General features: G+C 44.9%; 2 protein-coding genes and 3 long non-coding RNA genes across 12 annotated transcripts; 1 reads left to right on the top strand and 4 right to left on the bottom strand.

Annotated features, from left to right (window-relative positions):
* Positions 1–180,093: 180,093 nt before the first annotated feature.
* LOC141087829 (uncharacterized) lies at positions 180,094–185,242 on the bottom strand. The gene is made up of 5 exons (XR_012231734.1): positions 185,134–185,242; positions 184,844–184,900; positions 183,090–183,111; positions 182,299–182,317; positions 180,094–180,200 (listed from the first exon to the last, which is right to left on the bottom strand). It is a non-coding gene; the product is annotated as an uncharacterized lncRNA (long non-coding RNA).
* A 26,620-nt stretch (positions 185,243–211,862) lies between these two features.
* On the bottom strand, positions 211,863–241,120 carry LOC141087674 (uncharacterized). Its single transcript, XR_012231712.1, has 2 exons — positions 241,052–241,120; positions 211,863–220,397 (listed from the first exon to the last, which is right to left on the bottom strand). It is a non-coding gene; the product is annotated as an uncharacterized lncRNA (long non-coding RNA).
* Positions 241,121–241,278: 158 nt separating this feature from the next.
* ANKRD26 (ankyrin repeat domain containing 26) lies at positions 241,279–443,465 on the top strand. Of its 7 annotated transcripts, none has more exons than XM_073573361.1 (40): positions 241,279–241,673; positions 248,038–248,152; positions 248,224–248,397; positions 249,471–249,577; positions 262,135–262,272; positions 280,184–280,338; positions 303,695–303,731; positions 315,019–315,085; positions 316,355–316,403; positions 316,495–316,721; positions 317,869–317,980; positions 318,888–318,949; positions 329,363–329,459; positions 350,539–350,619; positions 351,694–351,740; positions 351,928–352,003; positions 352,088–352,132; positions 357,490–357,756; positions 359,721–359,770; positions 361,495–362,370; positions 362,791–362,915; positions 363,407–363,535; positions 382,755–382,785; positions 383,283–383,406; positions 384,375–384,588; positions 387,686–387,869; positions 389,455–389,595; positions 396,151–397,113; positions 397,625–397,777; positions 397,869–398,044; positions 398,279–398,372; positions 414,723–414,800; positions 416,051–416,185; positions 426,150–426,262; positions 428,558–428,687; positions 429,107–429,397; positions 433,977–434,212; positions 434,286–434,529; positions 439,715–439,760; positions 440,452–443,465. In XM_073573361.1, the coding sequence occupies exons 1-40, from the start codon at positions 241,465–241,467 to the stop codon at positions 440,598–440,600; spliced, it is 6,747 nt and encodes a 2,248-aa protein (XP_073429462.1). In that variant the 5' UTR covers positions 241,279–241,464; the 3' UTR covers positions 440,601–443,465. The 7 variants fall into 7 exon arrangements, with proteins under 7 accessions (XP_073429462.1, XP_073429461.1, XP_073429463.1 ...); XM_073573360.1 differs by having other exon boundaries at positions 241,280–241,673; positions 351,931–352,003; positions 396,148–397,113; XM_073573362.1 differs by having other exon boundaries at positions 241,280–241,673; positions 361,495–362,307; positions 396,148–397,113.
* Positions 443,466–459,435: 15,970 nt separating this feature from the next.
* LSM8 (LSM8 homolog, U6 small nuclear RNA associated) lies at positions 459,436–467,295 on the bottom strand. Of its 2 annotated transcripts, XM_073573358.1 has the most exons (4): positions 467,141–467,295; positions 465,000–465,040; positions 463,914–464,041; positions 459,436–459,651 (listed from the first exon to the last, which is right to left on the bottom strand). In XM_073573358.1, exons 1-4 carry the CDS (start codon positions 467,169–467,171, stop codon positions 459,561–459,563), a joined length of 291 nt encoding a protein of 96 aa, XP_073429459.1. In that variant the 5' UTR covers positions 467,172–467,295; the 3' UTR covers positions 459,436–459,560. The 2 variants fall into 2 exon arrangements, with proteins under 2 accessions (XP_073429459.1, XP_073429458.1); XM_073573357.1 differs by lacking the exon at positions 467,141–467,295 and having other exon boundaries at positions 465,000–465,092.
* An 88,371-nt stretch (positions 467,296–555,666) lies between these two features.
* On the bottom strand, positions 555,667–574,999 carry LOC141087828 (uncharacterized). Its single transcript, XR_012231733.1, has 2 exons — positions 574,807–574,999; positions 555,667–556,851 (listed from the first exon to the last, which is right to left on the bottom strand). It is a non-coding gene; the product is annotated as an uncharacterized lncRNA (long non-coding RNA).
* Positions 575,000–576,716: the final 1,717 nt, after the last annotated feature.

Here is a 576,716-nt window from a genome sequence, read left to right as displayed (position 1 = left end):
CCAAACGTTGTTGTGCAATTTTTCCTGAGTACGCTGATACCCCATATGTGGGGGTAAACCACTGTTTGGGCACACGTCGGGGCTTGGAAGGGAGGGAGCACCATTTGACTTTTTGAACGCAAAATTGGCTGGAATCAGTGGTTGCACCATATCACGTTTGGAGACCCCCTGATATGCCTAAACAGTGGAAACCCCTAAATTCTAACTCCAACCCTAACCCCAACACATCCCTAATCTCAACCCTAACCATAACCCTAACCCCAACACACCCCTAATCCTAACCATAACCGTAGCCACAAGCCTAACCCTAATTCTAACCCTAACCCTAATTCCAACTCTAACCCTAATTCCAACCCTAACCCTAATTCCAACCCTAACCCTCTTTCCAACCCTAACCCTAACCCTCTTTCAAACCCTAACCCTCTTTCCAACCCTAACTCTAACCCTAATGAAAAAATAAAAATAAAAATATTTTCTTTATTTTATTAGCTATGCCTACCTATGGGGGTGATAATCGGGGGGTTCATTTACTTTTCAAATAATGGAATCTGCAGCTGGCAGATTCGGGCGGGCGCACTGCGCATGCGCCCGCCATTTTCTAAGATGGCGGCACCCATGAACCGGACCCGCCGGACACCGGGAGCAACAGGAGGACTTAGAAGGTGCCAGGGGGGTGTGAGGGGGTTATCGGAAGCTGGCGGGGAGCGGAGGGAATGGGAGGGGGGGCAGATGATGACAGCGGCGGCAGATCGCCGCTGTCATTCAGTGGCGGGGGGGCGATCGCCGGTGGGGGGGGTCGAATCGGTGTCTCCAGCCATGTCCGATGCTACTGCAGCATCGGCCATGGCTGGATTGTAATATTTCATCAATTTTCATTGATGAAATATTACTATCATTCTGATTGGCTGTTTCACTTTTAACAGCCAATCAGAGCGATCGTAGCCACGTGGGGGCGAAGCCACGCCCCCTGTGGTGAATTACGAAGGCCCCTGTATCTGCGGGTCAGGTGACCTTTCTTTGACCCCGGTCACCCGACCCGCAGGGGGGCTTTGAATTCATGACACAGGGTATGCGTCATGGGTTGGATTGGCACCGACTTTCATGACGCATACGCTGTGTCACAGGTCGGGAAGGGGTTAAAGGGAATACTTAAGAGAATACTTAAAGGGAACATGTCAGCAGGATTTTCCTAAGTAAAGTACACAAATGTCGATAGTCACGCTGTGATACTTATTAAAACAATTCAAGCAAACTTCAAACCCTGATTTTGTGTAATCGGGGTTTGAAGTTTTATAATCATAACTTTGTGCTTTGGGAAGGGACTGTGGCTAGGGTCTTCGTCTCTGACATGGCCTCTCCGCTGCTAATGGGGTATTTAACGTCCTCTTCCTTAAAACTTTGAGCCGTTGCCATCCTAACCGTCCGTTGCGCACATTGATCTCCTGGCATTCTTCAGTAAAATAGCACCAGTAGCGGCACATGCACAGATTGAGATATCAGCTTAATGACGAGCCGAAATCTCAATCTGCGCATGCCATGTTACTGGCACCATTTTACAGAAGACTGCCAGGAGGTCAATTTGCATATGTGTGGCCCACCCCGGTGCGTAATTTAAACCAGGAGGATGATAAAGACAACATGAGTAGCGGAGGGGCCGAGGCAGAGCCGAAGACCCTACTCACAGTCCCACCGTCAAGGACGAAGCCATGATTATAAGAAAACGGCAAACCCTGATTCACACAAAACTGATTTCTCTATCGCTTCATTGTTGGACACAGGAAACCATGAGGTGTATGTTGCTGCTGACACTATGCAGAAAAAAGTTAGCTCCTCCTCCGCATTCTACACCCCACCGCCCGGAACTAGGATATTCAGTTTAGCTTGGTGCAGTAGGAGGTGGACACGGCTCTTTTATTAGACCCATATCTACCTCAGTGTGCGTCGTTTCTTTTCAGGTTCAAGGAAGGATAGTGTGAACGGTCACTACTGTACTCCCACGAAGAGACTATGAGTATGGCGTGTACTGCCACCCCATATCCTATAAGTGTTAGGGTCGGCGGAACGCACCAGATATAAAGAATAGGAGGTACGTTCGCCGCCCGGGGTCCACCGTGCAGTAGATGGTAAGACCGCTGCTGGACAATGGCAGATGCACCAAAAGGTGAAGTACTGCACTCAGGTTAACGTCACCCGAACGCTAAGAGCGGCTCTGCTCAGACACAGAGTCTCTTGGCAGCAATAAATATAAAGACGCTGGCCTGTTAACTTCACAGAAAGCCCAGCGGGTGGCGTTGCAGCCGCAACCGCCAATGGACGCTGCTACCGCAGCGCGGCAATAACTAAGCCGCTGGACGGCGGCGCCGGGAGGCCGGACACCGTCGGACGCTAGTGTGCAGTGCAGGAGGCACAGTGGCGTGTAGCTTGCCACAATCTGGAGCTGACTAACCAACACTCTGTCACCATTCATATTATCTGAGGGAAGGGGTTTCTTAATAAGTCAGTCACCAGTCCATGCATCCATCACCATACACACACAGCATAATATGCTACACTAGCGCATGGCCGAGCCGCCATGCGGGCTTTTTATAGCCATGCGCTTCCGGGAACTTCCAGTACCCTGGAAAGGACCAATCAGATCCGACGCAGGACCTGAGCATGTGACCCCTGCTCTCCAGTGAGAGGTCACCTTGCGGGCATGCCCAGTAGCATGGCATGAGGACTTAGCCTCTGGAGCGGTTCCCTGCAGAACAGGTTGCGCTACCATTGCTGCACCAGAGGTGGCAGCAGCATCCAGGCTGTCAGAGCAAGTCTGAGCAGCACGCCTGGCTCGCCGTGATTGCTGAGCAGCACCCGGGTCAATCGGAGGATAATGGGAGATTGCTGGATGTCTGGCTCTGGATTCCCGCTGTGCAGTGTCAGGAATCTGACGCCTAACAATAAGTCTGGCCGGCAGGACCCTAACACAGAAGCGTGTTTAGGTGATGCAGACCCAGTCCTGCCTCCGTTTCCCTCCCACTTGCCCACCAGAGCCTGTCAATTTGAGAAAAAATGAACAGTCGGTAACTGTGCAGAAAAAAATAATAAAGGTATTAGTGCTGTGTAAAAAGCAGTGTACAAACAGCAATGCAGCTATCAGGCAGCCTAATATCCAGCGCTGCTGCACACAAAAAAATCCTCCCCTGTCACTGCACAATTGCTATCAGCACAAGCACAGAATCACTTTTCTTTCCTGCCTAACTCTCTCCCTACTGAGAAACAGCGTCAGCAACCTCTCCCTACGCTAAGATCGGCAGAAGTAAAATGGTGGTCGGTGGTCAGGGCTTTTATAGCCACTGTGACGCCAAACAAAGCAAGCCAATCACTGCAATGCCCTTCTCTAAGATGGTGGCGGCCGCTGCCCATGTCATCTCGTTGCCCACAGTGTGCGTCCTTGCTCATTGGCTGAGAAAAGGCGCCTGCAAGCATTATGGGAAACGCGACTTTGGCACTGGGGTCGACGACCACATGGCCGACCTCACGCTATGGTCGGGTTTCGGTCGGCAAAACCCGACTTTGGCGAAAGTTGGCGATTTTTGAATCTGACCGACCTGTTTCGCTCAACTCTATATAGGTTATTTAATGCTGTAATTTTTTACTAGAGTTTTTTGTAAATTTCAGTTTCCTTCACTTGCAGGTGGGTGTTCAGTAAGTCTTTACTGACGTTTGCCCACTACATTTTACATTTTTATATTTTTTTTTTTTATTTTTTTTATTCTCTTCATTTTTCTGTTTTTTCTTTTCTTTTTCTCTTTCAATTTAATCCAATAAATAAAATTTATACCAAACACCTGAATATAATTTTGATATACAATACACGTGAAAACACTACAGACACACACACTCACCGCCCTCATGAAAAATAAAAGAAATAAAAAATCCCATTGTTCCCAAAGAGTGTATTAAGTCAAGGAGGCATACGGCTTCCTTGCCTCTGACACCGATGGTGAAGGAGAAGATGTCAATTTTCTCTATTTTTCATTGTCATCCACCTCCTGTGAGAATGAACACCCACGTAGGCACTGCAGGACTGCAAATGAGCCATAGCCACCTGTGATCCCCCTGAGGACCTCACTCCCTGAAGAATATAAGCCTCAAATTCCTGATTTGTGGGTCGATCAGGAATCCATTTTGACTTTGGTGGCCTCACAGAAATGGACTTTTTCGAGGTCTTTTTCTCTATGATTTTGCAAATCTCATGGTGGATGAGACAAATTTTTTCACCCCAAATTTTTTAACCCCAAAACCCCACTTCATCATTTGCTAATTGTACCCTCGTAGATGGCAGAAATGATGAAGTTTTGTGGCCTTGTGCTTCAAATGAGGATAGAAGAAGCCAGAACTTCGGCACTATAGGAGTGCTGATATTTTATATAACGCTCCAGTTTTACGCATGGCTATGTCCCAGGCACACTTTGAGAACATTGTCAAATTTTTGCACTACAACAATAATGCAGTGTCCACCCAGAGATGACCCCAACTTTGACTGACTTTCCACTTTTCAAAGTTATCCTGGTCACTGATCACTTCAGCAACAAATTTGCTGATGTGTATATTCCCCAAAATGACATCTGCATAGATGAATTCCTAATACACTTCAAAGGGAGGTTTAAATTATGAGAATATCTGCCCAGTAAGAGGGCGTGGTGTGGAATTAAAATGTACAAGCTCTGTGAGAGTACCTCAGGGCACACCCACAGATTTAGGGTTTATGAACGGAGTGACAGCTGAGTTAAACCCACGAATGCTTCCTGTCCTGGAAGCTAGTGACAAAATTTTGTGGAAATTGGTCCACCCACTGCTGAATCAGGGTTATCACCTCTATGTGGATAACTTCTACATCAGCATCCCTCTCTGCCAAATCTAATGTAGAATGCAATACTGTACACAAAAAACAGAGGCCTTCCCAGATTGCTGTAGCGCTACTGCCAGCGCCCCTGCATGTGCCCCTTCTCATTCCATACAGGGATGCTGGCTTACTCAATGCCCAAGCCCCTTAGCGTGGTCCCGAGCATGCTTTCTGCTTGTGTGCCCTTAAAGGCGCAGCTTGCACATTTTGCTAAATGCCCTTAGCCTGTTGCTAAGAGGCATTTAGCATAATGTGTTTACGTGCAACATGCATCCCATAGTGTCCTGAATGTGAATCCCTGGTCCCAGTGTGGTCATGCACTATATCTCGACCCTGGCCCCAGTGAGGCCAGTCCTCTTCCTGAAGTCCCCTGGTACCGATGCGGCCAGTGCCTGAATGTTATCCCTGGTCCTGGTGCAACCAGTCCTGTTCCAAAGTCCCCTGATACCGGTGCGACCAGTTCTGTCCCAAAGTCCCCTGGTCCCGAGGGGCCAGTGCCTGTACATTGTCCCCCAGTCCTGTAGTGGCCAGTCCTGAATCTGGAGTCTCCTGGTCCCAATTCAGCCAACACCTGAACATTGTCCCTCAGTCTGCGTGCAGCAAGTCCCTGTTCCAGCATCCTTAACCAGTGTGTCTGAACATTTCCCTAGCCAGATCCAGTGTCAATGTACCTGACCCCTTGGTTCAGCAGCTGCAGTACCAGGATCTGCCTAGCAGTGGTACCTTGTGGTCATCTGCAGCAAAGTCAGTCTCCACCATAAGGTTCTCCAGAGAACACCTGGTAGCAGCTTGGCTATGTCCCTTCATATGCAGGCCCCATCTTGTGGCACAGTGGGTCCACAAATCCATAATAGTTTGCTTAGCCATGGGCCCAGCTAATCTCCATCCCTTTCTGTGCTCGGAGCTGTGTCGGCATCTGTGCTACAAGAGAGAGAGCCAGCAAACAATATTGTTACATCTGATTACACTAGGTGCCCTTATTGGAAGTCCTGGCACTTGGACAATCTGAAACTTGTGCTTCCGTAATGGAACCCGTCCTGTCTGATCTGGCTCAGTACTATGGAGATCCAAAGCAGTGCCACAGATTCCTGGAGCAGTGCATGCAGCACTATGAAGTTTTCAGCCACAAGTTTTCTTCAGATCGAGCCAAGGTGGGATTCCTGATGTTCTACCTAGCAGGAGATGTTCATTCCCTATGGGAGAAAGGTGCTCCAATCACCTTGGACCTCCAGGCCTTCCAGGTGTCCTTCTATATGATCTTCAATGAGCCAAACCCAGAGCATTCTCCAAAAACTTCTCTTTTCAGCATCAAGGAGCAGACCAGGTGAGTGACCAGTGTGAGCAGGACCAGCATCGGTACCTGGCAAATACCATGACCCTGAGCAGGCGGGGGGCCCACTCGACGTCAGGGACACCGGCACGCTATGGGGGCCTGGTGACAGGGCCAGTGCCTGTGAGTGTGCCCCCCCACTTGCTCAGGGTCCTGGCACTTGCAATACTTCTCTCCATTGCTCCTCTGTGGCATCTTCTGCCTCTGTGATGTTTCAGGTCAGAGGGTGCGATGACGAGTGTGTGCCCTCTACTCTGAACAGCCAAAGTGCAGAGAGCCGGAACACAGCAACGCTACGGAGTCTGGAGCAGAGCAGCAGCCAGTGAGTAGAGCAAAGTATTTCTTTCTTTATGTTGGGAGCATTATATGGGGCCCAGCATATACTGGAGCATTTCATGGGGCCCAGCATATACTGGAGCATTTTATGGGGCCCATCATATGCTGGAACATTATATGGGGCCCAGCATATACTGGAGCATTATATGGGGCCCATCATATACTGGAACATTATATGGGGCCCAGCATATACTAGAGCATTATATAGGGCCCAGCATGTACTAGAGCATTATGTGGGGCCCATGCTGAATGAAGAATTATATGGGGTCCCACAAATACTGGAGCATTTCATGGGGCCCAGCATATACTGGAGCATTATATGGGGCTCATAATATACTGGAGCATTATATGAGGCCCAGCATATAGTTGAGCATTATAAGGGACCCATCATATACTGGAGCCCAGCATATACTGGAGCATTATATGGGGCTCAGCATATACTGGGGTATTATATGAGGCCCAGCATTTGCTGGAGCATTATATGGGGCCCATTATATATGGAACAATATATAGGACCCATCATATACTGGAGCATTATATGGGGCCCATTATATACGGAAGAATATATAGGACCCATCATATACTGGAGAATTATATGGGGCCCATTCTACACTATATGGAGTATGGAGCATTATATGGGGCACATTCTGTATGAAACATTATATGGGTCTTATTATATATGGAGCAATATACGGAGCCCATCAATACTATATGGAGCCCTTCATATACTGTATATAGCATTATATGGGGTTCATTATGTATGGAGCAATTTATAGGGCCCATTATATATGAAACAATATATTGGGCCCATAATAAACTGTATGGAACATTATATGGGGCCTATTATGTATGGAGCAAAATATGGGGATCATTCTGTAAGGAGCAATATACGGAGCTCATTATTCTGTATGGAGCAATAAATGGGGTTCATTATACTGTGTGGGGCATTATATGGGGTCCATTATTCTGTATGGAGCAATACAGTTGTGGCCAAAAGTATTGAAACCCCTGCAATTCTGTCAGATAATACTCAGTTTCTTCCTGAAAATGATTGCAAACACAAATTCTTTGGTATTATTATCTTCATTTAATTTGTCTTAAATGAAAAAACACAAAAAGAATTGTCCTAAAGCCAAATTGGATATAATTCCACCCCAAACATAAAAAAGAGGGTGGACAAAAGTATTGGCACTGTTCGAAAAATCATGTGATGCTTCTCTAATTTGTGTAATTAACAGCACCTGTAACTTACCTGTGGCACCTAACAGGTGTTGGCAATAACTAATTCACACTTGCAGCCAGTTGACATGGATTAAAGTTGACTCAACCTCTGTCCTGTGTCCTTGTGTGTACCACATTGAGCATGGAGAAAAGAAAGAAGACCAAAGAACTGCCTGAGGACTTGAGAAACCAAATTGTGAGGAAGCATGAGCAATCTCAAGGCTACAAGTCCATCTCCAAAGACCAGAATGTTCCTGTGTCTACCGTGCGCAGTGTCATCAAGAATATTAAAGCCCATGGCACTGTGGCTAATCTCCCTAGATGTGGACGGAAAAGAAAAATTGACAAGAGATTTCAACGCAAGATTGTGCGGCTGTTGGATAAAGAACCTCGACTAACATCAAAACAAGTTCAAGTTGCCCTGCAGTCCGAGGGTACAACAGTGTCAACCCATACTATCCGTCGGCGTCTGAATGAAAAGGGACTGTATGGTAGGAGACCCAGGAAGACCCCACTTCTTACCCCGAGACATAAAAAAGCGAGGCTGGAGTTTGCCAAAACTTACCTGAAAAAGCCTAAAACGTTTTGGAAGAATGTTTTCTAGTCAGATGAGACAAAAGTAGAGCTTTTTGGGCAAAGGCATCAACATAGTGTTTACAGGAGAAAAAGAGGCATTCAAAGAAAAGAACACGGTCCCTACAGTCAAACATGGCTGAGGTTCCCTGATGTTTTGGGGTTGCTTTGCTGCCTCTGGCACTGGACTGCTTGACCGTGTGCATGGCATTATGAAGTCAGAAGACTACCAACAAATTTTGCAGCATAATGTAGGGCCCAGTGTGAGAAAGCTGGGTCTCCCTCAGAGGTCATGGGTCTTCCAGCAGGACAATGACCCAAAGCACACTTCAAAAAGCACTAGAAAATGGTTTGAGAGAAAGCACTGGAGACTTCTAAGGTGGCCAGCAATGAGTCCAGACCTGAATCCCACAGAACGCCTGTGGAGAGATCTAAAAATGGCAGTTTGGAGAAGGCACCCTTCAAATATCTGGGACCTGGAGCAGTTTGCCAAAGAAGAATGGTCTAAAATTCCAGCAGAGCATTGTAAGAAACGCATTGATGGTTACCGGAAGCGGTTGGTCGCAGTTATTTTGGTTAAAGGTTCTGCAACCAAGTATTAGGCTGAGGATGCCAATACTTTTGTCTGGCCCATTTTTGGAGTTTTGTGTGAAATGATCAATGTTTTGCTTTTTGCTTCATTCTCTTTTGTGTTTTTTCATTTAAGACAAATTAAATGAAGATAATAATACCAAAGAATTTGCGTATGCAATCATTTTCAGGAAGAAACTGAGTATTATCTGACAGAATTGCAGGGGTGTCAATACTTTTGGCTACAACTGTATATGGGGTCCATTATACTGAATGGAGCAATATACAGTATGGTGCACATAATACTGCATGGAGCAATATATGTGGCTTACTATACTATATGGAGCATTATATGGGGTTCATTTTAAATGGAGCACTATTTTATGCCCATGATACTGTATGGACAACTCTGTGGGGCTCATTATTCTGTATGGAGCACTATGTTGTGCCCATAATACTGTATAGAGGACTATACTATCCAGTTTCTGAGCTATTGTAGAATTTACAATAGAAATCACATAATGTAAGAAGTCTTTGGCATTATACTACACTTACATTTCTCTGCCATATGTGTGCATCATGGCATGAGTTAAAGGGGCCCACTGAGACTTTTTTGCCCAGCGCACACCAAAATGTGGAGCCTGCCCTGTGGGTGAGGAAACCATCACGTCTGACCCTATCCTTTCAAAGATCTCCCGTTCCACAGCCTGTAGAGGCAGCTACACATGCAGAAACCGCAAAGGTCAACAGTGTTTGGCAGGCTGAACTGAAGCCAGAACTCAGTTGTGAGATGGGATTGCGGTATCGCTGCGGTTGTGCAAAACATCCTGACGGTCTTTGTCCACTGGAGCTTAAAAAACTCCAAAACCTTGGACCAGTGGGAGAGGCTGTCCTTGACAAGAGTAAGTGAAGGCTTCAGTTTGGCGTGAGAGTTCATGCTGCAAACTGTGAAGAGTCTGTTCCTGATTCCCATCCGACAGCTCCAGAATCCAGTGAGGGTGCGGTCTATTGAAGGATGAGCCCTACTCACAAACAGTCAAGTCATGATAGTTGAGCTCCAGATGGGAGCATTATACATGGAGAAGATCACTCTCCATGTGCTGTCTGGCGGCATTCCTATCAGTCTTCCAGAGCTGAGAACTCAGGTGCTCATTCTAGTCTGGAGCCCCCGTGTGGTGCTTCGTTGGGGATAATCGAGTTACAAGAGATGTCTGCTCCTCATACATACAGAGCAGCCGGTAGTATTGTCATCTTCTACACCAGGTGTGCTAGTCACCGAGTCTCTGTGTGCTGGTGTCTCTGAAGAAAGGGAAGCGGAGGTGATGTCCCCACACAGTTCAGATGATTGTACCAATGATCTACCCCCAAGAACCTCCCCACCTTTTGGACGTGTCGTCTTAGGGACTAGTCTGAAGATTGACACAGAGCAGGTATCTTCTGTCCCTAGTAGGTCTGGTGTCGAGGATGTCAAGGCAGTGGCATCTTCCAGATCTCTGCAATCCACCAACCAGGCAGTGGATTTCCAGTTCTTGAATCCTACAGGGTGGTAGCTGATCTCTACAAATGGAGAGAGTCTTTCCAGTGCCCAGTTCCTGGTACTATGGCTGCTTCATCCTGTGCTGAGGGTGGCTTGATGGAGAGAAGTATCCTAGTCATGAAGATGGTGAGACGTTTCACTTTTCTTCTAGTGGACAAAAGAAGTCATGGTTCTGAAAAGAAGTCGAAGGAGTCCATGATGAGGTGTCAACCTCCAACTTCTCTGCAGAGAGTCCTTGCAGGCTTGAAGAAGAGGAGTTTGTAAGGGGGGGTACTGTAGTGCTATTGCTGGTGCCTCTGCATGTTGTGCCCTTCTCACTCCATGCACGGACACTGGCTTACTCACCGCTCCGAACCCTCGGCATGGTCCACAGCGTTCTTACTGCTTCCTAGTTGTGTGCGTTCTCTCGGTGGCGCACTCCCCTCCTTTTAAAAAAGTGGTGTGTATTTTGCTAAATGCCCTCAGCCTGTTACTGAGAGGCATTCAGCATTATGCATTAACCTGCAATAGCTTGGAGGCCTCTTGTATAAAAAAACTCCCTATTGTAACGGTCAACGTGTGACTGGACACAGCGCCTCCAGCAGGGCGAATTTAGGACACACGTGACCCTGGATACAGCGCCTCCAGCAGGGCGAATTTAAATAATACCGGGACGTGCAGCCGGATACACCGCCTCCAGCTGGCGAATTTAAAGTACACGTAAAACTGGATACCCCGCCTCCAGCTGGCGAATTTAAACAATAAGGGGAAACACAGGAAAAATTACAGTGGTGGGCCCTGTAATAGGGAATAGGGACATGGAGACCTCCTGAGCTCCCCTGAGGCAGCGTCCCTGCACTCCTTACATTCCCTATACAGGCTCCGAACCTGTCGCCGCACGCGAACCTTATGCCCTGACTCGCCCTGAACCTAGTCCCTCGCTAGGGCATTGGCCGGTGCGGAAACTAATCCCACCACTGCACTAGATCACACATAAGGAAAGTCACAAACAGGGGAAATAGAAAACTTAGCTCTCTCTGTGCAAATGCTCCAGCACAGAGTCCAGCAACCGACTGCAGCCTTCCTCCTGAATAGCTGCCACCAAGTTCAGTCAGCGCTGCAAAGAACTCCCTTCTGTGACTCCTTCCACACCAGGACTCAGATTGAGCTGAGCAATCTCTCCAGCTCCTTCCACCACCAAGGTTGGTTGCAAATGAACAACTATCACCAACCATGATTGCATACCCTGAGACTCATTTATAGAGCCTAACACCTGATTTATAATTACAAATTAAACCTAACACTAAGGTGCGATACCACTCCCCACCACCGGGCAACTTAGAATTAAAGACCCCACGTGTGATAATTCTAATGGCCACCGGGGGCAATCACGTCACAATTTGCACTTGACAAAGTAAAAAAAAATTCACTTTGTCAAGTTTAAAACTGTCAGATCATGACACCTATTCCTTAGGTTATTGCCAAGCAATGAGTTAAATCATTAGTGAGTAATGTGTGCTAAAAATGAGTTGTGAGGTCCCCTGGTCCCAGAGCAGCAACTGTCCTGGATCCGATTCCCTGGTCCTGATTTTGCCAGTGTACTGAATCTGAAAGTGCCAGTATTGTACCAGGGCAACATTTTCTTAGTGAGTTCCCCCAAACAGCAAGGAAGAGAAGAAAGCAGAAAAGGTGCAGAGTGGGTTATAATTGGTAGGAAAAAAAGATACCATTTCACAATGTGACACCTGCCCCCAAAAATATGGCCTGTGCATAAAAGTATGCTTCAAAGTCTACCACTCATCTATGGATTACTAAATGAATTTCTGATTTACCCTGCACCAATTGATGTACTTTGTACAACTTATATATACCAACCAGATGTACTCTACCCATTTTACATATACAACCTTGATGTATTCTTCACAACTTACATATGCCACCATTATAAATTCTCATACTATTAAAATACACACATAAATCAATTGCAAACTGGTGTCACTTGTGGTAGTTTTCCTCAAGGACTCTGCAAATGCGACAAGGCACCCGCCAAAAATTCCATAAAAGTCTGCATTCCAAAAGTTGCTCCTTCCCAATATGCCCAAACAGTACTTTTCCAAACATATGGGGTATTGGTATACTCAGAGGAAAAATTAAACAACAAATTGTGGAGTCTATTTTCTCCTGTTGAAAAAAATATATTTTTTTTCATTTTCACGGCTCAACGTTATAAAATTCTATGAAGTACCTGAGGCTTCAAAGTGCTCACCACATTGCTAGATAAATTAATTGAGGGGTGTAGTTTCCAAAATGATGTCACTTGTGAGGGGTATCTACTGGTTTGGCAACTCGAGGGCTCTGCAAGTGCAGCATGGCGCCAGCAAACAATTCCATCAAAGTCGGCGGTCCAAAAGTCGCTGCTTTCACTTGGAGCTCGGCAGTGTGCCCAGTCAGGAGTTTTCCACCACAGTATACTCAGGAGAAATTGGATATCAGCATACTCAGGAGAAACTTAACATTTAAATTTGTCCATTTTCTCTTGTTAATCTTGGAGAGCAAAGCAACATTTTTCTGGGAAAAATATGATCTTTTGTTTTTACTGCTTAACCATTATAAAATTCTGTGAAGCACCTGCTGATTCAATTTGCCTACCACATCTATAGATAATGTCTTTGAGTGGTTTAGTTTTCAAAATGGAGTAACTTGTGGGTGGTTCCACTGTTTAGGTATATCAGGGGCTCTAAAAACATAAAATGGCGTACGCTATCTATTCCAGACAATTTTGCATTCCAAAAGTCAAATAGTGCTCCTTCCCTTTCGAACCCTGCAATGTGCCCAAACAGTAGTTTTTCCCACATATGGGGTATCAGCGTACTCAGGAGAAACAACACAACACATTTTGGGGTCCATGTTCTCCTTTTACCCCCAGTGTTCCTTTTGGGAGAAAAGTAACATTTTTCTGGGAAAATTGTTATTTTTCTTTTTCACGGCTCAAAGTTCTAAAATTCTTTGTAGCAACTGGGGGTTCAAGTTGCTCACCTCACGTCTAGATAAATTCCGTGATGGGTATAGTTGCCAAAATGGGGTAATTTCTAGTGGAGTTTAACTGTTTAGGTACATCAGGGGCTCTGCAAACACAACATGGAGTCTACCATCAATTACAGACAATTACAGACAATTTTGTGTTCCAAAGTCAAATGGTGTTCCTGCGCTTAGGAGCCCTGCTGTGTGCAACGGTAGTTTTCTCTCATACATAGGGTATCTGTGTTCTCAAGAGAAGTTGAGCAACAAACTTGGGGTCCATTTTCTCCTGTTAATCTTGTTAAAATGCTAGATTTGGTGCTAAAGCAACATTTTCATTTTTTTCCTTCTACATTGCTTTAACCCCTTTGCCACCTGAGAAGTATCCATACGTCCCTGTGACCTGGGTCTTTGTTATGAGCTCATTTTCTCATTCACCTTTGATGTTCGATGAACTCCCTCTGCTGGTGAAAGGAGGTGGTGAAACTGATTTGGATGGGAGAAACCTGTCACCTGAACAGGTGGATTGCGATTGGACATCCGGAATTTCTGAGTGGATATAAGGCAGCCGACGCCCTGTAGGGTTGCTGGTGATTTCTCTGCTCTGAGCTCTGGCCTCCAGTTCAGTTCCTGTCTTCTAAAGCTAAGTTTTTGCTCTGTTACTGTTCCATGAGATTTTGTCTGATTTGCTTAGTTTTGTGTTCAGGCAGCCCCGGCTGGGGCTTTGCTGAATTTCCATTTTTGTCCCTGGTCGGTTAATTCTCTTTTGCTCTGTCTTCAGAATATATCGGAGTGCTGATATAGGGATTTTGAAGTCTAGTGACTTCAGGGCCGTTTTTCCTATCAGACGTAAATACTATGAAAAAACTCGGCACTCAAATGGCAAAAATGACTTATATCCTTCGTTTTTTATTTGCATCCAAATTGTGTTAAACGTTTTCGATCCAACAATGGATCTTCATCAGAACTTCTCTATAAAGGCATATTTACAAAAATAGAAAACAAATCTATGTTATTCGGTATCACATTTAGAGGAGATAACATATATTACAATGCATATTACGAGAAGCAAGATTAAGCTACTCATCAAAAATTACATAAATCCCGTCAAATAACGTCAGAGGGGTCAGGTAATAACTAAACAACATTTTCCTCATCGCTCCATGAGCGGTGTACATCATAGCAAATGTTACCGGGGACAACAGAACAGAAACCGGGTCGAAGGTGACGACCAGATCACAGGTAAAGCACCTCTGGTGATCAATATTTCCTCAAAAAACTTGAGTCCCAGTCAACTGACTGTTCTCCAAAAGGGATTATCATTTTGCCCTTCTTACAAGTTTGATTTCTTTGAACTCGACATGGATCTACAAAGATTCTTTAGAAACCTTAGGCTTAAGACACACTTTGCGAGACAACCACATAGACCAATTGAACAGGTTTCCACAAGCCTGCTTCAACTTACAAATCTGGAGCTTCGTACACGTAGCACCTTTATGCCCCCAAAGGGCAACCCACCAATTGAGACTTTTATCTCTCTAGTTGAAAGGGACATAGAGATCTTTCATAGGGAAGTTAATCAGGGCAAATTCCATCACCATACCAATTTATCTAGAGAGGAAAGAATGGCGCTTGACGACCTTTCTTCCGATAAATCATTGGTCATCAAACCTGCCGATAAGGGTGGGGCTTTAGTCATCATGGACAGATCAGACTATCTAAGTGAGATTCACAGACAATTAAGTGACAGGGAGGTATATATGCCTATTACCCATAACCCTCTGGATTCCATTATCAATAAAATCTTGCCGATTATACAACATCACATAGGGGTAGGCACAATTGATAAAAAGATAGGTGACTTTCTTTTGAATTCAGATCCCATCACACCGGTCTTCTACGTATTACCGAAGATCCACAAGAGATTGGAGAAACCACCAGGTCGCCCAATTGTATCCTCAACGAACTCCATCCTTTCACCACCGGCCATGTTTCTGGAGAAAATACTTACACCACTAGTTAAAACTACAAAGTCATATCTGAAAGACACCAATGAGTTTATATCACTCATCAAATCTTTGGGTTCTCTTCCATCTTCTTCCTTTTTGGTCACGTGGGATGTTAACAGCTTATATACGTCCATTACACATGAGAAGGGTTTAAGAGCCATTGAGATTTTAATGGTAAAGGCAGACATAGATAGTAGAATCCGCAACCTTTGCTTGGACCTCTTGAAACTAGTGTTGAAAGAGAACTATTTTCTCTTTCAGGACACGTTCTATATACAGAAACAGGGTACCGCAATGGGGTCACACGTAGCGCCCCCCTACGCTATTGCCTATATGGCTTCATTTGAGGAGGACCATGTCTATACCCACCCCCTGTACAAGCAACACTCTTTGATATGGCTTAGATTTATAGATGACATCTTTTGCGTATGGAATGGCCCCCTGGACACCCTTATACAATTTGACCATCACATTAATAATATATGGCCCAAACTTAAATTTTCCTTACAATTTGATAAAGACAGGATGAATTTCCTAGATACACTGATCAACAAAGACTCAGTAGGGACTCTGAAGATAGACCTCTATATTAAACCGACAGATAGGAATAGCATCTTACATTTTGAAAGTTTTCACCCATCCACAGTTAAAAAATCTATCCCCAGATCACAGTACTGCAGGATAGATAGAATAGTCTCAGAGGGGGCCACTAAGACCCAGAGATTGAATGACATGACAAAGAAATTTACGGAAAGGGGTTACCCAGCAAAACTTCTGACTGAGTCGAGATCCATGATAGGCCAATTTGATAAAACCAATAAAGCAGATAAACGTATTCCCTTTGTTAACACATATCACCCCTACTCGAGAAAAGTACAATCTTCTATTAACAGACACTGGGGCCTATTATCAAAAAGTTATCCAGAAATAGAGGAATTTCAGAAACCATTTCTCCCTTGTTACCGGAGACCGAGAAATTTAAAGGATAAGCTTGTTAGAGCAGATAAAGGCTCCAATACAAGGGTACCAAGACAAACTTTTCTCCAGACACAGAAATGTGGCACATTTCCATGCCTATCCTGCCTACAGTGCAATAACATACAAAAAGGTGATCATATCTTTCACCCACAGACGGGAAGGGCTATTCCTATTAAAGGGTTCTTTACATGTGAATCGACATACGTTGTGTATTTGATTAAATGTCCATGTGGCCTGGCTTATGTGGGGGAGACCACACAGATGGTGAAAGACAGAATTTCACAACATAAGTCAAATATAAGATGTAAAAAATCCCATCTCCCACTCCCATATCACTTTCTTGAGAAGGGACACAATATTTCCCAATTAAAGTTTCAAGTATTGGAGCAAATTGAAGCTGACAGAAGAGGGTACGATAGAACAAAGAGGCTCTAAAAAAGAGAAGCCTATTGGATTTTCACTTTACAAACCTTGGAACCCAAAGGACTAAATAGAGACTACGTCACACACAGTTTTCTGTGATATGAAGTGTGGTTGTCTGATGATTGACATTAGAGTCTTTCATCCTTTCGTGCCCTGATAGCCACAAACAGGGACCAAGAACACAGGCTTGCTCCTCCATCGCCATAAGTATTCACTGTGCGCAGGCGCGATGATATGGAGAATCACAAATAGGGGAAGAGCGCAGGCGCTCTCCCTTCTTTTTTCCTGATGTAACCGCCGTGCTTACAATGCGCAGGCGCGATGATGTGGACAGCTTTGTCCTCACCCAGCTGCACGTAATATGATGACGCTCAGGGGAGTTTCCCCGCCGGGACATATAAACCCGAAAGTGGAGCCCAATACCAGGGCGTCCTTCTCTACAGCGGATATACCGCGATTCCATTGACGTGTCTCCACTTCAGCGGTCACACCGCAGGACTCTGACAATCAGAGGGGTCAGGTAATAACTAAACAACATTTTCCTCATCACTCCATGAGCGGTGTACATCATAGGAAATCTGTCCTATTTTATCATCTGCAGCGCCACAATGAAATAGGTGACAGGGTTTGTCACACTAGCGATAACCAGAGGGGTCAGGTAACAACTAAACAACATTTTCCTTGTTGTTCCAAGAGCGGTGTACATCATAGCAAATCTCCCTTATTTTATCATCTGCAGCGCCTTAATGAAATAGGTGACAGGGTTTGTCACACCAGCGCTCTCCCTATAATTAACTCAGGTACAATCTACAATTTATATTTGTCTTTGTAATGCCCTTACGCTCACTCACGTGCGCCACAACTATTGTTCTTTATATGTTACATAAGTTCTCACTCTGTATGTTATTTACTCTTTGCTCTCTCCTTTTTTCAGGAAAGGATATAGTCCACACAACACGTGTATTTCTGTCACAGTTCACCTTTTGTTGGCACTTGTTACCAGAACATCATGTCCTTAACCATGATCTCACTTATGATATAGATTCTACAGACTCTTTTGTGATGTTGGCGGAGTTTTCCTTAATACAGATCTATATACCTTACCTCACGGATCACTTCACATCTGAAAAATCACCTTCAAGACTTTATTTGACGGGATTTATGTAATTTTTGATGAGTAGCTTAATCTTGCTTCTCGCAATATGCATTGTAATGTATGTTATCTCCTCTAAATGTGATACCGAATAACATAGATTTGTTTTCTATTTTTGTAAATATGCCTTTATAGAGAAGTTCTGATGAAGATCCGTTGTTGGATCGAAAACGTTTAACACAATTTGGATGCAAATAAAAAACGAAGGATATAAGTCATTTTTGCCATTTGAGTGCCGAGTTTTTTCATAGTATTTACGTGGGCTGGAGACCCTACTTGTGCACCAAGTACCATTTATTTGAAGAGTGCCTTGTTGTTTCTATTTCCTATCAGACGTGTTGGGACATTTTTGGTAGGGTTTTTGCGGATTGCAGCCAGCATCTTTTCTGTCCTTTCCTATCTAGTTAGTTGGGCCCCATCGTTTGCTCTGCCTGCCTTTCTGTCTGTGTTTGTGTTTTCATCTGTTTTCACCATCAATACATGTTGGGGGCTGTCTATTGCTTTGGGGTCTGCTCTGGGGCAGTTTAGATTTCCCCTTTCTTTCTTTAAGCTTATTTAGTTCTCCAGCTGTGACGAGGTGTCTAGGACCACCGTAGGCTACTGTTAGTTGTTGTGAATAGGATCAGGGGTCTGCAATCCGCTAGCTACCAACCTCTCCGGTTTTCTGGACTTAGCTTGTATTTTTTGTTTTTTACTCCTCCGGTGACTCATTCATAACAGAATCACCAGCCATACCGCAGATTCTAGGGTACTCAATAGCAGGAAAGAATTGTAAAAAAAAAAAAAAAAAAGTGTCAGAATTTTTTTTTTATGTATATTTTTACCTCTTTTTCTCTGGGGCCGTAGGAGGAATTTTTTTTTTCTTCTTAATGGAGATTAAGCAATTGTCTGATCATGTGGAGCAGCTCGCTGCTGAAGTGCGGGGAATTTCCATCTATCTTGCTCATTCACATGCTGCTGAACCAAAGATTCCTACTCCTGATGTGTTTTTTGGGGATCGGTCTAAATTTTTGAATTTTAAGAATAATTGTAAATTATTTCTTGCCTTGAAGCCTAACTCATCGGGGAGCATTGCGCAGCAGGTTAAAATTGTCATCTCTTTGCTGCTCGGCGATCCCCAGGATTGGGCGTTTTCTTTGACACCTGGTGATCCTATTCTAACTAATGTGGACACATTTTTGGGGTTGTTGTATGATGAACCTAATAATATTGATCAAGCTGAGAGAGCCCTGTTGGCATTGAGCCAGGGTCAGGATTCTGCAGAGTCATACTGTCAAAAATTCCGAAAGTGGGCGGTCCTTACTACCTGGAATGATGGTACCTAGGCAGCTCTCTTTCGGAAGGATTTGTCAGAAACCGTAAAAGATACTATGGTGGTATTTCCTGTTCCCTCTGGTCTTGACGATTCTATGTCAAGGTTGATCGGCGTTTACGTGAACGTAAAATTACACGAGAAATTTTGCCACCTGTTGAACAAATGTCTGAACCTATGCAATGTGATAGAGTTTTGTCTAGGGCGCAACGTCAGGAGTTCAAAAGGCGTAATAAGCTGTGTTTTTTCTGTGGAGATGCCTCTCATATTATTTCTGTCTGCCCTAAACGAGAGAAACGTTTTGCACACACATTTGCTGTGGTTGGTGTCCAACCTAAGTTTCTTCTGGCAATTACTCTGATCTGCTCCCTGTCCACATTTTCCGTGAAGGCTTTTGTGGATTTAGGAGCGGCTCTGAACCTGATGGACTTGGATTTTGCTAAACGTTGTGGGTTTCCTATGACACCTCTGCGGATGCCTATCCCTTTGAGGGGTATTGATTCTACTCCTTTGGCGGAGAATAAACCTCAGTTTTGGACCCAGGTGGTAATGCGGGTCGCCCCAGACCATCGAGAAAATTGCAGATTTTTGGTGTTGCATAATTTGCATGATACCATTGTTCTGGGATTTCCCTGGTTGCAAATCCATAATCCAGTTTTGGATTGGAAGTCTGTGTCTGTGGTGAGTTGGGGTTATCGGTGTGCTCTTAGTGACGCTCCTGTTTTCTCCACCTCTCCCCAGTCGCATGTTGTTCCTGACTATTTGGCTGATTTTTATGATGCATTTAGTGAGAATAAGTCTGCGTCTTTGCCTCCTCATAGGAGTTATGACTGTGCAATTGAGTTGAGCCCTGGGTGTAAATTTCCCAAGGGTCGACTTTTCAATTTATCTGTACCCGAGCACGAGGCTATGCGATCTTATATTAAGGAGTCGTTGGAGAAGGGTCATATTAGACCATCCTCTTCACCCTTGGGTGCTGGGTTTTTTTTCGTGGCCAAGAAAGATGGTTCATTAAGGCCTTGTATTGGCTATCGTTCCCTCAACAAAATTACTGTTAAATATCAGTATCCGTTACCCCTGATTTCTGATCTATTCTCCAGAGTTAAAGGTGATTGCTGGTTTACCAAGCTTGACCTCAGGGGGCGTATAATCTTATTCGCATTAAGCATGGAGATGAATGGAAGACGGCGTTTAATACTCCGGAGGGACATTTTGAGTACCTGGTGATGCCTTTTGGGCTCACTAATGCCCCTTCTGTCTTCCAGTGCTTCATGAATGATATTTTCCGGGACTTTGTAGATAAATTTTTGATCATCTATCTGGATGATATTTTGATCTTTTCCAGGGATTGGGATTCTCATGTGGAACATGTTCGGACTGTGTTCCGGATTTTGAGGGAGAATTCTCTGTATGTTAAGGGATCGAAATGCCTTTTTGGTGTACAGAGGATTTCTTTTTTGGGATTTATTTTGACTCCGTCAACTATTGAAATGGACCCGGCCAAGGAACAGGCCATTTATGATTCGGTTCAGCCCACTTCTTTGAAGGCCCTCCAGAAGTTTTTGGGTTTTGCTAATTTTTATCATAAATTTATAGCTAATTTTTCTGGTATTGCCAAACGATTGACTGATTTGACTAAGAAGGGTGCTGATGTGCTGAACTGGTCTCCAGAGGCTGTTTCTTCCTTTCAGGAGCTGAAGCGGAGGTTCACTTCTGCTCCGGTTTTGCAGCACCCTGATGTCTCACTCCCGTTTCAGGTAGAGGTAGACGCTTCTGAGACTGGTGCTGGAGCTGTTTTGTCCCAAAAAGATCCGGTAACATCTAAAATGAATCCCTGTGCTTTCTTTTCCCAAAAGTTCTCCCCATCCGAACGCAACTATGATGTGGGGAATTGGGAACTGTTAGCCATGAAATGGGTATTTGAGGAGTGGAGACATTGGTTGGAGGGAGCTAGACATCAAGTCGTGGTCCTTACTGACCACAAGAATTTGATTTACCTGGAGTCGGCCAAACGCTTGAATCCTAGACATGCTAGGTGGGCCTTGCTTTTCACACGTTTTGGTTTTGTGAACTCTTTTCTTCCGGGCACTAAGAATATCAAGGCAGACGCCCTCTCTAGGAGTTTCTTTGCTGATGCTTCTATTGTGACCAAGCCTGCTACCATCTTAGGTGAGGGGGTAGTTCTTTCTGCCATTTCTCCCGATTTGAGACGTGCTCTGGAAGAGTTTCAGGAGGACAAACCTGAGCGTTGTCCCATTGGAAAATTGTATGTTCCTGACCAGTGGAGGAAGAGAGTAATGTCTGAAGTTCATTGCTCCGCATTGGCTGGTCATCCAGGTATTTTTGGTACTAGAGATTTGGTGAGTCGGTCTTTTTGGTGGCCCGCCTTATCTCGTGATGTCAGGAATTTTGTGCAGTCCTGTGGAACTTGCTCCCGGTCTAAACCTTGTTCTCGCTCTAGTGGGTTGTTGATGACTTTGCCGGTGCCCAGGAGGCCATGGACCCATATTTCAATGGATTTTATTTCTGATATGCCTGTCTCTCAGAGAATGACTGTTATCTGGGTGATTTGTGATAGATTCTCTAAGATGGTCCATCTTGTACCACTCGTTAAGTTGCCATCTTCCTCAGAGTTGGTGCCCTTGTTTTTGCAACAAGTGGTTCGCTTGCATGGGATTCCTGAGAACATTGTATCTGACAGAGGAGTTCAGTTTGTTTCTAGATTTTGGAGGACTTTTTATTCCAAGCTGGGAATTCAGTTGTCCTTCTCCTCTGCGTTGCACCCTCAGACCAATGGGCAGACGGAGAGAACAAACCAGACTTTGGAGTCTTATTTGAGAGTTTTATCTCTGCTGATCAGGATGATTGGGTCTCATTTTTGCCCTTGGCCGAATTTGCCTTAAATAATAGAGCTAGTTCTGCCACTTTGATGTCACCTTTTTTTTGTAACTTTGGGTTTCATCCTCGATTCTCTTCAGGGCAGGTGGAGTCTTCTGACTGCCCAGGTGTTGACACTGTGGTGGAGAGAATGCACCAGATTTGGGACCAAGTGGTGGATACGTTGTCTCTCTCCCAGGAAAAGGCCCAGCGGTTTTCCAACCGGCATAGGACCATTGGTCCCCAGTTTAAGGTGGGTGATATGGTTTGGTTGTCATCAAAGAATATCTCTATGAAGGTGGCTTCTCCAAAGTTTGAACCTAGATTTATTGGACCTTACAAGATTTTGGAGATTCTTAATCCGGTCTCTTTTCGATTGGCTCTTCCTGTTACATTTAAGATCCTTAACGTGTTTCATAAGTCTCTGTTGAAGAGGTTTGTTGAGCCAGTAGTTCCTGTGGTGGCACCTCCTGACCCTGTATTGGTTGAAGGTAATGTGGAATATGAGGTTGAGAAGATACTGGATTCTCGTCTGGCTAGACGGAGACTCCAGTATTTGGTTAAGTGGAAAGGTTATGGCCAGGAGGATAATTCTTGGGTCTCTGCATCCGATATTCATGCCGAAAGATTGGTTTGTGCTTTTCATTGGGCCCATCCTGATCGGCCTGGTGGCGTGGATGAGGGTTCGGTGACCCCTTCTCAAGGGCGAGGTACTGTTATGAGCTCATTTTCTCATTCACCTTTGATGTCCGATGAACTCCCTCTGCTGGTGAAAGGAGGTGGTGAAACTGATTTGGATGGGAGAAACCTGTCGCCTGAACAGGTGGATTGCGATTGGACATCCGGAATCTCTGAGTGGATATAAGGCAGCCGACGCCCTGTAGGGTTGCTGGTGATTTCTCTGCTCTGAGCTCTGGCCTTCAGTTCAGTTCCTGTCTTCTAAAGCTAAGTTTTTGCTCTGCTATTGTTCCATGAAATTTTGTCTGATTTGCTTAGTTTTGTGTTCAGCCAGCCCTGGCTGGGGCTTTGCTGAATTTCCATTTTTGTCCCTGATCGGTTACTTCTCTTTTGCTCTGTCTTCAGAATATATCGGAGTGCTGATATAGGGATTTTGAAGTCTAGTGACTTCAGGGCCGTTTTTCCTATCAGACGTGTTGGGACATTTTTGGTAGGTTTTTTGCGGATTGCAGCCAGCATCTTTTCTGTCCTTTCCTATCTAGTTAGTTGGGCTCCATCATTTGCTCTGCCTGTCTTTCTGTCTGTGTTTGTGTTTTCATCTGTTTTCACCATCAATACATGTTGGGGGCTGTCTATTGCTTTGGGGTCTGCTCTGGGGCAGTTTAGATTTCCCCTTTCTTTCTTTAAGCTTATTTAGTTCTCCGGCTGTGATGAGGTGTCTAGGACCACCGTAGGAACACTCCACCGCTACTGTTAGTTGTTGTGAATAGGATCAGGGGTCTGCAATCCGCTAGCTACCAACCTCTCCGGTTTTCTGGACTTAGCTTGTATTTTTGTTTTTTCCTCCTCCGGTGACTCATTCAAAACAGGTCTTATTGACCTGGGATGTATGGATACGACCCAGTGATTTTGCGAGCACAGAGGCTGTGCATGCGCGATTGTTGCCAGATGTCAGCTGATTCTGACAGCTGACACCCGGTACTCAGTGCCAGGAGCAGTCCCGCACCGCTCGCAGCACTTTAACCCCTTAAATTAAACTCGATTACAGCATTGCTGGAGCAGATAAAGGGAAGACAGCCTCTATTCACTTGGATAGGAGTCCCCGCAATGTCATACCGGTGTCCCAATTGTTACCATGGTGACCCGATGTTGTCATGATGACATCCAAGTCACTAGAGCTAGCAGAGTTGCTAGATCATGCTCAGAGCATGATCAACAGCTTTGTCTGTCTGTGCACCGCTCACAGTTTGCATAGCTGCATCCCCATGCTATACAAGAGATCAGCCAGCAAAAAATGAAATTTGCATAGTGGGTCAAAGTAAATTAGTTAAAGAAAGTCAAAAAAAGTTTTTTAGAAAAAAGTAAAAATACAAAAATAAAAAAATAATTAAAAAAATCAAAATATTTTGTATATTGCTTAGCATTTCTGAAGAAATACGGGTGCATGTCTCCAGAAGTATGAGCTGGATATAATGTACTGGTAACTACAACAGACTGGTTACTATAAGGTACTGGTCACGATAGCATATTGATTACTATAACAGCAGTTTGCAATTTTCACTTGACAGCATTCATTGCTGCTTGTTTATGGAAAACACCCATGGAGCCAAAGTCATGCCTACATCTGTAGATAAACTCACAAAGGGTACAATTTCCAAAACGGGGTCACTTGAAGGGGGATGCTACTCTTCTAGCAATTAAAGGCTCTGCATATGGAGTCCGCAAACTATTCTAGGAAAATCTTCGCTCTAGCAGGCAAATTGCGCTCTATCCCTTCCTAACAAACAGGCAATCCCCACATGTATTCAGGCTGTCAAGTAGGTGCAAAGCATGCAGCTGCGGCAGCAGAAACTAAATCTCCGCGCACTTCCAAATACCACCGAGCATGCTTGGGGAAACCTGAGCAATGAGCATACTTGCTCATCACTACTAAGTAGTAATGTACAGCAACATATGGGGTATTTGCCAAGTTCAGTTGAAATTGTGGAACAAATTTTGGTGCCATTTTTACCAACTTCTTGTGTGAAAATGTAAAATTTGGAGCTAAAACAAAATTTTGGTGGTAAAAATATAGTTATTTTTTCTTCACTGCTCAATGGTATAAAATTATGTGACCCACCGTGGTGTCAATATGATCACTGTGTGAGCAGGTTGGCGGATGCAGTAACGGACAATGGGCAGCGCAAGGGTTAAAGTTGGTTTTACCTAGACAGGGGAATTCTCCACGCAGGGAGGGGCAAGGAGAGGCAGGGGAATGGCAAGTGATAATAGCACAGTACGGGTGCGGGGTGAAGTAACAATTGTAATACGTAAATCAAATGTTCATGAAGGGGTAACTTATCAGTTCGACGTCTTCCTGACTGCAGAGTCTTAGATTCCAACGGTGGTGCCTATGCAACTGGCGCGTAATGATTCCAGAGTCATCCTGAAGAAGTTGAGGATCCAGTTCCCAGCGGTGGCGATGAGCCTTTGCTGACTTCTACAGGTTGTGGGTCCTGGATTCGTCAGGCGGAGTGCAGTCTGTAACCCTGCCAGAGCGTGACTCAGCTTGACAGTAGTATGCGGTTGAGGAAAGACACAGTTCTAGATGGGTCATCCGGTCTGTCTTAGGCACACGCGTGGCATTAACTGGCTCGGAGCATTTGGCACCTTCGATTGCAGGAGCCAACATGCACATGCCAGATCTCTGTGCACAGTCACTGTACCTGGCAGCAGGGAATCTACTGTATAGCGCGGGCCTGTGTTTTCACGGTGCTCAGAGGACGGAGCACCAAAATTCCCATGCTGCGCGCTTTGTCTTCCCGCCAAGACTGCCTTCCCTTTCCCACGCCCAGGCTCTTTTATCTTAGTCACACCCCCTGGTATCAAGTGCAAAGGTCGGTCTGGGTAGGCAAACTTTCCCCCAGACAACAATGGTGAAAGCGCCGACAGTTCTGGAACCGGCGCAAGAGAGGTACCTCCGATACAGTCCATCTTCTTACAACTGCACCCCTAAGTGAATTTGATGAGAGGTGTAGCTTGTAATATAGGGTCACTTATGGGGGTTTGGCTGTTCTGGCAACTTAGGGGCCTCAGTTTGTTGTAAAAAAAATTTCCTATTATCCCTTAGAAAAATTAAAAACTTGGGGCTAAAACAACATTTTTGTGGTAAAAATGAAATTTATTCTTTCTGCACCCCTCAATGGTATAAAATTCTGTGAGGCACAAGTAGTGTCAATATGATCACTGCACCAGTAGAGTAATATTAATTCATTGGGGAGTGTAGTTTGTAAAATTAGTTCACATTTGTAGGGGTTCTGTTGTTCTGGCACCTCAGGGGCTCTGGCACTATGACATGGCACCCTCAAACCATTCCAGCAACATCTGAACTCCAATATGGTGCCTCTTCCCTTATGAGCTTTGTACTGTGCCTCAAAAGTTGTAGTCCCCCACATATGGGGTGTCAGTACACTCAGGAGAAATTGCACAACAAATTGTATGGTGCAATTTCTTTTGTGCCACTTGTGAAAATAAAAAAAATCGGGCTAAGATAATATTTTTGTGGGGAAAATGTAATTTTTTTTATTTTCACGGCTCAGCATTATAAACTTCTGTCACTTTTGATCTTGTGTTCCTTGGTCTTCATGATGTTCTCTGTGCTTCAAACAGAACCCTGAAACTATCACAGAGCAGGTGCATTTATACGGAGACTTAATTACACACAGGTGCATTATATTTATCATCATTAGTCATTTAGGACAACATTGGATCATTCAGAGATCCACAATGAACTTTTGGAGTGAGTTTGCTGCACTGAAAGTAAAGGGGCCGAATAATATTGCACGCACCACTTTTCAGTTTTTGAATTTCCACAAAAATTTAAAATAACCAATAAATTTCGTTCAACTTCACAACTGTGTCCCACTTGTTGGTTCTTCACCAAAAATTTACATTTGGTATCTTTATGTTTGAAGCATGATATGTGGGAAAAGGTTGAAAAGTTCCAGGGAGCCGAATACTTTCTCAAGGCACTGTATATGATGCATTATATTGAAAGGAGAAAAACATTGATGAGAGTGCATATTTAAAATGTTCAAAATACTTTTCCTATTTATTTCTATTGTAAAACCACTGTGTGTTTGTAATGTCAGTGCCAAAGTCCCTACAAGAACCCCCTTCCTCCGTCTGGCAGGGACTTCGATTTGCTCTCCTTCTCAGCAGAATTGCTCTGGTCCCTGCCCTGGCTCCTTCCTTTCAGGACCTGTGCATGGAAGGTTTTCTGGGACTGTGCTTAAGGCACATGCATGCTTCTCTCTTGTTAAAGGGGCAGTGCGCGTCCTTCTAAAATTGGCCCCAGCTGGGAGATGACAGGATTTTAAGGCACCTTCCCCTATAGAGAATTAGGCCTCTTTCACACTTCAGTTTTTTACAATCAGTCACAATCCGCCAGGTTTTGAAAAAAACGGATCCTCAATTTTTTTTTGAGGATCCGTTTTTTTCTCTCTCTCTCTCTCGCTCTCTCTCTCTCTCTCTCCTTTTCCCGGCCAGCGTTTACTTTAAATTTCCTCATTTTCAGGATCCGTCTAAAATCTAAAAACGGATCCTGTGCCATCCGTTCACATCAGTTGAGAACGGATCCGCTTGTCTGACTTTTTGGCGGATTTGAACTGATGCAAAAAACTGAAGTGTGAAAGAGGCCTTACCTGAACAACATCAGTTACTATTGTGTACACATGCTATGTCACTGTAATATCCCTGTATCCGTGGTCCCTGAACCAGATCCTGTCCATCCTGTCTGAACCTGATGCTGACTGTCCCGCTGAACCTGTTCCTGAACCCCCCCCACCTATAGGCATGATTCTGATCCATCTAGTTCTCAACTCCACTCCTGTACTGCTACCCTCTCCTGTTCAGTCTGAACCAGCCAGCACCTGTGATCCTACATCAGAGTCCATCCGGTGTTCCTGAACCTGTTCTGTCTGTGCCGTTCCAGTATCCACTTTACCAGCCATACAATCTTATTTAGAACCTCCTCTATATAACCAGCTGTACAGCATCCATTCCTCCTGTTAACCAGTTCCTGGCCGGTCAAACTCTACAAGTCTATCCATGCTTCCTTTCCCCTTGGGGGTCCGCTGCTGTGGCTCCAGGGTCTGTACTGGTGTGGTACCTGGCATCCACCTGCAGTCAAGTGTAACCACACCATCAGAGGCTCTAGTGAAGTACCAGGTGGGTGCTTAGCTACTCCCCTCCAGGCTCTCCCCTGTCCATGGTACAGTGGTTACACAAAAAAAAGCTTGATAATGTTTCACATTTCAGTGTTTTGAGTGTTTGGTAGTTTTTACACTTTAGGCTTTGAAAAGAAAGAATATGTCAGGCATCTCCTAATGGAATCTGCTTCAACCATTCATGTGCCGGAAAAGCTGACTCATATGTAACTTTCTCATCACCTATATGAGGTACAGTGGGTATGGTAAGTATTCAGACCCCTTTAAATTTTTCGCTGTTTGTTTCTTTGCAGCCATTTGGTGAATTCAAAAAAGTTCATTTTTTTCTCATTAACCCCTTCCTACAATTGACGTAATATTCCGTCCATGTGACCATGGACCTAATTACCATGGACGGAATATTATGTCATGCCCTTTAATGCGACATCGCAACTTAAGTCGCGGTGATCGCATTAAAATGCCGACGCCATCTTACCTCAGGATAGATGGCCTCGGCATCCCGGGCAGTCTCCGCCCTGGCCCGCCCCTCTCTGAGCTGTGATTGGCTGTTCAATTCAGAACAACCAATCACAGCAATTCTCTTTGTTTCAGCCAATCAGATTGGCTGAAACAACAGGAATCTAGGCTAGGATCGAGTACCGATGTACTCGATCCTAGGACCGGTGCCTGGCAACGCCAGGCACCGGAGAAAAGCCCCCAGATTGGCACGATCGCCGATTTAATCGATCGCGCCAATCGCAGCGCACAGTGGCGCAATATCGCCGCTGAGCCCTGCCGGTACCGGCCCGGATCGGTGCTGTAATAGCACCGATCCTAGGCCGGAGCCTAGGACAGGCCCAGCAGGGCCTGCAGGAAGTGGTTGGCGCGATCGATTAGATCGGCGATCTCGCCAGCCACAGGGCACAGCTGCAGTCACCATGTGACCGCTCTGTGCCCTGCTGATGACCTGGCCATGACCTGCCTAGGAATCGGAGCTGTGAGCTCCGATCCTAGGCAGTTACCATGGTCACCAGGCAGATCAGGGATTGGTGGGATCGATGTAATCATTCGATCCCACCAATGACAGGTCACAGCAGCGATGTGACCGCTCTGTAACCTGCCCCTGACCTGCCTCTGACCTGTCTAACCTGTCTGCAGGGGTCCTCACTCTAGCTGAGGATTCCTGCAGAGAGGTCGGACGCAGCAAGAGCTCCTGTGCTGGGTATTGTGGTGCCACAGCTTGTAGCATCACAATCCCTGCAGAAGAAAGAAGAAGAAGAAAGAAAACTACAACTGTAAGTGTTAATTGATCCCTGATCCCCTGCCCAATCTATCTTCACCCCCCCACCTATCTTCATCCCCCCATCCCCCGTCCACCCCCCCTTTTACCCCCCTCACCCCCCTTTTACCCCCCTCACCACCCTTTTACCCCCTCCACCCCCCTTTTGCGCCGCCTCCGTGTGCAGCCGCCAAGCGTTGATCGGTGATGCAGTTCACCGATCAACACTTGTGCTCGCTTTTTTTTACTCCGCACACACATCCCGTTTTTCATTTTTTTCTCCCCCCCTTGTGCCACCTAACTACAACCCTAACTGACCCCTGCCCAATCTTTCTTCATCCACCCCAATCCCCCCATCCCCCTTCTCCCTATTTTTACCCCCCTCCACCCCACTTTTGCGCCACCTCCGTGCGCAGCCGCCGAGCGTTGATTGGTGACGCAGTTCACGGATCAACACTCGTGCTCGCTTTTTTTTCCTCCACACACACATCCCGTTTTTCATTTTTTTCTCCCCCCCTTGTGCCACCTAACTACAACCCTAACTGACCCCTGCCCAATCTTTCTTCATCCACCCCCATCCCCCTTCCCCCTATTTTTACCCCCCTCCACCCCACTTTTGCGCCACCTCCGTGCGCAGCAGCCGAGCGTTGATTGGTGACGCAGTTCACCGATCAACACTCGTGCTCACTTTTTTTTCCTCCGCACACACATCCCGTTTTTCATTTTTTTTCTCCCCCCCTTGTGCCACCTAACTACAACCCTAACTGACCCCTGCCCAATCTCTTCATCCACCCCAATCCCCCATCCCCCTTCCCCCTATTTTTACCCCCCTCCACCCCACTTTTGCGCCACCTCCGTGCGCAGCCACCGAGCGTTGATCGGTGACGCAGTTCACCGATCAACACTCGTGCTCGCTTTTTTTCCTTCGCACACACATCCCATTTTTAATTTTTTTTCTCCCCCCCTTGTGCCACCTAACTACAACCCTAACTGACCCCTGCCCAATCTCTCTTCATCCACCCCAATCCCCCCATCCCCCACCCCCCTCCACCCCACTTTTGCGCCACCTGCCTGCCGTTTTAAATTTTTTTCTACCCTTTTTGTGCCACCTAACTACAACCCTAACTGTTGATCCCTGTCCGATCTCTATTCATCCACCCCAATCTCCCCAGCCCCCTCTTTTTACCCCCCTTTGTGCCATTTCCGTGTGCACATTTAGCAGCCGCTGAATTTTGATAAGTGACGCAATTCACTTATCAAAGTTCGTGCCGGCTGTTTTCCATTTTTCTTTTTCACCTCCCCCCCCTTTGAGCCACCCCTGTGCAACACATCCAGCAGCCACTAAATTTTGGTAAGTGAGGCCGTTCACTTACCATATCTAGGTCCTGCTGTTTTAGACTTTTTTTTCCACATTTCCTTTTAGCTTTTTCTTACAGGATAGTGTGCACCAATCACTAGCCCCCCACCACATACACAGTTATAAATAAAGTACACCCAAGCACCATATTTACACAAAAAAATGTCCCGCCCATCACGTTCTTCCCAACAGCGCTATTCAATGGAGGAGGCATATTCTTACCTTGCCTCTGACACTGATAGCGAGGATGACGATCCGACTTTTCTTTATTTTTCGGATTCTTCATCCTCTTCTTCTTCCTCTTCCCCATCCTCATCTTCCTCCACAGGTCCTGCGGAACCGCCACGCAGACGCTCCAGGACAGAAGATAAGGCAGCGCCCACCATGCCCGCAGCTGATTCAGCAAACTCTGTGTGGACCTCGCCCCCCGAAAATTACGAGCCACTGATTCCTGATTTTGTGGCAGAATCAGGAATCAAGTTTGACACCACCGGCCTCACAGAAATTGACTTTTTCAAAGTCTTTTTCTCTGAGGATTTTGTTAACGACATGGTGGAGCAAACTAATTTGTACGCTCGGCAATTTTTGGAGCAAAACCCGCTTTCATCCTATACGAACTGGTCTCCTGTGGATGCAGTTGAAATGACGAAGTTTTGGGGCCTGGTCCACCACATGGGTATCCTGAAGAAGCCTGAAATTTCGCAATATTGGAGTGTTGATATTTTATACAACACTCCAGTGTTCCGAATGGTCATGGTCCGGGCGCGTTTTCAGGCCATCCTCAAGTTTCTGCATTATAACGATAATGCACAGTGTCTCGCACTAGATGACCCCAACTTTGACCGTCTGTTCAAAGTTCGGCCGGTCATCGAACACTTCAACAAAAAGTTTGCTGAAGTGTACGTGCTCCAAAGGAACATCTGCGTGGACGAGTCCTTGGTCCATTTTAAGGGCAGGCTCGGATTCCGTCAATACCTGCCCAGTAAGAGGGCCAGGTACGGAATCAAACTCTATAAGCTGTGTGAGAGTACCTCAGGGTACACCCACAGGTTTAGAGTGTACGAAGGAAAGGACACCAGGATTGAACCCCCTGAGTGTCCTCCTGACCTGGGAGTGAGTGGGAAAATTGTGTGGGATTTGGTGCACCCACTGCTGGATAAAGGTTATCACCTCTACACTGATAACTTTTATACCAGTGTCCCACTCTACAAAGCCCTCTTTGCGCGAGGTACCGCAGCTTGCGGTACTGTCCGCAAAAATCAGAGAGGCCTCCCGAAGACGCTACTTGGGCAGATGCTCCGAAAAGGTGAGAGCAGGGCCCAATGTAGCGACCACCTGCTGGTGGTCAAGTACAAGGACAAGAGGGATGTCTTTCTCTTGACCAGCATACACGATGATGGCAGCGCCCTCAGCACTGTACGGGGTACCTCGGCACAGGTCGGCAAACCTGAATGTGTGCTGGGGTACAATAAAAACATGGGGGGCGTTGATCGCTCCGATCAATACCTCCAACCGTACAATGCTTTGAGAAAGGCCAAGGCGTGGTACAAAAAGCTGGTCGTGCACATCATCCAATTGGCAATGCTCAATGCATTCCTATTGTCACAATGTGCATGCCCCAGCGATACGTCGTACCTTCAGTTTCAGGAGGTAGTGGTTAAGGCCCTGATGTTTGGCACTCTGGAAGGAGCGGGCCCCAGAACTTCCGGAACTGAAGGTGCTCGTATTGTACCAGGTCAGCATTTCCCGGGGGAGGTCCCGCAAACTGGAAAAAGAGGTAAATCGCAAAAAAGGTGCAGAGTGTGTTACAAAAACGGAATACGCAAGGATACCATTTATCAATGCGACACCTGCCCCGAAAAACCTGGCCTGTGTATGAAGGATTGCTTCAAATTGTACCACACCTCAATGCACTACTAAATTTCGTTACCGGAAACATTAGATTAGTTGGGGCACATCTAGATAAGTTCCTTGGGGGTCTAGTTTCCAAATCAATGTCACTTGTGGGTTTTTTTTACTGTTTAGGCATATCAGGGGCTCTGCAAATGGAAAATGACGCCCGCAGACCATTCCATCTAAGTCTGCATTTCAAAACGTCACTCCCTTCCGACCCTGCCGTGTGCCTAAACAGTTTTTTCCCACATATGGGGTACCAGCGTACTCAGGACAAATTGGACAACTTTTGGGGTCCAATTTCTCCTGTTACGCTTGGGAAAATTGAAAATTGGGGACTAAACGATCATTGTTGTGGGCACAAAATAGGATTTTTTATTTTCACGCCTGGGCAGTATAAACTTTAGTGAAACACTTGGGGGTTCAAAGTTCTCACCACATATCTAGATAAGTTCCTTAGGGGGTCTAGTTTCCAAAATGGGGTCACTTGTGGGGGGTTTCTACTGTTTAACCACATCAGGGGCTCTGCAAACGGAACATGACGCCCGCAGACCATTCCATCAAAGTCTGCATTCCAAAGCGTCACTTCTTCCCTTCTGAGCCCCAACATGTGCCCAAACAGTAGTTTTCCCCCACATATGGGGCCCAAGCGTACTCAGGACAAATTGGAAAACAACTTTTGGGGTCCAATTTCTCCTGTAACGCTTGGGAAAATTAAAAATTGGGGACTAAACGATCATTTTTGTGGGCACAAAATAGGATTTTTTATTTTCACGCCTGGGCAGTATAAACTTTAGTGAAACACTTGGGGGTTCAAAGTTCTCACCACATATCTAGATAAGTTCCTTAGGGGGTCTAGTTTCCAAAATGTTGTCACTTGTAGGGGGTTTCTACTGTTTAACCACATCAGGGGCTCTGCAAACGGAACATGACGCCCGCAGACCATTCCATCAAAGTCTGCATTCCAAAGCGTCACTTCTTCCCTTCTGAGCCCTGACGTGTGCCCAAACAGTAGTTTTCCCCCACATATGGGGCACCAGCGTACTCAGGACAAATTGGAAAACAACTTTTGGGTCCAATTTCTCCTGTTACGCTTGGGAAAATTAAAAATTGGGGACTAAACGATCATTTTTGTGGGCACAAAATAGGATTTATTATTTTCACGCCTGGGCAGTATAAACTTTAGTGAAACACTTGGGGGTTCAAAGTTCTCACCACATATCTAGATAAGTTCCTTAGGGGGTCTAGTTTCCAAAATGGGGTCACTTGTGGGGGGTTTCCACTGTTTGGGCACATTGGGGGCTCGTCAAACGCAACATGGCGTCCAATCTCAATTCCAGCCAATTTTAGGTTGAAAAAGTCAAGAGGCGCTGCTTCCCTTCCGAGCCCTGCCGTGCGCCCAAACAGTGGTCCCCCCCACATATAGAGTATCAGCGTACTCAGGACAAATTGGACAACAACTTTTGGGGTCCAATTTCTCCTGCTACCTTTGGGAATATAAAAAATTGGGGACTAAACGATCATGTTTGTGGAAAAAATATGATTTTTTATTTTCACGCCCGGGCGTTATAAACTTCTGTGAAGCCCCAGGGGGTTCAAGGTGCTCACCACACATCTAGATAAGTTCCTTAGGGGGTCTAGTTTCCAAAATGGGGTCACTTGTGGGGGGTTTCCACTGTTTGGGCATGTTGGGGACTCGTCAAACGCAACATGGCGTCCAATCTCAATTCCAGCCAATTTTAGGTTGTAAAAGTCAAGCGGCGCTGCTTCCCTTCCGAGCCCTGCCGTGCGCCCAAACAGTGGTCCCCCCCACATATTGAGTATCAGCGTACTCAGGACAAATTGGACAACAACTTTTGGGGTCCAATTTCTCCTGCTACCTTTGGGAAAATAAAAAATTGGGGACTAAACGATCATGTTTGTGGAAAAAATATGATTTTTTATTTTCACGCCCGGGCGTTATAAACTCCTGTGAAGCCCCAGGGGGTTCAAGGTGCTCACCACACATCTAGATAAGTTCCTTAGGGGGTCTAGTTTCCAAAATGGGGTCACTTGTGGGGGGTTTCCACTGTTTGGGCACATTGGGGGCTCGTCAAACGCAACATGGCGTCCAATCTCAATTCCAGCCAATTTTAGGTAGAAAAAGTCAAGCGGCGCTGCTTCCCTTCCGAGCCCTGCCGTGCGCCCAAACAGTGGTCCCCCCACATATAGAGTATCAGCGTACTCATGACAAATTGGACAACAACTTTTGGGGTCCAATTTCTCCTGCTACCTTTGGGAAAATAAAAAATTGGGGACTAAACTTCCTTCCTGAAGCTCCGCAAACTTACGCACTTCTTCCGTTTAGGTCCGCCTACTTCTGCATGCATCCTGCGTACCTATCTTTAACATTGGGTACCCAGGACATGCGGATGTATGCGGATGTGTCATTTTGACATGCTCACCCACCGCACAGGACCGCACAAAACTATGCATTCGCATACATCCACATGTCCTGCGTACCCAATGTTAAAGATCACAAGGAAATGGACAGCATGTGACTTAAATATGAGTGTCTGAGCAAAGGGTCTGAATATTTATGACCATGTGATATTTCAGTTTTTCTTTTTTGATAAATTTGCAAAAATTTCTACATTTCTGTTTTTTTTCTGTCAAGATGGGGTGCAGAGTGCACATTAACCCCTTCACTACCAAGGGTGGTTTGCACGTTAACTACCGGGCCAATTTTTACAATTCTGACCACTGTCCCTTTATGAGGTCATAACTCTGGAACGCTTCAACAGATCTAGACGATTCTGACACTGTTTTCTCATGACATATTGTACTTCACTTTAGTGATAAAATTTCTTTGCTATAACTTGCATTTATTTATGAAAAAAACGGAAATATGGCGAAAATTTAGAATATTTTGCGATTTTCAAACTTTGAATTTTTATGACCTTAAACCAGAGAGATACATGACAGAAAATAGTTACTAAATAACATTTCCCACATGTCTACTTTACATCAGTACAATTTTGGAAGCAAAATATTTTTTTGTTAGGAAGTTATAAGGGTTAAAATTTGACCAGCGATTTCTCATTTTTACAACAAAATTTACAAAACCATTTTTTTTTAGGGACCACCTCACATTTGAAGTCACTTTGAGGAGTCTATATGGCAGAAAATACCCAAAAGAGACACCATTCTAAAAACTGAACCCCTCAAGCTACTCAAAACCACATTCAAGAAGATTATTAACCCTTCAGGTGCTTCACAGCAGCTAAAGCAATGTGGAAGAAAAAAATGGACATTTTAATTTTTCCAAAACACAAATTTTCTTTCAGCATCAATTTTTTCATTTTCGCATGGGCAACAGGATAAAATGGATCCTAAAATTTGTTGGGCAATTTCCCCTGAGTACACCGATACCTCATATGTGGTCATAAACCACTGTTTGGGCGCACGGCAGGGCTCAGAAGGGAAGGAGCGCCATTTGACTTTTTGAATGGAAAATATGCTGGAATATTTAGCGCTTGCCATGTCGCGTTTGGTGAGCCCCTGTGCACCTAAACACTGGAGCTCCCCCACAAGTGACCCCATTTTTGAAACTAGACCCTTCAAGGAACTTATCTAGATGCATACTGATCACTTTGAACCCCCAGGTGCTTCTCAAATTGATCTGTAAGAAAAAAAAGTACTTTTTCTTCACAAAAATTATCTTTTAGCCTCAGTTTTTTCATTTTCACATGGGCAACAGGATAAAATGGATCCGAAAATTTATTGGGCAATTTCTCTTGACCACACCAATACCTCATATGTGGTCATAAACCACTGTTTGGGTGCACGGCAGGGCCCAGAAGGGAAGGAGCACCATTTGACTTTTTGAATGGAAAATTAGCTCCAATCGTTATCGGACACCATGTCGCGTTTGGAGAACTCCTGTGTGCCTAAACATTGGAGCTCCCCCACAAGTGACACCATTTTGGAAACTAGACCCCTTAAGGAACTTATCTAGATGTGTAGTGAGCACTTTGAACCCCCAAGTGCTTCACAAAAGTTTATAACATAGAGCAGTGAAAATAAAAAATCATTTTTTTTCCTCAAAAATGATTTTTTAGCCCGCTATTTTTTATTTTGACAAGGGTAACAGGAGAAATTGGACCCCAAACGTTGTTGTCCAGTTTGTCCTAAATACGCTGATACCCCATATGTGTGGGGGAACCATTGTTTGGGCACACGTCAGGGCTCGGAATGGAAGTAGTGACGTTTTGAAATGCAGACTGTGATGGAATAGTCTGTGGTCGTCATTACATTTGCAAAGCCCCTGATGTGCCTAAACAGTGGAAACCCCCACAAGTGACCCTATTTTGGAAACTAGACCCCCCCAAGGAACTTATGTAGTTGTGAGCACTTTCAACCCCCAAGTGCTTCACAGAAGTTTATAATGCAGAGACGTGAAAATGAAAAAATCTTTTTTTCCACAAAAATAATTTTTTAGCCCCAAATTTTTTATTTTTCCAAGGGTGACAGGAGAAATTAGTCCCCAAACGTTGTTGTGCAATTTTTCCTGAGTACGCTGATACCCCATATGTGGGGGTAAACCACTGTTTGGGCACACGTCGGGGCTTGGAAGGGAGGGAGCACCATTTGACTTTTTGAACGCAAAATTGGCTGGAATCAGTGGTTGCACCATATCACGTTTGGAGACCCCCTGATATGCCTAAACAGTGGAAACCCCTAAATTCTAACTCCAACCCTAACCCCAACACATCCCTAATCTCAACCCTAACCATAACCCTAACCCCAACACACCCCTAATCCTAACCATAACCGTAGCCACAAGCCTAACCCTAATTCTAACCCTAACCCTAATTCCAACTCTAACCCTAATTCCAACCCTAACCCTAATTCCAACCCTAACCCTCTTTCCAACCCTAACCCTAACCCTCTTTCAAACCCTAACCCTCTTTCCAACCCTAACTCTAACCCTAATGAAAAAATAAAAATAAAAATATTTTCTTTATTTTATTAGCTATGCCTACCTATGGGGGTGATAATCGGGGGGTTCATTTACTTTTCATTTCATTTTGATCACTGTGAGAGTGATCAAAATGAAATAATGGAATCTGCAGCTGGCAGATTCGGGCGGGCGCACTGCGCATGCGCCCGCCATTTTCTAAGATGGCGGCACCCATGAACCGGACCCGCCGGACACCGGGAGCAACAGGAGGACTTAGAAGGTGCCAGGGGGGTGTGAGGGGGTTATCGGAAGCTGGCGGGGAGCGGAGGGAATGGGAGGGGGGGCAGATGATGACAGCGGCGGCAGATCGCCGCTGTCATTCAGTGGCGGGGGGGCGATCGCCGGTGGGGGGGGTCGAATCGGTGTCTCCAGCCATGTCCGATGCTACTGCAGCATCGGCCATGGCTGGATTGTAATATTTCATCAATTTTCATTGATGAAATATTACTATCATTCTGATTGGCTGTTTCACTTTTAACAGCCAATCAGAGCGATCGTAGCCACGTGGGGGCGAAGCCACGCCCCCTGTGGTGAATTACGAAGGCCCCTGTATCTGCGGGTCAGGTGACCTTTCTTTGACCCCGGTCACCCGACCCGCAGGGGGGCTTTGAATTCATGACACAGGGTATGCGTCATGGGTTGGATTGGCACCGACTTTCATGACGCATACGCTGTGTCACAGGTCGGGAAGGGGTTAAAGGGAATACTTAAGAGAATACTTAAAGGGAACATGTCAGCAGGATTTTCCTAAGTAAAGTACACAAATGTCGATAGTCACGCTGTGATACTTATTAAAACAATTCAAGCAAACTTCAAACCCTGATTTTGTGTAATCGGGGTTTGAAGTTTTATAATCATAACTTTGTGCTTTGGGAAGGGACTGTGGCTAGGGTCTTCGTCTCTGACATGGCCTCTCCGCTGCTAATGGGGTATTTAACGTCCTCTTCCTTAAAACTTTGAGCCGTTGCCATCCTAACCGTCCGTTGCGCACATTGATCTCCTGGCATTCTTCAGTAAAATAGCACCAGTAGCGGCACATGCACAGATTGAGATATCAGCTTAATGACGAGCCGAAATCTCAATCTGCGCATGCCATGTTACTGGCACCATTTTACAGAAGACTGCCAGGAGGTCAATTTGCATATGTGTGGCCCACCCCGGTGCGTAATTTAAACCAGGAGGACGATAAAGACAACATGAGTAGCGGAGGGGCCGAGGCAGAGCCGAAGACCCTACTCACAGTCCCACCGTCAAGGACGAAGCCATGATTATAAGAAAACGGCAAACCCTGATTCACACAAAACTGATTTCTCTATCGCTTCATTGTTGGACACAGGAAACCATGGGGTGTATGTTGCTGCTGACACTATGCAGAAAAAAGTTAGCTCCTCCTCCGCATTCTACACCCCACCGCCCGGAACTAGGATATTCAGTTTAGCTTGGTGCAGTAGGAGGTGGACACGGCTCTTTTATTAGACCCATATCTACCTCAGTGTGCGTCGTTTCTTTTCAGGTTCAAGGAAGGATAGTGTGAACGGTCACTACTGTACTCCCACGAAGAGACTATGAGTATGGCGTGTACTGCCACCCCATATCCTATAAGTGTTAGGGTCGGCGGAACGCACCAGATATAAAGAATAGGAGGTGCGTTCGCCGCCCGGGGTCCACCGTGCAGTAGATGGTAAGACCGCTGCTGGACAATGGCAGATGCACCAAAAGGTGAAGTACTGCACTCAGGTTAACGTCACCCGAACGCTAAGAGCGGCTCTGCTCAGACACAGAGTCTCTTGGCAGCAATAAATATAAAGACGCTGGCCTGTTAACTTCACAGAAAGCCCAGCGGGTGGCGTTGCAGCCGCAACCGCCAATGGACGCTGCTACCGCAGCGCGGCAATAACTAAGCCGCTGGACGGCGGCGCCGGGAGGCCGGACACCGTCGGACGCTAGTGTGCAGTGCAGGAGGCACAGTGGCGTGTAGCTTGCCACAATCTGGAGCTGACTAACCAACACTCTGTCACCATTCATATTATCTGAGGGAAGGGGTTTCTTAATAAGTCAGTCACCAGTCCATGCATCCATCACCATACACACACAGCATAATATGCTACACTAGCGCATGGCCGAGCCGCCATGCGGGCTTTTTATAGCCATGCGCTTCCGGGAACTTCCAGTACCCTGGAAAGGACCAATCAGATCCGACGCAGGACCTGAGCATGTGACCCCTGCTCTCCAGTGAGAGGTCACCTTGCGGGCATGCCCAGTAGCATGGCATGAGGACTTAGCCTCTGGAGCGGTTCCCTGCAGAACAGGTTGCGCTACCATTGCTGCACCAGAGGTGGCAGCAGCATCCAGGCTGTCAGAGCAAGTCTGAGCAGCACGCCTGGCTCGCCGTGATTGCTGAGCAGCACCCGGGTCAATCGGAGGATAATGGGAGATTGCTGGATGTCTGGCTCTGGATTCCCGCTGTGCAGTGTCAGGAATCTGACGCCTAACAATAAGTCTGGCCGGCAGGACCCTAACACAGAAGTGTGTTTAGGTGATGCAGACCCAGTCCTGCCTCCGTTTCCCTCCCACTTGCCCACCAGAGCCTGTCAATTTGAGAAAAAATGAACAGTCGGTAACTGTGCAGAAAAAAATAATAAAGGTATTAGTGCTGTGTAAAAAGCAGTGTACACACAGCAATGCAGCTATCAGGCAGCCTAATATCCAGCGCTGCTGCACACAAAAAAATCCTCCCCTGTCACTGCACAATTGCTATCAGCACAAGCACAGAATCACTTTTCTTTCCTGCCTAACTCTCTCCCTACTGAGAAACAGCGTCAGCAACCTCTCCCTACGCTAAGATCGGCAGAAGTAAAATGGTGGTCGGTGGTCAGGGCTTTTATAGCCACTGTGACGCCAAACAAAGCAAGCCAATCACTGCAATGCCCTTCTCTAAGATGGTGGCGGCCGCTGCCCATGTCATCTCGTTGCCCACAGTGTGCGTCCTTGCTCATTGGCTGAGAAAAGGCGCCTGCAAGCATTATGGGAAACGCGACTTTGGCACTGGGGTCGACGACCACATGGCCGACCTCACGCTATGGTCGGGTTTCGGTCGGCAAAACCCGACTTTGGCGAAAGTTGGCGATTTTTGAATCTGACCGACCTGTTTCGCTCAACTCTATATAGGTTATTTAATGCTGTAATTTTTTACTAGAGTTTTTTGTAAATTTCAGTTTCCTTCACTTGCAGGTGGGTGTTCAGTAAGTCTTTACTGACGTTTGCCCACTACATTTTACATTTTTATATTTTTTTTTTTATTTTTTTTATTCTCTTCATTTTTCTGTTTTTTCTTTTCTTTTTCTCTTTCAATTTAATCCAATAAATAAAATTTATACCAAACACCTGAATATAATTTTGATATACAATACACGTGAAAACACTACAGACACACACACTCACCGCCCTCATGAAAAATAAAAGAAATAAAAAATCCCATTGTTCCCAAAGAGTGTATTAAGTCAAGGAGGCATACGGCTTCCTTGCCTCTGACACCGATGGTGAAGGAGAAGATGTCAATTTTCTCTATTTTTCATTGTCATCCACCTCCTGTAGTGAGAATGAACACCCACGTAGGCATTGCAGGACTGCAAATGAGCCATAGCCACCTGTGATCCCCCTGAGGACCTCACTCCCTGAAGAATATAAGCCTCAAATTCCTGATTTGTGGGTCGATCAGGAATCCATTTTGACTTTGGTGGCCTCACAGAAATGGACTTTTTCGAGGTCTTTTTCTCTATGATTTTGCAAATCTCATGGTGGATGAGACAAATTTTTTCACCCCAAATTTTTTAACCCCAAAACCCCACTTCATCATTTGCTAATTGTACCCTCGTAGATGGCAGAAATGATGAAGTTTTGTGGCCTTGTGCTTCAAATGAGGATAGAAGAAGCCAGAACTTCGGCACTATAGGAGTGCTGATATTTTATATAACGCTCCAGTTTTACGCATGGCTATGTCCCAGGCACACTTTGAGAACATTGTCAAATTTTTGCACTACAACAATAATGCAGTGTCCACCCAGAGATGACCCCAACTTTGACTGACTTTCCACTTTTCAAAGTTATCCTGGTCACTGATCACTTCAGCAACAAATTTGCTGATGTGTATATTCCCCAAAATGACATCTGCATAGATGAATTCCTAATACACTTCAAAGGGAGGTTTAAATTATGAGAATATCTGCCCAGTAAGAGGGCGTGGTGTGGAATTAAAATGTACAAGCTCTGTGAGAGTACCTCAGGGCACACCCACAGATTTAGGGTTTATGAACGGAGTGACAGCTGAGTTAAACCCACGAATGCTTCCTGTCCTGGAAGCTAGTGACAAAATTTTGTGGAAATTGGTCCACCCACTGCTGAATCAGGGTTATCACCTCTATGTGGATAACTTCTACATCAGCATCCCTCTCTGCCAAATCTAATGTAGAATGCAATACTGTACACAAAAAACAGAGGCCTTCCCAGATTGCTGTAGCGCTACTGCCGGCGCCCCTGCATGTGCCCCTTCTCATTCCATACAGGGATGCTGGCTTACTCAATGCCCAAGCCCCTTAGCGTGGTCCCGAGCATGCTTTCTGCTTGTGTGCCCTTAAAGGCGCAACTTGCACATTTTGCTAAATGCCCTTAGCCTGTTGCTAAGAGGCATTTAGCATAATGTGTTTACGTGCAACATGCATCCCATAGTGTCCTGAATGTGAATCCCTGGTCCCAGTGTGGTCATGCACTATATCTCGACCCTGGCCCCAGTGAGGCCAGTCCTCTTCCTGAAGTCCCCTGGTACCGATGCGGCCAGTGCCTGAATGTTATCCCTGGTCCTGGTGCAACCAGTCCTGTTCCAAAGTCCCCTGATACCGGTGCGACCAGTTCTGTCCCAAAGTCCCCTGGTCCCGAGGGGCCAGTGCCTGTACATTGTCCCCCAGTCCTGTAGTGGCCAGTCCTGAATCTGGAGTCTCCTGGTCCCAATTCAGCCAACACCTGAACATTGTCCCTCAGTCTGCGTGCAGCAAGTCCCTGTTCCAGCATCCTTAACCAGTGTGTCTGAACATTTCCCTAGCCAGATCCAGTGTCAATGTACCTGACCCCTTGGTTCAGCAGCTGCAGTACCAGGATCTGCCTAGCAGTGGTACCTGGTGGTCATCTGCAGCAAAGTCAGTCTCCACCATAAGGTTCTCCAGAGAACACCTGGTAGCAGCTTGGCTATGTCCCTTCATATGCAGGCCCCATCTTGTGGCACAGTGGGTCCACAAATCCATAATAGTTTGCTTAGCCATGGGCCCAGCTAATCTCCATCCCTTTCTGTGCTCGGAGCTGTGTCGGCATCTGTGCTACAAGAGAGAGAGCCAGCAAACAATATTGTTACATCTGATTACACTAGGTGCCCTTATTGGAAGTCCTGGCACTTGGACAATCTGAAACTTGTGCTTCCGTAATGGAACCCGTCCTGTCTGATCTGGCTCAGTACTATGGAGATCCAAAGCAGTGCCACAGATTCCTGGAGCAGTGCATGCAGCACTATGAAGTTTTCAGCCACAAGTTTTCTTCAGATCGAGCCAAGGTGGGATTCCTGATGTTCTACCTAGCAGGAGATGTTCATTCCCTATGGGAGAAAGGTGCTCCAATCACCTTGGACCTCCAGGCCTTCCAGGTGTCCTTCTATATGATCTTCAATGAGCCAAACCCAGAGCATTCTCCAAAAACTTCTCTTTTCAGCATCAAGGAGCAGACCAGGTGAGTGACCAGTGTGAGCAGGACCAGCATCGGTACCTGGCAAATACCATGACCCTGAGCAGGCGGGGGGCCCACTCGACGTCAGGGACACCGGCACGCTATGGGGGCCTGGTGACAGGGCCAGTGCCTGTGAGTGTGCCCCCCCACTTGCTCAGGGTCCTGGCACTTGCAATACTTCTCTCCATTGCTCCTCTGTGGCATCTTCTGCCTCTGTGATGTTTCAGGTCAGAGGGTGCGATGACGAGTGTGTGCCCTCTACTCTGAACAGCCAAAGTGCAGAGAGCCGGAACACAGCAACGCTACGGAGTCTGGAGCAGAGCAGCAGCCAGTGAGTAGAGCAAAGTATTTCTTTCTTTATGTTGGGAGCATTATATGGGGCCCAGCATATACTGGAGCATTTCATGGGGCCCAGCATATACTGGAGCATTTTATGGGGCCCATCATATGCTGGAACATTATATGGGGCCCAGCATATACTGGAGCATTATATGGGGCCCATCATATACTGGAACATTATATGGGGCCCAGCATATACTAGAGCATTATATAGGGCCCAGCATGTACTAGAGCATTATGTGGGGCCCATGCTGAATGAAGAATTATATGGGGTCCCACAAATACTGGAGCATTTCATGGGGCCCAGCATATACTGGAGCATTATATGGGGCTCATAATATACTGGAGCATTATATGAGGCCCAGCATATAGTTGAGCATTATAAGGGACCCATCATATACTGGAGCCCAGCATATACTGGAGCATTATATGGGGCTCAGCATATACTGGGGTATTATATGAGGCCCAGTATTTGCTGGAGCATTATATGGGGCCCATTATATATGGAACAATATATAGGACCCATCATATACTGGAGCATTATATGGGGCCCATTATATACGGAAGAATATATAGGACCCATCATATACTGGAGAATTATATGGGGCCCATTCTACACTATATGGAGTATGGAGCATTATATGGGGCACATTCTGTATGAAACATTATATGGGTCTTATTATATATGGAGCAATATACGGAGCCCATCAATACTATATGGAGCCCTTCATATACTGTATATAGCATTATATGGGGTTCATTATGTATGGAGCAATTTATAGGGCCCATTATATATGAAACAATATATTGGGCCCATAATAAACTGTATGGAACATTATATGGGGCCTATTATGTATGGAGCAAAATATGGGGATCATTCTGTAAGGAGCAATATACGGAGCTCATTATTCTGTATGGAGCAATAAATGGGGTTCATTATACTGTGTGGGGCATTATATGGGGTCCATTATTCTGTATGGAGCAATACAGTTGTGGCCAAAAGTATTGAAACCCCTGCAATTCTGTCAGATAATACTCAGTTTCTTCCTGAAAATGATTGCAAACACAAATTCTTTGGTATTATTATCTTCATTTAATTTGTCTTAAATGAAAAAACACAAAAAGAATTGTCCTAAAGCCAAATTGGATATAATTCCACCCCAAACATAAAAAAGAGGGTGGACAAAAGTATTGGCACTGTTCGAAAAATCATGTGATGCTTCTCTAATTTGTGTAATTAACAGCACCTGTAACTTACCTGTGGCACCTAACAGGTGTTGGCAATAACTAATTCACACTTGCAGCCAGTTGACATGGATTAAAGTTGACTCAACCTCTGTCCTGTGTCCTTGTGTGTACCACATTGAGCATGGAGAAAAGAAAGAAGACCAAAGAACTGTCTGAGGACTTGAGAAACCAAATTGTGAGGAAGCATGAGCAATCTCAAGGCTACAAGTCCATCTCCAAAGACCAGAATGTTCCTGTGTCTACCGTGCGCAGTGTCATCAAGAATATTAAAGCCCATGGCACTGTGGCTAATCTCCCTAGATGTGGACGGAAAAGAAAAATTGACAAGAGATTTCAACGCAAGATTGTGCGGCTGTTGGATAAAGAACCTCGACTAACATCAAAACAAGTTCAAGTTGCCCTGCAGTCCGAGGGTACAACAGTGTCAACCCATACTATCCGTCGGCGTCTGAATGAAAAGGGACTGTATGGTAGGAGACCCAGGAAGACCCCACTTCTTACCCCGAGACATAAAAAAGCGAGGCTGGAGTTTGCCAAAACTTACCTGAAAAAGCCTAAAACGTTTTGGAAGAATGTTTTCTAGTCAGATGAGACAAAAGTAGAGCTTTTTGGGCAAAGGCATCAACATAGTGTTTACAGGAGAAAAAGAGGCATTCAAAGAAAAGAACACGGTCCCTACAGTCAAACATGGCTGAGGTTCCCTGATGTTTTGGGGTTGCTTTGCTGCCTCTGGCACTGGACTGCTTGACCGTGTGCATGGCATTATGAAGTCAGAAGACTACCAACAAATTTTGCAGCATAATGTAGGGCCCAGTGTGAGAAAGCTGGGTCTCCCTCAGAGGTCATGGGTCTTCCAGCAGGACAATGACCCAAAACACACTTCAAAAAGCACTAGAAAATGGTTTGAGAGAAAGCACTGGAGACTTCTAAGGTGGCCAGCAATGAGTCCAGACCTGAATCCCACAGAACGCCTGTGGAGAGATCTAAAAATGGCAGTTTGGAGAAGGCACCCTTCAAATATCTGGGACCTGGAGCAGTTTGCCAAAGAAGAATGGTCTAAAATTCCAGCAGAGCATTGTAAGAAACGCATTGATGGTTACCGGAAGCGGTTGGTCGCAGTTATTTTGGTTAAAGGTTCTGCAACCAAGTATTAGGCTGAGGATGCCAATACTTTTGTCTGGCCCATTTTTGGAGTTTTGTGTGAAATGATCAATGTTTTGCTTTTTGCTTCATTCTCTTTTGTGTTTTTTCATTTAAGACAAATTAAATGAAGATAATAATACCAAAGAATTTGCGTATGCAATCATTTTCAGGAAGAAACTGAGTATTATCTGACAGAATTGCAGGGGTGTCAATACTTTTGGCTACAACTGTATATGGGGTCCATTATACTGAATGGAGCAATATACAGTATGGTGCACATAATACTGCATGGAGCAATATATGTGGCTTACTATACTATATGGAGCATTATATGGGGTTCATTTTAAATGGAGCACTATTTTATGCCCATGATACTGTATGGACAACTCTGTGGGGCTCATTATTCTGTATGGAGCACTATGTTGTGCCCATAATACTGTATAGAGGACTATACTATCCAGTTTCTGAGCTATTGTAGAATTTACAATAGAAATCACATAATGTAAGAAGTCTTTGGCATTATACTACACTTACATTTCTCTGCCATATGTGTGCATCATGGCATGAGTTAAAGGGGCCCACTGAGACTTTTTTGCCCAGCGCACACCAAAATGTGGAGCCTGCCCTGTGGGTGAGGAAACCATCACGTCTGACCCTATCCTTTCAAAGATCTCCCGTTCCACAGCCTGTAGAGGCAGCTACACATGCAGAAACCGCAAAGGTCAACAGTGTTTGGCAGGCTGAACTGAAGCCAGAACTCAGTTGTGAGATGGGATTGCGGTATCGCTGCGGTTGTGCAAAACATCCTGACGGTCTTTGTCCACTGGAGCTTAAAAAACTCCAAAACCTTGGACCAGTGGGAGAGGCTGTCCTTGACAAGAGTAAGTGAAGGCTTCAGTTTGGCGTGAGAGTTCATGCTGCAAACTGTGAAGAGTCTGTTCCTGATTCCCATCCGACAGCTCCAGAATCCAGTGAGGGTGCGGTCTATTGAAGGATGAGCCCTACTCACAAACAGTCAAGTCATGATAGTTGAGCTCCAGATGGGAGCATTATACATGGAGAAGATCACTCTCCATGTGCTGTCTGGCGGCATTCCTATCAGTCTTCCAGAGCTGAGAACTCAGGTGCTCATTCTAGTCTGGAGCCCCCGTGTGGTGCTTCGTTGGGGACAATCGAGTTACAAGAGATGTCTGCTCCTCATACATACAGAGCAGCCGGTAGTATTGTCATCTTCTACACCAGGTGTGCTAGTCACCGAGTCTCTGTGTGCTGGTGTCTCTGAAGAAAGGGAAGCGGAGGTGATGTCCCCACACAGTTCAGATGATTGTACCAATGATCTACCCCCAAGAACCTCCCCACCTTTTGGACGTGTCGTCTTAGGGACTAGTCTGAAGATTGACACAGAGCAGGTATCTTCTGTCCCTAGTAGGTCTGGTGTCGAGGATGTCAAGGCAGTGGCATCTTCCAGATCTCTGCAATCCACCAACCAGGCAGTGGATTTCCAGTTCTTGAATCCTACAGGGTGGTAGCTGATCTCTACAAATGGAGAGAGTCTTTCCAGTGCCCAGTTCCTGGTACTATGGCTGCTTCATCCTGTGCTGAGGGTGGCTTGATGGAGAGAAGTATCCTAGTCATGAAGATGGTGAGACGTTTCACTTTTCTTCTAGTGGACAAAATAAGTCATGGTTCTGAAAAGAAGTCGAAGGAGTCCATGATGAGGTGTCAACCTCCAACTTCTCTGCAGAGAGTCCTTGCAGGCTTGAAGAAGAGGAGTTTGTAAGGGGGGGTACTGTAGTGCTATTGCTGGTGCCTCTGCATGTTGTGCCCTTCTCACTCCATGCACGGACACTGGCTTACTCACCGCTCCGAACCCTCGGCATGGTCCACAGCGTTCTTACTGCTTCCTAGTTGTGTGCGTTCTCTCGGTGGCGCACTCCCCTCCTTTTAAAAAAGTGGTGTGTATTTTGCTAAATGCCCTCAGCCTGTTACTGAGAGGCATTCAGCATTATGCATTAACCTGCAATAGCTTGGAGGCCTCTTGTATAAAAAAACTCCCTATTGTAACGGTCAACGTGTGACTGGACACAGCGCCTCCAGCAGGGCGAATTTAGGACACACGTGACCCTGGATACAGCGCCTCCAGCAGGGCGAATTTAAATAATACCGGGACGTGCAGCCGGATACACCACCTCCAGCTGGCGAATTTAAAGTACACGTAAAACTGGATACCCCGCCTCCAGCTGGCGAATTTAAACAATAAGGGGAAACACAGGAAAAATTACAGTGGTGGGCCCTGTAATAGGGAATAGGGACATGGAGACCTCCTGAGCTCCCCTGAGGCAGCGTCCCTGCACTCCTTACATTCCCTATACAGGCTCCGAACCTGTCGCCGCACGCGAACCTTATGCCCTGACTCGCCCTGAACCTAGTCCCTCGCTAGGGCATTGGCCGGTGCGGAAACTAATCCCACCACTGCACTAGATCACACATAAGGAAAGTCACAAACAGGGGAAATAGAAAACTTAGCTCTCTCTGTGCAAATGCTCCAGCACAGAGTCCAGCAACCGACTGCAGCCTTCCTCCTGAATAGCTGCCACCAAGTTCAGTCAGCGCTGCAAAGAACTCCCTTCTGTGACTCCTTCCACACCAGGACTCAGATTGAGCTGAGCAATCTCTCCAGCTCCTTCCACCACCAAGGTTGGTTGCAAATGAACAACTATCACCAACCATGATTGCATACCCTGAGACTCATTTATAGAGCCTAACACCTGATTTATAATTACAAATTAAACCTAACACTAAGGTGCGATACCACTCCCCACCACCGGGCAACTTAGAATTAAAGACCCCACGTGTGATAATTCTAATGGCCACCGGGGGCAATCACGTCACAATTTGCACTTGACAAAGTAAAAAAAAATTCACTTTGTCAAGTTTAAAACTGTCAGATCATGACACCTATTCCTTAGGTTATTGCCAAGCAATGAGTTAAATCATTAGTGAGTAATGTGTGCTAAAAATGAGTTGTGAGGTCCCCTGGTCCCAGAGCAGCAACTGTCCTGGATCCGATTCCCTGGTCCTGATTTTGCCAGTGTACTGAATCTGAAAGTGCCAGTATTGTACCAGGGCAACATTTTCTTAGTGAGTTCCCCCAAACAGCAAGGAAGAGAAGAAAGCAGAAAAGGTGCAGAGTGGGTTATAATTGGTAGGAAAAAAAGATACCATTTCACAATGTGACACCTGCCCCCAAAAATATGGCCTGTGCATAAAAGTATGCTTCAAAGTCTACCACTCATCTATGGATTACTAAATGAATTTCTGATTTACCCTGCACCAATTGATGTACTTTGTACAACTTATATATACCAACCAGATGTACTCTACCCATTTTACATATACAACCTTGATGTATTCTTCACAACTTACATATGCCACCATTATAAATTCTCATACTATTAAAATACACACATAAATCAATTGCAAACTGGTGTCACTTGTGGTAGTTTTCCTCAAGGACTCTGCAAATGCGACAAGGCACCCGCCAAAAATTCCATAAAAGTCTGCATTCCAAAAGTTGCTCCTTCCCAATATGCCCAAACAGTACTTTTCCAAACATATGGGGTATTGGTATACTCAGAGGAAAAATTAAACAACAAATTGTGGAGTCTATTTTCTCCTGTTGAAAAAAATATATTTTTTTTCATTTTCACGGCTCAACGTTATAAAATTCTATGAAGTACCTGAGGCTTCAAAGTGCTCACCACATTGCTAGATAAATTAATTGAGGGGTGTAGTTTCCAAAATGATGTCACTTGTGAGGGGTATCTACTGGTTTGGCAACTCGAGGGCTCTGCAAGTGCAGCATGGCGCCAGCAAACAATTCCATCAAAGTCGGCGGTCCAAAAGTCGCTGCTTTCACTTGGAGCTCGGCAGTGTGCCCAGTCAGGAGTTTTCCACCACAGTATACTCAGGAGAAATTGGATATCAGCATACTCAGGAGAAACTTAACATTTAAATTTGTCCATTTTCTCTTGTTAATCTTGGAGAGCAAAGCAACATTTTTCTGGGAAAAATATGATCTTTTGTTTTTACTGCTTAACCATTATAAAATTCTGTGAAGCACCTGCTGATTCAATTTGCCTACCACATCTATAGATAATGTCTTTGAGTGGTTTAGTTTTCAAAATGGAGTAACTTGTGGGTGGTTCCACTGTTTAGGTATATCAGGGGCTCTAAAAACATAAAATGGCGTACGCTATCTATTCCAGACAATTTTGCATTCCAAAAGTCAAATAGTGCTCCTTCCCTTTCGAACCCTGCAATGTGCCCAAACAGTAGTTTTTCCCACATATGGGGTATCAGCGTTCTCAGGAGAAACAACACAACACATTTTGGGGTCCATGTTCTCCTTTTACCCCCAGTGTTCCTTTTGGGAGAAAAGTAACATTTTTCTGGGAAAATTGTTATTTTTCTTTTTCACGGCTCAAAGTTCTAAAATTCTTTGTAGCAACTGGGGGTTCAAGTTGCTCACCTCACGTCTAGATAAATTCCGTGATGGGTATAGTTGCCAAAATGGGGTAATTTCTAGTGGAGTTTAACTGTTTAGGTACATCAGGGGCTCTGCAAACACAACATGGAGTCTACCATCAATTACAGACAATTACAGACAATTTTGTGTTCCAAAGTCAAATGGTGTTCCTGCGCTTAGGAGCCCTGCTGTGTGCAACGGTAGTTTTCTCTCATACATAGGGTATCTGTGTTCTCAAGAGAAGTTGAGCAACAAACTTGGGGTCCATTTTCTCCTGTTAATCTTGTTAAAATGCTAGATTTGGTGCTAAAGCAACATTTTCATTTTTTTCCTTCTACATTGCTTTAACCCCTTTGCCACCTGAGAAGTATCCATACGTCCCTGTGACCTGGGTCTTTGTTATGAGCTCATTTTCTCATTCACCTTTGATGTTCGATGAACTCCCTCTGCTGGTGAAAGGAGGTGGTGAAACTGATTTGGATGGGAGAAACCTGTCACCTGAACAGGTGGATTGCGATTGGACATCCGGAATTTCTGAGTGGATATAAGGCAGCCGACGCCCTGTAGGGTTGCTGGTGATTTCTCTGCTCTGAGCTCTGGCCTCCAGTTCAGTTCCTGTCTTCTAAAGCTAAGTTTTTGCTCTGTTACTGTTCCATGAGATTTTGTCTGATTTGCTTAGTTTTGTGTTCAGGCAGCCCCGGCTGGGGCTTTGCTGAATTTCCATTTTTGTCCCTGGTCGGTTAATTCTCTTTTGCTCTGTCTTCAGAATATATCGGAGTGCTGATATAGGGATTTTGAAGTCTAGTGACTTCAGGGCCGTTTTTCCTATCAGACGTAAATACTATGAAAAAACTCGGCACTCAAATGGCAAAAATGACTTATATCCTTCGTTTTTTATTTGCATCCAAATTGTGTTAAACGTTTTCGATCCAACAATGGATCTTCATCAGAACTTCTCTATAAAGGCATATTTACAAAAATAGAAAACAAATCTATGTTATTCGGTATCACATTTAGAGGAGATAACATATATTACAATGCATATTACGAGAAGCAAGATTAAGCTACTCATCAAAAATTACATAAATCCCGTCAAATAACGTCAGAGGGGTCAGGTAATAACTAAACAACATTTTCCTCATCGCTCCATGAGCGGTGTACATCATAGCAAATGTTACCGGGGACAACAGAACAGAAACCGGGTCGAAGGTGACGACCAGATCACAGGTAAAGCACCTCTGGTGATCAATATTTCCTCAAAAAACTTGAGTCCCAGTCAACTGACTGTTCTCCAAAAGGGATTATCATTTTGCCCTTCTTACAAGTTTGATTTCTTTGAACTCGACATGGATCTACAAAGATTCTTTAGAAACCTTAGGCTTAAGACACACTTTGCGAGACAACCACATAGACCAATTGAACAGGTTTCCACAAGCCTGCTTCAACTTACAAATCTGGAGCTTCGTACACGTAGCACCTTTATGCCCCCAAAGGGCAACCCACCAATTGAGACTTTTATCTCTCTAGTTGAAAGGGACATAGAGATCTTTCATAGGGAAGTTAATCAGGGCAAATTCCATCACCATACCAATTTATCTAGAGAGGAAAGAATGGCGCTTGACGACCTTTCTTCCGATAAATCATTGGTCATCAAACCTGCCGATAAGGGTGGGGCTTTAGTCATCATGGACAGATCAGACTATCTAAGTGAGATTCACAGACAATTAAGTGACAGGGAGGTATATATGCCTATTACACATAACCCTCTGGATTCCATTATCAATAAAATCATGCCGATTATACAACATCACATAGGGGTAGGCACAATTGATAAAAAGATAGGTGACTTTCTTTTGAATTCAGATCCCATCACACCGGTCTTCTACGTATTACCGAAGATCCACAAGAGATTGGAGAAACCACCAGGTCGCCCAATTGTATCCTCAACGAACTCCATCCTTTCACCACCGGCCATGTTTCTGGAGAAAATACTTACACCACTAGTTAAAACTACAAAGTCATATCTGAAAGACACCAATGAGTTTATATCACTCATCAAATCTTTGGGTTCTCTTCCATCTTCTTCCTTTTTGGTCACGTGGGATGTTAACAGCTTATATACGTCCATTACACATGAGAAGGGTTTAAGAGCCATTGAGATTTTAATGGTAAAGGCAGACATAGATAGTAGAATCCGCAACCTTTGCTTGGACCTCTTGAAACTAGTGTTGAAAGAGAACTATTTTCTCTTTCAGGACACGTTCTATATACAGAAACAGGGTACCGCAATGGGGTCACACGTAGCGCCCCCCTACGCTATTGCCTATATGGCTTCATTTGAGGAGGACCATGACTATACCCACCCCCTGTACAAGCAACACTCTTTGATATGGCTTAGATTTATAGATGACATCTTTTGCGTATGGAATGGCCCCCTGGACACCCTTATACAATTTGACCATCACATTAATAATATATGGCCCAAACTTAAATTTTCCTTACAATTTGATAAAGACAGGATGAATTTCCTAGATACACTGATCAACAAAGACTCAGTAGGGACTCTGAAGATAGACCTCTATATTAAACCGACAGATAGGAATAGCATCTTACATTTTGAAAGTTTTCACCCATCCACAGTTAAAAAATCTATCCCCAGATCACAGTACTGCAGGATAGATAGAATAGTCTCAGAGGGGGCCACTAAGACCCAGAGATTGAATGACATGACAAAGAAATTTACGGAAAGGGGTTACCCAGCAAAACTTCTGACTGAGTCGAGATCCATGATAGGCCAATTTGATAAAACCAATAAAGCAGATAAACGTATTCCCTTTGTTAACACATATCACCCCTACTCGAGAAAAGTACAATCTTCTATTAACAGACACTGGGGCCTATTATCAAAAAGTTATCCAGAAATAGAGGAATTTCAGAAACCATTTCTCCCTTGTTACCGGAGACCGAGAAATTTAAAGGATAAGCTTGTTAGAGCAGATAAAGGCTCCAATACAAGGGTACCAAGACAAACTTTTCTCCAGACACAGAAATGTGGCACATTTCCATGCCTATCCTGCCTACAGTGCAATAACATACAAAAAGGTGATCATATCTTTCACCCACAGACGGGAAGGGCTATTCCTATTAAAGGGTTCTTTACATGTGAATCGACATACGTTGTGTATTTGATTAAATGTCCATGTGGCCTGGCTTATGTGGGGGAGACCACACAGATGGTGAAAGACAGAATTTCACAACATAAGTCAAATATAAGATGTAAAAAATCCCATCTCCCACTCCCATATCACTTTCTTGAGAAGGGACACAATATTTCCCAATTAAAGTTTCAAGTATTGGAGCAAATTGAAGCTGACAGAAGAGGGTACGATAGAACAAAGAGGCTCAAAAAAAGAGAAGCCTATTGGATTTTCACTTTACAAACCTTGGAACCCAAAGGACTAAATAGAGACTACGTCACACACAGTTTTCTGTGATATGAAGTGTGGTTGGACTGAATACTGTATATAACTTGAATCCTTTATATTTTAAAGTACCTGTTTTGACCATTATTTTTTCTTCTCTCATATAGAATTGTTAGAATTGACTCTCCACTTCCTCACCGAGCACTACTGTTTCACCTGGTATAGTATTTTGCTCTCCGCCACGTTTACATAGATATATAACAAAACTAAAGTTCATATAGTTTATTCCTATCAAAAACCCCCACTTACCCTTTAAGGGCCTTTAAACATAGGTTAAACATAGACACTATATGTCCATTTGGTTTTACAATAATAGTATCTTCAACTTTTTTCATTTTTCATTTCACTGCTCAGCAAGAATGAGCCCTATTTTGTTTTGTATACAGTGAGCGCAATGTAAAAAAACATATCTGATGATTGACATTAGAGTCTTTCATCCTTTCGTGCCCTGATAGCCACAAACAGGGACCAAGAACACAGGCTTGCTCCTCCATCGCCATAAGTATTCACTGTGCGCAGGCGCGATGATATGGAGAATCACAAATAGGGGAAGAGCGCATGCCCGCTCCCTTCTTTTTTTCTGATGTAACCGCCGTGCTTACAATGCGCAGGCGCGATGATGTGGACAGCTTTGTCCTCACCCAGCTGCACGTAATATGATGACGCTCAGGGGAGTTTCCCCGCCGGGACATATAAACCCGAAAGTGGAGCCCAATACCAGGGCGTCCTTCTCTACAGCGGATATACCGCGATTCCATTGACGTGTCTCCACTTCAGCGGTCACACCGCAGGACTCTGACAATCAGAGGGGTCAGGTAATAACTAAACAACATTTTCCTCATCACTCCATGAGCGGTGTACATCATAGGAAATCTGTCCTATTTTATCATCTGCAGCGCCACAATGAAATAGGTGACAGGGTTTGTCACACTAGCGATAACCAGAGGGGTCAGGTAACAACTAAACAACATTTTCCTTGTTGTTCCAAGAGCGGTGTACATCATAGCAAATCTCCCTTATTTTATCATCTGCAGCGCCTTAATGAAATAGGTGACAGGGTTTGTCACACCAGCGCTCTCCCTATAATTAACTCAGGTACAATCTACAATTTATATTTGTCTTTGTAATGCCCTTACGCTCACTCACGTGCGCCACAACTATTGTTCTTTATATGTTACATAAGTTCTCACTCTGTATGTTATTTACTCTTTGCTCTCTCCTTTTTTCAGGAAAGGATATAGTCCACACAACACGTGTATTTCTGTCACAGTTCACCTTTTGTTGGCACTTGTTACCAGAACATCATGTCCTTAACCATGATCTCACTTATGATATAGATTCTACAGACTCTTTTGTGATGTTGGCGGAGTTTTCCTTAATACAGATCTATATACCTTACCTCACGGATCACTTCACATCTGAAAAATCACCTTCAAGACTTTATTTGACGGGATTTATGTAATTTTTGATGAGTAGCTTAATCTTGCTTCTCGCAATATGCATTGTAATGTATGTTATCTCCTCTAAATGTGATACCGAATAACATAGATTTGTTTTCTATTTTTGTAAATATGCCTTTATAGAGAAGTTCTGATGAAGATCCGTTGTTGGATCGAAAACGTTTAACACAATTTGGATGCAAATAAAAAACGAAGGATATAAGTCATTTTTGCCATTTGAGTGCCGAGTTTTTTCATAGTATTTACGTGGGCTGGAGACCCTACTTGTGCACCAAGTACCATTTATTTGAAGAGTGCCTTGTTGTTTCTATTTCCTATCAGACGTGTTGGGACATTTTTGGTAGGGTTTTTGCGGATTGCAGCCAGCATCTTTTCTGTCCTTTCCTATCTAGTTAGTTGGGCCCCATCGTTTGCTCTGCCTGCCTTTCTGTCTGTGTTTGTGTTTTCATCTGTTTTCACCATCAATACATGTTGGGGGCTGTCTATTGCTTTGGGGTCTGCTCTGGGGCAGTTTAGATTTCCCCTTTCTTTCTTTAAGCTTATTTAGTTCTCCAGCTGTGACGAGGTGTCTAGGACCACCGTAGGCTACTGTTAGTTGTTGTGAATAGGATCAGGGGTCTGCAATCCGCTAGCTACCAACCTCTCCGGTTTTCTGGACTTAGCTTGTATTTTTTGTTTTTTACTCCTCCGGTGACTCATTCATAACAGAATCACCAGCCATACCGCAGATTCTAGGGTACTCAATAGCAGGAAAGAATTGTAAAAAAAAAAAAAAAAAGTGTCAGAATTTTTTTTTTATGTATATTTTTACCTCTTTTTCTCTGGGGCCGTAGGAGGAATTTTTTTTTTCTTCTTAATGGAGATTAAGCAATTGTCTGATCATGTGGAGCAGCTCGCTGCTGAAGTGCGGGGAATTTCCATCTATCTTGCTCATTCACATGCTGCTGAACCAAAGATTCCTACTCCTGATGTGTTTTTTGGGGATCGGTCTAAATTTTTGAATTTTAAGAATAATTGTAAATTATTTCTTGCCTTGAAGCCTAACTCATCGGGGAGCACTGCGCAGCAGGTTAAAATTGTCATCTCTTTGCTGCTCGGCGATCCCCAGGATTGGGAGTTTTCTTTGACACCTGGTGATCCTATTCTAACTAATGTGGACACATTTTTGGGGTTGTTGTATGATGAACCTAATAATATTGATCAAGCTGAGAGAGCCCTGTTGGCATTGAGCCAGGGTCAGGATGCTGCAGAGTCATACTGTCAAAAATTCCGAAAGTGGGCGGTCCTTACTACCTGGAATGATGGTACCTAGGCAGCTCTCTTTCGGAAGGATTTGTCAGAAACCGTAAAAGATACTATGGTGGTATTTCCTGTTCCCTCTGGTCTTGACGATTCTATGTCATTAGCCATTCAGGTTGATCGGCGTTTACGTGAACGTAAAATTACACGAGATATTTTGCCACCTGTTGAACAAATGTCTGAACCTATGCAATGTGATAGAGTTTTGTCTAGGGCGCAACGTCAGGAGTTCAAAAGGCGTAATAAGCTGTGTTTTTTCTGTGGAGATGCCTCTCATATTATTTCTGTCTGCCCTAAACGAGAGAAACGTTTTGCACACACATTTGCTGTGGTTGGTGTCCAACCTAAGTTTCTTCTGGCAATTACTCTGATCTGCTCCCTGTCCACATTTTCCGTGAAGGCTTTTGTGGATTTAGGAGCGGCTCTGAACCTGATGGACTTGGATTTTGCTAAACGTTGTGGGTTTCCTATGACACCTCTGCGGATGCCTATCCCTTTGAGGGGTATTGATTCTACTCCTTTGGCGGAGAATAAACCTCAGTTTTGGACCCAGGTGGTAATGCGGGTCGCCCCAGACCATCGAGAAAATTGCAGATTTTTGGTGTTGCATAATTTGCATGATACCATTGTTCTGGGATTTCCCTGGTTGCAAATCCATAATCCAGTTTTGGATTGGAAGTCTGTGTCTGTGGTGAGTTGGGGTTATCGGTGTGCTCTTAGTGACGCTCCTGTTTTCTCCACCTCTCCCCAGTCGCATGTTGTTCCTGACTATTTGGCTGATTTTTATGATGCATTTAGTGAGAATAAGTCTGCGTCTTTGCCTCCTCATAGGAGTTATGACTGTGCAATTGAGTTGAGCCCTGGGTGTAAATTTCCCAAGGGTCGACTTTTCAATTTATCTGTACCCGAGCACGAGGCTATGCGATCTTATATTAAGGAGTCGTTGGAGAAGGGTCATATTAGACCATCCTCTTCACCCTTGGGTGCTGGGTTTTTTTTCGTGGCCAAGAAAGATGGTTCATTAAGGCCTTGTATTGGCTATCGTTCCCTCAACAAAATTACTGTTAAATATCAGTATCCGTTACCCCTGATTTCTGATCTATTCTCCAGAGTTAAAGGTGATTGCTGGTTTACCAAGCTTGACCTCAGGGGGCGTATAATCTTATTCGCATTAAGCATGGAGATGAATGGAAGACGGCGTTTAATACTCCGGAGGGACATTTTGAGTACCTGGTGATGCCTTTTGGGCTCACTAATGCCCCTTCTGTCTTCCAGTGCTTCATGAATGATATTTTCCGGGACTTTGTAGATAAATTTTTGATCATCTATCTGGATGATATTTTGATCTTTTCCAGGGATTGGGATTCTCATGTGGAACATGTTCGGACTGTGTTCCGGATTTTGAGGGAGAATTCTCTGTATGTTAAGGGATCGAAATGCCTTTTTGGTGTACAGAGGATTTCTTTTTTGGGATTTATTTTGACTCCGTCAACTATTGAAATGGACCCGGCCAAGGAACAGGCCATTTATGATTCGGTTCAGCCCACTTCTTTGAAGGCCCTCCAGAAGTTTTTGGGTTTTGCTAATTTTTATCATAAATTTATAGCTAATTTTTCTGGTATTGCCAAACGATTGACTGATTTGACTAAGAAGGGTGCTGATGTGCTGAACTGGTCTCCAGAGGCTGTTTCTTCCTTTCAGGAGCTGAAGCGGAGGTTCACTTCTGCTCCGGTTTTGCAGCACCCTGATGTCTCACTCCCGTTTCAGGTAGAGGTAGACGCTTCTGAGACTGGTGCTGGAGCTGTTTTGTCCCAAAAAGATCCGGTAACATCTAAAATGAATCCCTGTGCTTTCTTTTCCCAAAAGTTCTCCCCATCCGAACGCAACTATGATGTGGGGAATTGGGAACTGTTAGCCATGAAATGGGTATTTGAGGAGTGGAGACATTGGTTGGAGGGAGCTAGACATCAAGTCGTGGTCCTTACTGACCACAAGAATTTGATTTACCTGGAGTCGGCCAAACGCTTGAATCCTAGACATGCTAGGTGGGCCTTGCTTTTCACACGTTTTGGTTTTGTGATCTCTTTTCTTCCGGGCACTAAGAATATCAAGGCAGACGCCCTCTCTAGGAGTTTCTTTGCTGATGCTTCTATTGTGACCAAGCCTGCTACCATCTTAGGTGAGGGGGTAGTTCTTTCTGCCATCTCTCCCGATTTGAGACGTGCTCTGGAAGAGTTTCAGGAGGACAAACCTGAGCGTTGTCCCATTGGAAAATTGTATGTTCCTGACCAGTGGAGGAAGAGAGTAATGTCTGAAGTTCATTGCTCCGCATTGGCTGGTCATCCAGGTATTTTTGGTACTAGAGATTTGGTGAGTCGGTCTTTTTGGTGGCCCGCCTTATCTCGTGATGTCAGGAATTTTGTGCAGTCCTGTGGAACTTGCTCCCGGTCTAAACCTTGTTCTCGCTCTAGTGGGTTGTTGATGACTTTGCCGGTGCCCAGGAGGCCATGGACCCATATTTCAATGGATTTTATTTCTGATATGCCTGTCTCTCAGAGAATGACTGTTATCTGGGTGATTTGTGATAGATTCTCTAAGATGGTCCATCTTGTACCACTCGTTAAGTTGCCATCTTCCTCAGAGTTGGTGCCCTTGTTTTTGCAACAAGTGGTTCGCTTGCATGGGATTCCTGAGAACATTGTATCTGACAGAGGAGTTCAGTTTGTTTCTAGATTTTGGAGGACTTTTTATTCCAAGCTGGGAATTCAGTTGTCCTTCTCCTCTGCGTTGCACCCTCAGACCAATGGGCAGACGGAGAGAACAAACCAGACTTTGGAGTCTTATTTGAGAGTTTTATCTCTGCTGATCAGGATGATTGGGTCTCAATTTTGCCCTTGGCCGAATTTGCCTTAAATAATAGAGCTAGTTCTGCCACTTTGATGTCACCTTTTTTTTGTAACTTTGGGTTTCATCCTCGATTCTCTTCAGGGCAGGTGGAGTCTTCTGACTGCCCAGGTGTTGACACTGTGGTGGAGAGAATGCACCAGATTTGGGACCAAGTGGTGGATACGTTGTCTCTCTCCCAGGAAAAGGCCCAGCGGTTTTCCAACCGGCATAGGACCATTGGTCCCCAGTTTAAGGTGGGTGATATGGTTTGGTTGTCATCAAAGAATATCTCTATGAAGGTGGCTTCTCCAAAGTTTGAACCTAGATTTATTGGACCTTACAAGATTTTGGAGATTCTTAATCCGGTCTCTTTTCGATTGGCTCTTCCTGTTACATTTAAGATCCTTAACGTGTTTCATAAGTCTCTGTTGAAGAGGTTTGTTGAGCCAGTAGTTCCTGTGGTGGCACCTCCTGACCCTGTATTGGTTGAAGGTAATGTGGAATATGAGGTTGAGAAGATACTGGATTCTCGTCTGGCTAGACGGAGACTCCAGTATTTGGTTAAGTGGAAAGGTTATGGCCAGGAGGATAATTCTTGGGTCTCTGCATCCGATATTCATGCCGAAAGATTGGTTTGTGCTTTTCATTGGGCCCATCCTGATCGGCCTGGTGGCGTGGATGAGGGTTCGGTGACCCCTTCTCAAGGGCGAGGTACTGTTATGAGCTCATTTTCTCATTCACCTTTGATGTCCGATGAACTCCCTCTGCTGGTGAAAGGAGGTGGTGAAACTGATTTGGATGGGAGAAACCTGTCGCCTGAACAGGTGGATTGCGATTGGACATCCGGAATCTCTGAGTGGATATAAGGCAGCCGACGCCCTGTAGGGTTGCTGGTGATTTCTCTGCTCTGAGCTCTGGCCTTCAGTTCAGTTCCTGTCTTCTAAAGCTAAGTTTTTGCTCTGCTATTGTTCCATGAAATTTTGTCTGATTTGCTTAGTTTTGTGTTCAGCCAGCCCTGGCTGGGGCTTTGCTGAATTTCCATTTTTGTCCCTGATCGGTTACTTCTCTTTTGCTCTGTCTTCAGAATATATCGGAGTGCTGATATAGGGATTTTGAAGTCTAGTGACTTCAGGGCCGTTTTTCCTATCAGACGTGTTGGGACATTTTTGGTAGGTTTTTTGCGGATTGCAGCCAGCATCTTTTCTGTCCTTTCCTATCTAGTTAGTTGGACTCCATCATTTGCTCTGCCTGTCTTTCTGTCTGTGTTTGTGTTTTCATCTGTTTTCACCATCAATACATGTTGGGGGCTGTCTATTGCTTTGGGGTCTGCTCTGGGGCAGTTTAGATTTCCCCTTTCTTTCTTTAAGCTTATTTAGTTCTCTGGCTGTGACGAGGTGTCTAGGACCACCGTAGGAACACTCCACCGCTACTGTTAGTTGTTGTGAATAGGATCAGGGGTCTGCAATCCGCTAGCTACCAACCTCTCCGGTTTTCTGGACTTAGCTTGTATTTTTGTTTTTTCCTCCTCCGGTGACTCATTCAAAACAGGTCTTATTGACCTGGGATGTATGGATACGACCCAGTGATTTTGCGAGCACAGAGGCTGTGCATGCGCGATTGTTGCCAGATGTCAGCTGATTCTGACAGCTGACACCCGGTACTCAGTGCCAGGAGCAGTCCCGCACCGCTCGCAGCACTTTAACCCCTTAAATTAAACTCGATTACAGCATTGCTGGAGCAGATAAAGGGAAGACAGCCTCTATTCACTTGGATAGGAGTCCCCGCAATGTCATACCGGTGTCCCAATTGTTACCATGGTGACCCGATGTTGTCATGATGACATCCAAGTCACTAGAGCTAGCAGAGTTGCTAGATCATGCTCAGAGCATGATCAACAGCTTTGTCTGTCTGTGCACCGCTCACAGTTTGCATAGCTGCATCCCCATGCTATACAAGAGATCAGCCAGCAAAAAATGAAATTTGCATAGTGGGTCAAAGTAAATTAGTTAAAGAAAGTCAAAAAAAGTTTTTTAGAAAAAAGTAAAAATATAAAAATAAAAAAATAATTAAAAAAATCAAAATATTTTGTATATTGCTTAGCATTTCTGAAGAAATACGGGTGCATGTCTCCAGAAGTATGAGCTGGATATAATGTACTGGTAACTACAACAGACTGGTTACTATAAGGTACTGGTCACGATAGCATATTGATTACTATAACAGCAGTTTGCAATTTTCACTTGACAGCATTCATTGCTGCTTGTTTATGGAAAACACCCATGGAGCCAAAGTCATGCCTACATCTGTAGATAAATTCACAAAGGGTACAATTTCCAAAACGGGGTCACTTGAAGGGGGATGCTACTCTTCTAGCAATTAAAGGCTCTGCATATGGAGTCCGCAAACTATTCTAGGAAAATCTTCGCTCTAGCAGGCAAATTGCGCTCTATCCCTTCCTAACAAACAGGCAATCCCCACATGTATTCAGGCTGTCAAGTAGGTGCAAAGCATGCAGCTGCGGCAGCAGAAACTAAATCTCCGCGCACTTCCAAATACCACCGAGCATGCTTGGGGAAACCTGAGCAATGAGCATACTTGCTCATCACTACTAAGTAGTAATGTACAGCAACATATGGGGTATTTGCCAAGTTCAGTTGAAATTGTGGAACAAATTTTGGTGCCATTTTTACCAACTTCTTGTGTGAAAATGTAAAATTTGGAGCTAAAACAAAATTTTGGTGGTAAAAATATAGTTATTTTTTCTTCACTGCTCAATGGTATAAAATTATGTGACCCACCGTGGTGTCAATATGATCACTGTGTGAGCAGGTTGGCGGATGCAGTAACGGACAACGGGCAGCGCAAGGGTTAAAGTTGGTTTTACCTAGACAGGGGAATTCTCCACGCAGGGAGGGGCAAGGAGAGGCAGGGGAATGGCAAGTGATAATAGCACAGTACGGGTGCGGGGTGAAGTAACAATTGTAATACGTAAATCAAATGTTCATGAAGGGGTAACTTATCAGTTCGACGTCTTCCTGACTGCAGAGTCTTAGATTCCAACGGTGGTGCCTATGCAACTGGCGCGTAATGATTCCAGAGTCATCCTGAAGAAGTTGAGGATCCAGTTCCCAGCGGTGGCGATGAGCCTTTGCTGACTTCTACAGGTTGTGGGTCCTGGATTCGTCAGGCGGAGTGCAGTCTGTAACCCTGCCAGAGCGTGACTCAGCTTGACAGTAGTATGCGGTTGAGGAAAGACACAGTTCTAGATGGGTCATCCGGTCTGTCTTAGGCACACGCGTGGCATTAACTGGCTCGGAGCATTTGGCACCTTCGATTGCAGGAGCCAACATGCACATGCCAGATCTCTGTGCACAGTCACTGTACCTGGCAGCAGGGAATCTACTGTATAGCGCGGGCCTGTGTTTTCACGGTGCTCAGAGGACGGAGCACCAAAATTCCCATGCTGCGCGCTTTGTCTTCCCGCCAAGACTGCCTTCCCTTTCCCACGCCCAGGCTCTTTTATCTTAGTCACACCCCCTGGTATCAAGTGCAAAGGTCGGTCTGGGTAGGCAAACTTTCCCCCAGACAACAATGGTGAAAGCGCCGACAGTTCTGGAACCGGCGCAAGAGAGGTACCTCCGATACAGTCCATCTTCTTACAACTGCACCCCTAAGTGAATTTGATGAGAGGTGTAGCTTGTAATATAGGGTCACTTATGGGGGTTTGGCTGTTCTGGCAACTTAGGGGCCTCAGTTTGTTGTAAAAAAAATTTCCTATTATCCCTTAGAAAAATTAAAAACTTGGGGCTAAAACAACATTTTTGTGGTAAAAATGAAATTTATTCTTTCTGCACCCCTCAATGGTATAAAATTCTGTGAGGCACAAGTAGTGTCAATATGATCACTGCACCAGTAGAGTAATATTAATTCATTGGGGAGTGTAGTTTGTAAAATTAGTTCACATTTGTAGGGGTTCTGTTGTTCTGGCACCTCAGGGGCTCTGGCACTATGACATGGCACCCTCAAACCATTCCAGCAACATCTGAACTCCAATATGGTGCCTCTTCCCTTATGAGCTTTGTACTGTGCCTCAAAAGTTGTAGTCCCCCACATATGGGGTGTCAGTACACTCAGGAGAAATTGCACAACAAATTGTATGGTGCAATTTCTTTTGTGCCACTTGTGAAAATAAAAAAAATCGGGCTAAGATAATATTTTTGTGGGGAAAATGTAATTTTTTTTATTTTCACGGCTCAGCATTATAAACTTCTGTCACTTTTGATCTTGTGTTCCTTGGTCTTCATGATGTTCTCTGTGCTTCAAACAGAACCCTGAAACTATCACAGAGCAGGTGCATTTATACGGAGACTTAATTACACACAGGTGCATTATATTTATCATCATTAGTCATTTAGGACAACATTGGATCATTCAGAGATCCACAATGAACTTTTGGAGTGAGTTTGCTGCACTGAAAGTAAAGGGGCCGAATAATATTGCACGCACCACTTTTCAGTTTTTGAATTTCCACAAAAATTTAAAATAACCAATAAATTTCGTTCAACTTCACAACTGTGTCCCACTTGTTGGTTCTTCACCAAAAATTTACATTTGGTATCTTTATGTTTGAAGCATGATATGTGGGAAAAGGTTGAAAAGTTCCAGGGAGCCGAATACTTTCTCAAGGCACTGTATATGATGCATTATATTGAAAGGAGAAAAACATTGATGAGAGTGCATATTTAAAATGTTCAAAATACTTTTCCTATTTATTTCTATTGTAAAACCACTGTGTGTTTGTAATGTCAGTGCCAAAGTCCCTACAAGAACCCCCTTCCTCCGTCTGGCAGGGACTTCGATTTGCTCTCCTTCTCAGCAGAATTGCTCTGGTCCCTGCCCTGGCTCCTTCCTTTCAGGACCTGTGCATGGAAGGTTTTCTGGGACTGTGCTTAAGGCACATGCATGCTTCTCTCTTGTTAAAGGGGCAGTGCGCGTCCTTCTAAAATTGGCCCCAGCTGGGAGATGACAGGATTTTAAGGCACCTTCCCCTATAGAGAATTAGGCCTCTTTCACACTTCAGTTTTTTACAATCAGCCACAATCCGCCAGGTTTTGAAAAAAACGGATCCTCAATTTTTTTTTGAGGATCCGTTTTTTTCTCTCTCTCTCGCTCTCTCCTTTTCCCGGCCAGCGTTTACTTTAAATTTCCTCATTTTCAGGATCCGTCTAAAATCTAAAAACGGATCCTGTGCCATCCGTTCACATCAGTTGAGAACGGATCCGCTTGTCTGACTTTTTGGCGGATTTGAACTGATGCAAAAAACTGAAGTGTGAAAGAGGCCTTACCTGAACAACATCAGTTACTATTGTGTACACATGCTATGTCACTGTAATATCCCTGTATCCGTGGTCCCTGAACCAGATCCTGTCCATCCTGTCTGAACCTGATGCTGACTGTCCCGCTGAACCTGTTCCTGAACCCCCCCCACCTATAGGCATGATTCTGATCCATCTAGTTCTCAACTCCACTCCTGTACTGCTACCCTCTCCTGTTCAGTCTGAACCAGCCAGCACCTGTGATCCTACATCAGAGTCCATCCGGTGTTCCTGAACCTGTTCTGTCTGTGCCGTTCCAGTATCCACTTTACCAGCCATACAATCTTATTTAGAACCTCCTCTATATAACCAGCTGTACAGCATCCATTCCTCCTGTTAACCAGTTCCTGGCCGGTCAAACTCTACAAGTCTATCCATGCTTCCTTTCCCCTTGGGGGTCCGCTGCTGTGGCTCCAGGGTCTGTACTGGTGTGGTACCTGGCATCCACCTGCAGTCAAGTGTAACCACACCATCAGAGGCTCTAGTGAAGTACCAGGTGGGTGCTTAGCTACTCCCCTCCAGGCTCTCCCCTGTCCATGGTACAGTGGTTACACAAAAAAAAGCTTGATAATGTTTCACATTTCAGTGTTTTGAGTGTTTGGTAGTTTTTACACTTTAGGCTTTGAAAAGAAAGAATATGTCAGGCATCTCCTAATGGAATCTGCTTCAACCATTCATGTGCCGGAAAAGCTGACTCATATGTAACTTTCTCATCACCTATATGAGGTACAGTGGGTATGGTAAGTATTCAGAACCCTTTAAATTTTTCGCTGTTTGTTTCTTTGCAGCCATTTGGTGAATTCAAAAAAGTTCATTTTTTTCTCATTAACCCCTTCCTACAATTGACGTAATATTCCGTCCATGTGACCATGGACCTAATTACCATGGACGGAATATTACGTCATGCCCTTTAATGCGACATCGCAACTTAAGTCGCGGTGATCGCATTAAAATGCCGACGCCATCTTACCTCAGGATAGATGGCCTCGGCATCCCGGGCAGTCTCCGCCCTGGCCCGCCCCTCTCTGAGCTGTGATTGGCTGTTCAATTCAGAACAACCAATCACAGCAATTCTCTTTGTTTCAGCCAATCAGATTGGCTGAAACAACAGGAATCTAGGCTAGGATCGAGTACCGATGTACTCGATCCTAGGACCGGTGCCTGGCAACGCCAGGCACCGGAGAAAAGCCCCCAGATTGGCACGATCGCCTATTTAATCGATCGCGCCAATCGCAGCGCACAGTGGCGCAATATCGCCGCTGTGCCCTGCCGGTACCGGCCCGGATCGGTGCTGTAATAGCACCGATCCTAGGCCGGAGCCTAGGACAGGCCCAGCAGGGCCTGCAGGAAGTGGTTGGCGCGATCGATTAGATCGGCGATCGCGCCAGCCACAGGGCACAGCTGCAGTCACCATGTGACCGCTCTGTGCCCTGCTGATGACCTGGCCATGACCTGCCTAGGAATCGGAGCTGTGAGCTCCGATCCTAGGCAGTTACCATGGTCACCAGGCAGATCAGGGATTGGTGGGATCGATGTAATCATTCGATCCCACCAATGACAGGTCACAGCAGCGATGTGACCGCTCTGTAACCTGCCCCTGACCTGCCTCTGACCTGTCTAACCTGTCTGCAGGGGTCCTCACTCTAGCTGAGGATTCCTGCAGAGAGGTCGGACGCAGCAAGAGCTCCTGTGCTGGGTATTGTGGTGCCACAGCTTGTAGCATCACAATCCCTGCAGAAGAAAGAAGAAGAAGAAAGAAAACTACAACTGTAAGTGTTAATTGATCCCTGATCCCCTGCCCAATCTATCTTCACCCCCCCACCTATCTTCATCCCCCCATCCCCCGTCCACCCCCCCTTTTACCCCCCTCACCCCCCTTTTACCCCCCTCACCACCCTTTTACCCCCTCCACCCCCCTTTTGCGCCGCCTCCGTGTGCAGCCGCCAAGCGTTGATCGGTGATGCAGTTCACCGATCAACACTTGTGCTCGCTTTTTTTTACTCCGCACACACATGCCGTTTTTCATTTTTTTCTCCCCCCCCTTGTGCCACCTAACTACAACCCTAACTGACCCCTGCCCAATCTTTCTTCATCCACCCCAATCCCCCCATCCCCCTTCTCCCTATTTTTACCCCCCTCCACCCCACTTTTGCGCCACCTCCATGCGCAGCCGCCGAGCGTTGATTGGTGACGCAGTTCACGGATCAACACTCGTGCTCGCTTTTTTTTCCTCCACACACACATCCCGTTTTTCATTTTTTTCTCCCCCCCTTGTGCCACCTAACTACAACCCTAACTGACCCCTGCCCAATCTTTCTTCATCCACCCCCATCCCCCTTCCCCCTATTTTTACCCCCCTCCACCCCACTTTTGCGCCACCTCCGTGCGCAGCAGCCGAGCGTTGATTGGTGACGCAGTTCACCGATCAACACTCGTGCTCACTTTTTTTTCCTCCGCACACACATCCCGTTTTTCATTTTTTTTCTCCCCCCCTTGTGCCACCTAACTACAACCCTAACTGACCCCTGCCCAATCTCTTCATCCACCCCAATCCCCCATCCCCCTTCCCCCTATTTTTACCCCCCTCCACCCCACTTTTGCGCCACCTCCGTGCGCAGCCACCGAGCGTTGATCGGTGACGCAGTTCACCGATCAACACTCGTGCTCGCTTTTTTTCCTTCGCACACACATCCCGTTTTTAATTTTTTTTCTCCCCCCCTTGTGCCACCTAACTACAACCCTAACTGACCCCTGCCCAATCTCTCTTCATCCACCCCAATCCCCCCATCCCCCACCCCCCTCCACCCCACTTTTGCGCCACCTGCCTGCCGTTTTAAATTTTTTTCTACCCTTTTTGTGCCACCTAACTACAACCCTAACTGCTGATCCCTGTCCGATCTCTATTCATCCACCCCAATCTCCCCAGCCCCCTCTTTTTACCCCCCTTTGTGCCATTTCCGTGTGCACATTTAGCAGCCGCTGAATTTTGATAAGTGACGCAATTCACTTATCAAAGTTCGTGCCGGCTGTTTTCCATTTTTCTTTTTCACCTCCCCCCTTTGAGCCACCCCTGTGCAACACATCCAGCAGCCACTAAATTTTGGTAAGTGAGGCCGTTCACTTACCATATCTAGGTCCTGCTGTTTTAGACTTTTTTTTCCACATTTCCTTTTAGCTTTTTCTTACAGGATAGTGTGCACCAATCACTAGCCCCCCACCACATACACAGTTATAAATAAAGTACACCCAAGCACCATATTTACACAAAAAAATGTCCCGCCCATCACGTTCTTCCCAACAGCGCTATTCAATGGAGGAGGCATATTCTTACCTTGCCTCTGACACTGATAGCGAGGATGACGATCCGACTTTTCTTTATTTTTCGGATTCTTCATCCTCTTCTTCTTCCTCTTCCCCATCCTCATCTTCCTCCACGGGTCCTGCGGAACCGCCACGCAGACGCTCCAGGACAGAAGATAAGGCAGCGCCCACCATGCCCGCAGCTGATTCAGCAAACTCTGTGTGGACCTCGCCCCCCGAAAATTACGAGCCACTGATTCCTGATTTTGTGGCAGAATCAGGAATCAAGTTTGACACCACCGGCCTCACAGAAATTGACTTTTTCAAAGTCTTTTTCTCTGAGGATTTTGTTAACGACATGGTGGAGCAAACTAATTTGTACGCTCGGCAATTTTTGGAGCAAAACCCGCTTTCATCCTATACGAACTGGTCTCCTGTGGATGCAGTTGAAATGACGAAGTTTTGGGGCCTGGTCCACCACATGGGTATCCTGAAGAAGCCTGAAATTTCGCAATATTGGAGTGTTGATATTTTATACAACACTCCAGTGTTCCGAATGGTCATGGTCCGGGCGCGTTTTCAGGCCATCCTCAAGTTTCTGCATTATAACGATAATGCACAGTGTCTCGCACTAGATGACCCCAACTTTGACCGTCTGTTCAAAGTTCGGCCGAAAAAGTTCGGCAAAAAGTTTGCTGAAGTGTACGTGCTCCAAAGGAACATCTGCGTGGACGAGTCCTTGGTCCATTTTAAGGGCAGGCTCGGATTCCGTCAATACCTGCCCAGTAAGAGGGCCAGGTACGGAATCAAACTCTATAAGCTGTGTGAGAGTACCTCAGGGTACACCCACAGGTTTAGAGTGTACGAAGGAAAGGACACCAGGATTGAACCCCCTGAGTGTCCTCCTGACCTGGGAGTGAGTGGGAAAATTGTGTGGGATTTGGTGCACCCACTGCTGGATAAAGGTTATCACCTCTACACTGATAACTTTTATACCAGTGTCCCACTCTACAAAGCCCTCTTTGCGCGAGGTACCGCAGCTTGCGGTACTGTCCGCAAAAATCAGAGAGGCCTCCCGAAGACGCTACTTGGGCAGATGCTCCGAAAAGGTGAGAGCAGGGCCCAATGTAGCGACCACCTGCTGGTGGTCAAGTACAAGGACAAGAGGGATGTCTTTCTCTTGACCAGCATACACGATGATGGCAGCGCCCTCAGCACTGTACGGGGTACCTCGGCACAGGTCGGCAAACCTGAATGTGTGCTGGGGTACAATAAAAACATGGGGGGCGTTGATCGCTCCGATCAATACCTCCAACCGTACAATGCTTTGAGAAAGGCCAAGGCGTGGTACAAAAAGCTGGTCGTGCACATCATCCAATTGGCAATGCTCAATGCATTCCTATTGTCACAATGTGCATGCCCCAGCGATACGTCGTACCTTCAGTTTCAGGAGGTAGTGGTTAAGGCCCTGATGTTTGGCACTCTGGAAGGAGCGGGCCCCAGAACTTCCGGAACTGAAGGTGCTCGTATTGTACCAGGTCAGCATTTCCCGGGGGAGGTCCCGCAAACTGGAAAAAGAGGTAAATCGCAAAAAAGGCGCAGAGTGTGTTACAAAAACGGAATACGCAAGGATACCATTTATCAATGCGACACCTGCCCCGAAAAACCTGGCCTGTGTATGAAGGATTGCTTCAAATTGTACCACACCTCAATGCACTACTAAATTTCGTTACCGGAAACATTAGATTAGTTGGGGCACATCTAGATAAGTTCCTTGGGGGTCTAGTTTCCAAATCAATGTCACTTGTGGGTTTTTTTTACTGTTTAGGCATATCAGGGGCTCTGCAAATGGAAAATGACGCCCGCAGACCATTCCATCTAAGTCTGCATTTCAAAACGTCACTCCCTTCCGACCCTGCCGTGTGCCTAAACAGTTTTTTCCCACATATGGGGTACCAGCGTACTCAGGACAAATTGGACAACTTTTGGGGTCCAATTTCTCCTGTTACGCTTGGGAAAATTGAAAATTGGGGACTAAACGATCATTGTTGTGGGCACAAAATAGGATTTTTTATTTTCACGCCTGGGCAGTATAAACTTTAGTGAAACACTTGGGGGTTCAAAGTTCTCACCACATATCTAGATAAGTTCCTTAGGGGGTCTAGTTTCCAAAATGGGGTCACTTGTGGGGGGTTTCTACTGTTTAACCACATCAGGGGCTCTGCAAACGGAACATGACGCCCGCAGACCATTCCATCAAAGTCTGCATTCCAAAGCGTCACTTCTTCCCTTCTGAGCCCCAACATGTGCCCAAACAGTAGTTTTCCCCCACATATGGGGCCCAAGCGTACTCAGGACAAATTGGAAAACAACTTTTGGGGTCCAATTTCTCCTGTAACGCATGGGAAAATTAAAAATTGGGGACTAAACGATCATTTTTGTGGGCACAAAATAGGATTTTTTATTTTCACGCCTGGGCAGTATAAACTTTAGTGAAACACTTGGGGGTTCAAAGTTCTCACCACATATCTAGATAAGTTCCTTAGGGGGTCTAGTTTCCAAAATGTTGTCACTTGTAGGGGGTTTCTACTGTTTAACCACATCAGGGGCTCTGCAAACGGAACATGACGCCCGCAGACCATTCCATCAAAGTCTGCATTCCAAAGCGTCACTTCTTCCCTTCTGAGCCCTGACGTGTGCCCAAACAGTAGTTTTCCCCCACATATGGGGCACCAGCGTACTCAGGACAAATTGGAAAACAACTTTTGGGTCCAATTTCTCCTGTTACGCTTGGGAAAATTAAAAATTGGGGACTAAACGATCATTTTTGTGGGCACAAAATAGGATTTATTATTTTCACGCCTGGGCAGTATAAACTTTAGTGAAACACTTGGGGGTTCAAAGTTCTCACCACATATCTAGATAAGTTCCTTAGGGGGTCTAGTTTCCAAAATGGGGTCACTTGTGGGGGGTTTCCACTGTTTGGGCACATTGGGGGCTCGTCAAACGCAACATGGCGTCCAATCTCAATTCCAGCCAATTTTAGGTTGAAAAAGTCAAGCGGCGCTGCTTCCCTTCCGAGCCCTGCCGTGCGCCCAAACAGTGGTCCCCCCCACATATAGAGTATCAGCGTACTCAGGACAAATTGGACAACAACTTTTGGGGTCCAATTTCTCCTGCTACCTTTGGGAATATAAAAAATTGGGGACTAAACGATCATGTTTGTGGAAAAAATATGATTTTTTATTTTCACGCCCGGGCGTTATAAACTTCTGTGAAGCCCCAGGGGGTTCAAGGTGCTCACCACACATCTAGATAAGTTCCTTAGGGGGTCTAGTTTCCAAAATGGGGTCACTTGTGGGGGGTTTCCACTGTTTGGGCATGTTGGGGACTCGTCAAACGCAACATGGCGTCCAATCTCAATTCCAGCCAATTTTAGGTTGTAAAAGTCAAGCGGCGCTGCTTCCCTTCCGAGCCCTGCCGTGCGCCCAAACAGTGGTCCCCCCCACATATTGAGTATCAGCATACTCAGGACAAATTGGACAACAACTTTTGGGGTCCAATTTCTCCTGCTACCTTTGGGAAAATAAAAAATTGGGGACTAAACGATCATGTTTGTGGAAAAAATATGATTTTTTATTTTCACGCCCGGGCGTTATAAACTCCTGTGAAGCCCCAGGGGGTTCAAGGTGCTCACCACACATCTAGATAAGTTCCTTAGGGGGTCTAGTTTCCAAAATGGGGTCACTTGTGGGGGGTTTCCACTGTTTGGGCACATTGGGGGCTCGTCAAACGCAACATGGCGTCCAATCTCAATTCCAGCCAATTTTAGTTAGAAAAAGTCAAGCGGCGCTGCTTCCCTTCCGAGCCCTGCCGTGCGCCCAAACAGTGGTCCCCCCACATATAGAGTATCAGCGTACTCATGACAAATTGGACAACAACTTTTGGGGTCCAATTTCTCCTGCTACCTTTGGGAAAATAAAAAATTGGGGACTAAACGATCATGTTTGTGGAAAAAATATGATTTTTTATTTTCACGCCCGGGCGTTATAAACTCCTGTGAAGCCCTAGGGGGTTCAAGGTGCTCACCACACATCTAGATAAGTTCCTTAGGGGGTCTAGTTTCCAAAATGGGGTCACTTGTGGGGGGTTTCCACTGTTTGGGCACATTAGGGGTTCGTCAAACGCAACATGGCGTCCAATCTCAATTCCAGCCAATTTTAGGTTGAAAAAGTCAAACGGCGCTGCTTCTCTTCCGAGCCCTGCCGTGCGCCCAAACAGTGGTCCCCCCCCACATATAGGGTATCAGCGTACTCAGGACAAATTGGACAACAACTTTTGGGGTCCAATTTCTCCTGTTACCCTTGGGAAAATTAAAAAATTGTTGCTAACAGATCATTTTTGTGACTAAAAAGTTACTGTAAATGTTATTTTTTTCCTTCCATGTTGCTTCTGCTCCTGTGAAGCACTTGAATGGTTAATAATCTTCTAGAATGTAGTTTTGAGTAGCTTTAGGGGTGAAGTTTTTAGAATGGTGTCACTTTTGGGTATTTTCTGCCATATAGACCCCTCAAAGTGACTTCAAATGTGAGGTGGTCCCTAAAAAAAATGGTTTTGTAAATTTTGTTGTAAAAATGAGAAATCGCTGGTCAACTTTTAACCCTTATAACTTCATAACAAAAAAAAATTTTGTTTCCAAACTTGTGCTGATGTAAATTAGACATGTGGGAAATGTTATTTATTAACTATTTTCTGTCATGTATCTCTCTGGTTTAAGGTCATAAAAATTCAAAGTTTGAAAATCGCAAAATATTCTAAATTTTCGCCATATTTCCGTTTTTTTCATAAATAAATCCAAGTTATAGCAAAGAAATTTTATCACTAAAGTGAAGTACAATATGTCATGAGAAAACAGTGTCAGAATCGTCTAGATCTGTTGAAGCGTTCCAGAGTTATGACCTCATAAAGGGACAGTGGTCAGAATTGTAAAAATTGGCCCGGTAGTTAACGTGCAAACCACCCTTGGTAGTGAAGGGGTTAATGTGCACTCTGCACCCCATCTTGACAGAAAAAAAACAGAAATGTAGAAATTTTTGCAAATTTATCAAAAAAGAAAAACTGAAATATCACATGGTCATAAATATTCAGACCCTTTGCTCAGACACTCATATTTAAGTCACATGCTGTCCATTTCCTTGTGATCTTTAACATTGGGTACGCAGGACATGTGGATGTATGCGAATGCATAGTTTTGTGCGGTCCTGTGCGGTGGGTGAGCATGTCAAAATGACACATCCGCATACATCCGCATGTCCTGGGTACCCAATGTTAAAGATAGGTACGCAGGATGCATGCAGAAGTAGGCGGACCTAAACGGAAGAAGTGCGTAAGTTTGCGGAGCTTCAGGAAGGAAGTATGCAGCTGTCTGCAAAGCCCCAGTACGCAAGTGTGAACTTAGCCTAAGACCCCACAGCTCACAGTGCTTGTCAGACCAAACAAGAATCATGAAGTCAAAGGAACTGGCCAAAGAGCTCAGAGACTGAATTATAGCAAAGCACAGATCTGGCCAAGGTTACAAAAGAATATCTGCAGTATTCAAGGTTCCTAGGAGCATAGTGGCCTCTATAATCCTTAAATGGAAGAAGTGTGGGACCACCAGAAGTCTTCCTAGACCTGGCCATCCAGCCAAACTGAGCAATCGTGGGAGTAGAGCCTTGTTGAGAGAGGTAAAGAAGAACCCCAAGATCATTGTGGCTGTGCTCCACAGATTCAGTAGGGAGATGAAAGCTCCACAATGTCAACTATCACTGCAGCCCTACACCAGTTGGGCCTTTATGGCAGAGTGGCCTGACAGAAGCCTCTCCTCAGTGCCAGACATATGAAAGCCCACATAGAGTTTGCTAAAAAAAACACATGAAGGAATCCCAGACTATGAGAAATAAGATTCTCTGGTTTGATGAGACAAAGATAGAACCTTTTGGTGATAATTCTAAGCTGTATGTGTGGAGAAAACCAGGCACTGTTTATCACCTGCCCAATACAATTCCAACAGTGAAACATGGTGGTAGCAGCATCATGCTATGTGGGTGTTTTTCAGCTGCAGGGACAGAACGACTGGTTGCAATTGAAGTAAACATGAATGTGGCCAAGTACAGAGATATCCAGGATGAAAACCTCTTCCAGAATGCTCTGGACTTCAGACTTGGTCGAAGGTTCACCTAAGCACACAGCTAAAATAACAAAGGCGTGTATTCAGAACAACTCTGTGACCATTCTTGACTGGCCTAGCCACAGACCTGATCTAAACCCAATTGAGCATCTCTGGAGAGACCCGAAAATGGCTGTTCACCAAAGTTCACCATCCATCCTGACGAAACTGGAGAGGATCTGCAAGGAACAATGGCAGAGGATCCCCAAATCCAGGTGTGAAAAACTTGTTGCATCATTCCCAAGAAGACTCATGGCTGTACTAGCTCAAAAGGGTGCTTCTATTCAATACTGAGCAAAAGGTCTGAATATTTATGACCATGTGATATTTCAGTTTCTTTTTTAATAAATTTGCAAAAATTTCTACATTTCTCGATTTTTTTCAGTCAAGATGGGGTGCAGGGTGTACATTAATGAGAAAAAATGAACTTGTCTGAATTTACCAAATTGCTGCAAAGAAACAAAGAGAGAAAAATTTAAAGGGGTCTGAATACTTTCCGTACCCACTGTACATGCTATGTATATGGTATATGCCCTGTGAGCACTTTAAACATATAAAATGAATTCTATTACATATAAATATAAACTGCTTCTTGTTATAAATGGGTCACCCAGGAGGATGGCAGGATCAGGCTAAGCCACCAGAAGACCAGAGAGGTTGGTAACTAAGCGGATTGCAGACCCCTGATCCTATCCAAACAACTAGCAGTAGCCGTGGAGTGTTCCTACGATGCCCTAGACGCCTCGTCACAGCCGGAGAACCAACTAAGCCTAAAGACAGAAAGGTGAAATCTAAACTGCCCTGGAGCAGATCCCCAAAGGAATAGACAGCCCCCAAACATATATTGTCGGTGAGACAAGATGAGACACAAACACGAGCAGAGAACAGACTGAGCAAACGATGGGGCCCAAGCTGTCTAGACAGGACAGGGCAGAAAAGATACTGTCTGCAATCGGGCACAAAACCCTAAAAAAGTCCAACACTTCTGATATACAAAAAACCTGAGGTCACACGATCTCACCCCCGCTTGATCAACACTCTGGTATGAACTGAAAGCAAAGCAAAAAGATAAAAGGGGACTGAACAAGTTGCAACATATGAAGCAGGGCCCAGCGCTGCACCCAGCAGGGAGCATGCTGAACCCTAGCAACAAAGCAGAAAGCAAAAAAAAGGCAAAACCAGATTAGATGCAAAGGATTAGCAAAAGAATCACTTAGCTAAACAATGCAGATCAGGCAGGGGACAAAAGAAATCCAAATGCACAGGGAGGAAATCACCAGCAACCTCCAAGAGCAGCCAGCTCAATTATATGCTCAGAGCCAGTAATCCCAGGTTTCCAATTATCGTCATCAGGTGGGGAACTTATATCCAACTGGCCAGGTCCACTACTCTCAGTAACAACCAGAAGGAGCAGACGGAGCTTCGGCTCAGAACTCCGAGCAAGAGAATTCACAACAGTACCCCCCCTTGAGGAGGGGTCACCGAAACCTCATCCACACCACCAGGCCGATCAGGATGGGCTCGGTGAAAGGCACAAATCAATCTCTTGACATGGATGTCAGAAGCAGAGACCCAAGAATTATCCTCCTGGCCATAACCCTTCCACTTGACCAAGTACTGAAGTCTCCGTCTAGCCAGATGAGAATCCAATATCTTCTCTACCTCATACTCCAAATGACCCTTAACCAGTACAGGGTCAGGGGGCGCTGCCATGGGAATGACTGGCTCCACAAACGTTTTCAACTTTATGAAAGACGTTATGAATCTTAAACGTAACTGGAAGAGCCAAACTAAAAGAAACGGGGTTGAGGATTTCCAAAATCTTATAAGGTCCAATAAACCTTGGCTTGAATTTTGGAGATGCAACCTTCATGGGAATATTTTTTGAGGACAACCAAGCCATATCACCCACTTTAAACAGGGGACCAATGGTCCTATGCCGGTTGGAAAATCGTTGGGCCTTTTCCTGAGAGTGGGACAACTTATCCACTGCTTGGTCCCAAATCTGCTGCATTCTCTCTACCACAGAATGCACACCTGGGCAAGCAGAAGCTTCTACCTGCCCCGTAGAAAATCGAGGATGAAACTCAAAGTTACAAAAGAAAGGAGGCATCAAAGTGGCAGAGCTAGCCCTATTGTTTAGCGCGAATTCGGCCAAGGGCAAAAATGGGACCCAATTATCTTGATAAGCAGATATGAAACATCTCAAATAGGACTCCAACGTCTGGTTTGTTCTCTCTGCCCATTGGTCTGAGGATGAAATGCAAAGGAGAAAGACAACTGAATTCCCAGTTTGGGACAAAAAGCCCTCCAAAATCTGAAAACAAACTGGACCCCTCTGTCCGACACAATGTTCTCAGGAATCCCGTGCAAACTAACCACTTGTTGTAAAAACAAGGGCACCAACTCAGAAGAAGATGGCAACTTTGGGAGTGGTACAAGATGGACCATCTTAGAAAATCTATGACAGATCACCCAAATAACAGTTATTCTTTGAGAAACAGGGAGATCAGAGATAAAATCCATTGAGATATGGGTCCATGGCCTCCTGGGCACCAGCAGAGGCATCAACAAACCACTAGCATGAGAACAGGGCTTAGAACGAGAACAAGTCCCACAGGACTGCACAAAATTCCTGACATCACGAGATAAGTCAGGCCACCAAAAAGACCGACTCACCAAATCTCTGGTACCAAAGATACCTGGATGACCAGCCAACACGAAGCAATGAATTTCAGACATTACTCTTTTCCTCCACTGGTCAGGGACACAAAATTTTCCCATAGGGCATCGTTCAGGTTTATCCTCCTGAAATTCCTCCAGGGCACGTCTCAAATCAGGAGAGATGGCGGAAAGAACTACACCCTCATTTAGAATGGTCGTAGGCTCGGTCATGTCAAGAGAATCCGCAAAGAAACTCCTAGAAAGGGCGTCTGCCTTAACATTCTTAGTGCCCGGAAGAAAAGAGAGCACAAAATTAAAACGCGTGAAAAACAAGGCCCACCTAGCCTGTCTAGGATTCAAGCACTTGGCTCATTCAAGATGAATCAAATTCTTGTGATCGGTGAGGACCACAACTTGATGTCTAGCTCCCGCCAACCAATGTCTCCACTCTTCAAATGCCCACTTCATGGCCAATAATTGCCGATTCCCCACGTCATAGTTCCGTTCAGATGGGGAAAATTTTCGAGAAAAGAAGGCACAGGGATTCGATTCATCTTAGAGGTTACTGGATCTCTTTGAGACAAAATGGCCCCTGCACCAATCTCAGAAGCATCTATTTCCACCTGAAATGGGAGTGAAACATCAGGTTGCCGTAGAACCAGAGCAGAAGTGAATCTCTGCTTAAGCTCCTGAAATGCCGCGACTGCCTCTGGAGACCAATTCACCACATCAGCACCCTTTTTGGTCAAATCCGTCAGAGGTTTAACAATACCAGAAAAATTACTTATAAATTTATGGTAGTAATTAGCAAAACCCAAAAACTTCTGAAGAGCCTTCAGAGAAGTGGGCTGAACCCAATCATAAATGGCCTGTACCTTGGCCAAGTCCATTTCAATAGCAGACGGGGACAAAATGAATCCCAAAAACGAAATCCCCTGTACACCAAAAAGACATTTCGATCCATTAACATACAGAGTATTTTCGATCAAAATCCAGAACACAGTCCGGACATGTTCCACATGAGAATCTCAATCACTGGAAAAAAACTAAATATCATCCAGATAAATAATCAAAAACTTATTCACAAGGTCCCGGAAAATATCGTTCATAAATGATTGGAAAACGGAAGGGGCATTAGTGAGCCCAAAAGGCATCACCAGGTACTCAAAATGTCCCTCCGGAGTATTAAACGCCATCTTCCATGCATCCCCGTGCTTGATGCGAATAAGATTATATGCTCCCCTGAGGTCAAGTTTGGTAAACCAACAAGCACTTTTAACTCAGGAAAATAAACCAGAAATCAGGGGTAACGGGTACTGATATTTAACAGTGAATTTGTTAAGGGAGCAATAGTCAATACATGGCCTTAATGAGCCATCTTTTTTGGCCACAAAGATAAAAACAGCACCCAAAGGCGAAGAGGATGGTCTGATATAACCCTTCTCCAATGATTCCTTGATATAAAATCGCATAGCATCATGTTCAGGTACAGATAAGTTGAAAGGCCGACCCTTGGGAAATTTACAACCGGGCATTAACTCAATTGCGCAGTCATAACTCCTAGGAGGCAAAGACGCGGACTTACTCTCACTAAATACATCAGAAAAATCAGCCAAATAGTCAGGAACGTCTTGACACTGGGGAGAGGTGGAGAAAACAGGAGTGTCACTAAGAACACATTGACAACCCCAACTCACCACAGACAGAGATTTCCAATCTAAAACAGGATTATGGGTTTGCAATCAAGGAAAACCCAGTACAATAGTATCATGTAAATTGTGCAACACCAAAAATTTACAATTCTCTTGATGGGCCCGGGTGACCCGCATTACCACCTGGGTCCAAAACTGGGGTTTATTCTCCGCCAAAGGGGTAGCATCAATCCCCCTCAAGGGAATAGGGGTTCTCAGGGGCACCCTGGGGAAACCACAATGCTTGGCAAAGTCAAGATCCATCAGATTCAAAGCTGCTCCTGAATCAACAAAGGACTTAGCAGAAAAAGTAGACAAGGAGCAGATCAAGGTAACTGCCAACAGGAACTTAGGCTGTACACTGCCCACTGCAAATGCGTCAGCAAAACATTTTTCTCGTTTAGGGTAGACAGAAATAACATGAGAGGCATCCCCACAAAAGAAGCATAACTTATTACGCCTTCTGAACTCTTGACATTGCACCCTAGACAAAACCCTATCACATTGCATGGGTTCAGAAGTTTGTTCAAAAGGCAGCACCGCCTCTCGCGTACTTTTACGTTCACGTAAACATCGATCAATTTGAATGGCTAATGGCTAAGATCAGAGGGGACAGGAAATCCCACCATAACATCTTTTACGGTTTCTGCTAGACCTTTCCGAAAGAAAGCTGTTAGGGCATCATCATTCTACTTAGTAAGGACCGCCCACTTTCAGAACTTCTGGCAGTATAACTCCGCAGCATCCTGACCCTGGTTCAATGCCAATAAGGTCTTCTCAGCTTGATCAATAGCATTAGGTTCATTATACAGCAATCCCAGGGCCTGAAAAAATGCATCCACATTAGCCAGAATAGGATCTCCAGGTGTCAAAGAAAAAGCCCAATCCTGGGGATCGCCGCGCAGCAGGGAGATGACAATTTTAACCTGCAGCACTGAGCTCCCCGATAAATAAATTAGGCTGTGTGCACACATTGCGGATTCTGCTGGTTTTGGCCCTGCGGAAACGCAGCAGTTCCACAGACCAAGTACAGTACAATGAAACCCTATGGGTTTTCAAAAACGCTGTGCTGACGGTGCGTTTTTTTCCGCGCGGTTTAGCTGTGGTTTACAAACCGCAGCATGTCAATTGTTTGGGCGGTTTCACACCTTTAACATAGTAGAGGTGTGAAACCGCAGGGCAAAACCGCAGACCAAACCACAGGAAAACCGCAGGTCACTTTACCTGCGGTTTTACCTGCGGTTCCGCGCGGAAAAACCCGCAGCTGAATCTGTAACGTGTGCACATAGCCTTTGGCTTTAAAGCAAGAAATAGTTTACAGTTATTCTTGAAATTCAAAAATTTTGACCGATCCCCCGAAAACACATCAGGAGTAGGGATCTTTGGTTCTACAGCAGAAGATTGAGCGAGATAGGCAGAAATTCCCCGCACTTCAGCAGCGAGCTGCTCAACATGATAGGACAATTGCTTAGTCTCCATTAAAGAAAAATTCCTCCTACGGCCCCAGAGAAAAAAAAGAAAAAATATATTAAAATAGAGTTGAGCGAAACGGGTCGGTCAAATTCAAAAATCACGCCTTTCGCCAAAGTCGGGTTTCATGAATTGAAACCCGACCATAGCGTGAGGTCGGCCATGAGGTCGCCGATCCGTGCGCCAAAGTCGCGTTTCAAATGATGCGTCCAGCGCCTTTTTTCAGCCAATGATGGAGGACGCACACTGTGGGCAATGCGATGACATGTGCAGCGGCCACCACCATCTTAGAGAAGGGCATTGATGTGATTGGCTGTGAGGGGCTATAAAAGACAGTGACCACTGACCGCCATCTTACTTCTGCCGATCTTAGAACAGGGAGAGGTGCTGCTGCTGATGCTGAATAGGGAGAGCGTTAGGCAGGGAAGAAGGAAAAAAAATAGCTTCTGCTGCTAGCGCTTTTCACTGCACAGTTAGTGTGCAGAGAAAGTGGAGGATTTTAGTTGTGTGCAGCAGCGCTGGTGGTGATTAGGCTGCCTTTTAAGGCTACCTGATAGCTGCATTGGTGTGTGCACATGTAGAGGTGGTGGCGGGACTGGGGGGTGGTCCCTCATCTTACCGCACAGAGATGAACAGAGACAAATAGAGGCCATTTTCGGGTGCAACAGGTCCAAGCTTTATTCACTCGCTGTCCGCCTGACAGACTCACAGCACTCTGCAATTTTCCTCAAGGCTCTCCGGTTACAATACACCACAGAACACCGTACTTTCGTCAGGGACGAATACATACGTACCATCCCTTTACTCTTGTTAACGCTTTTGACAGGTTTGTCACTGTGGCCGCCTTAGACCCGTAAACCAACAATAATTTCACTGGTCACAACGTCTTTCTTAACACGGTATCCGTAACCTCTGTGCCTCGTCGATATAACCTCTGTGTCTCGTCTATATTGCGGTATTCCTGTCAGGACCACCCCCCTGACGTTCTCTCTCCTCAGTCCCCCTGGTTTGGTTTTCCTCACAGCGCACAAACTGTCGTAGTCCTCCTGTCACTGGAGCTCCCCCAGGGGACTGGAAATTTCTGGAACCCTCCCTCAGTATTTATACCAAACCCGGTTCCCTGCAACTCTGCCCCCCATGACCAATGGTTTCCTAAGCTGCTGTCAAGTCCTTTGCTCACACTCCTCCCTGCCCTCTATTGGTCAACCCAGGTATTGCACGTCTACTACACTTTCCTAGCTGTTTCCCACTGTAATAACTGATACCTACCTACACTGCGCAAACCTTTCCTTCTTTTCTCTGACTAGTCCGTCCGTCCGTCAGGTCACCTTCCCTACACACACTGCTGTTCAAACTGCTTTTTTCAAAGCACTCCAACTTTTATTATCTGTTCTGCTCATTTACCGAGTGTTTTTTTCACACAACGTATAGCGGTGTACGCTCCTCACACAGTACCGTGTACCGGCTGGGATCACAGACAAATACAAGCTACTGTATCTGGGTGTGACTCTGGAAAACCAAGCCGAGGTGATTTGTCAGTTTTCCAGACCTACACAGCATAGAGCTGTCGGCTTTGCAAACAGTTTAGTGTATGTGCTGTTTGATACGGTCCAAAGTATACAGAGACAGCGTGTGTCACTCACTCAGTATAAACATAGCCTGAGATTTAAAATCTTTCATACAGACACCGTATAGCGTGTACACTCCTCACACAGTACCGTGTACCGGCTGGGATCACGGACGAATACAAGCTATCTGTGTGTGACTCTAGATAAACAAGCCGAGGCAATTTGCCAGATTTCCACACCTACACCATATAGAGCTGTCGGCTTTGTAAACAGTTTAGTATATGTGCTGTTTGTTAACGGTCCAAACTATACAAAGACAGCGGGGGGTGTGACACTCTTTAAATACATATACGGAGATTGTTAGTTACACAAAAAACGTATCCAGCTGTACACTTCTGATACAGTACCGTATATCTGCTTGTTGTATTACGGTCAAATATATACTGGGAGAGCGTCTGTGACTAACAAAAAATATACGTAGATTTAATTTTTTTTAATACACCTTACACAGCTGGACGCTCCTCATACAGTACCATCTCTCTGCTGGTATTTTGGGTACATTTTCCCAAACATGAGGAAGCATGGTGGAAGAGGCCGCGGATGTGGGCAGGGGGGCGTGGCTGGTACTGATGGTGATGGTGCATAGGCTGGTTCTGGCAAAAGCACAATAGCAGCTAAGGCAGGAAGTGTTGAGCCTGCGTCATCGTCTGGCCCAAGAAGGCCTGTAAGGTTACCTTTTCTTGGAGTAGTAAAACCGCTTTTAAAGCCGGAGCATCAGGAACAGGTTTTGGCGTACATTGCCAAAACAGCCACCAGTTCTATTGCCTCCTCTTCTGAATGTTCCAAACCTGCAAGCACGGAGTAGTCAGTGCAGGGTTCTGGTCAGGAAAAACACCTTTCCTTGTGTCTTTCACCCCCACCAAAAGTGAAGGATGTGGCAGCCGACACTTCAGATTACTCTATGGAGCTCTTTTCACATACCATGCCTGGGTTATCCAGTCAAATCCTGAATTCCCCAGTCCAAGATGAATCTGACATGGACTGCACTGATGCACAGCCACTGCTAGATGATTCTGCTGGTACATCGACCCAGAGCACTACATTGCCCTTGCACTCTACTGAGCCAGAATCTGACCCTGATGAAACTCAGGTGCCCCTTCCCGCATACTATACCACCTTACACGGTGACACAGAGGAAGGTAAAGAGGAAGGTGCAGATGACTTTGAAGAGGCGGTAATGGATGACCCAGTTCTTGACCCGGATAATCATCCATTGGGGGAGGAGGGTGGCGCTGGCAATAGTTCAGATAAAGAGAAGGATCCGCAGCAGGCATTGACATCATAGCAGCGGTTATCTAGCAGGCCCGTAGCTGTCCAAAAATGTGAACCAAAAAATAAAAGAGTTGCAGGACAGCTTGGCCAGACGGTCAAGTTAGCAGAGAGTGCAAGGCCAGAAAATGTCTACCATAGTAGGAAGAGTGCAGTGTGGCACTTCTTTATCCAAAATCCTACTGATGAGGCAAAGGTTACCTGTAAGAAGTGCGGAAGGACCTTTAGCCGAGGTAAACAACTCAGAAATTTGAATACCAGTTGCATGCTTAGACATTTAACCAACATGCACTTGCAAGCGTGGACGGACTACAAAATGTCAGGTAGCACATGTGCACCTGCTCCGACTAAAAGTAGCCAGCAATGCTCCATCACTTCCCCCACTGTTACACCACTGCCACCATTAAGCACACCACCAGCACAAAATTTTGAGGTGTCGTCGCAAGGCTAAAGCACTCAGGGAATCACAATGGTTTTGCAACACAACACTGAATCTAGGCCATCAACACCAATAACATCACCAGCCATAGGCCTTGCCAAACTCACACACATACCTTGCCTGGCTCACACTTTGAACCTGGTGGTGCAGTGCTTCCTTAATTATCCATAGTTAGCATCCCTGCTCCATAAGGTGCGAAGACTGTGCTCGCACATCCGTCACTCGCCCATACATTCCAATCATATGCAGAAGCTGCAGCGATTGCTCCACCTCCCCAAGCACCGCCTAATTATAGACTTTGCAACAAAGTGGAACTCCACCCTGCACATGGTTGAGAGGCTGTGCGAACAGAGACAGGCTGTCATGCATTTGTGGGAGGCTACATGGGTAGGCAGTTTGAGGGCAGACATGGAATTGTCGGGTGTGCAGTGGTCAAAGCTGAAAGACCTCTGTAAAGTCCTTCAGTGTTTTGAGGAATGCACACAGCTGGTAAGCGCTGATGATGCCATCATTAGCATGAGCATCCCACTTGTGCGTCTGCTCATGCAAAGTTTGACGCACATTAAGGAACAGGCGTCTGCAGTGGAGGAGGAACAGGGGGAGGAGGAGGGAAGCCTTGCTGACAGTCAGCCATTGTCTGGTCAGGGAACTGTCCTGGATGAGGTGGAGGAAAAGGAGGAGGATGAGGGGGATGATTATTTTGGTCAGGAGGATGCTTCTCATGGGGCAAGAGAAAATGTTGGCATTCCAAGGTCAGGTACAGGGTTTGTGCATGACTGTAGGGATGTGGATTTTCCAGAAAGTGCCCCTCCACCCAGCAGTGGCAGTGCATTATTGACACCTGGAACATTGGCCCACATGTGCGATTATGCCTTACGGATCCTAAAAAGGGACCCCCGCATTGCCAAAATGATGAAGGATGACGACTACTGGCTGGCCAGCATCCTCGATCCACGCTACAAAGAGATAATATTGGCTAACAAGCAAGCAACTCTGGCAAACCGTTTGTTTGAGGCTTTCCCAGCACACAGCAGCGGTGCTGTTTCTCCCACGAGCTGTAGTGGGCACAATGGAAGAGGTATTCATGGTGCACACAGCCAAAGTGGCGTTGGAGACAGGGGTTTCATGACCATATTGTGGACTGATTTCTCAAGTACCACTCACACGACAGCTAATACTGCATCGATTCAAAGTGACAGGAGACAGCAGTTGTCAACTATGGTTACAAACTACTTATCCTCCCATATCGATGTTCTCCCTCACAGGTCATTCCCCTTTGACTATTGGGCCTCTAAACTGGACACCTGGCCTGAATTGGCACAATATGCCTTACAGGAGCTCGCTTGTCCTGCTGCTAGTGTGTTATCTGAAAGAGTCTTCAGTGCTGTTGGATCAATCCTGACAGAAAAAAGGACCCGTCTGTCGACCCAAAATGTTGATGATCTAACCTTCATTAAAATGAACCATGCATGGGTTTCCAAGGATTTTGTCCCACCGTCCCCTGATGACACCAAGGTTGCCAGAAAACTGCCTCGCTTTTGTTCTCCTCTTCCTCTGACTTGCCCAATTCTGCCATTTACAGCTGCTGAATGTCCAGCCTACACATCAACATATGCCATTTTTTAAACCTCCCTAACTGGGCTGCCCACTCCCCCCCAAGGGCTGAGGTCAACACCTGGCGTACCCGGGCAAGTGACGTTGTTCTGAACAGGTGGATGGGCCCACTCATGGCCGACTGCACTGGCACAGGGCCCCTCATAGTACAACACAGTGTCTCTGACGGTGGGGGGGCCCACTCGCCGTCAGACACACCAGCGTACTATGAGGGGCCCTGTGCCAATACCGTCGCCCACGAGTATGCCCCCCCTGCTTGGTCATGGCAACAGCACTTTCAAGTTGCAATACTTACCTCTCTGTGCTCCACCGCTGTGTAGTCTGGGCAGTTAAATCCTTCACAGGGACGGCCAATAGAAATTTGGTGTATTGATCAATGATGGTTAAGATGTAGCTATGGCCTGTCCTGCTGGCCTCTACCTTCACATAATCATTGGCTACCATTTGTAATGGACGTCAACTCACAATCGGATGCAGTGGTGCTTTATGATCAGCTTTCACAGTTTTCCTAGTCACAGACGTGCGACATTCCTGCCACCATTTTCCAATGGCTCCTCTCATGCCAATCTAACAGAATCACCTACGGCCTGTTGTTTCTGTCTTTGGCCCTCCAAAATGCCCAGACACATCATGATAGGCAGCGAGGACCATGTGTACATCTCTCCCTGTGATCACAATTTGATGGAGACGAGTAATGGTGATGTGATCCATGCTACTGCGATAAAGCTATCCTTTCTTCAAAAAGAAGCGTTTTCACTGTCTCCACAGACACAGTAATTGAGAGTATGCATTGCCTCTGCAACATCTACCGTGAGGTTTCCCCGCGATGAGTAATTCCCAAATTTCTGCAAACAATCGACTTTCCGTCTGTACTATTATCCATGTAGTTTGCAGTAGCGGAGAGTCTGGACTGGCTTACTGAAATTTGAAAAATAAACAAAGATTTAAAAGTATCACAACACTGTATACTCGTGTACGCCTCGAATACCTTTCCCTTTTTCTACTTTTTAAATTATGGTGTAATACATACTGAGCCTGTGAGTCTGTGTCTGACTCCGGAAGTGTAGACGGAAATTTACAATTACCCCTAGACTGGATACACCTGGTATGTGCTGATACTGTACCTTTGTTCAAAATGTTTTAGTAAGGAATCCTCCATAGTGAGTGAGCGTGTGTGGTTTCCGCCTTCTATATAGACGGTGAATCGGAGATACCAATTTTTACTCTATACTCGATACAGCTTGTTTCTTGTTATACAGTACCTTTGGTCGACATTTAGTGTTACGGTCACATCCGTACTGAGTAAGCGTCTGAGAGTGACTACGGGACTATGTATACAGAGATTTTAATTGTACCCTATATTATATATACTTGCTATCTTGTTATCCAGTACATTTTTAACAACATTTTTTATTATGGTCAAACCCTGACTGAGTGAGCGTGTGAGGGTGACTCCGGAAATCTATACAGAGATTTCAAATTTGGCCAACACTGATTACAGCAGTACGCTTCTGATACAGTAACCTTTTTTGCTATTTAGTTTCAGGTGTAATCCATAATGAGCCTGTGAACGTCTGCCTGTTGCTCCGAAAATATATTTGGAGATTTAAGATTACACCAACACTGTATACAGCTGTACGCTTGTGTTTCATTACCCATTTACAGCTTTTCATATTCTTGTGTAATCCATACTGGGCCTGAGAGCATTTGTGTCTGCCTCCTGAAATATATACGGAGATTCAGAATGTTTACACTATACTATATATACCTTGTATCTGGTGATACTGAACCCTTTTTCAACATGTTATTTTTTTGGGTAATCCATACTGAGCCTGTAAGCGTCTGTGTATGACTCTTGAAATATATACGGAGATTTACTGTTATCCGTTGACTGTATAGAGCTGTATGCTTCTGATACAGTATCATATATCTGCTGGTATTTTGGGTCCATTTTAAAAAACATGAAGTATGGTGGAAGAGGACGCGGACGTGGGCGTAGGGGGTCACCTGTTAGTGATGGTGGTGGTGATGCATCTGCTGGTAGTGCCAAAAACACAATAGCAGCTAGGGCAGGAGGTGTTGATCCTGCGTCATGGTGTAGCTCCGGAAGGCCTGTAAGGCTCCCTTTTATGGGAGTAGGTAGACTGCTTTTAAAGCCAGAGCATCAGGAACTGGTGTTGCCTTACATTGGTGAAACAGCCTCCAGCTCTATTGCCTACTGTTCTGAAGTTTAAAAAAAAACAAGCACTGAGTCGTCAGTGCAGACTTCTGGTCAGGAGCAACCCCTTTCCTTGTGTCCTTCACCCACATCAAAAGTTAAGGATGCGGCAACACACCCTTAAGATAACTCCATGGAGCTCTTTTCACATACCATGCCTCGGTTCATTAAAAATGGGGCCCATCATATACTGGAGCATTCCAAATGGGGGACATCAAACACTGGAGCGGCATTTACAGAGCCCATTATACACTGGAGAATTAGAAATGGAGCACATTATATATGGAGCATTAGTAGGGCCCATCATACACTGGAGCATCATCCATGAGGCCCATTATATACTGGAGCATTCCAAATGGGGGATATCAGACACTGGAGCAGCATATACGGGGCTCATTATACACTGGATCATTACAAATGGAGCCCACTATATATGGAGCATTATTAGGGCCCATCATACACTGGAGAATCGTCCATAGGGACCATCATATGCTGTGGCATTATGTGGAGCTCATCATATACTGTATGGAACATTATAGGTGACCAATTATTCTGTATGGAGAAATATATGGGGCTCATTATTCCATTATTCTGTATGGCGCACAATGTGGTGGCCATAATACTGTATGGAGTAATATACTGTCCTTTTTTTGAGCTATTGCAGAATTTAAAATAGATCAGTCATGTTATGTCATGTCATGTAAGCAGTGAAGTATTTGTCATTGTACTATACCTATATTTCTGTGCCGTATCGGAGCATCATGAGTTGTGGTATGTGTTAAAGGGGCGCACTGACACTCTTTGGCCCAGGGCACACGAAAACCTGGAGCCAGCCCTACCCCCCCATTTTTAGCCAAATAACCCCCAGTTTTCAATGCGTAACTATTATTATGAAGTAAATTAAGGTTGACAAGCTTCAGTAATAAGAATTGATGTTTTTGGCATTGAAATGGGCACTGTAGGTGTGTTTACTGTCCTCCACTCCCTGCCGACTTTGCTTCCCCATTGACTTGCATTGGGTTTCGTGTTTCAGTTGGACCTCCGACTTTTCCCTATAGTCGGCCGATTTCGTTCGACCTGACTTTTGCGAAAGTCGGGTTTCATGAAACCCGACTCGACCCTAAAAAAGGCAAAGTCGCTCATCTCTATATTAAAAACTTTTTTTACAATTCTTTCCTTCTTTTGAGTACCCTAGAGTCTGCGGTTAGGCTGGTGATTCTGCTATGAATGGGTAAGTAAGGAGGATGGCAGGAACAGGCTAAACCACCAGAAGACCAGAGAGGTTGGTAACTAAACTGACTGCTGACCCCTGATCCTATCCAAACAACTAGCAGTAGCCGTGGATCGTTCCTACGATGCCCTAGACGCTTCGTCACAGCCGGAGAACTATCTAAGCCTAAAGAGAGAAAGGTGAAATCTAAACTGCCCTGGAGCAGATCCCCAAAGGAATAGACAGCCCCCAAACATATATTGTCGGTGAAACAAGATGAGACACAGACACAGGCAGAGAACAGACTGAGCAAACGGTGGGGCCCAAGCTGTCTAGACAGGACAGGACAGAAAAGATACTGTCTGCAATCACGCACAAAACCCTAAAAAAGTCCAACACTTCTGATATACAAAAAACCACCCCCGCTAGATCAGCACTCTGGTATGAACTGGAAGCAAAGCAAAAAGATACTAACATAACAGGGGACTGAACAAGCTGCAACATATGAAGCAGGGCCCAGCGCTGCCCTCAGCAGGGAGCACGCTGAATCCTAACAACAAAGCATAAAGCAATAAAATGGCAAAACCAGATTAAATGCAAAGGATTAGCAAAAGAATCACTTAGCTGAACAATGCAGATCAGGCAGGGGACAAAAGAACTCCAAATGCACAGGGAGGAAATCACCAGCAACCTCAAAGAGCAGCCAGCTCAATTATATGCTACCAGCCAGTAATCCCAGGTTTCCAATTATCGTTGTCAGGTGGGGATCTTCCATCCACCTGGCCAGCTCCACTACTCTCAGTAACCACCAGAGGGAGCAGAGGGAGCTTCGGCTCAGAACTCCAAGCAAGAGAATTCACAACAGCTTCTGCTATAAACTGCTAATGTATGACCATTTTATGTATATTTTATAAAAGATATTAACAGTCATATCTAAACATGTAATATTAAATTCAATGCGCCGTTATTTAGGAATGGAAGAATACTTATAAAAAGCCGGCATACAAATATGTTTAGCAGTTGTAAAGGAATCTTGTTCTTCTACCAATTTAAAGTACTTACAGCATTTGGGTGGCATTGTGAACCTGCCTACATGCACAATGTTTGTTTCAAAGACAAGAAAATGTAATGTCTGTACATTGTGCACAGGGGATTTAAGGTGACTTCAGATCATACTAGGTTCCAGTAACATACAGATAGACATAAATGTGCAAATAGATGGTGCAAGAGTGACACCAATAGATTGAAACACGCATTACACTTTAACTTTAAATCAGAAAAATCTTATTTTTGCAGTATTATACATAGTATAGTGGTTCTGCAGAATGATTAGTAAACATTTCCTTAGAGGCAGTTTGTCAGTAGGATCAGCCCTGCTAAGCCGTCTATATGGGCATGTAGGTCATAGGAAGCTGAATAAAGTAATATCTGCAATTTCAAATCCACATTTTCCAGATTATCAGGAAGAGCTGGACTGCCCCAACATTAAGCAAGATCAAGATAGAAGCTATTACATGTCTCAAATTGGTAACTCAACATTTCATTTAAAACAAGCCTTAGGTCAGATTCTCTGCAGATCAGTGTCGGGCTCATTGCCTGGAACAGCTCAGTTACATATAGGACAAATGTGGAATTCCCCGGAATAATAAGTTGGGTCGCAAATATAAAGGTATCATTTTATTCAGCTATCTATGACCTGCATGTCCATATAGATGGGTTAGTAGGCCCGGATTTAGGGGGCCCAAGGGGCCCGGTCCCTGGACCACCCACAAAGCGGGGGCCTCCCACCAATATAGAGATAAATATCTCAAAACATGTAAAATACACGTCTCTTTGCTGTGAACTGTTTCTAATGATAAGGAACATTTAACAAAAGAGAATCTATAGAAAGTGTAGGGACCTGGCTATTGTCCTACATCTCAGGGGCTGGCGAAGAGCGGCAGAGTCATGCCACCTGACCTGCGTCAGCATCCACTGAACTGGCTAGCCAGACTTCCTTAGTACCCTGTACCTAATGCTTAGCTTGTGGCATGCAGCACGGGACACTCTTTAAATCTGGTTGCTAAAAATGCAGTAGAAAGCTACTTGAGTGCTGTACATTTTTTTGACTTCCTTGAAAAGCTGTTCCTCTTCACAGTTTCAATGCATCGGCATCAGCTCCTGACTGAGGCTTGGAAAAATATTGACTCAGCAACAGCATTGACTCTCAAATGTGTCACAGCAACACGATGGTCATGCAGAGTTGACGCTACTAAGGCCCTTAAGCATGACTATCAGCAGTTTAAAGATGTATTTAAACAGAGTGCTGATGACTTTGAAGAAAAAAGCTGTGTACGGTGTGAAGCAGAAGGACTGTTAAGACAAATGAATCAGCTTGAAATTGGTATTAACACCACCTTCTGGAATGATATCCTGCAAAGAACAGAGCTACTAGTAAAAATCTACAAAACGCAAATCTAGATCTAAACACTGCTGTGGCATCACTGACCAGCTTAAAAGACTATGTCGTATCAAAGCGTGACTCCTTCAAAATTTATGAGAAGCAAGGTGAAGAGCTGTCTGGTTCATCTGAGTATGTTCAGACGATAACTCGACACAGGCGCCAAAACGTGTGTCTCAATCCATTGGATTATGGCCATACGGAAGAAGTACAACTCAGCCCTTCTGAAAAATACAGAACAGAAACTTTCTTGCCTATCATTGATCAGTTTTTCGCTTCTCTTGACCAACGTCTTCAAGCATATAAAGATATATCAAGCAAATTTAGCTTTTTTAGCCATCTGAAAGAACTGTCTTCAGATGAGCTTAAGGCCACAGCAGAGCAACTCGTCAGGTCTTATTCAGATGACTTGGACATTACATTTATCGATGAACTGTGTCAGTTTGATTTGCCAATTTATTCACAGACAAGGAGCCAAAAGATATCAGCACTGAACTTTTCATGTACAAGCTTATCATGGAAAAGGGTGTGCAGGACATTTTCCCAAATATTGAGATAGCTTCAAGGATATATATAATTTTGATGGTAAACTGCAGTGGTGAGCGTTCCTTATCAAAACTCAAATTAGTTGAAAACCTATTAAGGACATCCATGAAGCAGGAACGACTTGTAAATTTGGCTATCATGAGCATCGAGTCAGATATACTGCGTGAATTGGACTTTAATGGCATCATTAGTGATTTTGCAGCACGAAAATCAAGAAAAGTGCCTGCACAAATGATTTTTGTAAATAAATTTGCATTCGTTTCATTTTGTGTTTTTGCATTACATATTGCAACACCTTAAAAAATGGGCCTCCCTCCAAAATGGTCCCCGGGCCACCCACCTCTTAAATCCAGCCCTGTATGTTAGGAGTTTTGAGCCAACTGACAGATTCCTTTAAGACTTATTCCTAATTGTATAATACATTTAGAATGGAGGTGTAAATTTACTTCTAAGACATGATGAAAGGCCATCAAAATACTTTAATGAATTATTCTAAGTATTAAAACTACTTATGGCAATAAATATACAGCTCTTACATGCAGTCATAATGTAGAGGAGTATAAAGCCTTGAAAGGACTTTTGAGACTGTTATACAGTATTGATGGTCTATCCTTAGCACAGGTCATCAATATCTGATTGGTGGGGGTGCAGCACATGGAACCACAAAAGATGAGCGGTTCTTGGAGACAGCTAGATGTTCTCAGTTGTGAAGCGGAACTACACATCTCGGTCAATTGCATAGTGGACATGGCCAAGTACTGCAAGTCCATTCTTCTATTGATTTCAATAAGGGTTGGATGTGCAGTACCCAGCCACTATATAGTAGATGGAGCTCTGCAACTGAGCACATACATACAGCCACTGTCACCAGGAACAGCTGACCGGTGGGAGTGCCAGGCGTAGCACCTCTCCGATCAGATATTGATGACCCATTGGAGTATGCCAGTACCCGGTCTACTGCTGCTGAGTGAAACAGCTGTCTTGTGGCAGTACATTTTTTCTAGTGTGCCTTAACTACTTTGGGTACTGTGAGTTAGAAGATGTAATACATTCCATGTGCGTACACTGAGGATTCACAAATGTGCATTGCAATCTGTACTTTGCTGCCTCTACTGGCTATAGTATGCATATGAAAGTTAGGTGATTAATTTCCTCACAAAAAGCTACCATAGAAATGACTGGGAGGAGCCTCCCAGCTCAGTGCACACACTTCCTGTGACTGGTACAAACCAGTTCAGTCCTGTTTTAGTCCAGTCAAGGAAGCGCAAGGTAGCTGCACTACTCACTAAATCCGGTCCAGTCCACGCTGAGGGGACATCATTCTCCACATAATCTCCTCCACAAAGGAGTGAAACCTCATACAGTCAGGAGAGATAAGGATGAACAAGTGCTCTCCTGCCTACTGGTTTTCTTATGTGCTTCCATCCGGGACAAGTTCCATGTATCTCCAATGCCACGAACCTTGTCTGACCTACTCTCTGCAATATGGAACAATAGGGTAAAAACTGGGAGTACTTCCATACCACTAGTGGGTCACCACTGTGAGCCAACCCATGAAGATCCCTCCATCAGTGAAGCAATACCTGGACTGTGCATAATTTTTCTTCCAATAGCAAGTGAAAGAACTGTGCTCCAGCCGCTCTAAGAGGCCCTAAACTTGCTTGTTTCATAAGAAGACGCCCTTTTTCGTACGCACAATATGCATTGTAAACCTATACTGTGAAGTACCACCACTTTGCCTTAAAGAGAGAGACTGTACGCTGTTTTCACCATCAGTAAAGTGTTACATTTACAAGTTCACCCATGTATCTGGTTGCTTATAATTGCAGGAACATCATGTGCCCTGACACCTGCACCCAGACACCACCTCTATAGGAGTGCCCCTGGGGGGCCCTTAACCATATCCATAGGTGCCACCTCCCACTATTGATAATTGTTGCGGACACGAAGGAAGTGTTTAGGGTCCAGCAACCCACTTCAACTTCTGTGACATTAAAATACGCTGCCAGTGGAACTATATGTCCCAGCTGGCCCCTCTGCAAAACCTGGCACCTTCGTATTTTTAAAGGGTATATCCGGGACTTTATGAAAAAGCAAAAAATGTGTCTAAGCACTAACAGGCAGGTAATTACAATTTACCTGCTTGTTGTACATGGCGTCGTTCTTCCCTGGCACAGAGCGGTCACTGACCACTCCTGCCAGGGATTCCGCTGCCTCTGCTGATGCGACAGGGTGGAATTTCTGAGGTCATTCTGATTGACAGCCAGCTCCCACAGTTAGGCAGTGGGGATCTGGCTATCAATCATAATGATGTCGGAAATCCCATGAAGCAGAAAAGAAGCCTCCGCTCTGTAGATGTTATGTCAACAGAACCTTCTGAATCCCGAGCAGGTGCGGTCTGTGACTGCTCTGTGCTGAGGAAGAACAGCGCTGGGCACAACAGGCCGGTAAGTAGCAACTACCTGCCTGCTAATGGTTAAGTATGGTACATTTTTTGTTTTTTTTATAATGTCACGTATATACCGTTTAATAATAGGTCATCAATATAACAGACAACCCCTTTAAACTTATGCTGCATAATAGGTAATTTTCCCAGTATACAAAAGATGCAGAGCAAAAAACTGCCTGGAAGTTTTGTGTTTATCCTATTTAACCCCTTCACGACCTTGGAGTATCCATATGTCCTGGTTAAGAAAGGCTCTCAACCTTCTGCGTATGGGTACATCCTTGCAATAGTGCGGGCACAGGTACTGTGTGCACGCTATTGCCACTGGGTGTTTTGCTTACATGACAGCTGATACCTGGCTTTCACTGCCAGGAGTGGTGCCCGCACCACCCACGGCTGTTTAACTCTCTAAATGCTGTGATTAATATCAATCATAGTATTTAAAAGACAAGGAGAGAGAGAGTGCCCCCTATCTCTTCAGATCTGCACCCTCTCAAGTGTCCGATTGTTGTTATGGTGACCCGAGGTAGTCATGATCACTCAGAAAGCATGTAAGACCATGGTTAGAGCAAATAAAAAAAGGACACATATTTATTATCATGGTGTCAGGCATGACCCAACCTATAAAACTGTCCCACTAGTTAACCCCTTCAGTGAATACTGTAAAAAAATAAATAAAAAATGAGACAAAAAACTATGGATTTTCAACATACCGACGAACAAAAAGTGGAATAAAACGCGATCAAAAAGACAAATGTAAATAAAAATAGTTCCGCTGAAAATGTAAGCTTGTTCCGCAAAAACCAAGGCACGATGCAGCTTCATTAGTGGAAAGTTACAAAACCTATAGCTTTCAGAATAAAGCAATGCAAAAATAATTGTTTTTTTAAATAGGTTTTATTGTGTAAAAGCGCCAAAACATAAAAAAATTCTATAAATGTGTTATAGCTGTAATCGTATTGACCCGAAGAATAAAACTGCCTTATCAATTTTGCCACATGCAGAAAATCATTAAAAAAAATAAAAAATAAACATTTCCTGAAATGCTGTTTTTCGTTCATTCTGTCTCATAAAAATCAGATTAGAAAGTGATCAAAAAATGTTATGCGACCAAAAATGGTAATAATAAAAACATCAACTTGTCCTGTAAAAAGAAACTCTCACATGATTCTGTCAGGAGAAATATAGGAAATTTATAGTTCTCAAATATGCTGATTTTAGTGTATGATGGCAGCCAAATATAAAAAAAAACCTGTATAAATGGTATCAATGCAATTTCACGGACCTGAACAATATATTTGTCTAATCACTTATACCGCACAAGCAATGGCGTGAGAAACAAGCAAAACAAATTCTTATCCAACTATTGATTTGTTCATTCTTCCTCTCAAAGATTGTAGTAAGGCTCAGCTCACATTTATCTTGCACTCTATGCTGAGCGCTTACACTGGATCTTCAGTGTAAATCTCTGAAATAGGTTATTCGGACAGAACATCTGGCAGAAGAATCCCTATAATGAGATAGATGGAGACACTGACGACATCATCTGGCCTATGATGCGGCGGTGTCCATCTTTTTAAGTGTGCATAAAAGCGTGGTCTACTACAGTTTTGTGCACTTCTAAATAGAAAGACAACACTGAGCAGAGGCCAGACGGATTCCAGAGTATCTCTACTGCCTTATTATAGTGAATGGATCTCTCAGGGGTTTCATCTGAATCATATCATTTGGAGATTTAGATGGAAACCTGGATGTAAGTGTTCACAACAGAGCGCTGGATAAATGTAATCCAAAGTGTCATGTAAAATGTTCCTAACAAAAGCTTCAAATCACTCTACAAAAAAAACAAGTCCCCAAACAGGTCTGTCATCTGTTAACAGAAATATCGGGTCTTCCACTTAGTCATACAAAGGCTCTGGAAAAGAGAAATGGCTCCTCACTTCCCAAAAGAAATTCGGCAAATTCTGCGCTCCCAATCCAAATGTCCCCCTTCCTTCTAAGCCCCACAGTGTGCCTCATTTAGAGTCCACATGTTTGGCATTTTTGTAGCGATGAGAGCACGCTTAATTTACGGGTGTGACGCACCCCAGGGGCCGTGGGATACTCGGTGCCGGGACGGTCATCTTAAAGGGATATGCCACAGTGGCAGTGACCCAGTCCGTGGCCCCAGGCGGTCATGTAAAAGGGGTAGACTTGAATGGGAATAAAGTTTATGTAGTGATTCGTGACGCCAGTTGGAGTGTTCGACTGTAGTATAGCTGGCACTGCAGATGATCCCTGGTGGAGTAGATGGTGATGGCAGTGCAGTGCAGGGCAGACCCCCAGATATTGTGATGAAAGTAGAAGGCATGGAGTAATAAAGCTGGAGACAAGAAAAGTCAGTTAATTATTTACTGTAGTTCAGGTGCAGTTCAGAGGAGATATTACACCAGGTTACAGTCTGCTCTGGAGAATGTGAGTTATCCTTCCTCTGCTGTGACTCGGTGTAAGCTTCCTGCTATTCTAATCCCTTCTGGGACCAAGGCTTCCCGGAGTCTAGAACTTTCCAGTATAGCCACTACTCACTGTGTTTTCCTCCGCTGGCAACTTGCAGCTTGGATCCTTTGTGAAGCTCACGTTCCTTCTTGTACAATCCTCACTGATCCTAGTTTGCTGCTGTAATCCAGGGGAAAACACTCTGCTGGTGGTTGTATAAACCCACACAGTCTCTCAGCTTACCACCCTGCTCTGAAAGCATGGATGATCTAGGGGCTGATTCCCTGATTCTTATTAGCTTTGCTCCAGAAGGGAGCATATGGCATGGCTCCCAGGAGCATTCTCCATCTTCCCTTCTTCACTGAAACAACAACTTTTGACTCCTCCCTTTCCCAGTTAGGGCATGTCTGCAAAGCTCTAAGTTTCAGACAAGTAAGGGAGTGAGGTAAATTATGTGTGTATGCTGTGGTCTCTAGCAGAGAAAGCATAACTCCCATTGCTCACAAAACACATACTAACAGTACATATTTAACCCTTTTGTGGTGGTTAAAGTTAAAGGTAGCATGTCCTCGGGCTACACAAGGAACATAAGCATGTAACAAAATGACATAACATTTAACCTGGGTAAGGGTAAACAGTCCCAGTAACTGAGTTGGATCATGGATTACAGCCCAAAACCACTTCTGATTGCTTGGATCGTCCCTGAGTGCAGCTGCAGGGCACACAGACCATAATAGAAAATTCACTGCACTGGCTGTTTTAGGTGGCTTCCTGCCAAGGCACGATGAACAGATTTTTCTTCTCAAGTTTAAGAGTCTTTACAAGAGTTCTTGTAGTAGAATAGGGCATAGTAACTACTAAAATCCCACATTAGTCCATGTGGGCACAACTTCTTTAACTCTTTTTGTAACGTTACATAAGGCAAAGTTCAATGTAAGTACAACTGAAAGCTAACTTATTAATCTTAGACTATTTTACAAATAATTTCTATAACCAGAAGGGGTTTGGCCCTGTGTGCTACGCTGTGATCTGCTCAAGATAGGAATACTAGACGACTTCCTATAACTCTTTGAACCTACCATGGGTACAACAGGTTCACTGCTGACTGTGGGCAAGTTTTCTGATTCTGACTCACCGCTTCCAGAACAATTTGGTGTATCTGGTAAAGACCTTTGTGGGAACACCATCACTGGAAGGACCACTGCGTTGGTAACTTGTAGCCAAGAACTAGGGATTTCACCTAGAACAGTGCAAATCTTTGTATCAGTCTTTTCTTTTTGTGGAGGATCTTCCTTAGTCTCAACTCTTTCACGCAATTGTGCTGGACATACTTTCAGATTGTCTCTGGATACAGTAGTACACGTTTTTCTGCTGTCTTTGGAGATGGTACACACTTTGCTGTTGTCAGAGCTAAATGGTTGAATAGTGTGAGGCTGAGACTCTCTTTGGTCATCTAACTTGTGGTTTCTTCTCTTTTCCTTTAGCACTTGTTCACCTGTTGGTAAGGGGGTTGCCACAGCATGTCTATTAAAGTTCCTTTTACTGTTTTTTCCTAGCTTGAGCAAGACTTTCCTCTACACATTGTTGAACTTTTTGATACTGCAGTTGTCTTTCCGTATCTCAATCCCTGTCCAATTGGCTGGATATGGTTTCAGGAGTTAGGACTCCCATTTCCAGGTTGATGGGGAGTTTACCTGGACGTGCACGCATCTAGTAAGCTTGGGCATATCCTGTTGCGCTGGTTGGGATATGGTTGTACATTTCAATCAAATCAGGCAATTTCTCAGGCCATTGGTTCCTTTCTTCCAGTGGTAGGACCTGCAATAAATTGATCACCAGATGATTTAGTTTTTCGCAAAGACCATTGCCTTGTGGATGGTATAGTGTAGTTCTGATCTTTTTACATCCATAGAGGGAGCAAAATTCTTGAAAGACTTCTGCTTCGAAGGCTGAACCTCTGACTGTCAGCACTTGATTTGGGTAGCCATGGGGGTCTGCAGAAATATTCCTGGAAAGCCTTTGCAGCTGTTCTTGCTGTTTGGTCTTTCACCGGAACGACCACTAGGAAACGGGAATAGTGATCCACTATTGTTAAGGCATAGGTATACCCTGATCGGCTTGGGGTTAGTAGCACGTGGTCTAAGGCCACCAGTTCCAAAGGTTGTTTAGTGATGATGGGCTTCAAGGAGGCCCTTTGATTGGCAGAATTTTTTCTTCTGAGATTACATGGGCTGCATTCCCTACACCACTGTTCAATGGACCGTCTCATACCTGTCCAGAAGAAGCAGTCGCGGATGACTACTTCCAGCTTTTTCCAACCAAAGTGTCCCGCTTGATTGTGGTAAGCTTCCAAGACCATGGTCATGTCCTTTTTGGGGACCACGATCTGCCACACCAGTTCATGCGTACGTGGGTTAAAAACTCTTCAGATCAACTTGCCTTCAAAAGGGAACAGCTTCTTTCTCTCTTTCCACAACTGTTGGACATCTGCAGGCGCATCAGGAGCTGGAGACGAATCTGCTTCTCCAAGGAGTTCTTTGACCATATTTATAGCCGGGTCACTGCTCTGCGTCTCTGCCCAACCATGTTGAGGTAGTGGATTAAGGGAAACTTCGTGAATGGCAAGATTTCTCCCTGTCACGTGGTTAGAGTCTTGGGAGGCACCGTGATGTTGGAATGCTGGCATCTCTATTTCTTCCAGGTATTCTAGATGTTCTGCTGGATCAGGAACATTTGGCATATGGGACAAGGCATCAGCATTGGCGTTTTTAGTGCCAGCTCGGTATTTAATGACAAACTCATAATTGGACAACCGAGCCATCCATCTTTGTTCCAAGGCGCCGAGCCTGGCGTCTCCAGATGGGTTAACGGATTGTTGTTCGTGTAGATGGTAAATTTAGATGAGGCCAAATTGTGCTTGAACCTCTCGATCACTGCCCAAACGATTGCCAAGAATTCTAGATTGAAGGAGCTATAGTTGGTAGGGTTCCGCTCAGTAGGACGAAGCTTCCGACTGGCATAAGCATTGACTTTCTCCTTACCCTGCTGCACTTGAGATAGGACGGCTCCTAGCCCAACATTTCTGGCATCGGTGTGCAGGATAAACGGCTGATCATAGTCTGGCTATGCTAAGATCTCTAAGTAAGTGCTTGCTTAAGGCTGTTGAATGACTCATCCAACCTAGCATTCCACTCAATCAGGGGACTCTTGCCTCTGGCCTTTTTGGGTTAGCCAACTATGAGATCTTGAAGGGGGCTGCCAATTTAGTGAAGTCTTTGATAAAGCATCTGTAGTATCCCACTAGGCCTAGGAATTGTCTTACCTCTTGGATGTTGGTGGGTACTTGCCAGTCTCTGATGACAGTCATTTTGTCTGGGTCGGGTGCTGCTCCTTCTGCACTCACGACATGGCATAAATACTACACTTTGGGCTTTAGCAGATGACATTTAGATGGTTTTACGTTTAAGCCGAAGGTGGACAACGCCTCCAAGACCTCTGCCAGGTGTTGCAGATGTTCCTCATAGGTCCTGGAATATATAATCACATCGTCCAAGTACAATAGCACAGTCTCAAAGTTCATATGGCCCAGGCAACATTCCATAATTCTCTGAAAGGTACCAGGAGCACTGCTCAATCCAATCGGCATGTAATTAAATTCACATAGCCCCATGGGAGTAGTGAACGCAGTTTTTTCTTTGTCTGCCTCAGCAACAGGAACCTGCCAGTACCCACTGGTTAAGTCCAGAGTGGAGAAGTACCTAGCTGATTTTAATGCTGGTAGAGACTCCTCTATGTGCGGTAGAGGGTATGCATTTTTGTGAGTAATTTTGTTACGTTGTCTGTAATCTACACACATGCGCATGGTACTATCTTTCTTTTTGACTAATACCAGGGGAGCTGCCCAAGGACAGTAGCTATCTCTGATTAACCCTGCTTGTTTCATTTCTCTTAGCATACCTTTTGCATACTGATAATGAGCTGGATGTACAGAACGATACCTTTCTTTGATAGGAGGGTGATCTCCTGTGGGGATGTTATGTTAAACCCTTTTACCTGCCCAAAATCCAAGGGATGCTTACTGAAAACCCTTTCGTATTCTTGCACCACCCGCTGCACTCCATTTTTCTGATGTACAGGACTGAAGTCGGTGCCAAGATGTATCTTTTGGAACCATTCCTCCGTCTGAACAGAAGAGCCATTGCCATCCGTCGCTTCTGACGGAGTCAAGGGTTCTACAGCCTGGATATCATTGCTGCTGACTGTGAATAGTTTGGCTATGGTTGCATAATGGGCAAGCAAGCTTCCTGCTCTCCACAGTTCAGAACACATACCGGAACCCTGCCCCTTTTAACATTAACAATTCCCCTGGCCGTCAGCACAGTAGGTCTGCTATCTGAATAGACTGGTTCAAGGAGAGCTTGTTAGTCCCATCCTCTGATGCCTATGGCTGCTCGGCACCAGATGAGAGTCTCACTCCTAGGGGGAAGCATAAGGGAGTAGGGATCACTCACCCTTACACTACCAATCTCTTCACCAGTTAACACCACCTGCTGTTGCTGCACAAGGGCCTTGATATCTTTATTGAGGGAATGCTGTTCTTTGTACGGGGCCGACTCGGCTATGTCTTTCAAAATGGTGATGACCTCACTTAAACAATTTTCAATCACATTTGTGCCCAATGTTATGATAGGTGGAAGGATCAGATACTGTTAGTCTTATGATTCAAAGACAAGGAAAGAAATCTGTCAGGAATGCAGGAAAAATATTTTCGATTCTGGGATTTCCTAAGGGTGGGAGGCTACAGCCTATGCTATGGGACGAAGGAGTTAAAAAGAATAAAGGGAGGTTGACTGATGATGGATTACTTAAAGGCGCTGAGGAAATCTGTGGCTTGGCACATGAATTGTATAATGAAGGTTATGTGGAAATTGGACAGCAAGTGAATTCTGATTGTTTTTATTGCTATGTGGAAAAAGGAAAATTGTCTACCACTAAGAAAAAGACTGGAATTGTTGTGGTACAGGAAAGAATTGAGAATGTGATTAAAGAAGACACTGATATCGAGACTAATGTGACAGGCAGACAAATAGTTAAGAATGATTTGAAACAAGAAGTTTCCCTGCTAGATGATAAGGTCCCTTCGCAGGAAATCAAGCCTCTCCTCCTGACTGTAAGCTCTGTGCTTAACCCCAGGGCACCAATATATCCTGGACTACCGAAACTCAGTACGCCCCCACCCTATGATCCTGCCGGGTGGATTTGTGCTGTATGCGGAGTTACTAATCCTCAGTGGAGAGAGGTCTGTTACAATTGTGGTACAAGGAGACCGGGAGCAGCCACCCCCACCTTTCCTTTGTTGAATGCTGACGGTACCTATTATCATCAGCCGTCAGCCCCAGTCCCCGTTATGCCTAATATTGCTAGTGGTTATGAATATCCACCCCCTCCTACTTTAGATACCAGGTCAGAGACAGGATACTCAGAGGAGATAGAAGATTTCCAGGAAATGTATTCCAATATTATTCCTGGACCCCACTGTTATGATGTGCTCTTTAGGATAGGGACAGGGGATCTCACGAAGCAGCATGTTGGGGCCATAGTAAATGCCGCGAACAATCAACTCCGCCATGATGGAGGACTGGCCGCAAAAATTTCACAGAAAGGCGGACCCATGATACAGGAAAAATCTGATTCGTATATACGAATGTATGGCCAGGTAGAAACAGGACAGGTCGCAGCAACCAGAGCAGGACAGCTGCCGTGTCAATATGTAATACATGCAGTGGGACCATGATATGACTCTATCAATATTCCTAGGTTCCAACAATTGCTTACTGAGGCTGTCCAGAACGCAATCCTGTATGTCTCCTCTTTCCCCCAGTACGATGCCTCAACGTATAGTGGCTATACCATTAATCTCTGCTGGTATTTTTCAATATCCCAGGAAGGATGCTGCCATGGTCACAGTATCAGCAATAGAGCATTGCATACAGGGAAACCCCATAAAATTGGAGGAGGTCCGATTTGTCCTCGACAGCCACCTAACGGCCCATCAGGCAATACAATCTCTAACTGTAACAGAGCCTCCTGCCCCGCTCCCACAGCAGATGCCTCTTGTGCCTGTACTGCCGCTACCTCCTCCCTCCGAGTTGTCAGTAATATACAAATTTGAAGAAGATAATGTGGAAACGACTCCTGACAGGTCAAAGTATACTCCATTCACCCCATCACAAATAGACACTCTTTGCAATCAATTACCCGATCCAGAGACTTCCCCCATGTCTTTCTACAGGCAAATGGCATCAAATCAAGAGATTTATTGTACTCCCTGAAGAGATCTATTGCACATACTTCGAGTAAAAGCTGGGGAGGGGTATTTTCCAATTATTGAGGGTGGCATAATGTATAATGTGGATCTGGATGGGGGAACCTATGAGAGTGGTGTTGATTTCTGCAATGCTTTAAAGTTCTGGGCACAAGATAGATTGGCGGACCAAGCAACCTCTCTCACAGATGTCACACATGACAAGGGGGAGACTGCCGAGAAGTTCTATGGGCGTCTAATGGTAGTATTTAGAGATCTGGGATTCTCACTGTATAATAAAGCCCATACACATCTTTTTGTGGCAGCTTTGATGTCCGGCCTTAAACCCGAATTGCAAGAGGCGATAATGTCAGTTAGACCTGACGTTGAGAATTCCACTCCGGATGATGCTTTGAAAGTAGTAAAAAGTTTTCAGAAGAATTTAACCCGTTCTGCAGTGGCAGGGAAACAAAAATAAGCCAGCAGCTGCAGCTGTAGCAGCTCCAGTTCCTCCAATAACAGCAGCCCCCACCATTGTGCCCAGCACGGATGCGAGTACACAGCTGGTTCCTTATCACTGGAGCACACAGCAAACTCTGGCCCCACCTCAGACTTCAGCTCCCTACTCCAATATCTCTCCTAATCCTATGAATAGGAACCTTCCTCCCCAGATCCGCCGTGCCAATTCTCGTCTACAATGCTGGCCGTCTCGGTCACTTTCAGAGAGACTGTCACACTACCGCTGATAGATGCTACCCTCAAGTTCTCTCTTCCAATTGTAATCTAAATACTGGGAACCCTAGAGGATACCCCAGTAACGGACAGCCCCAAAATCCTGATAATTGTTCATACTGAAGGGTAGGCCAACCATGATCTGCCATCACAATGTCCTCCACCAAACCTGGGGCATGCTCATCCGTCACGCTCCCTGTAGGGGACACCCTTGTTAAGTTCATGGTAGACACTGGGCCGGCCAATTCTATAATCAAATCATCAGATGTACCTACGGATAGCCCTATTCAATTCTCAGATCAAGAGCTTGTTTTAATTGAAGTAGATGCAGACCCAATAAACATACTCTTACAAAACCCATCCCTGTGGGACCCTTCCCCGAGGTTACTGCTCAGTTCGTGATCTCTCCCACATGTCCAGAAAATTTACTGGGGGTAGATTTATTATCACAGTTCCGCTCCAGAATACAATTCCAAAATGAAGGTCAGATGGTTCTTACGTTACATAACCCCTATGTAGATGAAGACAGTGAGGAAATCTGTATTTTGCATGCCCTTCCCACAGTTATGATGGCCCTGATAGGCCCAGATCCACCCCCAATATTGCCTGAGGATCAACGACTCACCCCATACCTCTCAGAGATACCATCTAAACTTTGGTCAAAAGGTTCCAATGATATAGGGAAAATGCCCGTAGAACCAGTAAAAGTATTTCTGAAACCTGGTGCCCCTTTTCCCAAAGTCCATCAATATCCTTTGAAACATGATCAGGAGCGGGGCCTTCAGGAACAAATACAAACGTTACTTGATAACGGTGCTCTGGTACCCTGTGTTTCTCCATGTAATACGCCCTTGTTTCCCATTAAGAAAAAGACCCCACCTGGCCAGCCCCCTGTGTACCGGCTGGTACAAGATCTACGGGCAGTTAATGCAGCTACTATTCTGGAAACTCCAGTGGTGCCTAATCCACATACTCTTTTGTCCCAAATACCCCAGGATGCTGCTTGGTTTACAGTCATTGACCTTGCCAATGCCTTCTTTAGCATTCCGTTACACCTAGATTGCTAGTTTCTGTTTGCATTCACTTTTCAGGGACGACAGTTAACATGGACAGTTATGCCACAAGGGGCCCAAAACAGTCCCAACCAGTTTGCAAAAAACATGAGCGAGTGTCTCTTGCCCTGGCAGTTAGATCACCCTCAAGTTATGCTGCTTCAGTATGTGGATGATCTTTTGTTGTGTGCACAGACGGAGCAGGAAGCCATTGCTGCCACTGTTAGCCTCCTCAAGCATCTGGCAGCACTGAACTGTCGGGTTTCAGCCTCGAAACTTCAGTTCTGCCTTGGTCAAGTGATATTCTTGGGTCACTGTCTCCTTCAGGGTGTCAGACACCTCACAGAAGAAAGAAAAATAGCTGTCAGCTCCCTTCCTTTCCCAAAAGATAAAACTGAACTCCAGCGTTTTCTTGGACTGTGCACTTATTGTCATCAGTGGATACCGGATGCATCCCGCATAATGCAACCCCTTTACAACGCCTTGAAAGACGGCATAATGAGCTACAAGGAAAGATCGCCGGTTTGCATGGAAAGCCTTCATCATGCCTTCTCTGAGTTGAAGCGGCTTATTGCTTTCGCCCCTGCCTTGGGTATCCCAGACTATACTCGACCGTTCCATTTGTATGTGTCTGAGAATGAAGGACACGCAGCAGGGGTACTTACACAATCACATGGCAACAGGCAACGACCAGTGGGCTATTATTCGGCCAGCCTCGACCCAGTGGCCCGAGCATCACCAAGTTGCATGAGGGCAGTTCACGCCACTCACTCGTTGCTTGACAAGACTGCAGACATAATTCTTGGACATGAAACGCACATTTTTGACCCGCATGATATTGCAGCAATACTGAGCCTTCAGCAACCAAGACATTTGACTGTGCAACGACACTTACGGCTGCAGTGTTCACTCCTTTTGCCTGATTATGTCAAGTTGCATCGCTGTACTACAATCAACCCCGCTACTTTACTGCCGGTCCCCAAGAAAGATGGCAGTGATGAGGATTTTCTCCAACATGATTGTTCCCAACTCTTGACTGAAGAAACAGTTACTCCACCAAATGTCAATGAGAATCCACTTCCAAATCCCGATCTGGTGTTGTACACGGATGGTTCAAGATATGCTGATGAGTTTGGTAGATTCCACACGAGATACGCTGTTACCACAGAGGACACTGTAGTGCACGCAGCTGCACTCCCGCCTTCACAGTCAGCACAAGAAGCAGAACTCCAGGCTCTGTCTACTGCATGTACTTTGGCCAAGAACAGACGAGCTAATATATATACGGACTCACGGTATGCATTTGGTATTGCTCACGATTTTGGGGCTCTATGGGCCAATCGAGATTTTAGTACAGCCAGAACCCCAGTTAAAAACGGTGCTGAAGCTGTTAAAAACCTCATGGACTCGATCAAATTACCTACTCAGGTGGCTATTATCAAAGTTAAGGCGCACGGTCCTAGGAACAGTCCACAGACTGTTGGCAACGCATTTGCGGATATGCAAGCAAAAGCCGCAGCTCTTTTACCCGTTGAACCAACCATACCAACTATGGTGACCACACGCTCTCAGCGTAAACAGTTACAAGAAGCATTGACCCTACGAGAACCTGATGATCTACAACAGACTGAAGTTTTCTGTCGGACCCCGCGAGACCGCTTAATGACGATGCAGAGAATGTCTCCAAAGGAAGAGGTGAAGCAATGGAAGACTGATGGAGCATGAATGGATAATGGTCTCTGGAAAAAGGACCAACTTGTGTGTCTTCCTAAGCGGATGTACCCTGCTATTGCCACATGGGCACATGGACCTACACATCGAGGAAAGAATCAGGCCCTCGCACTGGTGTGAAAATTCTACTGGGCCCTGGGAATTTCCACAGTTTTAACAGCGCTCAACCGTGCCTGTAATATCTGTCAGACTTGTAATCCCGGTCAACTTCAACGTGTACCCCCGAAGCATCTTACTAAGCCTGACTATCCTTTCCAAAGGCACCAGGTGGACCATATCACATTACCTAAGTCTGGAAGGTATGAATGTATGAATACTGTATGGTTGTTGTTGACATGTTCTCCAGTTGGCCGTAAGCATTCCCTGTTACCAACATGACTTCAAAAACCATAGCGAAGAAACCGGTGATGGAAGTCATATGCAGATATGGGGTTCCAGAAGTTGTTGAAAGTGACCAAGGCCCGGCCTTTTCTTCTCATGTGTACCAAGAAGTTCTGACAATGCTTGGATCCACTGTAGCCCTCCATACTCCGTGCCACCCACAATCCAGTGGGAAAGTTGAGAGGTTGAATGGCACACTGAAGGGACAATTGACCAAAATGATGCAGGAGACTATGGCTCCATGGCCAGAGCTCCTACCCATTGTACTATACCACATTCGTACTACCCCTATTGCAAAACATGGCCTGTCCCCATATGACATATTGTTTGGTACTAGGCCCCCAGTTGCAAATTTCCAACCTCAGCAGTTATCAGAAGAGACTGACCGTGCTGTTCAATATGTTATTCAGCTTAGTAAAAATCTTGCTAACACCCATGCTCTAGTTTCTTCTTCTATTCCAGATTCAGCAGAAACCGACACCTGTCATAACCTGAAGCCTGGTGATTTGTTAGTCGTGAAAAGGCATGTCAGGAAGCACGGACTAGAACCCTTGTATGACGGTCCCTATCAAGTTCTCCTCATCACCCCTACATCAGTGAAACTAGAAGGAAGACCGACTTGGATTCACGCATCACAATGCAAATTGGTTAAACAAGCCAATAGCAAATAAGGGGGCATAATGTTCTGGTCTTTCGCATTTTCCATATTATTATTGGTAACCGCATGGGACAGCCTAAATTCCCAAATGTCCTTGAATAAGTTTATACAACATCATGAAAAATTACTGAGAGATTTGTTGGGCAATTCCCAGTCTCTGGCAGACTGTTGGATCTGCACGTATTCACCAGTGTCAGCCACGAGCATCCCCTTTTTGGCTATCCCTGTTCCACCTGAGGAGTTATTTGCTTGGACTAACTGTTCTGACACACTCGCTAATAATGCCACAGATAATGCTAAATTATGGAATTTAACTGTTGGTATACCTATTGTGGGATGGGTAGGATACCCCTGGTGACAAGGTAACCTTTCAGGAAGCAATACCCAACTTCAATATTTGGCCTACAAAGGAGGGGCTTGGGTCCCTAAGAATAAGACTAGTCTAACCAATCTAGGGCAAATTCCAACGTATGGTTTACAAGTCAGTTTCAATGTAACGTCACACTCTACTGATGCCTTCAAACCAATGTTGCTAGAAAGAAGGTTGCATAATACGTCATGGAAATTTTCTAATTTGTTTCCCCAGGGTTCTAACGAAACCTGTGCCAGTATTCCTGGCAATATATCTTGTAATGAGACCTCTGAATATGTACCAGGAACCCCCACTTGTGGAAATCCCGATGTAGGCTATTGTAGTCCTTTAGGACAATCTCCAGCTTGGTGTATGCTTCAGAATGCATCTGCATTCAAAGACTTAGTTCATAGATTGGTGCTGCAACATTCAGCCCTATGGGATTTACCTGATGATACGTTCTAGGTATATGGAGACAATGCTTATAAATGGTTGCCAGTAGGGGTAAGAGGTACTTGTACTCTGGGTCGCTTGACCCTGGCCACCTTTGTTATTCCAAACAAACAGTTGGATACACAGGCTATACCCAAACATACATTATACAAAAGAGCTGCAGACAATTCACTCCGCCCTTCAGGGAGACCACATATAGTGCAGATGAGTGTGGCCAATAAAATTGTCAGTTCCATTTTCATTTACCCTATGATTAAACAAATGTGGTATAAATTGGTTAGGGCCACAGACTATCTAGATGATCAAATTTGGGATATACTGGACATACTAAATACTACTGTTGCTGTCCAAAATCAACTTATTATAGTCACTAATCAACATACTATAGTGCTGGACTACTTAACAGCAGCACAAGGTGGTATGTGTCAGGTCATTGGACCCGCTTGCTGTCATTATATAGATCCTAACAGTACTATGAAGTTAAAGTTAAAGTTAGAAGACATTCGAAGACGCAGAGATTAATACAATAAAGACAATGATCGTACTAAGGACAGTTGGTGGTCAGACACCTTCTCCTTTCTCAATATGGTCAATTGGTTTAAGGGAATAGGGAGCTGGATAGCTGGGATCTTACAAAGCTTGTTACACATTGCTGCCTGTATCCTTGTTGTATATGTGATACTAAAACTTACAACAAATAGTGCACCGCGCTAACGCTGCTGCTATACAAAATATAAAAAAGTTGTCTGTTACCAATAATTGGTAACTGAAAAAATTATGTCAAGGTGCTGCATACAACTAAAATCCTGCCTACCTTGAAAAGAGAGCGGTGCTTCGTAAGCTGAAGGTCCCAGGCACTGGAGCAGGAAGACGTGATCTGACCAAACACCGGTAATCACCCAGGAGTGTGCCGACACGTGAGATGGATGAAGTGCACCAGATGGAGGGAAGCTGGGGTCCAGAGAGCGTCCTCCTCTCATTGGCACCCACCTACCCTCACCGAAGTCTGGATGCACGCGGCGTGCACCGACCGAAGGGCGCCGCTAACAGTGACGACGTGTGGAGGGGGCGTGGTCTGGGTGACGTCACCTAGAACAGAGAGCTGGGGATGGAAAGATGGTAGCTGCGAGGGGCCAATCGCCAACGCGTTTCGAAGGTGCACGGACCTTCTTCGTCAGGGCTGCTGGCCTAGCTGCCGTCATACCATTAAATATGGAAAGGGTGTGTACGCCCCTCCACTGAAGTGCCCTCCTTGATCTGTAAAGTCAATTGAAGGGGACTCACTAACACTCCTGTTGCACTCAGCCCTGTTGCAATTAAAACTTATAAGACACTTTATTAGAATAATATAACAAATACTAAATTAAACATATAAATAATTAGAAAAATATAATCAAAGTATACACAAAGACCTTTAAAATTTGTGTACACATAAACTAATGATTCAAACAGTTTGTGTTTAAGAATGTGAAAATATTGAAAAAAAAAATATATATATATATATATATATATATTGTGGCAGGGCTAAGGGTCGTGTAATTGATGGGAGATATGTGTCTCATAAATGGCTTATCTCCATAATGTAAGGCATAAGTAAAGCATACCAGATATGGTTATTGTTTTTGTTTGAAGGACCTGTGGTGAGGTCACAGTCATGTGACCAGTCAGCTGCTGGGAACGTGGGTGCGGCTACAGCCTTATAATGTGACCTGCTCCTGAACCAGGGAGCTGTATGTGGGGAGGACTACACCTCCCAGCATGTGCTGAGACTCACGGTCTGAGTCTGCAACCACGAACGCTTATGTTTTGTTTGCCTAAGCTAGAGGCTATTTTTGGTGAGACGCTGTTTTATGGTTTATGACAGAAATAAACCTCTTGAACTTTGGAAGAACCGGTCTCCTGATTGTCTCCCGCTGCACCTTAGTGAGTCACATCCCTACAATTGGTGGTACATGTGCGGGCAGCGGTCCCAGCATAGACTTGAGACAGTTGCTGCATGTCCTGGGTGAAGTTTGCAGCGGGGCAACAAGCACTGCCGGGAATCATGGAGGACCTCATGAAACACCTGGTCCAGTCCCAGGCACTGCAGCAGGAAACCAACAAGCTGTTGTTACAGCAGATCCAGCAAAGCCAGCAGGAGCAGCGGCAGCAGTTCCAGCAGAGCCAGCAGGAACAGCGGCAGTAGATGCAGCTTCTGGCAACCGCCATCCAGGAGGGCAGGACGAGCGCCCCAACCCCAGGTCGGGCTGATGCCACCGACGTCGAGAAGGCGGTAAGACGCGCATTACAAAAAATGACCCCTGAGGATGATGTGGAGGCCTTCCTGACGGTGTTTTAGAGGGTGGCTGAGAGGGAAAAACTTCAGCCAGAGCGGTGGGCGGAGGTACTGGCCCCATACCTAACGGGGGAGCCCCAGAAGGCATACTTTGACCTGACGGTACAAGATGCCAGAGAGTATCCCAAATTAAACGCGGAAATTCTCGCCCGCTTGGGGGTAACAATGACTACCAGGGCACAGAGAGTTCATTGTTGGGCCTATCACCGGGACAAACCCCCGCGCACCCAAATGTTTGACCTGTTGCACCTGGTCCAGAAATGGCTGCAGCCAGAGTCAGCTTCCCCTGCACAGATGGTAGAGCGAGTTGTGATGGATCGGTTTGTGCATTCTCTGCCGAGACCTCTACAGACTTGGGTTGCCCAGGGTGATCCCCAAAATGCTGATGAACTGGTTGGGCTGGTCGAGAGATACCAGGGGATGGAAGGTTCCTTGGGGAAGCAGCCCATTCCGTATTGGGGGTCCCAGCAGGGGGCGGAGTCACAAAAAGGGGTGTTGCGTCCAAGGTCAAAAGGGGCGGGGGAGGCGGCGCCCAAGGTCCCCTCGGGTGTTATTTGCTGGAAGTGTCATGGGCCAGGACATATAGCGGCCCGTTGTCCCCAGACCACCGAGCAGATGGACTGCAGCATGGGACGCCGTAGTTCATACTACGCATATCCAGCTTGCAGTGTGAACTCGCTACCTAACAAGGGGCCACAAGCGTGTCCCGTGAAGGTGAACGGTCGAGCAGTAATGGCGCTTCTGGACTCCGGGAGCTTGGTGACCCTTGTGAGGGCCAGTTTTCCTCTAAACATACTCCCGGGTAAAAAGATTGGTGTTCGGTGCATACATGGCGATGCAACTACCCTAAGGACTACCCTATGGCTAGGGTGAAGATTGAAACGGCGCATGGCACCGAGTCGCATGAAGTTGGCGTTGTTCGAGACTTGTTGCATCCCATAATTATTGGCCGGGATTTCTGTCTGTTTTGGGATCTGTGGGGGATGGGTTCTGAGTGTGCTAGCAAGAGCAGGGAACCAATCCACCCCACTGAGGTATTGCCACCACCAGAGGCAGACGCGTTTCCTTTATGTGTCCTTGTTGGGGATGAAGAGGAAGGGTCCCCTGTACCTGACACCTGACATCCCGGAGTTAGGGGTGGCCGGGGAGAATTTTGGGACTGCCCAACATAGGGACCCCACACTAAGGGAAGCCTTTAACAATGTCACCGTCATTAATGGGGTTGCACAAGAGCCGGGAGCAGACACAAGGTTTCCCCATTTTATGTTGAGTGGGGAATTGTTGTACCGGGTCACGAAAATAACGGAGGAGGTGGCAGAGCAGTTAATAGTACCAGGCCCCTATAGACGAAAAGTGTTGGACATGGCCCATTCACACATCTTGGGGGGACACCTGGGGGTGGAAAAAACCCAGGAACGGATTGTACAGAGGTTCTATTGGCCTGGGTGTCACCGGGAAATAGTAACCTATTGCAGGTCCTGCCCGACATGTCAGTTAACTGCCCCCACATCTCATTTTCGGAACCCTCTTGTGCCACTGCCCATTATTGAGGTGCCATTTGAGAGAATTGCCATGGACTTGGTCGGTCCCTTAGATAAATCAGCTCAGGGCCATCAGTATATATTAGTCATCCTGGACTATGCCACACGCTATCCTGAGGCCATTCCCCTGAGAAACTCCTCCGCGAAGAGTATAGCCCGTGAGCTGGTCCATGTGTTTTCCCGGACGGGTTTGCCGAAGGAGATCCTGACCGACCAGGGGACACCTTTTATGAACAAGGTGATGAGAGAATTGTGCAGAGTCTTGCAAATTTCCCAGCTGAGGACTTCAGTGTACCATCCGCAGTCAGATGGCCTTGTTGAGAGGTTTAACAAGAACCTGAAGAGCATGCTGAGAAAAGTCATAGAGGAAGATGGTAGAGACTGGGATTGTCTCTTACCGTATTTACTGTTTTCTATCCATGAAGTTCCCCAGGCCTCCATGGGGTTCTCCCCCTTCGAGCTTCTGTACGGCCGGCATCCGCGAGGTCTCCTAGATATAGCCAAGGAAACCTGGGAAGCCGAAGTCACGCCCCACAGAAGCGTCATTGAGCATGTGGCACTGATGCAGCAGAGGGTTGCGAAGGTGATGCCCATTGTTAAAGAACATCTCCGCCAGGCACAAGAGGTTCAGGCCAGGGTCTACAACCGGTCAGCCAGAGTGAGGCAGTTCAATCCGGGAGACCGAGTTCTTGTGCTAATCCCGATGGTGGAAAGTAAGTTCTTGGCCAAGTGGCAAGGGCCATATGAGGTGGTGGAGAAGCTGGGAGACGTAAACTACAAGATCCACCAACCCGGAAGACGGAAGCCATACCAGGTTTACCATGTTAACCTTATCAAGCCGTGGCAAGATAGAGAGCCAGCGGTAACTCCGTGCTTGCTGGGCAACCTAGAAGGGGAGGTTGGAGCCGTTACCATAGCGGAGACTCTATCGAAGGCCCAGAAGCAGCAGTGCCGGGAGTTACTCCAGAAAAACCGCGACCTGTTCTCAGAGTTGCCGGGGTGCACGAAGGTGGTGGAGCACGAAATTCTGACCGAGCCACATGTGCGGGTGAACGTGAAACCATATTGTATTCCTGAGGCCCAGCGAGAGGTAATCTCCAAGGAGGTGCAGCGTATGTTGAAGCTCGGGGTCATTGAGGAATCCAAGAGCGGCTGGTCGAGCCCGATTGTCCTGGTCCCAAAACCTGATGGTGAATGGAGGTTCTGCAACGATTACCGGAAGCTGAATGAGGTCTCCAAGTTCGACGCTTATCCCATGCCACGCGTTAATGAGCTCATCGAGAGACTTGGACCTGCCAGGTACATAACCACTTTGGATCTGACCAAGGGATATTGGCAGATCCCCATGGCACAGGAAGCCAAGGAGAAGACGGCATTCTCCACACCAGACGGGTGCTTCCAGTATGTCCGGATGCCGTTTGGCCTACAGGGAGCTCCAGCAACCTTCCAGAGGGCGATGGATAGAATCCTTGCACCTCATAAGCTATACGCTGCCGCATACCTGGATGATATCGTCATCTTTACCCCGGACTGGGAGACTCACCTGGAAAAGGTCCAAGCAGTGTTTGACGCTCTAAGAGAGGCGGGGTTTACAATAAACCCGAAGAAGTGTGCCTTGGGGAGAGAAGAAGCCAAGTACCTTGGATATGTAGTGGGGCGTGGCGAGATCAAACCCCAAATCAATAAAGTGGAGGCAATTCAAACATGGCCGAGACCTCTGTCAAAGAAGCAAGTTAAAGCCTTCCTGGGGATTGTGGGATATTACAGGAGGTTCATCCCAAACTTCGCCACAATGGCTGCACCTCTAACTGATCTGCTTAAAGGGACAAAGTCAGTGATGGTCAGCTGGTCCGAAGAAGCAGAGTCAGCCTTCCAAGAAATGAAGGGAGCTCGTTGTAAGCAACCCGTTTTGGTGGCCCCAGACTTTAAACGTGAATTTGTCCTCCAGACAGATGCCTCAGATGTCGGGGTAGGAGCTTTCCTTTCCCAAGAGATACGTGGGGAGGAGCATCCTGTTCTCTACTTGAGTAGGAAGTTGACTTCTTGTGAGAGAAATTACTCAGTTGTAGAGAAGGAGTGTTTGGCCATAAAATGGGCAGTGGACACATTACAGTACTACCTGGTGGGACGGAAGTTTAGGTTAATATCCGACCATGCCCCACTCAGGTGGATGAGGGAAACCAAGAGCAAGAATGCTAGGGTCACCCGCTGGTTCTTAGCCCTACAAGACTTCAGCTTCCATGTAGAGCATAGGGCCGGGAAGCTACATGGGAATGCCAATGCCCTCTCCAGAATCCCTTGCCTGGTAGGTGAAAGTGCCAAGCCCCACGGCTTTAGGCAGAGGGGGGAGGTATGTGGCAGGGCTAAGGGTCGTGTAATTGATGGGAGATATGTGTCTCATAAATGGCTTATCTCCATAATGTAAGGCATAAGTAAAGCATACCAGATATTGTTATTGTTTTTGTTTGAAGGACCTGTGGTGAGGTCACAGTCATGTGACCATTCAGCTGCTGGGAACGTGGGTGCGGCTACAGCCTTATAATGTGACCTGCTCCTGAACCAGGGAGCTGTATGTGGGGAGGACTACACCTCCCAGCATGTGCTGAGACTCACGGTCTGAGTCTGCAACCACGAACGCTTATGTTTTGTTTGCCTAAGCTAGAGGCTATTTTTGGTGAGACGCTGTTTTATGGTTTATGACAGAAATAAACCTCATGAACTTTGGAAGAACCGGTCTCCTGATTGTCTCCCGCTGCACCTTAGTGAGTCACATCCCTACAATATATATAAGAAATAAGAAATGAAAAATAAAAATTAAAAAATAGGGCATAAATAGTCAAGTCTGGCATCATGAGAAAGCATAGAGTTCTATTTCATGATTTAACCCTTTTGGGGCTAGACAATCTAGGGTAAAAATCCATTTAGATTCAATACGTGATATCTGTTTAAGATAGTCTCCCCTCCGATGTCCCGCGCAGCCTTCCCGCTTCTCTTCACGCTCTCGTTCCCAGTAGTCCTTTGCGAAAATGCTCGCGATGACGTCCCTTTTCGTGGGATCGCGAAGTCTCGCCGTCATTCGCGCGACGTCATCGCGAATTACCGCGAGACGTCGTGATCCCGCGAGAACTGACGTCATCGCGGGCATTTTCGCAAAGGACTACTGGGAACGGATGCGCGGGACGTCGGAGGGTGAGAATAACACCGTTTTTTATTTTTTTTTTTACATTCTATCTTTTACTACTGATGCCGCATAGGCGGCCTCAGTAGTAAAAAGTTGGTCACACTCGTCAAACACTATGTTTGACAAGTCTGACCAACCTGTCAATCAGTTTTCCAAGCGATGCTACAGATCGCTTGGAGAACGCTAGCATTTTGCAAGCTAATTACGCTTGCAAAATGCTAGTTTTTCCATGGGAAAATCGCGGGAATTTAAAATGCGATTTTCCCGCGGACTGGTAATTTCCGCGAGAGTTCCGGTACGTGTGCACTTAGCCTAATAGATGATCCGCAGTCCACGAAGGCTGTAGAGGAAAAAGAACTACCATCCACAAACAGTTCCACAGGCAGTGCTATTTTAGAAAATGAGGAAAATGATACCTGAGGGTCTGAGCAGCCTCCCCGTTGACTACCCAGACCTAGTCGTTTCCCGCCGACCGGGTTTGAAGACGGGCAATTCGGGCACTCCCTTTTCCAATGTCCCGTTTTACCGCAGTAAAAGCATAACTGCTTGTCCTTCCAGCGTTTCCTCTCCGTATCCTTCAGGGAGAGGGCGCCTACATCCATGGGCTCAGGGGCAGTCTCTTTTCCACTGGGGAATAATGGAGTATCCACCTGCATCACCCCTCTGGCCCGCAGCCTGCGGTCCATCCGGACGGCCTGGGTTATGGCGTGCTCGAGAGAGTTAGGTGGGGGATGTAACGCCAAGGCATCCTGCAGCTGCTCGGACAAGCCTCTGCGAAAGAGTCCTCGGAGTGCGGCGTCGCTCCAGGAGACCTCTGCGGCCCAGCGGCGGAATTCAGAACAAAACCACTCAGCTGAGTGTTTCCCCTGACAGACACTCATCAACATGTCCTCTGCCAATCGCACTCGTTCAGGTTCATCATAAATGTGCCCGAGGGCCTCAAAGAATGCATTCACTGACATACGTTCAGGAGCAGAGGAAGACAGAGAGAAAGCCCATGCTTGCGGAGCCCCCCGAAGTAGGGAAATAATGACCCCCACCCTCTGGAACTCATCCCCGGAGGAGCGGGGCCTTAGAGAAAAAAAAAGCTTGCATCCTTCTCTGAAAGACCTGAACTCCTTTTTATCCCCTGAGAAAAGGTCTGGCAATTTGACCGGAGATTCGGGGGACGCTAATGACACATCCCTACCCCCAGAACTAGAAGCCCCTGCATCGACAGCCCCCTGCACAGTAACCACCAACTGTTGCTGGGTCTGGGCCATCGTGCGTTGTTCCACATTGAGCTTATGGAACATTTGGGTCAAGTGCTTGACCTGATCAGCCAAGGCTTGTATGGGATCCATGAGGATAACACACACTTTTCTTTTTTTCCCCAGAGAAAAAAAAACAAAAACTGAAATGGTCAGTTATAATGTCAGGGACACCGCACTACACTTGCTCATAGAGCCAGTGCGTGTGTCCTGAGTACAGAAGCAGTGCTAAACGAGGTACAGGAGGGATAAACAGACGGGAGGTCAGACAAAGCCAAAGGTCATACACAGGATCACAGTACAGTACCAGGGATGAGACAGAGCGGATAATCAGGGCCAAGCAGAGATCAAAACCAAACAGACATAGGAGGTACCAGGCAGAATCCAAAGCGATATCCAGGAAACAGACCGAGTCATACACAGAGAATCAAGTAACCAGAACACAGCACTAACACACTCAGGGGTCACCACACAATGCCAAGGGCGAAAGTATAAGGCTAAGTGCACACGTACCGGAACTCTCGCGGTAATTTCCAAAATTCCATTCCGCGGGAAAATCGCATTTTAAATTCCCGCGATTTTCCCACGGAAAAACTAGCATTTTGCAAGAGTAATTAGCTTGCAAAATGCTAGCGTTTTCCAAGCGATCTGTAGCATCGCTTGGAGAACTGATTGACAGGTTGGTCACACTCGTCAAACACAGTGTTTGACGAGTGTGACCAACTTTTTACTACTGAGGCCGCCTATGCGGCTTCAGTAGTAAAAGATAGAATGTAAAAAAAAAATAAAAAACGGTGTTATTCTCACCCTCCGACGTCCCGCGCATCCGTTCCCAGTAATCCTTTGCGAAAATGCCCGCGATGACGTCAGTTCTCGCGGGATCGCGATGTCTCGCGGTAATTCGCGATGACGTCGCGCGAATGACGGCGAGACTTCGCGATCCCACGAAAAGGGACGTCATCGCGAGCATTTTCGCAAAGGACTACTGGGAACGAGAGCGTGAAGAGAAGCGGGAAGGCTGCGCGGGACATCGGAGGGTAAGAATAACAATATTTTTTATTTTAAATTCTATTTTTTACAGGGATATGGTACCCACAGCCCGGAGGACAGTCTCCTCTCCTCCGGACCATGGGTACAATCCGCCATTGTTCTGCTTACTTTCCGCATGGTGTGCACAGCCACATGCGGAAAGTAAGCGGAACAATGCATTCCTATGGGTGCGGGATCGCCACGATTCCGCAAATTAATGAGCATGCTGCGGTTTTTACTGCAAAGCGATTCCGCCGCGGTAAAAACCGCAGCATTAGCACAGCATTGCGGAATCCCATAGGAATGCATGGGATGCTTATTTTTCGCGTTATCGAGGCAAAATCGCGCGGTTAAAACCGCCGCGGAAACGCGAAAAAAACGCCACGTGTGAACTCAGCCTAACTGACAGGTATGAGAGCGTCCTGAGGCTATAAGAAGCCTCCCCCAGAACCAGGGAGAGGCCACAATCATAGCCCCAGGTGTGCCAGTCATCAGTACTGGTTCCATACATTAACCCCACGTGTGCGAGTCAAACCCGCACTGAGATCATGACATATGTCTAACACAGTCCCTTAGTATATAGTGTACTCACTTATTATGTCTAACACAGTCCCTTAGCATATAGTAAACGTACTTATTATGTATAACACAGTCCCTTAGCATATAGTGTACTCACTAATTCTGTATAACACCATCCTTAGTTACATAGTTTCCTCTTTTATTATGTATAACACCATCCCTTATTACTTACCATCCTCTCTAGTTATATATGGTGCCGTCCCTTATTATATAGCTTCCTCTGCTGTTATGTACAGTGCTGTTTCTTACATAGTGTATTCTTGTTAATTTTGTAATTAACGGTGCCCCCTTTTATTACATAGTCCCCACTCTTTTTAGATATAAAATGACTGCTGATGGAGGAGCCGGTGACCAGACGACTAGTCCATCATCTCCTCCATTAGAAAGGAAGCTTTCCTAGCCATAATTGCACTATACAGCTAACAAGACAGGATGGTATGTAATAAAAAACAAGGCTCTATATAATACAATATGTAGGGAACGGTGCTGTACATAACAAGAGAGGGAACTGCATAATAAGGGACAGCAATATACATAATAAAGGAGACTATGTAATATATACATGTATGTGTGTGGCACAATATATATATATACAGTATATATATATATAGCTTTGTCAACATAAAAGGAAGGGGGCCCAGACACATTTCTTGCACAGGGGCCCCAAGCTGTCAGTGTCCACACCTGGATAGAACCCCAGGTGGAAGATTCCCTATAATGAGGCAGATGGAGGCACTGTGGGTGCTATAGGAGGACCTGTGATCCGGTGGTGTCCATCTTTTTAGGATTGCATAAAAGTGCTGTCAGCCACATTTTTGTGTACTTCTGAAAAGAATACCACTGAACAGAGGCCAGACGGAGTCCAGAGTAACTCTGCTGCCTCATTAAAGTGAATGGATCAATCGCAGGCCAGGATTGATAATCTGCCCAACCGGGCATTTTCCCTCTGGGCCACGATGTTTCCATTCATAGTGGGTGCGGGCCGGCAATGCCCACTGATCTTGCCGACCGACTGGCCGCTAATCTGGCCACCTACCCGTTTTTCCGGCCACTGGCCCTTTAAATCTGCTGGCACGGCGGTTCTAGAAGGGTTGCAACAAGAATGGAGTTGATTTTTTGAGCTAATGATGCCACCGGAAGGGGCGGGGCCTTGAGCTGTTTAGACCAGAGTTGTTTTTTGTGATCCTCATTTTAGCCACTCTGATCAAGATGGCTCTAGTCCCCGCCCTTTACCTCAAAAAATCGTTCTAGTCGCTACTATGCTGAAAGAGGAGCTGCTGCTGACAGAGAGATATCTGTGCTGGCAGCTCTGTGCCTGTCTGCTGGTGATCTGTGCCCCTCAGCTATGTGCCGCCCAGTGATCTATGTGTCCCCCCAGCTATGTGCCCACCCTGCGATTTCTGTAGCCCCAGCTATGTGCCCCCCAGATTTGTGCCCCATGTGATCTCTGTGTTCCCCTCCAACTATATGCCCCCCTGTGATCAGTGCCTCCCAGCAATGTGCCCCCCATGATCTCTGTGGTCCCAGCTATGTGCCCCCCTGTGATCTGTGCACATAGCTATATGGACCCCTGTGATCCCTGTGCCCCCCAGCTATGTGTCCCCCATGATTTCTGTTCCCCCTGAGATTTCTGTGCCCTTCAGCTATGTGCCCTCCTGTGATCTCTGTGGCCCCAGTTATATGCCCCCTTGTGATCATTGTGGCCCTAGCCATGTGCCCCCATGATCTCTGTGGCCCCAGCTATGTGCCTCCCTGTGATCTCTGTGGCCCCAGCTATGTGGCTTCTCTGTGATCTCTGTGGCTCTAGCTATGTGCCCCCCCTGTGATCTCTGTACCCCCTGTGATTTGTGTGCCCTCCATCTATATGCCCCCCTGTAATCTCTGTGGCCCCAGCTATGTGCTCCCCTGTGATCTGTGCACCATAGCTATATGTCCCCCTGTGATCCCTGTGCCCCCAGCTATTTGTCCCTCGTGATCTCTGTTCCCCCAGTGATTTCTGTGCCCTTCAGCTATGTGCACTCCCGTGATCTCTGTGGCCCCAGCTATGTGGCTTCTCTGTGATCTCTGTGGCTCTAGCTATGTGCCCCCCCTGTGATCTCTGTACCCCCTGTGATTTGTGTGCCCTCCATCAATATGCCCCCTGTGATCTCTGTGGCCCCAGTTATGTGCCCCCTGTGATCTCTTGCCCCAGCTATGTGCCCACCAGCTATGTGCCCCAATATGATCTCTGTGTACCCATGTGATCTCTGTCCCCCTAACTATATGCCCCCTGTGATCTCTGTGCCTTCCAGCTATGTGCCCCTGTGATCTCTGTGCTCTCGGCTATGTGCCCCCCTGTGATCTCTGTGGCCCTAGCTATGTGCCCCCTGTGATCTGTTCCCCATGTGATCTCTCTGCTCCCCCAGCTATATGCCCCCTGTGATCTCTGTGGCACCAGCTATGCACCCCTCTGTGATCTCTGGCCCCAGCTATGTGCCCCCCATCTATGTGCCCCAATATGATCTCTGTGCACCCATGTGTTCTCTGTCCCCCCAGCTATATGCCCCTGTTATGAATGAGTCACCGGAGGAGGAAAAAACAAAAATGCAAGCTAAGTCCAGAAAACCAGAGAGGTTGGTAGCTAGCGGATTGCAGACCCCTGATCCTATTCACAACAACTAACAGTAGCCGTGGAGTGTTCCTACGGTGGTCCTAGACGCCTCTTCACAGTCGGAGAACTAAATAAGCCTAAAGAAAGAAAGGGGAAATCTAAACTGCCCCAGAGCAGACCCCAAAGCAAAAGACAGCCCCCAACATGTATTGTCGGTGAAAACAGATGAAAACACAAACACAGACGGAAAGACAGGCAGAGCAAACGATGGGGCCCAACTAACTAGATAGGAAAGGACAGAAAAGATGCTGGCTGCAATCCGCAAAAACCCTACCAAAAATGTCCCAACACGTCTGATAGGAAAAACGGCCCTGAAGTCATTAGACTTCAAAATCCTTATATCAGCACTCCGATATATTCTGAAGACAGAGCAAAAGAGATTTAACCGATCAGGGACAAAAATGGAAATTCAGCAAAGCCCCAGCCGGGGCTGGCTGAACACAAAACTAAGCAAATCAGACAAAATCTCATGGAACAATAACAGAGCAAAAACTTAGCTTTAGAAGACAGGAACTGAACAGGAGGCCAGAGCTCAGAGCAGAGAAATCACCAGCAACCCTACAGGGCGTCGGCTGCCTTATATCCACTCAGAAATTCCGGATGTCCAATCGCAATCCACCTGTTCAGGTGACAGGTTTCTCCCATCCAAATCAGTTTCACCACTTCCTTTCACCAGCAGAGGGAGTTCATCGGACATCAAAGGTGAAAGAGAAAATGAGCTCACAACATGCCCCCCCTGTGATCTCTGTGCCTCCCAGCTATGAGCCCCTGTGATCTCTGTGCTCCCAGCTATGTGCCCCCCCGTGATCTCTGTGACCCTAGCTATGTGCCACCCTGTAATCTCTGTTGCCCTATGTGCCTCCATGATCTCTGTAGCCCCAGCTATGTGCCCCCCTGTGATTTTTGTGCCCCATAGCTATATGTCTTCCTGTGATCTCTGTGCCTCCCAGCTATGTGCCCCACTGTGATCTCTGTGGCCCTAGCTATGTGCCACCCTGTAATCTCTGTTGCCCCAGCTATGTGCCTCCATGATCTCTGTGGCTCCAGCTATGTGCCCCCCTGTGATTTATGTGTCCCATAGCTATATGTCCTCCTGTGATCTCTGTGCCTCCCAGCTATGTGCCCCTGTGATCTCTGTGCTTCCAGGTATGTGCCCCCTGTGATGTCTGTGGCCCAAACTTTGTGCCCTCCTGTGATCTCTCTTGCCCCAGCTATGTGCCCCTCTGTGATTTCTGTGCCCCATAGCTATAGGTCCTCCTGTGATCCCTGTGCCCCCAGCTATGTGCCCCCTTGTGATCTGTTCCCCATGTGATCTCTCTGCTCCCCCAGCTATATGCCCCCTGTGATCTCTGTGGCACCAGGTATGCACCCCTCTGTGATCTCTGTCCCCAGCTATGTGCCCCCCAGCTTTGTGCCCCAATATGATCTCTGTGCACTCATGTGATCTTTGTCCCCCAACTATATGCCCCCCTGTGATCTCTGTGCTCCCAGCTATGTGCCCCCCCTGTGATCTCTGTGGCCCTAGCTATGTGCCACCCTGTAATCTCTGTTGCCCCAGCTATGTGCCCCCATGATCTCTGTGGCCCCAGCTATGTGCCCCCCCTGTGATTTCTGTGCCCCATAGCTATATGTCCTCCTGTGATCTCTGTGCCTCCCAGCTATGTGCCCCTGTGATCTCTGTGCTCCCAGCTATGTGCCCGCCTGTGATGTCTGTGGCCCTAGCTATGTGCCCTCCTGTGATCTCTGTTGCCCCAGCTATGTGCCCCCCTGTGATTTCTGTGCCCCATAGCTATATGTCCTCCTGTGATCCCTGTGCCCCCAGCTATGTGCCCCCTTGTGATCTGTTCCCCATGTGATCTCTCTGCTCCCCCAGCTATATGCCCCCTGTGATCTGTGCCCCCCAGCTATGTAAACCCCTGTGATCTTTGTGGCTCCCAACTTTGTGACCCCTGTGATCGCTGTGCCCCCCTGCTATGTACCCCCTGTGATATTTGTGCTACCATGTGATCTCTGTGCCCCCTGTGATCTTTGTCCCCCCCAGCTATGTGCCCCCCAGCTATGTGCCCTCCTGTGATCTTTGTACCCCCCTGTGATTTCTGTGCCCCCTGTGATCTTCGTGACCCCCAGGTGATCTCTGTCCCCCCGGTGATCTATGAGCCCTACCCGGTGATTTATGTGCCTCCCTGGCAATGCCTGTACCCCCCAGTGCTGTATATCCCCCCTCCCCCAGTGCTGTAAATCCTCCCCAGGGCTGTATGTGCCCCCAACTGATATGTATATTCCCCAGTGCTGCATTTACCCCTGAAGTGCTGTATATCCCCCCAGTGCTGTATATCCCCCCATCTGTGATGTATGTAGCCCCCATTGATGTATGTGACCCCACCAGTGATGTATATTATCCCCAGGGACATATATACCCCCAGAGCTGACGGTGCTTCCTAGTGATGTATATAGCCCCTCAGTGATGTCTATTCCCCCCAGCCTCCCCAGTGATGAATATGTCCCAGCCTCTCCTGTGACATCTATGCCCCCAGTCCCTCCTGTAATTTACCCCAGAACTCCAGAGGTTCCTGTGATGCAGCAGTCTCAATGTTTCCAATGTTATGTATGTACAGCAGTCCCAGCGTCTCCTATGTGATGTATAACAGCAGTCCCATCGTCTCCTATGTGATGCATGTACAGCGTCTCCTATGTGATATATACAGCAGTCTCAGCGTCTTCTATGTGATGTATATACAGCAGTAACAGTGTTTCCTATGTGGTGTATATACAGCTGTCTCAGTGTTACCTATGTGATGTATATACAGTAGTCTCGGTGTCTCCCATGATTTACAAAACTTATTATGACAAAAAGTTGACTGCGCTCCTGGCCGTCACAAACCTGGAAAAGCAGCTGTGAGAAGCAACATGATCAATACCACCTAACATTACAAATGCACCAAAGAGAAGCAGCTCCAGCCATCACATTAAGGGTGAGTTACCGTAATTGATTGTTTGACTAAATATACTGGGGTAATTTTCAAGGTGGTCATTTTTGTGTGGCCCCCGAATTATGCTAGAAATCACCAAGAAACAGGTCACCCACCCCTGCTCTAGTGCATTCCCTACTGAGACAGCTAGAATGTATGGGCTGTAGTCAGGATCTGGAAGGAGCCCATACGTTCTAACTACAACCCTGCTGTTAGTCGAGCCCTGCAGTGCAGCACCAGGACGTATCAGGGACAGCTGGAGCTCCTACCTGCATGCCTGATCTCGGCTGCTGCCTGCTTCCATTTAAGTTCGGGTCTGGTTGAGTGTTCCCAGCCCTGAAACAAGTATACAGCCGGGGTCACACTTGTGAGAAACTCGCACGAGACTGGCACCTCAATACTAGGCACTGCCACAGGAGGTTCAGACCGGAGCGTTCAGCTGCATAGAAAAACATGCAGCCGCACACTCGTGTCCTGAGCAGTGCCGGGTATTGAGGTGCGAGTCTAGTGTGAGTTTCTCGCTAGTGTGACTTCGGCCTACATGAAAATATGTTCTGATTCCCTTGCCTTTTCCCTTCCCTGGTCCAGAACTGGCTGCAGGCTGCCTACTGGGACTGGGGATATGAGTTATCATAATTAGATTTTCCCCTTCTTAAAGTGGCCATTCCTCCAGCAGGTTTTGCACCAGGAACTTATTTGTCCAAGAGATGCTATGATTTCTATAGGGACTGATTTTCCAGAGGTCATATCACAATAAGCCCCTGCAAAGATCATCAATTTTTTTGGATGCTGTATGTGATGGAGCCACGTGAGGACAGTGTGAAACAGTAATACTGCTTGTATACTGAAGGTTAGTTATGAACAATTATTTTTTAGGGTATGTGCACACTGTCAGTAAATGCTGCGGCTTGGATGCTGTGTTCAGCCGCAGCATCCAGATGTTAAAGCATAGTGGATGGGATTTCAAGAAATCCCATGTTCACTATATGTCCGTAGACGCCCGCAGAGACGCACATGTCTCTCCAGACCGCAGCATGTCTATTTATCTTGCGTAGACACGAGTCTCCGCAAGATAAATTTCACCAGTACAACGTATTGGACACAGGCGGAATCACCTGCATTCAATAGCCGGCAGCGCTTTGGATGCAGCGGACATCTGCTGTGTCCAAAGTGCTGCTAATTACTGACCATGTGCACATACCCATAAAGGGGTTGTCCGGGCTTATGGCAAAGTCTGCACTCTATATGGCTAGACAAGCTGTGAGGATTCTCCATCGCCGGCGGGAACAGGCGTTCACGTGACTGTTAATATGCGGTATGCATGCGGACAGCCATATTCTGACCAGCCTGCATAACCTCACTCAATATACAGTACTTGTATTGAACGAGGCCAGATGTGTCTCACAATGTGGCCTGATATATGCATATCGCATATGGCCGCTTGGTCTCAGCACCGTAAAATCCTGACAGCTGCACCTGCTGGGAGGATTCCCAAATCTGCAGTCATATAGAGTGACACACTGTGATAAATGTTGACAACCCCTTTTAAGAATGCTTGTTTCACAATAATATTTCAGTTAGACAGGCTTCTGATCAAAGGTGAAAAAAGATAATAATAATAATAATAATAAATTTTATTTCTATAGCGCCGACATATTCTGCAGCATTTTACATTTCAGAGGGGACTTGTACAGACAATATACATTACAGCATAACAATAATCACATAGATCATAACAGATACCAAGAGGAATCAGGGCCCTGCTCGCAAGCTTACAGTCTATGAGGAATAAAGGGGAGACACGAAAGGTGGGTGGTAACAGTTACCCTGATTGTATGTGGGTCGCCCCTCACACCCAGGGCAGCGGGGTACTCGGTACCGGGCCGGTGTCAGGGGGAATGTGTCACAGCAGCGGTGACCCGGTCTGTGGCCCTGGGCGCCCAATATCAATGGCGGTGTTGTTAATGATGTTAAAGTTTATTGGAATAGTTTGTGACGCCACCTGTGGTGTTTGGCAAGCAAGATGTTAAGCCAATGCTGCATGCAGATCCACTGGGACTGATGGTGTGGGCAGCAAAGATGGTGTAGCTCCCCACAGGTGGAGCTGTAGTCCCAGGGCAGTGTAGGTGCAATGGATGAGGAGAGGCGCATATTGGTATAGATGCTGGTACCCAGGTGTAGCGGTGCTGGAATAACTGGAGGACACCAGTGTATGCGGTTCCAAAGCTTTACTCACAGTTTGCAGTTCACACAACTGCGTGCCTCCGCACTGTGTTCTTCAAGTCAGGGCCCCAGCCAACCTCCAGGCAGGATAGGATTCTCCTCTCCACACTCCGCCAATATGTACCTTACTGAACGACTCCTCCAATGCGCCTTTAGGTGCGAAGCACTCCAGTACTTATTTACCCTTGAATGCATCTCTCTAGGTGTTCCTAGTCTCTACTTGTATGACAGACAGCTGTAGCCTGCTTCGGGGACTCCTCTCTGCGTCCCGGCTCACTATCCAAGTGCTGTTGTGTCCCAAGTCTATGGTGGGAGTAATAATAGTCAAATTCACCGCACACTCAGAGGGATTTATGCAAATAAGTGCTTATTTTATTATATACAAAACATGTGGGAGCCAAACAAGAATATATAGCACGAAGTAGAAGCGATATAATAACACGACGTTTCGGCTCAGTCCGAGCCTTTATCACTTTTATCGCTGAAAATAAAAAGAAATCCATCAGAGAATGCAAACATAAAGAGAAGAAATAACAATATCATACAAAATACACACAGAATCCAAAATAATCCCAATATCTTACAGTGGTAAAAATATATACAAGATATATACAAACATACATTGCGATAGTACATGGAAAACATGAATGTATAAGGCTCAGTAAACTAGCACCATCTAAGGTAGAGTAAAAAAAGGGGGGTTACCTGAATTGAAAGTCGGATCTTTGAATAAAGAGGAATAGAACTCCCAAGAGAATAGCCCAAGAAAGATGGCTGAAAGGAATAGTCAAAATCATGATTAATAGACTCAAATGTGTAAATGTCCTACTGTCTCTAAAAGGGTCATGCAAGGTATCAGCACAAGGGGAGTATAGTGTGTTGCTAAAATAAAAATGCGCTATAGAGGGGATGTGTTAAGTTGATCCCTGTAATAAATAATATAAAGTCCATGATGTCCATACAATCCTAAGTACGTAGTATAAAGTGCAATATGAGACAGCACCTATAAAAATAAGAGTTGCTACTTACATGTTTAAATGATAGTATTGTTCCCATGGAAAGACATGTGCTGTAGATAGCTTGTGTCTGGCTGCTGGTTGCTAGAGTGTCCCTACAGAGCGCTATCAGAAAGAGGGGAAAGGGACCTGTGTACAATACCTGTTGATAGGGTGCTATACAGCGGCGCTCCCACGCCTAGCTGCAGTGGCGTCATGCTGAATCCAACTGGGTTAGGTGGTTTTTATATGTGAGTCCGGTGGCAGCGCGCGACCGGAAGTGGAACCTCTGAACCGGAAGTGACGTTGCGCTGTCTAAATGTAAGCACTGCGCATGTCTAGGGACTGCACCTAAGAGCTGTATGTACACAGCGGTTGCCCTGGTGATATGCAAAGAGCGGTAGTGCTAGCATTATGTGCAGGATCTAGACTAACAGGGTATAACATTAATAGGTTGCGGTATTAGATAGAGAATGCGTGGGTGCAGTAAACAAGGTATCAAGACACATGAAAAAGAAAAATAGTGATAATATAAAAAATGAAAAATAAAAAATAGAGGATAAAAAATAGAATAGCCAAAGATAAAAGTAAAAATAAAAATAAAAATAAAAATAAAGGACGTGAAATAAAAATTGGAAAACAAAAATAAAGAATAGAAAATAAAAAATAAAAAATAAAAAATAGAAAATAGAAGGAAAAAAAAATTGGTATACGGAAAGCAAGCAAAACACTATAACCGTATAAGATTCCTTTTGAATGCATTTGCATGGACATATACATCCACATATATATATATATATGTACCTATACATATATACACATATACATATACACATACCTACATGGCGGGTAGAGCTCCAAAAAGAGTAAAATAGCTCAATTTAAGACAGAGTCCAGTGGGCGGAGCAAACTCACCTAGGGTTATAGTGTACTAACGAGTCTGCAAAATAACAGAAAAAGATTATTAGTCATTAGATAAGCCAGTCAATTTCTCTATTAAGCCCTCTGGGGGCTAAAGTGTCCAGTCTATGTATCCAGTATGTTTCCCTCTCTCTTAGTAGTTTAATATGATCACCACCCCTCCTTGGACGAGGTACATGTTCAATCACCTGATATTTTAACTGTGCAACTGAATGTCGGTATTTAGTGAAGTGCTCAGGCAAGGGTAACCAGTTTTTCTGACACCTTATCGTTGACTTGTGGCTGGCAATACGGTCCTTAACATGCTGAGTTGTTTCGCCCACATATAGGAGGCCACATGGGCATTTCACCAAGTAGACCACAAAGTTCGAATCACACGTGTAGTAGCCCCGTATCGGGAAAGACTTGCCTGTCCTTGGATGTGTGATATTGTCTGACCTGATCACATTCGAGCAGGCTGCACAGTTAAGGCAGGGAAATGTGCCACAGCGACGAGGGGCGAGTAACCTCTGGGTAGTAGTAGAAACTTTACTGCCTATGTCAGCCCTTACCACCTTATCACGAACATTAGTGGGACGTTTTGTACACACTAATACTGGGGCCTCAAAGGAACTGATACCCGGGTAAGCTTTATAAAGAAGGGGCCAGTGTTTCTTGATAATAGAGTATACTTTAGGCATAAGCGGATGGAAGGTATGAACAAAAGGAATCCTTTCTCTAGAGAATGTGGTGGGTGGAGGGGATGGAGGAGTTAGTACCCGTTGTTTTTCAACCTCAAGCAACCTCAATGGATATCGTCTGTCCCTAAATTTCTTGGCCATTGTGTCTAGTCTCTCATCGCGGACATCCCGATCCGAGACAATACGTGCTACTCTGTTAAACTGTGAACGTGGTAAACTGTTCTTAGTGGCCTTAGGGTGACAGCTCGAGTAATGCAATAGACTGTTGCTATCAGTAGGTTTACAGTAAAGGTCAGTTGAAAGGGTTCCCTCGCTATCTTGTAAAACCCTTGTATCTAAAAAAGGAACTGATTCCATACTGAAATGTAGCGTGAATTGTAGCTCTGGATAAATGGAATTGAGATATAGATAGAAGTCCTGCAGTGATGATGTCGTGCCCGTCCAGATGAAGAAGATATCATCGATATAGCGGTGATATTCGGTAGCATACTGTAGAAAAAGGGTATTGCAGAAAACGTGATTAATCTCAAAGTGATTCATATAGGCGTTAGCATAGGCCGGTGCTACGTTCGCGCCCATTGCAGTCCCGCACCTCTGTATGTAAAAGGTGTCCTCATATAAGAAGTAGTTTTCATGTAGTACTAGTATAAGTAGGTCTATACAAAACTGTATGGAATCTGCGGACAAGTCTGAGGAATTAAGTAGAGATCTTGCGGCTTCAACCCCTTTATCATGGGTGATCGAGGTGTAAAGGCTATTGACATCCAGGGTGGTAAGGATACTACCCGGGGGTACTTTACCCACTTTACGAATGATTTCCAAAAAATGTCCCGTGTCCAAGAGGAAAGACCTTGTCTGTTTGACTAGAGGTGTGAATATTCTCTCAAGAAAAATGGATAGTGGAGATAGAACTGAATCTGTAGACGCAACAATCGGTCTGCCTGGTGGATTTTGTAAAGACTTATGTATCTTGAAGCCGCAAGATCTCTACTTAATTCCTCAGACTTGTCCGCAGATTCCATACAGTTTTGTATAGACCTACTTATACTAGTACTACATGAAAACTACTTGTCCGCAGATTCCATACAGTTTTGTATAGACCTACTTATACTAGTACTACATGAAAACTACTTCTTATATGAGGACACCTTTTACATACAGAGGTGCGGGACTGCAATGGGCGCGAACGTAGCACCGGCCTATGCTAACGCCTATATGAATCACTTTGAGATTAATCACGTTTTCTGCAATACCCTTTTTCTACAGTATGCTACCGAATATCACCGCTATATCGATGATATCTTCTTCATCTGGACGGGCACGACATCATCACTGCAGGACTTCTATCTATATCTCAATTCCATTTATCCAGAGCTACAATTCACGCTACATTTCAGTATGGAATCAGTTCCTTTTTTAGATACAAGGGTTTTAGAAGATAGCGAGGGTACCCTTTCAACTGACCTTTACTGTAAACCTACTGATAGCAACAGTCTATTGCATTACTCGAGCTGTCACCCTAAGGCCACTAAGAACAGTTTACCACGTTCACAGTTTAACAGAGTAGCACGTATTGTCTCGGATCGGGATGTCCGCGATGAGAGACTAGACACAATGGCCAAGAAATTTAGGGACAGACGATATCCATTGAGGTTGCTTGAGGTTGAAAAACAACGGGTACTAACTCCTCCATCCCCTCCACCCACCACATTCTCTAGAGAAAGGATTCCTTTTGTTCATACCTTCCATCCGCTTATGCCTAAAGTATACTCTATTATCAAGAAACACTGGCCCCTTCTTTATAAAGCTTACCCGGGTATCAGTTCCTTTGAGGCCCCAGTATTAGTGTGTACAAAACGTCCCACTAATGTTCGTGATAAGGTGGTAAGGGCTGACATAGGCAGTAAAGTTTCTACTACTACCCAGAGGTTACTCGCCCCTCGTCGCTGTGGCACATTTCCCTGCCTTAACTGTGCAGCCTGCTCGAATGTGATCAGGTCAGACAATATCACACATCCAAGGACAGGCAAGTCTTTCCCGATACGGGGCTACTACACGTGTGATTCGAACTTTGTGGTCTACTTGGTGAAATGCCCATGTGGCCTCCTATATGTGGGCGAAACAACTCAGCATGTTAAGGACCGTATTGCCAGCCACAAGTCAACGATAAGGTGTCAGAAAAACTGGTTACCCTTGCCTGAGCACTTCACTAAATACCGACATTCAGTTGCACAGTTAAAATATCAGGTGATTGAACATGTACCTCGTCCAAGGAGGGGTGGTGATCATATTAAACTACTAAGAGAGAGGGAAACATACTGGATACATAGACTGGACACTTTAGCCCCCAGAGGGCTTAATAGAGAAATTGACTGGCTTATCTAATGACTAATAATCTTTTTCTGTTATTTTGCAGACTCGTTAGTACACTATAACCCTAGGTGAGTTTGCTCCGCCCACTGGACTCTGTCTTAAATTGAGCTATTTTACTCTTTTTGGAGCTCTACCCGCCATGTAGGTATGTGTATATGTATATGTGTATATATGTATAGGTACATATATATATATATATGTGGATGTATATGTCCATGCAAATGCATTCAAAAGGAATCTTATACGGTTATAGTGTTTTGCTTGCTTTCCGTATACCAATTTTTTTTCCTTCTATTTTTTATTTTTTATTTTCTATTCTTTATTTTTGTTTTCCAATTTTTATTTCACGTCCTTTATTTTTATTTTTATTTTTACTTTTATCTTTGGCTATTCTATTTTTTATCCTCTATTTTTTATTTTTCATTTTTTATATTATCACTATTTTTCTTTTTCATGTGTCTTGATACCTTGTTTACTGCACCCACGCATTCTCTATCTAATACCGCAACCTATTAATGTTATACCCTGTTAGTCTAGATCCTGCACATAATGCTAGCACTACCGCTCTTTGCATATCACCAGGGCAACCGCTGTGTACATACAGCTCTTAGGTGCAGTCCCTAGACATGCGCAGTGCTTACATTTAGACAGCGCAACGTCACTTCCGGTTCAGAGGTTCCACTTCCGGTCGCGCGCTGCCACCGGACTCACATATAAAAACCACCTAACCCAGTTGGATTCAGCATGACGCCACTGCAGCTAGGCGTGGTAGCGCCGCTGTATAGCACCCTATCAACAGGTATTGTACACAGGTCCCTTTCCCCTCTTTCTGATAGCGCTCTGTAGGGACACTCTAGCAACCAGCAGCCAGACACAAGCTATCTACAGCACATGTCTTTCCATGGGAACAATACTATCATTTAAACATGTAAGTAGCAACTCTTATTTTTATAGGTGCTGTCTCATATTGCACTTTATACTACGTACTTAGGATTGTATGGACATCATGGACTTTATATTATTTATTACAGGGATCAACTTAACACATCCCCTCTATAGCGCATTTTTATTTTAGCAACACACTATACTCCCCTTGTGCTGATACCTTGCATGACCCTTTTAGAGACAGTAGGACATTTACACATTTGAGTCTATTAATCATGATTTTGACTATTCCTTTCAGCCATCTTTCTTGGGCTATTCTCTTGGGAGTTCTATTCCTCTTTATTCAAAGATCCGACTTTCAATTCAGGTAACCCCCCTTTTTTTACTCTACCTTAGATGGTGCTAGTTTACTGAGCCTTATACATTCATGTTTTCCATGTACTATCGCAATGTATGTTTGTATATATCTTGTATATATTTTTACCACTGTAAGATATTGGGATTATTTTGGATTCTGTGTGTATTTTGTATGATATTGTTATTTCTTCTCTTTATGTTTGCATTCTCTGATGGATTTCTTTTTATTTTCAGCGATAAAAGTGATAAAGGCTCGGACTGAGCCGAAACGTCGTGTTATTATATCGCTTCTACTTCGTGCTATATATTCTTGTTTGGCTCCCACATGTTTTGTATATAATAAAATAAGCACTTATTTGCATAAATCCCTCTGAGTGTGCGGTGAATTTGACTATTATTAGTAATAGGACCTACTGGTCCGTTACACCTGCACCTCGCCATTGGACTTGAGTGCACGCTATCCTCCTAGTTATGGTGGGAGTAAGGCGTTGGTGGCTCTCTACTCCTCCGGTGTCTGTTGCCGGACATAAAGATCCAATCAACCTCGGGGACCGGGCCCCGGCCTTTGCGCTCTGGACTGGAAGGGTTCTTTCTCTTTCTCAACCTGCTTCCCACCGTCCTTCTAGTCTCCTTCATTCCGATCTGTTCTATCTCTCTTATGGAATCTGTAGTCTCCAGTCTATGTCTCTTTCTCCTTCTCTTCCTTCCCGTGCCAGCTGGCCCAGTTCACTGGGGCAGCTGCAGCACTCCTTCCTCCATCCCTTCTTCCAGGGATCCCCACTCCTCACCGAGTGGCTGTTCTCTCCTACTCCGCCTGCCTTCTTCTGCGGACTGACCTGAAATCCAAACCTTCCCTCTCTTTTATATCTAACTCCACCCGCCTCCCCAGCACCTCTTGTGTTACGAAGCCAGGGACCACAAAAGGCACCCTATGACCTTTCCAGCATAAAGCATGGATGGGTCCCTGCTGAACTATCCTGTGTGTGGGGTGCAAGTGTGGGAATGTGGAAGGGAGTTCCCACCCTACCTGGATGGTGGGGTACCACACCTTAGGAGAAGGTGCAGTACCTCTGTGGCGACTGAAGCCTCAGTGGTGCCACATATGGACCAGCCATAAAGTTAAGTGTGTAACAGTACAGATGCAGAGGGCTAATGGATGCATAAAGCATGTGGGAACATGATGCGGGGAACCTGGTTATGGTAAAAAACTTTTGGCTGTGCCACATAGGGATAAATTAGGTTAATGTGTTGAGGCGGTAGGCCAGTCTGAATAACTGAGTTTTCAGGGCACGCTTAAAATTGTGGGGATTGGGGACTAATCGTATTGACCTGGGAAGTGCATTCCAAAGAAATGGCGCAGCACGTGTATAGTCTTGAAGACGGGAGTGGGAGGTTCTGATTATTGAGGATGCTAACCTCAGGTCATCAGCAGAACGGAGGGTGCGGGTAAGATGGTATACTGAAACAAGGAAGGAGATGTAGGGTGATGCTGAGCCATGAAGAGCTTTGTGGGGTGAGTGTAATAAGTTTGTACTGGATTCTGGAGTGGATGGGTAGCCAGTGTAATGACTGGCACAAGGTAGAGGCATCTGTGTAACGATTGGCGAGGAATATGATCCTGGCAGCAGCATTCAAGACAGATTGGAGGGGGGAGAGTTTGGTAAGAGGGAGACCGATTAGAAGGGAGTTACAATAGTCGAGACGAGAACGAATAAGAGAAACAGTCTGAGTTTTTGCAGAGTCAAAAGTAAGAAAAGGTCGAATTCTAGAAATGTTTTTGAGGTGCAGATAACAAGAGCGAGCCAGTGATCGGATGTGGGGGACAAAGGAAAGCTCGGAGTCAAGTATGACCCCAAGACAGCGGGCATGTTGCTGGGGAGTAATAGTAGAACCACACACGGAAATGGCAATGTCGGGTATAGGTACATTAGTATTGGGAGGAAACACAAGGAGTTCAGAATTTGACAGGTTCAGTTTCAGATATAGTGAGGACATGATGTTAGACACAGCGTTTAGACAATTGACGGTGTTTTCTAGAAAGGCTGGCTTGATGTCAGAAGAAGCGTATAATTCGGTGTCGTCAGCATAGAGATGGTACTGGAAGCCAAATCTACTGATTGTTTGACCAATAGGGGCAGTATACAAAGAGAAGAGGAGGGGGCCTAGGACTGATCCTTGAGGAACCCCAACAGTAAGGGGAAGATGAGAGAAGAAGGAGCCAGCAAAAGATACAGTAAAGGAGTGGTCAGCGAGATAGGAGGAGAACCAAGAGAGAACGGTGTCCTTGAGGCCAATGGAACGGAGCATAGTGAGGAGAAGCTGATGATCCACAGTGTCGAATGCTGCAGAGAGATCCAAGAGAATTAGCATGGAGTAATGACCCTTTGATTTAGCTGTTAGTAGATCATTAGAGACTTTAGTGAGGGCAGTTTCAGAAGAGTGTAAAGAGCGGAAACCGGATTGGAGAGGGTCGAGAAGAGAATTTTCTGAGAGATAGCGGATAAGATGGGAGTGGACCAGGCGTTCCAGGAGTTTAGAGATGAAGGGAAGATTAGAAACAGGTTTATAGTTAGCGGCACAGTTTTGGTCGAGGGATGGTTTTTTAACTAGTGGATGTATGATGGCATGCTTAAATGAGGAGGGAAAGATACCAGAAGAGAGAGAGAGGTTAAATATTTTAGTTAGGTGAGGGGTGACAGCAGGGGAAAGGGGCTGGAGTAGATGTGACGGAAATGGGTCACTGGTGCAAGTGGTTGGGCGAGAAGATGCAAGGAGCCTGCTTACTTCTTCTGTGACTGGTTCAAAATCAGAGAGTGAGCTAGATGCAGTGGGGGAGGGAGGACAGTGCATGGTATGAGGTGATTGGGAGATAATTTCCTGTCGGATCTGGTGAATTTCTTCTTTGAAGTAATTGGCCAGATCGTCAGCTCGAAGCTCCGTGGTTGGGGCCTGTACTCTTGGGTTGAGTAGAGAATGAAAAGTGTCAAAGAGACCTTTAGGGTTATTGGACAGTGAAGTGATGAGGGTGTTGAAGTAGGTTTGTTTTGAGAGGTGAAGGGCAGTGTTGTATGTTCGAAGCATAAACTTATAATGGATAAAATCTTCGGGTAGGTTGGATTTTCTCCACAGACTTTCGGCGCACCTGGAGCAACGCTGCAGGAAACGTGTTTGCAGGGTGTGCCAGGGTTGTCGCCGACTGTGTTGTGGTGTTCTAGGTATAGGAGGAGCAAATTCATCCAGGGCACTTTGAAGTGTTTCATTGTAATGCTTCAATGCAGAATCAGGACATGAGAGGGAGGAGATAGGGGCCAATGAAGACTGCAAGTTCTTCATAAGTTTCTGGGTGTTAATGACCTGTATGTTTCTATAAATATGGACAGTGGGGATGACCTGAGCAGCCTGGCGGTTCTTGATAGAGAATGAAAGAAGGTTGTGGTCAGAGAGCGGGAGAGGGGAGTTTGCAAAATCATCCACTGCACAAAGCCGAGAGAAGACCAAGTCGAGGGAGTTTCCGTCTTCATGCGTTGGAGAATTAGTAAGCTGCAAAAGGCCAAATGAGGAGGTTAGAGATAAAAGGTGAGTAGCAGATGGGGAGAGTGGAAGAGCAATGGGGATGTTGAAATCTCCCATTATGAGGGTAGGGATGTCACAGGAGAGAAAATGTGGAAGCCAAGTGGCAAAATGATCCAGGAACTGATGGGAGGGGCCGGGAGGACGATATACCACCGCCACTCGCATGGAGAAGGGGGTGTAGAGTCTGACGGCATGGACCTCAAAAGAAGGAAAGACAAGTGAGGGTACTTGAGGGATAACCAGAAAGGTACATTTTGATGATAGGAGCAGACCAACGCCTCCACCTGCTCTATTGTCTGATCTTGGGGATCATCCTAAAGGACGAATAATCACATTCATCTATCTAGTCCATGTAACAGAGGCCAAGTTAGACGTGTTGTCTAGTCAGGGAATACTGATCACCCCTCTGCAGGATAAATAATCATTCTGAGACTTGAGTAGAGTAATGTTTGGATTCAGCTTTACTGGGAGCTCAAGCAGTTGACACATGACTGTAAGTATACTTTTACCAACCAGATTCTCATCCATTTTTCTCAAAGGGGTTATCTAGTCTAAATCCACGAGTCTGCATTCATGCTATATGTCACTAGTAAGTATATTGCAAGTGTGAATGTGGCCGGGTCAGAGCTGGACTGGCCATCTGGCAATTCTAGCAAATAGCAGAAGGACCTGTCTGGTCATGGGCCACATTGCCTGCTACGTTGTAAACAGAATTGGTGTTCTCAAGACACCCATACTGTTAAGAGTAGTGACGGAGCACAAAGTCGCCGACTCCATCGCTTATCCCAGCAGGCCACGGGTATCATTACAAATATTGGTCATGTTGTAATTCTTGCTTTGCTCCATCCAGGGGAATATTAGTAATATATTCCATCTGGTGCTTGGGGATATGAACAGCATGGGCCTGTACGATTTCAAATGCCAGGGCTGAATTTCAGTCCCAGTCTGTACCTGGGCCGGGTGTATGCATATTGACTAGAGTTGAGCGACTTTTGGTTTTTTAGGGTCGCGTTTCGTTTCGTGAAACCCGACTTTTCCAAAAGTCGGGTCGAGCAAGATCGTCCGATTATAGGGAAAAGTTGGGGTCGTCCCGAAACACGAAACCCAATGTAAGTCAATGGGGAATAAAAGTCGGCAGTGAGAGGAGGACAGGAAACACACCAACAGTGCCCATTTGAATGCCAAAAGCATCAATTCTTCTTACTTAAGCTTGTCAACCTTAATTAACTTCATAATACAAGTAACGCACTGAAAAATGGGGGTTATTCGGCTACAGTTGTGGGGGGGAGGGCTGGCTCCAGGTTTTCATGTGCCCTGGGCGAAAGAGCGCCCCTTTAACACATACCACAACTCATCATGCTCCGATACGGCAGAGAAATAGCGGTATAGTACAATGAAAAATACTTCACTTTTTACAGCTCATGACAAGGCCCATCTATTTCTCCATACAGAATCATTGGTCCCATATAATGTTTGAAACAGTATATGATGAGCTCCACATAATGCTACAGTATATGTTGGTCCCCATGGATGAAGCTTCACTGTCTTATGGGCCCAAATAATGCTCCAAACATAATGGGCCCCATTTCTAATGCTCTAGTGTATAATGGGCCCTGTAAATGCTGCTCCAGTGTCTGATGTTCACCTTTGGAATGTTCCAGTGTATGGTGGGCCCCATCTATCATTCTCCAGAGTATAGTGCTCCCCAAAAATTGCTGTCCCAACATTGAAAACAATGAAATAAGTCTCCTCGCTAGGGAATCCCTGTACTAGTCTGGACTCCTCGTCGTTCCCATCTTCCATCTCACTGCACAGTATTTCAACCTTGCAAGTGCTGTGATCCTGAGCAAGCAGGGGGGGCCCACTCGTTGGCGACGGCACTGGCACAGGGCCCCTGATAGTACGGTGGTGTGTCTGATGGCGGGTGGGCCGAACCTGCACTTTCATCTGCAGCTTCCTCTTTGTCACCGTGTAAGATGGAACTGTATATGGGAAGAGTAACCTGAGTTTCATCAGGGTCAGATTCAGGCCGTGTAGCGTGCGAGGGGAATGTAGTGGTCTGGGTCAATGTACCAGCAGATTCATCGAGCAGTGGCTGGGCATCAGTGCACTTGTGTCGCCCCCAGGAGTACGGTCGCCACAGTGGCATTACCTTCCTCCTAGGGAGTGTGATGTCATGCTTGGGAGCAATGAAGGATCTCTCTAGCAGGTTAACTGATTGGGCGGCGTTATTCCCATGAGTCATGACCCTCCAAACAGCGTTCATGAAGGCAAAGTGTTTGTTTTACGTGGGCAGTATGGTTGCAAAGCTGAACCTTAAAGGAATGTCCAGAAGGGCACCACCAGGAGTGGAGCCTACGGTTTAATTCGACTCCACCTGGGAAACCTCAACCATGCAAGCTACAGAACAGATGCACACATTGCAAGCTTAATTCCGTTAACGAACGAGACTCCGTCATGCCCCGCGGTCCGAGTCCGGCTTACTAGAGGGACACGTGAGGCTCTGGCACATGAGATTGGCCAATAACTGGTGTGTCATGCCCTTACATGTCCGTGGCTGCATGTGCGCTACACTGAAAAGGCCAGCGTTTGTCGCTTACAGGTGCAGATAACCTGCTGAACAACGTTAGTGATGGGGACCTGTGATTACAATTATTACCCGCGAACGATGATTTCCCAGTAAGTGCAGGTCAATCGCAGTTCCGGAATTAGGCCTAACCGTCATTCCTGAAAAAATGAAAAACTTACGTGTGCAAACCACAGGTGCTGTAGCTTGCTTAACAGCTCGCCAGCCGTTCTCAGGCCCAGTATGGATTACGCGTGATTGCACAAAGGTGAGTAAGGGTACCGTATCCCCGGATAACATGTATGGATAGCATAGTGTACACATTCAAAAGATATGTCTATACATCAGGAGGCAGGCTCAGACGGTGTTAGGCCCAGTATGGATTGCACATGATTGCACAAAGGTGAGAAAGGGTTCCGTATCCCCAGATAACATGTATGGATAGCGTACACATTCAAAATATATGTCTATACATCAGGAGGCAGGCTCAGACGGTGTTAGGCCCAGTATGGATTGCACGTGATTGCACAAAGGTGAGAAAGGGTACCGTATCCCCAGTTAACATGTATGGATAGCGTACACATTCAAAATATATGTCTATACATCAGGAGGCAGGCTCAGACGGTGTTAGGCCCAGTATGGATTGCACGTGATTGCACAAAGGTGAGAAAGGGTACCGTATCCCCAGATAACATGTATGGATAGCGTACACATTCAAAATATATGTCTATACATCAGGAGGCAGGCTCAGACGGTGTTAGGCCCAGTATGGATTGCACGTGATTGCACAAAGGTGAGAAAGGGTACCGTATCCCCAGATAACATGTATGGATAGCGTACACATTCAAAATATATGTCTATACATCAGGAGGCAGGCTCAGACGGTGTTAGGCCCAGTATGGATTGCACGTGATTGCACAAAGGTGAGAAAGGGTACCGTATCCCCAGATAACATGTATGGATAGCGTACACATTCAAAATATATGTATATACATCAGGAGGCAGGCTCAGACGGTGTCAGGCCCAGTATGGATTGCACGTGATTGCACAAAGGTGAGAAAGGGTTCCGTATCCCCAGATAACATGTATGGATAGCGAACACATTCAAAATATATGTCTATACATCAGGAGGCAGGCTCAGACGGTGTTAGGCCCAGTATGGATTGCACGTGATTGCACAAAGGTGAGAAAGGGTACCGTATCCCCAGATAACATGTATGGATAGCGTACACATTCAAAATATATGTCTATACATCAGGAGGCAGGCTCAGACGGTGTTAGGCCCAGTATGGATTGCACGTGATTGCACAAAGGTGAGAAAGGGTACCGTATCCCCAGATAACATGTATGGATAGCGTACACATTCAAAATATATGTATATACATCAGGAGGCAGGCTCAGACGGTGTCAGGCCCAGTATGGATTGCATGTGATTGCACAAAGGTGAGAAAGGGTTCCGTATCCCCAGATAACATGTATCGATAGCGTACACATTCAAAATATATGTCTATACATCAGGAGGCAGGCTAAGACGGTGTTAGGCCCAGTATGGATTGCACGTGATTGCACAAAGGTGAGAAAGGGTACCGTATCCCCAGATAACATGTATGGATAGCGTACACATTCAAAATATATGTCTATACATCAGGAGGCAGGCTTAGACGGTGTCAGGCCCAGTATGGATTGCACGTGATTGCACAAAGGTGTGAAAGGGTTCCGTATCCCCAGATAACATGTATGGATAGCGTACACATTCAAAATATATGTCTATACATCAGGAGGCAGGCTCAGACGGTGTCAGGCCCAGTATGGATTGCACGTGATTGCACAAAGGTGAGAAAGGGTTCCGTATCCCCAGATAACATGTATGGATAGCGTACACATTCAAAATATATGTCTATACCTCAGGAGGCAGGCTCAGACGGTGTTAGGCCCAGTATGGATTTGACGGCCCAGACTACACAGCGGAGGAGCAGGGAGAGGTAAAGATTGCAAATGCTGGGGCCCTGCCCAAGCAAGGGGGGCCCACTCGTGGGCGTCGGTACTGGCACTGGGCCCCTCATAGTACGGCGGTGTGTCTGACGGCGGGTGTGCACCACCACCGTCAGAGACACTTGATTGCACTATGAGGGACCCTGTGCCAGTGCCCGCGCCCAAGAGTCGGCTTACCCACCTGTCCAGGGCAACGGCACTCGCACGGTGTCGTGCGCTAGGTGTTGACCCCGGCCATGGGGGGGGAGGCAGCACAGTTAGGGAGTTTTAGAAAGTGGCATATGTTGATGTTGGACATTCAGCTGATGCAAAAGGTGAAATAGGTCAAGTCCCAGGAAGAGGTGGACCAAAGCAAGCCATTTTTCTGTCACCCTATGTGTCATCAGGGGAAGGTGGGACAAAATCCTTGGAAACCCATGCGTGGTTCATTTTAATGAAGGTTAGATCATCCACATTTTGGGTTGACAGACGGGTCCTTTTTTCTGTCAGGATTGATCCAGCTGCACTGAAGACTCTTTCCGATAGCACACTTGCAGCTGGGCAAGCGAGCTCCTGTAAGGCATATTGTGCCAATTCAGGCCAGGTGTCCAGTTTAGCGGCCCAATAGTCAAAGGGAAATGACCTGTGTGGGAGAACATCGATATGGGAGGAAAAGTAGTTTGTAACCATAGTTGACAACTGCTGTCTCCTGTCACTTTCCATCGATGCAGTATTACCAGTTGTGTGAGCGGTACTTGAAAAATCAGTCCACAACATTGTCATGAAACCCCTGTCTCCAACGCCACTTCTGCTGTGTGCACCACGAACACCTCTGCCAAGCTGACCCCGGCCCGTACGGCTCGTGTGAGAACCATCACCGCTGCTGTGTGCTGGGAATGCCTCAAGCAACCGATTTACCAGAGTTGCTTGTTTATTAGCCAATATTAGGTCAAGGTTCTCCTGTGGCATGATGTTTTGTAATTTGCCTTTATAGCGTGGATCCAGGATGCTGGCCAACCAGTAGTCGTCATCGTTCATCATTTTGGCAATGCGGGGGTCCCTTTTTAGGATCTGCAAGGCATAATCTGACATGTGGGCCAATGTTCCCGGTGTCAATGATGCACTGCGAGTGCTGGTTGGAGGAGCACTTTCTGGCAAATCCACATCCCTCCAGTCACACACAAACCCTGTACCAGACCTTGCCACGCCAACATTTTCACTTGCCCCACGAGATGCATCCTCCTCCCCTAAGTAATCATCCCCATCATCCTCCTCCTCCTCCTCTTCTTCCTCCACCTCGTCCAGGAGCGGTCCCTGAGCAGACAATGGCTGAATGTCATCAAGGATTCCCTCCTCCTCTTCCTCCTCATCAACATTGGCTGCAGAAGCCTGCTCCTTAAGGTGCGTCAAAGTTTGCATGAGCAGACGCATAAGTGGGATGCTCATGCTTAGGATGGCGTCATCTGCACTTACCAGCCGTGTGCATTCCTCAAAACACTGAAGGACTTTACAGAGGTCTTTCAGCTTCGACCACTGCACTCCGGTCAACTCCATGTCTGCTCTCAAAGTGCCTGGCCGTGTATCCTCCCACAAATGCATTATGGCCTGCCTCTGCTCGCACAGCCGCTCCACCATGTGCAGGGTGGAGTTCCACCTTGTTGCAATGTCGATAATGAGGCGGTGGTTGGGAAGGTGGAGCAATCGCTGCAGCTTCTGCATACGAACGGAGTGTACAGGCGACCGGCGGATGTGTGCGCACAGTCTTCGCACCTTCTGGAGCAGGGCTGTTAACTCCGGATAATTTTTGAGGAAGCACTGCACCACCAGGTTCAAGGTGTGAGCCAAGCAAGGTATGTGACTGAGTTTTGAAAGCGCTATGGCTGCCACAAAATTATGCCCGTTATCACTAACTACCTTGCCTGCCTCAAGATGTACACTGCCCAGCCATGACTCAGTTTGTAGCTGAAAGTACTCGGCCAGCACCTCGGCGGTGTGTCTGTCGCCCAAACACATCATCTGCAACACAGCCTGCTGACGCTTTCCACTAGCTGCTCGATAGGGGGACACCTCGTGTGCAACAGTGGCAGCTGCAGATGGAGTGCTCGTACGACTGCGCTCTGTGGACGAGCTTTCGCTTCTGGAGGAGGAGGAGGAGGAGGAGGAGGAGGGTGGAACGCCTACAGCCAACTGTTTCCTATACCATGGGCTAGGCAGCACTGTCCCACCACCGCTGTCCCGTGGACCCTGCATCCACCACATTAACCCAGTGCGCAGTGATGGACACGTAACGGCCCTGGCCATGCCGACTGGACCATGCATCAATTGTGAGGTGCACCTTTCCGCTCACTGACTGCTTGAGTGCATGGACAATGCGGTCTTTCACATGATGGTGGAGGGCTGGGATGGCTTTGCGAGAGAAGAAGTGGCGACTGGGTAGGTCATAGCGTGGTACTGCATAGGTCATGAGTTCGCGGAAAGCTGCGCTTTCCACCAACCGAAAGGGCATCATCTCAAACGAGATTAGTTTGGCAATGTGGGCGTTCAAACCCAGTGTATGCGGATGAGAGACTGAGTACTTTCTTGACCTACTCATAGTGTCTGGGAGGGTGAGCTGGACTTGAGAGCTGCATATGGTGGAAGTAGCGGTGGACAGGGCGGACTGAGAGAGGGTTGATGATGGTGATGGAGTTGGTGTTCTTTCTGATGGCCTAGAATCAGTCTTTCGTTGATATAACAGTGGGATTCCCTGACTGCTGTGGCCTTGCAACGACACCTCAACATTTGCTGCTGTGCTAACCGGTGGGCTTACAGTGGGGGAAACAATGTAGCGTTGCTGACTACCTTCATTGTGATCAGTTGCACATGAGGTTTGGTGTTGTGTCCACGCTTGCAAGTGCATGGTGGTTAAATGTCTAAGCATGCAACTGGTATTCAAATTTTTCAGATTTTTTCCCTCGGCTAAAGGTCTTTGCGCACTTCTTACAGATAACCTTGGCCTGATCATTAGGATTTTGTTCAAAAAAGTGCCACACTGCACTCTTTCTACTATGGAAGAAATTTTGCTTCCTTGCACGCTGTGCTATTTTGACCGTCTGGCCAAGCAGTCCAGCAACTTTTCGGCTTTTTGTAACCCGTTTTTGGACTGCTCCATGCCTGCCAGATAACAGCTGTTGCGATGTCGATGCCTGCGTCGGATGCTCCTCCTCCTCTTCTGAGCTATTGGCAGCGGCACCCTCTTCCCCCAATGGATGCCAATCTGGGTCAACACCTGGGTCATCCATCACCTCCTCTTCAATGTCATGTGCACCTTCCTCTGTGTCACCGTGTATGGTGGTATAGTGTGCGGGAAAGGGCACCTGAGTCTCATCAGGGTCAGAATCTGGCTCTGTACACTGCGAGGACAATGTAGTGCTCTGAGTGAATGTACCAGCAGAATCATCCGTCAGCGGCTGTGCATCAGTGCACTCCATGTCAGATTCATCTTGGCCTGGGTAATTCATAATTTCACTTGATAATCCAGGCATGGTATGTGAAAACAGCTCCATGGAGTAATCAGTAGTATGGCCTGCGTCATCCTTCAATCTTGGTTGGGGTGAAGGACACAAGGAAAGGTGTGGTTCATGAACATGAGCCTCCAATGACGACTCAGTGCTTTTACTTTTTACAACTGAAGAAGAGGAGGCGATAGAGCTGGAGGCTGAGTCAGCAATGTAAGACAAAACTTTTTCCTGATGTTCTGGCTTTAAAAGCGGTTTGCTAACTCCTAGAAAACTAAGCCTTCGAAGCCTTATGGAGCCAGACGATGACGCAGGCTCAACACCTCCTGCATTCGGTCCTATTTTGCTCTTGCCACTACCATCAGATCCACCACCAACACCATCATTACCAGCTGCCAACCCCCGCCCAATTCCACGGCCTCTTCCACCAGCCTTCCTCATTTTTGGTAAAAATGTAGACAAAATCCAACAAACTATATAGTAATGTAAAACAAGGTACAAGGTGTCTATAGGACAGGGGAGATTTTGAATTTCTGCTCACACTAGTGGACACTGGACACTTTTGGATTGTGTGAGGCCCAATGAATATCTGAGCGCTATGTGACAGGCTCGATGGCACAGCTGTGACCAAAGTGACTAGAGGATAAGTGAGATTTTGAATTTCAGCAGACACTTGTGGACACTGGACACTTTTGGATTGTGTGAGGCCCAATGAATATCTGAGCGCTATGTGACAGGCTCGATGGCACAGCTGTGACCAAAGTGACTAGAGGATAAGTGAGATTTTGAATTTCAGCAGACACTTGTGGACACTGGACACTTTTGGATTGTGTGAGGCCCAATGAATATCTGAGCGCTATGTGACAGGCTCGATGGCACAGCTGTGACCAAAGTGACTAGAGGATAAGTGAGATTTTGAATTTCAGCAGACACTTGTGGACACTGGACACTTTTGGATTGTGTGAGGCCCAATGAATATCTGAGCGCTATGTGACAGGCTCGATGGCACAGTTGTGACCAAAGTGACTAGAGGATAAGTGAGATTTTGAATTTCAGCAGACACTTGTGGACACTGGACACTTTTGGATTGTGTGAGGCCCAATGAATATCTGAGCGCTATGTGACAGGCTCGATGGCACAGCTGTGACCAAAGTGACTAGAGGATAAGTGAGATTTTGAATTTCAGCAGACACTTGTGGACACTGGACACTTTTGGATTGTGTGAGGCCCAATGAATATCTGAGCGCTATGTGACAGGCTCGATGGCACAGCTGTGACCAAAGTGACTAGAGGATAAGTGAGATTTTGAATTTCAGCAGACACTTGTGGACACTGGACACTTTTGGATTGTGTGAGGCCCAATGAATATCTGAGCGCTATGTGACAGGCTCGATGGCACAGCTGTGACCAAAGTGACTAGAGGATAAGTGAGATTTTGAATTTCAGCAGACACTTGTGGACACTGGACACTTTTGGATTGTGTGAGGCCCAATGAATATCTGAGCGCTATGTGACAGGCTCGATGGCACAGCTGTGACCAAAGTGACTAGAGGATAAGTGAGATTTTGAATTTCAGCAGACACTTGTGGACACTGGACACTTTTGGATTGTGTGAGGCCCAATGAATATCTGAGCGCTATGTGACAGGCTCGATGGCACAGCTGTGACCAAAGTGACTAGAGGATAAGTGAGATTTTGAATTTCAGCAGACACTTGTGGACACTGGACACTTTTGGATTGTGTGAGGCCCAATGAATATCTGAGCGCTATGTGACAGGCTCGATGGCACAGCTGTGACCAAAGTGACTAGAGGATAAGTGAGATTTTGAATTTCAGCAGACACTTGTGGACACTGGACACTTTTGGATTGTGTGAGGCCCAATGAATATCTGAGCGCTATGTCACAGGCTCGATGGCACAGCTGTGACCAAAGTGACTAGAGGATAAGTGAGATTTTGAATTTCAGCAGACACTTGTGGACACTGGACACTTTTGGATTGTGTGAGGCCCAATGAATATCTGAGCGCTATGTGACAGGCTCGATGGCACAGCTGTGACCAAAGTGACTAGAGGATAAGTGAGATTTTGAATTTCAGCAGACACTTGTGGACACTGGACACTTTTGGATTGTGTGAGGCCCAATGAATATCTGAGCGCTATGTGACAGGCTCGATGGCACAGCTGTGACCAAAGTGACTAGAGGATAAGTGAGATTTTGAATTTCAGCAGACACTTGTGGACACTGGACACTTTTGGATTGTGTGAGGCCCACTGATATCTGAGCGCTATGTCACAGGCTCGATGGCACAGCTGTGACAAAAGTGACGAGAGGATAAGGGAGATTTTGAATTTCTGCAGACACTTGTGGACACTGGACACTTTTGGATTGTGTGAGGCCCACTGATATCTGAGCGCTATGTCACAGGCTCGATGGCACAGCTGTGACAAAAGTGACGAGAGGATAAGGGAGATTTTGAATTTCTGCAGACACTTGTGGACACTGGACACTTTTGGATTGTGTGAGGCCCACTGATATCTGAGTGCTATGTCACAGGCTCGATGGCACAGCTGTGACAAAAGTGACGAGAGGATAAGGGAGATTTTGAATTTCTGCAGACACTTGTGGACACTGGACACTTTTGGATTGTGTGAGGCCCACTGATATCTGAGCGCTATGTCACAGGCTCGATGGCACAGCTGTGACAAAAGTGACTAGAGGATAAGGGAGATTTTGAATTTCTGCAGACACTTGTGGACACTGGACACTTTTGGATTGTGTGAGGCCCACTGATATCTGAGCGCTATGTCACAGGCTCGATGGCACAGCTGTGACAAAAGTGACTAGAGGATAAGGGAGATTGGATTGCTTTTAAAAAAGCAGTTTGCAGAGCAGTGGGTAAACAGCAATGCCAGCCTGTCAGGAAGCCTTAAAAGGCAGCCCAACAACCATCACCACTGATACACCACAATATAGCCTCCCCTTGCACTGCACACACAGTGACTGGTGTGTTGTGCAGGCCAAATCGCTAGCAGCAGAAGCAGTTTTTTTGTCTTCTTCCCTGCCTAACGCTCTCCCTACAGAATCAGCAGCAACCTCTCCCTATACTGAGATCGGCAGAAGTAAGATGGCGGTCGGCGTGCACGCACTTTTATACCCCCTGTGACGCCCACCAAAGCAAGCCAATCACTTGCATGCCCTTCTGAAAGATGGTGGTGACCCGTGCCTATGTCATCACGTTGCCCACAGTGTCCGTGGATCCTGATTGGCTGAAAAAGAGCGCAAAACAAACTTTTGAAACGCGACTTTGGCGCGTAAGTCGCCGACCTCGTGGCCGACCTCATCCTAGGGTCGGGTTTCGTTTCATGAAACCCGACTTTGCCAAAAGTCGGCGACTTTTGAAATTTTTCGACCCGTTTCGCTCATCCCTAATATTGACTACTCGCAGTCATGAGACCAACTGACCGTCATTCCCTGCTGTGACACCAAAGAATCCACACAGTGTGCAGTGTGTACAGTGTGAGGATTCACAAGTCTGCGGTCATATAGAGTGACAAAGAGTAAATGCAGACTTGGGGATTTAGACAACCCCTGTAAGGCCTCTTTCACACTTCAGTCTTTTGGTGTCAGTCAAAATCCTTCAAAGTGTGAAAAAACGGATCCAGTGAAGATTGGCTAAAAACTTAAGCACCGGATCTGTTTTTTTGACGGATCCGTCGAAGTTGCAGATTTTGGAATTTAAAGGAGGAGAGAGAGACAATTTTGCTGTGCCAGAACGGCTTTTGGAGTTAAATTAAATGAATGAAAAATCTTGCAGGCATGCTCAGTTTAAAAAACGGAATCCATCACTTGATTCCGTCATGTGACAGACGGCGACGGATCCGCCGCCCATAGGCATCCATTATAGCAGACAACGGACTGCGACGGATCCGTCACCATCCGTCTTTTCAACGCAGACAAAAAACGTTACTATGTCCGTTGTATCCAGACGACGGATGCTGAAATTTCGAAGGAACCGTCAAATGACGGATGCAATGGATGGCCATCTGTTGCAATCCATCCTTAATGCAAGTCTATGAGAAAAAAAACGGATTCCGCTAGAAAAAATGATCCGTTTTTTTCAAAAAAGGGCGGATTTCGACTGACATCAAAAGACTGAAGTGTGACAAGTGCTTGAACCACCTAATAAAGTCCAATCTGAAGATTGCATTCTGTTAGTAATCAGCACTGGTGACTAAACATTTTCACTGGGTGGAAAACCCCTATAATAAGTATGTGCTGAGTGTAAACTATAACTATTAGGCCGGGATAACACTACCGTGTGTGATGCGAGAAACTTGCACGAGTCTCTCGCATCAACACCAGGCGCTGCCGCCGGCACACAGGAGCGGAGCAGCTGCTGCATAGAAATACATATAGTCACACTATTGTTTAATCTGGATGTGCACCTGCTTTTCATCTTGTTCTTGATTACCGCACACCAACTGCTTGATCAATAATGTTTACATTATTATCACCATATCCTATATTGACCAGTTTTTTCGGCTTTACAGCTAAGGTGTATATTATGCTTTTCTGTATCAGCTTAGTGCATTGTGAGGTTTTACAGGCAGCTAAGAATATTGTAACCATATGAATAAAGACTGATATAGATCCGTATTCACTTACAGTGAGTATTGTAGCACAGCCAGATAGGACAGGGTTAAACCCAAACTCTGCAGGCTCTGATTATTAGCACCTGGCTGCTCTGCATATAATCGGGCTAGGTACTCACATTAGTCAATCTGCTTGGGAAAAGCTGACCAGAGTGGGTGATAGTGGAGCTGAAGAGAGACTGCACAGGCTGTGTGCACCAAACTGCAAGTATCACTGGTTACTGTGGACAATAGCTGTTTTGTTTGACCGAACTGAGACTAGCTCAGAGGTGCCTGAGTAGCCAGGGTCTATATTGTGTAGTCAGCCCCTGGATAAGGCTAGGGATTTATGCTTATGGTTTTGTTTTTTTGGTCCTGCACAATCTGTGGAAAAAATGTCACATTATTCCACAAGAAACCCGTGCCTGTGTGCAGAGCCGCCATAAGAGCATTACTGCCCTTACTAGTGTATGGGGCATGGAGAGCAGAAGCAAAGAGGGGGGCAGTGTACTTCTTCTCACTGGGCTCCAGGGGCAGGATTCAGCCAGGTCAGTAACGGAACACATGTCCGAGGACACACAATAAGTTAAAATCTATGCACAGCTATAGCTTTCTGCACGGCAATAGTTTAAAGCTGCCAGTCAATCAGAGGCCGGCAGCTGATGTCAGCATGTTATGTCATTGCCATGCACTGGCGCATCAAATGAATGAGGAAGAGGATGCTGCTGGACTGCGGCCAGGTAAAAATAAACTTTTTTTCTACTGAAAGCTGCCATATGGGGGCTTGGATTGTAGATCATGTGGGGCCCAGGATGTGGGAGAGTATTACTGTAGGGGCTAATTAAGGGATATTATTAATGCTGTGATGTATTTTATTTTTGAGGATCCTGTTTTCAGTGTGGGATGTTATGTTACTGTGCAGTGCGACACTGTTGATTTTACTTTTTTTTCATCTGGCGTAGTGTAGAAGTTGAGGAATGTGCTATGGAAGAGATCAGCTATTGAGAACTGTGTGCTTATTTTCTGCAGAGACAAGTCCTGGCTGGAAGAAGTGATGTCAGTCTGCACTGGATGAAGAAGAAAAAGAGAAGTTGAAGGACTTCAAAAACAAATTTCACTGAGTCAGTGTATTGCATACCATATAAAGAGCTCCTGTGTATAATGTCACTGCTGATCACTATTACCTGCACACCGACACTATATACAGAGCTCCTGTGTATAATGTCACAGGTGATCACTGTATTACCTGTCCACTGACACTACATATAGGGTTCCTATGTACAGTATAATGTCACTGGTGATCACTGTATTACTTGTAAACTGTATACTATATACAGAGCCCCTGTGCATAATGTCACTAGTGATCCCTGTATTAACTGTACACTTACACTATACACTGCATACTATGTATAGAGTTCCTGTGTATAATGGTAATATTAGTATTGTGTTTTGTTTTTTTTTTAATTAATCAGTTTTGTAGTATTCGGTCACTGTGGTCTGGTCATGGTGTGGCGGTATTTATCCCTTGTATGTAATATTATTTGGACATTACAGTGCCTTGTGAAAGTATTCAGCCCTCTGGAACTTTTCCCACATATCATGCTTAATACATAAAGATACCAAATATAAATTTTTGGTGAAGAATCAACAACAAGTGGGACACAATGGTGAAATTGAATGAAATTTATTGGTTATTTTAAATTTTTGGGGAAATTCAAAAACTGAAAAGTGGGGCGTGCAATATTATTAGGCCCCTCTACTTTCAGTGCAGCAAACTCACTCCAGAAGTTCATTGTGGATCCCTGAATGAGCCAATGTTCTCCTAAAATAATTAATGATAAATATAAACCACCTGTGTGTAAACAAGTCTCCGTATAAATGCACCTGCTCTGTGATAGTCCAGGGTTCTGTTTGAAGCACAGAGAGCATCATGAAGACCAAGAAACACAACAGGCAGGTCCGTGATACTATTGTGGAGAAGTTTAAAGCCGGATTTGGATACAAAATGATTTCCAAAACGTTAGACATCCCAAGGAGCACTGTGCAAGCGATCATATTGAAATGGAAGGAGTATCATACCACTGCAAATCTACCAAGACCCGGCCATCCCTCTAAACTTTCATCTCAAACAAGGAGAAGACTGATCAGAGATGCAGCCAAGAGGCCCATGATCACGCTGGATAAACTGCAGAGATCTACAGCGGAGGTGGGACAGTCTGTCCATAGGACAACAATCAGTCGTACACTGCACAAATCTGGCCTTTATGGAGTGGCAAGAAGAAAGCCATTTCTCAAAGATATCCATAAAAAGTGACATTTAAAGTTTGCAGCAAGCCACCTGGGAGACACACCAAACATGTGGAAGAAGGTGCTCTGGTCAGATGAAACCAAAATTGACATTTTGGCATAAAGGCAACACAACTCATCACCATGAACACACCATCCTGACCGTCAAACATGGTGGTGGCAGCATCATGGCTTGTGGTGGTAGCATCATGGTTTGGGCCTGCTTTTCTTCAGCAGGGACAGGGAAGATGGTTAAATTTGATGGGAAGATGGATGGAGTCAAATAAAGGACCATTCTTGAAGAAAACATGTTGGGAGTCTGCAAAAGACCTGAGACTGTGACGGAGATTTGTCTTCCAACAAGACAATGATCCCAAACATGAAGCAAAATCTACAATGGAAAGGTTTACAAATAAACGTATCCAGGTGTTAGAATGTCAAAGTCGAGACCTGAAAACAATCGAGAATCTATGGAAAGAGCTGAAAACTACTGTTCACAAACGATCTCCATCAAAGCTCACTGAGCGCGAGCTGTTTGCCAAGGAAGAATGGGCAAGAATTTCAGTCTCTCGATGTGCCAAAACTGATAGAGACATACCCCAAGCGACTTGCAGCTGTAATCGCAGCAAAAGGTGGCGCAACAATGTATTAAGTTAAAGGGACCGAATAATATTGCACGCCCCACTTTTCAGTTTCTGAATCTTAACAAAAAATTAAAATAACCAATAACTTTCGTTCAACTTCACAATTGTGTCCCACTTGTTGTTGATTCTTCACCTAAAATTTATATTTGGTATCTTTATGTTTTGATGCATGATATGTGGGAAAAGGTTGAAAAGTTCCAGGGGGCCGAATACTTTCGCAAGGCACTGTATGTGGTTCGGCTATTGTAATACAGTATTTGTTCCTTTTATGTGGTACTAGCTGAAGAGCCCGGCGCTGCCCAGGCATAGTAACTAACTGTGGTTATCCTCCATCCTATAGTCCCGTGCCCATATACCCATAATACACATCCTCCAACCCATAGTCCCGTGCCCATATACCCATCACACATCCTCCATCCCATAGTCCCATGCCCATATAACCATCATACATATCCTCTATCCCATAGTCGAGTGCCCATATACCCATCACACATCCTCCATCCCATAGTCCCATGCCCATATACCCATCATACATATCCTCCATCCCATAGTCCCATGCCCATATACCCATCATACATATCCTCCATCCCATAGTCGAGTGCCCATATACCCATCACACATCCTCCGTCCCATGCCCATACACCCATCACACATCCTCCATCCCATAGTCCCATGCCCATATACCCATCATACATATTCGCCATCCCATAGTCGAGTGCCCATATACCCCTCACACATCCTTCATCTCATAGTCCCATGCCCATATACCCATCATACATATTCGCCATCCCATAGTCGAGTGCCCATATACCCATCATACATATCCGCCATCTCATAGGCCCGTGCCCATATACCCATCATACATATCCTCCATCCCATAGTCGAGTGCCCATATACCCATCACAGATCCTCCATCCCATAGTCCCATGCCCATATACCCATCATACATATCCTCCGTCCCATGCCCATATACCCATCATACATATTCGCCATCCCATAGTCGAGTGCCCATATACCCCTCACACATCCTTCATCTCATAGTCCCATGCCTATATACCCATCACACATCCTCCATCCCATAGTCCCGTGCCCATATACCCGCCATACATATCCTCCATCCCATAGTCCAGTGCCCATATACACATCACGCTTCCTCCATCCCATAGTCAACCATTATGACATCATAATGAGCGGCGGCGGGACTTGCAACCTATGATGACATCAGCGTCGCCATGGCAACCATTGTGACATCATAATGAGAGGCGGGGCTTGATACGCACACACTGTTTACCCAGAATACAAATAGGGACATTATGACATCATAATGAGGGGCGGGGCTTGATGCACACACTTTTTTCCCCAATATGTAGATAAGGACAAAATTGTTTGGTGAATTGGAACGCGCGGGGTTAAAATTTCACCTCACAACATAGCTTAGGACGCTCTCGGGGTCCAGACTTGCGACTGTGCCAAATTTTGTGGCTGTAGCTGCGACGGTGCGGATGCCTATCCCGGACATACACACCTACATACACACTTTGAGCTTTATATATTAGATTATTCGGTCACTACGTGGTTTAGTCATAGTGTGATGGTATTTGTCCTTTGAATGTGGTATTATTAGTAATTTTAAAAAATGTTTGACACATACTTACAGAAAAATAAATAAAACGTACCTAAAAAGAGTATTAGGTATTTTAAGAAATGTTTAATAGTTTAGAGTAGGGTCCGACCAAAACAGTTTACCTTGCTGTTTGTGGTGGTGGCTTAAAAAAATCTTTTGGCCAAAACAAAAGCTGCTGGCTATGAATGTGATATGGTGTTAGATGGTAACTGTTATAAAGTATGTCTCCACGGGGCATACTGGCAGCACTTTGGGCAAAGCGGAAACATGCTCTGCCCAAAGCGCCGCCCCCCTTTGTATGCGCGTTGATACTGCATGTGTTCATTGAACATATGCAGAATCACGGCATCGTATCCATAGACAGAGTTATTTATCTTGCGGAGACGGAGCGTCTTTTGAGAATCATGTGGGAATAATGGATGAGGGCAGGTATATCTCGCCCAGATTCCTTTCCTATGTGGCCTAATCTGGTCAGTATCGCACCTGCTTGCTAATGAATAATGGGAGGTGGATATAAAAGGATGCCAGGTGGTTGTGTGAGTGTCTCAGCCTGGGAACACAGAGAGCCTGTCTGTGTGAGAGGCACACGTGAGTGGAAGCAGTGCCCACTGCAACTGTGGTTTGGCTGGACGGGAGAAGCCCGCCAGTTGGTAGTTAGGTTGTCCATTGTTTAGTTAGTGCCAGACAGGCAAGGATTTGTTTTATGTTTTATTTCCTTTTGCATTGCTTTCACCGTTAATAAACCTGACCCAGGGTCAGTTATACACGTATCCCAGCTCTGCGCCTGAGTTTCATGCTGAACGCACGTGACCTTTGACCCCAGCAAAGGCGATCCCGGAGTGTTTTATCACATTGTGGTGGAGAATGCGGGCAGCACGTTGCAAGCATGAGCATGGAGGACGTGGTGAAAGCGCTGGTACAGTCCACCGCCGTCCAGCAAGAAGCTAATCGGGTGATGATGGCCCAGCTGAAGGAGTTGGTGGACATGACAGCTACCGATCGTTCGCTTCTCAAGCAGGTGGCGCAGCGCCTGGCAAGCTTACCTGAGGTTAACCTGGAAGCAGAGTCGAGAGTGATTCACGTGAGTCGGTACTGGCAGAAGATGACGACCGAAGATGACGTCGAGGCATACCTGACCACGTTTGAACGGACGGCGGTGCGAGAAAAATGGCCGAAGGCACGATGGGCCGGCCTGATTGCCCCGTTTCTTTCCGGTGAGGCTCAAAAGGCGTATTATGACTTGGAACCTGAAGCTGCGCAGGACTTTGACAAATTGAAAGCCGAGATCTTGGCCCGGCTGGGAGTGACGACCGCTGTCCGTGCACAGAGAGTGCATCAATGGACTTATCAGCCGGATAAACCACCGCGGTCACAGATGTTCGACCTGATCCACATGACGAAGAAGTGGCTACAACCCGAGGTGTTGACAGCGCCAGAGATAATCCAGAGAGTCGTCATGGACAAGTACCTGAGAGCTCTACCGCCAGCCCTGAGTAAGTGGGTAAGCCATGGAAATCCTACGACGGCAGATCAACTGGTGGATCTGGTTGAACGTTACTCCGTGGCGGAAGGACTCCGAGACGACGCTACCCCACCTCGTTCTTCATCATCTCCACGTGGAACCGGTAAGACTGTTCCAGGGAGTAGGGGAGAAGCAAAAATCCCTAAGACAGTGGGGGAGGAAAACGGGACTGTCCGCACTGCGAGGCCAAAAGTAACGAACTATGGTCTAAGCAAGGGGCCCGTTAGGTGTTTCCGCTGCCAAGAGATGGGACATATTGCTGCAAACTGTCCGGTCACTACTGAACCCATGCAGTGCGACGTCACAGACTCTAAAAACCGCATGTCTATGGTTGCACGGGTAGTGAGTGTGAATGCCGGTCAAAAGGATGTGGAAAAACATTTGTGTGATTTAACTGTTGATGGCAAAAATGTGGTGGCATTGTTAGACTCGGGAAGTGTGGTGACTCTGGTGAAGGCCAGTCTGGTGTCAGCCCCGACTGGACCATCAGACAAATTTTCTGTAACGTGTGTGCATGGAGACACCTGTTCGTACCTCACCACGGTCATATGCATTACTACTTCCTATGGGTCTGTGCAACATAAAGTGGGACTCGTCCCGGCGTTATTGCATGATGTCATCCTGGGCCGGGATTTTCCCCACTTCTGGCAATTGCGGGAGAATCAGTTGATGCCCTCGGGTAATAGTGTACATGATTCTTCTCCCAGGGCGCGTGTGGGTCCCGAACCCCTGGAAGAGGTCTCCCCGGAAGACTCTGGGGAAGAGTCTGCGGGAAATGACCTGCCGTTCCCGTTTTCAGTCATGGCTAGAGTTGAGCGATACCGTCCGATACTTCAAAGTATCGGATCGGAATGGATCGGCCGATCTTTAAAAAAAGTATCGGTATCGCCGATTCCGATACCGGAAGTCCCATTCAAGTCTATGGGACTTCCGGTATCGGAATAAGAAAAACCCTGTTTTTGCCTTGTACAGCCTCTCTGGGGTCTGTACGGGCCTTTCGGGGGCTGTGCCGGCCTGCCAGGGGGTCTGTGCAGGCTCCAGTGGTCTGTGCCGGCCTGCCGGGGGGCTGTGCCGGCCTGCCGGTGGTCTGTGCAGGCTCCGGTGGGCTGTGCCGGCCTGCCGGTGGTCTGTGCAGGCTCCGGTGGGCTGTGCCGGCCTGCCGGGGGGCTGTGCCGGCCTGCCGGTGGTCTGTGCAGGCTCCGGGGGGCTGTGCCGGCCTGCCGGGGGGCTGTGCCGGCCTGCCGGTGGTCTGTGCAGGCTTCGGGGGTCTGTGCAGGCATCGTCCGATGGGACTACAAGTCCCATCGGGCGATGCCTGCTACCATGACAGTGATTGACACATTAGCCAATGATGGGACAGTAGTAGTCCCATCATCCGGCTAATGTGTTAAATGTTAAAAAAAAAAAAAAAAAAAAATAAAAAAAAAATACTACATACATACTACATGCTACATACATACTACATGCTACATACATACTACATATATACTACATGCATGCTACATACATACTACATGCTACATACATACTACATGCATGCTACATGCATGCTACATACATACTGCATGCTACATACATACTACATACATACTACATACATACTACATGCATGCTACATGCATGCTACATGCATGCTACATGCATGCTACATACATACTACATGCTACATACATACCACATACATACTACATACATAGTACATGCATACTACATGCATGCTACATGCATGCTACATACATACTACATGCTACATACATACCACATACATACTACATACATACTACATGCTACATACATACTACATATATACTACATGCATGCTACATACATACCACATACATGCTACATACATGCTACATACATGCTACATACATGCTACATACATGCTACATGCATGCTACATACATACTGCATGCTACATGCATGCTACATGCATGCTACATACATACTACATGCTACATACATACCACATACATACTACATACATACTACATGCTACATACATACTACATATATACTACATGCATGCTACATACATACTACATGCTACATACATACCACATACATGCTACATACATGCTACATACATACTACATATATACTACATGCATGCTACATACATACTGCATGCTACATGCATGCTACATACATACTACATGCTACATACATACCACATATATACTACATACATACAATACATTCATACAATACATACATAGACATACAGTACATATAACATAGAGTAACATACTTACCAATACTTGTCACATTGTTCCCCGAAGCCATTGTCTTTTCCGGAATAAATATTAACATAACAAACCACAAAAATACTCACCCACGATCCGAAGCAGTCCACGAGTGTGTCCCACGACGATCTTGGGTAGAGAACTGCAGCATCAGATGATGCTGCCGTTCTCTACGGGCTGCAGGAATCCAATGACGGAAGGTAGGTATCCTTCCGCACTGTATTCCTCCGCCACTTAAAAAAAAAAAAGTCCCTAGTCTCACTTTATGCCATTGCTGTGTGGGAATTTAAGAGAATTTATTAAAGTGGAAACAATACAGTTTTAAACATTTTTTGTACATTTTTTTGTTACTGATGACCTTTGACATTCTTTCCCTGTAACATGTGACCTTTGGCGCCAATATTTGAAATTTGTATGTATAAAACTGGGAGCCACTCTGTCTGTTTGTACATGTCATCCCCTGAGGAAGAAGTTTGAGACTTCGAAACGCGTTGGGAAAATAAAAGTATACAAGTACACAATCTGGAAAGGAGTCGTTTTGTCTAGCAGCGCACGTTTAAATCCGAAAATTGTTTCTTTGATATCTGATGATCTATGGTCACGGCGGGGCCATTTGGATGTGCAGCAGCTTTGACCTCTATTCCTTTATGCCTCTAACTCTCCTGCTATTGGTGAGTATAATAGCTTGAACTGTATCTCTTTTACCTGGGTAAGACCCTATTGCGCTCTTTCTCTTTTAGTTTTAACCATGTAGTATGTATGTAGCATGCATGTAGCATGCATGTAGTATGCATGTAGCATGCATGTAGCATGTAGCATGTATGTGGTATGTATGTAGCATGTAGTATGTATGTAGCATGCATGTAGTATATATGTAGCATGTAGTATGTATGTAGTATGTATGTGGTATGTATGTAGCATGCATGTAGTATGTATGTAGCATGCATGTAGTATGTATGTAGCATGCATGTAGTATGTATGTAGCATGCATGTAGCATGTAGCATGTAGTATGTATGTGGTATGTATGTAGCATGTAGTATGTATGTAGCATGCATGTAGTATATATGTAGCATGTAGTATGTATGTAGTATGTATGTGGTATGTATGTAGCATGTAGTATGTATGTAGCATGCATGTAGCATGCATGTAGTATGTATGTAGCATATATGTAGTATGTATGTAGCATGTATGTAGTATGTATGTAGCATGTAGTATGTATGTAGTATGTATGTGGTATGTATGTAGCATGTAGTATGTATGTAGCATGCATGTAGTATGTATGTAGCATGCATGTAGTATGTATGTATGTAGTATGTATGTAGCATGCATGTAGTATGTATGTAGTATGTATGTAGCATGCAGTATGTATGTAGCATGTAGTATGTATGTAGCATGCATGTAGTATATATGTAGTATGTATGTAGCATGCATGTAGTATGTATGTAGCATGTATGTAGTATGTATGTAGTATGTATGTGGTATGTATGTAGCATGTAGTATGTATGTAGCATGCATGTAGCATGCATGTAGTATGTATGTAGCATGCATGTAGTATGTATGTAGCATGCATGTAGTATATATGTAGTATGTATGTAGCATGCATGTAGTATGTATGTAGCAGGCATGTAGTATGTATGTATGTAGTATGTATGTAGCATGCATGTAGTATGTATGTAGTATGTATGTAGCATGCAGTATGTATGTAGCATGTATGTAGTATGTATGTAGTATATATGTAGTATGTATGTAGCATGTAGTATGTATGTAGCATGCATGTAGTATATATGTAGTATGTATGTAGCATGTAGTATGTATGTAGCATGCATGTAGTATATATGTAGTATGTATGTAGCATGTAGTATGTATGTAGTATTTTTTTTTTTTTTTTTTTTTTTAACATTTAACACATTAGCCGGATGATGGGACTACTACTGTCCCATCATTGGCTAATGTGTCAATCACTGTCATGGTAGCAGGCATCGCCAGATGGGACTTGTAGTCCCATCGGACGATGCTTGCACAGACCCCCGGACATCAGCACAGCCCCCCGGCAGGCCGGCACAGCCCCCCGGCAGGCCGGTACAGACCCCCACAGGGTGCACAGACCACCGGCAGGCCGGCACAGCCCCCTGGCAGGCCGGTACAGACCCCCACAGGGTGCACAGACCACCGGCAGGCCGGCACAGCCCCCCGGCAGGCCGGTACCGACCCCGGGCAGTCCACACAGCCCCCCGGCAGGCCGGCAGAGACCCCCGGAAGGCCCGAAATGACGGCGCATCATGATGCGCACACATCGCGCATCATGATGACGTCAGGCCGTCAATCAACTTTGAACTTCCGATTCCGATGCCGAATTCCGATATTGAAAAAATATCGGAAGTCGGTATCGGAATTCCGATACAGCAAGTATCGGCCGATACCCGATACTTGCGGTATCGGAATGCTCAACACTAGTCATGGCGGGTGATACGGAGGAGACCGGGGAAGAGGAGGAGGCCGACAGCCATCCACCTCCCCGTTTGCCGGATTTGGAAGTTCAGAAAGATGACTTCCAAAGCGAGCAAATAAAGGATCCTACCCTTTCTCAGGCTAGGACAAATGTAAAAGTGATAAATGGGGTACCCGTTGAACCTGGCTCTAGGCTGGCATATCCTTACATGGTTCTGGAGATTGATTTACTCTATCAGATAGAGAAAAAGGGGGAAGATACGGTGCAACTATTAGTCGTGCCAAAACCCTACCGGCGGCAGGTGCTGGACCTGGCCCACGGACATGTGATGGGAGGTCACCTGGGAGTCCAGAAAACCACCGAAAGGATATTACACTGTTTTGTTTGGCCAGGCATGCATCACGATATTCGAGTATATTGTGAGTCTTGTCCTGACTGCCAAACCTCTGCACCTAAGCCCCGGTTCTGTAGCCCTTTGGTACCCCTACCTATTATTGAAGTCCCGTTTGAGAGGATTGGGATGGATTTAGTTGGGTCCCTTCCACGGTCTGCACGTGGACACCAACATATCCTGGTCATCTTGGATTATGCCACTCGTTACCCGGAGGCCATCCCTTTGCGTATCACGGCCACCAAGACGATTGCCAAGGAACTGGTGCATGTGTTTAGTCGGGTCGGTATACCAAAACAGATACTCACCGACCAGGGGACCCCCTTTATGTCTAGGGTAATGAAGGAGCTCTGCCGATTGTTACAAATCGAACCGTTACGCACATCCGTGTATCACCCTCAAACAGACGGGTTGGTCGAACGGTTCAATAAAACTCTGAAGCAGATGCTGAGAAAGGTGATAGACAAGGATGGGAAGAACTGGGACTATTTACTTCCGTATTTGCTTTTTGCCATCAGGGAAGTACCCCAGTCTTCCACGGGATTCTCGCCTTTCGAGTTATTGTACGCCCAACGTCCTCGCGGACTGTTAGACGTTGCAAAAGAAACCTGGGAGGGTCAGGTCACTCCGTTTAAAACAGTGATAGATCACGTCACACAAATGCAGGACCGTATTGTGGCTGTTATGCCTATCGTCAAAGAACACATGATACAGGCTCAAGGAGCCCAAAAAGAATCTATGATAGGGGCGCCAAGATCCGTACGTTTGCACCGGGAGATAGGGTGTTGATCCTGGTCCCCACGGTGGACAGTAAGTTCCTGGCAAAGTGGCAGGGCCCCTTTGAGATTAAGGAAAGAGTTGGTGAAGTAAACTACAAAGTATACCAGGCAGGTAAACGGAAACCTGAACAGATTTATCATGTAACTCTGATAAAGCCCTGGAAGGATCGGTCTGCCTTGTCAGCGGAGCTGGCCCGTCCTGTCTGCTCGCATACCGTACCGGAGGTACGGGTTGCAGAGACTCTCTCGGAGCGGCAAAAGACTGAGGTCAGGCAGTTTCTACTTCACAACCAAAAGTTTTTCTCAGAAAAACCCGGGCAGACTATGCTAATGAAACATGACATCGTAACGGAACCTGGTGTCACAGTTCACGTATAGCCCTACCGAATCCCGGAAGCGCGCCGTGAAGCCGTTTCCCGAGAAGTGAAGGCAATGTTAGAGTTAGGAGTCATTGAGGAATCGCACAGTGCATGGTCCAGCCCGATTGTGCTAATTCCTAAACCGGACGGCACAATCCGGTTCTGCAATGACTTCAGGAAACTGAATGCGGTCTCAAAATTTGATGCCTATCCTATGCCCCGAGTTGACGAGTTAATAGATTGGTTAGGAAAAGCCCGGTATATTACGACCCTAGATCTAACAAAGGGGTATTGGCAGATCCCTCTGGCTGAGGCTGCCAGAGAAAAGACGGCATTTGCTACGCCGGAAGGTTTATTTCAGTATGTGTATATGCACGGGGCACCGGCGACCTTCCAGAGACTGATGGATCGAGTCCTGAGGCCACATAGGCGGTACGCTTCAGCCTATTTGGATGACATTGTCATTTACAGCTTGGACTGGGAGACTCATCTCCAGAAAGTACAAGCTGTGATTGACGACCTGTGGGAGGCAGGTCTAACCGCGAACCCCAAGAAATGTCACATTGGGCTAGAAGAAGCCCGGTATTTGGGGTATGTAATTGGGAGGGGTGTTGTTAAACCCCAGGTTGACAAGATTCAGGCGGTTCAGGACTGGCCACAACCTGTCAACAAGAAGCAGGTGCAAGCCTTCCTGGGGATCGCCGGCTATTATCGCCGGTTCATACCCAATTTTGCAGCCATCGCTTCCCCCCTGACGGATCTTACAAAAGGGAAAGACTCCGTCATGATTAAATGGAGTTTAGCGGCTGAAGAAGCCTTCCATAGCCTAAAACGGGCACTTTGCTCTAAGCCCGTACTGGTGACTCCGGACTTCCGCAGTGAGTTTGTGGTACAAACGGATGCCTCTGATACCGGTATCGGGGCCGGACTCTCACAAGTGAGGGACGGAGTGGAACACCCAGTCCTCTATCTCAGCAGGAAGCTGAATAAACACGAGCAAAGGTATGCAGTCGTAGAAAAAGAGTGCCTCGCCATTAAGTGGGCTCTAGAGGCCCTAAAATATTACCTGGTGGGCCGAAAGTTCAGGCTGATCACTGACCATGCCCCTCTCAAGTGGATGCACTTGAACAAGGAACGGAATAGCCGGGTGACCCGGTGGTTCCTTGCCCTGCAGGCCTACACTTTTACGTTGGAGCACCGCCCAGGGGTACAGATGGGGAATGCAGATGCCCTGTCCCGAGTGCACTGTTTGGCGGGTGTCATTGCTCGACCAGAGTGGTCTGAGCAGAGGGGGGGGATATGTGAGAATCATGTGGGAATAGTGGATGAGGGCAGGTATATCTCGCCCAGATTCCTTTCCTATGTGGCCTAATCTGGTCAGTATCGCACCTGCTTGCTAATGAATAATGGGAGGTGGATATAAAAGGATGCCAGGTGGTTGTGTGTCTCAGCCTGGGAACACAGAGAGCCTGTCTGTGTGAGAGACACACGTGAGTGGAATCAGTGCCCACTGCAACTGTGGTTTGGCTGGACGGGAGAAGCCCGCCAGTTGGTAGTTAGGTTGTCCATTGTTTAGTTAGTGCCGGACAGGCAAGGATTTGTTTTATGTTTTATTTCCTTTTGCAGTGCTTTCACCGTTAATAAACCTGACCCAGGGTCAGTTATACACGAATCCCAGCTCTGCGCCTGAGTTTCATGCTGAACGCACGTGACCTTTGACCCCAGCAAAGGCGATCCCGGAGTGTTTTATCACAGTCTCCACAAGATAAATAGACATGCTGCGGTCAGGAAAGACGCACTGCATGTCCAGATACACAGGGCCACCGGATGCAGCCCTGCACGCATAGTGGAGACGGGATTTCATAAAATCCCCTCCAATATGCTGTAACATTTGGATGCTGCAGCTGTACGCAGCGTCCAATCCACAGCAAATACTGAATGTTTCCGGACCATGGAAACATACCCTAAATGTGTGAATGGTGAGGACATGATGCAGAAGTGGAGTTTTTCCAAGACTAGACAGTGGGACTGTGTATAATGTCCCTGGTGATCACTGTATTACCTGTACCGGTACAATGGCCCTTATGGTAATATTAGTATTGTGTTTTTGTTTTTTGTTTTTTTAAATTAATGATCAGTATTGTAGTATCTGGTCATTATGTGGTCTGGTCATGGTGTGGTGGTATTTATCCCTTGTATGTAATATTATTTGGTCATTATATTGTGGTAATATGTGGTCCAGCCATGGTATGACAGAATTTGTTCCTTGTATGTGGTATTAGTCATTTTAAAAAATGTACCAAAAGAGTATTGAGTATTTTAAGAAATGTTTAATAGAGTAGGGCCCGATCAAAAGAGTCTTCCTTGTGGTGGGGGCTTAAAAAATCTTTTGGCAAAAACAAAAGCTGATGGCTGTATGTGATCTGGTGTTCGATGGGAACTACTAATGTGTGATTGGTGAGGACGTGATGCAGAAGTGGAGTTTTTCCAAGACTGGGCAGGGGACTGTGGAAGGTTCAAGGGGTGGAGGAGGGCCTGAGGTGGAGCCTGGGCGGAGTCTCAAGGGGGCCAAAAAACTTTGCCAATATGGGGCTCCAAAATTCCTGGTGACAGCCCTGCCTGTGTGAATGCTACCTAATGTCTGATAGTAAGAAATCCTTCATTGTGTGGGTTTATATAATAGTATTTATGCACTCATAGAAATATAGATCTATATCACTTAAAGTATCCTCTAAAGAAAGCAGCACTATACAAAACTGACATTGCAAACGAGACCAAGCTTCAGAGTATCGACCCAGTATCCTCCTTATATACATGGCCCATCCTTTGTCACACTGGAGGGATGAGAGACCCATAGATGGGTGTCTGTCAGTTTGGTAGACGGCACTAAATTATAATACATATAATGGGTGAGAGATACAGACAACCATCTGGATACTAACTAGTAGTCTGCCACGAATGGCACCCATTTCTTCTTATACCAGAAACAGACTGGATAGATTCAATGTATTTGCAGTTTCCATCTGCTATGTGGCCATTGCCCTTGGTTCACATAGGTCCCTGTTCTTCCTATACTATTATTTATTACTTCCATACCATCTTTTTTATATACTAGATATATCTGTAATTCCGCTTATTTTGCCTATATTTTACTATTGAGAAACCTGAGCAATCTTCAAATTATCTACAAGCTTATACAGCCTGTGCCGGAGTGTGGGCATTCCCCACTCCAATATGGCAGGTACATATAACTGAGTGCAGTAGACATGCACAGATTGAGGGCAGCTCCCTGATCTAATATGGCGCCACACAACTTGATGGAGAGAAGAGAGCATGTGCAAATCAGTCAGTGCCGGGGTGTACACTGACAGCTTGGGGCCCCTGTGCAAAAAAAATGTTTGGGCCCCTCTATGTTTATGACAACCAAGCTACAGATATTTGTCTCTTCTCAATATGAATATTACTGTCCCCTATTACATGATGCCCTCTTATGTACAGCACCATCCCTTAGATATCAAAATCTCGTTATTTAGAGCATCCTGTTTTATTATAGTATCCATTCTTGTTATATAAAAACTGAAGTGATTGCTGATGGAAGTTGGTAAAGCTTCTTTTCTGATAGCAAAGTATGATTAACTGGTGAGATGTTGCACCATCAGCAGTCATGTTATATCTAACAAGAGAGGACACTGTAGTAAAGAGAGAGCGCTGTGATTAACAAAAATAGCAAGAAAGCAATATGTAAAGAACGGTGCTATATATAAGAAGACATAATACTTTGTAATAATGGGACAATAATGTACATAAAAACAGAGGACGCTACATAATAGGGGACTGTCCCATACATAACTAAAGAGGATGGTACGTAATCAGGGATGCCCCTTCCTGGGATAATGTCCCCCATACTGGGACCATTCCTGGGATAGTGTGCCCCTTCCTGGGATAATGTGTTCTGTTCTCCAATACATAAAAAAATACTACTCGTCTTCCCCCTACGCTGCCTGGTGTTCGCTTCTACAGCCGCTGCAGTTGACTTCAGCAACCTCGCCATGGTGCATGATGTCGATGCCATGTGTCACCAGTCACGGGCTCGCCGACATCAGCTACCAGTCTCTGATAGGTCACTGGCATGTATTGCAGCTCAGGGAGCCAGCGGGTCCCCTGCACCACAAAACATTTCAGCAGAATGTGGCTCCAAGGACTTGCATCCAGCTGATATAGTTGCTGGTGTTGGCGTGCCCCTGGTGTAGTGAGTAGCTGGGATCACTGACATCACAGTTGAGCCTAGAGCACACTCTATGTATATTACTACCGTCAGCAGTTATGTGAGCAATCATTAATTATAACACTTGTGTTATCACATTATCTCTATCAAGCAATTAAGGTTTTAATATTATATGCACAATACCTGTGAACTGGCACAGAATGAAAATCAATTATTGTTATATGCTAAATGACTCATGAGGAGATTGATATTATTGCACTGTATACATATGAGGGGCCAGCGTCAGCTCTTGGGTAAGTGTCAGGGCCCTGAGCAGGCTGGGGGGCCCACTCACCATTGGGGACACCAGTACGCTATGGGGACCGGTGCCAGCACCCACAAGTTGGCCCCCCCGCTTGCTTAGGGCCCAAGTACTAGCAATACTTACCTCTCCCTGTTCATCCGCTGCAGTGTCTTCCACATCTTCTCACTCTGGGATGTTTCAGGTCAGATGGTGCGATGATGTGACTAGTGTGCTCCCTCTTCTCTGAACAGTCACAGTGCAAAAAGCCGGATGACTGCAATGCTGAGGAGTCTGGAGCAGAGCAGCGGCCAGCGAGGAGAGGTGAGCATTTCATTTTTTTTACGCTTGGCGCAATATATTGGACTCATATATACTGGAGCATTGTATGGGGCCCATCATATACTGGAGCATTATATGGGGCCCACAATCCTGTATGGAGAGCTATGTGGAACCCATAATACTGGAGCCCACCGGAACTGCTGCAACCCACCAACCTACTGTCTCCTTCCCCACCATCCTGTAGCATGTAAGCCCGAAAGGGCAGGGTCCTCTCCCCTCTGTATCAGTCTGTCATTGTTTGTTTACTGTAAGTGATATCTGTAATTTGTATGTAACCCCTTCTCATGTACAGCACCATGGAATCAATGGTGCTATATAAATAAATAATACTGTATAGAGGACTAAACTGTCCAGTTTCTGAGCTAAATAGTTATTACTCATGTAATGTAAGAAGTAAGTGAAATCTTTGGCATTGTTCTGTACCTGTATTTCTCTGCCGTATCTGTGCATCATGTATCGTGGTATGTCTTAAAGGGACCCACTGCGACCATTTCCCCAGGGCCCATGAAAACCTGGAGCCAGCCCTGTACATATCAACTATTCTTTCCTGATGTATATTGATTAAGCACTGATTATACAGTGTAACCTATATGTACTGTGCTTATACTCTATGAATGTTGATGGCTTGAGAAAGGTTCACAGTTTGAAAAGTTGAAATGTCGCGCATATCTGGTTGAATAAAGACCACAGTTTATTTCACGATCTCATGCCTGGAGTGCTGCTATATTTTTTTTTTTTTTTTGCCATGTATCTACATCAATCTATATTCATATGGTTACATTTCTATATGAAAAACAGCTGCATACATGTGTCCATATATATATATATCAGTGTATAATACACAGACTTGATTATTCTGACACAAGCATCCTGGCTGAATGTGGCATGTAATACAAGAGTGTACTATTTCTTGACCAAATGTGTAACTTTCCATGACCCTAATTGGATTCCCATGGAGTCCTGTAAATCTTTTTATTCGGCTTTACAGTACACTGCATTATATACTGATTCTGGGTTACACAATGATTTTGGCCATGGCACAGGTTGTGCAGCATAAAATCATTGTAAGTTGCTGCTACATGACATAGCAGCAGAAATAAAGTGATTAGGGTCACAATACATCCCCTGGGTACCACGACAAGCAGATTGAAAAAAAAATCAGAACTTGTCCCACCACTGCAGGGGTCGCAATGTGACCCTCCTCACCTGTATCAGAGGCATGAAGAGAAGTTTGGCAGCTTGATCTATGTTGTAACTAAACATCATTTTGCTTCAGCATGTGTTTATGGGATAACGTTCCTGCCGTGCACGTCGCTGTCAGCTGCTGTCTCTGTGCTGCAACACACTTGGATGCACATACACCTGACGTGGGGGTCCCCCTTCAGTATGGACCCAGTTGCACCCTCTGTAATTGCAATTATTACACCCATGAGTAATAGAGGACATGTGACAGTGCTATCACCATTGTGGTGTGAGGTGTAGTGATCGGTGCTGCCCTGCCACAGATGGAAGCACAGGATCACTACTCAGTCAGTTTCAGTGCTGAAATGAATGATAGTATCTGCCCCAGCACTAATCTTAAAAGCCAATGATTGTGTAGTGCGTGGGAAGAGGGCAGCGCTGGATGAGAGTTTAGGGAAAAAAAGCAGAGCAATTTGCCTAGTGTGGGGAGCAGCATGTAATCAAAATCTGTGCAGGCAATAAAGTGAAACTCAGGGTGTCATAAATTCAATAGAGGTGAAACTAGCTTTATTACAACATAAGAATGTTATTTTTAATCAGTATCTCTGGCTGCTGCTGGCAGTATATCTCTGGCTGCTGCTGGCAGTATATCTCTGGCTGCTGCTGGCAGTATATCTCTGGCTGCTGCTGGCAGTATATCTCTGGCTGCTGCTGGCAGTATATCTCTGGCTGCTGCTGGCAGTATATCTCTGGCTGCTGCTGGCAGTATATCTCTGGCTGCTGCTGGCAGTATATCTCTGGCTGCTGCTGGCAGTATATCTCTGGCTGCTGCTGGCAGTATATCTCTGGCTGCTGCTGGCAGTATATCTCTGGCTGCTGCTGGCAGTATATCTCTGGCTGCTGCTGGCAGTATATCTCTGGCTGCTGCTGGCAGTATATCTCTGGCTGCTGCTGGCAGTATATCTCTGGCTGCTGCTGGCAGTATATCTCTGGCTGCTGCTGGCAGTATATCTCTGGCTGCTGCTGGCAGTATATCTCTGGCTGCTGCTGGCAGTATATCTCTGGCTGCTGCTGGCAGTATATCTCTGGCTGCTGCTGGCAGTATATCTCTGGCTGCTGCTGGCAGTATATCTCTGGCTGCTGCTGGCAGTATATCTCTGGCTGCTGCTGGCAGTATATCTCTGGCTGCTGCTGGCAGTATATCTCTGGCTGCTGCTGGCAGTATATCTCTGGCTGCTGCTGGCAGTATATCTCTGGCTGCTGCTGGCAGTATATCTCTGGCTGCTGCTGGCAGTATATCTCTGGCTGCTGCTGGCAGTATATCTCTGGCTGCTGCTGGCAGTATATCTCTGGCTGCTGCTGGCAGTATATCTCTGGCTGCTGCTGGCAGTATATCTCTGGCTGCTGCTGGCAGTATATCTCTGGCTGCTGCTGGCAGTATATCTCTGGCTGCTGCTGGCAGTATATCTCTGGCTGCTGCTGGCAGTATATCTCTGGCTGCTGCTGGCAGTATATCTCTGGCTGCTGCTGGCAGTATATCTCTGGCTGCTGCTGGCAGTATATCTCTGGCTGCTGCTGGCAGTATATCTCTGGCTGCTGCTGGCAGTATATCTCTGGCTGCTGCTGGCAGTATATCTCTGGCTGCTGCTGGCAGTATATCTCTGGCTGCTGCTGGCAGTATATCTCTGGCTGCTGCTGGCAGTATATCTCTGGCTGCTGCTGGCAGTATATCTCTGGCTGCTGCTGGCAGTATATCTCTGGCTGCTGCTGGCAGTATATCTCTGGCTGCTGCTGGCAGTATATCTCTGGCTGCTGCTGGCAGTATATCTCTGGCTGCTGCTGGCAGTATATCTCTGGCTGCTGCTGGCAGTATATCTCTGGCTGCTGCTGGCAGTATATCTCTGGCTGCTGCTGGCAGTATATCTCTGGCTGCTGCTGGCAGTATATCTCTGGCTGCTGCTGGCAGTATATCTCTGGCTGCTGCTGGCAGTATATCTCTGGCTGCTGCTGGCAGTATATCTCTGGCTGCTGCTGGCAGTATATCTCTGGCTGCTGCTGGCAGTATATCTCTGGCTGCTGCTGGCAGTATATCTCTGGCTGCTGCTGGCAGTATATCTCTGGCTGCTGCTGGCAGTATATCTCTGGCTGCTGCTGGCAGTATATCTCTGGCTGCTGCTGGCAGTATATCTCTGGCTGCTGCTGGCAGTATATCTCTGGCTGCTGCTGGCAGTATATCTCTGGCTGCTGCTGGCAGTATATCTCTGGCTGCTGCTGGCAGTATATCTCTGGCTGCTGCTGGCAGTATATCTCTGGCTGCTGCTGGCAGTATATCTCTGGCTGCTGCTGGCAGTATATCTCTGGCTGCTGCTGGCAGTATATCTCTGGCTGCTGCTGGCAGTATATCTCTGGCTGCTGCTGGCAGTATATCTCTGGCTGCTGCTGGCAGTATATCTCTGGCTGCTGCTGGCAGTATATCTCTGGCTGCTGCTGGCAGTATATCTCTGGCTGCTGCTGGCAGTATATCTCTGGCTGCTGCTGGCAGTATATCTCTGGCTGCTGCTGGCAGTATATCTCTGGCTGCTGCTGGCAGTATATCTCTGGCTGCTGCTGGCAGTATATCTCTGGCTGCTGCTGGCAGTATATCTCTGGCTGCTGCTGGCAGTATATCTCTGGCTGCTGCTGGCAGTATATCTCTGGCTGCTGCTGGCAGTATATCTCTGGCTGCTGCTGGCAGTATATCTCTGGCTGCTGCTGGCAGTATATCTCTGGCTGCTGCTGGCAGTATATCTCTGGCTGCTGCTGGCAGTATATCTCTGGCTGCTGCTGGCAGTATATCTCTGGCTGCTGCTGGCAGTATATCTCTGGCTGCTGCTGGCAGTATATCTCTGGCTGCTGCTGGCAGTATATCTCTGGCTGCTGCTGGCAGTATATCTCTGGCTGCTGCTGGCAGTATATCTCTGGCTGCTGCTGGCAGTATATCTCTGGCTGCTGCTGGCAGTATATCTCTGGCTGCTGCTGGCAGTATATCTCTGGCTGCTGCTGGCAGTATATCTCTGGCTGCTGCTGGCAGTATATCTCTGGCTGCTGCTGGCAGTATATCTCTGGCTGCTGCTGGCAGTATATCTCTGGCTGCTGCTGGCAGTATATCTCTGGCTGCTGCTGGCAGTATATCTCTGGCTGCTGCTGGCAGTATATCTCTGGCTGCTGCTGGCAGTATATCTCTGGCTGCTGCTGGCAGTATATCTCTGGCTGCTGCTGGCAGTATATCTCTGGCTGCTGCTGGCAGTATATCTCTGGCTGCTGCTGGCAGTATATCTCTGGCTGCTGCTGGCAGTATATCTCTGGCTGCTGCTGGCAGTATATCTCTGGCTGCTGCTGGCAGTATATCTCTGGCTGCTGCTGGCAGTATATCTCTGGCTGCTGCTGGCAGTATATCTCTGGCTGCTGCTGGCAGTATATCTCTGGCTGCTGCTGGCAGTATATCTCTGGCTGCTGCTGGCAGTATATCTCTGGCTGCTGCTGGCAGTATATCTCTGGCTGCTGCTGGCAGTATATCTCTGGCTGCTGCTGGCAGTATATCTCTGGCTGCTGCTGGCAGTATATCTCTGGCTGCTGCTGGCAGTATATCTCTGGCTGCTGCTGGCAGTATATCTCTGGCTGCTGCTGGCAGTATATCTCTGGCTGCTGCTGGCAGTATATCTCTGGCTGCTGCTGGCAGTATATCTCTGGCTGCTGCTGGCAGTATATCTCTGGCTGCTGCTGGCAGTATATCTCTGGCTGCTGCTGGCAGTATATCTCTGGCTGCTGCTGGCAGTATATCTCTGGCTGCTGCTGGCAGTATATCTCTGGCTGCTGCTGGCAGTATATCTCTGGCTGCTGCTGGCAGTATATCTCTGGCTGCTGCTGGCAGTATATCTCTGGCTGCTGCTGGCAGTATATCTCTGTTTTCCTATATAGAGTTGGGATATAACAAACAATTTTAAAGCGCATTCAAGCTACAAGATATTGATATGCTATCCTCAGGACCTACAGTATATCACAAAAGTGAGTGCACTCCTCACATTTTTGTAAATACTTTGTTTTCATGGGACAACAATGTATCAAGGTGTCAAATCTTAAAAGTAAAGTAGTACAGCTTGTATAAATTTGGCATTTCCTCTACATAACTCAACACGCAGCCATTAGTATCTAAATCGCTTTCAACAAAACTGAGTACGCCCCTAAGTGAAATGGCTAAGTTGTTCCTAGTTTAGTATTTTCCCTCCCCGGTTTCACGTAACTCATTAGTGTTACAAGATCTCAGGTGTGAATGGGTGGCAGGTGGGTTAAATTTGGTGTTATCGCTCTCACATAATCTCATACTGGTAAATGGAAGTTCAACCTGGCTCCTCAGGGCAAAGAAACTCTCTGAGGATCTGTAAAATCAATTGTTGCTCTACTAAAAGATGGCCTAGGCTGTAAGAAGATTGCCAACAACCTGAAACTGAGCTGCAGCATCGTGGGCAAAATCATACAGTTGTTTAACAAGACAGGTTCCACTCAGAACTGTCCTCGCCATAGTTGAACAAACGAGTTGAGTACATGTGCTCAACATCATATCCAGAAGTTGTCCTTTCAAAATAGACGTATTAGTGCTGCCAGCATTACTGCAGAGGTTACAGGAGTGGTGGGTCAGCCTGTCAGTGCTCAAACCATATGACGCACACTGCATCAAATTCGTCTGCATGGCTGTCATCCCATAAGGAAGCCTCTTCTAAAGATAATGCACAAGAAAGCCTGCAAACACTGCTAAAGACAAGCAGACTAAGAGCATGGATTACTGGAATTAAGTCCTGCGGGCTGAGACCAACATAAACATATTTGGTTCAGATGGTGTCAAGTGTGTGGCAGCAACCAGGTGAGGAGTACAAAGGCCTACAGTCAAGCATGATGGTGGGAGTGTCATGGTTTGGCGCTGCATGAGTGCTGCCATCTGTGGGCAGCTATAGTTCACTGAGGGAACCATGGATGCCAACATGGTCTGCTTCAGTATTTCACAGTACATGATACCCTCTCCTCAGATACTGGGCCACAGGGCAGTATATCAACATGATAATTACCCCAAACACACCTCAAACATGACCACTGCCTTGCTAAAGAAACTGAGGGTAAAGGAGCTGGACTGGCCAAGCATGTCACCAGACCAAAACCCTACTGAACTTCTGCATGGCATCTTCAAACAAAGGTGGAGGAGTGCAAGGTCTTCAACATCCACCAGCTCCGTTATGTTGTCATGGAGGAGTGGAAAAGGATTCCAGTGACAATCTGTGAAGTTCTAGTGAACTCCATGCCCAAGAGAGTAAAGGCAATGCTTGAAAATAATGGTGGCCACACAAAATATTGACACTTTGGGCACAATTTGGCCATTTTCACTTAGAGGTGTACTCACTATTGTTACCAGCGGTTTACACATTAATGGCTGTGTATGGAGTTATTTACAGGCCACACCAAATTGACACTCTTATACAAGCTGTACCCTGACTGGCAGGGATTAGCACAGATAACATATGCACTAGGCAGGGAAAAGTGATGAGAATATATGCACTAAGCAAACAATAGTGTGGAGAATATGTGCACTAGGCAGGGAATAGTGTGGAGAATATGTGCACTAGGCAGGGATTAGTGCAGAGAATATATGCACTAGGCAGGGAATAGTGTGGAGAATATATGCACTAGGCATGAAATCGTGTGGAGAATATGTGCACCAGGCAGGGATTAGTGCAGAGAATATATGCACTAGGCAGGGAATAGTGTGGAGAATATATGCACTAGGCATGAAATCGTGTGGAGAATATGTGCACCAGGCAGGGATTAGTGCAGAGAATATATGCACTAGGCAGGTAATAGTGCAGAGAATATATGCACTAGGCAGGGATTAGTGCAGAGAATATATGCTCTAGGCAGGGAATAGTGAGGAGAATATATACACTAAGCAGGGAATAGTGCAGAGAATATATGCACTAGGCAGGTAATAGTGTGGAGAATATATGCACTAGGCAGGAAAGAGTGCAGAGAATATATGCTCTAGGCAGGGATTAGTGCAGAGAATATATGCACTTGGCAGGTAATAGTGCAGAGAATATATGCACTAAGCAGGGAGTAGTGTAGAGAATATATGCTCTAGGCAGGGAATAGTGAGGAGAATATGTGCACTTGGCAGGTAATAGTGCAGAGAATATATGCACTTATCAGGGAGTAGTGTAGAGAATATATGCTCTAGGCAGGGAATAGTGAGGAGAATATGTGCACTAGGTAGGAAAGAGTACTGAGAATATATGCTCTAGGCAGGGATTAGTGCAGAGAATATATGCACTTGGCAGGTAATAGTGCAGAGAATATATGCACTAGGCAGGGATTAGTGCAGATAAAATATGCTCTAGGCAGGGAATAGTGAGGAGAGTATATGCACTAAGCAGGGAATAGTGCAAAGAATATATTCAATAGGCAGGGAATAGTGTGGAGAATATACGCACCAGGCAGACAATAGTGTGGAGAATATATGCACTAAGCAGGGAATAGTACAGAGAATGTATGCAATAGGCACGAAATAGTACGGAACATATATACTGTACATTAGGCAGGGATTAGTGCACATATTCATAGCACTGTGTGAGCAAGGCCACTTACAAACCTGGATCAGTTAAACTAGTTTTGTCAGGAGGAATGGGCCCAAATTCCAACCAACTATTGTGAGAAGCTTGTGGAACGATATCCCAAATATTTGACCTGTCATTCAGTTTAAGGGCAATGGTACCAAATACAAATTAAATGTATATAAACTTTTGACTCTGCAGTAAGCAATAAAAATGCCTTAAAGGTAACCTGTCAGCAGGATTGTGCTCAGTAACCTACAGACAGTGTCAGGTCTGCACCATTAGGCCGGGGTCATACTAACCGATGCAAAATACAGTCCGTAGTTTACATGCGTAATACGGATGAATGACCCCTAAATAGTGCTCCGTATGTCATCCGTAAGTAAGGTGTGGTTGCGTATTTTGCACATGTCTGCATCCGTATGTAATCCATATGGCATCCGTATGCAATCCGTATGGCGAGATTTTCTCGCCGCCTTGCAAAATGGACATATAATGGAGCCCTATGACAGAGTTTCTAACAGAAACGAAATAATAGATATAGACACATAGAATGCGCATATATATATATATATACACACAAGTCATTGAGACAAACATATACAGTCATATGTAAAAGTTTGGGCACCCCTATTAATGTTAACCTTTTTTCTTTATAACAATTTTGGTTTTTGCAACAGCTATTTTAGTTTCATATATCTAATAACTGATGGACTCAGTTATATTTCTGGATTCAAATGAGGTTTATTGTACTAACAGAAAATGGGCAATCTGCATTTTAATAAAATTTGACCGGTGCAAAAGTATGGGCACCTCAACATAAAAGTGACATTAATATTTCGTAGATCCTCCTTTTGCAAAAATAACAGCCTCTAGTCGCTTCCTGTAGCTATTAATGAGTTCCTGGATCCTGGATGAAGGTATTTGTGACCATTCCTGTTTACAAAACAATTCCAGTTCAGTTAAGTTTGATGGTCGCCGAGCATGCACAGCCCGCTTCAAATCATCCCACAGATGTTCAATGATATTCAGGTCTGGGGACTGGGATGGCCATTCAAGAACATTGTAATTGTTCCTCTGCATGAATGCCTGAGTAGATTTGGAGCGGTGTTTTGGATCATTGTCTTGCTGAAATATCCATCCCCTGCGTAACTTCAACTTCGTCACTGATTCTTGCACATTATTGTCAAGAATCTGCTGATACTGAGTTGAATCCATGCGACCCTCAACTTTAACAAGATTCCCGGTGCCGGCATTGGCCACACAGCCCCAAAGCATGATGGAACCGCCACCAAATTTTACTGTGGATAGCAAGTGTTTTTCTTGGAATGCTGTGTTTTTTAGCCTCCATGCATAACGCCTTTTTGCATGACCAAACAACTCAATCTTTGTTTAATCAGTCCACAGGACCTTCTTCCAAAATGTAACTGGCCTGTCCAAATGTGCTTTTGCATACCTCAGGCAACTCTGTTTGTGGCGTGCTTGCAGAAATGGCTTCTTTCGCATCACTCTCCCATACAGCTTCTTCTTGTGCAAAGTGCATTGTATTGTTGAACGATGCACAGTGACACCATCTGCAGCAAGATGATGCTGCAGGTCTTTGGAGGTGGTCTGTGGATTGTCCTTGACTGTTCTCACCATTCTTCTTCTCTGCCTTTCTGATATTTTTCTTGGCCTGCCACTTCTGGGCTTAACAAGAACTGTACCTGTGTTCTTCCATTTCCTTACTATGTTCCTCACAGCGGAAACTGACAGGTTAAATCTCTGAGACAACTTTTTGTATCCTTCCCCTGAAAAGCTATGTTGAATAATCTTTGTTTTCAGATCATTTGAGAGTTGTTTTGAGGAGCCCATGATGCCACTCTTCATAGGAGAATCAAATAGGAGAACTACTTGCAAGTGGCCACCTTAAATACCTTTTCTCATGATTTGATACACCTGGCTATGAAGTTCAAAGCTCAATGAGGTTACAAAACCAATTTAGTGCTTCAGGAAGTCAGTAAAAAGTAGTTAGGAGTGTTCAAATCAAGAAAATGATAAGGGTGCCCATACTTTTGCACCGGTCAAATTTTGTTTAAATGCAGATTGCACATTTCCTGTTAGTACAATAGACCTCATTTGAATTCAGAAATATAACTGAGTCCATCAGTTACTAGATATGTGAAACTGAAATAGCTGTTGCAAAAACCAAAATTGTTATAAAGAAAAAAGGTTAACATTAATATTGGTGCCCAAACTTTTACATATGACTGTATATATATATATATATATATATATATATATATATATATATATTTATATTTATATTTCACAGAGTTCTTCATAGCAGGATAGCCGCTAATTAAATTGCTGGCTTCTATCAAATCATTCCCCAACCCGACATGAAATGACACATGGTTTACATTCAGTAAAGCATTTCATTTCATGTTTTTTAATATGTCCCAGACTAATAATTCGATGAGGGTTTGTGTGCAAAATTTGGGAGTTGTAGTTGTTATTTAAAGGGGTTAATTCGTTGTTAAAAAATGTGTGGGCTTCCCTTTGCCCTGTAGCGGTGGCGAATGGGTTAATCTAACAAAGGGATAATGTCACCTTACGATCGAATGGTGACATTAACCCTTTGTTAGATTAAACCACTCGCCACCACTATAGGGCAATGGGAAGCCCACACATTTTTTAACAACGAATTAACCCCTTTAAATAACAACTACAACTCCCAAATTTTGCACACAAACCCTCATCTAATTATTAGTCAGGGACATATAAAAAAACATGAAATGAAATGCTTTACCGAATGTAACCCATGTGTCATTTCATGTCGGGTTGGGGAATGATTTGATAGAAGCCGCCAATTTAATTAGCGGCTATTCTGCTATGAAGAACTCTGTGAAATATAAATATATACAGTGGGGCAAAAAAGTATTTAGTCAGTCAGCAATAGTGCAAGTTCCACCACTTAAAAAGATGAGAGGCGTCTGTAATTTACATCATAGGTAGACCTCAACTATGGGAGACAAACTGAGAAAAAAAAATCCAGAAAATCACATTGTCTGTTTTTTTTTCATTTTATTTGCATATTATGGTGGAAAATAAGTATTTGGTCAGAAACAAGCAATCAAGATTTCTGGCTCTCACAGACCTGTAACTTCTTCTTTAAGAGTCTCCTCTTTCCTCCACTCATTACCTGTAGTAATGGCACCTGTTTAAACTTGTTATCAGTATAAAAAGACACCTGTGCACACCCTCAAACAGTCTGACTCCAAACTCCACTATGGTGAAGACCAAAGAGCTGTCAAAGGACACCAGAAACAAAATTGTAGCCCTGCACCAGGCTGGGAAGACTGAATCTGCAATAGCCAACCAGCTTGGAGTGAAGAAATCAACTGTGGGAGCAATAATTAGAAAATGGAAGACATACAAGACCACTGATAATCTCCCTCGATCTGGTGCTCCACGCAAAATCCCACCCAGTGGGGTCAGAATGATCACAAGAACGGTGAGCAAAAATCCCAGAACCACGCGGGGGGACCTAGTGAATGAACTGCAGAGAGCTGGGACCAATGTAACAAGGCCTACCATAAGTAACACACTACGCCACCATGGACGCAGATCTTGCAGTGCCAGACGTGTCCCACTGCTTAAGCCTGTACATGTCCGGGCCCGTCTGAAGTTTGCTAGAGAGCATTTGGATGATCCAGAGGAGTTTTGGGAGAATGTCCTATGGTCTGATGAAACCAAACTGGAACTGTTTGGTAGAAACACAACTTGTCGTGTTTGGAGGAAAAAGAATACTGAGTTGCATCCATCAAACACCATACCTACTGTAAAGCATGGTGGTGGAAACATCATGCTTTGGGGCTGTTTCTCTGCAAAGGGGCCAGGACGACTGATCCGGGTACATGAAAGAATGAATGGGGCCATGTATCGTGAGATTTTGAGTGCAAACCTCCTTCCATCAGCAAGGGCATTGAAGATGAAACGTGGCTGGGTCTTTCAACATGATAATGATCCAAAGCACACCGCCAGGGCAATGAAGGAGTGGCTTCGTAAGAAGCATTTCAAGGTCCTGGAGTGGCCTAGCCAGTCTCCAGATCTCAACCCTATAGAAAACCTTTGGAGGGAGTTGAAAGTCCGTGTTGCCAAGCGAAAAGCCAAAAACATCACTGCTCTAGAGGAGATCTGCATGGAGGAATGGGCCAACATACCAACAACAGTGTGTGGCAACCTTGTGAAGACTTACAGAAAACGTTTGACCTCTGTCATTGCCAACAAAGGATATATCACAAAGTATTGAGATGAAATTTTGTTTCTGACCAAATACTTATTTTCCACCATAATATGCAAATAAAATGAAAAAAAATCACAAAATGTGATTTTCTGGATTTTTTTTTCTCAGTTTGTCTCCCATAGTTGAGGTCTACCTATGATGTAAATTACAGACGCCTCTCATCTTTTTAAGTGGTAGAACTTGCACTATTGCTGACTGACTAAATACTTTTTTGCCCCACTGTGTATATATATATATATATGTTTGTGACAATGACATGTATGTATGTATATATATATATGTATTCTATGTGTATATATCTATTCTTTCGTTTCTTTATTAAACCTGTCAGTGTGAGTTTACTGTATAGCGCACTGAATTGCCGGCTTTTATAAAAGACACCGGGTGCGTATTTCTCGCAAGTCACATGTGTGGTCCGTGTGTAATCCTTTTTTTTGCGCTCCCATAGACTTGCATTGGCGTATTACGGGCGTAGTACGCTGACAATCGCAGCATGCTGCGATTGGCACGGACCGAAGAATACGCCCGAGAAATATACGGCTGTTGGGAGCAAACCCATAGAGAATAATTTGTCCATGTGTAATGCGTGCTTTTAAAGCCTCTCACTCGTCCGTATTCCTCGCCAGTGTGACCCCGGCCTTATACTTAATAAAATGATGCCTTGGTTGATGAAATCTGTCTTGTGCTTCTTTTTGCTGTCTAGCTTGCATAGTGAATATATTAATGTGTATATTTAAAAAGACATGTCACTTCATCAAAATGGCGGCGTCTACGGGGCCTGTGCACTTGTCAGTTAGTGCCTATTATTTTGCTGTGTTGAAAAAAAAAATTCACCATCAAAATGGCGCCGCTGGCTGCGCCTGCACATTGGCATCTATCGCATACCGATAGATAGTACTGCGCAAACGCCTCCGCCCACCCCTTGTTGCTACAGCCAAAAAATTTTACTCTACAACAAAATGGCGCAAGAGGCGACTCTTTTACAGTAGTATCTATTGGTACACGATAGATGCAAATGCACAGGCGCAGGCGACGGTGCCATTTTGATGGTGATTTTTTTTTTCTTTTCAACACCATAATATAATAGGCACTAACTGACAAGTGATAATGTGCAGATGCTGGAGGCACCGCCTTTTTGATGAAGTAACTTTTTTTTTTTCAAATACACACATTAGTATATTCATTATGCAATCTAGGGGGCAGGTCAGAGAGGGATCAGTGACCTGTCAGCAGTCTGCATTATGAATACCTATCAGAGCACCACAAACACCAACCCCGTCTTAGAGCAGAAGCATATCATAAACACAAAACTAAAAATAAGGATTAAAAAAGTACAAGACGGATTTCATCAACCAAGGTATAATTTTATTAAGTGTAACAGCACCAACCTGACAGTGTGTGTAGGTTACTCAGCACAATTCTGCTGACAGGTTCCCTTTAAAGCATTCTCTCTCTCTCTCTCATTATTCTGACATTTGGCAAATATTAATAATTATGGTAATTCTAATTGACCTAAAATAGGAAAAGTCTATTCTGATTTCATGTTAGATATTGAGAAAAACATGTATATGTGCCTTTGTATATAGTGTATGTAAACTTCTGGTTTCAACTGTATACTCATTTATTTATATGTAATAATTGAGCTGTCAATATATACATACATAATAAGGTGTATATATATATATCTCTCTCTATATATGTATATATACTGTGTGTGTGTGTGTATGTGTATATATATATATATATATATATATATACACTCATATTATGTATATCTATATATATATGTGTGTGTATATACATCTATCGTCACGGCGCATGTGTAGATTGCCGATGAAGAATGTGAAAGCGCATGTAAGAAACATACTGCGCAAGCGCAGCTCCACTCTCTGACCCGGTGGGGGTCCGACTACCATTCGTCCTCCCACAGATCCTGAGAGTGGAGAGCCCACAGTGCAGGTCAGTGCCGCATCCTCTCTATTATTCCAGGTACCACAGTGCTCTCAGCCATGTCTGTATTGGGGGCAGCACTGCCTCAGTCACCTACATGGAGCGGTGGTTAGCCCCCTGTAAACTAGGGGGTTTTAATTGAATCTTGCTGGTCACTATTGTTCTACCCAGTCAAGTTCTGATAGTTTCCCTGTAACTTAGTGTAAAGTGTAACTAAGCCCCCAGTAAGTCACAGTCCACAGTGGGAGGCAGTAATATATCACTGTGCAATCTGTGAGGTTTGCTGTTATTAGCTCAATAAATCTCAGCACTTACAGAGTCAGATGAATTATCTCCATCTCCATGATCTCCGTGCTAGCCTCTTCTTCCGGCCACTGTATGGTCTGCTCCCTATGGTACATGGAACATATATATCTCATATAGAAAGGTACAAATACCATTAATTGTTAGGATGTTCAATACCATTAGTGATCATGACAAATGTGGCTTCATTCTTCCCCTCCTCCCTCCATTCTAGGTACTTTCTTTACCAACATTTTACATTGACTACATTCCAGAGATACAAAAAATCTGTCAGCAGGTTTCTGCTGTTTAATCTGAGAACAGCATTGTGTAGGGGCAAAGATCATGATTCCAGCAAGTTGTCACTTACTGGGCTGCTTGCTGTAGTTTCAATAAAATTATTGTTTTATTAGCAGGATATTATCATTAGAGGACTAGTTGCCTCATGCCATGTAGTCCTCCTGCTCTGTATAACTCCGTCCCCACCGTTGATTAGCAGCTTTCTGGCAAAGTATAATTTACCTAGAAAGCTGTCAATCAGTAGTGTGGGAGGGGTTATACAGGGCTCATCATTCAGAGCACTGTTAGATCTGTACCAGAGAAAACAGGGATTTTAATAAAACTGCACCAAGAAACCCAGTAAGTTCCACATTGCTGGAATCATTTTCTCTGTCCCTACATCATACCGTTTTCAGATTATGTAGCAAAAACTTGGTTTCAGATTCCCTTTAAAGAGAATTTGTCACCAGGATTTTGCCTCCTAATCTGAGAGTAGCATAACTTAGAGCTGGAAACCTTGCTTCCAGGGATGTGTCACTTGTTGGGTTGTTTGCTGTAACATAAACAGGAGAAAATCCATCTCAATGAACTTGTGAACAAACTTCTTCCTTTATTCACCAAAAGTGCTCAAGAGAGGATAAAATAGAATCAGCGACGCAAGTTACATGATATGTGACATCGACACGTCTCTGGTGAATGCGCATCCATAATCATGGAGCTGTTTGCTGTAGCTTTGATAAAATCACGCTTTTATCAGCAGAAGATTATCTCTAGAGGACTAGTAAACCTGCTGCCATGTAGTCCTCCTTATTTATGAGCTCTGCACCCACCCCTGATTGGCAGTCTTTTGCCTATGCACAGTGTACATTGAGCTGCCAATCAGTGGTGTGGGCGGAGTTATACAGGGCTCAACATTCAGAGCACTGCTAGATCTGCAGCAGATAAAATAATTTTATCAAAATTGTAAGCAGCCCAGTAATGAGAAACATTGCTGAAATTGTTGCTTTTAGATGCGGCAGCAAAAACCTGGTGATAGATTCTCTTGAAATCCTCAAATTCTGTCTGGCAGCAGCTGCCAATAGAGGATGTTTCTGTATGGGGATACCTAGAGGACTAGAAGATTATTGGCAGAAAAAGATCCCATGGCCTTTCTTGTCTTTATTATTTCCCTTTTTAAATTTACAATAGATGATTATTCCAAACATAATGAATTTAATTTAGTGGTGATTTTCTAACTATACACTGTTCATTGGGAAAACTGTCAGATGAGCTCTGAATACAGATCCCTAGAGAAGGTATATGTCCTTCCTTTCTAAGAAGCCATACTACCATAATGGCTCCTGTGTTTTCTCCTCCTACCATTGAACAAGTGAAATAATAATCCCTGTGTTGTGGCATCTTTGTGCTGTAAGATACGATCCATGAGCGGTGCCCAATACATGGCGGCTCTCTGTGTAGACAGATATTGTGTGCAGACAGGATCTACAGGGTAACGTCCCTCCCAGAATATAATGACTCAGTCATCAGAGATAAGGAGACAGCGCCATCATTATGGAATCCAGAAGGTTGGTTTATATTAGAGCGTTACATTTTTATCACTTACAAAATTGTGATCTTTTCTATATATTTTATCTTCAGTGTTGTAATTTTGTAGAATCCTGTGAAGTCCATGCTATAGTACAAGGAAATACATCCATGCATAGATTAGGTAAGGGTTAACTAGAAGGTATGGTAACACTAGTAATTGATGGGAACTGTTAAAATAGATGTTCCCACTTATTTATCCCCAATCCACAGTATAGAGAATAAGCTGCTGTTTGCTGGGGGTCTGTCCACCAGACCCTCCAGCCCTGATATGCCCCTGTAGGATGGAGCCGAGGTGGCGCATGCGCCCCACGCACTGTACAATGATGAGAAAGACTCTTACCTGCGATTTACACCTTCAGCTGAAAAAGAAACAACAGTTTACAATTAGATTTATTGAAGTATTTAATAACAGTTGCAGCGGACGACTTATTTTTGGGTCGTATTCACACGTCTTTGTTTCTCTCATCTACACAAACCCAAACTAATTTTCATCAGTGCGCTGCTTCCGATTTTCATCTAGTTTTAGTCCATGTGTCCATTTTTTTACCATCAGTATCTCATCCTTTTCTATTGTATGCAAAAAGAAAACCAAAACCTGATGGAAGTTTCCCAAGTTTCTCCTAGTAGTCAGTCAGTGGGTGAGTGTGATCCACAATTCGCCCCACAGCTGACATGTTACCAGCTCCATAGATGATAAGGGCCAGTGAGAATGCTGACAGCACCCCTGGTACATAGACACACATGTGACTGAGCCCTTCCTTTACAACATGATTGTACAGAGACTTCCTTACACAATATCGGATCTGATCTGGCATCCAGGTTTCGGCTATACAGTCCCTACTGGAGTTCAGGGGCGTTACATCAATAGCGGGGGGCCACACGACCCGTGAGTCCTGGGGAGTGTTGGCTTTCTTTCCCCATCAACCCAACCATCATCATAAATTTACCATCAGCTTCTTGTTCCACCATTCAGCCTGAGACTCGGCTCAGCAGGCGCCATAGGCAGGCAGCAATAGATCGCGCCTGCTGTAGAAAACCTCAGCCCCACACTGCACAGACCGGAGCAGGGCACTGGGGGACACGGCCAGGCATAAATGCTATAAATGCATGTGAGAAGAATGTGATACTTACATGTGATGTCAATCACTGCAGGCTGTAAAAGTAAAACAGAGAAGTGTAAAAAGTCTATGAAATATTTCATCTTCTTACATTGTCCTGTACATCACATACTCATAGGCTTCCATTACACCCATTACACTAGACAATGAATGTGACATTATCACACAAGATAGACTGCGCTAGTATTAATAAATCTATGAGCAGAGCGCCAGTCCGTGCCCCATGCAGCATTCATACAGTCCATAAACAGCACGCCTGCTATGTGACCCGGCATCGGCTGACAACTATAAGATATGTGGAATATGTTTATACATTAGTTGTGTATTAGGAATCTCTGGAGCTGCGTCCATTCTGTACATATTTATTTGGGTTTAAAAATGGGGGTAAACTGGCATCGCTGCGTTACTACATCTGCCGTAATGTAACAAAGAGTTGTGTGTGTTTCATGGCACTGCAGCCTTGCAGCGCTGGGGTCCTGGGTTCAAATCCCACCAAGGACAACATCTGCAAGGAGTTTGTATGTTCTCCCCATACTGATAGGGAAAGTAGATTGTGTGCTCCATTGGGGACAGCGATGATAATGCATGCAAAGCACTGCACAATATGCTAGCGCTATATGTAAGTAAACGTTATTATTATTATGCTACAAAGATTTAACTCTTTAAAAGAGTTGTGCACTACTTAGACAATTCCTTCTTGAACTAAATGTTTGGTCCCAATAAAATAATAAAGCTTAGACTCCCCTCCCATGCTAGTGCTGTTCCAGCAGTGTCAGCACTTGCGGTCCCCAGAGCTCTGGTGCCGTGTTGTGACACGTGGTGCTCGGCGCCCAATCAGTGCTGGCATCATTGTCCCCACCTTCGCACAGATTGAACATGAAGAGGAAGTCCGGGCTGCAGCTGATCTCAGTCTTCCTTCCAGCCCTGAGAACCCCTCTATACTTGATACCCAGCCTTGCTGAAGCTGACAGCTGAGCGCTGGGGCCCCAAGCTGTCAGTTTTGCCTGGCAGGTTATCAAAAATACAGGGGAACCCACACATTTGTTTTTTTAATTATTTATTTAGAGAGCATGAGTCATCACCTGCTCTCAATGTTATTAGCAGCAGCTGGCGCTGGTTGATGGGAGCAGATGTCTCATCAGCTGACACCAGTGACTGGAGGTAAACTTTGTACTGCCGATCTCAGCGGTGGGTTCACGCTGTCATTTGTAGTGGTAGTGCATGGCAGACACTGGATATTCGGGCTCCCCATTCAAGTGAATGGGGTCCGGGTTTTTTAACAGTTCGGCCGAACCCGCTGGACCCAAACAACCAGGGGTCCACTCATCTCTACCCATGAAAGAAAAAAGTTTTTAAAAATGTAAAAAGATAAAAATTCAAATCAACCCCCTTTCCTCCAGTTAATATTAAAGAAAGGGAAAAATAAAAGAAAACGACATATTTGGTATCAATCTGTTCAGAAAAGTCTTACCTATGAAAATATAAAATTAACTGACCTAATCTGTAGAAAGTGTAAAGCATAAAAAAGAATCAAAATGCCAACGTTGCAGGTTTTTGGTTGCTACAACTCCACAAAAAAATACATAACAGCAATCAAATAATTATAACTACCTCAAAATATTATTAATACATTAGGATACCATACAAAAAAAGAAAGTGTATAAAGAACGGACATCAGACAACAGAAATTCATTATTACATACACGTATAGAGACATCATTACTATCACTATTCTGAATTCCACGGCTTTTCTTATTTGGAACTTACATAGATCGGTCTCTCGTTTGTGCTGAACATTCTTCTCCTGGAACCAATCGCACAATCCTGAATAGGACAAATAGAGGTTTCCATATAAATAGCCTAATCTCAAATGCCAACTTTATCAACAGTAAATATTACTGTAACTAATTAACAAATATAAGGTTTTCTTTCTAAAAATGTATGGGACATGAGAATTGGGAAATAGGGGAAGCTTATCACAAGAAATCAGAAATTTGTATAGCTAGGAAATGGGGAATAATAAGGGCAGGGCAGGAGCATCAGACGCGCATACTCACTCTCATCCACAACTGCAACCCTCAAAGGAATTCCAGTAGAGCGGTTGGCAATAGCGCCGATCCTGTGATGTCACAACATTCTAGAATGGCTGCAGGAGACAATCAGATCCAGTATAATCCTGTATAATACAGCATTGGAGGATTTATAAATATACGTAAATAATGTGATACAGCAAATTATAGAAAACAGCACCCCTGCGCCCCCCCACTCCACACACACATGAACACATGTATAAAGAAGAGTATAGTCCAATTTTTTTCTTATATTGTTATTATACATATGGACATAAGTGTAGAGATACAGAATTTTATAACATGTTACTCTAAATTCATAGGCATTAATGTGGCATTTGTCTTTTTCTCCAAGATTTTGGAGGTGTCTGTGGGGATTTTTGCCCCTTCAATCAGGATCGCATTTGTGACAGTAGACATTGATGCTGGATGGGTGGTCCAGGCTAGCAATCTCCATTCTTGTTCATCCCAAATGTGTTGGTTGGGGTTGAAGTCAGGGCTCTGTCCGCCCTTAGCGGCTGCAGGTCCCTCACTGCTCCTTTGCATGGTGCTGCTCCTCTATCCTGGAAATATTCACTGCACACTCAATTCAGTTCAAGCAAAATGGATGATTTGTATTTATTTCCATAGGTATAAGTCATGTATTCATGTATTGATTCAATGAATCTTTCTCAAATATGTCACAGGGTATTCCAGAGCCACGGTTATACAGGTGGTCCTGTAAGGACACTGTGCAGCGTCATATGTTATAGCACACCACATACTATTTGTACACACACACACAAGCCACATACTATATACACACACCATATACTAGATACACACACCACATACTATATACACACATACAAGCCACATATAACATACACACAACATACTATATACACACAACATACCATATATACACACACAAGCCACACATTATATACTCACACCATACTATATACACACACCACATACTATATACACACAAGCCACATACTATACACACACCATATACTAGATACACACACCACTTACTATATACACACATACAAGCCACATATAACATACACACAACATACTATATACACACAACATACCATATATACACACACAAGCCACACATTATATACTCACACCATTCTATATACACACACCACATACTATATACACACCATATACTAGATACACACCACATATTATACACACACCACATACTATATACACACAAGCCACATACTATATACACACCATATACTATATACACACAAGCCAAATACTATACACACACATCATATACTATATACACACCACATATTATACACACACCACATACTCTATACACAAACAAGTCACATATAACAAACACACCACATACAATATACACAAGCCACATTTTATATACACACACCACATACTATATACACACCACATATTACTGTATATACACACAAGCCACATACTATATACATGCCACATACCCACCTCATACTACACATACACAAGCCACATACTATGTATACACACCACATACTATATACACTCCACATACAATATATACACAAGCCACATCTAATATATAAAGCTCAAGTGTGTGTATGTATGTATGTATGTATGTGTGTATGTCCGGGATTGGTATCCGCACCGTCGCAGCTACAGCCACAAAATTTGGCACAGTCACATGTCTGGACCCCGAGAGTGTCCTAGGCTATGTTGTGAGGTGAAATTTTAGCCCCACGCGTTCCAATTCACCACACAATTTTGCCCCTATCTACATAATGGGGAAAAAGTGTGTGTGTGTATCAAGCCCCGCCCCTCATTATGATGTCATAATGGTTGCCATGGCGACGCTGATGTCATCATAGGTTGCAAGCCCCGCCGCTCATTATGATGTCATAATGGTTGAGTATGAGATGGAGGATGTGTGATGGGTATATGGGCACTGAACTATGGGATGGAGGATATGTATGACGGGTATATGGGCACGGGACTATGGGATGGAGGATGTGTGATTGGTATATGGGCACTGGACTATGGGATGGAGGATATGTATGATGGGTATATGGGCATGGGACTATGATATGAAGGATGTGTGATGGGTTTATGGGCACTCGACTATAGGATGGTGACTATGTATGATGGTTATATGGGCATGGGACTATGGGATGGAGGTTGTGTGATGGGTATATGGGCATGGGACTATGGGATGGAGGATATGTATGATGGGTATATGGGCACGGGCCTATGGGATCGTGGACATGTATGATGGGTATATGGGCACAGGACTATGGGATGGAGGATAATTATAATTTGCTATAACTAACCACAGTAAGTTACTATGCCCGGGCAGCGCCGGGCTCTTCAGCTAGTATTATATAAAAGAAAAAAGGGGTTTGGTACCATGTTAGCCAGTTGAAAAATAATGCATAGCATATTATATACACACACACACACACCATACTATATACACACCACATACACACCTCATACTATAAACCAGGAGCATTGCTAGAGTCCTATAAGATCAGGGGCCCAAGCCCCAAAGTGCATATTTCCCCATATAACTCTCCTAAGCCATTTAAAATATCATCTATACATACATAATTACAGTATACCAACGTTGCTAACCAAAAATACACAATGCAAAGACCAATATTATCAACATGCTACTTTAAAATATGGCTACACAATGTCCACTACCATCACCACTACACAGCGAATACATATTATAATAAGCAATATTATTATAGGCAAGCTGACTACATAGACACAAATGGAACCAAGATTACTACGTAGATAAGGGAACTGAGTTATGGGAGCTGAACCGATCTTACTACAAAGATAAGGGAGCAGAACCAAGCTTAATACAGAGCTATAGGAGCAGAACCGAGACTACTACAGAGCTATGGGAGCAGAATCAAGCTTACTAGAGAGATATGGGAGCAGAACTGAGCTTATTACAGTGCTATGGGAGCAGGACCAAGCTTAATAGAGAGATATGGGAGCAGAACTGAGCTTACTACAGAGCTATGGGAGCAGAACCGAGCTTACTACAGAGATATGGGAGCGGGAGCGAGCTTACTAGAGTGATATGGGAACAGAACCAAGCTTACTACAGCTCTATGGGAGCAGAAGCAAACTTACTACAAAAATAAGGGGGCAGAACCAAGCTTGCTACAGAGCTATGGGAACAGAACCAAGATTACTACAGAGCAATGAGAACAGAACAAAGTTTACAAAAGAGCTATGGAAGCAGAACTGAGCTTACTACAGAGATATGGAAGCAGAACCGAGCTTACTAGAGAGATATGGGAGCAGAACCAAGCTTACTAGAGTGATATGGGAACAGAACCAAGCTTACTAAGGATCTGTGGGAGCAGAAACAAGCTTACTACAGAGCTATGGGAGCAGAGCCGAGCTTACTACAGAGCTATGGGAACAGAACCGACTTATTACAGAGATATGGGAGCAGAACCGACTTATTACAGAGATATGGGAGCAGAACCAAGCTTACTACAGACATATGGAAGCAGACCTGAGCTTCTTACCAAGATACGGAAGCAGAACCAAGCTTGCTAGAGAGATATGGGGGAAGAACCGAGCTTACTACAGAGATAAGGGAGCAGAACTGAGCTTGCTACAGAGATATCAGACCAGAACCCAGCTTACTACAGAGATATCAGTCCAGAACTGAGCTTATGGAGCACCCACCAGGATCGTGGGGAACTTAAAGGGGAAGTGTCACAATAGCGGTGACCCGGTCCGTGGCCCTGGGCATCCAATGAAAATGTTCAATAAAGTTTATAGTGGATGACTTAAAAGGAAATTAGTTCATGACGCTGCCTATGGTATTCGGCAAATAAGGTGTTAGCCGACGCTGCTTCAGAGTCCGCTGGGGCTGATGGTGATGCAGCAGAGTTGTTACAGCTCTCCACAGGTAGGCCCCAGGGTAATTGTATGTGTAAGTGATGAGATGATGGTGGTTGTAGTGCAGGGCAGATGGTATAGCAAACAGATCTGAGGACACATCGGGGTTGTATTTCCTTTACCTTTACTGAATTTATAGAGATGCCAATGGGAGCACTGGTTACAGGTGTCAATGAAGGTCCAGGCAGCCTGAAGCAACTTAGGATCCACTCAGCCAGGTGGCTTGGAGGCCTCCTTACTGCGCTGCTCTATTTGAGGTCCTTGCTGCCTAAAGCTCTGCTCAGTCCTCTGTTCCTCTCACTGTCAGAAAACGTTACCCGCATGACAGGCAGCTTGAGCTTTTCACAGTCGCTCCTTGTGGCATCTCCAGGCTCTATCCTGCTGCTGTGCCTTCAGGTGTGTGATAGGGGCCAGAAGACCTGCAATCTGTCCTCCGGATTTAGCTGATGAGACTGTAGTGCTCTGCAGCCACAGACTCTGGTGTCCAGTTCTAGCACTGAGCTCTGGAATGAGCGTGGTCACAACTCCTCTTCCCAAGCTTCCCTATACTTTTATCTTCCTCTCTGACTCAGAATGCACTCCAGTCTGGGGACAAGCTTCTCACTCGTCCAGTTCCCAGCACTGACTGACTGAAACTAACTTCCTCCTCCTGATCAGAGAGAGCAGCTCCCCTGAACTCAGGTTCAGAGCTCCCCCTGCTGGCCCAGAGCAGGAACTGTGTTGCATGCTGTGTATACCTGGCCAGGGGATCCCTCCTTGCTTCAGGCCTGACATTATCCCCTGTGAGGAAGGCAATGCCCTTGTGGCAACCGGACTCCTGTGGTGCCACACTTACAACAGAGATAAGGGAGCAGAGCCAAGCTTACTACAGAGATAAGGGAGCAGAACAGAGCTTACTAGGTCTACTACATAGATACAGGAACAGAACCAAGCATACAGCATATATATGGTGCCAGAATCTAGATTACTACATCGATAGAGTACGAGAACCAAGCTTACCCCTCCGTCAGGCGCAATATAGATTCTCCTCAGTTCATGCGCAATGTGCCTGACAAGCACAGGTCAGAAAACCACCTATAGTAGCTACATATTTCAATTTCAGGACTATAGAAGTAGTCAGTGACCTTCATAGGAATGTATTAAAAGAGATTACACCAAATCAGATGCAAAAAAAAACATTTATTAACCATAAACTTATTAAAACTAAAAGTACCACTTTTCGGTAGTACCGCCAAATAGGCTCCAGTTATCTTTACTTAACTATTGCTTAAATATAAAATTATGGAAAAAAACTTAAAGGATATTGCACTTAGATGTTACTTAATTATTTTCTACTCATCTTCAGTGGTTTCAATTGCAGCAGAAGATCATCGAAACGGAGGCAACGGATCAGGACTTTGAATCGTTTCAGATTCATCACAAGGCTGAATTTTTCGATGCCATCACCGTCTGTCCCCCACAGCTCCTCCAAACTTTGCCTATTTGCTCTGAAAGCACCAGCTAGGTATAACAAGCCAATAAATGCCTTGAGTTCAATCACATCAGTGTTTTTGATGTCCCTCTCTCTGGAGAATTGCTCTTTGATTGTGTCAATATACTGGTTAGTGAACTGAACAATAGTTTCCAACATGCTATCTGTAATTAGATTACTCCAACATTCCACTGCAGTTTTAGCTTTTCTAGCACTTCCAATAACTCCAGGAAGGTGTGTAATAATATTGTGGGATTCTCTGCGCTGTTTGTTCTTGGGTGCCTTTTTGTTCCACTTTGTATTTTTATCTTTGCCCAAATAATAAGCTAGATCTGTGTCTGTTTCCTCTGTATCAGTGTCATCACCATCCTGCTCTGTTCCAGAATCAGTGTTACATTCTGCTACCTCATCTTCAGATGAAATGTCACTAGATTCCTCTAAATCCTCAGTTACTGCTGGTTCTTCCTCATCATCTTCTAACAAAAAAATCTTCATTTCTTCTAAATGAAGGGGTTTAGATGAATCATACTGTTTTCTGGCCATTGCAGCAGAAAATCTGAAGCAAGAGAGAAAGAGTATGTGTTAGGGCGCAATGTGCCTTAGAAGCCACCCTCCTTTTGTCTAAGAAAACAGTACTTATGTACACTAACTTAGCATTAATCCTTCATAAAACAAGCTAAATACACAATCGTGATGAATAAAAAAAGAAAATACTAACCTTTCAATTTGTGTTGAAATCAGGCGCAATGTGCCTGAGAAGCCAAAGTGTTGATATCTGCTCACTAGAAGGTCTGCTGAGTCACTGTGATATCAGGTTTCACAGAGCCTGTAGAGTCAGGAGATAACTAGGAGGGGTGGGGTTTTCTGATAAGTGGGCAAGGAGAGAGAAGTGAAACTAATTACTGTGTGCCTGTCAGATCTATTGCACCTGACAGAGGGTTACTAGAGAGATAATGGGAGCAGAACCAAGCTTACTAGAGAGAGGTGGGAGCAGAACTGAGCTTACCACAGGGATAAGCTAACCGAGCTTACTAGAGAGCTATGGTGGAAGAAATGAGCTTACTACAGAGATAAGGGAGCAGAATCAAGCTTGCTACAGAGATATCAGACCAGAACCAAGCTTACTACAGAGATATCAGTCCAGAACCGATCTTACAACAGAGATAAGGGAGCGGAGCCAAGCTTACTACAGAGATAAGGGAGCAGAACTGAGCTTACTAGGTCTGGTATATAGATACGGGAACAAAACCAAGTTTACAGCATAGATATGGTTTCAGAATCTAGATTACTACATTGATAGAGTCCCTGTTCCTACCATATGTATAGTATGATGGCCCCAGTTCCCCCATATATTTACAAACAAAAAGCACAGAATGACAAATGTGCAAAAATACCTTGCAATAAGACATATAGCAGTAATCAGCAAGTGCTGATAAAAGGTAATAACAAACACAAACGCTTATGCATGATTTGAGAGACCCCACCCCTCTCTTGTGTGACATGCACATAAGGAGCTGTCTTGCACCAGGTGCCCATACCAGAAAGCGCCTGTCTTAATCCTGCTCATTTAGACACTGTTCAGGTTTTAAATACATTAGATAGGGACTGCTTCAATACGGGTTACCTTGACGAGGTGGAGCAGCTTGGCATACATTTTTTTGCAAAAAAATGTATCGACTAAATACCCTGTGTTTGTTATTACCTTTTATCAGCACTTGCTGATTACTGCTATATGTCTTATTGCAAGGTATTTTTGCACATTTGTCATTCTGTGCTTTTTGTTTGTGTTTCAGTCAGGGTGGTGTGAACATGGTCCAACAGACTTGTTCACATTGTGCATGTCACATGTGTGTTTTTAATCCATTTTCCCCCATATATATAGTAGGATGGCCCCAGTTCCCCATATATATAGTAGGATAGCCCCAGTTCCTCCGTATATCTAGTAGGATGGCCCCAGTTCTCCCCATATATATAGTATCATAGCCCCAGTCCTCCCCATATATAAATTATGATCGCCCCAGTTCCCCCTATATACAGTTGCTTCTCACAAAATTAGAATATCATCAAAAGGTTAATTAATTTCAGTGAAACTCATATTATATAGAGTCATTACAAACAGAATAATCCATTTCAAGTGTTTATTTCTGTTAATGTTGATGATTATGGCTTACAGCCAATTAAAACCCAAAAGTCATTATTTCAGTAAATTAGAATACTTTATAACACCAGCTTGAAAAATTATCTTAAAATCCAAAATGTTGGCCTAGTAAAATGTATGTTCACTACATGCACTTTTGCATCTGCATTGTTGGGTCTGGTGTCTCTCATCTTTCTCTTGACAATACCCTTTAGATTCTCTATGGGTTTAAGGTTAGGCGAGTTTGCTGGCCATTCAAGCACAGTGATACTGTTGTTTTTAAACTAGGTATTGGTACTTTTGGCAGTGTAGACAGGTGCCAAGTTATGCTGGAGAATGAAATTTCCATCTCCAAAACCTTGTCGGCACAGGGAAGCATGAAGTGGACCTACACCAGCTGGCGGCATGGCTCCCCAAAACATCACTGATTGTGGAAACTTCACACTGGACCTCAAGCAGCTTGGATTGTGCGCCTCTCCACTCTTCCTCCAGACTGGGACCTTGATTTTCAAATGAAATGCAAAATTTACTTTCATGTGAAAACAACACCTTGGACCACTGAGCAACAGTCCAGTTCTTTTTCTCCTTGGCCCAGGGAAGGCGCTTCTCGTCTTGTCTATTGTTCATGAGTGGCTTGACACAAGGAATGAGACACTTGTAGCCCATATCCTGGATACGTCTGTGTGTCCACAGCAGTCCACTCCTTGTGAATCTCCCCCCAAATTTTTAAATGGCCTTTTCTTAACAATCCTTTCAAGGCTGTGGTTATCTCAGTTGCTTGTGCACCTTTTTCTACCACACTTTTTCCTTCCATTCAACTTTCCATTAATATGCTTGGATACAGCACCCTGTGAACAGCCACCTTCTTTAGCAATGACCTTTTATGGCTTAGTATGTTGTTCACAGTTCCCCCCCATATACATAGTAGGATGGCCCCAGTTCACCCCATACATATAGTATGATGGCCCCAGTATACCCCATATATATAATATGATAGGACCAGTTCTCCAATATACATATATATATATATATATATATATATATAGTATGATGGCCTCAGTTCTCCCATATATATAATATGGTGGCCCCAGTTCCCCTACATATACTAAGATGGCCCCAATTCCCCCATATATATAGTATGATGGCCCCAGTTCCCCCCATACATATAGAATGATGGCCCCAGTTCACCCCATATATATATAATATGATAGGCCCAGTTCTCATATATATATATATATATATATATATATATATATATATATATATAGTATGATAGCCCCAGTTTTCCTATGGTTGACCCAGTTCCCCTATATATATAGTATGATGGCCTCAGTTCTCCCATATATATAGTATGGTGGCCCCAGTTCCCCACATATACATTGCATGACAGTCCCAGTTCACACATATATATTGTATGATGCCCTCAGTTCCTCCTTTATATATAATATGATGGATCCAGATGCCTGTTGCTATATTCCGTCCCTGTCAGTCACAACTGTTGTTTTCCCTTGACATTTCTCCATTATATGTATAAGGCCTAACTTTGGGGGCCCCAATCTCATGAATGGGGGGACGCTAGCGAGTTGTAACGTGCGCAGTATTCTGCTCCTGTGGGTGGAGAGGGGGCATGCCAAATTTCACCCAAATCGGGCGAGAACTGTGGATTTGTATAGAGCGGGCTACTACAGATTTTGAGTTTTATATATATAGATTCATAAGCCTAAGCCAAAAAAGAACGTAGGGGCGGGCATTGTGGTGACAGCTTTGTGACAGATATGGGTGAGGATCAATTTTGAACTATCCACTATACCAGGGTTCCCCAACTCCAGTCATCAAGGCCCACCAACAGATCATGTTTTCAGGATTTCCTTAGTATTGCTCAGGTGATAATTGCATCACCTGTGCAGTACAAAGGAAATCCTGAAAACATGAACTGTTGGTGGGCCTTGAAGACTGGAGTTGGGGAACCCTGCACTATACTGTTTGCCTCTTCAAGGCCCATACACACTGACTGCTAATTATGGTTTAGCCTTTACAAGAACTTGGTCCTACCGGTCATATACTTTTATTATAGTGCTGCCTTCCAGACTTTTCTATTTTGTCCTGTGTCGTTCGCATGAAATTCTTCCTATATAATACTGTTACATCTAGTATTCTAGTGATTTTATTGTTATCTATACTTTATATCTATGTAGAAATAAACTAATTTTGAGATACCTTTAAGACAGATTTTATGACTCTAATTGTTCTAATTGTATACATTTATGGGAGTTTTTCTGTCGTTTTGACAAATTTGAGAAAGTCATTTCTGACGTGATCAGACATTGTGCGATCTGAATTTTTGCTCTGATTTCAATTGTTCATGTCTTGAAAATAATGATGCCAAGTAAGTTGCTTTTCAAAAATAGAAGTTCTAATAGCTTATTATTATTTATTTTTAACATTTTACAAAATGCAAAGTGAATGAGCATCGGTTCTTCTAGGTACACTTGCACACAATTTTTGAAGGAACTTAGAGAAGAGTTTGTTCCACACATCTTGGAGAAAAGACCACAGCTCTTCTGTGGATGTTGTCTTGTGCAAATCCTTCTGTCTCTTCATTTAATCCCAGACAAACTGGATGATGATGAGATCATCACTGTTTTGGGGACGTAGCATTACTTTCAGCACTCTGATCTTCTTTCATGCCACATGTCACTTACCATGGGAAAACTGAGAAAGCAAAAAGACACGAAGTAGGCTGAGCTCCATAAGAGAATCACAATTTTACTATATACTATGGTAACGTAGTACATCATTGATTCAACAATCACGGGTTCAAGTTCCCTAAAAAGGCTAAAAAAAAGTAAAGTAGAAAAGATAAATATATACAATTTGAAAAAAAACACAAAAACATTTCCTTATACAAAAATAACAGTTATGAAAAATTAAACATATATATTGTTGTGTCCCCCAAAAATCAAATCTATAAAACTATACAGTTATTTAAATTATACATTAAATCCCAAAAGAAAATAAAAAGTAATACAAGATTTGCCATTATTCAGTTGCACTTTCCAAAACAACACAATCAAAAGATAAGTATGCCTGGTACCAATAAAAATAAATATCAGCTCAGAGTGTAAGAAAACAAGCTGTTACACAGCTCCATCAAAGTAAAAATAAGCTATTAAAGTAAGTTTTTATTTATGACTTAACAGTTACTGGTCTTCCCTCTCTCATGTGTTCCTTCTATTCTCCCTACCACGATGTCCTCCTCCACTGACTGCTCTCTTAGTATGATGTGTCCAAAGTAGGCAAGTCATAGCTTGGTGATCCTTGTTGAGCAATGATTTTGGAAAACTGCAGAAAGTAAAACATAATTAAACTTATTTTCTGGCTATAAGTAAAACTAAAATAAACAAAAAGATCAATAGAACATAAAAACAATAAGTCTTTAATAACCATGTATAAAAACAATATTACCTATTAGGGAATGCCTCAAAAAAGGGGACACTAAAGTAACCTGATCAAGGAAAAAAATATTCAAAAGCTCCTATGTCATTATTAATAATAGTTGTATATAAAAGGTAAAAAATAATACAAAATTGAAATATAAATGCATAATTAAGTCATGTGACTGACCACCCAATACACTAGGCTAATCTTATTGGCAGTTTATATAGCTATCCACTATCCGAAAAAATATTACACTATATTGACAAAAGATGACATGATTATGTCTATACAAAGGAGGAATAGGACAACATAATTACTTAACATATTTTTTTCTTTATTATTCTATTTTTACATATTAATTTTGGTCTTTCACATTTATATTTTAATATAAATTCAGTGTCTTATCTCAAGTCAAATGCAATTGGTGCCACTGCTCCTCAACGACTATCCCTTCTAGCCCTATAAGGCCCTGGCAATGGGGCCAAGAAAGGAATATAGGGACACAAATGTTGGACACTGTGTACGAGCGGAGGTTGGCACCCTATGTAAGCCCAAGTGGCGCCCCCCCTCCTGACGGCTTACCCTTCTGTCCCTATAGGCACAATCAGTGAGGGGGGTGTTAGGAACGGCGGAACGCACTAAATAAAATAAATAATAAAGTGTGTTCGCCGCTCAGGTTCCACCGTGCAGAAGGTGTTGTAACTGCTGCTGAGTAATGGCAGACGTGCTAAATGGCGGTATAATGCGCACGGGGTTAAACGTCACCCAGGTGTACAGAGCAATCACTGTTTAATCACAGAGATGCCAGTAGGGGTGAACACAAAAAGGCTGAGCCTGTTAGCATCACAGGTTTCAGATATATGCACACACGGTATCAGGTCACAGGTGCAGGACCCAAGGCAGAAGGAACTGCGTCCGTCTAGACCTACTGTGTGTGCGGCGTCGCTACTGCGGGCGCCAAAGAGAGCTGCAACTGCAGCGCGGCGTAGGACACTGCCGCGAGACGATAGTACCGTGTGGAGTAGCACAATCGGACCCTAGTGTAGAGGCGCGGTGTGCACAGTGGCCTACAGCTTGCCACTGACTGGCGCTGACTGCTGAACTAATTCCCTATCCACATGCGTAATATCAGAGGGAAGGGGTTTCAAATGAGTCAGTCACCAGAGTCATACATCCGTCACCATTCACACATCTAGCAAGTAAAGTCTATACTAGCGCATGGCCGAATGGCCATTCGGTCCTTTTATAGCCGTGCGCTTCCAGATCTCTTAGATGGACCAACCAGATCAGGGGAAGGACATGAGCACGTGACTCCCGAGCTCCAATGGGAGATCGTCTCACGATCATGCTCAGTGGAGCGGCAGCGGGACTTAGCCTCAGGAGTGACTTGCTGCAAAGCAATATGTGAGGCTCTGGACTCCTGTTGTGTAGCCACAGGAATCCAACGTCTAACAGGGGGGTCCGATGCAGTCCGGTCTGATGGGTGTTGCAGGTCCAGGTCTGGCGCCTTCCATCTTCTTGCGACACAGCCTTCCTGGGGGCTTCATCGATCTTATCTGCCCTGTGGAGGGCAGAGCAAAGTATTGCAGTGCGCAGACGCTGGGCCACTCTGACCAGAGAACGCTTGTGCAGGAGTGCGATGCCTGGGAGCCATGAAGTAAGCAGGATGGCTGTGGTGCAAGAAGGTGGGAGGCACCAGACCAGGACTTGCGACACCCATCGGACCGGACCGCCCCACTGGTGAGTATATTATTGTTATACTTTTTTTATATAATTATATATTTTTATAGCGCCATTTATTCCATGGCGCTTTACATGTGAAAAGGGGCAAATATAGACAATATAGTATATTATAACTTATTTTTCGGATCGGGGACATATCTACAGCATTATAGAATCTTATAGTGGCCAAATCAGCTGACAGGTTCCCTTTAACTATCAACATTGAGATTCTGAAAAATCCTGTTTCATATTGAATGCGATCATTATGGTACTAACAAATTCCATCATCTTAATCATTAATACCAATGGTAGAGGGTTTTTTTTTGCCTTGGGTCGATATTGTAGTATGTGAAAACACAAAACTAGCATCAGTCGATGTGGAAGCTTTATATAGCAGTATCCCACATGAGAACAGAATTCTATCTTAGGTCTAGAGGTGTGCACCTAACTCCACAATCAATTTATCTGTGAACTCCTGAGATTTATAATAACGCACATTTATTTTTATTTGATGTCCGGTTCTACCATGAGCTCTGGGGCACGGCCATGGGGAGCCCCGCACTTATGCCAACCTACTGCTGGGCTAGTGGGAAGACACTGTAGTGTTTGGTGAGAACAGATCCTCTCCTGGTGGTGTCCCCAGATTTTATTCTGGGGGCGCTACACAGACGATATCCTAATTTTAACCCCTTTACCCCCCGAAGGTGGTTTGCATGTTAATGACCAGGCCAATTTTTACAATTATTACCACTGTCCCTTTATGAGGTAATAACTCTGGAACGCTTCCATGGATCCTGGTGATTCTGACATCGTTTTCTCGTGACATATTGTACTTCATGATAGTGGTAAAATTTCTTTGAGATGACTTGCGTTTATTTATGAAAAAATGGAAATTGCGCAATTTTCCAACTTTGAATTTTAATGCCCTTAAAGCAGAGAGATATGGCACACAAAATAGTTAATAAATAACATTTACCACATGTTTACTTTACATCAGCACAATTTTGGAACCCAAATTTTTTTTGTTATGAAGTTATAAGGGTTAAAAGTTGACCAGCGATTTCTCATTTTTGAAACACCATTTTATTTTTACGGACCACATCACATTTGAAGTCACTTTGAGGGGTCTATATGATAGAAAATACCCAAAAGTTACACCATTCTAAAAACTGCACCCCTCAAGGTGCTCAAAACCACATTCAAGAAGTTTATTAACCCTTCAGGAGCTTCACAAGAATTTTTGTAATGTTTAAAAAAAATGAACATTTACCCGTATTTTTCGGACTATAAGACGCACCGGACCATAAGACGCACCCCAAATTTTCAGAAGGAAAATAGGGAAAAAAATAATAATGTGTCAAATGGGGGTCCGTCTCACAGTCCCAATTCAGCTTACCGGGGAAGGAATCCGGCACAGGTGGAGGAGTGGTCACAGGGGTCGTTCAGTGTTCCAGGCTGGTGTGGTGGCCTCTAGGAAATCCCATCCCAAGCTGTGCGGTGGCGGCTCTGTGCTGGGGCAGGGGTGATGGGGAAGGGATGGCTGTGCTGGGGCACTGTGCTGTGCTGGGGCAGGGGGGCTGTGCTGGGGCGCTGTGCTGGGGAAGGGAGGTTGTGCTGGGGTGCTGGGGCAGGGGGCTGTGCTGGGGCACTATGCTGTGCTGGGGCGCTGTGCTGGGGCACTGTGTTGGAGATGGGTGGCTGTGCTGGGGGCACCGTGCTGTGTTGGGGGCACTGTGCTACTGTGTTGGGGAAGGGTGGGCTGTGCTGGGGCACCGTGCTGTGCTGGGGGCACTGTGCTGTGCTGGGGGGCTGTGCTGTGTTGGGGCGCTGTGCTGTGGCACTGTGCTGTGCTGGGGGCACTGTGCTGGGGCACTTTGCTGCTGTGCTGGGGCGCTGTGCTGCGGTGCTGTGCTCAGGTGCAGGGGTGCTGTGCTCAGGAGCAGGGGCAGCGGCTCTGATGCAGGGGTGGAGGCTCATCCGGCATTTCCTCAGAGACTGGAGGCCACCGCACATCCATTGCTGCCATGCTGCAGTGGCCTCTAGGAACATGGACGCCGGGAAGATAGTCACCGGTCCGGGGACGGTGCATGCTCAGGTTCAGATCTCATCCCGAGATCTCGGGAGATGAGATCTTGGGATGAGATGTCGTTGCCGAGATTTGAATCTCGTCTCCCGAGATCTCGGGGCGAGATCTGTACCTGACCATGCACCGTCCTCGGACCGGCGGCCATCTTCCCGGTGTCCATGTTTCCGGAGGTCACCGCAACATGGCAGCAACAGATGTGCGGGGGCCTCCGGGCTTTGAGGAAATGCTAGCAGAGCCCCCACACGAAGAACAGAGAGCCGCTGCCTCTGCACCGGAGCACAGCCCGGCGCCACCACCACACCACAGAGCCACGCCGCACCCGCATCAGCCACAGGAGTGAGTATATTGCGACCATAAGATGCACCTCCCACTTTCCCCAAAAATTTTTGGGGAAAAAAGTGCATCTTATGGTCCGAAAAATACGGTAACTTTTTTTCCCAAAAAGTTTACTTCAGATCCAATTTGTTTTATTTTACCAAGGGTAACAGGAGAAATTGGACCCCAAAAGTTGTTGGACAATTTGTCCAAGTACACTGATACCCCATATATGCAGGTAAACCACTGTTTGGGTGCATGGCAGAGCTCGGAAGGGAAGGAGCACCGTTTGACTTTTCAATTCAAAATTGGCTGGAATTGAGATCGGACACTATGTCGCGTTTGGAGAGCCCTTGATGTGCATAAACACTGGAAACCCCCCACAAATGACACCATTTTGCAAAGTAGATCCCCTAAGGAAGTAATCTAGATGTGTGGTGAGCACTTTGAACCCCCAAGTGCTTTACAGAAATTTATAATGTAGAGCCGTAAAAATAAAAAATCATATTTTTTTCACAAAAATGATCTTTTCGACCCAAATTTTTTATTTTCCCAAGGGTAACAGGAAAAATTGGACCCCAAAAGTTGTTGTGTAATTTGTCCTGAGTATGCTGATATCCCATATCTGGGGATAAACCACTGTTTGGGCGCATGGCAGAGCTCGGAAGGGAAGGCGCACCGTTTGACTTTTTCAAAGCAGAATTGGCTGAAATTGAGATCAGACGCCATGTCGCATTTGGAGAGCCCCTGATGTGCCTAAACAGTGGAAACCCCCCAATTCTTACTCCAACCCTAACCCCAACACACCCCTATTCCTAATCCCAACCCTAACCACAAACCTAACCCTAACATACCATTAACCCTAATCCCAACCCTAACCCTAATCAAAACTTTAGCCCCAACCCTAACACTAACTTTAGCCCCAACATTAACCCTAACTTTAGCCCCAACACTAAACCTAACTTTAACCCCAACCCTAACTTTAGCCCTAACCCTAATGGGAAAATGGAAATACATTTTTTTAATTTTATTTTTCCCTAACTAAGGGGGTGATAAAGGGGGGTTTGACTTACTATAACCAGTTACTTACTTACTGTAACCAGCTTTTCCAATCCCTGCTCTGAATCCACTCCTGTGTCTCCATTCAATGTCAGCAGGCAGTTAATCCTGAATGCTATCTCTGTGTTTTCAACTCTGCAAGCTTATATCTGGTAACCAGCTTTTCCAATCTCTGCTCTGAATCCACTCCTGTGTCTCCATTCAATGTCAGCAAGCAGTTAATCCTGAATGCTATCTCTGTGTTTTCAACTCTGCAAGCTTATATCTGGTATATAGTTTTTTTCAGCTTACTCTGCTTGTCCCCTTATGTTGTGAGGTCAAGAAACTTTTCAAAGTGCTTTATGATCCATGTAGTGCTGGACGTGTGTTTATTTGACCACAACATTTTATTGGGTCCTGGTGTCTCAATTTAGTGTGATTGATTAACGAGAAGAGAGAGAGCCAAAAAAAACTTAGCCTTAACCTCCTATATATTCAGACCTAGCTAGGGGGAGCATTTATGCAGCGGTGGCATTTATGCACATGTAATCGAAGTACATGTATCAAAGTACTACTGGCAGTTATAACATGGCAGTTAGACAGGGCAGGAGACAGGTAAGACATTTATATACATCTACTCCCTGTACATTTGGAGTACATCAAATATATACCATATGCATTTGTGTAATTTATATCCTGGCCGCTGCATTCACACACATCCACCGCCCTGGCATTAACTCTCTACACTCCATCCATATTGGCCCCTCGCTTCTTTCCTCTCCTATGTATAGCACTCACGCTCTTTTCACGTTGTTAAATTGCACAGATCCAGTCAGTCCCACCATTCAACATCAGAGACGCTCTCACAAATCACTTAACCATCTGCTCACTCTTTCTATCCTCCTTCTCCTAGTCGCAGGAGACATTGCTCCCAACCCTGGTCCCCCATGTTATAGAAAGTCAAACCCCCCGACTGCTACACTTAGAAACCCCTCTAATCTGATTAATATTCCCTGCCTGCCATCTGTCTCTCTTAATTGTGCACTTTGGAATTCTCGCTCAGTGTGTAACAAACTCTCCTTCATCCATGACTTCTTCCTTTCTAATTCTCTTAACCTCCTGGCTCTTACTGAAACCTGGATCCAGCAGTCAGACACTACCGCTGCTGCTGCTCTTTCATACGGGGGGCTACACCTCTCTCATACCCCAAGATCAGACAGTAGAGCTGGTGGAGGCGTTGGTCTGCTCCTATCACCAAAGTGTACCTTTCAGGTTATCCCTCAAGTACCCTCACTTGTCTTCCCTTCTTTTGAGGTCCATGCCGTCAGACTCTACACCCCCTTCTCCATGCGAGTGGCGGTGGTGTATCGTCCTCCCGGCCCCTCCCATCAGTTCCTGGATCATTTTTCCACTTGGCTTCCACATTTTCTCTCCTGTGACATCCCTACCCTCATCATGGGAGATTTCAACATCCCCATTGCTCTTCCCCTCTCACCATCTGCTACTCACCTTTTATCTCTAACCTCCTCATTTGGCCTTTCGCAGCTTACTAATTCTCCAACGCATGAAGACGGAAACTCCCTCGACTTGGTCTTCTCTCGGTTTTGTGCAATGGATGATTTTGCAAACTCCCCTCACCCGCTCTCTGACCACAATCTTCTTTCATTCTCTATAAAGAACTGCCAGGCTGCTCAGGTCACCCCCACAGTCCAGACTTATAGAAACATACAGGCCATTAACACCCAGAACCTTATGAAGAACTTGCAGTCTTCATTGGCCCCTATCTCCTCCGTCTCGTGTCCTGATTCTGCATTGAAGCATTACAATGAAACACTTCAAAGTGCCCTGGATGAATTTGCACCCTCTATAAATAGAACACCACAACGCAGACGGCGACAACCCTGGCACACGGTGCAAACATGTTTCCTGCAGCGGTGCTCCAGGTGCGCCGAACGTCTGTGGAGAAAATCCAATCTACACGAAGATTTCATCCATTTTAAGTTTATGCTTAGAACATACAACACTGCCCTTCACCTCTCCAAACAAACCTATTTCAACACCCTCATCACCTCACTGTCCAATAACCCGAAACGTCTCTTTGACACTTTTCATTCTCTACTCAATCCAAGAGTACAGGCCCCAACCACGGAGCTCCGAGCTGACGATCTGGCCAATTACTTCAAAGAAAAAAATGACCAGATTCGACAGGAAATTATCTCCCAATCACCTCATACCATGCACTATCCTCCCTCCCCCACTGCATCTAGCTCACTCTCTGAACCAGTCACAGAAGAAGAAGTAAGCAGGCTCCTTGCATCTTCTCGCCCAACCACTTGCACCAATGACCCATTTCCGTCACATCTCCTTCAGTCCCTTTCCCCTGCTGTCACCCCTTACCTAACTAAAATATTTAACCTCTCTCTCTCTTCTGGTATTTTTCCCTCCTCAATTAAGCATGCCATCATACATCCACTACTTAAAAAACCATCCCTCGACCAAAACTGTGCCGCTAACTATAGACCTGTCTCTAATCTTCCCTTCATCTCTAAACTCCTGGAACGCCTGGTCCACTCCCGTCTTATCCGCTATCTCTCAGAAAACTCTGTTCTCGACCCTCTCCAATCCGGTTTCCGCTCTTTACACTCCACTGAAACTGCCATCACTAAAGTCTCTAATGATCTGCTAACAGCTAAATCAAAGGGTCATTACTCCATGCTAATTCTCTTGGATCTCTCTGCAGCATTCAACACTGTGGATCATCAGCTCCTCCTCACTATGCTCCGTTCCACTGGCCTCAAGGACACAGTTCTCTCCTGGTTCTCCTCCTATCTCTCCGACCGCTCCTTTACTGTATCTTTTGCCAGTTCCTCCTCCTCTCACCTTCCCCTTACTGTTGGGGTCCCCCAAGGATCGGTTCTAGGCCCCCTCCTCTTCTCCTTGTACACTGCCCCTATTGGTCAAACAATCAGTAGATTTGGTTTCCAGTACCATCTCTATGCTGATGACACCCAATTATACGCTTCTTCTCCTGACATCACGCCAGCCTTTCTAGAAAACACCGGCGATTGTCTAAACGCTGTGTCTAATATCATATCCTCACTATATCTGAAACTGAACCTGTCAAAGACTGAACTCCTGGTGTTTCCTCCCTCTACTAATGTACCTATACCCGACATTGCTATTTCTGTGTGTGGCTCCACTATTACTCCCCAGCAACAGGCCCGCTGTCTTGGGGTCATACTTGATTCCGAGCTTTCCTTTGCCCCCCACATTCAATCACTGGCTCGCTCTTGTCATCTGCACCTCAAAAACATTTCTAGAATTCGACCTTTTCTTACTTTTGACTCTGCAAAAACTCTTACTGTTTCTCTTATTCATTCTCGTCTCGACTATTGTAACTCTCTTCTAATCGGTCTCCCTCTTACCAAACTCTCCCCTCTCCAATCTGTCTTGAATGCTGCAGCCAGGATCATATTCCTCACCAATCGTTACACCGATGCCTCTACCTTGTGCCAGTCATTACACTGGCTACCCATCCACTCCAGAATTCAGTATAAACTTATTACCCTCACCCACAAAGCCCTCCATGGCTCAGCACCACCCTACATCTCCTCCCTTGTTTCAGTATACCACCCTACCCGCCCCCTCTGTTCTGCTGATGACCTGAGGTTAGTATCCTCAATAGTCAGAACCTCCCACTCCCGTCTCCAAGACTTTACACGTGCCGCGCCAATTCTTTGGAATGCACTTCCCAGGTCAATACGATTAGTCCCCAATCCCCACGATTTTAAGCGTGCCCTGAAAACACATTTATTCAGACTGGCCTATCGCCGCAACACATTAACCTAATCTATCCCTGTGTGGCAAAGCCAAAAGTTTTACCATAACCAGATTTCCCGCATCATGTTCCCACATGCTTTATGCATCCATTAGCCCTCTGTGTCTGTACTGTCACACACTTAACATTATGGCTGGTCCATACAATCAGGGCAATTGTTACCACCCACCTTTCGTGTCTACCTCTTATCTCATAGACTGTAAGCTTGTGAGCAGGGCCCTCTTTCCTCTTGGTATTTGTTATAATCTACTGTATGTGATTATTGTTATGCTGTAATGTCTATTGTCTGTACAAATCCCCTCTGAAATGTAAAGTGCTGCGGAATATGTCGGCGCTATAAAAATAAAATTTATTATTATTATTACTATTTATAGCAGGGTTTTATGTTTGGCCACTGTCACACGCTAAAAAACGCTTTTTATTCCAAAAGAGTTTTTGCATCACCACATTTTGAGAGCTATAATTTTTCCATATTTTGGCCCTCAGAGTCATGTGAGGTCTTGTTTTTTTGCGGGAAGAGTTGACGTTTTTATTGGTACCATTTTTGGGCACATGACATTTTTTGATCGCTTTCTATTCTTATTTTTGGGAGACAGAATGAGCAAAAACCAGCAATTCATGAATTTCTTTTGGGGGGCGTTTACACCGTTCAGCATGTGGTAAAATTGATAAGGCAGTTTTATTCTTTGGGTCAGTACGATTACAGCGATACCTCACTTATATTTTTGTATGTTTTTGCGCTTTTATATAATAAAAACTATTTTATAGAAAAAATAATTGTTTTTGCATCACTTTATTCTGACATCTATAACTTTTATATTTTTCACTGATGATGTTGTATGGCAGCTCGTTTTTTGCGGGACAAGATGACGTTTTCAGCGGTACCATCATGTTTATTTCTATTGGTCTTTTTGATCGCATGTTATTCCACTTTTGTTTGGTTGTATGATGATAAAGTATTGTTTTTTTGCCTTTTTTTATGGTGCTCACTAAAGGGGTTAACTAGTGGGACAGTTACAGGTCGGGGCATTACGGATGCGGCGATACCAAATATGTGTACTTTTATTGTTTAGATTTTTTTATTCAAATATTGATTCAATAATATAAAATATTTATTTTATTAATATTTTATTAGTATTTTTTATTTTTTAAAATATTTTTACAATTATTTTAACTTTTTTTTTTATTTCATTCTTACTCTTGCACATTGTCCCACTATGCAACATTCATTTTTTGCAGGCTGATCGCTTCTATAGCATGCAGATGAAGCAGCATCTGCATGCTATAGAAGCTTGGAATATGATAAAGACAGAGTGTAAATCCAAAAATGAGTAAAAAATATAATTTTTTTATTATTCAGATACAAATACAGTCTCATAATATTACTGAAGCATAAACTTGGAGTTCATAAAAGAAGCGAAAAGGACAAGCAAAAAACATGTAAAACCGGGCCTGACAAAATACATGTATGGAGGTGGGAGAGTGGTGGCATACATTCATCTAAATAGAATACATAATAGCTGCCGCTAAGAATCCAAGCAGTAATGTAAACAATAAATATTTCACCACTAACGGGTGATAAAGTGCAAGTGTGAAAAGGATTAAACCTACAAGTGCTATAGAAGCTTGCAGCGCAGCAATCCGTGCACAGTACTGACCTGGAGACTTCCTGGCATGCACTGCACGACAGGAAGTCTCTCAGCTCTGGTAACCCAGATGTCGTCATGATGACATCGGGTTACCATGGGATCGATCGGGACCCCGCGTCATGATACGGGGTCTCCAATACAAAGGCAGAGGGGCTAACAGCCCCTCTGACAGCACCAGAATGCTGCAATCTTGTTTTATCGCAGTGTTTCTGAGGTTAAAGTGCCCCGATGTCAGCTGTGAGAATCAGCTAACACCTGGCCGCGATCGGCTGCGCTATTCCCCGTGAGCGCGGCCGATCGCTTTACGTACTATTCCGTCCATGGTCAGACGTGCCCAGGGCACAGAGGGCCAGAGGTCAGAGAGGGGTGAATATCATGGCTTTTGTTTCCTGAAGAAGTAGGCTACGCTTCAAAACGAGTAGAATAAAGAAAAAAAAAGTCAGAATCTCCAGCATTTGATGTTTCTTTGTCACCCGGCAGTTCAGATACAGACCAGAAACCTCCCATTTGTAACACATTTCTCTGGTGAAATAATAATAATTTTTATATAGTGCTAACATATTCAGCAGCACACATTATCATCACTGTCCCCGATGGGGCTCACAATCTAAATTCCCTATCAGTACCCGGAGGAAACCCACGCAAACATGAGGAGAACATACAAACTCCTTGCAGATGTTGTCCTTGGTGGGATTCGAACCAAGGCTGCAATGCAATTCACTGAGCCACCGTGCTGCCCAGTGAAATCACCTGTGGATATTTCTCTGGTGAAATCACCTGTGGATATTTCTCTGGTGAAATCACCTGTGAATATTTCTCTGGTGAAATCACCTGTGGATCTGCAGCATCTATATAACCTGGGATAAGGTCAGCATATAGTAATTACTATCGGATAAAACCCTATTTTGCGCTATTTTTTCCTCTTCATCTGTTTATATCTCAGAATTTTATTTATGACACCATTCATATATACCACTCCTTTCAGTACATATCATGATGCACTTTACCTATCTGGGGTCTTATTGTACACAGGTATGTCTTATGGCCATTATGGTATATAGCTTTTCTTAAAACCCCTTCTACCGCTACAGACAGGTTTACCCATTTACACCAATGTGTCCAACATTTGTGTCCCTATATTTCTTTCTTGGCTACATTGCCAGGGCCCTATAGGGCTAGAAGGGATAGTCGTCGAGGAGCTATCAGCAATTGATAACTGTGTGTTTATTTTCTGCAGAGATGAGTCCTGGCTGGAAGAAGTGATGGCGGTCTGCATTGGATGAAGAAGAGCAAGACAAAGGACTTCAAGAACAGATGTCACTGGTGAGTCAGTGTATCACAGACCATATACAGAGCTCCTGTGTAAAATGTCACTGGTGATCACTGTATTATCTGTACACTATACCCCATATACAAAGTTCCTGTGTATAATGTCACTAGTGATTCCTGTATCACCTGAACACTATATACAGAGCTCCTGTGTATAATGTCACTGGTGATTACTGTATTATCTGTGTACTGACCATACATACAGAGCTCCTGTTTATAATGTCACTGGAGATCACTTACTGTACACTGACACTATGTAGACAGAACTCTTATGTATAATGTCACTAATGAGACCTGTACACTATATACAGAGCTCCTGTGTATAATGTCACTAGTGATCATTATTACCTGTACAATGACACTATATATACAGAGCTCCTATGTATAATGTCACTGGTGATCCCTGTATCACCGGTATACTATATACAGTTCTCCTGTGTATGTCACTGGTGATCACTGTATTACCTGTACACTGACACTATATACAAGTCTCCTATGTATAATGTCACTGGTCACTGTCACTTGTACACTGTATAATATGTACAGAGTTCTTGTGTATAATGGTACTATTAGTATTGTGTTTTTTTTATTAATGATCAGTACTGTAGTATTCGGTCACTCTGGTCTGGTCATGTGTGGCTGTATTTTTCCTTTGTATGTAATATTATTCGGACATTATGATGTCCGGCTATTGTATGACAGTATTTGTTCCCTGTATGTGGTATTCGGTCATTGTGTAGTCTGGACATTGTGTGGTGGTATTTGTCCCGTGTATGTGGTATTGTTAGTCATTTGAAAAAATGTATGTGACACATAACCTTACAGAAAAATAAATACAAACATACCTAAAAAGTGTAATGGGCATTTTAAAAAATGTTACCTTGTCTTAGTGGCAGGCTTAAGGCCATGTGCACACGATGCCGATATCCAGCGGATCCACGGCAGATTTTACCGCGCAGAAACGTTGCATATCCGCATTGTTATGTACAGTAGCATGTTAGTCAATTGAAAAAAAAAAACGCTGTGCAGACGCTGCGGATTTTTCCGCGCAGTTTTCTTGTGGTTCAAAATATGCAGCATGTCACTTCTTTTGTGCGGTTTTCCACCTGCTCCATTCTCCAAATCCGCAGGGGGAAATCCGCAGGGGAAAACCGCACAAAAACCGCAAGAAAAAAGGAAGAAATCTGCAGGAAAATGCAGGTCATCTGACCTGCGGATTTCTTCAATTCTGCGCGGAAAAATTTGCAGGGCTAAAAAGTACGTCTGCACTTAGCCTAAAAAATCTTTTGGCCAAAACAAAAGCAGCTGGTAATGTATGTGATCTGGTGTTCGAAAGGAACTGCTAAAGTGATTGGTGATGATGAGATGCAGAAGTGGAGTTTTTCCATGACCGGTGGGGAACTGTGTATGGTTTGATGGGTGGAGGAGGGCCTGAGGTGGAGTCTCAACAGGGCCCAAAATCTTTGCCAGTATAGGGCCCTGAAATTCCTGGTGGCAGCACTGCCTGTGTGAATGCTAGATAATGCCTGAGAGTGAGAAAACAGTGTGTGGGCATATACAGTAAAATAATAATAGTATTTACGCACTCATAGAGATATAGACCTATCACTCTAAGTATAGTCTGAGAAAGCAGCTCTATACAAAACTGACATTATAAATGGGTGCAAGCTTCAGAGTATCGACCCAGTATCCTCCATATATACATGGCCCATCCTTTGTCACACTGGAGGGATGAGAGACCCATAGATGGGTGTCTGTCAGTTTGGTAGACGGCACTATTATAATACATATAATGGGTGAGAGAAGAGATACAGACAATCATCTGGATACTAACTAGTAGTCTGCCACGAATGGCACCCATTTCTTCTTATACCAGAAACAGACTGGATAGATTCAATGTATTTGCAGTTTCCATCTGCTATGTGGCCATTGCCCTTGGTTCACATAGGTCCCTGTTCAAATAATGTTGCTCTTCTTCCTATACTATTTATTATTACCATACCATCGCTTTTATATACTAGATATATCTGTAATTCCTCTTATTTTGTCTATATTTTGCTATTGAGAAACCATTAAGAAATATTAAGAAATGGGTTATGTAAACTTTTGATCAGGGTCATTTGGATGTTTTGGGTTGTCATTATGATTTAAAAAGAGAAAACACAGTAGTTTGACAATAAATGGCTTCACCCAACCACTAACCATGAGTGGAGAAAAAGTTTTGGTGTTATCATTCATATTCTCTGAAAAAAAGCCAAAAAAGCAAAAATTCTATTGGGGTATGAAAACTTTTGTGCAGGGCCAGCATCAGCACCCGGGCAAGTGTCAGAACCCTGAGCAGGTTGGGGGCTCACTTGCTATCAGGGACACCAGCACGCGATGGGGACCGATGCTAGCGTCCACGAGTGGGCCTCGGTACTTGCAATACTTGCCTCTCCCTGTTGCTCTGCTGCAGCGTCATCCACATATTCTAACTCTGTGATGTTTCAGGTCAGATGGTGCGATGATGTGACTAGTGTAGTCCCTCTACTCTGAACAGTCACCGTGCAAAAAAGCCGGACGACTGCAATTCTGAAGAGTCTGGCGCAGAGGAGTGGCCATGGAGGAGAAGTAGTGAGCATTTTTTATTTTTTTATCGCTTGGCGCAATATATGGGGCCCATCATCCTGTATGGAGAGCTATGTGGAGCCCATAATACAGTATAGAGGACTAAACTGTTCGGTTTCTGAGCTAAATAGATATCACTCATGTAATGTAAGAAGTGAAATCTTTGGCATTGTACTGTGCTTATATTTCTCTGCTGTATCTGTGCATCATGTATCATGGTATGTCTTAAAGGGGCCCACTGAGACTCTTTCGCTTGGGGCCCACAAAAACCTGGAGCCGGCCCTGTACATATTCACTATGCTTTCCTGATATATATTAATCACTGATTATAGAGTGTAACCTATATGTACTGTGCTTATACTCTGTGAATGTTGATGGCTTGAGAAAGGTTCACAGTTTGAAAAGATGAAATGTCGCGCATATCTGGGTGAATAAAGACCACAGTTTATTTCACTATCTCATGCCTGGAGTGCTGCGATATTTTATACCCTATATCACTATAATTAAATGTGCACCTACATCAATCTCTATTCATATGGCTACATTTCTATATGTAAAACAATAGCTGCATACATGTGTCCATATATATATATATCAGTGTATAATACCCAGACTCTATTATTCTTTCCATGACCCTAATTGAATTCCCATGGAGTCCTATAAATCTTTTTATTCGGCTTTACAGTACACTGCATTATATACTGATTCTGGGTTACACAATGATTTTAGCCATGGCACAGGTTGTGCAGCATAAAATCATTGTAAGCTGCTGCTACATGACATAGCAGCAAAAATAAAGTGATTATGGTCACAATACATCCCCTGGGTACCACGACAAGCAGAATGAAAAAAAAAAAAAAATCAGAACTTGTCCCACCACTGCAGGGGTCGCAATGTGACCCTCCTCACCTGTATCAGCGGCATGAAGCGAGTTTTGGCAGCTTGATCTATGTTGGGACTAAAAATCATGCTGCCTCAGCATGTTTATGGGATAACGTTCCTGCCGTACGACAACGCCGTGCACGTCAATGTCAGCTGCTGCCTGATTAGCGGTATGTATTGCAGTGCAGGTGTGAAAACAGTGTCCCCTCTGTGGCATACCTTCTTCTCCATCCGGATCCCATCTGGGCTGCTGCAGCTTCACTGAGGACGTCGCACACAGAGAGACAAGAGTCCAATTCAGCTTTAAAACATTCAGTTTTACTTGCTTTAATCTGCAGCACATTCTTGTCAGTAACAATATCAGCAGTAGGTTCCACGCAGTTCACATCCTGCTCTTTCCCTGCACTCTGTTCCACGTCCTTCAGTACATTACATGGCAATAGCGCCTTAGGCGGTACCGCAGCGTCCTCCCTGTTCAGACTCACTGTGCTTGGGGATTCTCTCATCCGTTTCGCCCCGGTCCTGAGTATCAGCCCATGCAATGATCTGCCACATGTTGAACAATCTGCGCCCTGTACTTTCCCGGACCGCTTCCTTCCTCAGCTATAAAAACTGCTGCTTGATACCATACTTCTGTCCTATAGACTCTGAATGGCTAGGCGTCTCTTCTTGCAACGTTATGTGGCTGTTGTGGTGTCCTGAGCCTAGAGCCCACGTGGACAGTTCGGGCACCCAGGCCCCCTCTGACTCTAAAAATATGTCCTACCTTACCACACAGAAGCCCCTCCTATAATTAACTGTTTCCTATGTTAAATACTGACTAAAAACTCTGTACACTAAAATGCTCCATCTAGTGGCCATAATTGTAACTGCGCTTACCCTATACATAGCAGCATAACGGTACATATTATTAAACATACATTTAGCAAGAAACTGTAATACACATAATAGTGTAGCAGTACCATTATATAGAAACAAATATACATAGTATATCCCCCTACACAGGGACGCGGTGCGTCTCCACGCTGCAACACACTTTAGCTGACACATACAGCTGAAGTGGGGGTCCCCCTCCAGTATGGACCCGATTGCACCCTCTATGATTGCTGTCATTACGCCCATGGATAATAGAGGACATGTGACAGCGCTATCACCATTGTGGTGTGAGGTGTAGTGATCTGTGCTGCACTGCCACAGATGGAAGCACAGGATCACTACTCAGTCAGTTCCAATGTTGGAATGAATGATAGAGATTAGTGCTGGTGCAGATACTAACAGCCACTGATTGCGCAGTGGGTGGGAAGAGGGCAGCACTGGACACTGAGGCCAGACTGTGCTAGCTCTGATTGAGAATTTAGAAAAAAAAAGCATAGGGAGTTGCCTATATCATCAGGTGGTGGTGGTATCATCAGATTTGCCAGGTAGTATCAGGTTTGCCAGTTGGTATCAGATGATGGTGGTGTTATCATCAGGTTTGCCAGGTGGTATCATCAGGTGGTGGTGGTATCATCAGGGTTGCCAGTTCGTATCAGGTGATGGTGGTGTTAAGATCAGGTTTGCCAAGTGGTACCATCAGGTGGTGGTATCATCAGGTGCTAGCTCTGGTTGACAATTTAGAAAAAAAAAACATAGGGCGTTGCCTAGTGTGGAGAGCAACATGTAATCAAACTCTGTGCAGGCAATGAAGTGAAATTCAGGGGTCATGAGTTACAATAGAGCACAAACTAGCTTTAAAAAAATATTCTGGTGTTTTATTAGGTTGTATAATCAGGTGGTGGTGGTATCATCAGGTGGTGGTGATATAATCAGGTTTGCCAGGTGGTATCAGGTGGTGGTGGTGGTATCATCAGGTTTGCCAGGTGGTATCATCAGGTGGTGGTGGTATCATCATCAGGTTTGCCAGGTGGTATCATCAGGTGGTGGTGGTATCATCAGGTTTGCCAGTTCGTATCAGGTGATGGTGGTGTTAACATCAGGTTTGCCAGGTGGTATCATCAGGTGGTAGTGGTGGTGGTATCATCAGGTGCTAGCTCTGGTTGAGAATTTAGAAAAAAAAAAGCATAGGGTGTTGCCTAGTGTGGAGAGCAGCATCTAATCAAACTCTGTGCAGGCAATGAAGTGAAATTCAGGGTGTCATGAATTACAATAGAGCACAAACTAACATGTGGTAGTGGTATCGTCAGGTTTGCCAGGTGGTATCATCAGGTGGTGGTGGTATCATCACGTTTGCCAGGTGGTATCATCAGGTGGTGGTGGTATCATCACGTTTGCCAGGTGGTATCATCAGGTGGTGGTGGTATCATCAGGTGGTGGTGGTATCATCACGTTTGCCAGGTGGTATCATCAGGTGGTGGTGGTATCATCACGTTTGCCAGGTGGTATCATCAGGTGGTGGTGGTATCATCACGTTTGCCAGGTGGTATCATCAGGTGGTGGTGGTATCATCACGTTTGCCAGGTGGTATCATCAGGTGGTGGTGGTATCATCACGTTTGCCAGGTGGTATCATCAGGTTGTGGTGGTGGTATCATCAGGTGGTGGTGGTATCATCACGTTTGCCAGGTGGTATCATCAGGTGGTGGTGGTGGTATCATCAGGTTTGCCAGGTGGTGTCATCAGGTGGTATCATCACATGGTGGTGGTATCATCAAGTTTGCCAGGTGGTATCATCAGGTGGTGGTGGTGCTATCATCAGGTAGTGGTGGTGCTATCATCAGGTGGTGGTATCATCAGGTTTGCCAGGTGGTAACATCATGTGGTGGTGGTATCATCAGGTTTGCAAAGTGCTATCATCATGTGGTGGAATCATCAGGTTTGCCAGGTAGTATCATCAGGTGGTGATGGAATCATCAGGTTTGCCAGGTGGTATCATCAGGTGGTGGAGTTATCATGTGGTGGTGGTGGTATCATCAGGTTTGCCAGGTGGTATCACGTGGTGGTATCATCAGGTTTGTCAGGTGGTATCAGGTGGTGGTATCATCAGGTTTGCCAGGTGGTATCATCAGGTGATGGTATCATCAGGTTTGCCAGTGGTATCATCAGGTTTGCCAGGTGGTATCATCAGGTGGTGGTGGTATCATCAGGTGATGGTGGTATCATCAAGTTGGCCAGGTGGTATCATCAGGTGGTGGTGGTGCTATTATCAGGTGGTGGTATCATCAGGTTTGCCAGGTGGTATCATCAGGTTTGCAAGGTGGAATCATCAGGTTTGCCAGGTAGCATCATCATGTGGTGGAATCATCAGGTTTGCCAGGTAGTATCATCAGGTGGTGATGGAATCATCAGGTTTGCCAGGTAGTATCATCAGGTGGTGATGGAATCATCAGGTTTGCCAGGTAGTATCATCAGGTGGTGGAGTTATCATGTGGTGGTGGTATCATCAGGTTTAACAGGAGGTATCAGGTCGTGGTATCATCAGGTTTGCCAGGTGGTATCAGGTGATGGTATCATCAGGTTTGCCAGTGGTATCATCAGGTGGTGGTGGTATCATCAGGTTTGCCAGGTGGTATCATCAGGTGATGGTATCATCAGGTTTGCCAGTGGTATCATCAGGTTTGCCAGGTGGTATCATCAGGTGGTGGTGGTATCATCAGGTGATGGTGGTATCATCAAGTTGGCCAGGTGGTATCATCAGGTGGTGGTGGTGCTATTATCAGGTGGTGGTATCATCAGGTTTGCCAGGTGGTATCATCAGGTTTGCAAGGTGGAATCATCAGGTTTGCCAGGTAGCATCATCATGTGGTGGAATCATCAGGTTTGCCAGGTAGTATCATCAGGTGGTGATGGAATCATCAGGTTTGCCAGGTAGTATCATCAGGTGGTGATGGAATCATCAGGTTTGCCAGGTAGTATCATCAGGTGGTGGAGTTATCATGTGGTGGTGGTATCATCAGGTTTAACAGGAGGTATCAGGTCGTGGTATCATCAGGTTTGCCAGGTGGTATCAGGTGATGGTATCATCAGGTTTGCCAGTGGTATCATCAGGTGGTGGTGGTATCATCAGGTTTGCCAGGTGGTATCATCAGGTGGTGGTTGGTAGTATCAGGTGGTGGTGGTATCATCAGGTGATGGTGGTATCATCAAGTTTGCCAGGTGGTATCATCAGGTGGTGGTATCATCAGGTTTGCCAGGTGGTGTCATCATGTGGTGGAATCATCAGGTTTGCCAGGTGGTAGAGTTATCATGTGGTGGTGGTATCATCAGGTTTAACAGGTGGTATCAGGTGGTGGTGGTGGTGGTATCATCAGGTTTGCCAGGTGGTATCACGTGGTGGTATCATCAGGTTTGCCAGGTGGTATCATCAGGTGATGGTGATGGTATCATCAGGTTTGCCAGTGGTATCATCAGGTGGTGGTGGTATCATCAGGTGATGGTGGTATCATCAGGTGGTGGTGGTATCATCAGGTGGTGGTGGTGGTATCATCAGGTGGTGGTGGTGCTATCATCAGGTGGTGCTATCATCAGGTTTGCCAGGTGGTGTCATCAGGTGGTATCATCATGTGGTGGTGGTATCATCAGGTTTGAAAGGTGGTATCATCATGTGGTGGAATCATCAGGTTTGCCAGGTAGTATCATCAGGTGGTGATGGAATCATCAGGTTTACCAGGTAGTATCATCAGGTGGTGATGGAATCATCAGGTTTGCCAGGTAGTATCATCAGGTGGTGATGGAATCATCAGGTTTGCCAGGTGGTATCATCAGGTGGTGGAGTTATGTGGTGGTGGTATCATCAGGTTTAACAGGTGGTATCATCAGGTGATGGTATCATCAGGTTTGTCAGTGGTATCATCAGGTGGTGGTGGTATCATCAGGTGGTGGTATCAGGTGGTGGTGGTATCATCAGGTGGTGATATCAGGTGGTGGTGGTATCATCAGGTGATGGTGGTATCATCAGGTGGTGGTGGTGGTATCATTAGGTGGTGGTGGTGGTATCATCAGGTGGTGGTGGTGCTATCATCAGGTGGTGCTATCATCAGGTTTGCCAGGTGGTGTCATCAGGTGGTATCATCATGTGGTGGTGGTATCATCAGGTTTGAAAGGTGGTATCATCATGTGGTGGAATCATCAGGTTTGCCAGGTAGTATCATCAGGTGGTGATGGAATCATCAGGTTTACCAGGTAGTATCATCAGGTGGTGATGGAATCATCAGGTTTGCCAGGTAGTATCATCAGGTGGTGATGGAATCATCAGGTTTGCCAGGTAGTATCATCAGGTGGTGATGGAATCATCAGGTTTGCCAGGTGGTATCATCAGGTGGTGGAGTTATGTGGTGGTGGTATCATCAGGTTTAACAGGTGGTATCATCAGGTGATGGTATCATCAGGTTTGTCAGTGGTATCATCAGGTGGTGGTGGTATCATCAGGTGGTGGTATCAGGTGGTGGTGGTATCATCAGGTGATGTTGGTATCATCAGGTTTGCCAGGTGGTATCATCAGGTTTGCCAGATGGTATCATCAGGTGGTGGTATCATCAGGTTTGCCAGATGGTATCATCAGGTGTGGTGGTATCATCAGGCGGAGGTTGTATCATCAGGTTTGCCATGTGGTATCATCAGGTGGTGGTGGTATCATCAGGTTTGCCAGGTGGTTGTTATGAATGGGTCACCGAGGAGGATGGCAGGAACAGGCTAAGCCACCAGAAGACCAGAGAGGTTGGTAACTAAGCGGATTGCAGACCCCTGATCTTATCCACACAACTAGCAGTAGCCGTGGAGCGTTCCTACGATGCCCTAGACGCTTCGTCACAGCCGGAGAACTAACTAAGCCTAAAGACAGAAAGGTGAAATCTAAACTGCCCCGGAGCAGATCCCCAAAGGAATAGACAGCCCCCAAACATATAATGTCGGTGAGACAAGATGAGACACAAACACAGGCAGAGAACAGACTGAGCAAACGGTGGGGTCCAAGCTGTCTAGACAGGACAGGACAGAAAAGATACTGTCTGCAATCACGCACAGAACCCTGAACACTTCTGATATACAAAAAAACTGAGGTCACATGACCTCACCCCCGCTAGATCAGCACTCTGGTATAAACTGGAAGCAAAGCAAAAAGATACTAACATAACAGGGGACTGAACAAGCTGTAACATAAGAAGCAGGGCCCAACGCTGCCTCCAGCAGGGAGCATGCTGAACCCTAGCAACCAAGCAGAAAGCAAAAAATGGCATAACCAGATTAGATGCAAAGGATCAGCAAAAGAATCACTTAGCTGAACCATGCAGATCAGGCAGGGGACAAAAGAACTCCAAATGCACATGGAGGAAATCACCAGCAACCTCCAAGAGCAGCCAGCTCAATTATATGCTCCCAGCCAGTAATCCCAGGTTCCCAATTATTGTCGTCAGGTGGAGAACTTCCATCCACTTGGCCAGCTCCACTACTTTCAGTAACCACCAGAGGGAGCAGAGGGAACTTTAGCTCAGAACTTCAAGCAAGGGAATTCACAACAGGTGGTATCATCAGGTGGTGGTGGTATCATCAGGTGGTGGTATCATTAGGTTTGACAGGTGGTATCAGGTGGTGGTGGTATCATCAGGTTTGCCAGGTGGTATCATCAGGTGCTGGTGGTGGTATCATCAGGTTTGCAAGGTGGTATCATCAGGGGGTGGTGGTGGTATCAGATGGGGGTTGGTGGTGGTATCAGGTGGTGGAATCATCAGGTAGTGGTGGTATCAGGTTTGCCAAGTGGTATCATCAGGTGGTGGTATCATCAGGTTTGCCAAGTGGTATCAGGTGGTGGTGGTATCATCAGGTGGTGGTATCATCAGGTGGTGGTGGTGGTGGTATCATCAGGTTTGCCAAGTGGTATCAGGTGGTGGTGGTGGTATCATCAGATGGTGGTAGTGTGTTATGATTGGGTCACCAAGGAGGAAAACAAAACCAAGCTAAGTCACAGAAAACCAGAGAGGTTGGTAACTAAATGGATTGCAGACCCCTGAGCCTAACCACACAACTAGCAGTAGCCATGGAGCGTACCTACGATGATTCTAGACGCCTCGTCACAGCCGGAGGACTAAATAAACCTAAAGCAAGAAAAGGGGAAATCTAAACTGCCCCGGAGCAGACCCCAAAGGAATAGACAGCCCCCACACATGTATTGATGGTGAGACATGATGAAAACACAAACACAGGTAGGAAAATAGGCTGAGCAAATGATGGGGCCCTATTATGAATGGGTCACCGAGGAGGAAAAAACCTAAACATGCTAAGCCCAGAAAAACCAGAGAGGTTGGTAACTATGCAGATTGCAGATCCCTAATCCTACCACATAACTAGCAGCAGCCGTGGAGCGTGCCTACGATGATTCTAGACGCCTCGTCACAGCCGGAGGACTAAATAAGCCTAAAGTAAGAAAAGGGAAAACTAACTGCCCCAGAGCAGACCCCAAAGGAATAGACAGCCCCCACACATGTATTGACGGTGAAACAAGATGAAAACACGAACACAGGTAGGAAAATAGGCTGAGCAAACGATGGGGCCCAAACTAACTAGAAAGGAGAGGAAAGGAAAGACACTGTCTGCAATTGCCCAAAGCCCTACAAAATAATGTCCAACACTTCTGATAACAAAATTAACCCTGAAGTCACTAGACTTCTCCCACTATATCAGCACTCTGAAATATTCTGAGACAGAGCAAAAAGAGGCCAATCCAATAAGGGACAAAAAGCAAATTGGCAAATACAGATAAATAAGAGTGGAAATTCAGTACAGCCCAAGCCGGGGCTGGCTGACCACACAAAAAACTGAATAGAACAACAAAATCAAGTGTGAACATTAGCACAGAAACTTAGCTTGAGCTGACTGGAACAGAGCTGAGAACCAAGACCTGACAAGCAGAAGGAATCACCAGCACCAGAGTAGGGCGTCAGCTGTCTTAAATCCAATCTGAGATTCCTGAGGTCCAATCGTCATCCTCATTATCAGGTGGCAGATCTCTACTGATTAAATCAGCCTCACTACCTCCTGTTACCACCAGAGGGAGCCTGACTGGTAGACCAGAAAATGAACTCACAACAGGGCCCACACTAACTAGAAAGGACAGGAAAGGAAAGATACTGTCTGCAATCAAAAAACCCTGCAAAAATGTCCAACACTTCTGATAGCAAAAAAAACCCTGAAGTCACAAGACTTCACCCACTATATCAGCACTCTGGCATATTCTGAGAACAGAGCAAAAAGAGGCCAATCTAATAAGGGACAAAAAGCAAACTGGCACATACAGTGACATAAGAATGGAAATTCAGCACAGCCCCAGCCGGGGCTGGCTGACCACACAAAAACTGAATTAACCAAACCAAATCAAAATGTGAACAATAGCAGAGAACACTTAGCTTGAGAAGGCAGGAACTGAACTGGAAACTAGAAGCTCAGGAGCCAGGAAAAAAATCACCAGCATGGGAAGAGGGAGTCGGCTGTCTTAAACCCAGTCAGAGAGTCCAGATGTCCAATCCTCGTCCTCATTATCAGGTGGCAGGTCTCTGTTAATTAGATCAGCTTCGTTACCTCCTGTCACTACCAGAGGGAGCCCGGAAAGAGAACTCACGATTCCTCTGTCAACAAAACCAGCTCCCTCACCAGAAACCAGAGGCAGACCAGAAAATGAGTTCACAACAGTGGTAGTATCATCAGGTGGTATCATCAGGTGGTCATGAAATCATCAGGTGGTGGTGGAATCATCAAGTTTGCCAGGTGGGATCATCAGGTGGTGAAGGTATCATCAGGTAGTGGTATCATCAGGTTTGCCAGGTGGTATCATCAGGTGGTGGTATCATCAGGTGGTGGTATCATCAAGTTTGCCAGGTGGTATCATCAGGTGGTATCGGATTTTTCCTATATAGAGTGAAGATTAACAATGTTAACGTATATTCCAGTGACAAGATATTGATGCGCTATCCTCAGGACATATACTGTATGACAAAAGTGAGTACACCTCTCACAATTTAGTCAATGCTTTGTTTTCACAGGACAACACTGAAGATATGACACCTTGATGCACTGTAGTCAGTGTACAGCTTGTATAAAAGTATAAATTTGGTGTTTCCTAACTCAACACACCGCCATTAGTATCTAAACCACTGTCAACAAAACTGAGTACACCCTTAACCCCTTTCTGCCATTTGACGTACTATCCCGACCATGGGACCCGGGCCCCTATGCCCATGGACGGGATAGTACGTCATAGCGATCAGCGGCGCTCACTTGGTAAGCGCCGCTGATCGCGGTCGGTTGTCAGCTGATTATCACAGCTGACACCCGGCACTATGTGTCAGGGGCGGTCACGGACCGCCCCGACACGTTAACCCCTGGCACACTGCGATCAAACACCCTCCCTCCATGCTTCCCTGAGACCCCCACAGCCGCGCAATGTGCAGCGCCGCTGCGGGGGTCTCCTTCCCTGCAGGTCCCCGGATCGGATTCAAAATGGTGGCAGGGGCCTGCAGGGAGCTGGCTTCTTCACTGCCTGCTGAGCGCAGGCATGCAGAAGCCTGCAGCACTGCCTGTGACAGATCGCTGATCTGTCACAGCGATCTGTGATGTGACAGATCAGCGATCTGTCACATGACAGTGATGTCCCCCCTGGAACATTGTAATAAAGTTAAAAAAAAAAAGTGTAAAAATAATTAAAAAAAAAAATAAAAATCGCTAAATAAATAAAAAAAAAAATTCCCTAAATTCATTTTTTGGAAATAAAAAACCCCAAAACAATAAAAGTACACATATTTAGTATCACCGCGTCCGTAACGACCCGCCCTATAGAACTGTCCCATCAGTTAACCCCTTTAGCGAACCCCTTAAAAAATAAAAATAAAAAACAAAGCAAAAAATAAAGCTTTATTATCATACCGCCGAACAAAAAGCGCAATAACGTGCGATCAAAAAGACGGATATAAATAACCATGATACGGCTGAAAAAGTAATCTAATCCCGCAAAAAAAGAGCTGCCACACAGCGTTAGTGAAAAAATAAAAAATCTATAGCTCGCAGAATAAAGCGATGCAAAAATTATTTTTTTATATAAAATTGTTTTTATTGCATAAAAGCGCCAAAACATAAAAAAAGACATAAATGAGGTATCGCTGTAATCGTACTGACCCGAAAAATAAAACCGGTTTATCAATTTTACTGCACGTGGAACGGTGTAAACGCACCCCCCAAAAGAAATTCTTGAAATGCTGGTTTTTGTTCATTCTGCGTCCCAAAAATCGGAATAAAAAGCGATCAAAAAATGTCACGTGCCCGAAAATGGTACGAATAAAAACGTCAACTCGTCCCGCAAAAAATAAGACCTCACATGACTCGGTGGGTCAAAATATGGAAAAATTATAGCTCTCAAAATGTGGTGATGCAAAAACTATTTTTACAATAAAAAGCGTCTTTTAGCGTGCGACAGCCGCCAAACATAAAAACCGCCATAAATAGTAAATCAAACCCCCCATTATCACCCCCTTAGTTAGGGAAAAATAATAAAATTAAAAGAAAATGTATTTATTTCCATTTTCCCATTAGGGTTAGGGTTGGAGTTAGAATTGGGGATTTCCACTGCTTGGGCACATCAGGTGCTCTCCAAATGCAACATGGCGTCTGATCTCAATTCCAGCCAATTCTGCGTTGAAAAAGTCAAACGGTGCTCCTTCCCTTCCAAGCTCTGCTATGCGCCCAAACAGTGTTTTACCCCCACATATGGGGTATCAGCCTACTCAGGACAAATTGAAAAACAACTTTTGGGGTCCAATTTCTCATGTTACCCTTGGGAAAATAAAAAAATTGGGGACTAAAAGATCATGTTTGTGGAAAAAATACGATTTTTTTTATTTTCACGCCCGGGCGTTATAAACTTCTGTGAAGCACTTGGGGGTTCAAAGTGCTCAGCACACATCTAGATAAGTTCCTTAAGGGGTCTAGTTTCCAAAATGGGGTCACTTGTGGGGGGTTTCCACTGTTTAGGTACATCAGGGACTCTCCAAAGGCAACATGACACCCGCAGACCATTCCATTAAAGTCTGCATTCCAAAACATCACTACTTCCCTTCCAAGCCCCGACGTGTGCCCATACAGTAGTTTTCTCCCACATATCCTTGGGAAAATAAAAAATTGGGGGCTAAAAAATAATTTTGGTGGAAAAAATGATTTTTTATTTTCACGGCTCTGCATTCTAAACTTTAGTGAAACACGGTGGTTCAAAGTTCTCACCACACATCTAGATAAGTTCCTTGGTGGGTCTAGTTTCCAAAATGGGGTCACTTGTGGAAGGTTTCCACTGTTTAGGCACATCAGGTGCTCTCCAAATGCGACATGGCGTCCGATCTCAATTCTTGCCAATTTGGCGCTCCGTCCCTTCCAAGCTATGCCATGCACCGAAACAGTGGTTCCTCCCCACATATGGGGTATCAGCGTACTCATGACAAATTGTACAATGACTTTTGGGATCCAAGTTCTTCTGTTACCCTTTGGAAAATAAAAAAAATTGGACCCGAATTAATTTTTTTGTGAAAAAAAATTAAATGTTAATTTTTTTTAAACATTGAAAAAATTCCTGTGAAGCACCTGAAGGGTTAATAAAGTTTTTAGAAAGGTGTCACTTTTGGGTATTTTCTATCATATAGACCCCTCAATGTGACTTCAAATGTGATGTGGTCCCTAAAAAAAAAAAATGGTGTTGTAAAAATGAGAAATCGCTGGTCAAATTTTAACCCTTATAACTTCCTAAACAAAAAAAATTTTGGTTCCAACAAAATTGTGCTGATGTAAACATGTGGGAAATGTTACTTATTAAGTATTTTGTGTGATATATCTCTGATTTAAGGGCATGAAAATTCAAAGTTGGAAAATTGTGAAATTTTTGCCAAATTTCCGTTTTTTTCACAAATAAACGCAAGTCATATCAAAGAAATTTTACCACTATCATGAAGTACAATATGTCACGAGAAAGCGATGTCCGAATCACCGGGATCCATGGAAGCGTTCCAGAGTTATGACCTCATAAAGGGACAGTGGTCAGAATTGTAAAAATTGGCCTGGTCATTAACGTGCAAACCACCCTTGGGGGTTAAGCTATAACCCCATAGTGACAGTGGTCAGAACTGTAAAGATTGGCTGTCACTAAGGGGTTAAATGCATTATTTTCTGCTGTTTTGTGCAGAAATTCTGAAGCATTTCACTTCATGAAAATAGCGCCCCCTGTGTGTCTGAAGACATTGGCAAACTGTGAGGGTCTAGTGCTTACTAGCCTGAAAAACATGGAGGTAAAAAAAACCCACATGGAAAACGCTTCAAATCTGCCCCAGAAATGCATCAAATAAGGGGGAATTTATGAAATAAAAGCAATAACCAGAGAAAATTACCACTGGGCAGCTTAATGCAGACGCCAGCAGAAAACAAAAATGCAGCGTTTACGCTGTGTGTGAACACGACCTTACGGCACAGAAAACCTAAAACCTTTTCGTGTGAAGCTTATGGAAACGCTGGGAAACTTCTGCCTGTTCCAGCTATGAATGGCCAAAAAAAGAAACTCTCATGATGCTTCCATAGCGCCACCATATTCCGCAGCGCTGTACAGACATTATATCAGTACGCTGGTAGCTTCTGTTCTGTAAAAGTTGTGCGTTAGGGGAATACGAAGTCAGACCATTATGCTATAAGTAGTGTTGAGCATTCCGATACTGCAAATATCGGCCGGTATCGGCCGATATTCGCTGTATCGGAATTCCGATACCGAGTACCGATATTTTTTCAATATCGGAATCGGAAGTTGCGATAATGCAAAGAGCCACTGCTCTGATTGGCTACCGAAATGACGTCATCATGATGCGCGGTCTGTGCGCATCATGATGCGCGGTCAGTTCGGGCCTTCCGCGGGGGGGGGTCTATGCCGACTGCCCGGGGTTCTGTACCGGCCTGCCGGGGTTCTGTGCCGACTGCCCGGGGGACTGTGCGGACTGCCCGGGGGTCTGTGCGGACTGCCCGGGGGTCTGTGCAGGCATCGTCCGATGGGACTACAAGTCCCATCGGGCAATGCCTGCTACCATGACTGTGATTGACACATTAGCCAATGATGGGACAGTAGTAGTCCCATCATCCGGCCTATGTGTTGAATGTAAAAAAAAAAAAAAATACATACTACATACATACTACATGCTACATACATACTACATACATGCAACATACATACATACTGCATATATACCACATGCATGCAACATGCATACTACATATATACCAATATATACTACATGCAAGCAACATGCATACCACATATACTGTATACCACATATACCGGGGGGCTGTGCCGACTGTCCGGGGGTCTGTGCCGACTGCCCAGGGGTCTGTACCGGCCTGCCGGTGGTCTGTACCGACTGTCTGGGGGTCTGCAGGCTGCGGGGGGCTGTGCCGGCCTGCCGGTGGTCTGTACCGACTGTCCGGGGGTCTGAGCGGACTGCCGGGGGTCTGTACCGGCCTGCCGGGGGGCTGTGCCGACTGCCCGGGGGTCTGTGCGGACTGCCAGGGGTCTGTACCGGCCTGCCGGGGGGCTGTGCTGGCCTGCCGGTGGTCTGTACCGACTGTCCGGGGGTCTGAGCGGCCTGCCGGGGGGCTGTGCCGGCCTGCCGGTGGTCTGTACCGACTGTCCGGGGGTCTCAGCGGACTGCCGGGGGTCTGTACCGGTCTTCCGGGGGTCTGTGCCGGCTTGCCGGGGGGCTGTGCCGGCCTGCCGGGGGGCTGTGCCGGCCTGCCGGGGGGCTGTGCCGACTGCCCGGGGGGCTGTACCGGCCTTCCGGGGGACTGTGCCGGCCTGCCGGTGGTCTGTGCCGACTGACCGGGGGTTTGTGCCGACTGCCGTGGGTCTGTACCGGCCTGCCGGGGTGCTGTGCCGGCCTGCCGGTGGTCTGTACCGGGGAGCTGTGCCGACTGTCCGGGGGTCTGTGCAGGTTGCGGGGGTCTGTGCAGGCATCGTCCGATGGGACTACAAGTCCCATTGGGCGATGCCTGCTACCATGACGGTGATTGACACATTAGCCAATGATGGGAAAGTAGTAGTCCCATCATCCGGCCTATGTGTTGAATGTAAAAAAAAAAAAAAAAAAATACATACTACATGCTACATACATACTACATACATACATACTACATGCTACATACATACTACATACATGCTACATACATACTACATACATACTGCATATATACCACATGCATGCAACATGCATACTACATATATACCACATATATACTACATGCATGCAACATGCATACTACATATACACCACATATACCGGGGGGGCTGTGCCGACTGTCCGGGGGTCTGTGCCGACTGTCCGGGGGTCTGTACCGGGGCTGTGCTGGCCTGCCGGTGGGCTGTGCCGACTGTCAGGGAGTCTGTGCAGGCTGCGGGTATGTACTACATACATGCAACATACATGCAACATACATACATACTGCATATATACCACATGCATACTACATATATACCACATATACCGGGGGGCTGTGCCGACTGTCCGGGGGTCTGTGCCGACTGCCCGGGGGTCTGTGCCGGCCTGCCGGTGGTCTGTACCGACTGTCCGGGGGTCTGTGCAGGCTGCGGGGGTCTGTACCGGCCTGCCGGGGGGCTGTGCCGACTGTCCGGGGGTGTGTGCAGACTGCCGGGGGTCTGTACCGGCCTGCCGGGGGTCTGGGGGTCTGTGCTGGCCTGCCGGGGGGCTGTGCCGACTGTCCGGGGGTCTGTGCAGGCTGCGGGGGTCTGTGCAGGCATCGTCCGATGGGACTACAAGTCCCATCGGGCGATGCCTGCTACCATGACGGTGATTGACACATTAGCCAATGATGGGACAGTAGTAGTCCCATCATCCGGCCTATGTGTTGAATGTAAAAAAAAAAAAAAAATACATACTACATGCTACATACATACTACATACATACTACATGCTACATACATACATACTACATACATGCTACATACATGCAACATACATACATACTGCATATATATCACATGCATGCAACATGCATACTACATATATACCACATATATACTACATGCATGCAACATGCATACTACATATATACCACATATATCGGGGGGCTGTGCCGACTGTCCGGGGGTCTGTGCCGACTGCGGGGGTCTGTACCGGCCCGCCAGGGGGCTGTGCCGGCCTGCCGGTGGTCTATACCGACTGTCCGGGGGGTCTGAGCAGGCTGCGGGGGTCTGTGCAGCATCGTCCGATGGGACTACAAGTCCCATCTGGCGATGCCTGCTACCATGACGGTGATTGACACATTAGCCAATGATGGGACAGTAGTAGTGCCATCATCCGGCCTATGTGTTGAATGTAAAAAAAAAAAAAAAAACATACTACATATATACTACATGCTACATACATACTACATACATGCTACACACATACTACATGCATGCAACATACATACATACTACATATATACCACATATATACTACATGCATGCAACGTACATATATACTACATATATACTACATGCAACATACATACTACATATATACTACATCCATGCAACATACATATATACTACAAGCAAACTACATGCATACTACATATATACTACATGCATACTACATATATACCACATGCATGCAACATACATATATACAACATATATACTACATGCAACATACATACTACATATATACTACATGCATGCAACATACATACTAAATATATACTACATGCATGCAACATACATACTACATATATACTACATGCATACTACATATATACCACATGCATGCAACATACATATATACAACATATATACTACATGCATGCAACATGCATACTACATATATACCACATATATACTACATGCATGCAACATACATACAACATATATACTACATGCATGCAACATGCATACTACACATATACCACATATATACTACATGCATGCAACATACATATATACTACATGCAACATGCATACTACATATATACTACATGCATGCAACATGCATATATACTACATGCATGCAACATACATATATACTACATGCATACTACATATATACTACATGCATGCAACATACATACTACATATACCTCATGCATGCAACATGCATACTATATATACCACATATATACTACATGCATGCAACATACCTATATACTACATATATACTACATGCATGCAACATATATGTAATACATATATACTACATGCAACATACATACTACATATACCACATGCATGCAACATGCATGCTACATATACACTCACTGGCCACTTTATTAGGTACACCATGCTAGTAAGGGGTTGGACCCCCTTTTGCCTTCAGAACTGCCTCAATTCTTCGTGGCAGAGATTCAACAAGGTGCTGGAAGCATTCCTCAGAGATTTTGGACCACATTGACATGATGGCATCACACAGTTGGCGCAGATTTGTCGGCTGCACATCCCTGATGCGAATCTCCCGTTCCACCACATCCCAAAGATGCTCTATTGGATTGAGATCTGGTGACTGAGGAGGCCATTTGAGTACAGTAAACTCATTGTCATGTTCAAGAAACCAATCTGAGATGATTCGAGCTTTATGACATGGCGCATTATCCTGCTGAAAGTAGCCATCAGATGTTGGGTACATTGTGGTCATAAAGGGATGGACATGGTCAGCAACAATACTCAGGTAGGCTGTGGCGTTGCAACGATGCTCAATTGGTACCAAGGGGCCCAAAGAGTGCCCAGAAAAAATTCCCCACACCATGACACCACCACCACCAGCCTGAACCGTTGATACAAGGCAGGATGGATCCATGCTTTCATGTTGTTTACGCCAAATTCTGACCCTACCATCCGAATGTCGCAGCAGAAATCGAGACTCATCAGACCAGGCAACGTTTTTCCAATCTTCTACTGTCCAATTTCGATGAGCTTGTGCAAATTGTAGCCTCAGTTTCCTGTTCTTAGCTGAGAGGAGTGGTACCCAGTGTGGTCTTCTGCTGCTGTAGCCCATCTGCCTCAAAGTTCGACGCACTGTGCGTTCAGAGATGCTCTTCTGCCTACCTTGGCTGTAACGGGTGGCAATTTGAGTCACTGTTGCCTTTCTATCAGCTCGAACCAGTCTGCCCATTCTCCTCTGACCTCTGGCATCAACATGGCATTTCCGGCCACAGAACTGCCGCTCACTGGATTTTTTTTCTTTTTCGGACCATTCTCTGTAAACCCTAGAGATGGTTGTGCGTGAAAATCCCAGTAGATCAGCAGTTTCTGAAATTCTCAGACCAGCCCTTCTGGCACCAACAATCATGCCACGTTCAAAGGCACTCAAATCACCTTTCTTCCCCATACTGATGCTCGGTTTGAACTGCAGGAGATTGTCTTGACCATGTCTACATGCCTAAATGCACTGAGTTGCTGCCATGTGATTGGCTGATTAGAAATTAAGTCTTAACACACAGTTGGACAGGTGTACCTAATAAAGTGGCCAGTGAGTGTATACTACATATAACATAGAGTACATACTCACCATCACTTGTTACTTTGATCCCCGAAGCCATTGTCGTCTATGGAATAAATATTAAAATAACAAAGCGCCAATATACTCACCCCTGATCCGCAGAAGTCCACGGGTGTCCCACGACGATCTTGCGTGGAGAACAGCAGCATCAGCTGATGCTACCGTTCTCTACGGGCTCCAGGAAACCAGTGTCGGGAGGTAGGTATCCTTCTGCCCTGTATTCCTCCGCCACTGTAAAAAAAAAAAAAGTCCCTAGTCTCACTTTATGGCATTGCTGTGTGAGTATATTGGTGCTTTGTTATTTTAATATTTATTCCATAGACGACAATGGCTTCGGGGATCAAAGTGACAAGTGATGGTGAGTATGTACTCTATGTTATATGTACTGTATGTCTATATGTATGTATTGTATGAATGTATTGTATGTAGTATATATGTATGTTGCATGCATGTAGTATATATGTAGTATGCATGTTGCATGCATGTGGTATATATGTAGTATGTATGTAGTATGTATGTTGCATGTAGTATATATGTATTATATATATGTTGCATGCATGTAGTATATATGTGGTAAATATATAGTATGCATGTTGCATGCATGTGGTATATATGTAGTATGTATGTTGCATGCATGTAGTATATATGTAGTATGCATGTTGTATATATGTTGCATGCGTGTAGTATATATGTGGTATATATGTAGTATGCATGTTGCATGCATGTAGTATATGTTGTATGTATGTTGCATGCATGTAGTATGCATGTTGCATGCATGTAGTATATATGTATGTTGCATGCATGTAGTATATATGTAGTATGCATGCATGTAGTATATATGTATGTTGCATGCATGTAGTATATATGTGGTATATATGTAGTATGCATGTATGTAGTATATATGTTGTATGTATGTTGCATGCATGTAGTATATGTGTGGTATATGTAGTATGCATGTTGCATGCATGTAGTATATATGTTGTATGTTGCATGCATGTAGTATATATGTGGTATATATGTAGTATGCATGTTGCATGCATGTAGTATATATGTTGTATGTATGTTGCATGCATGTAGTATATATGTTGCATGTAGTATATATGTATGTTGCATGCATGTAGTATATATGTGGTATATATGTAGTATGCATGTTGCATGCATGTAGTATATATGTTGTATGTATGTTGCATGCATGTAGTATATATGTGGTATATATGTAGTATGCATGTTGCATGCAAGTAGTATATATGTTGTATGTATGTTGCATGCATGTAATACAAGAGTTAGGACTGTCCCACAAGGGTTGCCGTGACGTGGCGGGATGGCTTCTACATTATTTTGATCAAAATTATGTTAACTAAATACCCTTATTATTACTATTATTACTACCTTCATGCAATTTTTGCAATATATTTTTTTACTTTTTTATTCCAGGATATTTGTTTTGTGTTTTGCTTTTGGTTTTCTCTGTGTAAAGGTCATGTGTTCATATGCAATTACATTTTGCATGCACATTAATTTACTTTTTCTGCTCAGACCCAGTTTCCCATTTGTTTCATTGTGCATTCTGTGCATATAAGGGTGTGACCGCCCTGTTTCTGAGTTGGAAAATCCATCCTGTCTGGCCTATACTATTACTGGTGGTTCAGTCCCTCTGTCCTTGTTCACATTTACGTCACTTGACAAGTGGAAAGGTTTTAAATACAAGAGTTAGGACTGTCCCACAAGGGTTGCCGTGACGTGGCGGGATGGCTTCTACATTATTTTGATCAAAATTATGTTAACTAAATACCCTTATTATTACTATTATTACTACCTTCATGCAATTTTTGCAATATATTTTTTTACTTTTTTATTCCAGGATATTTGTTTTGTGTTTTGCTTTTGGTTTTCTCTGTGTAAAGGTCATGTGTTCATATGCAATTACATTTTGCATGCACATTAATTTACTTTTTCTGCTCAGACCCAGTTTCCCATTTGTTTCATTGTGCATTCTGTGCATATAAGGGTGTGACCGCCCTGTTTCTGAGTTGGAAAATCCATCCTGTCTGGCCTATACTATTACTGGTGGTTCAGTCCCTCTGTCCTTGTTCACATTTACGTCACTTGACAAGTGGAAAGGTTTTAAATACAAGAGTTAGGACTGTCCCACAAGGGTTGCCGTGACGTGGCGGGATGGCTTCTACATTATTTTGATCAAAATTATGTTAACTAAATACCCTTATTATTACTATTATTACTACCTTCATGCAATTTTTGCAATATATTTTTTTACTTTTTTATTCCAGGATATTTGTTTTGTGTTTTGCTTTTGGTTTTCTCTGTGTAAAGGTCATGTGTTCATATGCAATTACATTTTGCATGCACATTAATTTACTTTTTCTGCTCAGACCCAGTTTCCCATTTGTTTCATTGTGCATTCTGTGCATATAAGGGTGTGACCGCCCTGTTTCTGAGTTGGAAAATCCATCCTGTCTGGCCTATACTATTACTGGTGGTTCAGTCCCTCTGTCCTTGTTCACATTTACGTCACTTGACAAGTGGAAAGGTTTTAAATACAAGAGTTAGGACTGTCCCACAAGGGTTGCCGTGACGTGGCGGGATGGCTTCTACATTATTTTGATCAAAATTATGTTAACTAAATACCCTTATTATTACTATTATTACTACCTTCATGCAATTTTTGCAATATATTTTTTTACTTTTTTATTCCAGGATATTTGTTTTGTGTTTTGCTTTTGGTTTTCTCTGTGTAAAGGTCATGTGTTCATATGCAATTACATTTTGCATGCACATTAATTTACTTTTTCTGCTCAGACCCAGTTTCCCATTTGTTTCATTGTGCATTCTGTGCATATAAGGGTGTGACCGCCCTGTTTCTGAGTTGGAAAATCCATCCTGTCTGGCCTATACTATTACTGGTGGTTCAGTCCCTCTGTCCTTGTTCACATTTACGTCACTTGACAAGTGGAAAGGTTTTAAATACAAGAGTTAGGACTGTCCCACAAGGGTTGCCGTGACGTGGCGGGATGGCTTCTACATTATTTTGATCAAAATTATGTTAACTAAATACCCTTATTATTACTATTATTACTACCTTCATGCAATTTTTGCAATATATTTTTTTACTTTTTTATTCCAGGATATTTGTTTTGTGTTTTGCTTTTGGTTTTCTCTGTGTAAAGGTCATGTGTTCATATGCAATTACATTTTGCATGCACATTAATTTACTTTTTCTGCTCAGACCCAGTTTCCCATTTGTTTCATTGTGCATTCTGTGCATATAAGGGTGTGACCGCCCTGTTTCTGAGTTGGAAAATCCATCGTGTCTGGCCTATACTATTACTGGTGGTTCAGTCCCTCTGTCCTTGTTCACATTTACGTCACTTGACAAGTGGAAAGGTTTTAAATACAAGAGTTAGGACTGTCCCACAAGGGTTGCCGTGACGTGGCGGGATGGCTTCTACATTATTTTGATCAAAATTATGTTAACTAAATACCCTTATTATTACTATTATTACTACCTTCATGCAATTTTTGCAATATATTTTTTTACTTTTTTATTCCAGGATATTTGTTTTGTGTTTTGCTTTTGGTTTTCTCTGTGTAAAGGTCATGTGTTCATATGCAATTACATTTTGCATGCACATTAATTTACTTTTTCTGCTCAGACCCAGTTTCCCATTTGTTTCATTGTGCATTCTGTGCATATAAGGGTGTGACCGCCCTGTTTCTGAGTTGGAAAATCCATCGTGTCTGGCCTATACTATTACTGGTGGTTCAGTCCCTCTGTCCTTGTTCACATTTACGTCACTTGACAAGTGGAAAGGTTTTAAATACAAGAGTTAGGACTGTCCCACAAGGGTTGCCGTGACGTGGCGGGATGGCTTCTACATTATTTTGATCAAAATTATGTTAACTAAATACCCTTATTATTACTATTATTACTACCTTCATGCAATTTTTGCAATATATTTTTTTACTTTTTTATTCCAGGATATTTGTTTTGTGTTTTGCTTTTGGTTTTCTCTGTGTAAAGGTCATGTGTTCATATGCAATTACATTTTGCATGCACATTAATTTACTTTTTCTGCTCAGACCCAGTTTCCCATTTGTTTCATTGTGCATTCTGTGCATATAAGGGTGTGACCGCCCTGTTTCTGAGTTGGAAAATCCATCCTGTCTGGCCTATACTATTACTGGTGGTTCAGTCCCTCTGTCCTTGTTCACATTTACGTCACTTGACAAGTGGAAAGGTTTTAAATACAAGAGTTAGGACTGTCCCACAAGGGTTGCCGTGACGTGGCGGGATGGCTTCTACATTATTTTGATCAAAATTATGTTAACTAAATACCCTTATTATTACTATTATTACTACCTTCATGCAATTTTTGCAATATATTTTTTTACTTTTTTATTCCAGGATATTTGTTTTGTGTTTTGCTTTTGGTTTTCTCTGTGTAAAGGTCATGTGTTCATATGCAATTACATTTTGCATGCACATTAATTTACTTTTTCTGCTCAGACCCAGTTTCCCATTTGTTTCATTGTGCATTCTGTGCATATAAGGGTGTGACCGCCCTGTTTCTGAGTTGGAAAATCCATCCTGTCTGGCCTATACTATTACTGGTGGTTCAGTCCCTCTGTCCTTGTTCACATTTACGTCACTTGACAAGTGGAAAGGTTTTAAATACAAGAGTTAGGACTGTCCCACAAGGGTTGCCGTGACGTGGCGGGATGGCTTCTACATTATTTTGATCAAAATTATGTTAACTAAATACCCTTATTATTACTATTATTACTACCTTCATGCAATTTTTGCAATATATTTTTTTACTTTTTTATTCCAGGATATTTGTTTTGTGTTTTGCTTTTGGTTTTCTCTGTGTAAAGGTCATGTGTTCATATGCAATTACATTTTGCATGCACATTAATTTACTTTTTCTGCTCAGACCCAGTTTCCCATTTGTTTCATTGTGCATTCTGTGCATATAAGGGTGTGACCGCCCTGTTTCTGAGTTGGAAAATCCATCCTGTCTGGCCTATACTATTACTGGTGGTTCAGTCCCTCTGTCCTTGTTCACATTTACGTCACTTGACAAGTGGAAAGGTTTTAAATACAAGAGTTAGGACTGTCCCACAAGGGTTGCCGTGACGTGGCGGGATGGCTTCTACATTATTTTGATCAAAATTATGTTAACTAAATACCCTTATTATTACTATTATTACTACCTTCATGCAATTTTTGCAATATATTTTTTTACTTTTTTATTCCAGGATATTTGTTTTGTGTTTTGCTTTTGGTTTTCTCTGTGTAAAGGTCATGTGTTCATATGCAATTACATTTTGCATGCACATTAATTTACTTTTTCTGCTCAGACCCAGTTTCCCATTTGTTTCATTGTGCATTCTGTGCATATAAGGGTGTGACCGCCCTGTTTCTGAGTTGGAAAATCCATCCTGTCTGGCCTATACTATTACTGGTGGTTCAGTCCCTCTGTCCTTGTTCACATTTACGTCACTTGACAAGTGGAAAGGTTTTAAATACAAGAGTTAGGACTGTCCCACAAGGGTTGCCGTGACGTGGCGGGATGGCTTCTACATTATTTTGATCAAAATTATGTTAACTAAATACCCTTATTATTACTATTATTACTACCTTCATGCAATTTTTGCAATATATTTTTTTACTTTTTTATTCCAGGATATTTGTTTTGTGTTTTGCTTTTGGTTTTCTCTGTGTAAAGGTCATGTGTTCATATGCAATTACATTTTGCATGCACATTAATTTACTTTTTCTGCTCAGACCCAGTTTCCCATTTGTTTCATTGTGCATTCTGTGCATATAAGGGTGTGACCGCCCTGTTTCTGAGTTGGAAAATCCATCCTGTCTGGCCTATACTATTACTGGTGGTTCAGTCCCTCTGTCCTTGTTCACATTTACGTCACTTGACAAGTGGAAAGGTTTTAAATACAAGAGTTAGGACTGTCCCACAAGGGTTGCCGTGACGTGGCGGGATGGCTTCTACATTATTTTGATCAAAATTATGTTAACTAAATACCCTTATTATTACTATTATTACTACCTTCATGCAATTTTTGCAATATATTTTTTTACTTTTTTATTCCAGGATATTTGTTTTGTGTTTTGCTTTTGGTTTTCTCTATGTAGTATATATGTATGTTGCATGCATGTAGTATATATGTGGTATATATGTAGTATGCATGTTGCATGCATGTAGTATATATGTTGTATGTATGTTGCATGCATGTAGTATATATGTGGTATATATGTAGTATGCATGTTGCATGCAAGTAGTATATATGTTGTATGTATGTTGCATGCATGTAGTATATACAGTGGGGCAAAAAAGTATTTAGTCAGTCAGCAATAGTGCAAGTTCCACCACTTAAAAAGATGAGAGGCGTCTGTAATTTACATCATAGGTAGACCTCAACTATGGGAGACAAACTGAGAAAAAAAAATCCAGAAAATCACATTGTCTGTTTTTTTTCATTTTATTTGCATATTATGGTGGAAAATAAGTATTTGGTCAGAAACAAGCAATCAAGATTTCTGGCTCTCACAGACCTGTAACTTCTTCTTTAAGAGTCTCCTCTTTCCTCCACTCATTACCTGTAGTAATGGCACCTGTTTAAACTTGTTATCAGTATAAAAAGACACCTGTGCACACCCTCAAACAGTCTGACTCCAAACTCCACTATGGTGAAGACCAAAGAGCTGTCAAAGGACACCAGAAACAAAATTGTAGCCCTGCACCAGGCTGGGAAGACTGAATCTGCAATAGCCAACCAGCTTGGAGTGAAGAAATCAACTGTGGGAGCAATAATTAGAAAATGGAAGACATACAAGACCACTCATAATCTCCCTCGATCTGGTGCTCCACGCAAAATCCCACCCCGTGGGGTCAGAATGATCACAAGAACGGTGAGCAAAAATCCCAGAACCACACGGGGGGACCTAGTGAATGAACTGCAGAGAGCTGGGACCAATGTAACAAGGCCTACCATAAGTAACACACTACACCACCATGGACTCAGATCCTGCAGTGCCAGACGTGTCCCACTGCTTTAAGCCTGTACATGTCCGGGCCCGTCTGAAGTTTGCTAGAGATCATTTGGATGATCCAGAGGAGTTTTGGGAGAATGTCCTATGGTCTGATGAAACCAAACTGGAACTGTTTGGTAGAAACACAACTTGTCGTGTTTGGAGGAAAAAGAATACTGAGTTGCATCCATCAAACACCATACCTACTGTAAAGCATGGTGGTGGAAACATCATGCTTTGGGGCTGTTTCTCTGCAAAGGGGCTAGGACGACTGATCCGGGTACATGAAAGAATGAATGGGGCCATGTATCGTGAGATTTTGAGTGCAAACCTCCTTTCATCAGCAAGGGCATTGAAGATGAAACGTGGCTGGGTCTTTCAACATGACAATGATCCAAAGCACACCGCCAGGGCAACGAAGGAGTGGCTTCGTAAGAAGCATTTCAAGGTCCTGGAGTGGCCTAGCCAGTCTCCAGATCTCAACCCTATAGAAAACCTTTGGAGGGAGTTGAAAGTCCGTGTTGCCAAGCGAAAAGCCAAAAACATCACTGCTCTAGAGGAGATCTGCATGGAGGAATGGGCCAACATACCAACAACAGTGTGTGGCAACCTTGTGAAGACTTACAGAAAACGTTTGACCTCTGTCATTGCCAACAAAGGATATATCACAAAGTATTGAGATTAAATTTTGTTTCTGACCAAATACTTATTTTCCACCATAATATGCAAATAAAATGAAAAAAAAACAGACAATGTGATTTTCTGGATTTTTTTTTCTCAGTTTGTCTCCCATAGTTGAGGTCTACCTATGATGTAAATTACAGACGCCTCTCATCTTTTTAAGTGGTGGAACTTGCACTATTGCTGACTGACTAAATACTTTTTTGCCCCACTGTATGTGGTATATATGTAGTATGCATGTTGCATGCATGTGGTATATATGCAGGATGTATGTATGTTGCATGCATGTAGTATATATGTTGCATGCATGTAGCATGTATGTGGTATGCATGTAGTATGTATTGGCTAATGTGTCAATCACCGTCATGGTAGCAGGCATCGCCCGATGGGACTTGTAGTCCCATCGGACGATGCCTGCACAGACCCCCGCAGCCTGCACAGACCCCCGGACAGTCGGCACAGCCCCCCGGCAGGCCGGCACAGCCCCCCGGCAGGCCGGTACAGACACCCGGACAGTCGGCACAGACCCCCGGTATATGTGGTATATATGTAGCATGCATGTTGCATGCATGTAGTATATATGTTGTATGTATGTATGTTGCATGCATGTAGTATATATGTGGTATATATGTAGCATGCATGTTGCATGCATGTAGTATATATGTAGTATGTATGTTGCATGCATGTGGTATATATGCAGTATGTATGTATGTTGCATGCATGTAGTATATATGTTGCATGTATGTAGCATGTAGTATGTATTTTTTTTTCTTACATTCAACACATAGGCCGGATGATGGGACTACTACTGTCCCATCATTGGCTAATGTGTCAATCACAGTCATGGTAGCAGGCATCGCCCGATGGGACTTGTAGTCCCATTGGACGATGCCTGCACAGACCCCCGCAGCCTGCACAGACCCCCGGACAGTCGGCACAGACCCCCGGCAGGCCGGTACAGACCCCCGGCAGTCCGCTCAGACCCCCGGACAGTCGGTACAGACCACCGGCAGGCCGGCACAGCCCCCCGTCAGGCCGGTACAGACTCCCGCAGCCTGCACAGACCCCCGGACAGTCGGTACAGCCCACCGGCAGGCCAGCACAGCCCCACGGCAGGCCGGTACAGACCCCCGGGCAGTTGGCACAGCCCCCCGGTATATGTGGTATATATGTAGTATGCATGTTGCATGTAGTATATATGTTGTATGTATGTATGTTGCATGCATGTAGTATATATGTGGTATATATGCAGTATGCATGTTGCATGCATGTGGTATATATGCAGTATGTATGTTGCATGCATGTGGTATATATGTAGTATGCATGTTGCATGCATGTGGTATATATGCAGTATGTATGTTGCATGCATGTGGTATATATGCAGTATGTATGTTGCATGCATGTAGTATATATGTTGCATGTATGTAGCATGTATGTAGTATGTATGTAGTATGTATGTATGTAGTATGTATGTAGCATGTAGTATGTATGTATTTTTTTTTTTTTCTTACATTCAACACATAGGCCGGATGATGGGACTACTACTGTCCCATCATTGGCTAATGTGTCAATCACCGTCATGGTAGCAGGCATCGCCCGATGGGACTTGTAGTCCCATTGGACGATGCCTGCACAGACCCCCGCAGCCTGCACAGACCCCCGGACAGTCGGCACAGCCCCCCGGACAGTCGGCACAGCCCCCCGGCAGGCCGGTACAGACCCCCGGCAGGCCGGTACAGACCCCCGGCAGGCCGGTACAGACTCCCAGGCAGTCGGGCACAGCCCCCCGGCAGGCCGGTACAGACCCCCGGCAGGCCGGTACAGACTCCCGCAGCCTGCACAGACCCCCGGACAGTCGGTACAGCCCACCGGCAGGCCAGCACAGCCCCATGGCAGGCCGGTACAGACCCCCGGGCAGTTGGCACAGACCCCCGGACAGTCGGCACAGACCCCCCGGTATATGTGGTATATATGTAGTATGCATGTTGCATGCATGTAGTATATATGTTGTATGTATGTATGTTGCATGCATGTAGTATATATGTGGTATATACAGTGGGGCAAAAAAGTATTTAGTCAGTCAGCAATAGTGCAAGTTCCACCACTTAAAAAGATGAGAGGCGTCTGTAATTTACATCATAGGTAGACCTCAACTATGGGAGACAAACTGAGAAAAAAAAATCCAGAAAATCACATTGTCTGTTTTTTTTTTCATTTTATTTGCATATTATGGTGGAAAATAAGTATTTGGTCAGAAACAAGCAATCAAGATTTCTGGCTCTCACAGACCTGTAACTTCTTCTTTAAGAGTCTCCTCTTTCCTCCACTCATTACCTGTAGTAATGGCACCTGTTTAAACTTGTTATCAGTATAAAAAGACACCTGTGCACACCCTCAAACAGTCTGACTCCAAACTCCACTATGGTGAAGACCAAAGAGCTGTCAAAGGACACCAGAAACAAAACTGTAGCCCTGCACCAGGTTGGGAAGACTGAATCTGCAATAGCCAACCAGCTTGGAGTGAAGAAATCAACTGTGGGAGCAATAATTAGAAAATGGAAGACATACAAGACCACTGATAATCTCCCTCGATCTGGTGCTCCACGCAAAATCCCACCCCGTGGGGTCAGAATGATCACAAGAACGGTGAGCAAAAATCCCAGAACCACGCGGGGGGACCTAGTGAATGAACTGCAGAGAGCTGGGACCAATGTAACAAAGCCTACCATAAGTAACACACTACGCCACCATGGACTCAGATCCTGCAGTGCCAGACGTGTCCCACTGCTTAAGCCTGTACATGTCCGGGCCCGTCTGAAGTTTGCTAGAGAACATTTGGATGATCCAGAGGAGTTTTGGGAGAATGTCCTATGGTCTGATGAAACCAAACTGGAACTGTTTGGTAGAAACACAACTTGTCGTGTTTGGAGGAAAAAGAATACTGAGTTGCATCCATCAAACACCATACCTACTGTAAAGCATGGTGGTGGAAACATCATGCTTTGGGGCTGTTTCTCTGCAAAGGGGCCAGGACGACTGTTCCAGGTACATGAAAGAATGAATGGGGCCATGTATCGTGAGATTTTGAGTGCAAACCTCCTTCCATCAGCAAGGGCATTGAATATGAAACGTGGCTGGGTCTTTCAACATGACAATGATCCAAAGCACACCGCCAGGGCAACGAAGGAGTGGCTTCGTAAGAAGCATTTCAAGGTCCTGGAGTGGCCTAGCCAGTCTCCAGATCTCAACCCAATAGAAAACCTTTGGAGGGAGTTGAAAGTCCGTGTTGCCAAGCGAAAAGCCAAAAACATCACTGCTCTAGAGGAGATCTGCATGGAGGAATGGGCCAACATACCAACAACAGTGTGTGGCAACCTTGTGAAGACTTACAGAAAACGTTTGACCTCTGTCATTGCCAACAAAGGATATATCACAAAGTATTGAGATGAAATTTTGTTTCTGACCAAATACTTATTTTCCACCATAATATGCAAATAAAATGAAAAAAAATCACAAAATGTGATTTTCTGGATTTTTTTTTCTCAGTTTGTCTCCCATAGTTGAGGTCTACCTATGATGTAAATTACAGACGCCTCTCATCTTTTTAAGTGGTGGAACTTGCACTATTGCTGACTGACTAAATACTTTTTTGCCCCACTGTATGTAGTATGCATGTTGCATGCATGTGGTATATATGTTGCATGTATGTAGTATGTATGTAGTATGTATTTTTTTTTTTCTTACATTCAACACATAGTCCGGATGATGGGACTACTACTGTCCCATCATTGGCTAATGTGTCAATCACCGTCATGGTAGCAGGCATCGCCCGATGGGACTTGTAGTCCCATCGGACGATCCTGCACAGACCCCCGCAGCCTGCTCAGCCCCCCGGCAGTCCGGCACAGACCCCCGGCAGTCGGCACAGACCCCCGGAAGGTCCGTACATCCCCCCGAGAGGCTGTACAAGGACAGAAAAGGGTTTTTCTTATTCCAATACCGGAAGTCCCATAGACTTGAAAGGGACTTCCGGTATCGGAATCGGCGATACCCGATACTTTTTTCGTATCGGGCCGATACCATCCGATCCGATATTTTAGGGTATCGGATGGTATCGCTCAACACTAGCTATAAGTCTACTAGAGCTCCTCTATAGCTGTGTTACCCGCCATTTCTTCACTGTGCAGACATTTCCCCACCTGTAGAATTCTCCTCAGCATTATAGAAGTGCAGCCAGCCAAAGTTAACATTACCGTCACACAGAAGCTGCCACGCATGCGCTCTGCACACGGAAGAAGTCCTCTGCCTGCTAAGCTATCACGTGACCAATCCAGCCTCGCATCAACCCTTGGGTGTAGGCGGAGCTCCGGCTGTACACGGCGCTGCTTTACCCAAGCCGCTTCTGATTGGTTCTTGCCTATAGTAACCGTGCGACGCTTGGGGGAGGGCGGAGAGTAGCTAGCAACTGGTAGCTGGCTGGTGCACTGCCGTGGGGTCGGTGGGCACGGTGCAGGCGGCGGGGTGTTGTTGTGCTGGCTGAGGCAATGCTCTCGGTATGGAGCGCTCTTGTGTACTCCGCTCCGTGTGAGGCTGCGCTATAGCCCAGGCTGCTCTTGTCCCCAGCGCTTCTCCCCTCAGGCTGCAGCAACTCTTATAGGGGGCGGCGATGAAGAAGATATTCGGGTTCGGGAGGAAGAAGAAGAAGAGCGGCCCCCCCTCCAGCACATCGGAGACCGGCAGCGTCCAGTCCGCCGGCTACGAGCTGAAGGAGAAGGAGCTGAGCAAGGTGCACCGGGCGGCCTCCTCCGGGGATGTGGCCAAGATCAGGCAGCTGCTGCACAAGCAGGACGTCAACCAGGTGGACAAGGAGAACAGGTGAGCGAGGGGAACCACAAGGTCCAGCATGCCCTCCCACAATGATGCACTGGGCTGTGGGGCGGCTCAGTGGTTAGCACTGCATCCCACCAAGGACAACATCTGCAGGAGTTTGTATGTTCTCCCTGGGTTTGTGTGGGTTTCCTTCTATACTGCCAGGGATGTAGATTGTGAGCCCCAATGGGGACAGCGATGGTGATGTCTGTAAAGGGCTGCGGCTATATAAAAGTAACGGTTATTATTATCATCTGCACCAGCTGCAGTTATTTGCTGGACGTTTCATTCATCTGTATACAGACCATCTGCCCCTAAGGGTCGGTGCCCACGGTCAGTAATCGCTGCGGGTCGGACGCTGTGTGCTTGTGCAGTGTCCAGATGTTGCAGTACAGTGGGTGGGATTTCTAGAGATCCCATGCCCACTATGCGTCCACAGACGCCCACGGATCACCCGCAGAGACGGACATACGGCGTATCTCCAGATAAATTGTTACCCATAGCATGTATTGGACGCAGTGACTCCGCACGGCTCAGTGATCGCGGAGGATAGCCGGCAGCGCTCTGGACGCAGTGAGCATATGTTGTGCCCACAGCGCTGCCACTTCCGGATCGTCTGCACGTACCCTAATATGAAAGAGAAATGCACTTTTGGGCTACGTTCACACTGGGCGTTTTTGCAGCATTTTTTATGCCCATTTTCCGTTGGGTTTTCCAGTACCAGCCAAGTCTATGACATTTCCGAAATCTCAGGCACACACAGTTTTTCGTCATCAGGATTTTGTGCTTTACATGTTTTTTGCACAGTGGAGCACGTCACTGCTTTCAGCGTTTTTCACCCACTGAAATGAATGGGTGGTGACAAAACGCAGCGATCGGCTTTTGATGCATTATTTTTTTGTGCCAAAACCTGATTCTATGGAATAGGACTTTTTTTTCCCAACACTAAATTTCATCAGTATGCACAAGAAACAAATCTAGCATGCCAAAACTGCAGCAAGAAACGCCAAGGAAAACAGCTTCTTTCCTGCCAAGAGATCAGGTTTTGCTGCAGAAAAAAAATGACTAGTGTGAACTTGGCCTTAAGGGGGTTTGGCCTTGTGGTGCAATGCATCCAGTACAGCAATGTTACTTTCTTTTATATATGGTGAAAACAAACGGCCCATCCTTCCCATGTCCCTCCCGTGGTTATTTCTTTTCTGTTTATATAATTTTTCGTGATCCGGCCTTCTGAACCCAACCTCCTTGGGTTGCTATCTGTAATGTGTGGATCATCCCCATGTCTCCTGACCTGAGCTGAACATCTTCATAGGCATATATGAATAAATACATAATGTATATTGGCATATGAGTCTGTCGAATTTGGATCAGGAAGCTTGTGGCAGCCTGTACATCACAGATAGCGACTTTCCGATTAGGCAGTTAGCAACCAACGTTGTATTTCTTCAATAATAATAGTAATAATAATGCAACACTCTTATTGTTGAAAGGGGTATTCCCATCTCCAAGATCCTGTCCCAATATGTAGTAGGTGTAATAATATTAGCAAATACCTCCAATTAGAAATGTAGTATAGTTCTTCTGATTCGCTATGTTGCTTTCCCCGTGTGCAGGACGTTGCAGTAGCTTAGATATCCAGGGCTATGACCACTCATACAGTGACAGTTAGTTGTTGTAAACATGGATATCTAAGCTATTGCAGTGCCCTGCACATGGGGTAAGTGACAGAGCGAATCAGAAGAACTATACTACATTTTGGAGGTATTTGCTAATATTATCATTACTCTTACTACATATTGAGATAGAATCTCAGAGATCGGAATACCCCTTTTTTCTTTTTAAAGGGGTTGTCCCATGTTCTGTTTGCAGGTGTGAGCCCCAGCTTTGTGGTGCTGGGGGTGCTGTGCTCTCCTGACTGACAGCTCAGGCCAGAGGTATTGTCTCTTTAATGCTGCCAGCCGGGGCACTGGATCAGTGAGCTTGTAGTCGTGTGCTCCTTGATAGACGGCTGCAGTGATCGGTCACCTGTGCAGTTGTGGAGCCATAATGTCCCGCTGTATGCGACCTCCATACTCCAGGATTTTGGAGGCATTCTAGATAGGAATAGACCTGTGACTATCCCAACCTGTGCCACCTCCCGCAGTCCTGTATGCAATGAATAGAGCAATGGTGCACATGCCTGTGAGGCTCTGCAGGTCCCAGATCTCGGGACCGTTGGCGGAATCCACCAGTCAGCCACTTTTCTCCTATCCAATTGGTACAAGATGGGTGGATTCAAGCAAGAATATTCCCATTCACTGACTGCAAGCGCAGGGAGGTATGAGCAAAGAAGGCAATTTGCTAGGTGAGGGCCTTCTCAGTGTAGAATATTTGCACTATACATCCCATAATTCTAAAACTCTGTATTAGCCCAGTGTGTTGCATTGGTCAGACTGTGATTGTCCCACTGTATAGCCATGTAATGGGATATAGACCCTCATAGGAAGCAGAAAGGTAAGCCGTGCAGTGTGCCCTTTCCATAGGGTGACTGCAGTGTAAATCCATAGTGTGATGTGACGAGGGCCTGGCTGCAGTAAAGTGGCCATCTCTGCGTGGAGGGGTGGAATTAGGTTAGGCCTTCAATCCTAATAAATCATAATCGGATTACTTTGGTATCCGGTTACTATGTGGCTATAGGGAGTCACTAGTAACATCCTCATGGTAGAAGTTCCCCCGCATCTTCCCTGTATACGTCGGCATGGCAACCACAATCCAAACTCTTGTCCATTGTCCAAGGTGCTGGTTTATCTGCACTTGTATGTCTGCTCCAACAATCGATCTTCTTGTTTGGCGTCCTCACATTCCAGTGATCTGCATTGTCCATCAGTGTCATGTTGACCCTATTTGTTTTAGATCATGTTTATATAGACTTCCAACATTTTGTATATTTTAGATTTATTTTTATAACTGTATCTGCTTTGTAATGCAAATCTACATCAAAAATGTCACAATTTTGCTGTGATTAAAAATTTTTGAAAAAACAAACAAACAAAACAAATTACACTGTAAACACCCCCTAGACTCTAGGCCTAGAGCTTCCCATCTTGTTTATGATCACCCTCAAGAAGAGATGCTGTCGAGGAAGGGGTTGGACTGTCTAAATAAAAATCAAATCCAATTTGCCTAAAGTGCAGCTTTTCCTCCTGGAAGCAGAAATTTTAGACCTATTTGTGTACATGATGTTCATTTCTGCATCAAAATCCACATGTGTTGACAATTTCATCTTATGCATTGTAAGGCTTTGTTCACACATCGCTTTTTTTTGCTGTTTTTTTTCATGCAAATTTTAAGCTGCGGTTTACGGTACCAGCAAAAGCTATGAGATTTCAGAAATCTCATACACAGTGTTTTTTTTTGTTACTGAATTAGAAAACGGCTTCGTTTTTTAAAACTGCAGCATGTCCCTTCTTTCAACGTTTTTGCAGCATTTTTCACCCATAGAAAGCAACAAGTAAGTGCAGAAATGCAGCAAAAAATGCAGTTATCAGGCTCTGATGCAAAAACCTAAGGAAGCTGCAGCATGTTTTTTTTTTTTTTTTTTTTTTTTTTTTTTTTTGGGGGGGGGCACTATATCAGCATATGCAAGAGACACTAAAAACGCAGCAAAAATGTAGCAAAACCTGATTTTTGTAGCAGCTTCCTTGCTGCCTAGTCAGCAGGTTTGGCCTGCAGCAAAAAACGCAGCATGTGAACATAGGTCAAGAGTGAAATCTGCACAAAGAATTGACATTGCTGGTCAATTTATGAGCGTAAAATTCCCAAAACGCATTGATGAGATTTTTAGAGTCTCATTAGCTTAGCTGGCGCTGCATTGCGCTGTGGTTTTTCTGCGTTCAAATCTGCCTGGAAAATTTGACTGTGACCTTAGACTATATTCATTTACACAAGGAATTTTCCCTATAAATATGTTGCACTTTTCCCTTGTCCATTATCTTTTTGTAAAGATGCCAGCCAGCCATAGTTTTCCCCTGAAATGTTGTATTGTTTGTCCATGCAATTCAAGAGGGAGAGGCCTCTACATTAGTCACATTATAGAGCTGCTCTTCCCTGAAGGACCCCCTGATACATGGACTTGTGTAATAGTGGCTATGTCTGGTGCGGATCAGCCCTATTCAGGTGACAGGAACTGCACTGAAATGCTAAGCACCGGGGCTGTGGAGTGGGAGTTGGAGCCCATTTTGGTGGAGTCCGATTCGGTATCATAGAATTTGAGGAGTTGGAGGTTTGGCTTACCAACTCCACTGCCCTGGCAGGTCTGTGGAGTGGGAGTTGGAGCCCATTTTGGTGGACTCGGTGTCATGGAAATTGAGGAGTCGGAGGTTTGGCTTACCAACTCCACTGCCCTGGCAGGTCTGTGGAGTGGGAGTTGGAGCCCATTTTGGTGGAGTCAGTGTCATGGAAATTGAGGAGTCGGAGGTTTGGTTTACCAACTCCACAGCCCTGCCAAGCACTATCAACTCCCAGCGTACAGAGCTATGAAGGGGCTATCAAAGGTGGTCTCAGGAGTCAGACCCCAGCCTGTCTGTTATTCATGGCCAATGCTGTGGAGTCAATCAAAATTATAGTCAGAAAACATTGCATGACTGGTTGATTTTCCGTTCTTGTGCTTTTTATTTTTCCTCCCATTTTTCTAAGAGACGTAACTTTTGATGGACAAGTTGTAGCTTTACTCTACATTTGGATATGTGTGTTTTCTGCAAATGATATTGTATTGTGAAGTACCACAGCCATATGGGACCATTAGGGGTGTGCCTTTCTTTTTAATTGTTTTTATTGTGAGTTTTCCTGTCTTTGAATAAAATTTATATATTTGTATACATTTTTTTTCTATTGCCTTGGTTGTGCGCCTGATATGCCTGGTCTCTTTTTTTTCTTTTTGGACAAGTTGTAGTTTTGAATGACACCACTAATTTTATCATACAGTAATTTACTGAATAACAAGAAAAAAAAATGCAATTAATATGAAAAAAAGATGTCAAGTTCACCGTAGTTTTTTGGGTTTTCTTTATACCATGTTCATTTTACAGTAAAATTGAATTGACCTGGTAATATGATTCTCCAGGTCAGTTCAATTACAGCAAAACCAAACTTTATGGAAAATTTATAAAAAAAAACAAAATGAAATACTCAGGAAAACAAGCAGGAATAAACTAAGAGCAGAAATTGGCAACTTTTGACCTAGCGTCATGTCTTGTTCTTTAAAGTGTTTATGCAGTGTCCGCGTAGAAGAAACACTATATCTCCCAGGTCGGATTAACTCTTGAAAGGGTTGTCTACTACTCGAAAACACAACAAGAAAACACAAAATGACAAATTTGCAAAAAATACTCTGCAGTAAAAACATGACAGTAATCAGCAAGTGCTGTATAACAAATACAGGGTATTTAGTCGATACGTTTTTTGCAAAAAATGTATACCAAGCCGCTTCACCACGTCACGGTAACCCTTCACGAAGCAGTCCCTATCTAATGTATTTAAAACCTGAACATGTGAACAGTGTCTAAATGAACAGGATACAGACAGGCGCCTCCTAGTGTATGGGCTTGTGGTGTAAGACAGCTCATTTATGTGCATGTCACACAGGGGAGGGGTGGGGTCTCCCAAACCATGCGGAGCAAGGAAAAAACGAATTAAAAACATATGTGACATGCACAAGTGTGAACAAGTCGGTCAGACAATGCTCACACCACCCAGTGGCTGAAACACAACAAGAAAACCCTCGGAAAGGGTTGTCTACTACTCGTAAAGGGTTGTCCCCCCTACTCGAACAATCTCATACATCCGTACGAAGTCAGAGCTGCTGCTCTCTCACTTTCTCTGGATGTATGCGATATGTCCGAAGGTAAAGAGAGTGAAGGCAACGCTGATTGGCTGCAGGGGTCGCGGGTGACATAACAATGTTACGCTTTCCCTGAGAGAGCCAGTGTCGACACACCTGAGGTGAGTATAAGTGTTATTATTTTACTGGGGGCAAAATATCATTTCTACCATATATCATGCCCGTATTATATAACTGCCATTGATAAGCAGAAGGACTATATTGGCGAGATGGCAATTCCGCGTCCGACAGTTGTCCATTGTGTATGGGGGCTTCAGGGTGTCAGCCATGGGAAAGGAGCATATGTACTAAACCAATGTACATAGATCAGAAAAGAATAAACCTGATTGCGGGAAAAGCCCTTTAAGTATTCCAATTTAATTAATGCAGACCATCAAGGGGTTGTCCACTACTTGGACAACCCTGTTTCATTCCCTACTATTTCTAACATTTACCTTTTGTTTTCTAGCTTTTGTACAACCCTCGTTCAATTCTAAACTTTCTTTCTTTTAGGACACCTTTGCATCTTGCTTGTGCAAATGGGCATCTGGATGTGGTGAAACTGTTAGTAGAAAACAAGGCGAAATTAAATGCTTGTGACAATGATAATCGCTCTCCAGTGATGAAGGTATGTGTGAATCTGATGAGGAATGGAGCACTTGTGTGTTGGGAGTGTGTAATGCTCTTTTCTGTTACTAGGCTATTCAGTGTCAACATGAACCTTGTGTAACCGTATTGCTCGAAAATCAAGCCGATCCTAATGTTGTAGACCTCAATGAGAACGCTGCTCTTCATCTCGCTGCTCTTATTCCATCCATGTCCATCGCAGTTCAGCTCCTAGAGCACGGTGCCAACATCAATGCAATGAATAAGGTCAGCTATTTGTTCCTTTTTAACACCTCAAACCTTTGAGTACATGAAAGATAAAAACTTTAGTATGTCCTCCTGTTTTACATCATCTTTAGCCAAAGTGAGAAAACTCTAGATTTGTGCAGTTTCTTGAATAGCCAGGCAAGTATTCCTGCCATTAATGTGCTACTCTGGAAAATAGGGCGGCGATCTGCTTGAATTCTGCTCAAGAAATGCCTAACTAAATGTAGGTAAAAGAAAACTTGCTAACCTGTTAAGTTATAGACCCAGAAACCTGCTAGCTTGCACCTAAAGCGTACCTGTCCTACATAATCACTGTAATACTTTATGGTCTTGCTTCCCCACAAGGTAAATCTGCTTGTGCTGCAGCTATCAGTCTAATTTAAAATGTTTTATTTTTTTTTAGTGACATAAGCTTGTTTTTATCTTTGCTTAGTGTGCCCCCCCTCCTGCAGTCTCTGCTCAGTGTGCCCCCCCTCCTGCAGTCTCTGCTCAGTGTGCCCCCCCCTCCTGCAGTCTCTGCTCAGTGTGCCCCCCCCTCCTGCAGTCTCTGCTCAGTGTGCCCCCCCCTCCTGCAGTCTCTGCTCAGTGTGCCCCCCCTCCTGCAGTCTCTGCTCAGTGTGCCCCCCCCTCCTGCAGTCTCTGCTCAGTGTGGCCCCCCCCTCCTGCAGTCTCTGCTCAGTGTGGCCCCCCCCTCCTGCAGTCTCTGCTCAGTGTGGCCCCCCCTCCTGCAGTCTCTGCTCAGTGTGGCCCCCCCCTCCTGCAGTCTCTGCTCAGTGTGGCCCCCCCTCCTGCAGTCTCTGCTCAGTGTGCCCCCCCCCTCCTGCAGTCTCTGCTCAGTGTGCCTCCCCCTCCTGCAGTCTCTGCTCAGTGTGCCCCCCCCTCCTGCAGTCTCTGCTCAGTGTGCCCCCCCTCCTGCAGTCTCTGCTCAGTGTGCCCCCCTCCCCTGCAGTCTCTGCTCAGTGTGCCCCCCTCCCCTGCAGTCTCTGCTCAGTGTGCCCCTCCCCTGCAGTCTCTGCTCAGTGTGCCCCCCACCCTGGGCCCTCACAGTTCTAACATCTTTTGTTTTCTTTAAGGATGGCTGTACACCACTTATTCTCGCTGTTACTGAAAATCATCAAGAAATGGTGGAGCTTTTAGTCAAAGAAGGAGCAGATTTAAATTTAAGGGACAGCAATGGAAGGTAAAAATCCCTGGCAAAATGGAGGCAAGAATGTTCCAGGATACTTGATGAAACTTTTCCATTGTTTATAATGGTTGTCCAGCACTTAAGGTACTGTCACACTTAGCGATGCACCAGCGATCCTGACCAGCGATATGATGCGGTCAGGATCGCTGGTGCATCGCTAAGTGGTCGCTAGTGAGCTGCCACACAGGCATATCTCACCAGCGACATCGTAGCGGTCGGGGGTTGCTACTTACCTGTCACACCAGGGTGGATTTGATTTAAATCTAACTGATTTAAATCACGATTTAAATCACGATTTAAATCACTAGTCAGTAAGGCTTGATTTAAATCAGTGATTTAAATCAAAGTTTCTACCTAAACTAGTTCTTGCTACTTTAACATGCAAGTAGATGAAGATTTTTAGAATCACTTTTTATATTACGTTTTTCTCCCCAGTTTAATGGGTTAATCATTCATATTTGGACACCACTGTTCTGTTGTACTTAGGAAGGAGAAAAATAATCCTTCTTCTTTGTTCCTATTCATAATCTGGAAAAGAAAAACAAGCTTTCCTGCTTTATTGGGTCCCAACCGATTTCTCAATTTAGAATGAATGAGTCCAAAGGAAGAGAATATTCTTTCAACGCCTGCAGAAGAAGCTACTGCTGTTAAAAGTGAAATCATTACTTGAACAGTCTCTAAATCCAAGCGCTTAAGTGACTTCCACCAGTTTACTGGTGTGACCTTCCTTAAAATATCTTCAGCAAACATATATTTCTTGAATGGTTCCCCCTTAGCTCTGAAGTTTATTATAGTTGGCATTAAAGATGGATGATTGCTGGATACCCATGTCATAGCTAACTCCTCTTCCTCAGCACTTAGGTTTTGACCCTGATATTGGATATTGACAATATTTGCCAAAAAATGAGCTGGAGTCAGTGCTTGTCCCATTCGTTTGTTTACTGCTTGTAATTTAATTCTGTCCATGTGTAGTTCTGTTTTTAAGTGTTCACTCAGTTCCTTCCAAATTTCAACAGCATCCGCAATAAAACAGCTATTTTTCTGTATTTTGTTTAAAGCTTGAGAGATGGGTTTCAGGAAGCTCAGCATATGTTCAACATTTCTCTTAAGCCCAATGTTGAGGATTTTGGCCGTGACAGTGCCATCTATTTTATCTCGATTTTCTTCACAAAGTGTCATCAGAATAGGCCAGTTTTTGATATACTGCTCAAAACAGTCCACCACAGAGTTCCATCTAACATCTTGTGGGAGTGTTAGCTTGGTTCCACCCATCCTTTTCAGAGCTGCTGCAGCAAAATGATTATTACGGAAGTATTTAGCAATTTCAACAACATTAGCCTTTATTTCTGGAACACTTAAGTCTTTGGCTAAGAGGTGCAGCAAATGAGCACTGCAACCATATGTTATTAGCAGCTTTGTATTCCCTCCCTGCTCTTCTAAATCTCTTCTCATCTTGGATACGTTTGCAGCATTGTCAGTGACCAAACTGCGTACTAGACATTTGAATTTTTGTTCACATGTCGTTATAGCTTTTACTGTCACTTCTTGTAAGTATTCTGCTGTGTGTGCATTTTCTGACGTATCAGTTGTTTGTGCAAGGAAGACTTTACCTTCTTCTGTTGTTATACAAGCACATACAATAGGATCATTGTGGACATTACTCCACCCATCAATACTTAGGTTAACAATTTTACCCTCCAGAGCTGTTGCACATTGCTCCATTTCTCTGTCATACACTTGATCCAGCAGTTTCCCTGCAACATCAGCTCTGCTGGGTGGACTGTATCCTGGTCTCAGTGACTGAACCATATTAATGAAATGTGGGTTCTCAGTCAGACGGAAAGAAGAGTTTGTTGCATAAATAAACTGGGCAATTTTTTCATCAATCAACTCTTTTTCTAATCTGCTAGTTCTTATCACAAACCTATCTATGGTGGTTCCAGGAGGTAAAGGTTTTTTCTTCCTTTTGGGTGATGGTGATATGTGGCTGTGGGTGTCTGATGATGATGCTGCTGCTGCTAATGAAGCACTATCCTGGATGGATAACTCTGAAACTGTAGAACAGGATGATGGTGATCTTGGAGGTGGATAGTTTCCAGAATCCATGAATTCCCCTAAACAAAAAAAGTCAATGCTGTTATTTTATTGTTTATACAATTCCTGCTTATTGTACAAAACACATCACTGCCCCTGCCCCAAAAGGAATATTTGTTTTTCTTCATAACTGTACCAAATGACAGTAACATGCAGTAATAATAAGAAATATAATTTTTCTCACACATGACAGTTCAGTCTTTAGAAATAGGATTCAATAAAAATGTTTACCAACCTGAAGATCCTGCCTGTTCAGAAGTGTTTCTTTGGTCATCTTCATCACCGCACTTCTCATGATGTTGCCTCATTCGCGCCACCAGGCCTTGCATCTCTTTGTTGCATCGTTTGCATTTTGCACGCATGCCTGCCTTACCGATAGACGAAGGAGCTTCATTAAAATATTCCCAAACTGGGTCTCTTTTACGGCCTGCTGCCATTATAAGGAAAGAATGTAATAAACCTCAGATCGTACACACAAACAGATCCAGACTTGTCTGTCTGTGGCTATGCTGCAGTATTGTGCTCAAAGTTTCACTTTGTCTGCTTGCCCTTCCTCCTCCTCACACTTAGATTCACATTCTTCTTGTGTTGTGCAGATCTATTCCACTCCAAACAATCAGAAACATATTGTCTAACTTCTTGGACTTGGCACTGAAGGGGTTGATTCTGTATTCATAGGTTTGTAGAACAATAGGATTAAGGTCTTTTTCTCAACTCTGTTCATGTTGTAACATTTTTGCCGTGAAGAAGAGGCTGGGACCTCTGCGGAGTCAAATTCAGTTTTGAGAACTGCGTAAGTAAAGCGAGCGTCTGTGATAATATAGGAGAGAAACTGCCCACTAATCCTACAGAAACCTCTGGAAGAGCATGGCATTGTGAATGTTACACATATACAGCCTTTATTCTACTGAGTTAAACAACTCCGCTTTATCTCATGATGGAAGAACCTTTGGATGGTAAAATATTTTCCTCAAAAAGCAGTTTATTGAAAAAAATCCGATTTAAATAAAAAAAATTCGTGTTTTTTTTTTTTTTTTTGATTTTTTTTTTAAAAAAACATTGATTTGTATCCACCCTGTGTCACACTAGGCGAACCTGACGTCCTCCCGCCCGGCTCCACGCTCGTCTTTCCACAGGAAGCTGACGACGAGAAACAGTCCTGGACGTTCTCGCGCGATCAGCGATAACCAGCGGGGGAGCAGGTCGTAGGTAAGTATCAGACACAGCGATATCGCTAGCAATATCGCTATAACGTCACAAGTTATAGCGATATCGCCAAGTGTGACAGTACCTTTAGATATTGATGGTCATCATTATCTGATGAGTATGAGTGCTGGGTCCCCCAGAAATGTCTACAATATCCGCAGCTGAGACCTTTCTGTACACTGTGTAGTGGCCTCTGTCAGGTGCAGAAGCTCAACTCCAATATCCTTTTAATTAGATAATTGTTTCTGCTACGTGACATTTTGTAAAGATTTCCAACCAGCCTTAGGGTACAGTTAAACCTAGCGATGCACCAGCGATCCTGACTAGCGATATGACACGGTCAGGATCGCTGGTGCATCGCTAGGTGGTCGCTAGTGAGCTGCCACATAGGCAGATCTCACCAGCGACATCGCTGGGGACGGGGGTCGCTACTTACCTGTCAGACGCGGCGATCCTGCATCCTCCCGCCCGGCTCCACGCGTCGCTCGTCGGCGCTACAGGAAGCGCAGCAGGAAGTGGCAGACGAGGAATGGTCCAGGACATTCTCGCACGACCAGCGATAATCAGCGGGGGAGCTGGTCTGAGGTAGGTATCACATGCACCGATATCGCTAGCAATATCGCTGCAACGTCACAAAATCGGTGACTTTACAGCGATATTGCTAGCGATATCGCAGTGTGTAACGGGGGCTTTAGTGTTTTCTTTGTTTTTCCACCATATCTTTTTAGACTATAGTTTTGACACATTTTGACCTACAGTTGTGGCCAAAAGTATTGACACCCCTGCAATTTTGTCAGATAATACTCAGTTTCTTCCTGAAAATGATTGCAAACACAAATTCTTTGGTATTATTATCTTCATTTAGTTTGTCTTAAATGATAAAACACAAAAGAGAAAAAAGCAAAACATTGATCATTTCACACAAAACGCCAAAAATGGGCCAGACAAAAGTATTAGCACCCTCAGCCTAATACTTGGTTGCACAACCTTTAGCCAAAATAACTGCGATCAACCGCTTCCGGTAACCTTCAATGAGTTTCTTACAATGCTCTGCTGGAATTTTAGACCATTCTTCTTTGGCAAACTGCTCCAGGTCCCTGATATTAGAAGGGTGTCTTCTCCAAACTGCCATTTTTAGATCTCTCCACAGGTGTTCTATGGGATTCAGGTCTGGACTCATTGCTGGCCACCTTAGAAGTCTCCAGTGCTTTCTCTCAAACCATTTTCTAGTGCTTTTGAAGTGTGTTTTGGGTCTTTGTCCTGCTGGAAGACCCATGACCTCTGAGGGAGACCCAGCTTTCTCACACTGGGCCCTACATTATGCTGCAAAATTTGTTGGTAGTCTTCAGACTTCATAATGCCATGCACACGGTCAAGCAGTCCAGTGCCAGAGGCAGCAAAGCAACCCCAAAACATCAGGGAACCTCCGCCATGTTTGACTGTAGGGACCGTGTTTTTTTTTCTTTGAATGCCTCTTTTTTTCTCCTGTAAACTCTATTTTGATGCCTTTGCCCAAATAGCTCTACTTTTGTCTCATCTGACCAGAGAACATTCTTCCAAAACGTTTTAGGCTTTTTCAGGTAAGTTTTGGCAAACTCCAGCCTGGCTTTTTTATGTCTCGGGGTAAGAAGTGGGGTCTTCCTGGGTCTCCTACCATACAGTCCCTTTTCATTCAGACGTCGACGGATAGTACGGGTTCACACTGTTGTACCCTCGGACTGCAGGGCAGCTTGTACTTGTTTGGATGTTAGTCGAGGTTCTTCATCCAACATCCGCACAATCTTGCGTTGAAATCTCTTGTCAATTTTTCTTACTCTGTCGCCTAATTGGGGGACACAGAACCGTGGGTGTTATGCTGCTGTCCACTAGGAGGCGACACTATGCATAATCTGAAAAAGATTAACTTTGGCTCCTCCTCTGCAGTATACACCCCTGGACGGCGTCAGCCTTCTCCAGTTTTTGCTTAGTGTCGCAAGGAGGCACACCTTTTTTTCTTCCGTTTTTTTCCTTTTTTCGTCCGGAAATACAGATGAAGAAAAGTGGGTCTCCAGCGAGACTCCCGGCATGGCTCCCTCCTCGGTCCCCTATTAGGGGTACCCGGTTGAGGTCGAGGTGGCTATTCCCCATGTCGCTCCCTCCCCAGTCCCTCGGGTCCTGGTTCGAGGTCGAGACCCCCCTCCTTCCCCAACCCCTTTAAGGGGTCTGGGTTGAGGCGAGGATGAAGACCCCCTGACGGTGACAGATGCACCCTCCCTAATCCCCCGCAGGGGGCATTAGGTTGAGACGCCTCAGGTAGGGTCGGAGATCAGGCAGCATTCCGCAGCTTCCAGGGACCCCAGGCCGGCTGAGGGATCCTGTTGGGGCCGGGGGAGGGTGCGGACTGGATGGCACAGCAGAGACAGGGCTTTTCTGCGTCCCTGTCTCTGCAACAGCAGCGGCTCCATAGCGCTTCAGGGGCCCCCCATACAGAAACCGCTACCCCTGCTACCCCCACCGCTATCCAGTCGACCATTCTGGGGGGGTCTGGTACCAATCCGCCCCCCCCGGACTACCGCGCCGCTCTGGAGCCCTCCTGGGCATCAGGCCTCTAATTTAGACCGCGGCTTCGGCCTAGCCGAAGCCGCCGCCTTTTCCCCGCCCTGCGGCCCGCCCCCCGCTGGTGTGTCATAGAAGGGGCGGATTGAGGCAGGGCGCGTTTTTACACAGCCCAGCGCGCCCTTTTCACCTCTCCGCCCCCTCCTCCCTCTCCTCAGAGTCCCGGTGGCCATTTTTTCTGGATGAGATCCAGGAGAGGAGCATCACAGCGGTCTCCGGGGGGCACAGAACTGGGATCTGTCGGCGCTGGACCTAGGGGCACACCGGTGGGGTAAGCTCACAGCAGGGTTCTCATTACTCAGCTGTGAATCTATACTTCCTATAAGGCTCTCTGTGGGTTCCCTCTGCGTAGCCACCCCTGTACGATCCCTTATAGCCAGCCTCTGTGCACTATGCCGGGCTCAAGGAAGAGAACCAGGCAGGAATGTTTCTATGCATTCTGCACAGCCTGCAAAGCCACGCTCCCTTGTGGTAGCACATATCCGCACTGCCGGGACTGCATCCTGAACTCTGGGTCAGAACCCCAGGGAGTCCCTACTGACGCTTCAGTGTCACAGGCCACGCCGGAATGGGCAACTCAGATGTCTCAGTCTATGTCACAGTCCATAGACAACCTAACTGCCACATTGCTGCAAGCTCTGCAGAGTCGGGCCCCGGCTATGGACGGTACACAGCAAACGGACAGCTTGTCTCAGGAACATGCTGCTTCCGACTCTCACAGACTTAAGCGGACCCACAGGTCTCGATCACCTGAGTCGCACTATAGCACAAGGTCGTCCCCCTCCAGGGAGAGACAGCGTCATTCCAGGTCTCCTGGGCAGTCCCCTGCCACAGACAGACAGTGCAATTTACCACAGGGATCCCCCACCACAGAAGACCCCCGCCCCAGGTCGCCCTCCAGGGATCTCCTTAGCGAGGCACAGGATTCGGAGGGCATCTGTGACTCCGACTCAGATAAAGAAACGGTCAGGTCCGTGGTACCTTCTCCCCCTAGCAATACAGCGCTAGTTGAGGACATAATTTCTGCCATTCATCGGGTGCTAAAAATTCCAGAGTCGGCCCCGGAAGTCCCAGAACATAGGATTTGCTTCGAAAGTGTTCAGAAACCACCTAAGGTCTTCCCTAATCACCATGAGTTTGAGAAAATACTTACGAAACAGTTTGCGCAGCCTGAGAAATTCGCTAATCGCAAATATTTGGAAGCGAAGTACCCCTTCCCACAGAGAGACACCAAACAATGGACAGATCCACCTGAAGTGGACCCTCCGGTTTCTAGGCTAGCAGCGCAGACTTTACTCTCTGCCGGATAGCTCAACCCTCAGGGACGCAGCAGACCGGCAAGTAGAACGCATGGCTCGTTCTATTTTCGAAGCGGCAGGCGCCTCTCTGGGCCCTGCGTTTGCTTCAGTTTGGGCAGCCAAGGCCATCCTGGCTTGGGCCAAAAAACTACAAGAGGGTCTTCAGGCTTCAAATCCTGAGCTCTCGGACCAAGCGGTCCAGATAGCAGTGGTAGCAGACTACATGATTCATGCAGCCCTGGATTCCGCCAGAGGTGTAGCGGGAATAGCATCAACGCCATCACGATCCGACGCATCCTCTGGCTGCGAGAATGGAAAGCGGATGCGGCCTCAAAGAAGTCCCTCACGCGACTTCCGTATTTTACTGGAAGACTTTTCGGCGAAAAGTTGGACACCATGATAGCCAATGCCACTGGGGGTAAGAGTACCTCTCTCCCTCAACTAAAACCGAAACGCACGTTCAAACGAAGAAACCAGACGAGATTCCGATCCTTTCGGAATTCCTCGGGCTGGTCCGTTTCGCGCCCAGTGCAAAACCGTAACCGTTCTCCACGCAGAGACAACCCACGGACGCAGCAGCGACCGGACAGGGCTTGGCAGTCGAAAGCAGGCCAAGCGAAACCAAAGGGAGGAAAACCTCAGAACTTCGCTTCATCATGACTCGCGACCTCCGGAAGACACCCCACCAGTAGGCGGCCGACTTTTACTCTTTCAGCAAGTCTGGCTGCCTATTACAGAAGACAAGTGGGTCAGGGAAATAGTGTCTTCCGGATACAAGATAGAGTTCACTTCCGTTCCACCGAACCGGTTCTTCCTATCTATTCCTCCAACACCACCAGAAATGGCTCGTGCTTTCCACCAAGCGGTTTCCTCTCTCCTTCAATCAGGAGTTGTGGTGCCGGTTCCCGCGAACGAGAGATTCCGAGGATTCTACTCAAATTTGTTCGTAGTCCCCAAGAAAGGAGGCGGCGTCCGACCCATACTGGACCTAAAACAGCTCAACAATTACGTACGGGTCCGTCATTTCCGCATGGAGTCCCTCCGGTCCATCATTGCATCCATGGACCAGGGAGAATACCTCGCCTCCATAGACATACAGGATGCGTATCTCCACATACCAATTGCTCCCGCCCACCAAAGGTTTCTCAGGTTCGCGGTCAACCAAAACCACTACCAGTTTGTCGCCCTTCCGTTCGGACTCGCCACGGCTCCAAGAACGTTCACCAAAGTCATGGTGGCCACCATGGACGTCCTGCACTCAAGAGGCATCCTAGTCGTCCCGTACCTGGACGACCTCCTCATCAAGTCTCCCACTTTCAAAGACTGCGAGGTCAGTGTCTCAATCACACTAGACCCTCTGAGTCGCCTGGGATGGCTAGTCAACCTACAGAAATCGTCGACTATCCCAACTCGGACTCTAACATTCCTGGGAATGGTATTCGACACCGCCAGGGGCCTGGTGCTCCTTCCCAAGGACAAGACACTGGCCATCCGTCTGGGAGTTCGCACACTCCTTCGCAGTCCTCCTCGATCTCTCCGGTTTGCCATGAGAGTCCTCGGCAGGATGGCAGCAGCAATAGAGGCAGTGCCATTTGCCCAGTTTCACCTCAGGGTCCTTCAACTAGCCATACTCAGATCTTGGGACAGGAACCCCTTCTCCCTCGACAGGGAGTTCAGGTTGACGTCATCAACCAGGAGGTCCCTGCATTGGTGGCTCAAACCAACCTCGCTTACACGAGGGAAGCCCTTTCTCTCAGGACAATGGAAGATCCTGACTACCGATGCAAGCCTGACAGGCTGGGGGGCGGTGCACCTACATCACAGGGCACAGGGCAAATGGTCACCAAGGGAAGTGACATTGCCCATCAATGTTCTGGAAATCAGGGCCATCCTCTTGGCACTGAGAGCCTTTCATCACTTGCAGCCTCGCACATACGGATACAGTCGGACAATGCCACGGCTGTGGCATACGTGAACCACCAAGGCGGGACCCGCAGCGCCCAGGCGATGAGAGAAGTGGCTCATATCCTCCGCTGGGCGGAAGACACAAGGTCGGTACTTTCTGCAGTACACATTCCGGGTGTAGAAAACTGGGAAGCCGACTTCCTCAGCAGGCAAGGAATGGACTCAGGGGAGTGGTCTCTCCATCCCGAGATTTTTTACCAGATCGGTCAACGCTGGGGAACCCCGGAGGTGGACCTAATGGCATCCCATCTCAATACCAAGGTCCCCAATTTCATGGCCAGGACACACGACCCGCGGTCGCTCGGAGCAGATGACCTGGTCCAGGACTGGTCCCAGTTCCGACTCCTGTACATTTTTCCACCCCTCCCCCTAATCGCCAGGGTCGTGAGGAAGATCAAGCAAGAGGGAGTTCCGACCATCCTCATCGCGCCAGACTGGCCCAGACGTACATGGTACGCCGACATCGTCCAACTTACGGCAGACGCCCCCTGGCGTCTACCCGACCGTCACGACCTTCTGTCTCAAGGTCCGTTCTTCCACCAGAATTCAGGGGCTCTCAATTTGACGGCATGGCCCTTGAAACCTGGATTCTAACCCAGGCAGGTTTTTCACCGGCAGTCATTGCAACTATGATCAGGGCAAGGAAGCCTGCCTCCGCCAAGCTCTATTATCGTACCTGGAGAGCTTTCTTTTCTTGGTGCGAATCTCATGGACAAGTCCCACTCCCTTATTCCCTCCCGAAGGTACTAGGTTTTCTTCAATCGGACCTAGATGCCAAGCTATCCTTAAGTTCGCTTAAGAGTCAGGTGTCGGCGCTTTCAGTCCTTTTTCAAAAGCGCATTGCTATTAAACCGCAAGTAAGGACTTTCATCCAGGGAGTTTCCCTATTGGTTCCTCCCTACAAACGTCCGCTGGATACGTGTGACCTCAATCTGGTCCTGACAGCATTGCAAGCTCCACCCTTCGAACCTCTTAGAGGAGTTCCACTCTCCATTCTATCTCAGAAAGTGGTTTTTCTAGTGGCGATCACCTCGTTACGCAGTGTGTCGGAATTGTCAGCACTTTCCTGCAGACGGCCTTTCCTAGCCTTTCACCAGGACAAGGTGGTTCTCCACACGGTACCGTCCTTCCTTCTGAAGGTTGTGTCCAACTTTCACCTCAATGAGGAGATGTCACTGCCATCCCTTTGCCCGGTTCCGGTTCATAGAGTGGAGAAGGCTCTGCATACGCTTGACCTCGTCAGAGCATTGCGGATTTACGTGTCCAGGACTGCACCTTTCCGGAAGTCTGATTCCCTCTTCATTCTTCCAGAAGGTAGTCGCAAGGGACTGCCGGCTTCCAAGGCTACCCTTGCCAGGTGGATCAAGTCCACCATACATGAGGCCTACCGACTTAATAGTTCCCCTCTTCCGGCCGGTATAACGGCACACTCTACATGAGCAGTAGGGGCCTCCTGGGCCATTCGGCATCAGGCTTCGGCACAACAAGTGTGTAAGGCGGCCACTTGGACTAGCCTACACACGTTTACGAAACACTACAGTGTTCATACCCAGTCCTCAGCGGATGCGAGCCTGGGTAGACTGGTTCTGCAGGCGGCAGTACCACAAGTCTAGGGAACTGTCAACACAATATTCGTCCACTGCTTCCCACCCAGGGACTGCTTTGGGACGTCCCACGGTTCTGTGTCCCCCAATTAGGCGACAGAGTAAAGGAGATTTTTGTGTACTCACCGTAAAATCTCTTTCTCTTAGCCTTTAATTGGGGGACACAGCTCCCACCCTGTTGCCCTTACGGGCCGTTGTTTACTGTTGAGTTCTCATATTGTTCTTTGAGCTCGTACATAGTAGCCTTCTTACAGGCATGGTTATGTTATTTGGTTACGTTCCTCCTTATGCTTTGGCACAAAACTGGAGAAGGCTGATGCCGTCCAGGGGTGTATACTGCAGAGGAGGAGCCAAAGTTAATCTTTTTCAGATTATGCATAGTGTCGCCTCCTAGTGGACAGCAGCATAACACCCACGGTTCTGTGTCCCCCAATTAAAGGCTAAGAGAAAGAGATTTTACGGTGAGTACACAAAAATCTCCTTTTTCCGTCCACATCTAGGGAGGTTAGCCACAGTGCCATGGGCTTTAAACTTCTTGATGACACTGCGCACGGTAGAAACAGGAACATTCAGGTCTTTGGAGATGGACTTGTAGACTTGAGATTGCTCATGCTTCCTCACAATTTGGTTTCTCAAGTCTTCAGACAGCTCTTTTGTCTTCTTTCTTTTCTCCATGCTCAGTGTGGTACACACAAGGACACAGGACAGAGGTTGAGTCAACTTTAATCCATGTCAACTGGCTGCAAGTGTGATTTAGTTATTGCCAACACCTGTTAGGTGCCACAGGTAAGTTACAGGTGCTGTTAATTACATAAATTAGAGAAGCATCACATGATTTTTTGAACAGTGCCAATACTTTTGTCCACCCTCTTTTTTTATGTTTGGTGTGGAATTATATCCAATTTGGCTTTAGGACAATTCTTTTTGTGTTTTTTCATTTAAGACAAATTAAATGAAGATAATAATACCAAAGAATTTGTGTTTGCAATCATTTTCAGGAAGATACTGAGTATAATCTGACAGAATTGCAGGGGTATGAAAACTTTTGGCCACAACTGTATATATACTAATACTTTTAAAGATTTCACTATGTTTAGTTTTCCTAAGTGCTCTGCTTCCGCACATCTACTTGTATGTAATTGTAACCGTTTTTGGAAGAAAAAAAATAATGGGGTGTTTGGCCTTATAGAAATATAAGCAGCCTGTCAGGGAGCGGTGGGAATTTATTGCGGGGGAAGCCATAACATATGTGGCCACAAGTGACCTCCGGGAGCACATTGTCAGATAGCACCACTGCAGAGGCAAGTGCAAAATATGTTCTAGTGTTCTCAGATGAGAAAAGGCAAGTAATCATACTTGTACTTTGCAAAATCCTTCCTTTCATCTCTATGTTGCAACTGTTCCCACCACTAGAGTTGATGCAAATCAGTTCAAGCACCCAGGTCAGCGGTCAGGTCAGGAATGTTTGGATGGGAACCCGAAGAACAAACTCTTGTCTGATGGCATCACCATCTCTGGACAGCATCAAAACGCTATTAACAACTACCGTAAATCTGCAGGTTAATAGTGTTTTGGGATATGACCGATTCCCTTTAAGTCCTCAAGGGCAAGAATTAGCAGAAACTGTTTATTCTTCCCAACATAGGGGTAGTAATCACGGGGCCACTTTATGTTCTCTCATTAGGTCATATAGAAAGGGTTTTTCAAATTGTTCAAATGCAGTAATCCTGTTGTGTTCTCACTGTATCGACTACCAATTATGCTCTTCAAAATTCCATTTTGATTACAGGACCCCTTTAATGATTGCAGCAAGTAATGGCCACATCAGTTTAGTGAAATACCTGCTCCAAAATAATGCTGATAGTTCCTTAAAAGATTTGACTGGTTGGACTGCTGATGATTATGCCGTCAATGATGGCCATCATGCGTAAGTGTGGTTTTTTTTTTTTTTAAATATTATTTCTGTATTTGGAGGCATAGTGTAACGCTGGTGGGTTATATAATGGAATTTTGACAATGGGTTTATTAGTGACTAACACTGACTAGGTCGGACTTTACTGTTGCATTGCTTTCATTTTTCTTCATTAAAGCTCTTCAATATTTACCGTATTATACATATTTTATTAAAGAGTAACTAAACTTTATTTTTTTATGTTCTATGGGTAATTTGAATACATATAATAGGGTTAATTACCCCATTTTGCCTTCATGGAGAAAGTATGTGTTACACCAAGTGCATAGATCCTTCATATCTTGAGTTGCATCATCTCTCAACTATAAATGCAGGAGAAGAGCTCCTGTATTCGCTTCGTGTCTCTGTAACAACGCTCTGAAGGAGAGCAGATCCGGGATTGTGTGTAAGGAAAGCAGACGGCAGTGTGAGGGCATGGTCGCAAGTATGACTGTAGCATATATCCATCCTTATAAGGATGTTTAGAGCAGACCATACTGTGTCACAGTGAGCGTACTCTGCATCTATCCTACATATCGGGGAATACTGTCCCAATTCCTGGAATAGATGTAGAGCTATGAATGTGACATGCTGCCCGCACTCTGCAGCTCTAGTCTCCCGGGTTGTCATGTCATTATATTATGGCAAAAGTTAGGCTGGCTACGCTGCGAGAATAAAGAGCCTTTTGTTTCCAAAACGCTTTTTATTAATACCAGCGTGTTTCTTTGCCGGATTGTCACCTTTCTGAAAGTATAAAATCCAAGTGACTTGTTTGAGAAAGGCGCCTATCCATCACAGAAGCGGTTAGGGTTACATCCCAGCGGGACTCTTTCGTGCAATTACGGTACTTATTGTCTATACATATTTTATGTCCTCTTTGATATTAGTGGATATACAGTCATATGTAAAAGTTTGGGCACCCCTATTAATGTTAACCTTTTTTCTTTATAACAATTTTGGTTTTTGCAACAGCTATTTCAGTTTCATATATCTAATAACTGATGGACTCAGTTATATTTCTGGATTCAAATGAGGTTTATTCTACTAACAGAAAATGTGCAATCTGCATTTAAACAAAATTTGACCGGTGCAAAAGTATGGGCACCCTTATCATTTTCTTGATTTGAACACTCCTAACTACTTTTTACTGACTTCCTGAAGCACTAAATTGGTTTTGTAACCTCATTGAGCTTTGAACTTCATAGCCAGGTATATCAAATCATGAGAAAAGGTATTTAAAGTGGCCACTTGCAAGTAGTTCTCCTATTTGATTCTCCTATGAAGAGTGGCATCATGGGCTCCTCAAAACAACTCTCAAATGATCTGAAAACAAAGATTATTCAACATAGCTTTTCAGGGGAAGGATACAAAAAGTTGTCTCAGAGATTTAACCTGTCAGTTTCCACTGTGAGGAACATAGTAAGGAAATGGAAGAACACAGGTACAGTTCTTGTTAAGCCCAGAAGTGGCAGGCCAAGAAAAATATCAGAAAGGCAGAGAAGAAGAATGGTGAGAACAGTCAAGGACAATCCACAGACCACCTCCAAAGACCTGCAGCAGCATCTTGCTGCAGATGGTGTCACTGTGCATCGGTCAACAATACAGCGCATGCATAACGCCTTTTTGTATGACCAAACAACTCAATCTTTGTTTCATCAGTCCACAGGACCTTCTTCCAAAATGTAACTGGCTTGTCCAAATGTGCTTTTGCATACCTCAGGCGACTCTGTTTGTGGCGTGCTTGCAGAAACGGCTTCTTTCGCATCACTCTCCCATACAGCTTCTCCTTGTGCAAAGTGCGCTGTATTGTTGACCGATGCACAGTGACACCATCTGCAGCAAGATGATGCTGCAGGTCTTTGGAGGTGGTCTGTGGATTGTCCTTGACTGTTCTCACCATTCTTCTTCTCTGCCTTTCTGATATTTACTCTGTCGCCTAATTGGGGGACACAGAACCTTGGGTGTTATGCTGCTGTCCACTAGGAGGCGACACTATGCATAATCTGAAAAAGATTAACTTTGGCTCCTCCTCTGCAGTATACACCCCTAGACGGCGTCAGCCTTCTCCAGTTTTTGCTTAGTGTCGCAAGGAGGCACACCTTTTTTCTTCCGTTTTTTTTTTTTCCTTTTTTCACGGAAATACAGATGAAGAAAAGTGGGTCTCCAGCGAGACTCCCGGCATGGCTCCCTCCTCGGTCCCCTATCAGGGGTACCCGGTTGAGGTTGAGGTGGTTTTTTCCCCATGTCGCTCCCTCCCCAGTCCCTCGGGTCCTGGTTCGAGGTCGAGACCCCCCTCCTTCCCCAACACCCTTAAGGGGTCTGGGTTGAGGTCGAGGCGAGGATGAAGACCCCCTGACGGTGACAGACGCACCCTCCCTAATCCCCCGCAGGGGGTATTAGGTTGAGACGCCTCAGGTAGGGTCGGAGATCAGGCAGCATTCCGCAGCTTCCAGGGACCCCAGGCCGGCTGAGGGATCCTGTGGGGGCCGGGGGAGGGTGCGGACTGGATGGCACAGCAGAAACAGGGCTTTTTCTGCGTCCCTGTCTCTGCAGCAGCAGCGGCTCCATAGCCCTTCAGGGGCCCCCCATACAAAAACCGCTACCCCTGCTACCCCCACCGCTATCCAGTCAACCGTTCTGGGGGGGTCTGGTACAAATCCGCCCCCCCCCCGGACTACCGCGCCGCTCTGGAGCCCTCCTGGGCATCAGGCTTCAAATTTAGACCGCGGCTTCGGCCTAGCTGAAGCCGCCGCCTTTTCCCCGCCCCCCGGCCCGCCCCCCGGATGACCAAAATGACACACTGGAGTGTCATAGAAGGGGCGGATTGAGGCAGAAAGGGCGCGTTTTTACACAGCCCAGCGCGCCCTTTTCAGCTCTCCGCCCCCTCCTCCCTCTCCTCAGAGCCCCGGTGGCCATTTTTTCTGGATGAGATCCAGGAGAGAAGCATCACAGCGGTCTCCGGGGGGCACAGAACTTGGATCTGTCGGCGCTGGACCTAGGGGCACACCGGTGGGGTAAGCTCACAGCTGGGTTCTCATTACTCAGCTGTGAATCTATACTTCCTATAAGGCTTTCTGTGGGTTCCCTCTGCGTAGCCACCCCTGTACGATCCCTTATAGCCAGCCTCTGTGCACTATGCCGGGCTCAAGGAAGAGAACCAGGCAGGAATGTTTCTATGCATTCTGCACAGCCTGCAAAGCCACGCTCCCTAGTGGCAGCACGTATCCGCACTGCCGGGTCTGCATCCAGAACTCTGGGTCAGAACCCCAGGGAGTCCCTACTGACGCTTCAGTGTCACAGGCCACGCCGGAATGGGCAACTCAGATGTCTCAGTCTATGTCACAGTCCATAGACAACCTAACTGCTACATTGCTGCAAGCTCTGCAGAGTCGGACCCCGACTATGGACGGTACACAGCAAACGGACAGCTTGTCTCAGGAACATGCTGCTTCCGACTCTCACAGACGTAAGCGGACTCACAGGTCTCGATCACCTGAGTCGCACTATAGCACAAGGTCGTTCCCCTCTAGGGAGAGACAGCGTCATTCCAGGTCTCCTGGGCAGTCCCCTGCCACAGACAGACAGTGCAATTTACCACAGGGATCCCCCACCACAGAAGACCCCCGCCCCAGGTCGCCCTCCAGGGATCACCTTAGTGAGGCACAGGATTCGGAGGGCATCTGTGACTCCGACTCAGATAAAGAAACGGTCAGGTCCGTGGTACCTTCTCCCCCTAGCAATACAGCGCTAGTTGAGGACATAATTTCTTCTATTCATCGGGTGCTAAAAATTCCAGAGTCGCCCCCGGAAGTCCCAAAACATAGGATTTGCTTCGAAAGTGTTCAAAAACCACCTAAGGTCTTCCATAATCACGATGAGTTTGAGAAAATACTTACCAAACAGTTTGCGCAGCCTGACAAAAAATTCGCTAATCGCAAATATCTGGAAGCGAAGTACCCCTTCCCACAGGAAGACTCCAAACAATGGGCAGATCCACCTGAAGTGGACCCTCCGGTTTCTAGGCTAGCAGCGCAGACTTTACTCTCTCTGCCGGATAGCTCAACCCTCAGGGATGCAGCAGACCGGCAAGTAGAACGCATGGCTCGTTCTATTTTCGAAGCGGCAGGCGCCTCTCTGGGCCCTGCGTTTGCTTCAGTTTGGGCAGCCAAGGCCATCCTAGCTTGGGCCAAAAGACTACAGGAGGGTCTTCAGGCTTCAAATCCTGAACTCTCGGACCAAGCGGTCCAGATGGCAGTGGTAGCAGACTACATGATTCATGCAGCCCTGGATTCCGCCAGAGGTGTAGCGGGAATAGCATCAAACGCCATCACGATCCGACGCATCCTCTGGCTGCGAGAATGGAAAGCGGATGCGGCCTCAAAGAAGTCCCTCACGCGACTTCCGTATTCTACTGGTAGACTTTTCGGCGAAAAGTTGGACACCATGATAGCCAATGCCACCGGGGGTAAGAGTACCTCTCTCCCTCAACTAAAACCGAAACGCACGTTCAAATGAAGAAACCAGACGCGATTCCGATCCTTTCGGAATTCCTCGGGCTGGTCCGTTTCGCGCCCAGTGCAAAACCGCAACCGTTCTCCATGCAGAGACAACCCACGGACGCAGCAGCGACCGGACAGGGCTTGGCAGTCGAAAGCAGGCCAAGCGAAACCCAAGGGAGGAAAACCTCAGAACTTCACTTCATCATGACTCGAGACCTCCGGAAGACACCCCACCAGTAGGCGGCCGACTTTTACTCTTTCAGCAAGTCTGGCTGCCTATTACAGAAGACAGGTGGGTCAGGGAAATAGTGTCTTCCGGATACAAGATAGAGTTCACTTCCGTTCCACCGAACTGGTTCTTCCTTTCTGTTCCTCCAACACCACCAGAAAAGGCTCGTGTCTTCCACCAAGCGGTTTCCTCTCTCCTTCAATCAGGAGTTGTGGTGCCGGTTCCCGCGAACGAGAGATTCCGAGGATTCTACTCAAATTTGTTTGTAGTCCCCAAGAAAGGAGGCGGCGTCCGACCCATACTGGACCTAAAACAGCTCAACAATTACGTACGGGTCCGTCATTTCCGCATGGAGTCCCTCCGGTCCATCGTTGCATCCATGGAGCAGGGAGAATTCCTCGCCTCCATAGACATACAGGATGCGTATCTCCACATACCAATTGCTCCCGCCCACCAAAGGTTTCTCAGGTTCGCGGTCAACCAAAACCACTACCAGTTTGTCGCCCTTCCGTTCGGACTCGCCACGACTCCAAGAACGTTCACCAAAGTCATGGCGGCCACCATGGACGTCCTGCACTCAAGAGGCATTCTAGTCGTCCCGTACCTGGACGACCTCCTCGTCAAGTCTCCCACTTTCAAAGACTGCGAGGTCAGTGTCTCAATCACTCTAGACACTGAGTCGCCTGGGATGGCTAGTCAACCTACAGAAATCGTCGACCATCCCAACTCGGACTCTAACATTCCTGGGAATGGTATTCGACACCACCAGGGGCCTGGTGCTCCTTCCCAAGGACAAGACACTGGCCATCCGTCTGGGAGTTCGCACACTCCTTCGCAGTCCTCCTCGATCTCTCCGGTTTGCCATGAGAATCCTCGGCAGGATGGCAGCAGCAATAGAGGCAGTGCCATTTGCCCAGTTTCACCTCAGGGTCCTTCAGCTAGCCATACTCAGATCTTGGGACAGGAACTCCTTCTCCCTCGACAGGGAGTTCAGGTTGACGTCATCGACCAGGAGGTCCCTGCACTGGTGGCTCAAACCAACCTCGCTTACACAAGGGAAGCCATTCCTCTCAGGACAATGGAAGATCCTGACTACCGATGCAAGCCTGACAGGCTGGGGGGCGGTACACCTACATCACAGGGCACAGGGCAAGTGGTCACCGAAGGAAGTGACATTGCCCATCAATGTTCTGGAAATCAGGGCCATTCTCTTGGCACTGAGAGCCTTTCATCACTTGCTTGCAGCCTCGCACATACGGATACAGTCGGACAATGCCACGGCTGTGGCATACGTGAATCACCAAGGCGGGACCCGCAGCGCCCAGGCGATGAGAGAAGTGGCTCATATCCTCCGCTGGGCGGAAGACACAAGGTCGGTACTTTCTGCTGTACACATTCCGGGTGTAGAAAACTGGGAAGCCGACTTCCTCAGCAGGCAAGGAATGGACTCGGGGGAGTGGTCTCTCCATCCCGAGATTTTTTACCAGATCTGTCAACGATGGGGAACCCCGGATGTGGACCTAATGGCATCCCATCTCAATGCCAAGGTTCCCAATTTCATGGCCAGGACACACGACCCGCGGTCGCTCGGAGCGGATGCCCTGGTCCAGGACTGGTCCCAGTTCCGACTCCTGTACATTTTTCCACCCCTCCCCCTAATAGCCAGGGTCGTGAGGAAGGTCAAGCAAGAGGGAGTTCCAACCATCCTCATCGCGCCAGACTGGCCCAGACGTACATGGTACGCCGACATCGTCCAACTTACGGCGTCTACCCGACCGCCACGACCTTCTGTCTCAAGGTCCGTTCTTCCACCAGAATTCAGGGGCCCTCAATTTGACGGCATGGCCCTTGAAACCTGGATTCTAACCCAGGCAGGTTTTTCACCGGCAGTCATTGCAACTATGATCAGGGCAAGGAAGCCTGCCTCTGCCAAGCTCTATTATCGTACCTGGAGAGCCTTCTTTTCTTGGTGCGAATCTCATGGACAAGTCCCACTCCCTTATTACCTCCCGAAGGTACTAGGTTTTCTTCAATCGGGCCTAGATGCCAAGCTATCCTTAAGTTCGCTTAAGAGTCAGGTGTCGGCGCTTTCAGTCCTTTTTCAAAAGCGCATTGCTATTAAACCGCAAGTAAGGACTTTCATCCAGGGAGTTTCCCGATTGGTTCCTCCCTACAAACGTCCGATGGATACGTGGGACCTCAATCTGGTCCTGACAGCATTGCAAGCTCCACCCTTCGAACCTCTTAGAGAAGTTCCACTCTCCATTCTGTCTCAGAAAGTGGTTTTTCTAGTGGCTATCACCTCGTTACGCAGAGTGTCGGAATTGTCAGCACTTTCCTGCAGACGACCTTTCCTAGCCTTTCACCAGGACAAGGTGGTTCTCCGCACGGTACCATCCTTCCTTCCGAAGGTTGTGTCCAACTTTCACCTTAACGAAGAGATTTCACTGCCTTCCCTTTGCCCGGTTCCGGTACATAGAGTGGAGAAGGCTCTGCATACGCTTGACCTAGTCAGGGCATTGCGGATTTACGTGTCCAGGACTGCACCTTTCCGGAAATCCGATTCCCTCTTCATTCTTACGGAAGGTAGTCGCAAGGGGTTGCCGGCTTCCAAGGCTACCCTTGCCAGGTGGATCAAGTCCACCATACATGAGGCCTACCGACTTAACAGTTCCCCTCTTCCGGCCGGTATCACGGCACACTCTACACGGGCAGTAGGGGCCTCCTGGGCCATTCGGCATCAGGCTTCGGCACAACAAGTGTGCAAGGCGGCCACTTGGACTAGCCTACACACGTTTACGAAACACTACAGTGTTCATACCCAGTCCTCAGCGCATGCGAGCCTGGGTAGACTGGTTCTGCAGGCGGCAGTACCCCAAGTCTAGGGGACTGTCAGCACAATATTCGTCCACTGCTTCCCACCCAGGGACTGCTTTGGGACGTCCCAAGGTTCTGTGTCCCCCAATTAGGCGACAGAGTAAAGGAGATTTTTGTGTACTCACCGTAAAATCTCTTTCTCTTAGCCTTTAATTGGGGGACACAGCTCCCACCCTGTTGCCCTTACGGGCCGTTGTTTCCTGTTGAGTTCTCATATTGTTCTTGAGCTCGTACATAGTAGCCTTCTTACAGGCATGGTTATGTTATTTCGTTACGTTCCTCCTTATGCTTTGGCACAAAACTGGAGAAGGCTGACGCCGTCTAGGGGTGTATACTGCAGAGGAGGAGCCAAAGTTAATCTTTTTCAGATTATGCATAGTGTCGCCTCCTAGTGGACAGCAGCATAACACCCAAGGTTCTGTGTCCCCCAATTAAAGGCTAAGAGAAAGAGATTTTACGGTGAGTACACAAAAATCTCCTTTTTCTTGGCCTGCCACTTCTGGGCTTAACAAGAACTGTACCTGTGTTCTTCCATTTCCTTACTATGTTCCTCACAGTGGAAACTGACAGGTTAAATCTCTGAGACAACTTTTTGTATCCTTCCCCTGAAAAGCTATGTTGAATAATCTTTGTTTTCAGATCATTTGAGAGTTGTTTTGAGGAGCCCATGATGCCACTCTTCATAGGAGAGTCAAAGCAGGAGAACTACTTGCAAGTGGCCACTTTAAATACCTTTTCTCATGATTCGATACACCTGGCTATGAAGTTCAAAGCTCAATGAGGTTACAAAACCAATTTAGTGCTTCAGGAAGTCAGTAAAAAGTAGCTAGGAGTGTTCAAATCAAGAAAATGATAAGGGTGCCCATACTTTTGCACCCGTCAAATTTTGTTTAAATGCAGATTGCACATTTTCTGTTAGTACAATAAACCTCATTTGAATCCAGAAATATAACTGAGTCTTATCAGTTATTAGATATATGAAACTGAAATACCTGTTGCAAAAACAAAAATTGTTATAAAGAAAAAAGGTTAACATTAATAGGGGTGCCCAAACTTTTACATATGACTGTATGTATGTGTGTGTATATACAGGGGTTGGACAAAATAATGGAAACACCTGGAAACATCAACAAAAGTTAGTTTAATATGGTGTAGGTCCACCTTTTGCGGCGATTACAGCCTCAATTCTCCGAGGTATGGATTCATACAAGATGTGAATGGTTTCCAAAGGAATTTTACCCATTCTTCAGTTAAAACACCCTCCAGTTCTTTGAGCGACGATGGCGGCGGAAATCGACGTCTAACTTGAATCTCTAAAATCGGCCATAAATGCTCAATAATGTTGAGATCTGGGGACTGTGGGGGACAGATGAGATGCTCAACTTCATTAGAATGTTCCTCGTGCCATGCTTTAACCTCTTAAGCCCCAAGGGTGGTTTGCACGTTCATAACCAGGCCAATTTTTACAATTCTGACCACTGTCCCTTTGAGGTAATAACTCTGAAACGCTTCCATGGATCCCAGTGATTCTGACATTGTTTTCTCGTGACATATTGTACTTCATGTTAGTAGTAAAATTTCATTCAAATAACTTGCGTTTATTTTTGAAAAAAAAACGGAAATTTGGCGAAAATTTCGCAATTTTCCAACTTTGAATTTTTATGCCCTTAAATCACAGAGATACGGCACACAAATATCTTTTTAAGTAACATTTCCCACATGTTTACTTTACATCAGCACAATTTTGGAACCAAAATTTTTTTTTTGTTATGAAGTTATAAGGGTTAAAAATTGACCAGCGATTTCTCATTTTTGCAACACCATTTTATTTTTACCGACCACATCACATTTGAAGCCACTTTGAGGGGTCTATATGATAGAAAATACCCAAAAGTAACACCATTCTAAAAACTGCACCCCTTTAGGTGCTCAAAACCACATTCAAGAAGTTTATTAACCCTTTAGGTGCGTCACAGGAATTTTGTGAATATTTAACTTTTTTTCACAAAAAAAATACTTCACGTTCAATTTTTTTTTTTTTTTTTTTACCAAGGGTAACAGGAGAAATTGGACTGGAAAAGTTATTGTGCAATTTGTCCTGAGTACGCTGATACCTGATATGTGGGGGGGAACCACTGTTTCGGCGCATGGCAGAGCTCAGAAGGGAAGGAGCGCAGTTTGACTTTTTCAATGCAAAATTGGCTGGAATTCAGATCGGACGCTATGTCACGTTTGGAGAGCCCCTGATGTACCTAAACAGTGGAAACCCCCCACAAGTGACCACATTTTGGAAACTAGACCCCCCAAGGAACTTATCTAGATATGTGGTGAGTACTTTGAACCCCCAAGGGTTTCACAGAAGTTTATAACATACAGCCGTACAATTAAAAAATCATATTTTTTCCACAAAAATGAACTTTTCACCCTCAATTCTTATTTTTCCAAGGGTAACAGTACCCTAAAAGTTATTGTGCAATTTGTCCTGAGTACGCTGATACCCCACATGTGGGGTTAAACCACTATTTGGGCGCATGGCAGAGCTCGGAAGGGAAGCAGCGCCATTTGACGTTTTTGGCTGGAATTGAGATCGGACGCCATGTCGCATTTGGAAAGCCCCTGATGTACCAAAACAGTGGAAACCCCCAACAAATGACACCATTTTGGAAACTAGACCCCCCCTAATGAACTTATCTAGATGTGTGGTGAGCACTTTGAACCCACAATGGCTTCACAGAAGTTTATAATGCCCAGGCATGAAAATAAAAAAATCGTATTTTTTCCACAAACATGATCAATTAGTCCCCAATTTTTTATTTTCCCAAGGGTAACAGGAGAAATTGGACCCCAAAAGTTGTTGTCCAATTTGTCCTGAGTACGCTGATACCTCATATGTGGGAGAAAACGACTGTATGGGCACACGTCGGGGCTCGGAAGGGAATTAGTGACGTTTTGGAATGCAGACTTTGATGGAATGTCTGCGAGTGTCATGTGCGTTTGGAGAGCCCCTGATGTACCTAAACTATTGAAACTCCCCACAAGTGACCCCATTTTGGAAATTAGACCCCCCACGGAACTTATCTAGATGTGTGGTGAGCACTTTGAACCCCCAAGTGCTTCACAGAAGTTTATAATGCCCGGGCGTGAAAATAAAAAAATAATTTTTTTCCACTAAAATGATTTTTGCCCCCAATTTTTAATTTTCCTAAGGGTAACAGGAAAAATTGGACCCCAAAAGTTGTTTTGCAATTTGTCCTGAGTAGGCTGATACCCTATATGTGGGGGTACAACACTGTTTGGGCGCATGGCAGAGCTTGCAAGGGAAGGAGCACCATTTGACTTTTTCAACGCAGATTTGGCTGGAATTGAGATCAGAAGCCATGTTGCATTTGGAGAGCACCTGATGTGCCCAAACAGTGGAAACCCCCAATTCTAACTCCAACCCTAACCCCAACACACCCCTAATCTCAGCCCTAGCCCTAACCCTAATGGGAAAATGGAAATAAATACATTTTTTTAATTTTATTATTTTTCCCTAACTAAGCGGGTGATAACGGGGGGGTTTGATTTACTATTTATGGCGGTATTTATATTTGGCAGCTGTCACATGCTAAAAGACGCTTTTTATTATAAAAATAGTTTTTGCATCACCACATATTGAGAGTTATAATTTTTCCGTATTTTGACCCACCGAGTCATGTGAGGTCTTATTTTTGCGGGACGAGCTGACGTTTTTATTGGTATCATTTTCGGGCACGTGACATTTTTTGATCGCTTTTTATTCCGATTTTTGGGACGAAGAATGAACAAAAACCAGCGTTTCATGAATTTCTTTTGGGGGGTGCGTTTACACCGTTCCGCGTGCGGTAAAATTGATAAAGCGGTTTTATTCTTCGGGTCAGAACGGTTACAGCGATACCTCATTTATAATCGTTTTTTATGTTTTGGCGCTTTTATGCAATGAAAACAATTTTATATAAAAAACAATTATTTTTTGCTTCGTTTTTTATTTTTTAAGGGGTTCGCTAAAGGGGTTAACTAATGAGACAGTTTTATAGGGTAGGTTTTTACGGACGCGGCGATACCAAATATGTGCACTTTTTTATTTTTTTTTTTTGTTTTTTTTTTATTTCCAAAAAATGAATTTATTGAGGGAATATTATTTTTTTTTCTCTAATGCAGTGCAGCAGGCTTCCTCTTGCCTGCGCTTTGCAGGCACTGAGGAAGCCAGCTCTCTGCAGGCCCCCGAAGGTCCCCGTCGCCATCTTGGATTTGGGGGCCTGCAGGGATAGAGCCCCCTCCGAAGCAGCGCTGCACATTGCGCTGCCGTGGGGGGCTCAGGGAAGCACGGAGGGAGCCCCTTCCCTGCCGATGCTTCCCTTTAGCCCCGATACACCGCGATCGTGTTTGATCGCGGTGTGTAAGGGGTTAACGTGTCGGGGGCGGTCCGTGACCGCCCCTGACACATTGTGCCGGGTGTCAGCTGTGATAATTAGCTGACACCCGGCCGCGATCAGCGGCGCTCACCACGTGGGCGCCGCTGATCGCTGTGACGTACTATCCCGTCCTTGGGAATTAAGTCCCAGGGCACATGGACGGGATAGTGCGTCACATGGGATTAAGGGGTTAACGATTCTAGCTGTATGAATTGGTGCATTATCATCTGAAAGATGGTGTTCCCCTCCGGGAACTGCTTGAACCGTAGGATGCATTTAGTCGCCCAAAATGCCTAAATAATCGTGGCTGTTAATTCTTCCATGAAGGGATATCATTGGCCTGGCGGATCTCCACGAAATAGCACCCCAGATCATTACAGAACCTCTGCCATGTTTTACGGTTGGGAGAAGGCAGTCTGGATGGAATGCTTCTTTCTGCTGTCTTCAAACGTACACTCGGCCGAAGGTCGGAAATAGGGTAAACGATGATTCGTCTGAGAATGTCACATGTTTCCGCTGCTCGAGGGACCAATTCTGGAGGTTTCTACACCACTCTAAACGCTTGGAAACATTTGTCATTGAGAGCAGCGGTTTTCTAATTGCAGCTCTTCCGTGGAATCCAGATTTGTGCACCTCCCGACAAACAGTTTATGGAAACTGGGTTCTGTTGGTGTTCATTGAGCTCAGCAGTGATTTTCGGAGCCGTGGTCTTGCGATCCTCTCTCACAATTCGCTTTAGAGTCCGACAGTCTCTCTCAGTCAACTTCGACTTTCGGCCGGACCTGTGCTTTGCTGCGGACGTTTTTCCTTCTCTTTCAAACGCAGTCATTACTTTGGAGACAGTACCTCTTGACACCCAAGCATTCGGGCACTTTCTGTTACACTAGCGCCTGCCATACGAGCACCAACACTTTGGCCTCTTTGAAAATCCGAGAGGTCTGCCATTGGTATCAGGTTCTCATCAATGTTCTTTCAATTCTGAAAAACAAACAGTTAATTTACATACACATATCACAAATAATCAACTACAAAACATTACCATATGTCACGGTTTGCATGTTTGTAACATGTTCGAAGACTAATGATGCCAAAACGTTAGGTGTTTCCATTATTTTGTCCAACCCGTGTGTGTGTGTGTGTGTGTGTGTGTGTGTGTGTATATATATATATATTACAGACCAAATGTTTGGACACACCTTCTCATTCAAAGAGTTTTCTTTATTTTCATGACTATGAAAATTGTAGATTCGCTCTGAAGGCATCAAAACTATGAATTAACACATGTGGAATTATATAATTAACAAAAAAGTGTGAAACAACTGAAAATATGTCTTATATTCTAGGTTCTTCAAAGTAGCCACCTTTTTGCTTTGATTACTGCTTGGCACACTCTTGGCATTCTCTTGATGAGCTTCAAGAGGTAGTCACCGGAAATGGTCTTCCAACAGTCTTGAAGGAGTTCCCAGAGATGCTTAGGCTGGTTTCACATTTGCGTTTTTTAGCGCTGGAAAAAAACGCATATGTGCGCATGCGTTTTTTCCCCTATATTTAACATGGGTGCGCATACCTGCGCGCTGGTAAGCGCATGTATGCGATTTTCATGCGCTGCGTTTTTTTGGGGTGTGCGTTTGTATTTTCCAGACGCAGCATGTTGCATTTTTTGGCCCTGCAAAAAAGCGCATGCGCACATATGCGCACGTTTTGCGCTAAAAATGGCCATTATAGCCTATGGATGCGCATATGTGCGCACTGGCATGCTCATGTATGCGTTTTTTTGCACATGCGTTTTTTTTTGATAACCATGGAATTTAGGGGTTTGGGTTAGAGTTAGGGTTAGTTAAGGGGGTTTAGGGTTAGGGTTAGGGTCAGGGTCAGGGTTAGGGTCAGGGTTAGGGTTGGGGTTTGGGTCAGGGTTAGGGTTAAGTATGGTTTGGTTAAGGGTTAGGGTCAGGGTTAGGGTTAAGTATGGTTTGGTTAAGGGTTAGGGTCAGGGTTAGGGTCAGGGTTAGGGTTAAGTATGGTTTGGTTAAGGGTTAGGGTCAGGGTTAGGGTTAAGTATGGTTTGGTTAAGGGTTAGGGTCAGGGTTAGGGTCAGGGTTAGGGTCAGGATTAGGGTTAAGTATGGTTTGGTTAAGGGTTAGGGTCAGGGTTAGGGTTAAGTATGGTTTGGTTAAGGGTTAGGGTCAGGGTTAGGGTCAGGGTTAGGGTTAGGGTCAGGGTTAGGGTTAAGTATGGTTTGGTTAAGGGTTAGGGTCAGGGTCAGGGTTAGGGTTAAGTATGGTTTGGTTAAGGGTCAGGGTTAGGGTCAGGGTTAGGGTTAGTTAGGGTTTAGGGTTTGGGTTAGGGTTAAGTATGATTTGGTTAAGGGTTAGGGTTAGGGTCAGGGTTAGGTTAGTAAAGTCATGGTTTGGGTTAGTGTGAGGGGCCACCTAATGTTGGAAAAAAACGCAAACGCGGTAAAAACGCACTAAAAACGCATACAAACGCATAAAAACGCTGCGTTTTTTTCATGCATGCTCATAAAAATGCTTGAAAAAAACGCAGCAGTTGTATGCTTTTGTATGCATTTTTTCAATGCGTTTTTTTGCGGGAAAAACGCGCTGCAAAAAAAAGCAAGTGTGAAACTAGCCTTAGCACTTGTTGGCCCTTTTGCCTTCACTCTGCGGTCCAGCTCATCCCAAACCATCTCAATTGGGTTCAGGTCTGGTGACTGTGGAGGCCAGGTCATCTGGCGTAGCACCCCATCACTCTCCTTCTTGGTCACATAGCCCTTACACAGCCTGGAGGTGTGTTTGGGGTCCTGTTGAAAAATAAATGATGGTCCAACTAAACGCAAACCGGATGGAATCCCACTTATTAAACCTGACAGGGCACACCTGTGAAGTGAAAACCATTTCTGGTGACTACCTCTTGATGCTCATCAAGAGAATGCCAAGAGTGTGCAAAGCAGTAATCAAAGCAAAAGGTGGCTACTTTGAAAAACCTAGAATATAAGACATACTGTATTTTCAGTTGTTTCACACTTTCTTGTTAATTATATAATTCCACATGTGTTAATTCATAGTTTTGATGCCTTCAGAGTGAATGTACAATTTTCATAGTCATGAAAATAAAGAAAACTCTTTGAATGAGGTGTGTCCAAACTTTTGGTCTGTACTGTATATAATACTATTATTATATATATATTATTATTATTCTGTTTGATACTCTGCACTTTAACTATACGGTAATACTTGTCGTTATTGACTATTTTTTTCTGTACATACAATCGCATTTTTTCATATTTGATTGCTGGTATTTTGATCATGTTGATATTTTGTTTTTTTGCATGATATACCCTCTGTATATTAAGAATCCCTTTTACTCATATTGGATATATCTTGGGCGTACTACTATATTAAACACCACTTATCTACTTGATTGGTGGGGCATCTCATTTGAGATCTCATTTGTATGTACCTGTATACACAATAATAAATATTGGGACTATTATGTCTTCCCCTGCTTACTGTCACCTTGTCTTTGTTTTTGTTTTTTTAAATTGTTCTAAATCATTCAGCACTTTGGTTTCAATAAAGCCATTTCTATTGCCTTCATGTTTGGGTGTGCACCATTATTCTGTGTAGCTGCTTCTCTTACTATTTGACTATTTTCCCTTGTGCAGTCCGTTGTAGCACCCCTTATCTTTATTGTTTCATATACATCTTTTGTGGTGCCCATTATTTTCTATGTAATGACACATAGCGCATTTGTCTTCCTCTTGCATTTGTGGTGTCAGTAATTGCCAACAATGAGATCTGTGTAAACTGGTTACACATCAGTCTTACCAGAGCACACAGAGAAAACTGGTGCTGACCTTCTCTGTGCCTGTTGTTTTTGTTTTTTCCCCTGCATAACGCCTTCTGCTTTTGATTGGGTAACTTCATACACTGGGAAAAGTAAGCACCAAGGAGAAGAATCTCTGCTAGCACCACCTTGGCTGAAAAAAAATTGTCATAGAAATGTCTTAGAAATTTTACCAACTAATATCTCAGCAATAAAGATCCGAAATAAATAATTTTGTTTTATTCAGATCTTCAACTTTATCATGCTGTTGCCAGTTTTGCCCGTACAAAGTGGGGAAAGTTGCAGCTTAACATCTAGTTTCTCCATAAATTCAGCAAAATTGGGAAATTAACCCCTTTAAGAAATGTATCCAAATTGGTTTTGAAACATAAAAATAAAAAGTTTGTGATGTACTGTACAACTGTGGCATGTAAAAATTTGGACATCCTTTGTCAAAATTACTGTTATTGTGAACAGTAAATCAAGTTGAAGATGAAATAATCTCTAAAAGGCCTTAAGCTAAAGATTACACATTTCCTTTGTATTGTAGGCAAAAAAATGTATTGTTTAAATTTTAAAAATTCTGAAAAGGAAAGTGGTTCGATTCAAGTTTGGACACCCGGCAGGGTTAGTATCTAGTAGCACCCCTTTTTGAAAGTATTGTAGCTTGTAAATGCTTTTTGTAGCCAGCCAAGCGTCTTTCAATTCTTGTTTGAGGGATTTTTCTCCATTCTTCCTTGGAAAACTCTTCCACTTCTCTGAGATTTCTGGGTCATCTTTCATGCACTGCTATTTTGAGTTCTAGCCACAAATTTTCAATGATGATCAGATCAGGGGACTGTGAGGGCCATTCTAAACCCTTCATCTTGTGCCTTTTTGAGGTAGTCTATTGTGGATTTTGACGTGTGTTTTAAGATCATTATCCATTTGTAGAAACCATCCTCTTTTCAACTTCAGCTTTTTTTTTTTTTACAGATGGTGTTATGTTTGTAGGAATTTCTTTGAACCCATTCTTCCCTCTACCCGTGAAATGTTCCCTGTGCCATTGGCTGCAACACAACCCCAAAGCATGATTGATCCTCCCCATGTTTAATGGTTGGTGAGATGTTCTTTTCCTGAAATTGTGTGCACTTTTTTCTCCACCCATAGCTTTGATTATTGTGGTCAAAGAGTTCTATTTTGACCTAATCGTTTCACAGGACTTGTTTTCAAATTGCATGAGGCTTGTTTAGATTTCTTTTTTTTTTGCATAATTCTGATGCTAAATTTTATGGTGAGGACGCAGGAGATGTTTTCTTCTGATGAAGGCCATTTTTGTGCAGGTGTCTCTGGACAGTAGAACAATGTACCACAAATCTAGAATCTGCTAATTCTTTCTGAAGGTCTTTTGCAGTCAAGCTTGGGTTCTGATTTGCCTCTCTAGCAATCCTATGAGCAGATCTCAGTGACATTTTTCTTGGTCTTCCAAACCTTCTTTTGACCTCCATTGTTCATGTTACCTGCCATTATTAATTACATTTCAAACTGAGGAAAGGGCAACTTGAAAATGATTTGATATCTTCTTACAGCTTTCTTCTGCTTTGTAAGCCTCCACCATTTTTCATGTTTACAGTGCTAGGCAGCTACTTAGAAGAACCCATGGCTGCTGTTTTTTGGCACAATGTTAAAGGAGGCAGGGTTTTTATAAAGTGGTAAAATTTGCATCACCTGGCTTTTCCTAATGATAATGATGAGCAAGCCATAACCCTAACAGGCTAATTAAGGTCTGAAACCTTGGTCAAAGATCTGAGCACACAAATCTCCAAGGGTGCCTAAACTTTTGCATTGAAGCCTTTTTTCTGATGTTGCCTAAAATACCCAAGTATATGTGTCATCTTTAATTTCAAGCCTTTTAGAGATCATTTCACCTTCAACTTAACTGTTCACCAGGGGTGCCCAATCTTTTACATGCCACTGTATATAGAGTATATAGGATCTTCTGTATACTGTGCAGAGGTTTCACTTTTTCTTTTTCTCTCTTGCAGATGTTCACAGTTAATTTTTGAATATGGCTCAAGGACTAAACATAACTCTTCTTACTATGGAGCCAGCAAAAAGAAGGGGATAGCAATGTTTGGCAGTCCTGAGAGAGCAGCAGGTGGTGCATTCATGCTGGGCAGTCCAGTTACTGACAAAGAAGGTAATGACACTTCATTTTGTGGAGTCTTTCACTAAAACATATGCACAGTCAGGTTTCCAGTCTATGTAGCAGTCTTTGGTGGACGTGGACTGCAGTGTATTGGCTTATTTATTTAATTGGTCTGTAAATGCTTTGTTTCAAATGATTACTAATTGGCTGAAGGAGCTTAGAAGAATTACTATTCCCACCAATAGAGTTGGTGCAAGTCAATTCGCAGGACCCAGTCTAACGACTAGCTCAGTGTTCTCTGGACAGGAGCCCTGGGAAATGCCTATATCAGTGGTCCCCAACCTTTCTCACCTTGAGAGCCACATCCAGCTCAGAGAGGGTCACGAGCCATGTTCAGCTTTGAGAGATGGTCGCCAGCCACATCTGGCTCCAAACTCCCTCACATTAATGGCAGTTAAAGCCCCAATTATTGGTATAATGACAGCCAAAGCTTTTCCACAGAACCAGTATACCAAGATCCAAGTGTTCTCACAATTCCCCCTTCAGGATTCTCCCATCAAGCACTCCCACCACACTGTCGTAGCACCTCCTCTGACTGGTAGTATCATCCTGTCTCCAGCACACCATTCTTGAATTATCTCTAAACCCCTAAGACCAGTATATGTGCATCCAGATCTGCTCTTCTGTGCCGGACTACTCAAAAAATTCACCATTTTGAGATGCGCTCTTCATATCTCTTTGCTAGACCTGGAGCTAATGCAACAAGCTAGCAGACAGCTGCGAGCCACAATTCAAGAGATCGCGAGCCACATGTGGCTCCCGAGCTACAGGTTGGGGATCTGTTATGAGTGAGTCACCGGAGGAGGAGAAAACAAAAATACAAGCTAAGTCCAGAAAACCGGAGAGGTTGGTGGCTATCGGATTGCAGACCCCTGATCCTATACACCACAACTAACAGTAGCCGTGGGGGGTTCCTACGGTGCCCTAGACCCCTCGTCACAGCCGGAGAACTACATAAGCCTAAAGAAGGAAAGGGGAAATCTAAACTGCCCCAGAGCAGACCTCAAAGCAATAGACAGCCCCCAACATGTATTGTCGGTGAAATACAGATGAAAACACAAACACAGACAGAAAGACAGGCTGAGCAAACGATGGGGCCCAACTAACTAGATAGGACAGGACAGAAAAGATGCTGGCTGCAATCCGCAAAAAACCCTACCAAAAATGTCCCAACCGTCTGATAGGGAAAAAGGCAAAATCACTATATCAGCACTCAGGTATATTCTGAAAACAGAGCAAAGAGATCAACTGATCAGAGACAAAAAAGGAATTCAGCCAGTCCCAACCAGGACTGGCTGAATACAAACACTAAGGAAACCAGACAAAATCTCATGGAATAATAGCAGGGCAAAAACTTAGCTTTTAGTAGACAGGAACTAAACTGGATGCAAGAGCTCAGAGCAGAAAGGATCACCAGCAGCCCTGCAGGGCGTCGGCTGCCTTATATCCACTCAAATTCCAGATGTCCAATCACACTCCGCCTGTTCAGATGACAGGTTCTTCCCATCCCAATCAATTTCACTACCTCTCTTCACCAGCAGAGGGAGTTCATCAGACATCAAAGGTGAAGGGGAGAATGAACTCACAACAGTACCTCCCCCTTGAGGAGGGGTCACCGAACCCTCATCCACGCCACCAGGGCGATCAGGATGGGCCCGATGAAAAGCACGAACCAATCTTTTGGCATGAATATCGGATGCAGGGACCCAAGAATTATCCTTCTGGCCATAACCCTTCCATTTAACCAAATACTGGAGTCTCCGTCTAGCCAGACGAGAATCCAGTATCTTCTCAACCTCATATTCCACATTACCTTCAACCAATACCGGGTCAGGAGGTGCCACCACAGGAACTACTGGCTCAACAAACCTCTTTAACAGAGACTTATGAATCACGTTATGGATCTTGAATGTAACAGGAAGAGCCAATCGAAAAGAGACCGGATTAAGAATCTCCAAAATCTTGTAAGGTCCAATAAATCTAGGTTTAAACTTTGGAGAAGCCACCTTCATAGAGATATTCTTTGATGACAACCAAACCATATCACCCACCTTAAACCGGGGACCAATGGTCCTATGCCGGTTGGAAAACCACTGGGCCTTTTCCTGGGAGAGAGACAACTTATCCACCACTTGGGCCCAGATCTGGTGGATTCTCTCCACCACAGTGTCAACACCTGGGCAGGCAGAAGACTCCACCTGCCCTGAAGAGAATCGAGGATGAAACCCAAAGTTACAAAATAAAGGAGACATCAAAGTGGCAGAACTAGCTCTATTATTTAAAGCAAATTCAGCCAAGGGCAAAAATGAAACCCAATCATCCTGATCAGCAGAAATAAAACATCTCAAATACGACTCCAAGGTCTGGTTTGTTCTCTCCGTCTGCCCATTGGTCTGAGGGTGAAACGCAGAGGAGAAGGACAACTGAATTCCCAGCTTGGAACAGAAAGTCCTCCAAAATCTAGACACAAACTGAACTTCTCTGTCAGATACAATGTTCTCAGGAATCCCGTGCAAGCTAACCACCTGTTGCAAAAACAAGGGCACCAACTCAGAGGAAGATGGCAACTTAGGGAGTGGTACAAGATGGACCATCTTAGAGAATCTATCACAAATCACCCAAATAAGTCATTCTCTGAGAGACAGGCATATCAGAGATAAAATCCATTGAAATATGGGTCCATGACCTCCGGGGCACCGGCAAAGGCATCAACAACCCACTAGAGCGAGAACAAGGTTTAGACCGGGAGCAAGTCCCACAGGACTGCACAAAATTCCTGACATCACGAGACAAGGCGGGCCACCAAAAAGACCGACTTGCCAAATCTCTAGTACCAAAAATACCTGGATGACCAGCCAATGCGGAGCAATGAACCTCAGACATTACTCTCTTCCTCCACTGGTCAGGAACATACAATTTTCCAATGGGACAATGCTCAGGTTTGTCCTCCTGAAACTCTTCCAGAACACGTCTCAAATCGGGCGAGATGGCAGAAAGAACTACCCTCTCACCTAAGATGGTAGCAGGCTTGGTCACAATAGGAGAAACAGCAAAGAAACTCCTAGAGAGGGCGTCTGCCTTGACATTCTTAGTGCCCGGGAGAAAAGAGACCACAAAATCAAAACTTGTGAGAAACAAGGCCCACCCAGCCTGTCTAGGATTCAAGCGTTTGGCCGACTCCAGGTAAATCCAAATTCTTGTGGTCAGTAGGGACCATGACTTGATGTTTAGCTCCCTCCAACCAATGTCTCCACTCCTCAAATGCCCATTTCATTGCTAACAGTTCCCGATTCCCCACATCATAGTTACGTTCGGATGGGGAGAACTTTGGCGAAAAGAAAGCACAGGGATTCATTTTAGATGTTACAGGATCTTTTTGGGACAAAACAGCTCCTGCACCAATCTCAGAAGCGTCCACCTGTACCTGAAACGGGAGTGAGACATCAGGTTGCCGCAAAACCGGAGCAGAAGTGAACCTTCGCTTTAGCTCCTGAAAGGAAGAAACGGCCTCCGGAGACCAATTCAGCACATCAGCCCCCTTCTTAGTCAAATCAGTCAATGGTTTGGCAATACCAGAAAAATTAGCTATAAATTTACGATAAAAATTAGCAAAACCCAAAAACTTCTGGAGGGCCTTCAAAGAAGTGGGCTGAACCCAATCGTAAATGGCCTGTACCTTGGCCGGGTCCATTTCAATAGTTGACGGAGACAAAATAAATCCCAAAAATGAAATCCTCTGTACACCAAAAAGGCATTTCGATCCCTTGACATACAGGGAATTCTCCCTCAAAATCCGGAACACAGTCCGAACATGTTCCACATGAGAGTCCCAATCCTTGGAAAAGATCAAAATATCATCCAGATAGATAATCAAAAATTTATCCACAAAGTCTCGGAAAATATCATTCATGAAGCACTGGAAGACAGAAGGGGCGTTAGTGAGCCCAAAAGGCATCACCAGGTACCGTATATACTCGAGTATAAGTCGACCCCCCTAATTTTGCCACAAAAACCTGGGAGAACTTATTGACTCGAGTATAAGTCTAGGGTGGGAAATGCTCCATAGATTATTCCCCCATATGGTGTCCCCAGAAGAAGCTCCATAGATTATTCCCCCATATGCTGCCCCCATTAGAAGCTCCATATTGTTCCCCCATTAGAAGCTCCATATTGTTCCCCCATATACTGCCCCCATAAGCAGCTCCATAGATTGTTCCCCCATATACTGCCCCCATTAGAAGCTCCATATTGTTCCCCCATATGCTGCCCCCATTAGAAGCTCCATATTGTTCCCCCATATACTGCCCCCATTAGAAGCTCCATGGATTATTCCCCCATATGCTGCCCCCATTAGAAGCTCCTTAAGATTATTCCCCCATGTGCTGTCGCTGCTGCTGCATGTAAAAATAAAAAAATGACATACTCACCTCTCCGTCGCTGGGTGTCAGATTCTCACCTGTCCTGCGTCCATGGCTGCTCACCGCTATCTGCCACGTCATCAGTCAGTGACATTCGACTGCAGGGGGCGCGGCGCGCACTAACCACGTCACCGCGCCCTCTGCTGTCTGAACTCACTGACTGATGACAGACACAGACAGCAGCAAGCAGCCATGGCCGCAGGACAGGTGAGTATCGCTATACTTACCCGTCCTGACACTGTGTCTTGAGCCCCCAGCTTCTCCGCGCTCTCTCTTCCTGCCTTCAGCAGTCACGTGGTACCGCTCATTAAAACTCATGAATATGCGCATATTCATGAGTTTTAATGAGCGGCACTACGTGACCGCTGAAGGCAGGAAGAGAGAGCACGGGGAGAAGCTGGGGGCTCAAGACACAGCGTCAGGACGGGTAAGTATGACCTGACACCCCCGCCCCCCTCCCCCTCCGACCCCCTTTGTATATGACTCGAATATAAGACGAGAGGGGGACTTTCAGCCCAATTTTTTGGGCTGAAAATCTCGACTTATATTCGAGTATATACGGTACTCAAAATGTCCCTCCGGAGTATTAAACGCCGTCTTCCATTCATCCCCATGCTTAATGTGAATAAGGTTATACACCCCCTGAGGTCAAGCTTGGTAAACCAACAAGCACCTTCAACTCTAGAAAATAGGTCAGAAATCAGGGGTACCGGATACTGATATTTAACAGTAATTTTGTTGAGGGAACGATAGTCAATACAAGGCCTTAATGAACCATCTTTCTTGGCCACAAAAAAAAAAAAACAACACCCAAGGGTGAAGAGGATGGTCTAATATGACCCTTCTCTAACGACTCCTTAATATAGGATCGCATAGCCTCGTGCTCGGGTACAGATAAATTGAAAAGTCGACCCTTGGGAAATTTACACCCAGGGCTCAGCTCAATTGCACAGTCATAACTCCTATGAGGAGGCAAAGACGCAGACTCATTCTCAATAAATACATCATAAAAATCCGCCAAATAGTCAGGAACATCATGCGACTGGGGAGAGGTGGAGAAAATAGGAGCGTCGCTAAGGGCACACCGACAACCCCAACTCACCACAGACACAGATTTCCAATCCAAAACTGGATTATGGATTTGCAACCAGGGAAACCCCAGAACGATGGTATCATGCAAATTATGCAACACCAAAAATCTGCAATTCTCTTGATGGTCTTGGGCGACCCGCATTACCACCTGGGTCCAAAACTGAGGTTTATTCTTCGCCAAAGGAGTAGCATCAATACCCCTCAAAGGGATAGGCGTCCGCAGAGGTGTCATAGGAAACCCTCAACGTTTAGCAAAATCCAAGTCCATCAGGTTCAGAGCTGCTCCCAAATCCAAAAATGCCTTAGCGGAAAATGTGGACAGGGAGCAGATCAGAGTAATTGCCAGAAGAAACTTAGGTTGAACACCACCCACAGCAAATGTGTGTGCAAAACGTTTCTCTCATTTAGGGCAGACAGAAATAATATGAGAGGCATCTCCACAGAAAAAACACAGCTTATTACGCCTTCTGAACTTCTGACGTTGCGCCCTAGACAAAACTCTATCACATTGCATAGGTTCAGACATTTGTTCAACAGGTGGCAACACCTCTGGTGCAGTTTTGCGTTCACGCAAACGCCGATCAACCTGAATGGCTAATGACATAGAATCGTCAAGACCAGAGGGAACAGAAAATCCCACCATAGTATCTTTTACGGTTTCTGACAAACCCTTCCGAAAGAGAGCTGCCAAGGCACCATCATTCCAGGTAGTAAGGACCGCCCACTTTCGGAATTTTTGACAGTACAACTCTGCAGAATCCTGACCCTGGCTCAATGCCAACAGGGCCTTTTCAGCCTGATCAATAGCATTAGGTTCATCATACAACAACCCCAAGGCCTGAAAAAATGCGTTCACATCAGTCAGAATAGGATCATCAGGTTTCAAAGAAAACGCCCAATCCTGGGGATCGCCGCGCAGCAAAGAGATGACAATTTTAACCTGCTGCGCGGAGCTCCCCGATGAGTTGGGCTTCAAGGCAAAAAATAATTTACAATTATTCTTAAAATTCAGAAATTTAGACCGATCCCCAAAAAAACACATCAGGAGTAGGGATCTTTGGTTCAGCAGCATGTGAACATGTGAATGAGCAAGATAGGCGGAAATTCCCCGCACTTCAGCAGTAAGCTGCTCCACACGATCAGACAATTGCTTAATCTCCATTGAGAAAAAATTCCCCCTACGGCCTCAGAGAAATAGAGGAAAAAATATACACCAAAAAAAAAATTCTGACACTTTTTTTTTTTTTTTTACAATTCCTTCCTGCTATTGAGTACCCTAGAATCTGCGGTATGGCTGGTGATTCTGTTATGAGTGAGTCACCGGAGGAGGAGGAGAAAACAAAAATACAAGCTAAGTCCAGAAAACCGGAGAGGTTGGTGGCTATCGGATTGCAGACCCCTGATCCTATACACCACAACTAATAGTAGCCGTGGGGGGTTCCTACGGTGCCCTAGACCCCTCGTCACAGCCGGAAAACTACATAAGCCTAAAGAAGGAAAGGGGAAATCTAAACTGCCCCAGAGCAGACCCCAAAGCAATAAACAGCCCCCAACATGTATTGTCGGTGAAATACAGATGAAAACACAAACACAGACAGAAAGACAGACTGAGCAAACGATGGGGCCCTACTAACTAGATAGGACAGAAAAGATGCTGGCTGCAATCCGCAAAAAACCCTACCAAAAATGTCCCAACCGTCTGATAGGAAAAAAGGCAAAATCACTATATCAGCACTCAGGTATATTCTGAAAACAGAGCAAAGAGATCAACTGATCAGAGACAAAAAAGGAATTCAGCCAGTCCCAACCAGGACTGGCTGAATACAAACACTAAGGAAACCAGACAAAATCTCATGGAATAATAGCAGGGCAAAAACTTAGCTTTTAGTAGACAGGAACTAAACTGGATGCAAGAGCTCAGAGCAGAAAGGATCACCAGCAGCCCTGCAGGGCGTCGGCTGCCTTATATCCACTCAGAAATTCCAGATGTCCAATCACACTCCGCCTGTTCAGATGACAGGTTCTTCCCATCCCAATCAATTTCACTACCTCTCTTCATCAGACATCAAAGGTGAAGGGGAGAATGAATTCACAACAGGGATCCCTGGTCTATATACTAACCGCATCCCTCGATCGTCTCTTGATTAGTCAGCCTGGCATGACATTATTGCTGCATGACAGACTTGCCAGGCCAAGTAATCAAAAAAGAGCCGTCAAATGCTGGCAAGTAGGAGACAGTTCTCAGTCTTGTGCCCAGCAGCCAGAGACTACTGACCTGGCCGCTGGACTGTAAATCGATGCACACCAACTCTACCCACAACCTAAGGCAGCTAATTTCTGTTAATTCAAAAACTGTGTGCAAGGGTAAATGCATACGTTACAGATTTGGTGCGTTTTTCTCGCTTTTTTTTCTGCACGGATTTGTGACAAAACCTTAAGTAAAACCTGATGCCTGCAAAGTGAATGAGAAACCTCAAGTGTCTTGTAGATTTGGTGCAGAAAATAGTCTGCAGCGTGTCAATTCTCTGTGCGTTTTTGCCCAGCGTTATTCACCATTCACTTCACTCAAATCAATCAAAAACACAGCAAATGGCACATTTTTCCTGCCAAGAGATGCAGAAATGGTACAGAGATTTTACTCAACGTGTGCACATACCCTTGAAAGAAAGAGAAATAATTCATCTGTTTTAAAAATAAAGAGTTGTCATGGCCGAATGTGTTGGCACACTTGCCAATTCCAATTCCAACACGCTCAAAGGAACTAAATGTGTATAACAAACTATGTGTAATTGCAAATTCAAGGGTGCTCACACTTTTGTGTGTGTGTGTGTGTGTGTGTGTGCACATATACATACAATTCAACTGTGAGACACAGAGTCTAAAAATTAAAACCGTGAAATCACATTGTTTGATTTTTAAAATAATTAAATTGCATTTTATTGAATGAAATAAGTATTTGATCACCTACCAACCAGCAAGAATTCTGTGTTATGAATGAGTCACCGTAGGAGGCAAAAACAGAAATGCTAGCTAAGTCCAGAAAACCAGAGGAGTTGGCAGCTATCGGATTGCAGACCCCTGAACCTATCAACACAACTAGCAGTAGCCGTGGGGGGTTCCTACGATGCCCTAGACCCCTCGATCACAGCCAGAGGACTATATAGCCTAAAGACAGAAAGGGAAATCTAAACTGCTCCAGAGCAGACCCCAAAGCAAAAGGCAGCCCCCAACATATAATGACGGTGAAGCAAGAAGAAAGAACACTAACACAGACAGAAAGATAGACTGAGCAAAGACGGGGCCCAAGCTAACTAGATAGGAAAGGACAGGAAGGCTGCTGTCTGCAATCCGTGAAAAACCCTATGAAAATAAGAGCCAACAAACTGACAGTGAAAAAGGCCCTGAAGACGCTAGACTTCAAAAAGGCTATGTCAGTACTCAGGAATATTCTGAAGACAGAGCAACCGGCAAAAGGAGATTCAGCTCACCCCAGCAGGGAATGGCAGAATCCAGAAAAGCAAGGCAAACAAAAACAAAACACAAATGCTAACAGGCAAAGCAGAAAACTTAGCTTTAGAGGAGCAGGAATCAGACTGGTCTCCTAGAAGTCCACAGAGAAATCACCCGCAGGGCAGAAGGGCGTCGGCAGCCTTATATCCAGTCCGTGACTCCACTCAGCCAGTCATCATCATTAGGCTCAGGTGCCTGATAATCAGGCTCCTTACCTTCCTTTACCAGAATAGGGAGTTCACCAGACCTCAGTGACGAAGGGGAAAATGAACTCGCAACATTCTGGCTCTCACAGACCTGTTAAAGACAAACTAAGAAGCTCTCCTACTCTGCACTCATTATCTGTGTTAATTTCACATGTTTGAACTTGTTGCCTGTATAGAAGACTCCTGCCCACACACTCAATCACTCACACTCCAAAATCTCCACCATGGCCAACATCAGAGAGCTGTTTAAAAGAGACTGGGGACAAAATTGTAGACCTGCACAAGGCTGGGATGGGCTACAGGACAACAGGCAAGCAGCTTGGTGAGAAGGAAACAACTGTTGGCACAATTATTAGAAAATGGATGAAACACAAGGTGACTGTCAATCTTCCTCGGTCTGGGGCTCCATGTAAAGTCTCGCCTTGTGAGGTAAGGATGATTCTGAGAAAGGTGATGAATCAGCCCAGAACTACATGGGAGGACCTGGTCAATGACCTGAAGAGAGCTGGGACCACAGTCTCAAACGTTACCATTAGTAACACACTATGCTATCATGGATTAAAGTCCTGCAGGAAAGGCAAGGTCCCCCTGCTCTCGTCAGCACATGTCCAGGCCCGTTTGAAGTTCACAAGTGACCATCTGAATGATGACGAGGAGGCATGGGAGAAGGTCATGGTCGGAGGAGAGAAAAATAGAACTACTTACTATCATCTCCACTTGCTGTGTTTGAAGGAAGAAGGATGAGTGCAACCCCAAGTGTGAAGTATGGTTGAGAGGGAAACCTCATACTATGGGGGTGCTTATCTGCAAAGGAGGCAGGGCGACTGCACCGTATTGAAGGGAGAATGGATGGGTTATATATTGTGAGATTTTAGCCAAGAACCTCCTTCCCTCAGTGAAAGCAAAGAAGATGGGTCGTGGCTGGGTCTTTCAGCATGACAATTTAGAAAAAACAAACAAAACAAAAAACCTGAGTGCACTACCAATATCTAAGGGGGACTGCTGACCACACACATAATTAGATATACAACCAACAAGAGAAAGAAGTGTGTGTATAATGGACGCGATCAACCCCATGGTCATAACCACAATATAACACAAATATATAAACAAATGAATAACATTTATTAACACAAAAAATTCCACACAAAAAGTGACATTGATAAGAATAAAAACAATTAAAGGCCAGGACAAATTGGCCGTGTGTAACACTCCAAAAAACGTTCTAAAATAAGAACCTAGTGCTCCACTCCTCGACGATGCTAAGGCTGGTTTCACATTTGCGTTTTTTAGCGCTGGAAAAAAACGCATATGTGCGCATGCGTTTTTTCCCCTATATTTAACATGGGTGCGCATACCTGCGCGCTTGTAAGCGCATGTATGCGATTTTCATGCGCTGCGTTTTTTTGGGGTGTGCGTTTGTATTTTCCAGACGCAGCATGTTGCATTTTTTGGCCCTGCAAAAAAGCGCATGCGCACATATGCGCACGTTTTGCGCTAAAAATGGCCATTATAGCCTATGGATGCGCATATGTGCGCACTGGCATGCTCATGTATGCGTTTTTTTGCATATGCGTTTTTTTTTTTTAACCATGGAATTTAGGGGTTTGGGTTAGAGTTAGGGTTAGTTAAGGGGGTTTAGGGTTAGGGTCAGGGTTAGGGTTGGGGTTTGGGTCAGGGTTAGGGTTAAGTATGGTTTGGTTAAGGGTTAGGGTCAGGGTTAGGGTCAGGATTAGGGTTAAGTATGGTTTGGTTTAGGGTTAGGGTCAGGGTTAGGGTTAAGTATGGTTTTGTTAAGGGTTAGGGTCAGGGTTAGGGTCAGGATTAGGGTTAAGTATGGTTTGGTTAAGGGTTAGGGTCAGTGTTAGGGTCAGGGTAAGGGTTAGGGTCAGGGTTAGGGTTAAGTATGGTTTTGTTAAGGGTTAGGGTCAGGGTTAGGGTCAGGATTAGGGTTAAGTATGGTTTGGTTAAGGGTCAGGGTTAGGGTTAGGGTCAGGGTTAGGGTTAAGTATGGTTTTGTTAAGGGTTAGGGTCAGGATTAGGGTCAGGGTCAGGGTTAGGGTCAGGGTTAGGGTTAAGTATGGTTTTGTTAAGGGTTAGGGTCAGGGTTAGGGTCAGGATTAGGGTTAAGTATGGTTTGGGTCAGGGTCAGGGTTAGGGTTATGGTCAGGGTTAGGGTCAGGGTTAGGGTTAAGTATGGTTTGGTTTAGGGTTAGGGTCAGGGTTAGGGTTAAGTATGGTTTTGTTAAGGGTTAGGGTCAGGGTTAGGGTCAGGATTAGGGTTAAGTATGGTTTGGTTAAGGGTTAGGGTCAGTGTTAGGGTAAGGGTTAGGGTCAGGGTTAGGGTTAAGTATGGTTTTGTTAAGGGTTAGGGTCAGGGTTAGGGTCAGGGTTAGGGTTAAGTATGGTTTGGGTCAGGGTCAGGGTTAGGGTTATGGTCAGGGTTAGGGTCAGGGTTAGGGTTAAGTATGGTTTTGTTAAGGGTTAGGGTCAGGGTTAGGGTCAGGGTTAGGGTTAGGGTCAGGGTTAGGGTTAGTTAGGGTTTAGGGTTTGGGTTAGGGTTAAGTATGATTTGGTTAAGGGTTAGGGTCAGGGTTAGGGTTAGGGTCAGGGTTAGGGTTAGTAAAGTCATGGTTTGGGTTAGTGTGAGGGGCCACCTAATGTTGGAAAAAAACGCAAACGCGGTAAAAACGCACTAAAAACGCATACAAACGCATAAAAACGCTGCGTTTTTTTCATGCATGCTCATAAAAATGCTTGAAAAAAACGCAGCAGTTGTATGCTTTTGTATGCGTTTTTTCAATGCGTTTTTTTGCGGGAAAAACGCGCTGCAAAAAAAAGCAAGTGTGAAACTAGCCTAAGGCAAAGGGTTTGTATAGGAAAAAATATACAGTACTCTATACAGCAAAGATACAAAAATAATACACTAGACAATAATTCAAATATAATAATGATATGCATCATGACAAGGCATTATGTGCAAAATCAGCAAATAAAGTGCAGGTCACTAAAAGTGAATCAAAAATAATTGCTGCAAGTTGAAAGAGATCTGAGAAATATCAATACCCTATATGACCCATTGGTCAAGATTTAAAGGGATGAGGACGGAATATAAATCCATATATGTGGAAGGCAGACCAATAAAGGAACATTGAATAATGCTGGTGAATATCCAATAGAGGAAAAATAACACAATAGATGCCTATCTGCCACAAACCCATAGATAAGGAGAGTCCTCAAAAAATCATGGACAAAGACCCAGTGTCCACATGATGTAATAGGAGGAGGAGGGGGAGACCCCACACGTATCGCCAACTCAAGCTTGGCTTCCTCAAGGGAAATGGAGGTGAGTAGCATGACAATGACTCGAAACACACAGCCAGGTCAACCAAGGAGTAGTTCCATAAGAAGAATTTCAAGGTTCTGGAGTGGCCTAGTCAATCTCCAGACATGAACCCAATAGAAAATCATTGGATGGAGCTGAAACTCAATATTGCCCAGTGACTGCCTAAAACCTGAAAGATCTGGAGAAGATTTGTATGGAGGAGTGGGCCAAATCCCTGCTGCAGTGTGTGCAAACTTGGTCAAGAACTACAGGAAACGTCTGAGCTCTGTAACTGCAAACAAAGGTTTCTGTAACAAATATTAAGTTCTGGATTTCTATTGTATCAAATACTTATTTCTTGCAATAAAATTTTAAATATTTAAAAATCATCCAATGTGATTTTCTGGTTTTAATTTTTAGATTCTGTCTCTCACAGTTGAAATATGCCTACGATAAAAATGAGTCTTCTCCATTCTTTGTAGGTGGGAAAACTTGCAAAATCGTTAGTGTATCAAATACTAATTTTCCCCACTGTGTCTTTAATCACACGTCCTAAGAAAATGAAGGGAACGCTAATAATAATCTTTATATAGCGCTAACATATTTTGCAACTCTTTACAGTATTGCATACATTATCATCTCTGTCCCCATAGGGGCTCACAATCTAATTTCTCTATAAGTAAGTCTTTGGAATGTGGGAGAAATTTGGAGTACCGGGAGGAAACCCACGCAAACACGGGAAGAACATACAAACTCCTTGCAGATGTTGCCCTTGGTGGGATTTGAACCCAGGACCTCAGTGCTGCAGTGCTAACCACTGAGCCACAGTGCTGCCCCTGTGTATAGCCTCAAGTCAATTAAATGTCATGGATCTCATTTAGTCTTATTAGGGAGCATAAGCAATTTGCAGTGGATAGGTATCAGCAAAACAACTCCAAAAAAAGAATGGTTTGCTGTTGGTGGCCACAGACAGTTATCCTAACCGACTGTTCTCTAGTTTTGCTGTGTTTGTCACGACTTGTAGCATGAGACTGGAGTGGGCTGCACGTACTGTCTATTAAGTAGTCTAGCTTTTCCAGTAATGCACATACATATGTGCTATCGCAAGGTTTTCTGTGTTTCCCAGCACAGTCTTCTGAGCATGGAGCAGATATCATGACATGGGTCATTAAACAAAGACAGCCTGGCAGAGCTATAGCAGACCAAAAAAATCCAGCAAGAGTGGTGTCTGCTGCTTTGTGCAACAGGAGCATTTGCCTGCCAGAACACTACAGAATGACCTCCTGCAGGATAACTATGTACATGTTTTAAACATATTGTCAGAAACTGACTCCATAAGGCGCTGACCCTGTATTGGGTCCTGTGATCATGTCACAGTATGGTGCAGCCTAATTTGCATTAGCCAGAGAACAGCAGAATTGGCAGGTCCTTCATTTGTGCCCTGCCCTCTTTACAGATGAGAGCTGGTTCACACTGAGCACACATGACAGACATGAAAGTGTTTGGACATTTTGCGGTGAATGTTGTTGTGCCTGCAGCATCATCCATCATGACCACTTTGGCGGAGAGCCAGGGATTGTCTGAGGATGCATGTCATTAAAAAGGTGTGAAATGTTCAGAAGTCAGACGTTCCAGGAGTCAGTACTTGGAGAGGATGTAGTAAGCTAAGGGAAAAGATGAAGGCTTATGTCAGATCACAGTCCAGGGTCAGAATACCAGAGAAGTAGCTGATCTAAGCAGTGGGACAAGAACAAACAGTAGCCAGAACACAGCAGCAAGAGGCGCTGCAGTGGAAGCTATGAGAGCTTCAGAGGTGTCGTAAGGACACTGGTGGACCAAGTCCTACAAACTCTTAAAGGGCCAGTACAAGCCCATAGAGACATATGTGGAGTCGGGAAGGAATTTTTTTCCCCAATGTGAAGCTTACTGTTTGCCACATGGGTTTTTTTTTGCCTTTCTCTGGATCAACATGTTAGGATAGGATATGGGTTGAACTACAGTGGGGCAAAAAAGTATTTAGTCAGTCAGCAATAGTGCAAGTTCCACCACTTAAAAAGATGAGAGGCGTCTGTAATTTACATCATAGGTAGACCTCAACTATGGGAGACAAACTGAGAAAAAAAAATCCAGAAAATCACATTGTCTGTTTTTTTTTCGTTTTATTTGCATATTATGGTGGAAAATAAGTATTTGGTCAGAAACAAAATTTCATCTCAATACTTTGTGATATATCCTTTGTTGGCAATGACAGAGGTCAAATGTTTTCTGTAAGTCTTCACAAGGTTGCCACACACTGTTGTTGGTATGTTGGCCCATTCCTCCATGCAGATCTCCTCTAGAGCAGTGATGTTTTTGGCTTTTCGCTTGGCAACACGGACTTTCAACTCCCTCCAAAGGTTTTCTATAGGGTTGAGATCTGGAGACTGGCTAGGCCACTCCAGGACCTTGAAATGCTTCTTACGAAGCCACTCCTTCGTTGCCCTGGCGGTGTGCTTTGGATCATTGTCATGTTGAAAGACCCAGCCACGTTTCATCATCAATGCCCTTGCTGATGGAAGGAGGTTTGCACTCAAAATCTCACGATACATGGCCCCATTCATTCTTTCATGTACCCGGATCAGTCGTCCTGGACCCTTTGCAGAGAAACAGCCCCAATGCATGATGTTTCCACCACCATGCTTTACAGTAGGTATGGTGTTTGATGGATGCAACTCAGTATTCTTTTTCCTCCAAACACGACAAGTTGTGTTTCTACCAAACAGTTCCAGTTTGGTTTCATCAGACCATAGGACATTCTCCCAAAACTCCTCTGGATCATCCAAATGCTCTCTAGCAAACTTCAGACGGGCCCGGACATGTACAGGCTTAAGCAGTGGGACACGTCTGGCACTGCAGGATCTGAGTCCATGGTGGCGTAGTGTGTTACTTATGGTAGGCCTTGTTACATTGGTCCCAGCTCTCTGCAGTTCATTCACTAGGTCCCCCCGCGTGGTTCTGGGATTCTGGCTCACCGTTCTTGTGATCATTCTGACCCCACGGGGTGGGATTTTGCGTGGAGCACCAGATCGAGGGAGATTATCAGTGGTCTTGTATGTCTTCCATTTTCTAATTATTGCTCCCACAGTTGATTTCTTCACTCCAAGCTGGTTGGCTATTGCAGATTCAGTCTTCCCAGCCTGGTGCAGGGCTACAATTTTGTTTCTGGTGTCCTTTGACAGCTCTTTGGTCTTCACCATAGTGGAGTTTGGAGTCAGACTGAGGGTGTGCACAGGTGTCTTTTTATACTGATAACAAGTTTAAACAGGTGCCATTACTACAGGTAATGAGTGGAGGAAAGAGGAGACTCTTAAAGAAGTTACAGGTCTGTGAGAGCCAGAAATCTTGATTGCTTGTTTCTGACCAAATACTTATTTTCCACCATAATATGCAAATAAAAGGAAAAAAAAACAGACAATGTGATTTTCTGGATTTTTTTTTTTCTCAGTTTGTCTTCCATAGTTGAGGTCTACCTATGATGTAAATTACAGACGCCTCTCATCTTTTTAAGTGGTGGAACTTGCACTATTGCTGACTGACTAAATACTTTTTTGCCCCACTGTAGATGGATTTAAAGTCTTCCTTCAACCTTAATTACTATGTTACTATAAGTGTACTGTGCGAACTGGGGCCTGAGAGTGCCGTGGGGGGTGTCCACAGGGTGTTCCCTTAAAAGGGGTGGTGTCCCAAAAGGGGGCAGTGACCCAAATAGGGGTGGTGGCAAAAAAAAGAGGAGGCAGGGAATGCACCATTGGACTGCAGCCGGAAGCAGCGAAGTTCCTGCTATGCAGTTCCATGTTGGTGGAGTGCTCTGCCAATGAACTGTCACAACAGTGCATCTTCTGGTTGGATGGAGAATGTGTGATGGGATTAATAAACCCACGGAGTGGAGTGTCTTTGCTGAGGACCCCTCCTGAACACTCTGTCGCCTGGGATGGGGACGAGAGTGAATGACGCATGTGAGGACTTGAAATGACCTTTGACAGCCTACCTCTACATTGACGCAGCTGAGGTGTCCACGTATCACTTGGAAGCCCTGTGGGACTGGTGGATAAAGAGAAAAGTGTCTGTAGAGGTAATGTGTATGGGTCACTGCTGGGGGCGGGGGAGGCCTAACAAGGCTGTGATGATGAATGACAATTTGTGCCTCAGTAGCTAACTTTGCCAGCTTGATTTTCTTTTTTACACTTCTTATTGAGCTCTTTATACTCCTGTAATGCTATGTCTGTATTCTCTGCCTTCAAGATTTTGACAGCCCTTTGTTTTGTTACTGCAGATTGACTTGAACCAAGGAGATCACTGAATGGATAAAGAGATCCCTCAATATAGGATTCTGACTGAGAAGGGATCATTAGAACTTGTTTTCAGATCCTGAAAACTCTGGACTAACACAAGAACATAAACCTTGCATCTCACTAATATGATTCACAAAAATCACATATAGCTAGATGTGTATTTCCTGAAGGAAGTACAGATAGTGCTTTGAAATGGTGCCCAGGCTGCCCCTTTAAGAGATACTTGCCTGCTTGAATTGGTGGCCGGATCCCTCAGGGTCCGATTTTGTGGGTGTGGCCCCTCAGGGTCCGATTTTGTGGCGGTGCCCCTCAGGGTCCGATTTTGTGGGCGGGGCCCCTCAGGGTCCGATTTTGTGGGCGGGGCCCCTCAGGGTCCGATTTTGTGGGCGGGGCCCCTCAGGATCCGATTTGGTGGGTGGGGCCACTCGGTCCTATTTGGTGAGTGGGGGAGCCACTCTGTGTCCGATTTGTAGGCCAGGGTCGATCAGCCTCCGATTTGGAAGCCGGGGTGGCTCAGCCTCCGATTTGGAGCCTGGGGTCACTCAGCTTTCGATTTGGCGCGCCGGCCCTTTAAGAATCACTTTGGCACGTCAGCCCTTTAAAAGACAGTTTGGCTCACTGGGCTTCTAAATCCACTTTGGCGCACATTCTTTCTCAGGGGCATGCGTCATGTGATGAAGCTAGATTTGCATTAGTGCTGTGGGTTTCGCTTTAAGAGCAGAAATTATCTGGCAGAAACTGTGTCCTGGGGGTCATGTGAAGTTCGTAGGCGTTGGCATAGTAACTGGGTCTGCCTGCGCATATCAATGAGTTTAACTGCCATTTGAATCGCCTCAGGGCATGTTTTGCCTGTGGCAACATTTTCCCATTGGAATGCATTGAGGAAAATGTTTTTTCAAACGCAAATTGCGCAAAAACTACCAATCCGATTGACACGAAAATTACTTAGCACACCACTCGTGGATGCTGGCTTCAAAACGACACCTCAACGTAGTCTGTGCGTGTAGCGATTCGGGACGCATTAATTGCGGAAAATCAACTGAATAACTAGATGTGTATTTCCTGAAGGAAGTACAGATAGTGCTTTGAAATGGTGCCCGGGCTGCCCCTTTAAGAGAGACTTGCCTGCTGCCCTTGCAAGACTTTCAACTCAGGACCCGTTTTAACTGTGGATGCATCTCAGGCGCCACTTTGGCCTGTGGGGCCCCTCTGGGTCCGATTTGGTGGGCTGGGTCCGATTTGGTGGGCGGGGCCACGCTGGGTCTGATTTGGTGGGCGGGGCCTCTCAGGGTCTGATTTAGTGGGCGGGGCCTCTCAGGTCTGATTTGGTGGGCGGGATCAATCAGCCTCTGATTTGGAGCCTGAGGTCACTCAGCTTTCTATTTGGCGTGCCGGCCCTTTAAGACTCATTTTGGTGCGTCGGCCCTTTAAGAATCACTTTGGCGAATCGGCCCTTTAAGAGCCAGTTTGGCGCACTGGGCTTCTAAATCCACTTGGGCGCACATTCTCTCTCTCTCAGGGGCATGCGTCATGTGATGATGCTAGATTTGCATTTGTGCTGTGGGTTTCGCTTTAAGAGCTGATATTATCTGGCAGAAACTCTGTCCTGGAGAGGTCATGTATAGTTCGTAGGCGTTGGCATAGTAACTGGGTCTGGCTGCGTATATCAATGAGCTTAACTGCCATTTGAATCGCCTCAGGGAATGTTTTCTCTATGGCAAAATTTTCCCATTGAAATGCATTGAGACAATACATTCCAATGACGGGAAAAAAAATTTTCAAACGCAAATTGCGCAAAAACTACAAATCCGATCGACACAAAAAACTTAGCACATCACTCGTGGACGCTGGCTTCGAAACGACACCTCAACGGAGTCTGTGCGTGTAGTGGTTTGGGCCGCATTAATTGCAGAAATCAACTGAATAATAATAATAACTAGATGTGTATTTCCTGAAGGAAGTACAGATAGTGGTTTGAAATGGTGCCCGGGCTGCCCCTTTAAGAGAGACTTGCCTGCTGCCCCTGCAAGACTTTCAACTCAGGATCTGTTTTAACTGTGAGTGCCGCTCAGGGGCCACTTTGGCCTCAGGGTCTGATTTGGTGGGTGGGGCCCCTCAGGATCTGATTCCTTGGCCTGGGCTCCTCAGGGCTTGAATTGTTGGCCTCAGGCTCCGATTTTGTGTGTGTGTGGCCCCTCAGGGTCCGATTTTGTGTGTGTGTGGCCCCTCAGGGTCCGATTTTGTGGATGGGGCCACTCTGGGTCCGTTTTGTTGGGCGGGGCCCCTCAGGGTCCGATTTGGTGGGCGGGGCCCCTCAGGGTCCAATTTTGTGGGCGGGGCCCCTCAGGGTCCAATTTGGTGGGCGGATCCCCTCGGGGTCCGATTTTGTGGGAGGGGTCCCCTCAGGGCCCAATTTTGTGGTTGGGTCCCCTCATTGTCCGATTTTGTGGGTGGGGCCACTCTGGGTCCGATTTGGTGGGTGGGGCCACTCTGGGTCCGTTTTGTTGGGCGGGTCCCCTCAGGGTCCAATTTGGTGGGCGGGTCCCCTCAGAGTCCAATTTGGTGGGCGGGTCCCCTCAGGGTCCCGATTTGGTGGGCGGGGCCCCTCAGGGTCTGATTTGGTGGGCGGGGCCCCTCAGGGTCTGATTTGGTGGGCGGGGCCCCTCAGGGTCTGATTTGGAGGCCGGTGTGGCTCAGCCTCCGATTTGGAGGCCGGTGTGGCTCAGCCTCCGATTTGGAGGCCGGTGTGGCTCAGCCTCCCATTTGGAGGCCGGTGTGGCTCAGCCTCCCATTTGGAGGCCGGTGTGGCTCAGCCTCCCATTTGGAGGCCGGTGTGGCTCAGCCTCCCATTTGGAGGCCGGTGTGGCTCAGCCTCCCATTTGGAGGCCGGGGTCGATCAGCCTCCCATTTGGAGGCCGGGGTCGATCAGACTCATTTCGGTGCGCCGGCCCTTTAAGAGCTAGTTTGTCTCACTGGGCTTCTTCTAAATCAACTTTGGCGGACATTCTCTCTCAGGGGCATGTCATGTGATGAAGCTAGATTTGCATTTGTGCTGTGGGTTTCGCTTTAAGAGCTGATATTATGTGGCAGAAGCTCTGTCCTGGGGGCGTCATGTGACGTTCGTAGGCATTGGCGTAGTAACTGGGTCTGCCTGCGCATATCAATTAGCTTAACTGCCATTTCAATCGCCTCAGGGCACGTTTTGCCATTTCCCATTGAAAAGCATTGGAGACAGTGCATTCCAATGACGGGAAAAAAAATTTTCAAACGCAAATTGCGCAAAAACTACAAATCCGATCGACACGAAAAATACTTAGCACACCTCTCGTGGACGCTGGCTTCGAAACGACACCTCAACAGATTCTGTGTGTGTAGCGGTTCGGGCTGTATTAATTGCGGAAATCAACTGAATAATAATAATAAGAAGAAGTTAGCAGCGTTCGGATTACAATATAGTGGTTTTTTCAAAGCACTATAATTACTGTCTCTTGTCTCGACGTATTTTGTTGCTCTGTTTAGCGACTCCTCAGTAGAGACTGTAAACTACAGTATTCTACTAGATGTGTATTTCCTGAAGGAAGTACAGATAGTGCTTTGAAATTGTGCCCGGCTGCCCCTTTAAGAGAGACTTGCCTGCTGCCCCTGCAAGACTTTCAACTCAGGATCCGTTTTAACTGTGGGTGCCTCTCAGGGGCCACTTTGGCCTGTGGGGCCCCTCAGGATCGGATTCGGAGGCCTGTGCTCCTCAGGGCTTGAATTAGTGGGCGGGGCCCCATCAGGGTCCGATTTGGTGGGCGGGGCCCCTCAGGGTCCAATTTTGTGGCCGGGGCCCCTCAGGGTCCAATTTGGTGGGCGGTGCCCCTCAAGGTCTGATTTGGTGGGTGGGGCCCCTCACGGTCTGATTTGGTGGGCGGGGCCCCTCAGGGACTGATTTTTGTGGACGGGGCCACTGGGTCCGATTTGGTGAGCGGGGCCACTCTGGGTCCAATTTGGTGGGCGGGGCCCCTCTGGGTCCGATTTGGTGAGCGGGGTCACTCTGGGTCCGATTTGGTGAGCGGGGCCACTCTGGGTCCGATTTGTAGGCCAGGGTCTCTCAGCATCCGATTTGTAGGCCAGGGTCGATCAGCCTCCGATTTGGAGGCCGGGGTGGCTCAGCCTCCGATTTGGAGCCTGGGGTCGCTCAGCTTTCGATTTGGTGCGCTGGCCCTTTAAGACTCATTTCGGTGCGCCGGCCCTTTAAGAATCACTTTGGCGTGTCGGACCTTTAAGAGCCAGTTTGGCTCACTGGGCTTCTAAATCCACTTTGGCGCACATTTTCTCTCAGGGGCATGCGTCATGTGATGAAGCTAGATTTGCATTAGTGCTGTGGGTTTCGCTTTAAGAGCTGATATTATCTGGCAGAAACTCTGTCCTGGGGGTTCATGTATAGTTCGTAGGCGTTGGCATAGTAACTGGGTGTGCCTGCGCATATCAATGAGCTTAACTGCCATTTGAATCGCCTCAGGGCATGTTTTCTCTGTGGCAAAATTTTCCTATTGAAAAGCATTGAGGAAAATGTTTTTTCAAACGCAAATTGCGCAAAAACTACAAATCCGATTGACACGAAAATTACTTAGCACACCTCTCGTGGACGCTGGTTTCGAAACGACACCTCAACGGAGTCTGTGCGTGTAGCGGTTCGGGCCGCATTAATTGCGGAAAATCAACTGAATAATAAGAAGACGCAGAAGAAGAATAAGTTAGCAGCGTTCGGATTACAAGATAGTGGTTTCTTCAAAAGCACTATAATTAGAAGAGAGACTATAGCCCTTAAAAAAACAATATTTATGCATACGTAGCCTATTGATGTGCCCTGTAGATGTGTAAGGGACATTCACCGTTTAGTGAAATGGGTATACCATAGCCTAGATTGTAACTAATTGGTATTTGCAGTGCATACATAAAAGTGATATCTTCAAATTTTAAATATCGCCTCTAACTAGCTGGTAGTGGAGCAGACCCTAAGGGACCTTATAGCCTGAATCGAGCATTCCCTCTCTGGTATTACAATTGTCAATGTGTTCAGGTATATGAGCTCTATTAATGACGTGAGTGCTGTTGTCTTTAAATATTCAATTTAATGCTGCTCTCAAAATCAATCACTAGTCTAGGCTTCACTCCTAAATTTATTGCACCTTTGCCCATCTCACATAATCCCTAGATCCTAGCACATGCTTGTAATGCCCCAATATCCTGAGCAGATCAGCCTTTCATGTAACCTATCATCCTAGGAGTCAATTCTAATCCTTCGAAGATAGACCTATCATTATGGGCATTGAAGTGTACATTGATGGATGCAGGACGCTGATGGTGCGTCCTGCTTGTGCAAAAGTCTGTAAAGTGAATTGGTCTTGAAAATGTGATGAGATTTGGATTTAGGAGCTTATAGTGAGCGCATTAGCTATTATTACTCGGATCCTCATTGAGAGTAAGCTGTTGCCTGCTCCTTATGGACACACAATGAAGTAATTGTGTCTGTAATCTTAGTTTGGTACAAATCCTCTTCTTTTTGTCTTTTTATTAGGTTTTGCTCATGTGGAATAATATGATCTATTTCTTGGCAATATAATGGCTAATAAAAAGGATAATATTTCCTAATATGCGAATACTACTTGTTGCATACAAAACTATTACTGGCACAAAATGCAGTAATCGGAAGTGACTGTGGTGGTCAAGTAGTAGAGGGGGTGCATATTATATCACATAGTGCCATTAAAAACAGCATGTTCCTGCAGTGTGAACAGCTGATAGCTGAATGTTGGAGATGTAGGAGTCTTGTCAACTAACTTACCATTAGGAGGATTTAAAAGGAACCTGTCACCAGAAAAAACGCTATTCACCTGCAGGTATGGGGTTAATAGCGTTAACCTGCCCGGCACCTGCACTTATTGGAGCACTTAGGGAAGAAATTAACTTTGTTCGCATCCGCAGGGTTCCCGTTTGTCATGGGCGCCGGCGTGGGTTCAATCACTGTATACACAGAGCGGCGGCTGTAACTGCCCCCTGCACTGACTGACACTGGCGCTGCGTTGGGGTTGACTGTCAGTCAGGGCCGGGAACACGGTTACATCAGCCACTATGTATACTCAGAGCGGTGACTGAACCGGATCCGTCCCCGTGACTTAAACCGGAACGCTGCCGAGTGGAATAAAGTTCAATTTCTCCCAGCAGTGCTCTGCTATGTGAGGGCGCCGGGCAGATTAATAACGCTATTGACCTGCATATTAACCCCATATCTGCAGGTTAATAAAGTTTTTTTTTTTTCTGGTGATGGGTTCTCTTTAACTTGAAAAAGATGTTCAAACATATTAATAAGCTAGTGGTTTCTTTATGTATTCAAGTACATAAGTAATTTGAGAACACTTTTTTTCATTTTATCCAAAGCAGTATTTATCTTGATTACCTGAAGTTCCCTTTTTTTATTAGGAGCTGATGATGCTTCTCAAGCTGAATCTGCATCCAGGTAAGAATCTTTTCTTTTTTTTTTAAGTTACAATTGAGAAGCCATTCTAACAAAAGAAGTAAGAAAACGAGAATCCATATTTACCAATTTAATCTTCCCTTGGCTTCATCCTTGCTGGCTCAATGAATTTCACCAGATTGGTGATCATGACGATAATTTTCAAAGACCTGACCAACGAGGCCACTGATTACCTGGAGGGTCAGGTGACTGGTGTTCAGGATGTTATTGATTAAAGCATAACTGTCGGTTTAGTTTTTATTAGATAATTAGAAACAAGCAATTTTAGTATTCTTTGAAAATATACCTTCTAAATTAAATATGAAAGAAAATCTTTTAAAAACCTTCTAGAAGATGTCCCCTATGATGTTTCTGAAGCAAATCCATATTCAGCTCCACCGATGCTGAATACGGCTTTCTAAGGGTATGGGAGGTGAGTGCACGCCTGGCTGGATCCCATGCACTGTTTCCTCCGTCACACAGTGCAGGAGCTCTGTTAGTTGTTGTCAGCACACAGCTCCTCTGCCTGTCAGCTGATTGACCTGTGTGCTCAGTGACACTGGCACCTCTCAGTGTATAGCGCAAACCCATATTCAATCGCCCAACTGCAGAAAGAGCTCAGTAACACCAGTACTCCCCCCTTCTCAGTGTTTGCCACACTGCTCCATCTGCCCTTTCAGCTGATTGACCTGTGTGCTCAGTGACACTGGCACTTCTCAGTGTATAGCACAGGCACACATGCAATCGCCCAACTGCAGAAAGAGCTCAGTAGCACCAGTACTCCCCCCCCCCCCCCCCCCCCCTTCTCGGTGTTTACCACACTGCTCCATCTGCCCTGTCAGCTGATTGACCTGTGTGCTCAGTGACACTGGCACCTCTCAGTGTATAGCGCAAACCCATATGCAATCGCCCAACTGCAGAAAGAGCTCAGTAGCACCAGTACTTCCCCCCCCCCCCCCCCTTCTCAGTGTTTACCACACTGCTCCATCTGCCCTGTCAGCTGATTGACCTGTGTGCTCAGTGACACTGGCACTTCTCAGTGTATAGCACAGACACATATGCAATCGCCCAACTGCAGAAAGAGCTCAGTAGCACCAGTACTCCCCACCCCCCCCCCTTCTCAGTGTTTACCACACTTCTCCATCTGCCCTGTTAGCTGGTTCCTGTGTGCTCAGTGACATCGGCACTTCTCAGTGTATAGCACAGACACATATGGCAGTCAGCTGACAGGGCAGAAGGAGCTCAGTAAGATCGGCACTTCCCCTCAGTGTTTACCACACTGCTCCATCTGCCCTATTAGCTGGTTCCTGTGTGCTCAGTGACGTCGGCACTTCTCAGTGTATAGCACAGACAAATATGGCAATCAGCTGACAGGGCAGAAGGAGCTCAGTAACATCGGCACTTCCCCTCAGTGTTTACCACATTGCTCCTCCTGCCCTGTTAGCTGGTTCCTGTGTGCTCAGTGACATCGGCACTTCTCAGTGTATAGCACAGACAAATATGGCAATCAGCTGACAGGCCAGAAGGAGCTCAGTAACATCGGCACTTCCCCTCAGTGTTTACCACACTGCTCCTTCTGCCCTGTTAGCTGGTTCCTTTGTGCTCAGTATTATTGATCATCCTTAGGTACATATTCTGGAATTTTCGTCATTCACAGTCAACACAGGAGCGAACAAGCTGACAGAATAATACTGAAATTTACCGATGTCACTGATCACCAGCTGACAGGCAGAGGAGCTGTGTTTCAACAACCAAAATCTGACAGAGTTTGTTTAATTTGCTGATGCATTATCAGAGAGAGTATTGGATCCATCTAGGAGCGCGCACGCTGTGTAGGCTGCACCCTCATCCTTAGAAAGGCTTCTTCAGTATCTGTTAAAACTGAATACGGATTTGCTTCAGAAACAACAGTGGGACATCTTCTAGAAGATTTTTGAAAGGTTTTCTTTTGGATTACAATTATATAGGAGGCAACTATGGTTTATTTTATTCCTTCATCACACCATGTTTATCCAAGTATGCCTTCACTTGTAACTGTTTGGTCATCTATCTCTTGAAACTCCATTGTACATGAATGCTTTGCTGAGCATTGATTGCGCTCATGTTATGATCCAGGCCGGGTTTTGTATTCTTTTTCCCTTTCTCGGTCTGATCATATCAAGGGTTAACTTTTCTCTGCCTTGTTCTTGCGCCAGGCTCACTATTTCTCTTCACTGCATCCTGCAGGCGGTGTCAGTTATAGTTTCTGCCTACGGTGTGAGTAGCTGACTCTGTGTATACCCTAATTTGTCCTTCTGTTGTTTCTGACTTTACCAGTGTCTGTTTGCTCCCCTCTTCCTGTCCCGACTCTGTGTTCCCCCTTTTGTGTTTTGGATTCTCTGGTATTTGACTTTGCTTGGACCCTGACCTGCTGTATTGTCTCTTGACTTTGGCATATCTGCTCCTGACTGGTACTTACCAATTTGGCTTTTTTCTGACTGTTTGTTTATTCCTTTGGTACTGCGGTTCAGACTAATATCGACCCAGCTTGTTTGACTATTCTGCTGCCACCTGTTTGTAGCTTTGCTGCTGCGTTGCAGGTCTGCTCTTGCCGATCCTCTGGAGATAAGAGTCAGTGGGTGGGGATAATTATTTCCTTACTACGAGAGGGTCTTCAAACGTAGGCTTTCTCTTTACCTGCGACTGCCCCTGAATGTGTGTCTGTGGATAGGTTCTTTGAGGCCTTAGGACTTATTTTTGACGAACCAGACCGGGTCAGGGTGGCAGAGGACATAATCATGGGTCTCTTTGAGGGTAAGCTCTCTGCCGAATGGTATTGCTCCAAGTTCAGACGATGGTCCATTGAGGTGTCCTGGAACGACTCTGCGTTTATTGTCAGTTCGGGAGGGGACTGTCGGATCATCTTAAGGACGCCCTGGCTCTCCATGCACAACCCAGCTCCTTGGAGGAGGCTATCACTCAGGCCATCTGTATGGATCGAAGGCTGCGTAAGGCTAGTTTCACACTAGCGTTTATTCCACGCAGCGCACGGCGCCGCTAAGCCCCGCCCCCTGCCGCCTCCCTGCCCGCCCCATCTGGTCATCGCCGCCTACTATCGCACATGGACGCTTGCGATCTGCGCACCCTATCTTTAGCATAGGGTGCGCAGATCGTGCGCTAGCAGGATTTTGCTGTGCGCTGCGCACTTTTGAAGGTGCGCCCGTGGGCACCGAACGCAGCATGTTGCATTTCGGCGCGCACGGCAAAATCCTGCTAGCGCACGGCCAACGCACGATCTGCGCACCCTATAATAAAGATAGGGTGCACAGATCGCAAGCATCCATGTGCGCTAGTAGGCGGCGATGACCGGATGGGGCGGGCAGGGAGCCGGGAGGGGGCGGGGCTTAGCGGCAGTCGTGCGCAGGCCGTCGCTGCGCTATAAAGCGCAAATGTGAAACCGGCCTAAGAGATGTGTAATGCAGCGAGAGGTTCCTTTGCTTCCTACTAGTCCTTATATTATGCCACATTCTGAACCTATGGAGGTGAGGGGCCACCAACCTCAAGGAGAAGGAGATGAGACGGCGACGTAAAGAAAAGTTATGTTTTTACTGTGGATATCCCTGACATTGGAAAAAGGACTGCCCCTCCTGCCTACCGACTAACAAGCTGCCGAGTCTGGGTGATTGTCGAGGAGGTCACCCAGACTCTTGGATACCTTTTTTCCTTGTTTCATAAGATATTGTTGGAAGTGGAACTTTGTTGTGGAATTGCTATACACCCACTTCAGCTTTCGTGAACTGTGGGTCGTCCATGAACTTTATTGATTCTAACTTGGTGACCAAGTGTAAGTTAGGGACAGATAGGCTTGAGACTCCCATTCATATTGTGGCCATTGACAAACAATGTTGTTAAATTTTGTCTCAGAGGAGTTTCTCCTCAAGGTGGGTTCCTTGCATCAGGAATGTATTTCATGTTTGATTCTGAACAATCTTCCTTCAGGACTGGTGTTGGTATTTCCTTGGTTACAGTTACAGAATCCTGTTATAGACTGGGCATCTCAGGATATTGTTAAATGGGGTCCTAATTGTTCTAAGGGTTGTCTTGATACTGTACTTGTCATCCCTTAATCTGGAGGGTATTCCGGAGTACCTGAAGGATTTTGAGGATGTTTTTCCCGAAAAGGAAGCCGAGGTCTTGCCACCACACCGCCCTTTTGATTGTACTATCAATCTGATTCCGGGTGCTAAATTGCCTAAGGCCCGTCTGTACAACCTTTCTGGCCCGGAGCGACCTGCGATGAAGGAGTATCTCTCAGAAAGCCTGCGTAAAGGTCACACTTGTCTTTCCTGTGGCGGCTGGATAATTTTTTGTAAAAGAAAAAAAAAAAAAAAAGGTTGTTTGCGCCCGTGCCTCGATTTTCATGAATTAAATAAGATTACAGTGTGAAATACTTATCCCCTTCCACTCATCCCTGATCTGTACAACCAGTTATCTGGGGCCAAGTGGTTTTCTAAATTGGAACTAAGGGGATCTTATAACCTTATCCATATTTGAGAGGGGGATGACTTGGAAAATTACATTTCTCACCTCTGAGGGTTTGTTTGAGAATTTGGTCATGCCCTTTGGTCTCACTAATGCGCCAGCAGTTTTTCAGAATTTTATTACCCATGTATTTTCTGATTTCATTGGGTGCTTTATGGTGGTTTATTTACATGATATCTTTGTATTTTCATCTGACAAACAAGATCACATGGGTCATCTATGTGCAGTTCTCCAGAGGTAATGGAGAACTCTTTTTGCTAAGCCTGAAAAGTGCTAATTTTTCGTCCAAGAGCTGTCCTTTCTGGGTTTCATCTGGTCTGCCAAGGGGTTTCGTATAAAGCCTTGGAAGGTATGGGCCATTTTGGATTGGATGCAACCCAGAGACCTTAAGGGTCATTAGCGTTTTTTGGGGTTTGTCTATTATTACAGGAAATTAATTAAGGGATTTTCTCAGGTGGTCAAGCCCCTCACTGATCTTACTCGTAAGGGGGCTGATCTTAAAAACTGGTCAGCTCCAGCAGTGGCGTCGTTTTCTTCATTAAAGGAATGTTTTATGTCTGCTCCTCTTTTCTTTTGGTCCAGCCCGATCCATCTGAACCGTTCATTGTTGAGGTGGGGGCGGTGTTTTTTATCCTGTCTCCCTTTCCCCGTCTGAACATGTCAAGGGTTAACTTTTCTCTGTCTCGTTCTGGTGCCAGGCTGGATATTTCTCTTCAATGCATCTTGCAGGTGGTGCCAGTTATAGTTTCTGCCTACGGAGTGAGTAGCTGACTCTGTGTACACCCTGATTGGTCCTTCTGCTGTTTCTGACTTTGCCCGTGTCTGTTTGCTCCCCTCTTCCCATCCCGACTCTGTGTTCCCCCTTTCATGTTTTGGACTCTCTGGTATTTGAATTGGCTTGGACCCTGACCTGCTTTTTGTCTGTCTTTGGCGTATCTGCTCCTGACCGATACTGACCCATTTGGCTTGTTTCTGACTGTTTGTTTATTCCTTTGGTACTGCGCTACAGACTAATATCGACCCGGCTTGTTTGAGTATTCTGCTGCCACCTGCTGATAGCCTTACTGCTGTGCTGCAGGTCTGCTATTGTGGGCAGTCCTCCCTCCACTTTATTGCCGTCTACTGGAGCTTGCATCTACCACCAAAGCAGCAGTGTGATACATGTGTTTCTAATAGAAGTAGGGAGGTAAAGCTGCTTCCAGACACCTATAGCAGAAGATCAAAAGATCATGTCCTTGGATGTAAACCAGCCTAGCTAACTCTGAATTCACCTGCCCTTCAGGATGTCAGTCAAGGAGGAATGGGCATGCAGTCAGGACACCAAGATCATTCATCACGCCTGCGCTGCCCAAATGATTACTTACATATAAACTGGTGCCCATTGTAACTACTTTGTATCCATTTAAAGCCCAGGTTGTACTTCTCCTTCTTACGGTTTTCCTCCCAGTTTGACATTACTTACTTCCACTGTACTTGTACTTTACAGACAGGTGTAGTTACAGGAGATTACTGACTTCTACTGCACTATACGGTGACATATCAGCCATATAGCCAGGTGTAGATATAGAAGTTTTCTGATTTCTATTGTAATTTACAGTAACATAACCCTTATATAGACAAGTGTAGTTACACAAGATTGGTGACTTTTACAGTAGTGTATCTGCTATACAGACAGCTCTAGTCACAGAAGTTTACTGGTTTCTGCTGTACTTTACAGTAAACAACCATAATATAGACAGGTGTAGTTAAACAAGTTTAGTGACTTTTACTGTATTTTACAGTAGCATATCTATACAGGCAGGTGTAGTTACAGAAGATTACTGACTTCTGCTGTAGTCAGGGCTGTGGAGTCGGAGTCGTGGAGTCGGAGTTAGTTTTGGTTGGAGGCGGCAGAAATGTACCGACTCCGACTCCAGCTTTAAAAAAAAATGTATTAATATTTCATAATTGAACTTTCATATGAATTTTATAAATGTTACTCAAATATATATGTTCTATCAAACTATGAACAACAGTGATAAGCAGTTCTGCTGGAGATAGAGACATTTCTTACTTCTTGTGTGTCACTGTTCTCCACTGCCCTTATCTAATCTTATACTTGGTTAACCTCATGCTGCCCCAACCCCCCTGCTTACAATGTATGAAACTGAAAGTGAAAATGTGTTGCAAATTCTTAGTAGTAAAGCTCCTCCTCTAGACTAGATCATACTAGGTGTGTGTCTTCCAAGCATCTCACAGCTGCCTGCTACTCAGAAGAGGAAGACTGTAAGAAGTATTATCCTTTCAACAAACTTTGCATCAGTTAACTGTGAGTACATGAGGAATAATAACAGTATTACTGACCACTATATAAGTTGTACGACCTGGCAATAATTTTGTACAATTGTTTTTAGGAAAAACAATTGTCATTTGGATTGTGAATGCAGAATTAAAAACCTGAGAATGTCAAAGAAGCATCACATTAAATCAGCTGTATTTGAACATTTCACCATCACTCAAGATAGAAAACATTATGTCTGTCAGTGTATGACAAATGATCCAGACGAAAACAAATGCTATGAAGCCAAGATGAGTGCATATTCAGGCAAAGATAAAAATGCTCCTACCAGAGCTTCTAATCTAAAGAGACATTTACAGCGCTTTCATCCAGAAGTACTGAAAGCAGTGGATGAGAAAGACTGCATCCAAACCAATGAACCAGTGCCCAGCTCTTCCAGCCAAACAAAGGAGCAGAGAACTTTGCAGCCATCAGTTGCAAGATATTTTGTCAGTGACAAAGTTACTGTGACAATGACAGTAGATACATTTAAAAAACAGATCATAGAGCTTGTTGTAAAGGATAGTGTGCCTATTTCATTATTTTCACGACCAGCTTTTATGTGTCTGAATGGGGAAATAGCCCGCAAGCTTGGTGTTTCTCTAGAGAGAGAGAGTATTAGAAAATTAGTAATCGAAGAAGCTTTTAAACAAAAGGAAGAACTTAAAAAAACTCTCAAGGGACGCTTTCTGTTTCTTAAAATGGATGCCTGCACACGTCACAGAGTGAACTATTTTGCCATCAATGTCCGAATTGTTTGTGACAAAAATGAAATAGTTACCAAGACATTGGCAGTAAAAGACACCAAAGCTCATCACATCAGTGAGTTTCTCCAGGTCTTGGTGGAAAAGGTTCTGCAAGACTATGAACTTAAAAAAGAGCAAGTTCTTTCTGTCGTAACTGACAATGCTTCAAATATGATAAGTACTATTAAGCTAATGAATGAGAGTAATGATGGTGACCAGCAGCTAGAAGAACATTCTGGGTCCACAGACACAGAAATGTTTGAAATAGAGGAACACAGTATTGTAACTGAGGAGCAAACTGAAGTTGCTTCAGATGAACAGCAACATGATAGTTTAGATGATCTTGTTGAAACTGTGTCAATATGTTCTTTCATTCATCACATGCGCTGTGTTGTGCATACGCTACAGCTGGCTATAAGAGACAGTCTGCAAGAAGGACATGCTGCTGCACTGATTGGCAAGGTGAGAAAATTGGCTACTGTTGCCAGAACCCCTAAAGTTGACTCCATTTTGAAGAGACGTGCTGGAAAAGGGGCAATTATTGATCAAGCCACACGATTGGGCAGTACTTACTTAATGATTCAGCGCTTGGTTGAACTGAAAACCTTTCTTGTAGACATGGCTAACCCTCAACTGACGCTAAATGAAAGTCAGTGGAATCAGGTGACTGAGCTGGAAAAATTGCTAGAGCACCCATTTACAGTGACTAAAAAATTACAAGCAGAGGACTTAACTCCAGGTATTTTCTTAAAGGAGTGGAAGAACCTGATGTTTCGCCTGTCCCAAAGAGGAGGGTTAATTGCAAGTGGCATTGCTACATCAATGAAACGGAGAGAGGAGCTACTATTACAAAATAACATTCTTTTGGCAGCTGTTTATGTAGACCCAATGCATCGGATTCTTCTAGATGATCAACAGCTAAGTAAAGGAAAAGAAGCTCTGTTTGAAATAGCAGTAATGATGAAAGGGTTGCAGAACAGTCAGGAGGAACAAGAAGAATTTGGTCGTCCTGCCACATCTTCACCCTCATCATCAACTGATGAAGAATTTAATTTCGAAAAATATTTGGATCACAAGGACCGTGCAAAGCGTTCCCGCATAGAAGAAGAGTCATCCCCATCAAGGAACACAGCCAGTACATTTCAGCAGAATTTTTCATGTGCACTAAAAGAAATTGAGAAATTTGACCGTTCATCAAAAATAACAGTGCAACAAGCGATTCCTCTGTATCCTGACATTGTCAGAGATGTTGCCCGAGTGGTTACTGCTTTGCCACCAACACAAGTTAGTGTAGAGAGGTTGTTCTCTGCTCTCAAAATAATTAGATCAGATTTGAGGGAATCCATGAAGGAGGATCTGACAGAGGCAATACTTTTTCTGAGGACAAATTTATAGATTTCTTCTTATTAACTGCATAAAAGTGTTTATTGCATATTTACTTACAGTTTAGAAAAGTTTATAAAAGTTATTTGCTATATTCTAATTGTATTCTAATAAATGTAGTTTTTGCTCTAAGTGGTCTGATTACTTATATGATGGTGAGAAACTGAATAAGCACGATGTTTAATATTTTACAACAGTAAATTTGTTGTTATGAATTGGCCATTTATGAAGGAGTCGGAGTCGGAGCCTGATAAAATCCAGGAGTCGGAGTCGCAACTGTGGCTTACCGACTTCACAGCCCTGGCTGTAGTATACCAACTATACGGACCATTGTAGATACAGAAGAATACTGACTTCTGCTGTACTTTACAGTAGCATACCAACTATACAGATCGTTGTATTTACAGAAGATTACAGACATCTGCTGGACTTTTTTGTAGCATACCAACTATACAGAAAGGTAGTTACAGAAGATTACTGATTTCTGCTGTACTTTACAGTAACATACCAACTATACGGACCAGGGTAGATACAGAAGATTACAGACTTCTGCTGTACTTTACAGTAACATACCAACTATATGGACCAGGGTAGATACAGAAGATTACTGACTTCTGCTGTACTTTACAGACAGGTGTAATTACATTAGATTACTGACTTCTGCTGTACTTTTCAGTAGCATACCAACTATACGGATCATTGTAGATACAGAAGATTACTGACTTCTGCTGTACTTTACAGTAACATACCAACTATATGGACCAGAGTAGATGCAGAAGATTACTGACTTCTGCTGTACTTTACAGACAGGTGTAATTACATTAGATTACTGACTTCTGCTGTACTTTACAGTAGCATACCAACTATACGTACCATTGTAGATACAGAAGATTACTGACTTCTGCTGTACTTTACAGTAACATACCAACTATATGGACCAGGGCAGATACATAAGATTACTGACCTGCTGTACTTTACAGACAGGTGTAATTACATTAGATTACTGACTTCTGCTGTACTTTACAGTAGCATACCAACTATACGGACCATTGTCGATACAGAAGATTACTGACTTCTGCTGTACTTTACAGTAACATACCAACTATACAGACCGTTGTATTTACAGAAGATTACAGACGTCTGCTGTACTTTACAGTAACATACCAGCTATATGGACCAGGGTAGATACAGAAGATTACTGACTTCTGCTGTACTTTACAGACAGGTGTAATTACATTAGATTACTGACTTCTGCTGTACTTTACAGTAACATACCAACTATACAGACCGTTGTATTTACAGAAGATTACAGATGTCTGCTGTACTTTACAGTAACATACCAGCTATATGGACCAGGGTAGATACAGAAGATTACTGACTTCTGCTGTACTTTACAGACAGGTGTAATTACATTAGATTACTGACTTCTGCTGTACTTTACAGTAATATACTAACTATATAGACCCGTGTAGTTACAGAAGATTACTGATTTCTGCTGTACTTTACAGTAACATACCAACTATACAGACAGGTGTAATTACAGAAGATTACTGACTAGTCATGAGGTCAAAAAGACATGGCTGACACACCCAAAATACAGTACACCTCTAAACAGCTGAAGTGCCTGATCAAAAAGACACTGTATTATATAGTGGAGGATAAATTGCCATAAGCGAAAAAACGTTTGGATGACTGACTGCTAAGGTAAATAGAATTTTTACCAATAAGATAGCGTGAAAAATCTAACGTTTTTGGTAGGCGTACCTCCATCACTTGAAATAACCATTAGTTAGGTGTCTGAACATTATTATTGAGAAAGTGCAAGCCATAGTGCAGAGAGGTGTGTAATGTCCAGCTTTAAAGAGTACAAAGAATGCAGTAGTAGCCTAGGCCTGAACTGCAAAGTGCTGTGCATGTAAGGTGCTTAGCATTGTGCTGTCAGGTCCAATACACTGTGAGATGTATGAAAAAAACAGTTCAAAATTAACATTAGATGTAGTCAATAAAGGAGATTGAAGACAGAACCTATGATTGTGGTTCGGGCCCCAGTAGCATACCAACTATACAGACAGGTGTAGTTACAAAAGTGTGCCGAACTCTACCCGTACTTTACAAAACTTTTTAGTTTTATAGACAGGTGTAATCACAGAAGTGTGCATATCTACTATGTGAAAATAAAGGTCAGAGTACAGGGAATGCTGCATTAAAATATAATGGATGACATTTATTCTTTTAAGTAAAAATTGTCTGAACTGTCGATTTCCATTGTAAATATCCTTCATATGTTTATAGCCTGATTTTTTTTTTTTTTTCTTCTTGTTAGCCGTGCCTCTGAAGATGCTGATTCCTGGCCGTCCTCTGATGAAGATGACTTGGATTTTAGTCCAAAGGTATTACTGGCTTTATTGAAGCTTTAACAACAGTCTATAAGACGCACCTAGGTTTTAGACGAGGAAAATAGGAAAACGATTTTGAGGTAAAAATCTGGTAAAATATTGAAGAACATGTCTGCTGACATGGTTATGGGGGAGATCTGCTGATACACTGTTATGGGGGTGGTCTGCTGACACTTTTATGGCAGACATCTGCTGCTGGAGAGTCACAGATTGTGCAGCACCCTAAGTATGGGGACAGCAGTTTTTCACAACCTGTGTGGCTCTTCAGGTGTTAACAAACTACTATTACCATCATCTCAGCATGTCGAAGCATGATGGGAGTTGTAGTTTTACAACAGCTGCATGGCCATGTTGACAGGTGGCCCTGCAGTGAAATTTTCAGAGGTTAAAGAGAACTTGTCAGTCCAATTTTAACCTGTTATAAATCACACTGGCCCTGTTATACTGATTTTAATGGATACCTAGAGTGAAAAAATCCATAGCCTGGTTCTTGTTTAATTCACTTTAGCAACTTTGGTTCAGTAGCCTGTTCGTGCAACGGGGCAGGACTGTGGCTAGTGTCTTCAGCTCTGCTGTGGCCCCTTCGTAGTTGTATGAGCCTTCTTTTTTAAATAACGTACTAAAGCCACTCTAGCGCACATTCACGTCCCACGTTCTCTAACAAAATGGAGCCCGCTGCGGCGCACCCTCTGGTTGTCTCCAGTAAAATGGCATTGTTTCTGCACATGCGCCACCATCGGGGCCATTTTCCTTGAGAACATCTGAGGAGGAGCCCTGCTTCTGCCTCCTGTGACCATGCTTTAGTGCCTACCCCACCCACCCACAGCGAGCCAGGTATGCTACATTCAGACTATAAGACACCCCCCCCCCCCCGTTTTCCTCCCAACTTTTGGGGAAAAAAGTGCGTCTGATAGTCCGAAAAATACGGCAAGTACTACTCACAAAGTCATGGCTCCTAGTTTCTTTTTTATCTGCTTCCTGTAGTCTGTTTATATTTAGATTATGCTAATAATTTTGCTATTTATTGAATAGACGTGTAGTCCATTTTAGAAATTGATGATCTCTGGATTTGGGGAAGGTTGAGTTGCAGGTGGCTAATGTGATGGGTGAGCTATAGACAAAGAGTATGATAAGGTAATAAGTAGACGTATTGAGCATGGGTAAGACTAGAATCTAGTTTATTTCAGGATGTGTCTTGCTCAATCTTTTCACACATTTAATATACTTAATCCATTTCTTCCTCTGGTTTATTGTCTTATGCAGAAGACTTCCAAGCCAAGTTTGACTCAACTCCTGCATACTAAAAAAAATAGTAAGTTAATAGCAGGACATTCGGCCTATGAAGTGATTGGACTTCTGATGTGTGGTTCACAACTTACTTGTGTTTATTTCTTTTGATGTAGTTATTGAAAAGGGTAGTTTTACTTCAGTACAGCCTACAGGCTTTACTCTGGAGAGTAAATCAGATAGTGGAGAAGACTCTGTTCATAATAGTGAAGATGAAGGTGCAAACGTTCAGTCCCCTCCTAAGCCTTTCCCCCAGACCCGCTTCCTTCCTGTATGCATTACTCCTGGCTCTCTTGCAAAACCTTCCCAGCTGGCTTCTGCCTCTCTCCTCGGAATACATAAGGTAAAATGTTTATTAACTACTACTGCTTTTTATTAATTTATTTAATTTTGTTTTTTTTTCTTCTTGCCTGCTTGTGGACTTTTGAAAATTAAAAGGGAAAGACAAATTAGAGAATCAAGGCAGGAAAAAGTCTGACTCCAAGGGCAGTAATGACTGTGCAGAAGACCAAAACGAAGATGAACAGAACCAGAAAGTGGATGAAGAGTGTGAGGATCAAGAGATTCAGAATGATGAAGATGAATCTAAAGACTGTGAGGAGGCAGAAGAAGACTGTGAAGATGACGACGATGAGGAGGAGGAAGATCAAGAAGATGGGGAAGTTGGTGACGTGTCTGAAAGTCATGAAGATAATTTAGAAAAAGAAGATGATAAAAGTGCTGGTGAAAATAGTAAAATATGTATAAAAGATGGTGATAGAAAAGTCAATCATGTTCCAGAAGGTATGGAAGGTACATCTGGATTTAGCAATAATATTGAGTCTGATCATGCAAAAATGATAGGAAATAAGCTACAAAGCTATTCCCAAAATGCTCTTCCCAGTGACTACCCAAAAAATTCTGATAAGGATACTAACGATCTTCACGTTTGTTCAGAGCTTCCAGTGTCACTCATATTTGGGTTACCTGAGCATGATGAAATTGGAACTCCCCCAATGGAAAGTGAAATGACCCAGTTAAAAACCAGCTTTAAGTTGCAAGGACAGACCAATAAACAGGTTACGTCTACCAGTAGGAGAGAAGACTGTAACAAGAAAACAAGCAAATGTACCCTGCCATGCATTGCTGTAGACCGTATGATGGACAGGGAAGACGGCCACACACAAAATGGCGTGCCTCAATATCCCTGTGAAGATACTGAACAGTTAGATTCCAATATTAAAGATACCAATTCAGCAGTTGTCGATGGCAAACTTACTAGGGTATTGCGAAAGCACGTGAGTACACCTCTGTGCCCGTCACTGCTAGAGAATTAGCGTGTGCTTTCCTTTCAGTAGGTTGTAGAGGATATCTTTCCCTAGTACACGTGCTATTTGTGCTACTCTTCTTTCCTTTCCAAAAATGTTTGTAGTTTATTAAAAATATGAGATCTTATTCCTGTAGTTATATTATTTTTCATCTGGATGTTCATGTTAACTGCTCTCTTTCAGGATGATTCTTTTTCTGGTGATGAGAATGATGAAAGTGCTAAACATTCGATTAGGACAGATAATACACAGCCAGAAAAGGTCCAAGCTAGTGGAGAAGGTGTTGGCAGAAAAGGTTTGTATATATGTACTGTGATCAGAAAGTACAGAACTCATTCTTCGGGACAGATCCATAGAGGCAACTTTTTGGGTGACCTTGTGTAGCCTATACTGACTATTTAGCACTTGTTTCTCTTTTCTTCTGTCAATAGCATAAAACGTTAGAGGTCTCAGAAAATTGTGGCACAAGACATTTTTTTTCCATATTTTTTTTTTTTTTTTTTTACACATTTCCATGTTTTTTCTTTCTTGTTTTTTTCCACAGCTAAAATTAAAAATGCAAAACATTTCATATGAATTTGGTATTGTTGTAATGATGCTTAGGAGGAGGTAGAGTGGAATTTTGACCCTATCTTTTATATTAAAGTGTCTAATGATCCTGTACAAAGGTTATTGCCTATGGATGGGGCAGCAGAATCAGGTGTGACCTTGTCATTTGTGAGTAGTGGATCCTGTATTATCAGATGTCAGTAGAGGTCATTGTAATACTGCCTCTGATATTAAGGAGCCTGCTGAAAACTCTTCATTTCGGAAGTATGGGTCTAAAAAAAAGCTCAAAGACCAATATGAAAATTGCAAGATTACGAATTTGTGGGAAAAAAAGTAGTGCCAACAGTATATGTATGTATAAATAAATAAATAAATATATATATATATATATATATATATATATATATATATATAATGTAAAAAATTATATAAACAATTAGGCCATTTTCTGATGATACCTTCCCGTAATGCTGGCCTTGTGCTCTGGAGAGCTCAAGTACAAGAATATCATTAAGTCGTGTAAATTCTACATAATTTTTCTTAATGTCATTCTGTTTTGCCTCTGAATATTTTATACTGATAGTGGCCATCTCTTTAATTGCTGATGGATTGTGGATTATCAAACCTAGTACTGATATATTTTATGTCTACAGTTGCATTAATGACTGAACTAGGCTTTGAAGATGATGATGTCGACTCACCCTGGGACTCCGAGGTTGGTATTTTAATAAGGCTTATATATAAACCAAAGTTTACCTATTTTGACATTTTGGCTTGGTTCCTTATTATGCCTTTTGCAAATAATACTTAAAGGGAATACTTAAGGGAATACTTAAAGGGAACGTGTCAACAGGATTTTCCAACGTAAAGTACACAAATGGCGATAGTCACGCTGTGATACTTATTAAAACAATTCAAGCAAACTTCAAACCCTAATTTTGTGTAATCGGGGTTTGAAGTTTTATAATCATAACTTTGTGCATTGGGATGGGACTGTGGCTAGGGTCTTCGTCTCTGACACGGCCCCTCTGCTGCTAATGGGGTATTTAACGTCCTCCTCCTTAAAACCTTGAGCCTTTGCCATCCTAACCGTCCGTTGCGCACATTGATCTCCTGGCACTCTTCAGTAAAATAGCACCAATAGCGGCACATGCACAGATTTAGATATCAGCTTAATGACGAGCCGAAATCTCAATCTGCGCATGCCATGTTACTGGCACCATTTTACAGAAGACTGCCAGGAGGTCAATTTGCATATGTGCGGCCCACCCCGGTACGTAATTTAAACCAGGAGGACGATAAAGACAACATGAGTAGCGGAGGGGCCGAGGCAGAGCCGAAGACTCTACTCACAGTCCCGCCGTTATGGACGAAGCCATGATTATAAGAAAACGGCAAACCCTGATTCACACAAAACTGATTTCTCTATCGCTTCATTGGGGGACACAGGAAACCATGGGGTGTATGCTGCTGCTGACACTATGCAGAAAAAAGTTAGCTCCTCCTCTGCAGTGTACACCCCACCGCCCGGACCTAGGATATTCAGTTTAGCTTAGAGTCAGTAGGAGGTGGACACGGCTCTTTTATTAGACCCATATCTACCTCAGTGTGTGTCGTTTCTTTTTAGGTTCTCGGAAGGATACAGTGTGAACGGTCACTACTGTACTCCCACGAAGAGACTATGAGTATGGCGTGTACTGCCACCCCGTATCCTCATAAGTCTGGCCGGCAGGACCCCATCCCCTAACACAGAAGCGTGTTTAGGTGATGCGGACCCAGTCCTGCCTCCGTTTCCCTCCCACTCGCCCACCAGAGCCTATCGATTTGAGGAGACACGGACATCCTACAACGCAGGAATTTCGGATGTCCGATCTTTCTTGGATGAGGTGACATATTAACCAGGTGCCGGGAAAGAAGATAGAAGATCATGGAAGAAGAAAAAGGAAAAAAAAAAAGATTTTCCTTTATTTTGATAGAGGGCTTCAGAGGTCTTTCTCCTTTAATTCCGATGGATTGGGGGCACTAGGCATTCCTTTGCAGCGTTTTTAGGGCCTCCCCCATGCTCTGGCAGTCACTTGTAATCTAGGTCCCGGCTTCTCTTGGACCTAGTTGCAGGGTTGGCTCCGCCCCCCAGTCCTCTCAGCTCTTCAGGCGGGCTTTTCCCCTGCCCGTTGCTCCCTATCACCCACTTCCTTCTCGGCGGTTAGCTCCGCCCACCACTCCCGACCTCATCAGTATGCATGCGTTCACGCCATCTTGCTCCCCTCCGGACCCGGCGGTTAGCCTAGCCCCTCGTCCGGCCTCCCAAAGAGCTAGACCTTTTCTATAGTGCGCGCTTTTACCTAAGGGTCCCCTGCGTGCTACTTGTGGTCGCCATCTGCTGGGTCCTGGACCAGGAAGGTGGCGCTTGCTCCAGGTAACAAGCGGGGTGTGGAGTATCAGCCAGGCACAGCAAAATAGAGCTTAGAGGAGCCACACTGTCCGCAGGTTCAGTGATGGGTGAGAGAAGCCATCATTCCTAATGATGCTGATGTAAATGGCGCTCTAGTCGTATAGTACTCTAGAGCCGTGCAGTCACTGGTGCAGTAGTACTCTAGAGCTGTCCAATCACTGGTGAGTAGTACTCTAGAGCCGTACAGTCACTGGTGCGATAGTACTCTAGAGCCCTCCAGTCACTGGTGCAATAGTACTCTAGAGCCATACTGTCACTGATGCAGTAGTACTCTTGAGCCGTGCAGTTACTGGTGCAGTAGTACTCGAGCCGTGCAGTCACTGGTGCAATAGTACTCTAGAGCCCTCCAGTCACTGGTGCAGTAGTTTTCTAGAGCCCTGCAATCACTGGTGCAATAGTACTCTAGAGCCGTGCAGTCACTGGTGCAATAGTACTCTAGATCCCTCCAGTCACTGGTGCAGTAGTACTCTAGAGCCCTGCAGTCACTGGTGCAATAGTACTCTAGAGCCATGCAATCACTGGTGCAATAGTACTCTAGAGCCGTGCAGTCACTGGTGCAGTACTACTTTAGAGCCGTGCAGTCACTGGTGCAGTAGAACTTTAGAGCCGTGCAGTCGCTGGTGTAATAAATGCCTCACTGGTGTAATAAATGCTGTAGAGCCGTACAGACACTGGTATAATTTATGCTCTAGAGCCGTGCAGTAAACAGCTGTGGGTATTGCAGTACACCCCACGCTGCTGTCATCTGTGCCACTGCCCGCTCTACGCCCTCCACAGGGAGACGGGCCATTATAAAACCTGCCGTATGGCGTTCGCCTTGTAGAAGGTTTCACTTGCACATTTCCCCTCGGAGATTTCCGTTTCGTCACACTGCTGTTTTGATTTCTGCTATGGCAGATTGGTGCCTTGATTTTCAGCAGAGCAAGGCTCGGCCATTGCTCTACACATAAAGATGCTGGAGCCCTGGCATATCAAATGCTTCCATATCCCCTGCTCACAGACACTCGCCCTGCATTTTCCTGCAGCCTCCTTCCGGATGCTAGCATTACACTGCTCTAAGCAGAGAGGGTAGCTGCTCCTACCCCTTCACGACTGCAGTGTTTGGACCTGGCTTCCAGCTGGATAAAAGTCCGTATTACCCAGCAATGTCTGCTGTGGCTCAGTGGATAAAGAAGCTGACCACAAATCGCAGGCCCAAGGGTTTTAACCCAGGTGCACAACAGAGAGTAGATTTTAGTCTCCCTCTGATTCCAAGCCTACTGTTCTACCGTCAGGAGAAATGACAGGTCAGGATATACTTCAGGACAGACTTCGTGGTGCGGCTTACTAAACGTGAAGCTATTATTCTGTCTAATGCAGTCAGGTATCCAGACCTAGACTGCAACACAGAATTGGCTCTCTTCTATACCCTTCTCCAGGGTTCTCTCCACGCTGATTTAGTCACAGGATACTGAGACTTCAGCTGTGCTCTTTCCACTATCCAGGCTTCAGATGCACCAGCTACCAGGTACAGTAGGTTAGTTTGAAACTCAGTGGATCAGACGTGTCTTGGGTTGACTGATGCAGTGGTTCTGGTGTTCTGTACCTTGTTCAGGTTAGTCTGACGCACTCTCCTTCATGTTCCTCGCATTTGATTGCAGCAGAACTCTATCCGATATCCAGGACTTAGATGCGTCTTCTACCAGACACATTGAGTCGATACATGCCGTCTTTCCTGTGGCTCAAACGTACCCGAGGTCAATTGCTACATCGTTCCTGATCTTCTGTCCCATTGTCAGGTGAGTCAGAAGCGCCCTCTATCACGTACATCAGGGTCTTTTGCAACAGCTGTCTATGCTCTAGTCTATTCACCACTCAGTGAGAGGTGTCCAGTATTCATCACATCTGGAAGGCTGCAGCAGCGGTTACAGGCCGCTTTCAGGTGAGTCAGAGGCACCTTCTGCTGTGTGTTTCCTGGTCAATAACACCTGTGGTCTATTAACAGTTAAACAGAAAATCTACCACATATCACAGAGTGGATCTCAGTACCCACAGGGTGGATCTCAGCAGCAGCATAAGTGGCTAGTTCACTTTCAGGTAGGTCAGGCACGCTCGTGTCAGGTACTGGATGGTCGCAGTTTTTTTTCTTCTGCCACGCTCTGGGCCCTGGATGTGAGTTGCTCCCCAGGGGCTTTTCCACACCTTCTGATTATTCAGGCTTGCTTCTGACTACCCAGTTGGTCAGTTTACAGTGCTGCCCTCAGGCTATCTTCACTATCCAGTGTGTTACGCCTATCATAAATGATTGGCCATTTGCAGTTTATAAGTTCTGGCTGTCTTTTTCTGAGTCAGAGCCCATATGTATACCCTGACTCTCAATGTCTGTTCACTATTCTATCCTAAGGGCCTTTTGAGCTACCTCAATACCGAAGGTCCCGGTCTATTTGTCAGTACTTGCCTCTTCTTTCTTACAGACACCAGATAAAGCCTCCAGCAGCTCCGGGGTGTGACTTCCGAACGTGGCAGGAACAAGTCTCCCACCTCTGACAGGAATTGGATCTTACTCTGTGCAAGCATCGACCAGGGTAGAAGGCTACTCCAGTCCTGGATCCAATGAGGAGTTTGGGGATAACACATTTCTTCCTTCAGCTAGATTTGTATCCTTTTCACCGTTATCCTCGGGCGTGTGGTATCTTATACTTAGGTAAGCGGGTCCACACACTACAATCCTCTCCTCGTTCCAGACGGTCCAGGACGGATACGGTCGCCCAGATCGACATAGGGAATGATCTTCCTTTTGTCAGCCTAGTTGTCTTCTGGAGTCTGTGCTCTTTCCTAGAGTCAACTTTCCATGCAGTTGACATACTCCAGGTTTTTTCATGGACTTTCCTCGTTCGACGGCTTATTTTTTATTGTACTTTCAATGCCCATCTATAGTATTTTTTCCATACCCATCCTCATCACTGTATGCTTGAGTTTAGCTTCCTATTGATCTCAGTCTGCAAAGTCGTCCAGTAGTCTACGTTCTACCTGATTAGTTGGGCAAGCAGTTGTCTCATCAACGGTTCTCCTTTTCTGAGCCGTTTTTGTTAGTCAGACTGAGCCTACATCGCGGAGATGAGATCCAGGGTACCCCTAGGTCCCCTTCAGTACGTCTTTAGCGTTCGGCTCTCTAGCAGGTTCACAGTGGCCGACTCTCTAGTTTTTCCTTGTCATTTTCTCGGAGACCTTAGTCCAGCAGCTTCCAAAGAAGGGAGCGCCTCGGTATATCTTTTCTCTCCTGAGCTCACCGCCAATTGGACTACTTCTCTGACTGCGGACCCTCCGGTTTCCAGACTTTACACCAATACGGTCCTTCCTCTCCCAGAGGGAGCATCCCTCGGGGATACCAATGGTGGGCTCATGGAGTCCTTGGCAAGGTCAACCTTGGAAGCGTCTGCCGCTACATTGTGTCCTGCCTTTGCCTCCACCCGGGTAGCAAAGTTTATAGACGCATGGGCTAAGCTGCTCATCAGGGCATTCTTTCTGGCGGTCGATCAGAGGAAATGGCCGTTCTCGCAGACCAAATTTCTCTTGCAGGGAAGTACATGGTTTCCACCTTCCTGAATCCAGCAATATCGTGGCCATCCGAAGGACCATTTGGCTTACGGCTTGATGAGCGAACTTATCCCCAAATAGGTCTCTCACCAACTTGCCTTTCCCATCAGTTTGGCTCCAGTTGGACCAAATTATTAAGGAGGTCACCGAAGGGACGAGCTCTCTCCTTCCTCAGGCTAAACCTCGTCGTTCTCCAGTGTTTTTTTTCTCCGCGTGACTTGTCGGGCATCTGAGATTGAGTCCATCCTTGTCTTTTTAGGAGGAAATCTTTGTTCAGTATTTGCTTTCTGGGAACTGCATGATTTTTCTTTAGATCCATGAAATCCTTTATCTACAGTCATGGCCAAAAGTTTTGAGAATGACACAAATATTATATTTTCACATGATCTGCTGGCCTCTGGTTTTTATGTGTGTTTGTCAGATGTTTTTATCACATACAGAAATATAATTGCAATCATATTATGAGTAGCAAAAGGTTATATTGACAGTTAGAATGAGTTAATGCAGCAAGTCAATATTTGCAGTGTTGACCATTTTTCTTCAGGACCTCAGCAATTCTCCCTGGCATGCTCTCAATCAACTTCTGGATCAAATCCTGACTGATAGCAGTCCATTCTTGCAAAATCAATGCTTTTATTTTGTCTGAATTTGAAGGTTTTTGTTTGTCCACCCGTCTCTTGATGATTGACCACAAGTTCTCAATGGGATTAAGATCTGGGGAGTTTCCAGGCCATGGTCCCAAAATCTCTATGTTTTGTTCCCTGAACCATTTAGTTATCACCTTTGCTTTATGGCAAGGCGCTCCATCATGTTGAAAAAGGCATTGTTGATCGCCAAACTGCTCTTGGGAGAAGTTGCTCTTGGAGGACATTCTGGTACCATTCTTTATTCATGGCTGTGTTTTTAGGCAAGTCTGAGAGAGAGCCCATTCCCTTGGCTGAGAAGCAACCCCACACATGAATGGTTTCAGGATGCTTGACAGTTGGCATGAGACAAGACTGGTGGTAGCGCTCACCTGGTCTTCTCCGAATAAGCCGTTTTCCAGATGTCCCAAACAATCAAAAAGGGGATTCATCAGAGAAAATGACTTTACCCCAGTCCTCAGCAGTCCACTCCCTGTACCTCTTGCAGAATATCAGTCTGTCCATGATGTTTTTCCTGGAGAGAAGTGGCTTCTTTGCTGCCCTACTTGAGACCAGGCCTTGCCCCAAGAGTCTCCGCCTCACAGCGCGTGCAGATGCACTCACACCTGCCTTCTGCCATTCCTGAGCAAGCTCTGCACTGCTGGTAGCCCGATCCCGCAGCTGAAACACTTTTAAGAGACGGTCCTGGCGCTTGCTGGTCTTTCTTGGGCGCCCTGGAGCGTTTTTGGCAACAAGGGAACCGCTCTCCTTGAAGTTCTTGATGATGCGATAGATTGTTGACTGAGGTGCAATCTTTCTAGCTGCGATACTCTTCCCTGTTAGGCCATTTTTGTGCAGTGCAATGATGACTGCATGTGTTTCTTTAGAGATAACCATGGTTAACAGAAGAGAAACAATGATGCCAAGCACCAGCCTCCTTTTAAAGTGTCCAGTGGTGTCATTCTTACTTAATCATGACAGATTGATCTCCAGCCCTGTCCTCATCAACACCCACACCTGTGTTAATGGAGTAATCACTGAAACGATGTTAGCTGGTCCTTTTAAGGCAGGGCTGCAATGATGTTGAAATGTGTTTTGGGAGATAAAGTTCATTTTCTAGGCAAATATTGACTTTGCAAGTAATTGCTGTTAAGCTGATCACTCTTTATAACATTCTGGAGTATATGCAAATTGCTATTAGAAAAAATGAAGCAGTAGACTTTGTAAAAATTAATATTTGTGTCATTCTCAAAACTTTTGGCCATGACTGTAGGTCCTGATTTCTTCAGGGCTTTGGAGATTCCAGCATTTGTGCGAGGGACGGGTCCATTTTCTTTATCATTTTATAGCTTTCCATTTCAGGCTCTCAACCGCTCCCGGAGTCTTGCAGAGTCTGTGGTAGTGGTTGTGCACTTTCTGTGGATCAAAGGATCAGTGCTCTTACCGTACCTCGCTGATGTTCTCCATGGCTCTGTCCATCATTCTTAATTCCCTTCCTTTCGTCCGGCTTGGACTTATCCTTCGTATCGCTCTCTCTTCAGGCTACCTGGCCAGAGCGACGATGTCTATCAGGCTAAGGCCAACCCTCCCCCCTTGTTTCGGTTCACGGGCTTGGTGTATAGAAGTCCTTTGGCCTCCAGGTTAGTGGATGCTCACTGAATCCGGTCAGCTATTGTATGTTTACCAGGTCAGGAAAGACCGCACTTTGCCTGGGCAGTGTGCGCCTCCTGGCGGTACTCTTAGGGCCTCCACCCAGCACCTCTGCAGAGCGATGATCTGTCATCCACATGTCCGCAAAATTTTCATGCCTAGCTTCGGCGGATGCCGGCTTGGGTAGAAAGACCTTGCAGGTGACAGTGGTGAGTTTTGTCCTGATTGGAGTTGTCTGCTGTTCCCTCCCCTTGGTTCAATATAGAGTCACTGCACACGTGAATTTTGATTCAAGTGAAATATTTTTAATTTTTATTTGACGGTGAAGAAGCGACAGCTTTGTGACGTTTCGGCCTCACAACGGCCTTTATCATATAGTCGCTGAAAAAATAAAACATACATAATAAAAATCAGAGAAATATATACAAAATAAAAGTATACAAAATAGCATGCAAAATATAGAATGAGTATCTTCCAGAGGTGCATTTGTACTAAGTCACATGCCGTATGATCATTGGAGAACATGGAGATACTTAAAAGCCAAGGGAAGAGGAGAAAGAAGGCATGGCGGTAGACAGAACACAATTTACAATTTGGGCACATTTCCATAATTGTGGATCCTCAGGAATCAGGACCACTTGTCAGAAAGGCACTCCATAGTTCTCCTTATATATTAAGCTATGTAGCTATGTATTACTATACTGATTTTTGACATCGCATTGTACTTTATACTATATACATATCTCATGAGAATAATTATATTGTATAATCAATACAGCGCCCCCCCCCCCCCCCCCGCTATTTTTATATGATAAAGGCCTGTAACGATCAACGTCTGACTGGACACAGCGCCTCCAGCAGGGCGAATTTATGGCACACGTGACCCTGGATGCACCGCCTCCAGCTAGGCGAATTTAAATAATAATGGAACGTACAGCCGGATACACCGCCTCCAGCTGGCGAATTTAAGAAGTACACGTAAAACTGGATACCCCGCCTCCAGCTGGCGAATTTAAATAATAAGGGTAAACACAGGGAACAATTACAGTGGTGGGCCCTGCACTAGGGAATGGGGACGTGGAGACCTGCACTCCCCTGAGCCAGTGACCCTGCACTCCTCAACAGTCCCTATGACGGTTTCGCATCGGGTACCGATCGGGAACCTAGAAACCCTGACTCACCCTGCACCTAGTCCCTCACTAGGGAATTGGTCGGTGCGGAAACTAATCCCACCACTGTACTAGAACACACATAAGGAAAGTCACAAACAGGGATAAAGAAACACTTAGCTCTCTCTGTGCTAATGCTCCAGCACAGAGTCCACCACCAGAATGCAGCTCTCCTCCTGAAATGCTGCTACCAAGCTCTGTCAGAGCTGCAAGGAAATCCCCTCTGACTACTTCTACAACAGGGCTCAGACCGTGCTGCAAGGAGCTCTCTCCAGCTCCTTCCTCCACCAAGGTTGGATGCAAATGAACAACTATCACCAACCCTGATTGCAACACCTGTGACTCTTTTATAGCAGAGCCAGCAATCACACCTGCATGATAAATGTGCACTTTAACTAAAGTGTAATACCACTAACCACCACCGGGGTAACTTAGACCAAACGACACCACGTGTAATAATTCTAATGGCCACCGGGGGCAGTCAACCCACTTTGGCACCAAGCCAAAGGGAAAAAAGTTCACTATATACATTAAATCTGTCAGATCAAACTCAGATCATGACAAGACCGTTGTGAGGCCGAAACGTCAAAAAGCTGTCGCTTCTTCACCGTCAAATAAAAATTAAAAATATTTCACTTGAATCAAAATTCACGTGTGCAGTGACTCTATATTGAACTTATGCTGACGGGACTATCAGTTCCCTTTTCACTAGCACTGTACATCTACACCTTTTAGTCGAGTGCTAACCATCTCTATTATCTGTTCCCTCACCTTGGTTATTGCTTTGGGACGTCCCATGGTTTCCTGTGTCCCCCAATGAAGCGATAGAGAAAACAGGACTTTTAGTTGCTTACCGTAAAATCTGTTTCTCGGCACCTTCACTGGGGGACACATCACCCTCCCAAGTTGAACAGCTCTGTTTATTGTATTATACTGTTACAGTTTGAGTTTGTGTTTTATTTCTCTTTTGTTTGTTGCTTCTACTGCTTTCTCACTAACTGAATATCCTGGTGCCGGTCGGTGGGGTGTACATTGCGGAGGAGGAGCTAACTTTTTTCTGCATAGTGTCAGCCTCCTAGTGGCAGCAGCATACACCCCATGGTTTCCTGTGTCCCCCCAGTGAAGGCTCCGAAAAACATATTTTTACAGTAAGCAACCAAAAATCCTGTTTTCTTCACCACAGGTATTGTTTCAATCAGTATACAGTGCCAATTTGGCCATGGGTGTACTTTACTTCACAAAATCCTGCTGATCGGTTCTCTTTAAGAGCCCCTGTGAGCAGAATGTACAGTACACCATTTATACACTATTAATCCCTAAGCGTTTTTAATATATTAGGTTTTAAAAAAACCCACTGAGAAAGCTTGTGGATGTACGTGTAAAAAAAAAAAGTTAAGAGTTTATTCCTACTTACGTCCTAGTAAAACACTGCAGACTTATAGTACAGTAAATACAGGTAGATACATAACAACAGACCACAAGCTAGAAATGTGTATAGAAAAAAGCAAATGCAGCCTAATATTCCCAAACAGCATCCCGGTATAAATGTGATGTATATTTTGCTGTTTCTCTAGTGTTGTAATCAAAAATTAATTTAATTTTATGATGACCCCATATAAACTGTATACATTTATTTATTTGATATTTTCATCAATTAGTCTGCCTCTGAGAGCCCAAGAAAGCAATCGGCCAGTGATTCGGTTCCACCCTCCGTTCAGGCCCATATGCAGTGTATCTCAGAAGAGTCCAATGAAGGTATGGGTTTCATTGTAGTTACATTTCAAATCAATGCATTACACAATGACCATTTTACATGGGAAGCTTTGACCTACGGCCATTTTATCAGCAATGTTCTTTATGGAATTGCACATTGACACCTCTCTCTTTCCCTCTGCTGCCAGTTTTCATTTTTTCCCTTTTATTCTCAATTTCCTTCATTCAAGAGCCATCCCTTTTTTATGTCTGACATAGCTGTCAGGTGCTCATTTTTTGTAAGACATGTTGTATTTTATCACTCTCCAGTGGACAGGAAGGAAATGCATTCAGTGTGATATGTTGATTTTTTGTGTTATGGTTTTTTCTTTTCTTCTTTTTTTTCTTCTTTTTAACAAATTGCATTTGGGGCCGAACATCGTCTGAGAGGGAGCAATAAAAACCATTCCTGCATTTTGTTTTTATTAGGGTTTATTTGCAAGGCTTTTTATTTTATTTTTTTAACCATAAATTTTTATTGATTTTAAGTAAAAGCATATTTAACAACCATTTAGCCTCCAATAATTGAACATTGTTGCAAAAATTACCTCAATCGTTTTTTGGCCAAATATATATAGTTTTTAACATAACTGAGCATTATGGGAAACAAAAAGGGAAGGGGATGATGACAACAAATTACTGTACCCATAATTTACCATTAATAACTCTTACATCCCTATAACCACAGTATTAAAGGGCCTTTTACGCATAGCGATATCGCTAAAGCGTCACCGATTTTGTGACGCAATAGCGATATCGCTACATGTGACACTTACCTCCGACCGGCCTTCCCGCTAGATATCTCTGATCGCGCGAGATCGTCCTGGTCCATTTCTCGTCGTCGGCTTCCTGTTGGCGCCGACGAGCGACTCATGGACGCGGGAGGAAGTCATCATCAGAGCTGCCGTCTGACAGGTATGAGCGACCGCCGACCGCTGCTATGTCCCTGGTGAGATCTGCCTGTTTGGCAGCCCACTAGCGACCACTTAGCGATGCACCAGCGATCCTGACCGGGTCGTATCTCTGTCGAAATCGCTGGTGCATCGCTAAATGTAACGGGACCTTAAGTCTGAATGATAGCCAGCTGTCCCATTTTCCTGAGATATGATGTTGTATTATTGGTGGATGAAGCAATTATCCTCTCTGATAGACTATTATCATTCACCAATGCCACGATCTCAGTCAATGACTGACATTTGGGGTTTATCCAATATCCTGTAATTTTAATTCTAGTAGCTATGAGGATGTTTGCAATCACTCTCCTGAACTCATTCGGAATCAAATCCAGGTGAACGGCCAGAAGCGCCTGCTCTCTCCCAATTGTTATTGGGATGCCACTAATTTGCGACACTAAATGGGAGATTGCGTCCCAGAGCTGCTCTACTTTACGGCACCCCCAACAAACATGTAACATATCTGCATTGGCATCTCCGCACCTCCAGCACACATCTGGGGAGTTGCGGTAAATCTTAGACAAGCTGTATGTTGTGAAGTACCACCTGTACAGCAGCTTTCTGGCGTTCTCCAAGTGATTGGTGCACTTAGAATGGGTCCCTATCATTGAGATGGAATGTCCGCCACTGACCCGGGGTGATCCCGCACTGTTGATCAGCCTCCCATTTGTGGAGATACAAATCCAGAGAGGGGAACACCTCCAGCATATGGTTGTAGCTTACGAACAGTGCTCTTATTTGCCGCGATGGGGTGAGGAGCATCGTATATACAGTTAGGTCCATATATATTTGGACGGAGACAACATTTTCCTAATTTTGGTTCTAGACATTACCATAATGAATTTTAAACAAAACAATTCAGATGCAGTTGAATTTCAGACTTTCAGCTTTCATTTGAGGGTATACACATTAAAATTGGATGAAGGGTTTGTCAGGATCCTGACAGCGCCGGCGTGCAGCCTCCGCTGAGCAGGGACTCACCCGTACTGTAGGGGGCCCGGGGTCAGGTACAGCCGGAAAGTACAGATGCACAGGACCTGTGGATGCTGAAGTTAGCAAGCAGTCACGGGACCTACGGTCCCGTGACTGCAAGGGGGCGGGGCTTAGCGTCCTGATTTCAGAAATGGCAGGACACTATACAAAAACTCAGAGTCAGGCAAAACGGAGGTCATACACAGTACGGGCAAGCGAGGTACGGGAGGGATATACAGATGGGAGGTCAGACAAAGCCAAAGGTCATACACAGTACGGGCAAGCGCGGTACAGGAGGGATATTCAGGACGGAGGTCAGACAAAGCCAAGGGTCATACACAGCACAGGCAAAGCAGGTACAGAGTCAGCAAACCAGAGACGTAAACCGTAACAGAGCAGGGTCAGAATACCATGCAGATGGACAATGATTGGCGTGACGCACGGACGGAACAGGGTCGGGCACACTCAGATGGGAGTATAAGCGACAGGGGACGGCTCTCCCCTGAAGCTATAAAAACCCTCCCCAGATCCACAGAGAGGCTCTCATAGTTAACTCCTTCACCACCTACCCAAAGCCCAAAACACACCATGACAGTACCCCTCCTTCAACGGGGGGCCTCCGGACCCCCAGGTCTCTCAGGATACCGAGCATGGTAAGCTCTAACCAGGCGATCAGCGTGCACTAACCTGTTTGGTACCCACGATCGGTCCTCCGGACCGTACCCCTTCCAATGTACAAGATATTGCAAGGAACCGCGTACCCACCGAGACTGTACAATGTTTTGCACTTCGAGCTCCATATGACGTCTACCAACACTGGAGTTGTTATGGAACCAGGTTCCTCTACCACCGAGCCTACTGGTTTGAGTAGAGACCTATGGAACACATTATGAAGTTTCAAGGATGCAGGGAGAAGTAAACGATATGCCACTGGGTTGATTACCTACCTCGGTTATTACATAAGGGTCAATGAATTTAGGTCCCAGCTTGGCGGAAGGTAATTTTATGGTTATGTTTCGCGTAGAAAGCCATACCTTATCCCCACACTGTAGTGTCAGACCCGGATCCCTCTTATTGTCAACGAAACGTTTATATTTCTCTTGTGCTCTGGAAATGTTCGTCCGAACCTTAGCCCATAAATCACTTATCCTGCTGACGGAGTCTTCCGCCCTAGGACAGCTTGAATCCAGCCGTGAGAACTCACCAAAGTGAGGGTTCAATCCATAATTAATAAAAAATGGTGACCTACCCGTGGATTGGTTTATTCGACTGTTAAAGGCGAACTCCGCCAATGGTAAGGCCTCGCACCAGTCGTCCTGTAACGTGGAAGTTAAACACCGGAGGATCTGTTCCAATGACTGACTGATACGTTCCGTCTGTCCATTGCTCTCTGGGTGGTAAGCTGAGGAGAAAAGACAGAGATATCCTCAACTTCCTACAGAAAGCCTGCCAAAACTTAGCCACAAATTGTGTCACCCTGTCCGAGACAATGTTAGTAGGTACCCCATGGAGGCGAACAATTTGAGAAAGGAAGTGTCGAGATAGAACTTCTGCAGACGGTAATTTAGTCATGGGTACAAAATGTAACATCTTAGAGAATCTATCCACAATTACCCAAATTACCGTATTACCCCGAGAAGGAGGGAGATTAGTGATGAAGTCCATGGACAAATGAGTTCAAGGCCTTCTTGGAATTGGTAAAGGCACCAATTCCCCGGCCGGCAATGAGAGCTCTTTGAACGTGCGCAAACCCCGCATGCAGCGACATGTTTCTTAATCTCCCCCAACATACATGGCCACCAGAAGACTCTTTTAATCGCCTCACCTGTGGCAGCAATACCTGGATGAGCGCCCAGTTTAGAATCATGAAACTCTCGCAGGAGATCAGAATGCAAGTGTTGCGGGACAAACAATTTTTTAGCGGGTTTAAACCTTGGAGCTAAAGATTGAGCCTCCATAATCTCCCGCTCCAGTTCCGATGACAGTGCAGCTAAAACTACCCCAGGTTGAAGAATGGATGACGGAGGATCAGGGGCAGACAATGGTTCAAAACTTCGTGATAATGAGTCTGCTTTCACATTTTTAGATCCTGGATGGAACGTAATCGAGAATTGAAATCGGGAAAAAAAAAGTGACCAACAGGACTGTCTTTTAGCAGTTTTGATATATTCGAGATTTTTGTGATCAGTGATGACCGTAATCGGATGTTCTGCCCCTTCCAAAAAATGTCTCCATTCTTAAAATGCCAGCTTAATTGCCAGAATCTCTCTATTCCCAACATCGTATTTTCCCTCTGCCGGAGAAAACTTTTTGGAAAAATAAGCACAAGGTCTAAGGTTAGTCAGGGTAGCTGGCCCTTGAGACAACACAGCCCCTACCCCTACCTCAGAGGCGTCAACCTCCACAACAAATGGCAAGGACGGATCTGGTTGCACATGTATTGGAGCAGACATAAAACAATTTTTTATAACCAGAAAGGACTGTTTCGCCGGGGGGGACCAATTTTTGATATCCGCCCCTTTGCATGTGAGATCGGTGAGAGGTTTCACAATCTGTGAGAAGCCCTTGATAAATCTACGGTAATAGTTTGCGAATCCCAAGAAGCGCTGGAGTCCTTTCTTGGGATCCATCCGAAACCCCTGTGGCGAAATTATGAGTCCCAAGAACGTTAGCTCCTGGACGAAAAAAGTACATTTTTCAGGTTTAACAAATAATTGGTTTTCCCTGAGTCTTTGAAGTACCGTTTTGACATGGAACAAATGAGACTCTTTGTCAGTCGAGTAAATCATAATATCATCCAAGTAAATGACAACGAAGCGGCCGATGAGGTCCGCAAACACCACATTAATGAAATTTTGAAAGACCGCAGGTGCATTAGTGAGGCCAAATGGCATCACTAAATTTTCAAACAATCCCTCTGACATGAGAAAGGCAGTTTTCCATTCGTCCCCTTTAATTATCAAATTATAAGCCCCTCTGAGATCCAATTTGGAGAACCATTTTGCCCCTGAAAGTTGGTTACACAAATCTGGAATCAGGGGTAAGGGGTACGTATTCCTGACAGTAATCTTGTTGAGTTCTTTGAAGTCGAGGCAGGGGCGCAGGCCACCATCTTTCTTTTTAACAAAGAAAAGCCCTGCTGCTACCGGAGAAACTGAGGGTCTTATATGCCCTTTTCGGAGACTTTCCGTTATGTATTCCTTCATTGCCAGACGCTTAGGTCCTGACAAATTAAATAAACAGGCTTTGGGCAATTTGGCCCCAGGGATTAGGTCTATAGTGCAGTCAAATGACCTATGTGGGGGTTATGCCTCGGCCTCGCTTACGGAGGACACGTCCTCGAAGTCCTTGAGGTACTCCGAAATACCCTCCAGACAAACAGAAGACTCACAGGTAGGTTTTACAGGTGTAACACAGAACACATGTTTATAGGCACAGTCAATACATTTAGGACCCCACTTAACAATTTCTCTTTTCTCCCAATCAATAACTGGGTTGTGCCGTTGAAGCCACGGCATGCCCAATACCAGCCCTTCGGGCAGGTTGTCCATGACAAAACATTTCATCTCCTCAACATGGGAAGAACCAACATGCAAAACAAAACTGTTAGTAACATAATGAATCCCCAAACGGGTGAGAGGGGAAGAGTCAATGGCCACGATTTTCAGAGGGGTCTCCAACCTGACTGTCCCTATCTTGACCCTGGAGACGGTACTGGAACTGACCAGGTTAAGTGATGAACCGCAGTCCACCAAGGCTGTAGAAATAAAATGACAGTTGTCTACTACCAGTTTGACATTAAGCAGAAATTTAGGGCATGAGGAAAAAAGTACCTGGGGGTCTGGGCAGCCTCCTCGATCACTACCCAGACCTAGTAGTTTCCCGTTGGCTTGGAGGACGTTGGACACACTGGACAATCTCTCCAATGTCCTGGTTCCCCACAGTTGAAGCAAAGTTGTTTCTCACGGCGGCGCTTCCTCTCTTTCTCGCTGACCAAGGTGGCACCAATTTCCATAGGCACAGGACTGGCCTCCACCTCTTTACTGCTGGAAAACAAGGACGACTCGGAGTGCATAACCCCTCTGGCTCTGAGCCGGCGATCCATCTGCACGGCTTGGGTCATGGCATCCTCCAGACTGTCAGGAGGTGGATGCAGAGCCAGGGCGTCCTGAAGGCGTTCCGACAGGCCCCTACGGAATAGTCCACGGAGAGTGGCATCATCCCAGGAGACTTCTGCTGACCACCGTCGGAACTCAGAGCAGAACCACTCTGCTGAGTGCCAACCCTGGCGTGTGCTCATCACCATGTCCTCTGCCAAGCGAACCCTGTCTGGTTCGTCATAAATGCGGCCCAAGGCCTCAAAAAATGCATCCACGGTCATACGTTCTGGGGCTGTGGGGGCTAGAGAGAATGCCCAGGCTTGGGGGGCACCCCGAAGTAGGGAAATAATCACTCCCACCCTCTGAAATTATCCCCCAGACGAATGGGGTCTCAGGGAAAAGAACAATTTGCATCCCTCTCTAAAAGCCCTGTACTCCCTTTTGTCCCCAGAAAAAGAGTCCGGCAGTTTAACCAGAGTCTCTGGGGAAGTGAGTGACATGTCCCTCATCTCAGGACCGAGAGCTCCTTGTACAGTATTAACCAGCTGCTGCTGGGTTTGGGCCATAGAGCGCTGCTCCACATTAAGTTTCTGAAACATCTGTGAAAGTTGTTTTAACCTGGTCAGATAATGTTTGCATGGGGTCCATGATGCAAGCTGTACTTCCAACACTCACACACCTTACTCTCAGGGGCGGGGGGAATGAACTGTTATAGGTCGCTTATAATGTCAGGATCCTGACAGCGCTGGCGTGCAGCCTCCGCTGAGCAGGGACTCGCCCGCACTGTAGGGGGCCTGGAGTCAGGTACAGCCGGAAAGTACAGATGCACAGGACCTGTGGATGCTGAAGTTAGCAAGCAGTCACAGGACCTACGGTCATGTGACTGCAAGGGGGCGGGGCTTAGCGTCCTAACTTCAGAGATGGCAGGACACTACAAAAAATCAGAGTCGGGCAAAACAGAGGTCATGCACAGTACGGGCAAGCGAGGTACAGGAGGGATATACAGATGGGAGATCAGACAAAGCCAAAGGTCATACACAGTACGGGCAAGCGCGGTACAGGAGGGATATTCAGGAGGGAGGTCAGACAAAGCCAAGGGTCATACACAGCACAGGCAAAGCAGATACAGAGTCAGCAAACCAGATACGTAAACCGTAACAGAGCAGGGTCAGAATACCAGGCAGACTGACAATGATTGGCGTGACGCACGGACGGAGCAGGGTCGGGCACACTCAGATAGGAGTATAAGTGATGGGATGGCTCTCCCCTGAAGCTATAAAAACCCTCCACAGATCCACAGGCTCTCAGAGTTAGCTCCTTTACCATCTACCCAAAACACACCATGACAGGGTTTAGGAGTTTCAGCTCCTTAACATGTGCCACCCTGTTTTTAAAGGGACCAAAAGTAATTGGACAATTGACTCCAAGGCTATTTCATGGACAGGTGTGGGCAATCCCTTTGTTATGACATTCTCAATTAAGCAGATAAAAGGCCTGGAGTTGATTTGAGGTGTGGTGCTTACATTTGGAAGGTTTTGCTGTGAAGGAAACAAGTGGTCAAAGGAGCTCTCCATGCAAGTGAAACAAGCCATCCTTAAGCTGCAAAAACAGAAAAAACCCATCCGAGAAATTGCTACAACATTAGGAGTGGCATAATCTACAGTTTGGTACATCCTGAGAAAGAAAGAAAGCACTGGTGAACTCATCAATGCAAAAAGACTTGGGCGCCCACGGAAGACAACAGTGGTGGATGATCGAAGAATAATCTCCATGGTGAAGAGAAACCCCTTCACATCAGCCAACCAAGTGAACAATACTCTCCAGGAGGTAGGCGTATCAATATCCAAATCTACCATGAAGAGAAGACTGCATGAAAGTAAATACAGAGGGTTCACTGCACGGTGCAAGCTACTCATACTCATCAAGAATAAAAAGGCTAGACTGGACTTTGCTAAAAAAAACATCTAAAAAAGCCAACACGGTTCTGGAAGAACATTCTTTGGACAGATGAAACCAAGATCAACCTCTACCAGAATGATAGAAAGAGAAAAGCATGGTGAAGGAGTGGTACAGCTCATGATCCAAAGCATACCACATCATCTGTAAAACACAACAGAGGCAGTGTGATGGCTTGGGCATGCATGGCTGCCAGTGGCACTGGGTCACTAGTGTTTATTGATGATATGACACAGGACAGAAGCAGCTGAATGAAATCTGAGGTATTCAGAGCCACACTGTGTGCTCAGATCCAGCCAAATGCAGCCAAACTGATTGGTCGTCGTTTCATACTACAGATGGACAATGACCCAAAACATAAAGCCAAAGCAACCCAGGAGTTTATTAAAGCAAAGAAGTGGAATATTCTTGAATGGCCAAGTCAGTCACCTGATCTCAAACCAATTGAGCATGCATTTCACTTGTTAAAGACTAAACTTCAGACAGAAAGGCCCACAAACAAACAGCAACTGAAAACCACCACAGTGAAGGCCTGGCAGAGCATCAAAAAGGAGGAAACACAGCGTCTGGTGATGTCCATGAGTTCAAGACTTCAGGCAGTCATTGCCAGCAAAGGGTTTTCAACCAAGTACTAGAAATGAACATTTTATTTACAATTATTGAATCTGTCCAATTACTTTTGGTCCCTTTAAAAACAGGGTGGCACATGTTAAGGAGTTGAAACTCCTGAACCCTTCATCCAATTTTAATGTGGATACCCTCAAATGAAAGCTGAGTCTGAAATTCAACTGCATCAGAATTGTTTTGTTTAAAATTCATTGTGGTAATGTCTAGAACCAAAATTAGAAAAATGTTGTCTCTGTCCAAATATATATGGACCTAACTGTAGTTTGGAGGGTTGTGAAAACACTATATTCTTTTTTCCTTTATAAAAAAATGACTTATTTGTAGGTATTTATGATGATCTCTGTGTGGAAGGAGATATTTCTCCCTGATCATAGAGGACAATAATATTCCTTCCTCATTCATATCCCCAACCAACAGGATTCCCTAGGATTTCCAGTTACGAATCTGTAGGACCGGAATACACCGCTCCAAAGTCTCTGTGGGGCCTTAGAGAGCGCCAATTTAATAGTATGCAGTTTTTTGATCAGAATGCTCCACACTCCCAATGCCGCTCCCACCGTTGATGGCAGGTACAATTTTTTTGAGGGCAGGTACAATCGCCGGGATTAGGCCTGGTAATGATATATGAATAAAAAAAAACGATGCAACGTATGAGGACTTTATAGGATGTTTCTCAATTTCTATCCAATGTCTATCATCCTTATCATTCCACATCAACCTCAGTTGTTCAACTATGGCTGCCCTATAATACCTTACCACTGAGGGACAGCCCAGTCCTCCCTCTTTTATTGGGATATATAGTATATCTGCTTTAACTCTGTGCCCCAAAAAACTGGGAGAACTTATTGACTCGAGTATAAGCCTAGGGTGCGAAATGCAGCAGCTACTGGTAAATTTCAAAAATAAAAATAGATGCCAATAAAAGTAAAATTAACTGAGACATCAGTAGGTTAAATGTTTTTGAATATCCATATTGAATCAAGAGCTCCATATAATGCTCCATACAGTTCATGATGGGCCCCATAAGATGCTCCATACAAAATACGCCCCATACATTGCTCCATAAAGTTCATGATGTGCCCCATAAGATGCTCCATACAAAAATATGCCCCATATAATGCTGCACAAAGGTTAATAATTGCCCCATAAGATGCTCCATAGAATAGTATGCCCCATATGCTGCTCCATAAAGGCTGATGGCCACCTAAGATGCTCCATAGAATAATATGCCCCATATGCTGCTCCATAAAGGTTGATGGCCCCATAAGATGCTCCATAGATATATATGCCCCATATGCTGCTGCTGCGATTAAAAAAAAAAAATGACATACTCACCTCTCGTCGCTGGGGGCCAGGTGTCAGTGTACTGAGCTGGCGGGGACACTGGCGCGCTATGGGGGCCAGGTGCAGGTGTCAGGGCCCCAGCATCTACGATATTCACCTGTCCCCGTTCCACCTCCGTGCGCCGCTCTGTCTTCCAGCTCTCTGCAGTGACTGTTCAGGCAGAGGGCATGCACTAACTACGTCATCGCGCCCTCTGACCTGAATGTCACAACCAGAGGATGCGGAAGACAGAGTGGCGCGTGGCGGTGGGATGGGGACTGGTGAATATAGCATGGCTCCCCCCCGTCCTCCCCGTCATACTCACCCCCTCCTGGTGCGGTCTCTGCACTGCTTGTTTCTCCGATGGTCTCCGGCGCCGCAGCTCCTTCCAGTTTTCAGCGGTCACGTGATACCGCTCATTAAAGTAATGAATAAGCCGTCCACAACTATGGGAGTGGAGTGTGTTATGAATGAGTCACCGTAGGAGGCAAAAACAGAAATACTAGCTAAGTCCAGAAAACCAGAGAAGTTGGCAGCTATCTGATTGCAGACCCCTGAACCTATCAACAACAACTAGCAGTAGCCGTGGGGGGTTCCTACGGTGCCCTAGACCCCTCGATCACAGCCGGAGAACTAAATAGCCTAAAGACAGAAAGGGAAATCTAAACTGCCCCAGAGCAGACCCCAAAGCAATAGGCAGCCCCCAACATATAATGACGGTGAAGCAAGATGAAAAAGCACTCACACAGATAGAAAGATAGGCTGAGCAAATGATGGGGCCAAAGCTAACTAAATAGGACAGGATAGAAAAGCTGCTGTCTGCAATCCGCCAAAACCCTATCAAAACAAGAGCCAACAGACTGATAGGGAAAAAAGCCCTGAAGACGCTAGGCTTCAAAAAGACTATATCAGTACTCAGGTATTTTCTGAAGACAGAGCAAAAAGGAATTCAGCTCACCCCAGCAGGGAATGGCAGAAATCCAGAAAAACAAGGCAAAACAAAACCAAAACACAAATGCAAAAAGCAGTGCAGAAAACTTAGCTTTTGAGGAGCAGGAATCAGACTGGTCTCCTAGAATCCCTCAGGGAAATCACCAGCAAGGCAGAAGGGCGTCGGCTGCCTTATATCCAGTCAGCAATTCCAGTCACCCAGTCATCATCATCCTGCTCAGGTGCTTGGTAATCAGTCTCACTACCTTCCTTCACCAGAAGAGGGAGTTCATCAGACCTCAATGGTAAAGGGGAAAATGATCTCACAACAGGAGTGGCATGCATATTCATTACTTTAATGAGCGGTACCACGTGACCGCTGAAAACAGGAAGAGCTGCGGCGCCGGAGACCATCTAAGAAGCAGGGAAGTGCAGAGACCGCGCCAGGAGGGGTTTGAGTATGATGTGACAGCTGCCGACTCCTGCGCTCCCTCTCCCCCGCCTACCCCCTGGGACAATGACTCGAGTATAAGCCGAGAGGGGACACTTTCAGCCTAAAATATTGGGTTGAAAATCTAGGCTTATACTCGAGTATATACGGTATTTTAGTATGATTGTTTGTAACTCTAAGTATTTTCATGGGGACCGTGATAGGGAGGTTGCGAAATACATGCAATATTTGGGGGATTATGAACATTTTTACAGACGCTATTCTTCCTAACTAGGACATGTCGTGTTGTTTCATGCGCAGAATGTCGCCTTTCATCTTCTGTCTGAGAGCTTCATAATTTAGTGAGAGCATTCTATCTACTGAGGGGGCCAAACGGATTCCAAGATATGTTATGTTTTCATTATCCCACTTAAAGAGATACTTAGCGTTAAGATTTACCGGATGCGAGACAGAGGGAGTTAGATTCAGAATGTGGCATTTAGGGATATTCAATTTATAATGTGATACTTGGGTAAAAGAGTCTATCACTTCCATTACTCTATTGAGCGACTCTTTGGGATTAATAAGGTATAAAATAATGTAGTTCGCGAATAGCCCGATTTTGTGCTCTACATTACCAATTTTAATACCAGCTATCCCAGGGTGTGATCTAGTTTTTTCAGCTAAGGGTTCAAATATTAATGCAAATATTAGGGGAGAGAGTGGGAACCCCTGCCTCGTTCCATTAGTGATATGAAATGTATCTGACATCATTCCAGAAATGACAACTGACGCTGATGGGTTAGAATATAGAGGGGTGATCGCTCGGAGTATATTAAAATCAAACCCAAATCTGGGCAACACGTCGAACAAAAACCCCTAATGCACCCAATCAAACGTCTTTTCGGCATCTAAAGAGAGGAGCATAGAGGGGGTCTGCCTCCCTCCTGCTACATGGATGATATCAATCATCCTCCTCGTACCATCCAGGGTCTGTCTAGACTTAGCAAACCCCACTTCGTATTTCTGCACTAAGGCCGGGATTATTTCTGAGATCCTATTAGCTAGGATTTTGGAATAAATTTTAAGGTATGTATTCAATAATGAAATCGGCCTAAAATTAATGGTTCGATCAGGGATTTTTCCTGGTTTGGGGATGGGTATAATTATTGCCTGAATCATCTTTTGGAATTATCCCGGTTTGCATAAAATTTTGGAAAATTTATGTCATTTGAGGGATTAGTATATCTTGGATCATTTTGAAGTATTCGCTCGTTAGACCGTCAGGGCCAGGGGACTTGTTGTTTTTCATTCCTCTGATTGTTTGCTGTATTTCCGCTTGGGATATTGGTTGATTCAACATGTGTAATGTGTCTTCCAGTATTTTAGGATGTTTTACGCTCTCTAAGAACTGATTTATTAGTTGGGTGGTGGGTTGGGGTATTGCGTTTTTTTCCTGCAGATTATAGAGGGAGGAATAGTAGTGTGAGACGGTGTTAGCAATTTCCTTAGGGTTATATATTATATTTTTTTGTTGTCCTGTATGTGGGATAATCTTTGTTTGGTCATTTTGGCTTTAATTTTGTTGGCTAAAATTTTGCCTGCTTTGTTTCTCTGCCAATAATATTTGGCTTTGCTTTTCCATAGATTGTGCTTGTCTTTGTGTTGGAGCAGTTGGTATAGTTCATACCTTAGTTTCTATAATTTTTGGAGAATTGTGTTTGTGGGGCTACGTTTGTGCGTCTCTTCTAGTGCGGCTATGATTTGATTAGTTTCCTCTATTTGGCATAGTCTATTTTTTTTTATTCTGGGATGCTATTTGGAGCAGTTTACCCCGGATGTAGGCCTTGTGAGCGCACCATAATGTAGATGTGGACACATCAGGTGTGTTATTAATTGTAAAATATTCCATCAGTGCATCCTGTACTTGGGGCCTAATATTATGAGATGTAATTAGATAGTTATTTACTCTCCATGGGGAATATGTCGGGTAGTTGCATCCCTCTGTAATTTGGCAGGAGACCGGGGCGTGGCCTTTTAGATGTTGTAACGTTCCACCATACAGATACAGTCTCTCACTGAAAATACTTCTCACTGATCCTGGTCAGTATAACACGGACACCTGTCCGTTACCTGCTGGTGTCGGCCATACAGGTTCCCGGGTACCTCTTATCCACAGAGGCACTCTATAGCCACTTTTCACCCAGTCTCTCACTGACCCCGGTCAGTATAACACAGGGTTGTCAATACCGTTACCTGTTGGATCACCCAGACTGGTTCGCGGATCCCTCTTGTCCTCCGAGGCATCCAATAGATATCAGTTCACACACAGTTTCTTTCTGACCCCGGTCAGTATCACACGGTTTTCAAGACCGTCCACTCCTTTTGGCTCGGAGCCGCCGGCACGGCTTCCCCAGGCTATATGCAACGTCCGAGCCTGGAACATGGGAGCTCTGTCTGGGCTGACAGTCTCCAACACACACTCACTCACATGTGGAACACACATGCTTTAAATAGCCTGTAACCACTCCCAGTTACCAATCACATGGCTAGTCACATGTTCATGACCTCATCACAGGTCCTGCAGATTCACAACCACACACATATCTTCAGCCAAAACAGGGTGTAGTGAGCCCCCTCACCACAGTGTGTGGTACATGGGTAGCCCGACCCTCCCAACTCTCAAAGCTACCCAAAGCCCGGACCCAAATGTGAACAACAAATACTTAAAACACTCCGGGCTACATCACAGGGAGCTGCCATCCCAGTGACACATACCTTCCATTAACAAAAAACGGGAGAAAGAGACATGCTATGCACCAGGGATCACCAATATGTATAAATTGTGAAATTCTTTATTCAGTTGATCACAGAAAAAACACACCAGAAATTAATAAAAACAATTAAAAACAAGGACACCAAAATCCCCATGTGATGTTACAATCCCCCTGAACACTGAACGGCTGGAAACACAATGTACCTGATTATAATCCCATGTGAACTAATATGGTCAAATGGACCAAAAAAATTGATACAGAGAGATTGATAAGCAATTAATTATTTGTGTCCTTGTTTTTAATTGTTTTTATTAACTTCTGGTGTGTTTTTTTTCTATGATCAACTGAATAAAGAATTTCACAATTTAATCATATTGGTGATCCTTGGTGCATAGTATGTCTCTTTCTCCCGTTTTTACATATATCCTTTGACATACTCCAGGCTTGTATCCCATTGTTTATATGGATCTGATGGTGCCCTCCACCCCCTCTTTTCCCATACCTTCCATTAACCATGCGACCACCAGTCACCCCACAATGTCCTGTAATAACCAGTTATCTGTGACCATTAGATCAATTCTGGAGTAACCTCTATGGGAGTGTGAGTAGAAGGTGTAATCCCGCTCGGAGGCATGAAGAACCTGCCAGACATAGAGTTCTTCAGCTAGGAGGGTCTGAGAGAGTGATCAGATATTTTTTTTTCTTTTGAGGAAGTACAGATTTATCAATGTTAGGACAGGGGGTAATGTTAAAGTCCCCACAGACTAACAAGGTGCCTTTTTTAACCTGTGCTACTACCGCCAGGATGTCTTTAAGAAATGAAATCTGTTTGGAGTTAGTGGCGTAAATAGAGACAATTGTGTAGGCCTTGTTATTTATGATGCAGACTAGGATGACGTATCTGCCCTTGTCATCTGCTACGCTGGTGATTAGCTGGAAGGTGACTGTGTTCTTTATTGCAATTACTACTCCTCTTTTTTTTGTCAATTGCATGGGACTGAAAGACATTTGGGAAATTTCTATTCTGCAATCTATGGGCGTCGGTGCTAATTAAGTGGGTTTCCTGAACACATAATACATCTGCTTTTAGGGATTGGGCCTCTTTCCATAGAAGGGATCTTTTGAACGGACTATTCAGTCCCTTTACATTAATGTTGGAAATGTGAAGAACCATGTACAGATTACAGATAAAATCTATATGTCACCACTAGACAATTAGGAAAAAATGGAGGAATAACAAAAAACAACTTTTAATTTTGTGAAAAAACTGTAACCGAGAATAGAGTTTGTTTCTAAGTGAACCTCCTGGATGTGCTATCTAGTATATAGTGGGTGGAGTGAAGAAAAACAAAAAACTCTCCTCGTGCCTCCACAGGCCATGGTGAAAAAATAGTTTTGTATTCTCTTCTCTTGTTCATGTCCACTCCTTCATCAGGGTGGGCGGCTTCTTCTTCAGCGGGGAGCTGTCATCCTCATCCACCGTCGCCAGTGACCACTTCTGCTGCAGAGTCATGGCCTCTCGGGGGGGAAGCCAGGACCTGTGTGGCTCCGTTCTTGGTGACTATCAGCTTCACAGGCAATATAAAATTGGTCTTCAGTTCACCTGATCCAGCCTGCCCAGTCCTCCTTTCCATGATCTCGGTGCACGGAATAAATCCATTCCCATCTGGGAGAAAATTGTTAGTGAAAAAAACTTTTGTAGTTCCAGCACACGATATAGAAAAATTAAAAAAAGCCTTTATTTAGTCCATCATTAAAAATTACAATACCATGTAATAAAAGCATGTGTAGGCTGGAACTACAAAAGTTTTTTTCACTATCAGCTTCACAGGGTAGCCCCACTTGTACGTGACCCCGTTGTCCCGTAGGATCTTGGTGGCTGTGGAGAATTCCCTCATTCCTTTCAGGGTGACGGCAGAGAGTACGGTAAACACCAGAATGCTCTTGAATCTCTCCTGGAGCTCCGATTCGCTCGCCGCAGCTTTGCTAATGGCTTCTTTAAAGTGATAAAAATGAAGCCTGGCAATTGCATACCTGGGTGCAGAGGCGGGGGCACTTTTGGGTTTGGGGATCCTGTGCGCTCAGTCTATTAGGAGGTCTCGCTGTTCCGCCTCGGGGACTAGTGCAGTGAAAAAATCCATTAGGAACTCCTTCAACATGTCCGCAGCAATGCTTTCTGGTATCCCCCTGAAGCGCAGATTGTTGCGCCTGGAGCTGTCCACCACCTTCAGTTTTAGAGCGGTGATCTCCTCATCTGCCTCATTGTGAGCTTCCACTAAGTGGCTGTGGTGAATTCCTCCAGCTTCTCCTCATTATGGGCTGTTCTGTCCCCTATGTGCCAATGTCTTTCTGTAGTGCAGTGAAGGCTGAGGTAATGTCACTGTATGGCCTGCTTTAAATCTCCTAGCAGGGACTTTAGTGTGGCCTCAGTGATGGGGGTGGAAGGGTGCCCTGTGTCAGGTGCAGGTGCATATACTTGCGGTTTGTTGCCTTGCTTCTCCGGGCTCCTGGTTGAAGAACTGCCTGATCTCTCCTGTGCCTGCTCCACTGCATTTATGCCCCTCTCCAATGACGTCTGACCCAGTGTCAGGAGATAGGACCCCCCAGAGTGCTCCGAACCTCCACTGGCTGCATGGGGAGTGCGGAGATGGTAATCTTGCTTTTTCGCGGTCGCCGGCACAAAGACCAGTATTCTGCCCAGCGCTGCTCCTTGTACCGCGCCCCATCAGTGTCCGGACCCTGCCTGAGGCCGTAGTTAGTGAAATTACGGGTTTTCCCCGCTGTTGCTTGAGTCTGTGGGTCGCGTTCCCTGCGTCCGCTCAGCTCCTCATCCGGACACGCCCCCACTATTTGCAAGGCTTTTACTATGTGATGAAGAGGACATATTCATATGCAAGACCACTGCTCCGTTTACTTCTATCGAATTGACAGCTATCTTTTAGTTTCTAGGAATTGAGTGGATCAGTTGTAATGTATGCACATGAACAATCCATTCAAACAAGGAACTTTGGCTCCCCCATATTCAGGATTTTGACAGTAGGTAGACTCCCATCTGTCATAAATTTATCATCTACCTTTAGATTGTCGGTAAAACATACTAGTTGGAAAAGTGGGTCCCCTTCGGCTTCTCACTGCCATAATTCACAGGTCTCTCCCTATACACACGTGCAAGGTGAGCACTTTCATTCAAGGGGTTTCGGTGGGAGAAGCCACCGAGCGTGAGACTTTTTGGACTATTCTCTTATGCATCTTTTAAAGTATATTTCTTGTAACATGCCGCAGCCTTTCATATTCAAACATATATAGCTATAATCATATAGCCAGTGTCTTATACATGTTCCCATGGTTTGGTTAGCATTCATCCCCTGTCTGGTTCCCTTTAATCCTAACAAATATTGAACAAAATCTACTCTGTGTATCCAAGAAGGTCAGCCATGTTTTATTTTCCCATATTTGTGTGCTGGATTTAATGTGATTGTCAGCAGGATCTCATCTCCTAAATTACTTATAAGAGCATGTAGCTCTAAGACCGATATTTTTACATGGTCTGTCTGTTCCTTCATTACTGACAAATCAGCATTTGAATTGATATGCACAAGAGGCTGTAGATCTGAAGCCTCTGTCACTCCAGCTCTATTCTCCGCAATGGGCTGCCTCCTCCTGCTACAGTCTATGTTATGTGACTTCAGGCAAAGGAGCAGTCAGTCAAGCATATGAAGACTGCTGGGTGGCGAATAGAGCTGAATTGAAAAAGTTTTTGGATCATACAATAAACTCTTTAGCCTAATTTGCACTTGAAAAAGCTGATTTCATATTTCAGTAGTTTGAGTTGTGGAATCCAGCTGACGGATTCCCTTTAGGACAACTGGCTGGAGCAGGAGCCTTCCCCACTAGCGTGTCTGCAATAGGACAAAAAGATGAAAAAGCCTCTCCTGTTTAGCTAAACACCCATCACCCTTTCGCCAGCCAAAAATGGAACCGTTCATTAGAAGATTTATCCCTATTTTTGCATAAGTTTGACAAAACTGTTGCAGTAACATGCAGAAAATCTGTAGATTGACAGAAAGAACAAGTTTAGTTCCTATTTACCAGGTTTATTATTTTTATAACCACTTAAAGGGAATCTGTCACCTAATTTTTGGTATATAAGATGCGGCCACCGCCATCAGGGGCTTATCTACAACATTCTGTAATGCTGTAGATAAGCCCCCGATGTAACCTGAAAGAGAAGAAAAACGAGTTATATTATACTCATCCAGGGGCGGTCCGGTTCGGGTCCGGAGGGTGTCGCGGTCCGATGCCTCCCATCTTCTAACGATGACGTCCTCTTCTTTGCTACCCCTGCGCCTCTCCAGTGCATGCGCACTGCTCTGCCCTTTCAGGTTACATCGGGGGCTTATCTACAGTATTACAGAATGCTGTAGATAAGCCCCTGATGGCGGTGGCCGCATCTTATATACCAAAAAATAGGTGACAGATTCCCTTTAACGATCATCGATACTCTTTTTAACAGTGGCAGTTAAGGGTACTTTTTAACGGCGCTGAGAAACAAGGGTATAGCACCCCCCAGCGTCAGAAAATCTCCAGGGGCTCCTCGACCAGTGGTAGCGGAGACCCCGGAGAACGTGATCAGGGCCTGTTTTCACAGTCCCCTGTCACGTGATTGTGTCTTCTTTCTGGAACAAAATGGCAGTGCTCCCGCCGAGATCTGATGTCTGGTACCCGGCAACAATGGGGAATTTTCCCTATTGGTTCCTTTTGATCACTGTGATATAACCTATCACAGTGCTCAAAATATAAAAAAAATGGTAAAGTCAATCCCCTTTGTCATTCCCTTAGGTAGATGCAATATTTTAATTTTATAATTTTTAATGTTTTCCATTTTTTGCAGTTGGGGTTAGGGTTGTGTTAGGTTTAGGGTTGTTTGGGTTGGAGTTAGAATTGTTTTTTTTTTTTTTTTTGAAAAAAGTAAAAATGATGATATGACAGCTAGTGTTGAGCGGAAGTGCTCATTACTCTAGTTTGCATGGGGGGCTCTGGTATGCATAGAGTATTGCGTATCCAAACTTATTTTTGTTTATGTGGGGGGGGGGACTCGAGCGTGTCACTAAGGCACCTGCGATATTCGATGTATACCAGAGCACCCGATGCAAACTGTTTTAGCGAGCACTTGCGCTCAACACTAATTTCTACATTCATACATGCTATTCAATATGACAACCTATTTTTATCAAATTCTGTGTTGTACCTGTGGGTTCAAAATGCTCACTATACCCCTGGATAAAATCCTTGAGGTGTGTAGTTTCCAAAATGGTGTCAGTTGTGTGGGGTTTCCAGTGTGTATTCGCATCAGGGGCTCTCCAAACACGACATGGCATCCGCTCTCGATTCCAGACAATTTTGCGTTCAAAAAGTCAAATTGTGCTCCTTCTCTTCCAAGCCCTGTCGTGCTCCCAAACAGTGGATTTCCACCACAAATGGGATGTCTGCGTACTCAGGAGAAAGTACACAACAAATTTGGGGGTCAATTTTCTACTGGTACCCTTGTGAAAATTAAAAAAAAAAAGTTTGGATCTAAAGTCATTTTTTGTGAAAAAGTTAAATGTTCATTTTTTCCTTCCACATTGTTTTAGTTCTCATGAAGCAACTGAAGGGTTAATAAACGTCTTAAATGTGATATTGAACACCTTGCGGGGAGCACTTTTTGGTGTCACTTTTGGGTACCTTCTGTCATATAGACCCTTCAAGGTCACTTCAAATGTGATGTGGTTCCTGAAAGAAATGGTTTTGTAAATTTTGTTGGAAAAATTAGAATTCGCTGATCAACTTTTAACCCTTATAACTTCCTGACAAAAATTCTGTTTCCAAAATTGTTCTGATGTAAAGTAGACATGTGGAAAATGTTATTTCTTAACTATTTTGTGTGACATATCTCTGTGATTTAAGGGCACAAAAATGAAAGTTTGAAAATTGCAAAATTTTCAAAATTTCGCCAGATTTCCATTTCTTTCATCACTAAATACAAGTCATATCAAAGAAATTCTACCACTATCATGAAGTACAATACGTCACGAGAAAGCAGTCACATAAAGTGACAAATTGTAACATTTGGCTTGGTCATTAAGGTCAAAATTGTCTCAGTTACTAAGAGGTTAATTTACAGATAACTGGCTGCTGTGAACAATACCTATATATTGCAAGTAGCATCTCAACAAAACATCAAAAGAAAAAAGTTCTAGAATTCCCTTCTGTTATCTTGTCATTTTTTTTTCTTTAGCTTTGGTTCGGTGGTTAAAGGGAATCTGTCACCCCATCTTCGGCCTATAAGTTGCGGCCACCGCCGTCAGGGGCTTATCTACAGCATTCTGTAATGCTGTAGATAAGCCCCTGATGTAACATGAAAGATAAGAAAAACGAGTTATATTATACTCACCCGGGGTTCCAATCCGGTCCAATGGGTGTCCTGGTCCAGTACGGCGCCTCCCATCTTTTAGAGAGGACGTTCCTCCTCTTTACTTCTGCCGCGGCTCCTGCGCAGGCGTACTTTATTTGCCCTGTACAACGGACGTCTCTGACCTTTCCTGGTGCCTTCACACTGCAGTACTTTACTCCGCCCTCAACAGGGCAAATAAAGTATGCCTGCGCAGGAGCCATGGCAGAAGTAAGAAGGAGGACGTCATCGATAGAAGATGGGAGGCGCCGGACCACAACACCCACCGGACCGCGCCCCTCGGTGAATATAACCTAACTTGTTTTTCTTACCTTTCAGGTTACATCGGGGGCTTATCTACAGCATTACAGAATGCTGTAGATAAGCCCCTGATGGCGGTGGCAGCATCTTATAGGCCGAAAATGGGGTGACAGATTCCCTTTAAAGCGAATCTGTAAATATAACGTAGTAGTTTTGAAATAAGAAGCATTAGTGTAAGAAAGTGTTATTTTGATGTTATCTATGGGAAGTCTGACTGCTACTGAAGGTGTTTTTTGAGCTGTAAATTCTCATTCCTTTACTAGATATGTATTATTGCCCTTCTTTTGCGAAACAACCAAGAAGCTGTAAGCTACAAGATGAGGGCTGGCACTTTTGGCCCAGGGGTATGGAGACAAATCTATTATTTATTTTTTTGGCAATAACAGATTCTGGATTTCTGCGATACTAACTCTTAGGGCTTATTCACACGTTGTATTTTGCAGCTTTTTTCCTTTGGGCTTTTGTGTTGGCCAAAAAGGCAGCGTTTATAGTACCAGAAACCCATACGAGTATGTGCATACCATTATTATTTGCAGGAGAGTTTTCTGTAGCAAAATTCAGAGTGTTAACAATAACAAGGCGGCATACCCATTTTTGCTTGTGTTTTTATTTCTCCACTCATTTGAATGGGTGAAAAAATTGCAAAAACACACAGAATTGACTTGCGGTAGATTTGACAACATACTTTAAAGGTTCAAATCTGCAAGAAAAATAAGCAGCATTTCCAGGTGATTTCAGAAATCTTGTTCACTTTGCTGGTGCTTTGTGGCACAAAGACAACGTGTAAGGCTACTTTCACACATCAGTTTTTTGCCGTCAGGCAGGATCCGGCTATTTTTAGAAAAAACGGATCCGGCATAAATTTTGGAGAACTGTAGAAACGGATCCGTTTTTTTGCTGGATCCGTCTAGCAGGTTATATCTGTTCCTGGGGGCTGGCCAATTGGATCTGAGCATGCGCAGACTTAAAAAAACCAGATCCGGTGGCTGGATCCGTCTTTTTCTGGATCCGGCGCCCATAGACTTTCATTGTAGCAAAAAGCTGGAAGCGCCGGATCCGGCGCTTCCGGCTTTTTCGCCGGAGACAAAAAACGTTACAGTAGCCGTTTTTTCCAGACGCCGGAATGAGACAAGTTGCCGGATCCGGCAAAAAACGGATGAAACGCAATGCCATCCGGCGCGATCCGGCGCTAATGCAAGTCAATGGGGAAAAACTGGATCCGGCATTGCATTTTGCCGGATCCGGTTTTACAAAAAAAAGCAGGATCGCGCCTGAAGGCAAAAAACTGATGTGTGAAAGAGGCCTAAGCGAGTCCTAACGCTGCTTTTTCTGGGGTTTCTGTACTTGCCATTTTTGCACAATTTTTTGAACGTGATTAAACCCATTAAGTAATGTCTCCTTGTTACTGTCTTCTACAGAGACTTCTGATAACATTGCAGCTGTGAAACCACTGGAAGCAGAAAAGGTATCAAGTATCAATGACCAATATGGATTAGTCGTAAAGTACCAGTTGTGTGCTATTGTACTGCTAAAGCTTGTATGTATTCCACCGTATAAATCTGTATGGCTTCCTGTTTGTACAGTACATACGTAACAGCAGCTATGGGGTTTTTTTTCACATCCCTATATACGTCTTTTGTTTTTTCTTTCAGCAGGATCTGATTTTACAAAGTAATGAAGGCTCCACTCCTAAATTTTTTCAGACAACTTCTGATAAAAATAAGCCAGGTAGCCGGAATTAATTTCACTGAGCTGCGCTGCTGAATTCCAGATCTGATGTTCTGTATATTCAGTTCTGTTTGTCTTTTCTAGAACTTATGGCAGACTTGGGACTTGACGATGCAGACGATATTGAAGGTAATATATAGTCAATTGCATATGTACGGTATATGAATAACTTCTATCCATAAATTGATCACAACTGTCATACACATCGCTTTCTATTTAGATTATTAGTAGTGATGAGTGAACATGCTGGGATAAGGTGTTATCCGAGCATGCTGGGGTGCTACCAGAGTGTCTTCGGTGTGCTTGAAAAACATGTTTGAGTCCCCGCGACTGCATGTCTCACAGCTGTTCGAAAGCCGAAGCACATCCAGGGATTGCCTGTTTGTTAGACAATCTATGCATGTGTTTTATGGCTGTCGAACAGCTGCGAGACATGCAGCCGCGGCGAACATATTTTTCAAGCACCAAAGACACTCGGGTGCTCGGATAACACCTTATCCAAGTACGTTCACTCATCACTAATTATTAGCTCCTATATGCAGGGTTCTATTTTTTTATTTCATTGTTGGTTCAGCTGTTATTAATTATTGTTTTACTCCTACATATGTGTGTATGTATGTGTGTATATATATGTATATAATATATGTATGTGTGTGTGTGTATATATGTATACTAGAAATAGGCCCGGTTCGGTAAAACATACACCACTATTTTCCACGCAGGCGCAGTAACAGCCACGTCGTTACCGCACATGCGCGGGTAGAACGCTCAGTTATGGCTGTTACTGCGCATGCGCAGGAATAGCAGTGACGTGAATGACACTTGTGCAGGCACAGTTTGTAGCCTGCGCAAGTGTCATACACGTCACCAGTATTCCCTCGCATGTGTAGTAACGACGCAGCTGTTACTGCGCCTGCATGGGAATAGCGGAGACGTGCAGATCGCTTACGGCCACAAACTGTGCCTGCGCAAGTGACACTGCCGCGGTGCCTTATGGGATTCGGGGACAGCAGCGGGAAGATAGTCAAATTGGAGTACCCATTTAATGTCTGATGCTGCAGCACCATCTACTGGGATGGAAAGCAGGAATCCTCTGCAGAGAACCTTGACTGCTCTCCTCATAGTTGTGTTGCAGGTTTCCATACTGATATCTGCATGTTGGCATCCATGCCAGTGTAAGACTCCAGGGCTGTGGGTGCTATGGGTGAGCGCACCAGCAGCCCAGCCTCCAGCTCATGTCAGTTCTCCTGCTGTAATCATCCCAGCAGTAGCAGTAGGAGAAGCAGCACTCTCTCCCCAGCGTTTCCCATACACTACAGACTGCCAGGCGCTGCTCTGCAGATCACTACTGGACGAACACAGGAAGGTCATTGCTGCCCACACTGCAGCAGGCACCGCTGCCACCTTGCCCAGCTCCCACCCACACCGCACACCTAGGAGGAAGGTGTCTGATGGGATCCTGAACTTCCTGTCTGCGTTCCAAGCCTCACTACCACTGATGGTAGCTGGGCTGAAGGACCTGTGATGACGTCAGGACCATGTGACGTGTGGACGGAGTCTGACTTCTTGCTGTGCTGCTGCACTGTAGTCAGCAAGTGGCACTGCCGCGGTGCCTTATGGGATTCGGGGACAGTGGCCGGAAATAAATATAAATACTATTATTGGTTACTATATTATTAGGATACTTTTACCAAATCTGCATTTGAGGTCACTGGCAGGTCACCTGCGTTTTTGAGGCGTTTTTTACATGCGTCTTTGAGGCTTTATTTCATTGCATGCATTTTTTTTGTCACTTAAAATAAAGCTAATTGAAAGTTAGCTTCTGGGAAGGAAAAAAAAGTAATTTCCTGATTTCAGATATATTGGGGTATGTTCCCACGGTCAGTGGACGCGGCGTACATCCGCAGCGTCAAACCCGCAGCATCCAGCTGTTACAGCATAGTGATGGGATTTCAAGAAATCGCATGCCCACTATGCATGCACCGAAGCCCGCAGCTTACCTTTGGAGACGGACATGCGGTGCATTTTTCAAGACCACAGCATGTCAGTTTATGTAGTGGAGACGCTCAGTCTCTGCTGCGTAAATTACCCATACACTTTCATTAGATGTGGTAAAACCGCATTTTCTTCTTAGTCACATGTGTATTAAGTGCGGGAACGCAGCTCACTATGTATGTGTACTAACTTACTGTATATAGTGGTGAATCTTGTGACACAACCATTACAGTGCCTTGCAAAAGTATTCGGCCCCCTGGAACTTTTTAACCTTTTCCCACATATCATCCTTAAAACATAAAGATACCAAATGTAATTTTTTGGTGAAGAGTCAACAACAAGTGGAACACAGTTGTGAAGTTGAACGAAATTTATTGGTTATTTTACATTTTTGTGGAAAATCAAAAACTGAAAAGTGGGGCGTGCAATATTATTTGTCCCTTTTACTTTCAGTGCAGCAAACTCACTCCAGAAGTTCATTGCGGATCTCTGAATGATCCAATGTTGTCCTAAATGACTAATAATGATAAATATAATCCACCTGTGTGTAATCAAGTCTGCGTATAAATGCACCTGCTCTGTTATAGTCTCAGGGTTCTGTTTGAAGCACAGAGAGCATCATGAAGACTCTAAGGAACACAACAGGCAGGTCTGTGATACTGTTGTGGAGAAGTTTAAAGCCGGATTTGGATACAAAATGATTTACAAAACTCTAAACATCCCAAGGAGCACTGCGCAAGCGATCATATTGAAATGGAAGGAGTATCATACCACTGCAAATCTACCAAGACCTGGCCGTCCCTCTAAACCTTCATCTCAAGCAAGGAGAAGACTGACCAGAGATGCAGCCAAGAGACCCATGATCACTCTGGATGAACTGCAGAGATCTATACAGCTGAAACAGTCTGTCCATAGGACAGCAATCAGTCGTACACTGCACAAATCTGGCGTTTAAGGAAGAGTGGCAAGAAGAAAGCCATTTCTCAAAGATATCCATAAAAAGTGTTATTTAAAGTTTGCAATAAGCCACCTGGGAGACACACCAAACATGTGGAAGAAGGTGCTCTGGTCAGATGAAACCAAAATCAAACTTTTTGACAACAATGCCAAACGATATGTTTGGCATAAAGGCAACACAGCTCATCACCCTAAACACACCATCCCCACCGTCAAACATGGTGGTGGCAGCATCATGGTTTTGGGCTGCTTTTCTTCAGCAGGGACAGGGAAGTTGGTTAAAATTGATGGGAAGATGTATGGAGCCAAATACAGGACCATTCTTGAAGAAAACTTGTTGGAGTCTGCAAAAGACCTGAGACTGGGACGGAGATTTGTCTTGCAAAAAGACAATGATCCCAAACATAAAGCAAAATCTACAATGGAATGGTTCACAAATAAATGTATTCAGGTGTTAGAATGGCCAAATCAAAGTCCAGACCTGAATCCAATCAAGAGTCTGTGGAAAGAGCTGAAAACTGCTGTTCACAAACGATCTCCATCAAACCTCACTGAGCTCGAGCTGTTTGCCAAGGAAGAATGGGCAAGAATTTCAGTCTCTCGATGTAGAAAACTGATAGAGACATACCCCAAGCGACGTGCAGCTGTAAACGTAGCAAAAGGTGGCGCAACAAAGTATTAAGGTTAAGGGGCTGAATAATATTGCACGCCCCACGTTTCAGTTTTTGACTTTCCACAAAAATGTAAAATAACCAATAAATTTCGTTCAACTTCACAATTGTGTCCCACTTGTTGTTGATTCTTCACCAAAAATTGACATTTGGTATCTTTGTTTGAAGCATGATATGTGGGAAAAGGTTGAAAGTTCCAGGGGGCCGAATACTTTGGCAATTCACTGTACATGACACAGGAAGTGGAGGAAGCACCGAGACAGGTCCCCCTCCTTTTTAATAAGTAATCATTTTTTAAAAAAATGGCGTGGGGGCCCCCCTATATATGTTAACCAGCCTGATGTTTTGTCATCCCCTGAGGAAGAAGTAGTTTTTACTTCGAAACGCATTGGGAATAAATGATTAATCTTTCACCATAATTGGAATCCTGTATTTTGTCAAGCAGCGCATGGAAGTCCATAAATTTGTTCCGCAAGAATTGAACCAGCCTGAGTAAAGCAGACTACTGGGACTGGTATTTCAGGCTGGTAAAGATCCAGTATCCATGAACCTTACCAACCTGAGAATACCAGACTGTAGCAGTCTGCTTACCTTTGATGGTCAGCAAAAATAGTGGGATCCCATCCAAAAAAAAATATTGTGAGGTCCCTCTATTTTTGTTAACCAGCCAAGGAAAAATTAGACAGCTGCAGCTTGGTATTCTCAGTCTCACAAGGCCCATGGATTTTGGCCCTCACCAGGCTAAAAATTGCAGCCTGCAGCTGCCCCACAATTGGCGCATTCAAAGATGCGCCAATTATGGCACGTAACCTGGCTCTTCCCACTTGCCCTGTAGTGGTGGCAAGTGGGGTAATATTTGTGGGCTTGATGTCAACTTTGTATTGTCCGTTGACATCAAGCTCACGGCTTGGTAATGGAGAAGCTTCTATAAGACACCTATACATTACTAATCCTATAGTTACATGGTAAATAAAGACACAGCCAAAATAAAGTCTTTTATTTGAAAAAATGACAGACTCCTTTAATAATAATCTTAATTAAACTATACTTACTACATCGTCTATTCCACCGAAGCCCTCGACCTCCTGTAACAGAAATAAAATTAAAAAGCAACAATATCCTTACCTGTCCGCTGAGAAGATGTACATCCTGTCCCACGACGAGTCCAGCTCTGCTACATCTGGATGTCAGGCTGAACAGTGGCAATATGCCACCATCCAGCATGACATCCAGACACAGCGGAGCTTGCAGCTGATCACCGGAGACAACTCGGTCTCCAGTGGTCACCTGCACTGCAGTTCTCACTATCAGCTGACCCTGAGAACTTGGCAAGTGACTGGAGATAACCCCGTCCCAGGCGGTCACGTGCACGACAGTTCTCGCGGTCAGCTGAACTCATCGCTCAAGGTAAGACATTATTTAAATTAGTGTACATGCGTAGTAAGCTGCGTTCCCGCACTTAATATGCATGTGACTATAAAGATAATGTGGTTTTACTGCATCTAATGATAGTCTACAGGTACTTTATGCTACGGAGATGGAGCGTCTCCGCAACATAAATAACATAAATAGACATGTTACGGTCTGGAAAAACGCGCCGCATGTCCATTTACGTAGGGATGCCGCGGGCATCTCTGAACGCATAGTGGAGATGGGATTTCATAATATCCCCTCCACTATGCTGTAACATCTGGCCGCTGCGGGTTTGACGCTGCAGATGTACGCAGCGTCCAACCTGCAGCGTTTACTGACCGTGGGAACATAACCTTATATGGCACGCTGTATGAAAGATTAAAAATACAATGTGTAAGTCCCTTCTTCTTTTCTTCATTTTTCTTATGTAGTATTTTTTATTTTCTTTAGACGCTTCAGACTGGGACTCAACCAGTCATTCATTTAAGTGTGCAACGCACGCCCAGAGCGTAAATTCTCCCCACCATAAGTTGCACGAGACCACATCTCCAGTGACCGATACTGATAAAGTGACATCAAAAGATAAAGCTACTCCTCCTCCAGCACTTCTGAGCTCAGTACCTGAAGATGAAAGTGAAGATCATATGCAGCCGAGACAGAGTAATTCACAAAGCATTTCCAAAGACCTTGTAGAGCAGCCCAAGAAAAGCAAAACTGGTGAGTCATTTTCCATGGATGGATGTTACCAAGGTCTGCTAGTTTCCTGGTTGTGCGGTATTTTTGGCTTTGAGGAAAGGTATTCATTGCATTCTTTATGTAAACGGGGTCTATTTTCAGTCGTGCTTTTTTTTTTTTTTTTTAATATATATATATATATATATATATATACAGTGCCTATTTGTAGTATTCAACCCCCTGCAGATTTAGCAGGTTTACACATTCGGAATTAACTTGGCAATGTGACATTTGGACTGTAGATCAGCCTGGAAGTGTGAAATGCACTGCAGCAAAAAAGAATGTTATTTCTTTGTTTAATTTTTTTGTAAATTGTGAAAAGTTTATTCAGAGGGTCATTTATTATTCAACCCCTCAAACCACCAGAATTCTGTTTGGTTCCCCTAAAGTATTAAGAAGTATTTCAGGCACAAAGAACAATGAGCTTCACATGTTTGGATTAATTATCTCTTTTTCCAGCCTTTTCTGACTATTTAAGACCCTCCCCAAACTTGTGAACAGCACTCATACATGGTCAATATGGGAAAGACAAAGGAGCATTCCAAGGCCATCAGAGACAAGATCGTGGAGGGTCACAAGGCTGGCAAGGGGTACAAAACCCTTTCCAAGGAGTTGGGCCTACCTGTCTCCACTGTTGGGAGCATCATCTGGAAGTGGAAGGCTTATGGAACTACTGTTAGCCTTTCACGGCCTGGACAGCCTTTGAAAGTTTCCTCCCGTGCCGAGGCCAGGCTTGTCCGGAGAGTCAAGGCTAACCCAAGGACAACAAGGAAGGAGCTCCGGGAAGATCTCATGGCAGTGGGGACATTGGTTTCAGTCAATACCATAAGTAAAGTACTCCACCGCAATGGTCTCCGTTCCAGACGAGCCTGTAAGGTACCTTTACTTTAAAAACATCATGTCAAGGCTCAACTACAGTTGGCTCATGATCACTTGGAGGACTCTGAGACAGACTGGTTCAAGGTTCTCTGGTCTGATGAGACCAAGATCGAGATCTTTGGTGCCAACCACACACGAGACGTTTGGAGACTGGATGGCACTGCATACGACCCCAAGAATACCATCCCTACAGTCAAGCATGGTGGTGGCAGCATCATGCTGTGGGGCTGTTTCTCAGCCAAGGGGCCTGGCCATCTGGTCCGCATCCATGGGAAGATGGATAGCATGGCCTACCTGGAGATTTTGGCCAAGAACCTCCACTCCTCCATCAAGGATCTTAAGATGGGTCGTCATTTCATCTTCCAACAAGACAACGACCCAAAGCACACAGCCAAGAAAACCAAGGCCTGGTTCAAGAGGCAAAAAATCAAGGTGTTGGAGTGGCCTAGTCAGTCTCCTGACCTTAACCCAATTGAAAATTTGTGGAAGGAGCTCAAGATTAAAGTCCACATGAGACACCCAAAGAACCTAGATAACTTGGAGAAGATCTGCATGGAGGAGTGGGCCAAGATAACTCCAGAGACCTGTGCCGGCCTGATCAGGTCTTATAAAAGACGATTATTAGCTGTAATTGCAAACAAGGGTTATTCCACAAAATATTAAACCTAGGGGTTGAATAATAATTGACCCACACTTTTATGTTTAAAATTTATTAAAATTTAACTGAGCAACATAACTTTTTGGTTTGTAAGATTTATGCATCTGTTAATAAATCCTGCTCTTGTGTGAAGTTTGAAGGCTCTAACTTATTTGCATCTTATCAAACCTGCTAAATCTGCAGGGGGTTGAATACTACTTGTAGGCACTGATATATATATATATGTGTGTGTGTGTGAGAAAATCTGCATGCAAGATTTAAAAAAAAAATCTGAAACAAACCCTATTGTAATCAATCATCTAATGTAATTTTCCGTGGGATCAATAAAAATTGCATAGTTCTTGTGATAATTTCAGTAGGTCAATGATCAATAGACTTTAGGTTAAAAAATGTTCTGTTTCTTTGACAGGGTTACCAAATGCAAACCCATTGGGCAATGTCATGAATAAAAATACACCGGTAAGTTGTGCTTCTTATCACAATTTATAAATATTTTTTAGCTAAATAAAATGCAGTAATTCCTTATGGAAAGCAGGGATGGAGAAAATTGTGCTTTAATTGTAAGAAGACCTGCACGTCTTCATAAATATGGTGCATTTGAAATTGTCCAGCTGTTTTTATGTATATATTTTTTTTAAACACTGGTTTTCGAACTGTGGACCTTGCTTTATATGCCTCTGTCATATGACACGGCTGCTGTAAGAGAAAGAAAATATCCAAACAAACCACACATCCACGATTTGATCACAAAATACAGTTTAAACAATAATTTTCATAATCCTGCAGTAAGGAAAAATGACCTGCAGGTGGCACTACACTACCACAATGCTGCTTACAGACATCACAAACAAATCCAAACATTTGCCTTGGGGTCTTTCCAGCTTGCCCAAGTGCTTGCCCAGCCTATTTCAGGCACATTGGAGGATTGCACACTTCACGGCAGGTGAGTCACATTTACAAACACATTTGTAAACATTGCACTGCTTTTTCACTGATTACTTCACCCCACACACAAATGATACACCATTTGAATGGTAAACTTGCCCCCTTCAACAAGAAAAGAGCCAAACAAACCAGACATTCACGATTTTATCACTAAATAAAGTTTAAACATTCATTTTCATGAACCTGCAGAAAGACACTGACCTGCAGGTGGCACCTCAACCAGAAGACATTTTTTTGTCCTCTACTTATCAAACCAATTTATTGTATTACCAATCTACATATATAAATACCTGTCTGTGTTCATCAGCTCATGAAATACATTTACATTTGACTAGCTTGCTTTTTCTGAAATTGCCTGTGCCCCCGACGACCAATGTGCGAAAATTTTGCACGGGCCAACTAGTAATTTAGAAAGACCATTATCGTGCACTTCAATGTACTATTGAATAGTATTTGGAGATTTGCTGATTTGTCCTAACCAGTATTGATAATAATCTATTCCTTGTTATTAAAAATGTTTAATTGGCATAATTTACTTTGTTAAATAAAACATGACATGTGAAAAGTAAGTAGTAAAGTCATAAGACCTTAAGTGTCACCAGTCCTAGAGTTCCTGTGAAGCAAAAAAAAAAAAAATATATGTTAATTGGAAGAATAACAAAGACGACCAAAAGATCTTCATAGACCAGTACTAGAATTGGTGCAAAATGGCTTAAAGGACCCAGTCCACCGACCATGTCATTAATCTTTGTCCGAGGACGCTGGATGGGACCTTTTAGAACCACTTCTTACCTGAAAATCCACGGGTCTTATTTTGATTTAGCTGGTCTGTTTCAATGTCATGTGCGTCACACTGCAGTGATGATATCGCGTAAAACCAGCTAATCAAAAAACGGATGCTGTCAGGTAAGAGTCGGTTCTCAGTGCTCCATTCCAGTCACCACAGCTAACTGATTTGTCCAGTGGACCAGGTCCTACAAATCGATTTGCACCTACTCCTAATAAGGATATGTTTGGATTATCTCTTGAGTATGGATTCCTATAAAAAGTCTATCCCATTGATTTGTATATGTAATTATATTAGTACTATTATACTGTTGTTTTAATCTTTTTTTTTCAGTCTTGTTTTGACGTTAAGTCACTTTTTGTTGGCTGTTATTAGTGTTGCCTAAATCTAGTGTTTTGTAACTTTTGCATGTCCTGCCTAAATCTGTTTTGTATTTCTATGTAAAATGGAGCCTGAGCAAATGGTAATGAAGTTCAACCTGAGCAAAGCTGACATTGTAAATGATACTAATGAAGTGATCTCACAACAGCCGCCAAGTCGAACATTAGCAAACATTCTCGACAACCAGGACTCTTCATCTGAATCTGATCTGCCCTGGGAGGAAAAATATGAAAAACTGTGGGTTGACAAAGAGAAAAAGGATGTCAAATCTCATTTTAAGGACATTACTGCCGAGCTGAAGGAAAAATTTGGGGAAATGTGTAATAAGAAAAAGAGTTCTGCAAAGATGAATAAAAGCCAAGAGCGCGGCTTATATAGACTGGGTAATGGAGGCAATGACTTAGCGGAGGAAAAGCTTGCTTCATCCTCTGAAAAACTTCCATTAGCTGCTGAACCTAAAAACCCAAGCTGCATAGTAACTTCTTCATTTTCTGTGACCCGGGAGAGTAAAGTATCAGGAACTATTTATTCCGTCAATCATCACGGCAAAGCTCAGGAGCATGACTCTGTTCATAAAGGGCCTGGTCCTTTGGTAGAAAAAGACTGTCGTTCATCCAGTGATCCTATTCCTCTTACGCAGAAGCATTTGGGAAATAACTTGTCTTTGCCTTCCAAAAAAATTATAAACAATATTTCAAATCCAAGCGCCGAAATACCAGGTAATAAGCATGCTGAAAGAAATGTGCCCGCCGGGAAGTATGATGGCGCACTGCACCACTTTACAAGCGATAGCCAGCATCAGAATAGTAATGTGGAAGGTGAAGATCCTAGCAGGAATCTAGACACACAACTGGATCAAGAGATGAGAAGATTTAAGAACGAGGTAGGAATGCTACAAATGGTATTCCTGAATTTGGCCAGCGAGCAAAAACGACTCCAGAAAGAGGTAGAGGTTTGCAGTCTTCGGACCCTATGTCTCTGCTTCTCTCTGAACAGTAAATGGACTTTAATGTTTCCTTCTCTTGTCCTGTAGAAGAAGGTTTCATTGGAGGCTACAATGTGAACTTTGGGTGCCATCTTCCCTTCAATGTATCTGTCATTCTAGATAAACGGATTTTCATTGCACTGTCCTTTTGCTGTGGTGTGTGCTTCGATTACTCTTCCATCTCCACTTTGTGCTCCTCGTGATCCATATTTGTTCTCGCCTTTCATTAATCGGCTTCTGTTGTGTGATCATTTTCATTAATCTCATGAATATGAAATCCATTGTCGTGCGGTTTGCTGTACGTTCCTCACTATTATTCATCCTTTTGTGCATTTGTGTAGAAGTCCATAGAGTTAACTGTTCGCTCTTACTTTTGTGTAGGTTGTGCGAGAACAGGCGGCTAATCTAAGTTCAGACGTGGAGTCGGAAAAGTATAAAAGTGGCAACAAATCTGGTCTACTAGTTGAAACTCTTATTCAAAACTCTAAAGCCGGCTCACAAAAGGGGTAAATATTGCTTTTATTATTGGAGCAAACATTTGCCATTGATTACAAGATCTCTTTGCTAAATTAATACTACTGCCCGCATTTATTAACTGATTTATGCTAGTTTTTGGTATGAAACGTTGCAGTTTTACTGTAAATGTTTTTGGGGTTTTTTTTTTTTTGCAAAAACAAAATTTAAAAATTTGTAAAATAAATTTGGTGCAAGTCATTGTAACTTTCCACTTCGAAATTCTCAAGTACATGAAATAAGTAAAATTTGGTTTTATCGGTTGTTGGATTTTTTTAGGTTATTTTTTGTAATGAAACCCCAATCTTAATATATGTGAGCCTATTTATTTTATTTTTTTATATCAAAGTGTCATTGAAATACCATATTAAAAAATTAAAGTCTATCCTTTACTAAGTGATTTTGTTTTTTCTCTGTTTTCTTTAGCAACTTGGCTGTTTTGTGCTGTAATCAGTTTACTGAGCTTCTCATGTATTTCTTTAAGGAATAAAGAAGTAGAAAAGTCTGTGTCCAGCCAAACCTTTCCTAAAAAAGAAAAGCGTGTAGTGAATGGCAGCATGGTTGATGGTTTTGATGACAATAGTCTAAGTGAAATTTCACAGGAGGATGGGAGGTATGATATAAGATGACATCTATATCTGCAGTTTTCATCATTCATGTTGATACTTAAGATCATTTATTCCTTTAGAAAAGCAGCCTGGCCTGACTGCATATTTCTCAAGAGTTTCCAAGAATTGTCACTTGCAAATTTTAGGAAGTTTTTGCCGATATTGGATGTAACATAGGATTCTTAGTTTTTTGTTTAATGTCTTTTCTCTATCGCTTCATTGAGGGACACAGGAAACCATGGGTGTATGCTGTCACTAGGAGGCTAAGACTCTATGCAGAAAAAAGTTAGCTCCTCCTCCGCAGTGTACTCTCCACCGACAAGAACTAGGATATTCAGTTTTAGCTTGGTGTCAGTAGGAGGTGGACACGAGTCTTTCTTTAGATCCATATCTACCTCAGTGTGTGTCGTTTCTTTTCAGGTACCCGGAGGGATACAGTGTGAACAGTCACTACTGTACTCCCACGAAGAGACTATGAGTACAGTGTGTACTGCCACCTCGTATCATAAGTCTGGGCGGCAGGACCCCAATCCCTAACACAGAAGTGTGTTTAGGTGATCCAGATCCGGTCCTGGCTCCCCGTCTCCCACCCACTCGCCCACCAGAGCCTGTCGGTTTGAGGAGGCGTGGACGTCCCACATCAGAATTTCGGACGTCGGATTGTACCTGGATGGGGAAGTACTTCTCTCTTTTTCTCCTTTGTCTCATTGGGGGACACAGGTACTGTGGGTGTATGCTACTGCCACCTGGAGGCTGACACTAAGTGAACAAAAAAAGGTTAGCTCCTCCTCCGCTGCATACACCCTCGCCCCGATTGCGGGCGGAAACCAGTTTTTTGCGTAGTGTCCTTGGAGGCACACACGTCTGGATGACTCCAGACTAGTTTTATCTTCTTTTTTTTTTTTTTCGTTTTCTCTACTATGAAGATAAGACCGGGGCGACGGACCCTATAGAAAGGGTCCGATCTCCCCAAACCATCAACGGGCGAGCACGCGTTGAGTATCGCCTCCGCGTATCCTTTCCCGCATCGGGGGGACATATCTGGGCCTTTTTCCCCAGACTTTTATTTTTTGAGTTTATTATTTTATGAAGACAGACAGGGGCAACGGATCCTATTGAAAGGGTCCAATTTCCCCAAACCCTCAACGGGCGAGCACGTGCGAGTATCCCTCCACGTATCTTCTCCCACGACGTGGGACATATTGCCGGACTTAGCCTTAGTCCACCCCTAGGTATTGAAACCATGGGGCTATACAGAGGCACAAGATTAGTCCGTGCGGCCCCCACTGCTCCACCAACGCTAGGACGGCGGTGCAGCAAGGTGGCGGACAGTCCCTCTCCTCACCTCCTGAAGGGGTTAGACGGAGATAGGGTGCCTGCACTGTCCAGAAGTTACCCCATTCCCGCTACCTGAAATCATCATGTCCTCTCGTGTCAGGTGTGAGGGCTGGGGAGGGCTCTGAGGCTTCGGAGTCCAGGCAAGGGGGAGAGGAGGATGCAGCCCCGGTCACGTTTTTTACCCCGCCCATACCCTGGCATGGACGCCGGGTTTTAGCGTGAGTCCGGTGGGGTGCCCGAGCGTGCTTCTGTGCGCACCTCCCTGGCGGGCGTGTAAAAATTTAGCCCGCGGCTCCGTCCGAGAGCTAGGCCGCGGGGAGGAAGTCCCGCCCTTCCAGCGTGACGTCATTTCCGACGCCCGCCCCCCCGTGACTAGGGCGGAAGCCGAACAAATTGAGCTCCCGGCTTCACTCCTGGGTAGGCCGCGACCGGGAGAAGACATGGTGGCCTACTTAGAGGAGTTGAGGAGGCAGGAGCACGCAGCGGAGCGGGGGGGACACAGGATCTGGGTAAGTGTGAACCCGACCCTGGAGGCCACGTTACGTGCAGTTAGGGGCGCTGCTCCTCCTCCTCCCCCCCTCAGCTCCCATCGTATAGGCGGTATTCGTGAGTGTCTATCCTGGCAGTAATATGGCCGAAAAAGGGAAGACGCACACATTCCTTTATACCGCATGCATCTCCTGTGGAAGTATGTTTCCACGAGCACAGACCAAAAAATTATGTGACGCCTGTGACTCCGAGCGCGCCCAGGAGCCCCCCCCTGCATCAGAGTCCAGGGATTCAGATCCCCAGGAATGGGCCTTATCATTATCACGGTCTATGGCTTCTTTGACCAGAGCGATCGAGACCCTTCAAGCACCAGATAGGGGCAGAGACGGCGGCTCACCTGTCTGGGATGGGTCGTCCACCTCACAAGAGCCTCTGGCCTGCAGGGGCCGCGCTCGTGCTAAGCAGGCACATAAGAAAAGAACCCACACAGTATCCCCGGGCCCATCCGGTGCTTCGGCATCCGTGAGTGCGGCGTATCGTTCTCCGTCACCATTTTCCGAGGATGACCAAGGTTCAGATGATGACGCAGGCGTGCCCCTGGACCTAGATACTCCAGGGTGTCGGGAAACGGTCGACAGTCTCATCGAAGCCGTCAATCAGACTTTAGGAATCGAGGATGACCTCTCCGTGGCTTCAGGCCATAAGGTGGCCTTTAAGCGGGCGAAACGACCGCATAGGGTATTTTGCACTCACCCAGAGTTCGAGGACATAGTGCAGCGTCATAGGGAACGACCAGACTAGCGTTTCTCGGGCCAGAAAACGTTGGAAGCAAGGTATCCGTTTGCACCGGAGCTCTGTAAGAAATGGGCGGAATCCCCAGTGGAGGACCCGCCAGTCTCGCGCTTGGCCTCGAAAGCCTTGTTATCTGTGCCTAGTGGTTCTTCCATTAAAGACCCCACGGATCGGCTCATAGAGAACTTGGCCCGCTCTGTATATGAAGCATCAGGGTCAGCTCTTTCCCTCGTTCGCAGCAACATTGGTAGCCAAGGCCATGATGTCATGGTCAGAATCATTGATTAAGGTTCTGCAGGATAGGGATCTACCGACGGAGGTGTCGGAAATTGCCATGGCCAGTGACTACTTGGTCAACGCTTCCCTGGATGCGGCCAATTGTGCAGCACTGGCAGCTGCAAACGCAATCGCCATTAGGAGGGCCCTTTGGTTGAGGATGTGGCGGGCCGATTCGATTTCCAAGAAGTTGCTCACTTCCCTTCCGTTTCAAGGTGGTCGTCTATTCGGGGAGAAATTAGACCAGCTCATTGCAGATGCTACAGGAGTGAAAAGCAGTTTTCTCCCACAGCAGAGGGTCAAACCACCATTTCGCCAACCTCAGGCACGGTTTCGGGTTTTCCATAACCCCGGGTGGACGGCAGCAGCCAATTCTGCCGTGCCAGCTCGCTACAATCAAGACAAGGACCGGCAGGTCACATATAGAGCCAACCCACTGGGTAGGATGCGAGCTCGACAGCCCAGGCCGAGGGGGACCAGATCCCAAAGATCCTCAGCCAAATGACTCGGAGCACTCGGTACCCGAGGACGGCAGAGTAGGCGGCCGCCTGCTCCAGTTTTGCCACATCTGGAGCACGGTAGCACACAACTCATGGGTGGCGGAACTGGTGTCCTCAGGGTACAAGATAGAGTTTATCAGGTACCCCCCAAAACGTTTTTTTCTGTCCCGACTCTCCAAAGTGGAGCTCCAGGCAAGGGCGCTCCTAAGGGCCGTCATTTCACTCATGCGCAACGGGGTCATTGTTCCCGTACCGGAGCATGAGAAGGCTCAGGGGTTTTATTTTTTTTTTTAAACACAAATTTTATTTCAAATTTTCAAATTTTCATAGACATTGCTTCATTTCACATGACAAGTCGTTTTTCCAATAAACAGACAATAACTCAGACTATCATCCTCCCTTCCTACCCTCCCTTAAACAAACCCTCTTCCTCTTACATTTTCAATGGTCTCCCCTAGCAACTTTGCACACATGTTATGTCTAGACCACTTGTAAAACACAGATTGCAAGCATCACCTCTGTAAAATATCACCACACATTTATCCTTTTTAACTCCTGTCCCTACCAGGACCTTACACCTCGCCTTCATTAGCCAACTTCAGATTCCCCAAATTGTTTTGGATGTCTTCCAGTAGGTACCATTCAGTATATTTAAAGGGCCTTACTATTCTCCTTATTTCCTCTTCATCACATTGTCTTATTATGAAAAGCCTCCATTTTTTAAAGAATTTACCCGTCAGACCCTCCTTGTTCCTTTCCGCCTCCAGCTGTTCGATTCTGAGTAAAGATTTAATCTGTCCCATCACCTCTTCCATCAACGGCACACTTCCCTCAAGCCATTTGGACAGTAGAGCCCTCTTACCTATCATAGCCACCCCATGAAACAATTTTGGTAATTTGGGCCTCTGTTCCTCTCCTCCTCTTACTACCTGTCCCTTGTTCCTATAATGAAAGATCCACAGCAATGGATCCATTTCAATTTCCACACTCCCCACTTTTTGCATTAATAATTGCAATCCTTTCCAGAATTTCTGGCTCTCTGGGCATTGCCAGATCCCATGGAACAGGTCTGTGTTTGGCAATTTACATTTGGGGCACTGAGTCACTCTGTTTATCTGTTGTGTATTTGGGATGTTAAAACCATAAATTGCTCTATGCATCAGTCTATATTGAGTGTCCCTCCAACCTTCATTAATCACCTCCTTCCTCATCTTCATCCACCCCTGTAATATCTTCTCCCCTGCTTCAGAGTCACCCAGTTGTCTTGCCCATGCTCTCCAGACTTGTTCTGGGCAGATTGGAATCAAAACCTCCCTCAAAGCTTTATATAATGCGGAGATAGAATTCTCATGTCGGTCTTTCATAATAATTCTGTCCAAGTCATTCGTCACCTGTTCCATTCTAACATCCCTCAGTTGTGACATTAGCCCCTTTTCTATCTGTTTGTATTGGAGGATTTGAAATGTGGATAGCCCATATTTTGTCACGATTTCCTGGTATGTCAGCCATCTATTCTCCACCTCATGTATTAGATCTGTCACCCTTTTTATCCCCTTGTTCTTCCATTCTGAAAATAATTTGTTGTCTCTTCCCGCTGGGAAATCTGGGAACCTCCATATATCAAGATGCTTGGATATTCTCCAAGACAACTTGAATTTTTTCCTCACTGCCTTCCAGGCCATCACCGTATCTCTACATACCAGTGAGTGTTTAATGTTCCTTGGTATGTTGGCCAATGACGTGTGTAATAGTGCCCCTAAATCCCAGGGTTTACAAAACTCACTCTCCAAACGTATGTCAGAATGCCCATTTGTCTTCCTCAACCAGTCTATGGCATGTCTCATCAGGCATGCCAAATTATACCCTCTAATATTTGGCAGTTTAATGCCTCCTTGTTCCAAAGATTGCATCAATTTTTCCGTTTTAATTCTCGGTCTTTTCCCCCTCCATAGGAATGTCGAAAATGCTTTATTCAATCTATTTATGTCTGTATGTTTCAACAACATGGGGATGGTCTGCATTGGGTAGAGTAACTTTGGAAAGCACATCATTTTCAAGAGATGATTTCTACCTAGCAGAGATAACGGTAGCCCTTCCCACAACTTCAATTCCCGTTCTATTTTCTGTATCAAAGGTTTGTAGTTTAAGTCATATATCGATGCTGACGTACATCCCATCTGTATTCCTAGATATTTAAGATGTGACTTTGCTATTGGTATCCCACAGATTTCCCCCCTTGTTCCATCTGCTACCATTAGTGGCATCCTTTGCCCACAGAGAAATAGTATTTCACACTTTGTTCTGTTCAATTTAAAACCTGACAAGCTCCCAAACTCCTCTATCTGTTTTATCACTTTCGGTAGGTCCCTCTGAGGATTGTTCATGAATAATATAATATCATCCGCAAATAGCGCTGAGTGCAGTCGTTCCTTCCCAACACTAATGCCTTCGAAACAATCTCCTTCATTTAACAGTCGAGACAATGGCTCAATGGCAAGGTTAAACAGAAGGGGTGACAATGGACATCCCTGTCTAGTCCCTTTGTTCAAAGGGAAAGACTGCGACAGGAACCCGGGCGTTGCCACCCTCGCCTGAGGATTCGCGTATAATACTCCTATAAACGTACGAAAGGCTCCCTCTATCCCCATATTGTCGAATACCGTCTCCAACCATGTCCACCCCACGCTGTCGAACGCTTTTTCAGCATCAAGCGTGACCATGGCTGGACATTCCTCCTTTCGAAGATCCCTGTGTCTAATAGCATCCATTACCAACATGGCCCTCCGCACATTTGTCACCGCTGCCCTCCCTTTCACAAACCCCGATTGTGCCGGTGAAATTAAATTTTTGGTATTATCTCCGCCAACCTATTGGCCATCAATTTGGCCAAGATTTTAAGATCCTGATTTATTAATGAAATTGGCCTATAGTTTGCTGGATTGTCTAGATTCTTATCACCCTTGGGTATCAATTTTATGTACGCAGTGTTGAGATGTCCCGAAATTCCACATCCTCCCAGTATTTTATTGTACATTCTAGTCAAAACCGGCGCTATCTGCTCTCCCATTTCTTTATAAAATTCCCCATTGAACCCGTCAGGTCCCGGTGCCTTGTGTATATTCAAATCCCTTATTACCGACTGTACTTCCTCTATTGTTATTTCCGCGTTCAATCTAGACAGCTCTTCCGAATTTATTTGCGAAAGTTTTATTTTTCCCAACAGATCACTTCCCCTGTCTCCCGTCTCTTCCCCCCTGCTATATAAATTCGCATAGTACTTCCCCAAAATCTCTGTAATCTCCTTTGGGTTTGAGGATTTGCTCCCGTCCGGTCTAGTCATATTAGTTATCAAGGTCATTGGTCGTCGTCCTTTCGCCAGATTGGCCAATAATTTCCCCGCTTTATTGCCAAATTTGTGTAGATCAACTTCCTGTTGTGATCGTATCAGGTCCTCTCTTTTCCCCACCCAAGAGTGAAATTCCTATCTCGCTGCCTTCCACTCCTCTTTCGCACTTTGTGTCTTGTTTGCTAAGTACCCCGCGTATTTCTCTGTGAGGGCCTCGCTTGCGTTTTGGTATTGTTTATGAGTATGCTTTCTAAGTTTAGCTACATGTCCCATCAATCTACCTCTCAGTACTGTTTTTGCAGATTCCCAGAACAACATTACATCCGCCGCATGTTCACTATTAGTACTGCTATAATCATCCCACCATTCGATCAGAGTTTTGGCAAATTCCTTGTCTCTAAGCAAAAACGACGGAAACCTCCACAGATAATCTGTCCCCCTCTGTATTGTATCAGTGATGTCTAAAAGCACTGGGCTATGATCCGATATCACCATATCCTCAATAACCACATCTCTAACCCTATGCATCAAAAGTTGGTCAACCAAAATGTAGTCAATCCTGGACCACGCTTCATGAGGATGTGAATAGTGAGTGTACTCCCGGTCATTTGGATGATGCAATCTCCAGCTATCTTTCAAATTTGTGTCCTCCAAAAGCTTGGCCATTAAACCTTTTACCTCTCTAATCGGCCTACCATCATCCCTACTATATCTCTTGTCTTCCCCCCTTGATACCACCGCATTAAAGTCCCCTCCAACCACCCTTTTGAGTTCCGTATCCTTTTCCAATTCCTGAGTGATGAAGTTAAAAAAAGAAGTTTGTTCATTATTGGGGGGCATATATGTTATGTATACCAAATTCTCCCTGTGGACTGGAAAGCTTGATGTAGATATACCTCCCTTCCTCATCATTGGTCTAAGACACTAATCAAAATCATCACCCCTGCCTTGCGTCCCATGGAGCCTGACCCAACTACTTTTCCCACCCATAGTTTTTGCATACGAAAGAAATCTCCCTGGGGTAGATGAGTCTCCTGTAATAATGCTATATCCACTTTCAATCTTTTGAGGTGCCTCAATATCATCATACTTTTATGTGGTGACTTCAATCCTTTTACATTCCATGTCACTATTTTAACCATTATCCCAATTCCTCAAATATGTCAAGTCGCCATGTGGTCTTTCATATGTGTGGTGTTTTGCTTCCTTCAAGCGTTCAGTGCGCTTATGCCGTTGCATTCCCTGTACCCATCCACCCTTCCTGTATCCATTAACAATTAACAACCCCTCAACTAACCCCCCCTGTACAATCAAATGTCTCTGCACTCCCATTTTTTCTGTGATGCTCCTGGCTCCGCTATTCTCCCTCAGCCATTTAATTAAGAATTATACGTAGTCTATCCCTCATTAATTTATTACCCAACTAACCCAAACAAGGCCTTCTTGGTCAGTAGTCTAGCCAACATATAGCACCCCCTCCCTCCTTTCCCATGCATAATATTTGTCATTACTGAACCCAGAATCTTTCTTCTTCCCAGCTTTGTGGATACCTCAACATCCAACAGAGGCGTTTATCAAATAAAAATATAAATGCGAAAGAAACCCGATCCCCCCCCAGATATTAGTACTCCCCTACCCCTACCCCTCAGAGTAAGCAAAACCCCAATATCAATAACATCTGGAGAGACGAGAGGAACCAGTAAGAAGAGGCCACTTCAACCCTCACTATCCGTCAATCTCTCCTCTCATAAATCCCTCAGTTCAGTCTTCAAACCTACTCCCCAGAGTCTCTCTTAAGGCACTCCCCTGCCCTGGTTTCCCGACTTGTGTGACGGCGATCTTCGTGCCTTAGGGTTCTCCATGTGAGGCTCCTTCCCTTCCTCTCTCCTTTCAGTCCATTCGTTCCAGCCCTCCTCCCGAACCTCCCCTTCCCTCTCCCCGTGTCGACCACCCCTCCTCTCCGGAGATTCACTTGTCAGGTTTCTGTCCTCCATCTCCTCCATCCATCTCTCCGCCTCTCTCAAGTCCTTTGTCACAAAAAAAGATCCATTTCGTTTTGTCACTCTCAGAAGAGCAGGGTAGAGTAGTTGAAACTTTATACCCTTGCGGTACAGTGTGGTGCATATCTTGCTGAAGGACTTCCTTTTCCGGGTGACCTCTGCCGAATAATCCCCAAAGATCAATATTTTATGTCCTTGAAGAGACAGTGGGGTCCTTCGTCCTCTAAATGCTCGCAACAACTCTTCTTTGTCCTTGTATTCCAAATATTTTATTATGACTTGGCGCGGTCTGGCTGTTCCAGTCACCCCTGCATTACCCTCCTTCCCGTCCGCTCCCCATGCGCCCGTGTTTTCTCTTACAGGGCCTACTCTGTGCGCTCTTTCCACTCTGCATCTGTGTGTCAGGCCCAGCGCCTTGGGAAGCTCTGCTTCACAAATGTTATCCAGCTGCCGCATGGTTATTGATTCCGGTAACCCCACCAGTCTTAAGTTGCTTCTCCTGGACCGGTTTTCTAGATCTTCCAGTTTGTCTTTCATAGCCTGGGAACCCTCCTCCATCTCCTTCATTTTCCCCTTTAACGTTGTCACCTCATCCTCTGTATTAGATAATCTTTGTTCCAGCTCTGCCACTCTGGCTCCCTGCTGTGTGATCTGTTCTTTAATGGGGGATAGCGCCACCCCCACCATGGCCTCCAGGGACTCCTTTATCTTGTCTGCCAGGTGTGCTGCCACTGCTCCTGCCAGGCGATCATAGTCTATGAGCACGTCCGTTAACTGACTGCTCTGCTGGGCTGCCGGCTGCTCATGCTGCCTTCTCCCCTCCTCCTCCATCAGGCTCTGCTCACCTCCCTGCAGACCGCTGTATCCCGCGTCTGCCGCGCCCGCCGCCATTTTGAGATCTCGTGCTGCGTGGTCTTCCCCAGCAGCTCCTGGCTTTAAATGCTTGCCGCCGCTCCGGAGAAGGTACTGCTCCATATACCGGCGTCTCCTACTACTTATCCCTCACTTCCCGCTGTCTCCCGCAGCCTTGGGGTGATCTTTGTCGGTCTTTGTAGCTGAGGGGAGCGCGGAGCTCTGTCTCCTGCGTCCTCACATCACAGCGCCGGAACCGGAAGTTCCAGGGGTTTTATTACAATCTGTTCGCAGTCCCTAAAAAAGACGGGTCAGTCAGGCCAGTGCTGGACTTAAAGCTCCTGAACAAGTTTATCAGGATCAAACATTTTCGAATGGAATCTCTCCATTCAGTAATATCGGCCATGGAACAGGGAGAATACTTGGCGTCGATCGACGTCCAGGATGCCTATCTACATATCCCTATTTTTCCTCCGCATCAGAGGTTCTTACGTTTTGCCATCGATGGTCGGCATTTCCAGTTTGTAGCACTGCCCTTTGGGCTAGCCACCGCCCCCAGAGTGTTCACAAAGGTAATGGCAGTTGTCATGGCCATTCTACACTCCTGGGGCATAGTCGTCTTGCCATACTTAGATGACCTCTTGGTGAAGGGCCCCTCATTTCGGGCATGCGAGGAGAACGTCAGAATCACGCTGGACACCCTTTCTCGTTTAGGATGGTTGATCAACGGGAAAAGATCGTCCCTTGTCCCAGCCCAGAGGATTTCTTTTTTTAGGGATGATTTTCGATACCTCCCCGAGGGTTGGTAATTCTCCCTCAGAACAAGGCACTAGCGCTTCAGCAAGGGGTCCGAAAGCTTCTGCAGCCAATCCCTCACACCATTTGATTTGGGATGAGAGTGCTAGAAAAGATGGTAGCGGCTATGGAAGCGATTCCGTTTGCCCAACTTCATCTTCATCCCCTGCAGCACGCCCTCTTGTCAGCCTGGGACAAGAGCCCTTTCACGCTCGATTACCGGTGTCTGTTGTCCTTCCAAGTCCGGCAGTCCCTACCGTGGTGGACGCACAGTTCCTCCCTTCTGCAGGGGAGACTTTTTTCCCCTGGAGCAATGGTCGGTGGTCACAACCGACACGAGCCTCCTCGGCTGGGGAGCGGTTTTTTTGCCGCCACACCACTCAGGGACGATGGTCGCAGCAGGAAGCACGCCTACCGATCAACTTGTTGGAGATACGAGCGGTTCGGTTAGCGCTGCAACAGTTCCAGCACTTGCTGGCAGGCCGCCCTGTTTGGATTCAGTCGGACAACGCCACAGCAGTGGCGTACATAAATCATCAGGGGGGCACTTGCAGCAGGGCGACCATGCGCGAGGTGGAACACGTACTCCTCTGGGCCGAGAGAAACCAGTCGGTAATTTCGGCAGTCCACATTCCGGGCGTGGAAAATTGGGCGGCGGACTTCCTCAGTCGGCAGGGTGTCGCATCCGGGGAATGGTCTCTGCACCCCGAGGTCTTCCAGCAAATTTGCCAACGGTGGGGAACACCGGATGTGGATCTGATGGCCTCCAGGGTGAACGCCAAAGTGCCCGTGTTCGTCGCTCGGTCTCGGGACCTGCGAGCGATCGCCATGGATGCGTTGGATCGGCCATGGAACCAGTTTCACCTTTCATACTTGTTTCCTCCGCTGCCACTACTCCCGAGGGTCATCAAAAGAATCAAAACAGAGGGCAATTCTGCTGGCCCCAGACTGGCCCTGGCGGGCGTGGTACGCAAATCTAGTGCAGCAGATGTCCCATGGCGACTGCCAGAGCGCGCCCCGATCTACTGTCTCAAGGGCCGATTTGCCACCCAAACTCAGGGGCCCTGCGTTTGAAGGCATGGCCGTTGAATCTTGGAATCTAACTCAAGCGAGGTTTGGGCGCGAGGTGGTCGCTACAATGGTTAGCGCCCGGAAGCCTACCTCGGCAAAAATTTACCTTCGCACTTGGAAGGTCTTCTTTGGTTGGTGTCGAGAGCGAGGGTTTTCTCCATTGATTTTTTCGATCCCCAACATCTTGGCTTTTCTCCAGTTGGGTTTAGACTCAGGGTTGGCCCCGAGCTCGCTTCAACCCTAGGAGACAGATATCGGCCTTGTCCATCCTTTTCCAGCGGAAGATCGCTACGAATTTGCAGGTGAAGACCTTCATCCAGGGGCTCTCCCATTTGGTACCTCCCTACAGGGCTCCCCTGGACACCTGGGACCTTAACCTGGTTTTGAGGGTCCTGCAGGAGGCTCTTTTTCAGTCGCTGCAAGAAATTTCTTTGTCATACCTGTCCAGGAAGGTGGAATTCTTGGTAGCCATAACTTCCATTAGACGAGTCTCGGAGTTGGAAGCCCTGTCATGCCGAGCTCCGATTCTCACTTTTTTCAAGGATAAAGTGGTTCTCAGGCCAGCTCCCCCCTTTCTGCCGAAGGTCGTGTCCTCATTTCACATTAATGAGGATATTGTCTTACCTTCATTTTGTCCGGCACCAGTACATCGTGTGGAAAAAGCGCTCCACACACTAGACCTGGTGAGAGCACTCAGGAGGTACGTGTCACGGACGGCACCCTTCCGCCAGACGGATACGCTGTTTGTGCTCCCCGAAGGGTGCAGGAAGGGACTCGCAGCCTCAAAAGCGACCATAGCCAGATGGATCCATCTAACGATTCAGGAGGCCTACCGCATTGGAGGCACGCCAATTCCAGCAGGGATCAGGGCGCACTCGACTCGGGCGGTGGGCGCCTCTTGGGCGCTTCGGCACCAGGCTTCGGCGGAGCAGGTATGCAAGGCTGTAACCTGGTCCAGCCTGCACACATTTACCAAACATTATAATATCCATGCTCAGGCCTCGGCGGATGCGAGCCTGGGTAGAAGGATACTCCAAGCAGCGGTGACACACCTTTAAGCAGGAGGTGCATGTGGCTTGGATCGGTGAGTCAATCTCCCACCCAGGGACTGCTTTAGGACGTCCCACAGTACCTGTGTCCCCCAATGAGACGAAGGAGAAACATGGATTTTTGTGAGAACTCACCGTAAAATCCTTTTCTCCGAGACGCTCATTGGGGGGGACACAGCACCCACCCTATTAGCCAAGTTGACTCTTGTTTATTTAATTAATATGCTTTTCTTTTTTTTCAGGTGAGGGTGGTCCTTTTTTTCAGACATATTGTTATCTGTATTAAGGCTGATTTATGTTATGTTCTCCTACTGCTGTTGCACTAAACTGGTTTCTGCCCGCAATTGGGGCAAGGGTGTATGCAGCGGAGGAGGAACTAACCTTTTTTTGTTTACTTAGTGTCAGCCTCCAGGTGGCAGTAGCATACACCCACAGTACCTGTCAGGGCTGTGGAGTCGGAGTCGTGGAGTCTGAGTCGGTGCTCATTTTGGTGGAGTCGGAGTTGGAGTTGGAGTCGGTATAAAATGGACCGACTCCGACTCCTAAAATATATAATAAATTGGGTACAGTAATTCAATGCAGGATGTGCTGAATATTTTTTCATAGGAGTTTGGGAAAGTTATGAAATGTCCTATAAATGGCTGTTATATTCCTGATCTAAGGCTACATTCACACACAACGTTTTTCCTGTGTTTTTTGAGGATACGTTTTTCAGCTGCAAAAGCTGATCATCTTTTTAAAAAACTGCATCACCTGAAAGGTTTTTGAGCTCATAGATAATGTTTTCAATAGCAAAAGCAGATTAGAAATCTGCTCTATCTATATATCCATTTATCCATATCTGTCTATCCATATCGTATCTGTACCAAAAAGAATGAAAACCGGGTAGTACACCAATATATATTCTGTTCTATCTAAACATCTTGATTATTGGATCATAAAAATGATTAAATGTCTGAGGTTCACATTGTACTACAATAAATTTTTCACTTAAATATAAGCAATATGTGTCGGAGTCGGAGTTGGAGTCGGAGTCGCAGGTTTGGCTTACCGACTCCACAGCCCTGGTACCTTTCAGAGAAAAGGATTTTACGGTGAGTTCTCACAAAAATCCATGTTTTTTCCCCCAGGTCCCTTCCAGATGATGCAACTAAAATAAATAGGAGTAAGAAGGAAAGAAGAAGATGGAATAGAAAAGAGGGCAATTTTTTTCCCTTTATTTCAGGGGTTTGGTGTAAAGATTAATAGGGGCCTTTTTCCTATTATTTCCTATGCATTGGGGAACCAGGGCTAACTTTTGCAGCGTTTTCTCCAACATCCATGCCGCTCCACCATGCTGCAGCGGTCACAAGCCTTAATTTAGGTCCCGGCTTCTCTCGGGCCTAGTGGCTGCGTTGGCTCTGCCCCCTTCTTCCCTGCACTTCGGGCGGGCTTTTCTCCCGCCCATCTCTTGTTGCTTCCTTCCGGCCTGCGGCTAGCCCTGCCCCCCTGGGCTTCATGTTTCTCCTCCTGGACCTAGCGCTTGGTTCCACCCCCTCTTCCGGTCTTAGAGTGGGATTTTTCAGTGCATCCCTGCAGCGCGCGCTGTACCCTCTCGGTCTCTCATTCTTCTTGCGGTCGCCATTTTTTCGGCTTTTGGATCCGGATGATGACCCTCTCCCTGCAGGACCTACATCTTCAGTGCAAGTATCCCTACAGCCTGGCAGCAGACCACAGGACAACTGCACATACTGTGAACAGCTCTGCTCTGCAGACTGGTACTCCCCTAGGCATTTGTTCCTGTCCCCTAACCTTCTGGCATCAATTAGTGCGGTCACCATTTCCTGGCACCTAGACCCAGAAGGCAGCGCTTGCTTCAGGTAACGGGCAGGTTGCGAAGTATAAGCCAGGCACAGCGAAATAAAATTCCCAGGGGCAACACTGTCTGCAGGCTCAATAATTGCTGAGAAAAAACATCATTCCTAGTGGTTCTGGCGTAATAAGTGCTCTAGAGCCGTGCAGTCACTAGTGTAATAAGTGCTCTAGAGCTGGGCAGTCACTGGTGTGATATGTGCTCTGGAGCCATGCAGACACAGGTGTAATATGTGCTCTAGAGCCATGCAGTCACGGGTGTAATATGTGCTCTAGAGCCATGCAGTCACTGATGTAACAAGTGCTCTAGAGCCGTGCAGTCAACAGCAATGGCTATTGCTGCACACACCACGCTCTGCACCCTCCACAGGGAGATGGGCTATTATAAGTCCTGCTGTCTTTCCAGTGGTTCAGACATGCCTGAGGTTGATTGCCACTTCTGGTTCCACTCTTCTGTCCCATAGTCAGGTGAGTCAGAGGCTCCCTCTCTCACGTACCCCTGGGTCCTTTGCACAATCTGTCTATGCTTTATTCACCACTCAGTGAGTCAAGGTGCCTAGTAATCATCACTTCTGGTGGGCTGCAGCTGCGGTTCTAGTCCACTCTCATGTGAGTCAGATGCCCCTTCTGCTGCGTGTTTTCATGGTCAATAACGTCTGTGGTCTATTAACAGATAAACAGAACATCTACCACGTACCACAGGGTTGATCTCACCGGCAGCATAAGTGGCCAGTCCACTCTCAGGTAGGTCAAACACGCTGGAGTCAGGTACGGGATGGCTGCAGTTTTTTCTTCAGTGCCTTTTTTTTCACACCATCTGGTTATTCGAGCCTACCACTAACCATCCACTAGGTCAGTTTACAGTGCTGTATTCAGGCTATCTTCACTATCCAGTGCGTTACTCCTACCATACTTGATTTACCGATTGCTGTTTATACGTTTGCGCTGTCTCTTACTGAGTCAGAGCTTAAAAGGTATATCATGACTGTCATGACTGTTCACTTTACAATTCTAGAGGCCTTTTGAGCTACCTCAATACCAGAGCTCCCTATCTATTTGTCAGTACTTACCTCTTCTTTCTTAGAGACACCAGATAAAGCCTTGAGCAGCTCTGAGATTTCATTTCCGAGTGTGGCTGGAACAAGTTCTACCACCTTGAACAGGAATTGGCTCTTACTCTGCGCAAGCATCGCCCAGTGTGGAAGGCTGCTCCAGGCCTGCATCCAATGAGGAGCTTGGTGATAACAGGGTTCTTCCTTCAGCAAGAATCATATCCTTTTTTTCACTGTTATCTTCAGTTGTGTGGTGTCTCATACTTAGGTAAGCGGGTACACATATGTCAATCTTCGTCCCACTCCAGATGGGCCAGGACGGATAGAGTCGCCCATGACGTCATAGTGAAGGATCTTCTTTCGTCAGTCAATTTTTCTTCTGGGGTCTATGTGCTCCTCGCTAGGGCCAACCTTCCATGGAATTATCATACTTCAGGATTTTCACGGTAGACTGCTCTCAAGTTATTCCTTGTTAATTCATTTTCTCGGAATCTTTAGTACAGCCGCTTCCAAGGAGGGAAGCACCTCTGTATACTATATCCCTTCTCTCCTATCTCATTGTGAACTAAACTACTCCGACTGTGGACCCTCCAGTTTCCAGACCGTCCGCCAGTTCGGTCCTTCCTCTCCCAGATTGGCCATCCCTCTAGGATACCAACGACAGTCTCATAGACTACTTGTCAGGGTCAACTTTGAAGCGGCCGCCGCTACATTGCCTTTGCCTCCACCTGGGTAGCAAAGCCTATACACTCACAGGCTAAGCTGCTCCGTCAGGGCACGTTTTTTCTGGAAGCCCGACCGGAGAAATTGGCTGACCTCGCGGACCAAATTACTCTGGCAGGAAAGTACATGGTATCCGCCTCCCTGGACTTCGCTGCACCTGCTGCTCTGGCATCCAGCAATATTGTGGCCATCCAAACGACCATTTGGCTTACGGCGTGGCACACAGGCGTATCCTCAAACAGGTACCTCACCAACTTGCCTTTCCAGGGTTCCCGTCGGTTGGCTCCAGATTGCGCCAAATTATTAAACAGGTGACCGGAGGGTCGAGTTCTCTTTCCTTAGGCTAAACCTCGTTGTTTTCCTTTGTCACATGATTTTCTACACTTCCCTTCGACGGGGGGAGTTCTCCCCAAAAGGGAAGTCACAGACTTGGCTTCTTGGGGAAAAGATTTTCCTTTGCTTCCTCCTCCGGGCGTTTCCGTGACTCGAGGAGTAGATCCCCCCCAGGAACAGTCCTGGTGGATTTTCCTCAGAGTGACTCGCTGGGGATCTAAGATTGCTGAACAGAGGTGTTCATCTTTGTCTTTCAGGATCAAATCTTTGTTCACTAATTGCTTCCTGGGAACCAAAGGAGCGTTTTGTCCCAAGGAAGCCTTTTATCCAATTTCATTTTATCGCCTTCCTTTTTGGGCTCTCAATCATTCCCAGAGTCTCGCAGAGCCTTTGGCAGCGGTTTTTGCACAGCTGTGGATCACAAGTTCAGTGCTCTTACTGTACCTCACTGATGTTCTCCATGGCTTTGTCCATCAATTCTTGTTTCCCTTCCTTGCGTCTGTCTCTGTCTCATCCTCAGTAGCGCTCTCTCATCAAGTTTCCTGGCCAGGGCGACGTGCGTCTATCTGGCTAAGGCTGCCTATCCTCCATATCGGACTCGGGCTCGTGCGTTTAGAGGCCTTTCAGTCTCCAGGTCAGCGAATGATCGCTGAATCCGTTCGGCAATTGTAGTTTTATCAGATCAGAACAGAGCGCCTTCTTCTGAGTTTCAGGCTCACTCAACCCATGCAGTGGACGTCTACTGGCAGTTCGTATAGGGCCTCCGCCCTGCACCTCTGCAAAACAATGATCGGTCCTCCAGATATTCGCAAATATTTTTCAGAGTCCAGGTCTAGCTTCGGCGGATGCTGGCTTGGGTAGAAAGACCTTGCAGGTGAAGGTGATGAGTTGTCCGACCTGATTGGAGTTGTCAGATGTTCCCTCCCCTTTCGTACTGCTTTGGGACATCCCATGGTTTCCTGTCCCCCAATGAAGCGATAGAGAAAACAGGATTTTTGGTTGCTTACCATAAAATCTGTTTCTCAGAGCCTTCCTTTGGGGGACACAGCACCCACCCAAGTTTAATAGTTCTGTTTATTGTACTATATTGTTACAGTTTGAGTTTCTGTGTTTTTCTTTCTCTTTTACTTGTTGCTTCTCCTACGGCTTTCTCACTAACTGAATATCCTTTTTCCGGTGGGTGGGGTTTACACTTGGGAGGTGGAGCTAACTTTTTTTCTGCGTAGTGGCAGCAGCATACATCCATGGTTTCCTGTGTCCCCCAATGAAGGCTCCGAGAAACAGATTTTACAGTAAGCAACCAAAAATCCTGTTTTTCAGACGGAGTCCATATCATTTTGTATATTTTGCTTAAAGGGTTTATTCAGGACTATATTAGTTTTTAGGAGGTGCTGATTACCTTATTCTTCTACCCGACACAGAGCAGTTAGCCTCTTTTGGACGGTTTTGTCGACAGAGCATGACTACCAATGTCATGTTGGTTTACAGCCGGCTCCCCGCAGTTAGGCAGCGGTGAGACCTGTCACTGACCTAGAGCAGTGCTGGAAAAATCTGGCCCCAGGTGGAGAATGTCCAGTCTCATCTACAGCTATGGTTCTCAGCCGGCTGCCAAACTTATGTTTTTCTTGAAACGCTGGGACTTTTCAAAGAAAGGATATACCTTGCTGAAAACGGTCAGCGAGACTCTGATTCTTGTTGCCTGCATGAGTAAGGCGATGAGTTCCCTTTAAGTCACCTTTGCTTAAATTAATGAGAATAAATTTGAATGAATGAACATTTTATGTACAGTATATGTAAATCATTATCTGGTTTGCAGTTAATTGTATAACTTCAGAACGAACATCTAGCAGATAAATGTGACTTACCATTCATCATCAGTTTCATTAGGAACCATATATACCAGGGGTCTCGAACACGTGACCCCTAAGGCTGTCATCTGCAACTTGTGGGGCACCAGAGCTCCAGCGATATCCCCAGAACAGCAGAGAGCACACTGTCAGAACAGGCCACGTGTGCATGGAAATGTGACAGATCTATTATCTTACAGTACAAAAGTATTGCAGGATAATAGATCAAGGATCAAGCAAGTCAGTAAAAAACCAAAACTGAAAAATATTTTGCCATTAAAAACTTTATATAAAAGCAAAAATAAATGAACAAAAGGGACATGTTTGGTATCGCCACATCCGGAACAACCAAATCAATAAAACTTTACTGTAACCCATATGCTGAACATCATTAAAAATAAATAAAAAACATGCAAAAAATGTATATTTTTTAATTAAACTGATGCACAAAAAAGAGAAAAAATGGTATCACTGAAAATATCATCTTGTCCTGCAAGGATTGCAACCCGCCAACTTCACACCTTTTTATGTGCGCTCCATTTACCTGGCTGAGTAAGAGAGCCCTGATCTAGACCCATATTACTTATATCTTATTCACATGCTTGTTGGTGGACATCTGAAATCTCCCAATAAAGTAGGCCATGCACATTTACATAGAAGATTGTATGCGCCAATGTGTATGGGGGCAGCTGGGCAGTCCCCTCAGTGTTAGGTGAAGGCGTAGAGCGACGGATTCAGAATGTGAGATTTAGCATTTGGCAGCTACTCAAGCTACTTACTACTGTTAGTGTGCCGACGGCGATCTGATGTGTGACCGGCTGCCATTTATCCCAGTAGAAATGCAATAATAAAGGTTATGTCATCCCGCAGAAGACTTGTATTAATTGGCTGTTTGTTATATTTCTTTCAGGTCATCTAATAAACGCACAGGAAAACAAAAGGTGAATGAGTTTATACAGAACAAGACGTAGCTGATGGAATGTATTAGTATCACCTACTTGTATGCTTAGCATTAGCTCTCACATTTTTGTCTAGTTGTGCTGATCTCTATTCAATGTTCTGAGACAGCGTGACACGTTATACATAAGGCTGGGTTCATACTGCGTATAGGCAATAAGTTTAATGGATTGTGTTACACCGCGGCATAACGTGATGTAACGCATCCGTTAACGCTGCCATAAGCTGCCATTACTGAGCGCATCGCTACACACGTCATAAGCGGCATGCATTAGCGATCTGCCGTCATTCTGTGCTAGCGCAGATGATACGTTGAATGGACTGCATTAATGCAGTATGAACCTGGCCTAAGCCACTAGTTGGTTGTTGGAGAAAATCCTGTACACAGGAATGACCTCTTCTGTAATCTGCCATATTGTTCAGGATGAGTAAGAAACCAATTATTAGCAAGATGTATTACAATGAATGTTGTCTTACACAGATGAATGAAGATTTGGCTGATTACTCGCAGTCCTCTGATACTGGCACTGATGATTCTGAATTGCCTACTTCAGCTTTCACAAATGCCATGTTGCTGATCAAACAACTCAACCTTGATGGCCAAGGTAATAGACAAATAATGAAGATGTCATTAAATTCATCAACCAATATCCTTTGTTATACAGTCACATGATGGGAAAGATCCTAACAGTCCATTTCAGCTGCCTGTCCATACACAGGAGCGCTTGTTTGGCTGACATGTTGGCTAATGGTTCATCTCCAATAGAACAATGTCATCAGCAATCAGAAATCGAGCATGCCCAATTGACCTCTTCATCAACGGTCATTAGGCTGGTGCCTCATAGATTGTCAGCCAGTACTGTAAATGATTGTAAAATAATAATTGCACAGAAAAAAACGCATGTCATACAGATGCTATGTGGGAAGAATTGCAATGTACTCGCATGACACTTGTCCTACTTTTCTGGATCAACATCGGATCGATTTTATATACGCAGATGAGTATGAGCTCTTACATTGATGGTCATTATTTTATTGCCCAGAATATAATACGTCTTGTATTTTAATGACCACAGTTTGCCCTGGCTATTACTGGTTCAGGAGTCATATGGTGGCAATTAGCTGTTTTCAGGAAAATGGTCTTTTAAGCTCTAAATCAGGGGTGGGGAACCTTTTTTTTCTGCCAAGAGCCATTTGGATATTTGTGCCATTCTTTGGGGGCCGTACAAATCGTGCTGGAACTCCGTCCACAAAGTACGTCCTGACTCTGGCACTGGTGTGGGGACGTTATCTTCCATTGTACGCACCTGAGCTTAATAGTGAACTCTGGGTGCACATGATCCTAAAACAAGAAGAAATTAAAGGGCCGGTGGTCATCAAAAGACAGCTGCCAGCCCAAGCACTGCGGTCCCCGAGAATCTGCCCGGGAGTCAAATAATGTGTCATCGCAGGCCGTAAATGACCCATGGGCCTGAGGTTCCCCCACCCCTGCTCTAAATAGTATATATAATCAATATGGTGCTACAATCTTGTTGGTCTTGGGTGAAGATAAGACTTTTTTTTTCTTTATCAGATTCATTGAAGTCTTTGAAAATCCAAAATATTATACATGAGTATGAACGATTGATAGAAAATGAAAAGGGACGACGTGCGCTTCTGTCACGAGAAGTAAAGAAATTGCGAAGAGAAAGAAAAGAAGTACAACAAATGATGGACGAAAACAGAGAGCTCAAGTTTTTGTTAGAACATCACAAAGTAAATTGGGAAAGTGATCTAAACAATTTAAGGTCAGATGATTGTCTTCATTCATCTTCTAAAACCGAGAACATTATTCCTTATTACTAGCATCTTTTATCAGTGGGGACCCGAATTTTAGTCAGCACAGGCAACATAACGCTACAGTGTATAAAAATTACCTGACCTAACCAAAGTGTAACCAGACACCACCGACATTTTGACTTTATTTTTCCTCTGTTAGGCTAGTTTCACACTTGCTTTTTTTGCAGCGCGTTTTTCCCGCAAAAAAACGCATTGAAAAAACGCATACAAAAGCATACAACTGCTGCGTTTTTTTCAAGCATTTTTATGAGCATGCATGAAAAAAACGCAGCGTTTTTATGCGTTTGTATGCGTTTTTAGTGCGTTTTTACCGCGTTTGCGTTTTTTTCCAACATTAGGTGGCCCCTCACACTAACCCAAACCATGACTTTACTAACCCTAACCCTGACCCTAACCCTAACCCTGACCCTAACCCTTAACCAAATCATACTTAACCCTAACCCAAACCCTAAACCCTAACTAACCCTAACCCTGACCCTAACCCTTAACCAAATCATACTTAACCCAAACCCTAAACCCTAACTAACCCTGACCCTAACCCTGACCCTAACCCTTAACCAAATCATACTTAACCCTAACCCAAACCCTAAACCCTAACTAACCCTGACCCTAACCCTAACCCTGACCCTAACCCTTAACCAAATCATACTTAACCCTAACCCAAACCCTAACTAACCCTAACCCTGACCCTAACCCTGACCCTAACCCTTAACCAAATCATACTTAACCCTAACCTAAACCCTAACTAACCCTGACCCTAACCCTTAACCAAATCATACTTAACCCTAACCCAAACCCTAACTAACCCTAACCCTGACCCTAACCCTGACCCTAACCCTTAACCAAACCATACTTAACCCTAACCCTGACCCTAACCCTTAACCAAACCATACTTAACCCTGACCCTAACCCTTAACAAAACCATACTTAACCCTAACCCTGACCCTAACCTTTAACCAAACCATACTTAACCCTGACCCAAACCCCAACCCTGACCCTAACCCTAAACCCCCTTAACTAACCCTAACTCTAACCCAAACCCCTAAATTCCATGGTTAACAAAAAAAACGCATGTGCAAAAAAACGCATACATGAGCATGCCAGTGCGCACATATGCGCATCCATAGGCTATAATGGCCATTTTTAGCGCAAAACGTGCGCATATGTGCGCATGCGCTTTTTTGCAGGGCCAAAAAATGCAACATGCTGCGTCTGGAAAATACAAACGCACACCCCAAAAAAACGCAGCACATGAAAATCGCATACATGCGCTTACAAGCGCGCAGGTATGCGCACCCATGTTAAATATAGGGGAAAAAACGCATGCGCCCATATGCGTTTTTTTCCAGCGCTAAAAAACGCAAATGTGAAACCAGCCTTAGGGTAGGTTTGGCATAAAAAAAAAAATTCCTCTGCTTAAAAGTGACTTTTCCATTTATAAGATTTAAAGAGCACTTCCAATAAAATTGTTGACCATGTCTACCAGTAGAACTGTAGACTAGACAATTAGGTAGTCCAGTCATCAAGACCACAGTATGACTTCACTAGTCACTCTTGTAAAGAGCTTTGGTGCTGAAGCTTTTGGCAATGCTTGATCACCAGACTTGTAGAGAAAGCAATAGGGTAGATGCCCATTCCTCTAGCAGATACAGATGACACCTCTAACGCCTCACCAGTGGTCAGTGCAATCCCCCAACATGTTCACCGTTGGGTCAAGCACCCTTCTCCTTAGCAAGCAGTCACTTTACACATTCCCGTTGTGCACCCTATGTAGTCACATACAAATAGCCTTTTACTGGCTGACATATGTAGGTTCCTGCATTAGTCTCTGCCAACAGACACCAAAGCAAGTGGAGCCCACCATTCTGTTTTCTTGACCATCACTATGTGCTTTTTCTATCTGGAATATGCAATCTTTAACTTCACCTATTAGGAATAATAAGATTTACTCAAGGGTGGATAAAAAAGTGCCACAAGATAAGAGTAGAATGTGCAGCATGAATGATGATACAATGATGATACAATGATAAAGTAATAAAAATAATAATAATAACAAATGGCAAAATTTTTTGTGAAAAAAATGCCTTTATTAAAATATATTGGCACAACAATTAAGTGCATTAAAATTATATATATATATATATATATATATATATATTCATAAAAAAGAAAAAATAATAATAATAAAATATAAAACCACATATGCGGTATACTTATGTATATTGGAAAACCCGTTCCATAACAAGAAAGGCTTAATTAATAATACAGGTAAAAAAGTGCATAATTATAGTGACACAGAAAAATAAATATACATTAATAGATGTGCCAAAAGTGCAGCTGTGCAAATAAGTAAAAAACGCCCTAAGGCGTGTGCTATTAAACCAAAAAAATACCTGTAAGCCAATGACCGCAATGTGGATAATATAATGACGCGCCCCGACGCGCGTTTCGGAAATAAAATCTCCTTCGTCAATTAATGCACTTAATTGTTGTGCCAATATATTTTAATAAAGGCATTTTTTTCACAAAAAATTTTGCCATTTGTTATTATTATTATTTTTATTACTTTATCATTGTATCATCATTGTATCATCATTCATGCTGCACATTCTACTCTTATCTTGTGGCACTTTTTTATCCACCCTTGAGTAAATCTTTTTATACACACCGGATGGTCTGCCATCCTTTTCTTGGGAGATTGGTTCAATCACACTTTTTTATATATTTATATCTTTATTTATATTAATGTGATTATTACACTTTATATTAGTATTTTGTGTGTTTGTATTTTTTCTCCTTGTCTATTCTCCTATTAGGAATAATGAAGTTTCATGCTGTCAGTAACCTATATAGCTCACATTTATCCTGAATTGTTAGTAACTAGCAACCGAGTGCATGAAATGCAGGGAGCAAAATGCATTTATGTGGGCCAATTTTTGTCTTTTCACCCTAGCGTCAGAGTTTTCTTCAGCCTTTTGGAGGGTTTTGTTTGTTACATGTTAGAAAGCATGACCTAAAGTTCCAGTACCTTGTGTTTTGTATTAGACTTACTCTTAAACAAGAGGAAGAAAAACGGAAGAGTACAGAAATGCTGTTTGATAAAACCAAAGAGCAGCTAAGAAAGAAGGAGGACCTGTGCTGCAAAGAAATGGAGGAAAAGCAACATCTTGAATTAACCTTAAGAAATGTAGAACTTGAAATGAGGAGCCTGAAGAATAACATGAAGCAGGTATAATACATAAGGAGTGCTGTATTTTTGTTGTTTTTTGTCATCTTGAACTCCCATGCCAAATAATGTTTCCTTGTTTTTTTTATTTTTTTAAAAAACTTTCTGAATTTGAAGGTGAAAAAGTCAGAACTTTATATCACTGTCCGAAAAAGGGCAGCAAAAGCTGGAGCGAGGTGGAGGCATTTTTGAAGCTTAGAAGAAAAGGTTATTAAGGAAATGAGTGAACTGCAGTACTAAGACAAGGTCTAAAACTCTGGGCTATTCAGTTTGAAAAAACGACGACTTAAGCTGGAGTCACACATAGCGACTTACCAGCGATACCGACACCGATATCAAGGTGTCAGGATCGCTGGTAAGTCGCTATGTGATCGCTGGTGAGCTGTCAAACAGACAGCTTCACCAGCGATCAGCACAGCGATGCCGAGTGCCCGGCATCGCTTGCCATCGCTGTAAAAAATAGAATTAAAATAAAAAATATTGTTATTCTCACCTTCCGACGTCCCACGCAGCCATCCTCTCTCCACGCTCCGGTCCCAGTGCTCCTTTGCAAGAATGACCGCGAGACGTCACGGTCTCGCGGGAGCGCGAAGTCTCGCGGTCATTCGTGCAAAGGATCACTGGGAACAGAGCGTGGAGAGAGGCGGGATGGCTGCGTGGGACGTCGGAAGGTGAGAATAACAATATTTTTTATTTTGATTCTATTTTTTACAGCTGATCGCTGGTCTCCCGCCTGTCACACGCAGCGATGCGTGCTGGCCAGCGGGAGACCAGCAACCAAAAATATGTCCAGAGGTTTCTTGCAGTGATCAGCGATACCGGCAGGGGGGCCGCTCGCTGATCGCTGTCACACACAGCGATCTCGCTGGTGAGATCGCTGTTACGTCACAAAAGTTGTGACTCAGCAGCGATCTCGCTAGCGAGATTGCTATGTGTGACTCCCGCTTTAGAGGCGATCTTATCTACATTAGTGCTGAGCCGGCTGTCAGTCGGTGCCGGGATCGTGGTTACTGCTGCTACTCTCTATGCATTAAACAATAACTGAAGCCTCGCCTCTTTAACTAAAAGCCGGGGGCTGCCAGGAGGAATTTAGTTAATTTGTTCCCAGTAGCCAGGCTTTTAGTGCGGAGCCTGCATGCTTTTAGGACACTATTGACCTCCAGATTAACCCTATATCTGCAGGTTAATAGCTTTTTGGGACATGACTGGTTCCCTTTAACATCCATGTAGAATAGATGATTTTTAAGTTTCTGTTATGTACCACAAGTCTGTGTAGGGGTGGACCATGTGACTGCTCTTCTGCACATTGTCAAAAGTATATTATCTTGTATATTGTCTGACAACATAACTGCACATATTGAACTGATTTCAATCCAAGCTGCTTGAATGAGATCTTGCATCTTATACCTCTGGGTATTTGCGGTGGGTATTTACTGCATAGAAGTAGTGTGGCCTTCATGGCAGACTTGGAAGAGATTATGTAGATAACAAGGCTCTTAATAACCATTATTTTTCATGTGATGAAACTTGTGACATTACGTACCCACTATAGATGTATTGTGCAGTTACCTTTCTTTATATTTTTAAGGTTGAAGAAGAACGGAATGAAGCTCAGCGGTTACATGCACAGGAACTAAATGCCAGGGTACTTAATGAAGGTGCTTTAAATAATTTAAAGAAAAAGCATGAAGCGGAAGAAGCCAAAAAACTAAAGATTAAACAGGATGAGGTACTTTAACAACTTAATCATCCAGCATTTTATAAAAATAAACATTTTTTATTTCTGTAAATTCACTTTACGCTGATTGCAACACATTTAGGATGACAAAGAGTAATCTGTAATCATTTCTTTATATTTCGAGGCATTATCTGGGATGTTTAAAAATAGGGAAAAAAATGTTAGAATATTCTTAACATTCAAAGTCTTCCCACAGTAATGATGTAACATTGTGTGACTTCATTCACCAATAGCTCCCGTAGTATAGTGTATAATTATGTCATTATGGATGAAATGTCTCTGTGCCCTAGATCTGATGCATAACTGTGCCAAATTATGTCCAGAGAATTCTGGATAAAGGTTTGTGGCCGCATCATAGAAATGATATACAGTGGGGGAAATAAGTATTTGATCCCTTGCTGATTTTGTAAGTTTGCCCACTGACAAAGACATGAACAGTCTATAAATTTAAGGGTAGGCTAATTTTAACATTGAGAGATAGAATATCAAAAATAAAATCAGAAAATCACACTGTATAAATTATATAAATTTATTTGCATTTTGCAGTGTGAAATAAGTATTTGATCCCTCTGGCAAACAAGACTTAATACTTGGTGGCAAAACCCTTGTTGGCAAGCACAGCAGTTAGACTTTTTTTTGTAGTTGATGATAAGGTTTGTGCACATGTCAGGAGGAATTTTGTTCCATCAAAATTACTACATCATTAAGATTTTGAGGCTGTTGCTTGGCAACTCGGCGCTTCAACTCCCTCCATAAGTTTTCTATGGGATTAAGGTCTGGAGACTGGCTAGGCCACTCCATGACCTTTAATGTGCTTCTTTCTGAGTCACTCCTTTGTTGCCTTGGCTTTTTGTTTGGGGTCATAGTCTTGCTGGAAGACCCAGCCATGACCAAAACTTAATGTCCTGGCGAAGGGAAAGAGGTTGTCATTTAGGATTTTACGGAACATGGCTCCATCCATTTTCCAATTGATGCGGTAAAGTAGTCCTGTGCCTTTAGCAGAGAAACACCCCCAAAACATAATGTTTCCACCTCCATGCTTGACAGTGGGGACGGTCTCTTTTGTCTCGTGACCACAGCACCTTTTCCGTAATCACTCACAGAATCATCCAGGTGTTCATTGACAAACTTCAGGCGGGCCTGTCCATGTTCCTTCTAGAGCAGGGGGACCTTGCGCGCACTGCAGGATTTTAAACCTTTACGGTGTAATGTGTTACCAATGGTTTTCTTGGCGACTGTGGTCCCAACTGCCTTGAGATCACTAACAAGTTCCCCATGTGTAGTTTTAGGCTAATCTCTAACCTTCCTCATGATCAAGGATACCCCACAAGGTGAGATTTTGCATGGTGCACCAGATCAATGTCGATTGACAGTCATTTTGTATTTCTTCCATTTTCTTACTATTGCACCAACAGTTGTCTCCTTCTTACCCAGTTGTCTCCTTCTCACCCAGCGTCTTACTTATGGTTTTGAAGCCCATTGCAGCTTTGTGCAGGTCTATGAACTTGTCCCTGACATCCTTATAAGGCTCTTTGGTCTTGCGCATGTTGTAGAGATTCAAGTCTGACTGAATAATTGAGTCTGTGGACAGGAGTCTTTTTATAAAGGTGACTGTGTAAGACAGCTGTCTTTAACCCCTTTCTGTCATGTGATGTACTATCCCGTCCATGTGCCCTGGGACTTAATTCCCAGGGACGGTATAGTACGTCACAGCGATCAGCGGCGCCCACGTGGTGAGCGCCGCTGATTGCGGCCAGGTGTCAGCTGATTATCACAGCTGACACCCGGCACAATGTGTCAGGGGCGGTCACGGACCGCCCCCGACTCGTTAACCCCTTGCACACCGCGATCAAACGCGATCGCGGTGTACCGGGGGTTAAAGGGAAGCATCAGCAGGGAGGGGGCTCCCTCCGTGCTTCCCTGAGCCCCCCACAGCAGCGCAGTGTGCAGCGCTGCTGCGGGGGGCTCCATCCCTGCAGGTCCCCGAATCCAAGATGGCGACGGGGACCTTCGGGGGCCTGCAGGGAGCTGGCTTCCTCATGCCTGCAAAGCGCAGGCAAGTTGGAAGCCTTGTGCAGTGCCTGTGACAGATCGCTGATCTGTCACAGTGATCTGTGATGTGACAGATCAGCGATCTGTCACAGGACAGTGATGTCCCACCTGGGACAATGTAATAAAGTTAAAAAAAAAAAAAAAATGTAAAAGTAATTTTTTAAAAATCGCTAAATAAATTAAAAAAAAAAAAAAAATATTCCCTAATAAATTCATTTTTTTGGAAATAAAAAAAAAACAATAAAAGTACACATATTTGGTATCGCCGCGTCCGTAACGACCCGCCCTATAAAACTGTCCCATTAGTTAACTCCTTTAGTGAACCCCTTAAAAAATAAAAATAAAAAACGAAGCAAAAAATGATTTATTATCATACCGCCGAACAAAAAGTGCAATAACGCGTGATCAAAAAGACGCATATAAATATGCATGGTACCGCTGAAAACGTCATCTTATCCCGCAAAAAACGAGCCACCATACAGCGTCATCAGTGAAAAAATAAAAAAGTTATAGCTCGCAGAATAAAGCGATGCAAAAATAATTATTTTTTATATAAAATGGTTTTCATTGCATAAGGCCCTGTGCAGATTCTGTGCAGTTCTGCAGCAGATTTGGCCCTGCAGAACTGCAGCAGAACTGCACGTGATGTACAGTACCATTTAAGGCTATGTAAAACAAAAAACGCTGTGCACATGCTGCAGATTTTTCTGCGCAGATTTGGTGCGGAATAAAAGAAGCAGCATGTCGCTTCTTTTGTGCGTTTTTTCTGCAGTTTTCCACCTGCTCCATTTTAGAAATCTGCAGGTGAAAACTGCAGGGGAAATCCGCACAAAAACTGCACTAAAACTGCAGGTCATTTTACCTGCAGATTTAGCAAAATCTGTGCGGAAAATTCCACAGCAGAATCCGCACCGTGTGCACATAGCCTAAAAGCGCCAAAACATAAAAAACGACCTAAATGAGGTATCGCTGTAACCTTACTGACCCGACGAATAAAAGGGCTTTATCAATTTTACCGCACGCGGAACGGTGTAAACGCACCCCCCAAAAGAAATTCATGAAACGCTGGTTTTTGTTCATTCTGCGTCCCAAAAATCGGAATAAAAAGCGATCAAAAGATGTCACGTGCCCGAACATGATACCAATAAAAGCGTCAATTCGTCCCGCAAAAAATAAGACCTCACATGACTCAGTGGGTCAAAATATGGAAAAATTATAGCTCTCAATATGTGGTGATGCAAAAACTATTTTTACAGTAATAAGCGTCTTTTAGCGTGTGACAGCTGCCAAATATAAAAACCGCCAAAAATAGTAAATCAAACCCCCCGTTATCACCCCCATAGTTGGGGAAAAATAATAAAATGAAAAAAATTATTTATTTCCATTTTCCCGTTAGGGTTAGGGCTAGGGTTAGGGCTGAGATTAGGGATAGGGGTGTGTTGGGGTTAGGGTTGGAGTTAGAATTGGGGGGTGTCCACTGTTTGGGCACATCAGGTGCTCTCCAAATGCAACATGGCTTCTGATCTCAATTCCAGCCAATTCTGCGTTGAAAAAGTCAAATGGTGCTCCTTCCCTTCCAAGCTCTGCCATGCGCCCAAACAGTGTTTTACCCCCACATATAGGGTATCAGCGTACTCAGGACAAATTGCAAAACAACTTTTGGGGTCCAATTTCTCCTGTTACCCTTAGGAAAATAAAAAATTGGGGGCAAAAATATCATTTTTGTGGAAAAAAAATGATTTTTTTTATTTTCACGCCCGGACGTTATAAACTTCTGTGAAGCACTTGAGGGTTCAAAGTGCTCACCACACATCTAGATAAGTTCCGTGGGGGGGTCTAGTTTCCAAAATGGGGTCACTTGTGGGGAGTTTCAATAGTTTAGGTACTCAGAGGCTCTCCAAACGCACATGACACCCGCAGAACATTCCATCAAAGTCTGCATTCCAAAACGTCACTACTTCCCTTCCGAGCCCTGACGTGTGCCCATACAGTAGTTTTCTCCCACATATGAGGTATCCGCGTACTCAGGACAAATTGGACAACAACTTTTGGGGTCCAATTTCTCCTGGCACCCTTGGGAAAATAAAAAACTTGGGGACTAAATTATCATGTTTGTGGAAAAAATACGATTTTTTTATTTTCATGCCCGGGCATTATAAACTTCTGTGAAGCCCTTGGGGGTTCAAAGTGCTCACCACACATCTAGATAAGTTCCTTAGGGGGTCTAGTTTCCAAAGTGGGGCCACTTGTGGGGGGTTTCCACTGTTTAGGTACATCAGGGGCTCTCCAAAAGCAACATGACACCCGCAGACCATTCCAACAAAGTCTGCATTCCAAAATGTCACTACTTCCCTTCCGAGCCCCGACGTGTGCCATACAGTAGTTTTCTCCCACATATGGGGTATTAGCATACTCAGGACAAATTGGACAACAACTTTTTGTGTCCAATTTCTCCTGGTACCCTTGGGAAAATAAAAAAATTGGTGACTAAAAGATCATGTTTGTGGAAAAAATACGACTTTTTTATTTTCACGCCCGGGCTTTATAAACTTCTGTGAAGCACTGGGGGGTTCAAAGTTCTCACAACACATCTAGATTAGTTCCTTGGGGGGTCTAGTTTCCAAAATGGTGTAATTTGTGGGAGGGTTTCACTGTTTTGGTACATCAGGGACTTTCCAAACGTGACATGGTGTCCGATCTCAATTTCCGCCAAAAAAGTCAAATGGCGCTGCTTCCCTTCTGAGCTTTGCCATGCGCCCAAATAGTCATTTACACCCACATATGGGGTATCAACGTACTCAGGACAAATTGCACAATAACTTTTAGGGTCCTGTTACCCTTGGGAAAATAAAAATTGGGGGTGAAAAGATCATTTTTGTGGAAAAAATATGATTTTTTTATTGTACCGCTGTACGTTATAAACTTCTGTGAAGCCCTTGTTGGTTCAAAGTTCTCACCACATATCTAGATAAGTTCCTTGGGGGATCTAGTTTCCAAAATGGGGTCACTTGTGGGGGTTTTCCACTGTTTAGGTACATCAGGGGCTCTCCAAACGTGACATGGCGTCCGATCTGAATTCTAGCCAATTTTGCATTGAAAAAGTCAAACGACTCTCCTTCCCTTCTGAGCTCTGCCATGCGCCGAAACAGTGGTTCCCCCCCACATATCAGGTATCAGCGTACTCAGCAGAAACTGTACAATAACTTTTGCAGTCCATCTTCTCCTGTTACCCTTGGTAAAATAAAAAAAATTGAACCTTAAGTATTTTTTTTTGTGAACAAAAAGTTAAATGTTAATTTTTTTTAAAAAATATTCAAAAAATTCCTGTGAAGCAACTGAAGGGTTAACAAACTTCTTGAATGTGGTTTTGAGCACCTTAAGGGGTGCAGTTTTTAGAATGGTGTCACTTTTGGGTACTTTCTATCATATAGACCCCTCAAAGTGGCTTCAAATGTGATGTGATCCGTAAAAATAAAATGGTGTTGCAAAAATGAGAAATCGCTGGTCAACTTTTAACCCTCATAACTTCCTAAGAAAAAAAAATTTGGGTTCCAAAATTGTGCTGATGTAAAGTAAACATGTGGGAAATGTTACTTATTAAGTTTTTTGTGTGCCGTATCTCTGTGATTTAAGGGCATAAAAATTCAAAGTTGGAAAATTGCGAAATGTTCGCCAAATTTCCGTTTTTTTCACAAATAAACGCAAGTTATATGAATGAAATTTTACCACTAACATGAAGTACAATATGTCACGAGAAAACAATGTCAGAATCACTGGGATCCATGGAAGCATTTCAGAGTTATTACCTCATAAAGGGACAGTGGTCAGAATTGTAAAAATTGGCCCGGTCATGAACGTGCAAACCACCCTTGGGGGTTAAGGGGTTAATGGAGGTAACGAGTTGATTAGGAGCGTCTAACTGGTTTGTAGGAGCCAGAACTCTTAATGGTTGGTAGGGGATGAAATACGGTACTTATTTCTCACTGCAAAATGCAAATAAATTATATAAATTGAAAAGAGATGTTGACACAAAGAATAAAGAAAATGAAAATCCGTGTATTCATATAGTTTGCTAATCAATTTTTCTTAATCATATGTTTTTCTTCTAGAGTATTAACCTTCTAATAGTGCCAAACTTTACTACTGCCCTTTTTCCTTGCTGAATTTGCAGAAATATTTTTTTAGGAATATTCCTTTAGAAGATGCCTTCTATAGTCTGCCAGAATGCACACTCCGTGTCCGTCGTTCATGTGGCTTTGTACGTTCCCATAACCTGGCTTTTATGCCTTGTTTACAAATGTGGTTCTACTTTATTCCCCATATTATGCAAAAACTTAAAATAAATGGATCCACAATTACATGTTATATTAGATGTAAGTTACAACCAGATACAAAAAAGAAATTGTTTTATATACATCAGCAGAAGTGTCATTTTTCTATGCAGCCCGATTACAGTAGACTGATAGAACTGTATCCTTTTCCTTTTGTCAGCAGATACTCAGCCAGTGTGCTGAAACAAATGAAAAGGATTTAACCATGAGAAACATAACATTACAAGAAGAAGTGAGCACTCTTAAGGAAGAAATGGAAAATATGCGTTCCCATTATCAAGAAGAGGAGAGCAAATGTATGGACGAGAATGAAATGTTAAAAGAAAAAATTGAAGATCTACGAAAAGATCTAAAAATGAATGAGGAAACCTTAACCCAGACTGTGATTCAGTACAATGGACAGCTCAATGCCCTGAAGACCGACACTGCCATGATGTGCTCTAAAATAGAACATGAGAAACAGAGCAAAGAAAGACTGGAGACGGAACTGGATTCAGTTCGTTCTCGTCTAAATTCCACTATCCAGGATCTTGAAAGAACTCAAACTTTAAAAACAGAAACTGATCGCACGCTACAACGAGAGCGTGATGAGTGGTTGCGCTCTAAAGACAAATTAACTCACGACTTGTCCAATTTGCGTGAAAGTCACGGAGACTTGTCCCAGCAGCTTAGCAGAGCTGAGTCCAAGTTAAATGGTTTGGAAAATGAGCTTCACAGAACAGGACTATCTCTCCAAGATAAAACCCTTCATTTAGATAATGCACAAAGGGATTTGACACAAGCCCATTCCAAAATAAAAGACCTTGAACAAGTCCTCCAGGCGGAAAAAGACCACAACAACAAAAACTGTGTGAAGCAAGAGTCCATGCAGGAGAGATTGGCCCAGATTACTAGTGAGAACATGCAGCTTCGTCAGCAGCTAGAGGATGTACAGAATAAGGGCATCATCAAGGAAAAGACAGTGGGTGACGTTCAAATCCGTTTTACTGAGTTACTCGCTGAGATGCGGGCGGACAAGGAAAGGCAAGTTCAGATCGTTGAGGAGAGAAACAAGGATTTGATCGCGAAGTCAAATGAGCTGCGGGAACAACTTTATAAGCTTGAAACTGAGAAAGTGGATCGGGAGGTAAGTCCTTCCATCTGTGATGGAAAATTATGTCGGGTATGAGATCAGAAAAGGTCTGCTCTTTCCAAAATCCGCGGCACTCTTGCCCATCTGGTGATTATGGTACCGCAGTGTGCCATACCTGGTACAGTCTATGAACAATAGTGGACCTGGTTTTGTAAAAGGGGAACCTTTATGGCATAGCCACATGATAAATGTATAGTAGATGTGGGACCGATCAATGTGATCCGCATAAATCTTGAGAATTGGACCCAATGAAGCAATGCCTTAAGTTTGAGAAGAAGGCCAGAATTTTCCTACGAATTAATTTGAATTCCCATCACTTCTCCTCATGACATTCTAGGGCCTCGTTCTTGACATAGTTTCAGTCCCATTTTGTATTTGTAGCGTCTCCTGTGAATGCCATCCAAGTATGGGATAGAAATATCCCTGTAATCTATATGACCCCATGACTGCAGTGAACCAGGTGGCCTGCGTGTAATGTATCAGCTCACAATTGCTTCCCTCCTAGAGCGCTATAAGGCAACTTCAGCAGGAACTTGCTGATGCTCTAAAGAAGTTGTCCATGTCAGAAGCCTCTCTTGAAGTCATAACACGTTATCGAAATGACCTTGAGGAGGAGAAGCAACAGCTTCAAAAAGAACTAGAAAAGTTCAGAACCAAGGTATGGAACAAGGGTTTTCAATTTGAAGAATTGTTTTACTTTTATTTCTGTACTTTTATTTGCTCTACTTTGTATGTTTTGTTTTTTATAGCTGCAAGATCTTGAGGACCAGTTTGTTCAGTCAGAAAGACGTAACCATCAGCTGAAGAATGCATTAGATGATAAAGAGCGAGAAATGATTGCTGCATTTCAGAAAGTTCAAGAATTTTCTGCTGCAGCTGCTGGGGCTGAAAAAGTGGTTAAACAGCTAGAAGAGCATGTTCAAAAGTAAGATTAAGTCAGATGTAGTAAGTTACATCGAGCAAATATTTTTTTTTGTAAAATTCTGTATTACATGGTGGCTTGTGTCCTCGGAGGGGTGTGACACTATTTTAGATCTTAGAGTGAGGTAACATACCCTCTAATAGGCATTTGGACAGGGGTTGTCTTCATGAGAAAAGCCTCTAGACGTAGTCAGTTGGTTTTTACTAATATTGAATTAGTAAACTTTTTTTTTTTCAGACTTGAAATTGAAAATGCCAGAATAGAAGCAACCGCTAAACAACAAGCAGGGCAAATTGAAAGCCTTCAGAAAGAGCTACATGAATCAGTTTCAGTAAGTTCTCCATATCTATTCTCTTAAGAACAAAATCATCACTTGATTTGCAGTTTTGTGTACACAATCAGTTGGGGGGGGTTTACAGTACTCATGAATATGGAGGACTACATGGCAGCAGGTTCACCGGTCCTCCATCTCCTGCTGATAAACAGTGATTTTATTAAAACTCCACGAAGCAGCCCAGTAAGTGACATATCACTGGGGTCTATGCCCCTATATTATGCTGCTCTCAGAAGGCAAAAACCTGGTGATACACTTTAATTACAGTGACCTCGTGCTTCCAACATAATATAATTCTTCAATCAGTCAACCGCTATAGAATTCTAAAGTAATGTTACCTATTTTTTTTTAGGGAGAAAGTGTTATTCTTTTTCTTCTTTCCCTAAATATGTTTGTGAGTGGTTTGTATTATATAGATGCGCATGCGTGTGTGTGTAATATATGTGTGTGTGTGTGAAAAAAGGGAAAAAGCAGCACAAAAAATGAACAAACAATGCGGGTGCAAGCCTTCCAGGCATATACCAAACCTCAAAAATAGTCCTCAAGATGAAAGCAGCACACCAAAAGAATTCCAGTCAAAGTGCTATTTATTAGCCCATCTGGCTAGTTGCCCATACAGCGACGTTTCGGTCCTGGGAGTTGTGGACCTTTCTCAAGCAGTGTAACAATGCAAAGTGAGTGCTATTTAAAGCTCACCAATCATACAGGTATTTACAAACAATTAGATAATGTACATTGTGCAATACATAGTTCTACAAAACATGAATAACAATCAAAAAATGCATTTATAGTGCAATGTGCAAAAGTGCCTCAATCGGTGAAAAGATATTAATCTCCCCTTAAACACCATTAATATCTAGTAATGTCCTATAATTTCAAATCAGCGGCAGCTGTATTAGTATATGAATGAGCATGACTCACCCCATAGCAACCATTGTACTCGCACCACGTATCGGCGTCTCACACTGCGCAATGCGCAGGACTGGAAATCCAGCATGTAAGCATCACATTAATCCCACTCATGCGCACTAGCACACTATCAGTGTCGGCGCCATCTTTAATGGGGGAAAGAAATCCAGCGCAAGTCTGTGTGCATCTATTGTTTGATAAAGAATAACGTCATCTGACATAATTCAGATATATAGGCGCTCCAATAATAGCGCAACAAATCAAAATAAATTCAATAAAGAAAATAATAAAAAGATGAATGCAATGCCATTTTTTTAGCTTATAGCAAAAGGGACTCGCGGTAAGAGGATTCATCCATGTAGGTAATAGGGACACCTCCCATTAGCTGGAATAAGTAACCTACACCTAAATTGGGGAAGAGAAGTGGTGAACCTCGCTAAAGGCCCCACACTCCACCTCTCCCAAAAAAATGGATATTTTGTTCCAAGAAATCGTTAGTTCAAATCCCAATATAGGCACATTCACCACAAAAGAAAAAGTAAATAAAAAAAATACATAAAAATGATCATAGAAATAACAAAAGAAAATTTTAAACCAGATTTCTCGTTCGCCTTATTGGGGGACACAGAGACCATGGGTGTACGCTGCTGCCACTAGGAGGCTGACACTATGCACAAAAAAAGGGTTAGCTCCTCCTCCGCAGTGTACACCCCACCGACCGGCAGGAAATTCCTCAGTTTAGCTTAGTGTCAGTAGGAGGTGGACACAGGTCTTTCATTAGACCCATATCTACCTCGATGTGCGTCGTTCCTTTTCAGGTTTCCGGAGGGATACAGTGTGAATGGTCACTACTGTACTCCCACAAGAGACTATGAGTACAGCGTGTACTGCCACCCCGTATCCTCATAGCTCTCAGTGGCGGGACCACAGCTTAGCACGGGTGCGTGCCAGCGATCAGGAGAGTCCTCGCCCCCCGCCTCCCACCCACTCGCCTACCAGAGCCTGTCGGTCGGATGAGGCGCGGATACCACAAAGACGCAGACAGCGTGGGATATATCAGGTACCTTTATTGCAAACGGAGGTGAGTATGCAGTCCAAGACGCAGCCCCCTGGCGGTTTCAGGATTCTTGGGAGCGGTCGCCGAGGGAGTACTGTGGAGTCTCTGCGCCGCCCGCGCCTCCCGGCGGCCGCCGCATTCGTACGGGCCCCGGCTGTTGCGCGGGCCTTGTTCTATGCTTCTCCACCTCCTTCTTTCTTCGGCTTTCGGCAGGGGATCCAGGTGATAGGTAGGGAGGTGGCCGCGGCGACGCTGCGAGACCCCCGCGCTGACAGGCGGCCGTCGCCATTAATTTAGTCCCCGGCTTCATTTCGGGCCTTCTCTGACGTCGCGGCCACGCCCCCCCGCTCTCTCTCTCATAGGCGGGCTTCTCTCCCGCCCGTTCTAGGACCACCCACCGCCTCTCAGAGCCTGCGGTGGGCAGCGGGCGGTACCCTCTTTGCCTCAGCAGCTAGCTCCGCCCATCTTCTTCGTTTGAAGGCGCGCGTTTATCCTGGTTCCCTCAGGCTGCCGCCATTTTATCACCATGTCAGCCGGACACAGAGGGATTCCACGTTCTCCTCTGCTGGGGCCCTGCATCTTCAGACGAGCCGTGTATCAGCACCTTTGTGGACACCGCATCGTGAGTAGCTCTGCAACTGCAGACTGACACCCTTCTCTGCCTTCTGTCCCCCAACCTTCCAGCATTTCCGCAGGTTTCTTCTTTTCTCCTTCATTATCCTATCTCTAAGGCTGAGCGTGGCCGTCCGCCTGCCCCCACCCCTCTGCCTGGACTGCAGCAATCCCATTCAGCATGACTCCGTCCAGGAGCCACCTATTGCGCCACGTGAAAGCGAACCCCCCATTCCTGGTTGGGCCTCGTCTCTTTCACAATCTGTGGCAGGCCTCACCAGGGTGTCTCAGTCCATAGTAGCCGTCCTTGATAAGTTGCCCCTGGACAATTCTGCAGGGTCCAGCAGGTCACATGAAGCTCCATCTGAGCCAGCCAGCAGAAGCCGCAAAGGCCCAGACAGGATCACCGGCCGGGATCCCCTCCTGGCCTCACATCCCCACATAGTCCTTCCCAGCAGTCGCCCTCCCGTGCCTCCTGACCCGAGTCAGGTGAAGCGTTCTCGGATGTGTCATCCGAAGGGATCTTAGAGCTGGACGCGGACATGAAGGTTACGGTACAGAACCTCATTGCTGCGATTTACCACACCTTCGAAATCTCAGACTCCCCTGCGAAATCCTCAGAACAGGAGGTTTCGTTCAGACGGGCAGAAACACCTTCCAGGGTCTTCGCCTCCCACTCTGAGTTTGGCAAGATCCTTACCAGGGAAAGAGAAAATCCGACCAGGCGCCTTCAAAGAGGGAAGCGCCTCGGCATGCTGTACCCGTTTGCCAAGGAGCTCACCAACAACTGGTCTGCTTCCCCCTCGGTAGACGCACCCGTGTCCAGATTGTCTAACAGCACGGTCCTCCCGATTTCAGGTGTGGCGTCACTAAAGGATTCGAATGATAGGATTATAGAATCCTTAGCAAAGCATACGAAGCGGCTGCGGCGGTGCTAAGCCCAGCCTTCGCTTCCTCTTGGGTAGCGAAGGCCATAGCCACTTGGGCAGAGGATCTCTGCAGGGGCATCCTAGGTAAGGCCCAACCAGAGCAATTGTCCGAACTGGCCAACCAGATCTCCCATGCAGGGGATTATCTGCTCTCTGCCTCCTTGGATGTCACGTCTTGCGCATTTCAGGCGTCAAGCAGCGTTGTGGCAATCCGACGTACAATTTGGCTCAAGGCTTGGCAGGCGGATTTGAATTCAGATAAGTCTCTTACCAATCTGCCTTTTCAGGGAGCGCGTCTCTTCGGATCCCAGATGGATCAGATTATTTAGGACGCCACTGGAGGTACGAGTTCCCTCCTCCCTCAGTCCAAGCCTCGCAGACCTCCGCTAAAACGTCAGCTTCGGCCCTTTCGGACATTCCACCGTTTCAATACGGCAGACAACTTCTCTAACCAACAGAAAACGCAGGTACGCCAGGATAGAAAAAAGGCGTCTTTCAGACCCACTCCCTCCAGGCGATCTCACTACTCCCAGGGCAGAACCTCCGGATCCAGATCTGGACAGTCCACATCAGCATGACTATCAACGAACCCCCGAGAGTCCTTCCCAATTGGGAGGTCGACGTCTTTTCTTCAGAGACGGCTGGCTTGCCTCAGTAGAGGACGCTTGGGTCAGGGAGGTGGTATCATCAGGATACAAGATAGAGTTCATTTCTCGTCCCCGGGATCGTTTCTTCGAGTCCCAACCTCCAAAAGATCCTGTCTTAGTTCCGGGGTTCTTTGCGTCCATCGCCTCTCTCCTCACTTCTGGAGTGATCGTGCCCGTCCCCGAGTCAGAACGGTTCACAGGGTTTTACTCAAACCTGTTTGTGGTACCGAAAAAAGGCGGTACAGTTCGCCCCATCTTGGACCTCAAGTTACTCAACAAGACAGTCCGACTGCGTCATTTCCGAATGGAGTCTCTGGTCGGTAATCGCTTCCATAGAGACGCAGGAGTTCATGTGTTAAATAGACATTCAAGATGCCTATCTACATGTTCCCATATTCTCCGGCCATCAGAAATTCCTGCGATTCGCCAGGAACATTACCAATTCGTTGCACTGCCGTTCGATCTCGCCACCGCACCCAGAGTACTTACGAAGATCATGGCAGCGTTGATGGCCTTGTTGAGAATCAAAGGTCTCGTTCTTTTTCCGTACCTCGACGACATTCTGATCGAAGCTCCATCCTTTCATCAAGCTCGCCAAAGTCTTACCATCGTCCCCGACACCCTGTCCAATTTCGGGTGGCTCATCAACAAAAGGAAGTCCTGCCTTTTTCCGACACAACGTCTTGTGTTTCTGGGTCTATTGTTCGGCAATCGTCTATCGAAGGTTTTCTCCCACAAGAAAAGACTTGCTCCCTGCAGCGGGATGTGCGAGCGCTGCATATCTTACGACTTCCATCTCTCCGGACAACCATGAAAGTCCTGGGAAAGATGGTGGCAGCGACAGAGGCGGTTCCCTTTCCCAATTTCACTCCAGACCCCTCCAACACGCCATACTGTCTCGGTGGAACAGGTCTGTTCTTTCCCTGGACCGCCCATTTCGTCTTTCATACCGGGTCAAGCAGTCCCTCAATTGGTGGCTGATGTCTCCTCTCATCTCCCTAGGACGGCCATTCCTTCCTATTCACTGGCAGATTGTGACAACGGATGCCAGCCTCCTCGGCCGGGGGCAGTGTTCCGCAGTCACACTGTTCAGGGTCGATGGTCGATTCAGGAGTCAGCTCTGCCGATCAACGTCCTCGAGATACGAGCGATTTATCTGTCTCTTGTTCACTGGGAGAGGCTTCTCAAGGACCTGCCTATCCGGATTCAGACAGACAATACCACAGCGGTGGCATATGTCAACCGCCAGGGGGAACACGGAGTGTCTCAGCCCTGGCAGAAGTGTCCAAGATTCTTCATTGGGCAGAGCTTTCAGTCCCGGCAATATCCGCGGTGCACATTCCTGGCGTGGACAACTGGGCCGCCGATTTTCTCAGCCGCTAGGGTCTAGTGGCGGGAGAGTGGTCCCTACGTCCGGAGGTATTTCTTCAGCTATGCCGTCGTTGGGGAACCCCGGACGTAGACCTGCTAGATTCTCGCCTCAACAGGAAAGTTTGTATCCAGGGCTCGAGATCCTCTCGCAGTGGGCGCCAGCGCTCTGGCCATTCCTTGGTCGCAGTTCAAGCTCCCCTACCTATTCCCTCCTCTGCCTCTTCTTCCCAGGCTGTTGAAGAAAATCAAGGCGGAAGGAATTCCAGTCACTCATCGCCCCGAATTGGCCCAGAAGGGCTTGGTTCACGAACATCGTCAACCTTCTCGCGGACGCCCCCTGGAAGCTTCCAGACAGGGCAGATCTGCTGTCTCAAGGTCCGATTTGCCACTCCAATTCTCGGCCACTCAATTTAACGGCGTGGCTGTTGAAACCGAGGTTTTGAAACGATCAGGCTTTTCGGATCGAGTTATTCATACTATGATCCGGGCCAGAAAGCCATCGTCTTCCAAAGTTTATTACCATACCTGGAAGGCCTATTTCACTTGGTGCGAGTCCACCGACATTCTGCCCATACATTTTTCGCTCCCTTCTGTCCTGGAGTTTCTTCAGGCAGGGCGTGATGCAGGCCTTGCCCTCAGCTCTTTAAAAGGTCAAGTTTCGGCGCTGTCCATTTTATTTCAGAAGACGTTGGCCTCCCGTCCTCAGGTCAAAACCTTCCTTCAAGGAGTGGCTCATACGGCTCCTCCGTACCGAGCACCCGTAGATCCTTGGGATCTTAATCTGGTTCTTGAGGCTCTGCAAGGTCCTCCCTTTGAACCTCTCAGGGAACTTTCCCCTATCCCTCCTTTCATGGAAAGTAGCCTTCCTAGTGCCCATCGCCTCCATCCGTCGCGTGTCGGAATTGGCGGCCCTCTCTTGCCGCTCTCCTTTCTTGGTACTCCTCTAGGACAAGGTAGTTCTGCGGCCTCCGCCCGCTTTCCTTCTTAAAGTGCTGTCCACTTTCCACCTGAATGAGGATACTGTTCTCCCGTCCTTTTGTCCGGGTCCAGCTCGTCCTCGGGACCGCTCCTTGAATGAGCTGGACTTGGTCAGGGCGATGAAGGTCTACCTAGCTAGGACGACTTCTTTGCGGAAGACAGACTCTCTCTTCATCCTTCCAGATGGGGTGCAGAGAGGTCAGCCGGCCTCCAAAGCTACTATTGCTCGCTGGATCAGATCGGCAATTTTGGAGGCCTACCGGGTCATACATCGATTGACCCCTCCGGGAATTAGAGCTCACTCTACCCGGGCAGTGGGTACCTCCTGGACGGTGCGCCACAGAGCTTCCGCGCTGCAGCTTGTAAAGCTGCAACCTGGTCATCGGTTCACACATTTGTGAAATTCTACAAGGTCCACACCTACGCTTCGGTGGATGCCAGCCTAGGTGGAAGGATTCTGCAGGCAGCGGTGGTGAGTCCGCAGGCCTGATGGAAGTTTGCTTTCCCGCCCCAGGGACTGCTTTGGGACGTCCCATGGTCTCTGTGTCCCCCAATAAGGCGAACGAGAAAACAGGATTTTTGGGTTGCTTACCGTAAAATCTGTTAATCGGAGCCTTCATTGGGGGACACAGCACCCTCCCATGTTCTGCAACTCCTGTTCTTATGTTTGTTGGTTATTTACAGTTGAGTTGTCCTGTTTTTCAATCTATTCTGTTACTTCTCCTACTGCTTTCTCACTAACTGAGGAATTTCCTGCCGGTCGGTGGGGTGTACACTGCGGAGGAGGAGCTAACCCTTTTTTTGTGCATAGTGTCAGCCTCCTAGTGGCAGCAGCGTACACCCATGGTCTCTGTGTCCCCCAATGAAGGCTCCGAGAAACAGATTTTACGGTAAGCAACCCAAAAATCCTGTTTTTGCGCATATAACATGTTTTTATTGAAAAATACATAAATTTTGTTTTCATTCAAAATGGGAGTCATGCATTCCAATATCGGTATGCTGCCGCATGATCTGAAAAAACAAAAATACAAATAAAATAAACACCTTAAAAATACAACCCAGAATCATAAAGAAGAAAAACAGCAGCTCATAGAGGAATCTATTACAGTTGGCTTATAGAGTAATCTGTAGCTTATAATCGACATTTAAAACAAAAGGTTTTAGTGTGTTTAATTTTTTAATCCATTGTAGCTCCTTAATCTTCAATAATTTAATTCTATCTCCCCCTCTTCTCAAAGGTGGAATACAGGGCCGGACTGGGACAAAAAAGCAGCCCTGCCACACAGACTCTACCAGCCCACAAACTATAACACTCCTCACCCCGATCAGTGAATTTTTGCTTTACTTTGTCATCCCCTCATCACTCTCCTAAAAGGAGATATTTGAAGACCCACATGTGAATGGCGCCACAGTGCGTATGATCGACAACAGCTGCATTTACATGGTGCTCTACAGAGTTCTGATTTTCAGGATCATGAAGGTCCCAGCAGTCGGATCTCCAGGAATTGGAAAGTTATCCCCTGTCCAGAGGAGAGGGGATTACTTGGGATAATCCATTTAAACAACTTTTCCAATATTTTATTTGGCCATAGTAATATTAAAAATACTAAACCGATATTGACCCTCGCAAAGTCCAATGTCGACAGGAGAAGTGGTACTGTGCAGTTCATACAGGGCCGGCTCCAGGTTTTTGTGGGCCCCGGGTGAAAGTCTCAGTGGGCCTCTTTAACACGTAGCACAATTCATAAGGCACAGATACAGCAAAGAAATATAGGTATACAATGCCAAAGATTTCACTTCTTACATTACATGACTGATATCTATTGTACATTCTATAATAGGTCAGAAACCAGACAGTATTGTCCTCCATACACTTTTGGGCACCACATAGCGCTCCATACAGAATAACATGCCCCATATATTGCTCCATACAGTATAATGAGCCCCATATATTGCTCCATACAGTATAATGAGCTCCATACAGTATAATGAGCTCCTTATATTGCTCCATACAGTATTATGGGCACCACATAGTGCTCCATACAGAATAATGAGCCCCATATATTGCTCCATACAGTACAGTATTATGGGCAGCACATAATGCTCCGTACAGAATAATGAACCCCATATATTGCTCCATTCAGAATATTGAGCCCCATATATTGCTCCATAAACTGCAATGAGCCCCATATAATGCTCCATACAGAATAATGAGCACCGTATAATGCTCCATACAGAAAAATGAGCCCCATATATTGCTCCATTCAGAAAAATGAGCCCCATATAATGCTCCATACAGAATAATGAGCCCCATATAATGCTCCATAAAGAATAATGAGCCCCATATAATGCTCCATACAGAATGAACCCCATATAATGTTCCATTCAGAAAAATGAGCCCCATATATTGCTCCATACAGAATAATGAGCCCCATGTATTGCTCCATACACTGTAATGAGCCCCATATAATGCTCCATACAGAATAATAAGCCCCATATAATGCTCCATTCAGAAAAGGGAGCCCCATATAATGCTCCATACAGTATTATTGGTACCGCATAGTGCTCCATACAGTATACTGAGCCCCATACATTGCTTCATACAGCATTATGGGTACCATATAGTGCTCCATACAGAATAATGGGCCCCTTATATTGCTCCATACAGAATAATAAGCCCCATATAATGCTCCATTCAGAAAATGATCCCCATATAATGCTCCATTCAGAAAAATGAGCCCCATATACTGCTCCATACAGAATAATGAGCCCCATATAATGCTCCATACAGAATAATGAGCCCCATATATTGCTCCATACAGAATGAGCCCCATGTATTGCTCCATACACTGTAATGAGCCCCATATAATGCTCCATACAGAATAATAAGCCCCATATAATGCTCCATTCAGAAAAGGGAGCCCCATATAATGCTCCATACAGTATTATTGGTACCGCATAGTGCTCCATACAGTATACTGAGCCCCATACATTGCTTCATACAGCATTATGGGTACCATATAGTGCTCCATACAGAATAATGGGCCACATATAATGCTCCATACAGAATAATGAGCCCAGTATATTGCTCCATACAGAATAATGAGCCCCATATAATGCTCCATACAGAATAAGCCCCATATAATGCTCCATTCAGAAAAATGAGCCCCATATACTGCTCCATACAGAATGAGCCCCATATAATGCTCCATACAGAATAATGAGCCCCATATATTGCTCCATACAGAATAAAGAGCCCCATATAATGATCCTCATATATTGCTCCATGCAGTATAATGAGCCCCATATAATGCTCCAAACAGTATAATGTGCCCCACATAATACTCCATACAGTATAATGAGCCCCATACCTTGCTCCATACAGAATAGGCCCCATATAATGCTCCATATAGAATATGATGGGCCCCTTATATTGCTCCAAACAGAATGGGCCCCATATAATTCTCCATATATAATGGGCCCCATATGAGTCTCCATATGATGCTCCAGTGTATGATGGGCCTCAAATATTGCTCAAAACAAAAAAAAAAAACGAACTGAAATCCTGACCTCTCCTCGCTGGCCGCTGCGTTGCCCCGAACCCCTCAACATCAGTGTCTTCCGGCTCTCTGCACTGTCACTGTTCAGGCATATGAAACCGCACAGTCAGAAGACACCGCAGCGGAGGAGCGGGAAGAGGTAAGAATCACAAGTGCATAAAAGCCCAGCAGCACCTGTATATACATCACCACACCAGCCCCACAGCATCTGTATATACATCATCATTCCAGCCAGGACCCCCCAGCCCTTGTATATACATCTCAGCCTTCATCTCATCAGACCAGGCAGACGGCGGCCGCCCCCCCCCCAGCCCTTGTATATACATCATCAGCGCAGGGAGATGGTGCCCCCCCAGCCCTTGTATATACATCATCAGCGCAGGGAGATGGTGCCCCCCCAGCCCTTGTATATACACATCAGCGCAGGCAGATGGTGGCCCCCCCAGCCCTGCCCTGTGTATATGTATGTATGTATGTATATATGTATATGTGTGTATATATATATATATATATATATATATATATATATACTAATATATATATATATCCATCACATCAGTGCACTGACTGCAGGCAGATAGCGGCCCCCTGTATATACATCCACATCAGTGCAGGTAGATGGCGGCCCCCCAGTCCCTGTATATACATCCACATCAGCGCAGGCAGATGGCGGCCCCCCAGTCCTGCCCTGTATATACATCCACATCAGTGCAGGCAGATGGCGGCCCCCCAGTCCCTGTATATACATCCACATCAGTGCAGGCAGATGGCGGCCCCCCAGTCCTGCCCTGTATATACATCCACATCAGTGCAGGCAGATGGCGGCTCCCCAGTCCTGCCCTGTATATACATCCACATCAGCGCAGGCAGATGGCGGCCCCCCAGTCCTGCCCTGTATATACATCCACATCAGCGCAGGCAGCTGGCGGCCCCCCGTCCCTGTATATACATCCACATCAGTGCAGGCAGATGGCAGCCCCACAGTCCTGCCCTGTATATACATCCACATCAGCGCAGGCAGATGGCGGCCGCCCAGTCCTGCCCTGTATATACATCCACATCAGTGCAGGCAGATGGCGGCCCCCCAGTCCCTGTATATACATACACATCAGTGAAGGCAGATGGCAGCCCCACAGTCCTGCCCTGTATATACATCCACATCAGTGCAGGCAGATGGCGGCCCCCCAGTCCCTGTATATACATACACATCAGTGAAGGCAGATGGCAGCCCCACAGTCCTGCCCTGTATATACATCCACATCAGTGCAGGCAGATGGCAGCCCCCCCAGTCCTTGTATATACATCCATATCAGTGCAGGCAGATGGCAGCCCCCCCCAGTCCTGCCTTGTATATACATCCACATCAGTGCAGGCAGTCCCTTTTATAAAACTGTAATTTCATCATTAGATAATGATCTACTTGAGAGATTTACCACAAGGTCTGATCCTTTTTCTTGTCCGCTGCTGGTCTTGTAGGATTGGTTCGTGCTCTCTGACGTCTTTCTTTTTTGTCCACGGTGATGTTTCCACCCTTCTCTTCTGGACCTCCGTTACATTCCTCCAGACTGAGTTTCTTTGTTTCTAGAAAAATCGCCAGTATTTCAAAAATCAAAAAAGTCATTTTTAGCAGATTTTGTGACTTGATAATAGAATTAAATTATTGAAGATTAGGGAACTACAATGGATTAAAAAATTAAACCCACTAAAACCTTTCGGTTTAAATGTCGATTACAAGCTACAGATTACTCTATAAGCCAACTGTAATAGATTCCTCTATGAGCTGCTGTTTTTCTTCTTTATGATTCTGGGTTGTATTTTTAAGGTGTTTATTTTATTTGTATTTTTGTTTTTTCAGATCATGCGGCAGCAGACTGATATTGGAATGCATGACTCCCATTTTGAATGAAAACAAAATTTATGTATTCAATAAAAACATGTTATATGCGCAAAATCTGGTTTAAAATTTTCTTTTGTTATTACTATGATATTTTTTATTTATTTACTTTTTATTTTTTCTATTGTGGTGAATGCGCCTATATTGGGATTTGAACGGTTTCTTGGAACAAAATATCCATTTTTTTGGGAGAGGTGGAGTGTGGGGCCTTTAGCGAGGTTCACCACTTCTCTTCCCCAATTTGGGTGTAGGTTACTTATCCCAGCTAATGGGAGGTGTCCCTATTACCTACATGGATGAATCCACTTACCGTGAGTCCCTTTTGCTATATGCTACAAAAATGGCATTGTATTCATCTTTTTATTATTTTTTTATTTATTCTTTTCTTTATTGAATTTATTTTGATTTTCTGCGCTATCTATATATCTGAATTATGTCAGATGACGTTATTCTTTATCAAACAAAAGATGCACACAGACTTGCGCTGGATTTCTTTCCCCCATTAAAGATGGCGCCGACACCGATAGTGTGCTAGTGCGCATGAATGGGATTAATGTGATGCTTACATGCTGGACTTCCGGTCCTGCGCACTGCGCAGTGTGAGACGCCGATACATGGCGCCATTACAATGGTTACTATGGGGTGAGTCATGCTCATTTATATCTTAATACAGCTGCCGCTGATTTGAAATTCTAGGACATTACTAGATATTAATGGTGTTTAAGGGGAGATTAATATCTTTCCACCGATTGAGGCACTTTTGCACATTGCACTATAAATGCACTTTTTGATTGTTATTCATGTTTTGTAGAACTATGTATTGCACAATGTACATTATCTAATTGTTTGTAAATACCTGTATGATTAGTGAGCTTTAAATAGCACTCACTTTGCATTGTTACACTGCTTGAGAAAGGTCCACAACTCCCAGGACCGAAACGTTGCTGTATGGGCAACTAGCCAGATGGGCTAATAAATAGCACTTTGACTGGAATTCTTTTGGTGTGCTGCTTTCATCTTGAGGACTAATATATACAGTACAGACCAAAAGTTTGGACACACCTTCTCATTTAAATAGTTTTCTTTATTTTCATGACTATGAAAATTGTAGATTCACTCTGAAGGCATCAAAACTATGAATTAACACATGTGGAATTATATAATTAACAAAAAAAGTGTGAAACAACTGAAAATATGTCTTATATTCTAGGTTCTTCAAAGTAGCCACCTTTTGCTTTGATTACTGCTTTGCACACTCTTGGCATTCTCTTGATGAGCTTCAAGAGGTTGTCACTGGAAATGGTTTTCACTTCACAGGTGTGCCCTGTCAGGTTTAATAAGTGGGATTTCTTGCCTTATAAATGGGGTTGGGACCATCAGTTGTGTTGTGCAGAAGTCTGGTGGATAGACAGCTGATAGTCCTACTGAATAGACTGTTAGCTGTTTTTTTCTTGCCATAATACAAATTCTAAGTAAAGAAAAACGAGTGGCCATCATTACTCTACTCTAAGAAATGAAGGTCAGTCAGTCCGAAAAATTGGGAAAACTTTGAAAGTGTCCCTAAGTGCAGTGGCAAAAACCATCAAGCGCTACAAAGAAACTGGCTCAAATGAGGACCGGCCCAGGAAAGGAAGACCAAGAGTCACCTCTGCTGCGGAGGATAAGTTCATCCGAGTCACCAGCCTCAGAAATCGCAGGTTAACAGCAGCTCAGATTAGAGACCAGGTCAATGCCACACAGAGTTCTAGCAGCAGACACATCTCTACAACAACTGTTAAGAGAAGACTTTGTGCAGCAGGCCTTCATGGTAAAATAGCTGCTAGGAAACCACTGCTAAGGACAGGCAACAAGCAGAAGAGACTTGTTTGAGCTAAAGAACACAAGGAATGGACATTAGACCAGTGGAAATCTGTGCTTTGGTCTGATGAGTCCAAATTTGAGATCTTTGGTTCCAACCACCGTGTCTTTGTGCGACGCAGAAAAGGTGAACGGATGGACTCTACATGCCTGGTTCCCACTGTGAAGCATGGAGGAGTAGGTGTGATGGTGTGGGGGTGCTTTGCTGGTGACACAGTTGGGGATTTATTCAAAATTGAAGGCATACTAAACCAGCATGGCTACCACAGCATCTTGCAGCGGCATGCTATTCCATCCGGTTTGCGTTTAGTTGGACTATCATTTATTTTTCAACAGGACAATGGCCCCAAACACACTTCCAGTCTGTGTACGGGCTATTTGACCAAGAAGGAGAGTGATGGGGTGCTACGCCAGATGACCTGGCCTCCACAGTCACCAGACCTGAACCCAATCGAGATGGTTTGGGGTGAGCTGGACCGCAGAGTGAAGGCAAAAGGGCCAACAAGTGCTAAGCATCTCTGGGAACTCCTTCAAGACTGTTGGAAGACCATTTCCGGTGACTACCTCTTAAAGCTCATCAAGAGAATGCCAAGAGTGTGTAAAGCTATAATCAAAGAAAAAGGTGGCTATTTTGAAGAACCTAGAATATAATACATTTTCAGTTGTTTCACACTTTTTTGTTAATTATATAATTCCACGTGTTAATTCATAGTTTTGATGCCATCAGAGTGAATCTACAATTTTCATAGTCATGAAAATAAAGAAAACTATTTGAATGAGAAGGTGTGTCCAAACTTTTGGTCTGTACTGTATGTATATATACAGTGGGGAAAAAAAGTATTTAGTCAGTCAGCAATAGTGCAAGTTCCACCACTTAAAAAGATGAGAGGCGTCTGTAATTTACATCATAGGTAGACCTCAACTATGGGAGACAAACTGAGAAAAAAAAATCCAGAAAATCACATTATCTGTTTTTTTTTCATTTTATTTGCATATTATGGTGGAAAATAAGTATTTGGTCAGAAACAAGCAATCAAGATTTCTGGCTCTCACAGACCTGTAACTTCTTCTTTAAGAGTCTCCTCTTTCCTCCACTCATTACCTGTAGTAATGGCACCTGTTTAAACTTGTTATCAGTATAAAAAGACACCTGTGCACACCCTCAAACAGTCTGACTCCAAACTCCACTATGGTGAAGACCAAAGAGCTGTCAAAGGACACCAGAAACAAAATTGTAGCTCTGCACCAGGCTGGGAAGACTGAATCTGCAATAGCCAACCAGCTTGGAGTGAAGAAATCAACTGTGGGAGCAATAATTAGAAAATGGAAGACATACAAGACCACTGATAATCTCCCTCGATCTGGTGCTCCACGCAAAATCCCACCCCGTGGGGTCAGAATGATCACAAGAACGGTGAGCAAAAATCCCAGAACCACGCGGGGGGACCTAGTGAATGAACTGCAGAGAGCTGGGACCAATGTAACAAGGCCTACCATAAGTAACACACTACACCACCATGGACTCAGATCCTGCAGTGCCAGACGTGTCCCACTGCTTAAGCCTGTACATGTCCGGGCCCGTCTGAAGTTTGCTAGAGAGCATTTGGATGATCCAGAGGAGTTTTGGGAGAATGTCCTATGGTCTGATGAAACCAAACTGGAACTGTTTGGTAGAAACACAACTTGTCGTGTTTGGAGGAAAAAGAATACTGAGTTGCATCCATCAAACACCATACCTACTGTAAAGCATGGTGGTGGAAACATCATGCTTTGGGGCTGTTTCTCTGCAAAGGGGCCAGGACGACTGATCCGGGTACATGAAAGAATGAATGGGGCCATGTATCGTGAGATTTTGAGTGCAAACCTCCTTCCATCAGCAAGGGCATTGAAGATGAAACGTGGCTGGGTCTTTCAACATGACAATGATCCAAAGCACACCGCCAGGGCAACGAAGGAGTGGCTTCGTAAGAAGCATTTCAAGGTCCTGGAGTGGCCTAGCCAGTCTCCAGATCTCAACCCTATAGAAAACCTTTGGAGGGAGTTGAAAGTCCGTGTTGCCAAGCGAAAAGCCAAAAACATCACTGCTCTAGAGGAGATCTGCATGGAGGAATGGGCCAACATACCAACAACAGTGTGTGGCAACCTTGTGAAGACTTACAGAAAACGTTTGACCTCTGTCATTGCCAACAAAGGATATATCACAAAGTATTGAGATGAAATTTTGTTTCTGACCAAATACTTATTTTCCACCATAATATGCAAATAAAATGAAAAAAAAAACAGACAATGTGATTTTCTGAATTTTTTTTTCTCAGTTTGTCTCCCATAGTTGAGGTCTACCTATGATGTAAATTACAGACGCCTCTCATCTTTTTAAGTGGTGGAACTTGCACTATTGCTGACTGACTAAATACTTTTTTTCCCCCACTGTATATAATATATTATATTATATTTAGTGTGTGTGTGTAGATATATAGTGATATTCCATATGCCAGTTGTAGATGTCTTTAAGTCTATTTACTTATTCCCATAGATGCGCAATCGAATGGAGGATTTGCTCACAAGTTTGCAGTCAACCAAAATTGGTTTAGAAGAGAAATTAAACCAGCAGGTAATTTGGGATTTATTCTATTCACTTTTTATTCATAGTTTGTGAAAAATGTTTTCACTGTTAAATTATTCATGTTTCACTGAAGTCAGAAGTTGTGATTCGTGGGGTCTTGAATTGGAGATATCTATGTTACTATTCTCTCCGAGGATCTGTTTATACCAAGGAAGGTGACGGTCACTAGGCGGTATTCTCTGCGTCTGGAGGAGAGAATGTTTTTCCACCAACATAGAAGAGGATTCTTTACTGCTAGGGCAGTAAGAATCTGGAACTCCCTGCCTGAGGAGGTGGTGATGGCGAACTCAGTCGAGGGGTTCAAGAGAGGCCTGGATGTCTTCCTGGAGCGTAACAATATTGTATCTTACAGTTATTAGGTTCTTTAGAAGGACGTAGATATGGAGATGTATTCTGACGGAATATAGGCTGAACTGGATGGACAAATGTCTTTTTTTGGCCTTGCTAACTATGTTACTATGTTAGAGCCCCATCTGTCGCTAGAACGAACTGCTGATCTAAGAAAGTATACCCCTTTCTCTCCCAGCAGTGTTCTACAGTAGTACTTTGCTGCTTGTCCAGCGATGAAGCCTGGTCATAATCTGCCTGTAGCTTTTATGCAGTCAAGTGTTGTGGTAGAAATCAATTTTGGGCCAAATGGCATGGTAGTCCAATAATAGGGGCTTTATCATACCACAATGCTATGTACAGTACTTAATTTTTACTGTGGGGGCCGACAGACTCCCTTTAAGGGGCTTTACACGTACCACTTATCTGCAGTATTGGTGATAACTTACTGATCAGTGGGGGTCCGACTGCCGGGACCTGCACCGATAGGCAGAACGAGAAATTTTAATCCTTTGGAGCCATTTTTAACCTTGCTTAAAAAACAGAGCAGCAGGTCGGATGCCAAAGCATTGTATATGGGGCTGCTAAAAAAAAAGCCAAGCGCTGCTTGAAGAGGAAGCCAGGGCTGCAGCTGATCTAACTTCCTCTATGAAGGCGGGGACAGTGACGCCAGCGCTGATTGGCTGCCAGGCTCACATATCATAACAAGTGCACATGACACCGCTGGAACGTCACCGGTACAGGAGGTGAGTATTAGAGTTTTTTATTTTATCGGAAACTGCAATAATGTTATCTCTGTGAACCCGGTCTTAAAATAAAATTATCGATGTTTTTTTAAGCCTTGTAGACAAATATGATGTTTCCTACTGCTAGAATGTGATTTCACTATACGTGTGTGTTTTATGCTCCAGGTCCATAAACAGTCCGCTTTGTCTCAGAGTGCACAAGACTCCCACAATCTTTGGGAGACGGAGCTAAAATCAAGATCACAAATAGGTGTCCGCTTGGCAGAGCTTGAAGGATTAAATGCTAATTTAACTGACCAGGTAAAAATCTTCTTTTTCCTTAATGTCTTCTTCAAATTGGCCAACATGGGACAAAAATGATGTAGCAATTTCACCTTTTTAAAGTTACAATCCTATAAGTGAATGCCGACTCCTTAACAAGCCTTTCAGCATGACCATTAGCTGAGCCTGACACTTGTCTGCAGACAGCCGTTTCGTAATTTCCTCTCATTTGAACACCAAGCAGAAAAGATCCAGCGTGGAACATTCATTTATTGGATGCAAGTAAAATATTCTGTAGTATAGTACCGGTCACGATATAATGGCATAGCTGGGGGGTTTGCTTGGAGCCTTAGTCATGGTCTATATCCTGAGTATCTATTTCCATCCCATTTATTTCTACACAGAACGACCAATAATTAACATACTGCCTACAGAAAAAAATTGATAAAAACAATATGTATCAAAAATACCACAAGTATTAAAGAAAAATGCCTTAATATTGCAATATGAGGTTTTGTCAAATATTTAAAGGGAATCTGTCACCAAATGTTTGCTACCTCATCTGACGTCAGCAGAAAGGAAACAAAAAAAAAAAAACCCTGATTTCAGCAATATTTACTGAGTTTACCAGTTGTGATACAGTTTTTAGATATAGCATCTTGCAGAATTCAGAAAACGTATCCCGCCCACATCCCTGATTTACAGCGTTCTGTATTTATTGTATGCTAACAGTAAGCTGCTAATCAGTGATGGAGGTGGGGTTGGACCACGATGCAAGTGGACAGCTAGTCCAGGCAGTGATAATCTCCTGGTGATAAAACACTGTATTGTATTAAAACAACTGCACTAATAAGTGATACATCACAGAAATCAGTGTCTCCGCTCCTACCTAATGCTGCGCTCGGATTACATAGCAAACACCTGCTGACATATTCCCTTTAAATATTAGATTATTTTCTTTAATATTGGTGGTATTTTTGGTACATTTTGTTTTTATATCTTTTTCGTAGGTAGTATGTTAATCTCTGTTTGGCTACACAAAGCGCATAATCATTAACGAATGTGATTAAAACAGAGACGGCCACACTCAGACTATAGGCCATGAGTAAGCCTCCAAGCTGAAACGCATAGGTACGCTACCATACTGTGTCTCCAGTACTATATTATGGAGTATTTTATTCACATCCAATAACTGAAGTTTTATTTACCCAGGATTAATTGTTCACCGCTGGATCTTTTCCCCTTGCTGTTCCATTGTGTGAGGTCTTACTCTGACTCAGTCTGTGTGAGGCTTCCTGAAATCCCTTATTCAGAGTACCTAGATTGGTAGCCTGACACATCCTACTTTTTGTCTACGTGCCCTCATCAGTTCTCCACATCTTTATCCCTGACCTGTCTGGTGTGCTCCTTGATTTTCATGATGTTTTTTGATCCCTAATGTTATCAAACCACAGAGGTCTTCCAAGAACAGCTGTAGTTATACTGAGAATAAATTACACATTTGTGAACTCAATTTTCTATTATGTGATTTCTGGAGGCAATTGGTCACTCAGAATTTCTCCTTCGTCTCATTGGGGGACACAGAGACTGTGGGGTGTATGCTACTGCCGTGTGGAGGCTGACACTAGGTATACAAAAAACAAGTTAGCTCCTCCTCCGCCGCGTACACCCTCGCCCTGATAGCAGGCGGAAACCAGTTTTTTTGCTTAGTGTCTTATGGAGGCACACGCAGTCTGGATCTCTCCAGACCATTTTTTTTTTCTAGTTTACCATGAAGATAAGACAGGGGCAACGCATCCTATTGAAAGGATCCGATTTCCCCAAACCAGCAACGGGCGACCACGTGCGAGTGTCCGTCCACGTTTCCTTTCCCACGACGTGGGACACTATGCCAGACTTAGCCCTGTCCACCCCTAGGTATTGAAACCATGGGCTTGCACAGAGGCACAAGACTAGTCTGTGCGGCCCCCACTGCTCCACCAACGCATGACGGCGGTGCTGCATGGCGGCGGATGGTCCCTCTCCTCGCCCCTGCAAGGCGGACGGAGCTAGGGTGCCTGCACCGTCGTCCTAAACGGAAATACCTCAGGTGCTGGCTATCGAGCTGGAGCGCAGGTATGAGCTGGAGAGGGCCCTGGGCAGCGTTTTTCAGAGGGCTTACCCCCGGGTGGAGAGGCGCTGCAGGAGTCAGGCGGCCATTCAGCTGGGGGGGGACAGTCTTTAGAATGGCTAAAGCCCGGCTAATCAGTTCGCATTAATCCCCCCCCCTTCCTTCCCTCCCTCCCTCCGCTCCTCTAACCTTCCGCGCGCCGTCACTTCTCTCCTCCCTCCTGGTACCGGTGCGGTCCGGGAGACTCAGTGGGTCCGGGGAGCCGCCAGCAGACGTAGTGGCATGGGACGTCGGATCGTGGGGTAGCGGTCCGCCAGCATATCAAGCGGGCGGACCGCCTCTAATGTAGCCCGCGGCTTCGGCCTGGGCCGCGGGCAGAAGTTCCGCCCTGGGCGCGACGTCATATCCGGCGCCGCCCCCCGTGACCAGAGCGGGCGCCAGATAAAATTGAGGCCCCGGCTGCAAAGCAGGGTAGGCCGCGATCATAGAAGACTCGCAGCTTACCCAGGAGTGAAGCAGCAGGCTGACTGCAGGAGCACGGGGAGAGACACGCAGGAGCGGGTAAGTGCGACCCCGTCCCGGAGCCACACTAAGGCATTACAGGGTTACCCTCCTCCTCCTCTCCCCTCGAACCTTAAAAGGAATTTTTTTTTTTTTGGCCTACTCCAGCAGTATGTCTGCAAAAGGAAAAACGCACACGTTCCTTTATGCCGCATGCGTTTCCTGTGGGGTTATGTTCCCACGAGCGCAGACTGTTAAGTTATGTGAAGCCTGCGACTCTGAACGCGCCCAGGAGCCCTCCCCTGCGACAGAGCCCAGGGGTCTGGATCCCCCAGAATGGGCGTTATCACTCTCTCGGTCCATGGTTTCGCTCACGAAGGCGATTGAGACCCTTCAGGCCCCGGATACGAGTAGAGACGACGGTTCGCCTGTTTGGGAGGGTTCATCCACCTCACAAGAGCCTCCGGCCTGCAGGGGCCGTACTCTCTCTAGGCAGACGCACAGGAAAAGAACCCATACTGCGTCTCCAGGCCCCTCCGGTGCCTCAGCATCCGCGAGTGCGGCGTCTCGCTCACCGTCACCATTTTCTGGGAGCGAGCAGAGTTCAGGTGATGACGTGGAGGAATCCTTGGACCTGGATACCCAGGGGTATCGGGAGACGGTAGACAGTCTTATTGAAGCGGTCAATCAGACTCTGGGTATTGAGGATGATGTCTCCCTTACCGCAGGTCATAAGGTATCCTTTAAGAAGGCCAGGAGACCACATAGAGTGTTTAGCACTCATACTGAGTTCGAGGACATAGTGCAGTGGCACAGAGAACGTCCAGACAAACGTTTTTCAGGACAAAAAACGCTAGAAACGAGATATCCGTTCGCATCAGAGCTCTGTAAGAAATGGGCGGAATCTCCGGTGATGGATCCCCCAGTGTCACGCCTGGCCTCAAGATCCTTGTTGTCAGTGCCTAGTGGTTCTTCCATTAAGGACCCCATGGATAGACTCATAGAGGGTTTAGCTCGCTCGGTGTATGAGGCATCCGGATCAGCGCTCTTTCCTTCTTTTGCGGCAACGTGGGTAGCCAAAGCCATCATGTCATGGTCAGATTCTTTGAATAAGGTCCTACAGGATAGAGAATTGCCGACGGAAGTGGCTGAGGTAGCAAGTCAGATCGTGATGGGGGGTGACTATTTAATTAATGCATCTGGATGCGGCTAATGGCGCGGCACTAGCGGCGGCAAATGCAATCGCCATTAGGAGAGCCTTGTGGTTAAGGCTATGGCGGGCTGATTCGATTTCTAAGAAGTCTTTGACTTCCCTGCCTTGTCAGGGTAATCGGCTATTTGGGGAGAAATTAGACAAACTCATTTCAGACGCTACAGGGGGAAAAAGCAGCTTTCTTCCACAACAGAAGATTAGACTGCCATTTCGTCAACCTCAGGCGCGCTTTCGAGCATTTCGCACCCCCGTGTGGATGGCAACGGCCAGTACCCCCACCCCAGCTCGCTATAGCCAAGACAAAGAGCGTCAGGTCACGTATAAAACCAACCCGCTGGGTAGGATGCGGGGCCACCCGCCCAGGTCAAGGGGGGCCAGGTCCCAGAGGCCCTCAGCAAAATGACTCGAGGCATCCGGTGCCCGAGGACAGCAGAGTAGGCGGACGTCTGCTCAGGTTCTGCCGCATCTGGGTCGCAGTGGCGCGCAACGCATGGGTGGCAGAATTAGTGTGTTCCGGGTACAAAATAGAATTTGTCAAAGATCCGCCAAGTCGATTTTTTTTCTTTCCTGGCTTCCCAAAACGGAATCCCGGGCAGAGGCATTGCTAGGGGCCATCGAGGTGCTGCAGCGCAACGGGGTCATTGTCCCTGTACCAGAGTGCGAAAGAACCCAAGGATTTTACTCCAACCTGTTCACGGTCCCCAAGAAGGACGGAACAGTAAGGCCGGTTCTGGACCTAAAGCTCCTGAACAGGTTCATCAGAGTCAGGCGTTTTCGCATGGAATCTCTCCGGTCGGTCATATCGTCCATGGAGCACGGAGAAGATTTGGCCTCGATTGATGTCCAGGATGCCTACCTGCACATCCCCTATTTTTCCCCCGCATCAAAGGTTCCTTCGGTTTGCAATCGATGGTCGGCATTTCCAATTTGTGGCCCTACCTTTCGGGTTGACCACGGCCCCCAGAATATTCACGAAGGTGATGGCTGTCGTCATGGCCATTCTACATTCTCGGGGCATAGTGGTTTTGCCGTACTTAGACGACCTCTTAGTAAAGGGCCCGTCCTTTCGGGCAAGCGAGGAAAACGTCAGCATCACACTGGATACCCTATCTCGCCTAGGATGGTTGGTCACCCGGAAGAAGTCATCCCTTACCCCAGCTCAGAGGATCTCATTCCTAGAGATGATTTTCAACACTTCCCGAGGGTTGGTAATTCTCCCTCAGGACAAGGCTCGGGAGCTCCGGCAGGTAGTTTGAAGTCTTCAACAACCAGGCCCTCACACTATCCGGTTCGGGATGAGGGTTTTAGGGAGGATGGTGGCGGCGATGGAAGCAATTCAATGGTGGACGCGCGACTCCTTTCTTCGTCAGGGGAAGCCCTTTCCCCCAGATCAATGGTTGGTGATCACGACCGATGCAAGTCTTTTCGGTTGGGGGGCAATCTTCCGCCATCACACGGCCCAGGGGCAATGGTCGCCTCAGGAGGCTCGTCTCCCAATCAACCTGTTGGAGATTCGAGCGGCTCGGTTGGCACTGCAGCATTTTCAGCACTTGCTAGCAGGACGCCCAGTCCGGGTTCAATCAGACAATGCCACGGCAGTGGCGTACGTGAATCACCACGGAGGCACGCGCAGCAGGGCAACCATGCGCGAGATAGAGCATGTACTCCGTTGGGCCGAGAGGCACCACTCGGTAATCTCAGCAGTTCACATACCAGGCGTGGAAAATTGGGCAGCAGATTTCCTAAGCCGGCAAGGTGTCGCGGCCGGGGAATGGTCCCTGCACCCCGAGGTCTTCCAGCAGATTTGCCAACGGTGGGGGACTCCGGACGTGGATCTGATGGCCTCCAGGGAGAACGCCAAAGTGGGCACGTTTGTCGCTCGGTCTCAGGACCCGCGAGCAATCGCAGTGGATGAGTTGGTCCTACCATGGAACCAGTTTCGGCTCCCATACCGGTTTCCCCCACTGCCACTTCTCCCGAGGGTCATCAAAAAGATCAAGACAGAGGGGGTCCCAGCAATTCTGCTGGCCCCTGACTGGCCCCGTCGAGTATGGTACGCGGATCTAGTGCAGCTTCTCGCAGACGTGCCTTGGCGTCTACCGGAACGACCAGACTTACTGTCCCAGGGGCCGATCTGCCACCCGAACTTGGGGGCCCTGGGTTTGACGGCATGGCCGTTGAATCTTGGATTCTGACCCAGGCGGGGTTTGGGCGTGAAGTGGTTGCTACAATGGTTAGCGCCCGGAAGCCGGCCTCAGCGAGAATTTATCATAACACTTGGAAAGTTTTCTTTCATTGGTGTCGAGAACACGGGGTTGCGCCATTATCCTTTTCGGTCCCCAACATCCTGGCTTTTCTTCAGTCCGGCCAAGACGCAGGGTTGGCTCCGAGTTCCCTTAGGATGCAGATATCTGCCTTGTCGGTCCTTTTCCAGCGAATGATCGCTACCAATATGCAGGTCAGGACGTTCATTCAGGGGGTCTCTCATTTAGTTCCCCCCTATAGAGCACCCATAGACGCCTGGGCCCTTAACCTGGTCCTGAATGTCCTGCAGGAAGCCCCGTTTGAACCGTTACAGGAAATTTCTTTGTCATATCTCTCCAGGAAGGTTGTATTCTTGGTAGCCATAACTTCCATTAGGCGGGTCTCGGAGTTGGGAGCATTATCTTGTAGAGCCCCATTTCTGACTTTTTTTTAAAGGATAAGGTAGTCCTTAGACCACCGCCGCCTTTTCTGCCGAAGGTCGTGTCCTCTTTCCACATTAATGAGGACATTGTTCTGCCTTCGTTTTGTCCAGCGCCAGTACACCGAGTGGAAAGGGTGCTCCACACTTTAGACCTGGTAAGAACTCTCAGGAGGTACGTGGCAAGGACAGCACCTTTTCGCCAGACAGACTCGTTGTTTGTGATTCCCGAAGGGCGCAGGAAGGGGCTCGCAGCCTCACGGTCGACCATAGCCAGATGGATTCGCCTAACTATTCAGGAGGCTTACCGTATTAGAGGCGCACCGATTCCAACAGGGATAGGGACGCACTCTACTCGGGCAGTGGGCGCCTCTTGTGCGCTTTGGCACCAGGCTTCGGCAGAGCAGGTATGCAAAGCAGCAACCTGGTCCAGCCTGCACACTTTTTCTAAGCATTACAATGTGCATACTCAGGCCTCGTCGGATGCGAGCCTGGGTAGAAAAATTCTCCAAGCAGCAGTGGCACACCTTTAGACAGGAGGGCATGCGGCTTGGATCGGTGAGTTGTCCTCCCACCCATGGACTGCTTTAGGACGTCCCACAGTCTCTGTGTCCTCCAATGAGACGAAGAAGAAACATGGATTTTTGTGAGTACTCTTCGTAAAATCCTTTTTCCGATACGCTCATTGGGGGACACAGCACCCACCCTAGTAGCCAGTGGGCTCTTGTTTATTTAATTGATATGGTTTCTTTTAAAATTGTCCTTTTTCAGACATATGGTATTCTGCATTAAGGCTAATTTGTTTTTTATGTTCTACTGCTTTTGCACTAAACTGGTTTCCGCCCGCTATTGGGGTGAGGGTGTATGCGGCGGAGGAGGAGCTAACTTGTTTTTTGCATACCTAGTGTCAGCCTCCAGACGGCAGTAGCATACACCCCTGTTGTGAGTTCATTTTCCCCTTCACCATTGAGGTCTGATGAACTCCCTCCTCTGGTGAAGGAAGGTAGTGAGGCTGATTACAAAGCACCTGAGCAGAATGATGATGACTGGGTGACTGGAATTGCTGACTGGATATAAGGCAGCCGACGCCCTTCTGCCTTGCGGGTGATATCTCTGAGGGATTCTTGGAGACTAGTCTGATTCCTGCTCCTCAAAAGCTAAGTTTTCTGCGCTGCTTTTTGCATTTGTGTTTTGGTTTTGTTTTGCCTTGTTTTTCTGGATTTCTGCCTTTCCCTGCTGAGTGAGCTGAATTCCTTTTTGCTCTGTCTTCAGAAAATACCTGAGTACTGATATAGTCTTTTGAAGCCTAGCGTCTTCAGGGCTCTTTTCCCTACGGTGACTCATTCATAACAGAATCACCCGCCTCTGTTATGAATGAGTCACCGTAGGAGGCAAAAACAGAAATACTAGCTAAGTCCAGAAAACCAGAGAAGTTGGCAGCTATCGGATTGCAGACCCCTGAACCTAACAACAACAACTAGCAGTAGCCGTGGGGGGTTCCTACGGTGCCCTAGACCCCTCGATCACAGCCGGAGAACTACATAGCCTAAAGACAGAAAGGGAAATCTAAACTGCCCCAGAGCAGACCCCAAAGCAATAGGCAGCCCCCAACATATAATGATGGTGAAGCAAGATGAAAAAACACTCACACAGATAGAAAGATAGGCAGAGCAAATGATGGGGCCCAAGCTAACTAAATAGGACAGGATGGGAAAGCTGCTGTCTGCAATCCGCCAAAACCCTCTCAAAAACAAGAGCCAACAGACTGATAGGGAAAAAAGCCCTGAAGACGCTAGGCTTCAAAAGACTATATCAGTACTCAGGTATTTTCTGAAGACAGAGCAAAAAGGAATTCAGCTCACCCAGCAGGGAAAGGCAGAAATCCAGAAAAACAAGGCAAAACAAAACCAAAACACAAATGCAAAAAGCAGCGCAGAAAACTTAGCTTTTGAGGAGCAGGAATCAGACTGGTCTCCAAGAATCCCTCAGAGAAATCACCCGCAAGGCAGAAGGGCGTCGGCTGCCTTATATCCAGTCAGCAATTCCAGTCACCCAGTCATCATCATCATTCTGCTCAGGTGCTTTGTAATCAGCCTCACTACCTTCCTTCACCAGAGGAGGGAGTTCATCAGACCTCAATGGTGAAGGGGAAATGAACTCACAACACACCCCACAGTCTCTGGGTCCCCCAATGAGCGTCTCAGAGAAAAAGATTTTACGGTGAGTACTCACAAAAATCCATGTTTTATTTAGGGGTATTACACTACATTGGGCTAAATACAAATGCATGTCACAATTTTTTAGAAAACAATCCCTCATTTCCTTTATACTTCACAAAAACTTTCTACTTTGTGTTGGTATATCACATAAATATAAATTTATTTTGTTTGGATTTTGTGTGTGTAACTTACAAAAAATGTGGAAAAGTTCATAGAGTATGAATGGAGTTTCAACGTACTGAATGTATACCCAGATCTCACACACATATATATGTATACACAGAACATATCCATGCAGTGATGTATGTATACACAGAGCACATACACTCACATATACACTAATCACAGACATACATATGTATACACAGAGGACAAACAGACAAATTGGTATACACAGATCACATGCATACAGACATATGTATATATAGAACATATGCATACAGACTTAAACAGAGCATGAACTTACAGATACATGTATACTCAGACATATGTATACACGGCACATACATACAAGCATGCATAGATACATGTATGCACAGAACACATACATACATTTAGACATGTATGCACAGAACACATACATACATGTAGACATGTTTGCACAGAACACATACATACATGTAGACGTGTATGCACAGAGTACATATATAAATGCAAACATATATGTATACACAGAACACCTGCATACAGACATAAATGTATGTTACCTATTCTTCAGTTCTTCAGATGTCAGCAAAGGTCCTGAAACATTCTCAACTTCGGAAATAACACTCCTAATGCAGAACGGCTATAATCATTGTAGTTTCTGTTGTAAATGCTGGGGGCCCATAATGGTGTGGAGACCCTGGGCCTTTGCCCATTTTTCACTCCCACTCCCACTTCCAGTAGCGGGTGCATCTCAACACATTCTGACACAGTCTAATCAGCACTGCCAGCGTCGTAGTGTAGGGATACACTTTAATGTGATATTATGTAGAATTGGTGCCTGGGGTGGACATGCCTTTGGCAGCATCACAGGGGCCCAAGAGGTAAGAGGGCCACATGTACCTCCAAGCTGGTGGAATTGTGCATTACAGTATGATCAACCAGTGGATTGCAAGTGGCCCATATTCAATTACTGCACTCATTGGTGCATAAGGGGAAATTCAAGTATGTACTAAAACCTGTCAGGAGAGTATGTAATAATTCATTGGGCTTTGTCCGGTATATCCAGGGGCAATTATGTGGTGTTTCATGTTCGTTTCATCATTAATAGTTCTTTATGGTGTCTCACTAAGGTTGCAGTTGAGAAAAAGAAATTAAAGAAATTGGCAGATCAAAAGAAATCCATAGAAGAAAGATTTGACCAAGAAATGAAGAGGAGTAATAAATTACAGCATGAAGTGGCTGAGTATGGGACAGCAATTCTTTCTTAATAATTTATCAATGCTTTTCATTTAGCCAAGTCTACACGGTTCTATACCAGCTGGGAAAACAAACAGGGGTAAGGTAAAGACGGATGGCGGTGCAAAGCTGAAGAATGGTTGTGTGAAAAGCAAGAGACCAACACTTACAATATGAAGATGAACAGATGGTCAGCCACTTTATATTGGTGTAATAATATAGCTTGAAGAGTTGGCCAGAAATCATAGTCGGGGACGTGATCAGTACAGACCATGACCGCGTTCTCCCCACGCCTCTCTAGTTGATTGACAGGACTCTCCCTTGTGTGTACATAGCACATATATCAATCACCTGGAGCGGGGCAGGGAGAAGCTGGCCGGGGGCGGCAGTGGACTAGTCAGGTCAATTCCTATAGTTTCAGGCCAGCTCTCCAAACTGTGTATTCCCTGAAACGCTGGAGCGCAGTGAGGCTGTGATTCCTACTGCCCATGGTTTAAAGCTTCTAAATTCTGACAGGTTCCCTTTAAGATTTAATATTGAGTACTACCCATGGAATTGCATAAAATAGACCATCAGCCTAGGAGACGTACAATGCGAATTTCACAGGAATTCTGCTTTCAAAACTTGAATCAGGATCTGGCTTCTTTATATCACCTTGGTTGAGCAAATTATCTTTGTACTAATGGTGTATTGTAAATAAATTAAAAAAAAATAAAAATAATATATATATATATATATATATATATATATATATATATATATATATATATATTTATATTTATTGCGGGTATAAATAAACTAATGGCTTAGTAAATATACTATATTAGCCTCACATTTGGTGTACAACCCCAAGTGTATTCTTGAAACTTATCCATAGGGTTCTATTTAGCCCATGAAGGCCGATAGAGAAAAGAGAATATACTGGATATACTGCACATTTTTTATTTCTGTTTACAATGGCACACTGTGATAACTTATGCCTCCATGCATCTACAATGGCATGGGTCAGAGCCTTCTATGCGGTGTTTATATCTGGAAATCTTCCCAACGCATAACAACATTTAAAGGGTCAGATACCATGTATACAGTTATGAAAGAGCTGAATTTGGTAGAAAACTGCCAGTTAAGATAATCATTATCTATCCATTATGTTGTACATACTTACATCTACAGTTGAAACCAGAAGTTTACATCCACTATATATATATATAAAAATACACATATCCATGTTTTTCTCAATATCTGACATGTAATCAGTATAAATCTTTCACATTTTAGGTCAATTAGGTTTACCATAATTAATATTTGCCAAATGCCAAAATAATGAGAGAGAATCTTTTAAGGCATCGTTATTGCTTGTATGGTGGAAGCAAAGCTGAACTTTGGGATCCTGAAAAATGCAGCAAGACCTGCTTTTTGTCTGCAGTTTTTTTTTTTGTTTTTTTGTTTTTTTTTTTTACTAACGAGCAGGTTTTGGCTGCAGCAAAAAAGCAACATGTGAACATTGCCTTAAACTGCAGCTACAGCTAACATTTTTGAATTGTTATTCCCATATATGGAACATTATATATATATATATATATATATATATATATATATATATATATATATATATATATATATATATATATATATATATATTAGGGATTCGCTCTGGTAGATAATGGCAGGGCTGCAGTAACGAGGCAACACACAGGCTTAAAGTCCAATTTCATTGGTTTAGTGTCACATTGCAAACAGCAGATTAACAGAAAGTAAGGAAAAATATAAATATACTCCAGCTTGGAGAACCACTGGTCCCAGACTCACCCCTTGCATGGGACGGGCTTAACTAAGCGGCTTCCAGGTCTGCGGCATCCGCCAGGTGCCATTCCCAGGGTTGTTGAGAGTCTTGCTGCTATAGTCCTGCAGCACGGGAATCCTGTATACAAGTTCAGGCTAAGTCCAGCCAAGCTCCTGTAACTTCCAGACACACTCACCATGTGCCAAACACCAACCTCCATTACATAGCCCATAACCCCTCCCACAAGTGAGGTAGACATCACATGGGCTGATCACGTGACCATGACAACATCGCAGGTCCTGTCATTAGGGAAAAACACGGCCAAACATTAATCTGCTGGGAGAAATGTATCTCCCATCCAGTAAAACACCCTTTACTGTACTACAATATATATATATATATATATATATATATATATATATATATATATATATATATATTTGTCAATTTCATTTTGCTTTGTGTCTATAGTTTAAATGTGGTTATTTATATATACTCTTATTACATTGTCCTGAGCAGGCTAAAGAAACTTCTAAAAACTGCAAAGAAGAGACTGAAAGACTATGAAGGACCTGAACAACTAAGTAGTGTGAAAGGAGGATCCAGAAACTATGAAACAGATAGTGAAGTTTTAAAATTGAAAGAAAAGGTTTGTAATTTAAAAAAGTGATACGTCCAGAATATCTGCAAATTGCATCATTGTCCATCCTTGCTATATGGTAGTAAGGAAAGACCCTTTATTATACCCCTGCACTTCCCACTTCAAAATTGACTCCCTCCACTAACATCCTGTACCAGCACATATTCTCAGAGAGTTTACGGCTCACTGGTGTAAAGAAGTGTACGGCAGCGATCTATAGAAACGCTGGCCACACATGAGAATTTTGTAAGTATTCATTCATTCTAGCTGCACTTAAAATCTTGCAGGCTATTACTGGAAGCATTGTTGTTGGCCACATTCCTAACAGAGCATACATACATACAGTAAAATGTTGCTCAAAAATAAGATTTAGTATGAAGATTTCAGCTTGTCTGACCTTGGTCTTCCAAATTCTTTGAACAACCCAGATTGAAGAACTGTCTTCACAAATGGAAAGAGAATCCCGGAGATATACAGAATTAGAATCTACAAACCGTGACTTGCAAGAAGAAGTGTCTACAAACAAGAAGTTATACAGGAATGTTGAACGGTTAGAAAGAGGCAAAAGACAACTAGAGGAAGAACTGGCTGAAATTAAAAGATGTATTGACTCAAGCAAGACAAGTCAAAGTTACCTCGACATGTATAAAAAAGAAGTAGATGAGAGGGGCAGGCAAGAGTTACGACAACAGCTTGAGGAGGTCAATCTCTTTCTACAGGTATGATTTCTATATGTTTCTCTGTTTATACCTTGAGTTGGATATCTGTAACAAATTATGCCCCATTTATATCAAGTAAGAATGTATGGTGGTTGACTTTGTGTACTTATATTAAAGGAGTAATCCTTACATCAAATTGATGACCAAACCTTAGGTTTGGCCATGTTGGGGTCCAATTCTCGGAACTCATGGTGATCAGCCATTTGATGGAACTATGTAATTCCTGCAGGAGCTGCACCCTCTTCATTGTCTACCATACACAGCTCCATACTTTTAGTTAGTCTGGTATCACAGCTCAGTCCCATTAAAGGGAACCTGTCACCAGGTTTGGCCGCTACAAGTTACAGCCACTGCCTTTCAGGACTTATATACGGCATTCTATAATGCGGTAGCTAAGCCCATGATACGACCTGTAAGAGTAGAAAAATAACTTTTAATATACTCGCCTGTGGGGCGGTCCTGTCCGAGGGGTGTCTCTCTTATTTATTAACTGTTTGGTTTGACACCACTCTCTGATTTAAGGGTATAAAAATTAAGTTTTGAAAATTGCAAAATTTTCAACATTTTCGCCAAATTTCCGTTTTTTTCACAAATAAACGCAAGTCATATCGAAGAAAGTTTAACACTAACATGAAGTACAATATATCATGAAAAAACATTCTCAGAAACAGCGGGATCCGTTGAAGCTTTCTAGAGCTATAACTTCATAAAGTGACAGTGGTCAGAATTGTAAAAATTGGCCTGGTCATTAAGTACCAAATTGGCTCTGTCACTAACGGGTTAAAATGTTAAAACTCACAGCCTGGTTGTGTGCACTATAGGTCTCTGTGTGTCATTGTCAAGTGGTTTTGTGCCATGTATTACTAGAAGGGGATATTTATGTCCTGTCCCCCCAAGATCTGCTTGTTATAGCTTTCAATGGCACAGAAAGAAATGTTTGATAAATCACCTGCATGTATCGGCAAACGGTGCCTGGACACATTAGACGGATTTGATCTATTGGGGTCAGAAGGTCCTGATTTAATTTTGCATTATTAATTGTGTGATCACCTTTGTTTGAGTTTGTTTTCTCATGTGGTTTTTTGTATATACATTGTTGTATGTTATATCTGTATATTCATTTGAGTGTCTTTTTTCATTTTTTTTTTTATCCATACACACGTGCAATCTAATCAGTCAGCCAGACTGGGATTGCATATAGTTGTGTGATCTCTAGTGAACATTTAGGAAGTGATTAAGGACCACAAAAGGCCAGAAAGGCGTTGACTTATCTTTTTATGGTTTCCTTCTATGCCTCATGGAGTAGTGCTGTGTGAACTGTTCCTGATTTTATATTTATTGGAATAAAAGCCTTTTTTATGGATGAAGCGAGAGCTGGTCTTTTTCTTGACTGTCTTCTTAGCAGAAATGTTACAAATCCTTCAAAGGCTTCTGCATCTACTTCTGGCTGCTTTCTGCTCCCTCATCCCTTTTCCTAGTATTAGGCCACTCTCACACGTTCAGTATTTGGTCAGTATTTTACATCAGAAGTAAAAACCAGGAGTGAAACAATCGGAGGAAAAGTATAATAAAAACACTCCTACTCCTGGCTTTGACTTACAGATACTGATGTGAAGTACTGACCAAATACAACATGTGAACATAGCCTTACTGATAGCTGAAAATTGGTGGAGGCAGTTATATACTGATCTGCAGAGCATAGAGTGTCTCAAAGAGCATAGCGCAGAAAACAGGACAAGAACTAGAGGGGGAAGGTATATCGAGAGTAAAGGAAATCTCTCAGTAGAATCAACCCTCCTAAGCTGTCATCGTACCCACCCCCCTGCTCAATGCAGGATTAACTAAACCATCCCAGACAGATGTCTGTCCAGCTTCTGTTTGAAGACTTCCATTAAAGGAGAACTGGTCACTTCTCATGGCAGCCTGTTCCACTCATTGATCACCCTCAGTCAAAAAGCTTTTTCTGATGGCCAATCTGTATCCTCTCCCTTTAAGTTTCGTTCCATTGTTTGTTGTGTTTCCATGTGCAAATGAGAATAATGATGATCCCTCCCACTGTGACATCCCTTCAGATATTTGTAGACCGCTATTAAGTCTCCTCTCAGCATTCTTTTTTGCAAGCTAAACATTCCCAGATCCTTTAACCGTTCCTTGTAGAACATACTTTGCAGTCCGCTCACCATCCTGGCCTTCTCTGAACTTGCTCTGGTTTTTCAATGTCTTTTTTTAAAATGTGGTGCCCAAAACTGGTCACAGTATTCCAGATGAGGCCTGACTAAGGAGGATTAGAGGGGGATAATAACTTATAAACTGATAAAAGATGATTTCTCAACAACAGGGCATCTTATATAAGGAATACATGTAGGATTTGTTTCCTATACTAATACAACCCCTGGCAAAAATTATGGAATCACTGGCCTTGGAAAATGCTCATTCAGTTGTTTAATTTTGTAGAAAAAAAGTAGATCACAGACATGGCACAAAACTAAAGTAATTTCAAATGGCAGCTTTCTGGCTTTAAGAAACACTAAAACAAATCAAGAACAAATAATGTGGTAGTCAGTAATGGTTACTTTTTTAAACAAGCATAGGGAAAAAATTATGGAATCACTCAATTCTGAGGAAACAATTATGGAATCATCCTGTAAATTTCCATTCCCAAAACTAACACCTGCATCAAATTAGATCTGCTCATTAGTCTGCATCTAAAAAGGAGTGAGCACACCTTGGAGAGCTGTTGCACCAAGTGGACTGACATGAATTATGGCTCCAACATGAGAGATGTCAATTGAAACAAAGGAGAGGATTATCAAACTCTTAAAAGAGGGTAAATCATCACGCAATGTTGCAAAAGATGTTGGTTGTTCACAGTCAGCTGTGTCTAAAATCTAGACCAAATACAATCGTGGGAAGGTTGTTAAAGGCAAACATACTGGTAGACCAAGGAAGACATCAAAACATCAAGACCGGAAACTTAAAGCAATATGTCTCCAAAGCAGGAAATGCACAACAAAACAAATGAGAAACGAATGGGAGGAAACTGGAGTCAACATCTGTGACTGAACTGTAAGAAACCGCCTAAAGGAAATGAGATTTACATACAGAAAAGCTAAACGAAAGCCATCATTAACACCTAAACAAAGGTTACAATGGGTTAAGGAAAAGCATGGACTGTGGATGACTGGATGAAAGTCCTATTCAGTGATGAATCGCGAATCTGCACTGGGCAAGGTGATGATGCTGGAACTTGTTTCGTGCCATTCCAATGAGATTTAAAAAGATGACTGCCTGAAGAGAACATGCAAATTTCCACAGTCATTGATGATATGGGGCTGCATGTCAGGTAAAGACACTGGGGAGATGGCTGTCATTACATCTTCAATAAATGCACAAGTTTATGTTGATATTTTGGACACTTTTCTTATCCCATCAATTGAAAGAATGTTTGGGGGTTGATGAAATCATTTTTCAAGATGATAATGCATCCTGCCATAGAGCAAAAACTGTGAAAACATTCCTTGAAAAAAGACACATAAGGTCAATATCATGGCCTGCAAATAGTCCGGATCTCAATCCAATTGAAAATCTTTGGTGGAAGTTGAAGAAAATGGTCCATGACAAGGCTCCAACCTGCAAGGCTGATCTGACAACAGCAATCAGAGAAAGTTGGAGCCAGATTGATGAAGAGTACTGTTTGACACTCATTAAGTCCATGCCAGACTGAGACTGCAAGCTGTTATAAAAGCCACAGGTGGTGCAACAAAATACTAGTGATGTGTTGGAGTGTTTTTTTGTTGGTTTGTTTTTCATGATTCCATAATTTTTTCCTCAGAATTGAGTGATTCCATAATTTTTTCCCTATACTTACGGTAGTTTAAAAAAGTAACAATTACTGACTACCGCATTATTTGTTCTTGATTTCTTTTAGTGTTTCTTAAAGCCAGGAAATTGCTATTTGAAATGACTTTAGTTTTGTGCCATGTCTGTGATCTGCTTTTTTTCTACAAAATTAAACTGACTGAACATCCTCCAAGGCTGGTGATTCCATAATTTTTGCCAGGGGTTGTAGTTTAGATAGGTTAAATGTAATGACAGATTCCCTTTAAAGTACAGTGTTAGAGCTGTGCTTATACATGAAAGCAACTATAGCTAGCAGCACAATTAACACAAAGCTCATATCCAGCCTGTATTGCAAAGAGGGACACTCCCACAAGAAAAAAAAAATTGAGACCTGGATCAGGCTGCAAATTGAAAAGGCTGCCATATCAAGGGGTCTAAATGATTAACAAAATGAACATTGCAGACTAAAACTTTTATTAGTTAAATTTTATTAACTAAAGGAAACCACTAACCTAAAACTATTTTTTTTCAGTGTTGAAGATGTCCATGGTCTTTAAGAAAATTCTGTTCTAATTAAATCTATCAGTGGTACTCGCTGTCCTAACTGGGCATAAACATCTGTATTCGAAGTGCCACTTATGTGTCATGTCAATGGCAAATTAGGGTCTCCGAGATGTTCACCACCGGTAACTTTCAGCTCTTTTAAAGTAGTTTCTAATTATTGTTTCTTCATTTACAGGCACATGCAGCTTCACAAGACAAGCTAGAACAAATGAGAGCTGAAAATGATGCTTCTGTCAGGGGTCAGATGGAGCATAGGATTCAAGACTTAGAATCTGAGCTCCACAGGCTCAAGCATGCTCAACTAGACAACATGAGCGAGCAAGACTCCACTAAGCAGGAGTTAAACAGGTTTAAGGACTTACATGCAGAAGAACAAAAGTCGAGAAAATCACTAGCATCAAAACTAGAAAGGTAAAAGATATCAAAGTAGTAGAAGTATGAACTTTTCACATCAAACATTAATATCCGCCTTTTATTTTCACAGAGCTAATGAAAAACTCGCTGAAGCCAACAGCAAACTTGTTAATGAGAGGCAAAGAAGCAAGTCATTAATTGCAAGTACTTTTTTGAACGGAAGCATGGGTGCCAGTCCTGTAGTAGACACCGGTCACCTTGCACGCCTCAGCAGCAGTCTGCCATTTAATAGGAGTTTGGGACTTACTGGAGGTTTACTTAATACAGTCGGGAATAGTTTGGCTGCAAATCAAGTGGAGTCCTATTTTACTAAGGTTAGTTGTAGTAATTATAATTTCTACATGTAGATAGATGAAAATTATACATATCTCTATAGACTTGTATGCACATAATACCTGCTAAAATGTACAATATTGTGCCTTAGTGTTACACATAAAGAGCAAGTATGTAAAGAGAAGCTCATTTCTAAAATAATAACATGGAAAGTGTGTGAATGTCATGAAAATAAATAAAAAATGGTGATGACAGGAACTAAGTAAAAGAAAATATATAAGAGTTTACCTACCTAGCTGTAGTGGTAATCTACAGTACATGTAAATGGTTAATACACATGGCATTGTAATTGTAAGAGTGACTGCAGGGAGAAAAGTAAGTGATATTCTCCCTGCAGCTGCTTATTTCTAGTAATCGGAGCTGTGCTGCAGTTAGCGTTCAGCGTTCGCATGCTGTAATCATGCCCCCATCTCAGCAGTGTGTGTACAGAGCAGGCTGTCAATCACGGATCAGGAGGAATGATTACTACACTGACTGGTCACAGCCGCAGTGCACCCCAGGATATAACTTCATTTTCTCCCTGCAGCTGAATTTCCAGTTAAACTCCTGAAACTCAGAAACACTATGGGAGACAAAAAGCGCCAATAGGGTCTTATCTGGTGGTAAATTTGAAAAAAAAAAAAAAACACTTGGTTTGCACTCACCTATTATTCCACACTATTAGAGCGTATAAGACTCATCAGAGTCGACAGCTGCCGCAGATCCACAGGTCAATTCACTGACAGATTTGAAGTGTCAAGTTGGAAGAAACGTGGATATTCCCCGAGCTGCTGTAGCAATGATGATCCAGACATATAGATGGTAAAGGATGGTATTTTATTCCCTATTCTCAACGCGTTTCGAAGTCAGTACGACTTCCTCTTCAGGAGATGCATAAGTCTTTAAGTTATGCATCTCCTGAGGATGAAGTCGTACTGACTTTGAAACGCGTTAAGAATAGGGAATAAAATACCATCCTTTACCATCTATATGTCTGAATCGTCATTGCTACAGCAGCACAGGGAATATCCACGTTTCTTCCAACTTGACACTTCAATTAAACTCCTGAACATGTTTAAAACTGTATTCACCTGCAGATTACTACTGTAGCTGACAGGCTCCCTATAAAGAGAACATGTCATGTCCCAAAATGCTACGTCATATTAACCTACAAATATATGCCCAGATTCATTAAAAGCTTCTATGCCTTTTTCCATAAAGTGTAAAAGCTTTGGGACGTTGTGTCTTTTCACACCATTTTTCACAGCAGGATAGGGGCATGACTTGGAGTGACAACCCTCATTTGTCAAATTCATGACAAGTGATGGCGTACATTACACCACAGATCACTGACAGGTGTAAGATTTGTGTCATGTGCAACACCACTTTCTGCCTCCCCTGATTCATTAAGAGGCATGTACCTCTTAAGGAATCAGGCACCTCACACGCAACACCTTCCCCTCATGACTTGTATGAGAGTCGGTCTTGTTTATCAGGGCAATACGGTTAATCTGCAGGTTAATTGTGTAATGGTGTTGCCTGGCCACCTTACTGTAAGCACGGCTACTGGGAGAGAAATGCAGTTTATTCTTCACGGGATCTGCCAGCTTTTAGTCATAGAGGTGTGCCTGGCAAGGCTACAACTATAGCTCACAACAGTGTAAGCTCGCCTCAAAGCATTGATTGACGACTTGCTCTGAAGTGCATTTGTGGAGTGAGCTGGCAACCAAAGTAGCATGCAGCCAACACTAACCGAATAATGAGCGGTGCTGTTAGCGGTGACTGTGTGTGCTCCGGGCACACCTCAGACTGAAAGATGGCAGCTCCTGGGAGAAATATAGTTCATTTTCCCCAGGTAGCCGCGCTTTCAGTAAATCAGTCAGACAGCATTGTAGCACTATTAATCTGCAAATTAACCGCATATCTATAGGTAAATAGCGATATGACAAGTTCCCTATAATGTTAATAAATTTGATGTTCGTTAATTAATAATCTGATAGATTCATCTATCACCTGTTGTATGTATATTGGGATATGTATAAGATTTGAACACTGATGAACATGAAGATAGCAATGTTACGTATGCATTATATGGCTAGGAATTTAATAGCCCAGAGTTGCGTATCAGATCAGACGCCCACGATCCCAGAACTTATAAATAAAATTAATTGGCTGCTGACCTGGAAAGAGGCATTTACCCATAAAGGGGAGATTTCTCTAAGTTTGATAAATTGTGGGCCCCATGGATTGGTGTCTAGAGAATTGCAGAGATTTCGCTTGGGTCTGTTTTAATTACTGTCAATACCCAATATATGTGTTGTTAAAGGGAACCTGCACCAGTTTTGGCCGATATAAGTTATGGCCACCACCTTTCAGGGCTGATATACAGCATTCTACAATGCTGTGTATATATACTGTATGCCCCCAACCCGACCTTGAAGAACTAATATATAACTTTTATTATACTCACCTGCAGGGCGATCCAGTCAGAGGTGTTGCTGGTCTATGTCCGGCGCCTCCCATCTTCATGTGATGCCGCCCTCCTTGCTTTGTGTGGATCACATGTCCTTGCATCATCCACACAGGCTCCTCAGCATCGCGCTCCTGCACAGGCGTACTTCTCTACCCTGTTGAGGGCAGAGCAAAGTACTGCAGTGTGCAAGCATCATGGCACTTTGACCTCTCCTGGCACCTGCGTACAGCAGTAATTTGCTCTGCCCTCAGCAAGACAGAGAAGTACGCCTGCGCAGGAACGACATGAAGCAAGCAGGAGGATGGCATCGCATGAAGATGGGAGACGCCGGACCAAGACCTGCCACACCCCTTGGACCGGGACCGCCCCAGTGGGGAAAAAAAGTATTTAGTTAGCCACCAATTGTGCAGTTTCTCCCACTTAAAAAGATGAGCGAGGCCTATAATTTACATCATAGGTAGATCACAACTATGAGAGTCAAAATGAGAAAATAAATCCAGAAAATCACCTTGTGTGATTTGGCAAGATTTATTTTACAAATTATGGTGGAAAATAAGTATTTGGTCATTAACAAAAGTTCATCTCAATATTTTGTTATATATCCTTTGTTGGCAATGACAGAGGTCAAACATTTTCTGTAAGTCTTCACAAGGTTGGCACACACTGTTGATGGTATGTTGGCCCTTTCCTCCATGCAGATCTCTTCTAGAGCAGTGATGTTTTGGGCCTGTCGCTGGGCAACACAGACTTTCAAATTTCTCCAAAGGTTTTCTATGAGGTTTAGATCTGAAGACTAGCTAGGCCACTCCAGGACCTTCATATGCTTCTTATGAAGCCACTCCTTCGTTGCCCTGGTGGTGTGCTTGGGATCATTATCCTGCTGAAAGACCCATAAACTTTTCATCTTCAATTTCCTTGCTGATGGAAGGAGGTTTGCACTCAAAATCTCACGATACATGGCCCCTTTCATTCTTTCTTGTACTCAGATCAGTTGTACAGGTCCCTTTGAAGAGAAACCGCCCCAAAGCATGATGTTGCCACCCCCATGCTTCACATATGTATGGTGTTCTTTGGATGCAACTCAGCATTCTGTCTCCTCCAAACATGATGAGTTTTGTTTCTACCAAACAGTTCTACTTTGGTTTCATCAGACCATATGACATTCTCCCAATACTCTTCTGGATAATCCAAATGCTCTCTAGCAAACTTCAGACGGGCCCGGACATGCACTGGCTTAAGCAGGGGGACACGTCTGGCACTGCAGGATCTGAGTCCCTGGCGGCGTAGTTTGTTACTGATGGTAGCCTTTGTTACGGTCATCCCAGCTCTATGCAGGTCATTCACTTGGTCCCCCCCATGTGATTCTGGGATTTTTGCTCACCATTCTTGTGATCATTTTGACCCCATTGGGTGAGATCTTGCGTGGAGGCCCAGATCGAGAGAGATTATCAGTGGTCTTGTATGTCTTCCATTTTCTTTTTATTGCTCCCACAGTTTATTTCCTCACACCAAGCTACTTGCCTATTGCAGATTCAGTCTTCCCAACCTGGTCCAGGGCTACAATTTTGTTTCTGGTGTCCTTCGACAGCTCTTTGGTCCTCACCATAGTGGCATTTGGAGTGTGACTGTTTGAGCTTGTGGATAGGTGTCTTTCATACTGATAACAAGTTCAAATAGGTGCCATTTCTACAGGTAATGAGTGGAGGACAGAGGAGCCTCTTAAAGAAGAAGTTACAGGTCTGTGAGAGCCAGAAATCTTGCATGTTTTTAGGTGACCAAATACTTATTTTCCACCATAATTTGCAAAATAAATCTTACCAAATCAGACAAGGTGATTTTATGGATTTGTTTTCTCATTTTGACTCTCATAGTTGTGGTCTACCTATGATGTCAATTACAGGCCTCTCTCATCTTTTTTAGTGGGAGAACTTGCACAATTGGTGGCTGACTAAATACTTTTTTTCCCACTGTACATTACCCTCTGTGGTGCGCTTGCGAGCTGATAACAGTGATACATTACCCACTGTGGTACAGCTCTTATTTGAAGCAATAAGAATCCATATGTGGCCCTGGATTAGCAATATTTGGCAAAGTGCAAATCATCAAGATATTTGCTTGTTTATTTTAATGTGGAGAGATGTGCCTCTGCTATATCACACTATTGCCAGTGAAAGTGTCAAATTACTGTGTCCTGAATGTCGCACAAAAATCCGAACTATGGTATCATGCTGGGCGCAATGCAACCATGTTCACTTACGTAATGGTGGGATATAGCAGCGTCTACTTTGATAGTGGCACATGTTACATTGTCACTGCGTAACCCCAGACTAATGCAGACAGTTGGGTCTCCCCCATAGACCTTTAAATTGTTGCCGCCTCCACCATGCTTAATAGGTATTATATAATATATAGTATTATTTAGTATTATATGTAATATTTACTGCAGCTCTAATTATGAATAATTCAACAAAGGGGTCATTTTTTATCTATTCTGCACATTCTAAAAAAAATAAAATGAGGCAGAAGTATATAACTTGCTGATGGCACACAGCTATAGAGACACAGAACACGTCTAATAAGGATGTAAGCATTTCTAGGCCATGGATAACTTAAAGATGGGCAGGATAGGGAACATTCTTTGCTGTATACACCTCATTTCCAGTGTCTAAGGAGACTTTTAATTACAATTAAAGTATGTCAAAATTATGTTTCAGGTGCAGCAGGAGCTTGAAAAGAATATTGCTAAAGAACTAGAACAAGGTACGTGGTACCCAGGGACATCAGACTTGGGCCTCATTCAGACATCTGTGTTTCACGTCCGCTATCTGTGCTGATCGCAGGAAAAATATCTACACGTTATAGTATAAGAACTTGTTTACATTAAGTTTTTTTGAGGTTTTGTTTTTTTTTTGTAGACAGATTGTCCGCAAAAAAAAAAAAAAAAAACTGCGGTATGTCTCTTTTTAATCCAATTTGCAGATAAAAATCGCTCAGACAAGTGAATAGGTTTGTGAAAAAATTTACATGGCGTGTGTCATATAAGTACAGTCCGTTTTTAACCGTTTAATGAGTAGTAGAAGCTTGGTTTGTTTTTTTGTTTGGGTTTTTTTTTTTGCATATGAGAAAAACGGACATATGGACAAAATCTACAAAAATTGTATCCAACATACTGATGTAAGAAAAAGACTTTTTTTTTTCTTTATATGCAATAAATGATATCTGAATGAAGTTTTCACGTGTGCATGTTGGGCAGCCAATGTTTCTGACTAATTAGGAGCGGGCCATAAAAATAGCTGCAGTACGTTCTGCGCCTCCATAACCATAGCTGTCCATCCCTGTAATATCACTAACATATTATTGCTTTTGCCTGGAACATATGTGCACGACAAGTATTGACGTGTTCCAGCTCTAGTCCACATAGTATAATCTGTTTATCCCATGTTATTTTCAGGTAATGCCGAGCTGGAAGGTGGATCTACCAGAATTTCCCCTGTTGGCTCCATAGCCGGATCTCTTAGAAACCTGACTGCAGAGCAAGACCCAGTTTCAAGAGCAACGCAGCAATATCTAGAGGTCCTGAAGAAAAACTATATGATCTAAACGAAAGTGATTTTTGTTTACGAGAAATGGTGACATCATTGAGAAGATGATTTTTGGTGTCTATATAGGTTTCTGGCATTTTGCACCTGTTACAAAACCGCATTGAAGACTTTATTTTCCTATTTATTTCCTTTATCCGCGACCACTGTATCTGAATGTTTTTTGTAACATAGCGCTGTGTACGCTGATGACTTTGTTTTACCTGTCCATGTATCTTATGAATTCAGGGTACGTAATGCCAGTCCACACAATGTTTCATCCACTTTGTGACAGTATTTACTTAAAGTGTTAGTGCCAAGAAAGTGCAAGAATGTATTTTTTTTTTTCGTATAGATTTCTACACTGCTGCTGAAAATGAAAAGGTACAAAAAGATTTCCTTCTGTCTTTATTAAGTCGGGACGCAGGAGCCATTTACGTACCCGTACCTCTGTTGTCTTTAACGCTCATTTTTAGACTGCCTCCATTTATTTGATTTACTACGATAATATGGTCTTAATGTAAATTCTTTACCTCTAACAGTTACTGGTACACTATATTAGCTGCCTAAAGTGCTACAACTGCTCTTTAAATGAATAATACATTTCCAAACAATCAGAAATTCTTCATTTTAATATGATAATCTAGGATTAGAAAAATGAGTTTCCTTAATTGGCCTGAACTGCAGCACCAGACACCACCCATGAGTAAGAGTGGTGTCTTTTCTAATTCTAGACAACCCCTTTAAAGGGAAACCTGTAACCTCCAGAAATGCTATTTAACTTTAGATATAATGGTAATCTGCAGTGTATAAATCCAGTCTACTAGGCTTTACTGTAGAGTTGCTCGCTCGCTTTCAGCCATCGGGGTGATGCAAGCAGCAGTTACAGCCACCACTCACAGTATATGTGCTGTTATCCCTCCCCTGACCTTTAATTGACAGTTTACTCTGCCACGTTCTGCAGAGCAGGCTGTCAGTACAATGTGTTGGGGAGTGATTACAGCTGCAGTGACTGTTACAGCTTCCTCCACCACCCTGATGACTAGAATCGAGTGGCTGCAGGGAGAATAAAACAGAATTTTCTCCCTGTAGCCACTGCTCGAGTAAGTTTGATACACCTTATATAAACGCTATTTATCTGCAGATTACCCCTATATCTGAAGTTGAATAGCGTTTCTGGGGGTGACAGGTTCTCATAGGGTTCTCCCATCATGGCCTGAGCTAGGACTATCTTTATCCAGGCACTTGCCAATGGAGAGGGACTCATAACTGTGGTGGTCACCGAAAGAGTGTAGCACAACCGTTCTCGGCTATTTTTGGAGCCACACCTTCATGAATGGCTAAAATGCGAATAATCCTTTAATGATCCATTTCCATGGGAGCTTTCCGCTGCAGATTGTTGATTATAAGGCGCTGATTCACCACACATTTTGCTCTTGCGTTGCTGAACGTGCAATTTGCAGGGTGAATTAACATGTTGCCATTTTAAATCCATGATGTCTATCAATTTCCTAAAATCTCAATTCTAATGCTGGTACTGTAATATGCATCAGATGTTTCGTCACGCAAATCCACTGTGTATTCTCCCCTTAAAGCACCATTCCAGCGCTGGAGTGGTACAACTAATGTAAGGTCTCTGCACGTAGTCTCATACTTCATTTTTTTTAACAGCGCCACTTTCTTCGGTCTCCAGCTGGTCACTTTTCTTTTCAATGTAAGTCTATGAGAGCGAAAACGAAGCTTGTGACAGATCCCTCTGACTTCTGATCAGTCACAAGATGGCAGCGCGGGACCAGAGGGTGGTAAGTATAAGACTAGGGGCAGGGACCTTACATTAGTAGCACCACTATATCAGTGAAATAAAAAAAATTCTGGAGCGATGCTACCATAAAGAAGGTTTATGGGGAAAAAAAAGTCCTTTTAGCATGTTTTAAAATGTGAAAAAAGGTAAATAACTCAGGAATAATCTAGTCATTAGATATTAATGTTACAGGAGTCCGTGTAAGAGTTTGTGTTTCCATGACAACGCTGTGTGGCCCCAGGCAATGGAGAGAGCTTGGCCACATTAGACCCAGGCAGATTATTTTATTTGTACTAGAAAAAAATGGATTCTACCGCTGTATCTTACAACAGTTTCACCTCGTACAGGGAAAAAAACTGAGAGGTTTTCATCAGTGTTTGCTCAGTGTGTCTGTTTTTACCGTAAGCGATTTTCTCGAATGCCAAATAAAAAGGCTAAAGCCTCATTCAGACATCAGTTTTTCATGCATGCGTTATATATTAGTTTTTCACAGATAGAACATGTACCCATTATAGTGTATGGAGCAGTTTACCCGTCCGTGTTATTTTGAGGACTGTGTATATGTAAAAAATTGACGTTTGATGACGTGGGTCACTTATACATGTCTTTGGGTCAGAGAAAATCATAGACCGCACACGAGTGACATCCATGTGCAATCCAAGATCTGCCTCTTTTTACATTTTGTCTTTTGCTCCAAGAAAAGGACTGACGGTAACAACTGACATACTGACCAAATACTGATGAAAGTCTGATCCAGATCACGGATGAAAATCGGTCCTCTCTTTTTTACATACTAGGAGAATATGGTTGTCTGATTAAAGCTGAACACTGAGCTGCCAGACACAGTGACTGGAAGTGTTGTCATGAGGACACAAACACTTTTTCACATTTTATTTTTAAAGAGTTTAGTATAGACCCCCACTTAACTACAATGGTTACAATCTGTACATAGTCATACAGCAAATCTTTCTATATTTACAACATATAAGCATGTGTTATTCTACTTAATGACGTCAGATTCTTCTATTTTCAGTTACTACAAAACTCCTGTATACATCACAACAAATAAATACTTTCTATAACCTGCTTGCTCTTGTTGTCTTTTATAGAAATGTTCCAATATGACCACTTGATACCTACAAAATGGAACCTGTTAAAGTGGATTCTCCGATAGATATAAGGAATAACTGTATTATCCATCTTGTGGTGGAAGTAACTGCACAGGAACATGTAGTGTTGTGGCCAGTCCATGGTGAACTAATGGCCTTATGTGCTGAAAACCTTGCTGTTACAAAAGACATGGGACCCGCTTCAGCAATACTAGCGCTGTGCATTCCAATCTGGATTAGGAGTCTACTTGAGGAAGATGTGCCAAATTCATTGAGACGTGCCTCTTAGGCTAGTTTCACACTAGCGTATGGAGGAGGTGCGGAGGGATGCGGACTTCCTCCGTGACGCTCCGTCGGCATGCGGCCTGCATACCATATCTTTAGCACTGGGTACGCAGACCATGCCGATGTATGCGGATGCCTCCGCATGCTTCGTTTTGACGGTGCGGCGACCGCAACCCAATCCAACACGTTGCGTTTGTCCCAGGTTGCCGCATCATCAAAACGACACATGGAACATGTCCTGCGTATCCAATGCTAAAGATGGGGTACGCAGGCTGCATGCCGACGGAGGAGGCGTGGCAGTGGGCGGAGCTTCACGGAGGAAGGCCGCATCCCTCCGCAGCGCTGCCATACGCTAGTGTGAAACTAGCCTTAATGAATTTCGCTAATTTTTGAACTGCTGTGCCATTAATGTTACATCTAGTCACATATGCCTTCCACTCCGTTCATTCCATGTGTGGCTTTATCCGGCAGCCCCATAGAGATGGGGTGGCGATCGAGCATGCGCACTGCCACTCCGTTCTAGGGGATAAAAGAGCCCTGTACTGCTAATCTGTGTCTGTCCCAGAAGTGAAACCCGCACCAATTCAGAAGTTATTTTAATAATCAGGTACAGGGATGCAATAATACAAATGCTGCAGAGCAGGGATCAACTATAGAACGCTTCAGTTGCCGCGCAACCCATTTTACCTCACACTGACTGGCCACACCCCCTTCACCCTGGTTACTGGCTTGCTCTGGCTGCAATCTCGTTCCCCCCAGGAACAGGAGGTTTGGCCCCAGCAGTTCCGGACCCGACGCTTCACCAGCCTTAGCAGCTCGGTCCTCCCCTCTACATCATTACCTGTCATAAGAATAGGTGATAACATAACATCACTGGACAACCGCTTTAATGGTTTTACACATTTATGCTGTGGGTGTTTGCAGTTACTAAATCCTTCCCATAGTAAATGAGTGCAACAAACTAACTACAGGAGCACTGACTCATTTTAGAATCCCTATTTTGGCCACAATAACTAGACTTAGGTGTTGTAGAATAAAACAAACATGTCTGCTTTCTTCCAAAACCAGTGCCTAACCTGTCCTTAGGGGAGGGACAGAAAGAAGGAAGGGAAGCATCAGCCATCTTGCTATTCCATTTAATCATGTGCACAGGATGGACGACAATGGACCATGGATGAGAGGGAAAAAATCCGCTCTGACTAAAAACATCAGCTACCAGCCACCTCACAAAAGGCACATCCAATTGTGACACTTACCCTCACTCTTCCCACTGGTCCTGATGTTTGGGGGTTGATGTCAGCTTTATATTGGCAGCTGACATCAAGCCCAGGGGTTAGTAATGAAGAGGCGTCTATAAGACACCCCCATTACTAACCCCATAATCATATTGCAAATAAAAAAAACAACCTGAATAAAGTCCTTTATTTGACATAAAAGACACTGCTGCTTTATTTTGAAATTTAAAAAAAAATTGTCAAAATTATACTCCCCTCTATGTCCAATCCTGTCACGCCGTTCCGACATACTCACCCGGCCATCGCTCCCACGCCGCAGCCCCTCGCCGCCCGACAGCCACAGCGTCACCTCTGACAGGCGCGTGTCCGACGGCATCTTTGCATGCAATGCGCATGCGCCATAGGCCGTGGCCGCGCCTCCCTTCTGCCTCTTGTGCTCCGGCTGTGCCCTGAGCAATGGCAGACAAGACAGGGGCATATCAGGCCGCTTCCCCCTGAGGGAGGCGCCTGGTGTGTTTCCTAGCACACTGGGCCCGCTTTGTGTGCTCTGCAGTCTCACAATCCTGTTCTCGCGTTCTCCCTGCAGCAGCCTCGCAGTCCTATCAGTGTCCCATCCTGCTCCAGTCCTGCCGTCCTACTCCAGTCCTGCCTCCAGTGTTCCTGTTCCATCCTGCTCCAGTCCTGCCTCCGGTGTTCCTGTTCCATCCTGCTCCAGTCCTGCCGTCCTCTAATCCTGTCTCCTGTGTTCCTGCTCCAGCCATCCCTCCACGTTCAAGTCTACTGTCTTGCTCCATTCCTGTCTCCTGTGTTCCAGCTCTGTCCTGTCATCTACACTTCAGTCCCTCTACGTTCCAGTCTACAGTCTTACTCCACTCCTGTCTCCTGTGTTCCAGCTCTGTTCTGCCATCTACACTTCAGTCCCACACTCCTACTCCAGTCCATCCTGAGCCGCCCCTCTCGGTACCGGCTACCGTGGTACTCGAACCCCTGGGCCTGCTCCTAACGGTCCCTGTATTGGTGTCGGTTCCACCTGGCAGCTCGCCCGGGGCCCCTCGGTGCCACGGCCCAGAGGGTCCACTCTTGGAGAATCCAGCTCCAGACCAGCCACGCTAACAAATCCTCTGAAGCCCATGTCCCTTGTAAAAAATAAAATAATAAACAGCCATATCCCTCACCCGTCCCCTACGTGAAGATAATCCTCCGATGCCCATGTTCTCTAAAAGTTTTTTTTTAAAAACCGACGAGAAGATAATCGAGCAGAGACAATGATTTATACGTACTTGCGCAGCTCAGTGTCTTGCAGTGATGGGAACAATGAGGTTAATGTCCAATGAACTCCGTTCACCTCATTGAGGTCAGCGTGAGCGCCATGAGAAAGTTCTCATGGTGCTCGCGCTGATGTCATTGAGGTAAAGAGGCAGGGCTAAAGTCATTAAAGTCATGTAAAGCTAGAAAAAAGCCTTTCATCAATGAGAAGCATAGGAGAGCCAGGCTGAAGTTTGCCAAAGACCATAAGGATTAGACCATAGAGGACTGGAGTAAGGTAATCTTCTTTGATGAGTCTAATTTTCAGCTTTGCCCAACACTTGGTCGTCTAATGGTTAGACGGAGACCTGGGGAGGCGTACAAGCCACAGTGTCTTGCACCCACTGTGAAATTTAGTGGAGGATTGGTGATGATCTGGGGATGCTTCAGCAAGGCTGCAATTGGGCAGGTTAATGTTTGCGAAGGACGTATGAATCAAGCCGCATACAAGGTTATCCTGGAAAAACAGTTGATTCCTTCTGCTCAGGCAATGTTCCCTAACTTTGATGACTGGTTTTCCCAGCAGGACAATATGTCATGCCACACAGCTAGGTCAATCAATGTGTGGATGAAGGACCACCACATCAAATTCCTGCCATGGCCAGCCCAGTCTCCAGATCTGAACCCCATTGAAAACCTCTGGAATGTAATCAAGAGGAAGATGGCTAGTCACAAGCCATCAAACAAAGAACTGCTTAAATTTTTGTAACAGGAGTGGCATAAGGTCACCGAAAAGCCGTGTGAAAGACTGGTAGAAAGCATGCCAAGACACATGAAAGCTGTGATTAAAAATCATGGTTATTCCACAAAATATTGATTTCTGAACTTTTCCTGAGTTAAAATATTAGCATTGTTGTTTCTAAATGATTATGAACTTGTTTCCTTAGCATTATTTGAGGTCTGCAAGCACTACATTTTTTTTGTTATTTTGACCATTTCTCATTCTCCGAAAATAAATCCAAAATTTAGCGCTTGGAAATTCGAAGACATGTCAGTAGTTTATAGAATAAAAGAACAATTTACATTTTACTCAAAAATATATCTATAAAGAGCAAAATCAGACAAACTGAAAATTTTGCAGTAGTGTCTTAATTTTTGCCAGAGATGTATATCCCCTCTCCGTGGCTATAATCATCAGCCGCCAGCTGTCTGCTTTCCCTCTGCTGGTTAATAAAATTTCGGGGGACCCTACATCATTTTATTTTAGAAAATAATGTATTATTACAATATATGTACAATAAACTACAAACGCAAAGCACTGATTATATATCTCACATTTCTATCTGTGTGTGTGTATATAATAAAATAGCATGCTACTTGCATGACATTCGTCCGACTTTTTTGGAACAAAATCAGACCCGATTTTTAAAACGCTAGGGTGTCTCCGGCCTTAGGCAGATGGCCCTAGAAATGCTCTCAGAATAAAATATTTTAGGCAGGTAATCCCTAACAGGCCAATTCATGAAGGAGTTTGTCAGAATAAGTTGCAACTTTTTTTGCAAATCTGAAATTGAAAAATATTGCGACTTTTGCATTTTCACACTAGTCCAGACTCACAACACCTCTATTGGAAGAGCATAGGTGGGAAGGGGCTTGGCTATGCCCGTTCATCAATTTCCTGAAAAATTATGCCACCTAGTTAATTTCTGGCGAGGTGGGAAGGAAGGTGTACTGAACTGACTGGCCACGCCATGATGCATTATGTGCTGACAAACTCCCAGTAAGTGCACCTTGTTTTCCCTATACCTCCACTCCTTTCTTTTATTTATCGCCCTGCCTTTAACGACCTAAGACATATAGGGCTCGGCGCATGAATAAAGCTGGCAACAGCTGAAATGCATAGGTTTATCATATGAGCTGCTGGATGTGGTGAACAATACCACAATTTTAAAATTAATCAATAAACGTGGATTTTTATCTTCCTCACACTATCTCGCTGGAATCCTCTCTTTCCTGATTTATTCAAAATAAAACAAAAATCCACATATTTGGTATCGCTGCTTTCACAAGTGACCGATCTTTCAAATATAAAAAAATTAATTGGGGTAATTAAAAAAAAATCAAAATGCCATAATTACTTTTTTTGGTCGCCACAACATTACAATAACGTGCAATAACAGGTGGTTGAAAGATTGCAGCTACCCCAAAATTGTACCGATAAAAAAGTCAGCTCAGCGCACAATTTTTTTTTTTTTTTTTTACAGACTTTGGATTTTTTGTCACCACAAAAAGAACATATACAGTGTGGAAAATAAGTATTTGATACACTGCAGATTTTGCAAATTTTCCCACCTACAATGAATGGAGAGGTCTGTAATTTTTATCGTAGGTACACTTCAAGCTTGAGAGACAGAATCTAAAAATAAAAAGCAGAAAATCACATTGTATGATTTTTAAATAATTATATTGCATTTTATTGTATGAAATAAGTAGTTGATTACCTTCCACCCAGCAAGAATTCTGGCTCTCACAGACCTGTTAGTTTTTCTTTAAGCCCTCCTTCTCTGCACTCATTGCCTGTATTAATTGCACCTGTTTGAACTTACCTGATTAAAAGACACCTGTCCACACATTGAATCACATTGTAACCTCTCCACCATGGCCAAGACCAAAAAGCTGTGTAAGAACACCAGGGTCAAAATTGTAGACTTGAACAAGACTGGGATGAGCTACAGGACAATAGGCAAGCAGCTTGGTGAGAAGGCAACAACTGTTGGCATAATTATTAGAAAATGGAAGAAACAAAAGAGGACTGTCAATATTACTCAGTCTGAGGCTCCATGCATGTTCTTGTCTCATGGAGTAAGGTTTATTCTGAGAAAGGTCAGGAATCAGCCTAGCCCACGGAAGGACCTGGTCAACGACTTGAAGAGAGCTGGGACCAATCTCAAACATTACCATTGGTAACACACTACCCCGTCATGGATTAGAATCCTGCAGGGTACGCAAGGTTACCCTGCTCACGTCAGCACAAGTCCAGGACAGTTTAATGTTCGCCAATGACCAATTGGATGATCTAGAGGAGACATGGGAGAAGGTCATGTGAGACCAAAATAGAACTTATTGGCATCAACTGCACTTGTCATGTTTGGAGGAAGAAGGATGAGTACAACCCCAAGATCACCGTCCCAACCGTGATGGGGAAACATATTTTGGGGGTGCTTTTCTACAAAGGGAACAGGACAACTGCACTGTATTGAAGTGGCATGTATCGCAAGATTTTGGTCAACCTCCTTACCTCAGTAAGAGCATTAAAGTTGGACCGTAGCTGTGTCTTCCAGCATGACAATGACACGAAACACACAGCCAGGGCAACTAAGGCTATGTGCACATGCTGCGGAATTGCCGCGGAAAGTCTACTCTCATCTCTCACTGATTCTACCTTACTCCTCCCACCAGCCCAAAACAGCAGCACATGCAGAACCAGGCGCAGTGTGATCCAGAGGAGCCATCACTGCTATCAGTACTCGCAAAAATATCACTGTATTATCTGTGGAGTTACATGGGACTGCAGGTCACATCTAATACATTATCATCTTAGTGGGAGCCCACCAAAAGCAGGGTGCTGCTGGCAGAGATAGATGTTCCTGGAAGCCCAGAAGGCACAGTAGAAAGGTGAGATTCTGTCACTTTTACCACCTTCTGTTCTTGCTGAGAATGTATGATGTTTTTGCAGTGGTGTAACTGGAGTCAGATGGGCCCCAGTGCGAAATTTGGACCTGCCCCCACACACACGGTCAGATGTATAGGCCCTTGTAGCGTTCTAAATTCTATAAAGACTTATGAATTGCCCCCTCCTCCTTCATTATGTAGCAATGTTCCCCATCCTGATACATAGGCTCATCATCCTGGTGAATATGTCCACATCCTGGTATATATATCCCAATGCTAGTATAGATGGTCCCCATCCTGGTATGTATGGTGCACATGGTCTCCATTCTGGTATATATGCCCCCTTCCTGGTATATATGTCCCCATCCTGGTTTACATGGTCCCCAATCCTAGTGTATGTGTCCCCGTTGTGCCCCTAATGCATAATTAAAAACAACATTCTACTCACCTTTCCTCTGTTCCCACGTCGCCCAGCGTCTTTTGTTTCCACTGCACAGCCCGGCAGCTGACATCGGAGTGTGCGCTGCTACCTGTGGCTGCACCTTCGATGTCAGCTCACAGCCACTGCATGTGTCGCGATGCAGCATGTATCGCAGTGCAGGGACCCGATGGATCTCTGCAACACGATGCATGTCATCTGGATCTGCGTCTTCAGTGAGGACGCAGATCCAGCAAAGCAGGCATCTGTACCCCTGTGCCTTGTCGTGGCCTTGATTCCTGTGGCCACAGTCATTACACCTGTTTTTTTCTGCTGGCTAACCAATATTGTTACCAATGTGTGTTCCCCTCACCCTGTTGTCTGAGTGGTGTTCTACCCGTGGGTATCGAGTGCGGGCGTTCAGTGGATGAGCCCTGGTTCTTCCGGGCTCTCGAAAGACAGCCAAGGCCAGCCGACAAGAGCACCCACTGACTGGTGTGTCTCCATAGTGATGTCACTGACCAACAGAGGACCCAGAAGTGCCAGAGCAGCGCCACTCTCCCATTAATTTCAGTGGCAGTGAATCTGGCGCCTGCACTTCCTTCCCTGTCCACTTATGACTACCAAGAGTAAGAGTGACAGATCCTACGTAGTTATGTATCATACACATATACTGCAGGTGTAGGCAGGCATAGGATGAATGAAAATGCAGAATGGATTTGATTAAGGGTCTCTAGGCTCATACACACCAGACTGAGAGTGGAATTATTTTTAGCACAGTGGAATGACAACTCGTAAGAACAGAATCTGTACTCTGGGACTAGGTATGAGTGAACCAAACCTGGAGAAGTAAGCTGGGCCCAGAGACCTTTGTTGAAATCCATTCTGCATTTTCTTTGCTGCCTGTGTTGTGCTGTATTGTATTTCAATGGAGCCCATGGAAGTCACCGGGCTTTCCTTGTTGACATTTCAAATGGGCCTTCCAGCGCTTCCCCACCCCCATTGTTTCCAATTGGCAATCCTGTCATTCCTTTTGGTACAACCCCAGTGAACAATGACTTTCCTGCTGTGCCAGCCAATTGTGTTTTGGTTAGCTAAAACATGTACTTTAATAGATCTATCCCCAATATTTGTTCATTTCTTTTAAATAAAAGTGTATTTTGAGTTCATCTAACAAACAATGGGGTTTTCAAGAAGCCAGAGGAACAGCAAAGTTACTGTATGATTTACTTGGGGTTTGAATATTTTGCATTTCGTACTATCAACGCAGTGGTTACTTGGAGATGCCGACTGCATCGCTCTTCAAAGTGCCGTTCAATTCTCAAAACAAAAGATGGCAACATAGTTCAAGAACCAACAGAACATTATCATGACTCCTGCCCTCAAAAAGTAGACGCAAATGTGCTACAGAGCATCTCACCTATAACTCTAGACTATTCTCCTGCCCGGCCCAGCATCTCACTTATAGGGTAGAGGCACACTAGGGTATGCGTTATCAGAGCGATTTTGATGCATGACAGTCACGCAAGTGCTTTCCATATGGTCATGCGAGTGGGATGCGATTTTGCATTTTTTCTCAGCTAACATCAGTGTGACATCTGAGTGGTGTCCCTGTGCAGTGCATTTTTAACATGATCTTTCCCATGCTGTATAAAGTTTGAAAAGAGAAGACAGATAGATCGTTGAATAGAATAGACAGACAAATAGATGCTAGAATAGGTAGATCAGGCTTAGCAGTCTCCCGCCCATTAACTCATGCATATTCACTGCATTGGCTCTGTGAGAGCCTCTGTGATTGGCTGTTACAGTCAGACTGCATTTCCTCGATCTGGACGGTGTTTGTGCTTGGTTGCCATACACATTAGTGTATGGCAACCAATCTGCCGTCATAGGGTGTTAAAAAAAAAAAAAAATTTAAAAAAAAACGCGTGGGGCTTCACAACAATTTGAAGTCTAGCCCAATGAAAACAGACAGCTGAGAGCTGCCACCCTCAGCTGCCTAAATTTTACCTTTCCTGGCAAAAAAAATGCGTGGGCACGGCCCTATTTTTAATTGCCAGCCAAGGTAAAACTAGGCAGCTGAGGGCTGGTATTGTCAGCAGGGTGGGGACCCATTGTTTTAGGGCTCCACACACTAAAGAATAGCAGCCCGCAGCCACCCCTGAAAATGGAGCTAGTGTGGCTGTACCCATACCTGTATACTATCCCCCTGTCAAGCAGAGCATCTCTCCTATAACTTTATATTATCCACCTGTCCTGCAGAGCATCTAACCCAGTGTTTCCCAACTACAGTCCTCATGAGCAGGTCATGTCTTCAGGATTTCCTCAGTATTGCACAGCTGTTTGAATTCTTGCCTGTCCAGGTGATGCAATTACCACCTGTGCAATACTAAGGAAATCCTGAAAACATGACCTGTTGGTGGGCCTTGAGGACCGGAGTTGGGAAAAATGATAATTACTTACCGGTCAGCGCCTTAATCGAGATGGAAGCAATAGGTTCAAATGGAGACGCTGTCAGTGCCCTTAATACTAAATTTAGATCCCAGGGAGCTACCTTAGATGTTAATTTTGTGGGCCTGGATGTAAAGGAGGCCCGAATGAATCTATAGACCCATGGGTGATCAGCCAGTTTTTGATCAAACAATGCACCCAGGGCCGATACCTGCACTTTCAAGGTGCTTGTGGATAGTCCTTTTTCCAGTCCTTTCTGGAGGAACTCTAGGATCTCTTTTATTGGTATTTCCTAGGCTGTCCCAGTCAATTGTCGGCCCGTGAACTGCAAGAATTTTTCCCCAATTTTTTGGTATTTGCGTGGTTACCTCCTTTCTGCTAGCGAGCAGGGTGGTTACTAACGGGACTGAGAACCCTTTTGCTAGGAGTCCCCTCTCAAGTTCCACGCAGTGAGGTGCAGCCTGTGAACCCTGGGGTGTTCTACTGGGCCCTGGTATAGCAGATTCGGGGTATCTGGGAGGATCCATGGGTCCGAGACAGACATGCGTCAGAGCCATGTGAACCATGCACTTTTAGGCCAGAAGGGTGCAATCAAGATTATTCAAGCTTTCTCTTGTCGGATCTTTTTCAAGACTATTGGAATCAATGGAAACGGGGGGAACGCATAGGCGAGACGAAATTTCCACCGGTGTAGTAGTGAATCCACCCCCTCTGGTTGCTCTCTTGGATTTAGGGAGTAGAACCTGTCCACTTTCCGATTTTCCCTGGTGGCAAACAGGTCTACTTCTGGTGTGCCCCAGGCAGCGCAGATTTCCCCAAATATTTTTTGACTTAGGGACCATTCTCCCTGGTGTAGTACATGACGGCTTAAATAATCGGCCAGATAATTGTCTGCCCCCTTTAAATGTGTACCCGATAAGGACAGATTGTTTTCCGCCCATGTGAATAATTCCCTGGCCTCTGCCATAAGGGTTGCCGACCTTGTACCCCCTTGTCTGTTTATGTATGCTATGACCGTGTTGTTGTCAGATAATATGGTGACATGTCTCCCTTGTACTTCTCGCTTTACCAGGGGAAGGGCTCGTCTTACAGCCGCCAGTTCTTTTAGATTTGAGGATGCATCCCTCATTCCGGGTTCCCACTGGCCCTGTAGGGTTCGTTTCTCTATGTGTGCCCCCCAACCACTCGGACTTGAGTCCGTGGTCAATACCACCGAGTTTTGAGTAGTCCAGGGCACTGATCTGGTTAAATTTTCGGTGCTCAGCCACCATTTTAGCGACTCCTGCTCTTGAGGGGAATGATCTCCCGGTTTAAATTGGAAGGACCCTTCTCCTGCTCGGATAGGATCTGCCACTGTAGCTCTCGTATGGGCTTGTGCCCACTGGACTGCTGGGATTGTTGCTGTTAACGTGCCCAGGAGCAACATTGCCTCTCTTACTGATATGGCTCGACCGGACTGTATCCGTTGTATTTTTTGTTGGATAGCCCCAATTTTTCTTTCTGGAAGAATGCACTGCTGTTTTAATAAGTCCAATTGAATTCCAAGGAATTCTTGTGACTGTACTGGAGTTAATTTGGATTTTCTCAGATTGATCATCCAGCCTAACCTTGTTAATATTTCCAGGACCTTTGTAACTGCATTTTCGCAATTTTGCTTGTCGTTTGCTATGACCAGGAAATCGTCTAGATAGGGTACTAGCAGGATATTCTCCCTTCTTATAAAGGACGCTACTTCCCCGATGATTTTTGTAAATATACGAGGGGCTACTGATACCCCGAATGGTAGGCACTGGTACTGTAGATGAGTGGGGACTTGAGCAATCTCTATCACCAGTCTTAGATATTGTTGGTGTTCTCCCCATATTGGGACATGGTAATAGGTATCGGTAAGATCTATTACTGCCATGTAGCAACCTGGGTCGAAGTAGCTTCACTGCTGATCCCAAGGTCTCCATTTTGAATTTCTCTGTTCTGATGTATTGGTTCAGGGCTTTGAGATTGAATATTGTTCTTAGTGACCCATCTGGTTTTGGCGTGAGGAACAGAGTGCTGTAATACCCTTTCCCTTCTTGATGAGACGGGACTTTTATTAGTACCTCTTTTTGAATGAGGAGCTGGATCTCCTTTTCTAGCTTACCCTGATTATTTTTGGCTACCCGGGTCACTTTTAGTCTTTGGGGTGGAAGGCTTAGAAAACTTAGTCGTAGGCCTCCGGCTAACAGGTCGGTTACCCACTTTGAGGTGGGCAATGCTACCCACTGATGGACAAAGAACCGAAGCCTGCCCCCGACCGCCCTGGCGTCAAGGCTATCGGGTCTCGGGGTGGTTTTACTAAAGAGGAATCCTTTCTCTTTTCCCCTCCAGGGTCTGCCCCGCGTGGTTCTATCGTCTGGCCGCCCTCGGCTCCCTCTATTCCCTGCTCCACCAAAGGACGAGCGAGCTTCAGTCCACCGGCGCCTAGGGAAGGGGGGTGGAAACCGTTTTTTCTTATCTGACGCCTTTTCTAAAATTTCGTCCAATGCTTCCCAAACAAGTATTGACCCTCACAAGGGACGGCACAGAGTTTAACTTTTGACTGGAAGTCTGCCGACCAGTTTTTTAACCAAAGTGCTCTGCGGCCTGAATTTGAAAGGGCGCATGAACGGGCGCTACCACGGACGGAATCTACTGCGGCGTCCGCCAGGAATTCCGCTGCCTTCTGTAGGGAAGGTATTGCCTCCAGCAGTGTCTCCCTTGGGCATTTATTCTTAATTTGGTCACTTAATTTGTCTAACCACTTGACCATAGCACGTGCTGTACAAGTGGTGGCCACCCCCGGTTTAAACGACCAAGCCGATGCTTCCCAAGCAGACTTTAGAAAAGAGTCTGCTTTCTTGTCAAGGGGATCTTTTAAGGCGCCCATGTCCTAAAATGGCAATGCTATTCCTCTGGATGTACTAGCAATGGCGGCATCTAGTCTGGGAGCTTTTTCCCATTTATCGCATACCTCCTCATCAAACGGGTATTTACGTTTGAGCGCCTGCGGTATGGAAATTTTTTTGTTGGGTTTCTTCCATTCTCACTTGATTAAATTTAACAGGCTATCATGGAAAGGAAAAACCCTTCGTTTTTTCCCCTCAAGGTTGCTAAACATAGCATCTTGAATTGATTTTGGCTCTTTTGGTGTCTCAAGTCCCATTGTGGACCTTACAATCTTTAGTAACTTCCCAATGTCCTCAGATAGGAAATATGGACGACCCTTTTCCTTGTCCGAGGAGTCCAGGTCCGAGGCCCCTATCTCCCCTTGCTCTTCCTCAGACTCTATATCAGTAGTTATCTGTGGGAGGGAGAGGAGGTGGGGGCGGGGTTGGGGCAGGTGTTATATCGGAACTAGAATCATAGAGTTGGAAGGGACCTCCTGGGCCATCTGGTCCAACCCCCTGCTCAAAGCAGGATTCACTAAATCATCCGTCAGATGTCTGTCCAGCCTCTGTTTGAAGACTTTCATTGAAGGAGAACTCACCACTTCTCGTGGCAGCCTGTTCCACTCATTGATCACTCAAAAAGTTTTTTCTAATATCTAATGTCTCCTCCCATTCAGTTTCATCCCATTGCTTCTAGTCTTTCCTTGTGCAAATGAGAATAAAGATGATCCTTCTACAATGTGACAGCCCTTTAGATATTTGTAGACAGCTATTAAGTCTCCTCTCAGTCTTCTCTTTTGCAAACTAAACATTCCCAAATCCTGCAACCTTTCCTCATAAGACAGGGTTTGCAGACCGGTCAGCATTCTGGTCGCTCTTTTCTGAACTTGCTCCAGTTTGTTGATGTCTTTTTTAAAATGTGGTGCCCAAAACTGGACACAATATTCCAGATGAGGTCTGACCAAAGAGGAGTAGAGGGAAATAATGACTTCACGTGATCTAGACTGTATGCTTCTGTTAATACATCCTAGAATTGCATTTGCCTTTTTTGCTGCTGCATCACACTGTTGACTCATATTCAGTCTGTGATCTATTAGTATACCCAAATCTTTTTCACATGTGCTGTTGCTTAGCCCTATTCCTCCCATTCTGTATATGCTTTTTTCATTTTTATTGCCCAGATGTAGTACTTTGCATTTTTCCCTGTTAAAAATTCTGTTAGTTGCTGCCCACTGCTAGGTGTCTGCTCTCTTAATTCATCTTTTACTTGATCCGGATCATAGCTTTAAAGCTTTGGAGCAGGGATGGTGACTCTTCGGCCATTGTCATTTTAATGCATGAGCGACAGTCGCTTCTCATACGTTTTAACTAGGGCCTTTTTGCATAAAGCACATTCCTTGTTCTTTTGTTTGGATGTGGCCTTTCCCTACAGAAGACATATATAGTGCAATTGTTAATATATTGTGCTGCCTTACAAAGGCACTCACCCGGCCCCTTTCCTGGGTACCCGTTGGAAGCCATCGCCACTCAGTCGGCGCCAGCGTCATGGTGGCCACGCCTCCCCCGGCCCTGCTTCCCACTGGAGCGACCACCGGAAAGTCAGACGAGGAGGACACCGCTCAGCGCCCACCGAGCTGGGCTGACAGGCGCGCGCCACCGCCATCCTCTCCCCGTGGACCTCGGCCTCCTGAGCGGACATCATCAGAGGGGGATCCCTCCAGAGGTACAGGCTCTGCCCCAAGCATCCGCCTGCAGGAAACCAAACTGGGGAGAGAAGTGCCACCCCCTTCTTATGTCTCTGCTACAGGTTTCCTGAGGGCGGATACCTTCTCTCATGTCTGCGGTGCTGTCATGGGGAAGGGAAGACACTAATAACCTATAATTCTATATTATTCTCTGTCCTGCAGAGCATCTCACCTGTAATTCTATTATTCTTCTGCCCTGCAGAGCATCTCACCTATACCTGTGTACTATCCCCCTAGCCTGCAGCGCATTTAACCTATAATTTTATACTAATCTCTATCCTGCAGAGCATCTCACCTATAATTCTATATTATTCTTCTGCCCTGGCCTGCAGAGCATCTCACATATACCTGCACACTATGCCCCTGTACTGCAGAGCATTTAACCTGTAGATCTATGCCACTCTGTCCTGCAGAGCATCTCACCTATACCTGTATACTATCCCCCTGGCCTGCAGAGCATTTAACCTACAATTCTATACTATTCTCTATCCCGCAGAGCATCTCACCTATAATTCTGACCTGTACACTATCCCCCTGTCCTGCAGAGCATCTCACCTATAATTCTATACTAGTCTCTGCCCTGCAGAGCATCTCACGTATACCTGCACACTATCCCCCTGTACTGCACAGCATTTAACCTATAGATCTATGCCACTCTGTCCTGCAGAACATCTCACCTATAACTCTACTGTTTTCCTGTGGGTATTCATGTCTGTGGGCAATTTTCTGTGGGTATTTTTCAAATATCATGTGAACATCCGCACCTTACACCTCAAATATCATAAATCTGAAACCTCTGCAAATACTAAGCATGTGCACTGGGCCTTGAGAGTTTCATAGATCCATTCACACAGCTGATGTACTAGATGGAGGCCCGATGCCATCGCATCGGGAGGGCAGTAATGTTACAATGGGGGCAGGCTTTGCAGCGTTGAGAGTCTCCCCCCCCATGTGCTCACTCATCCACTCTCTCTTTCTCCATGTGCTGACTTCTCCCATCTGTGCTCTCTTCTTTGACTAGTCTACCCCATGTGCTATCCTTCTTGTCTGCTGTCTCTCTCCTTCCTGTGCAGTGTTCTCTCCTCATGCGCTGTCCCATTTGAGCTGTCTCTCTCACCCCTGTGTCTGACCGTGTACAGAACATACCACAGCTCCTGGGCAGGGGAGGAAGCAAAAGACAATACTGACATTACAGCAGGAGATCGCAGAGGATACATTTTGTGAGGTAAAATATTAAAAACAGTCAGTGAAATATTTTACCTCATAAAATGAATCCTCTGTGATCCCCTGCTGTAATGTCAGTATTGTCTTTTGCTTCCTCCCCTGCCCAGGAGCTGTGGTATGCTCCGTACACGGTCAGACACAGACAATTTTTAAAATGAACTTTCATTCGTGGGAAAACCCCTTTAACGTGACCGGCTTCCTCTGCCTGTAGACACGTCGCGCATCTGCTGCCAGGATCAGCCGAATGATTCACTGCATCTGCACGGAATTTGAGCAGGCGCAGTGCGATGGTGTTCTGCTGGTGGTACCGCGCAAGAAGCCGAGAGTGTGTGAACGAGGTGACGGTGTTCCACGCAATAGGTTGGTACCAGCAGTAGTTTCCATATTGAGGCACCCATCACTTGGGTGTCCCAATATGGCTGTCAGTGAACTTACTCCACTTGGAAATCTGGGATACGGTGACATCTGGACAGAACAGGAAATGAAAACATTACAAGGTAATTATATAAATAGATGCTCTTGTTCTGTTACTGCATTCTTAACCTGTATTATAAAACCCTTTTATTAACAAAAAAAGTGAAATATGAATTTTTTTTTTTGCTGCATTGCTTACTTTTACGATGTAGTCTTGAACTTTGATTTGAAAATTAAATCCACCACAAAAAGCCTGTAAGTTACCAAAGTCACTGATATTTTCAACATAAGTAATTTTTAAATATTACATGCAAGGCTAGAGCAACTAAAAGGAGAGTAAAGACATTACAAAACATAAAAACGTATACACAATTTAATTTACATAAGAAAGTAGAACACACTCGTATCAAGATACAGACTATGGCATTCATCTAATGCATTAAAAAAATATCATGTACAGTTTTAGATCTTCACATCTCTTCAATTTACAACAGAGTTCAGAGGTTCAGCTCTAATATTCCCCAAGTCCAGCGCAGAGTCCGTCTCCTCATCAATCTCTCCAATGACAGCCCTGTAGAGACATGAAGGTTCTCATGATCTTCTATTGTAAAACTGCTAGTTGTGGTCATCGCCAATAAGATACATTTGTGCTGGCTGATTTAAAAGGAAGTTTGTCTTCAGTCAAAGGAGATCACACAAAAGTCACAGCGGTACCATAGCCTGGCTGTACAACTGCAGCCAGGTACATGCTCTCGCCGAAGCATTTCAGAGAACGACATACCTGGCTGAGAACATACAGCCCGGTTCTGATTTCATGCTGCCCAAACCCTGAACAGCATGAACTGTTGACTTGCAACACTGAGGTCCTGGGTTCAAATCCTACTGAGGACAACGGCTGCAACGAGTTTGTATGCTCTCCCCGTGCTGGCGTGGGTTTCCTCCCACATTACAAAGACATACTGTTAGGGAAATTAGATTGTAAGCCCAAATGGGAACAAAGATGATAATAATGTGTGTAAAGTGCTGTCAAATTAATGGCGGTACATAAGCAAAAAAATAAATACTGTAATTTGTGTACAGCAAATGCCTATAGGCTTTTTTTTTTTTTAAACTTCCTGTGGAATGTTATTAGAGGAGAGTCTCAAATGGGACATCATAGGAGGGGGACCCTGCAATAACCTACCAGGATATAGTCTATTACAAGGAGGAGGGGGGGTGGAACACTACATATAAAAAAAAAAAAAAAAAAAAAAAAAAAAAAAAAAAAAATATATAATAATATGTCACACTAAAATTGAAAGGGCTAGTAGTCGTTGACCATAGTGATGAGCGAGGATACTCGTTCAGGTTTTCCCCGAGCATGCTTGGGTGTCCTCCGAGTATTTTGGCTTGCTCGGAGATTTAGTTTTCCTCATCTCCGCTGCATGATTTGCGGCTGCTAGACAGCCTGAATACATGTGAGAAATGCCCGTTTGTTAGGCAATCCCCACATGTATTCAACATGTCCAGCAGCCGCAAATCATGAGGCTGAGATGACAAAAACTAAATCTCCGAGCACGCCAAAATAAACGGAGGACACCCGAGCATGCTCGGGAAAACCTGAGCAACGAGTATACTCGCTCATCACCAGTTGTCCATTTTGGTATAGTTAGTATAGAATGGACCAAATTACACACTATATATATATATATATATATACACACACACACATACACTAGATGGTGGCCCGATTCTATCGCATCGGGCATTCTAGAGTCTCTGTTATAATAAAAAAAAAAATAGTTATATACTCACCTTTCGACGGCCTCCGGACTCTTTCTCTCCTCTCCACGCTCCCGGCATTTTCCGGTCCCAGTAATGCTTTGCGCGAAACACCGCTGATGACGTCGTGCTCTCGTGAGAGACGTCATCTCCGGCCCTTCTCGCTAAGCATTACTGGAGCCGGAAGATGCCAGGCGCGTGGTGAGAGGAGGGACAGAGTTCGGGGGCCGTTGGAAGGTGAGTATATCACTATTTTTTATTTTAACAGAGACTCTAAAATACCCGATGTGATAGAATCGGGCCACCATCTAGTGTATTATACTGTTACACCCGGAGCTGCTGTCACTGTTCTGCTGTTATCTAATGTATTGTACTCCAGTTACACCCAGAACTGCAGTCACTGTTCTGCTCTTACCTAATGTATTGTATATGTACAGGACTGTGCCTGTGTAATTAGCGACGCAGCAGTGATGCCTTTAACTGCTGTAATGTGCCTGTACAATAAGTGATGCGGCTGTGTTGCCACGACAACTAAACGACTGTCACTGATTGGTCGCAGCAGTTAGGCCGTGACCAATCAGCGACGCAGGATTTCGGTTACAGACATGATGAGAGAGATATATATATATATATATATATATACATACATACACACACACACACACACACACACACACACACACACACATACACACACACACACACACACACACTGTAGCTTGAATTGTAAGAGAAATAATGAGGGACAAACGTAGATGCGCTGTTTGCACACACACTAAATAGGATTTTTAACCATATATTAATATAACTTTCTACCAATGTGATAAAAATGTAACCCCTGTAACATGACCAATTCTGCAAAATTTAGGGAGTGCTGCTTTTCTTTTATTGCATTTGGATTCACCCCGAGGAGCCGCCACTAGTCATGCATTTAGCTACAGGCAGGCGGGCATAAGGCTACTTTAGTGAAGGGAGGGAACTTTGGGACGAATATGTACAGTATAAGAGGTTTTCAATAGACACCACATTGTAGTAAATAGTGCAAGTGATCACACAGCGAGCAGAACGTTACCAGAAGCGGCTAGAAATCAAAACCTTATTCACTCTACCATGCATTCAATACTGCTCACAATGCGATCACATGACCTTACAGTGGGTACGGAAAGTATTCAGACCTCTTTACATTTTTCACTCTTTGTTTCATTGCAGCCATTTGGCAAATTCAAAAAGTTCTATTTTTTTTCTCATTCCCCTGACGAATCTGCTATAGGCAGCGACACGTGTTGGGCCGAGCGGGCATTGTGACACTCCATTGGGTAATTATGACCATATGTATGACTGATTTGTGAAATGACCTCCATGAGAAAGTGTTACTTATCTTCTATAGTATGTGGAATATTTCTTTGTTAAATCAAATATATTTTCTAACATTTCCATATGCCATTGAGATATATGCTATATCATTATATACATGTCCAAAATAAAGTTTTTATTAATGAACTCTTTGGCCCTACCACCTATTGAGTACATCATATTTCAATAGGTCTGAGAAGCATGATTCCTCCTGCAGGTCTACTCATTTCATAATTCATAATTATTGCCCTCCTGGGGTGTTTTATTATTGAGGATATGTATTGTATGGGTGTATACCAATAAGATGATCAGTCCCTTTCACTTGCCTGCTCTTCATCCTATTTGCATGGTTTTAATTGTTTTTAAACCCTTCCTTACTGATGGCGGAATAGTACGTCATCGGAAAGGATCCCTTGCTTTGAGGTGGCTCCAGCAGTGAGCCCACCTCAAAGCCGCGACATGTCAGCTGTTATGAACAGCTGACATGTGCCCGCAATAGGCGCGAGTGGAACCACCAGCTGCCCGCAACTACTAGTTAAATCTCGCTGTCAAAGCTGACAGCGGGCATTTAACTAGCGCTTCTGGCCACCGGAAGTGAGCTCATCGCTGACCCAGTCACGTGATCGTGGGTCAGCAACGTGTTGCCCTGACAACCAGAGGTTTAAAAATAAAAAATAAGTTCAAATCACCCAAAGAAAAAAAAAAAAAAAAAAAAAAAAGGCATTAACCCGATTGCCAAATGGCGTAGCAAGAAAAAAAATTCAAAACGCCAGAATTAAGGTTTTTTGGTCGCCGCGACATTGCATTAAAACGCGGTAACGGGCGATCAAAATAACTTATTTGCACAAAAGTGGTATCATTAAAAACGTCAGCCCGGCACGCAAAAAGTAAGCCCTCACCCGACCCGAGATCATGTAAAAATGGAGACGCTACGGGATTCAGAAAATTGCGCAATTTAATTTTTTTTTTACCACTTAGATAAAAGAGAACATAGACAATTATTTGGTGTCTACGAACTCATAATGACCTAGAGAATCATAATGGCAGGTCAATTCTAGCATTTAGTGAACCTAGCAAAAAAGCCAAGCAACAAACAAGTGTGGGATTGCACTTTTTTTTGCAATTTCACCGCAATTGGAATATTTTTCCCGTTTTTGAGTACATGACATAATAAAACCAATGGTATCGTTCAAAAGCCAACTCATCCTGCAAAAAAATAATCCCTCACATGGCCATATTGATGAAAAATAAATAAGTTATGGCTCTGGAAAGAAGGGGAGCGAAAAACGAAAAATCGAAAAAACTCCAGGAGATAAGGGGTTAAATGTGCACTTGTCTGACATTTTTGTCTAAATAAAGCCTTTCTATTCATGAGCTGTGCTGTGTGTGCGCACTATTTCTTAGCGCATTAGTTGCACTCAGCATTTTGACCGATTGCCTTTAGTACTGTGTGGTGGCCACCTTTTTGTATACATTGCTCTGTATTGTTTGGCTGCAATGGTGGCATCACGTCGACAGCAAGACGGTCCAGCCATCGTTTGGCTGCAGCACTGTTCACAGGACATCACTGCTACAGCCGCACAACAAAGAGCTGCAGAGACATCACTGGACCCCAGAAGGTTGACATAAAGCGCAACATCCGGTTTTAAAATTAAAGTAGACTGAAGGGTAAAGTGTTGTGAAAGTGACAACCAGTAAGACGCAAGGAAGGATACTCACACATTGTCTCCTCTTACAATGTACAGTCCCAGCACTACTTGTTCGACCCCTTGTGAAGAACTGAATACTCGCTCATGACTCTCATCCAATATTAGATTTATTGTTTGGTCAAAGCCCTTAAGTGTTCCCTAGGGAAAAAATAAAAAGTCAAGTCAGAAGAAGGGAGAGAGGAAATTAAGTGGCCAGCAGCCTACTCAAAAACTGAACAATATGAAGCCTTATTGTTAGGGGGAAAAACAAGGATCGAAATGCAGCGATATGTGCAGTGACGTTTAGGGGTCTAGTGTATGCCAAAACGGTGTCCTTGACAGCACAAAATGACTGATAAAAGCAAGCAGAGGAGCTCAGTGCACCCTTAGTGTGGCTGAACAGATCCGTGCACCTGCCTACTTGTTTCTATATCTCTCTGCCTTGATTGACAGCTCTCACTTTACAGGAGAACAGAGATAAATGGGAAACAGACGGGAAGGTGCGCAGAACTGTTCAGCCACACCAAGGGTGCACCAAGAGCCTGCACTTGTCATTGTCATTTTGTGCTGCCGGAAAAAAAAAAAAAATCCATACAGGATATGCATAGGCATTACCGCATGAAAACACAGGCAGACTGTGCTTCAGATGTGAGCGGCGCGATCTATAATAGAACAGCGACTGAGCTTGGGCTGCCAGTTGTCTCGGCAGGGCACGTCCTGTGTACACAAAACAATGTGCTGCTGAGAATGATGAGCTTTGATGCAGCACAAGAGATCACTGCACCCAACGACCGAGTCTTCGCCCCTGCATTGGCAGCGTGGTTAGACGGCATGATCAACAAGAAGGGTTCTTCGGAATGTGTACGTGGACCCTTAGAGATCTACAGTGTGGGACATCACTGATCTGCACCCACGCAGTGTACTAACAGGCCATGCACTCCAGACCTGGCTCTTAGACTTGGATTGTTGGTACCTGCATCCAAACCACCAGCTTCCATCAAGCCCATTCCATATATACACACAGAGGGCACTCAGTGCATAGCGATGATTCAAGAGCTTTAGAATCCACAGAAAGATTAGAAAATAGGTCAACTACTTATAAAGTAATATTTCTTACCACAATCATCCTCCCGTCAGCAGTAATAACAGCAACCGTTCCTGCAAGATCCGTTAAGGCAGTGTACAGCATAGGCATGGCTGGCTTATACAGCAATTCTGACTTACATGGGCTGCCCCAAAAAGACAACATTAGAGAGTGACTGTAATAAAGTGGGTGTCCAGCTTAGGGGGTCGCACCACTAACAAGCAGTGCCATGGCTCCAGCTTGGGGGGGGTGGGGGGTGGCACCACTAACAGGCAGCGCTATGGCTCCAGCTTAGGGGGTCGCACCACTAACAAGCAGCGCTATGGCTCCAGCTTAGGGGGGTCGCACCACTAACAAGCAGCGCTATGGCTCCAGCTTAGGGGGGTCGCACCACTAACAAGCAGAGCTATGGCTCCAGCTTAGGGGGTCGCACCACTAACAAGCAGAGCTATGGCTCCAGCTTAGGGGGTCGCACCACTAACAAGCAGAGCTATGGCTCCAGCTTAGGGGGTCGCACCACTAACAAGCAGAGCTATGGCTCCAGCTTAGGGGGTCGCACCACTAACAAGCAGAGCTATGGCTCCAGCTTAGGAGGGGGGGGGTCGCACCACTAACAAGCAGCGCTATGGCTCCAGCTTAGGGGGTCGCACCACTAACAAGCAGCGCTATGGCTCCAGCTTAGGGGGTCGCACCACTAACAAGCAGCGCTATGGCTCCAGCTTAGGGGGGGGGGGTCGCACCACTAACAGGCAGCGCTATGGCTCCAGCTTGGGGGGGGGGGGTCGCACCACTAACAGGCAGCGCTATGGCTCCAGCTTGGGGGGTCACACCACTGACAAGCAGCGCTATGGCTCCAGCTTAGGGGGGGGGGGGGGGGGGGTGTCGCACTACTAACAAGCAGCACCATGGCTCCAGCTTGTGGGGGGTGGGGTGGGGGGGTGGGGGGGTCGCACCACTAACAGGCAGCGCTATGGCTCCAGCTCAGGGGGTCGCACCACTAACAAGCAGCGCTATGACTCCAGCTTGGGGGGGGGTGGTGGTCGCACCATTAACAAGCAGTGCTATGGCTCCAGTTTAGGGGGGGGGGGGTCGCACCACTAACAAGCAGCGCTATGGCTCCAGCTTGGGGGGGGGTCGCACCACTAACAGGCAGCGCTATGGCTCCAGCTCAGGGGGGGGTCGCACCATTAACAAGCAGCGCTATGGCTCCAGCTTAGGGGGTCGCACCACTAACAGGCAGCACTATGGCTCCAGCTCAGGGGGTCACACTACTAACAAGCAGCGCTATGGCTCCAGCTCAGGGGGTCACACTACTAACAAGCAGCGCTATGGCTCCAGTTTAGGGGGGGGGGGGTCGCACCACTAACAAGCAGCGCTATGGCTCCAGCTTGGGGGGGGGGGGGGTCGCACCTCCAACAAGCAGCGCTATGGCTCCAGCTCAGGGGGGGGGGGGGGGTCGCACCACTAACAAGCAGCGCTATGGCTCCAGCTTAGGGGGTCGCACCACTAACAGGCAGCGCTATGGCTCCAGCTCAGGGGGGGGGGGGGGGTCGCACCACTAACAGGCAGCGCTATGGCTCCAGCTCAGAGGGTCGCACCACTAACAGGCAACGCTATGGCTCCAGCTTAGGGGGTCGCACCACTAACAGGCAGCGCTATGGCTCCAGCTCAGGGGGTCGCACCACTAACAGGCAGCGCTATGGCTCCAGCTTAGGGGGTCGCACCACTAACAAGCAGCGCTATGGCTCCAGCTTAGGGGGTCGCACCACTAACAAGCAGCGCTATGGCTCCAGCTTAGGGGGTCGCACCACTAACAAGCAGCGCTATGGCTCCAGCTTAGGGGGTCGCACCACTAACAAGCAGCGCTATGGCTCCAGCTCAGGGGGTCGCACCACTAACAGGCAGCGCTATGGCTCCAGCTCAGGGGGTCGCACCACTAACAGGCAGCGCTATGGCTCCAGCTTAGGGGTTCGCACCACATAGCACAGCAGAGTATGCTCGGCCCATCAGGCCCCTGCATAGCGGTTTCCATTCACCTACAGCAAGCAGGAAGCTTGGCTACACTTTCCTAACATCCAGAATGATGGCATCTGCAGAGCACAGGCCCGAAGCCGCCGTCACCCCGGTGCCCAGGATACTGGGGCAGGATCAGTGGTGCGCACCCAGCAGGATACGGTTGATATAATTCTCCAGTGCTGACGTCATCTCAAGCTCTTCACGCAGACCGGAAAGTAGCGGCAGCTGCACGTTTTACCGGTGATTCCAAGGAATCGGCCAGATGCGTCACTCATACGTCATCACTTCGCGACCAAAACAAACTCCGCCTAGATCCCGCCGAACCCTCCCAGGTGTGCACTGCAGTGCTGTCCCCAGAGGTGGCGCTATGTCCCGGCTCCAGCTGTAGAGTTCACTATAGGGGAGACACATGGGAACGGTCAGCGTGAAGGTGGCGCAGAGCCATCATACTGCACGTGGGGACGAAGGGAGAGCTGTTAGGGGATAACGCAGTGGACGACCATAGGGGCGAGATAGCTCATCATATGGCACATTATAGAAGACCCCACTGGAGGGCTTCATACTGCACTAAGGGGATAACAGTGCAGGACTGGGATACCGGACATAGGGGGCGACACAGTGAAGGTCACGACAGTAGATGGGGCAGTGTCCTGCGCACAGAGGACAACTGTGGATGGGGAAATGTACTGCGCGGACGACAGTGGATGGGGCATTATACTGTGAACGGACAACAACAGTAGATGCGGCACAATACTGCGCGGACGACAGTGGATGGGGCATTATACTGTGAACGGACAACAACAGTAGATGCGGCACGATACTGTGCGTAAAGGACGACTGTGGATGGGGCATTATACTGTGAACGGACAACAACAGTAGATGCGGCACAATACTGCGCGTAAAGGACGACTGTGAATGGGGCATTATACAGTGAACAGACAACAACAGTAGATGCGGCACGATACTGCGCGTAAAGGACGACTGTGGATGGGGCTTTATACTGTGAACGGACAACAACAGTAGATGCGGCACGATACTGCGCGTAAAGGACGACTGTGAATGGGGCATTATACAGTGAACAGACAACAACAGTAGATGCGGCACGATACTGCACGTAAAGGACGACTGTGAATGGGGCATTATACAGTGAACAGACAACAGTAGATGCGGCACAATACTGCGCGTAAAGGACGACTGTGGATGGGGCTTTATACTGTGAACGGACAACAACAGTAGATGCGGCACGATACTGCGCGTAAAGGACGACTGTGAATGGGGCATTATACAGTGAACAGACAACAACAGTAGATGCGGCACGATACTGCACGTAAAGGACGACTGTGGATGGGGCTTTATACTGTGAACGGACAACAATAGTAGATGCGGCACGATACTGCGCGTAAAGGACGACTGTGGATGGGGCATTATACAGTGAACAGACAACAACAGTAGATGCGGCACGATACTGCACGTAAAGGACGACTGTGGATGGGGCTTTATACTGTGAACGGACAACAATAGTAGATGCGGCACGATACTGCGCGTAAAGGACGACTGTGGATGGGGCATTATACAGTGAACAGACAACAACAGTAGATGCGGCACGATACTGCACGTAAAGGACGACTGTGGATGGGGCTTTATACTGTGAACGGACAACAATAGTAGATGCGGCACGATACTGCGCGTAAAGGACGACTGGATGGGGCATTATACAGTGAACAGACAACAACAGTAGATGCGGCACGATACTGCACGTAAAGGACGACTGTGGATGGGGCATTATACTGTGAACGGACAACAGTAGATGCGGCACGATACTGCGCGTAAAGGACGACTGTGGATGGGGCATTATACTGTGAACGGACAACAACAGTAGATGCGGCACAATACTGCGCGTAAAGGACGACTGGATGGGGCATTATACAGTGAACAGACAACAACAGTAGATGCGGAACGATACTGCATGTAAAGGACGACTGTGGATGGGGCTTTATACTGTGAACGGACAACAATAGTAGATGCGGCACGATACTGCGCGTAAAGGACGACTGTGGATGGGGCATTATACAGTGAACAGACAACAACAGTAGATGCGGCACAATACTGCACGTAAAGGACGACTGTGGATGGGGCTTTATACTGTGAACGGACAACAATAGATGCGGCACGATACTGCGCGTAAAGGACGACTGTGGATGGGGCATTATACAGTGAACAGACAACAACAGTAGATGCGGCACGATACTGCACGTAAAGGACGACTGTGGATGGGGCATTATACTGTGAACGGACAACAACAGTAGATGCGGCACGATACTGCACGTAAAGGACGACTGTGGATGGGGCATTATACTGTGAATGGACAACAGTAGATGCGGCACGATACTGCGCGTAAAGGACGACTGTGGATGGGGCATTATACTGTGAACGGACAACAACAGTAGATGCGGCACGATACTGCACGTAAAGGACGACTGTGGATGGGGCATTATACTGTGAACGGACAACAACAGTAGATGCGGCACAATACTGCGCGTAAAGGACGACTGTGGATGGGGCATTATACTGTGAACGGACAACAACAGTAGATGCGGCACGATACTGCGCGTAAAGGACGACTGTGGATGGGGCATTATACTGTGAACGGACAACAACAGTAGATGCGGCACAATACTGCACGTAAAGGACGACTGTGGATGGGGCATTATACTGTGAACGGACAACAACAGTAGATGCGGCACGATACTGCGCGTAAAGGACGACTGTGGATGGGGCATTATACTGTGAACGGACAACAACAGTAGATGCGGCACGATACTGCACGTAAAGGACGACTGTGGATGGGGCATTATACTGTGAACGGACAACAACAGTAGATGCGGCACGATACTGCGCGTAAAGGACGACTGTGGATGGGGCTTTATACTGTGAACGGACAACAACAGTAGATGCGGCACAATACTGCGCGTAAAGGACGACTGTGGATGGGGCATTATACTGTGAACGGACAACAACAGTAGATGCGGCACAATACTGCACGTAAAGGACGACTGTGGATGGGGCATTATACTGTGAACGGACAACAACAGTAGATGCGGCACGATACTGCGCGTAAAGGACGACTGTGGATTGGGCATTATACTCTGAACGGACAACAACAGTAGATGCGGCACAATACTGCATGTAAAGGACGACTGTGGATGGGGCATTATACAGTGAACAGACAACAACAGTAGATGCGGCACGATACTGCACGTAAAGGACGACTGTGGATGGGGCATTATACTGTGAACGGACAACAACAGTAGATGTGGCACGATACTGCACGTAAAGGACGACTGTGGATGGGGCATTATACTGTGAATGGACAACAGTAGATGCGGCACAATACTGGGCGTAAAGGACGACTGTGGATGGGGCATTATACTGTGAACGGACAACAATAGATGCGGCACGATACTGCACGTAAAGGACGACTGTGGATGGGGCATTATACTGTGAACGGACAACAACAGTAGATGCGGCACAATACTGCGCGTAAAGGACGACTGTGGATGGGGCATTATACTGTGAACGGACAACAACAGTAGATGCGGCACGATACTGCGCGTAAAGGACGACTGTGGATGGGGCATTATACTGTGAACGGACAACAACAGTAGATGCGGCACAATACTGCACGTAAAGGACGACTGTGGATGGGGCATTATACTGTGAACGGACAACAACAGAAGATGCGGCACGATACTGCGCGTAAAGGACGACTGTGGATGGGGCATTATACTGTGAACGGACAACAACAGTAGATGCGGCACGATACTGCACGTAAAGGACGACTGGATGGGGCAATATACTGTGAACGGACAAAAACAGTAGATGCGGCACGATACTGCACGTAAAGGACGACAGTGGATGGGGCATTATAAATGTTAGGAGCGGTGGAACGCACTAAATAAAATTATAAATAAAGTGCGTTCACCGCTCGGGGTCCACCGTGCGATAGATGGTAAGACCGCTGCTAGGTGGTGGCAGAGGTATCTGGCGGTAGAGTGCACAGGGTTAAGACTTCACCCGAGAGCACTGGACAAGCTCTGTTGCACTCACAGAGCACATGAACAGATAAGGCTGCAGCGAGCTCTGTTTCACTCACAGAGCTGCAAGCATACGCAAGCTCTGTTACACACACAGAGCTGCAAGCATACACAGACCCTATTACACACAGCTGCAAGCATTCACAAGCTCTGTTACACACACAGAGCTGGAAGTATACACAAGCTCTGTTGCACACACAGAGCTGCAAGCATAAACACGTGCAACAACGCTGAGTCTGTTAGAATGTCACAGGAGCTCAGCGACACAGACGCGGTATCTGGTCACAGGAGCGGCCCTAGCTGACGGCACCAACTCCGTCTAGACCTACCGTGTATGTCTGGGAAATAGGGTGTTGCAAGTGCGAACGCACCTAGAGCTGCTACTGCAGTGTGGCGTTAACTAAGCCGCTGTAGAAATGCTGCTGTCAAGCAGGCGCAAGCTGACGCTAGCTGCTGAGCGCTGGAGCAATGGCGCACTGGCGCTAGTACTGGCTCTAACTCAAACTCTCACACATTCGTAATAACCAAGGAATGGGGGTTTCAAATGAGTCATTCACCAGTCCATGCATCCATCAACAAACATACAGCAGCAAGTATGACTATAAAAGCGCATGGCGGAACAGCCATGCGCGCTTTTTATAGCGTACAGGACCTGCCGGAATTCTCCAGAATTCCAATAGGAGCCAATAGGATTCAGAGCAGGACCTGAGCACCTGACTCCCGAACCCCAATAGGAGCTCGTCCTGTGAGCATGCTCAGAAGCTGGCACAAAGGACTTAGCCTCTGGAGATAAATGTGAGGACCTGGGTTTCTGCATAGGTATGGCAGAACTCAGATTCCTAACAATACTGTGAACGGACAACAACAGTAGATGCGGCACAATACTGCGCGTAAAGGACGACTGTGGATGGGGCATTATACTGTGAACGGACAACAACAGTAGATGGGGCACGATACTGCACGTAAAGGACGACTGTGGATGGGGCATTATACTGTGAACGGACAACAACAGTAGATGCGGCACGATACTGCACGTAAAGGACGACTGTGGATGGGGCATTATACTGTGAACGGACAACAACAGTAGATGCGGCACGATACTGCACGTAAAGGACGACTGTGGATGGGGCATTATACTGTGAACGGACAACAACAGTAGATGCGGCACGATACTGCGCGTAAAGGACGACTGTGGATTGGGCATTATACTGTGAACGGACAACAACAGTAGATGCGGCACGATACTGCGCGTAAAGGATGACTGTGGATGGGGCATTATACTGTGAACGGACAACAATAGTAGATGCGGCACGATACTGCGCGTAAAGGACGACAGTGGATGGGGCATTATACTGTGAACGGACAACAACAGTAGATGCGGCACGATACTGCGCGTAAAGGACGACTGTGGATGGGGCATTATACTGAGAATGGACAACAACAGTAGATTCGGCACAATACTGCACGTAAAGGACGACTGTGGATGGGGCATTATACTGTGAACGGACAACAACAGTAGATGCGGCACGATACTGCACATAAAGGACGACTGTGGATGGGGCATTATACTGTGAACGGACAACAACAGTAGATGCGGCACGATACTGCACGTAAAGGACGACTGTGGATGGGGCATTATACTGTGAACGGACAACAACAGTAGATGCGGCACGATACTGCGCGTAAAGGACGACTGGATTGGGCATTATACTGTGAACGGACAACAACAGTATATGCGGCACGATACTGCGCGTAAAGGACGACTGTGGATGGGGCATTATACTGTGAACGGACAACAACAGTAGATGCGGCACGATACTGCGCGTAAAGGACGACTATGGATGGGGCATTATACTGTGAACGGACAACAACAGTAGATGCGGCACGATACTGCGCGTAAAGGACGACTGTGGATGGGGCATTATACTGTGAACGGACAACAACAGTAGATGCGGCACGATACTGCGCGTAAAGGACGACTGTGGATGGGGCATTATACTGTGAACGGACAACAACAGTAGATGCGGCACGATACTGCGCGTAAAGGACGACTGTGGATGGGGCATTATACTGTGAACGGACAACAACAGTAGATGCGGCACGATACTGCGCGTAAAGGACGACTGTGGATGGGGCATTATACTGTGAACGGACAACAACAGTAGATGCGGCACGATACTGCGCGTAAAGGACGACTGTGGATGGGGCATTATACTGCACGTAGGGGACAATATGTAGATGGGGCATATGGAGGATGACAGCGGATGGGGCATGTAGTGCATCGAGGTTGGTGGAGTGTGACGGACAGTGAACCAGGAAAGTTAAAAAGAAAAAGTGTTTTTAATGTTCAATGTACTCACAACTGGAAAACAAAGGGTGTCCTCCGGATCGCAGCCAGGAATCAAGATAGTCCAGACCGGTTGCCATGGGCGACTGCAAAACCGAGCTACGCTGAGGTGTGCCAGGCATTTTGGCTTCGCTTGGCTCCGTGTTACCTTCACACAGGCTGAGCTTTGCAGAGCCAACTGCTCTGCAAGTTTGGAAAACAAGACTGACACACCCAAACCTTTTCTGCAGGGTTTTTTAAATGAGATCTGTGGCCATGGGCCGCTTGTAAGACCCAGCCTGGAGGGAGAAAACTTCCCCACTACCAACCTGTAGTTCGCTCCAAATAAAAAAGCCCATACCTGGTTTTCTTAAATCTGCCTTGGGCAAATAGCTTGCCCAAGACCAAACTTACGTTTATTTTGCACTGCAATCACAACTATATCTGTGACTGCAATGCACTCCAGTGGTCTTAATACGCTTCTATGCACATACTGGGGGACACATAGCGTCCCTTGCATATAACACCTGTCACTGCCTCACAGGCATTATAATTCATGTGGAGGACAGTGGATGGGGAAATATACTGTTCATAGAGGATGGCAGAGACAACGCTTAGGCCGGGGTCACACTAGAGCAGGGGTGTGGAACCTCAGGCCCCAGGGCCATTTACGGCCCTCGATGACCTTTCTCCTACGCCTCATTGGGGGGCACAGAGACCGTGGGTGTTATGCTGCTTGCCACTAGGAGGACACTAAGTAAGCACAGAAAAAAGTTAACTCCTCCCCTGCAGTATACACCCTCTCGCTGGCTGGGAATTCCCCAGTTCTTGCTTAGTGTCTGTAGGAGGCACCTGGGTCTGGTTTCAGACCCCACTGTTTTTATTTTATTTTTGAATTTTCTGTAAATTTTTATTTTTTAATTAACGGAGTCAAGGGGGCGACGGGTTCCTTTCTACGGCCCGCTCTCCCCCGAACCAACAACAGGCAAGCACATGGAGTAACACTTCACGTACCTTTCCTGCGACGAATGGGGCTGATTCCTCTGACGATGGTTCCCATGATGGTCGAATGGAAACGAGGGCAAGCGCAACAAGATCGCACAGGAGTGCATGGAGAAAGACCTGAACAGCGCTTTTTTGGGTGCCCTGAATCAGCCCCAGAGCGCTCCGTCCCCCTACCCAGAGGGAGGACCAATTGAGCATACCTCTTTAAGCTCTCCGTCCCCCTGCCCAGAGGGAGGACTGATCGAGCATCCCTCCATTCAAGAACTCCAGCTCTGCTACATCAGCCCAGGAGAATAAGAAGAATGGACTTCGGCGCTGACTTAGGCACTGGAGTTGAGGTATGGAGTCGGGTCCTGCCCCCGGGAGAAGCGCTGACTTAGCGTCAGCGGCGGCGCACCAGCGCCCCTGCGCGCTCAGCATTTTCAGAAGCCCCAGAAATTTAGTCCCCGGCTTTCCCCGGCCTGCTAGGCCGCAATTTCAATAGCGCCGCCCTGCCCCCGGCGCCTACCGCGGGTAGGCCAAAAATTGAGCCCCCTGCTTTTCCGGCCTACTAGGCCGCAATTTGAATTGAGCCGCCGCGCTATTGCCGCCGCCTCCTCTTGGCGCCTCCCGCTCCTAACGAGACTCAAAATTTTAATCTCGGGGGCCATGTGTGTTACCTCTGCTGCAGTTAACCCTTGCAGGAGCAGCCGAATACCAGGCGACGCCACAGGGCCACCGTTTTTCCTCCCGGGGGACATAACACAGGACCAAGGGTAAGCTGTATCTGCCCTCAGGTTAAAGCTTAACCACTTCCCGGCACATTCTCTGCAGCTGCAGCCAGTCTCTGCCGTTATCCCTTTCTGGAGCGCTATGCATCTCTCGAACGAGACTAAACGGGCTGTTAAGAAATACACTGCATTTTTAACCGTGTGTACCACTTGCAAGTCTGCCCTACCCAGTGCACAATCTAATCCGTTATGCACGGACCGCACGGTCTGCGCCCCGACCTGCGCTCCAACGCCCCTCGCAGCGACTGCTGACGGGCTTCCTGCGCCTGGTACCCCTGAGTGGGCTGTGCCCTGACACGGTCAGTGGAGTCTCTGACCCAGGCTATTCTCGCTCCGGGAGGACTATTTAAGTCAGGAGACATACTCGTCCAAGGTATGGTCAGGTCTCTGAAAAAGCGGACACATGGCGCGTTCCCTAGTCACGTTCGCACTTCAGCATCAGCGACTCCTGTCTCTCGTTCGCCTCTCCTGAGGTTCACAGCGAGCATGCCTCTGAATTCGTATCTGACACGTCAGCCCCTCAGAATCCCCCAACTGATCAAGAGTCGCTTGATTCTCTTATAGAATCAGTCAACAGGATTCTGTAGTTGGACGAGGAAATTATTCCCGCTCCAACACTCCGTCTCATCTATGGAACAAGCGTGTGCGCTGTTATTTACCAGCGTCCAGTAACATAGGGATTGGCCACATAAGTGGCTCACTGGGCAAAAGTATACTCTGGCTAAATACTCAAGACCTATTGAAGGATTGATTACAGTTCTCTCCGGTGAACCTTCCTGTACCGCGTCTTGCTTCTACAATGCTCCTATCTGTTTTCTGAGGGTGCTTCAGTCAGAAACCCCTCTGATCGTCAAAATTGACTACCTGCCGTTCAATATTTGGACGCTTCGGGAGCGGCTTTTTCTCCATCCTTCGTGGCAGTTTAGGTCCCCAAGGCAATGGCCGCTTGGGCAGAAGTCCTAATTATTTCATTCCAGGGCACCAATCTTCTCTGCAGGCAACCACTGTCGCCAGCCAGATGATTCACGCAGCGGTCTTTGTAGTAGACGCTTCTTTTGATACCGCCAATTGCGCGGCTCAATCTGCCGCTAATGCGATCTCCATTAGAAGAGCCCCAGGGCTCCGCGGCTGGTGGGTGCATGCCACATCGAATAGATCGTTGACTTCTCCCCATTTCAAAAGGGTCCTCCTTTGAAGAGAGACTAGACTAGCTCATTTCTGATTTTACTAGGGGGGAGAAAGTAAATTCCTTCCTCAGTAAAAGGGGCTGTTCGGCTGTTTCGCAACCAACAGCCGACACGTTTTCGATCTCGCATCATACGGTCCTAACCGTTCTTGGAAACCCAGGCCTAGGGATTCTGGATCTGGGGGAGCCAGATCTCATAGATCTACCCAATGACGGCAATTGGGTCAGGAGGCTGGTGTTCTTCGGATACAATATAGAATTTCTTCTCCCCCTTCAACCAGGGGGTTTTACTTTCCTTTTCCCCCAAGACAAAGACAAGAGTGTTCCTTCGGGCTGTTCAGGCTCTGCTAAAGGACGGAGTCATCATTCCGGTTTAGGATTTTTTATTCAGACCTTTTTTTGTAGTTCCAAAAGAGGACGGGACGATGGGACCCATTCTGGATCTCAAATTGTTAGATCAGTTTCTCAAAGTACGGTGATTCCGAATTGAAGCTCTCCCATCAGTTGTCGCTTCTATGGGAAAGGGGAGAGTTCTTAGCATCCACTGACATCAAGTACGCTTACCTTCACGTTCCGATCTGCCCGTCCCTGTTATGAATGGGTCACTGAGGAGAAAAAAGCAAAACAAGCTAAGTCACAGAAAACCAGAGCGGTTGGTAACTATGCAAATTGCAGATCCCTGATCCTAACCACAACAACTAGCAGCAGCCGTGGAGCGTACCTACGATGATCCTAGACGCTTCGTCACAGCCGGAGGGCTAAATAAGCCTGAAGCATGAAAAGGGGAAAACTAACTGCCCCAGAGCAGACCCCAGAGGAAAGACAGCCCCCACACATGTATTGACGGTGAAACAAGATGAAAGCACAAACAAAGGCAGTAAAATAGGCTGAGCAAACGATGGGGCCCAAACTAACTAGAAAGGAAAGGAAAGAAAAGACACTGTCTGCAATCTGCAAAAACCCTACAAAAATAATATCCAACACTTCTGATAGCAAAATTAACCCTGAAGTCACTAGACTTCTCCCACTATATCAGCACTCTGCAATATTTTGAGACAGAGCAAACAGAGGCCAATCTAGTAAGGGACCAAAAGCAAATTGGCAAATACAGATAAATAAGAGTGGAAATTCAGCGCAGCCCCAGCCGGGGCTGGCTGACCACACAAAAAACTGAATAGACCAACAAAATCAAGTGTGAACATTAGCAGAAAAACTTAGCTTTAGATGACTGGAACAGAGCTGAAAACCAAGACCAGACAAGTCAGAATGAATCACCAGCACCAGAATAGGGCGTCGGCTGTCTTAAATCCAGTCTGAGATTCCTGAGGTCCAATCGTCATCCTCATTATCAGGTGGCAGATCACTACTGATTAAATCAGCCTCACTACCTCCTGTTACCACCAGAGGGAGCCTGGAAGGAGAACTCACAACTGGTGGACCAGAGAATGAACTCACAACAGTACCCCCCCTTGAGGAGTCACCGAACCCTCATCCACACCACCAAGCCGATCAGGATGGGCCCGGTGAAAAGCACGAACCAATCTATTGGCATGAATATCAGAGGCAGAGATCCAACAATTATCCTCCTGGCCATAACCCTTCCATTTGACCAAATACTGGAGTCTCCGTCTAACCAAACGAGAATCCAATATTTTCTCTACCTCATATTCCACATTGCCTTCAACCAACACAGGGTCAGGAGGTGCTGCCATAGGAGCCACTGGCTAAACAAACCTCTTCAACAGAGATTTGTGAAATACGTTATGGATCTTGAACGTAACTGGAAGAGCCAATCGAAACTAAACAGGATTAAGAATCTCCAATATCTTATAAGGTCCAATAAATCTTGGCTTAAATTTTGGAGATGCAACTTTCATAGGAATATTCTTAGATGACAACCAAACCATATCACCCACTTTAAACCGGGGACCAATGATCCTATGCCGGTTGGAAAATCGCTGGGCCTTTTCCTGAGAGAGTGACAACTTATCCACCACTTGGTCCCATATCTGCTGCATTCTCTTAACCACAGTGTCCACACCTGGGCAGGACGAAGATTCCACTTGCCCTGAAGAGAATCGAGGATGAAACCCAAAATTACAGAAAAAGGGTGACATCAAAGTGGCAGAACTAGCTCTATTGTTCAGTGCGAATTTGGCCAAGGGCAAAAATGAGACCCAATCATCCTGATCAGCAGATATAAAACATCTCAAGACTCCAAGGTCTGGTTTGTTCTCTCAGTCTGTCCATTGGTCTGGGGATGAAACGCCGAGGAGAAGGATAACTGAATTCCAGATTGGAACAAAAGGCTTTCCAGAATCTGGAAACAAACTGGACTCCTCTGTCGGACACAATGTTCTCAGGAATCCCATGTAACCGAACCACCTGTTGCAAAAACAAGGGCACCAATTCAGCGGAAGATGGCAACTTTGGGAGTGGTACAAGATGGACCATCTTCGAAAATCTATCACAAATCACCCAGATAACAGTCATTCTGTGAGAGACAGGAAGATCAGAAATAAAATCCATTGAGATATGGGTTCATGGCCTCTTGGGCACCGGCAAGGGCATCAGCAACCCACTAGAACGAGAACAGGGTTTAGACCGAGAACAAGTCCCACAAGACTATACAAAATTCCTGAAGTCACGAGATAAGGCAGGCCATCAAAAAGACCGACTCACCAAATCTCTGGTACCAAAAATACCTGGATGACCAGCCAATGCGGAGCAATGAATTTCAGACATCACTCTCTTTCTCCACTGGTCAGGAACATACAATTTTCCCATAGGGCAACGCTCAGGTTTATCATCCTGAAATTCCTCCAGGGCGCGTCTCAAATCGGGCAAAATGGCAGAAAGAACTACCCCCTCACTTAGGATGGTAGTAGGCTCGGTCACACTAAGAGAATCGGCAAAGAAACTCTTAGAAAGGGCGTCTGCCTTAACATTCTTAGTGCCCGGAAGAAAAGAGACCACAAAATTAAAACGCGTGAAAAACAAGGCCCATCTAGCCTATCTAGGCTTCAAGCGTTTGGCCGACTCCAGATAAATCAAATTCTTGTGATCGGTGAGGACCACAACTTGATGTCTAGCCCCCTCCAACCAATGTCTCCACTCCTCAAATGCCCATTTCATGGCCAACAATTCCCGATTCCCCACGTCATAGTTGCGTTCAGATGGGGAGAACTTTCGAGAAAAGAAGGCACAGGGATTCATCTTAGAAGTCACAGGGTCTTTTTGGGACAAAACAGCTCCTGCACCAATCTCAGAAGCATTTACCTCCACGTGAAATGGAAGTGAGACATCAGGTTGCCGTAAAACTGGAGCTGAAGTAAATCTCTGCTTAAGCTCCTGAAATGCTGAGACAGCCTCAGGAGACCAATTCAGCACATCAGCGCCCTTCTTGGTCAGATCAGTCAGTGGTTTGACAATACCAGAAAAATTACCTATAAATTTACGATAGAAATTAGCAAAACCCAAAAACTTCTGAAGGGCCTTCAAAGAAGTAGGCTGAACCCAATCATAAATGGCCTGTACCTTGGCCGGGTCCATTTCAATAGCCGATGGAGACAAGATAAATCCCAAAAATGAAATCCTCTGTACACCAAAGAGGCATTTCGATCCCTTAACAAACGGAATTCTCCCTCAAAATCCGGAACACAGTCCAGACGTGTTCCACATGAGAATCCCAATCACTAGAAAAGATCAAAATATCATCCAGAAAGATGATCAAAAACTTATCCACAAAATCACGGAAAATATCATTCATAAAGGACTGGAAGACAGAAGGGGCATTAGTGAGCCCAAAAGGCATCACCAGGTACTCAAAATGTCCCTCCAGAGTATTAAACGCCGTCTTCCATTCATCCCCGTGCTTGATGCGAATAAGATTATACGCCCCCTGAGGTCAAGCTTAGTAAACCAGCAGGCACTCTTAACTCTGGAGAATAAATCAGACATCAGAGGTAACGGGTACTGATATTTAACCGTCATCTTGTTAAGGGAACGATAATCAATACACGGTCTTAATGAACCATCTTTCTTGGCCACAAAAAAAACCCAGCACCTAAAGGTGACGAGGATGGTCTAATATGACCCTTCTCCAACGACTCCTTAATATAGGATTGCATAGCATCATGTTCGGGCACTGATACGTTGAAAAGCCGACCCTTGGGAAATTTACACCCAGGCATCAACTCAATTGCACAGTCATAACTCCTATGAGGAGGCAAAGACGCAGACTTGCTCTCACTAAATACATCAGAAAAATCGTCGAGATAATCAGGAATATCATGAGACTGAGGAGAGGTGGAGAAAACAGGAGCGTCCCTAAGAACACACTGACAACCCCAACTCACCACAGACCCAGATTTCCAATCCAAAACTGGATTATGAGTTTGCCACCAAGGAAAACCCAGAACAATAGTATCATGCAAATTATGCAGCACCAAAAATTTACAATTTTCTTGGTGGTCTGGGGCAACTCGCATTGTTACCTGGGTCCAAAACTGAGGTTTATTCTCCGCCAAAGGAGTAGCATCAGTACCCCTCAAAGGAATAGGCATCCGCAGAGGCGTCATGGAAAAACCACAACGTTTAGCAAAGTCCAAATCCATTAGATTCAACACTGCTCCTGAATCCACAAAAGCCTTCGTGGAAAACGTGGATAAGGAGCAGATCAGAGTAATTGCCAAAAGAAACTTAGGTTGTACACTGCCCACAGCAAATGTGTGTGCAAAACATTTCTCTCGTTTAGGGCAGACAGAAATAGTATGAGAGACGTCTCCACAGAAAAAACACAGCTTATTACGCCTTCTAAAATCCTGACGTTGCGCCCTAGACAAAACCCCATCACCTTGCATAGGTTCAGACGTTTGTTCAAAAGGTGGCAGCGCCTCCCATGTAGTTTTATGTTCACGTAAACGCCGATCAACTTGAATGGCTAATGACATAGAATCATCCAGACCAGAGGGAACAGGAAATCCCACCATAACATCTTTTACGGTCTCTGATAAACCCTTCCGAAAGAGAGCTGCCAATGCACTATCATTCCATCCATGTAGTAAGGACCGCCCACTTTCAGAATTTTTGACAGTTTAACTCTGCAGAATCCTGACCCTGGTTTAATGCCAACAGGGTTCTCTCAGCTTGATCAACAGCATTAGGTTCATCATACAACAACCCCAAGGATTGAAAAAATGCATCCACATTAGTTTGAATAGGATTTTCAGGTGTAAGAGAGAAAAAGCCCAATCCTGGGGATCGCCGCGCAGCAAGGAGATGACAATTTTAACCTGCTGCACAGAGTTCCCCGATGAGTTAGGCTTCAAGGCCAGAAATAATTTACAATTCTTAAAATTCAGAAATTCAGACCGATCCCCAGAAAACACATCAGGAGTAGGGATCTTAGGTTCAGCAGCATGTGACTGAATGAGGTAGGTGGAAATTCCGTGCACTTCAGCAGCAAGTTGCTCCACACGATCAGACAATTGTTTAATCTCCATTAGGAAAAAGAAAAAAAAAACCTCCTACGGCCCCAGAGAAAAAGAGGAAAAAATATTAAAAAAAAAAAAAAAAATTCTGACACTTTTTTTTTCTCCTTAAACAACTTTTTCCTGCTTTTGAGCACCCTAGAATCTGCGGTATGGCTGGTGATTCTGTTATGAATGGGTCGCCAAGGAGAAAAAAGCAAAACAATCTAAGTCACAGAAAACCAGAGAGGTTGGTAACTATGCAGATTGCAGATCCCTGATCCTAACCACAACAACTAGCAGCAGCCGTGGAGCATACCTACGATGATCCTAGACGCTTCGTCACAGCCGGAGGACTAAATAAGCCTGAAGCATGAAAAGGGGAAAACTAACTGCCCCAGAGCAGACCCCAAAGGAAAGACAGACCCCACACATGTATTAACGGTGAAACAAGACAAAAGCACAAACACAGGCAGTAAAATAGGCTGAGCAAACGATGGGGCCCAAACTAACTAGAAAGGAAAGGAAAGACACTGTCTGCAATCTGCAAAAACCCTACAAAAAAATATCCAACACTTCTGATAGCAAAATTAACCCTGAAGTCACTAGACTTCTCCCACTATATCAGCACTCTGAAATATTCTGACAGAGCAAAAAGAGGCCAATCTAGTAAGGGACCAAAAGCAAATTGGCAAATACAGATAAATAAGAGTGGAAATTCAGCGCAGCCCCAGCCGGGGCTGGCTGACCACACAAAAAACTGAATAGACCAACAAAATCAAGTGTGAACATTAGCAGAAAAACTTAGCTTTAGATGACTGGAACAGAGCTGAAAACCAAGACCAGACAAGTCAGAATGAATCACCAGCACCAGAATAGGGCGTCGGCTATCTTAAATCCAGTCTGAGATTCCTGAGGTCCAATCGTCATCCTCATTATCAGGTGGCAGATCACTACTGATTAAATCATCCTCACTACCTCCTGTTACCACCAGAGGGAGCCTGGAAGGAGAACTCACAGCTGGTGGACCAGAGAATGAACTCACAACACGTCCCTTCAGCAGTTCCTGCGTTTTGCAACTCACGAGAAACACTTCCAGTTCATGGCTTCTCCTTCGGACTCGCCACCGCTCCCAGGGTTTTTACCAAGGTCATGGCGGCTGTCATGGCCATTCTTCACTCTCCAAGAGTGGTAGTGTTACCGTATCTGGTCGCCTGCTCATCAAGGGTCCGTCCCTTCCAGCCCGTGAAGAATCTGTGGATAACAGTAGATTCACTTTCTCGCCTAAGGTGGAAGATAAACTGTGAAAGGTCTTTCCCAGGACCGGCTCGCACTTCCTGCGAGTTCACCACCCTCCCTCAGGAGAGACCCAAGCCTTACATCAAGCAGCGGGGTCTCTTTTTCGACCAGTTTCTCACTCCATCCGTTTCACCAAGGGAGTTCTCGGAAGGATGGTGACAGAGATGGAAGCAGTTCCGTTTTCCACCATTCCACCTCCGTTCTTTACAACATGCGTTGCTGTTAGCTTGGAACGAGAACCCGTTGTCCCCGGATCATCGGATTCCTCTGTCCCTGCTGGACAGGCAAATCCTCAGGTGGTGGACACTGAGGTCCTTCCTGAATCAAGGGAGGTCTTTACCCCCACTTAGATGGTTGGTAGTAACCACCGACGCAAGTCTCAGCTGGGGTGCGGTCTCTCGTCGCCACACGGCACAGGGTCATTGGTCAACCTGAGAGTCACGTCTCCCCATTAACATTTGGTGGCACGAACAATCACATTAGCTCTACGGAGTTTCCACCTCACCCCATCGGGTCTCAATCCGACAATGCCACGGTTGTAGCGTATATCAACCACCAGGGAGGAACCCGGGACAGGATGGCCATGCACGAAGTGAGTTGCATCTTCTATGGGGCCGAGACCAGCCATTTGCCCATCTCAGCAAGCCACATCCCGGGCTTGGAAAATTGGGAGGCAGATTTTCTCAGTCACCAAGGCATTGCCTCAGGGAAGTGATCTCTTCATCTGGAAATCTTTTAGCAGATTTGTCTTCATTGAGGGACCCCGGAGGTGGATCTCATGGCCTCAAGACTGAACAACAAGGTTCCTCGGTACATTTCCCGATCACGCGATCCATGCGCCATGGGAGCGGACGCTCTAGTTCTGCCATGGCACTGTTTCTGGCTCCTGTACATCTTCCCCCCTCTTCCCTTGCTTCCGAGGGTCATCAAGAAGATCAGAGCGGAGGGAGTACCAGTGATCCTAGTCGCGCCAGATTGGTCACGCCGAGCATGGTATGCAGAACTAATACAACTGATCGCCGACGTCCCCTGGCAATTTTCAGATCGTATGGACCTACTCTCGCAGGGCCCGATTTACCACCAGAGCTCCGAGGCCTGGTCTTTGATGGCGTGGCCGTTGAATCCTGGTTTTTAACTCAGGCTGGGTTCTCTCACGTCGTGATCTCCACCATGATTGGTACTAGGAAGCCTGTGGTCATGCGCATATATTACCTCACCTGGACAAACTTCTTTTTCGTGGGCAAGGTTCATGGTGTTAGGAATCTGGGTTCTTCTATGCCTTTGCAGGAATCCAGATTCTCACATTTATCTCCAGAGGCTAAGTCCTTTTTCCCTGCTTCTGAGCATGCCCACGGGACGAGCTCTCATTGGAGTTCAGGAGTCAGGTGCTCAGGTCCTGCTCCTGATTTCATTGGTTACGCTATGGGCTCTGGAGATTTCCGGTAGGTCCCGTACGCTATAAAAAGTGCGCATGGCCGTTCCGCCATGCACTACTATTTTCTATACTTGCTGCTGTGTGTTTGATGATGGATGCTTGGACTGGTGACTGACTCATTACACTGTGTTCCAAATTATTATGCAAATTGGATTTAAGTGTCATAAAGATGTAATTTTTTGTTTATCAAATAAACTCATAGATGGTATTGTGTATCAGGGCTCTTTGGATCACTGAAATGAATCTCAAATGCCTGTGATAATTACTTTACCAGGTGAGCTCAATTAAAGGAAAGCTACTTAAGAATGATGTTCCACATTATTAAGCAGGGCACAGGTTTCAAAGAATTTAGGAAATAAAAAGGATCTCTCTGCTGCTGAAAAGCATCAAATAGTGCAATGCCTTGGTCAAGAGATGAAAACATTAGATATTTCCCAAAAACTTAAACGTGATCATTGTACTGTTAAGAGATTTGTGGTTGATTCTGAGCACAGACATGTTTGTGCTGATAAAGGCAGAATGAGGAAGGTTTCTGCCAGGCAAGTTCATTGGATTAAGAGAGTGGCTGCTAAAAAGCCATTACAAACCAGCAAACAGATATTTAAAGCTGGTGGTGCCTCTGGAGTCCCTCGAACCTCAAGGTGTAGGATCCTTCACAGGCTTGCTGTGGTGCATAAATCTACTATTCGGCCACCCCTAAACAGTGTTCACAAGCAGAAATGGTTGCAGTGGGCCCAGACATACATGAAGACTAATTTTCAAATAGTCTTGTTTACTGATGAGTGTCGAGCAACCCTGGATGGTCCAGATGGATGGAGTAGTAGATGGTTGGTGGATGGCCACTATGTCCCAACAAGGCTGCAACGTCAGCAAGGAGGTGGAGGAGTCATGTTTTGGGCCGGAATCATGGGGAAACAGCTGGTAGGGCCCTTTAAGGTTCCTAAAGGTGTGAAAATGACCTCTGCAAAGTATATAGAGTTTTTGACTGACAGCTGTCTTCCATGGTATAAAAAGCAGAAACGTGCCTTCAGGAGCAAAATCATCTTCATGCATGACAATGCACCATCTCATGCTGCAAAGAATACCTATGAGTCATTGACTGCTATGGGCATAAAAGGAGATAAACTCATGGTGTGGCCACCATCTTCCCCTGACCTCAACTCTATAGAGAACCTTTGGTGTATCATCAAGCAAAAGATCTATGAGGGTGGGAGGCAGTTCACATCAAAACAGCAACTCTGGGAGGCGATTCTGACTTCATGCAAAGAAATCCAAGCAGTAACTCTCCAAAAACTCCCAAGTTCAATGCATGCAAGAATTGTGAAGGTGATATCAAAGAAGGGTTCCTATGTTAACATGTAACTTGGCCTGTTAAGCTATTTAACTCCAAAATATCCTTTTTGTTCAGTGAATGTGACCTCCAAATGCTGCAAATTGCACAAATGAGCATTTTCAGTTCTTTAAAACATATCAAATGTTTAGAAATTCTACTGTGCCTAATAATTTCGAACAGTGCAATTTGAGTTTTTATTCGTTTTGGAGATTATACTGTTATTATTGGGAGGTTTCTTCAATAAAATTTGATGTATACACTAACCGGTGATGACTTTTATTAGACTGACTGTCATTTGTACCGACTATTTAGGAAAATCAGAGAAAAATATCATTTGCATAATAATTTGGAACACAGTGTAAATATGCTCCTCCTTGGTTATTACGATTGTGTGAGTGATTGGGTCAGCCAGTAGCAGCGCTAGCGCCAGCACGCTCAAGCTCCACCTGTTACAGCAGCCATTGTCCTGCTTTGCGCCTGCGATATTGCGCTTGCAGTCCGTTTTGGCGTTCGCAGTTGCGACGCCGTGCACATGTCCAGTTACGGTAAGTCCGTTCGGCTGTAGTGATGTTACCTAACTACTCCGGTCTCTGGCTACCGTACGTGTGCCGCTGTGATCCTGTGTTGTTAACAGGCTCAGCGTACCATTTTCCTATTATTTTCCTGTGCAGCTCTGTGTCCCTAAACAGAGACTGCTTAGATTGCACTTGGGTGAATTAGAACCCTGTGCACACTACCGTTTAAGTGCTCTGCCTCTCTAGCAGCGGTTTCTACACCTGCCGCACGGTGAACACGCTTTATTTATATTTTTATTTAGCGTGTTCAGCCGTCCTTAACGTAATACTAGCGCCAGGGTCTGGCTAGAGATGGCAGACCAGCAGCAACTAGTGCTGTGCCTGCGTCAGCTCGAGGCTAGCCTGGCTACGCTAGAGAGAGCTCTCGCAGCTGTGCAGGCCACTGATGCTGCGGTACAGGCACTCACAGATGCGGTAGGGCGTATGTCTATGTCCGCCCTTGCGCCGACAGTTACCCGCCTCCCGTTGCCCGAAAAATATTCTGGGGATGGCGCCTCTTGCAGGGGTTTTATCAGCCAGTGCTCGATCCATCTGGAGCTGCTGGCTGCGCAATTCCCTACAGAGCGGGCTAAGGTGGCCTTTATTATATCCCTACTGTCGAGCAAGGCGCTGGAATAGGCTACGCCGCTATGGGAGCGTGGTGACCCGGATGTTCGGACTGCAGCTAATCTGCTAACAGCCATCAAGCAGGTGTTTCTCGGTCCACAAGTTACACACAATACCTCTCTCCAACTGCTCGCCTTGTCTCAGGGATCACGCTCAGTTAGTCAATACGCCGGCCGTTTTCGGACACTGGCGTCTGAGTTAGAGTGGTCTGACAAGGCACTGATCCCAGTTTTTTGGAGAGGATTAGCAGAGCACGTGAAGGATGCTCTCTCCCCTAGAGAGATTCCTACCTCTTTGGAGGAGCTAATCTCCATCTCCTCCTGTATCGACCTTCGTTTTTCGAAGCGTGGTATGGAGAGTGATCACTCCAAACAGAGAGGTACTCCGGCTCCCAAATTTTTTGAGCCTTTGGACCTGCCCAAGCCAGAGGTTCTACCTCCCGAGCCCATGGAGGTGTCTCACGCCATTTCTGAGACATGTCCGGCTCAAGAGTCCATGTGCGGTTGTCACCATCTACTCGCTTCCCAGGAAGACAGCGCCCGCAATGGTCTGACTGTGAGTCGGTAGGCAAGACTTTTGTTCCTCCTCACCAGCGGCCTAAAGTTCTCGCGTGGGCACATGCGCCCAATGCGGATGGCCATCGTGGCTATATGCAGACCACGAAGTCACTGGCCGGTTCGTATTCGTGGCCGCACAGGGCTCGGGATGTAAAAAAATTCATTCGGGCCTGCACCCTATGTGCTCAGGCAGCTTTCCTGAACGGAGTGTGGCTACACCCGCCGATACACGGCGGCGCCTTCCTAAAACTCCCGCTCCCATTGTCTCCCGGGTGTCCCTCTTGAGACCTGGCGACCTGGCCTCCGCTGATACCGTCCGCGTGTCCCGGTTTTCGGTTTCCCCTACCGGGACATCAGGCTCGCCTTTTGACGAGTCTGAGGCCTGTGCCACTGTCGGCCACGGGCTGGTGGATCGGAGGGTTCAGGTGGGAGGGGGCCCTAGGAGGGGGGGTAATGTTAGGAATCTGGGTTCTTCTATGCCTATGCAGGAATCCAGATTCTCACATTTATCTCCAGAGGCTAAGTCCTTTTTCCCTGCTTCTGAGCATGCCCACGGAACGAGCTCTCATTGGAGTTCAGGAATCAGGTGCTCAGGTCCTGCTCCTGATTTTATTGGTTCCTTTCTGGGCTCTGGAGATTTCCGGCAGGTCCCGTACGCTATAAAAAGTGCACATGGCCGTTGCGCCATGCGCTAGTATTTTCTATACTTGCTGCTGTGTGTTTGATGGATGCTTGGACTGGTGACTGACTCATTAAATATCCCACTCCTTGGTTATTACGATTGTGTGAGTGATTGGGTCAGCCAGTAGCAGCTCCAGCGCGCTCAAGCTCCACCTGTTACAGCAGCCAGCGTCCTGCTTTGCGCCTGCGATATTGCGCTTGCAGTCCGTTTTGGCATTCGCAGTTGCGACGCCGTGCACACGTCCAGTTATGGTAAGTCCGGCTGGAGGTGACGTTACCTAACTACTCCGGTCTCTGGCTACTGTACGTGTGCCGCTGTGATCCTGTGCTGTTAACAGGCTCAGCGTACCATTTTCCTGTGCAGCTCTGTGTCCCTAAACAGAGACTGCTTAGATTGCACTTGGGTGAATTAGAACCCTGTGCACACTACCGTTTAAGTGCTCTGCCTCTCTAGCAGCGGTTTCTACACCTGCCGCACGGTGGACCCCGGGCGGCGAACACGCTTTATATTTTTATTTAGCGTGTTCCACCGTCCTTAACACATGGTCAATCACCTCTGGTGTTTTCCAATTTGGCCATATTGGAATCCCTTCAATCTGTATTTAGATCAAGCCTCGTGCTTTGCTCGCTCAAGGGCAAAATTTCGGCCTTGTCAGTGCTTTCCCAATTTGCCACCAGGCTTCAAGTCAAGACGTTCATTCAAAGAGTTTTCCATGTGGCATCTCCTTATAGCAGGCCTCATGGGGCCTTAACCTGGTTCTCAGGGCCTCTCTTGGAAGGTGGTCTTTCTAGTGGCAACTACGTCAATTAGACGAGTTTCGAAATTGTCAGTCCTGTCCTGCCGTTCTCCTTTTCTGCATTTTCATCAGGAAAAAGTAGTTCTCAGGATGTCCCCGTCCTTCCTGCCCAAAGTCCTCAAGGTCCTCTCCTCTTTCCATCTCAACGAGGAATTTGTTTTGCCTTCCTTTTGTTCCGGCGCCAGTCCATCGCATCAAGAAGGCCCTCCACACCCTGGATGTGGTTAGGGCGCTGAGACGGTACACCTCGCGGTTGGTTCCCTTCCACAAGTCAGATGCCCTGTTCATGCTCCCAGAGGGGCATAGAAAAGGTCTATTCGCGTCATAAGCAACGCTAACAAGGTAGATTCGCTTGGCGATTCAGGAATCCTACCATGTCAGGAACGCGCCTGTCCCAGCTGGGATTATGGCGGCACTCTACCCGGTCAGTGGGCACCTCTTCACCCATTCGGCACCAGGCCTCGGCAGAGCAGGTATGCAAGGCTGCGACTTTGTCCATTCTGCATACTTTTTGCAAGAAATTACGAAATTCATTCTCAGGCCTCCGTGAGGCTTCGACTTGGTCCAGTTTGCCTACCTTTACAAACATTGCCTAATTCATTCTCAGGCTTCTGCGGATGCAGCTCTCGGCAGTCGCAGCCTGCAATTGGCAGTACCACGGTGTTAACTCAGTGGTACATGGGGTATTAGCAGAAATATGCTCCCCACCCAGGGACTGCTTTAGGACGTCCCACGGTCTCTGTGTCCCCCAATGAGGCGTAGGAGAAATAGGGATTTTTGTGTACTCACCGTAAAGTCCTTTTCTCTGAGCCAATCATTGGGGGACACAGCACCCACCCTGTTTGGCCTATTGGCTCACTGTAGCATTTTTAGGTTTTGACAGAGTTATGATTGTCATTCATTTAATACTCCTACTGCTTTTTTCACCGAACTGGGGAATTCCCAGCCAGCGAAAGGGTGTATACTGCAGGGGAGGAGTTAATGTCAGGAACACCGCACTGCACTTGCTCACTGAGCCAGGGCGCGTGTCCTGAGTACAAAGACTGTGCACAAAGATACCTGCGGAGCGAGCAGCAGTGGTGACAATGCATGCTCCAGGGCCTGAATCACGTGACTGCTGGGGGCGTGGCCTAAGCTCCACAGAGCTAGGAGCTGCAGGGAAACTCCTAGAAGGGTAACTACAGGACAATGTTACCAAGGAGCATAGACAGAGACAGACACCAGATCAAGCTGGGTCAAAGCACGAGATAGCAGGACAGTACCCAAGGGCTTAGACAGAAAGAATAGTGAGGACGTAGCAATAGATCAGAAAACCAGAACAGGTATTAGACGGTACAATAGGGGTAAACTGTAACGGAGTAACGATAGCCAAGCCAGGAGGTCAGAACCAGAAAAGACAATGGTACCAAAAACGAGAGACGGAGTATAGAGTGAAGGAACAAGCCGGGTCATACACGGGAAGCAAACAAACAATGCAGAGTACATGCACACCAGCTGTCAGACACACCAGAATAGCAGTATAACTGACAGAGAATGCCAGTATGGAGTGAGCATAAATACCCCTCCCAGATCCAAAGAGAGGCCGGCAATGTTAACCCTGTCAGAACAGGACATTAACCATGTCCTAACCATGACAGTACCCCCCTCTTAATGGGGGGCCACCGGACCCTTAGGTTTCTCAGGGTACCTGGCATGAAAAGCCCTCACCAGTCGATCAGCGTGCACCGAACTGGCCGGAACCCACGATTGATCCTCAACGGAATATCCCTTCCAATGGATAAGGTACTGAAGTCTCCGGCGCACCCACCGCGAATCAATGATGCGCCCTACCTCGTACTCCAGTTGACCCTCTACCAACACTGGTGGAGCCACGGATGAGGGATCTTCTCTAACTGTCCCCACAGGTTTTAATAGGGACCTGTGGAAGACGTTAGAGATTTTGAAGGAGGTGGGCAACTGTAATCTGTATGCCACCGGGTTGATCACCTCTACAATCTTGTATGGGCCAATAAATTTGGGGCCCAACTTCATAGAGGGTATTTTAAGTTTGATGTTACGAGTGGACAAACAGACTTTTTCCCCCACTGTCAACGCAGGAACCACCCCCCTCCTCCTGTCTGCAAAATGTTTGAACTTCTTCTGGGCTTTGGAGATGTTCCCCTGTACCTCCTTCCAGAGGGTTCTTAATTGTTGTACCATCCCCTCGGCACCAGGGCAATCCGAATCCATACGGGAAAATTCCCCAAACTGCGGAACAAACCCATAATTGACCAGAAAGGGAGGCTTTCCGGTAGACTGATTAACCCGACAGTTGAATGCAAATTCTGCCATGGGCAATATCTCACACCAGTCTTCCTGTCTGGAGGAGGCCAGGCATCTCAGAATCTGCTCCAATGACTGGTTGGTGCGTTCCGTTTGTCCGTTAGATTCCGGGTGATAGGCAGAGGAGAATGACAACGTGACCCCCAACTTCATACAAAACGCTCTCCAAAACCTGGCCACAAATTGCACACCCCTGTCCGACACCACGTTCACAGGCACTCCATGCAGTCGAACAATGTGCTGTATAAACAAACGAGCCAAGGTTTCAGCAGATGGTAACGCAGGTAATGGCACAAAGTGGGCTTGCTTAGAAAATCTATCAACCACTACCCATACCACTGAGTTGCCCTTGGAAGGTGGAAGGTTAGTGATAAAGTCCATGGACAGGTGTGTCCATGGTTTATCCGGAATTGGCAAAGGCACCAATTCCCCGGCCGGCCGGACCTGAGAGCTTTTAGAGCGCGCGCACACCCCACAAGTATTCACAAACCTTTTTATATCAGTACCCATAGAGGGCCACCAAAAACCCCTAGCTACTGCCCCCCGGGTAGCTGCAATACCAGGGTGTGCACTTAACATAGAGTCATGAAATTCTTGAAGAAGTGTGGGACGGAATTGTTCGGGTACAATCAATTTACCTGGGGGTTTATTCCTGGGAGCTTGTGCTTGTGCTTCCAGAATCTCTCTCTGTAACTCAGAGGAGATTTCGGCTACAACCACTCCTGGTTGAAGAATGGAGGAAGGAGGTTCTGGAGGGGACACAGAATCAAAACTTCGGGATAAGGCATCTGCCTTTACATTTTTCGACCCTGGTCGGAACGTGATGGTAAATTGAAATCGAAAAAAAAAAAAAGTGCCCACCGAGCCTGTCTGGGGGTCAATCTCTTAGCAGACTCGATATAGGCCAGGTTTTTATGATCAGTGACGACCGTAATGGGATGAGCGGCCCCCTCCAAAAAATGCCTCCATTCTTCAAAGGCCAATTTAACTGCTAACAGTTCCCTGTTACTGACATCATAGTTTCTCTCGGCCGACGAGAACTTCTTAGAGAAAAAGGCACAGGGTTTGAGGTTAGTCAGGGTAGAGGGTCCCTGTGACAATACTGCCCCCACCCCCACCTCCGAAGCGTCGACCTCGACGATAAAAGGTCTTGACGAATCGGGTTGTACCAAACACAGGGGCTGTAGTAAAACACTTCTTTAATGCCAGGAAGGAATTTTTTGCAGCCACAGACCAAATTTTTACATCTGCCCCTTTAAGAGTGAGGTCCGTCAAGGGTTTCACCACCTATGAGAACCCTTTAATGAACTTCCTATAATAATTAGCGAAGCCCAGAAATCGCTGCAACCCCTTCAGGTCATGAGGCTGCACCCAATCTGTAATGGCCTGAACCTTCCCTGGATCCATGCGGAATCCCTCCCCGGAAACAATTACACCCAGAAAAGACAGTTCTTGCATAAAAAATGAGCACTTCTCCAGCTTAGCATACAAATGGTTCTCCCGGAGTCTCATAAGCACCGTACGCAGATGATGCAAGTGTGACTGACTGTCCTCAGAGTAAATCAAGATGTCATCCAGGTAAATGACTACATAACGTCCAATCAAGTCAGAAAAAACAACATTAATAAAGTTCTGAAAAACCGCAGGAGCATTAGTGAGGCCGAAGGGCATGATCAGGTTTTCAAACAGCCCCTCAGTTGTCAGGAACGCTGTTTTCCATTCATCCCCCTCCCGGATCCTTATAAGGTTATAAGCCCCTCGTAGATCGAGCTTAGAAAACCATTTGGCCCCCGTGAGTTGATTGCATAGATCAGGAATCAACGGGAGAGGGTACGTGTTCTTAACAGTAATTTTGTTCAGTTCTCGAAAGTTGAGGCACGGTCGCAACCCACCATCTTTTTTCTTTACAAAGAAAAACCCCGCTGCCACGGGTGAGACCGAGGGCCGAATATGCCCCTTGCGAAGGCTTTCTTTAATGTACTCTTTCATAGCTTGGCGCTCAGGCCCGGACAAATTAAACAAACGAGCCTTGGGTAATTTGGCTCCAGGTACTAAATCGATAGCACAATCATATGGTCTATGTGGTGGGAGCGCCTCGTCCTCGCTTTCGGAAAACACATCTTTAAGGTCTCTCAGGTACTCCGGAATACCCTCCAGACCGACAGTTGACACAGATACAGATTTTATCGGATTGACAAAAGGAACTGGGTTACAACACAGACCATTATCATTACATCCCCTACGGGTGATCTCCCCCTTCACCCAATCAATAAGAGGATTGTGGCGTTGCAACCAGGGCATTCCCAATACCAGTCCTGCAGGCAGATTATTCATAACGAAACAACTTAAATTTTCCACATGAGTGGAACCCACTTTCATAGAAAAAACTTCAGACATAAAACAAATTCCATCCCGGGTAAGAGGGGATGAATCCACAGCCACAATTTTAACAGGGTCTTTTAACCTGACTGTCCCTATCTTATTAAGAGTCACAACTTGGGCATCAATCAGATTAATCGAGGAACCACAGTCAACAAAGGCGGTGGTCATAACAGGACCGCCAGCAATTTCCAATTCAACCTGGAGGACCATTTTTATACGTGAGAAAAAATGTACCTGGGAGTCTGGACAACCTCCTCGATTGTTGCCCAGACTCAGTCGTTTCTCTGAAGGTTTCTCTGAAGAAGGGTAGGAGGGACAATTCCTTTTCCAATGTCCAGAGGCTCCACAGTAAAAACATAGTAGGTTGTCTCTGCGGTGCCTTCTCTCTTTCTCCTTAACCGAGACTGACCCAACGTTCATGGGCTCAGATACGGGTGAAGTGTCACACAATTTGGGGTACAAGGGAGACTCTTGTTGCATCATTCCTCTAGCACGGAGTCTCCGGTCCATACGGACCGCCAGCATCATGGCGTCCCCCAGGGTATCAGGAGGCGGATGTAATGCCAGAGCATCCTGCAGATGGTCAGAAAGGCCCCTGCAAAACAACCCCCTCAGGGCGGCGTCATTCCAGGATACTTTGCCGGTCCAACGTCTAAACTCTGAGCAGAACCATTCAGCAGAGTGCCTCCCCTGTGTCACACTCATCACCATATCCTCTGCCAGACGCACTCTATCAGGCTCGTCATAAATGTGCCCCAGAGCCTAAAAGAACAAGTTCACTGACATACGTTCAGGAGCAGAGGAAGACAGAGAGAAAGCCCATGCTTGCGGAGCCCCCCGAAGTAGGGAAATAATGACCCCCACCCTCTGGAACTCATCCCCGGAGGAGCGGGGCCTTAGAGAAAAAAAAAGCTTGCATCCTTCTCTGAAAGACCTGAACTCCTTTTTGTCCCCTGAGAAGGGATCGGGCAATTTGACTGGAGATTCGGGGGACGCTAATGACACATCCCTACCCCCAGAACTAGAAGCCCCTGCATCGACAGCCCCCTGCACAGTAACCACCAACTGTTGCTGGGTATGGGCCATTGTGCGCTGTTCCACATTGAGTTTATGGAACATTTGGGTCAGGTGCTTGACCTGATCAGCCAAGGCTTGTATGGGATCCATGAGGATAACACACACTTTTTTTTTTTTTTTTCCTTCAGAGGAAAAAAAACTGAAACGGTCAGTTATAATGTCAGGAACACCGCACTGCACTTGCTCACTGAGCCAGGGAGCGTGTCCTGAGTACAAAGACTGTGCACAAAGATACCTGCGGAGCGAGCAGCAGTGGTGACAATGCATGCTCCAGGGCCTGAATCACGTGACTGCTGGGGGTGTGGCCTAAGCTCCACAGAGCTAGGAGCTGCAGGGAAACTCCTAGAAGGGTAACTACAGGACAATGTTACCAAGGAGCATAGACAGAGACAGACACCAGATCAAGCCGGGTCAAAGCACGAGATAGTAGGACAGTACCAAAGGGCTTAGACAGAAAGAATAGTCATGACGTAGCAATAGATCAGAAAACCAGAACAGGTATTAGACGGTACAATAGGGGTAAACTGTAATGGAGTAACGATAGCCAAGCCAGGAGGTCAGAACCAGAAAAGACAATGGTACCAAAAACGAGAGACGGAGTACAGAGTGAAGGAACAAGCCGGGTCATACACGGGAAGCAAACAAACAATGCAGAGTACACGCACACCAGGGGTCAGACACACCAGAATAGCAGTATAACTGACAGAGAATGCCAGTATGGAGTGAGCATAAATACCCCTCCCAGATCCAAAGAGAGGCCGGCAATGTTAACCCTGTCAGAACAGGACATTAACCATGTCCTAACCATGACAGTTAACTTTTTCTGTGTTTAGAATCATAGAATCATAGAATCATAGAATCGTAGAGTTGCAAGGGACCTCCTGGGCCATCTGGTCCAACCCCCTGCTCAAAGCAGGATTCGCTAAATCATCCCAGTCAGATGTCTGTCCAGCCTCTGTTTGAAGACTTCCATTGAAGGAGAACTCACCACTTCTCGTGGCAGCCTGTTCCACTCATTGATCACTCTAACTGTCAAAACGTTTTTTCTAATATCTAATCTGTGTCTCCTCCCATTCAGTTTCATCCCATTGCTTCTAGTCTTTCCTTGTGCAAATGAGAATAAAGTTGATCCTTCAACAATGTGACAGCCCTTTAGATATTTGTAGACAGCTATTAAGTCTCCTCTCAGTCTTCTCTTTTGCAAACTAAACATTCCCAAATCCTGCAACCTTTCCTCATAAGACAGGGTTTGCAGACTGGTCACCATTCTGGTCGCTCTTTTCTGAACTTGCTCCAGTTTGTTGATGTCTTTTTTAAAATGTGGTGCCCAAAACTGGACACAATATTCCAGATGAGGTCTGACCAAAGAAGAGTAGAGGGAAATAATGACTTCACGTGATCTAGACTGTATGCTTCTGTTAATACATCCTAGAATTGCATTTGCCTTTTTTGCTGCTGCATCACACTGTTGACTCATATTCAGTCTGTGATCTATTAGTATACCCAAGTCTTTTTCACATGTGCTGTCACTTAGCCCTATTCCTCCCATTCTATATATGCTTTTTCCATTTTTATTGCCCAGATGTAGTACTTTGCATTTCTCCCTGTTAAAAACCATTCTGTTAGTTGCTGCCCACTTCTCCAGTTTATTTAAATCTTTTTGAATCCTCTCTCTCTCTTCTCTAGTATTAGCTATCCCTCCTAGCTTTGTGTCATCAGCAAATTTAATCAGTTTACCCTCAATTCCTTCATCTAAATCGTTGATAAAGATGTTGAACAATACAGGGCCCAGGACAGAGCCCTGTGGTACCCCACTTGAGACATTCTTCCAACTGGATGTGCAGCCATTTACGACCACTCTTTGGGTCCGATCACTAAGCCAGTTATGAATCCACCTAACAGTTGCCTTGTCCATTCCATACTTAATCATTTTTTCAATAAGGATTGTATGAGAGACTTTGTGAAATGCTTTGCTGAAGTCAAGATATACTATATCTACAGCATTTCCTTGATCCACCCAATCAGTGATACTGTCATAGAAGGAAATTAAGTTAGTCTGACATGACTTATTAGTTACAAACCCATGCTGACTCTGTTTAATCACTTCATTCTTATCCAGGTATTGACATACATGTTGTTTAATAATTTGTTCAAAGATCTTTCCTGGTATAGAAGTCAGACTCACCGGCCTATAGTTACCTGGGTCCACCTTCTTCCCCTTTTTGAAGATAGGAGCAACATTTGCTCTTCTCCAGTCTTCTGGCACTTCTCCTGTTCTCCTAGAATTTTCAAAGATTATGGAGAGGGGTTCAAAAATTTCTTCTGCTATCTCCTTCAGTACTCTGGGGTGTAATTCATCTGGACCTGGAGACTTGAGTTAATTTAGGTTAGCTAAGTGTTTCCTCACTATCTTTCTGTTTATAGATATCCTGGATTCTTCTATTCCCTTAATAGGACAGTGAATAACAGTTGATGTTACATTTCCTTTCTGAGAGAAAACAGATGCAAAATAGGAATTTAAAAGTTCAGCCTTCTCAACATCCTGTCTTACCATTTCATCATTTTCATCCTGTAAAAATCCTATAGCATCTTTGACTTTTCTTTTACTTTTGACATATCCCCAAAATCCTTTATTATTGCTTTTGACATCTCTTGCAAGCCTCAATTCATTTTCAGCTTTAGATAATCTGATTTGTGCCCTGCAGGTTCTGCAGACAGCATTATATTCTTCTTTAGATATGCCTCCCTCTTTCCATTTTATAAACATTTTTTTCTTCCTTTTTAGCATGTGCTTAAGTTCTGTGTTCATCCATCCTGGTTTCCTTAAATGCTTCCTATTCTTCCCTCTTTTCGGAATTGTTAACAACTGTGCTTTGAGAATTTCATTTTTCAAGATTTCCCATCCTTCCTGGACATTTTTGTCTTTAAGGATATCCAGCCATTGGATCCCTCCAATTCTCTTTCTGAATCCCTTAAAATCTGCCTTTCTGAAATCTAACCTTGACGTCTGAGTCTTCACAGGTCTTCCGCCTCTAGTTATCCAAAATTCTAAAATAGTATGGTCGCTACCTCCTAGGGTCCCAGCCACTTTTACCTCCTCAACCATTTCCTCCCTGTTTATAAGGATTAGATCAAGGATTAGTTCCCCTTGTTTTCTCCCTTACCTTTTGGAAGATAAAGTTGTCAGCAAGAGAGGATAAGAATTTCCTTGACCTGTTAGTTTTGCCTGAGAGAGATTCCCAACAAATGTCTGGATAGTTGAAATCTCCCATGACAACTATGTCATATTTTTTGGAGAACTTGGCTTTGATGCATAAAGAGTTCATCCATATCTTCAGCTTGCACAGGCGGCCTGTAGTAAATGCCTACAATGGTGTCCTTTCCATTGTTCTGTCCTTGTATTCTTACCCAAACAGTTTCCACAGAACTCCCAGTCTCTGAAGCTTCAATCTCTGTGCAGATATACGCGTTTCTAACATACAATGCGACACTCCCTCCTCGTTTATCAAGTCTGTTTCTTGCAAATAAGTTGTATCCTTCTAGTCTTGTATTCCAATCATGTGTATTGTCCCACCAAGTTTCAGTGATTCCAATGACATCATATTTCTTTTCCTGTGTTAGTAGTTCCAATTCTCCTTGTTTGTTGCCCATGCTTTGTGCATTAGTATAGAAACATTTGGGCAGCACGGTGGCTTAGTGGAATCCCACCAAGGACAACATCCCACCAAGGACAACATCTGCAAGGAGTTTGTATGTTCTCCCCGTGTTTGCGTGGGTTTCCTCCGGGTACTCCGGTTTCCTCCCACACTCCAAAGACATACTGATAGGGAATTCAGATTGTGAGCCCCCATTGGGGACAGTGATGAAAATGTGTGCAAAACTGTAAAGCGCTGCGGAATATGTTAGCGCTATATAAAAATAAAGATTATTATTATTATTAAACATTTTAGTTTGTGATTGGTTTCTCTTTCTCCAATATTTTTATTAATTAGATTCTTTCGTCTTTGTTCTTCCTTTCCACTTCTAATAGCAGAGTTCTCAATAGCATTTGTCAGGTGTATGGCTTTTTCTGGTCTTTTGCTTCCCTTCCCATGTTGTTCTAGTTTAAAGCTCTCCTTACTTAGTTTACTTAGTGTCCTCCTAGTGGCAAGCAGCATAACACCCATAGTCTCTGTGTCCCCCAATGATTGGCTCAGAGAAAAGGATTTTACGGTGAGTACACAAAAATCCCTATTTTATCAGGCCCCCGAGCAGAATCTCAGGGGCCGCATTCTTGGGCAGGGAGCTGTACTTTGATTACCACAATCTCATTAATTTCTTCTTGCTCTGTTAGCACACACACGCAGTGTTTACTACTGAACATTGAAGGGCATGCAATGAAAGATTAAGTCATGAAACCAGTGCCAGAATCAGGATGTACTTTGTGGGCGGAGTTTGTACGGCCCCCGAAGGATGGTATAAATATCCAAATGGCCCTTGGCAGAAAAAAGATTCCTCACCCCTGCACTAGAGAGAAATACGGACGAGTGAGAGGATAAGTGCACCTTTTCTGGCACTTATCCTCTCTCTTCCCATTGCCCTGTAGCGGTGGCTAATGGGTTAATATTAATGGATTAATGTCATCTTGCAATTGGAAGGTGACATTAAGCTGATTAATAATGGAGAGGTGTCAATTAGACACTTATCCATTATTAACCCTAGACTATTAAATGGTTAAAAAACACACACAGACATTAATTACAAATTATTTTAATGAAATAAAGACACCTAATTTTTGACAAGATTTATTGGTCTGGTAATCCAAAAATAAACCATCGACCTGTAACAAAAATAAAATAAAAAATCAACCATATCCTTACCTCTCCGCTGCTCAGTCAGGTCCCCCGCTGCAATTCATCAGAAAGGGTTAAGTGTTTTACACAGGGACTGGTGCTAATGCGACCAGCCCCATGTAAACCACTGCCAGAATGAATTATTTCATCTCTGCGCAGCCTCCCTGGCTGCTCTGAGATGAACTAATGAGCATGGGAAAGTTTCTGCATTTTTTCCCACGCTCATTAGTTCACCTCAGGTCAGCCACATGCTTATCCTTGGGGACGTGCACAATATCTAGAAAGATTGGGCTGCAGAGATTTATGATCTATAGTTTGTAGTTAGCTTTTTTTCCACATGGAGCAGGCGTGCAAAGAATTGCTAAATATTCTAATGCAAGTCAAAAGGGCTTTGTAGCAACAGAAAGAGGAGATGGAACAGCACTGTAAATGGTAAAAATCCAAAGTGTTTCAGTGGTAGACTCTTACTGATCAACAAGTGATGGCATATATTAATGAGGATATGTGATTAGGAAGAAACCTACTGTTTAAATTTATTTTTTAAAGCAATGTATCAATTTTTTGACAGATCACAATCTGTATTAAAAATAAAAAATAGAAATCTTGCAATTTTTACACTGCCTACCATTTTTTTTAGATACTAACTTCCTATTGTTTCAGGAAATAATACTTTTACATAGCCATACTGGTGTGATCCGGACTCTTATCTTTTGTGTTGAAGTCTCAAAGATCATTGTGAAGAGAGTGGGATCAGGGTCAGCTATAACTGAGTATAGAGGCATTACCTGTCATCGTAATTCTGCCTCTGATATGCAGAATTGCTGTAAACTTTTTAAAGAACAGGAAGCATGAGTCTAAAAAAGCCCTAGTGGCCGGTGTGAAATTTGCAGGTGTTGCGCTGCTGCAATGCAGGTAAATGCAAGCTCCACTGGGTGGCAATAGAGTAGAGGGAGGACAAAACCAGGGAGTCAGTACATGAAAGGGGAGCAAGAGTCGGGAAGGGAAGAGGGGATAAACAAACACGGGTTCAGTAAGCAAGCAGCAAGACAAATCAAGGCAAATTGAGTCAGCTACACATGCCGTAGACAGAAACTATAACTGACATGGTCTGCAGGACACAGTGGAGATAAATAGCAAATCTGAGACCAGACTGAGGCTGAGAAAGTTAACCCCTGGGATGACCAGACCAGAAAAAGGGGACGACAGGACTCAAAACCCAGTCTAGATCATGACAGCAGGATTGCTAATTTTGTTTTTTTAAATAAAGATCTTAATATGAGAAAGGAATTGCCAATTTTAAAAAATGGGAAATTTTCTGATAACACAATTAAAAAATACTTGTTTAGTAGTTGTAAGCATTTCTATCTTCTTCTAAAGTTACCCAGAAAATATGTCTATGGCACTGATGTTGCAAAGACAGCCAAGTATAGCACTGTGCGCAAATATTTTTATCAGTACCATTGACTTTTGTTGATTTGGCAGTGTCCTAGCAGCTCCATTCATTTCTTCCTGGCAGCAGTCTTGCAGATAAGAGAGACACGATTTCCCCATTCTAGCAATCAGACCCATACCAAACATTTATCACCTACTAAGTAGAATGGCCCTTATCTTACAGATTTATTTTACATTAAGATTTTAGTCTGGGATTAAATTCACAGATACTAAATCTTCCAGTATTGAAATTATTTGATAATTTGCATTCTAGGACAGGTAGCCTTTACCCCTGGGACCAGGCTCGGACTGGCCCATAGGGGAACAGGGAAATCCCCCAGTGGGCCCCTGTGCAGACATAGGCCCCCAACCCCATGTTTTACTCTATACAGAAAAAAGCAGCATCTCATCATTCATTAACCAAACTACCCAGTTTATTATTATATAGAGATATAAGTAAATTTGTGAATGAGGGTAGTGTAATATTTGCACAGTATGCAGGTGAAAAGTGGGCCCCCAAAGTCAATGTTACTGGTAGGCCCTTGGCACCCCAGTCCGACACTGCCTGGGACTGTAAAATAATCTAATGTATGAAAAATGAGTTAAGTTACAAAAGATGTGCAGTATCTGCCAACAAGCCTGATCAGCAGTTTCCAAAAGCAACCCGCAGGACATAGTTAACAATAATGCAAGATGATGGTGAGGTTACAAGTAGAGTTAACACAGCCAAATGTCATTGGAATCAATGGAAGTAGAAATTACCAAATATGTTCGGAACCGATCATCAAACATAAAATCAGCACGACTAGGATACCAATATGGCACGAATATGGCAAATTCAGATTCGGCGACCGATTCCGAACATTCGCTCAGCTCTAGTTACAGGTATGCATCCATATACCATACATTTGGAGACATAATTTGAAGCTTCTGGGCCCAAATGCAAAGTTGGCAACAGGGACTCTGGTGACTAGTCCAAGAGGCAGTTCCCTGGCAGCTTCTCTCTACCTCTAGACTGACAAGTCTTCCATTGTGTGTGTGAGTATATATGCAAAGACATATCAGTCATGGACTGAGGAGATGCTGCTGTGAACCTTCCTTTTGGAATAGTAATGTGAGCCACATGGTCTTTTAAAGGTATGTTTTTCTGCAAAGTTTTAGAGTGAAGCATGTATCAGTGCATATTGTAGCCAGTCTCTGATTTTAGCCGCCCATAGTTTGAAGCTGTCAACTTCCATTTTATAATGGAGTAATTCATACCACCTCAATTGCTGCATAACATGTCTAATTTCCATCCTCTTCCCGAACAATATTTTTATCAGGAAACCTAGTTGGTTTACCATGAGTCGTATAATAGTGATGGCTGGCCTCAGCTGAAGAGCCCCAATAGGATCTGCTATACCTGATAGTTATGCTCCTGCTCCTCATGTTTCATTTTGAAGCATTGGTGTGATGTGAGCAATTGTAGGGCAATCAGGTAGCAATCCCAGTCTCTAAATGGACTAAGTTAATTAGTTTATGCACGTACATGGATAAAAACAGATTTGTGTTCTGACAGATGTAATTTACTGTGGCAATCCTAGATATATCAAGAAAAGTGGTTATTAGAAGATATTCTATGGTGTCAGGCCTCCCTTGAAGAAGTCAGTGTATGACAAACATTGACGAGAGGATAATGATGTTCTGAGCCACTTAACCAAAGCAATACTAAATTCATCTCTGTCAATTAAAGCTTGCCGAAGAAATATGTCAGGAAATCTCTTCCAGTAACTGTGGTCCATAAGGCATTATTAATTCAAGTAAAAATATAGAAATGTACATTTCAAATGGTGAAGTGATGATCAATGCCCTACAGCTACTTTGATGATGCATATATACAGGGGTTGGACAAAATAATGGAAACAGCTGGAAACATCAACAAAAGTTAGTTTAATATGGTGTAGGTCAACCTTTTGCGGCGATTACAGCCTCAACTCTCCGAGGTATGGATTCATACAAGGTATGAATTGTTTCCAAAGGAATTATAGCCCATTCTTCAGTTAAAACACCCTCCATTTCTTAGAGCGACGATGGCGGCGGAAATCAACGTCTAACTTGAATCTCTAAAATCTACCATAAATGCCCAATAATGTTGAGGTCTGTGGATTGTCAGGGCCAGATGAGATGCTCAACTTCATTAGAATGTTCTTCGTGCCATGCTTTAATGATTCTAGCTGTATGAATTGGTGCATTATCATCCTGAAAGATGGCGTTCCCCTCCGGGAACAGTGCTTGAACCATAGGATGCAGCGGCTGTTAATTCTTCCATCAAGGGATATCATTGGCCCAGCGGATCTCCACGAAATAGCACCCCAGATCATCACAGAACCTCCACCATGTTTTACGGTTGGGAGAAGGCAGTCTGGATGGAATGCTTCTTTCGGCTGTCTCCAAACGTATACTCGGCCGGAGGTCGGAAATAGGGTAAACGATGATTCGTCTGAGAATATCACATGTTTCCACTGCTCGAGGGACCAATTCTGGAGGTTTCTACACCACTCTAAATGCTTGGAAACATATGTCATTGAGAGCAGCGGTTTTTGAATTGTAGCTCTTTCGTGGAATCCAGATTTGTGCAGCTCCCGACTAACAGTTTTCGTGGAAACTGGGTTCTGTTGGTGTTCATTGAGCTCAGCAGTGATTTTTGGAGCCATGGTCTTGCGATCCTCTCTCACAATTCGCTTTAGAGTCCGACAGTCTCTCTCAGTCAACTTCGACTTTCGGCCGAACCTGTGCTTGTCTGCGGACGTTTTTCCTTCTCTTTCAAACGCAGTCATTACTTTGGTGACAGTACCTCTTCACACGCCAAGCATTCGGACACTTTCTGTTACACTAGCACCTGCCATACGAGCACCAACAATTTGGCCTCTTTGAAAATCCGAGAGGTCTGCCATTGGTATCAGGTTTTCATCAATGTTCTTACAATTCTGCAAAACAAACAGTTAGTTTACATACACCTATCACATAACACAAATAATCAACTAGAAAACATTACCATATGTCACCGTTTGCATGTTTATAACATGTTCGAAGATTATGATGCCAACACGTTAGGCGTTTCCATTAGTTTGTCCAACCCCTGTATATAGGCTATAGGTACTTAGCCCGTATAATTCACACTTTTCTAGCTGTTTCAAGAGGATAAGAAATAGTTTAAAGAAACATTTATTTTCCCTAAAGCATAGCAATTGTTATAACTGATGGTGTCAGGGTTGTGTATACTGGCCATCAAGATTCCAACTTTTTTTTTATTTTAGGGCTGGGCTGAAAATGAGATAATGGATTTGTTTGGTTGAGTTTAAGTGTAAATGTACTTTCAAGCCAATAGCTGCAGGCTACACTATCGGCTGAGCCGTCTTTCACCCGACAGCCATCTAATGTGAGTGAGAGAATTTAGGCTCTATTCCAACATCCATTGTGCTGTCCATTTTTTTAAAACGTTTTATTGATCCATTCACACATCAGTTTTAAAAACAGATCTATGTGTCCAAACCGTGAGACTCGGAGAGTGTTCTATTCTAATCCATTTTTCGGACCGGGCATTAAAGGGACCCTGTCATCAAATTCAGGAAAGGTAAGAGCCGATTACAGGAAAAGTAACAATTCAACCACATGACAGTATGAGAGTGGACCTAACACACAGGCTGTCCATGCATGTGCTGTGACAGTGACACAGCCGGGACACATGCAGCTGCGGAGTCGAACAGCTGATCAGCCGCAACGCTCTGCAGCTTATTCGGTAAGCGCTATAGCTTGCCGAATAAGCAGGGACCTGATCAAATTTCGCTCAACTCTAATCAGCAGCTTTATTCATATTTACAATTTTTCTTTATTTCAGCGATAACAGTGCTAATAGGTTTTCCAAACCCATTAAGTCATAATACTCCACTGTTAATGCACTTGATTGTGATCCACAGGTGCATAAGTGAGTTTTAACAACTCCACATATATTATTATTATACATTTTTATAGTGCCATTTAAACCATAGCGCTTTACGTGTTAAAAGGGGCAAATATAGACAAGTGCAATAAAAATAAGCGAAACAAGGCACACACAAGTACAGAAGGAGAGAGGACCCTGCCCGCAAGGGCTCACAGTCTACAGGGGATGGGTGAGGGTACACTAGGAGAGGGTAGAGCTGGTCGTGCGGTGGTTCAGTAGACTGAGGATCACGGCAGGTTGTAGGCTTGTCGGAACAGGTGGGTCTTCAGGTTCTTTGTGAAGGTTTCCATAGTAGGCGAGAGTCTGATGTGTTGGAGTAGAACGTTCAAGAGTATGGGAGAAGCACTGGAGAAGTCTTGTATGCAGTTGTGGGAAGAAGAGATAAGAGGGGAGTAGAGAAAGAGATCTTGAGAAGATCGAAGGTTGCGTGTAGGTAAGATCATGTCACAGATGTATGGAGGAGACAGGTTGTGGATGGCTTTGTATGTCATAGTTAGGGGTTTTTGAACTGGAGCCTCTGGACGATAGGAAGCCAATGAAGGGCTTGGCATAGGGAAGAGGCTGGGGAATAATGGGGAGACAGGTGGATTAGTCAGGCAGTAGAGTGTAGAATGGATTGGAGTGGTGCCAGAGTATTAGAGAGGGCAAAACAAAAAACCTGAGGGCACTACCAAATAAAAACAATTGAAAAAAAGGCCAGGACAAATTGGCCGTGTGTAACACTCCAAAAAAGGCATCTATTATGTTATTTTGCCTCTGTTTGGATATTCACCAGCATTATTCAATGTTCGTTTATTGGTCTGCCTTCCACATACATGTATATGGATTTATTCTGTCCTCATCCCTTTAAATCTTGTCCAATGGGTCAAAAAGGGTATTGATATTTCTCAGATATCTTTCAACTTGCAGCATGTATTTTTGATTTACTTTTAGTGACCTGCACTTTATTTGCTGATTTTGCACATAATGCCTTGTCATGATGCATATCATTATTATATTTGACATTTTATACTCATCATAATGCCTTGTCATGATACTTATCATTATTATATTTGACATCATTTTCTATTGAATTATTGTCTTGTGCATTATTTTTGCATTTTTGCTGTATAGAGTACTGTATATTTTTTCCTATACAAACCCTTTGCCTTAGCATCGTCGAGGAGTGGAGCATTAGGTTCTTATTTTAGAACGTTTTTGGAGTGTTACACACAGCCAATTTGTCCTGGCCTTTTTTTAATTGTTTTTATTCATATCAATGTCACTTTTTGTGTGGAATTTTTTGTGTTAATAAAATTGATTCATTTGTTTATATATTTTTGTTATATTGTGCTTATGACCCTGGGGTTGATCACGTCCATTATACACACTTCTTTCTCTTGTTGGTTGCAGAGTATTAGAGAGGAGGCCAAAGAGTAGGAGGTTGCAGTAGTTGAGGCGGGAGATGATAAGAGCATGCACTAGTGTTTTTGTGGTTTCATCGTCAAGGAATGCACGGATCCGGGAAATATTTTTGAGTTTGAGACGGCAGGAGGAGGCGAGGGCTTGGATATGTGGCTTGAAAGAGAGGGCAGAGTCGAGGATCACCCCGAGGCACCGAGAATGCGGGACTGGGGAAAGTGAGCAGCCATTGACATTGATGTATAGGTCTGGTGGAGGGGTAGAGTGAGATGGGGAAAAGATGATGAATTCGGTCTTGTCCATGTTTAGTTTTAGAAAGCGAACAGAGCATATATCTGTTGATGCTAGCAGAGAAAAAAAGAATTGCATCGGTTCTGCATTATGCATGGACAGCATTATACACAGCATCATGAGCAATAGTTTTGCTAGATATGTCCCTAGTTGACAGATGACAGCAGATAAAAATAGCTTGAAGTTCTAATTTGGAGGTAATTTTCATGTAAAACACCAGCTTTAGAGAACAGCTTTATAATTAGGTATAATTGGAGTATTCTTCTTCACTAATATGTCAGAACTATTTATGAATGTAGGCCTTCTTTCCCTAAGGAGATTCTCCAACTATTCTATTTCCAAACCTTTGATTCTTTTTTTTTAAATGCAAAGCAACCAGCCACAGAACCAAGACCGCTTCACTTTCATCTATAGCCGAGAGAATTCCATTACCCTGAGGGACATCATTGAAATCTCTTTAACCTTCCAACATTCCGACTGGAATGTTGTGAGCTCGGGAGTCATTCACTAAAATACTGAATCCCCGAACAGAACTGATGTATTTATGACTCGGTGATTTGACGGTGATTTACTCTGAGCCACTTCCGATCTTTATTTTTCTGTAGTGATTTATAGAGATTTTTTTGCATATCTGCAGTTGTGATTTTATTTGGTTTCATCTTTTGCTTTTTATATAGCTATTTTTTTAAATCCAGATTTAGCTAACGAATTGTAGCTGCATTAGAATGTTTGAGTTTCCATATCAATCAATTTTATAGCTATTTTATTTAAAAAAAACTAAAAAATTTTGGATTAGTTTAGGAAATTTGTCACCCCCTGGATGATTTTAATATATCACTATGGGCATACAGGTAATAGAATGGTTAAACCAGTCTTACCTGTATGCATCAAAGCTGCGGTGTAGATCTTGAGAAATTAATTTATAATGTTATATGTAAATTATTTTTTCCAGGCTCCAGGACATGCGGTGCCTAGGAGAAATCACTGCCTCCTGACGTCATTACAATGGTACCCCCTTCCATCCCCACCTATGGGAAGTGTCTGCATTGAACTTCTGTGCAGGCGAGTATCTGCTACTGTGCAGTGACCATTGGCCATCATTGAACCTTCAAAAACGTTAGGAGAATCCAGGTTGGTACAATCAGGTCACCTGGCCTTGTACCTCAATAGACGGTTATCTTCTTAATCTTGTTACCTCCTCAATGTGGGTGCCCGCCAAAAGCTGGGTGTCACTGGTGGCGGTAGTCGGCCCTGGAAGCCCAAAGTGGCAACTGCTCTAATCCCGACAAGCCAGCAGGAGGGTGAGACTCTGTAATGTGCACCATCTTGTGTATTTGCTGGGACTGTTCTACATGTTAGTGTCTGTTTAGGGGTTCAATAAAGCATTGCCACTTTGTTTTACCCTCACCCTGTGTTGTCTGAGTAATATTATGCCCACGGGATAATTAAAGGAAGCAAGCAAATGAAAAAGGTGCCTGAGGGAAGAACCCTTTGGACCACGACACATAACCACATACTGGAGCACCGGGCAAGGTGTACCCTATACAGGGATTCCCCCTGTCACAACACCAGGTGACCTTAATGCCACGATACCTGGACCAGAGGGGCGACCCTTACAGACTGTATAGAGAAGTTCTGTGTAATCTCAGAAAGGCTGATCTAGCCGGCAATGATATCTGGATGGTTCCGAGCGGAGAGCCTTGGTCAGTCTAGGATAGAAACCAGAGTGTCCAGAAGGATCCAGGAGAGGGAACTGCCAGCAGAGGATTCTGAGGAGACAGAGGTATTAGAATAATGCAAACAACAGCCTTCAGAATGCAGAGCACAGCAGAGTGTGGCCTGAGTCAAAGGCAGAGATCCCACATAATGAACAAGTTGTTCAGGCACCTCCCTCAAGGGGAGGATGCTTTTTATGCACAGAACATCACAGCACAGACAGCCCTAATAGAGAACATGTGCCCTGCTGTTTTAAGTGTGTGCAGGAAGCGGGGCACGCCTCCTAAGAGCATTACCAGGAGACCTGCCAAGAGGATACAGGTTCTTAGCAGAGAAAGGAACCGCTGATTGTCTGGAGCAACAGACAGGGTGAGTAGTACCAGTGGAGCTGCGAGATAGGCGCCAGCCTCCCTGCGCAGCAGAGACTAGGCCTGCGGCTGAGAGCATGACATCGGATCAGCGGACTAAAGCACACATTGACACCCCTTGTCTCCACAATTCCATTCACCCAATCACTAATGTACACCGACAAGCAAAGCAGTAACATTGTTTTAAACTTTTGACTTCCAGGCTCCATATCTCACAATCCACAACTGCTTTGAACGTGAGACTACCATCATTTTATAGACAATAATCTTGGCTATCTCATACATAAATTTGAGTTGCAGGTGTTTAGGATATGATTAGTTATACAGAATGATTCTTGTCATGTCGCTGCATTGTTACTGTTTTTTTTTTTTATAATTTTGTTAGTATTTTATAAATCCACCTTTGGCTTTTAAATACTGCCTGTATCCTTCTGTGCATCCTCTCGATTAGATTCAAGCATGTCTCAACCGAAATCTGATCCCAGGTCACTTCTACACGTTCCCAAAGTTGGTGCTTACTGATTGAATCAATTGGGTATGTATACAGTTTTTTCTTCAACTCTGTCTACAAGTGTTTGATTGGATTGAGGTTTGGGGACTGTGGGGGCCATTCAAGCACCTCTACTTCATTGTCATTGAACCATTACTTCGCCAATCTCAAAATATACTTTAAGTCGATGTCCTACTGGAGTAAGAAACTCACATATAGCTCAGCATTGAGACCACCAGCGATCCTGGTCAAATATCCAACTCATTTGGCTATGAAGCAATCCCAAATCATCAGGCTTCCTCTACCAAACTTGAAAGTCCCTTTAAATTTCTTGATCCGTTAGCCTCTTTTCCCTTGTTTCATCCAGACCCATTTGCACCCATCAGAGTCTAGTCTACTGACTTTGTCTCATCGCTCCAAAAAACCTATTTCCAATCTTCTACTGTCCACCTTTCGTACTTTTTTGCAAACACGAGCTGACGCTTATTATGACGATATTGAAGGCTTCGCCACCTTTTTTGCGCCACTATTCCAGATTCACGTAACCTGCGTCGCATGGTTTTTGCAAGGACATATGTGAGCTCTCTATTGTGAAGCATATGAGCCACCTCCACTGCGGTGTTTGTCGCACCAGAACTGATAGACGTTGTGATGAGCAGACTTGTTGACTGATATTTTGCCTGGACGTCCACCTCTAGCCTTTTGAATGGATGGGGGTACTTCATTTCATACTCTTCTACCTGTCATGGCACTCACATGATGCAGTTTGGCAGTTTTCTTGGCCGAGAGACCACTGTCGAATGAGCTGAATGATGCCGTTTCTCTTTTCTTGTCAAATCTTCCATAGGGCTGCTTCTCAATTCAAGCCAGTGACCGTTCATTTGAGAATCAACCGATTAACCCCCTGAGATATCAGGGAATATGAGACCAGGTAATTTGTGGTATACAGATGGAGAAAGATTTTTTTCCACCACCAGGAGCAAAACAGTAACAATGCAGTGATGTGACTAAAATCTGCATAACTAACCAAATGATAAATAGTTGCAAGTCAGATTTTCCTGACAATGAGATACACTCCTTTCAAGGGAACCTGTCAGCAGAAAAAATGCTATCAATCTGCAGATATGGGGTTAATCTGCAGGTTATTAGCATTAATTACCTGCCCAGCGCTTGCACTTAGCCAACCGCTGCAGGGAGAAAATTAACTTTATGTCACCTGCAGTGTTCCGGTTTCAGTCGTGGTGACACCGTAGTGGATTCAGTCACTGCTCTCAATCACCGATGAGTATGCAGTGCGATGACTGTAACCGTGCCCCCAGCCCTGACTGATAGACGGCCCCATTTCAGAGCCAGTGTCAGTCAGGGTCAGCTGCGCAGTTACAGCCACCGATCTGTGTATTCAGTGGTGACTCAAAGAGGAGAGTCGGCACCACCCCTGTGACTGAAACCGGAACACTGAAGGGGGAATAAAGTTCATTTTCTTCCAGCAGCATTCGGCTAAGTGCGGGCGCCGAGCAGGTTAGTAACGCTATTAACCTGCAGCTTAACACATATCTGCAGGTTAATAGCGCTATTTCTAGTGACAGGTTCCCTATAACCCCTTCACCTTGTAGTTTATTTTTACCTTCCTGACCAGGCCAAATTTTATAATTCTGACCATTGTCACTTTATGTGGTAATAACTCTGGAATGGTTTACAATATCCCAGTGATTCTGACATTGTTTTTCATGACGCATTGTAGTTTATGTTAGTGGTAAAGTGAAGTAAAAAAACAATTACATTTATTTGTGAAAATAGTAGAATTTGGGCAAAAAAATTGCAATTTTCAAACTTTCAATTTTTATATCCTTTAACCAGTTAGTCATGCTGTAAAAATAATTTATAAGTAACATTTCTCATATGTTCTCATATGTCTACTTTACATGAACATCATTTTTGAAACACAATTTTTCTCTGTTAGGAAGTTAGAAGGGTTAAATATTTATCATCAATTTCTAATTTTTTCAACAAAATTTACAAAACCATTCTTTTTACGGACCACATCACGTTTGAAGTGACGATAAGCAGCTTATGTGACAGAAAATAGGAAATGTTGACACCATTTTAAAAAGTGCACCCCTCAAAGTTCTTAAAACCACATTCAATAAGTTTATTAACCCTTTAAGTGCTTCACAGGAATTAAAGCAATGTGGACGGAATATTTAGGATTTTTACAAAGGTAACAGGACAAAATGAACCATACAATTTGTTGTGCAATTTCTCCTGAGTATGCCAATACCCCATATGTGGGGAATACACAACAGGACTCATAAAGGGAATTAGTCCCAATTGACTTAGGGAGAGCAAAAATGGTTGCAATGGATAGCAGATATCCTGTCGCATTTGGAGATCTCTTGATGTGCCTAAACAGTGGAAAACCCCACAAGTGACCCCGTTTTTAAAACGACACCCCTTAAGGAATTTATGTAGAGGTGTGGTAAGCACCTTGAATCCACAGGTGCTTCACAGAATTTTTTAACTTTGAGCCGTGAAAATGAAAAAATAAATTTTTCCCCCAAACATATTGCTTTAGCCCCAAATTTTTCATTTTCACAAGGATAACAGGAAAAATGGACTGTACAATTTGTTGTGTAATTTGTTTTGAGTACACAGATACCCAATATGTGGAGGAAAATGGCTCAGAAGGGAAAGAGCAACAATTTTGCAACACAATTTTGACTGGAATAGATTGCTGATACCATGTTACATTTGAAGAGCCCCTGACATGCCAAAACAACAGATACTCCCACAAGTGACTTTTAAGCTACACCTTTTGATAAATTCATCTATGGGTGTAGTGAGCATTTTTAACCCTCAGGCAATTTGCAGAATTGTATAACATTGGGCTTAGTCAATGGAAAATTATATTTTTTTCCATTAAAATGTTGCTTTGGTCCCAAGTTTTGAATTTTCAAAGGGGATAATAGGCGAAAACGACCGATATAATTTGTAAAGCAATTTCTTGTGAATGCACTAACACCCCATATGTGGTCTAAAACTAATTTTGAGGCACAGTGCAAAGCTCACAAAGGAAGGAGTGCCATATTGGAATTAAGATTTTGGTGGAATGGTTTGAGGGTGCCATGTCACACTTGCAAAGTCCATGAGGTTCCAGACCCCCTTTTATAAACTACACCTCTCAATAAATTCATCTAAGGGTGCAGTAATCATATGGACACCACAGTTAATTACATTTTTGCCACAAAATTTTGTTTTAGTCCCAGAATTTACATTTTCAAACCAGCAAATGGGTAAAAAAAGGCACAAAAATTTGTCACACAATTTCTACTGAACATGGTAATACCTTTTACGAAAGCTGCTTAGCCACACAGTGAGATTCGGAACGGAAGGAGTGCTATTTGACTCTTGGAGAGCAAATTTTCGTAGAATAGTTTGCAGACTCCGTATACAGAGTCACTAAGTGCCAGTAGAGCAGAATCCCCTCATATGACCCTATTTTGGAAATTATACCCCTCTGAGAATTTATTTACAGGTGTAGTAACACTTTTTACTCCATGGGTGCTTCCCAGAAACAAGTAACAGTGATTGTTGCTGATTGAAAATTGCAAATCTGCCTCAGTAGTGCCCTTACATTGTAGTGCCTGTACATTGCAGTGCCCAGTACGTTGTAGTGTCCATACATTTTACCCAGCTCGTGATTCTGGAGACATGGACTCCATAAATTAAGCGACCTCTCCTCACTACATTGATGTCAAACATGTGAACGCTAAATGTCGTTTTGGCACACTGTTGGGCTCAGAAGGGAGGGTGAAATTTGGATTTGGGAGCGTAAAATTCGCTGTTTTTCTTATTGGGTGGTGAGGAGCCATAGTGCTTTTCCAGAGCCTTTGTGCTACCAGGAACATGGAAGCCCCCTATATTTCCTTTGACGTTGACTTGCTTTTTGAGTGGACTGAATTGAAGCTTTTACTGGGAACATTTTACAAAACATTTTGGATCACATTTATCCTGCACTCTACTCTGAGCACTTACATTGGGGTTGCCATCTAAATCTCAGAATGACGTGATTCAGATGAAATCACCAAGGGATCTACTTATAATGAAGCATCAGAGTTACTCTGGACTCCATATGGCCTCTGTTCAGCATTGTCCTTCTTTTCAGAGAAGCACAAAATTGTGGTTGACTGCGCTTTTATGCATGCTTAAAAAGGCAGACACCACTGGATCATAGGCCAGATGGCATCCACAGTGCCTTCATGTGCCTTATTATAGGGAATCTTACACTGGGGTTTTAGTCTGAATCACGTATTTCAGAGATTTACACGGAAACATCTGTGTAAGCGCTCATGATAGAGCGCAGGAAATATATGAGCCGGGCTGAGATCTTTGTGAGGCAGAATGAACAAATCAACAGCAGATCAAGAATTGTTTTGATTTATTTTTTATGCTGTTCCTTGTGTAGTATAAGTGATTAGACGACTTTATTCTTCAGGTCGGTGCGATTACAGTGATACCAAATTTATATCTGTTTTTATGTTTGGTTATTATTACCCACTAAAAAACTTTTTTTTTTACAAAACAAAGTTTTTGCATCCCCATATTTTGAGAGTTACAATTTTTCTATACTTCTTTCGACAGAGTCATGTGAGGGCTTGTTTTTCTGAATGAGTTGACGCTTTTGTTGAATGAACAAACATCAGCAATTCAGGAATTGTTTTTTGGATGTTTTTGCAGCTTTATTCTTCTATTCAGTACGATTACAGCGATACCACATTTAGATTTTTTTGTTTTGCTAAACAATAAAATTGTTTTGTTAAACAATAAAATTGTTTTGTTAAAAATTGTTTTGTTAAACAATAAAAACTATTTTATAAAAATAATAATTGATTTTGCATAGATGTAATCTGAGAGCTATAGCTATTTCATTTCTCTGCTGATGGAGCTGTATGGGTGACATGTATACCAGGATGAGAGGCATATATACCAGGATGAGGAAAATATATACCAGTATGGGGGACATATATACCAGGATGAGGAAAATATATACCAGTATGGGGGACATATATACCAGGATAGGGGACATACACAATTGAAACTAGAAGTTTACATACACTATATAAAAAGATACATATGCATGTTTTTCTTAATATCTGACTTGAAATAAGAATAAATCTTTCCCATTTTTGGTCAATTAGGACTACCATAATTATTAATATTTGCCAAATTCCAAAATAATGAGAGATATAATGTTTTAAGGCATTTTTATTACTTACTACAAAGTCAAAATTTTACATACATTTCATTAGTATTTGGTACCATTGCCCTTAAACTGAATGACTTGGGTCAGACATTTGGGATATCCTTACACAAGCTTCTCACAATAGTTGGTCAGAATTTGGGCACATTCCTCCTGACAAAACTGATGTAACTGATCCAGGTTTTTTAGGTTGCCTTACTCGCACCTGCCTTTTTAGCTTTACCCGTAAATTTTCAATAGGATTGAGATCAGGGTTTTGTGGTGGCCACTCCAAAACATTGACTTTGTTATCCTTAAGACATTTTATTACCATTTTGGTAGTATGCTTCGGGTCATTGTCCATTTGGAAGACTCATTTCCGCCCAATCTTTAACTTCCTGGCTGATGTCTTGAGATGTTGCTTCAGTATTGCCACATAATCTTCTTTTCTCATGATGTTATCTATTTTGTCAAGTGCACCAGTCACTCCTGCAGCAAAACAATCCCTCAACATGATGCTGCCACCCCCATGTTTCACAGTTGGGATGGTGTTCTTAGGTTTCTAGGCTTCTCCCTTTTTCCTCTAAGCGTAACGATGGTCATTATGCCCAAAAAGTTCAATTTTAATTTCATCAGACCACAGGACATGTCTCCATTAGTTAAGGTCTTTCATCCTGTGTGCATTTGAAAACATTAATGTGACTTTTTATGTTTATTTTGGAGTAAAGGCTTCTTCCTGGCATGGCCTTTCAGCCCATGTTGAATCAGTACTCGTATCACTGTGGATATTGACACAATCTTACCAGCTTTCGCCATTATTTTCACAAGGTCTTTTGCTTTTGTCCTTGAGTTGATATGCACATGTCGGACCAAAGTATGTTCATCTCTGGGACACAGAACCAGTGTGCTTCCTGAGCGGTATGATGACTGGACATTCCCATCTTGTTTGTACTTGCATATAATTGTTTGTACAGATGAGCGAGGCACCTTCAGGTTACTTGAAATTGTACCCAAGGATGAGCCAGACTTGTGCAAGTCCACAATGCTTTTCCTGATATCTTGGCTGATTTCTTTAGACGTTTCCATGATGCTACACAAATGACCAGTGTGTTTCAGGTGTGCATTAAAATACATTCACAGGTGTGTCTCTAATTAATTCAGATGTTGCCAAAAAAGTTTCAAAACACATGACATCATCATATGGACAGTACAGAATTGTTTAAAGGCATAGTAATCTTAGTGAATGTAAACGTTTGACTTTGCAGTAAGTGATAAAATTGCCTTAAAACATTCATTATTCTGGCATTTGACAAATAATAATTAAGGTAATTCTAAATTACCTAAAATGGGAAAGATTTATTCTGATTTTATGTCAGATATTGAGAAAAACATTAATATGTTATTATTATATGTCTTATTATATAGTGTATGTAATACTTCTGGTTTCAACTGTATATCAGGATAGGAGACATATGTACCAAGAACGGGTCCAGGATGGGGAGCATTACTACATAATGGTGGAGAGGGGACAACACGTGTGCTCTTATAGGATTTAAAATGCTACAAAAGTCCACACATCTGACTGTAAGGTTCTCTGACTCTTTGCCATATCTGCTGTTATTTTTAATTGACCCTAGTTTTCCTTGTCGTCCATTTTGCTTTCTCTCCTGCTGCATCTACCTTGCACTTAACCAGTATAGAGTTTTCAGTTTCTATGTTTCTGCCCTGTTCTCTGCCACTTTTCATTTTAAGCAGCATCAGCTGTTTAATCAGTTATTCAGAATCATGTCTGCAGTTTACCTGTGACCTGCTCCTGGAAGTCTTGGACTTATTATTCCAACCACTTTCTACTTCGGATCCTGGGAACACTTGTAGACTCAGGAATTGTAACAGCCCTGCTGGCATCGCTGCATGGCCTCCCATCCCCCACACACCAACTTACTCACTGCTCTAGGCCATGCTGTGATTTCTGTCTGCTGCCAGCTCCATGTTCTGTACCGCTTGTCTCCTATCTGCTCTGTGCATGTTTCCTGGCTGTGTGTATAGGGGGCGGTGCCAGAGCTCTCTGGTTCCTATGGAGTCAGGGTGCACCTGTCTAATTTGTCCCTGACCAATTGCCACAAGCCCTATAGTATTTAGGGCAGCTCCTCTCAGTGGAACCTTGACTGTGCAATGTGTTAACTCAGTTAGTGTCTTGCTACTGAGCTGCCAGGTCTTGCTCTGTGTTCCTCCTTCTCTGGAGGCATTACGCCTAGCTTTGTTTTCTACTTCTCTGTCTGCTCTCCAGGGGGCAGAATATCCTGGTCTCTGTGTCTTTGTTCTTGCCTTACTTTGTAGCTGTGTATACTCTGGTCCCTGTGTCCTTGGTCCTGTCTCGTACCGTTGCCCTGTCTGAACTCTGTCCTACCTTTGTCTGTCTCCTTGTCTTTGGCTTCTTTCTCTACTGTGTCTTTCCTTGTGTCCTCCCTGTCTGCTTGTGTTCCGCACTCTTGCGGCTCTGTTCGTGCTCTGCTCTCTTTCAACTCTGCCTGCTCTGTACTCTTTAGGCTCTGCCTTTGCTCCGTACCCTTGCGGTTCTGCTTGGTTCTGCTGCTGCAGAACCTCTTGCTGTTCTGCTACTCTTCACCGTAGTTTGTGGCTCTGCTTGTGCTCCGCCCTCTTGCGACTCTACCTGCTCTGTACTCTTTAGGCTCTGCTTGTGCTCCATACCCTTGCGGTTCTGCTTGGTTCAGCTGCTGCAGGACCTCTCGCTGCTCTACAACTCTTCTCCGCAGCCTTGCGGTTCTCCTGTGTGAATAGGTCCAAACCTGTTCCGTCATACTCCACTCTGTCCTGTCAGTACCCATACCTGCTCCTCCTATCACTGTGTGCCACAGGTAAACTCTATTGTGTTTCTTTTTCTTTTCCAGCATTTCTGCCTTAAAGCATCTGGGAAGATGGAGGCTCGCGTAAAAGACTTGTGTGGAATTACTGATACAATTCTTGCGGATATACAGGCTTTAAAAACCCGCTTTACAAGCCTGCAGGATCTTAATAATCAGAATCTGTAAGTTTTTGGACAGAATACTCAGGAATTACGAACTAGGATTGAGGTTCTGGAGGAACGACTCCAGGCACCGTCCCTACCTCCGCGTTCTCGAATTCCCAAGTTACCACCTTTCCGTTTTGGCGGTGAATGGGAAAAATTCAGGGGATTTATTAATCAACGCAAACTGTTTTTTGCTGCTCATGCTTCACAATTTCCCTTTGAACGATCCAAAGTGCTAACTATAATCATGCTGCTCTCCAACAAAGTTCTGATGTGGACAAACCCCCTGATTGAGACTGAGGACGAATGTCTAAATAATCTTGATGCTTTCATTTCAGCTATGGGGCAGGTGTTTGATGACCCGAACCGAGGTGCGACAGCTGAAGCAGACATGTTGGCTTTGCGTCAAGGTAAGCACTCGGTAGCCGATATATGCCTTGGATTTCAGGAGATGAGCCCTCGTTACCACTTGGGACAGTTCCTCCAAAAAATCTATTTTCCGGAAAGGGTTGCCTCCCATGATTAAGGACGAACTTGCTCGTGCCGACCGTCCCACCGCTTTAGGAGACTTTATTAACTACTGCATCTGTATTGATGCCCGTCTTACTGAACCCAGACAGGAGAGATGGGCCGAAATTAATCGCACTAATCATTTCCTGCCTCCCTCCCCATATAAGGAGACTTTGAATTGGATCATGCAGAAACCAGAGCCTGAACCTATGCAGGTGGGCTCTTTACAGAGACAGGTTAGTGATGTTGTTGCACCCCTGAGGGTCCAGTCACCACAGAGATGCTGCATCTCACCCAGAGGTGTGGTATCCCACAACCAGTTAAGGTGGAGACACCCGACCACATTCCATCCCGCATCCCACAAACACAAACAGTGTAGCAGAGCACCCTTTATGGCCCCTGCTTGGAACACAAAGAGTGCTGGGAGGTGGGTGGAGTGTAGTTTGAGAGCAGGAGAAGGATAGGAAGTAAGGTGGAGATTCCCTCAGAGGGAGGAAAGGAGAAAGACGTGTCTGGAGCAGCTCTTGTGATTAGAGGCTGCTGGACGGATTGGATTTTTAAGGAAAGCTCCCTAAAAGAAAAGGTGGTTCTTCTGAGACACAGTTGGAGCATACTCCCCGTGGGTCTCTTATCCACGCTGACTGACATCAGGTGGAGGAAGAAACTGGTCGCAAAGGGTCACGGCCCCTAGCCTAGAGAGCGTACTTCAGGGCGCTACTAGCAAGCCGATAGCTGTGGTTACTTTATGGACCATAGCCCCTACCACAGTTATTCCGACTGGAAAGGCAGCTACATAGGATCACAGAAATGGAAGGGTATGCGTTGTCTGACAGGATTCGCAACTGCTGGCCTGGGACGATAATTGTGACGTGCTGGAAAGGAAGGAAAGTGGAAAAGCAGCATATTGTGTGGAGAGGCCAAGAAAGGGACATACTGACAGGGAGTGCTGGAAGGGTGTACTTCATTTTACCTGTAAGTTGTCTGGACCCCTCACCTGGAGTGCATAGCACCGAAGTGGGCATCTGTACCGCGGACAGAATTGTAAGTAAATTCTTGGAACTGCATTCAACTGAGTAATTTGCCTTCTTTCTGCGCTTCTCATCCAGCACTGCTACATCCTCCACTCCACACTACTTCACAATCTTCAAACTCATCTCTACTACCCTGGGACTACAGACAGCTGTGCCTGTGGAGAGCTTTTCCAACTCTGCTGCATCATACCATCTGTCCCAGAGAAGCAACACTGCAGCGCTGGTCACCACTGACCAGAATACCACAGGTGGCGTCACAAATTTCTTACAAACTTTATTCTTCTTTTTTTTTAAATCAGATAAATTTTTATTGCATAACAACATGCAAAACAACAAACATATTCAGTCTGTCAACAGTAGACATGTTATAATTTTTCAATATATTCCCCATTCCTTTCCCCCACCCCCTTTCCCTCTATAAAGCACATATACAATCATTTAAGTAACAGTACACAATAATGCAGCATAGCTCTCCTGAGATCAGCATCTCTCCGCCCAGGGATTCCATATTGCTTCAAAGGTACCAGCCCTTTTCCTTTTCTCGTATATACTCTTTTCTATACCCATAATATAATCAGACTGCCTATAGAACTCCCGCATTGACGGTGGGTTTTCACTTATCCAACATCTGGCGATTAATTCTCTCGCAATATACAACAATCTAGCTATTGCTAGTTTATGGCAATTCGATACTTCGATCTCCTCTACATATCCCAAAATACATATCAGAGGATCCCTTTCCATTCTACAATTATATGCCCTTTCAATTGCGGCCGTCACTTCCACCCAGAACGAACTTAGCTTTGGGCATTGCCATAGCATGTGAACAATCCCAGCCCCTTCGGTCCGACACTTCTGGCATTCGGAGGTCTGTCTCAACCCGGCCTTGTATAGCCTGTCCGGAGTCCTGTACACTCTATGGAGCACATACAACTGAGAAAGTCTGGCCGGTTCCCTCAGTGATAACTTAGGTATATATTCCATTATTGTTTCCCATTTATCTCATTCTCCCATTTCTCTTTTGGTTTAATTGGATACCTTTGTAGGAAGGCAAACAGTAGGTCTCTATATATACCGGAAACAACACCTCTCTTTCCCCCTTTTGCACAAACATAATTTACCAGAATATCCGCCTGAACCTTCATATTAACAGTTTTACTCTGGGTCCTGTAAGCATGGTGAAATTGCCTATACTGGAACCTACAGATCTCCGGCAGCCCATAAACCTCCTGTAGTTTATCAAAAGATAACAACTCCTGCCCATCTTGTACCTGGCCAATGTAAGATATTCTCAAACCCCTCCAAATTTTAAAGTCCCCCATTTTAACAAACTCCGGTAGATTGTAATTTTGCCCTATTAGAGAGAAGTCAGATATTCAACCCCCCTAATCTTCTTAATTTCCTCCCACATCTTATGAATCAGTAAACAGGTAGGGCAGACCAATCCATCCTTCTTAAAACATCCTGCTTCTAGGCCCTGGATCAGTGGACTCCTAGAACATGAGCCAAGACCCTTTGTGCTGAACCCATATTATCAATTTCTCTCCAGCCCTTTATATGTTGACCCTGCTCAAATAAAATCCAAGGGTTCGGAAGCGCCAATCCTCCTTCATCCTTAGGTCTCTGCAGAATTTCCAGGCGAAGACTTGCCTGTTTTTTCCCCCAAACCAGATCTCTGAAATTGGAACTAATGGTGCGGAACCACCTTTTGGGAATCCAGATGGGGCATTATGTAGCATACATAACAGCTGAGGCATTAAAATCATCTTAATCAAATTGATTCTCCCTACCACTGAGATATGTAATCTACTCCATGTCCCTATTTTGTTCCTAAATTTCCCCAACAGTGGGACCAGATTGAGATTAATATAACTAGAAAGTGGAAGCGACACCTGAACACCCAAGTATTTAAATCTCTGAACCACCACTAGTTTCGCTCCCTCTCCCCCCACAGTGAGCCTATCCTCCCCACCATCAACTGCCATAATATTGGACTTCTCCCAGTTAATAACTAGGCCCCACACACTCCCAAATGTTTTAAGAATGTTCATTACACCAATGAGTGTCACGATCTGGTTCAGGTTGGAGCCAGTGTTATTGCAACCACTAGAGGGAGCAAGGCAGGAAGCGTAGTCAGGTGAAGCCAAAAGTCAGTACACTGGATAAGCAATACTTTAGCAATGGAGCAGGCAGATAACGAAGTCAGAGGAAAAGCCAGAAGTCGGTACACGGGATCAGCGATACTTAGCAGATGGAGCAGGCGGATAACGAAGTCAGAGGAAAAGCCAGAAGTCGGTACACGGGATCAGCGATACTTAGCAGATGGAGCAGGCGGATAACGAAGTCAGAGGAAAAGCCAGAAGTCGGTACACGGGATCAGCGATACTTAGCAGATGGAGCAGCTGCAGCAGCAGCAGGAGAAGGAGCTTGAGTACAGGCTGGAAGCACAATAATCACGCAATGAGGAAGTGTACTGGCTGAGGTTATATAGGGTGGGCAATTAGCAATCAATGGGCCAATTAGGAAAGCACAGGGTGGAGCTGATCAAGAACAAGAATCACTGGTATCTGGTTTCGCATGGGATCTTCCAAGCAGCCGCATAGCTCAGATGGCTGAGCTGCTGGCCAGCAGACAAGAGGTTCCAGGTTCGATTCCTGACAATGAGTCTCCAGAAAAGTAGCACATCATCTGCATATAAAGCTATTTTCTCTTCTATCTTCCCATATTTAAATCCCCTTACCGAGGCTGCATTTCTAATTGTTTGTGCCAAGGGCTCCATTGCCAATGCAAAAAGTAGCGGGGACAGTGGACACCCCGTCTAGTCCCTCTGTGAAGGCCAAACCCGTCTCACAGTTGCCCATTAACTTTAATTTTAGCAGTCGGAGATGTATATAGTAGCCGTATCCATGAAATAAAAATTGGCCCAAACCCCAAACTCCTCAACACTTCCCATAGATACCCCCATTCGACACTATCAAATGCCTTACGCGCATCCAATGACACCACCACCCTACGACCCCCATTGTCCGACGGCAGCTGTAAATTCAAGAATAGTCTATGTAGATTAATTGCTGTGGACTTATTTGGCATAAAGCCAGATTGATCCAGATAAACACGGTCCTGGATCACACTTGTCAATCGGTTAGCCAGGACCTTAGCAAGAATCTTAACATCTGCCATCAGCAACGAGATGGGCCGATATGACTCGGCCAATTCCGGATCCTTATCCTCCTTTGAAATAACCACCACCACCGCCTCTCTCATGGACCTCGGCAGCTCCCCTTCTTTCAGTGCTTCCTCAAAAACTGCCTTCATCTGAGTCATTGTCACCCCCTTTAATTGCTTATAGACTTCCCCCGGCAGGCCATCCGCCCCAGGGGCCCTATTATTTGTCAAAGACATAATGGCAGATTCAATCTCCTCTTCTGTTATGGGCTCTTCCAACCTAATTCTGTCACAATCTTTAGCATTGGGGAGTTTCGCCCTCTCAAGAAAGTCTTTAATGTCCCCAACAGAAGCCTCCAGTCCGGATGTATATGGATCGCCCCATGCCAGGGCTGGTGGGGTACTCGGAGCCGGGCCCGTTGGTTTCAATGGGAGTTGTCACAGTGGCAGTGACCCGGTCCGTGGCCCTGGGCGTCCATTGTAAAAGGGATGTGTCGAGCTTGTGGGTGATGATTAAAGTTTATGAGTGATTCATGACGCCACCTGTGGTGTTCTGCAATGAAGATGTTTAAGCCGACGCTGCAGACAGATCCTCTGGGACAGATGGTGTGGTGCAGCAAGGATGTTATAGCCCTCCACAGGCAGGGCTGTAGTCCCAGGGCAGTGTAGGTGAAGTGACACATTGATGGTGCAGTGTCAGGCGTGGGGGACGTAGCAGTGCCGAGTAGGTTGACGCAGGAATAAGTGGAGGACACCAGGGCATGTAGTTCCAAAGCTTTACTCACAGTCTGTTGTGGTACAAGGGCCCACATCCGTGCCATGTCCTCCGGGTCAGGAGATCAGCCAACTCCCAGGCAAGATGAAGTCTTCCTTTCCAACACTCCGCCAACATGTGCCTTTTCTGAACGTCTCCCTTATTGCGCCTTTAGTGAAGTACTCACAGTACTGAGTTACACTGGAGTTCCTCCTGTCAGATGTTCCTATGAACTCTACTTGTACGGCAGACAGCTGTAGCCCGCTTCGGGGACTCCTTGCTACCTAGTCCCGGCTCACTCACGATGCTGTTGTGCCCCCAAGTCTGGTGTGGGAATAAAGTGGTGACAACTTCTATTCCTCCGGTGTCTGCTGCAGGACCATTAGTATCCATACAGCCTCGGGGACTTGACCCCGGCCTTGCACATAGAACTTGGGAAGGGTTCTCCTCTAACCCTAATCCTTAGTTCTCTTCTTCTCCTCACGTTCCGTACTATTCCTTTCCTTATGGAGAGTCAGGCTTTCTATCAATGTTCCTCTCCTGTGCCAGCGGACCCAGGTCAGTGAGGTCGGCTGCAGCACTTCCTTCCATCCACCGGGGATCTTCTCTCACAGTCTAACTCAATCCCACACTTTTCCCGCTCTTTTGGTGCAAACTAAACTCCACCCACCTCCCAGCACGCTTCATGTTTCAAGCAGGGAGCCACCAAAGGGTGCTTTGCTACACTACTCTGTTGTGTGGGATGCAGGTGTGGGAGTGTGGTCAGGTGCCTCCACCTTACCTGGATGGTGGGGTACCACACCTCAAAAGGAGGTGCTGTACCTCTGTGGTGACTGAACCCTCAGGGGCGCTACATACCCCCCCGTTAAACACAGCACATCTGCGGGCTGTAAAAGAAGCAAAGATAGAAAAATACAGGAACATACAAACATTTTTGTAATGCTAAATAGACAGTTCTTATCTAAACTTCCCAATATGGGAGGCACTCACTCTTGAACGTTGCAAACAATCTTAACCAGCTATCTATGTCCTAATACAGTACCTAATTCAAAGTGCTATTGGCAGTAACTCACTACCACTTCAAGTATCATCATTAACACATTTCTTCATCATCTCTTCCTTCACATTTTCTACTTTCTACTATTAACCTTAAGTGACAACCGCTGATGCCTGGTTCGTCACCTGCAAATTTTAAATCTTTATTTAAATATTAGCATTAGTCTACACTCTGTAAAACATTCACTATTTACTTTTTCTATCAAAAATTGTAAATATTATTAATAAGTGCAATATAGACATTGATCCAGCCAAGATGTCTTGAAATGTCCTTATTCCAAACGTAAAACGCTAATTAGTGAGGTAGTCCTTATTCCTAAAAGACTTATATAAAACCAAGAAAGGGCACCTAAAGAGGTGCAACTATATACATTACAGTTCTGGATCATTCAGTGTCCATGATCTCCACAGTTCAGTAAGAAAAACGCTGCCAATAAAACTGGGCAACAAAAACTGGAATCAACAGGGGAACATCATGATAGCAAAAATAGAAAAAACAGGCACAATGGTGCAAATACCCTCCTGGGTAACAGAGTTAGTTATTGGTATGCTCTTTAGTATTGGTGGTTCCCTCCTGGGGTGCTGGAAGCTGATGACTTGTGCTGCTTCCAGGGAAGAACTTGTAGACATCCTCTTCCTGCTGACTGGCCACAAATTGCAGGTACTCCTTTTCTCCTGGAGTGAGGTTGGCATCTGCCTGTGTAGATGGAATGGCAGCGGAAGTAACTGCTGTCTGTGAGGGTAACACATCAACTGCTGCTGGTGGTATCTCTGCCGCCTGTGATTCTGCAGAAGTTGCAGCTGATACCAAGGGATGTTGTTCCTCTACTCCAGGTGGCACTGCAGTTAACGGTACTGCTACCTTGGTTTTTGGCCTGACATCAGGTGGTACCGGTGTCTGTGGGCGCTTGTAGGGTGAAATGCGGGGGTTCTGAAGTTGTGGAAGGGGAAACCCATGATGTATAGTGACTCCCATCAGCTGCTCAGACTCTTCTGCTGAGATCAGAAGATGTCGAATGGGACGCGCTTGTTCCAGCCTGACTCTTTTCAACAGGGACTTCTTCCATTTCCCCATCGCAGTCAGCTTAGTGCTTTTGAATTGAGAGCACAGTCCTTCCATTTGTCCCATATGCAGTTCGAGCAGGCTGGCCGCAGTGCATGAAAACTCAGGGGGTAACCCGTTGGCAGGGGTGGCAGTCTTACCTGGAGCCTCCTGACGGTGTTGCCTCGGCTCCGGTGCAGGCATCGAGCGATAGCCGGTGGCAGCGGTGATGACTGGAGCTTCCCGATCAGCGACTGGAGACTGTGGTGGAGCAGATGGCGGCTCCGGATCAGCAGGGGTCTCTGGTGGGGACTGCGCAGCCGCGTCAGGTCCAGGTTGGGGCTCTGCTTCCTCCACTTCAGCTCCCCAGCCCTCGGAGAACTCCTCTTGGCAGGCCGCGACCAGCGGCAATTGCAGCGCGGCGGTGGAAACAGGTGCTGCCGGTGGCATAGTAGCGGCCGTAGGTTCCACAGGTGCTGCCTGGGAGAAGTCTTGTGCAGCGACGGCAGGTACCGCGGGTGAAGATACTGGTGCGGCAGCAGTGACAGCGGGTACCAATGGGGAGGGTACCGGGAATGGAGGTGCCGATGGCGTAGGCCCCTCCCGGGTGTGCTGCCAGTTCATCATCCAGAGCGCCTCCTGCCTCAGCCGTAGATGGTGTGTCAGCTGAGTGATCTCGGCCTCCAGCTGCTGGCGGTCCATCTTGGAAGTCGGATCGGAGCCTTCAGCCAATGCACCAGGGAGGTTCAACTCAACCTCCTTGCGCTCTTCGGGCCTCCCTCCTTCTTCCATCATGGCGGTTTCTCTTCTTCCTGTCTGGACTCTTTTCCCGCCACCGGCTCTCGCTCCTCCTTCTGAGGGCGACGTCTTCTTCCTACTCCTCCATACCAAGCCAGTATACGAACCCCTTGGGGGGGTGGGCCATGTTGCGGTTGCATAGAAGTTCAGGAAGGGGAGGCCCAGGACAGTTCGCGGTCTTTTCTTAGGACCACCCATGTTGTCACGCCCTTCTTCTCTGTGCCGGCGGCCATTTTTAGAGTCCATTTTACAGTCTATCAATTTGGTTATTCTGCACATTGTCAGCCATCTTTAAGTCCAATAAATCTTAGGCACACAGAACCCGGTGGCACCGGGCTTCGTCATCCTGTTCGTGACGCCAAAAATAGATCGCCCCATGCCAGGGCTGGTGGGGTACTCGGAGCCGACGCTGCAGACAGATCCTCTGGGACAGATGGTGTGAGGTTCTGAGCCATGTTTCTGTTCTGCCTGACTTTGCCCTTAATTTTGCCCTTATCAAAGATGGAGTGAGTAGCTTCACAAGGGGCCATCTTGTTCCTGTTTGACTTTTCCTGTTTCCTGCCTGCTGTGTACTTAAGGGACTCTGCACATTATACCTGTGCTTGTGTATCTGGATCTTCACCTGCTGCCAAGCTTGGAGAACTTGCATTGTGCCTGCTTCTTCTAAACCTCGGGATTCCCCGTTTGTTACTTACCTGCCGTCCTGCCTGACCGCCTCTCCTGTCCGGATCTGCTCTGCTTCTGTCATCTCTGCGGCCTGCTCTCCGCTTGGAGCCCGGTCCAGTCTCAGGACCTTAGGACTGTGTGCGCCTGGATCTCAGACTCTCGCCAGTTGGTTCGTACAGACTTTACCTGTTGCCAGAACTTATATCTACATACCGTGCAATACTGAAGCTTGTTTACTATAATACCCTGAACTACATCTGCATAGTACTGAGACCTGTTGCTACAATACAATACTGAACCTTTGAACATATACTGTGTTTGTCTTCTCTGACCCATGCCACTGAGTTCCATAGAACCTATAGTACTAATTTGACAGATGGTGTGGTGCAGCAAAGATGCTATAGCCCTCCACAGGCAGGGCTGTAGTCCCAGGGCAGTGTAGGTGAAGTGACACGTTGATGGTGCAGTGTCAGGTGTGGGGGACGTAGCAGTGCCGAGTAGGTTGACACAGGAATAAGTGGAGGACACCAGGGCATGTAGTTCCAAAGCTTTACTCACAGTCTGTTGTGGTACAAGGGCCCGCATCCGTGCCGTGTCCTCCAGATCAGGAGCTCAGCCAACTCCCAGGGAAGATGAAGTCTTCCTTTCCAACACTTCGCCAACATGTGCCATTTCTGAACGTCTCCCTTATTGCGCCTTTAGTGAAGTACTCACAGTACTGAGTTACACTGGAGTTCCTCCTGTCAGATGTTCCTATGAACTCTACTTGTACGGCAGACAGCTGTAGCCTGCTTCGGGGACTCCTTGCTACCTAGTCCCGGCTCACTCACGATGCTGTTGTGCCCCCAAGTCTGGTGTGGGAATAAAGTGGTGACAACTTCTATTCCTCCGGTGTCTGCTGCAGGACCATTAGTATCCATGCAACCTCGGGGACCGGACCCCGGCCTTGCGCATAGAACTTGAGAAGGGTTCTCCTCTAACCCTAATCCTTAGTTCTCTTCTTCTCCTCACGTTACGTACTAATCCTTTCCTTCTTATGGAGAGTCAGGCTTTCTATCAATGTTCCTCTCCTGTGCCAGCGGACTCAGGTCAGTGAGGTCGGCTGCAGCACTTCCATCCATCCATCCCACTCCAGGGATCTTCTCTCACAGACTAACTCAATCCTACACTCTTCCCGCTCTTTTGGTGCAAACTAAACTCCACCCGCCTCCCAGCACGCTTCGTGTTCCAAGCAGGGAGCCACCAAAGGGAGCTTTGCTGCACTACTGTGTTGTGTGGGATGCAGGTGTTGGAGTGTGGTCAGGTGCCTCCACCTTACCTGGATGGTGCGGTACCACACCTCAGGAGGAGGTGCAGTACCTCTGTGGCGACTGAACCCTCAGGGGCGCCACATATACAATTATTTACAAAATTGTATATTTTTATAAAACTTCCCAAATTCTCCCAAGATATCCCCTGTGGTTTCCAGCAGTACCCCGTCATCCGTCCTTAATTTGTATACATATGACGTGTCTCCCTGTGCCGCCGACACTACTGAGAGTAAGTGCCCCACTTTTTCTCCCTCCTCATAAAATTGCATTTTCTGAAAAGCTCTCCTCCTCTCCGCCTTATCCAAGTATAGCTTGTTAACTGCTTCCTGGGCCCCTCTAAACCTTCTCTGATTTTCCTCCAATGGGTCCGCCACCACATCTATCTCCGCCCTCTCCAAAGACTCCACATTCGCCTTATCCTTTAATCTAGTTTTAGATTTACATTTATATATCTTCCAAAAGAAAAGGCCTCTCAGAAAAGCTTTCATGGCATCCCAAACCACCCGTTTACCAGCACTTCCCTCGTTAACTTGCCAGTATTCTCTCATCTCCCTTTCTATGATGTCCATATTTATATGTTCAAACCATAAGGAGTGCATTCTCCATCCGCCTCCTCGCCCAATCCTCCCCATTGTCTTTTTAATAGATAGTTCAATAGGCTTATGATCCGAAATTACCCTTGGGAGGTATTCTACCCCACAGATCGACCGAGTCATCAACTCATTGCCCAACGCTATATCTATCCTTGAAAGGGACCCATGAGTCGCAGAGTAGCAGGAGTAGCAAACTTCATTCTCGTTCCTTACACTCCAGAGATCCACCATCCCCAATTCCCTCATGAACATACCAAATGGCGATAGTTTCTTTGCCCCTTTGTCCACTCCCTTTTTATATCTGTCCCATCCTTCATGTATTACATTATTAAAATCTCCGATAAGTAGCAATGGTAATCCCATTCCCTTCTTAAATAAGTCAAATATTTCCCGTATCTTGGTCCTCGAGAATGGGGGAGGTATATACATCGCCGCCACACTCATCGGCTGCCCATAAATTCGACAAATTAAGAAAACATATTGTTCCGCACTGTCCACATAGCTCTCTACTTCCTCATATGGCGTAGATTTCCCTATAAGCAGGGAGACCCCTCTGGCATATGAAGAATATGTGGAATGATATGCCTTCCCAATCCACCTTCTTTGTAATATCTCCACCTTTCCCTCAATAAATGCGTCTCCTGGAGACATATCATATCCGGCCCCTTCTTTCTAATATATTCCAGAATTGCTGCCTTCCGTGTCCCTTCAGACAATCCTCTTATATTCCAACTGAGTATTTTAATTTTATCCCCCATCATGTGTACTCAGGTAGATAATTTCCCAGGCCCCATGAGATATATCAGCGCTGCATGTGCTTTTTGTAACTTGTTCCAGAACAACAAACCTCCACCCTCCCCAACATTTACACTACAATATCCCATAAACATAACTTTGGTATATATTCAACCTCTCCTCTCGGAGAATGGGTAACCCTGATACTGATTACCCTCTAAACCAGTGGTCCCCAACCTTTTTTGCACCGGGGACCGGTTTCAAGCAAGACCATTCTTCCATGGCCCGGCAGGGCGGGGATGGAGGTGTGGCAGGGGCGGGGCTTTGGTCATAAGGGGGCGGGGCTATGGACACGGTTGTAGTGTAGCAGTGCATACTTATAATTAAATAACATTTATAATGTGACTCAACTCACCATAGGTTTTGAATAAGTGCTCCATCACCCCCTTCTCCCCATCTTTGCCTTCACCCCATCACTCCCTTCTCCCCATCATTGCCTTCTCCCCATCACTGCTGTCTCCCCATCATTGCCTTCACCCCATCATTCCCCTCTCCCCATCATTGCCTTCACCCCATCACTGCCATCTCTCCATCATTGCCTTCACCCCATCACTGCCATCTCTCCATCATTGCCTTCACCCCATCACTGCTGTCTCCCCATCATTGCCTTCACCCCATCACTGCTGTCTCCCCATCATTGCCTTCACCCCATCACTGCTGTCTCCCCATCATTGCCTTCACCCCATCACTGCTGTCTCTCCATCATTGCCTTCACCCCATCACTGCCATCTCCCCATCATTGCCTTCACCCCATCACTGCTGTCTCCCCATCATTGCCTTCTCCCCATCATTGCCTTCACCCCATCACTCCCCTCTCCCCATCATTGCCTTCACCCCATCACTCCCCTCTCCCCATCATTGCCTTCACCCCATCACTGCCATCTCCCCATCATTGCCTTCACCCCATCACTGCTGTCTCCCCATCATTGCCTTCTCCCCATCATTGCCTTCACCCCATCACTCCCCTCTCCCCATCATTGCCTTCACCCCATCACTGCCTTCACCCCATCACTCCCCTCATGGCCTTCTCCTCATGTCCCCATCTCCTCCAGGGCCAGGCTACACAAACACAGACCAACACACACACACACACACACACACATGTACACACACACACACATACATGTACACACATTATACACACACACACAGACATACATACACACACAGACACCACCTCTCACCTGTCCGCCGCCCGCGCTTCCTCGCACTGACACAGCAGCGGCGCGCTCCTCTCTGTGTCAGTCAGAGACAGGAAGCGCGGGCGGCGGGCAGGAAGCTGGACGGGTCCTTGCAGCTCCGCTCCTGCTATTCCCTCTTGCAGGCAGCGGAGCTGCTTGATCGCTCCCTGCCCGCCGCTAAGAGCTGCTGCGCGCCGCCCCAGCCCCCGCTATGCCACTGACCGCCCCTGGCTCCCCTTGTGTCCGCGGACCGGCAAGGGCACTGCAGCGGCCCGGTGCTGGGCCGCGGACCGGCGGTTGGGGACCCCTGCTCTAAACGTTACATCTAAGTTGCTATCAATCTAGCACACCCCAGCAACTCCTCCGCACATACAAAACTATAATAATACAGTTTTTTTAAACATAAAACTATCCTTCCTAAATCTGCATCCTATATTAAAAACAGGAATTAGCAGACTCCACCAAGCAAAAATCGTCCAAATTTATCATATAAATCTTCGCATTCTTCTCACTTCACTCTTTCTTTTCCCGCCTTCAGTTTCTTAGTATTTGAGTCTAGCCATTTGGTAGCCTCCTCTGGTGCTGAGAAAAAATGGACCGTGCCCAAGGCCACAACCCTGAGCTTTGCTGGGTATAGTGTGGAGTAGCTCAATGCCAGGTCTCTCAACCTCTGCTTCACCGCTCCATACTTAATCCTCTGTTTTTGCACTTCAGCCGAGTAGACAGGATAAATAGAGATCTTTTGACCATTGATACACATATCATTAGTCTCTCTGGCTTTCCTCAGCATAGTGTCTGTCTCTGTAATTAAGGATTTTGGCAATGATGGTACGAGGGGGCGATCCAGGCGGAAGGGGTCTCATGGGAACACGATGGGCCCTTTCCACTGCAAACAATTTAGACAAATTGGTGACACCAATCTTACTTTGAAGCCATTCATCAATAAACTTTGTAGGATCAGTCCCTTCAGTCTTTTCAGGGATGCCCACAAGTCTCACATTATTCCTTCTGGACCGGTTTTCCAGATCATCATTTTTATCAGACAGCACATTTCTGCAGACATTGTGTGTGAGTTTTCTGCATCTTAGCAAGCTGATTTTGCAGCACACTCACTCTTTCCTCCACCGCCCCTATTCTGGTATCAACTTTATTCATGGCCGCTTTCAGCTTAGACACTTCACTTTTAACCCCATCCACTCTGTGTGTAAGGGACTGTAGTGTGGTTTTACAGAATTTAACCAGGTCTTAAATGTCTCGTAGCAGAGGCTCCCCCACTTCATGCTCCTCCACAGCTTCCTGCTCCATATTCTCCTGCTCGTGGTTTTCTACCTCCCCCCCCCCCCGCACTACTTCTTCTTGTGAGTCTTCATCCTTATCTGATTCAGTCTCTCCATCATTCTCCCTCCTCCCCTCAGCCCTCTCCTTCGCAGCTCCCTCCACCCAGGCATACTTTTCCAGCCTGGCTGCTACCTCTAGCCTCCTTGCATAGGAGGCATTTGCGGCGTCTACTTCCTCCTTCGCTTCAATGCTGCCGGCGCCATCTTGGACCTGATTCCCTGCTCCTGTCTTGGCATCCTGCTGCCTTTTCTGACCCATCACAGCTGTTCCTGGTGAAGCTGCATGTCAGGGCCAGACTCCGTTCCCTTCCCCCACCAGCACCGACCAACACCAAGACTCTGGAGGGATTTTACGGCAGGATAATTGATTCTGCACAGCGATGGAATGCCAGCAGCCGTCCGCTCACATCAGGTTCCAGGCCACGCCCCAACTTTATTCTTCTTTAATTTCACCCATTTTACTTAAATGCCTGAGGCCACGGACCGGGTCACTGCCACTGTGACACATCCCTTTAAAGACAGTGGCCCGTACCGAGTATCCCACGGCCCCTGGGGCGCATCTGATGCATGCAAGGAATATCGACTAAATGAAAATCTATGTTTCTATTGTGGTAAGTTAGGGCACTTCATTACAAACTGCCCCAACTGTTCTCATAAGACTGCTGCAGCAGTCAAACACTGTGAGTCCTGCGAAAGGAGTTCCATCAAGTCTGAACCTCAGTCTCCGGAAAGATCTGCAGCTATAGATACTGACTTCTCGGACTTGAACTCGTTATTTCAGAGCCCGATGATTGTATAAATGCAGCAGTTTTCAAGTTTCTTATGAGGAAACCCTGTCTTATGAGGAAAGGTTGCAGGATTTGGGAATGTTTAGTTTGCAAAAGAGAAGACTGAGAGGAGACTTAATAGCTGTCTACAAATATCTAAAGGGCTGTCACATTATAGAAGGATCAACTTTATTCTCATTTGCACAAGGAAAGACTAGAAGCAATGGGATGAAACTGAATGGGAGGAGACACAGATTAGATATTAGAAAAAACTTTTTGACAGTTAGAGTGATCAATGAGTGGAACAGGCTGCCACGAGAAGTGGTGAGTTCTCCTTCAATGGAAGTCTTCAAACAGAGGCTGGACAGACATCTGACTGGGATGATTTAGCGAATCCTGCTTTGAGCAGGGGGTTGGACCAGATGGCCCAGGAGGTCCCTTCCAACTCTACGATTCTATGATTCTATGATTCTATGATTCCCCTGAAGTGTCCCTGTTGAGCTGTAAGAAGATCAGTTCTCATTGCTCCCTTTCCATCAAGCCCTGGGTTGACTCAGTCTGAGTGTCTAGCTCTGCCATGATTGATTTAGGGGCAAGTGTCAATTTTATGGACATCTCCTTTCCCCAGAAACATGGGATACGTTCAGTGAGGAAGGCTACTCCTGTACAGATGGAGACTGTGGATGGCTCCCTGTTAAACTCTGGACCAGTGGATCAGGAGACGGAGCCCTTGAAGGTCCTCATAGGTAAAGATCAACAAGAGAGACTGTGTTTTATGTTATCGCTTCTCCCCATGTCCCCGTTATTTTAGGACTGTCATGGCTGCAGGCTCAAAATCCTACAATTAACTGAGAGACCAAGGGGCTGCACTTCCCTTAGAAACAGATAAGTCCAGAAGTTGCAGCTTGTTCTGTCTCTGAGGGACCCAAGACAGTCTCGGAGCTGCCAGCTATGTACCATGTGTATGCTGATGTATGTGACAAAAAGAACACTGACCAGCTTCAGCCCTCACCATCTCTACAATTGTCCATTTGAGCTCTTGCCTGGAGCAGGAATACCCTTTGGTAGGATCTATCTTTTGGTAGGGCCTGAGCTAAAGGATTTGAAGGATTATAGCGATGAAAATCTAGCCAAGGGCTTCATACTCCACTCCTCATCTCCTGCAGGTGCACCCATCTTCTTTGTGAAGATGAAAGATGGATCTCTTAGACCCTGCATATACTATCGAGAGCTCAATAAGGTTACTATCAGAAACCGTTTCCCACCGCCCTTGATCCCTGAGTTATTGGAGAGAGTACAGCATGCAAATTTTTTTTTCTAAACTGGATCTCCATGGGGCCTATAATGTAATGCCCCAGCAACTTTCCAGCATTTAGTGAACAACATTTTTAGGGATCTCTTGAATACATTCGTGGTGATTTATTTAGATGATATTTTCATTTTTTTCTAACTCCACAGAGGAACATCATGGACATGTGAGGATGGTCTTAGAACGCCTACGACAGAACCATCTTTATACAGTTTTGGCCAAAAGTATTGACACCCCTGCAATTCTGTCAGATAATACTCAGTTTCTTCCTGAAAATGATTGCAAACACAAATTCTTTGATATTATTATCTTCATTTAATTTGTCTTAAATGAAAAAACACAAAAAGAATTGTCCTAAAGCCAAATTGGATATAATTCCACACCAAAAATAAAAAAGAGGGTGGACAAAAGTATTGGCACTGTTCGAAAAATCATGTAATGCTTCTCTAATTTGTGTAATTAACAGCACCTGTAACTTACCTGTGGCACCTAACAGGTGTTGGCAATAACTAAATCACACTTGCAGCCAGTTGACATGGATTAAGGTTGACTCAACCTCTGTCCTGTGTCCTTGTGTGTACCACATTGAGCATGGAGAAAAGAAAGAAGACCAAAGAACTGTCTGAGGACTTGAGAAACCAAATTGTGAGGAAGCATGAGCAATATCAAGGCTACAAGTCCATCTCCAAAAACCTGAATGTTCCTGTGTCTACCGTGCGCAGTGTCATCAAGAAGTTTAAAACCCATGGCACTGTGGCTAACCTCCCTAGATGTGGACGGAAAAGAAAAATTGACAAGAGATTTCAATGCAAGATTGTGCGGATGTTGGATAAAGAACCTCGACTAACATCCAAACAAGTTCAAGCTGCCCTGCAGTCCGAGGGTACAACAGTGTCAACCCGTACTATCCATCAGCGTCTGAATGAAAAGGGACTGTATGGTAGGAGACCCAGGAAGACCCCACTTCTTACCCCGAGACATAAAAAAGCCAGGCTGGAGTTTGCCAAAACTTACCTGAAAAAGCCTAAAACATTTTGGAAGAATGTTCTCTCGTCAAATGAGACAAAAGTAGAGCTGTTTGGGCAAAGGCATCAACATAGAATTTACAGGAGAAAGAAAGAGGCATTCAAAGAAAAGAACACGGTCCCTACAGTCAAACATGGCAGAGGTTCCCTGATATTTTGGGGTTGCTTTGCTGCCTCTGGCACTGGACTGCTTGACCGTGTGCATGGCATTATGAAGTCTGAAGACTACCAACAAATTTTGCAGCATAATGTAGGGCCCAGTGTGAGAAAGCTGGGTCTCCCTCAGAGGTCATGGGTCTTCCTGCAGGACAATGACCCAAAACACACTTCAAAAAGCACTAGAAAATGGTTTGAGAGAAAGCACTGGAGACTTCTAAGGTGGCCAGCAATGAGTCCAGACCTGAATTCCCATAGAACACCTGTGGAGAGATCTAAAAATGGCAGTTTGGAGAAGGCACCCTTCAAATATCATGGACCTGGAGCAGTTTGCCAAAGAAGAATGGTCTAAAATTCCAGCAGAGCATTGTAAGAAACTCATTGATGGTTACTGGAAGCGGTTGGTCGCAGTTATTTTGGCTAAAGGTTGTGCAACCAAGTATTAGGCTGAGGGTGCCAATACTTTTGTCTGGCCCATTTTTGGAGTTTTGTGTGAAATGATCAATGTTTTGCTTTTTGCTTCATTCTCTTTTGTGTTTTTTCATTTAAGACAAATTAAATGAAGATAATAATACCAAAGAATTTGTGTTTGCAATCATTTTCAGGAAGAAACTGACAGAATTGCAGGGGTGTCAATACTTTTGGCCACAACTGTATCAAACTTGAAAGTGCGAATTCCATCGGACCAAGATTTAATTTTTAGGGTATGTAATGTCTTCACAAGGAATTTGTATGGATGAAAGCAAGATCCAAGCCATCAAGAACTAGCCAATTCCTAAGAATGTGAAGGAAGTACAGCACTTCATCGGGTTTGCCAATTTCTACAGGCGTTTTCTTAGGAACTTTTCTGAGGTAGTGTCACCTATCACACAACTTACCAGTAAAAGGTCTATCTTCACCTGGACTACTCGAGCCCAAGAAGCGTTTTCTTGTCTGAAGAGTAAATTTACCACAGCATCTATCCTAGTGCATCCCAACCCTGAGCTGGCCTTCATAGTAGGGGTGGATGCCTCAGACTGTGTCATCAGAGCTATAGTCACCCAGAGAACAAGTGAGAAGAATGTCTTGCATCCCTGTGCTTTCTATTCCCACCGGTTGTCTGCAGCACAAAGGAACTACGATGTGGGCAATAGAGAATTGTTGGCCATCATTGCCGCCTTCAAGGAATGGAGACAATCATCTTCAGGGAGCTGCACAGCAAATAATCGTCCTGACCGACCATCGCAATCTTGAATTCATCAGATCAGCTAAGTGCCTGACTCCTTACCAGGATCGTTCGAGTCTGTTCTTAAACCAATTCAGTTTTGTAATCTCTTATAGGCCAGGATCGCGCAATGGAAAGGCCGATGCACTCTCTACGATCCATTCAACTGAGACCTCTCTGCTCACTTTTTCTGACTATTCTTCCTGATTCCAGGTTCCTGAGAGTGATTCATAATTAAGACCAACTTATTGACATCAAGGAGGCATAGCATTCAGATTCCTTCCTGGCACAACCTCCTAGGGACGTAAGTCTTGTCTATAAGAATGGTGTGTGGATTCAGGGGCATCGCCTGTATATACCTGAAACTCATCCATGACTCTAAGATAGCTGGACATGGAGGAATTCTAAAGGCTCAAGAATTTTTCTGTTTTTTTTTTTGGTGGCCCACTTACAGAAGAGACGTTCTAAATTATGTCACTTCATGCTAAGTGTGTGCGAGATGCAAGACACCACGTTCTTCGCCGACGGGTCTATTACAACCCCTACCCACCCCATCCTCTCCGTGGGGATCCATTTCTATGAACTTCATTGTGGAGTTGCCAACCTCTCAAGGGAAAAACAAGATTGTGGTGGAGGTGGATCATTTGACAAAAGCAGCTCACTTTTATTCACTGTAGCGGCTTACCCACTGCTAGGCAGACATCAGATTTAATAATTCAAAATGTGCTTGGCTTGCACGGAGTACCAAATGAGGTCATTTCTGATCGGGGGGTTCAATTTACTTCAAGGTTTTGCCAGAATTTCAGTGCTGCATTGGATATTAAAGTAAACCTTTCTTCTGCCTTTCATCCTCAGACTAATGGTCAGACAGTGCGGACCAATCAGACCCTGGAACAGTATCTCCACTGCTTTATCTGCTACCTACAGGATGATTAGGTGGATTTACTTCCACTGGCTGAGTTTTCTTATAATAACTCTCAGAGCGCTTCCACTAAGCAGTCTCTTTTCTATGCTAACCTAGGTTATTATCCTAACATACTTCCTTGATTACCCATAGATACACCTTTTCCAGCTGTGGCCAACAGAATCACTTCTCTGCAACGGAATTTTGATCTTCTAAAGGAGAATCTGGAATCGGCTCAGGAGAGGTATAAAAGAGCAGCAGATAAGTTTTGTAAACTTGCACCACCCTTCAAGGTAGGAGACTTGGTCTGGCTGTCAACTAGGAACCTTAAGTTAAGAATTCCATCATTCAAATTGGGATATAAGTACATTGGTCTCTATAAGATCAGTAAATTGTAGGTGCCGTGGCTTGTCGTCTTCGACTGCCCAGAACTATGAGAATTCACCCTGTTTTTCACGTTTCCCTACTAAAGGCAGCAATACCCAATACGTTTCCTGGACGTTCTTCTCCTCATCCTGATCCAGTGCTCATTGATGGTCAGGAGGGATTTGTGGTGGAAAAGATTCTGGATTCCAGGTTGCATAGAAATCAGCTACATTATCTGATTAAGTGGGAGGGCTACTCAGTTGAAGACAACTCATGGGAACTGGTTAATAACATTAATGCCCCTCGCTTACTCCACCAGTTCCATCAGAGGTACCCAGACAAGCCTGGTCTGGGGTCATCCGGAGGCTGTCCCTAAGGGGGGGAGTAATGTAAGGTTTTCTGATTCTTTGCCATATCTGCTGTTATTTTTATTTGAACCTAGTTTTCCCTGTTGGCCATTTTGCTTTCTGTCCTGCTGCATCTATCTTGCCCTTAACCAGTATGGAGTTTTCAGTTTCTATGTTTCTGCCCTGTTCTCTGCCACTTGCCCTTTTAAGCAGCATCAGCTGTTTAATAAGTGCTTCAGAATCATGTCTGCAGTTTACCTGTGACCTGCTCCTTGAAGTCTTGGACTTATTACTCTAACCACCTTCTACTTTGGATCCTTGGACACGTGTGGAATCAGGAATCCTTCAGCTTACCATCAACATTTGCAAGGGATGTAAGAGAGAGAGACTTGTACTTACTTCTGTGACTTTGCTGGACTCAAGGTTTATTCCTGCCTGCCTTGTCTCCTGCCTCTCCCTACACCTGCAGCTGTGTTAACCCTTACTTATTTGAAGTAATACAAGAACTTCTTAAATAAGCCTGTGTCTTTTGTGTTTCCTCACACCCAAGCACAAGACTCTATACAGACCATATTCTATATTTGACACTGACCAACATGCTGGGGAGGGTGGAGTCCAGGTCTAAATTTTGTTCCTGGTCCCATCGGACTTTAGTTACACCACTGGCAATGAGTTCAGTATTATCTTGAAATTGTACAGATAAAATTTCATAAACAGCCTAACAAGCTTTGTTAATTTTAGATTTGGATGATTTTCACTTTACTCACAAACAGTGATTAGCCATTAGTTACCTATTATTGGAAAAAATTGGATGTTCCAACAATTGCTGAAATCATTAGTAGAATTAACCCCTTCACCCCCAAGGGTGGTTTGCACGTTCATGACCGGGCCAATTTTTACAATTCTGACCACTGTACCTTTATGAGGTCATAACTCTGGAACGCTTTCATGGATCCCGGTGATTCTGACACTGTTTTCTCGTGACATATTGTACTTCATGATAGTGGTAAAATTTCGTTCAAATAACTTGTGTTTGTTTGTGGGAAAAACGGAAATTGGCGAAAATTTTGAAAATTTTGCAATTTTCCAACTTTGAATTTTTATGCCCTTAAATCACAGAGATACAGCACACAAAAAACTTGATAACTAATATTTCCCACATGTTTACTTTACATCAGCACAATTTTGGATCCAAAATTTTTTTTTGTTAGAAAGTTATAAGGGTTAAAAGTTGACCAGCGATTTCTCATTTTTACAACACCATTTTATTTTTAGGACCACATCACATTTGAGGTCACTTTGAGTGGTCTATATGATAGAAAATACCCAAAAGTGACACCATTCTAAAAACTGCACCCCTTAAGGTGCTCAAAACCACATTCAAGAAATTTATTAACCCTTTAGGTGCATCACAGGAATTTTTTTGAATATTTAAAAAAAAAAATGAACATCTAACTTTTTTTCACAAAAAAAAAATACTTCAGGTTCTATTTTTTTTATTTTACCAAGGGTAACAGGAGAAATTGGACTGCAAAAGTTATTGTGCAATTTGTCCTGAGTACGCTGATACCTGATACGTGGGGGGGAACAACTGTTTTGGCGCATGGCAGAGCTCAGAATGGAAGGAGCGCCGTTTGACTTTTTCAATGCAAAATTGGCTGGAATTCAGATCGGACGCCATGTCACGTTTGGAGAGTCCCTGATGTACCTAAACAGTGGAAACCCCCTACAAGTGACCCAATTTTGGAAACTAGACCCCCCAAGGAACTTATCTAGATATGTGGTGAGAACCTTGAACCCACAAGGGCTTTACAGAAGTTTATAACGTACAGCGGTACAATTAAAAAATCATATTTTTTCCACAAAAATGATCTTTTCACCCCAATTTTTATTTTCCCAAGGGTAACAGGACCCTAAAAGTTATTGTGCAATTTGTCCTGAGTACGCTGATACCCCACATGTGGGGATAAACCACTATTTGGGCGCATGGCAGAGCTCGGAAGGGAAGCAGCGCCATTTGACGTTTTTGGCTGGAATTGAGATCGGACATCATGTCGCGATTGGAAAACCCCTGATGTACCAAAACAGTGGAAACCCCCCACAAATGACACCATTTTGTAAACTAGACCCCCCCAAGGAACTTATCTAGATGTGTGGTGAGCACTTTGAACCCCCCAGTGCTTCACAGAAGTTTATAACGCCCGGGCGTGAAAATAAAAAATTTGTATTTTTTCCACAAACATGATCAATTAGTCCCCAATTTTTTTTATTTTCCCAAGGGTAACTGGAGAAATTGAACCCCAAAAGTTGTTGTCCAATTTGTCCTGAGTACGCTGACACCCCATATGTGGGAGAAAACTACTGTATGGACACACGTCGGAGCTCAGAAGGGAAGTAATGACGTTTTGGAATGCAGACTTTGAGGGAATGTTCTGCGGGTGTCATGTTGCCTTTGGAGAGCTCCTAATGTACCTAAACAGTGGAAACCCCCCACAAATGACCCCATTTTGGAAATGAGACCCCCTAAGAAACTTATCTAGATGTGTGGTGAGCACTTTGAACCCCCAAGGGCTTCACAGAAGTTTATAATGCCCGGGCATGAAAATAAAAAAATCGTATTTTTTCCACAAACATGATCAATTAGTCCCCAATTTTTTCATTTTCCCAAGGGTAACAGGAGAAATTGGACCCCAAAAGTTGTTGTCCAATTTGTCATGTGTACGCTGACACCCCATATGTGGGAGAAAACTACTGTATGGACACACGTCGGGGCTCGGAAGGGAAGCAGTGACATTTTGGAATGCAGACTTTGATGGAATGGTCTGCGGGTGTCATGTGCGTTTGGAGAGCCCCTGATGTACCTAAACTATTGAAACTCCCCACAAGTGACCCCATTTTGGACACTAGGCCCCCACGGAACTTATCTAGATGTTTGGTGAGCACTTTGAACCCCCAAGTGCTTCACAGAAGTTTATAACGCTCGGACGTGAAAATAAAAAAAATCATTTTTTTCCACAAAAATGATATTTTTGCCCCCAATTTTTTATTTTCCTAAGGGTAACAGGAGAAATTGGACCCCAAAAATTGTTTTGCAATTTGACCTGAGTAGGCTGATACATGTGGGGGTAAAACACTGTTTGGGCGCATGGCAGAGCTTGGAAGGGAAGGAGCACCATTTGACTTTTTCAACTCAGAATTGGCTGGAATTGAGATCAGACGCCATGTTGCATTTGGAGAGACCCTGATGTGCCCAAACAGTGGAAACCCCCAATTCTAACTCCAACCCGAACCCCAACACACCCCTAACCCTAATCTCAGCCCTAACCCTAACCCTAACCCTAGCCCTAACTCTAGCCCTAACCCTAACCCTAGCCCTAACCCTACCCTAACCCTAGCCCTAACCCTAACCCTAGCCCTAACCCTAACCCTAGCCCTAACCTTAACCCTAATCCTAATGGGAAAATGGAAATAAATACATTTTTTTTATTTTATTATTTTTCCCTAACTAAGGGGGTGATAACGGGGGGTTTGATTTACTATTTATGGCGGTTTTTATGTTTGGCAGCTGTCACACGCTAAAAGACGCTTTTTATTGTAAAAATAGTTTTTGCATCACCACATATTGAGAGCTCTAATTTTTCCGTATTTTGACCCACCGAGTCATGTGAGGTCTTATTTTTTGCGGGATGAGTTGACGTTTTTATTGGTACCATTTTTGGGCATGTGACATTTTTTGATCACTTTTTATTCCGATTTTTGGGACGCAGAATGAACAAAAACCAGCGTTTCATGAATTTCTTTTGGGGGGGTGCGTTTACACCGTTCCGCGTGCGATAAAATTGATAAAGCGGTTTTATTCTTCGGGTCAGTACGCTTACAGAGATACCTTATTTAGGTCGTTTTTTTATGTTTTGTCGGTTTTATGCAGTGAAATCTATTTTATATAAAAATAATTATTTTTGCATCGCTTTATTCTGCGAGCTATAACTTTTTTATTTTTTCGCTGATGATGCTGTGTGGTGGCTCGTTTTTTGCGAGACAAGATGACGTTTTCAGTGGTACCATGGATATTTATATGCGTCTTTTTGATCGCGCGTTATTACACTTTTTGTTTGGCGGTATGATAATAAATCATTATTTTTTGCTTCGTTTTTTATTTTTATTTTTTAAGGGGTTCGCTAAAGGGGTTAACTAATGGCACAGTTTTATAGGGCGGGTCGTTACGGACGCGGCGATACCTAATATGTGTACTTTTATTGTTTTTTTTTTTATTTCTAAAAAATGGATTTATTTGGGGGAATATTTTTTTTTTTTCTAATTTATTTGGCGATTTTTTTTAATTTATTTTAACATTTTTTTTTATTTTTTTTTACTTTATTAAATAGTCCCAGGTGGGACATCACTGTCCTGTGACAGATCGCTGATCTGTCACATCACAGATCACTGTGACAGATCAGCAATCTGTCACAGGCACTGCAGAAGGCTTCCTCATGCCTGCGCTTTGCAGGCACTGAGGAAGCCAGCTTCCTGCAGGCCCCCGAAGGCCCCCGTCGCCATCTTGGATTCGGGGGCCTGCAGGAAAGGAGCCCCCCGCAGCAGCGCTGCACATTGCGCTGCCGTGGGGGGCTCAGGGAAGCACGGAGGGAGCCCCCTCCCTGCCGATGCTTTCCTTTAACCCCCGGTACACCGCGATCATGTTTGATCGCGGTGTGCAAGGGGTTAACGTGTTGGGGGCGGTCCGTGACCGCCCCTGACACATTGTGCCGGGTGTCAGCTGTGATAATCAGCTGACACCCGGCCGCGATTAGCGGCGCTCACCACGTGGGCGCCGCTGATCGCGGTAGACGTACTATCCCGTCCATGGGCATAGGGGCCCGGGTCCCATGGACGGGATAGTACGTCTCATGTCAGAAAGGGGTTAATGGACATTGTCTGCAATAAAGAACAATTGCTCTGAGTCTAAACAAAGAGCATTCTTATCTAAGTAGTGAGTTTGGTGTAATTAACCTTATAATGACATATAGGATATTATGCTATTGACGAGGATCGCCTTCTTGTATTGTGCCACACAGGGATCACATTGGCAGTGCAAGTGAAGTCACCGTAAGGTAAAGGTGCTCCTAATGTACTATTCTTTCAGTCTACAGACAGAGGTTAATAAAATCAGTTTTTATGTAAATATGGTTAACTAGAATAAAACTCTCTCTTCACGGCTGATTTACCATTTAGTCTGTCAGCTGGAAGTGACGTGTTTGCACTGGTACATAAAGAAAATGGGGACACAAAAGAAACCACAAGTATAAAAGGGATAGATTAATTTCATGAGGCGCAAACGAGACACTAATACCACAAAATAGCTCCTTTTCATTCTAAATGTATCTCCAATTTATTTTGTAGCAGAGAAGTGTCACAATGTTATATCTGACTGCGGAACGCTATCAATGGAACCATTGTTTCTTAAAGCAACATACATGATGCAATATTTCCGTCAGCACCAGCTGAGCTGCTCTGTTCGGGATTCTTTATTTTACAGGCTTTCGAGAATGTTAAAGAATGAAGTTGACAATCCGGATTGTAAAAACTGCACTCTTTATTTGTGTTTCACGCCACAACATGCAATATTCATAATATTTTTTGACTGGTTTGACAGGTTGCTGAATTATCTGCAGTGTATACAAAATACAAGCCAACATGACATTTACAAAAAAAACTATCAGGTGTCATTTATGTATATATAAGTGGCAGAATGGAGAACAGGGAACTTTTTTTTTGGAAGAGACTACTCCTACAGACCATGTCGTAGGTGTACATTAGCTGGTTAGATAAGCTTACTATTGGTTCTTATTATTTATTCAGTGACCTTGCCTAGGTGTGTGGTATTCACTGGTGTTCAAGAAACCATCTCAAAATTCTAGCACTAGTACTATTGCATAGCAGCCGATCCGAGCATGCAGATCTGCAAGGGAAAGCATAAGCGTATGTGCACACGTTGCAGATTTGACTGCAGAATTTTCTGCACAGAATCTGCATCTCTTGGCAGAAAATGCAGGTTAAGGCTAAGTGCACACGTAGCAGAAAATTTCTGCTGAAAATCCTGACTCCCTTCCCTGAGACCACGCATTTTTTTCTGCGCGTTTTCTGAGCGGTTTTTGCGCAGAAAACGCACGGTTTTTATGCGTTTTTTCCTACGCATTTTCAAAACGCATAGAAATAGCCAGAAACGCGGAAAAATCCGTGAAATTAATGAGCATGCTGCGTTTTTTACCGCGATGCGTTTTTTTCGCGGTAAAAAACGCATCAATATGCACAAAAAGTGCAAAATGCATAGAAATCAATGGGAAGCTTATTTTTAGCGGTTTTATTGGAAAAACCGCTAAAAATCCAGTTAAAAAAACGCAGTGTGTGAACACAGCCTTAAAGCTGTGCGGTTTTTTTGGCAGAGTCTTTGCGGATTGGCATGCGTGTTTAGCCCTGCGGATTTCATTAATGGAATGGGTGTAAGGATGCATGCAGATCCGGAAAAAGAATTGACATGCTGCGGAAAATAAACCAGGCGAAAATTTCCGCAGCATGTGCACAGCTTTTTTTTCCCTATTGAATTACATTGGTTGGTTACACACTTGCAGATCTGCAGCGAATCTGCACGGAAAATCCGTTGCGGATCCGCAGCAAATCTGCAATGTGTGCACATACCCTTAGGGGTAAAACAGTAGCTAGATGCACAAGTTATGTTTCTGTCACCCCTAACTTCCATTAGACCATGCAGATAAGCTACTGTAACTCATCAAAGCTATGTTCACTGGAAAAAATAAAGTAAGCATGACGTATGGTGTGGGGGCTTCAATATGAGATCAGGCTTCTGCGAGAATTAAACTTAATGGCATATGGCCTTATTCGCCTTATTATTATTTTTTTCCTCTCTGATTTTCGCCACAGAAAAAATGCAGCATTTTATGGTATATATGCATGTTGACTATTTCCACAAAAACGCTGCAGTTTAGAGTAACGGTAAAATAAATTGGATTTCTGAAATCTTATACATTTTGTTGCTTATTTTTTTTCTTGCAGATTTTATGCAAATCTGCAGCATGTCAATTCTTCCCGCATTTTTGCAGCGTTTTTCACTCAATGAAATGAAAAGGGAAAAAATACATTAAAAAAATGCAAAAAAAAAGTATTAAAAACGCCTGTACCTTACACAGCATTTTTCCTGCTAAAAGATGTGTTTTTGGTGTCGAAATTTTGGCTGCAAATACTCATAGTGTGCACCTACCGATACAGTACCAGCAAAGTGAATCAGATTTATAAAATCTAACCATCAAAGTTTGTTGTTTGATAGGTTTTTAATTTGGAGCAGGTTAATTCTTTCCGCTTTTTTATTATGTTTTTCAAGTTAATTAGAAAAATGCATTAAAAAAATGTAAACACATTTATTTTACACAATGTTTTTCCTACCAAATACTGAACATGTGAACATATCCTAAATGTGGAACACACATACAGTATGTCTGGTGTCCACTTCAGATTTGACAATATAAGAAATTGCCGACTAAAGCCGACAAAAGTAAATGTGATCTTTTGCTAGATGAGTTGTCCCACAATTTAATATTATAATTCTCTGTTCAATCAAGTAAGACAGCAAATTTTCATTTGGAATAATTTAAAAAAAAAAAAAATCACATATCAAGATGGCAGTGTTATAGGCGACTTACTGATAAGAATCATTACACTAGAAACTGCATTTTGTCATCAGAACTGGACACTTTAGGTGGACATCCTGGGGCAACACAAAAATGTGATCAGGATCTAAAATCAGATTGCAACAGGAGAGTTTTTCTGGAGATGTCACTTCATTAAAATCATAAATACAATTGTATTAAGAGTTTTGAAGAATTTCTAACTTATAGAATTGGATTAAATATTCACCATGTCATCATGGGAACAACCTAAAATATTATAGATAAGCAAAAATTGGACTAGCAAAGAGTAGGGACAAGATGGCAGAGTATGTCTGCAGAATGAAACAGAGAAAACCACGCACAAAAATCTGGAGATAATTAAATTCAGGTCAGCATATACAGTACATACACTACTGAACATTGAAATTTAAATATAAAGAAGGATTCGATAGATGATGGGCAGACATGTTACTGATATGCAAATGATGAAAAATGGAAACTAAATCTTTAAAACATCACAACTTATTAAAGAAATTGTCCACACTTTGCCCCGCTAAAATAAAAAGCCTATACTCACCTCCCATGCCGGCACCGTTACCGCTGTGTCGGCACTCGTTCTCCTGGAACTCCCTTGCTATTGTTGTGACACGTGATGCTGGTGCCTGATCAGCTCTGGTGTCATTGTCCCCGACTTTGGACAAATTGAACATGAAGAGGATGTCTGGGCTGCAGCGAGACAGTGACACCAGTGCTGATTGGGCACTGTCATCACGTGTCACAACACCGCACAAGAGCTCCAGGGAGAGCGAGTGCTGACACCATGGGAGCAGCGTTGGCATGGGAAGTGAGTAACAGGCTTTATAATTTTAGCAGGGTCAAACATTTTGATCAAGAAGGGGTTGTCCTAGTAGTGGACAACCCCTTTAAGTATTGATTATTAGCATCACACACCTAAATACATACACTTACTGGCTTTAACATACTAAGGCATGTATTCCTGTGCAGGATGCTCATACTTGATACTAAGTAGATTCAGATGTTTTGAAAATTTTGTTTTTGTTCCGTGTTTTCATTATTTGCATATTGTTAACATGTCTATCCATCTGTAATTTCCATAATTCACAACTTTTTCTTCTTTATATTGCAATTTCAACTTTGTGGAGTGTATTTGTCAAACTTACTGCCAGGGAGGCTGCAAATAATAATGTTGATGGTGTCATCTGATAGAATCATAAAGGAATATTGGAATCTCTCTGAAGTGCAGCCTTGGGCTTTGACCTGACTACATCTCCGCATAATGTAGAAAACAAAACAGTCTGTCTCAATACATTCTTTATTTATGTCATAAACATGTGTGTAGGAGACATAGCTACATTTTTTCAAGGAATATGCAATTATATTATATTCCAATAAGATTAATATCTGAACAACTGTCTCCTGAAATGTTGATATCCACAGATAAAAAAGGGAAATAAAGATGCCATCTTTCTGTGCAAATGTAACATTTGAAATAGCATATGTCTAAGGCCTCCTTCACACTGGTTGATTCCTGTACAGTAAAGCCCAGTACTGGTGTTATCCATGGTCCGTGTGCCATCCATGTGGCCATGTGCTGCTTCCGTGTGACATCCATATGCCTGTGTGCTATCCATATATCTGTATGTTCATATTCGTGTGTCCATGTGCAACGTACGTGTTTTGTCCTAGAAAAAAACATATGAAATTGCCTAGGTTGCTTTATATACCAGCCAATTAAAGGAATTGTGTGTTTTATTTCCTTTACTTGAATTTATTGGATAAATTAATGAATACAGTTATATAAAAAAAGGACGTGGGCTCCCGTTTATTTTTCAAAACCAGCAGAAGAAAAGACGACCACTGTGGGCTGATGTTAATAATCTGGGAAAGGGGCCATTAGCCCTAAATGTTCCCAGGCTATCAATAACAGCTTGCAGCTGTTTGCTTAGCCTTTACTGGTTAGTTTACAGATGGTCCCCAGACAAAAAATTACATAGAGTCCCCCCATAAATTCTAACCAGCAAAGGCTAAACAGACAGCTGTGGGCTGAAATTAATAGCCTGGGAAGGCACTATGGATATTGGCCTCCCTTCCCAGGCTAATAACATCAGTCTTCAGCGGCCCCAGAAATGGCGCATCAATAAGATGTGCCAAATCTGGCGCTTAGTCTCACTCTTCCCACTTGACCTAGTGTGGTGGCAAGTAATAGGGTTGGGGTTGATGTCAGCTTTTTTATGACTGCTGACATCAAGTCCAGGGGTTACTAATGGAGAGGCGTCTATAAGTCGCCCCCACTACTATCCCAAAAGTCATAGTGTAAAAAATACACAGCCAGAATAATGTACCTTAATTGAAAGAAATACACAGACTCCTTTATTTGAAATAAACACTCCACACCCACTTTTACCTATTTATTAGTGTAAAATTAAAAATAAAAAACCCACCATATTTCTTACATATCCGCTGATAATCCATTTGTCCCATGCCGTAATCCATCTCTGCTACATCTGGATGCCTTGCTGAACGATAGCACGATGTGAGCGGCTAGGGTGCCATCCAGGAGACACTGAGCTGAGCATCAGATCACAGTTTCAGTGACCTGTGGTGACGTGATTGAGGTCACCACAGGTCACTGAAGCTGCAATTCCTATAGGCAGCTCATTGGGCCGCTCACAATCAACTGCAGTGACCTCAATGAGATCACTACTAGCACATTGTGTAATTTCTTTTTTTTTTAAATTTATTTAATACCCGCTAGATGCATGCCAGACGTTGACTACAACTATCATCAGTGTCGCCTGCTCTTGCTGATCGCGGGGAGAGCAGACGACAATAATGATAGTTAAAGTTAGCAAGATACACACACGTTAGCTGCTGACTACAACTATCATCAGAGTTGCCTGCTCTCTGATCGTGGGGAGAGCAGGCAACAATTATGAGACCTGCCTTCAGCACCTGGGAACAGCACGAATTGTACGGCTTTTCCCAGCCGCCGGTACGTATCACACTGATGGCACACGGATGTGTGTCATCCGTGTGTCATCTGTGTGTACTTGTGCGGCACACACTTTGTCCATGATGTTGGTTAAAAATAGATATGTTTGTGGGTTTTTCCACTGACACACGGTCCATATGTAAAACCTGACATTTGCATACATTGAATACAATGGGTGCGTGTGTCCATACTTGCAGTCCTTAAAAAATGGACCGTGTACAAAAAATGGACATTTGAAGGGGACCTAAGGAGTTGACACCCATGATGCCACTATTCCTGTTAATTAGCTGTATGTTTCTATAGTGACACCTTCACTAGTCTGCCATACATTGTACTAATATAATACTAGAGAACAGAAAGGTGCATGTGTATTATTTGCATGACCGTCAAACCCACCTTTACCAAATATGTGTGACCCTCTTATAATTTAGAATAACAATAAGTCTTACATATGAACACTATGGTATTATCTCATATCTATCTAGCTATCTATCACACATATATACATCTATTTATCTGTCTATTGCACATCTATCCCATATCTAGTTTATACACTAGTGTTCAAAATAATAGCAGTGTTTTCAAAACCGTGAGTTAATCACAAAATCTTTATACTAGTTTTTATTTCCATGCATTGGGAACATTGCACACTTTTTTCTATTTCAAAATATGAAGAGAAATGTATAGAATTTGTAACTACTTTACAGAAAATAACAAAAATAACAAAAAAAATTCTGCTGTTCTAAAAAATAGCAGTGTCTGCATTTGTCTTTACAAACTCACAATATGTACTTTTTTCTGGATTTAGCATTCCTGTGAATCACTAACCTAATATTTAGTTGTATACCCACAGTTTTTAGAACTGATTCACATCTATGTTGCGTATAGTCAACCAACTTCTAGCACCTGTCAACTGTTATTCCAGCCCAGGATGCTTGGACTTTATCTCACAATTTTTTGGCATTTGTTGGCTTTGCCTAAGAAACGGCATTTTTAATGTCACCCCACAAGTGTTCTAAGGTCCGGGGATTGTACTGACCACTTCTTAACCTCAATTTTGTTGGACTGGAACCAATATTTTGCTCATGTACGGGTGTATTTAGGGTTTTGTTGAAACACTCATTTCAAGGGCATATCCTCTTCAGCATAAGACAACATTACCTCTTCAAATATTTTAAACCTTTAGTGACATACAACGTACTAGTACTGCTCTGCGGGAGGTGCGGTTGTTCCGAGAACAGTACAAGTACGGCATCGTGATTGTGCAGCCTCACGCTGAGCGCCACGGCGATCACGTTTGGGTGTCATCTGTATGAGACAGCTGACACCCCTCAACAATTCCCACGATCGATGCTAGCACTGATCGTGGGCATTTAACCCCTCTGATATCGCTGTCAGTAAAGAAGCATCACGCAGGGAGGGGGCTAACTGCGCACTTCCATTAGAACAACGCAATGCGATCGCATTGTTCTGGTGGTCTCCGTCGAGGCCCCCAGCACCAAGATGGCCGCGGGGTCCTTCCGAGTCCTGCAGTGAGGTGGCTTGTGAGCGCCTGCTGAGAGCAGGCGCCAACATGCTTCCTTCCTTGCCTGATCTGAAACTCTGCTGTGCAAAGTGTCAGATCAGCTTTGTGATGTAAAATAGTAATGTCCCATACTGGCACAATGTAATAAAGTTAAAAAACATATTATAATGTGTAAAAATAATTTTTTAAAATCTGCAGATAAAGAAAAAAAATATTTTACCAATAAATAAATTTATTTATGTAAATAAAAAAAACAATAAAAGTACATACACTGTATTTGGTATCGCCGCGTCCGTGACGACCTGCTCCATAAAACTGTCCCACTAGTTAACCCCTTCAGTGAACACCGTAAAAAAATAAATAAAAAACGAGGAATAAAAACAAAGCTTTATCATCATACCGCCGAAGAAAAAGTGCAATAAAACGAGATAAAAAAGATGGATGTAAATAAAAATGGTACAGCTTAAAATGTAATCTTGTCACGCAAAAAACAAGCTGCCATACAGCTCCATCAGCAGAAAAATAAAAAAGTTATAGCTCTCAGAATAAAGCAATGCAAAAATAATTATTTTTTCTATAAAATAGTTTTTATTGTGTAAAAGCATCAAAACATAAAAAAAGATATAAATTAGGTATCGCTGTAATCGTAATGACCTGAAGAATAAAGCTGACTTACCAATTTTACCACACGCAGAACGGTATAAAAAAAAAAGCAATTCTTGAATTGCTGGTTTTTGTTCATTCTGTCTCCCAAAAATCGGAATAGAAAGTGATGAAAAAATGGCATATGCCCAAAAATGGTACCATTAAAAACATCAGCTCGTCCCGCAAAAAACAAGCCCTGACATGACTCTGTCAGCCGAAAGATGAAAAAAATGATAGCTCTCAAAATATGGTGACATAAAAACTCTTTTTCCCAATAAAAAGTGTCTTTTAGTGTGTGACAGCAGTCAAACATAAAAACCCGATATAAATCTGGTATCGCTGTAATCGCACCGACCTGAAGAATAAAGTCGCTTAATCACTTATACCGCACGAGGAACGGCATAAAAAAATAAAACCAATTCTTCACAGCTGTTGATTTTTTTAATTCTGCCTCCCAAAGATCACAGTGAGACTAGGCGCACATTTATCCTGCGCACTACACTGAGCGCTTACATCGGGGTTTCCATGTAAATCTCTGAAATACGTGATCCAGACAGAACCCTGGCAGAAAATTCCCTATAATGGGGCATATGGAAGCATTGTGGACGCCATAGCACCTGTGATTTGGGGGTGTCCGTCTTTTTAGGATTGCATAAAAGTGCTGTCGGCCACAGTTTTCTGCACTTCTGAAAAGAAGGAAACCGTGGAACAGAGTAACTCTGCTGCCTCACTATAGTGAATGGATCCATCGGGGGTTTCATCTGAATCACATCACTCAAAGATTTAGATGGAAACCGCAAAGTGAGTGGTCAGCGTAAAACACCGGATAACTGTGATCCCAAACGTTATGTAAAATGTTCCCAATAAAAGATTCCACTCAATCCACAAAAACAAGCATGTCTCCACTCAGATCTGTCATCTGTCATTGGAAATATAAGGGGCTTCCTCGTTACTGGTAGTGTGTGAGAGAGGGTCCCCGCTGAGTGTCCGGGTCGGAACCAAGGGGACCGCCACCTAGGTTCCGGGGGAAACTGTTTCCGGGGGATAGAGTTCAGTAACGGACTGGTAAGACTGACAGATGGGCTGGGGGAGGAGCCGGTATAAAAGGGGCGGGGAATGAGAGTCACAGGGAGTCAGCAGAACGGGACAGAAGGAGCAGGAGACCATGGGAGCAACTGAGAGCCAGAGCGACTCACCGGAGCCAGAAAGGAGTCCAGAGACAGGAGAGACACTCCCCCTGGACATCAGTGGGACGGCGCCGAGACGACCGTCCAAGAACCGCTGCCCTGCATCGACCAGCAGCTGCTGCCGCCTCCCTCCAGCCCGCGGCTGCGGTCTGCCCGCGGTCACTCGCGGTCGTTGCCGCCTCACTCCTGCTCGCGGCTGTAGCCTGCCCGTGGACACCAGCGGCCACTGCCGCCCCACCCCAGCCCGCGGGTCACAGTGGCCGTTGCCGCCTCACGTCAGCCCGCGGCTGAGGCCTGTCTCACGCCACTCGCAGCCGCCCCGCTTCTACCCGTGGCCGCAGCTAGTTCAGCTGTTCCACTGTCCCGCTCCAGTCCGCGGCAAGGGCCAGGCCGTAGCTCGCCGTGGGTCCTCCGTTGCAGTCGCTGGCTGCGCAGGTGGCCTGCTGTCCAAGGACTCTTCCGGGGCCTGTCATGCCCCTGCCTCACTGGAGCATCGGAACGCTCGAAGTCTGCGACAGATCTTCAGCGGCTGGGCCCAGCGGCTGCTACGCCGAAGAACCAACATCCGGGACGCCGAGGGACGTCGAACCGGTTAAGTGACACTATATAGTTAAGAACCCGTAGTCGGCCATACCGCGGCCCTATAGTGACCGGCTTTGCCGGATGTAGCCGTGTTCTTATATTTCCGTGTTTGCTTGTATTGAGCCCCTGCGAGGACAATTCCTGTTATCTTGTTCGGTTGCTTAGACTATCCCTGCGGATAGTTACCTATAAACCTATAAAAGTTGTTACCAAAAACACAAGACCGTCTTGCGTCTCGTCACTGCATCCTGCATACCTGCTAGTACCACAGTAGCACAAAGGCACTGGAAAAGTGAAATGGCTCCCCACCCATCAAAAGAAATTCAGCAAATTCTCAGCTCCCAAATCCAAATGCCCCACACCCTTCTGAGCCCCAGTGTGCCCAAACAACATATAGCACCCATATGTTTGGCATTTCTATAGTGTTGAGAGCCCACCTAATTTACAGGTGCGTGTCTCCAGAAGCATGAGCTGGGCATAATGTGCTGGTGACTGTAATGTACTGGTCACTACAACGGTAGTTTGCAATTTTCACTCAGCAACATTCACTGCTGCCTGTTTCTGGAAAACACCCATGGAGTCAAAATCCTCAATACATCTGTAGATAAATTCCCAAAGAGTTATAATTTCCAAAATAGGGTCAATTGAGGGGGATTCTGCTTTTCTAGCACTTAAGGGCTCTTTATATGGAATACACAAACTATTCTAGGAAAATCTGCGCTCCAGGAGGCAAATAGCATTCCCATCCCTCCTGAGTCTCTCCGTATGGCAAAGTAGTACTCTACAGCCACATATGGGGTATTTCTACATTCAGCAGAAATTGTGGGACATATTCTGGTGCCATTTTTACCCATTTCCCAGTGTGAAAATGTAAAATTTGGGGCTAACACACAATCTTCGTGGTAAAAATGTATATTATTTTTTCTTCACTGCCCAATGGTATAAAAGTTTGTGACACACCTGTGGTGTCAATATAATCACTGTACCCCTAGATGAATTTATTGAGAGGTTTAATTGGTAAAATGGATTTCTGCTGTTTTGGCACCTCAGGGGCTCTGTCAGTGTAACACTGCACTGTCAGTGTAACATTGCACCCTCAAACAAGTGCTGCAAAATCTGCACTGTAATATGGTGCTTTGCACTGTGCGTCAAAAGTAGTTTTCAACCACATATGGGGTATCAGTGAACTCAGAAGAAATTGCACAACAAACTTTGGGGTCGATTTTCGCCTTTTGTCCTTGTTAAAATGCAAAATTTGTAGCAAAAAAAAGTTTTTGTGGGAAAAATGTGATTTTTTTTAATTTTCACGGCATAACCTTATAAGCTTCTATGAAGCAACTGGGGGTTCAACATGCTCAATGCACATCTGCATAAGCTCCCAAATGGGTTTAGTTTCCAAAATGGTGTCACTTGTGGGGGGTTTCCACTGTTTAGGCACATCAGGGGCTCTCCAAACGCGACATGGCGTCCGCTAATTATTCCATCAAATTTTGCATTCCAAAAGTCAAATGGTGCTTCTTCTCTTACAAGCTCTGCCATGCGCCAAAATAGTTGTTTTCCTCCACCTATTGAGTAACGGCATACTCAGGAGAAGTTGCACAACAAATTGTATGGTGAAATTTCTCCTTTTACCCTTATGTAAATGCAAAATTTGGAGCTAAAAGATTTCTTTGAGAAAAATGTGATTTCTTTTGTATTTTAACTTTTGATGAGGATCATTTGGATGTTTTGGGTTGTCATTATGATTTAAAAAGAGAAATCACAGTAGTTTGACAATAAATGGCTTCACCCAACCAAAACCATGAGAAAAAGATTTGGTGTTATTATTCATATTCTCTGAAAAAAGGCCAAGAAAGCAAAAAGTCTGCCGGGGTATGTAAACTATTGAGAACAACTGTATATATATATAGCCCATATCTAGTAGGTATTGTAGGGGTTCACTCTCTTGGTTAACCGCTTGGAACACAAAGCCACAGGGTTTTTTTTATATCACACACATAATACTGTTTATTTCCACTAGTTGTACAGCACCAAAACAAAACCATAAACATAAATCCCTAGTCTTTTACAGGCACTAACTAAACAATACAGACTCTGGCTACTCAGACACGGCTGAGCTTGTCTCAGTTCGGTCACACAAAACAGCTATCATCCATAGCAAGCACTGATACTTGCGGTTTGGTGCACACAACCTCTTTTCAGAGAGATTCAGGCTTGTCTCTTTACAAATCAATCACAACCCACTGTGCTCTTCTTCCCTAATTGACTGACCAGTGAACACATGGCCTGGTTTTAGTCATAGTTATCCAGGTGCAACTAAACAGAACCTGTAGTGCTAGGATTTAACCAATCACAGTTGTGTGAAAAGGTGTTTGCCCCTTTCTTGATTTCCTATTCTTTTGCATGTCTGTCACACTTAAATGTTTCAGATCATCAAACAAATTGAAACATTAGACAAAGATAACACAAGTAAAAATGCCATTTTTTAATGAAGGTCTTTATTATTAAAGGAAAAATAAATCCAAACTTGCAGGGCCCCATGTGAAAAAGTGATCCCACCACCCACCCCGGCCTAAAACATAAATTAACTGTGGTTTATCACATCTTTGGGAATCTGAGTTCAAATTCCCAAGCCACCCCCTGGCATGATTCCTGCCATACCTGTTCTCAATCAAGAAATAACATAAATAGGACCTGCCTGATAAGGAGAAGTAAACCAAAAGTTGCTCAAAAGCTAGACATCATGCTGCAATCCAAAAAAATTCTGGAACAAATGAGAAAAAAGTAATTATTATTATTATTTATTTATATAGCACCATTGATTCCATGGTTATGTAAATGAGAAGGGATTACATCAAAATACAAATATCACTTACAGTAGACAAACTAACAAAGGTACAACAAAAAACTGACTGGCACATCCAAACTAGTATGAAATGGTGGTATGCAACTATAATACTGCAATGCTGGACAGAAGTATGAGAAATCGCATAAACATAACACAACAAGGAAAAAAACGAAATACATCCCAAAAATGACAAAAAAGTGTGCAAAAATAATATTTATTTAAATGGACAAGTACACGGAGAGGAAGGGTTAAACCTACTGGCACATGTATATGAGGACGTCCACCCAGATAAATACATTATTTATGTTGTGGCCAAAGAAGTATTTCAAAAAAATAATAGTACGGCAACAAATAGCAGAAAAGGAGTACATTGCTGCAAGGTTGTCAACGTTATCAAATGTGAATCACATATAACAGTAGCGTAGTTAGAATCTATTGCACATTCCCACAATTGGCCTGTTAGCACAACATTAGAGCTACTGCACCCATAATAGTAATATAGATCAACACATTACCTAGTATAATGACGGGAGCAGGAGCTAATCCGAGAACGTCCACCCCCGACGCGCGTTTCGGCAGTAAACAGCCTTTCTCAAGGGGCATGACAATGAAAAGGAAGGGGCTGGTTTAAAAAGCCCCATCATCCAATGGCGATCGCTGCCTAAGATTAAGGAAATGAACATCATGGCAACCAAACGGCCAATCGTGAGGCAGAATACAGCATTGTGCCTGGTTGCAAGACCCAAACGTTACAACCCTTTCATGCGACGTGTGCACAGACAGGACAGCAGGACGGGCGTCGGCGTCACGTGACATGTGACGTCAACTCATGTGACCATCACTGTGGCAGTGAAAAGACGCCGAGAGCCGGCACACGAACCGGGATCATGACGCGCACGCGTACTGGGTTTAATGAAAAAAGGCATGACTAATATACATTATAATGGTAAGATTACAGTGTATCACATCCTACAGTATCATCATTATGCTGCACAGTATATGGCTTAATCTCATAAATGCTAAAAGAAGAAGAAAAAGGGAAAAAAAGAGAGGAAGAAATTTTTTTTTATATATATATATGTATACATGTATAGTGCCCCAATTTATAAACAGATATATATACCAATAATATGAGTAGAATTAGCACATAATTTAGCATCCAATATATATTTTTAACACAAGTCAAAATAGAATACAGATGTTACTAGATATAACTGGTTATATATAACAATTAACGATGTATGTATATCATGATTGTCTTGTGATAGCGTTTCAATTGTTGCTTCCTCTTTGCATCAGGAGAGCCAGAAATCATGCAGCATCAGAGATTCGATGGACGTATCATATGACACACATAGCAAGGGCGGCCAAATGTAGATGAGGCTAATAAAAAAGTGATTAAAAAGAAAAAAATAATTAATAATTAAAACCAACATCACGTACACAGTAATACCATGATTTGATCACAAGAATGGGACAAAACTAATGTTCTCGTTTAGACCTTTTGGTTGAACTGTATCTAGAGCCCAGATCCACCTGGTTTCCCATTGGGCCAATCTGGTACTGATCTTCCCACCGCAAATACCAGGATCAATCACATCTATCCCTCGAAACCTAATGAGAGATTCGTTACAATTGTGGTGCTGTTTAAAGTGGCGTGGAAGAGTCCTGAGTGTGGACATGTCATCATGGTCCGCTGCTGCCTCAATCCCAAGCACATGTTCACGGACACGCACTTTAATTTGCCTTGTGGTCAAACCTACATAGATTAAATTGCAGGGACACACGGCAAAATAGATTATATTTTTGGTGGTACACGTATTCGGTTTCCTGATATCATAAATTCTAGAACCAGACGAATTAAAAAATGTATCAGTCCGATCAATATTTGGGCAGGCCACACAGCGGCCACATGGCCTGCAACCACACCCAGGACCCACACCATCAATATATGCTGACCTGGACTCACTCTGGTAATGGCTCTGAACGAGACAATCCCTAAGATGTTTAGATCGTCTGATGGTGATATATGGTTTTTAGGGATAAATTGTTTAAGAATAGAATCGGCCTGGAGGATGGGCCATACTCTCTGCAAACATTCCTTCATACGTGAGAATTGAGCATGATAGTTCATAATAAATCTCACTTGATTTGTGGATTTACGATTCTTACGTTCGTATAGTAGGGAATGACATGTGGAATATTTAGCTCTATGATATGCTCGTTTGAGAGTGCGTCTGCCATAACCCCTCTCCCGAAATCTTTCAAATAGATCTTTGGCCTGTATGTCGAAATCTGTATCATTTGAACAGATCCTCCGTAACTGGAGAAACTGTCCAATACATTAGGAACAGAGTTGGTCATGTACTTCGGATGGGCCGATGTTGTGAGTTCATTCTCTGGTTCACCAGTTGTGAGTTCTCCTTCCATACTCCCTCTGGTGGTAACCGGAGGTAGTGAGGCTGATTTGATCAGTGGAGATCTGCCACCTGAGAATGAGGATGACGATTGGACCTCAGGAGTCTCAGATTGGATTTAAGACAGCCGACGCCCTATTCAGTTGCTGATGATTCCTTCTGGCTTGTCAGCTCTTGGTTTTCAGCTCTGTTCCAGTCATCTAAAGCTAAGTTTTTCTGCTAATGTTCACACTTGATTTTGTTGGCCTATTCAGTTTTTTGTGTGGTCAGCCAGCCCCGGCTGGGGGCTGTGCTGAGTTTCCATTCTTATTTATCAGTATTTTGCCAATTTGATTTTTGTCCCTTACTAGTTTGGTCTCTTTTTGCTCTGTCTCAGAATATTTCAGAGTGCTGATATAGTGGGAGAAGTCTAGTGACTTCAGGGTTAATTTTGCTATCAGAAGTGTTGGACATTATTTTTGTAGGGTTTTTTGCAGGTTGCAGACAGTGTCTTTCCTTTCCTTTCTAGTTAGTTTGGGCCCATCGTTTGCTCAGCCTATTTTCCTGCCTGTGTTTGTGCCTTCATCTTGTTTCACTGTCAATACATGTGTGGGGGCTATCTATTCCTTTGGGGTCTGCTCTGGGGCAGTTAGTTTTCCCCTTTTCATGCTTCAGGCTTATTTAGTCCTCCGGCTGTGACGAAGCATCTAGGAACATCACAGGTATGCTCCACGGCTGCTGCTAGTTGTGTGGTAGGATCAGGGATCTGCAATCTGCATAGTTACCAACCTCTCTGGTTTTCTGTGACTTAGCTTGTTTTGCTTTTTTCTCCTCGGTGACCCATTCATAACAGAATCACCAGCCATACCACAGATTCTAGGGTACTCAAAAGCAGGAAAAAGTTGTTAAAAAAAAAAAAAAGAAGTGTCAGAATTTTTTTTTTTTTAAATATTTTTTCCTCTTTTTTCTCTGGGGCCGTAGGAGGATTTTTTTTCTTTTTCCTAATGGAGATTAAGCAATTGTCTGATCGTGTGGAGCAGCTGGCTGCTGAAGTGCAGGGAATTTCCACCTACCTCATTCAGTCACATGCTGCTGAACCTAAGATCCCTACTCCTGTTGTGTTTTCTGGGGATCGGTCTAAATTTCTGAATTTTAAGAAAAATTGTAAATTATTTCTGGCCTTGAAGCCTAACTCATCGGGGAGCTCTGTGCAGCAGGTTAAAATTGTCATCTCCTTGCTGCGGGCTTTTTCTCTGACACCTGAAAATCCTATTCTGACTAATGTGGATGCATTTTTTCAAGCCTTGGGGTTGTTGTATGATGAACCTAATGCTGTTGATCAAGCTGAGAGAACCCTGGTGGCATTAAACCAGGGTCAGGATTCTGCAGAGTTATACTGTCAAAAATTCCGAAAGTGAGCGGTCCTTACTACATGGAATGATAGTGCATTGGCAGCTCTCTTTCGGAAGGGTTTATCAGAGACCGTAAAAGGTGTTATGGTGGGATTTCCTGTTCCCTCTGGTCTGGATGATTCTATGTCATTAGCCATTCAAGTTGATCGGCGTTTACGTGAACGTAAAACTACATGGGAGGCGCTGCCACCTTTTGAACAAACGTCTGAACCTATGCAATGTGATGGGGTTTTGTCTAGGGCGCAACGTCAGGAGTTTAGAAGGCGTAATAAGCTGTGTTTTTTCTGTGGAGACGTCTCTCATACTATTTCTGTCTGCCCAAAACTAGAGAAACGTTTTGCACACACATTTGCTGTGGGCAGTATACAACCTAAGTTTCTTTTGGCAATTACTCTGATCTGCTCCTTATCCACGTTTTCCACGAAGGCTTTTGTGGATTCAGGATTGAATCTGATGGATTTGGACTTTGCTAAACGTTGTGGGTTTTCCATGACGCCTCTGCGGACGCCTATTCCTTTGAGGGGTATTGATGCTATTCCTTTGGCGGAGAGTAAACCTCAGTTTTGTACCCAGGTGACAATGCGAGTTGCCCCAGACCACCAAGAAAATTGTAAATTTTTGGTGCTGCATAATTTGCATGATACTATTGTTCTGGGTTTTCCTTGGTTGCAAACTCATAATCCAGTTTTGGATTGGAAATCTGGGTCTGTGGTGAGTTGGGGTTGTCAGTGTGTTCTCCTGTTTTCTCCACCTCTCCTCAGTCTCATGATATTCCTGATTATCTAGCCGATTTTTCTGATGTATTTAGTGAGAGCAAGTCTGCGTCTTTGCCTCCTCATAGGAGTTATGACTGTGCAATTGAGTTGATGCCTGGGTGTAAATTTCCCAAGGGTCAGCTTTTCAACTTATCAGTACCCGAACATGATGCTATGCGATCCTATATTAAGGAGTCATTGGAGAAGGGTCATATTAGACCATCCTCGTCACCTTTAGGTGCTGGGTTTTTTTTGTGGCCAAGAAAGATGGTTCATTAAGACCGTGTATTGATTATCGTTCCCTTAACAAGATGACGGTTAAATATCAGTACCCGTTACCTCTGATGTCTGATTTATTCTCCAGAGTTAAGAGTGCCTGCTGGTTTACTAAGCTTGACCTCAGGGGGGCGTATAATCTTATTCGCATCAAGCACGGGGATGAATGGAAGACAGCGTTTAATACTCCGGAGGGACATTTTGAGTACCTGGTGATGCCTTTTGTGCTCACTAATGCCCCTTCTGTCTTCCAGTCCTTTATGAATTATATTTTCCGTGACTTTGTGGATAAGTTTTTGATCATCTATCTGGATGATATTTTGATCTTTTCTAGTGATTGGGATTCTCATGTGGAACACGTCCGGACTGTGTTCCAGATTTTGAGGGAGAATTCCCTGTTTGTTAAAGGATCGAAATGCCTCTTTGGTGTACAGAGGATTTCATTTTTGGGATTTATCTTATCTCCATCGACTATTGAAATGGACTCGGCCAAGGTACAGGCCATTTATGATTGGGTTCAGCCTACTTCTTTGAAGGCCCTTCAGAAGTTTTTGGGTTTTGCTAATTTCTATCGTAAATTTATAGGTAATTTTTCTGGCATTGTCAAACCACTGACTGATCTGACCAAGAAGGGCGCTGATGTGCTGAATTGGTCTCCTGAGGCTATCTCAGCATTTCAGGAGCTTAAGCAGAGATTTACTTCAGCTCCAGTTTTACGGCAACCTGATGTCTCACTTCCATTTCAGGTGGAGGTAGATGCATCTGAGATTGATGCAGGAGCTGTTTTGTCCCCAAAAGACTCTGTGACTTCTAAGATGAATCCCTGTGCCTTCTTTTCTTGAAAGTTCTCCTCATCTGAATGCAACTATGACGTGGGGAATCGGGAATTGTTGGCCATGAAGTGGGCATTTGAGGAGTGGAGACATTGGTTGGAGGGAGCTAGACATCAAGTTGTGGTCCTCACCGATCACAAGAATTTGATTTATCTGGAGTCGGCCAAACGCTTGAATCCTAGACAGGCTAGATGGGCCTTGTTTTTCACACGTTTTAATTTTGTGGTCTCATTTCTTCTGGGCACTAAGAATGTTAAGGCAGACGCCCTTTCTAGGAGTTTCTTTGCCGATTCTCTTAGTGTGACCGAGCCTACTACCATCCTAGGTGAGGGGGTAGTTCTTTCTGCCATTTCGCCCGATTTGAGACGCGCCCTGGAGGAATTTCAGGAGGATAAACCTGAGCGTTGCCCTATGGGAAAATTGTATGTTCCTGACCAGTGGAGAAAGAGAGATGTCTGAAATTCATTGCTCCACATTGGCTGGTCATCCAGGTATTTTTGGTACCAGATATTTGGTGAGTCGGTCTTTTTGATGGCCTGCCTTATCTCGTGACGTCAGGAATTTTGTACAGTCCTGTGGGACTTGTTCTCGGTCTAAACCCTGTTCTCATTCTAGTGGGTTGCTGATGCCCTTGCCGGTGCCCAAGAGGCCATGGACCCATATCTCAATGGATTTTATTTCTGATCTTCCTGTCTCTCAGAGAATGACTGTTATCTGGGTGATTTGTGATAGATTTTCGAAGATGGTCCATCTTGTACCACTGCCAAAGTTGCCATCTTCCGCTGAGTTGGTGCCCTTGTTTTTACAACAGGTGGTTCGGTTACATGGGATTCCTGAGAACATTGTGTCCGACAGAGGAGTCCAGTTTGTTTCCAGATTCTGGAAAGCCTTTTGTTCCAATCTGGGAATTCAGTTATCCTTCTCCTCCACGTTTCATCCCTAGACTAATGGACAGACTGAGAGAACAAACCAGACCTTGGAGTCTTATTTGAGATTTTTTATATCTGCTGATCAGGATGATTGGGTCTCATTTTTGCCCTTGGCCGAATTCGCACTGTACAATAGATCTAGTTCTGCCACTTTGATGTCACCCTTTTTCTGTAATTTTGGGTTTCATCCTCGATTCTCTTCAGGGCAAGTGGAATCTTTGTCCTGCTCAGGTGTGGACACTGTGGTTAAGAGAATGCAGCAGATATGGGACCAAGTGGTGGATAAGTTGTCACTCACTCAGGAAAAGGCCCAGCAATTTTCCAACCGGCATAGGACCATTGGTCCCTGGTTTAAAGTGGGTGATATGGTTTGGTTGTCATCTAAGAATATTCCTATGAAGGTTGCATCTCCTAAATTTAAGCCAAGATTTATTGGTCCTTATAAGATTTTGGAAATTCTTAATCCTGTTTTGTTTTGATTGGCTCTTCCAGTTACGTTCAAGATCCATAACGCATTTCACAAATCTCTGTTGAAGAGGTTTGTTAAGCCAGTGGTTCCTATGGCAGCACCTCCTGACCCTGTGGTGGCTGAAGGCAATGTGGAATATGAGGTAGAGAAAATATTGGATTCTCCTTTGGTTAGACGGAGACTTCAGTATTTGGTCAAATGGAAGGGTTATGGTCAGGAGGATAATTCTTGGGTCTCTGCCTCAGATATTCATGCCGATAGAATGGTTCATGCTTTTCACCGGGCCCATCCTGACCAGCCTGGTGGCGTGGATGAGGGTTCGGTAACCCCTCCTCAAGGGGGGTACAGTTGTGAGTTCATTCTCTGGTTCACCAGTTTTGAGTTCTCCTTCCAGACTCCCTCTGGTGGTAACCGGAGGTAGTGAGGCTGATTTGATCGGTGGAGATCTGCCACCTGAGAATGAGGATGACGATTGGACCTCAGGAGTCTCAGATTGGATTTAAGACAGCCGACGCCATATTCAGTTGCTGGTGATTCCTTCTGGCTTGTCAGCTCTTGGTTTTCAGCTCTGTTCCAGTCATCTAAAGCTAAGTTTTTCTGCTAATGTTCACACTTGATTTTGTTGGTCTATTCAGTTTTTTGTGTGGTCAGCCAGCCCTGGCTGGGGGCTGTGCTGAATTTCCACTCTTATTTTTCAGTATTTTGCCAATTTGCTTTTTGTCCCTTACTAGTTTGGTCTCTTTTTGCTCTGTCTCAGAATATTTCAGAGTGTTGATATAGTGGGAGAAGTCTAGTGACTTCAGGGTTAATTTTGCTGTCAGAAGTGTTGGACATTATTTTTGTAGGGTTTTTTGCAGGTTGCAGACAGTGTCTTTCCTTTCCTTTCTAGTTAGTTTGGGCCGCATCGTTTGCTCAGCCTATTTTCCTGCCTGTGTTTGTGCCTTCATCTTGTTTCACCGTCAGTACATGTGTGGGGGCTATCTATTCCTTTGGGGTCTGCTCTGGGGCAGTTAGTTTTCCCCTTTTCATGCTTCACGCTTATTTAGTCCTTCGGCTGTGATGAAGCGTCTAGGAACATCGTAGGTGCGCTCCACGGCTGCTGCTAGTTTTGTGGTAGGATCAGGGATCTGCAATCTGCATAGTTACCAACCTCTCTGGTTTTCTGTGACTTAGCTTGTTTTACTTTTTTCTCCTCGGTGACCCATTCATAACAGGCCGAGGAGGCGTGTAGTAACATGTTTGTGGAGGTCTCCTTTCTATAGATGGTAGTTTGTAATATGCCATCATTTTCCGTATACAATATGAATACCTGTCTTAGGCTGATGTGTGAATTCCTGGGTCAATGTGGACACCTCTCTCATTAAAGCCTGCATTTATGGGTAGATAGGAACCTGCTGTAATTAAAATCACCAAATGGTGAAGGGCAGAGTTGTAACAACTCAGCTGGCATCACTGCATGGCCTCCCATCCCCCACACACCAACTTACTCACTGCTCCAGGCCATGATGTGACTTCTGTCCATGGTCTGTGCTTCTTGCTTCCTGCCTGCTCTCTGTATGCTTCCTGGCTGTGTGCATAGGGGGCGGTGCCAGAACTCTCTGGTTCTTAGGGAATCAGGGTGCACCTGTCTAATGTGTTACTGGCCAATTACCAAGAGGCCTCTAGTATTTAGGGCAGCTCCACCCAGTGGAACCTGCTGTGAAATGTTTTAACTCTGTTAGTGTTTTGCTACTGAGCTGCCAGGTCCTGTCCTGTGTTTCGCCTTCTCTGGAGGCTTCACTCCTAGCTTTGTCTTGTACCTGTCTGTCCGCCCTCCAGGAGGCAGAATATCCTGGTCTTTGTGCTATTGCTCCTGACCTTGTCTTGTACTTGTCCTTGCCACCCTCCAGGAGGCAGAATATCCTGGTCCCTGTGTCTTTGTTCCTGTACCTTGTCCCGTACCATTACCTTGTCTGAACTCTGTCCTACCTCGGTCTGTTAGTCTCTTTGTCTGTGCTCCTCTCCCTGCTGTGTCTATCCTTGTGTGCTCTCCATCTATCTGTTCGCCGCACTCTTGTGGCACTGCCTGCTCAGTACCCTTGTGACTCTGCCTGTGCACTGCACTCTTGTGGCTCTGCTTCTGCTCTGTACTCTTGCGGCTCTGCCTGCTCCGTACTCTCATGACTCTGCCTGTGTGCCGCACTTTTGCGGCTCTGCCTGTGCTCTGCACTCTTGCAGCTCTGCCTGTACTCAGCACTCTTGCGGCTCTGCCTGTGCTCCGGATTCTTGCGGTGCTTCCTGCTCCGCACTCTTGCTGCTCTGCCTGTACTCCGCACTCTTGCGGCTCTGCTTGTGCTCCACATTCTTGTGACTCTGCTTGTGATCCGCACACTTGAGGTTCTGCTTCTGCTGCTGCAGAGACTCTTGCTGTTGACTGCAGCTCCTCACCACAGCCTTGTGGTTCTTCACCTCCTGTGTGAACAGGTCTCTACCTGTTCCTTCATACACTATTCCTTCCTGCCTGTACCAGTACCTGCACCTGCTGTGTGAACAGGTCCCTACCTGTTCCTTCATACACCACTCCTTCCTGCCCATGTCCCTGTATCCCAGCCGTGCTCGCCTGCCAGTGTCCCAGCCTGGCCCTCCTGCCGTGTCCCAGCCGTGCCCGCCTGCCAGTGTCTCAGCCGTGTCCGCCTGCCAGAGTACCAGCCGTGCTCACCTGCCTGTCAGACGCACCTGTCCTAGTGTCCTGTTCCCCAGTGGGATCAGCAGCCACAGCCAGACACCACCCTGGAGTGGCACCTGGCAGCTACCTGCCGCACAAGCCTGACCTCATCATCAAAGGCTCCATCGAAGACCGAGTTAACTGTCTTAGTCATGCCCCTTCCAGGGTAGTCTGGTTTGGGGTACAGTGGGGTCACAACCCCCTGGCTTGCACTCACCAGTCAGGGTGTGAGCGTGACAGGAGTGTTCGGTCAGTAAGCTAACATAGAAACATCAAAAAACTGACTGGCACATTCAAACTAGTCTGAATAGGTGAATACCATCGGAAGCAGCTACCTCCATATGCAATATACAAAAAAGGGTTGCACTCTGTGGTGCTAAAACATGTCAATGTGAAATATATGAAATATGAATAGCAATACAGCTTTTGAATATTAGGAAAAAATGAATGAGACGCTTTGCACAAAATTTAGCCAAATAATATCTGCCCATCCACCATCATCAAGGTTGTCTCATAAGACCCTTGCGGGTATACATTCTACAGGACTATGGGGAAGGAGATAGTAGGTTGGGGTTTACAGTTGCTCCAATGGCATTGAGGTTGCAGCGTGGTCATTGCAGGTTGTATGTTTTCTTGAAGAGATGGGTTTTCAAGATCTGTCGGAGGGATTCAAATGTGGTGGATAATTGGATGGGTCGGGGCACAGAATGGAGAATATTCAGGAGAAATCTTCGAGGCGATTGGGTGAGGAGCGAATAAGTGTGGAGGAGAGGAGGTCTTGGGAGGACCAGAGACCACATGAGAGAAGATATTGGGAGATTAGTTTGGAGATATGCAGAGGAGAAAGGTTATGGATGGCTTTGTAGGTCAGTGTTAATAGTTTGAACTAGATGTAGAATCATAGAATCATAGAATCGTAGAGTTGGAAGGGACCTCCTGGGCCATCTGGTCCAACCCCCTGCTCAAAGCAGGATTCGCTAAATCATCCCAGTCAGATGTCTGTCCAGCCTCTGTTTGAAGACTTCCATTGAAGGAGAACTCACCACTTCTCGTGGCAGCCTGTTCCACTCATTGATCACTCTAACTGTCAAAAAGTTTTTTCTAATATCTAATCTGTGTCTCCTCCCATTCAGTTTCATCCCATTGCTTCTAGTCTTTCCTTGTGCAAATGAGAATAAAGTTGATCCTTCTACAATGTGACAGCCCTTTAGATATTTGTAGACAGCTATTAAGTCTCCTCTCAGTCTTCTCTTTTGCAAACTAAACATTCCCAAATCCTGCAACCTTTCCTCATAAGACAGGGTTTGCAGACCGGTCACCATTCTGGTCGCTCTTTTCTGAACTTGCTCCAGTTTGTTGATGTCTTTTTTAAGATGTGGTGCCCAAAACTGGACACAATATTCCAGATGAGGTCTGACCAAAGAGGAGTAGAGGGAAATAATGACTTCACATGATCTAGACTGTATGCTTCTGTTAATACATCCTAGTATTGCATTTGCCTTTTTTGCTGCTGCATCACACTGTTGACTCATATTCAGTCTGTGATCTATTAGTATACCCAAGTCTTTTTCACTTGTGCTGTCACTTAGCCCTATTCCTCCCATTCTATATATGCTTTTTTCATTTTTATTGCCCAGATGTAGTACTTTGCATTTCTCCATTTTAAAAACCATTCTGTTAGTTGCTGCCCACTTCTCCAGTTTATTTAAATCTTTTTGAATCCTCTCTCTCTCTTCTCTAGTTTTAGCTATCCCTCCTAGCTTTGTGTCATCAGCAAATTTAATCAGTTTACCCTCAATTCCTTCATCTAAATCGTTGATAAAGATGTTGAACAATACAGGGCCCAGGACAGAGCCCTGTGGTACCCCACTTGAGACATTCTTCCAACTGGATGTGCAGCCATTTACGACCACTCTTTGGGTCCGATCACTAAGCCAGTTATGAATCCACCTAACAGTTGCCTTGTCCATTCCATACTTAGTCATTTTTTCAATAAGGATTGTATGAGAGACTTTGTCAAATGCTTTGCTGAAGTCAAGATATACTATATCTACAGCATTTCCTTGATCCACCCAATCAGTGATACCGTCATAGAAGGAAATTAAGTTAGTCTGACATGACTTATTAGTTACAAACCCATGCTGACTCTGTACTGGGAAATTGGGAGCCAGTGAAGGGATTTGCAAATGGGGGAAACAGGAGTGTAGCAAGGAGAGAGATTAATTAGTCGGCAGCAGAGTTAAGGATGGACTGGAGAGGTATGAGAGTGTTAGAAGGTCGGCCACAGAGGAGACTGTTGCAGTAACTAATCGAGGTGGGAGATGATTAGGGCATGCACAAGCATTTGATAGTTTAGGGTTGAGTAAAGGACAGATTCTTGAAATAATTTTGAGCTGGAGGCGACAGGAGGTGGCAAGAGTTTGGATGTGCGGTTTGAAGGACAGAGCAGAGTCAAGGGTTACTCCGTGGTAGCGAATTTCCAGGACAGGTGAAATTGTGTTGTAATATATTATGATAGATAGATCAGGTAGGAAAGATATGCGAGATGGAGGAAACATAATTAGTTCAGATTTGTCCAAACTGAGCTTGAGGAAGCGAGAGGAGAAGGAGAATACAGCTCATAGATACTCTAGGATTCTGGACAGCAGAGAGGCGACATCTGGACCAGATTGGTAGATCTGAGTGTCATCAGCATATAGATGGTACCGGAAGCCTTAGGACTTTATGTGTTATCCCTGGCCAAGGGTATAGATGGAGAAATTTAGGGGTCCTAGGACAGAGCCTTGGGGGACTCCAACAGAGAGACGTGGGATGAGGAGGTAGTGTGGGAGTAGGGGACGCTAAATGTGCAGTTGGAAAGGTATGAGGAGGTCCAAGGTAGAGCAAGGTCTTTGATGACAAAGGAAGAGAGGATCTGTAGTAGGAGACAGTGGTCAAGTGTGTCGAAGGCAGAGGACAGGTCTAGAAGGAGGAGTATAGAGAATTGTCTGTTAGCTTTGGCTGTAAGTAAGCTGTTAGTAAGTTTGGTCAAGGCAGTTTCAGTGGAATGGTGGGGACAGAAGCCAGATTATAGGTTTCGAAGAGTGAGTTAGATGCAAAGTGAGAGAAATTGATCTATCAGTCTGGAAAACATTATAAAGCCATTTCTAAAGCTTTGGGACTCCAGCGAACCACAGTGAAAGCCATTATCTACAAATGGCAAAAACATGGAATATTGGTGAACCTTCCTAGGAGTGGCCAGCCTACCAAAATTACACCAAGAGCGCAGTGACGTCTCATCCAAGAGGTCACAAAAGGCTTGACAACAACATGCAAAGAATTGCAGGCCTCACTTTCTTCAGTTAAGGTCAGTGCTCATGACTCTACCATAAGAAAGAGACTAGGCAACAATTTTCCTGCATGGCAGCGTTCCAAGGTGTTAACTACTGCTGAGCAATAAGAACATAAAGACTCGTCTCAGTTAATGATTCTGAAGACTTTTGGGAGAATACTTTGTGGACTGACGAGACAAAAGTTGAACTTTTTGGACGGTGTATATCCCATTACATCTGGCGTAGAAGTAACACAGCATTTCAGAAAAGGAACATCATACCAACAGTAAAATATGTTAGTGGTCGTGTGATGGGCTGGGGCTGTTTTGATGCTTCAGGACCTAGAAGACTTACTATGGTAAATGGAACCATGAATTTTGCTGCCTAATAAAAAATCCTGAAGGAGAATGTCTGGCTATTTGTTAGTGACCTCAAGCTGAAGTGCGCCTGGGTTATGCAGCAAGATAATGATCCAAAACACACAAGCAAGTCCACCTCCGAATGGCTTAAGAAAAACAAAATTAAGACTTAAAATTAAGACACTGGAGTGGCCTAGTCAAAGTCATGACCTTAATCCGATTGAGATCCTGTGGCATGACTTTAAAAAGGCGGTTCATGCTCGTAAACCCTCCAATGTGGCTGAATTACAACAATTCTGCAAAGATAAGTGGGCCAAAATTCCTCCATAGCATTGTGAAAGACTCATTGCCAGTTATCGCAAACACTTGATTTCAGTTGTTACTGCTAAGGGCGGCACAACCAGTTATTAGGTTTAGGGGGCAATCATTTTTTCACCCAGGGCACTGCAGGTTTGGATTCCTTTTTCCATTCATAATAAAGACCTTAATTTAAAAACTGCATTTTGTGTTTACTTTTGTCTAATATTTAAATTTGTTTGGTGATCTGAAACATTTAAGTGTAATAAACATGCAAAAGAATAGGAAATCGGGAAGAGGACAAACATTTTTTCACACAACTGTATAATACTCTATGAGTGCAATGTCCGTCTGTCTTGATTATAGGTAGATCTTTGTCTGTGAAGTATAGCAATTTAGATTATATTAATTTTCTTTTTTCATTCTTTCTTAGATTTTATGAAGAACATGTTTTTATCCAAGTGTAAGGAGGTGGCCAATCCCCTCAGTTGTGCCTGTTCCTCCACACTCTTGCTGCTCTGCCTGTACTCCGCACTCTTGCGGCTCTGCTTGTGCTCCACACTCTTGTGACTCTGCTTGTGATCCGCACCCTTGCGGTTCTGCTTCTGCTGCTGCAGAGACTGTTGCTGTTGACTGCAGCTCCTCACCGCAGCCTTGCGGTTCTTCACCTCCTGTGTGAACAGGTCTCTACCTGTTCCTTCATAATCCATTCCTTCCTGCCTGTAACAGTTCCTGCACCTGCTGTGTAAACAGCTCCCTACCAGGTTCTTCATACACCACTCCTTCCTGCCCATGTCTCTGTATCCCAGCCGTGCCCGCCGGCCAGTGTCCCAGCCGGGCCCTCCTGCCAATGTCTCAGCCGTGCTCACCTGACAGTGTCTCCGCAGTGCCCGCCTGCTAGAGTACCAGCCGTGCCTGCCGTGCTCACCTGCCTGTCAGTCGCACCTGTCCTAGTGTCCGGTTCCCCAGTGGGATCAGCAGCCACAGCCAGACACCACTCTGGAGTGGCACCTGGCAGCTACCTGCCGCACAAGCCTGACCTCATCATCAGAGGCTCCAGCGAAGACCGAGTTAGCTGTCTTAGTCATGCCCCTTCCAGGGTAGTCTGGTTTGTGACACAGTGGGGCCACAACCCGCTGGCTCACGCCCACCAGTCAGGGCTTGAGCGTGACAGGAGTGTTGGGACAGTAAGCTAACATAGAAACATCAAAAAACTGACAGGCACATTCAAACTAGTCTGAATAGGTGAATACCACTGGGAGCAGCTACCTCCATATGCAATATACAAAAAAGTCTTGCACTCTATTGTGCTAAAGCATGTCAATGTGAAATATATGAAATATGAATAGCAATACGGCTTTTGAATATTACGCTTTTTGACGCTTTGCACAAATTTTAGCCAAATAATATCTGCCCATCAACCATTATCAAGGTTGTCTCATAAGACTGGTACAGTGGGAAAAGGACCCTATCTTTGCGGCCATACATTCTACAGGATTATGCTGAAGGAGATAGTAGGTTGGGGGTTGCAGTAGCTCCAATGGCATTGAGATGGCAGTGTGGTCATTGCAGGTTGTACGCTTTCCTGAAGAGATGGGTTTTCAGGATCATGATTCATGACTTTAGCCATTCCTGAAGACATACAAGAATTAGATTTCCTATGTAGTCTGGACAATTGAGGACACTGCCCCTTTAAGGAGCATAAAAAGAGGTTGATATCTAATTTGGCATTGGGATTGAGAATTGTGTCTTTCACAGGATGCATATCTCTCCCTTTTCGTTTACATAGTGGGTTGCCAGCCCCAGCTAGTGTTCCTGCTGTATTGGATTGAATCTTTAGCCAGTGTGTATAAATCTGGGGTTCAGAATAAATAAAAAGAAAAGCCCTCATTATAACAAGTACAGTATTTATTAATGCATAAGTGGGATAATTTCCTTTAAGTTTAAATAGAAGAAAATTGTCAGGCACACAGATGCATTACTCCGGTTTATAAGCTGGATTTTTGCCCAAAGATTATAGGATGACATCAGCAATGGCTGACATAAGCATGCTGAATACTATCTTTTGCCTTCATCAAAAATGGCACCGGGGAATACGAATCTTCTTCTGTGCATGCTCCGGAAGATGCTCCTTTCCCTATACTTTTTTTCTGACATGCGCAGTGAGAATAGTAGGACGCCGATATCGGCATGTCTTTGTATAATCTGAACGGGGTGAGTCATGAAATGCTAAGCAGTATAGAGCTGATATTTGATTACTAATTAACTTTTATAAAGTTATTATAATGTTTTGTCTGTATGTAGATCACTGCACCGCACTTTATTATGATGCTGTCTGTATGGACTTTTTATTTACAATATGTCATTTTCAGGGATAATGATACGCTCTTATGTAATTGTTGTTGACCACCGTTGACAATTTGTACTATTTAAATATCATGTATGTGCTCCAATGTAATGCTTGAGAAAGGTTCTCATTAATGAACTGAAATGTCACCATGATGGGCCATTAAACAGATTTTTTTTGCACTCTGAATGGTGTGCTGTCTCCAATCTCTGGAAATATAGTGAAGGTTTGGTGGATATCTGGGGGGCTTGGCACCCGAATAGTGTAAGCTAGTGCTGCTCTTGTGTTTTCTTTTTCTTTTCTTTCTTCCTATCTATCTATCTATCTATCTATCCCATATCTATTTGTCTGTCTTTCTAACTACCTACCTCTAATCTATCTTATAGCTGTCTCATGTCTATCTCTCTATCTACATGTGCTTCTCATAAAATTAGACTATCATGAAAAAGTTAATTTATTTCAATTCTTCAATTCAAAAAGTGAAACTCATATATTATAGAGTGACATTACAGAGTGATCTATTTCAAATGTTTATTTCTGCTAATGCTGATGATTGTGGTTTATAGCCAATGAAAACCCAAAATTCATTATATCAGTAAAATGGAATAATTAGCAAAAACACCTGCAAAGGCTTCCTAAGTGTTTAAAAAGGTCCCTTATTCCGATTCAGTAGGCTCCACAATCATGGGGAAGACTACTGACTTAACAGATGTGCAGAAGGCAGTCACTGACACACTCCACAAGAAGGGTAAGCCACAAAAGGTCATTGCTAAAGAAGCTGGCTTTTCACAGGGTGCTGTATCCAAGCATATTAATGGAAAGTTGAGTGGAAGGAAAAAGTGTGGCAGAAAAAGGTGCACAAGCAACCGGGATAACCGCAGCCTTGAAAGGATTGTTAATAAAAAGCCATTTAAATACTTGGGGGAGATTTACAAGGAGTGGACTGCTGCTAGAGTCCTTGCTTCAAGAGCCACCACACACTGACATATCCAGGACATGGGCTTCAAGTGTCACGTTCCTTGTGTCAAGCCACTCATGACCAATAGACAATGCCAGGAGCGTCTTACCTGGGCCAAGGAGAAAACTGGATTGTTGCTCAGTGGTCCAAGGTGTTGTTTTCAGATGAAAGTAAATTTTTCATTACATTTGGAAATCAAGGTCTAAGGGTCTGGAGGAACAGTGGAGAGGCACACAATCCAAGCTGCTTGAGGTCTAGTGTGAATTTTCCATAATCAGTGAAGGTTTGGGGAGCCATGTCATCTGCTGGTGTAGGTCCACTGTGTTTATCAAGACCAAAGTCAGCGCAGCTAGGCTATAACAATCTGAACTACGCTGCAGGAATGTGGCCAAGACCATACAGTGGTTTAACAAGACATATTCCACTCAGAACTGGCCTTTCCATGGTCAACCAAAAAAGTTGAATGCTCGTGCTCAGCATCATATTTAGAGGTTGTCTTTTCAAAATAGATGAACGAGTGCTGCCGGCATTGCTGCAGAGGTTAAATGCATGGGGGTCAGCCTGTCGGTGCTCAGACGATATGCCGCACACTATATGAAATTGTTCTGCATGGCTATTAATCCAGAAGGAAGAATCTTTTAAAGATGATGCACAACAAAACCCGCAAATACTTTGCTGAAGACATGGATTACAGAAACCATGTTCTGTGATCTGAAGAGACCTAGATAAACTTATTTATTTCAGATTGCTTCAAGTGTGTGTGGCTGCAGCCAGGTGAGGAGTGCAAAGACAAGTGTGTCTTGCCTACAGCCAATCATGGTGGTGGGAATTACATAATGTCACGTGCCCAGTCCTGAGTGATGCGGCCCGCTGGTCGGTAACTAATACAACAGGACGCGGCAAGTGTAAATGTCCTGTGTGACACGACTCGCAGGCCGGAAACTGATACAACAAGACATAGGGGAAAAGGGGAAACAGATACAACGGTGGGCCCTGCGATAGGGAACGGAGACTTGGAGACCTCCTGCACTCCCCTGAGTCAGTGTCCCTAACGCTCCTAGCATTCCCTATGCCGGTTCCGCACCGGGCGACGATCAGGAACCTGTGACCGTAGCACACCCTACACCTATCCCTTGCTAGGGAGCTGGGTGGTGCAGGCACTGGCCCCACCGCTGCACTAATACACACCAAGGAAAAACACAAACAGGGAACACAATTTAGCTTTACTCTGTTGCACTTGCTCCTGGCAACAGAGTCCACCATCAGAATGCAGCTTTCCTCCTGAATAGCTGCCACCAAGCTCTGTCAGAGCGACAAGGAAATCCCCTCTGACCGTGTCCAACACCTGGGTGCCACTTTAGCAACAGCGTCCAGCACTAAATTGCCACCTTGGAGCCACAGAGTCCAGCACCTGAGTGCAAGTGTCCAGCAACCGAGTCCGGCAACCAAGTGCAGCTTTCCAGCTACAGAGTTCAGCAAACTGAGTGCAGCTCTACACCATAGCTGCCACTCCACCAAGCTTTGCAGGCATTATTCACTGGCACCATAGCTGCCACTCCACCATGCTTTCCCAGAACTCCTTGCTGACACCATAGCTGCCACTCCAGGACTCTCCTCCAGCTCCTTCCTTCACCCAGGCTGCTTGGAAAACACTAATTATATCACCAATGTGAGTGAGCACTACTGACACACCTTTATTGAGGAAACACACCTGTTAGTGATTCCTGTGCACACTCACCACCACCGGGGGCAAACTAGAACCAAAAATACAGTGCAATGACCATAATTGCCACAGGGGGCAAAAACTATCTCCAAGCACAGGGAAAAAAAAGGTTATCAGTGCTTTTAACTGACATGATCCAGCAACTATCATGGCACATGGTTTGGGGCTGCATGAGTGCTGCTGGCTGTGGGGAGCTACAGTTCATTGAGGGAACCATGAATGCCAACATATATTGTGACATACTGAAGTAGAGAATGATCCCCTCCTGTCGAAAACTGCTCAAGAGAGTTAAGGCGTTAAGGCAGTGGTTGAAAATAATGGTGGCAACACAAAATATAGTGACACTTTGGGCACAATTTGGCCATTTTCACTTAGGAGTGTACTCACTTTTGTTGCCAGCAGCTTAGCATTAATGGCTGTATTGAGTTATTTAGATGGTACACCAAATTTACACTGTTATACAAGCTGTACCCTGACTACTTTACATTGTATCAAAGTGTCAGATCTTCAGTGTTGTCCCATGAACAGATATAATAAAATATTTACAAAAATGTGAGGGGTGTACTCACTTTTGTGATATACTGTACCTCCAATCTAGCTTATCTCTCTCGTGCACATCTGTCTCCTCTCTCTATCTTGCCATTTATCTGACAGATGCTACTGTAATACAAAGTTGACTCTTCTGAGACTTCCCGGTAAGTGAGCTCCTGTGTTGCCCATTGGAGTTTGCGATGTGACCTGCTTTCACCAGCTTTATTAGATTCTCTCATGATGTTTTGTTCCTGCTCTTTAAGAGCCCGATTGTTGAATATCTAAAATTGTGTCTTACTGTGTCTCAGTATGCGTGCCTCCCCTAGTTACGGTTGCTGTGGAAACGAGTTTCTGAGTATCCATGCACGATATTTCAATTAAGGGCAACGCTCTTTTCTAAAATGTTACAATGAAACATTTCTTCTTTCCTTGGCTTTTCCTTCTGCTACTAGAGATTCTAATTAATAGGGTTTTAGTATTTATTTTTACAGGTAATTTAAGAGTAAAACCAACCAACAATTATGTGTTTGTCTAATTACCTTTATGTCTGCCTTTCTTTTGTATGCAGTCCCCTTTTACATTCTGCACCAATATAAGATACAAATGTACCAATGTAATTTCCAGTATTTATGTTGTTGCGATGTTCTGCTTTTACACAACAGCCAGAACTCACAGCCATCACCACTAGTAATTATTCTGCCCATGGAAGGTGGAATGGGTTTATATAAGGCCTGTGATACTGCCGGTGGCGGGATCATTTATCGATTGCCAGCTACCCGCTGCTGATTCTTGCAGACCGAGTAATACGGAAAAGGCAGAAGATTGTCCAACACTTGAACAAAAATGATACTTTATTGTAGAACATTGTATAAGAAGTCGCAGGGAAACATCATTCTTTATGGGGTTTGAACACGCACCATATTCTTTGTCCTAGCCGAAACCTATTGCTAAATTATGAAAACCTACACTACATTACTCATATATATAAGATTAATACTGTATATGTAACTTATTAACATACTTGTATTAAAAAACAATGTCCGATCTGAAGTTATGAATTGGACACGTACAGTTCAAACCTCAATTTTTATTATGGATTTTATTCTACATCCATAATCACAGGGTCGGACATACCACTGATGTACTTATGCGAGTCCACAAGGGCTCAAAAGTTAAGGGGACCCACTTCCAAATCTAAATGATGAACTATTGGGCTCCAAATGGTCCACACTCTGTTGCTACACTGGGGGAACTCCTCTGTCTGCCCCTGCACATGTACTTATACAGATTTGATCCCCATTATGATTGCGGATATTTTCACACCCTTTTCGGTTGTCCAGGTTCAACTTTACTGAAGCACAAAGCTGCAATACCACAAACAAGCTGCAGACAGAGGTGGTGCTATTTTGACCATGCTTTCTAATCCTAGACAACTTTAAACCAATACCTTTGCTGAAGTACTTGGTTCAATCACTATAGTATTGTGTCCCTTGCATTTCCTAATCTCTCCAACGGATGACCTGACCTGATTTGACCCTGAACTTGTTCATGCTCAAAGTGTCTCTATTAGGCCAGTTTCACACTTCAGTTTTTTTACGTCAGTCAAAATCCGCCACTTTTAGAAAAAAGAACAGCTCCGCCCCTTTTTTTGGCCGATCCGTTTTTTTCCCCATAGACTTACATTAGCGGCGGACTTTGACTGATGGTCATCCGTTGCTTCCGTTTTTTGACGGATCCGCTAAAATTTTAGCGGTTCCCGGGTGGAGCAGACGGACAATAATTTTTTTTACACTGGCAGACCGCATTTTCTGACTGCGCCTGCCCGGGAGAATTTATCGGTGATGCTTTTTAACCCTATACACCGTTCTGGAAGCAGCGAAAAATCTCTCTCTCTCTCCTTTTCCAGACTCATGTCACTTTAAATTTCATTAACTTAGCAGCTAAAACG

This window comes from Dendrobates tinctorius, unplaced genomic scaffold (assembly GCF_039654945.1).
Source record: "Dendrobates tinctorius isolate UK_male_01 unplaced genomic scaffold, ASM3965494v1 ptg000035l, whole genome shotgun sequence".
NCBI lineage: Eukaryota > Metazoa > Chordata > Amphibia > Anura > Dendrobatidae > Dendrobates > Dendrobates tinctorius.
Note: the sequence above shows the minus strand (reverse complement) of the source record. Positions and strands in the feature narration are given on the sequence as shown.

Coding starts and splice junctions, on each gene's coding strand:
- LSM8 (XM_073573357.1), bottom strand. CDS start 465,077: ATGCCTATGCTGTACACTGCCTTAACGGATCTTGCAGGAACGGTTGCT. Junction 464,042..464,999: donor CTGACGGGAGGATGATTGTG/GTAAGAAATATT, acceptor TTTTTTCCCTAG/GGAACACTTAAGGGCTTTGA. Junction 459,652..463,913: donor ATTGTAAGAGGAGACAATGT/GTGAGTATCCTT, acceptor ATGTCTCTACAG/GGCTGTCATTGGAGAGATTG.
- ANKRD26 (XM_073573359.1), top strand. CDS start 241,465: ATGAAGAAGATATTCGGGTTCGGGAGGAAGAAGAAGAAGAGCGGCCCC. Junction 383,407..384,374: donor ACTCAACCTTGATGGCCAAG/GTAATAGACAAA, acceptor TTTCTTTATCAG/ATTCATTGAAGTCTTTGAAA. Junction 434,213..434,285: donor CTAGCATCAAAACTAGAAAG/GTAAAAGATATC, acceptor TTATTTTCACAG/AGCTAATGAAAAACTCGCTG.